This window comes from Cryptomeria japonica, chromosome 8 (assembly GCF_030272615.1).
Source record: "Cryptomeria japonica chromosome 8, Sugi_1.0, whole genome shotgun sequence".
Taxonomy (NCBI): domain Eukaryota; kingdom Viridiplantae; phylum Streptophyta; class Pinopsida; order Cupressales; family Cupressaceae; genus Cryptomeria; species Cryptomeria japonica.
The window spans coordinates 402,881,094-403,371,093 of record NC_081412.1 but is presented as its reverse complement, the minus strand read 5'-3'; the positions used below and the strand labels follow the sequence as shown (position 1 = coordinate 403,371,093).

The window sequence follows — 490,000 nt, the reverse complement described above, 5'->3', positions numbered from 1 at the left end:
AACTTAGGCATTTAATAATATTGTAGGCATTTAATAATTATTAAATACACATTATCCCTTTAAGGTTTCTTTAGGGTTGCACAATCTCCTTTTATAAGGATTGTATTGTACTTTTTATTTAAATTCCCTCTCTGAATGATAATCCTCTTCTTCAGAGCCATTATTGCTTTTTGCCTCCATTCTTCTCCCATGACAGGCATTTTGCTTGCAGGTGTTCTTGGGTTCTCTGAAGTTGTATTTTATCAACTTTTTCATGGCATCAGAGCCTACATCTGCTCCTACTTGTTCTTGAATTTTTCAAAAGATTTTTGGAGGTTAGGGTTTCAGTTTTTTCAAAGCTTTTTTATTGGATCCGGGGTAGCTATTTTGTTTCTGATCATTTTGGGCTCAAATTAACCTCACTGTTGAGCTCAGAACACCCAAAAACCCCCCATTTCCATATAAAATTTGTCAAATTTTGACAAATTTGGGTTCTGGACAATTTAGGGCAGTTTGGGTGAACAAAGACCTCACCGTTGGCTTCTGAAGGGCGTTTCCAGTCATTTTGATATAAATTCAACCTATTTCAGTGACTAGGGCATCTGGGCCATGATTTTTTTATTGGCACACTTCACAAGGCACAAAAACCCATACGACTGTACTTGCAAATGCGTCAGAAAATTTTCGTGAAAAAAAAAAGTTAATATTTTTTTTTAACCTGCTTTATGTCCTGAAAGAGGGTGTTTTTTTTTTTTTTTTCTTTTGGTCGTAACTTGATCATACAAAGGCGCTTTTTTAAAAACTTTATATCGTCGAAAAGCTCTTTTCGAGCTCTATTTAGATCTGAAGGTTTGATCTTTTGATTTTTATTTTTTGATGGTGTTTTTTTTGTTTTCAAAGCCAAAAGTTCCTTTTTGCACTTCGAAGACATAACTTGAGCATCCAAACTCCGTTTTTTGAAAATCTTATATCGTTGGAAAGCTTGTTCTGTAAACTTTCTAGTCATAAGAGTTTTCTTTCTAGATTCTTCTCCAGGTACATTTTATTCAATTTTTTGCTTTTCAACACTCTAGTGAATATCTTAGATGTTTCACATCCTGGGATCTCTTTCTTTGAGTAGGATGTCTCATCTTTGGATGTTCTTTCTGTATTTCCAGCTTTATGTCTCTTCTGATCATTGTAGAGATTTTTTTGTAAGCATTTTCTTTATGCAAACACACTGAGATAAAGTGCCACTATGCATTGTATACTTGAGATCTTGCACATTTTGTGCCTTATTGTTCATGCACTACAACATAAAGTGCCATGGGTGGGTTGATGTTTCCTTTGTTTTCCATCTACCTTTGTCATGTGAGTGTTCCTTCCACGACATTAGCCCCATGATGTGTGTTAAGTGAGTGTTCCTTCCACGACACTATGTACTTTCTCTGCACTTTCGATGTTCCTGGTTGTTCGTCATGCAGTTCTTGTTGGCTGTCTTTTTTAGTGAACTTGTCCCTCACCCTTGTCTGCATTATGGGGGGTTTCTCCTATTGTTCTAATGCTTCCTTGGTTCGTTGGATCAACTCTTCAGGCTTTGGTGTTTTATGCCATCTGTATCTTCGATTTCAATTGTTTGCCTTTGTTTGCCATCTGATTCAAGTAGTGTTATTTGAGGGCACTCATGCAGATTACAGTCTTCTCTACCGGATCATCTTCTCTTTTAGTGGAGGTTCTTCAGATTGACAGTTATTCTTCAACAGTGTTTGTAGGTTCTTCATGCTTCAGTGATTCTTCTGCTCTTCTTTTGTTCCTATCTTTTGGAACATTCTTTTTTGGAGGCTTCTTCAATCCTTCCCTTCCTATTTCATCTCTTTTTGGAGTAGAGTTTTTTTCCCATGAGGTTTTCTCTATTTCTCCGCTTTACAAAGATCTTTTGTACTTGGGTACCTAATCAAGCCTAGTTGTCGGGACCCATTGTTACTTTCATGCATTTTGTTTACATGCATTTTTAGTCCTTAGTTGTTTTTAGCTACTCCCTAAGTTCATCTTAAGGGGGGGTGTTAGAGTTATCATGTTGTCACTAATAATTATTTATTTAATTATTAGTCTATTATACTCTACGCATAAGCTAAACTTAGGAATTTAATAATATTATAGGTATTTAATAATTATTCTAATTATTAAATACACATTATCTCTTTAGGGTTGCACAATCTCCTTTTATAAGGATTGTATTGAAATTTTTATTTAAATTCCCTCTTTGAATGATAATCTCATTATTCAGAGCCATTGTTGCTTTTTGCCTCCATTCTTCTCTTGTGACAGGTATTTTGCTTGTAAGTGTTCTTGGGATCTCTGAAGTTGTATTTTCTCAACTTCTTCTTCTTATATGTGTGTGTGTGTGTGTGTGTGGCATTTTAGAGGATAATAAACTTGATAAAGTTGAATTAACCTTGCAAAATGATAAGACAATAGGTGGCACCTCCCTTACTCATCACTTTGATTTGCTTTAAAACTACCATGACAAGCATGAAATTGTACTATTCCAGCCTAGGCATGACAAATGTAGTAGAATCAAATTAATTTTAATACTCCAAAATCTACAATTTCTCCATTGCATGGAAGATAAAGGAGACCAAAAATAGTAGAATGAAAAAGTTTTAAAATAAACAAATTCAATCCTCTCACAAGTTGCCCATATAAATCAATGAATTAGCCTTAATTCAAATGTTTTGAAATCATATTTGTATGCAACAATAATGACATTTTGGAAAAGAAGAAATCAATAAATAAGAACTCTGTTTTCGGTGTTACAGTAAGGAAATACTTTGCGATTAATTTTTACAACATAAAGTTGATTTCCAGTCTATTAGTAGCCATAAAAGTGGTCGATTGTAGTAAGGGTACAAGATTTATCATAATCGAGGTATCTTTATTGTTTCATTTTTTTATAATGATAGATATTTTTATTGTAACTGTAAAAAATCGGTATTCTGCAATCTTCATTATTGTTGTTCTAAAATTGGATCATATATGAGATCATCACTTACATGATTGCATGCAGATGATAGAAGCATCTACATACAACCGTCCATGTTATGTATTTGAATGAATAGAAGTGAATCTATCATGCATATATTTAAATATTCAATTGAGAATAGATAACAATAACTGCAACTCATGATATTGAATTTGATAACCTATTTGATAAGTTGCTTTTTTATACGTATATAAGCATATGTATTTAACTATACTCATAAACTATGTCTGGATGTATAAAAATATACACACTCATATCGTATGAATATATGCCTTGCACGTTAAGTTACCATATATAAGAAATATAATTTTTTTATGTTTTCATTCTGCAAAATGAAGCATATGAAATGAAGTTAGATTAAGAAAATGAATGAAATGCTTGAAAATTCATGCATGATATAAATTATTTTATTCATTGCAAATGTTTAAGGAGATTGTTTTTTATAAATTTGTATGATTCATGATAAAGCCTAATCGGTGAACATTCACATAGTAAAATATTTTACATGTGATAAAATATATGATTTTTACATCATTAACATGCATTATTCAACCATTATTACATTCAAGGAAATTAAGTTCCTGACGTGTTTACTATGTGCATGTTGAATTGCGTTTCTATGCATGCTTGTGTCTAGGAAAGCTTATCTTCTAGGATAGGGTGTTGAATGTGCAGTCACAAAGAATGTGAATCTCTTTTTGGATTCATGTTTTTATTTGCAATACATTGAAAAAGATGAACATTGCCTAGAAAATCTATTATTTTATCATTCTCTACCACATCCTAATTAGAAAAACACATTTGAGATTAGGAATATGCATGTAGTCAAGCTTGTTGGATTCCCTCTTTCCACTTGTCTCCAGGTTGCCAGGCACTTCAAGCAGGGTTGGTGGTTCTTCATGTTAAGAAGAACTCTGGAGAAGCTAAGGCTTCATGGTTGGGCATAAAAGTGCCTCTACTATGACCTTGTTCCTTGATCCAAAAAAGACGAAGAGGTTATGGTGATTAGAGGACTTAAGTTATCATAACTAATCTTCATGTATTAATTTATCAACTATTTGTTTTTTGGAGATGTACTTAATTCATGTATGTATTTGATTACAAGGAGAATTTTAATTAAATCTATTTTGTAAATTGTTCATTTTTATTAATAATGCAACTATGAGTAATTAATTGTGGGAGAAATAATCAAGGCTAGGTGAGTACTTACATTGGGGTATTAGAGCTAGAGGTTCAATACTTGTACCTATGAGCTTGCCATTGGAAAAGAATTATTGAAACATGAAACTAGACAACATTAGTAGAAATGTTCTTGTTTTGGTATGACAAGATGATCTACTTAAACAAGCTAGATGAAAATCCATTCACATGCCTTTACCCAAGATACGAGAAAATGAGAAACCTCCTACCAAGTATGATTACTCAAGGTGTGCTCTCTTAGCTGATAATTCAAGACTCTTTCCTTGATTATTAAGCATCTCTGATGTGGCTGAACAAAATGGCCTACAAATATTAATAAAATAGTATGTTTTGTTCCTTCTACCCAATCAATTGTTCATGGACATGCTAGTTACATGACAATGAAACCACTTCTAAAGGAAAATAAGTGAAGGAAGATGATGGAATTGTATGAACGCCCCACTTCCTATTTTATTCTATTCGACTTTGAAGGGCAAGAAATGCCCATAAAAGTGCTACTCTCTAGTGGTGATAGTGATATATAAACCTTTTTATTGTGATAACTATGTACAAAACTATATTGTAAATATACAAATAACTAAATTAAGATATTCTCTTTTTGTGGAAATATATGTGTTTATCTTGTTGCATTTTAGACTACATTGGGAATGCAATCTACTTTTTGAACTTAGTGAATAATAACACTAGAGTCTTGTCCACTGAGCTAAACAAGTAAATCTTAGTGTAGGAAAATTTAGGTTACTGCAATTGATGCTAGGCATACAAACTCTAGTGGTCTTAGTAATGGTCCAAACAAGAGATTGGATCAACTTATTGATCTTTTGAATCAACAGAGTGCATGAATAAAAAATGGAGTAAGATATTTGGGGAATTCGAGAAGGACAACATCAAAATGGAAACCCTAGAGATGAGGGACATGATTAGAGAGTTGAAAACCAAGGGGAGGTTAACCGAGGTAGAATTGCTCATGAGCTGGGTAGAGATCTCATAAAATTTACCCCACCCAAGTTTGATGGAAAGAGCCTGGATGACAGAGCGAAATAATGGATTATAGAGATGGAAAATATTTTCCTCTATAACCTTTCTAATTAGATGAAGTCAATGTGGCTGGCTTATCAGCTTATAAGTGAAGCTACCACCTAGTGGTATAGCAAGAAGGATGAAAACAAGTTATCACCTAGGGAGGTTAAATGGGAGAAATCTCTCTAACTTTGTAGGAAGAGGTCATCGCTTCAGTTATTTTTTGATAAGAAAATAACTGAATTCTAGAATTTAACTTAAGGAGGAATGGTAGTTACATAATATTGGGAAGAATTTTCTCATCTTCTTAAATATGTGCCCTAATACATACATATGAGAATTTTCAGATTAGGGAATTTACCTTGGGTTCACTACCTCAAATTGGAACAATGGTTGATATCCTTAGTCTAATGACCATGGATGATGATTTTGAAAAAGACATTAAATAGGAACAAAGGTTACAAAATAATACCACTTATCGGAAGCAACAAGATAATAAATTTAGGAAAAATAAGTCACAAAACCTAAAACAACAAGGAAATAATAATTGGTAGATCAGAAATCTGAAATGGGGGAATGATTCTTAGGATAGAAGTGAAGGTGAAAATGGTGGAAATAAAAAAAGAGCAAACAACTGTTGGAAATATGGATGAATTGATTGTGTTGCATTGATGTTTTGTCATTGATGTCAACACTATCTGTTATGGTTGGTTACCGACAGATAGGTTTTGGTTACCGATAGAAGATCTTGTGTTACTGGTAAGGGTTTAAGGTTTAACCGGCATAGCTTTCACTCAGAAACCTTGACGGGATGCTAAGTGGTGCTGGTGCAACTTCTATATGGAATCCAGGATGTAGAAGGTGATCCTTGATCATGCTTCAATTGATTGGAGACATCGCTTTGGCATGGTGGACCCAGATTAGGTCTGGTACCTATCTAGGTTATGGACTGGTATCATGTTAACGTGTTCTCTACATGTTATGAGGATGTTTTATGGATTGGTTATTGTTGTTTTGGTCTAAAGCTGACATGGCATATCATTGTAATATGAATGTATGTAATGATCTTATTGTAATATATTTTAGGTGGCCGACCTGATTGGTTTAGGCCTTAGGGTTTGTATAAATTGATGTAAGATCTCATTGTAGATCATGAAATGGAATGGGAATCAAATAAATGTGTCATGGTCGTGGAATGTAATATCATATATGAAGGAGATTTGGTCGATCATAGGTGATCAAATTGGGTTTAAGTAAGAGGTTAAAGACCTCTGGTATTGAGTTTAACCGAGACTGTAATCAAGCATGGTTGATGCTATCTCTGGCAGTTCATTCTTCTGGATTGTTGTCCAATTATCTTGAGGTGGTTATAACCTCTTTGTAGTTAGCGAGACTCTTTTGTAATGAGCAGTATGCTCTAGGCAGTGTGCCTTCCTGCAAGTGCAGGCTCCTCATTGCATGAATTATCATCTGACTGTGGGTAGGCTTCCCACTGTGGCTTTTCCCTTTATCAGGTTTTCCATGTACAAATCATGGTGTTATGAGGTATGGTTGCATTGTGTTAATTCTCTATTTTATTCTTAAGTTTTATTGCTTATTGGTATCTGTTTCTTCTATTCCAGTATTCAATGTTTATGTGCTCCGGTTAAAGGTTATAGTGGTTTGATTAATATAATCTGTTAACAAAAGATTCACCCCCCCCTCCCCCTCTCAGTTGTTCACCAGTTATCCTAAAAATTGGTATCAGAGCTTTGGTCCTCTTTTGCAGAAGCTTAACTGCTTGAGGTAGATCCTATGACAACTAATACTGCAAATCCACCAACAACTATTTTCAGAAGAGAAATCCTTAAGCTTGATGGAACAAATTATGGGATATGGAAAATCCAAACGAAGACTCATCTTAGATGTCTTGGCAATGATATTCGAGAGATCACTGAGAAAGGATATACACCTTATGATTCGACATCTGGCAATCCTGCTCCTACAAACCTGGACAAGAATATTGAAAATGATTGCAGAGCTAGAGAAGCCCTCTTGTGTGCACTTACTGATCAACAAATCATGGGACTGACTGATAAATCACCGACAAAGGTTATGTGGGATAAATTGTAAACTCTGAATGAAGGTGATCCTACTGTCAAAATTTCTAAACTTGATGGTTACTGGGTGAGATATGAGAACTTGAAGAGAGAAGATAATGAAACAATTGCTACATTTATGGAAAAAGTAAATAAGATTGTCATGAGAATTCAATGTTGTCGATGATCTTTGAGTGAAGATGAAACAGTTTCCAAAGTCTTGAGAGCTCTTCCATCGGCTTACAAGATGAAAGAAATTGCAATTAATGAACTGAGAACAATGGCAAACACTTCAGTTAACAGAGACATTCTAATTGGGAAATTATCTTCTTTTGAGCTTGAAGAATTTGGACCTTCTGGAGTTGCAAAGTCTGAACCTGCTTTTCATGCATCATCATCTACCGGTAAAAGTGATTGGAAAGCCTTATATGCAAAAGAATTGGAAGACATGAGGAAAGAGGATGAAGAATTTGAACAACTTGAAGCCTTATTTGCTAGAAGAGTACCTAAAGGACCGACAGGAAGTAAGTATGAAGGAAAAGTACCTTTAAAATGTTTCGCATGTAATAAGATTGGTCATTTTACATCTAGGTGTCCTGAAAGGAACGCAAGATTTGAAGAAAGAGTTAAGAAATCATTTAAGCCCAATCAAAACAAATATAGATTCAAGAAAAGTAAACAATGCTACATAGCGGATGAGGAAGGAGTAAGTGATGACTCTAAGGATGAACTGGTAGTAGACTCTGCTAGTGGATTTGACAATGGGAAGGAATGGGTGTTCTATGCGTTAAAGGAAGATGAACCGGAACCGTCTATCATGACTGAAGAAAAGGCCCTGGCAGAAAAAGTTGAAGACACAGATGAATGGGTAATCGATAGTGGATGCTCACATCATATGACTAGAGATAAAATAAAATTTCTGTCCCTGCAAGAATACAATGGCGATCAAGTCAGATTTGGAGATGACAAAGCATGTACGATCAAAGGGAGAGGTATTATTTCTCTGGATGACAAACATAATACTGATAATGTTTATTATGTAGAAGGTTTAAAGAATAATATTTTAAGTGTTGGTTAATTGGTGGACAAAGGTTTCCAACTTCAGTTTAAAGATAGAAAATGCAAAATCATTATCAAAATTGGCTTGGAGATTGCTATCGGTACTCAGACTGGAGGTAATATCTTTCACTTGAACACTGGTAATAAGACATGTTTGATTGCTCATATTAATGAGAGTTGGTTATGGCATAAGAGGTTGTGTCATGTTAATTTTGATTGTATTGTTAAGATTAGTTCAACAAAGGCAATTAGAGATATACCTAAGATTATAAAGCTTCATAATCCGATATGTAAGGAATGTCAATTGGGAAAGCAAGTTAGAACTTATTTTAAGAGAATACATGATAAATCTATTGATGTACTTGATTTGATTCACACTGACTTATATGGTCCAACAAAGACTAGAATCTTTTAAGGTGATAGGTATTTCATGCTGGTAATTGATGACTATTCTAGATTGATGTGGGTGACTTTTCTTAGGGAGAAGTCTGAAGCCTTTGAGAAATTCAAGATCTTTAAAGTAAAGGTAGGAACAAAAACTGGTTTGAAAATCAAATGTCTAAGATCAGATCAAGGTGGTGAGTTCACCTCTCATGAATTTAACAGTTATTGTGAGACAAATGGAATTAGGAGACAACTATCTGTACCTCAGACTCCTCAACAGAATGGAGTAGTGGAAGGAAAGAATAGAACAATTTTGGATGCAACAAGAACTATGATGATGGAAGCCAAATTGCCTCACATTTACTGGAGAGAAGAAGTGAGTACAATAGTCTACACATTCAACAAAAGATTGCAAAAAATTGTGGAAAACACAAATGTGAAAGTGGATGAACAATACAAAAATCAATCTATATCATATGATAGGGAACTGGTAGTGGAAATAATCATAACTAAACTAACAATGCCTCAACCGGTACAAGACACTGAGATAGTTACACTGACACAATTAGAAAATTAAACTGTGACTGATGATCAGTTCAGTGAACCTGAAGTTCAGAAGACAACAAGGTATGTAAGGTTAAATCATTCTGAAGATTAAATAATTAGAGATAGGAACAAGGGAGTTATGACAAGAAGAAGACTGACAAATGAAGAGGTATGTCTTATTTCTCAAATTGAACCGACATTTGTTATTGAAGCTTGTAAAGATAAACATTGGTTAAAGGCTATGAAAGATGAATTAGATCAGATAGAGAAGAATGAGGCTTGGACTTTAGTTCCCCGACCTAAAAATAAGAATGTTATTGGAACTAAATGGGTTTTTAGGAATAAACTAAATGAGGATGGTCAAGTTGTAAGAAACAAGGCTAGATTGGTTTGTAAAGGATATTCTCAAATGGAAGGAATTGATTATGGTGAGACATTTGCACCTGTAGCTAGAATTGAAGTTGTTAGACTATTTCTTGTCTATACAGCTTATAAGAACTATAAGGTCTATCAAATGGATGTTAAATGTGCATTCTTAAATGGTGAACTTGAGGAAGAGGCATACATTGAGCAGCTTGATTTATTTTCACTGATAGATGATAAAGATATGGTTTGCAGGTTGAAGAAAGCTTTATATGGATTGAAACAAGCTCCTAGAGCTTGGTATGCAAGGTTGGATAAATATCTTTTGAAGCTTAGTTTTACTAAATGCAGTGCTGACAGTAATTTATATTATAAGATCACTGATGATGATATTCTGATTATTGAAGTATTTGTTGATGATATCATTTTTGGAGGTGAAGATAAATTGTGCATGAAATTCTCTAATAATATGAAGAATGAATTTGAAATGTCCATGATTGGTGAGATGAGATTTTTCTTAGGTTTGCAGATTACTCAAACTGACAAAGGCATCTTTATCTATCAAACTAAGTATCTAAGGGAATTGTTGAATAAGTTTGGTATGGATAATTCCAAACTGGTAAGTACTCCTATGGTGACAAGTGAGAAATTATCTATCAAAGATACATCTGCATCGGTAAATCTGACAAGGTATAAGTCTATGATTGGTGGTTTGTTATATCTAACTCAGACTAGACTGGATATTATGAATGCAGTATGTATTATTTCAAGATATCAAAGTAATCCTAAAGAAAATCATGAATGTGCAGTAAAGAGGATATTCCGATATTTGCAAGGAACGACAGAATATGGCTTATGGTATTCTATAAATGATGACTTCACTTTATGTGCATATACAGATTCAGATTGGGCAGGAGATATTGATGACAGGAAGAGCACTTCTGGTGGAGCTTTCTATCTTGGAAAGAAATTGGTTTCATGGATTAGCAAAAAATAGTCATGCATTTCTTTATCTACTGTAGAAGCTGAATATATTGCAGTAGCAACTAATTGCACTCAAGTCTTGTGGATGAAGCAAATGTTGAAGGATATCAAGGTAAAATGTAGCGAATTGGTAGTTATCTACTGTGATAACTCTGTAGCTATTCACATGTCTAAAAATTTGGTATTTTACTCTAAGACTAAACACATATCAATAAAATATAACTTTCTGAAGGACAAGGTGGAAGAAAAGGAATCCAAATTGGTTTATGTGAACACTAAAGAGCAGATTGCAGATATATTCACTAAACTGTTGTCTAAGGAATCATTTGAGTACCCGAGAGATAGGTTGGGGGTTTCTGCTCCTCCGACAGAGACTTGATTGATGGAGTAGACCAGCAGTGTGGTATGCATCATCAACTTTATCCTTTGCTCCGGGTTGATGTAGGGATGCTACTGCTCAGGGGGAGTAGTCAGCTTTGAGATTCAGAGGCTTATATTCTTACTTTGATATTATTGTCAGATTTCTGGCATTGATGTCAAAGGGGGAGAGATAGTGATGTGAAAAGTAAATTCAAAACTTTACAGAGATATTATTCATAGGGGGAGAGTTATTTATATTTAGGAGATTGTTGGTTGTCTTCCATAGGGGGAGACTTGTTTGGCATTTCTTAGTACTTAGGTGTTTTTCACATCTAGTGTTGCCATCAATGTTAAAGGGCGAGATTGTTGGCAATATCGATGAATTGATTATGTGTTGCATTGATATTTTGTCATTGATGTCAACACTATCTGTTATGGTTGGTTACCGGTAGAAGATCTTGTGTTACCGGTAAGGGTTTAAGGTTTAACTGGCATAGCTTTCACTGAGAAACCTTGACAGGATGCTAAGTGGTGTTGTTGAAACTTCTATATGGAATCTAGGATGTAGAAGGCAATCCTTGATCGTGCTTGAATTGATTGTAGACATCACTTTGGCGTGGTGGACCCAGATTAGGTCCAGTACCTATCTAGGTTATGGACCAGTATCATGTTAATGTGTTCTCTACACGTTACATGGATGTTTTATGGATTGGTTATTGTTGTTTTGGTCTAAAGCCGACATGGTATACCATTGTAATATGAATGTATGTAATGATCTTATTGTAATATCTTTTAGGTGGCTGACCTGATTGGTTTAGGCCTTAGGGTTTGTATAAATTGATGTAAGATCTCATTGTAGATCATGAAATGGAATGAGAATGAAATAAATGTGTCATGGTCATGGAATGTAATATCATATGCCTTCCCAACAGGGCTGGACAATTGGTTTTTGCAATGGCCTAAACTAGTAGGAAAGGCATTTTTTGCTGATCTTCTCTTCATACTCCCATCACTTCTGATTTGGGAAATTTGGAAAGAGGGGAACCGCAAAATCTTCTAGGGTAAAGATATGGGCCCTCAGTCTCTTTGTGCGAAAAATTGAGAACCACCTGACTGAGCTCCTGAATGTGGCAGCCCAATCCAAAACACTTAAGCAAAATTTGTTCACGGATTGGGATTGTAAGATTAAGATGGCTCTACCAAACCTACTCATCCCTCCGATTTTTGGTCTGGGCTCTCTGGTGGATCAGACCAATCCAAGAGCAGGGGTGATTTGGGATGCACTCGCGATTGGGTGGAGCAAGGTAAACTTTGATGGTGCTTCTATAGGCAATCCGGGCCAAAGTGGTATTGATTGCATTATGAGGGACTTTGATGGTATCTGTATAAAACAAATCTTGAAAAGATTGGAGTGGCTACCAATAATGAAGCGGAATTCAGCGCAGCATTTAGAGGTCTTCAGCTAGGGAAGGAGCTTGGGGTGCAGCAAATTCATTTGGAGGGTGACTCATTAAATGTCATTAACATGATCCGCTACAATAACACCCCTTGTTGGTGCCTTAACCAGTGGCTTCAATTGACCCTGGTGCTACTAGCTTCCCTTGATGAATTCCAGGTGTTGTTCTCAAATTCTGATTCCCCCTAAAATCCCTTATAATAAAATAATAAACTCTGTCTGCAAAAGAGAAATCAAGGAGAAGGAAACTTCAGAGCAACATATGACAAGGTTTGATGAAACTTGTACACTTCAAACTCATCCAAAGTTCAAGCGGGTATACCTTATGTGAATTGACTTCACACTTTTAAAAGAGAGATCCACAGTAAACCAATCCGAAAACCAATGAATCTTATCACCTCAAAACTAACTGAAACAAAGAAAGAAAGCTTATGCTCTTGTTCAGTATTGACCTACAAGATATGTAAAAGATAACCACAATAGATACCAATACCTTATCCAGGCCACACAGTCATCTAAGTTTAAACAATAATCTTACAATTAACCATCTCCATACATCCCATCACCTCGACTTTTATAAACCCCACATATGCCTGACATACATAAGAATTTACCCTCATCAAACTAGATAGCATTCATCAAATTCAAAGTCTCCCACAAGGAATTTACTAATAGAAATGATTCCTGCATATTTAATTTCCCTCCCGAAGAGAAAAGCTAAGAAACACATCTATTTAAGATTGCCTTACAACCCATACTCAAATGAATAACCCTAGATTACTCAAATTGAAAATAGTAAATATTTGCAAGCACAATTGAAGCCAACACATATTCTAGGCTCAAAGTTGATGGTCTGTGTATTGATATTAATTCAGAAAATATTACAAAAACACTTGATAACCACAATAGATACCAATGCCTTATCTAGGCCACACAGTCATCTAAGTTTAAACAACAATCTTACAATTAACCATCTCCATACATCCCATCACCTCGGCTTTTATAAACCCCACATATGCCTGACATACATAAGAATTTACCCTCATCAAACTAGATAGCATTCATCAAATTCAAAGTCTCCCACAAGGAATTTACTGATAGAAATGATTCCTGCATATTTAATTTCCCTCCCGAAGAGAAAAGCTAAGAAACACATCTATTTAAGATTGCCTTACAGCCCATACTCAAATGAATAACCCTAGATTACTCAAATTGAAAATAGTAAATATTTGCAAGCACAATTGAAGCCAACACAGATTCTAGGCTCAAAGTTGATGGTCTGTGTATTGATATTAATTCAGAAAATATTACAAAAACACTTGAATGTTCTCCATAAGACTTAGAAAAAGCTCAGATAAATTTCTGTAGCATTTCCCTACAATTTCTTGCGATCCCCTTTTTCTACAGTCTCGGCATCCATTTATAATAATATGGATGCATACAAAGCTTCAGACTTTCCTAGGAGAATTTGTTACAACTATACTTTGTTCAAAAAACAGTTACAAGTCTATTTCTGACTCAGTGGCCTTTTCAGTTGGTAACTCTTCTGCAATAACCTCTAACTGTCCTGGAGCATCTTCCAACTGATCTGGAGCATCTTCCTCTTGCACCGCATATTTCTTGGACCATTCTTGGAAAAGATCGTCAATAGGACATGAGTGACCAATAAGCCTTTTATTCAACTTTAATAACTTCTTCCAAGCGTTCCTTACTTTCCTTACCTCTGACTCCAAAAACCCATAATGATTTGATCTTCTCTATTTCCTCAATTATTTTAACAAACAGTGAGGTGTCATCTTTATTAATTATTTCATTTACCCATAAGGATAAATTAGCCCCTAACTCATCCAGCCATACTTGTTTATCTTTCAACTGATTTTGATTAACAAAACCTCCAGGAAATAATGCAATCCACTTCTCCTTCCTTAGCTCCTGCTCATCTAGAGTGAATTCATTCCTGATCAAATCTTCAGGAAACTGAAATTGACGAGGCCTGATCTTACATACTACCCTCTTTCTGAACATGCCATTGAAGAAATCTTCAGGATCGACATAACTTGATACTGTAGTTGATAACATGTACAGTGTAAAGAATTCTTCAAAGTACTTCCATCCACCTTTGGTTATTACAAAATGATGAGCCATTGTGATGGTTGGGAAAATTGTCCCTTTACCCTTGTTGGTCAACTCGGCTTCCTGCACTCCACCAATTTGTCTCAACACCTCTGCAATCCCTATCTTCAATGGAACTTGATAAAGCATTAAGTAGGGGGTTCCTTTGAAACCATATACTCTCAAAATAGTAGAGACTGGATACAAATACATATCTCCCCAGTTACGAACAATCTTGATGTCCTCTGCAAACTCTTTGAGCCTAAGGAATTCCAAGAGAGCCTTGGGAATCCTAGGGTTTTTTGCACATAACAACACTCTAATCTTAGATGCAAAGCATCTATCAAACTTCAGATGACTCACATCCTTTCTATCCCAAGATAGAACAGTACTCCACAATTGCACTGGCATCTCCTCTTTATCCATGACCTTAACCAGGTCCATCTCTTTTGCAAAATAATCCGCCCCTTTGAAAAGAAACATATGCATCAACAAGGAATACCATCCAAATGGCTTGTCTACCTTACCATTTTTAATTCCTACTAGGCCTGCATGGATAGCATCAGTGAGGAAAGGAGCAAAGTCAAATGTTATGGCTAGGGAAGGGTTCAAAATTTGGGCAATCATTAACATATAATGGACTGGCATGTTTTTCGCGGCATCTTCCCCAAAAATTTGACACAGTGTCCAGTACATACCCTTATCTCTCAAGGTAAACATATTCAAGTTAAATGGCTTCATTATGCAAGGGCCTACAACTGTTAACCCCCCTATTTTGACAAAGAATTCTCTCAATGGGCCACTCCTAAGATGATCTCTTTGGGCATTGTAAACTTGGGTTAATGCCTCAAAATCAATAGGCTCAAGATTGATCGAAGCTTCACTAAGCTTGAAAACATTTCTAAATTCTTCATCCTTGATTTCAACAAGGGCTGATCCCTTTATGTTTCTGATGTATCTGGCAACAGGGTCATAACTTTGTGCTATTAAGGTCAACAAATCAACGTCCATGAACACACTAGGGACCACAAGTTTCCCACATCTAAATCCCATATACTATTCATAGGGGAAGAGGCATGTCTCTGACCAAAACCCACTTTAAACAAACTGAGACTGGATATCCCTATTTCAGGGCCCCTCAACCAATTTCCTTTATCATATAAACCATCCCCAATATTCAGACGAGGATTCTTTGGTACGAATTCCTTAGCTCTAGCCCCGACATTTGTCGACATGGTTAACTGCTCAAGAAAATCATCACAAATAATTTCGGTCCTTGTAATTTACCTTCCTTGTTAATGCTCTTCTGGGTCCCATTTTAAAAGTATACGGCCCACCAAAACCTTTCGCTACTTTGCGATAGGTAATCTTCGATCATCTTTATCTCATGAAATAATGCGGGCGGTTAGATCTCAGGGACTCGCACCGCTGTTACTCTTTCTACGAACCACTTCACCCGGGCCCACCATCTTTTCGCCATTTCACAACTTGTAAACCTCGGGCACCTCTCGGCTGCGAATCAACGTGGGCCGTTGATCTCTTTGCAAACTGATCGCCCTTTAGCCAAGGGAGAAGTCCTCATTGCTGGGTCCCGCCAAACCTTTTTGCTATTTCGCAATAGGTAACTTTCGGGCATGTTGAGTTTGCGAATCCACGTGGGCCATTAGATTAATTGAGAGTTGATCAAATTTTATAAGGCCTGACGAACATTAGAAAAGACAGATTTAAAGGCGAATAAAAATTAAAACATTTAAAGGGACCACCTAGGTAAATAGCAACGGGGGGAACACTTTGCATGACAAAAGGACCCATCACTTAAGTGAATAAAGTAATGCAAGATTAGAAACCAAAGGTTTTTTCTCAAAAATTGAAGCGACTTAAAACCTAAAACCCTGAACTCCTTAGAACTTAAAACAATTTTGAAGCAACTAGGGCATACCAGACTCAAAATTTTCAAAAACCTAGCCAATTATGGACTGAGGACATCCATTTTTAAAACAGTGATAAGAGCGACTCTGACTAGGGATGGTTGATCGCAAGATCAACACAAGAAACTCAGAAACTCTGGAGAAATAGACCAAAAACAAGCCGATCAGAAAACAACCAAAACAAACCCAAATATATACAAACAGAGGACCTATTGTGTATGGACATCAAGAAAAGTAATGCTTCAGGAATTGTCCATGCATTGGAAATTCATGTACTTCATCATTCATATTCTTTAGAAAGTATGAGTTTTTTCATTCACATCACAGACCACAGAAGGGCCAATCCATAATGACTCAAACTTCTTATGCTTTCCCTTGTCCTATCCTTTTGCATTCCACTAAAGAACAACAACACTGATTTGAAACTTTCTCAATGATGTCCTTTTGTCAAACAGATACTTAGACTGTAATTGGATCTTCAAATTTCTCTTATGTGCTAAAGTTCTGATTTCTTCCACTTCCACCATTTAAATCATTCGGTCCTCCATAGAAGAGAGTTTTTTAGTGGCAAATCTTCGGCAATTGGCGAATTTCGCGCGAATAGTCAAGGGAAAAATCGTGGTCAAATCGCCCGAAATTTTGGGGTTAACGGTGCACTGTAGAATCTGGCTTCGCCATTGACCACACACCGTTGACGTGCATGCCCGTAATATTCACCTGGAATCACTCGGATGTGGGTATTAGATCACCTTTGTTATTCGCCAGCAATAGTAAAATGACCACGTACCCAGGACCTAATTTGCCAATGGTAAATTACATGTTCATTGCATGCGTCGGCCAAATTCGCCAATATCAAATAAAACATTATAAGCATTCGAGGACCCATTTCGCCCCGCTTAAATTAAATGTTCATTGCACGCCCACGCAATTCCCAAAAATGCACTTAAATTAAATGTTTATTGGCAATTGCGACGCCCAGGCCCCGCACAATTTGCCAAAAATGCAATCATGGATTGCTATAAATACACTATTTCTTACACTCTTTCTTACAATTTGTTCGTGTCTGATTAGTAAATTAGGAGCTCTCGGAGTCTTGAGTCTCGATTCGCATTCCACAAATTGAGTTGGAAAGTCAAAGTTCATTGTAGGGCGAGGGCCAGAGTTACAATCCTGCAACATAGGCCCAGACATTCATTCCTGATTCGTGATTCAGAGAATTGAGAAGGCATAAAGGTGAGTAATCATTTCTTAATACTTGATAGTATTAGTTTTAACTTTTGATTCGTAGTGAGAGGTCAAGACTCAAGATGTCACAGTCAGACATGGGTGAGACTCCTCAGGGTGGTGAAGGGATTGAGATGTTAGACAAGGGTAAGACTCCTCAGGGCAGTGAAACTGAAGGGATTGAAAGGCCATCAAAATGCCCAAAACTTAAACTTAAAGATAGTACCATAAAGTCTTTTTTTGGAATTGGCAAAGTTTCTGGTTCATCAACCTCTGCAGTTGCAGAACCCATTCACAGTAGCTCACCACCACCAGTACCACAAGGTGGGATTGTCATTGAGTTAAATGCATCAAATGAGGATGAAAATACCAACATGACAGAAGATGTTCTAAGGGATACACACAATGAGATACCATTGGTGAATGCAAATGCTAGTACTGAAGATGATGTTGGTAGGAAGAAAAGAAAAAGGAAAGTAAAACTGGGGCGAGAGTGGGAGATGACAAGGATTTTTAAGATTGATTGGGTAGAAAAGTACCCATTCATTGAACTAGTCCCAAACAATGATGAACAACCAACATAATGCATGTGTAAGATTTGTAGCTGGAAAACAAAAAGAGAGAAGAAGATGCAGCTAAATCTTGACACCATAGAAAAGCATATTGGTAAGGTTTATGAAAAATAGATCATAGGCAGAAAGGAAACATGAGTAGTAAGATGGAAATCAAAGGAAGAATGTCTTCATGTTAAGTATGCGGCAGAATATGAAGAGCATAACCACAAAATGACACTGATTCATAATAGTGGATTTGGAAATACAATCAAGGCTGGGCTTGAACATGCAGCGAAAGATGCAAACCTAGCAAAGACTATTCAGATGAGTGTTGTTTTTCATATTATGTCGAGAGGGCGTCCTATGAAAGATTTCCCAGAATTTAGTAATTTATTATCTTTTTTGAATGTTCCTCACTATCCTATGTCACATTGGTCAATAAATGCTGGATGGGAAATGGCAAATTGTCTCGCTGAGGTGGAAAAGGAAAATTTACAAGAGTGTAAAAGAGTCAAATTTCATTTCATTATCCATAGATGAAGTTACTATGGTAGATAACACTGCTTGGGTTTGTATGCATGTGTATACCATAAAAGAACACGTCCGCCAAGCTCATCTACTCTATGTTCGTAAAATGAGGGGCAATTCAACAACAAAAAATTTATATTTGGAAGTTAAGAAAGCTTTGAATGAAATTGCTGGTATGGATGACTTGACTATTGCCAAGAAGTTGGTGTGTGTTGGAGCTGATGGAGCTGCAGTAATGCAAGGTCAAAGGACCAACCTTTGTGCAAGATTACAAACTAGTATTGCACCATACATAGTTGGAATTCACTGCATGGCCCATCAAATGAATTTAGCATATAGAATTGTAAGCAATTTCCCTACAGTGTCAAAAGTTGAAGATCTGGTCCACGAGCTCCACTCATACTTTTGCCAAAGTCCTAAACGTTTTGCAGAATTTTAGATTTTTACTGAGGGAGTAATAGGAGGAAACAAGCTTATCAGGGATGTTGAGACCAGATGGATCTCCTTGAATAGACCAGCAGAACGAGTTCTAACAGAATATCAATCCTTGATCGAACTAATGTATGAGCAACGCCTCACAGTAGACAAAGCTCCTGATCTCTTACATAAGTTAAGTGATATAGAGACTGTTAACTTTAGCTAGTCTTCTCCCCATGCTGGATTCAATGAACAAACTTGTTAAGAAAGCCCAAGACAGAACTATGTATATCAATGAGTATAGCACTCTACGTAAAATGACATGCTTGAGCCTGGATGGTCTATATTAAGATCTAACAAGGCGAAGCCCAAATTTTTTTAGTTGGCAGATAATTACAGATTTGAATCATGCTGAAATTTTTTTACATTTCAATACAAAAAATGAGTTATGTGTCTTTGTAAAAGGATTTTAAATACCAATGCACCAATCTAAGATGGGAAAGCGAGGCAGAGCACTACCAGTTAAAAAGGAAGATTTTGACAGGATTGTTAAATCTGTTAGTGATAATTTGAAGTCTATTGCATATGAACTTTCAACTGAGATTTGAGAAAGATTCCCTCGAGAAGAAATAATTGAAGCCATGGGTTGTGTGTATCCTCAATTTTGGCATTCAATTGGAGATAATCCAAATGACGCAAAGATGTATCATAAAAAACTAGAGGAATTGATATTGACATTTTCAAAAGATGCATATTGCAATGGATAGCCAATAGAAGGAATTTTAAATTCAGATCATCTTAGAAAACAATGTAAACAGTTTGCATTGGTTATGAAACAATAGTGTAAAGCGGAAAAATCGAACCCTAGTCGTCCTCCCCTCCCCAACTCCGAGGAGAGAGAAGGGAGAGTCACTAGGGTTGATGGTTTTCACTTAGGAGGGACTTTACATTCAAAAGAGGGGTTGAAACCCGCAAGATCCAATCCCACGCAATGCAAGATTGGATTCTATATGAGTTTCAAGGGTTGTGATAGCAAGGATACCCTCTTTTGTAAAGAATGTAGATAGAAAGATTGAACTAGGAATGCATGCAAAGTAGGAAAGATTCACTTATAAACAGAGATAGGAATATGATATGAAGCTGCGGACCTGGAATTAGCAGTAAAATGTCGAGACGGCGCTGTCCTGCAAATTTGAGCAAAAGTTGACGGGACGATGGCGCCTGGCGTGCACACGGTCCTCCGAAAAATCCGCGAAACGAAGGGGGATCTGTTCGTCTCTGCACAAGGATTCCAGATCTTCAATTTTAGCCGTGTACCTGCAACCTACACACAGAAAAGCGAAGACGATTGGGGGGTTAGGGATTAGGGGTTTGACCTAGGGATTAGGGGTTTGCCCTTAGGTCAAACCCCGGTTTTGGAATTAACCAAGAAATGATAAATGCTTGTAAATGTAATGTAAAACAAGTACTAATACCTTGTTGTAAGGATGTTTGTATCCTTATATGCGAAGGTATAGATGTTGTTGTATGTTGTATGTTGTATGTTGTATGTTGTATGTTGTAATATGTGATCTCCTCTTCAATGGTTGAATCCTTGTCTTGAATGCAACACTTAGCCTTGAATGGAGACTTAGAATGATCAATTGCTTGAAGGAATGCTTGAATGTTTGAATGCTTGAATATTGTTTCCACGTCTTGTACACATATGTTCTTCCTCCCCCAAATGGGAGAGGAAATGTAGTTTATATACTTGCCAATTAGGGTTGAAAGACTGATTTTCCCGACCTTAGGCCGACCAGGAAATGTTATTTTCCAAATTGCAAACAAAAAGACCCGAAGTCCCATAGGAGACCGGGCCCAAAATAGGGCCAGGGACCAGGGCGCTGGGCGCTCTGGTCCCACCTCCCGGGACAATAGGGTGCAAGGAGGATCAGGCCAGGGTGCTGAGAAATGCAGTTTTTTGATGTCATGAGCAAGTTTCGGGGTCTCCATTCAGGTTTAGTGTTGCGTCGCCATCGTGAAGACCCAAATGCGGTCGAAATTGCAAGTGTCGCAATTTTAGGACGCTACAAATAGTTGGTTAACTTGGAGAATCCATTTGAACCTGGATCAATCACAAGGCTTTGGAAAAGGATAGATCAAAGTGAAGCATTGCGTATTGTAATACCAGAATATTTGAAACTTGCTGATTTATGTCAAACAATGATATTGGGGTCGGTGGAAGATGAGAGAGTTTTCAGTGTATTAGGGCTTTTGAAATCAAAGATCAGAAACAAATTAGACAAGAATTTGGAAACTTGCTTGAGGTTGTTTGTAACCCAGTATAATGTTAGAGATTTTCCATATGATAGGGCACTAGCAATCTGGAATTCCATGAGTGATAGACGAGGGGTGTGCAACACTTTAAAAGCTAGTGGTGCTAGTGCTAGTGCTAGTGTTGAGGCAAATGAATATGATGGATCGCAGACTCAGAGTCAACATGAAGATGAAGACATTTTTGAATACTCGACTCAAAATGAAGATGAACCTGTTAGTACTAGTTAGTTTCCGGATCTTGAGTCCATTTGGGATATAGAAGCCTCAGACAGTCGGATTGAATCACTAAAGTGAATTAGCAGTCAGTTTATAGATATTTATAATTATACTACAATTCTTGAGTCATATTACAATTTCAATTTACAAAATTGCAATACTATAGTTGTCATTGATGATTTTTGATATTGTATTCCTTGAATTTGTCAATCAGAAGTAGAACGGATACTTATTTCATATTTTTTATTGTGAATTTGAATTATTACTAAACAATTGAATTATTAGTAAATTGGTATTTGGTTCCACATTATGTAACATGTTGAAAATGAAATGCAACAAATTTGTGTCACAAGATCCATAAAATTATTCATATTGCATAACTATTACTGCTAGAACCTTTGTTACCTTTCTACTGTTCTACATTAAATGCTTAAAATGATGTCCATGGCGATTATGGTTTTGTGTTTGTTTTTTTGTCTTAGTTGGCTAGTAAACCGAAGTTGTCGTGCGTTGAAAATATAAGTTGTCCTCTATTTATTTGTCCATGTCAATGTCAAGTGTGGTCAAACGGTTGGTCAGACATGTTTAATGGTTATCACTAGCTCGCAGGTCCTTTATCATCAACTCAGTTTAAGTCGCGAGCTTGCGACTACTGGGAGATTTTAGTTGTCGCTAGCTCACAAGATGTTTTGCACTTGACCATTTTAAGTTGCAAGGTTGCGAATGGGTGTGATTTTATGTTGTCACACGGTCACGAGGTGTTTGTGGTTAAGTCATTTTAATTTGTGATCATGCGATGTAGTTGGTATTGCAGCTTAGTTGGTTTCGCCGCTTGCTCGCAGGTTTTGAAGTTGTTTAGCATTTTAAGTTGCAATTTGGCGACAGGTAAGTTTTGGTCTAATTTTGTGGTCATTGCATGCTCGCAGGTTTGTAAGTCTTAAGTCAAAAAGTGTTGCGAGCATGCGATGGCGGTTAAGTGCCTTGTTATCGTAGGATCGCAAGGGTTTAAGTCAAGTTAAGTTTCGAGTTGCGAGCTTGCAATGAAATAAGTTATTTTGTTAGATCAACAACTGTCGCTCACTCACGAGATTCTATGAGGATTTGTAAAAGGAGTTGCGAGCTTGTGATTAAGCAGATTTGGTAGCATTGTCACTAACTCGCCGATTCCTTTCTTGATTGTTATAACCGGTTGAGAGTGTGCAATTAAAGATGGGGATTGACACATGGACTTGTTTGTTGGGTTCTGTAAAAGTTTTGACACGATCAAGCCAAGATTTTGACATTTGTACAATTGCATTAATGCATTCTATCAGTTTAATTGAATTAATGCCACACTAGCTAGTTCATGCAAGTGTGGCAGTTAATGAGACTTGGTCACTTGAGAGAAGTGACGGCACCCAAATACCATTTTATGTTGTGAGGTTGCGACTGGGTGTGATTTTATGTTATCGCAATGTCGCGAGGTGTTCGCGGTTAAATCATTTTAATTTGCGATCATGTGATGACGTTAAGTTGCTTGCTCGTAGGTTTTGAAATTGTTTAGCATTTTAAGTTGCAATCTGGCGATAGGTAAGTTTTGGTCTGATTTTGTGGTCATCGCATGCTCGCGGGTTTGTAAGTCTTAAGTCAAAAAGTGTTGCGAGCATGCGAAGGCGGTTAAGTGTCTTGTTGTCATGGGATCGCAAGGGTTTAAGTCAAGTTAAGTTTCTAGTTGCGAGCTTGCGATGAAATAAGTTGTTTTGTTAGATCAACGGCTGTTGCTCACTCGCGAGATTATTTGAGGATTCGTAAAAGGGGTTGCGAGCTTGCGATTAAGAGGATTTGGTAGCATTGTCACTAACTCGCTAACACGTGGACTTGTTTGCCGGGTTCTGTAAAAGTTTTGAATTCCAATCGCCAATCAAATAGAAGGGCATGAATTCAAATTTCGCTCGAGTACTTCAGTTCAAAGTTTGAATTAATGTCATTATGCCACAGTAGCTACTAGCTAGTTCATGCAAGTGTCGCAATTAATGAGACTTGAGACTTGAGAGAAGTGACGACGCCCAAAATTCAAATCATAAATACCATAAATTGCATGATTGAGTCGAGGTTTTGTATAATTGCATTAAAGCATTCTATCTTTGAGGTAATCCAGTGAATTGAGCTCTGCAACAACGTTGGAGAATTCAGAGTGTTGGGTGTGAGAAAATTTCAGAAAATTGGTTAAGTTTTTCTCTTGTAGCTAAAATGAGCCAGACGATGAGTGGTGCTGGAGGTTCCAAGCCCAAGCCCAAGCCCAAGCCCAAGGCCACAACAAGTGGAGCAGGTGGACTTGGAGGTTCCAAGGCCAGTGCCAGTGCCACTGAGGAAACGATGGTTAATAAATACAAAGATGAATTTGTAGATTTGATGCCAGGGACTTCTGTTGCTTTGAATACAAATCATTTGGCATGGAGAGATTTATGGAGCCAATGTAGAAACCCTACCACGCTTAATATGACTGGTTCTGCTCTGTTTCATTATTTCTGGAAAAATAGGGTTAAGGGTGTCCCGATGTCAAACCCTTGGGATTTAAATATGGCAAAGTTAATTGTGCCAGATGTGTATGTTGATGTGGATTTGATCAAAGAGTTGGGAAAACGCTATTGCCTAGTATCTAGGGTAATCAGAAGAAAGAACCAGTCTGCCCTAGTTTCAATTAATAGAGCTAGCTTTGTTGAAGCTTTCCAGATTACTGGTGCTGCATGTACAGATATAGGTTTGGAGCGGATTGCAAAGGATTATGACAAATACAAAGGTGCTATCAAGAAGCATGCAATGCCCAGATACATGCCTAGGGTGAATAAGAAGCTGGTTATAATTCCAGAGAGTATCGAACTACCATTTGACATCACACCTTTCCACCATTATATGCAATGTACAATCTATGGATTATGCAGAGTGTTGGGTTTTGATGGAGATTCAACAGTGTCAGCTGAATTACTGATGATGGCTATGGACATTCAACACCCAAATGTTAACAAAGATTATGATTATGTGGGCTATGTGGTTGAACACATTCATAATGCTCTAGTTGAAATTCAGAGTGGTGCACCCAACCCTACATTCAAGCATTATTCATTGCTGATGCATTTAATCTTGTTCTATAATGTTGAGTTTGTGGATAAAGAATTGGAGCTTTTCAAAGAAGAATTCAGTGTCTTAGTGCCAATACAAAGATGGACCTAGGTTTGGGACAGTATTTCTCCCCATTTTTCTTTCCTTTTCTTTGAAAATTGGATTGTTTCGCCAATTATGGAAATGCTAGGAATAAATAGGGAACGATTGTCAATTAATGTTAGGAGAGTTTTGAGACCTTACCAGTATGTTCCAAACTGGCCTATTTCACATAACTGGGGGGACTTTTATTTTTTTGATAACTTTACTGTTATGAGAGTCTATGGGTGTCCTCAGCCTCCCCATATTTTACCAAAATTTGTTCCAATTAGGATTGCTTTTATGGAGTTTATCTGGCAATTGACCCTAGTTGAAAAAGAATACCTTGATAAACACAGGAAGGGTACTTTTCTTCCTACGCTTTGGGCTGCGTCTGATTTTACCATTGGTAGGAGTTCCTTTGATGAAGTAAACAATTTCCTTAAACATTATAGGTTGGTTAATGTTGTGTCTAGACTCTGTGATCCGGAACAATTTATTAAAGTTGCAATGCCAAAAATGACACCTTGGGCAACAATAAAGGACCATGAACCATTGGATGATGAAGACGTGGTTAGAAATTTTCCGAGAAAAGATGAAGTACAAGAAAGGAGAAGAAAATGGAAAAATTTGATGAAAGTTGAAGTAGAATTGTTGGCTGCTAACCCTAGTTTCTCAGGTTTTTGACCTGATAGCCCGTACCTAGAGAGGATTAACAAAATGCTGAGTTTATATGAAACTCCGATGGAACAAATGCCTCAAATTCCAAAAGTGACTGCTCAGCAGCAAGACCCCCAAGATGGACATTCTTCACATAACAAGAGGCCACTTAGTGTGTTTGCTGATGATGTAGAGAGTGGGGATGAAGTTCAATCTACCCCAGTGCCAGCTGCAAAGAAATAAAAAACCACTGAGGTCAATACAATTGTGAGGAGAGACCCTGCGAGAGCAATTGTTACAGAACAAGGACACTACTTTCATCAAATAAGGACACATCTTAGAGAAGTAGGGCATAATGAAGAACATGGAGAAACAAACGAAGCCCTTGCTCAAGGCTTTGATGAGCGTGTGATGTTGTCAAATGAGTTCATGAAAGATGATGACTTTATTAATTCAAATGAATTTAAATTTTTTTTGACAAGGTTGAAACAAAATCAATTAAAACAAAATCTGATCATAGAGGAAGCAAATGAAGAAAAGAAAGAGGAGATCATCAAGGCACTGCAAAAATATGATCCTGACAGGGAGGAAATATCTGTGAAACAGGCAAGACAATTGATAAAGAGTACTGGTATGATTATGATGCCTGACTGGGATATCCAGTCTATTTTTATTATTGATCAGATTAGGAAGCAAGAGGACCCAATGTTTAGAACTGAATTTGAAATTGGAGATGTAATAAGAGGATCAAGATTTAATCCTAAGTCAAAGACACTTGCTGCTTGGTCTTTGGCCCCTTCCACTCAAAAGCCCCACCTTCTAAATATCCAAGTAGAAAAGAAAGCTGATAGAATGATTTGGAACTTGCAGAACACAACTGACACAAAGATTGCATCATTTTTGACTCAAGTTTCTTTCATGAATTTATCAAAAACAAAGGATTTGTCAAGAAGATACACAGAAACATATACCCAATTGATTGCATTGTCTAAAAAATATGAAGAGACAGTGATGAAGAAGGGCGCTCTGGAGGAAGAGTTAGTGGAGTTGAAAGAAAAAATTACAAATGAGCCCCCTCCAATACAGATTATAGAACAAGTACAAGAAATACCAGCTAATGTGACAGCAAAAATGGAGGAATACGCAGGGAAAATTGAAAAGCTTGAAAAGGAACAAAATGTCAAGGCTATCTCTATTGTGTTAGGAATTATGAAACATAGGATTAGTGTATTGAAAGAAAAATTAATGGTTGTGCATGATATGCACATTTCTTTGAAAGAGGCAAGCAAAACATCCTTTGAGGCTGTCGCTTTTCTTGGACCTTTGTTCAATGTTTGGTCAGGAAGAAGCAGATTAGTGGATAATCTAGATACTGCAATGATGTATAGTGATAAGTTCCCTCCCAAGATCAGTGACACTAAAGACATGGTGGAGGTAATGAATGCAGCTTATGCATTTTTCACAGGGAAGGATGTGCTTATAAATAAAAAATTGCAGACATTTGGGGAAGGTTATAATAAATTGGTGCCTTCAGTTTATGGTAGTAATGGAGGTTTGAAATCAGTTTTTGATTGGACTAGTGAATTTGATTTGATTCTGGAGCAAGAAGAAATAATCAAGCATGTAAATGAACAGGTTGATGCTGATTTCCTTAACGGTCTGCTTGATTCACTATTCAAGGTTGAGGTTGACCATGCAAAGTTTATTGTTGAGTCCAGGGCAGTTACAAATGCCAGATGGGCAGATTTAGATGCAAAGTTGGAAGAGGTAAAGGCATTCAGTTGGCCAACAGACAAAGAGGTGGACAGGTGGCAAGCCATTCTAAAGCCAAAGAAGAAATCTCAGGTTGAGGTTGCTACCCAAGATTCCTCACAGTAATCCTAAGCTTGTTGAATCCTTAGGTTGAGGTTGCCACTTTTATTGATCAATGATGTTGAACTTGAAAACTCTTATATTAACATAGTTATAATAGCTCAATTGTTCAAGAATTTGATAAGTGCATAGTTGAATCGCATTGTGAATTTACTTTCTGATATCATTATGAATATAATATCAATAGCATTTGCAATTTGAGCAATGCGATCTTCACATAATTGTCTTTGTGTTGAATTTATGTTTTCACTGTGAATTGAATGGTCAAGGGTTTTTCAGTTTACATATGAATCTAGGTTGTGTAACTGCATGTAATGACATTATTCATAATTTCATTCCTATTTATCTGCAAATGAATCTTATTGAAGTTTATTATCAGGTTGTCTTGAATTGTAAGTGACTCTATGCCCTAGGATAAGGCACTAGTTTGTTGTCTTGATGTTTTACTAATTATGTTTTATAATTGTAATCCTATCTAATAATCTATTGTGGTGTTTAATACTTTCATTCTTAATACTCTTATGATTTTATATGCTATTGATGTTTATGTAATATATATGGAGGTGTTCTATGGCTGTCTATGACTCTATAATCCGCCCACCAATTACAATGAGGTGAATCCTTAATTATTTAATATGATTCCAGACTAACAAAATTTTTTCATTCCTGGGCATAATAGGATTAGGAAGCATTAAATGAAAAATTACATACACCATAACAATGCAACAAATGAAAAAAATTAAATCTCATGATTTTGATAATTTGAAAGAGATAGAATTATACACAAAATAAATTTGTATATAGACAAAGCTTGACACTAAATGCTTTTCATTTGCTCTGTAAATGACTATATAGTATACAACTTGCTCCCTTCACCTAGAGTCTAGAATCACTACTGGAACCAGAAAAGAAACCCCAATGTCTATACAACTTGCAAAACTGCTTGAGCCATGCCATTATCACCCTAATGCCTTCATTTCAGATGGAATGTGAGATGTTATGTTCTGTCCAAGTCCAACAGATCATTTCCAAATTGAGGAGGAAGCCTTCATGCCTAGGAACGGAGAAAATGGAAAGAGGAACTTGAGCCTTCATGCCCACGATCAGGGAAAGTGGAAACAGGAGGTTTAGGGTAAATGTAATCTGTTGGGGAGGGGTCATAGCTTCCATGTCGTCACAAAGACGACTGGCTGCCACTCCCCTCCCAAACAAATCCTTCTTTCATTCCTCTGCGGGCTCCTTCTTCAAACCCCTTGCCATCCTATGGCAGAGTAAAAGTAGAGGATGTGCCATGCTTGGCCCTTCTTGACAAGAAAAGGCTTTCACACCCCCTATGGAAATCCTTCTCACTTTCACAACCCCTCTGACAATAAACAAACTCACACAGAAGAAAACAAAAAAACACCCATCCGGTATCACAGAGCAAACAACAACTCCATGCACGATCTTGCTCAAACATCATCTTCTTTTCTGAGGAAAAAACCACTCTCAGAAAATGAAAAAGGTTTCTTTTCTGAGTTTCTCTTCTACCAATTAAGTCACCACTCTATTGTATTTATAATATTTTCACATTTCATTTGGTGATGCTCATTCACGTGAAAAATCATCATTTTGGTGTTTTTCAACATGACTGTAGACTCTAGAAGTCATGCCTATCAAATCAACTGCATCCTGCTAAGGCTCATCTATTGTGAACGATTTTGTTCTGATTTTATTCCTCCTTGATTGGACAAATTCTGCTTCAGAATCCATGACAACAAGCAACCCGAGCTCTTATTTCTCAGAGAAATCCGTGATCTCCCATCTCTAACTCAGAAGCTATCAAATCCTTTTATGCCTTTGAAACCGTCATCCTCGCTTGTCTAATCAACCTCAACTCAAGAGAAACCTTCAAACTAGTCCCTCAGGAATGAGTCAGCATCCAAGCCTTAAAAATTTTAGGTTGCGAGCTAGCGACCAGATAGTTTGTGGTTAAGTTTTATGGTTATCGCCAGCTTGTGAGGTAAAATGTCTGAAGACGTGATCAAGTTGCGAGCTGACGACAAGTTGGTTTGGGTTTACATCGTGAGGTCTCTAGCTTTTTGGGTGTTAGTGTTTTATGTTACCGAGCTAAAGATTGTTAGTGAAATTGCTTTGGTCGCGAGGTCTCGAGTTGGTCTAATGTCATACATTATAGCTGCGAGAGTTAGCGAGTAACTCATTTCATACAATTGTCGCTAGCTCTCATGTTTGTTTAATGTTAGCATTTTTAGGCCACGAGCTAGTGACTAGATAGTTTGTGGTTAGGTTTAATGGTTATTGCTAGCTCGCGAAGTTAAATGTCTGAAGACCTGATCAAGCCGCAAACTTGCGAGTGAAGTGCTAGCGGTTAAGAGATAAACAATTTTATGTTGGCGAGTACACGACAAGGGTTAAAGTTACCACTATCTCCAAGTCGCTGTGGTGACGAGGACTTAACATTTGTGGTCGAGAATTGGCGAGTGCCAGTTCAGTTTCCCTCAGTCACTAGATCTCGAGGTTATGAAGGCTTACCATTTTCAGCTTGTGAGTTGGAGATAGAGAGAGTCGTAAGGGCTTTTCGCTAGGCCGTGAGATTTTCTAATGGGCAGTCTTCTAGGCAGAGAGTTGACGACTGTGTGCCACGTGTTTTAATTACTTAAAGTTAATATCTTGAAATCGCCAATATTTTTTTTTATGGTTTGAAAATAGCTTGAAATCGCCAATATTTTATTTTTATGGTTTGAAAATAGCTTGAAATCGCCAATATTTTTTTTTAATGGTTTGAAAATAGCTTGAAATCGCCAATATTTTATTTTTATGGTTTGAAGATAGCTTGAAATTGCCAATGCAAATATTTTTCTGGTTTTAAAAACATTACAATTCGCCCATGCAATTATTTTTTGGGTTTTAAAAACAGTACAATTCGCCAGGATTTTTCACAAACTTTGAGCGATCACGACTAATTTGCCAATGGAGATTATTATTTTTCTCTGTAGGCTGCAAAAAATCACCAATAAAATTAAAATTTTCTTTAGAATTATACAACTTTTGCTAGGTTTTTACACCTTGTCTAAGGGAGGGTTTTCTTAAAGTTTTCCCTGCTCCATAGGCTCAGACAACTCCATGTCTCTAGCTTGCAGGAATTTATATACTGGAAGAAGATTGTTTACTGGCACTCTAGCTTGTGTACCATAAACCAGTTCAAAAGGTGACATTCCAATGGCCCTCTTGACAGTAATTCTGCCAACCCACAAAGCTAATTTCAACTTTTGATCCCATGACCTCTTGTTCTCTTCTAAGATTTTCTTAATAATGTTCAAGAGGCTTTTATTACTGGATTCAACTTGTCCATTCCCTTGAGGATGATAGGGTGAAGAGTAGGACATAATTATCCCATGACTAGTGCAAAATGTAGCAAACTCTTCAGACCTAAAACTCATAGCATTATCCATTACTAATTTTGCAGGGACTCCGAATCTAGTTATAACATTATCTATCAGGAAATCGATGACAAATTTACTTGTAGCTCTCCTGGTGGGTATGGCTTCGATCCATTTAGTAAAATAGTCAGTTGCTACTATAATCCACCTGTGGCCTCTTCCTGATCTTTCAACAATTTCTTCAATAAAATCAATGCCCCACTAGACAAAAGGGGCTTCCACTGTGACCGGATTTAAAGGTAAAGCTCCTTCATATTTTAGCTTGGATGAAAACCTTTAACATGGGTAACATTTCCTAACATGTTCATGAGCATCTTTAAATAAGGTAGGCCAATAATACCCAGCCCAGACTATCTTTCCAGCAGTTGTCTTAGCAGAGTAATGACCTCCGCATACTCCATCATGCATTTGAATCAACACTTTCTTGGACTGGAATTCATCCAAACACATTAGTAATGCCCCATCTCTATTTCTCCAAAAAAGGTCACCCTGAATGAGAACATATTTTTGAGACTTAAGTTTTAGTGTCCTTTTCTGATTTTGGGTCATCCCTTCTGAAAATGTAGCATCTCTCAAGAAATGTACTACTTCTGAATACCAGGGTTGCTTTTCAATGCTGGTGACTACAATGTTTTCAACTTCAACATTGTTTAATTCAACATCAAGAAGATTGGATTCAACCATAAGCTTGGCCAGGCCTAAGCCTCTCACCAATTTGGTGATCTTTATTTCCAAATCAAATTCTTGGATTCTATTAATCCATCTGCACCTTTTGCCTGTGACCTCAGATTGGGATAAAATATCCTTGACTGCAGCATGTGGAACATAAGCAACTACTTGTGCATTTACAAGATATGGCCTAAAAGCCTTAACAAATTTAACCAAAGCATATGCATGTTTTTCCATGATCTCATACCTTAATTCTGCTGCTTGTAAAGACTTGCTATAGAAAGCTATGGGATGTTCAAATCCCTCATTATCCTTTTGCAACAACACTGTGACTACTGTATGATATGAAGCAAAAGAGAACAAAGAAAAGGGCTTACTATAATCTGGGGATTTCAACACAGGTGCTTCCTGAATAACTCTTTTAATCTCAACAAAAGCCTTTGAAGCTTCTTGATCCCAACAAAATTGTGTATCCTTCTTGAGTAGAGTAACAATGGGCTTTACCACCTCTGCATAGTTTGCAATGAATCTTCTAACAAAATTAACTTTGCCTAAAAAAGACTGAATACCTTTAACACTCTTTGGTTCAGGCACATTGTTTATTGCTTCAATTCTTTCAGGGTCTATCTTTACCCCTTCCTTGGAGACAATATGCCCCAACAACTTCCCTTCAGTAACAACAAAGTGACACTTCTTGGGGTTTAATGACACACCAAATTCCAAAGCCTTACTGAACACTTGTTCCAAATGTCCACAGTGGTCATCAACCTTTTTGGAGAAACATGTTAAATCATCTTGGTACACAACCATGATGATGTTGATGAATTCTTTGAAGGCTACATCCATTTCTCTTTGAAATGTATCTCCATCATTTTTTAATCCAAATGGCATTCTTACATAAACATATGTTCCCGAAGGGGTGGTGAAAGCGGTTTTGAATTGCTCAGATTCCTTCACTAGCACCTAATTATACCCTGGGAAACTGTCCATCATTGAAAAAACATCATAGCCAGTTACTCTCTGCAGCATGGCTTCCATATTGGGAGAAGAATAATTATCCTTCAGGGAAGCAACATTTAAATTTCTAAAATCAACACACAATCTTATGTCCCCATTTTTTCTTTCTAACTGGGACCAAATTGGAGACCCATGAAGAATGTCTTATAGGTTTAATAATCCCCCTTTCTCTTAGCTTAGTCAATTCTTGCTGCATCTTGGTTTCTAGCAGGGGATTAATAGGTCTCTGCTTTTGTCTAAAAGGCTTAGCATCTAGAAGTAAAGGAACTTCATGCTGAAACAGGTCTTGTCTATACACCTTTAGGTTTTCATAGGACCAAGCAAACACATGCTTATATCTTTTCAATAAATTAATAAGATTAGTTTTGACATGAGGAGGCAATTTTTTTCCAATGTATACCAACTTAGGGGATAATTCTGTCCCCAAGTTTACTTTCTCCAAATCTTCTAACTTGGTAGTAGATTGCTGGTGCAGGTGATTGTCATTATAGTTGAACATGCCCTCAAGCTATACCAACCCTTTCGGTATCTCATTTGTTCCAACTGAACCAAGTCATTGCCGAATACTATCTCTCTGTTGTCAATCACCTCTACTAATGCATTGCAGTCAATTTTCTATCCATCATAATCATCAATGCATTGTATGAACCTAATAATATCTTCATCATCGGCAAAAACTTGCCAATAAAACACATTATCAAGGATGGCAGGCCTAGATTTTATTTCCACAGTGGATATGCCGGTTAGTGTTGCATCCTCATTTTTTAATGCAACATAAGCTAAAAAGTCTGCCATGATATTCTTTGATCTCTCTATCCAATTAATAGAAAACGCACTAAAATGCTCAATGACATCCCAAACTGCATGCTTATATCTTTTCAATCTATCATTTTTTGATGCATATTTGGATCTTACTTGAGAGACAACCAATTTTGAATCTCCTAAAACTTTCAACAGTTGTATCCCATGCCTCTTTGCAACTTCAACTCCCAATAATAGAGCTTCATATTCTGCAGTGTTGTTTGTGCACTGAAAGGCTAATAAAAAAGAATATTTAAAAGTTATACCTGATGGGGATACAAAAAGAACTCCTGCTCTAGACCCTTCTTTGGAGCAAGCTCCATCGAAATACATTTGCCATAGACCATGCTGTTGTGATTCTAATTCAATCACAATGGAGTTAGTATTCTTTAACTGAGGTAAAATTGGTTGTACTCTAAAGTTGTCAAGATCCACATCAATCATACAATTGAGCATGCTAGGATCTACATTTTCAATTACTCTAGGAGCACGTGGTTCTCAGTATAACTTGACTTGATTCCCATTGATTGGGATGGTAGCATAAGATAAATCCAATTGGACATTTCCACCTACTGCTGCTGTCCACTGCCTGGATAATAACATGCCATAATGAGGCTTAGTGTCAGTGACAATAACATCCATCTTATAGGTCGCTTTAGGGATTGCTGCTATCTTCGCTTCAACATCTCTCATTGTACCTATCACAGGCACTTCTCTGTTATCCATAGCATAACATTTCCCATATACTGTAGTCATTGATAATCCTAATTCTTTCATAACACTATAAGGCATTACATTAGTAGCCGCACCTGAATCTATCATACAATTTTTTATCAACCAGTTATTCACTAACAAAGTGACATAAAAAGGATCTACATATGAAGGCTCTTGAGTAATAGTTGTTCCAACATAAACCTTTGGGGTTTGGAACTCCTGATCCTTTCCATTTTTAACAAAACCGGTGGGTAGGACTGTGTTATTGTCAGATATATTAGAAAACAAAGACAAGACAACTTCTCTATGTTCTTTTATTTTCAGTAACTCTATTAATGGGACAATAACTTTCATTTGTGTAAGAGCCTGAGCCATGTCAAATGTGGAATTGTTTCTCAACTGAACATTAGCTTTAACTCTTTCTGTCTTAGGTTGACTCACCTTATTTGTTGTGGTAGCTCCTTGTGTATTATTTGTATTTTTATCATCTGTACTCTTGGGTACATCTTTAATTTGATCTTTCTTTTCTTGACCCATTTGAGGGGTAGTAGCACTACTTGTTGCCTTTTTCTGAAAAACCTCTTTTATAAACATAGAACCAGGTTCACCTTGATCACTATCCTTTTTGGTGCTCCTTAGGTTATAATTGTGCTTTGCCTTAGCTATAGCAGCCTTGGTGAGATTTTTCACTTCTTCCTCACTAGGCCTTCTAAGATGAACTTCTTCATCTTCAATGGTTACCACATTTAGAGTAGGATGCCAATCAAGTGTTAGTTGCCCTTGAAAGGACCTTTTACTGTCCAACACATCACTAAATTCACTTTGTACAGATTCCTCATCACTTTCTACAATGGTTTCAAACATATTAATATCAGGCTCGACCTCTTGTCTCATGGACTCTTCTAGGGCTTGAGCAATTGCACACTGATGAGGAGAATGTGGCCCGTCACAAGCAATACACCAAGGAGTTTTCTCTATGTTGTGAACGTTTTTTCCTTTTAAGTGATCAGGGGTGTCTTGGCTCTGAACATTTTTAGGCTTCTCATTCTAAGGTTTACCATAATTCCAGTTGGTATTATAAGGCATATCATGCAATCTAGGAGGTCTATCTTGCCAATTATAGTGAGGCTTATCATTTTTATTTACCTTAGCAATTAGATCCTTCATAGCAGTGACTAACTTTTCTATCTTATCTTCCTCCTTAGCAACTTTATTTGGTTGTTGTTTTGTTTCCTGCCATAGCCTACCATAAGTTCTTCTTCCTAATTTTCTGGATGCTTTCCTATTGCTCTCCACATTGATAGCAATTCTGAAAGCATCTCTCAGGCTATGTGGATTCTTATCCCTTAAAATATAAGCCATTTTGGAATCAAATGCATTGTAATAAGTGTTTAGGCACATGTTATCATCCAATCTCATCACCTGATATAACCTATGCATGGCTTTCTGAAATCTAGCATTTAAATCCGTGAACATTTCATTATCAGATTTTCTAATATTATTGAATTCATTTAACATCAAACTCACATTTGTTTTGTCACCATATTGTTCTTGAAAGCAATTCTTGAAATCCTCCCAAGACCCAATGCTATTAATAGGGAGACCCCTATACCAATCTCTTGCATCATCTATTAGGGACTGGACAAATAATTTCATTATGACATCCTCATCTACTATCTCATAATCATTTATCAAATCACCATAAGATTTTAAATGCTCCTCTGCACTAATTGCATTATTTCCAGCAAATTTATGGAGTCTATCTCTTAACTCAGTAGGAACATGGTGGGGATATCCTGGGATTCCATCAAAAAATAACTGTCTATACTGTTCTAAGTTGATAGGTCTCCTTTGGAAAGGGTTAACAACATTGTTATTACCCATGTTCATTCTCACAGTAGGGATTTGAGTCTGAGAGATTTGATTATTCTAGTTGATTACAGGGGCTTGACTAGCTATTGCTATATTGACAGGCAAAGTGGGATGAATTTTAACAGGGGGGAGGGAAACTTACTGAGGAACAGGCTTATTGAGATCTTCTAATGGGATGATGATAGGGGGAGCTTTTAGATAACCAATTTTTCTTTTAACTTCTTGGTTAGCTGCCTCTAACTCAGCTTTCTCTAACTCCATTTGTAGATCTTCTTTCTCTTTCCTTATTCTTTCCATCTCCCTCTCATGTGTTGATAATCTATGGGAGATCTCCACCGTAGTCTTTGATCCTGATCCACCTTCCATGCATTTTTGCTTCCCTTTATCAACCTCATTTCTAACAGGTTGTGGGTTACTAAAAACCTCCTTATTTGGTTGGATTACTGACTTATATGATGGTTTGGCTTTGGGAACTAGAATCTCCTTGATCACGGGACCTTCATCATCACTCTTTTCCTTTTCTTGGGCCAATAATTCAAGATCAACAATCTGCCTAAGAAGCCTATCTCTTTCCATCAATTTTGCTTTGACTTCCTTCTCCCTATTTGCTTCCTTTTGGGCTCTTAAAGAGATTAAGTGATGAACCTTTCTATTTAGGTCCTCTATTTCTTGGGACACTTTATCTTCATCAGGGAAGATTTCCTCAGAGTTAGATAGGTTAACTTGGTCTATATCAATCAAGCTAATGTTTCCATCAACTGTTCTAGGCATAGAATTTCTGACTACATTAGAACTACTTCTGTCTCTCTCGGAAAAACTAGCATGAGATATATCTCGATTTAAAACATGAACATCATCTATATTTCCAAATAATCCAGAATGGAAACCTAAAACATCATGTTCAGATTCTTGGGAAGAAGAATTAGACTTTGCATAAACAGGTCTATCAGATACCTTACCAGTATTGTTACTTTTCTACACCCATGCAACATTTGATGACTCATGTAATACTGATCTCTTCTGACCTCTTCGTGATTGTTCAGGTAATCCCTCCTCCAGTGTCTCACGAGGATGCTTTTTCATGAAGGATCTAGTATTCTTTCCTCCTTGCATTGAGCTTGTTTCCTTTTTTGAATTTTTCTTATTTTAAAAGGACTAGTTAATACTAACAGATTCGCCACCCACAAAACTATGGGAAATATGAAAACAAGCTTGAACAAAATATTGTAAATCTTCAGACCAAAATCACATATCAAATATCGTGAAAATTTCTAAATAAAGATATCCAGACAACACTGATATTTCATTGAAGCACCGATCTGTACGATAGACACACCATGATCATTCCGAACTAATCCAAGTACCAATCTACACCTGGGTTCACACAATGACTTTGCCCAGCAGAGTCGCCACTTTTGTTGTTCTCAAATTCTGATTCCCCCTAAAATCCGTTATAATAAAATAATAAACTCTGTCTACAAAAGAGAAATCAAGGAGAAGGAAACTTCAGAGCAACATATGACAAGGTTTGATGAAACTTCTACACTTCAAACTTATCCAAAGTTCAGGCAGATATACCTTATGTGAATTGAATTCACACTTTTAAAAGATAGATCCACAGTAAACCAGTCCGAAAATCAATGAAAATTATTGCCTCAAAACTAACTGAAACAAAGAAAGAAAGCTTATGCTCCTGTTCAGTATCGACCTACAAGATATGTAAAAGATAACCACAATAGATACCAGTGCCTTATCCAGGCCACATAGTCATCTAAGTTTAAACAATAATCTCACAATTAAACATCTCCATACATCCCATCACCTTGACTTTTATAAACCCCACATATGCTTGACATACATAAGAATTTACCCTCATCAAACTAGATAGCACTCATCAAATTCAAAGTCTCCCACAAGGAATTTACTGATAGAAATGATCCCTACATATTTAATTTCCCTCCCGAAGATAAAATCTAAGAAACACATCTATTTAAGATTGCCTTACAACCCATACTCAAATGAATAACCCTAGATTACTCAAATTGAAAACACTAAATATTTGCAAGCACACTTGAAGACATCATAGATTCTAGGCTCAAAGTTGATGGTCTGTGTATTGATATTAATTCAGAAAATATTACAAAAACACTTGAATGTTCTCCATAAGACTTAGAAAAAGCTCAGATAAATTTCTGCAGCGTTTCCCTACAATTTCTTGCGATCCCCTTTTTCTACAGTCCTGGTATCCATTTATAATAATATGGATGCATACAAAGCTTCAGACTTTCCTAGGAGAATTTGTTACAACTATACTTTGTTCAAAAAATAGTTACAAGTCTCTTTCTGACTTATCGACCTTTTCAGTTGGTAACTCTTCTGCAATACCCTCTAACTGTCCTAGAGCATCTTCCAACTGATCTGGAGCATCTTCCTCTTGCATCGCATATTTCATGGACCATTCTTGGAAAAGATCATCAATAGGCCATGAGTGACCAATAAGCCTTTTATTCAACTTTAATAACTTTTTCCAAGCATTCCTTACTTTCCTTACCTCTGACTCCAAAAACCCATAATGTGATTTGATCTTCTCCGTTTCCTCAATTGTTTTGAAAAATAGTGATGTGTCATCTTTATTAATTATTTCATTTACCCTTAAGGATAAATAAGCCCCTAACTCATCCAGCCATACCTGTTTATCTTTCAACTGATTTTGATTAACAAAACCTCCAGGAAACAATGCAAATTTATGCTCAGTATACTCTTTCCTATACAAGTTGGCCTTCCTCTGCACATTAGCTCTTCCTTCTACCACCTTTGTCAAATGCTTGGTCAACTCACATGTGGACTTAATAAAAGCATCAGACCCAGCTTCATCATATGATGCACACATCAGTTCTAAGTCCACTTCTATGGGCAACCATTTATTCAGAATGGGCTCTAAAATAGCCTTGTCCTCATTTAACTCACTAAGAGTGTCCAAGATCCTCTTCATATTTATGTGTACTATGGGAGCATCAATTTTATTAGCAAAACTCAAAATTGTAGCCTTTATCTTCTCCTCATATTTGCTTGCAAATAAGGCCTGAGCTTGTTTCATCTTCTCCAATTCATGTTGATAGGTCTCAGCTGGATGAAAACCAGAAAGCATAGGAGAAGGAGGGAATTATATGATGGGACTAGTAGGAGGAGGTCTTGCTGGAGATGAAGAGATTGCCAAGGTAGAGGACTCACCTCCTTGGTATTGTCCCATCAGCTGACTTTGAAGCTTGGCAATGGTACTGTCCTTGTTGGCTACCTCTTTCTTTGCTTCATTATAAGCCTTTAGAACTGTCTCCAATTTGTTTTGAAGATCAACACTTTCTTTTGCTTCCTTCTCTGCTACAGCTACACTGAACTTAGCAGTCTCCAAAATAGTACTAGCTGCTTCCACCACCCCTGTGTCCTGGACTCTCCTAACTATCATTCCTCTGAAGAGATTAGACTCTGAGGTGTCCTTCCTTCTTCTACCCTCATCTCTTTTAAGGGACCACATTACCAGAGAGGCATCATCTTTGCTAAATACCACTCCTTTCATTGGCTTGGTTTCCTTTCTGACCACTTCCAGGACCAATGCATCATCTATATCCCATTCAGGGAGAATTAACACACCAGCTTTTGAAACCATTTCCCTTCCAGCCTCAGGAGTGATGGCTTTGAATTCAGCCATCATTTCTTATTTGACCTCTTCTTCTATTGAAGTTGTATCTTTATGAGGCTGTTCACTTATTCTTTTTGCACATCTAATCTTGAACTGATCAATATTCTGTTTCCATAGAAACTGTATGAAAGCAACTGATGCAACAAAATTGATGTTAGCTAGGAATTCTTCACTAGCTTGCTTGACAGTGATGTCCAACTCTTTTCCTTGTAGCTCACCATCAGTTATGTCCATTTCAACATTGGGTGGCTCCTTTGACATTCCTTCTTGAGTCTCATTGTAGGTGTATGCAATTTCACCTAGACTCCCTAATTGTAATAATTGCTCCGCCATAGCTTGCTCATCTCCTATATGAATTGGGGACAGAGGTAGAGTACTGAGGGTCGTCGGTTTCAATTTCTTTTCCTACCCTCTGCCTTTTTGGTGAATCCTGAATCTCTATAATATCTTCAATGGCCCTCTTCCCTTTGGAAGTGACACTGGCATCATCACAGTGTATTTAGATTTTTTCTGCATTATATAGTTACTTGGTGGAACAACCTTGGCAAAGCCAGGCTTGGATAGGACCAATTTATCCCTATCAGGATCATTCTGCATTATGGCCTCTCTCTTCTCCTTCAGGGTTTGCATTAAATCCTCAGGATAAAGAATCAAGAATTTAATCTTTTCCTCAAATGGGGTAAAACTGGAAAGAGGATCATAGCTAGAATCAAATTGGTGGATGAAGTCAAGGTCTCTCTTGTAGGCAATCCACTTCTCCTTCCTTAGCTCCTGCTCATCTAGACTGAATTCATTCCTGATCAAATCTTCAGGAAACTGAAATTGATGAGGCCTGATCTTACATACTGCCCTCTTTCTAAACATGCCGTTGAAGAAATCTTCAAGGTCGACACACCTTGATACTGCAGTTGATAACATGTACAGTGTAAAGAATTCTTCAAAGTACTTCCATCCACCTTTGGTTATTACAAAATAATGAGCCATTGTGATGGTTGGGAAAATTGTCCCTTTACCCCTGTTGGTCAACTCGGCTTCCTGCACTCCACCAATTTGTCTCAACACCTCTGCAATCCCTATCTTCAATGGAATTTGATAAGGCAGTAAGTAGGGGGGTCCTCTGAAACCATATATTCTCAAAACAGTAGAGATTGGATACAAATACATATCTCCCCAGTTATGAACAATCTTGATGTCCCCTGAAAACTCTTTGTTCCTAAGGAATTCCAAGAGAGCCTTGGGAATCCTAGGGTTTTCTGCACATAACAACACTCTAATCTTAGATGCAAAGCATCTATCAAACTTCAGATTAGTCTCATCCTTTCTATCCCAAGATAGAACAGTACTCCACAATTGCACTGACATCTCCTCTTTATCCATGACCTTAACCAGGTCCATCTCTTTTGCAAAATAATCCACCCCTTTGATAAGAAACATATGCATCAACAAGGAATACCATCCAAATGGCTTGTCTACCTTACCATTTTTAATTCCTACTAGGCCTGCATGGATAGCATCAGTGAGGAAAGGAGCAAAGTCAAATGTTATGGCTAGGGAAGCGTTCAAAATTTGGGCGATCATTAACATATAATGGATTGGCATGTTTTTCTCGGCATCTTCCCCAAAAATTTGACACAGTGTCCAGTACATACCCTTATCTCTCAAGGTAAACAGATTCAAGGAAAATGGCTCCATTGTGCTAGGGCCTACAACTGTTAACCCCCCTATTTTGACAAAGAATTCTCTCAATGGGCCACTCCTAAGATGATCTCTTTGGGCATTGTAAACTTGGGTTAATGCCTCAAAATCAATAGGCTCAAGATCGATCGAAGCTTCACTAAGCTTGAAAACATTTCTAAATTCTTCATCCTTGATTTCAACTAGGGCTGATCCCTTTATGTTTCTGATGCATCTTGCAGCAGGGTCATAACTTTGTGCTATTAAGGTCAACAAATCAACGTCCATGAACACACCGGGGACCACAAGTTTTCCCACATCTAAATCCTAGATACTATTCATAGGGGAAGAGGCATGTCTTTTACCAAAACCCACTTTAAACAAACTGAGACCGGATATCCCTATTTCAGGGTCCCTCAACCAATTTCCTTTATCATATAAACCATCTCCAATTTTCAGACAGGGATTCTTTGGTACTAATTCCTTATCTCTAGCCCCAACATTGGTCGACATGGTTAACTGCTCAAGAAAATCATCACAAATATTTCGGTCCTGGTAATTTACCTTCTCTGTTAATTCTCTTTTGGGTCCCATTTTAAAAGTATGCGACTGAGCCAATTATCAATCAAAACAATGTTCTAACAGCACAAGACTACAATTCAACAATCTTTAAGCAAAGGGTAAACAAAGAACAAGGGAACCTGATTTTAGCTCGAAGCAACTCTGCTCTGCACCAGTGCTCTCTGCAACTACTTCTATGGAATGATACCCTCATTCAATTGATGCGGGAACATATATGGCAATTTGGCTCCTTAACTACAACATTAACACTGCATGCTTCGGTCGTCCCTTCATAATTTAATTCATGCAAGAATTCAAAAATTTGGCTCCAATAGGTCAGAACAGCTCCGAGTATTTTTTCCTTTTCTGATTTTGCTGTTTCGTAGAGCGTAAAACGCTTGCAGGTTCATCTAACGAAATGACGCCGACCGTCTGATCAACTGAAACTTGATCGACTTTTAGCTTTTGACTTTTCCTCATTTGGCAATGGACTGAAAAACCTTTTCGCTATTTCGCAATAGGTAACCATCTTGCATCTTGTCCTCGCAAAACTGCGCTAGCCATCTGATCAATTGAAACTTGATCAGTCTTTACTCCGTCTTAACCTAGTGGTTTATATTACTAACTGTGCTCAAATCGGTTACCGCTAACCATTTTTGCCATTTCGCAAATGGTAACAAGCTCACATCTTTGGGTTGCGAAATAACGCCCGCCGTCAGATCTTTCTTGAGATGCTCGTCCCTTATCAAACTGTTAGAACCTGCAGACTTGGGCCCTCTGAATCACACTTTCCACTTTGGCATTCGATCCCTTTGGACTGACGTGATCTGGAAGTCACATGTAACTTTATGATTATGGACTGTTCATTGGAATGCCATGTCATTTTGCCATTTCGTGAAAGCTAACTTTCGAGCACCTTTGGGGCGCGAATCAATGCAGGTCGTTGATTATTCTTAGAATTTCTCACTCTTTACTTGTTAAAACATGTGCACTTTGATCTCATGAAATAACGAGGGCCATCCGATCAGATAGAACATGATCGATCTTTAATCTTCAGTCGAAGCTTGGACATCGGGCCCACCAAAACCTTTCGCTACTTTGCGATAGGTAATCTTCGATCATCTTTATCTCATGAAATAATGCGGGCCGTTAGATCTTAGGGACTCGCACCACTGTTACTCTTTATATGAACCACTTCACCTTGGCCCACCATATTTTTGCCATTTCGCAAGTTGTAAACCGCGGGCACCTCCCGGCTGCGAATCAACGCGGGCTGTTGATCTCTTTGCAAACTAATCGCCCTTTAGCCAAGGGAGAAGTCCTTATTGCTGGGTTCTGCCAAACCTTTTTGCTATTTTGCGATAGGTAACTTTCAGGCATGTTGAGTTCGCGAATCCACGTGGGCCATTAGATTAACTGAGAGTTGATCGAATTTTACAAGGCCCGACGAACATTAGAAAAGGCAGATTTAAAGGAGAATAAAAATTAAAACATTTAAAGGGACCGCCTAGGTAAATAGCAACGGGTGGAAACACTTTGCATGACAAAAGGACCCATCACTTAAGTGAATAAAGTAACGCAGGATTAGAAACCAAAGGTTTTTTCTCAAAAATTGAAGCGACTTAAAACCTAAAACCCTGAACTCCTTAGGACTTAAAACAATTTTGAAGCATCCAGGGCATACCGGACTCAAAATTTTCAAAAACCTAGCCAATTATGGACTGAGAACATCTATTTTTAAAACAGTGATAACACCGGGTTAGCCATATCTATAGAGAAGGTAATGGTGATGCCGATAGACTTTCTAAATTGGGTATAACCGTCAGTGACCCCCCCGAAGATCCACCGATGTTGTTTTCTGTTGGGCCGATTGACATGCTCTTCTCACTCAGGTTGGGTCCTTTGAAATATGACACTTACCGGTGGGTCTCCTGATAGGTGCACACTCTCTGTTTCTATCTGCCCCCTTCGGTTGTGGAGAAAACTGGTGCTCTATTCCCCGGTAGCCGTGACTCCCACTCTCCACCCTTTGGTCTTGGTTTCGGTGGAAAGATCGACCGACTGCTTTGTTAACTGGTTAAGGTCTTCTCTTATCATTGTGATGTGACACATTGCCGACACTATTGATTAGTGCCAGCTTTTGGCTCATGGCCATTTAATACAAGTGTACTTGAGTATCCAGTTATGACTGTATCCTTCAAGATTTGTTTATGATCACTTGATGCTTAAAGTTGGTCGGCATCAAGTCGACATCAAGTTGAGGAGGTTTGGAATAGATGGTTAGTTGGATACCGTCTACTCACGTGTGTGGGCATTTATTGGAGATGTAGGTGCAGGATGTCGTATTCTCTGGTTCAAATCCTTTCTATTTAATAAAGGAATACCCCTTCTTTCCACCATATTTTTATTTCCTCTTGGAAAATCGGTATGGAGATCCCAATCCTCCTCGAAGTTACTTGACGACAGATGGCTTTCCTGGATGAAATCACGGACATGCATCTACAAGAGGTCCCTTTCTCTCGACATCCCCTCATTCTCCACAACTTAAACAGGATCCTGGGAAAGGAATTTCTTATGGCTTACCACAGGTACAAAGCCAATGCTAATATTCCAACCTTTTTTCTTGCAATTTTAATCTACATGGGGACTAGTAAGCAGCAAGCAAAACTACTAACCCAGATGATGTTCAAGCACCACTTGTTGGGAGAAATAGATGCTATATTGGACAATATTGATGCTAATCTCAAAATTCCGCTTCCCCAAAACTACTATATGTCACTTAGCAATGAAGCAAAGGTGAAGAAGCTCGTGACTGTTAATTCTCTGGATTTTGTATCCTTCCAAGCAACTTGGCCCGTCATCTCAAGGAACATTAAGTTCCTTTTGAAAGCGGTTGGTATACAAAGTGGTTTCATGTCGAATTGGAGGGAAATTTTTATCTGTGGTGAAGATTTAGCGATGACTGATGACCTCAGGATCCTTGAGAATGGTGATCTGGTGGATGGAAACAACTGGGGCTTTGGGCTGGGTGAAGAATGGCATCCAAATGACTACCGACTCCCTAAGGAGAAGGTAGAATCGATAGCTCATTTGAATTGTGGCCCTGAATGTCCCATTGTCTTAGATGCGGCCAATGCACTTGTGGAAGATGCTTCTGATGACTCTTTGTGACTCCGGTTGACTGTAAGCCCTCCGGTCTCTCTGCCTTTTGAGATTGTTTATTTTTGTCTTATGACCTTTGCGTCTTTAAGAGGTCTTTAGGATGTCGGTATATTGTTGCTCTCATCGAGTCCTGTGTTGATTTCTCTTTTCCATGGGTTAGAGCTATGGTAGGAGGTTTTCTTCTTGATTCTTTCCCCCTACCGCTCTTATTGAATCAAGCCTTGTATTCTCCTTCTTTTTTAATACAAGGGTACTGCCCCTCTGCAACTATTTACTTATTAAAAAAAAAAACCATATGCGAAGGAGATTTGGTCGATCATAGGTGATCGAATTGGGTAAGTAAGAGGTCAAAGGCCTCTGGTATTGAGCTTAACTGGGACTGTAATTAGGCATGGTTGATGCTATCTCTGGCAGTTTATTCTTCTAGATTGTTGTCCAATTATCTTGAGGTTGTTATAACCTCTCTGTAGTCAGTGAGACTCTTTTGTAATGAGCAGTACGCTCTAAGCAATGTGCCTTCTTGCAAGTGCATGCCCCTCATTGTATCACATACTTTCTACAAAAGTATCATCTGACTATGGGTAGGCTTCCCACCGTGGTTTTTCCCTTTACCGGGTTTTCCATGCACAAATCATGATGTTATGTGGTATGGTTGCATTGTGTTAATTCTTTGTTTCATTCTTAAGTTTTATTGCTTACCAGTATCTGTTTCTGCTATTCCGGTATTCAATGTTTATGTGCTCCAGTTAAAGGTTATAAAGTGGTTTGATTAATATAATATGTTAACAATTGATTCACCTCCCCCCACCTCTCAATTGTTCACTAGTTATCCTAACAACAAAAGTAGAAACAAATTCAATAAGTACAAGTTTGATGAACAAAGAGAATGATAGGGTGGATGTTATGTGTGTGGTGACAAACAATAAACCAATAATCTTCCTTAGTGAGTGGGAGACAAAGAGGAATAAATGAACAAGATCCACTCTAGCACTAGGTTCATGTTGTCATGGATAGCCAACAAGCTGAATTTCAGGCTTCACTTATCCATTTTTTAGGCAAGCTTTATGGTCATTTTGTTTCTATATCAATAGATACTAGAGCTATAGAGTATTTCATAGACCCTAAGTATCTAAACTACTAGTTAGACTAGCACATGCAAAATTCTTGGTCAGCCCAATATGGAAATCAAGTAGAGAAAATAATGGATTCATGTCCATTTTGCAATGAGTTAGAACTTCCAAGTTTTCAAACCCAAGTAAATCTCTTTATTTCTCCTCTAGGTTCTTATGACATAATTCTAGGAATTAATTGGTTGGCCAAACATAAATCAATAGTCAACTATGAAGATAAGGTGGTTAATTATCTTGATGATTATGGAAATCCCATTAAGATTTGTGGAATTCAAAGACCACTTGAGCTTTATCATATCTTAGCCATGCAGCTTAAGGAAGCTCTTAAGAAGAGTTGATCTATTTTTGTGGTGCAAGCTAATGATGTTAATATTTCAAAATCTATGCTAGATGATTATCCGATTCTTGGGGAATTTCAAGATGTATTCCTAGAAGATCTTATTGAGTTACCTCCAAAGCAAGAATTTGATTTCTCTATTGATCTTCTACCCGAAACAAAACCACAATCTAAAGCTCCTTATCATATTACAAAAATTTATGAGCTAAAGGTGCAACTACAAGAACATTTGAACACGGGTTTTATTAGGCCAAGTGTATCACCATGGGGTGCTCTTGTTATTTTTGTAAAAAAAAAATGATGGTAATATGCATCTTTATATTGATTATCACCATAAAAAATAAATATGCTACCAAGGATTGACAATTTTTTTAACCAAATGAAGGGAGCCACTATATTTTCCAAAATATATCTTTGATTGGGATATCATTAGTTGTGAATCAAGGAGGATATTCTAAAAATAAATTTAAAATGTGATATGTTCACTATGAGTTCATAGTGTTTCCATTTGGTTTAACTAATGCACCAACAACATTCATGAACCTCATGAACAATGTTTTCTAGGATTGTTTAGATGATTTTATATTAATATTCCTAGATGATATGTTGATCTATACTAAAGAAAGGAAGATCATGAAAAACATCTTAGGGTAGTGTTGCTATATTTGTGAGAACATAAATTATTTGGCAAATTATCCAAATGTACCTTTTATCAGGATAAGGTACAATATTTGGGTCATATTATTTCAACGGATGAAACTGTGGTTGACCCTGAGAAATTCAAGGCGATTCTAGAATAGCCTATGCCACAAAATGTGTCAGAGATTAGAAGTTTTATGGGTCTTGTTGTATATTATCACAAGTTTGTAGAGGGATCAAAATTGCAACACCTTCTACTTCACTTGAAAAAAAGGGTAAAAATTGTGAATGGGCAAAAAGGTATGAGAAAGCTTTCCAAGAATTGAAAGAAAAGCTCACTACCACACCCATCTTGGTTATACTGAATTTGAATGGTTGGTTAACCATTATTACCGATGCCTCAGGAGATGGAGTAGGTGATGCATTGATGCAAAATGGACTGGTTGTGACTTACGAATCTAGAAAAACAAAACTATATGAAATCAACTATGCTCCTCATGGCTTGGAATTAGTGACCATTGTTCATGCTTTACAAATGTGGAGGCATTATTCATTGGGTAAGCCTTTTGAGTTGAAAATGATCATTTGGGGATTAACTACATTTTCACTCTACCCAATCTTAATGTGAGATAGAGGAGATGGTTATAATTCATTAGTGAGTATGAATTTAGAATTGAATATATAAAAAGAAAAGAAAATTGAGTAGCTAACACCCTTAATAGGAAAAAAGAATTTTGTAGTCATAGCCACCACCAAGACTAATTTAAGACAACAAGTTGTGCATAAACTATCAGCAAATGAGCACTACAATAGAGTTAAGCAGCCATTAACAAAATATCTTTCATATCCTCGATTTGATGGATATATGTGTGAATCTAATGGATTAATGCAGTATCAAGGGATAATGTATATTCTAGATTCTAGAGATTTAAGTAAGTTTATCCTCGAATAAGTCCATAATACACCTTACTCGGGTTACCCTGGAGTGATCAAAATGGTTGCAGAATTGAAGTCCTTATATTTTTCGCTAAAGCTTAGGAAATATATGGTAACATTTGTGCTCGATGTCTAGGGTGCCAACAAGTTAAGGCTGAGAATATGCATCCAATTGGAATTTATTTCCCCACAATATACTAGAATACGAATGACAAGCAATTAGTACGGATTTTGTTTAGGGACTATCATTGTGAAAGAATCAACATGATTGCATTCTAGTAGAAGTGGATAAGTTGACAAAGGCAACACATTTTATCCTTGGAAATCTCAAACATGGATCATGAGTATTAGCTAAGAAGTTTGTTTAGGAAATATTTTTTCTTCACGGAGTTCCTGAAATCATCATTTTGGATAGGGACACATGATTCACTTCTAGATTTTGGACAATGTTGAATGCAACATTGGAAACCAAATTGAACTTCAGTTCAACATATCATCCTTAAACAAATGCGCAAACGGTGAAAGGTGAAACCAAGTGGTTGAGTATCTCCTTCATATGCACTGCATAGATCAATAATATATATGGGAAGACAATCAGCCATTGGTAGAATTCATGCACAATAATTCATACCATGCATCCTTAGGAATGTCACCATTTGAATATCTATATGGGCGAAAGTGCCGCATACCCATTAGTTGGGACATGATAGAAGATAGAATTGTGATTGGGCCATACATGCTCAAAGAAATGAAAGATCAAATTATCAAGGAAAGACTAAAAGAGAGAGTGGATACGAAAAAGAGTAATGTGGATAAGCATAATCTCTTCGATAGTTTGCAATGGTGGAGAGTGTCTTTTTGAGAGACATGCCCCATAAGAGATATTTATTTTGGGAAATCTTCCAAGTTCGCATCGAGATCTTTGGGTCCATAAGGACATATTAGAAGTAATTAAACCTGTTGCGTACAAGCTTTCTCTGCCATATGCTCTGGGTCGACTTCATGATGTTTTTCCATGTGTCTTTACTTAAACCTTATCATCCAAATGTAGCTCATGTTTTTCATTGGAATACTTTGCAGGTGTAGGATCTAGGCGTGGTGCTAGTGGAGCCCATCCACATCCTTGATAGACACAACATTAAGTTGAACAGTAGAGAGATTACTTAGTACAATCTCTAATGGGACTAGTATTGTGTGGATATTGCCACATGGAAGGATGCTTATGAGATAGATTTCTCTTTTCCTCATTTGTCAATCAATCAAGTACTTTCTTGATAGTTGTCTTATGTTGCATACTAAGACATTATGTTTATGCACTATGATACTATGATGTTTGGTTGATATACTTATGTGTGATGCTTTGGTTGCATCAATATGATACTTTTATGTTTGATATTTTATTTAATAAGATATCAAGATGATGTCTCTTTCAAGTGGGGAAGGAGGTCATATCCCAATTCGGCATACTTTGATTAATGATGTCTTTAAATTAATTATTAGTTAATCATGCATTCTATGATGATGTAATGAGGTAGTTAGCTTCTTGGTTGTAAGTTGTATGAGGGGATCCTATGCACACACCATGTAGCTCATTAGTTGCATTATAGTCTAATTGATAACTGTTTTTGAATGTGGATGTTGTATTTAAAAGTGTATTCTATGTTGTATGAGAATTTATTTGAGATGCACAATGTATTGATTGTTTGATTAATATCCTTGTCAATTCTAACTCGATGTGATAAGTATATAATGCTACAAGAATGATCTATCTAATATGCATAGGTGTACAATTAGATACACATGTGCATACTAGGAACATTGTATGTACAAATGCATAGATATTTATTACATCAAGTTCGTATATATATATACATCAATGAAGGTACAAAAGAAAGCATAAACAAGGAAAACAATGAAAGCAAACACAAACCATCCTTCATATGCTCGAAATGATCCCCTCCATTGCCCTTCTTGCTTCACTAATCAAGTAGAAATGTGTCTCTCAATGCTATTTGCAAGTGTGTTGAAAGCAAGACAAGCAGATTCAAAGTTTTGAAGATAAATTAGCACCATATATTTACTCAAATTCAAGATCCATACATTGAAAAATGAGCTCCATTTATAGATTAATTCTTCATCAAAATGATATGACAAAATCAAGGAATGTGACAAAGGCATGATTGATTCGAAAACAGAAAATCAATATGACAATTGAATAGAAATTTTAGCTTCATAATTATGACAAATTGGGAGCAATTATAGCTTGTTGATTTGAGGAATTAGGGGAGGAAAGTTAGTGGAGAAATGGGGGGAGAAATTATAGGAAATGGGAAGCACAAAATTAGGGAGAAAAAATTAGGAGAAAACTTAGGGAGAGAAATGTGGGAATAATTAATAACTTTTCATTTATTAATTATCCCACAAAAGGGATATTAGCCAATTAAATACAAGATTTAATTGTGACACAAGACCTAAGATAAATGAAATGAATTCATTTAACCTAAAGAGAGATGTTAGTAAGGGATTAATAATTAAAGAATTATTTAACCCTAAGAGAGAGACACAAGTCAAGATGGTGTCATGAAACAATTAACATGATTAGGATAAGGATTTAATGATTGAATTGATTGATTAATATGATGATTGACAAATTAACTCAAATTGATTGAAATCAATTGAGGTTGATGCTAATTGACATTGATTAGGATTAAACCGATGATTAAATGATATTGATAGCTAATCATGATCATGAAATGACAATTGAGATTGACATCGATAAGATCCAAATTGAAATGACTAAATAGGATCGAATATGAAGAGAAAGCAGAAGAATGACACAATGTTAACAAATGATAAAGATCTAATGTGCAACATAGAAAAAGTGTTAGTAAGCGCTAAAACCTAAAAAAACTAACACAAACATATTAAAATGAAATGACGTAGGCATTGACCATTTTTAGTGTATATATATATATATATATAATCATATCATTTTGATTATTGTTTATCTATAAGTTAAATTAACCTTGCAAAATGATAAGATAAGAGGTGCCGCCTCCCTTACTCATCACTTTGATTTGCTTTAGAACTGCAATGACAAGTATGAAATTGCACTATTCCAGCCTAGGCGTGGCAAATGAAGTGGAAACAAGTTAGTTTTAGAACTCCAAAATCTATAATTTCTCCGTTGCATGGAAGATAAAAGGAGATAAAAAATGAAATGAAAAACAATTTAAAACAAACAAGTTCAATTCTCTCCCAAGTCCCCCATATAAATCAATTAATTAGCCTTCATTCGAATGTTATGAAATCATGTTAGTGTGTAGCAGTAAAGACATTTTGGAAAAGAAGAAATCGGTTAATAAGAGCTCTGTTTTTGGCACCATAGTAAGGATATACTTTGTGATTAATTTCTGCAATATAAAAGTGAATTTCTGGTCTATTAGCAGCCATAAAAGAGGTCGACTGCAGTAAGGGTGCAATATTTCTCATAATCGAGGTATCTTGATTGTTTCATTTTGCTTATAATAACATATATCTTCATTGTAATTGTCAAAAATCAATATTTTTCATTTTTCATTACTGTTCTAAAATTGAATGTAGATATGGGATCATCACATACATGGATGTATGAAGATGATGGAATCATCTACATATAATTATGCATGCTATTCATTTGAATGAATATAAGTGAATCTATCATGCATATATTTCCTTATTCAATTGAGAATGCAACCCATAATATTAAATTCAATAATAGTTTGATAATTTGATTTTCCACACTTATATAAGCATATGTATTTAGATGTACCCACGAACTATGTGTGGATGTATAAAAATATACATACTCATAATGCATGAATATATACGCCTTGCATTTTATGTTACCATATAAAATAAAGATCATTCTCTCCTATTGCTATCTTACAAAATGAAGCATATGAAACAAAATTAGATTAGGATAGAAAATTGAATGAAGCTCCCGCTCAACTGTGCTTTCCAACGACTCTTATAAAAATGAGTGTGCCTTCCAATGGCCCTCTTGATCAACAAGATCTAGACAGGGTTGTTTTTGCTTCGTTGGTGGATGTTGTGTGCTTTTTGGCCCCTTCCTATCCACGACCCGTTGTTGTCACCTTCGTTGCCGGCCCTAGGTTGGGTTTGGTTGGTTCGATTGCTGGTGGTAGGGCTTCCTCTGATGTTGGGGTCCCCCCTCCTCGACCCTTTATTTATATTGGTGGGCGGAGCTTTGCTTGTGTGGCCAGATCTAGTGCTGTTGCTCTTCCTTCCAAGGGGAAACCTCACCCCCTTCTTGTGCTAAGACTTCCCTTGTGATGGTTCCTGGCCAAGATGTGGTTGATAACATTGGCTTCTACCAATGTTGTGGGTTGGTGTGCAGATTTATTGGGTTATGGCCTTCTCTCCCTGACCTCCATCTTTGGGAGAGTGATTCTTGGAAGCCTTTGGTTGCTGACAACATTGAGCTTTACCCATGTGCTAGGGGTTTTTTCATTGCTTCCTTTGCTTCTCCCAAAGATCACAACTTGGTGTTGGGTAAGTTGTGGGCTTGGGGAGTCTACTCTCTCTCTCTTTCTCTCTCTCAAGCCATGTACACCTTCTTTTAACCTCTCACCAGACCATTCAATGTGTGTTCAATTTGGGTGCGTCTTCCCAACCTTCCCCTTCATTTCTGGGAGCATTCTTGTTATGAGGCTATTGGTAACACTATTGGCCAATTCTTGAAGGTTGATGATGCCACGTCTTCCATGGGTCATTCAACCTTTGCTCGAATTCTAATAGACATTGGCATCTCTATGCCACTCCTAGGGGATGTGGTTCTCATGGTTGGGGATATGCCATGAACTCAATCTTTAGATTATGAGGGCCTTCCCTTTTGTTGTCAAAGATGCTTCTCAATTGGTCATTTAGCTTCAGATTGTCCCTCTCTCATTGTAAAGGTGCTACTACTTGATGGAAAGACACTACTGTTGATCACTTGACTATCATGGCTTTTGATTTTGATGACGATGTCTCCTCACATGCAGAGGAGGACGCCTCTCAAGTTGAGGTTGTGTCTCTAACTACCGAAGTGGCCTCTACTGGCCCCTTGGTTGCTTTAGATGGGCCCCCTTCTTGCCTTGAGGCTTCGTCTCTTGTTGCTCCTATTCTACAACAATGGTTTTCTCTTGGTGAGTCTACTCCAAATGTTGTTTTCTAGCAACAGTCTACTCCTACTATGGATGGATTTGATGTGGGGATCTCCCAATTCGATCCTTCTTTTGATGTTCCAAATGAAAGTATTGTCTGGATTGTTGTTTGTTGTAGGTGGAAAGGGAAGTCTTCCCTTCCCCCCACCCCCAAACTCCTTTGAATCAAGTTTTGGGTTGAGTCCTTTTGGGCAATTACTGGTCTAGTTTTCCTTTAACAATGGTTCTATCTTGCTGTTAAAGGCTTGTCTGACCTAAGTTTGTTTCTTTGCCAGCATATGGGTTGTTTGTAAGTAGGGCCAACACCCTTGTTTTTTGCTGATTTTTTAATAAAATACAAAATTAGTTTAAGGTAATGAATGAGATACTTGGAAATTCATGTGATATAGATTGCTTTATTCATTATAAATGTTTAAGAACATCCATGTTATAAATTTGCATGATTCATAATAAATCCTAATAGATGAACATTCATATATAGTAAAGGTAATTGCATATGGTAAAATACATCATTATGATTTTTACATCATTAACATGGATTATTTAACCATTGCAATGTGCATGATCTATTTCCTGTGTGCATGTTGAGTGCTTTTCTATGCATGCTTGTGTTTGGGAAATATTATCTGCTAGTAGAGGGTGTTGAATGTTGAGTCACAAAAAAATGTGAATCTTTTTTCGGATTCACATTTTATTTGCAAAAGTACTTTGGCCAAAGTCAAGGGTTCATTGAAAAAGATGAACGTTGCCTAGAAAGTCTATTATTTTATCATTCTTTGTCGCATCTAGATTAACATAGCACATTCAAGATTAGGCATATGCATGTAGTCAGGCTTGCACCAAGATTCCCTTTTGCTACTTTTCTCCAGGTTGCTAGGTGCTTCGAGCAAATCAATAGTTCTTCATGTTAGGAAGAACTTCGAGGAAGCTAAGACTTCATGGTTAGATGGAAAAGTGCCTCAACTATGATCTCGTCCTAGACCAAGAGGTTAAAGCAATTAGAGGACTTGTGTTATCATTAATAATCTTCACGTATTGATTCATCAATAATTTGTTTTGTATTGGAATAGTTGATTCCATGTTGCAAATGTACTCTTGAAGGTACTTAATTTATGTATTTATTTGATAGAGTTGTAATTAAATCTATTTTGTAAATTGTTCATTTTTATTAATGATACAATTATGAGAAATTAATTATGATGAAAATTAGTGAGGCTAGGGGAGTCCTTAAACTATAGGCCAACATCAATTCTTGAACTCCAAGAGAGTAGAAGTAGAAGAATCTACCTTGACCATGCCTACCATCTCTTCTCTTTGCTTCTTTCTAATGTCATTTGGGTGCAGGAGCACCTAGAAGACTCATGAAGACCCACTATCTTTTTCTTTTGTGTTTTTCATGTTTCTATAATGTAATAAGGTCATGTGGACCATTTCATAATGTTTTGATCATGATGTAAGGCTTTGATACCATTTTGTGCATTGTAACCTATCAGGACCTAGTTGGTCAACTATGGTCAAAAGTCATCCAAATGTGGAAATTGAGTGACACCATTGGAAACCATGTCTTCGAGGCATATGTGGCCTATATGTAATGATTGTAAGGTGTTTTGAAGGTTTTTGTGTACACATGTCAAAGTTGTAAAAGTTGCATGAGCAACTTCGCAACTTTTGTTGTCAAGTTGACAACATTTTGTTAAAGGTTTTTTCCAACGACCAGCCAATTCAAAAATTGGTTGGGCTAGTTGGAGGAAGGTGTCAAAATTCCTATAAGACCCTTGGGGTCGAGTTTGTAATGTTGGTTGTTGAAGACAATAATAATATCTCTGAAATTCCTATGTTTTTTTCCTGCAAAACGTGTAACAATCGGTTGGCGTTCACTTGTACGGACTAGTGCAGACAAGAGATATATTTGGCATATTAGAGCAGTGAGATAGCTTCCCTCTCAAAGTGATTTGAAGTGATTTGGTGTAGCCTGGAGAGAGATCCAATCAATTCTTTCTTATCAGGTCTGCGAACCCTCTTAACATAGGGCTTTGGACAAATGTGGTTATAACTTGAGAGTCCCTGATCAAAAAAATCAAATCTCTTAGAGCACTGTCAAGTTTAACAATTTATTATAGGATTTTTTGGGTTTCAGAGATGACCATGAAGAATGGAGGAAGAATCAAGCATTTTTAACCTGGCATCCTCATGTGACAGGTTGTGTAATTGACTGAGTTTTGTGGACTAGGTAGAATTGGAAGTGTTTGGACCCCAAATGTTGGTGTATTTGGTGGTTTGGAGGTTGTTAGAAGGTGTTCCAAATGGTAGTGTGTGTTAAGGTATAGCCCTCGTGAATCTAACTGATGGTAAATTGGTTATTTTATATATATCATGCCCATGTGATTCTCGATCGCATTATATTAACGGAGCATGCAGTTCGGAAATTAAACATAAACAAACTAATTGTTATGAATAGTTGCCTCCGTAGGGGCATGTCCATACATGGCAACTGCCACATATGGACATGTCCCTACATAGGCAACCTTTCCTCTTGTATTTAAAAACTGGATTCAATGATGGAGACGATCAATAACTTACGACAATCGGTCTTCCAGAATTGTTGTCATTATTCTTCGATCCATATTTCACAACATGGTATCAGAGCCAACATATTAAGAGAATAAATTAGACAACCATATTACTAATAAGCATTTATCAGAAGTAAATAACAAATCGACGCAGAGGCTATATATGTAGAGGATATATCGGACTAAGAAAATATTCAAAATGTCAAGTAATATGAGAGTGGAAGATAGACTCGAAGGAACCTCCAACTTCATTTCCTGGAAGATACGAATCATTGCCATTCTTAAAGAACTAGAATTAGAGTCTTACATAAAAGAAAATCTAGACATGCCAAATGATGAACCAGAGAAATCTACTTGGAAAAGGCGTAATAATAAAGAAAAGAAAATAATTATTGACTCGGTCAAAGATCATATTCTTCCATCTATAGCCAGACTGCCTAAAGCATATGAAGTATTTAAAACCATTAAAAATACATATGAAGTTAACAATGTGAGCAAAATGTTAACCTTGAAACAACAACTTTTAAACATAAAGATGAATAAAGATGATACAATATCTACATACTTTTCAAGGATATTTGAAGTAAAAGACCAATTACAAACTATTGGAAATGAGGTAGATGATCAAGAAATCTCTCTCATAGCCCTAAGAGGATTACCAATTTCATGGGAATCCTGCATTCAATGTATTAGCAGAACACCCCCCTTACCCAAATTTGAACAACTTAAGAATGAGTGCATTCAAGAGGAATCTCGACTAATCTCAAGAGGATTAGGGCCAAATAAAGAAGGAGAAATCCAAGCACTTAATACAAATACCTTCAACAAAAAGAAAAAGTTCTCCAAATGGAAGAGAGGAAATAAAAACCATCAGAAAAGAGATATGTCTAAAATTCAGTGTTACAAATGCGACAAATATGGGCACACTCACAGGAATTGTCCAGAAAGGAAGAAAACACAAGCTACTCTAGCCGAAGTCAAAGGAGAAAACTCACTTTTCTTCTTAGCCCTATCAAGCGAAATAAATACAAATAAAAACACTTGGATCGTAGACAGTGGAGCATCAAGGCATATAACTGGATTCAGAAATCAGTTTGAAACACTTGATGGGCACTCAAGTGAAGAGTTTACTATTGGAGATAACTCCACATATCCTGTGAAAGGAATTGGGACCTGTACTATCAAACTAAGAAATGGAGTATCTCTGCAATTAAAGGATGTTATGTTTGTACCTGGAATAAAAAGAAATCTAGTCTCAATCTCAGGCCTAGTTGATCAAGGATATCGGGTTACCTTCAATGAAGATAAAGTTCTACTCTGGCCTAAAAATACAAATATAAAAAATGCCATAACAGTAGGTTCAAGAGATGGTAGCCTATACAAACTATGCAGTGATCAAAAGGAAGCACTAAATCTTGAAGTTTCAAATAATAATAAATTATGGCACAAAAGTTTAGGACACCTAAGATATAGTGCTCTATCCAACATAAAGAAGATTACTTCAGGACTGCCCCAACTAAAATCTGAACACACAGGCATTTGCAAAGGATGTGCCTTGGGAAAGAATGTGAAAGTTCCTTATCCCTCAAGCGAGCACAAATCAAAAGTTATTTTAGAACTAATTCACTCGGACCTATGCGGTCCCATGTCAACATCATCACTAACTAGATCCTTATACTACATAATCTTTGCTAACGACTACTCTCGAAAAACATGGATATTTTTCTAAAGTGCAAAGACTCAAATGAAGTACTATCTAAGTTCAAAGAATTCAAGGCACTAGTAGAAAACCAGTCAGGGAAGAAAATTAAGGTGTTAAGATCCGACAATGGGGGAGAATATACATCTGACAACTTCAAAGACTTTTGTAATTCTGTTGGGATTAAGAGGGGGTATACTGTACCATATAATCCACAATAGAATGGAGTAGCAGAAAGAAAGAACAAAACCATTATTGAAGCAGCAAAAGCCATGATGCATGACCAAAACTTACACACTTCATTCTGGGCAGAAGCTTCAAATACAACAGTCTACATTCAAAACAGATGTCCGCACTTAGTTCTAGAAAACATAACTCCTAAAGAAGCTTTTACAGGGAATAAAGAAGCTTTTACAGGGAACAAACCAGACTTAATTCATTTAAGGATATTTGGATGTCTTGTATATATACATGTTCCTAAAGAAAAGAGGACAAAACTAGAACCATCCGGAAAAAGAGGTATCTTCATTGGCTATAGTGAAAATACTAAAGGATATCGCATTTACATTCCAGGGAAAAAGTCTGTTGAGATAAGTAGAGATATAAAGTTTCAAGAAAACACTACACTCAAAGAACCTGAGGATGATAACATTACTAAAGAAGAAGAAGATCACATAACTGAGATTGAGAGGGAGAATATCATAGAAAATTCCAAACCTTCAGACATTGAGAGGGAGGACATCATAAGAGCTTCTGAACCTCTTGTTGATGGAAATATTGAAACACTCAATAACAAGAAAAGACCTCTATGGGCAAGGAAAATGATTGAAGAGAATAATGTAGAACCAAATGAAATTTCCAAAGAAAATAAGAGAACAAGAACTCTAAAATGTTATGCTGCACTTCTAACCGAATTCACAAATTCTGAACCAACAAATGTCAGAGAAGCTTTATCAAAACATGCTTGGAAAGATGCTATGGTTGAAGAATATCAATCTATACTAAAGAATGATGTTTGGGATATAGTGCCTAGACCAAAAGACAAATCTGTTGTCTCATCCAAGTGGTTATTCAAGATCAAATATGCATCTGATGGTAGCATTGAAAAACATAAAGCTCGCTTTGTGGCCAGGGGATTCTCTCATAAAGCAGGAATTGATTATGAAGAGACATTTGCCCCAGTTGCCCGGTATACGTCAGTAAGAACAATCATTGCAATTGCAACATCCAAAGGATGGAAAATTCACCAAATGGACGTAAAGACTACATTCCTAAATGGTTCAATTGAAGAAGAAGTATATATAGAACAACCAGAAGGATTCACCATACGTGATAAAAATTGCTATGTTTGTAAACTAAAGAAAACTCTCTATGGGCTAAAACAAGCACCTAGGGCCTAGTATGCAAGGATAGACAACTATCTCTCCAAACTAGGGTACTCCAAGAACCTAGTAGATCCCAACATCTACTTCAAGGCTTCAAATGGCAATATGATTATATTGGTCCTTTATGTTGATGATCTTTTGATAACAGGAGAGGATAATCTCATTGTGAAATGTAAGCAAGATTTGACAACAGAATTCGATATGAAGGATCTAGGGCTTCTACATTATTTTCTGGGATTAGAAGTATGGCAGAAGAAAAACTATATCTTCCTAAATCAAGGAAAGTACACCACAGATATTCTAACTAGATTTGGGATGATGGAGTGTAAGCCATTAGCTACACCAATGGAAACTAATTTACACAAGCTAAAAATTGAGGCAGAAGATTCAAAACCTACAGATCCCACACTCTACAGACAAATCGTCGGTTCACTCATCTATTTGGTAAATACCTGTCCTGATATCTGCTATGCTACAAATGTATTAAGTCACTTCATGTGTGAACCTAAGAAGATACATCTAATGGCTGCTAAACACATTCTAAGATATTTACGAGGCACAATCGAACTTGGCTTAAAGTATGAAAATGTTGAGATTCAACTTGAAGGATATTCTGATTCTGATTGGGCCGGAAGTACCACTGATCGTAAAAGTACTACAGGGTGTTGCTTCAGTCTTGGTTCTGCTATGATATCTTGGTTCAGTAGAAAACAGTCAGCAGTTGCACAAAGCTCCACCGAAGCAGAATATATGGCAGCCTCCATGGGAGCTCGTGAAGCGGTATGGCTAAGAAAGTTATTATTTGGATTATTTGGAAAAACTCTGAATTCAACCATAATTCACTGTGATAATTAGAGCTGTATCAAGCTCTTAGTAAATCTAGTTTTTCACAATCGATCCAAACATATTGAGATCCCTTATCACTACATAAGAGATATGGTAGATCAAAACGTCATAAAACTAGTGTATATCAGTACTGAAGAACAAAATGTTGATATCTTCACCAAGCCACTTGCAAGATTGAAGATAGAATACTTCAGAAGTAAACTTGGTATGACTAGATTATAATTGAGATTATTAGGATGAAATTCCTACCATGTGTAATTTGTTCATGAATAAATAAACAAAATGTATATTGCAATATTCTAACTGTGTTCAAGAAGATGATGATCTTCTTATGTTTAAGGTTACTATTTCAAGGTGACGATCTTGACAATAGTTGACCAAGTGTCAAGATTGACTACATTAAGTTGTTGTCCCGGATTGTGCCGGATATCTTGATCCTAAAGTATGTGATCATCTCATGATTGACTTCTTAAGTGATTGTCCCGGACCAAGCCGGATATCATGATATTGAGTTTATGACAAGACTATATTAAATGCTGTCCCGAATTGTGTTGGAAGTCATGACAGAATATGCTCCTAAGAAAATTACTTAGATCCACTCCTGCTAAGAGGGAGTGTTAAGATATAGCCCTCGTGAATCTAACTGCTGGTAAATCGGTTATTTTATATATATCATGCCCATGTGATTCTCGATCACACTATATTAACGGATCATGCAGTTCGGAAATTAAACATAAACAAACTAATTGTTATGAACGATTGCCTCCGTAGGGGCATGTCCATATGTGGCAACTGCCATGTATGGACATGTCCCTACGTAGGCAACCTTTCCTCTTGTATTTAAAAACCGGATTCAATGATGGAGACGATCAATAACTTACGGCAATCAGTCTTCCAGAATCGCTGTCATTATTCTTCGATCCATATTTCACAACAATGTGTTTGTTTAATCAATCTAAAGGGTAGCTACCTTGCAAAAGTGGCCTAATTGGGGCTTTAGGGCTAGTAGTGCAACATTAGTCCTCATAGGAAGTCCAAAACATCAAGGGTTGAATTTGTGATATGTTTTTAGCCTTGTTGAATGGTGCCATTTCATGTAGACAAGTTGTGTCTATTCCTCTTGTGATTGGGTGCATTGGGACTGTCCACCGTGGAAGGGCTACTAGGCCTAAGTGGTGTCTATGTTGCGATAAACCTTAGAAAGAAGGTTGTGTTCAGTCAAGTCTCATTTGGGGGTTTGTGAGATTGTTCTAAACATGTTCCAAGGTTTTCAAACCACTGCCTATTGTGCCTCACACCATGTTCAAGCATGTCTAGTGAATGTGTGTTAAAGCCTTGAGGGCTAAGGATTAACATTGTGTCATGAGTTGTTCACCATATATTGAATGTTTCCATTTATGTTTAGAGTCTTGTGAGGGGTCTGAGACTGTTGTAAATTTGATCTCAAGAAGGACCTTTCAGCTTTGGAGTTGTGACCAGGAAGTTGGCTTGTCAAACCCGATCCTCCACAAGGCTCTGCATCACATTTTTCAATGGACATTACCTGAGTTTAGACCTCTCACACAATTTCAAGTGAGACTTGTGTGCATAAAGAATCGTCTTTGCCAACTACACATGGTAGAATTTCAAGCAATTAACGTCTCTCTCATCAATCTTGGTTTTGCAATAATTACAAACCAATTCACACTTGAGGAGGCATGTTTCCAACAAGTTCCTATCTTATTAGCATTGACATTATGGCTAAATTGCAAGTAGATTACAAAAAAAGGGGCAAAATTTTTAATATTTGTACTTTGGAAGGATGTAGGGAGAGAGGGGTGAGGGGACTTGGGACATGAGAGAAAATGAAGAGAACAAATTCTCTTCATTTTTTTCTTATTGTTTCTTATAATAAATGAAAGATGGAATGCTAATGTTAATTTTTTTTTAAAAGACATGCCTCTTACTTTTTTGTTGGTTTCAAATGTATAATGGGCTACTCTGAATGAACCATAGGATGCTCAACATCTACAAATGCACCCTTTGTCCACTATTTTTTGTTGCTTTCTATTGGTTGTGTTTTGCTCAAACCTCTTCTTGAATTCTATGATCTTTCTTTTTGTTTTTGCTTGTAAGTGACGTCTTTTTTTTTATATTGATATTTTAGGGTTTATAACATGAGCTTTTTTTTTTTTTCAAGGTTTTGTAGTGTTGAGTCCATCTATTGGAAACTAGCAAGTTTAGTATACTCGACGAGTCTCTCATAAAATTACTATCTTTAAAACAAGTTTGTAGACCTCATTTTGACATTGCTAAGCTTAAAACTCACTAAGTTTGAGAGATAACTAACAGATATTGGTTCTGATTTCGAATCCAAGAGTTTTAGTTACTAACAATTCCTAGGCTCCTCTCCAATGTTTTGTGTACCTCATATTTTTAAATACCTCCAAAGTATGACATTTTAGTAAGTTCAACTTAATGTCTTATTAGTAACGAGTTTATCTTGCCTCAGCCTATGTATCTTAGAGAGGTTGTATCATGATAAAAGAAAATGAGCAGGTAGTAGACGGGATTGTCTGGTGTCTAGACAGTACTATGCAAGAGAAGTCCATGAAGACCTCTAGAAGGTAGAAAATCATTGTAAGAGCTCATGAGATTAATTGGTGTTTACTTCATTTATATATATATTCTATACTCTCAATATTTGTACACGTTAGCTTTCATGTTACTTGCACTTAGCAACATCAAATTTAGAATATAAGGACTGCTTTCCTATATTTTACCCATAGAACAACTTAATCAATCAATGCACGTTAAAATTGTATAAGATTTGTTTTGATGAGTTGAATTACAGATTAATTCGATCCATCATAAAGAAATCTCTGCGTGACTTACAAAAATTCAGTTGACATCTTTGAATTGGATGCACATGATACAATCTTTCAACGTTGCAACATTTAGACAACAAGATTTCTTCTATCGGGCATTATAATTTGCTTCAAAACAAACATTTTACACAGTAGATCACAAACTACAACGCTTGTAGGCTGTAACAATCCTTAAGAAACTGAAGATTCTTTGGGATTAAGACAAATGCCAGCTAATCATTTGTCTGTATCATAATGAGAAGAATGAAAATAATTTCCAAAAAGTATTTTAAATCGGATCTTTTTCAGTAACAATGGTACTTTTTGTATAGCAAAGCACTTATCGATTCATACACCCCTGCCTTCTTGACCAAACTTTATTTCTCAATTTGGCTCCATACTAAAAGTCTCTTAAATGCCTGTATAGGAATTACTTAACACCTATCTTTCCTCAGAGAAGTTTCTCAGCTCTAAAGACTACGTTTATGCATCGCAATTAAAGAGCGGTGTCCCGGGTAAGTCAGAACCAAATGACTGTTAGCATATCTTCAACTGAAGTGGAGTACAAGAAGGCGTATGCGAAGCAATTTGGCTTCAAAAAATCCAACTGATGTGGGTATATCCTCCAAGAAACCAACAATATATAGCGTTAATCAAAGTTTATTAAAGATGGTGAAACATCATTTTGTGCATGAGTTATCCAAATTTATAGAGGTTCATTGCCACTTCAACAGAGACATGGTGTAGAGATAAGAAACACATGTAGTTCGCCTCCACTTAGAATCAACTTGGGGATGGCTTTTCAAAGTCATTGTCTCCTAACAACATTGGATAGTTACAGACTAGACCCTTCATAGCAGACAATGTACAGAAATTACAAATTCGGTGGGGGTGTTGGAATAATCAGAATATTTGATTAGTTTATTAAGGGAATCGATGGTTGTTTTAATCTCTCGAAGGTATTTTCATTGTTAAAAACATATCCATTTCAGGATCTCTATATTTTTTATTGTATAAGCAGGGAAGGGCCCTGATCTTATTTCAGTATCTCTATGTTATGCAATGCAATGTAATAATAGATTTCTTCATCTATGTGTTTATCTCCATCATAAGTATCTATTGGCGTGTTGGCGAGCTTCTCTTTAGTCTATTTCACCAAAACAATTTGCCTGCAGGTGGTACTTCTAGCCACTTCCAGCTCACTCCACTACCCACAAGTAGAAACTGTTCTCTTTTCTTTCTTCTGCTTTAGTTGCATCTAAGCAACTTCTTTCCCATCAATGCTGCCTCCTCCATCTTTCCAATATGGCGTCATTTTTCCCTTCATATTTCAACGTGTAAGGCTGGCTTTCCAATTCCACACAACGATGATCTGCAGAGATAAGTGTACGAATTTACAGAAGATTCCTCAAACTTGGGACACAAACTGGAGCTCCATTCTCGGGCATGTGCTATTACATACAGTTGCTTTTTGGGCCGCTTTAACGTGGCCACATGATGAAGGGAGCAAGTCCAGCAGTTCCCCACGTCAGATTCGCATCCTGTTCATCATCTGCAAAAAAAATATGTAAGATCGTATTAGAGTTAAGATAACATTCAATCCAAACATTTACAACAAAAATCCTGAATTATTTCTCCTACCTAGTAAATTTTTGTCAAGTCAAACTTCCCCAATAGTCATAATGTCCAAAAGTGGAACACTGGATGCACTGCATGAGAAGCATTTTCTAAACACACAGATTTTTGCAACTTCTAACCACTGTTTGCTTTCACGACTTTTGCAAAAATAGACATAAAGTTGGCGTAACATAAGGAAGTTTGGGAAACCATGTTGAGCCCAAGGATCAAAACTAAATAAGGGTTTTAGGAATCCAATCTAGAAGGAGGAAAAGGCTTTAGGGAAATTGTGTGACAGATAATACTATACTTGGGTTCAATGAATCTTGAAGAAAGAACAAAACGAAGCGGGAAGAACAACTATTTAAAACGGGTTTAAAGAGAGATTATACACTTTTGGTGATCTAATTGTCCATGAAGCTAGAATGAGTTCTAAGTTGAAATGCAGATACATTTCTGCATTGTATTGTGCTTATTCTATAATATGATGCAATTCAGGCAATGAGCTGTTTGCAATTATTAGTGCTCGTTTTCAAATTTCAGATAGAATATCGACTCTGTGCCAACTGCCAAGCGATATCCCATGTAAATAATATAACAGAACCAACCTTATTAGTTCTCGCAGTTGAAAAGTAGATGTATAAATAAAATGGTTAGCAGTAAGCAATTGGCCAGAAACTCAGACAAAAAGTGAAAACTGTCTCCGGTATATACAATATAGGGCAAAGAATGAAAGCAATTAGCAAGCACAATTCATTAGCAATCACTTCTCATTTGTCCCCTATCAAATATATATTACCTTGGAGATCCTCATATTACAGTGTGCCAGAATGAACTGATATTCACCCGATCCCATTAGGCTGCATGGTATCCCTCATTTTAGTATCACCAATAATCACCACACGAACAGAGTCCATTGTTAAAATTATGGAATCGATTAGTGTCCCTCACTACAATTTCTCTTTCTACAATCTTGGAAATGAGCTTGATGCTAGTGTGGCAGTCATCACAAACACGGAGGTTCTTTTTTATTCGAATAGTTGCTCCAGTAGGTGTACTAATAAGCCCAAAAGCAAGTGCCAGCTTTTCGCTGTGGTAACGAAGAACATCTTCCTTCTGCTCCTCCTCAACATCCCGCAGAACACAGCTAGTGTTAGGAGCATATCCCGCATCTTTCATTTTCTGTGTTAGTGCTTCTAACATTGCATATATCCTCTCAGATTCTGGATGCAATCTGTCGCCAACAGCAAAAGTGTGGACTGTACTCCTTACCTCAACCCAACTGAGTCCAGTCTCCTTTTTCACTCCCCTATCTTTCATCAATTTCCTTACTTTTGCTGCATCATCCCATTTACCAGCTGCAGCATAAATGTTTGAGAGCAGCACATGAGTGCCTGAACATTGTGGCTCTAGTTCAAGAAGATTTTCAGCTGCACGTCTCCCTATTTCTGTGTTGCCATGAACCCTGCATGCACCAAGTAATGCTCCCCAGACAGAAGCACAAGGCTTAAATGGCATTGTGTTAACTATTTTATCAGCCTCCTCAATGTGCCCAGAACGACCAAGAAGGTCTACAATGCAAGCATAGTGCTCTGATGTTGGAATTATGTCATAATCTTGTTGCATAGCATCAAAGTAATAGCGACCCTCGTCCACTAGCCCAGCATGACTGCAGGCAGAAAGTACACAAACAAAGGTGATATTGTTTGGTTTTGTCCCTGCCTGTTGCATTTCTTTGAAAAGTTGGAGGGCCTCAATGCCATACCCATGGTGAGCATAACCTGCAATCATAGCTGTCCATGAGATTACATCTCTGGTAAGCATCGATTCATGTACTCGTCGGGCATCCTTTATGCACCCACTTTTTGAATACATTTCAATAAGAGAATTCCCTGCACATTTTTGGGATTCATATCCTGTTTTAATGACGTGACCGTGGATTTGCGTACCCTGTTCAAAAGCAGATAATCTTGCACATGCACTGAGAACGCTGGAAAATATAAATTCGTCAGGCTTAATATCCCGATGAGGAAGCTGGCAAAACAACTTTAGGGCTTCCTCAACGAGCTCACTCTGAACATACCCTGCAATCATTGTTGTCCATGTGACAACATTAGAGGTAGACATTTTGTCAAACACATGGCGGGCATCTTCTATCCGTGCACATTTTGTATACATATCAACAAGCGAACTTCCCACATACACATCAGAACCAGACTTGGTTTTAATTACGTGAGCATGAACTTGCTTACCCGGTTGCAATTCTGCCATGGCAGCACAAGCCTTCAGAACGCTGGAGTATGCAAACTGATTTAATTCAATTCTTGCTCTCCGTATCTGCCTAAAGAATTCAAGGGCTACTTCCGGATTTCCGTTCTGTGAATAGCCTGCAAGCATAGCATTCCAAGAGATACTGTCTCGTCGTGGCATTTTGTCAAATAGTTTGCGTGCATCATCTATGCAGCGACATTTAGAATACATATCAATAAGAATGTTGTTTGGAACAATATCTATAAGGTTTCCAGTCATAATGATTTGTGAATGAACCTGTCTCCCTTGTTTCAGAGCTGCTAAGCTGGCACAGGCTTGAAGAATCGCAGCAAACGTGAATCGGTTTGGTTTGACGTCCGCCTGTTGCATTTGGCAAAATAGTTCTAATGCATTTTTACTTCGTCTATTCTGTGTATACCCCGTAATCATGGACATCCAAATCCCGGCATCTCGGTCAGGCATTTTGTCAAACACTTGGCGAGAGTCTTCCAACCTCCTACATTTGACATACAATTTAAGAAGCAAATTGCCAAGAAAGATATGTCCAGTAAATCCAGTCTTGATAATATGGGTATGAAGCTGCTTTCCCTGTTGAAGAGCTCTTGTTTTAATACATTCGTGTAAGAGGTGGGTATACAGATTCATGTCTTGCTCCATTGTATCTAATGTACAGTGTCTCTTGCCATCGCTATTTTATAGCAAAATTTTCTTGAGCGATTGAAGCGGTGTGCATGTTATAAGGAAATGCAAAATACATCATTGTCATACCCAAATTTTGAAATGTGAAGTTGATCGCATATTTACTCATTCTGCTCTCTGCTGTCTATGTTGATCAAACATTCCCTGATGAGCAAGTTGGAAAAAGTCTGACTTGAATGCGAAATCAACGCATTTATCGAATAATACGAAACAACAACAATTTCCGTTAATGTATATGTTTTGTGGATAACAGAACTTGTTAGAAAAAGTATCATAACACTCACTCTTTGTTTTTATTGGGAACACTTGTAATATATCGTATTCTCTAGTGCAATGTATATGTGGAAGGCGAAACAATATATATTTTTTTCATATACATAAAATTAATTGAAAGATCATTAAATAAATGGTGTTATGTGCACAACCAAAGTTTAAATGAAAAGTGATAGCTTCAAATTGAGTGAGGATCTTAGTATAATATCTTTATATATTATTAAACATTGAAAATTTAGTATCATAATTATGACTTCTTTGAAATGTAAAAAAATCAAACAAACAATTATTATATAAAAATACTTCCTCTTTGTATATCTCTCACTACTTGCTTTTGCCTCTTTCTCTTTCCCTCTCTCCCTCCCTCCACCCTCCTAATATATTTTCACTTCTCTTTCTTATATATAAAAGTGATTGAGTTTTTGCACCATGTGTCATCAATGGTCTTGCATATACACAATGTGTAGACATATTGATTGCACTTTAAGTAGTGCACACTTATGTTTAGTGTCTTCTTAACTAAAATTGATGTAGGAGCATCTAGGGGTGTATGATGATCTTACATTGCCCACAAATATTTTTCTAATGTTTATGTTTGTTTTATTTTAATAAGTTGCTTTGCAAGTCTAGTTAATATGTTTTACTTTTGGTAATTAGTTAAATTATTACCGTTAGTAACCAGGAACTCCATTACAATTATCACATGGAAAATATCTCTCTTTAAAATTTAATATTTAATGTCCAAAAATATACCATGGGACAATGGAAATGGTGGTTTGTAAGTTTTGAGTTTGAAAAACATTTATGGCTATGTTAGTGGGAGTTATGGAAGAACACTTAATGAAGACGCTTTGCATGCTATCTTTTCTTGCATCGATAGCTAAAGCTAAAGATTCCACTCAGGAATGCATGAATGTAGATGGGTGCAGAAATATTTTAAATATATTTTGACCATTTTGAATGTTGAAAATAATGGATCATTTGAAAATTAAATGGAGAATATTCCGGGTTCACCTAGGCACCAAGCATGAGTTATGGTTGTATATGCAAATTAATATTTTATTTAAATTTCAAATTCTAGTATGATATTTTTGTAGAATAATATAGAGGCACAAATTCCCATGTCCAAGATGGATTTGCATCAATTTTGAATTGTTGGAATCATTTTTGAGGTGAAAACTCATGAAAAATAGCTCATTCAAGGACTTTGTAAGATAAGGAAGATAAAGAAGAGCATAAAATCGAAGCATGCATCTATAGAGGTATCTTGAACAAAATTATATAACACATTTGAAGTGTGTTTTCAAGTGTGGGAAGGTTGAGAGTTGAATAAAATTATGTTTTACATCAAGTTTTTAGTGGGTTTGGAGTTTCATTGCTATGGGTAGTAGTTGAGTTGCATTGTTTTGCCATGTAGTCCAAATCCAAACATGCATGTATGTGTATCTAGTGTAAAATATCCCTTGGTATTATAGATGAGATCTTGAGATCCTTGTTGGTCTATAATTTCAGATTTTAGAAAAGTTCATTTAATGAATATGAAATTGCATTATTTTATTTCTTCTTGTGTAGCAGCAAAGAGTGTAGATTGTATGAGATTTATTGCAATGAAGTTGGATGTTATTGTTTGTTGAACTAAATGGTGTTTTGTAGCTCATGTTGTTGTAGAATAATTTGTTATTAGATTTTAAAAATTTAGTTGGAGAAAATATCTTTCATGGAAGTTCTATTGTTGTTTTGTATGGATTTTTTTGCTTGGATGGGTTGTTTGAAAAGACTCCCCATCCTTGATCTACATAAAAAACTTTATGAGAAAAGTCTTTAGTGCATGACATTCACAACTAGGAAGCATATGTTTATATACAAGTATGCATGGACCAATTAGTATTTGGCATGTCAATGAGGATGTTGACATAGGTTGACACCTAGTATGGTGGTTATAACCTTGATAAATCTTGGGCCATTGGTATAATCTTTATGGAATATTAAATTATTTGTAATCGAGATGTATGTCTTCATCTTGATTTCTCAAAGTCATGTATGGACTATCATTTAGTGCCTTCATTATCTTACTCTTATCAAGATAAAAGGCATTTGAGGAATCAAAACACAAAACAAAGGGATAATGAATGTGTATTTCGCATTTGTCAAAGAAAAGCTTGCATAACCACTTGGCAAGTTGAGGTCGAGAAAGAGATTTTCTCTAATAGTCTCACTTTTTCTCTTGATAGGCTTAAGTGAGAGCTACTTTTAAAGGGTTTTCACTATCTATATAAATTATTAGTATTAATTACAACACCAACAAACCAAAGTCAAGCACAATTGTTGGTTTATTATTATGGATTCTTTGTAATTGTGTGTTTCTTCTATTCAATTTTTTGTTACTATTATTCTTTTGTGCATAGCCTTGTGTTTACTGTTGATCAGTAAAATTGCTTTTAGGAACACAACCTTATGGAAAACTCAGTAATGGGGGACATCTGTGTTTTCATTGAGTGACCTCTGGGATTTTACAAGCCGACTCTTCATTTGTTGGGGGGACAAAAAGGGAAAGGAAGAAACATAAAGTAAAACCTATTCTAAAGCAATGCGCTAAATCAATTTTATTACACCAAGGAGCACATAGAAATTCACATACATGTTATTTTGAGGTCCATTCAATAATCTACATGCCCAGAACAATAATCAAGGTATAACCAAATTCCTTTTAACATAAAGTAATACACACCACACATCCAGTAGATAACAAGTGCAAAAACATAGTTTAATCGATAGAGTATTAGGCATATATTTCTAAAGTTATATCAAAATTTCACAGATGCACAAAAAAATATCAAATGCACATTGAATACTAGCAATCATAAAGGCCACGGGCACAGTCTGATTATCTTGTCTCCAGAAATACAAAACAACATATTAAAGGCTAAATTCCTATAGAATATTAGTTTATCTTTGTAAAATAAGTTCTGAACCCTTTGCCAGGATGGAATCACTACTCTTATAGACCAGAATTCAACGACCCGCGAGCTGGGAAAACAAATAACACTGCTGGCAGCTCCTCTGCATCCGACGACATGCAAATACCTGCAAACGAAAACCATCCTTGGCTTCTAGCGAAACCACATTTTGTTATGTTATTTGGATGAAAAGATCCTCCGACGGTTTGTCTGCAACGAAAACGTGAATTTTTTTGGTCTTCCACCATGGGAGACACGTGATAGTAGGAGGGAGAGAGGCTTGGGCCCTACGAACTACTAACCTAGGACCTCCCAGGGAGCTGCCATGTAACATGATATACTCCCCTACAAACTGCGGGTCCCATTCACTCGGGGCAAAAACAAGCGCCACAAATGAAATGCCACATGTCAAGAGTGTGCAACTTAACTAACACGACAAAGAAAAGGGTGCTAAGAATGAGCGTCATGCCAACATGTGGCGGGTACAGGCCAACCTCTTCAAAAAAGAGCACGTACAAAATAAAATACATAGATTTTTGGCGACTTCTTGGGAAATCCTGCCTGTAGGGTGCCGATACCCAAAATTTCTGGTTACAAATAGATTCAAGCATAAGTAGGGAAAAGATGGTCAAGGACCTACTGCAAAGGGACCCAATCATTCTTTGAGAGATGCTTCTGGGATTCAAGGATTTGATAATTTTGATCAAGGCCAACAATCTCACAGAAAGGGAAATCACCCAGCTCATTGTTAACTAACTCGAGCAAAGTACGAAGTCAAGCCAAAGGATGCAACAATTATTCGACCTCTTCGGCAATAGGGATAACACTTAGTTTTTGGAGAAAAGTCTTCTCTTGCTGCCATCACTCAATTAGACTCACGATCTACTCAATCTTCAAAATTGAACCATCAGAAGGAAAAGGGTAGGGTAAGCCGAGACTTACAAAATGTTCAAAACGCTCCTTGAAATCTAACACTGAGGAGTTGAGCGATCTTAAGGCAGACTTGGCCTAAGCTGCTATTTGGTGGCGACTGATGAAACTGTTAGCCTTTCTAAGCAATTGCTTATGATCATTTACCCCCTTGGCCGTCAATTCTTCCTCGGAAGTGGTTTACAACTAGTTGACCAGTTTTTGAGCATCAGGGACCTTGGGTGTGGTAGACTACATGGCCTCATAGATGACAATGCTCGCCTCAACACATAAAGATAGCACGTTAGCTAGGAATTTTAGGGCTGACTGCAAGACGGAGGAATTGTTTAGCCTTTTCCCAATACGAGACATATAACTCCTAGATGAACAGGACAAAATCTGTTGGAGTAGTAGGCAAAACTTCGACGAGTCTTGATAAGAGATCAATTTCCTCCTCTTTTTCTTAGATTTCTACATACAATTCTCTCACCTTTTCCCCTGCAACAGATGCTTCATGATCTAACACTATGACCCTGGTGCCTTTGTCTCACAACTTTTCTTATGTCCAGGCCAATTCAGTGTGTTCTTTTTCTAGAATCTACTTCAAATCTCCCAGCTCATCATCTAATTGGGCCTGCCTTGTTTGCCATTTTTGCGTTGTCCATTCCTTTTCCTCTTTCTCCTCAAAGAGGAGTGCCTGCATTTGAGTCAAATCCTTGAAGAGTCTATTTTTATCCCGGATTACGTCTTGCAACTGGATCTGGATCTGAGCTATATCTGGAGAGTCCGCTTGGAGTTGTAGGAACTCCCATTCTTTATCATAAAACCTTATGCTCAATTCACTGTTTTCTACTTGCTCGACCTGCAACTGATCTATCACCACATTCAAAGCACTTTGGAGCCTTTCCCTTTTGACCCTCTCCTTCTAAAAATCAACTTGAAGGGGAGATATCTCAACATTCTTATCCTTCTCTTGTACTTTGTAATGGCTTAGCATGGTTTTAGCATGATTCATTTCTGCTATGAGCTTTTCTATGCGCCTGCTCCCTTTAAGGAAACTGAAAGACACATCCTTCTGAATCTCCTCCATCATCTTGACTTTATCCTATGCGTGAGCCTGCTTCAAATGTATACCGATGGCATGCAATGAATAGTTCGCAGGTTGCATTTCCCCTTGTGGCTTGATGACATTAGGAAACATAGCCACAAACATTATGTTCTGGGTCTCTTCGTTGAAGTGCGTCTGAATACGAAGCTGCAAGGGCTTTCAAAAATATTTCTCTTTCCACTTTGCAACCCTCTGGACTCGAGCCAATTTAGAGGATTTCATTTGCTGTATAAAATCTGAGGGAGAGGGAATCAACTACCCTGCAAAGGGAACTCCAAGAGGAAGAGCGAAAGGTACTGAGATGATAGGATCTCTTAGTTGCATTTGTATGGGCTGGGGAAGAGTAGTAGGAGAGAAAGGAGGGATACTAGATATAACACCAACATGAGGGGATGAGAAAAGACCAAAATTTGAAGACACGGGAGGCAGGGGAGTTGTATATCCTAACATCCATGCGATAGAAAAGATGAAAGCAGACTGAAAAGGGATCTCCATAGACTAGGAAACATCCTGAACATTACTCAAGGTCGAGGAATTATGCATGGACATTGTGGGAAAGCTAGCAGCTATAGGGGACGGCAAGGGTTGAGGCGCTACTATAGAAATTGCAACTCGGGTACGGGAAAAGATCACGATGGCTGAGACTGCAGAAACAGTAATAGTGAGAGCGACTAGAGATTGAGAAGAAAGAAAAGGGGGAGCAAAGCGTACCTAAGTCGACAATGTTGTTGCTAATAATGAAACTTGAGTTGCAATGGGTAATTGGGCCTGGGCTCCCTCTGAAGCTTCCGCTAACATTTGATTTTTTCTTGGAGGAGAGGAGCTCGATTGTGTCTCACTAGTCCTTTTGATTGACAACTAGGAACGAGGCCTTCTAGCGATCTCGGTGGAGGCGAATGATATGATTGCTTGGCTTGCTGAGCCTAACTCAATCTCCTTCCCTTTTCCAGGTTAATGTTGAGTATCTTGTGATGAGGTTGATTCCTAAGGGTTGGAGTCATTTGAAGGAGAGTCCTCGATAAAATCTACATCTACATTGTGTTTATCCCACTCCTCAAAATTTTCATCCAAAGGGTAGTTTCCTATAAAAACTTGGGTCTACTGAACCTCTTGCCAGTACATCCAAAAAGCTAACTTCTTTCTTTGTGGCCATTTATCATCATCCATCCTCATGAGAAAAGTGGCAAGAATTAGTTTAGCCAGATTTTCTCTTGCAGTTGGGTCGTAAAACTGTAACCATGGTGGTCATTCTTTGATGGGAATAGCATCTAGGTCCATATACAATCGAGAATCATCTCTTGGAGGGTTAATCCAGGCTTGCCAGGATTCACACGACTCATGCGCTACATGATTATTTCTTGTTGCTAAACAACCATTCAGATCATAACTCCATGGGCCATCAATAACCATGAGACCCAATTGTACTAATTTTGAAGTGAGAAATCCCTTTGCGGGGAGTCTTTTTATCAGAATAATAGGACCTATCATTTTACGGTCCTGGGTGATAGTAATGGTGTACTTGCCTGTGCCTATAGCATTTTCAATCATAACTAATTGCCTAAAAATCTCTAAGGCCACTGTGCAATCAGTTACATAAGTGGGGAGGCGAAAAGGCTCATCTATAAAACCATGTACTCTGACAAAAAAAAATCCTTGCCTAGAAACCAATCACAACGAGTGCTACATGTACACATCCAACCAATTTGCTGCGGCGTGAAGTGGGAAATAGAACCCGAGACTTCCTTCGCCAAATATTGCATGGCGGGGGTTAGGAAATAGTCGGTAAAATAATATGCATGACATGTGGACGATAGTATGGGGGTCCATGTAGTCACAAGCTTCCACCTATTGTACTCATAAAAAATGATAACTCCATCTATTGACTGAAAACTCCCTATTCTGATGCAAGAACATGTGAACCGAAAATGAAGTGTACCAAAATCTGTAATGTGTTTTGAAATCTGTTAAATTCTTTACCATTCCTCGAGCAATTTCTTTGGCGAAGTCATACAGGAAAGCTTCCTTTTTCTTTTGGAGTTTGAACAACACACCCATCTAGAAAGTATGAACATGTAGATCACTATCAAGGCCACAAATGTAGGCCAACATTAAGGCGACCTCCTTCAGGTCATCTTGCTTCAAATTACTAAATGCCAATAGGAACTTTGGAAGTTGAGCAAGACTCATATCCATTACAGTTCCGCAATAACTTAAAGCATCCTTCCTTTTAGGCCAGTAATTTTCTAACACATCCCTACTAAAAATCTTTGTTGTATTAGAAAGAAAAGGGATGCACAACATGTCCCAGATGACATCTACACTTATATTAATTCTCAACGAAGTGCCTTGAATAGTAGGGGGTTCGACACTAAAACATCGTGAGCATGCCTCAATGAATTCAGGACAATGAGGGACCATTGGGACGACATATTGTGGAAGACCACAATTCCAAAGCTTGATCGTTGTGTGTCTCAATTCTCCTTTGTGAATAAGCATCCTAGCCTAGGCAGCCTCTCGAAGACCCTTGGGCTGCTTATATATTTCAGGATCAAGAACCTCTTCATATTTGTCTGAAACTAGAGCGATATTCCTTGTCATGTCTTTTGTCTTTAGAAAAGTTCTTGGATAAGCAGGTTTTAGAGGCATGAGGTGAGAAGCGTATGAGATATCCCCAAACACATCAACCCAAGTATCAAGCTGTGAGGAACCCGACGTCTCATCTGGAACATCCATCTCTGCAAGCTAAAATTGTTCTATCTTCTTCTTTTCTCAGAAATTCTTTGATGTTGGAAAATAACTTTTTGAAGAACAAAATGTTGCATGTTATCTTTAAAATCTTTTCTTCTCTAACAAGCTTCATACCTCGATTTTTGCACTGAACAACATGTTAATAATGGGATTTGCCTCGTACATGCGCCACCTGTGCCTTTCGTGCAAATTTAATTCTACAAGACACTATATTAACTGCCACCTTGAGTGTACTGAAAAGCCACTCTCCAACTTATGCTGCCATTTTTTCTATTTGGACAATTATCTCAGAACATGTGCCCCTTTCTTTATTGCAGTTAAAACGATGAGTGATGTGGATGCAAGCCAAAAGCTAGCGATGATCTACCTTGATCTTGAAAAGTATATACGACGGGACGCGTGGCGCATTCTCGCGCCTTGAACACTCCTAAAAATTGCATAACTCAATTATGATCTATCTTCCTAATTTTCACTAGCTATGAAATGATCCATACAAGATCCCAACCTATGCTCATTACTTCAACCTTGGCTTTTCTCTTTTGGCCTGAAGTCTCATCATGTCTATAAATATGACCATGACGCATAGTCATTGTTATCTTAGCATTTGGCTTAGTTTGTTGCATATTAGGAGCATGGATACTCCTGTGTCAACTTGAATTTCATCATCAAAATACTACCTGCAACATATTAGTTTCACAAAATACAAAGGAAATGCTACAAGAAATCCAAACTCAACCAATGAAAGTACATGAAATTGATATGTAAAAATAGTGTTACCTTCATGATTTAAGTCTCATTGTGCCCTAACTCCACTGTTCTTGGTTGCAATGGTGTGCTCTCAGACAAGCACTAATAGCTTCCAAGATGGCATATGAAGAATGGACTGATAACTGGTAGTTAACTGATGCTATGATATGCACTACTAAATGATTATGCTAAATGATAAATACTAAATGATTATGCTAATTTGCTTCAAGATTAAAACTCACGGATGCATAAGTTTTCACAAATGATTAACTTGAAAACTCACTTGAAGACTAACTCTTTCTCAACTCAAACTTCTGATTTTATAGACTTTGAGAGGATAAGATGATGTGTCCTAGATCAACGGTCATGATCAGATCTGCAGATTTGGATGGTTGTGAGCAAAGGTGAAGGTTGAGAGAAAGGGGGAAGGAGAAGACAAGTGTCACTCATCTCACCTTGACTAAGTTGCTGACTGAGGGAACCTAGGGATGGTTGGAGAAGATTTAGGCATGAGAGGATAAGTGGACTGAAGTCCTTCCTAAGATATAGGGATGTTGGAGAGAATATAGAAGAAGTTTAAGAAATATGTGTACGTACACAATATTTCATTAAATTTAGAAGTTGGAGATAAATGATGAATTAATATTTAAGAAATATTAATATCTTTAGCCACATGATTTGATGAGTTGGCAAAGGGAAGATGAAGTGGAGATGGAATAATGAGTTGGAAACGAGATTAAATAACTAAGAATTATTTAATACTTGAGACTATAGGATAGAGGAATAACCCTTAAATATTAGATATTTAATTGATTGAAGGAATAATTAAATAATAGATATTTAATTAACTGATTAGAAGAATAATTAAATATTTCGATATTTAATTAATTAGAGGAATAGGATAGATGAATTAATTAATAAGATATTTCAATTAAATTAATTAATTGAAAGACACGAAATGAATTAAATAAATTAATCTTTTCAAATTAACTATTTAATAGAAGAATAAACATTAAATAAATATAAAATATTTATTTAATTGCTCATAGCCATTTTTATGTGTATGCATTTTGCCCCTCTTTGAAATGATGTCGAGACAACATTGTTTTAAAGATTAAATCAAGTCTTGATAGTGTGCCTGCTGGAGATAAAATTCCTGATTGTGTGCCCCCTCGGGAAATTGATCGTGAAATTGTTTAAAAATTTGGATAAGCGACTGATCTAACGATAATTGAAAAGGTCCTTCAATTAAATTTATTTGTGAAAAATAAATAAAATTGCCCCATTTTAATAGCATTTATTACCCTTCCAAATGGTAAATATAAAATTAACCAAAGGTAATGTTAATTTCATTTTCATCCTTGTCAACATGTGAAGAGATTATCTTGGTGAGGTGGCAAAATGGTGATCCCATTGGAGAACCATCGATTTGAGCGCGTTCGACGATATCAACGATTTCCTGAGTATGGGTAGCCAGTATGTACCTTATCCCGTGCCTTTTTGCAACTTGTCGTACAATTTTCCATGTTTTGTTTGGCGCGTGTTTGACTATTTTGAATTTTTTTGGCATCGTTGTTTAGCGCTTTTGTTTCTTTTGTTAGCGCTCCTGTATTCAATGTTAGCGCTTTTGATTTTGTTAGCGCATATGTTCGTTTTGCTAGCGCCTTTGCAATGTATGTTGGCGCACTATTTTGTTAGCGCTTATGCTTTGAATGTTTGCGCATATGCTGAATAGGGTAGCGCTTATGCTTTATTTCATGCATTTGTTGCAAGGTTTAGTGCGTTTGTTAAAAAGGTTCGCGCATATGTTTAATTTAGCGCCCGTGTTCAATAAAATAGCGCTTCTATGAAAAAGATTAGCACGTGCGCTTCAAATGATATTTTGTGATGTTGCTCATGTTAAAATTCACTTGGATGATTAAATTTTGGCATTGTGATTTGATAATGTTGATTGATAGGAACTTGATTGATTGATTGATAGGATAAATGATTTATTGATTGATGGATTTGATTGGATAGATTGATAGATTAGCTCTAAGAAACTGACATAGTTTCTCATGAAGAGCATAACAAAGTTTGATTGAACTCTTTGATTGATAAACAAACCATGGTTTTTAGGTTTAGATTGATTTGATAGCCTGATTTGCTTCATTTGAAAAGATTTATCAATTGTTGATGTGATAGATTAGCGATCTCTGTGAGAGATAGATAGATAATTGATAATTGATAAAATTCTCTTGGTAAACAAGAGAAACTTGATGTTCTCTAGTGTTGGGAGAAATTCCCGGCTATGTGCCACTTAGTTCTAAAGCTTACACAGGCTGAGGTGAGACATATAGATGCATGCAGATTACGCCACTTATTATACATGCCTGATATTACCCATAATAGGAGATTGTTGACAAATTTAGTACAGAGATGGCATAGCGAGCATAACACTTTCCACCTGCCCATGGGTGAGATTCGTGTGACGCTTGAGGATGTCTATAGGATTCTCCACATCCTAGTGACCGGTGGGTTAGTATAGTATGATTTTTCAAGATCATGAAGGGACAGAGGCTTGCAGAGCTGTATTTGGTAATGAGAGCATTTCAAGAGGAGAGATCCGATGGGAGGATATGATTATGTATTATGAGACTCTCCATGTGATTCTTGTAGGTTTGATTGGGGGATTCATCTGTCCAGACAAGAGATCTCAAGGTTTTGCTATTGGTTGGAGTGAGATTCTTCAGAGCATGGTGCAGCATCGAAATCGATATGCGTGGGATGTTTGTATGCTCACTCATTTGTATCATGATCTTCATCAGGTTGTTTTCAATGAGAGTGTTAGTCTGTCGACAAGATGCACACTTTTGTAGATCTGGTGTTGGGAGAACATTGCTATTACGCGGCCTATTCATCATAGAGTTCGTGGTGAGAGGCAACCACATGTTTATCTGTATGCAAGTATCTTTACTCAACATAAGCTGGGTAAGATGGAGTATTGGCGTTGGGTTCTTGATTCATAAGATAGTGTTATTTGGAGACCTTATATCGATTGTGAGCCATGGATGGATGATGCACATACATTACCATTTATTATGCAGAGTAGATATCTCATTGGTCAGACTCCATACATTGTTGAGCGACAGTTGATTAGTCGCATTCTGAGACAGTTTGGTATCAGTCAACCCATACCTACTGGTGTCACGATATATGCACGATGGTACAGGGATAAGCAAGATTGGGGACCTTCTTTGTCGTTTGAGATAGCATGCACAAAGTTTCTGGCTTCTCCTAGGGTGGCTTATGATTTGAGATTGCACATTCTAGATCTTGGGGTTACTGTAGATTATGCTTAGTACATACTTGCACACCAGTTTCCTCGTATTACTGATCCAACAGACCCTCTTCCTAGCTCAGGAGATGAGGATGACGATTCAGATGATCCCATTATCAAGAGACGGAGACAGAGACGAGAGCTTAGAGTTGCTTAGGTGTCTGAAGGTGATGGAGATGAGAGAGGAGATGGAGGTGGAGGCAGTAGGAGACCCAGACAGAGAGGAGGTTGATTGAGAGTCCGTGGAGGACCGTTTGGACCGGTTGGCAGGATTGGGAGACCACTTTCTATGGGTGGGAGAGAGGTAGGACAAATTGGGAGGGATACTGGCAGGGCAAGGATGAGATCATTGATAGGGTTACCCTGTATAGGAGGAGGCAGGATGACTGGACTGGATGGGGGTTGCGGGAGAGGCATTGATTTTGGTCAGATTCAGCTAGACCCTAGGGTTATTACAGCTCATGGTGGAGAGGATGAGGATCCAGAGGATGATGTTCCACTTATTAGATGATGGGTTCTGAGAGCTACTCAGACAAAGGTTCCAACAGGTGGACAGGGAGGTGGAGATGATGAGATTGGGGGTCATGTCCCTCAGTAGGATGTGCCAGAGTAGGAGATCATGGATAGTCTCAGAGCACAGATAGATCAGCTTAGAGTACAGGTACAAACACTCATGACAGATAGAGATAGGGCAGTTAGGAGACAATGGGATACTCAGGGTCTCCTTGATCACATTCAGTAGGTTAGATCGGGCACTCTCTTAGCTGATATCGTTAGAGCACTATTTCGGGCTGGGAAGGAGACATCACACTGACGACGATTATATGAGGATTTAGTCACAGAGAGTTAGAGAGCAGGTAGCTATCATACCACCGTAAGAATGGATACTAGCAGCGGTGGATTCATGGGACCTCCTCAGAGGAGTGGTGATCGTGTGAGACAGGCATATGGAGGATCTTCTCACCCACAACCACAAAGATGAACAAAGTCAGGTGGTAGTGTTATAAGACAACCTTGATCTGATTTATATTGATGAGGCACTTGCATTTTTGATCGGATATCATTGTATACTTGGACTTTTTATTGATTTATGATGATCTATATGCAGACATGGACTCTATATGATGATCGTTTATTATGCATGTTACTCTATATTATGATGATCTATATATGATGCAATGATGATGGAAATAACATGATTTTGATTTTGAAAATGCAAATGCAAATGATTATTAACTTAAATGATGTGAATGAAATGATCTATATGCAAATGAATGATTATGAAATATGTTATTCAAATGTTTTTGACGTTTTATATGTAATATTTATGAATCTAAGTGCAAATATGCAACTAAATGATCTTAATGAACTTCAATGATCATAACGCAAATTATTTTTGTTCGTCCAAGTATACTCAATCTTTATTTGTGACCGTTGATTTATGAATGAAATGAAATGCTTATAATGCAACTGACAATGAATGCTTATAATGCAGATGAATAATGAGCTAATCTAAAAAATGATCTAACTAAAAGTGATACTACCATTCTCCATATACTTGTCTTGTAACAGTGCTTGATTTCATCATTGAGCTTTAAAATGTTGTAAGAGAATACAAGCAACTTGACATAAAGATTCAAGCTGACCTGAGTATTTCTTACATGGATTTTGATATAGCAAGTTAATAAAAGCAACTTGATATAATGAATCAAGTTGACTTGAGTATTTCTTGTTGAACAAACAAGGATTATCTCCTTTCATGCATGACTCAGAACGTCCTCTTTGATCTTTTGCCGATCATATCCTTAGACAAGTACATACCTTAATAAGAGATAAACCACAGACAACAATTAAAGAAAACAATCATGCCCCATCATAGCTTCTCTAGTCATGGACATCCTTGAGTCGCATAGAGTACATGATTAGCAAATAAAATCAAGATATAAACAATGAATTTTTTATGTCATTCACATGTTCTCATGGTCATTAACTGATATAATCATCTTGATGAATGATCATTGATAATCTTTTGTTACTTGCTGGTTGATTCTTCATTTTTTGAGTTTCACAATTCTATTGTCATGAAATTCCTTGACCTTCGTTTGTTGCCTTGTTATCTATTTCTAAATCCTGGGTGTTTTTGGTTTTTCTAAGTTTTTTGAATGTTTTGGATTTTTCAAAGATTCAAAAGATCACCTTTGCAAAAGGAATTATGATTTTGCCCCCAGCAGAAACAAAACTTTATTATGGATGTATGAATTGATCAAGATCCAAACCATGACGAGATATGAATGCAAATTGATTGATTCTAATAAAATCTAAGACAATGACTACGACAAGTATGTCAAAGATTGATAATTGTTGGTAAGTTGCATATTTTCTGCTAATGGTTCAGAGCAATGGATGCGAAAGATGAAATGGATGAGCTAAGATAGATGAGATAGGATGGAGTGAATAGGTGTGCAAAGCGATCTCATAGATGGAAGAACTTATGTTTTTAGATAGCGCTTGTTTACCAGGTTTTCACTATCTAAATTTATTGCATTTTTTTTCCATTATTTTTAAATTTTTTTTTTTCTGTTTTCGTTGTTTTATGCTTTTTAGGGATTTTCTGCTTTTCTGATTTTTTACTGATTTCTTTAGGACTTTATATGCTTTTTATTGATTTTTTTCAGGACTTTATATCTCAAGCATATAATTTCTTGAGATGGATATAATTGATAGGTTCATCAAACCAATCACCTTCAGGGGTAGATAACTTGTATGCTCTTGAGCCATATGCTGCTACTATGACAAAAGGACCTAACCAATTTGGTTCAAATTTACCCTTCTTTTCTCGGTCTTGCTGATTTCTTAGATTCTCCCTTAGAACTATATCTCCAATTTGAAAAATGCATGGCTTGACTTTGTGATTATAACGTCTTGCCATTCTCTGTTGATACACCTTCAAATGATCTGTTGCATTTTGGCGACGTTCTTGGATCAACTCAAGTTCTTGCAGTCTAGAGACTCGTTGTTCTTCTTCTGGTATAAGACCTTTCAAGGAAACTCGTAGAGAAGGTATCTCTACTTCTATTGGTAATATGGCTTGTGATCCATAGACTAAGAAATATGGAGTTTCCCTCATTGGTGTGCGGATGCTGGTTCGGTATGCCCAAAGAGCAGGATTTAGCTGAATATGCCAATCTTTTCAAGATTCACTGACTGTTTTCTTCATAATTTTAAAGATAGTCTTGTTTGATGCCTCATCTTGATCATTTCCTTATTGATAATATGGAGTAGAAAACCTATGTTGGATATGGAATTGCTCACATAGTTCCTTCACATCTTGATTCTTAAATGGTCTTCCATTATCAATGATAATGGTCATAGGAACTCCATAATGACAAATTATATAATTCAAGATGAATGATGATATTTGTTTTCCTGTTACTTTTGTCAAAGGTACCACTTGAATCCATTTAGTGAAATATTCAGTAGCAGTCAAAATTAACTTATGTCCATTAGAGGATGAAGGATTTATCTTACCTACCAAATCAAGGCCCCATTGAGAAAATGGCCATGATCCTGCCATAGGATACAATTCTTGTGTTGGTGCATGGATGAGATTCCCATGGATCTGGCATTGTTTGCATTTCTTGGCATATGTGAATGAATCTCTCTCCATAGTAGGTCAATAGTAACCCATACGAAGAATTTTCTTAGCCAGTGTTAATCCACTTGAGTGTGTGCCACAAATACCTAAGTGAACTTCATTAAGAACTTTCTCAGATTCTTCTTGTTCGAGACATCTCAATAAAGTGCTATCTAGACCTCGCCTATATAAGGTATCAACAATAATAGTATACCGGGATGACTGACGGATAAAATTTCTTCTTTGATTGTAGGATAGGTCAGGAGGAAGGATATTCTCTTTTAAGTACTGATCAGTTTGGCCGTATAAGGATTGACTAGTTCCCGATATATGACAAATCATGTAGGTATGCTGGGATTGAATGGTAGGGGTTAATATATCTTCCACCAAGAATTCGTCATGTTGCTGATTTTCTTGATTCTGCAAGAGAGATGCTATTGTAGCCATTGCATCTGCTGCTTTATTCTCATTTCTTAGGATTTGAGTGAATGATACTTCTTCAAAGTGTTCTTTAAACTCTTCTACTAGCTATTTGTAGGGCATGAGATTTCCATCCTTAGTTTGATAATCATCATTTATTTGGTTGATGATAAGCTATGAATCACCATAGACATGTAATTCCTTGATATTTCATTCAATAGCCATTTTGAGCCCAATAGTCAATGCTTCATATTCACAGTATTGTTTGTGCATGGAAACCATAGTCTGTATGCTTTTGGAATTGTGTGTCCCTAAGGTGTGATGAACAAAATTCCTACACCTGATCCATATTGTGTATAAGAACCATCAAAGTACAATTCCCAAAATTTTGTACTTATTGCTAGAATGTTTGCATCAGGAAATTCAATGTGCAATGGTATGTCATCTTGTAAGGGTGCTTCAGCTAATTGATTAGCAATGACCTGTCCTTTGATAGCTTTTCGATCAACATACTCTATATCAAATTCACCTAGTATCATAACCCATCTGGCTAGTCTGCTTGTCAAAGTTGACTTGTATAACAAATACTTTAGTGGATCTATCTTTGCTATTAGTTTCACAGAATGAGTTAACATATAATGTCACAGCTTCTGAGTTGCAAATACAACTACTAGACATGTCTTCTCTATTGATGTATAATTAAATTCATAGCCGACAAGTGTTCTATTGATGTAATACACCGCTCTTTCTTTTCCTTCTTCATCATGTTGTGCTAGGAGAGCGCCTAATGATACATTTGTCGCCAAGATATAGAGTAATAATGGTTTCCCTTTGATTGGTGATACAAGTACTGGAGGATTCATGAGATATTCTTTGATTTGTAAAAAAACCTCTTCACATTTTTGATCCTATTTGAATGGAATGTTCTTATGTAAAAGATGAGTGAATGGATGACATCTATCTGCTAATTGAGAGACAAATCTTCTGATTGATTGCAATCTTCCTTGTAAAGATCGCAATTGACTTATTTTCCTAGGTGACTCCATTTCCATGATGGCTTTGACCTTTTCAGGATCTACTTCAATTCCACGAGCTGATATAATGTACCCAAGAAGTTTTCCAGAGGTTACTCCAAATGCACATTTCTTTGGGTTTAATCTTAACTTGTATCTTTCAAGCCTATCAAAGATCTTTCCCAAGATGTTCAAATGTTCTTGTCTTGTATGAGATTTTGCAAGTATATCATCTACATAATCTTCCATAAATGTATGCATCATATTATATAAAATTATTGTCATAGCTCTTTGATAAGTTGCTCTTGCATTCTTATGCCCAAATGGCATAACATTCTAGTAACAAGTACCCCATGCATAGGTGAATGTTGTCTTTTCTTGATCTTCAAGTGCGATTCTTATTTGATTGTATCTTGAGAATCCATCCATTAATGAAAAAATCTCATGCCCTGCTGATAAGTCCACAATTATATCAATGTTGGGTAGTGGGAAATCATCTTTGGGACATGCCTTGTTCAAATCTCTGAAATCGGTGCAAAATCTTATGCTTTTATCTGGCTTTGACACTGGCACAATTCTTGAAACCCATTTTGGATAGGTAACAGGTCTTATGAAACCCACATCTAGTAGTTTCTTTAGCTCGGCTTTACAAGAAGCACAATGTCTGGATGCATCTTCATTAGCTTTTGTTTAACTAGTTTTTCTTTTAAATCCACATTGAGATGATGCATTATAAGATCTGGATTAAGTCTTGGCATGTCTGCATAGTGTTTCTCCTCACAATTGGAATGGTAACTAGGTAATAAAACACAATTTAGAGATTGAATATCCTTAAATACCTAACTTTTCCTGTGGAAAAGGCTTATTTAGTTATCAACCAGGGACGTAAACTTGAAATGGGTCAGCATTGTATGTGCACCAAGTTCATATTGCAACCATTCTATATTACTACAGGAAAGGAAATTCTTCTTAAAGTAAACACACGAAATCTCAAATGAACTAATACTTTAATCTTACAATTGGAAATTACTTTAAACAACTACTGGTAAATGATAAAGTTCTGGCGGGCAGCAGGAACTACTCTGCTGTTGTGGCTGCAGGAACAGGCATAGGAACTATTTCCTATGGCTATAGGAATAGACAACTGCAGAAACAACTGCTACAGGAGTATAAAACTAACCAGGACATACAAAGGATTACTCACCAAGTGGGACCCCTTGAGTGAGTATCTTCAGAACTTCAAATTACAACTATCTAATCATTCAGAATCACATTGATCTCTTTATTTCATCTTTACTGGAAAATACATAAACAATACCAGAAGACTATGTATTACAAATTACTATGGTCATTCTCCGCTATCCCCGAGAGGAGAGAGATCCCTTTATTTATAGGAAAAATTATAACAAACTTCTAACTGATCGACCACATTCCTACGAAATAGGCGAACATGATTTATTAACAAGAGAAGAAGTCAGTGTGTACAACAAAACAACATCTGTCCTGCAGCTGAGAAAATATAGCATGACTAGCCTTCTAGATCTAAGCTCCACTAAGAACAATTATAAATGTTTCATAAATCAATTTGCTGAAGAACCGGTTAAGTCTTTTCAATCATTACTGCATTTCTCTGACTGGGTCTGCATTGTGGTTATATACTTGATGATCTTTTGAACCACCATTTGTCTTTACTTCACCTTTGCTGACCCTGCGTCATGATATTAATGTGCACAAAAAACATGTGTATATACTAATGCTAACATGATATAATGCAAACCATATTTATAATTGTTTTAAGATATTTGCATAGATAGATCATTTAAAATCATTATATGACATCCTTAGGTATAAGTTAAACCAGTTTTAGAAACACTTAAAAGGTATCAACTTAGGAGAATATTATAATCCAAATGTCATTTAATAATAAGGCCTAGGCAGGAGTATTATATCAAAAATCTATCAAAATAGAGCCATTATTTAGGCTCATCACATAGAACCAAGCAAAACTTATTTGTCTTCGTCTGAAGAATTATATGTATTCTTTCCTCTCTTTATGATATTGAGGCAGTAGAATGAAGTATCTTGGGGTCCTTTGATGTGCCAATGTTTATTGCTTCTGTTGGCTCTATTAGAATAGCAGATCTTTCTTGAAAAATATGCAGGGAGGATGTCAAAATTTCCCTCTTCTGGTGCCTCAAAGAGGTTTTCATTGTCAGATATGTCCTTTATTTTTCCTCTTGATTGATCTAGTGTTGCCATGAAATAGTTTTCAGCACTAGGTCTCTTTCCTTGTTTTATTTCAATTTTGTGACTGGAAGGTTTGGCATTCTCCCGACTGCAAGAAACGTTACTTGATTCTGCAATGGAAGATATCTTAGGTGTTATGGGTTCAACAACATTAAGATACACAACTAAGTCATAGTCATTGGAAAAGACATCCAATTCAGGGTTTTCTAGGTTATCCCAATCAATTAGTTTTGGATGAAGAAGGGGTAAGTCATAGTCATCGTGATTGTTAGGTGCTTCAAGGTTCATGACATAATAGTCATAATTTGGCATAGAGTAGGTAATGTCATAGATAGAATGATCTTGAGGATAGTCTCTCCCAAGTGTTCTCCAATTAGTCCTAACAAAATCAGTATTGGTATTTTGTAGTTCACACTAAAGTGTCTCTTCATCTGATGTTTGTCCCTTAAACGAATGGATTATATCAACATACACATCTTTAGTACTGCAAGTTCCTTCTTGATTATTTTCAATAGATTCATTTGTATTTTGAAGTTGACATACTTTTGTACATGATATAGAGGATCATTTTGCTAGCTTTTGTCTTCTTTCAAACTCAACTTCTTATGGAGTAATAGTAAATCCTACTTGACTATCTCTTAGTTCTTCTATGGTTTTGCCATACCTTGGTACATCTCGCTCCTCATTTGATAGAAATCTAATATTTCCTGATGCTTGATCCATATCTGTTTGTGCTTCTTGTGGCATTACTTATTGGTCTTTTTCATCCCCTTTCTTTTGTTGTCTTGTATATGCCTCCTTTCTCTAGATTCTGAGTTTTTCTTTTCTTCTTTCTAACTCTATCTTTTGTTTTGTACAAGACAAGTCTTCATTTGTTATAGCTGCTTGTTCTTCATTTTTTTCTTCACTTGATATACTAGACGATACATCTGAACCCCATTCATATTCATTTGAATCCGTCTTTGAACCATTGTCTAGGATTACACCACTATACCACACATGAATGTTGTATGGTACAAAAAGTTCCCTGATTTCTGCCATCTCTTCTTTTACCGCTTCTGGAATATTTTGTTTAGATTTTGCATTTGCTCGTATTCCTTGAACTTGTTTACAAGATTCTTCTTCTCTTTTGATTGCAATCTCTTCTTCTTGTTTCTTCTTATTGGCTACTATTTCTGCTGCTTGATGTAGCTTTTCTTGCCATTGTTCTTCTTTAGAGACTGATTTCTTTCTCCACTTTGGTTGTTGATAGTTATGGTGCTTTTGATTTGGTTTTGAGTATATAAGTCCCAATTTATCTTCTTTATATTGCGAGTGAGGACAAATAGGTTATGAAATACCTTGGTCTCGCTTATTAATTGGTCATTTTCCTTCATATCCCATATTTTGGATGATCTTATAACCATTTCCATATTGTTCTATAGGAATATTGACTTCTGTAGCTGTTGCCATAGTTTCATTTTCATCTTTGTACAACCAACCAAGAATGTCCTTGTCTTCAAATTATTCTGCAAGTGTTCCAGCTCTAACAAATGCTCCATTAAACATGTCTTTTAATTTTTTCGAGGTGCGTGATTGGATATTTGTAGGCTTTCCATATGATTTAGGTGAAAGTGGAAAATTATGCAAAGAATATTTTCCCATTCCTTCATCATTTAATTTGAGCTTTTTCTCGAAGGTTTCCCATAACTTTTCTTGAATTTCTTTGGTAGGATATACCGATTCTCTGTTATGTGGAACTCTTGTATCTTGTGTTGGCTTCAGATTATTGCAATATTGGCTAGAGTATGCAATTATAGTGATCTCTTGTCCTTCATGAGGAAACTTTACACATTGATGATATGTAGAAGGAACTTCTTGCATGTTGTGAATCCATGGCCTTCCCAGAAGATTTTTATAAGAGAGGTTCAAATCTAAAACCTGACACAATGTTTTCCTCTCCACAGGTCCTATTTGGATTGGTAATACCACAGTTCCTTTAGAAGAACAATCCTCTTCATCATAAGCCTTAATGGTTATTTTCTTCTTTGGATCTACTGCATTTTTTGAATATCCCAAAGCCTTTATTAAACTTAATGCACAAATGTCTAAGCCTGCTCCACCATCTATGAGTATGCGTTTGACATGAGTTTTATTAATGTTGACTTCAACATGTAAGGGAGCGTTGTGAGGATTGTTGCAAGGACGTGTCATCATTTTCAGAAAATGATAAGCAATGAGGGGCTATAAGGTGTCCCGCCATGTTTTGGAACTGATCCACATCCAAGTCTTTTGAAACCGTTGTTTCTACTAAAGCTTTTTCCAAAATTTCCTTATGCATAGGTGAAACTTTGAGAAGTTCCTAAATTGATATTTGAGCGGGTGTTCTTTATAATTGCTCTACTAAATTGTATTGTTATGAAGTGCATGTTGATTCTTTTGTTATACCCAAAAAGGTGACCTTCGCTTTGCTTCTTGTAATGACATTGATTGGTTCTGAAGATGTATTATCTTTAATAATGATGACATTTACCACATCATCATATTTATAAGTGTAGTTCACTTTGGCTTTTCCTTTGTCATATTTTAATTGGGATTGTTCACCTTTTTCATAATTCAAAAGTGTAGTTTTGAAGGCTAGGTGTGATTCGTTTGTCTTATGGCTATCCATTGTGATAGTTCCATTATCGATTAAATCTTGGATAAGGTGTTTCAATCTCTAACAATCATTAGTTTGGTGTCCTTTATTCTAATGGTAATTCCAAAAATGATTGTCATTCCACCAATTAGGCTTGACTTGTGGTTCATCACTTCTTGCTTCTGGTAAAATAATCAGTTTGTTCGCAAGAAGAGTTTTTAAAGCTGATTCCAAGGGTTCTCCAATGTTTGTGAATTTCCTACGAGGATTGGAGAAGAAAGACTTGGATTTATTTCTTTCTTGATTGTTATTGTTTGGGATCTGACTTGATAGATTAAAGATTGGTTGCTGTTTCGTAGCATTATTGTCGTCATTTCCTCTATTAATGACATTCCTATTCTTTGACCAGAACTTGGGCTTGTCATTGTTGCTATTTTTGTTGTGATTGTTGTTGTTGTAAGAATTATTGTAAAGTTTTAGTTCTCCTTTCTTTACCATCGCGTCTTCTATTTTCAGGCCGTTCTCAATCATCTTGGTGAAAGAGGGAGGATATTGCATTTTTAGTCGATAACTCATTTCACTGATAAGATTATCAATGAATATGTCCATCTTTTCTTGACCAGGTACATCTCTTGGATACATCGCTGCAAGAAGATCATAGAAGATTCACCATTCTTTTGTTTAACATTGCATAAATCCAACATTGTTATCTCATTCCTTACATTGTAGGAGTATTGTGAAATAAATCTATTCATGAGTTCTTCAAAAGATTTGATTCCAGATGGTAATCTTGAAAACCATTCCATTGATTGTTCATTTAAACTTCTAGGGAAAAGACACATCAGGTAAGTCTCATCGTGCACAAATTCCATGCTCATAGTACAAAACTCCCTAATGTATTCCTGTAGATTAGATTTTACATCGTATTTGTCATATTTAGGGATCTCGCAATGCTATGGAAATGGTATCATATTCATACTTTTATCAAAAGGATACAGACATATATCTTCCAATGAATACTTCTTAGAGCTTGTTCCATTCTACATATCTTGTATATGTTGTTGTAGAGTTTGCATTTGTTGAGTGAGATTTAACAACGAATAATCCATACGGTTTCTCCTTGTCTCTTCGTAAATTCTTCTATCACTATGCCCTCTTCTTGTGTCATCACGTTCTTTTCTTGTCTCTTCATGACTTTCTTTGTTTACATCTTTTTTATTTGGATCATCTGTGTTTTGGATGTTACTTGCCTCCACATCTTGTTTCAAGCTTTCTATGTTAAAGTCTTGTGGTAATTTAGCTCCTGATTTTGCCATCATCAAAAGATATTTCTCTTTTTGCTTTGCCAATAATTTTTCCATTAGTCTATCAAATTTGAAATCTTGCTCAAGGTCTCTAATGGTGTTATTGACCGCTTCTTCATCAACATCCGTATACCCAAAAGTTTGGAGCATCGGATTATCTTCTTCCTCCATTTGTTTTTGTTGTTTTCTGAGTTGTTCGTATAGATCTCTAGTCCAAACTGGCATGTAATTGTTTCAATTTTTTTTAAGTTTTCTAAAGACAACTCAATAGGTGATTGTTGGTTTAGGAAGATATGCTTTGTTGATTTTACCACTATTGTTTGTTCATTGTGATAAAGAGTCTCTTTGTTGAAAAGCACGTCCTTGCAAAATTTCTCCATCAAATTATGTCCCACAACCACATAAATAGTGACGAAAATGGTGTAGGAATGTCTTATGTTTTAATAAGATCTTGCGATTGATATACAAGAATCTTATTCTTTTCTAAGTAGCTTTATAATTGGGTTTTCTTTTCTTAAGGCGATACTTAAAATTCATATAAGCATATGATAGTTTACAAGTTTGCTTGATTCCAATGTTGGTGCAATTTTGATTTTGATATAACCTAGGTTCAAAATAGGAAAGATATATCCAAGATAATGAACACAAGATGGATTGATCAAGCTTCGTGATACAAGATTTGATATATCCTGATGAGAAACTTGACAATGATGTTGATTTTTGCACTTAAGATGTTTGAATCAATAGCTTGTTGAATGTTTTATGCTTATGGAAAACTTTTGGAAATATCCTGTTGGATTGGTGACCCAGTTATTGAACTAGTTTGAAAATGTGTGATAGTTTAAAGACAAACCTACTCAAGAAGTGTTTTGATACTGATTCTGAAATTTTGGTTTGATATGCTTTGTTTTAGATGTGAAAAAGCCTTTGTGCTAACTCTTGTGGTAAAGAGTATTAACTTATGGGATAAAAGCACTACTTTGTTGCTTGAAAGCTCTATTCTGACTATGTTTCAAGGATTTCTTTTCAAATCCTTCAACAAGTTGTTGGATTTTTGCTCATTTTTAGATGATGATTTTTTTCAATTTTTGACCATTTTGAACACGTCATAGACATAGAAGACATAATGTTTGAAAAACAAAATGCATAAGCAAGTGCAAATCCTATGGCAGGCTGAGACAATAATTTTTGAATCTCACATGGGGTTTCCCCTGAGGCTACACTATTCAAAGCAGATATTTAGATGCTTGACCCCACTAGCTCCACCCTCAACACTCACTTCTCCAGGGCAGTCAAGCACTAGTTTCCATGAAAACTCCCGATGGAAAACTTTATATCTCTACTAAGAACTGTATGTGTGTGAGCCGCTTCAGAGGTCTAACCTCCTGCGCCAACAATTAGAAGGATTTTGGCAACTAGTACAAGTTGTTTTTTAGTAAAGGCTTCCGGTCATGTGGCCATACATGCGACACTTTCAACTCTATAAATACAGAAGGTGGGGTTTATGGGGAAACATAGTGTTGGTATGAACTTATCAACGCATGTTTCTTATGACTTTCGTCACAAACATGATTTATTTAAAGTGGATTGGGAGGACTCGGCATTAGCCCGTTTCCACTTTAGGTCATTCCCCTCTTACTGGCCCCCTCAAGGCAGCTCGAGAAGGCACACCCTCTAAAGGTTACACATAAAAGAAAGTAGGTTTGATTTTCTGATCACCGTATGAGGGTGAGAGCATACTTACCTACTACTTCATCAAGCACGGAAAACACAAGTTTATTTTAGCCTTCTAAAATCTATGTGCAACTACTTTAAAAAAGTCACTCAAAATGCAATCTGCATGCTGTCAATTTATCCCCTTAGTTAAGCTAAATGAGCAAGATATGATGTGTTACTTTCCAAAATAGAGCTCTTAATTAACTAGGTGAGGAAATGCATGAAATTTTCTTAAAAAGCATCCTGGACATAGACATGTCAGTAGTTTGAAAATTTTAGTTCTTGGACATTCGGACCTGCAAGAAAATTTTGTCAGTTACAAATAAAAGCGCTATCCTAACAAATGCACTGTCTTTCACCTCAAAAGTGCTAACCTAAAGGACAAAAGCACTAACCTACAATACAAAAGCGCTACTCTGTAGACTAAGAAGCAAGAAATCACTGACAAAAGCGCTAAACAAAATGACAACATGCGTTAACTTGCAGGACAAAAGCGTTGTTCTGAAGATTAAATGCGTTGATTTACAGACAAAAGCGCTAACCTAAATGACAAATGCGCTAACCTGCAGGACAAAAGCGCTAACTTATCAAATAAAAGAGTTGTCACAATTGACATAGGCGTGAATTTGGATTACAAATGCGTTAAATTTCTTTTTGCAAGAACTAGACATGATATTAGAAAGATATATGCGAGGCTCTAGCCCCACGGTGGGCGCCAAAATGCGTCAACTTGAATTTCATCATCAGAATACTACTTGCAACATATTAGTTTCACAAAATACAAAGGAAATGCTACAGGAAATCCAAACTCAATCAATGAAACTACATGAAATTGATATTAAAATAAAAACACTATTTTTACCTTCATGATTTAAGTTTCATTGTATCCTAACTCCATTGTTCCTGGTTGCAGATGGTGTGCTCTCAGACAAGCACTGATAGCTTCCAAGATGACATATGAATAATGGACTGATAACTGGTAGTTAATTGATACTATGATATGCACTACTAAATGAGAAATGCTAAATGATTATGCTGATTTGCTTCAAGATTAAAACTCACGAATGCATAAGTTTTCACAAATGATTAACTTGAAAACTCACTTGAAGACTAACTCTTTCTCAACTCAAACTTCTGATTTTATAGACTTTGAGAGGATAAGATGATGTGGCCTAGATCAAAGGTCATGATTAGATCTGCAGATTTGGATGGCTGTGAGCAAAGGTGAAGGTTGAGAGAAAGGGGGAAGGAGAAGACAAGTGTCACTCATCTCACCTTGACTAGGTTGCTGACTGAGGGAATCTAGGGATGGTTGGAGAAGATTTAGGCATGAGAGGACAAGTGGACTCAAGTCCTTCCTAAGATATAGGGATGCTGGAGAGAATATAGAAGAAGGTTAAGAAATATGTGTTCGTACACAATATTTCATTAAATTTGGAAGCTGAAGATAGATGATGAATTAACATTTAAAAAATATTAATATCTTTAGCCACATGATTGGATGAGTTGGCAAATAGAAGATAAAGTGGAGATGGAAGAATGAGTTGGAAAAGAGATTAAATAATTAAGAATTATTTAATATTTGAGACTATAGGATAAATGAATAACCATTAAATATTAGATATTTAATTGATTGAAGGAATAATTTCATATTAGATATTTAATTAACTGATTAGAAGAATAATTAAATATCTAGATATTTAATTAATTAGAGGAATAGGATAGATGCATTAATAAATAAAATATTTCAATTAAATTAATTAATAGAAAGACATGAAATGAATTAAATAAATTAATCTTTTCAAATTAACTATTTAATAGAAGAATAAACATTAAATAAATATAAAATATTTATTTAATTGCTCATAGCCATTTTTATGTGTATACAACTCCCATTAGGCTAGTCTGTGTCAGGACTTAGGTGGCATTCTTAGGGAACATTTCTGATGGTCGCTTGGAAAGTTTGACTAGCCATAAAAACGTGATAGTCATTGCAACCATGAAATGGGTATTGGGAGAGGACTTCATAGGCTCTATAGATAGGTATAGGGTGAATACAAACATCACCTCCTGCTTCATTGCTTATCTAATAGACATTGCATTGCCCAAATGCCTTATTACCCTCCTTACTAAAGTATTTTTCCCTGGGAAGTACTTGAGCGGGTTGGAAGAAGTAGTTGGGTATGCAGAGCTTTATGTGGGCATCCCATCAATGTCGGACTTGCAACATTTTATCGACCACAGAGAGGTGGTCTCATGGCTCCCATTTGTTTCCGGCTTTAAGACCATGACCTTGATGCTACACTACAACCGGGTGTGGCAAGCTACTGATTTCTTGCCATGACTGCATCTCCTGGTCAACTCAAATGGGGTCACTTGGTACTCTGAATTCCATGACTACATCTTCCTGAGGATCTTGACTCTGGAGAATCCTCCCATTCTTCAGGTAATCATGCATTTCTCAGATTCAGACTCAGAGTTATTAGGGGGAACAGATGATGATAAGGAAGATGATGATGAAGAAGAATTGTAGGCTTCTCCACTGCAACATTTGCTTCTTACTACTTTCTTTTCTCCTCTGCAACAATGCCTAAGAGCCTATTTTGCCATGTAACTATGTAAAAACATAATACATAATATATGATATTTGCTTTTGTATCTTTATGGTTTTTTTCTTTTCAACAATGCTTTCTATTTATGCTTACTATTCTTGGCTGGTTACTTCACTTAAAACTAAGGGCTCAACAAAGTCTAGACCTAGGACAAAAGGCCTCCGATGAAAAAAAGAACACTATTATACAATATTTATAATATTTACACATAACTAAGCAATTAAGGCTTAATTGAATTCCTTAAGATGGATCCCATTAACTAGGATCTCTAATAGTTCACCTTGCATGTTTTCCAGGGTGAAAGCATTAAATTCTTTGCACTTGAAAATGCAGAATGGACCTTCCCAAAGGCTATCAAAATTTGCATGTTGTCATGGATTAGCACCACATTGATTATATTTCAGGTAAAGATCTTTGCGCCGAAAACCAGGGTCAAAACTCTTCTTGTCAAACCACTTTTTGAAAGTTTTTTGTCGATCTTGGAGAGAATCGAAAGATTTTTCTCTTTTTTCTTGCAATTGTAAGAGTTCTGCCAACCTTACCTCCATGGGTTCATTCTCCTCTAGCTCTAGAGATTTAAGAAGTTGCAAATCTCATATCTCTAGTGAGACTCAGAATTGTGCTTCTTTTCCATATACAAGCTCGTATGGAGAACTTTTAAGCACCTGCTTGGGGGTCACTCGATCTGCCCATAGTGCATTCTTCAAGTGATGATGTCGTTCTCTCTTATATTCGGCTTCGATCCTTTTAATGAGTTGAATTAAGTTTTTGTTAGTTGATTCGGCTAAACCATTCCCTTGCAAGTAATAGTTTGAAGAGGTTTTTAGGTAAATACCATGGCTGAGAGAAAACTGGGTGACCTTGGAACTTATGAATGCTCTGGCATTATTTGATATTTTTGTCTTTGGCAGGCCAAATCTCGTAACTATCCCCTCTAGGAAATCCAATATCTCAGCTTTTGTTGCATTCTTCAGCAGAATTGCCTCTGTCCAGCGGGTGAAATAATCTATGGCAGTAAGAATCCATTTGTGGCCGACAAAAGATGACTGTTTGATCAATCCTATGAAATCCAACCCCCATTGAGCAAAAGGCTCATCTACTACAATAGGATGAAGTGAGTTGTATTTATACGTTTCCCAACGTAGAACTAACACTCCTTGCATTTCCGGACAAGAGCGTGCACATCCTTGAATAGTGAAGGCCAATAGTAACCTGCACGGGTGATCTTAATTATAGTTGTATGGGCTAAGAAGTCACCTCCCACGAGGCAGTTATGGAAATCATGCAGAATCCCCTTGAACTACTACTTGTCTACACAGCATAGTAAAAATCTGTTGAAGTTCCTCTTGAATAAGGCTCCTTCTAGCAATCGGTAACCGCTGTTTTGTAGCCTATAAAATCTTCTCTTTTCATGAGGGAGATCTGTTGGGAATCTTCCGGTTTGGATAAAATCCTTCCTGTCAATGATCCAAGTCCTTTCCTCTGATTCTGTATGCATCCACATGGTCTCATCTTGAGCTTCTCTTGGAACCTTAGGTTCCTGAGCCATGCATTCATAGAGGCCCTTCCCTCAGATTACCTTGGTGGGTCTGATGTCATCGTCATACTCAAGAATCTTGGTAATCCAATTGGCTCTCTTCTCCATGATTTCTCCTTCCATTATGTATTCATGGACCGTGGGGTGAGCCACGTAGACAGTTATCTTATTACAGTCAATGAAATGCCTAAATTTCTTTAAGCCTTTTACTATGGTGAATGCTTGTTTTTCAACAAAGTTGTAATTGACCTCGTATGCTTTTAGCGTTTTTAAATGAAATGAAATTGGATGCTCTCATGTACCTTCTACATCCTTCTGCGTTAGTATAATAACAATACTAAAGTTATTGACATACATGTACATTAGGAAATCTTTGGACATATCCAGGTTAGCCAAGATAGGGGTAGATGAGATGGCTTCTTTAATCTTTTCGAAAGATTCTTTACCTTTCGCAGTCCATTTTAAATGAAGATCCTTTTTTCAGCATAAAAGTGATCGCTCTTACCATTCCAACAAAATCTAAAATGAGTCAGTTGACAAAATTAATCTTCCCCAAAAAGGATTGGACACCCTTCTTGTTCACCGGAAAAGGAAGCTCTTCGATGGGTTTCAAACAGTCCGGGTCGATGGACACTCCTTCTTTAGACACCACATGTCCTAGCAATTTTCCTTGAGGCACTCCAAAGATACATTTCTTCGAGTTCAATGAGATACCAAACTCCAGGCATTTATGGGAAACTAGCTCTAGATGATCAAAATGATCTTCTTTATGTTTCGAAAACACTGTGAAGTCATCCAAGTAAATAAGAATAATCTTGTTAATCAACTCTCAAAAATCTATATCCATAGCTCTTTGGAAAGTAGCACCAACATTAGACCACCCGAATGACATTTTTTGATAGGGAAACGTTCCCCATTTGGTGGTGAACGTGGTTTTATGTTGATCTTCCAGTTTGATAAGGACTTGATTATAGCCAAAAAAACCGTCAAGCATAGAAAACATCTCAGACCCGACTACTATATGTAGGATATGTTCCATTGGAGGAAGGGTGTAATGATCCTTTAGGGATGCTCTATTTAGATCTGGGAAATCCACACAGAGATGAATGTCTCCATTCTTTTTTTGAACCAACACCAGGTTAGAAACCCAAGTACTATGCTTGATCAGATAAATGATCTAGAATTCAATGAGTTTCTGTAACTCCCGTGACATCAGGGACTTGATCTTGGGGTTCATTGGATGTTTCTTCTGCCGAATAGGATTTGCCCCTTCGGTTAGATCAATGGTGTTTTGTATTACCTCTAGATTGTATCCTTTGAGGTCTTCGTACAACCATGCAATCACTCCTATGTATTCATCTTAGAAATGGATAAGTATGTCCTTATCATGTTGAGGGACATTTTTTCCCACCTTGAGCTTCCACCCATCTCCAACTTGAAGCTTGGTATAATATCCCTTATCTGTGATGAATTTCTTTTTGTCATTTTTTGCATCCTCACAATAAAAAAAGTATTCCAAAGTGATCAGACCCTGTAGGAGTTTATGTGATCTTAGTTGGATAACTTGGTCGTCATATGCCTTAGTGACCTTGGGCTGTAGTTGGTCCACAAATTCCCTAGATTTTTGTATGAACATGGCCACATGTTCATCATTTTAAAAGACTTGCCAGTGTACATCACTATCTATGATAGCTGGTTTGATGATCACTCGAACTGATTGTTTATTTTCTAGCAAATCAAAGGCTGGGTCAAATTGCAATCCTATTGAGGTCATACGATCAACAACATCATTCTTCTTTGGGGAATCCTCTGAATATTGAAAGCGTCAAATCTTTTGATTAGATCCCAAACCCAATGGCGATATGAATGCATGTAGACATGCTTTGTAACTGATATCCCCCAGACTTGTTGAACCACTAGCTCAGAATCTCCCAAGACTCTTAACTGCTTGATTGTGAGGCGTTTTGCAAGGCTCAAGCCGTGTACCAATCCCTTGTACTCCACTTCATTATTAGAACAGGTAAATTGGAGGCAAAAATACCTCAAGGTCTGCTCTCCGGAAGGAGATATTAGGCAAATGCTTGCTCCAGATCCGGTTTTGCTTCTTGCACCATCAAAATGTAGGGTCCAAAGCTTAGAAGTCAGTTCTTCCTTTAGCTTTTCTGTATCTTGTGGGTCTTTCAACAATCTAGGAATTATCAGGTCCTCATCAAAAATTACATACATCCCAATTTCGGTGGCATGATAATTCCCATACAGGTCAACATTTATGAATTCATTAAGGAAAACTTCTTGCTCTGGGGATCTATCTCTAGCTATCTCTTCATCTTCTAACAGCTCTACACACTTCATTTCGCCTCCCAAAATGGATGTGTGGGTAACTTCAAAATTGATCATGGCGTCATCAACTACATGTTCGACATGCAAAGGCTTGGACAATATTTTCAACTTGGCCCCCTGTTTGGTTCTAATGATAAGGTGAGAACAATTTAAAGAGAGATATCCCCCCACTTTTGTAGTAAAGTCTTTGGACAAAGGCTGAAAACGAGAGGGATATCAATGAATGCTACTTCTTGGGTTACAGTGATAGTAGGGAAAGTGAATAAGGTTAGCGAGAGGCTTTTTATTACACCCACGGTCTAGAATTTATTACCATATAACTACACGACTCCTCTATTCACAAGTTCATATTCTAACTTCAAAACTTCCGCTATTTGCTTGGGCATCACAGTGGTGGTAGCACCAGAATCAATCATAGAATTATGGAGTAACTTATCCCCAACAATAAGAGTTCATTAGAAAGGATTGGGTTCCAGATTACTTGCCTTTAAGCTAGCATGGGACTAGGGGCTTTCATTAGTACGCACTGCGGATGCTCGCAAATGGCCTCCCAACTCAGGACCTTTATCTTTTGTGCGTTTGAAGCTGGCTGAAAGTTTTTTTTTGCTTCACCAAGCACTTCCCGTAGGCAATTTTTTTGTTTTGGGATAGCGAGAATATCCCATAGAGACATGTTTGCGGGGGGTCTCTTCAGTTGTTCTACTACATCGAGCATCGTAGGTACAAGAGATTTTGTTTCTTTAGTCTTGTACGGTATGAAATCTTTGGGTTGCCAGAACTCAGGGACCACCATAGGTTTTTCTTCAGATTTCCCCACACTTGCTTTTGGATGTTGCATCACAAGCTTTCTCGTGAACCGATGCTTTGAGCAGAGGTTATAATCAGACTGTACTTGGGGCATTTTTGAAGATGACATAGCAACATCATTCGCGAGCATTGTCTCTTCGTCTTCCATCTAGGAAAAGAGAGCGTGATTTGGACCGATTTCATCTTCTTGCTCCATCGACATGCCCTGCATTTGGGCTATAAGTGCAACATTATCCATCCTTGAAGAAGTATATACGCCAACATTAGAGCTCACTCCTTGAATCCTCTGATCAACAACCTCTTGTTGCAAGTTTCCCCTTGGACAATTTTGTGACGTGTGGGCGACATTGCATGGAAAACACCAAGAATTGGTATTGTCCGCTATATTATTCTGGCCAGCAACCAACTCGTTGTTATTGGGAGGAATATTTTGCAAAAGGGTAGGTATAGGTACAAGCTGATTGTTTGACTGACCTTGGCTAACTTTTGGGCCACTTTGGTACTAATTTTGCTGATAAGGGGGTTTCCCTCCTTGATAGTTTTGAAAAGGAGGTTTGGTGGGTGAAGCTTGTTGCCTCTTAAGGTTGATAATCTCATTCAAAAAGGTTTTGAGCAAATTTTTCATATCATTCACTTTTGCAACTAGAGAAGAAGGGATGACAATGCTTTCTTGCTTAGCATTTGGGTAGACGTATATAGATTATGGGACGAATGTGCTTGGAGATGATGGCTCAAGCATTTGGGCTGTCAATTTGAGAAATACTGGCAAAGGTGGCCTTGGAGGAAACTTTCCTACATCGATCAAATTGTTCTCCGCTAGGACCATTAGGTCATAAGCATTCAGGAGAGTGTTACCTCCCAAAGAATAGATCATAACAGATATGTTGGAGAGCCTTCAGGTATAATACGAAAGCCGTATCTGCGAGAGTTTGAGAAGATATGGGTATTCTTTGCTAGGTCTTCCAGAATATGGAATTGAAGTCCCTCACGACCTCTTGGGGAGCCCTTTTTATTGCTATCAATTGCTACAACAAAGAATATCTATCCCCCTTTTTGGTGAAGCGTTCAAAGAAACTGTTTCCCAACTGGTCCCAATCTCTTATTGAATTTGGTAGGAGAGATCTATACCAATCTTGGGCATTTCCTTTAAAAGAAGCTGCGAGCGATCTCAATGCTACGTTCTGGTGTGTGACATTATGTATGGTGCATACATCGACCACATCCTGCAAATGTTCCCCTGGAGTTTTAGAGTCCTCTCCAATGAACTTTGGCAATGCTTTTAATGTGGAGGTAGGGATAACATCCTATTGAGTGGGAGGAACAGGTATAATAAGGGGACTACCACTACTTCAAGTGACAAAATTCCTTTGAGGCTATGCTACCATCGGTATGGGGACTATTGGGACTAGGTTTTGAGTCCCTCCTTGTACTGCTGCTTGGACCACTACTAGGGGTGGTAGTAATAAGCTTGGGTTTAATGCAGTTTGAATCCTAGTAATAGGTCTATGGCTCATACACCCACTCTTAAAATAAGCAAATAAAGTTCCATCGGGCGTGCCAAAAAAAGAAACTGTTGATCACTAAAATTGCTCTTAGGAACATAGCCTTATGGGAAACTCAGTGATGGGGAACCTATGCGTTTTCATTGAGTGATCTCCGGGATTTTAGAAGTCGACTCTTCATTCATTGGGGGGAGAAAAGAGAAAGGAAGAAACATAAACTAAAACCTATTCTAAAGTGATGCGATGAATCAATTTAATTACACTAAGGAGCATACAAAAATTCACATACATGTTATTCTAAGGCCCATTCAATAATATACATGCCCATAACAATAATCAAGATATAACCAAAATTCCTTTTAACATAAAGTAATACACACCACGCATTCACCATATAACAAGTGCAAAAACATAGTTTAATCGATAGAGTATTAGGCATATATTTCTAAAGTTATATCAGAATTTCACAGACGCACATAAAAATATCAAATGCACACTGAATAACAACAATCATAAAGGCTGCAGGCACAGTCTAATTATCTTGTCTCAAAAAGTACAAAACAACATATTAAAGACTAAATTCCTATAGAATATCAATCTATCTTTTTAAAATAAGTTTTGAACCCTTTGCCAGGCTGAAATCACTACTATTATAGACCGAAATTCAACAACCCGCGAGTTGGGAAAACAAAAAAACACTACTGGCATCTCCTTCGCATTTGATGACATGCAAAAATCTGCAAACAAAAACCATCCTTGGCTTCTAGCGAAACCGCATTTTGTTGTTCTGTTATTCAGATTCAAAAGATCTTCTAGCGGTTCATCTGCAACTAAAACATGAAAATTTTTGGTCCACCACCATGGGAGACACATGACAGTAGGAGGGAGAGCGGCTTGGGCCTTGCCAACTGCTAACCTAGGACCTCCCGTGGAGCTACCATGTAACACGCCATACTCCCCTAGAAGCTACGGGTCCCATTCACTTGGGGAAAAAAAAAGTGCAACAAATAAAATGCCACGCGTCAAGAGAACGTGACTTAACTAACATGACAAAGAAAAGGGTGCTAAGAATGAGTGTTGTGCCAACAAGTGGTGGGCACGAGCTAGCCTCTTCAAAACATAGTGTGTACAAAATAAAATACACATTTACCTATAGAAATTTTGAATTCTCATTGAGCTTATAAGTTTAAGGAGAAGTAATTTGTGTCTGAATATAAACTCTTTACTCAATTAAATTCTAACACATTAAATAATTTACAAACAATAAAATTTAGATAGAGTAAGACATAGAGAGATGAAGAAAGAGAGGGGAGAGAGAAAGAAAGATAATGAGAATATAAAATTTGTGTGGGAGATATATATTGAGTGATAGAGGATGAGTGAATAATACTAAAAAGAGATTGAGAGAGGGGAAGGAAGATAGAGAGATAGAAGAGAGAGAGAGAGAGAGAGAGAGAGAGAGAGAGAGAGAGAGAGAGAGAGAGAGAGAGAGAGAGAGAGAGAGAGAGAGAGAGAGAGAGAGAGTAGTGCCCCTCCTCGATTCAACTTGTCTTTTGCATATCAAAGGATTGTATTGATCAAGCCTAGTATGATTTATGATGATTTGACGATGTCGTGTCGTGTTTAATTTTTATTTATTTGCATTCTGCAAATGTTGTGGGGTTAATCATCCGACAGATTCTATAAATTTGTTTTCGAATTGGATTTGGATTGAATATTGGATTGAAGGTTTGGATTGCTTGAGGATTTCTCTTCTTCAGATTTCATTTTGGATTGCATTTGCAGGTTGGTTTTATTTCTCTCTCGAAATTTTGATTTTCAAAAAAGCTTGTCTTCTCTGTGACTGTGCAATTGCTTGCTGAGTATTGTTGATTGCTTGGAGAAATTTGGATTTGATACTTGAAGAATTTAATTCTGAATTGGAAAATAAAATTGGGAAAGGGGGAATGTAATTGATTATTTTCAATTTCTAGAAAATGTTGTTGGAAAAATCTTGTTGTCATCTTTGAGATTGTATAGGTTTTCATTTCCTTGTGTTTTGGAAAGGATATTGATTTGATTTTTTAGAGTTTATCATCCCTATAGGTGTTAAGGAATCTGGACTAGAGATAGAGAAGATAACAGTCTGATAATATTTAGGAAGGATGGACTTTAATGAGATCACCGTAATGAATATGTTTTCCTCCATTACGTATCTATATAACTTTGTTATATTAATCTTGTACGATAATGTCAACAACTTGCTGGGTCATGAGATTGCTACAATTATTGATTTCAATAACCAACAAGTTGTCGACGCCTTTGCATATATAAGGATGGAGAGTCATGTCCACGTAGGGGCATGACTTCTACGTGGCTTATGTCACGTAGAGTCATGACCCTACGGGGACATGACCCTCTGTCCCTTGTTCACCGCTGATGTTCATTAGTTAACAATGATGGTGCTCAGGCTCACTAACTAATTCAACCCCGATAGTTATTAGGATTATTCTGAACCATATCGATTATTATATAAAGTAATAATTATGTATAGATATAGATTGCTTCAATCCGAATGAAGCTATATCCTTAACACTCCCTCTTAGCAAAAGAGGATTGAATTTCATAATTGAGTTTTAAGGAACAACCTTCTAGATATACATATTCATTTGACATGATCATTCACTCAGTAACACTTACTAGTGAAATACTTTATATCTCAGGAGATATGGATTATCTGATATCCAACACTCTGGGACAACAACTACTTGAAGTCTTATTAGATTACAACCTTGATTCTAGTGACAATTGTAACATTGTCATTATAATAGGTAAAATAATTTTAGTATCATGATATCTGGCACATTCCGGTACAACAAATTAATGTAGTCAATCATGATATGATTGTTATCATAATTTCCAACATATTTCAGAACAACCATTTAATGATAACAATTCAATAACTCATCATAGAAAAAAATAGTATCAAGATTTCTGACACATTTTGGGACAGGAACTTAATGTAGTCAATCTTGACAATAGATTAGGCTATTGTGAAAGTCATCACCTTACAATAGCGATCTTACACTTACATCACATGAAAGATCGTCACCTTTCATGACATAGCACATACATGCAATATTGCATCCAAGATATTCATGAATATATCAAATTACATATGAATCATATTAATATCAAAAATTTCCGTTATAATTTAGTCATACCAAGTTTACCTATAAAGTATTCCACTTTCAATTTTGTAAGAGGTTTGGTGAATATATCGACGCTGTTCTCTTCAGTGCTGATGTAGGTTAATTTGATAACATCTCTGTCTACCATCTCTCTTATGTAATGGTATGTGATTTCTATATGCTTGGATCAATTATGAAAGACTGGATTTATAGAAAGTTTGATGCAACTTTGATTATCACAGTGAATCACAATGGGGTCTAGGGGTTTCCCAAATAGTCCAACTAGAAATTTCCTTAACCATACTGCCTCACTTGCTCCCATGGAGGCAACCATATATTCGGCTTCAGTGGAACTCTAAACAACTGCTAACCATTTTCTGCTAAACCAGGATATCATAGCTGATCCAAGACTAAAACAACACCCCGTTGTACTTTTACGATCAATGGAATTGCCTGCCCAGTCAGAATCAGAATACCCTTGGAGTTGTATCTCAACTTTTTTTATATTTTAGGCCAAGTCCAATAGTGCCACACAAGTATCTCAGAATATGCTTAGCTGCCATTAGGTGAATCTTCTTAGGTTCACACATGAAGTGACTTAACACATTGGTAGCATAACAAAGATCAAGGTGAGTGTTTACCAGGTACATGAGAGATCCAATAATTTGTCTATAGTATGTAGGATCTGTAGGTTTTGAACCTACTGCTTCACTTTTGAGCTTATGCAGATTTGTTTCCATTGGAATGGAGAGAGGTTTACAATCCATCATACCAAATCTGGTCAGAATATTAGTGGTGTATTTTCCTTGATTTAGGAAAATATAATTCTCCTTTTTCCATACTTCTAGGCCCAAAAAATATTGCAGTAGACCTAGATCTTTCATATCAAATTCAGCCACAAGATCTTGTTTGGATTTTGCAATGAGGTGATCTTCTCCTGTTATCAACAAGTCATCAACATAGAGAACAAGTATTAGCATGTCACCATCCGATATTTTGAAGTATATGTTAGAATCTGCTTCATTTTTGGAATATCCTAGTTTGGAGAGATAGATATCTATCCTTTTGTAACATGCCATGGGAGCTTTCTTAAGGCCATATAGAGCTTTTTTTAGTCTTCACACATAGAGGTTTCTATGATGTGTAGCAAAGCCTTCAGGTTGTTCTATATATACTTCTTCTCTAATAATACCATTCAAAAATGTGCTCTTTACGTCCATTTGGTGTATCTTCCACCCTTTGGAAGCTGAAATGGCAATGATGGTTCTCACATAAGTATATCGGGCAACTGGAGTAAATGTCTCTTCGTAATCAATGCCAACCTTTTGAGAGAACCCCCTAGCAATGAATCTGGCTTTGTGTTTTTTAGTACTACCATCTGGTGCACATTGGATTTTGAATAACCACTTTGATGAGATAACTGATTTGTCTTTTGGTCTAGGTACAATGTCCCAGACATCATTCTTTAAGATAGATTGGTATTCCTCAATCATTGCATCTTTCCAAGCTTGACATGTTAAGGCTTCTTGAACATTTGATGGTTCAGATTTTGTAAGTTTGGTCATGAGTGCAACATAACATGATTGACTTCTTGTTTTCTTATTCTCTTTGAAGATTTCATTAGGTTCCACATTATTTTCTTCAATCATCTTTCTTTCCCATAGTGGTCTTTTCTTTTTGTTAGGATTTTCAGCATTCTCAAAATTAGGTGATTAAAGTTCATGACTTTCTATGCTATTCTCCCTCTGAGTCTCAATTGTAAGATTTTCATCTGATTCTATGGTTAGATCATCTTCTGCACTTAGAGAGAGTTTATAAGTAGCATCTTCTTCAAATTTGACATCTCTACTAATTTCAATAGATCTTCATCCTGAAATATAGACTCTATATCCTTTAGTGGTTTCACTGTAGCCAACAAATATACCTTTCTTCCTGGAGGGTTCTAATTTGGTTCTCTTTTTTTTTTGGAACGTGAATATACACGTGGCAACCAAAGATTCTTAGATGACTTAAATCTAGTTTATTTCCTGTAAAGGCTTCTTCAGGTGTTATATTTTCTAGGATTGAATGAGAGTATATGTTTTGAATATACACAGCTGTATTTGAGGCTTCAACCCAAAATGAGATATGTAAATTTTGATCATGCATCATGGCTTTGGCGGCTTCGATGATGGTTTTGTTTTTTCTTTTTGCGACTCCATTCTGTTGAGGATTATAAGGTACAGCACACTCCCTCTTAATCCCAACAAAAATGCAGAATTCTTTAAAAATTTTAGAGATGTATTCACCCCCATTATCTGATCTTAGAGTCTTTATTTTCTTCCCAGTTTGGTTTTCCACTAAGACTTTAAATTATTTGAATTTTAATAACACTTCATTTGATTCCTTGATTTTTATGAAATAGATCCATGTTTTCCTAGAGTAGCCATCAACAAATATCATGTAATACAAGAATCCCCCTAGTGATGGTAATGACATTGGACCACATAAATCAATGTGGACAAGTTCTAGTACAACTTTTGATTTGTGTTCATTTGAGGGAAATGACCCTTTTGAGTTTTTCCCTAGAGAACATCCTTTACAAGTTCCAACATGATCAGATTTTAGATTGGGTAATCCTGTGGTAATCTTTCCTATAGAAGGTAGGGAAGTAAATCGAAGATGTCCTAATCTTCTATGCCAAATTTCATTAGAGTTTGATACTTCATGATTTAGTGCTTTTTTTGAATATTACATAATTTGTATAAACTACCATCTCTAGATCCTATAGAAATAGCATTATTTAAGTTAGAATTTTTATGCCAGAGTAGAAATTTATCTTCATGGAAGGTGACACGATATCCTTGATCAGCTAGTCCTAAAATAGAGATCAAATTCCTTTTGATACCAGGTACAAAAAGAACATCTTTCAATTGTAATGTAACTCCTGTTCTTAATTGAATTGAGCAGGTCCCAGTTCCTTTCATTGGATAGGTAGAATTGTCTCCTATTGTAACTTCTTCAGTTGAGTGGCCTTCAAAGGTTTCAAATTGATCTCTAAATCTGGTTATGTGTCATGATGCTCCAATGTCGATTATCCACATATGTTTGTTTGAGTTTAGTTCACTTGATAAGGCTAAGAAAAGTAGAAGATTCTCTACTTCCTTGACTTCAACTATGGTAGCTTGAGCTTTCTTTCTTTTTGGACAGAATCTGTGAGTATGTCCAAATTTATCACACTTGTAGCATTGGATCTTGGAGAAGTCTCTGCTTTTGTGTTTATTTCCTCTCTTCCGTTTGAACTTCCTTTTCTTCCCTTTGTTGCTTGTGTTAGCATGTAGTGCTTGAATTTCTCCCTCTTTGTTTGGACCCAATCCTCTTGTGATTAGTCGAGATTCTTCTTGAGTGTAATCATTCTTGAGTTGATCGAATTTTGGTAGTGTCGGACGAGCACTAATGCCTTGAATAAAGGATTCCCAACTAGATGTTAATCCCTTAAGTGCTATTAGAGATAGCTCCATATCATCTACATTATTTTCAATAGTTGATAATTGGTCTTTCAACTCTGAAATCCTCATGAAATAGGATGTAATTGTTTCTCCTTTGTTCATGTAGATATGCATTAATTGCTGCTTTAAAGTGAGCAATCTACTTGCATTATTTATTTCATATGAGTTTTGAATGGTCTTGAACATATCATAAGCTGTAGTTAGTTTTGAGATGGTTGGAAGAATGTGATCTTTAACAACATCAATTATGATTTTCTTAGCCTTGTTGTTGTGTCTTTTCCAGGTTGTTTTCTCTGGCTCGTCTTTGGGCATCTTAGTGTCTTCTTCTATGTATGCATCTAGTTCGAGTTCTTGAAGAATTCCTGTTATTTGAATTCTCCATGAGAAAAAGTTTGATGTGCCTTCAAGTCTATCCTCCACTCTAACACTATTCACCATAATTGTTCTGAATGCAAGTCTAAATTGTTTAGAAAAGAGGTGTTTCTATTTTTATTATTTCTCTACCAACTTGGCTCTGATACCATGTTAAGGAATCTGGCCCAGAGATAGAGAAGATAACAGTCTGATAATATTTAGGAAGGATGGACTTTAATGAGATCACTTCAATGAATATGTTTTCCTCCACTACGTATCTATATAACTTTGTTATATTAATCTTCTACGATAATGTTGACAACTTGCTTGGTAATGAGATTGCCACAGTTATTGATTTCAATTACCAGCAAGTTGTTGATACCTTTGCATATATAAGGATGGAGAGTCATGTCCACGTAGGGGCATGAATTCTACATGGCTTATGTCACGTAGAGTCATGACCCTACGGAGACATGACCCTCCATCCCTTGTTCACCGTTGATGTTCATTAGTTAACAATGATGGTGCTCCGGCTCACTAACTAATTCAACCCTGATAGTTATCGAGATTATTCTGAACCATATCAATTATTATATAAAGTAATAAATATGTATATATATATGTATATATATATATATATGTAAGTATATACAGATTGCTTCAATCCGAATGAAGCTATATCCTTAACAATAGGCTGTATTCCTTGTATCTCCTTTGTTGCAGAGTCTATTTTTGAGATCTTTGTCTCCCTATTGATTGTCGGGAGTTCTTACAACTCTATGGGACTACATATTTTGGTGTATAGACCTTTCTAAGAGAGTGTAGAGGTTGCAATTTAATCTTGTGCACCTTGCAATGGTGTCTTTATGTTGATTGCAGTGATATCCTATCTCTCCCTTGATGTTATGCCTTCTAGGTGTCAGTTTAGGTACTGTGGGAGAAATATCTTCTATGATATTTTATGTCAGTGAGTCTATTACTTATTTTTTTGAATTTCCTCTTCAAAATTTTAGTCTTCCACTCCATTTGTGTCAAGTTTGTGAGCTGGATTTGACCCCTGTGCAAACCTGAGTAAGTACCTATGCTTTTTGTGCCAATTTTGCTTGTTTGTTTTGCATATTTAACTATAATTCTACAAGAACACCTAGGAGTGTTGGGGAATGGACCAGGGATGCTGGGTTATACTCTAGGGGCATTAGGGAATGTACCTAGGGCGCTGGGAAATGCACCAAGAAAGCTAAAGTCCTAAAACTTAGAATAAAGGACATTACCCAAAATAGTGACAAATGCACCCAGAACGCTATAGAATGGTCCAAAAATGCTATGGTACATACCAAAAATGCTACCATACGTACCAGAGGTGCTACTTTGCAAACCAGAAGTGCTGGATTGTTTCGAAGGTCCTAAAAAGTCAGTTTTGAGCCCAATTTGGTGTCTTTTGGGGTTTTATGATTTCTCTCGAGGCATGCACAAATTGTGATGACATTCTAAGAGTTATCTTTGATGTATTTTGATCACTCATTATGTTTCTTGAGCTCCGGTAAGAGGAATCATGCCTTACTGTTGAGGTGTTTCATATGGAATGCATTGCTCCGGTGAGAGGGAGAATTCATCACTGTTGAGGTTTGATAATGTGGCTCCAATGGGATGTGTTTTGCCTCACTATAGAGGATTTGATATGGATTTGGTTTCATCCTTGGATTGTATTCATGATTGGTTCTTTCCTTGTATTGATTTAGTGAAGGTTCCTAACATATGGATGACTTTATTTACTCTTTGTGATCATTTTGTTCTCAGTATGTTATGTCTATTTTTGTATCATTGTTAAGCCTTCATGATGTTGTATTATGTTCCTTGGATGATTGTTTTACCCTATGACTATGGTCCATGGTTGGGAGAGTGGGCTCTTGCATGTGTGGACCGGGGTCTTCAACATTAGGCCTCTAGGAGGCGGTCAAGACTTGTTGGAACCACACGAAGAGTTTTCTTGTAATTGCAAGTGATAATCTTAATAATTAATTAGTGGGTTTGGGTATCTAGCAATTTACTAAATAAGATAATAATTTATTTTGGTGACCCACCTCATTGCCGTTGAGCGTTGCTGGGGATGAGCTTGGGAAGACTGTTGGAGCGGTAAACCTATCTCCCTTCAATTGCTCCAAGATTGAGAAGGTTCCACATGTCTATCAGGGTGAGGCTTGGCTCCTTCTTTTGTGAGGATATCATGTGATGACACTCTTCCCTACATGTGTCCATTATCCATATGCCTTCATTTTTGTTATCTATGCCTTTGAGAGTTTATTGTTTTATGTTTCAGTCATGTGATGTGATTGAGCTTTGATTCTTGATGTTGTCATCTGGTTACCATGTTGATTCCCTTGGTGATTGAGCTTTGATTCTTGAAGGAAATTATGTAATTTTTAAATGTTGTAGGGTTTTAGTACCATTACTTGATTGGACTTAATGTCCCGAGTGAGGCCGAAGGTTTTCTCTTCTCCGCTCTTTCCTACCGGCACCCACACTGAGCGGAGAATGTAATTTTATTTATTATTTAATAAAATTCTAGCTTCGGCCTTTTACTGAGCAAAAAATAAATAAAATCCCTCAATTGATCCAAAACAAAGATTCCATTGCTCTCCTTCATTATTGTGTTGTGTGGCTCTCATATATTGCGTTGGAAATCCTGCATAAAGATGACACAATAATTTCAAAGATAGTGGTTGTTCAAAATGGAGAATTGATGCTGAATTTATAGATTTTCGAGGAAGATCGATTGAGAGGTGGAGCTCAAGTGAGCTCACATGTTGATTGATAGTTGAATTGTTGATTTGGAGGTGAAACAGATGATTGTGAGGTGGAACTCAATTGATTGAATAGATAAATGAGTTATCTGATTGAGAAAAAAGTTGATTGAAAGATAGAAAAAGAATGATTGGAGAATAATTGAGAAAATAATTTAATTAATCAATTAATTGAATTGATCAATTAAATAGATTGAATTGTTAGCTAGAGATGACTGATTGAAATCTTTTTAGAAAAAAGAAAATTGGAAGATAGAAATAAATGATTGGAGAGAATTGAAAAAATTGTTTAATTAATCAATTAATTGAATTGATCAATTAATTATTAATTTAGCATGTGATGTAGGATATTTTATTGAAATTCAATTCCATTTGCATGCAATTTGAACATGATTGAGATTTTCAATTTTGATTTTTGCATGATATTGAAGTAATTATTTTAAATTCAATTTGATCTTTGAATTCATGCAAACTTGATTTGGATATTCAATTTGATTTTTGCATGTCTTTGAATTTGATTTTTGAAATCATGAAATTGAAATGCACATGTATTTGAAATTAGATGAAATTGGTTGAAATTGAAATTTGGGGAAATTCAATTTGAATTAGAAGAATATTGAAATTAGACAAAATTAGAATTTGGGGATTTAGAATTAGAATTTGAATTTAGAGGAATCAATTAGTTAATTAAATAATTTAAAGAAACTATTTAATTATTAGAAATTGATTTTAATTAAATAATTAAGATTATTCAATTAAAGGAATTAAATCATAATTAATTAAATAATTAAGAATTAACTAATATTAGAAAAGGGTTAAATGATTAAATGATGAAGATAGAAATCAGAATGATGAAGAAATAATGAACTTGGAAGAATAAGATTAATTAAATTAATTAAATAATTAAATAATTATTTAATTGATTAGATGAATAATTAGTACAAGATTAATGAGACATTTTTAGGTGTCTATTCTTAGGATTGGTGGATTTAAAGGCTCTAAAAAGAATTACAATTGTCAATTATCTTCAATCTTCTGCAATTCAACAATTTGTGGATGATACAATTCTCTTTGAAAAATCTTCTATTGTGGAAGCTAGGAAATGTAAAACCTACATACACAATTGTGTTGATGCCTATGGCCAATACATCAATTATAAAAAAATAATATTTACTTCTTCAATACCAACTTAAAAGTGCAAAGGAAAATCTCGACCATTCTTGGCTACCAGTATATTGACCTTCCTAGTATCTACGTGGGGCTTCCACTAATTGTTAAAGAAGTCACCCCCAGTTTTTGAAGCTTAGTCCTTGAAAGACTCTAGAAAAAACTCGACAGTTGAAAATGAGAGCTTCATATCCATACGGGTAAACTACAACTCCTTGTTCTCTCCCTACAAGGCATTGTGTGAGATTTTGCCAAGATCAAGGGCACAATGAAAAGTATTAAAATAGAGACAAAAGAATGACAAGAACAAACTATATTCTCATCAATATGAAAATGATCAACTGGATTCACCAATACAATGAATATAGGCCTTCTTATATAGGCAAGGCCATATGGATGTACGAGAACACAATCATGACATGTGGCTCAATGAGAAACACAGGTAGGTAAGAAATACTAGGGGTAGGTAGGAGAAATAATATAATATTCCACAAGAGGTGGATGACCCACCGAATGTGGAGTGTAACAACAAAACAAGACCACAAAAGGTGGAATTTCTCCTACAAGCTCTATCCCTATGTGCACACTTCCCTAAGTGTCTCAAATCCAAACTACGAAGAAATGCATTATCCTGAGTTAAGTAAAGTGTAATAATATCCATAATGAATATTTATTTACACCAACACCCCCCCTTAAGTGCAACTTAGGGGAATGAAGACTCAAGTCAACAATGCAAGATGGGTCCCGGCTACTAGGCCATGATAGGTACCCATGTACAATATGCAAATGCAAGCAAAACCATGCAATGCAATCTCTCACAAACGGAGAAAAGGAGAAAACCCAGTGGGAAAAAACTCCCCCCAAAAGAGAGATGAAAGTACAAAAGACTCTCAAAGAAGAAGGACAAAACCTCAAAGAGGAAAAAGTCCCCTCCATAAGAGAGGAAGGAGAAGTCAGCTGACCCCCCCTAATGACACATCCCGCACCCCCATGAGAGCTCGCAACTACTGGAACTTACTCTCGGTGAAAGGTTTGGTGAATATGTCTGCAACCTGCTCCATTGTAGGACAATATTGCAAATCAATGACCTGCTCCTGAATCAACTCTCGGATATAGTGCATATGGATCTTGATGTGTTTGGTTCGCTGATGCTGGATCGGGTTCTTCGAGATAGCAATAGCACTTTGATTGTCGCAATGTAGAACTGTCGGTCGTGGAGTGGTGAACCCAAACTCTGTGAGAATCTGCTGAAGCCAAATGGTCTCAGTCACTGCATTAATAGTGCCTCGATACTCAGCCTCAGTCGAAGAAAGAGCAATAGCATGCTGCTTCTTGCTCTGCCAACAAATGGGGCCCGAACCAAGGTGAAAATTGTAACCAGAAGTAGACTTACGATCATCAAGATCGCCAGCCCAATCAGAGTCTGTGTAACCAACCAAGCGAAGTCCTGTTCCTGCTGCATAGTGAATCCCATAGTGATGTGTACCCTGGATGTAATGAAGGATGCGTTTGGCGGCTTTCCAATGAAGCTCATGTGGTTCCTGCATGAAGTAGGAAACCATGCCAACTACAAATGAAATATCAGGGCGTGTATGGGTCAAGTAGATGAGACTATCGATAAGATGATGATACAAAGTGGCATCAACTGGTGGAGAAGAACACTGAGCCTCAAGCTTGAATCCTGAAAGAAAGGGAGTCAGTGCAGGCTTACAATCAACCATATGAAAGTGTGCAAGTAGATCAAGAGCATACTTGGGCTGCGATAGTGTAATCCCGAAAGGTGACTGTGAAATCTCTATCCCGAGAAAGTAGTGCAAAAGACCCAAGTCAGTCATAGCAAATCTGTCATGCAAAGCATATTTGACCCTGCTAATGATGGATGCGGTACTCCCTGTAATGATCAAATCATCAACATAGAGCACAAGTATCAAGTGAGAGTCATCCTGTCGCAAAATGTAGACATTCGGATCAGAATGAAACCTGGCGAACCCTACGGAGAGAAGAAAGGAATGCATCTTGGCATACCAAGCCTTGGGGGCCTTCTTAAGGCCATAGAGAGATTTCCTTAGTCTACAAACCAAAGAAGTATCCTGGATGAAACCCTGTGGCTGCTCCATATAAATCTCCTCATCAAGATCACCATGAACAAAATCACTCTTCACATCCATCTGATGTACAACCCAACCATGAGCTGCAACAATAACAAGTGTCAGGTGAATGGAGTTCATCTTGGCTACGGGTGCAAAGGTCTCAGTATAGTCAACACCTGCTACCTAGGAGAAACCTTTCGCAACAAGCCGAGCCTTGTACTTATCCACACTACCATCCACTGCATACTTGGTCTGATAGATCCACTTACATCGAACCATCTTTCTCCCCTTAGGGAGATGGACTAAATCCCATGTGTTGTTCCTCATCAAGGAACTATACTCTTCCTCCATAGCTTGGTCCCACTCAGGAACCCCTGATGCTTCTCAAAATGTATGTGGATCGGAAGTGGTAGCAATGAATGCATGTGGAAGATCCTGATGCTGTGATTGAGTTCTACATGTATCTGAAGGATCCCCAACAAGAGAACCCGCGGACTCAAGTGTCTGTCAAGCCCAACGAGGTTTAGGTGGAGGTGGAGAACAAGGCTCCTCAACTGCAAGTGGACCTTGCGGAGGTGTAACCCTGCGAGTCAGAGTTGAAGGAGTCTCATCATCTAAATCACTAACATCACTATCCACAATGGAGTAAGGTGGAGGAGGTAGAGAGGCTAAGCTAGGAGAGCTTTCCTCAAAGTGAACACTCCTCTCAATGAACACCTCATGTGTCTCAAGATCCGTCAATCTATATGCCTTAACACCCTCAGGATATCCAACAAATATGCAAGGTCGACTCTGTGGTTCCAATGCCTTGCATTTCTGCGGAGGTATGCGAGCTCATGCTGGACACCCAAAGACTCTGAAATGTCTCACAATCGGTTTCCTACCAACCCAAGCCTCAAAAGGAGTAATACCTTGCAAAGATTTGTGAGGAACCTGATTCTGGATGTGTGTGGCACAACTGATAGCCTTGGCCCAAAAGGCGGGATCAAGAGAACGTGTATGAATCATACAGCTAGCCATTTCTTTGAGAGTTCTATTCTTGCGTTCTGCAACTCCATTCTGCTATGGAGTGTATGTGGCAGAATGCTGAAGATCAATCCTCTTAGATGTACAAATATCCTCAAGTCTTTTGTTCACATATTCCCTTCCATTATCTGTGCAAAGAATCTTCACCACTTTCCCGGATTGCTTCTCCACGCGAGTCTTGAAGTCCTGAAATCTGTCAAATACTTCACTCTTATGAATAAGAAAGTAGACCCAAGTGAAGCAGGAGTAGTCATCAATGAAGGTGAGCACATAGTGGGCCTTACTAAATGAAGGTGCTGGAAATGGACCTGCTACATCGCTGTGAACAAGTTGAAGAACTTCCAAAGCTCTCCAAGCTTTCCCTTTATCAAACTTTTCCTCAGGATGCTTGCCCATGGAACAACCTGAACATACACCCTCTGAAAAACTGATTCGAGGTAGACCTGTGACCATGTCTTTAGTGCTGAGCTGCTGAAGATAGCGGTAGTTGAGGTGACCAAACCGCCCATGCCATAGCTTACTTTCTGAATTTGAATGAGTAAGCAAGGCCCTAGAAGGTGAACTTGGCACAAAGTGGGAGAATGAATAAAGCCTTGAGTTGTCATTGACTTGTCCCACTGCTACCAAGGCATCATCATCAAGTTCCTTTACCACAACTGAATCTGGTGTAAACTCAACCTTTTTCCCATTCCCATAGTGAGTGATTTGGTAGATAGAGAGAAGGTTGGTAGACAAGTTAGGAACATAGAGAACATTCTCAAATGTTCCATCATCCATGTCAACTGAACCTTTCCCTTCAACCTCTACTTGTGTATCATCACCTATGTAAATGTGAGGTACCTTAGATGGCTCCAATGAAGAAAACTGCTCCTTTGTAGAACCCATGTGATATGAGGCACCTGAGTCAAGTATCCACTGCTGTGAAGAACTTGTTGTAGCCACAAATGCTTGCCCTTTTCCCTTAGACTATGAGGAAGAGGAAGGAGATGAATCCTTCTCTGTGTAGGTGGATGGCAAGTTGATGTTGTTTTTCTTAAGAAGATTAGTTAACTCATCAACTTGCTTTGTGTGGCATCGATGCTCATCATGACCATACTTCTTGCAATATGCACAAGTTGTCTTATCCTTCTTAGGTGGTGTCCCCTTCTTGGAAGAGGATGAAAAATCGCCTTGTGATGGAGAGGATGATTGTCCTTTTTCCTGTTGTGGCTTAGACTTGGAGTGCTTCTTCTTCTTGTTAAAATCTTTGCCTTGACTTCCTTGATTCCCTTGATTAGCCACCAAAGCTTGGGAGTTTGAAGACTTGAGAAGCCCCATGTTCAACAACTTAGATTGTTCCAATATCAACATTTCTGTGAAAGCATCAAATGAAGGCATAACATAGGAACTCCCCACTGTCAAACGATGAGTTTGGAAGCTAGACACAAATGCTGCATATTCTGGTGCAAGCTTGTCCAACAAGTTGAATATCAACTGAGCATCCTTTTTGTCAATTCCACAATCCTTAAGCTTTGCTCTTAGCTCATTTGCTTTGGTGACATAATCTTGGATTGTATCAAAACTCTTGGGATCCAAGTTGGTGAGCTCATTGTCAATCTTATAACCTCTGATTTCATCAACTTGACCATACAATTTCTGAAACATATCCCAAGCATCTTTGATTGTAGTACACTTTTCAATATGAAAGATGAGGTCATCTGATACATACTTGCGCAAAGTTCTAAGAGCCATGCAATTCTTAGTGAGCCATTCTAACTAAGCATTAGGATCAGCCTTAGGATTAGGTGGTGCTGCTATTGTTCCATCTATGTAATGCGTGAGACCTTTTTCCATTAATTTGCTCCATACTTTAATTTTCCATGATGCATAATTATGTGGAGTTAAAGGTGGAAATTTATGAGGACTCATTGCAAAAAAAATGAAAGAGCACAAGGAAAGAGATGCAAAATCACACAAGACACCCCCCCAAATTCACTCAATCAAAGAACACCCCCCCCACCCCCCACAAAAGTGATGATTTGACACTTTATACTTAGTGCATGTACAATGGGCCACTTGCAAAAAATGGCAAAGTGGAATTCTGATTTTAATTTTACAACTGCCTCAATAAGGCCAAAAGAGAATCAAACTAATAATGCAAGAGATCTAAACTAAGATCCAAGCAATTTACAAGTACCAAATAGGTCAAAAAAGACCAATATATGAAAGTACAATTTCTACTTAAAATCTCTAAAATCTGATCATATATTATGAAATTAGATGAAAAAACATGCACTTTCAAAAAAAATGGTACCTGAAAAGGAGGTCGTATGAGCTCAAACGAGGCCTTTGAAGTTGCAGAATTGAGGATTGGATAGTTACAACTAAGAGAATCAGAAAATTCCAAAAACCCTATGCACCAAAACTAGAAAATAACCACACCACTGCGAAGAGCACGAAAAATTAGCCCAAATAAAAAAAAATTGCACCCAAAAAGGAGCAAAATTGAGCAAGTTATGGGCCTCCAAAGTTGACCCAAAAATCCAAACTGCTCAACGGAGAGGGGTCTAAAAATTTCCAAAGAAAATGCTAACTGGGCGCTGACTGTGCATTGCTGACTGGGTGCTAATTGTGCGTTGCTGACTGGGCAAAAGGTACGGATCCCAAAAATAATTTTCAAATTAAAAAATTTTCAAACTGGAAAATAATTTTCAGAAAAAAAATAATTTTTTTTTTGAAAAAAATCTGAAAATTCTGTACCATACCGCCCGAATTGGGTAGAAAATTTCCTCCACACCCAAAAATCGATTTTCGCCAAATAGGTCGAATTTATACTCGATTTTTATGGAAACAGCCTCCCGGATGCAATGGTGAGGTTGAAAACGCTCCAAGATGCTCCAAAAAGCACAGTTCCTCAGATCCGAAAATAGAAGTCTTCCATGATGTCTACAAAAACCAATCAATGAAACCCCAATGGCTCTGATACCATGTGAGATTTTGTCAAGATCAAGGGCACAATGAAAAGTATTAAAATAGAGACAAAAGAATGACAAGAACAAATTGTATTCTCATCAATATGAAAATGATCAATTGGATTCACCAATACAATGAATATAGGCCTTCTTATATAGGCAAGGCCATATGGATGCACGAGCACACAATCATGACATGTGGCTCAATGAGAAACAAGGGTAGGTAAGAAATACTAGGGGTAGGTAGGAGAAATAATATAATATTCCACAAGAGGTGGATGACCCACCGAATGGGGAGTGTAACAACAAAACAAGACCACAAAAGGTGGAATTTCTCCTACAAGCTCTATCCCTATGTGCACACTTTCCTAAGTGTCTCAAATCCAAACTACGAAGAAATGCATTATCCTAAGTTAACTTAAGTAAAGTGTAATAATATCCATAATGAATATTTATTTACACCAACACATTGTTGTTTATTTTCTATCACTCTTCAAAATTCCTAAATATATAGCTCACAAATTTGAAAAAAACTTGCAATTATTTTTTCATAGTCTAATACCAAGGAAAGGAAAATAATGGCTTTGGTAATTAGGAGAAATTTTGTCTTCCTCATGGCCATCAGGGTCTTGACATTAAAAAAATCCACCTCTTAAAAAGGGTTCTCTTGTCAAAGATTGATTGGGAGCTCACTATGAACACACAAGATTAGTGTACCAATCTGAATGCTAAAAACCTCAATAACTCTTGGTTCTACAATGTTCTCATTGAACTTAATATCCCTAGAGGATATCATATATGGAACAATATCCTCAAAAGTCATAGTTTGCTTCTCTTGGGTCTCAAATAGAAATGATATTAATTTTTGGTAAGACACCTGACTATCTAATCAACCCCTTAATTCCATCCTACTTTTAGGGATCTATATGGTCCACTACAAGATTTCTTTGGCTGCTTAGTCTCTAATTATATGATGAATGATAAAAATGGAAAAACCTTGTGCTTTATTTCCATAATCAAGATCACCTTATATAGAAGGCTTTAAATATCCAACATGAACTCTAAATGATCTATTTCTGCCTATTTCTCATCGAGGACTTCTTCTTTTGGGCAAAAAATATCAAAGAGAAATTTTGTCAAATTTGCCTATTATTTGTTATTAGACGACACTAACTACAATGAACTCTAGAAAAGAATCCCGATAGACCATCTCATCCCTAAAATCATTTTCTCTAGAGGACAACATCTTATAAGAGAATAATCTTTCAGGATAATCTAATAAAGAGGAAATTTCAGATACTGAATAGGTGTGTTCTTTTTAGTAACAACGATGAAACTATTTCCCACCTTATTATGCATTGTCCTTTTTCTAGAGTGATCTAGGATCTCACCTTTTAGAAGCTAGGGATCAACTAGTCTATGAATGCTAACTTGACTACTTTCATCAAGAATCAGACCTTCCCTCTCCCATACCCTATATCATATAATTATTGTACTAGGTGAAAAATTAGGGTTCAGGTTAAATTAAGATAATAAAACTACTGACCTAATTAACCATTACATTAGGGAGGAGAGGAATCTAATAGATCTATCCATGATAGATCTAGATTCTAATAAGATTCCAGGCCTCCTAGATGGGGCTCTATCCTCCATTAATTGAATTGAATTGAATTTAATTGTTGAAGATTAGGGAAAGGTAGTGAATTATTGAAGCAATATGATAGAAACAATGAGCTACAAATGTCATACAGAGCTACCAACCTGTATTTGAGAAAAATAAGATGTTTCAGATATGTTCCCAAAAGTTTGACCTGATTTTTTGGGACCAGGTAGTATCAATTCGCCATGGTCCTCCAAATTTCTCATGGTTGAAAGTTGAACCTCTTCGTCTTTATGAATCTTGTCAATCCTCCCAAACACAACTATGTACTTGTTCTTGCATACAATGAGAAGAGGGAAATTTTTAGGAATAGGGGTTTGCCTTAGGTTGACCATGAAATTGAATTGAAAATGTAAATGAAGTACTGCAATAAAATACTTTTCTTTTGAGGGAAAGGCTAAAAATGAATGAAAACCTAATGATATACCTTTATTGAAGTTTTATTTTTCTTCACAAGGAATTAAGGTTTTATGTAGATAGTCTTCATACAACATAGAACATGAATGTCATCTCCAATGCTTGAATCTTGACTTCACTTCTACTCCAATGTTCGATAGAAGACAATTGCTTGCTCACTTCAATGGAGGATCTCAATTTTTCTCTCGAGTTGATTATGCATTCAAATTAGGTTAGAAATGAGAGAGGTAGACCTCCTTTTATACTTGCTTGTCAAAAATCTAATTAAATTTCTGACCTAAGCTGACATGAGATCTAATTTCTTTCTCTTTGAATGTGACCATTAAGAGAGGCCATTTTGGGGCCCTTTTGAGGATCCCAAGGTGTATACGCCTTGGTCTTGAGAGGCCCAATGGTCCTATGCCCTGGTCATGTGTCGTGGTCTTGCAAGCCACTATCCTAGACAAAAGCATCAAATTGGTGAAATTGTGAAGAGGTGACATGGATAAAGGGTGTGAGAAAAATTATTTTTTCAATTAGGCCTTAGACGACACAATGCTAAAGTGACGCCTAAGTGAGGAAAAAATTGTAAGACAATTTTCTCCCCACCCCTGTTGGAACCTATGGAAGAAAATAAAATATCATATCTTCAAAAACATTGAAGGAAGCCTAGGGGAAGTGTTATTTACTTTCTCTAAATGGCTAATTGAAAATATCATTGTCAGCTCTTCGACAACTCTTGACACCCCCACTCACTATATGGAGATCAACATTGTTTCCTTAAAATAGAAAATTGCTCTCCTGAGAACTAAATGAATGCCCCCTTGTTGGGTGGTTAAAACTCAACTATGATAGTGTGACCAATGGTAACTTGATCTTTGCTAATGGGGGTGGTATTATAAGATCTTTTGGTACCATTTTTGCTAGTTATGTTGATATCCTGGGAGTGAATAAAAACAATGTGGCAAAAGGCATGGCCTTGCTCTAGGGGACTAAATTTGCCCTATCTATTGGGGTCAAGAACCTCCTTATTGAAGGAGACTTAAACTTATCCTTAACTTTGTGAGGGGTAAAGAAAATCTGAGATGGGCTATTGGGGATATAATTAATGATATCCAAAAACTCCTTTTGGGGCTTGATAGGTGAAAGGAAAGCATAGTGTGGAAAAAACTTTCCTAATGCAAAATCTTACAAGAGAGTGAATGAAATAAAACTCTTATAAACCAATAAATAGTTACAAATTTAGATTCTCAAAGGCAAAGATGTTGCAAAATTCATAAAAGCATAAAAACACATATTTAGGTGTTAAAACCCTTTCGTGAAAAAACCCACACACAAAAGCATGGATTAATAGTATTATCATTAATAGCATTAGAATACAGTGTTAAGATTCTATGCTCTTTCAAGTGTAGTTACTACAACAGATATTCCTAGAGTGATTTTGATAGCATAATGACATCTCAAAAATAATCAACCTATCTCATACAAAAAAACTAAGACACCAATATATTTAGAAATCCCAATACATGAAAGGTAGGAACACATGGTTTCCAAAACCATCTCACAGAACTAGTAGACAAGTGATGTCCAAACCATGACACGTTGAAAATAGAACTTTCTCAACCACTAACACCTTAACTTCCAAAATGGTAACTTAATTTATAAAACAACACCCAAATCATAGAAACATGCCAAATCCATACTTGGGAATCCAAAATGTATAAAGCTCCCTACTAAAACGAACTCATCATAAATATAAAATGCCACACTTTAACTTCTCTTTATGTACAAGTCTTGACTCAACAACTTCCATATCCCACCAAGAGTTAACTCCAAACTAACATGCCACGTGACATCCAAGGACTTCTCTCAAGGATTTTAGAATTCCTTTTACTTATAATGAGTGCCCACATGACAAGTGGCTCAATTTTGTGGTCTCCACTTTACATGTGAGGAAGGCATCTTTCAATTGGGTTCCATAAATTGATACACAATAGTAGAAAGTTAAATCTTAGGATATATTTAAAAACATATGCAACATGAGATTAAATTAAATCAATTAAATAAATTATAGGAGCCTTAAAAGTTGAAATACCTCAAACCCAACATTCTCCCACTTGTCGAAGACCTATAAGAGTAAAAAAATTGTCATCTGCTTAAGGCCCCAAGGCCCATAGAATCAATACACTATCTAAACTTCTCAGTGCATTTGCAACATTCACCAAAGTGACAACCTTATCCATCTTCACCTTTTCATATTTCATCATATAAAAAACAAAATGAAATTGAACATTAATGTGCTTTGTCCTGGCATGGAAAGAAAATGACACCTTGACTATCACAATAGATAGCAATTTGCCTTTGCATGAAAACCAATATTCAAGCATAATCTATTAAAACAAATATCTCTTTTGCAAACATGAGTAGCTACCATGTGTTTTTCTTCTATAGTGGACAAAGTAGCTACAACTTGTCACTTATCCAACTTATAGCATCACCAAACATTGTGAACACATATCTAGTAGTGGATATTCTGTTGTCAATGTCACCTACCCAATTCAAATCCTATTAATGCTCATAGAATGTTGAGGTCTAGTAGGATTATCATGTAAACATAGGGAATACTCATAAGTACCCCAAAAATACTTGAATACTCACTTAACCACATCCTAATGCACCCATCTAGGACTAGCCATAAACATACTAAGGACTCCCACTACTTGGGCAATGTTTGGCCTCATACATACCATAACATACATCAATCTACCAACATCTCACATAAGGAACTCTAGTCATGTAATCCATCTCAGTACGACATTATGGACAACCCTTCACATAAATTTTCTTCCCTCGTAACATAGGAACAAACAACTGCTTGCAAGATGTCATGGTGAATCTCTCCAACACAAAGTTAACATACTTACCTTTGTTCATTGAAATATTTTTGCTAGCCCTATCTCTAATGTATCAACCCCAAGAATATATCCTGTTGAGCCTAGATCTTTCATCTAAAATTATGTTGACATCTAAGACTTAAATATATGAAATCATTTTTTTACAATTCCCAATGAACAACATATCATCCAAATACAAGACTATGATGAGATTGTGACCATTTTTAGACTTGTAAGAAACATAATGGTTAGATTTAGATCCTAGAAATCCAAAGGACAACATGTAGGTGTCAAATTTTGGTGCCACAATCTAGGAGATTACTTCAAACCATACAGAGATTTCCTAAATTTACAAATGAGGTTTTCCTTACCTTTTTCAACAAAATTATCTAACTGTGACATATAGATTTCTTCCTCCAAATCACCATGAAGGAATGTTGTCTTCTCATCCATTTTATCGACTTCCAAGTCATAAGCTATTGCAAGTGATAATATGAATTGAATGGATGTTAGCTTCACAATAAGAGAAAATATCTCCCCATGATCACTTCCCTCAACCTGGGAATACCCCTTAACAATAAACCATGCCTTTTTCTTCTCAACATTGCCATTTGGACCTAGTTTCTTCTTGAACATCCATTTACAACCAATAGGTTTTTGTGCTTCAAGAAAAGGTACTAGATCCCATGCAGAATTCACCTTCAATGTAGCCATATCTTCATTCATGGCTTCTATTTAGGAATTTACATCTAGAATACCCATAGCCTCTATAACTATCCTAGGCTAATCAATGTTATCAATCAAAGCAAATATTCATCTACAATCCAATAAGGACTAACCAAACCTTTCCTGTTGTCACACAACATGCATAGACCTCCTCAAAGATTGAGGTTGAGGATCTTGTTCCTTTTCATAACTCTCAAAGTTGCTAGAGCTCTCCTCATCATCGGGTCTTATAGGAGTATCTAGTTCATCTTTCTCTAGAGCAGGTGGAATTTGAACTAGCTCCTTCTTCTATTTCTCTTCCTTCTCTGGCTGCAAACCAATAGTGGAAGGTTTCAAATCTCAAAAGATCATACTTTTACTATACATCTTCTTTGCAATTAGATCCCAAAGCTTGTAACCCTTCACACCAACACAATAGCTGATTAAGATACATTTAACTACCTCATTCTCCAATTTTGATCTTTTCTCACTAGGCACATGAGCATGTGCCTCATAGTCAAAAACTTTGAGATGGATCATTGAGGACTTCTTACAAGATCATGCTTCAATAGGTGTATTTTCAAAAGGCATCCAAGTAGGATATTTTCAATCAAATAAAATGCAATGACTACTACTTCAGCCCAAAAGTTCTATTCAAGGCCAACACCACTCATCATACTCCTAACCATCTCCATCAACATTTTGTTCGTCCTCTTTGCAAATCCATTCTATTGTGGGGTGTATGGAGTTGTCTTGGGTCTCTCAATCCCATGGTCCTTATAGAACTTGTTGAATTTTGCAAAAGAAAAATCACCACCATTATCTGTTCTCAAACACTTAATTTTTCTATTTGTCTAGTTTTCAACTAGAGATTCGAATTCCTTAAATTGACTAAAAAGTTCAAAATTACTTATGAGGAAATACACAAATTTACTTCTACTATAATCATCTATGAAAGAGAAAAATAACATAGATCTAGATAACAAAGGAACATTAATAGGACCAAACAAATCAAAATGAATATAGTCCAAAATCCCAAAAGACATATGAGAACTAGAATAAAAAGAAACAGTGTTGTTTTTCATATATACAACGTTGGCCAAAATTGAACTCGAGAGTACAATAATCAAGACCTTCAATAGGGTTGTTATTTTTTAGGGCTCTAAGACCCTTTTCACCAATGTGGCCTAGTATTTGGTGCCACAACATTTTTTTTCTCTACTAGGAGCTTCACCTCCAATGCATTGACACCCTTAGGTGCCCAAAAAGCATGACCATCAGATGTAGATACTACAATCTTCTTTTTTGCATGATTTTATAGTGAGGATGAAAAACACAAAGCCCTTTTCTTGGACTTCATGGAAGTACTATTACAATGAACTCTACATGCATCCATCTTATAGAAAATGCAAATCTAGACACCCTTAGAAAGCACGATAAACAATTTTCAAGTGAGAATATCACCTGGATATACACCTTCCCACTATAATACTCTTCATACTTCGAGAACCAACCTTTGTGAGAGGTCAGGTGGAAAGAGGCACTCGAGTCAATCAACCACACATATTTTTGATGCATGCGTTGCCAATGCTATGATAAAAACATCACAATCATCTTGAGAAGATTTGTTAGAATTGTAATCAAAGGCTTTCTTATTTTTCTTTTTCTTATCCTCCTTCCATTATCTCTAGAAATGATTGAATTTGATGCGGGTTCAACATTTTTCCTTGGACTTTTTACTAGGAGACTTAGATCTACCCAATGACTTGTATTTACCTTTCTTGTCCTTCTTTCTTTTCTCCATCATTCTACCACAAGAAACTAGGGACTCCTTACCAATCTTAGAAGATTTCCTCCACATCTCTTTAGGTAAGAGTAAAAGAACCAGATCCTCCATCTTGAAAGTGGTTGTTGTGCTTCTAGTGACCATCACAAAATGATCCCACAAGTCCAAAAAAGAACATAACAGAAGCTACATGGACCTTTCTTTCTCATCAATATTTGTACCAACATAACTCAATTGAGCAACCAAAATATTGAATGCATTCATGTGATTTGGAATGGATCCTCCTTCCCGCATCCTTAGAGAATACTTCTTTCTCAAGAAAATATTATTTACCAAGGATTTCCCCTAATAAATATCACCAAACTTCTTCCAAACATTAGTTAAAGTCTTCTCTTCATGGACATTCAAAGCATAGAGTCAACCAAATAGGGTCTTATCAGACCCTTGGCTTTCCAATCCGTTGTATCCAAACATCCCATGTTGTTGTTTGAGGTTTAGTTCTAGATATTACAACACATAAATCTTTATCTACGAAGCATATCCTCCATTTTGAGTTTTCACAACTCAAAAATTCTGCCATTAAACTTATCCATTTCTATTCTACAAGATGTCCTTGCCATCTCAAAGATGCAACAAGGTTATGAAACTTTTCTCTACAAAACTCCCACTGTAACAAGATCTACACAAAAAACCTTACAACCCAACAAGGATAACAAAGCTCGACATACTTTGATATCAATTGAAAGGAAAGCAGAGTGTGGAAACAATCTTCCTAATGTAAAATCTTGGAAGAGAGAGAATTCAAAAAAAATCTTACAAATCAATAAACAATTAAAAGTTTAGATGCTCAAAAGAAATAGTAGTCTCAAAATTTATATAAGCATAAACACACAAATTTACATGGGAAAACCATTTCAAGAAAACAATCCACACACCAAAAGCATAGATCAATTGTAATATCAGTAATAGGGATTACAACACAATGTTTAGAGTCTACACTCTTTCAAATGTAGTTACAATAATAAAGATTCATATGGTGATTCTAATAGCATAACTATGTCTTAGAAATAATCAATCTTTCTCATACAAAACAACTAAGGCACCAACATATTTATAGATCCCAATACATGAAAGGTGGGCAATCATGGTTTCCAAAACCATCTCATATGACTAGGTAGACAAGTGGTGTCCAAAAAACAACAACTTTCCATGTTCATGACAAGTTACAAATTGAACTTTCTCAACCACTAACACCTATCCCTCACAAATGGTAACTTTTCTTATGCAACACCCACATCATAGAAACATGCCAAATCCATGCGCATCCAAAATTCATAAAGCTATTTGCTAAAATGAACTCATCACAAATAAAGAATGTTGCACACTAACTCCTCTTTACTTGCAAGTTCTGAATTAGTAGTATCCATATCCCACCAAGAGTTAACTTCACACTAACATGTTGCATGGAATCTAGGCACTTCTCCCAAGAATTTTACAATTCTTTTTTTTTTTTCTAAAATGAGTGCCCACGTAACAAGTGACTCAATTTTGTGCTCTCCACTTTATGTGTGAGAAGGCACCTTTACACTTGGTCCCACAAAGTGATATGCAACAATAGAAATTGAACTCTTGGGATATATTAAATAAAAGATGCAACATGGGATTAAATTAAATCAATTAAATAAATGCTAGAACTCTCAAAGGTTGAGACACCTTAATCCCAACGATACGTATGAAACAACCCATATTTATAGAGAAAGAAACAAGGTAGAAGATTCCATGACCAATTCAAGGGCTAGATGCTAGTCTTTAAGATGATGGAGGAAATACCAATGCCTTTTGTAGAATGTAGAAAAATGATTTCTAAGCAGTCGCAAAGCACCTTGCTTTAATGATGAAAGTTGTTAATTATTTTATTAGGTGGATTTATATGGTCCTTAATATCTTTATGCCCCTTCTCCTATTTTTGACCCTAGTCATATGTGGCCAAATGTGAAGATAATGTTGGATTTGCAAGGTGTCAAAGTGGTAGTGACTTGGGTTTGAAATGCTAAGCCAATACGAAGATTACTTTTGACGTGTAACTTGAATTTTCAAGGTTTCAATGTGGAAGAGACCTACATTTGGCACACTAATCCCATGTGGAGATTAATTTTGATGTGGATGTTAAATTTGCAACATGTCCATGTGGAAATGACCTAGAATTAGCTTTACAAGTTTGCATGTCTAACATGGACTTTGTCTATAGGACATCAATATTGTTGTGATTTGGATTTGTCTTGTTAAGCTCATAAGGGGTTTAACTCGCAATGATGAAGATAATGCTTGGTAAATCCTAATGGGGGTACCCCCTACTAATGAAAACCCCCATATTAATGCTCAATTTTTAAATGAAGAACTTTTGATCGTGACTAATGGTGCAAGGATCTCTAAATTTTTGTGCATGTAAAGGACTCTTTGCATATGAAACAAATGTTTGCTATTAAATTTGATGGTATTAGGTAATAATCTTATTACCTTGGAACACATCTTAATTTAACCAAAATATTTTCAACAATGTGTCTGATGATATTTCCATTGAGCAATCTTCTAGTAATTTTCTATGGTTTCATTTGAGGCTTCCTTTATTGGGTCAAGGTCTAGTAAAAAGTGCACAACCATTTTTCTATGTTTTGATTTGTGTCTAGTTACATCGGGGGAAATAGAGTGTAGACCAAGCCAGGGTCATGCAAGAAATCCCACATCAATTAAACCATTTAGCACATTTGGAGTGATGGAGGGGTCTCCATGTTCTTGGAATGCCTCAATGTACATGATGAGAATCTTTGAACTCAATGTTCAAGTGCCTAGAATAATTGCAAGGTGCACATGGGTGAGATTTCTTTTGGGGTTGATGAAGAATTGATTGCTCAATCTATTGGAATGCTCTCTGAATAACACACTAGAGTCCCAGATAATAAGGATCTCACTCTATTATTCAAATATGGAGAAATACCAATGAAGCTTCATGGTGGTTTTGACAAGAAGGAGCTCCCAAAGCCATGAGATAAGGTATGTATGGTGTTAATGAAATATTTTACTTTAGAGGGAAGGTTCAAATATTACCATTTTAACCACTTTCCCTTGCTTAACCATTTTTGCCACAATGCCATCATTAGCTTACCCTTTTCCTACTTTCTTCTTTGGAACATTTTGTCAAAGAAGCCCTAGATTTTTCATCCAAAGCCCCTAAAGAACCCCTAATCCCTCTTCACCAAGGGTTTATCCTCAATTTGTATCACTTTCACTTGGCTCTTTGCTCCTCAAAATCCATTAAGGAACACTTGTTGAGAACACCCCATAGGCCAAATCTTCTCCCCTTGCTCCTCCCATGGGGAATTTTGGTGACAAAAATAAAAGTTTGTCTGCTAAGGTAAAAATAAGCTTACTCCACCTTAGGTCACTCCCCAATTGACCCCTTTGTTCACCAAAGGTAAGCTCAAAATCACCACCCAACAAACCATCCCTAATCCTTCCCTTGGTTCCTTTTGTAACCCTAGTCCCCATGGCACCATGCTATCCAATACCCCTAAAACTCCCCACTCCTTTCAAAAACGACACTTTAGAGTATTTGCGACCTCAAGAATACCCCTTTTACTTTGGCCTTAGTAAAAGGGGCTACATTGGAAAGTACAAAAATCCTGAAACAAAAAAAATGCCTCAGTTCAATTCTATGTGGAGGAAGTCCATTATGAGGATTAAATAGTTTCAATTAAAGCTCTGGAGGATAGGGAGGACAATGCTATAAAAGTGGGGAGTGTATGTTTGAGGAGATCCAATAGACTATTTGGTCTTCCCAAAACTAAAACCAATGAAGAGGAATTAAAGGATGTGGTGGAGGCCGAGAAGGATATTGAAAATGACAAAGAGCTAAAGGACATTAAAGAAACTGAGGACATAAAAAATGTGGGTGCTAGCCTATTCCTAAAGATGAATAAGATGGACTTTGAAAGCATGGACACTATCCCTATTGGGCAATCTACTCAACTTATGCATCACGACTGCTCAAAATGCAACAAGGCAATGAAGGATCTCACCAACCTCAAAGCCAAAGTTATTGAATTGGAAGAAAAGATGGTCACTCACTTCAAGTTTAGCTATAAGATCATGCACAATTCTATGACCATCCTTTTTTTGTTGCTGGAGAAAGAATTCAAAAACATGAAGATGACAAAGGTGCAAGTTCAAGAAACCACAAGGAGTTTTTCAAATTACTCATAGAAGATTAGGGCCACTTATTTGGATGGTTTACTTCTTTTCTTTTTAGCTACTATTTTTTATAGTATTTATGTTATGAAATAATACTTTGTACTGTTAAAGTGCTATTAGTGACATGTTGGCTGTTTTGTCAGACCCCCAAACTTTTTGTTTGAAGGACCAACACCCTAGTTTTATTACTTAATATTATAAAAAACATTAGCTTCTATTTTGAATTGTCTAGTTTGTACTTGATTAATCCTTATATTTACCATTTTGTGACAATGAGTTATGTTTACAACTTTTGAATATATTTTAAGGTTTACATTCCCAACAATAGTGACCTTATGTATCTCATAACCAACTAAAAAACCATTTGATGCATCAAGAACAATATCATCTATGTTTTCTTGAGTTGATGTATGCCATTAGGCTAAGTAGTTGCATTTGACTTATGAATTATTTTGTTGTTTGCCTAGTTTGGTATGTAGTCTTGGCTCATACCTTCCCCACAATTTAGAATCCTAGCTTAAGACTATAAATAATCTAGGTATAAGCTACCTACTAGGTTCATAACTTACCAATTATTTATTTTTACCCTTCCATTATAAATAAAAAATTGTCTTCTTTTTGGTATTTCTTGTAGGAAGTTATTCTTTAATCATCACAAATATTTTTGGCAATTTTCTTATCTTGATTTTGTTTTCTTTCACTTCCTTCCTAGGAGTTAATTCTTGTTTTAGATCAACTTGTCTGGCTAGCATATCTACGAACTAAGAATTATTAGTTAGGTCTAAGATAATTTTCATTGAAGCTTTGGATGGATAATTATTTCAGACTCTTGTCTCTTAACTATATTCATAGGAACAACACTTGAACTTGATAAATCATCGAGGAAATAACCAGCATAAGACTTATTGTTAGTGTCGGATTTTTGAATTGATTTGTCTAGTCTAAACATGGAGTAAGATCATGCTAGCAAGCTCTCCTTGTTTGTTCTTCCTTTGGGACTAGAACAACTAGAGTTTGGCTTGGATTAGTGTGCAAATTTATCATTGATACCCTTCTCTATAGATGCCCTGAATTTGAAAGAAGGTGCCTATGAGGTACTTCTAATTCTATATACCTTGGTGTTTCCCAATGGAACAATTGTTCAATAATGAGGAAACCAATGCCAAAATTTGTATGTTCAATATGATGACCATAGTCTATCAAAGACAAATTTCCTTAAGGGTATGAAACTCCTATAGGAAAGTTTGTAGGAGAAAAAGTAGTATTGAGAAGGTACCAAATGCATCTACCTCTAATTGTGACATATACAAATCCAAGTTATAGATCAAATCCTTGTATTTGTAATAAGAGACAAATTTCTAAGCCAATAGTTTCATATTCCAACGATATAGTGAAATTTGGGTGGACTTTATAGATTCAATTTTTGGCAAGTTTTCCTCTAAATTGGAAAACTACAAATTTCTCTTAAACTTCAGATTTGGTGTCTATAAATATAGCAAATTATTTAGCTCCAATTTCATAGTTAAACTATGGATGAACTATAATATTTGAATAATATAAATGCACATGGAAGAAAATCTTTTCCTTCCATTTTAAAAAATTCTTAGGCATAGTAAAAGGTAAGCAAACATGTTGGGTTGTTATTCCTTTGACTTGTAAATTTAGTTTAGTTTAGCTAATTTTTTCACTAGGAAGTCCCTTAATAGTGTTTATTGAGTGGGAACATATAATTAGTAACATGAATCATCATCTAATCTACTTTTACTCATAACAAGCCAAAAAATATGAACACCTTATTTGATAGGATCATTCAAAAAGTTTGCATTCCAAAGTGATAGAAAATTAGGAGGGATAGGTTTTTTTGCAAACTAGGGATGCACTCACTTTAACATATCTTGTAGAGTTTTTGTTATGAAGTCCCTTACAAGATGTGTTTATTAAGTGGGCATATCTAATCAGTAATGTGCATCATCCCATCTACTTGTACTACTCGTAGTGAGCCAAAGAAAATGTGAACTCCTTATTTAATTATGTTCTTTATGCACTCCCTTATTAATAGGAGTTGGAGTAGTAGGGTAGAATCACATTTATGTTATATAAGTATGTTTTTACGTGCACACATACCCATCTCTAAGCAATGATTAAACAATTATGCTCATTTTCAATGTATAGGCACTGATTGACATATGATCAAAGGGTGCATAAATAGGAACCATACACTTTATTGTGGTGTAGTCAAGGTAGGGAGATCCAATGAAGAACATCCCCACCTTGCAGTTCATAACACAAATCACCAAACAAGATACCGACATAACACAAAACACTATGCAAGATACTGACAACCAGTAATAGAACACACGGTTTAATTGGTAGAAGCAACACACAATATAACCAGTAATAAATAAATCCATCATTACAATCATGTACAAAATTACATAAGCCTTTAGCGGCTACACATGCTGGACCACAGCCCAGGATTACAAAACAATCCATGCAACACAAATCTAAGATCCGCAGATCTTCTGCTCGACAAATACGTCTCTGGTAATAGTCTGCACTGTTCTGCACTGATCTAGACTTCAGTCCTTCCGGACTACAATCCCCCTGGACCAGAATCTCTCCGGAAATTACATCTTCGCTCGATCTCTACTTTCTTCGACCTCTGTCCTCTATCCTACAAAATGAATCTCTAAACTTTCCGTTTATACCATCCGCAAACAATAACAACTCGATCAAGTCTGTCAAAGACCAACCGGTTCATGATGAACCATGCAAACGATAACATGTCGGCCCAAATCACAAAGAACATCTTCAAGTGCATAAAACTTCACGCGGTCCTCTGGGAACATCGAACAAGGCCCAAAACAACATCGTTCAACGATCCGCAAGTTACGGAAATCGCTCGCAACTTGATTCCATACACTACAAAACCAACCGGTAAGAGCACATCCATACTGGGCCAATACCGGGATCGATGTCTCACTGAGATCAAAATCAAGGTGCCGGTTTGAACTACTCCGGTTCTCCTGCATCATATTGTCATCTTACATCACATAAATATTTGAAGTAATGTCTTTCGAGACACCATAAAAGCATTAATCAACTATCATATTTTTTTCTTTTCTCTATGTTGCATTTACATGATATAATTAATTATGCATGATCGATAATGTAGTATAATAATTATTATATGAATGTTCCATTGATGTTTCTTAAGCGACATTTAATTCTAGATATTTTATCTAACTTCTTCATTAGCAACCTTTATTATACCTTTTGGACCATTCAAAATTGAAGTGATCTAGAAAGAAAATAAGAAAATAATAAATAAATTAATAAAATTTAATAAATATACTAAAAACCTAAACAAAAAAAAACTATATTAATGACTTTTAACACTATGTTATTCCAAATTAAATCCATTAAAGTTACATATTTGCTTTCTTAGAATGTTGTTTCAGTAGATTTTAGATTTAGAACAAACCTTCATTCTATATTTAGGAATTCATATAGTAGGTTATCATTGGATATATCTATTTTAATCAATCCTAATATCATTACATAATTGACATCTTATAACAAAATTTGCTGATTTCATTTAGGTAGCTTACAATTTTTTCTTTCCCAAGGCGTTTTCAAGAGATTCCATTTACTAGTTCCATTACCAACCTAATCTTTGTTACTATTGTTTTCTTATCATTAACTTTCTAAATGTTTACAACTTTATATAGAGGATAAAAATTCAAGTTTATAATTAATGATATTTTTATGATAATATAATTTTATTTTAGCTTTGATTTTCATTTTTAAGAGCTTATAGATATTTCATTTTAAAAATTTATATATTTATAATTTAGATATTATATAATCACAATTAGCCCTCAAAAATCATTTACTTGTCCTTCTAAAAATTCTTTCCAATGTAGATGAGTTTGGTGTACTGGAAATGATGAGAAGTTGATCTTGCTCTAATTGTGCAAGCTTTTATTTGCAAACATATACCATTATAAGGATTCATTTTTAATGGGAAACATATAATCCACTAGAGGATAGGGTAAGGTCTATTGCTTTAAATTTTGAAGTTGTAAACTTTCACCCTAAATCTCTAAACCATAGAGAAACAACTACACTTTATGAAGGATTTTTTATTTATTTATAATCTCAATTTCAAATTTTAATATTTTACCATAGAGAAACAACTACACTTTATGAAGGATTTTTTATTTATTTATAATCTCAATTTCAAATTTTAATATTTTTATAATAGCTTTCTAAACCATGGTAGACTTACTAAAGTCATTTTGAATACTAATGTTCCAGTTTATCATGTATTTAAGATAGATCCATAATCAAAATGAACCATTCTAACATGTTGGCTATTGAAGAAAAATATATATTTGGATTTTGATGATCAGAATTTTAGATAACATAAAATTAAATATATTAAATGTTTATATGGCCAAGTATCATATTAAAGAAAAGTGATTTTACATTTTTCTCTCTATGGCCCTTTCAAATTAGTTTGTCATCACAATTTCATGGAAGGGGGTGCTATTCATAGAAGCATCACTCAACCAATATATAAGATGGGGGAACTTACTATCTATAGGGACCAACAAGACGCTATTTAACCCTATGCCCTTACAACTTGAGTAATTAGTAGGGAATTGAATTTGACACAAATATCTTTCTTTGTGTTAGGCCTAGAGGATAATACCAACAATATATGGTGGAAGTATAATGATGTAATTGCAAAGGTCGAGAGCCACGCATTCAATCTCTTATGTTTGGATGTGATATCCATGAATTGGTATGTTGGATCATCCATATTTTAATTTTATTCTTTTTGGCACATGATGGAAAGAGACACATTAAAGGTTTTCGAGACTACCCATGCAACAATTATTTAAGACATTTTTATAGAGATTTGTGCCTTGTGGAGTTTGAGCTATGACATTTTCTTGTTATTAATTGCATAAAAGACAATATCAATCAACTTATCATTAAAGGTGAGCTTAAAACAAAGATTAGTTAAAATATTAGGCCTTGATGTTCTAGTATCGAACTACAAACTTACCACTTTGGTAATTATTTTGAGACTCAATTTTCTAAAGTTCTAAACTATAAACTAACCACTAATTAATTGTTTATTATGAGTGAATGTTTTGGGTTATTCCCAAATGGTTATGAGAGTTACATTTATGATTAAGTCCATGTTGTAACAAGAACTAAATAGTTGATAAGAACTCTCCTTGTTAAGTAATGAAATTCTTATAATTTTAGATTAATTAAAGTTGAAATACTTGGGAATTTTTATTTATTCATTAAAATTGGTAATAGCTTTATGGTTTGGTTCTACTGTATATTATACAACTTTTGTTAAGGGAATTTATGATAGTGTACTACAATAATATGTTGAATTAGTCACAAGTGAATGGGACTACAAAGGGATTTTACAAGATTAGACTAAAAATTATGAAAATATTCACTCATGTTTTAATAAGAAAAAACTTCAAAAAGAATAAATTAGGTGAAGCATACAAAAATGAACAAGATATAGAGTTAAAAATTCTCTTTGTGTACCATGACTTTGCCCCTTCTTTTTGATTGGATCAATAATGACTCCTCTATGAAGTTGAATGAACTTCTAAGTTGTTTACATTTAGTTCACATAAATGTTGGAGTATTTGAAAAATAATGAATCTTCCAAAGAAAATGACGAGCAATATGGAGATTATTTTGTTTATATGGGTTGGTTTGGTCTGTTGCTTTTTCCTTGTGCTTATTTTGTGCTAGGTAGATGGTTCATAGGTACAACTTTTGACTTCATGGTATATTTGAGCATGCATTCACTATCTCATAAACTGGAATGGTATAGCTAAGAGGAAATCCAATCCTTGTAGATGACTAATTTTCAAGGTTCATCCTAAGAGATTGGATCCTAAGTATGGGAACATGTGATTAAAAAAATTCTCATTTTCATGGTTACTTGCAATACTTGGGCACACAAGGTGTAGAGAAACTAGTTGCAACAATAGTATGAAAATGTATTTTTTCAACTTTCTACAAAGATTACAAAGGTACAGTCCATAGATTATCAACACCAAGGGAAGCTCAATGTCACCCCAATTATGTGGTGAATTTTTTTTCATGTTTTTGATTAAGAAAGCAACACAACAAGGGTGTTGATCCATTATACAACAACCCATAGGCAATAGAAGAGAGAAAACAAAACAAGGATGCAAACCTAAAACAAAACAAGGTCGGATAGGCCTTTGGCAACAAGGTATAAGACCACTGTAAAAAACCTGTCAAACTTGTAACAACCCAAAACCCAACTCAAGAATGGGGAGAAACACCGAAAACATGACAATGAGAGGTTTGGGAGAAGGGGAACATTTCCCCTTCCGCCTGCTACAAACAATAGTCCAGACGATACTATCATTAGGACCATCAAGAGAAGAATCCAACGGAGAGGACCTCGTAGAGTTTCTGTCAATAACAACAGTAGGGTGCTTTTGCAGAACAACATCAGGATCAGATACACCAAAAGTATATCGAACCTGCAGAGCAGTAGCAACAGGTGTGGGAGACTCAATGACAGAGGAGGCCACAACAGTAGTAACACGAGGGTCAACATAGGCATCAACAGTAGTAAGAGACATAACCTCATCCCAGGAGGAGATATTGTCCTCCTAAGAGGAGTCAATAGAATTAGAATAAAAAACATTGACTATCAAGTGATCAGTAGTAGCATCCTTCCACCAAGTAGCAACACCTCTGTGACATGAGAGAGAACAATCCAAAGCTAAGTGACCTGTTGAGAAGCATATCGACAGTGAAAGGAGAGGCCCTCATAATCTAACGATTGAGTCCATGGCCTATCCCCAACCATAAGAACCACACCCCCCCAGAGAGACGAAGAAATGTCAATATCAATTAAAAGGCAAGCAAAGATAGAATGACCCATGGAAGACATGGCATCATCAAACTTCAAGAATCGGCCTATAGAGTTACCAATGGCCTTGTAGCAAGAATGCTCCCAGAAATGAAGAGGGAGTTTAGGAAGCTGAACTCATACCGGACACACATTAAGTGGTTCAGTAAGAGGGTTAACATAGGTTGTCTAGGGCTTGACAAAGAGAGTGAACTCCCCAAGTCCACAACATGCCCAACACCAAGTCACGATCATAAGAGGAAGCAAAAGAAGCAATGAAAAAGCCTTTCGCACAAGGAAAAAGCTCAATGTTGTAAGCAACCAAAGGCTTCCAGGAATCACTCACCAACGATGTAGGTCCGAGAGAGAAGGCCAAAACCCAACAAATATGCACACTAATGCACAACGTTGGTAGAAATCAACATTGTCCACAACATCCTGGCCACAAACCACCATAGGGGAGGTCTTGGCACAAGGAAGAGGACGAATCCCCTTGGGGGGATGAGTAGCAAATCTAGCCACGTGAGCGAAGCTATGCCTACCAACAAAAGAAGGTTTGGGAGGGACCTTAGCACCCACAAGAGGGTCACCATCAATAATGGAGGCAAGAACAACATCACCAGCATGGGCATCCACAACACCAATAGGTAGGGCACCCACAAGGGGAACCAACCCATCCATAACAACAGTAGCAATGTTGACACCACCTACAACGACAACCGCAGGAGGGAGAGATGGATCAGAACCACTTCGCATAGAAGCAAAGACACCAATAGACCCGACGACAACCTTGTATGAAGCGTCATTCAAATGCAAATGGGCGAGAGAGCCGCTCTTGGATGGAGCCATCAAGAGAATTTTTTATTTTATTTTTTTCATGTTGGTAATTCTTGGTGATGTGAACTATTTCCATAGGACTTTCTCTTAATACCAACTAGCCAACTTGGGCCTTTTGGATCACATTATATTTTCGATATGATGAGGATTTTTTTAGTTGTAGAAGCAATTTCAAGATACATAACTTTTTAAGCATATGTGATGTGAGGGGTAAGACATTTTTTCAATAACAAGAGCAATTCCAAGGTGCACAATTATAGACTTGTGATCCTTAATCCAATTATAAAGTTTATGATCAAAAGGTATAAAAGTTACCATGCATGAGCAATACTTATTTTCTTTATGATGAAAAACAATTACAGAATCTTGCGCCTCTTCCAAGAAAAAGGAAATTGGTTCAACACAAATCGATATGTAAAACTCTATGTTTAGTTGGTGTACATGTGGAGAATTGTAAGCAAACAATCTTGGCCTAAATAATTCTTCAAAGTTGAGGATATATTTATTTATTCTAAAATACTTTTGTTTGGAAGGTAAACAAAATGTAAACAATGTCTTCTTACATGGTAATTTATCAGGCTACTTACAACAACCTCTTTATCCCTTCTTTATCATCTTTAGAAATCCTTATATGGTCTCCAGTTCCCATTAGGAATAACAATACTAATGAATTTAACTTTTTGTTGAGAAAATTTATAAACTATATCTATGATGGATCTAAAAAATAGTTACAAAGAAGGTTGCATTAAATGAGGATATTCACATCTATGGTTCATAATAGAATCTATGGTTTTGATTTTATGTATTTTTTAACTATTGCCTCATTATCATTGTGTGATCTAAAAGGGTTTAAAATTTTGAACCACATGCAACCCACTAATATCATATATGTTTTGCGCATTCGTAGTTTAAGATTCATAATTTTTGAATCCGTATAAATAATCACAACTATGTAGTTGTTTAGGTTAGCTTCCATCTATCAAGCTCCAATTGCCACTTGTTAGAAAATCCTAGACTCCATGCCATCATTTGACATGCTAGGGGCAATATCATCATACTTATATAACATTTTGGATAAGCTTCATTATGTCAATTTATTGTTGCCACTAGCAACAAAGCCTTGACTATGTGTTATCATTTGATATGGTATGGTACAAGTAATGTTATCATATGGCTATAGCTATTTGGATTAGCTTCAACATTCAATCTACCATTGGTACTTGTTATATACCTAGGGATATGATATATTAATATCTTTAAGTGGATGGAGATGCCAATATGTGGCAAGCATCCCTTAAGTTAGTTATATTGGGTCATGTGGACAACTAGTGTATTTAAATATATCAAGAGATGAGTAGGCCTTCTTTAGGATTACCCCTCCAATGTATTATTAGGAGGAGGTCTATCTAAAGTACATGATTATCATTGTAAGAATATGTGTGAAGTGTGATATTGCATTTGAGATCTCCTCGAGATGTAGCGTGGAATAGCTTCTTCTATAAGAAGTATTCAATGGTGTTACCCTACCTCAAGGGTTTACTCTATTCCTGCATATATTGGATATTAGGGCATGTTGGCCCACACATAGCTCATGTTGTGCGAGATATATTTTTTGCATTATATTATTTCTTGCTCTAATACCACTTGATAAGATCTACACATAATTATTGAAATAATATGATGCAGAAGATAGATCGCACACAACACAAGGGATGTGTGTGGGCCAAGATGCCCTAACATCCAATATATACACATATAGTAACAATACACAATACTCCTTATGGAAGAAGTCACTCCATGCTTAATCTCCGAGAGATCCTAAATATAACATCTTGCTTCACACATATCCATATAATGATAATCAACTCCTTTATATAGACTGCCTACTAATATAATAGAGAGACAATCCTAATGAAGGCCCACTTTTCTCTTGATATAATTAAATACATGTCCACATGACCCGATACAACCAACTTAAGAGACGTGTGCCATATGTCAACATCTCCATCCACATAAATGCATTCTAATATCATGATATCCTTAAGTACATAACAATATTTGCTATAAAATATTTTACTATATTCCACATGCTACAGTTAGACATAGATTTTACCGTAACCAAGCATTTCCTAGCCATGTTCCCTTGGTGTTGGCACAAATAACATTGAATGACAAACATTTAAGAAGCAAAGTTTGGTGAGGGGAGAACAATTTTCAATCTTTGTCATAAAATTCTACCGATTCCATATAGCATATTGGGTTACCTTCAATTTTGTCAATTTTCTATATAAGTAAAATTAAATAATAAATCGCATTCTATTAATTGTTTTTTAAATAAAATAATTTGTCTGTAACTAGTAGTTCTAGATATTTTATGAAGATTTTGGGTGGATATTTAGCTCCCTTAATGAAAAGTATTCCTCTTCATTTCGATCTTTCAACTTTAGCTTTAGATATGGTTGATAGTCATATAGTACCTCGGAGAGTCATCGAGAAAGAACGCTAGGATGCTGATTAAGAGAGAACAATGAGGTAACAATAAAGAGGCTACAACTCACTGGATTAACACGTCACAAGAGAGAACATAGCTCAAGATACACCAATGTTCTTTTACATATCAAGTGGTGAAGACATTGATAATTGGATCCCCACGAAAAGTACTCATTAAGAATTTTGTTGTCTATGTGGTCTTATGGTTAGTTATCTTTGGTCAAATGTGAGAGAATTTACAGTTTATTCTTTTTTAAGATTTTTTAGGCATGGTTGGTTCTTTATGAGAGGATGCTGAGTACTCACTAAGAATTTTGTTGTCTATGTGGTCTTATGGTTAGTTATCTTTGGTCAAATGTGAGAGAATTTACAGTTTATTCTTTTTTAAGATTTTTTAGGCATGGTTGGTTCTTTATGAGAGGATGCTGATCTACTTCTCATCATGCCTGTGCCATCTTCATGTCCCTCTATCCTAAGGAAGATTCTTATTGTTGAAAAGTTTATATATATAGGAGGACATCATTGGAAAAAATGGCGTGGAGACCACATGCAGAACAAACTGCTGAAAAGTGATTAGATTGAATTCTGCTGCTTAAAATACAACAATGGAGAAAACCTCCAATGTATTTCCCACGTTGAATAACTTTGATTGTTAAAACTTAACATCCTTCGATTCCATATGCCAGGGGAAGCCTTACTGAGTCATGACTGTTTCCATATTCAAAATCCTTTTGAATGTGTTACTGAACAGCGAATACTGAAGTTATTTCTTGGCACCTCACGATACCCGCAGCTCCTCCGTAGCACAGCCATCTCTCACTACCTGGGTTAGAATTCCATCTGACTTTATGTATCGAAACTTGTTTTGACGGGTATTTTTCAATCCTACTGCAACCAATCCCTTCAACACCTGAACTATGACATTGACCTGCACCTGCAGGAACCAAGGAAAGATCACCCATGCTCTCTTTCATATGCTTTGTAGTATGCTTTCCACTGGTGACCTTTTTTGATTTCTTTGCAATTCGGTTCTTGGAGGGTGTCACATTATATTCATCTGATACTGCTACTAATTCAGATGAGCCAGACTGTATATACTTGTTCTCTACATCCACAAGTGTCACCATTATCACCATTATCACCATGTCTCCACTGCGCTACATTATAAATTAAAAAACACCTTTGAAAGGAAAGGGACTACTCACCGGTTGTAGCACGTATATTAGTTCTTAAAACCTGATTTGACTCGGAAAGAAAACCACGTATGGATCTTGGAGTATCACTCCATTCATTAAGAGATTTCTTCATTGGAACAGGAGTAAGAGTTGATGGGGAAACTATCTTGAATCTTCTAGTTCCCTCTTCAATGAGTGATCCACAAGTATAATGGGGGCTACGGTGTCGCATTTTATCTTTCTCCACGGCTTTCTTAGTAAGCTTTCAAATCAAATCCAGTAATGCACAGACAACAAATATGAGTCATGTCTCATTAGAATATAGATATCTGACATAAAAGAAGCTCAAATGAACAAGGAAGAAATTTGTAATGTTGTCATGAGATGTCTTTGGTGCAGGAAATTTGTCTTTCAACTAAGCACCATGGTTTAATGCTAGCACTGTAATTATTGGCCTGAGAAAAATGGGGAAGCAAAAACAATGCAAATGGAAAAGATTCTATACCTGAAAATGAAGAGCAGAACCATCCACACTGCAATATGCAACCAAACCTGTCGAAAAAGATACTTAGCCTCCTGCAACCTTAATAAATAAAGCAATTAAATATTTATGAAACATTTTGAAAACACATAAAGGAAATCTTCACTCTCCTTAAAGCCAACATACTGGATACAAGTACTTTTGCCTAGTGTGTTATTTAGATAAAGATTTGCTTTTGTCCGGCAATTAATCCACCTTAATTGATCTGCATCATGAATGTTCATCGGGGAAATCAGGATTTTAGGCATCCCTAAAATTTACTCACAATATTTATAAAATGTTTGCAACTGAGATTGTAGCCTGGAAGGGTGAGAGAGAACAAGTTTGCTTCATGTGTAACTCTTTTATGTTAGCTACGTAGGAAAACACTTTTTCCAGGTGCGTAGAGGTGACACTATTGGGTCATTAATGTTTGTAGGCCTGGGATTATTCCTCCTATGATGTGGAGTGCTCCTCTGGACATCATAATTGCTTGTGAGCGATCAGTGTGCATTCACCTGCATGAGATTATGCACTGGGGAGACAGCTCAGGGAGTGTCTGTAGTGATCAGAGTGAGTGCTGTGGATAAGTGCAAGTAACATATTGCATGTTTTTGAGTGCTGAACCTCACCAGATCAAAATTAAAAATCAATAAGCTATACTTGTTAATATCACCACTTCCCTCTAATTAACCAGATGCAAAGGTAGTCAAATCAATCCTTTCCACCTGCCAATTGGTGAAGAGTTGTTTGAATGCCTAATAGTTTAGCATTTTCATCATACTGGAAATATTTGAACAGCTGAAAAGGAAAGCTTTATAGTTTATTGAATAATAAACAAAGAGCAAAGAAAAGATGTTTTCAAGTCAGCAATGTTTAGTTTCTCCAGTTATGTCCACGCCATATTAGGAAGCCTTGATATAAGCAAATACAGCATTTTTTCCCAGAAATTTGTCTTCTCTATGCCCAATGCCATTATTGGAGGACCAAATGCAATAGAAATAAAGGAGACAAAAAAGTGCGTGCTTTTTTACTTACAACTAGGAATCTCAGGAATGAGAGGGAAGCTGGAAGATGCTAAATGGCACCACAAAAAAAAAAGAGCTCAGCAGTGAGTAGAAAGGAAAGCGAAAAGAAAGGGCTAAAGAGTAAATTCAAAGTATCATTAAAATGAAGATTTTCAATAAAGTAACTGTGCACGGATTACAGCGTAAATATACTTCCAACCCGTCAGCAAAATTGGATGTAGGGAGGAGGACGAAAAATATTTTGAAAAGCAAGAAACAATTCATCATCATTTAAATATCGTAACACTTTCTAGTTTGAGGTCAGAAAAATTGAGTTACATTAGTAGAGGAAAAAGAAAGATGTAAATTGTATTTGGTTATTTTTTTCATTTTGACGTATCATTATATGTAAACATTTATAAACTTACGATGTTGTTATACATTTGAATTTGAAATTGTGTATGAAATTATGAAATTTAAATGAGGAACTTTCAAATATTGAGTGTATGAAGATCATATAGCATGTGTAATGTTTGAATTATGACAGATCGATAATCAAATTAGGCTCCTATGTTCTCTAAATCATTTAATTTCTTTTTTTCTTTTGTAATAACCAAGTTTTTTTGCTGAGTCCCAAGTCTGAGTCCTATTTTGAGCTGCTGAGTCCGAGTCCTCAAACTATGATTTTGATGATAGATAACTTACATGTGATCCAAAATACTGATACCAAATATTTATATAATTCATTTTAAAAACTCGTTAATAAAATAAAATAATAATTAAAAATTATAATAAATTTGAAATTAAAACAATATTTAAAATCAGACACTGACTTCTTCTAAAACCCAACATTGAACATGGATAATATTTATTTATTACATGATAAAAGATGGTTATTACAGTGACGTTTCCATGTAATTGAATAGAATCCCGGGTGAGACACATATTTGTTGCTACTTCTGCTCCACTCATCTATTATTATTAATGTATCATTAGTCTGGCAAACTGCAAATCATTTTTTCTTGTAATGCTTTAGTCTTAAGGCATGATTGCAGAAGATGCTTCGTACTATCGTTAACGTAACGCTTTTATATTTGGGTGCAATTAAGCGTTCATTTTTGTGAGTTTACTTGTCTTATTGTGGAGCGTTCTACAGTTCAACTCATATAAGATTTTGCTAAGTTCAAGGGCATTTTGGATATAATAGCTCCTCGTTGTTGCTTTGGTTATTGAGGAAACGTGAGGATTGACTGCATTGAGTCTACAACATTATTAGAGTGCAAAGCTTGTTTATTTAAATTTTAATAGGAATAAGGGTGATATAAAATAAAAATATAATAACAATAATATAGTCATAATAGATTTTTTTTGTTTTGGTTAAGATTCAAGAGTTCTATAAAAATATAATAATAAGAGTATATTAAAACATAATAATATAATCATATTTTAATAATAACTTAATATTAATTACAATATCATAATATAATAATGATTTATTATTAATTATAATATAATATAATAAATTTTTAAATGAAATAATGAACAAATATGATATGTTAATTATTAAATTATTGATAACATATATAAATCTAATTATTAGATACAATATGTTGAATAAATATTTAAATGTATTTTAGAAACATCAATAAAAAACATTAAAAATATATATTTATTTACAATCTTAAAATTAATATATAAACTTAAAGTTATATTATTATTAATTTATTTTTTAACATATTGAATATAAAAGGAGAACTGCAGAGCGTGAAGTGGCTGTCAAATATCGACAGTTGCAATGGCTGAGTTTTAAACTTAGTGGATGCGCGCGACGGACAGAAATATCAATGAAATATGAAAAATTGAGATTAGAGGAAGTGGCAGAAAGGCTGGAAACCAGGCGGAAGTAGCAAACAGGGAACCCTAGATCCGATTCATTGCCCTGTTCAAACCCTTGGGGTAACAAATTCAACTCTAATCTCAGGCGGCAGGCAGGTACAGCAAAGCAAAGGCGAGGATGTCAGCGCAGCAAAGGCAAGGCTGTCAGCGTCTGTAGCAGCACACGCAGACTTCAATTCCGATCACAAAGAAAGCGTGCAGCGACAAATTTGGTTTGATATACAACTGCGATGATGTAAAATGCTCTGCGTGAAGGGCAAAAGTGCGAACTGGACGAAAAGGCTCTGCGAGGAGATTAAGAGAACTTGGCGATTGCGAATCTGACATCTGCGAACCTCTGGGCCTGCGAGCAATAAGTTTGGTTGTCTGTGAATTGTTCGAGGCAACTGTGGTGACGTGGACACCTCAGCATCTTTGTGGAGGGGTTAATTCTCCTCCACCCGGTTTGAAACTCCTCTCCACTGCTATTTTTTTTTCCGTTCTTTTCTTTCCTTCTGTTTGCAAATTTAATACTGCACTTCATTTAATTTGCAACTCCCCCCACCTACTTGGTCGCTTGTGCGGCTTAACCTTTGGCTTCCTATGGAGTCAGAATCGGATGGCGATGCCATTAACGGCCCTAAATCCACAGATCAATCTAAATCTCCGCCAAAGAAATCTTTCGCCGAAACCGTCTCCCCGCCTGCAAATGGAGTCAACCCTAACGCGCGATTTTCTAAGGCTCCTGTTAAAGAAAGATCCAATGAGGAAGGTAAGTGCCCTAGCACTATCTCGGGTTCCTTCTGCATTTCGCCCAATCTGGAAATGTTGAATGAAATTGCCTCGGAAAAGACTAGGTTAAGTAATACGGCCATTTTCTTTGCATGTGTTGATGTCAAGAAATGCCCACCTAGGAAATTTTTAGACGACTGGTTTCTTAACCTCTGGAATTTAAAATTAGGGCTTAAAATATCATTTTGCAGACAAATTCAAAAGGGTCTCTACCTTATTTTCTTTAATTCTCACTAGGCTCAAAGGGAGGCAATAAAGCGTCAACACTGGACAGTTGGAAATACTTCCTTCCGTGCCCTAGCTTGGTCTCCAGAGGTGGTCTGTGATGAGGTTCTCACACTATCCTCCCCTAGGTGGGTCATCCTCAAGGATGTCCCCCCCTTCCTTTGGCGTTTTCTTCCACAGTTAATGGAACCTTTTGGAAAAACGATCCGTATTGATATTAGGGGATAAAGGGATCTCCCCTTGCAATAGAGCAGCCTGGGCTACCCTAGATATTAGGGGCTCCAGCTTTGGCGTTTGCTCTATCTATGCACCTAATGACTACAAGGAAAGAGTGTCCCTTTGGATCTAGTTGACTTCCCTCCCAAGTATCCCTTGGATAGTGGCTGGTGACTTCAATATGACTGAGCATCAAGATGACAACGCTGGGGGACTTCCTTTTGAATGGAAAAAAGCAGAAAAACCTCACTAAGACAAACTTAAACAAAAACTCCAGTTATTTGACCCCCTCGAGGGCACTAAAACTGCTGCTTCTAACCTATGGTACACTTGGTGCAACTTTCAACAAGGCTCCAATTGTATTTACTCCAGACTCGACAGATTTTATGTTAACAACGACTTCTTCTCCTTCTCCCCTAACCACTTGGGGAGTGCAGTTGCTGTCCTGCCAGTTACCCTTTCTGACCATTTCCCTATCCTTGTGGTCATTAACACTAGAAACGCTATCCCCATCAGTAGCCCCTGTAGCAAGAAATTTATTCTCAACACCTCCCTCCTCAAAGACCAAGATGTTCTAGGTGCCCTTAAGGTGGTCAGGCTCTTCAACCTTCAGCCTCAGCCCCCCCAATCTTGCACTCTCAGGTGGACAAGGAATGTCTCCTCCTGGCAGAAAGTACTCCAAACCATTGGCCAAAAGAGAGCCAAGGACTCTAGAGCCATAGAAAAAACTCTCACCCATTGCCTCCATTCCCTAGAGTAGGATATTCAAACTAACCCCTCCTCCCCCACCCTGGCCAAGCATGTCTCTAAAGCCAGAGACATCCTAAGAAAGCACTAGCAGGTCAAAATCGGGGGAGCCTTCATTAGAGCTTGCAACCACTGGCTCCAATTTGGAGATAAAGGCTCCAAAATCTTCTTTAACCTCCTTAAGCAGAAACAAAACAGAGAAAAAATTGATAGAATAACTGTAGACAACAAGGAACTCCTGGATCTCAATGATATCAAAGAGGCTTTCGAAATGTTCTATAGAACTCTCTTTACCTCAGAAGATAATGTGGCCTCGAAAGAGGCTCGACACAAATGTAGTACCATCATCCCTAAAAGGATCTCTGAAGATGATACTCTCCTCCTTAAAGCCAGGATCTCTATACAAGAAATTGCCGATGCCATTAAAGCCCTCAAGGATAATAAGGCCCCAGGCCCCGATGGTCTCCCGGCGGAGTTCTACAAAGCCAATCTTGAATGGGTCACGCATGACCTCTATGACATATAAAATGAAGCTCTTGACAATGGCACTTTGGGGGAATTCATAAATAAAGGTATTGTTAAACTCATCCCTAAAGAAGGAGACAAAGCGCTCATTAAGAATTGGAGGCCAATCAACCTCCTCAATGTCTCCTATAAAATCCTTGCCAAAGCCTTAGCTACCTGCCTTGAAAAGATTCTTCCAAAATTCATTTGCTCTACCCAAATTGGATTCATTAAAGGCAGGTACATATTGGAAAACCTTGTCACTAGCTGGGAATCCATGGAATGGGCCAGAACCTCTAACCAGGATGCTGCCATGTTCCTTGTGGACTTTGAAAAAGCCTATGACAGAGTCGAGTGGGATTTCATCCTCATGACGCTCCGAGCTTTTGGCTTCCCTAACGAGTTCTGTGACTATGTCTGAATTCTCCTCAAAGATGCTTCCGCCATGATTGAAGTTAATGGAACCCTATCCTAGCCTATTCCTCTCTCTAGATCCATAAGGCAGGGCTGCCCTCTTGCCTCTGCTCTGCTTGTTATTGCCTCAGATGCCCTCTTTTATCTCCTTAAAGATGATACTCTATCTCCTAGAGTCCATGGCATTGTGCTGCCGGATGACTCTGAATTGCTGAATATCCAATTTGCTGATGATACCTCTCTTTTCCTGGAGCTCTCTAGGCAAAACATCGATTCCCTCAACCTAAAAATTGACACCTTTAGTAAAGCCTCTAGAGCCAGGATCTCCAGCTCCAAATCTATTTTACTTGGCTGGAAGGATAAACCTCCAGACTGGCTACAGCAAGACGGGTACTCATGGGGAGGACCCAACATGATTGTCAAGTATCTCGGTATCCCCTTCTCTATTTCCCCCTCTCTTTGGGACATGTGGATCCGGGTTAAGGGGGAAATTGATAAGAAGCTCAACAAGTGGGATAATTGGATCCTCTCCCTAGCAGGTAAGGTTCAAGTATGTCAAAAAATCCTCTCCTCATACAGTATCTACTACTCTTCGGTTTGGATGTTCAACAATTATCAAATTTATGAAATTCAAAAGGCTATCAGACGCTTTCTCTGGTCTGATGGTAAGGGCAAAAGAAAGGCCCATGCGGTAAAATGGGCCTGGTGCCACTTAGACAAAAAACATGGAGGTTTGGGCCTTAAGGATCTTAAGCTGCAAGGAATCTCCCTTGTTGCCAAATGGATATTTCATGCACTAGATGGGCAAGACCCTTGGAAGATTCTTATCAGAAACAACATTCAAAATGGACTCCCCAAGGTTGCCAAATCATGGAAACTCCTCCCACTCAATGATCTACTTGCTGGAAGTTTCTCGGTGTCTGTCCAAGGCACCTGGGTCTTTAAGTCCATTTGGAAAGCCTGGGAGCATGTGCGTAGACTTATCTGCAACTCTAGCATTGACTGTGACAACACTATACATGGTGAAAGGTCGATATGGTGGAACCTCCACCACAACTCTTAGCCACTGGCCTTAACCCAAGGCTGTTCTGCTAGATTTTGGCATAACAAGGGGATCAAGTATCTTATGGATATCCTAGAAAATGACAACCTCATCACCTGGGAGGAACTTAGTAGTAAATTTAATCTCCCTGCTTCGCATATGCGGACCCACAATATGATTAGGAATGCCTGTAACACCCTCAATCTCCCTAAGAACACTCATGTTGACACCCACAGGTACCTCTCATTCCTTTGGAAGGATGGCTCCCCCCTCCCAAAAATTAAATCCAAAGTTATCTACAACCTGCTTAACCAGGACACCTCTGTGATCGACCATGTCAACACCCTATGGAATGTCCACCACAACCCTACCGCTTGGTATAAAACCTTTGAGAACCTTTGGAAATCTCCCATCCCCCCTAAGATCAAGTGTTTCAGATGGCAACTCTTACTGGATAGATTGCCTATTAGGAATAATCTAGCTGCATATGATCTTTGTTCTATTTGCAATAAACCTGAGTCCACTCGGCACATCTTCCTTGACTGCCTTTTTGCTAGGGAAATATGGTTAATGTTTGAAATATCCATTACTGAGCATGTCTTCACGTATGATATAGTTACTGGTTTCGTCCATAATCTTAAAAAGATTGCTAACTTAATTTGGCAAATTTTGTCTTCTTTTATCCTTTGGTTTATTTGGAAACTCAGAAATGAGGAGAAGTTCCAAGGTAATGCTAGGGAACTTACTGGTTTTTTAAAAAACTCACACATTATAAAATTGCTGTACAGGTTTGCTTCCTGATGAATGTTGAACGAAACAAACTCCTACGGTTCCTCAAAGAAGGCCGAGCCGCCATGTTTATATACGAGATGCAAGATGGTTATGAATGGGCAAGGATCACAGAAAGTCAAACTACCTTCGAGAGTGCAGTTAAGAAACTGATTAAAGAACTCCAAGATACCAGAGCCCCCCCCTTCAATAGGGTTGACATGTGCATACAAATCATGGAAAGGAAGAAGGTGGTCTGGATGGAAGGACCACCGGGGTGGACCACATGGCTAGAAGACTAGGATGAAATCCTCCTCTAGTTCCTTATGGCAACAAGCACAACTTTATTTTGGAGCTTTCTTTTAGTGCATTGTATGTGACACTCGTCTAGTTCTTTTTGGTTTCACTGTTGAGGCCCTGCCTCCCCTGAACTCATTTGTATAAACATCTTTTTTGGTCTCTCGATTTATAATATAAAAAAACATATTGAATATTAAAATAGAGTTATGTAGACATGCATAAGAATACCAAGATATTATTTTCAAACCTTCTAATATAGATACCATTCCATATCACATTTATAAAAGAACATACATAACAACTGAATAATAAATATTAAAAGATATTAAGTTTAAAAATAATCAGTTTAAAACTAATTAATATAAATAATATTTATATAAACTAATGTAAAACAAGCCAAGAGATCTCATTACAAAGGTAGATATTTTTATTTATTTACATTGTTTTTTAATTGTATATTTTATTTTGATTGAAAATGTTATTATTACTATTATATGAAAAAATACTTATTATATCATTTGATAAATAAAGTAGTAGATATTTATATATGTAAATAAATAAAAATAAAAATTAATAAGTAATATTTTAATTGAAAGTATTATTTTTACTATTATAATAAAAAATACTTACAATAATTTGATAACGAAAATAGTAAATATTTACATAAAGAAATAATAAAAATATAAATTACTAAGTAATATTTTAAAATATTATCATTTTAAATTCTAAATAAAGTTTTAATCACATCATGTAAGAGTTATATTAGTTTTCAATAATAATAAAAATTCTAAAATACCATTTAAAAAATAAAAATTAATGTAAAATTTTACTTCATGTTACTCAGTTTAAATTTTTATTATCAAGCATTGAAATGATATGTATATTCATATTTTACTATTATGAGATGATTAAATTAAAAGAACTATTTTATAGTTATTATATAACTTAAATGTTGTTTTATTTAGCTTAATTATTATTTTATGATTTTAATTTTAATAATGATATTTATATTTATATTTTACTGAGATGCTTATGTTAAAAAAAGAGTTATTTTATTTATGAATTATTTTATAATTAGATTGTTTACTAAATGTTTTATTTATCTTAAAAACTATTTTATGATTTTAAATTTTTATTATTTTTATTAATAGACTCACATTTCAATAAATTAAATATAATAAACAAATTTTTTTTATTTAAAATAATTATAAATAATAAATATTAAATTTAATAAAATTCTAATAAATAAGAAACTTAAAACCAAAGTTAAAGTTAAATAATACTACAGCACAAGTTAAGTTTTGGAAGGATTCTAGAACCAGGAACAAAAGAACAAAAGAGGAAAAAAGTTTAGGAAGTACTCAGATAGCTTGCATGAGAAAATGGATCACTACTCCCATGGCGAGAAAGGGCACTACCACTTGGCCCCTCTACAAACAGTTAAAAAAAAAGATAAATTTCACAGTGATAAAATTCATTCTGACAACTTGTTTATTTAGTTTAGAATCATCGTTGGAGTCTAACGAATTCAATAGGCAAAAGTCCAAAAATTGATTTGGGCGGGAGATATGCATATCCAAAAAAAAATCATACAAACCAAGATCTGATTTGGGAACATTACGCATAAAGAATTGGTCCATAAACCCAACAATACGTAACATAGTCAATAATTTTTGTGAATAAATTACATTTAAGAAATGCAATCAGGTAGACTTGCAAATAGATATATTTTATGGAATTTTTTATTTTTTTTTGTCAATGGGCCCTTCTTCTATCAGTGAAGTTGAACGGTTTCAAATGAGGCCATCAGAGATCAAGTCTTGCTAAGTGCAAAGGCTCCAACATCATAAGAGATGAGGGCCGGGATCTTGCCCCGAGCGAATTTGGCGGAATAGATACCCCTCAGTCCTTGGCTCATAGCTGAAGAGGTTTCAGCGTATAGTATTAGGTGGTAAAAACAACTCCGTGAAAGGACCTCCATCAACCCTAAAACTGAAATATCTTAAGTGAGCTTGAATGAGTTAAAGATGAGGATATTTATTCTGTTAAAATTATTTGAATATGATTCTGACCTCATCTTTTATGATAATGAAATTTTATACTTAAAAAACTTATTCAGAATCATTCAACTTCAATGAAAATTTTTTGAATGAAAAATAATTACCTATTCTTTGTATAACCTTAAATTGTAGGCAATTCAAATTTGGTAAGCTCCAGAAAGATTAAATTGCCATTTATTAGTTGCTGACTATAGTGATCAGCATAGACTGTTTTTAGCACGGGAATCGTGCGAAGGGAAAAAATTAAAGAGCTACATTATCAAATATAATGATTTTCTGATTTTTCCATTGGTGAACAACAATCACCTAGGTGAAATACTTAATATTTTCATTCCTAAAATTGAACGAAAATAGTGGTAACCTTTTTAACCAGTGGAAAAATAACCGCGACACGTTTCAAACATGCATTATTCATGGCTACCAATACCTGTCTTCTACTGTGCATTGTACATTTTCCTCTTTTTCACAAAAAGGGAAGGTGCCCCTGCACATTGTATTTTCAGGAGTTCTAGAACCCCTCTATGCGGTGGCAAGGTGAGCAATTTGATTTTTCTCAACTACTTTAGAAAACCCATTGGAGTTCGATTTGATTTCTCCGTGGGCTACATATTACATTTGGGCAAGGAAATTGCATTGGCAAGAGACAACCACAGCCACAGAACACATTCTGCTTCTATTGCTATGGGATCTATGTGTAAGGGTAGTGAGCTTCAATGTCTTGGGAAATGAAATGGCTGTGACTGTGAGCATGGCCTATGTGGCTAGACTAGCTGTTTATAAGGTCTGTTGAGGACTGGATCCCAACTGTGAGTCGCTGGCAGCTGCCATGGAAAAGGCCATCCAAGACTGTGCAGTGTGCACATTATTTGTTTGTCGATTGGCCCAAGTAAGGATTATCCGTTCTTCATGGATTACAAAGTTCTTGCAGCATTTGGGACAATAGATAGAGGTGTATTTGTTTCAGCCTCTGGTCATAATGAAGGGCATTTCTCAACATCTACTACAAACATGGTGCCATGGATAACCACTGTGGGCATCAGCAGTTCGGAAAAAAAATTTCTCTCCTGTACAACCAATGAATAATGTATGATAATGTTGCATTAAATGGAATTTTCTCATTCTCAAACATATAAATTTTAATTCTCTCATTGAGATAACATACCAACCTGACTTAAAACAACCAACCCATTTATTCCCTTGAACCAATTACCTTGTGTTTTGCTTAGGTTGCACATGCTTCAAGTATCTGATATTATTATTTTGTATTTTTCTTAGCCCACATATAATTTGTCTGCCTTTCAGTATTTTCTTTATTAGTCCCTCACCATAGAGATCAATATGGACTATTATTTTTTTAGCACAAGGGGGTAGAAGAGTGAATAGGAATTTCGATAGCAGCATCCCTGGAAATGAATAGCTGTTCTCTTTTATGGAAAGCATTTGGTTGTTATCAGAGGCAGGGGGTTGACCTGACTTTGCCAAACCTCCGAATGAAACGAGATGAGACGAGATGAGAGATGAGAGGGACCAAACCAGGGTTTATCAACTTCCAAATGAAATGAGATGGAACTTTGGAAATGAATTGCTTTATGGTTTTAGTCTTGGGCTAGGGCTTGGTCGGCATAATAAGTAGTGCATGGGGGCTTGGCAACCCATCCTGACAGCACATGTATCTTTTAAATCTGTAAGTGATTTTTAAGCCTCTATTAAATTTGTTATGAATCCAGGGTTCCAAGTCATCCTCAAAAAGGAACCACCACGCTGACACCACTCCACTCTGATCATGATCATAAACTTATCATGCCCAACTTGCTCATGTCCATACGGAGCACCATAGTCCAGCTGAAGCATTAGTATTTGCAATTCAAAGCCAGGTATCACAGCAATATCCTCATGCTTGAGATCATTGATCAGCTGAAACTTCTTATGCCAAAGTCCATGCCAATCAAAAACAAATGCCTCCATGACATGTGCTGTAAATTCTGAAAGTAGGGCATCCCCATACTTTATCAAAGGGTCATCAACATAAATGGATTGTATCATAACACGAATCAATTCCTCAAGCTTCCCGCGAATGCTCAAAGGCCCAACCAAATCTGAATCATAAAGGTCTCCTTTGTGTGTAGGTATGACACTGGTGGCTGATTCCCCAAGTGTAAGCTCAACAGCCCAAACTTTATGTATGTTTTGAGCCTTCAATAAGCTCTCCAGAAGAAGAAACTTGCTAACTTCATGATGCAAACTAGAATTTACTGATACCTCTTTCCTTGTTTACACACCTCTGCAAGTTCTTCTTGTTTCCACATCTCAAGAGGCTCATCCCTTGTCTTCTCCATCGCTGTGTCTTCTTCCCATGGAAGAAATAATGATTGAAGATAGGCTTCTCTTCGTTGTCTAGTTTGATCTATATGATTGCAATGTTCCTTGATCCCTTGGAAGTGTTGTTTTGCTTGGGAAGCTAGCAACTTTGCCTTCCAAGCTCTCTGCATCCATCCATCACACATATCTTGTGTCATCTTAACACCTTCCATAGTGTGATGTACAAAATCAGACCTGTTGTGGAGTAGATCTATATTAAAAGCATCATGTATAACTTTTGAACCTTGAGAGTCATCTTTAGGAGACTCGATATCACTTACATATTCTGGTTTTAGGACTGGTATCTCATGATTGCAAGAAGATAAGTAACTGCTGTTTTAACTCAGAAAATTAGAAGTTGTTTTATTCCTTAGTGCAGAGTCATCCATACCCTTAATATTTTCTGTTATGTCCTCTACCTCAAGGTTGCAAACTATATTGTCATGAGAAAGCTGATCAACAAAATTTATGAGTTCAACTTCTTGTTGTTTTTGCATAGTTGTCATGGGCAGAACCCTTTGTTTTGCTGTCCATTCTTCTTGGTCATGCCAATGGAGATGCTCCATCTCTCTGAATGAGGGCATACACAATCCTCCATCTAACATCCCTCTAAGCACAATTTCCTCCTGTGTAACTCAAACTTCATCTCCATGGTTTGTAGGTTGAGGTAAAACTCACCAATAGCACGAAGCCATTTCATACCCAAAACTACATCCATCTCTCCAAGACTAACCACATAATAATCTGCCTGAAATTCATAATCACTTAGCTGAATGGTTAGGTTGGGAAACCTTTTTATGCAATTGAGAACAAAACCATCTGCAACTCTCACTTTGAGTCGGCCATCAAACTCCTCTGTTTTGAGTCCCCTCTTGGCAACAAGTCCTTCATCGATGAAATTATGAGTAGCACCTATAACCAACAATGTGATCACCTGCTGTCCACCTAGGACTCTACGAATCCTAAACACATCCTCTTTCTGGATACTAGAGAGTTGTGCCATGGGTCTATTATCTTCTTGTTCTTTCTCGGACTCTTCTGAGGTACTTCCTATTTCATTTTCTTCAGAATCAGATTGCTAGCCTGATTTTTCTGATCCTGATTTTTCAGCAGTGAGATACTTCATTTAGTTTGCTTTCCCTTTCATAGGGCATTTGTGATTTGGGTTCCCACGAGCCCTTGCATTTGAAGCATAATTTCTTCTTCTTTAGGTCATTAAGAATCTCATCATCCAGTTTTGTATTGTTTTTCCTTGGCTGTTCCTTTTCCCTATGGTCGTATTTCCTATCCTTGTGAGAGAGAGACTTAGATGGTGACTTACTCCTAGGGGCAACAAGTTCCATACTTTTGGCTTTCCTCATAGCCTCTTGTAAGGTGGGAGGATCAAATGCCTTGAGCCATCCTTGTAAGGGCTCCATGAGTCCTTTACTAAATAACACCACTAGAAGTCTCTTTGTGATGCTAGGAACCATCACTGACAATCTCTAAAGCTCTGATATGTAAGCATCCAATGTGCCATCTTGTCTCAACTGATATGATCAAATTGTGTCAAAGTGTGACCAAACCATGGTAGCACCACTTGTGTGCTAATCTATCTAGGTTTAAAGTGGCAAATTTAATCGCCTCCTCCTCAGGCATAAGTCTCAAGGATAGGTGTCAAGCTTTTGCACCCAAGCTCATGCAGTGTACTTGTCACTACCATCAAAGTGTACCAAGGTGACCTTTCCTACAACCTATTGCAAATACCTTTGCACATATGGTGCCCTGTACTCTGTTCTTCCAACTCCACTGGATCTCTTCCTTTCTTGGTTCAAAAACTGTTCCAAAGTCTACATCTCTCCAATGTTAGGAGGAAGAGTCATATATTTTGTATGGTGTAACCTGATCTCCTCAACCAAGGACATTTGTGCCTTTGGTGCAGGTGGAGGTGTAGTGACTTCCCTTCTTGTGAAGGTAAGTTAAAGGGGTTTAAGAACTAATCCTGATGATTTCCTTGTGCTATGCCCATTGTCTTGACCAACAATCCTATCATTACTAACAGTAGCCCACTTGTCTCACCCTGAGTAACTGGTTGTTCCCATGGTTGTGTTAATGTTATAGCTATGGTCGGATTCCGTCAAGCCGACATAGAAAATGTAAATGTGTGAATGGCCTATTGGCCTTACACATTTAATAAGTTCAATTTCTATATATTGCCGACTTTGTATTTGTAAATAAAACATGTTTTTAAATATAAACCCGCCACCCTTGGTTAACAAGACGTGTTGATTATAATGTAACCAATCTCTAATGAAGAGACATGTTGGTTAATATCATGGAAGACTCTTGGAGAAGTCGTTTTGGTTTTTCATATAAGGCAGATTAAATTTGTATTCCATTCTTTGGGAGTTAGGACTGCATTCACTGAGATCTACGGTGAATCTATTAGTCATATAAGCTTCAAAGTGTGAAGCATTTGTAAAGACATCTTGCTAATATATTTCAAGACATTTGTTGCTGGGTTTTCCACCTTCAAGAGGAAGGTTTTCCCAAGGTATATACTGTGCAATTGTGTTTGAATTACTGTCTATCTAATCTAATCATTAAAAACTTAACATGGTATCAGAGCCACGATGAAGTAGATCGTGATCAGATTTCCCTAGAACAGTGAAGCTCTCTTTCATCTCTCAACTTAAAGAATTGGTTGAAAATTTTGTACACCTGGGGGATGTGAAAAATTGTGGTTTCAGCCATAGTGTGAGTATGCTACTCTCCTAATTTAGGGAAGGCTCCCCCTATCTACAAACTAAACTAATCTAATATGGGTGAGACAACAGTCTTTCTTCTTTCAAGAAAAACTATACTCTTTTCTCTTCAAAGAAAAGTAGTAGCAATTGGAAATAAATAACAGCAAATATAGAAATGAGACTTTTTTGTAGGATTTGGAACATAAACGGAAGTAAAGTTTCCATGAAAGCACAAAGACCTCCGTCACTTCCCTGGGACGGGAAAACAAAAAGAAAGCTCAAAGTCTTCAACTATCTATTCTCCTATCAACCTTTTTTAGATGATTTTCTGGTAACCAAGTACAGTATGCAGCAACTCAAAGTCCACCTACATGATGCACCTCTTATACACAAACATAGAAAATAAAAGTAGCACAAAGTCTGCAAGTTACCCCCTTTGCCTGAGCTTTCTACACTAGTTTCAAACGTGATAAACAACTCAAAGTCTGCAAGATTGAATTTAAATCCCTCTTGAACAATAAAAGCAAACTCACAATCAACACCAAAAAATTTCGTCACATAACAACTTGAATTGGCACAAAGTCTCAACACAACGTGCCTTTTTTATTGAAAGCAATTTGATTTACATCTAAGCTCAAAGACTTAGAGTGCACATACAAACTGGCAGAATTTGTTGCATTCCCAAAAGATCCAAAATTACAATAGACCCTTCAAGTATTTATAGGAGAGGAACCTTGAGAAAAAAGTGGGAGGATCCTAACTAACTTGATAAATTCTCTCAACCACCATGACTTATTCCAACTATAGTCCTAAGACTTATTCAAAATTACAAGTCCTATTCTAAATTGATTTGTAATCAGCTTACTTGTAATTACAAAAGTGCAAGTGATGTTTACAAAATTATTTTTTTACAAGTAAACTTGTCAAAACAAAATTACAAATGCATAATTAATTTAAGTGTCCAAAGACATGACTCCAACTGCATCATCCTTTCTCTGTGATAATCTTCATCCTGCTTCAGGATACTAGAACTTGAAGCATTCAAGATTGGTGAAGACATCTCGAATTGGAACGGGAATTTGCATCTTCAATCTTATCTTCTTGCTTGGGGTAGTACTGGCTTTTCAGGAGGGAAGTTCTTTGCAAGGCTGAAGTAAGAAGCCTATCTCTGTCTTCAAAGAATTCTATGCTCTCAACCATTCATATCATTTATCCATCTCCTTGTGTGGCTCCGTCATGTTGTTCTTTCTTTGAATCATCCTCCAATCTTGGAATCTGCTTGCAAAATAAGGCCCATGCCTTAATCCATTGATTTGGTAGGTCGTGGGTGCAAACAAGACTGACAAGGGAAGGGATAAATTGATGCAAAAATGGGCTCACAAGTTAATTTCGGGTTCTGGAAATTGCATTACATATGTGGAAAAACAAGAGCATTAACTTGCACTTGTGGAAAACAAACATGTAACTTCATATGTGTAATGGGTAACTACAAGTTTGCACTAGTAATTGGACCTTTAAGACTCATTTTCAAGTGTTTTTGAGTGCATTTTGAACCAATTTCGGGTTCTGGAAGGCTGACTGCAAGTGAAGACACAACTGCAATCGGGTTTTAAAATTCCAACTGCAAGTAGACTGGAAATAGGAAAAAATGAATGAAAGTGAAATGAATGGATGAAATGGTGTTTTGACATGAGGGGAAATTGGAAAGAATAATTTTGACGGGTAATGGCAAACTTTATGTGACAAGGAAAGACACATTTTCAACTTGACAACTTTGGAAGAGGGAAAAAACATCAATTTGTAATCAGATTTATAAAACCCGAAATCTTGCTTGGTCAAAACAAATGAGCTTGGGAGAAACCGTAATGCTCTTATAAATAGGTGAAGAAGCCAACATGTTGGTATCCCATGTAGCAAACAAATCGGTTTTGCATTTAACCCATTCCACAAAAGACGGCTTGGAAGGAGAGTTACATTTGGTGCAAAACACTCTTCAATGAATGAAAGATGCAAAATGTGTTGCAAAAGTGGCAACAATGGCGGAATATAGGCACCCAAAACGTGGAGCTTACACAGCAAAAAAACGGAACCAAAAATCCCCACATTTATGCACGTGTTTGCCAAAACCGTTGAATCCCCAAAACGTGGCACCAACCATCGATCTCTAGCAGCATAGCAAGAATGTGGGATGGATTCAAGGGAATAATGCCACAAAAATCAAATTTGTGAGAGCAAGAATGCAGATCGGGTTTTTCCTCTCCAACTACAAGCAAATGTACCCTCCAAAGATGCAATCAGGTTTTTAAAACCCCTTTACAAGTTTTAAATTGCATTACTTTTCCTTCACTTGAGCAATTTCGGGTTTGAAAGGAAGAAGAGCAAAAAGAAATAACAAAACAGCTTGTAATAGGGAAATAAAATCCCCATTACAAGTTTTAAAAACATAAATGTAATAGGGAAATAAAATTCCCATTACAACTAAAAGGAATAAAAACATAAAAAACTTGTAATAGGGAAATAAAATTCCCACTACAAGTAAGACACAAGACATAAAAAGACTTTTAAAAACTTTTAAAAACTTCATAAAACCCCTATTACAACTTAAAAGAAGAAAGTAGGAACTTTTATGAGAAGTTACAATTTCTCATTAAACTTATAATTTCAAATTCAATTGTAATTTGTCCAAAAAGTTCCTACAAACTACTTAAAAGACAAAAAGGGAAAAGGGAAAATAAAAAGCAAGTTACAAGTTACAAATTTTAAATGAAGTGCACTTGTAATTGCTTGAAAAAACCCCTACAACACAAGAACATAAAGCAGAACTCTTAACTTGCAAAAGAAGAAAAATTTCTCGCTCCCAGTCAAGAGGAAAAAACCTAAATTTGAAGGAAAGACATAGCAAATGAATTCAGAACGCGATGAAATTTGAAACATGGATCAAGGATGAACCAAAGATCTGTCCAGTTCAAATAAAAGAATTTTTTTTGACTCGGGAAGCATGCCTTAAGAGCAAAATCTTCAACTTGCAATGACTGCTCTGAAACCCGAAATTGCACAAAAAGCTAGGGAAAAGAAGACCAAAACTCACCAAAACTTGGAGAACAATGGTAAAGACACCCCCAAATGATTTGACACTAACAAATGTGAGTTTTGTACCTCATAAATGTTAAAGGTTGTAACTTCAGTAGATATCATTCCTGTCGTGATTATGGATTTCTCCTTGTGATTGTATTCTTCACCGTGTCACATATCTTCTCTCTTCTCTATCTCGAGCTCTATATTTGCTTTTGGTTTTCTTTACCGATTGTTGGAAGCTGGAAAGTGTTTCAGTTTCGTTCTACATCTGTCCCTGCTTATATTCATGTATCGGATTCTTTGTATGTTGTCACCAACCTTGTATTAGCTGGAAATGTGTTTCTTTTCTTCCGCTGAAGTTCATTGACTTGTGGTGTATGTCGGTTGTGTAACTGACACCTTCTTTAGTGTTTGGCCTTCCGCCTTCTTCTTCATGAGCTATATCGGGTCATGTCTTGTGCTATTTATTTCATATGCCAAGGGACGTAAAGAAGGTGATCGATATTCTGATTTTGATGATTATTGATGAAAAGCTCAGGTCTTTGCTGCTGTGACCTTGCATCATCTTTAGTTTTCTGATATAATTATTTACGTTCAGCTATGTTCATCAGTGTATGAAGATTTGATCTCTTATCATCTTCTTCAACCTTATTTGTAAGCAGTATTCTGATAGTCTTCTTCTATTTTAAGAATTATCAATCATTGTTAGATGATTGTCTACGAAGTGTGAGAGCTCTGTACTCCTTTTGAGCATTCAATAAAATCTATTTTTGGTGTGGCTGGGTTTGTCACCCTCAAGTGGAGGGTTTTCCTAGGATACATTGTTGTGTATCTTGTTCTCTTAAGTTTTCTTAGTTCTTTTATCTGAGTTTGTAGTTTTTTGGTTCTATTTTTAACAATAAAATGTGCCTTCGAGACAAAAACAACACATTTAAAGAAAAATTTTGTAAGGGTTGTCACATTTTTGAAAATTCAAAAATGAGAACAACAGTTGGCTCTGACTGGGGAACTTCTTTTAATTGTTGGAATGATTGAAGGGAGTAGAATCCAGAACTCTAAGTGCCTTAGTATCCATTGGGTTACAGAGTCAAGCAGTAAAGACAGACGACAAGAAGGATGATATAAATGACACAAAAAAACTACTTAAAACAAGACGCTAACTTGTGCAACTGCACTTATTGAAAATGGAAACCTACCTATCATAAACTAGCCACAATGAAAATCTTTCAAATGAAACTATTCACTGGCTCAGCAAAATAGTTGCCTCTTTTTAACAACTTGGAGTACCTTGCATGATCAAGAGCAACCACAACCAATAGAAGCATGGACAAGTGTACCAGAACTTGATGCAACACTTCTTGGAAAAGTTGAACAAATTCACCTTCCTCTTGAAATGAATCATATGTACTGCTGCTCCAAAGTAGATTTTTGAAACCAGGCTGCTCTTGCTTAGCTGAAAACGTATGTTTGGCCTCTTTCTCAAGTGTATCTACAGGCTCCGGAACAAGTGGAACCTTTGGCTTTCCATTAGCCTCCAACCAAGCAAGATGTTTGATTGGACATCCTCTTGATGGGACAAAAACATAATTCTTCTTGCTAATTACACCTTTATCAGATGTTTCTTCAATTACAACCTCATGCTGAACGGAAAGATTTTCATGTGATTCAAATGAAAACATGACTGCATTGCATTCCTCAGTATGTTGTTCACAAACTTCTGATTGGAGAGAATCGTCAACAAGACTTGAACAAAACTCTTCTATAGTACTCATGAAATGATCTTCATCAAGTTTTGGGGTAGATCTCTTAACATATTCTATTTCAACCCTAGAAGAAATTTATTGAGAGCCTGAACAAATATTAAAACCTCCACCTTGGAAAATAGACTCTTGATTTTCATCTTTCTCAACAAAAGAGGGCAATTCATCAAACCAAACTACAGAAACCTCACTTTTATCTTCATAAACCATCTTTTCACATCCCATGACGTGATTGTCCTCCTTCATCAACACCTTGCAAAGGTGGCCTCCAACCTCTTGTTGTGTATTCCTCATGGTATCCGATATGGTCTTTTTTTTGTTCATCAGCTTTCTGGAACTGCATAAACTAGATTTGAGAGTCGCCAGCTATGTATGCTTCCTCCTCTTCTCGGAAGAGACCAACAAGATCACTTTGTTTAGATTCAAAATCCTCCACTGCTACAATCGTTGGTGGTGCCTCAAGAGAAAGCCCTTCTAGTGATAAAGGAAGCTTGTCTTGATTTTCAGCTACATAACGAGGGGCATTAATTGGATACAAACTCCTTGGAATGTCTTAATCATAAGGGGAAGAGAATACACCTTGAGCTATTTGCCTTTTGAGGGTAATCAACTCATTAGCCAACCTCTGCACCATGGCATTTTTTCTCTGCGTAGCCCATGATCCCAATGAAGAGACTTCTTTGGACCCATTTGGCTCTATCTTTATCTTACCCACAAGGATAAGATCATCTTCAATATCAACTGCTAAGGTTTGCGCTGCTGCAACGTCTCTTGGAACAACTCTTCTCAATAAGAAACTCACCTCAGGCACTTGAGCATTGATGAAGAAGCACTTCAAATTTGCAGCGGTAGGCTGAGCAACAACTGGAATTTTGTTACACAACTTATTGAATTTGGCCACAAAATCCCGCATGGGTTTATGTGACTTCTTTGTCATTTGAGTCAACTGAGCTAACAATGCATGCACGTCTTCTACAAACTTGAACCTCTCTTCAAACTTTGTTATGAGTGTAGCCCAATTTGTAATGGTTTGTGGTACGAGGTGGTAGAACCAATTTGCAGCAACACCTTGAAGTGTCTCAATGAAAAGTCTCACTAAAACATCTTCATGTTCTACTCCAAGAACACCACAAGCCATGCAAAAAGACTTGATATGTTCATCGGATTGCTGCTTGCCATCAACATAAAACTTGGGAATATTTTCGCGAGAACCTTGCGGTAGAGGATGGAGTGGTGGTGTTAAAGCCAATGCACCGAAGGCTGCCCCCCAAGGACCAGTAGCAGGAGGAGGAACATTACCAGCCATACTAGAAGTGAGGATATCAGTGGTTTGAAAAAGAAAGGAGAATTTTCACTTGGGACAGACTTTAATCTTTTGGATGGCGGATAACTTGTAGTTCGCGAAAGGGAGGACGTACTGGTGAGCAAATGAAGCCTAGCTCGTTCACCAGGAGATTTTTCTTGAGAACTTTCACCCTTCTGACGACGAATGTAGAAACGAATTCCTTCTAGCTTAGATAAATAAGAAAAACCCAAGCAAATTTAAAACAGCAAGACACTAGACTTCAAACAAAAGCGTGAAGCTATCGAATGCGTTTGTGTCCCCAGCAGAGTCGCTAAAAACTATTGGTTGAAAATTTTGTACACCTAGGGGATGTGCAAAATTTTGGTTTCAGCCACAGTATGTGAGTATGACACTCTCCTAATTTAGGGAAGGCTACCCCTATCTACAAACTAAACTAATCTAATATGGGCAAAACAACAGTCTTTCTTCTTCTTTCAAGAAAAACTATACTCTTTTCTCTTCAAAGAAAAGTAATAACAATTGGAAATAAATAACAACAAATATAGAAATGAGACTTTTTTGTAGGATTTGGAACATACACGGAAGCAAAGTTTCTATGAAAGCACAAAGACCTCTGTCACTTCTCCGGGACGGGAAAACAGAAAGAAAGCTCAAAGTCTTCAACTATGTATTCTCTTATCAAACTTTTTTAGATGATTTTCTGGTAAACAAGCACAATATGTAGCAGCTCAAAGTCTAACTACATGATACACCTCTTATGCACAAACTTAGAAAATAAAAGCAACACAAAGTGTACAAGTTACCCCCTTTGCTTGAGCTTTCTACACTAGTTCCAAACAAGATAAACAGCTCAAAGTCTGCAAGCCCAAATCTGAAAAACCAAACATATAACTCTAAATACAAGTAGCAAGTGAAAGTCTGCAACATTGAATTTAAATCCCTCTTGAACAATAAAACCAAATTCACAATCAACTCCAGAAAATGTCGTCACATAACAACTTGAATTGGCACAAAGTCTCAACACAACTTGCCTCTTTTATTGAAAGCAATTTGATTTAAATCTAAACTCAAAGAGTTGGAGCGCGCATACAAATTGGCAAAATTTTGTTGCATTCCCAAAAGATCCAAATTTACAATCGACCCCTCAAGTATTTATAGGAGAGGAACCTTGAGAAAAAGGTGGGAGGATCCCAACTAAATTGAGAAATTCTCTCAAACACCATGACTTATTCCAACTACAGTCCTAAGACTTATTCAAAATTACAAGTCCTATTCTAAATTGACTTGTAATCAGCTTACTTGTAATAATAAAACTGCAAGTGATAAACTTGCAATTACAAAATTGTTTTTTACAAGTAAACTTGTCAAAACAAAATTACAAATGCATAATTAATCTATGTCCAAAGACACGACTCCAACTGCATCATCCTTTGTTTGTGATGATCTTCATGCTGTTTCAGGATACTAGAACTTGAGGTATTCATGATTGGTGAAGACATCTCGAACTGGAACGGGAATTTGCATCTTCAATCTTATCTTCTTGCTTGGGGTAGTACTGGCTTTTCAGGAAGGAAGTTCCTTGCAAGGCTGAAGTAAGAAGCCTATCTCTGTCTTGAAAGAATTCTATGCTCTCAACCATTCATATCATTTATCCATCTCCTTGTGTGGCTTCGTCGTGTTGTTCTTTCTTTGTATCATCCTCCAATCTTGGAATCTGCTTGCTAAATAAGGCCCATGCCTTAATCCATTGATTTGGTAGGTCGTGTGTGCAAACAAAACTGACAAGGGAAGGGATAAATTGATGCAAAAATGGGCTCACAAGTGAATTTCGGGTTTTGGAAACTACATTACATATGTGGAAAGAAAAGAGCATTAACATGCAATTGTGGAGAACAAACATGCAACTTCATATGTGTAATGGGTAACTACAAGTTTGCACTTGTAATTGGACCTTTAAGACTCATTTTCAAGTGTTTTTGAGTGCATTTTGGACCAATTTCGGGTTCTGGAAGGTTGATTGCAAGTGAAGACACAACTGCAATCAAGTTTTAAAATTTTGACTGCAAGTAGACTTTAAATAGGAAAAAATGAATGAAAGTGAAATGAATGGATGAAATGGTGTTTTGACATGAGGGGAAAATGGAAAGAATAATTTTGACCGGTAATGGCAAACTTTATGCGACAAGGAAAGACACATTTTCAACTTGACAACTTTGAAAGAGGGAAAAAACTTCAATTTGCAATCAGATTTATAAAACCTGAAATCTTGCTTGGTCAAGACAAATGAGCTTGGGAGAAACCATAATGCTCTTATAAATAGGTGAAAAAGCCAACACGTTGGTATCCCATCCAACAAATAAATCGGTTTTGCATTTAACACATTCCACAAAAAACAGCTTGGAAGGAGAGTTACATTTGGTGCCAAACACTCTTCAATGAATGAAAGATGCAAAACTTGTTGCAAAAGTGGCGGAATATAGGCACCCAAAACGTGGAGCTTACACAACAAAAAATGGAGCCAAAAATCCCCATATTTAAGCAAAACGTGTTTGCCGAAACCGTTGAATCCCAAAAACGTGGCACCAACCATCGATCTCCAGCAACATAGCAAGAATGTGGGATGGATTCAAGGGAATAATGCCACAAAAATCAGATTTGTGAGAGCAAGAATGCAGATCGGGTTTGTCCTCTCCAACTACAGGCAAATGTGCCCTCCAAAGATGCAATCAGGTTTTTAAAACCCCTTTACAAGTTTTAAATTGCATTACTTTCATTACTTTTCCTTCACTTGAGCAATTTTGGTGTTTGAAAGGAAGAAGAGCAAAAAGAAAAAAGAAAACGACTTGTAATAGGGAAATAAAATCCCCATTACAAGTTTTAAAAACATAAAGGAACATAAAAACTTGTAATAGGTAAATAAAATCCCCAATACAACTAAAAGGAATAAAAACATAAAAACTTGTAACAGGGAAATAAAATTCCCATTACAAGTAAAACACAAGACATAAAAAGACTTTAAAAACTTTAAAAGACTTGTAATAGGGAAATAAAACCCCTATTACAATTTAAAGGCACAAAGTAGTAACTTTTATGAGAAGTTACAAGTTCTCATTAAACATATAATTTTAAATTCACTTGTAATTTGTTCAAAAAGTTCCTACAAACAACTTAAAAGACAAAAAAGGAAAAAGGAAAATAAAAAGCAAATTAGAAGTTACAAGTTTTAAGTAAAGTGCACTTGTAATTGCTTGAAAACACCCCGACAACACAAAAACGTAAAAGAAAACTCTGAACTTGCAAAAGAAGAAAAATTTCCCACTTGCAGTCAAGAGTAAAAAACCCAAATTTGAAGGAAAGACATAGCAAACGAACTCAGATCGCGATGAAATTTGAAACATGGATCAAGGATGAACCGAAGATCAGTCCAGTGTAACAAAAAGCAAAAATTTTGCCTTGAGAAGCATGCCTTGAGAGCAAAATCTGCACCCTGCAGTGACTGCTCTGAAACCCGAAATTGCACAAAAAGCTAGGAAAAGAAGACCAAAACTTGGACAATGATGGCAAAGACACCCCAAAATGATTTGACACTAACAGATGTCAGTTTTGTACCTCGTAAAACATGCCTTGGAGACAAAAACAACACATTTAAACCAAAATTTCCTAAGGGTTGTCACATTTTTGAAAATTAAAAAATGAGGACAACACATCAAAGCCTCAAAATGGTGAATGGTCTTAAAGTCAAGGATAGGCTTGAAGGCGCATCAAACTTCACTTCGTGGAAGTTTAGAGTGCTTATTGCACTTGAAGAAAATGATCTTCAGTTTGTGGAGGAAAAGGACTTAATTGAGCCAGAAGATCAAGAAGAAAAAACTTTAATTCAAGAAGAATGTCGTAAAAGCGAAAAAGATATTGATTGACTCCGTGAGAGATCATTTAGTACCTCTCATTTTCAAGATGACAACAGTGTAAGCACCATGCTGGTTCTAACTCCCCTGTAATACTATTGCTGTTGTGTTTTTTGATTTTCAAGGCTTTTGAACAATTTTAAAGCATAAAATAACACATGCCAGGTAAGAATTGCACATAAAACCAAATAGAAATAGAATTGAGAGCAACTGCAACTTTATTATGAATAAGATACCTGCTACAATAAATCCTATTGCTAATTGCATACTCGTGGGTCCTTAGCTTATTTTAAATGAAGAAATTTAGTGTTTGCCAGCCAAAACTGGGAAACTAACCAAAATGGCCGTACAATTCCAGAAAGTGGTTTCTCTGAGCCAAAAAGTGGATGGAAAAGCTTGAAAGGACTAGGCGTTGGAAAATGTGCATTCAAAATGCACTTTGGGTAGGCATTCTTGTCTCCTAGACAAAACGCCCCTTCTCTGGAGCCCACATGCCAAGCTGATTGGTACGACTAGCTAGAAATACAGGTACGGTTGTTTATTGAATTGATTTAGTGTTGCTAATGAGGTGTCTAACCTATATTGCCTCCTTCCTTATTCAAAATCTGCAAATAACTAACACAAATAACCTTTGATGAAGCACATGAAAACTTTTGTGTGAAGCCCTCTCAGTTTGCAATAATTCAGCTGATCTTTCACAGCCTTAGAATCACAGATCTATGAAGAATTAACATTCTTCAATAGAAAACCCTCTGAAACCCTTGTCTCAAACAATCCACAGAGAAAATATCAAGCAATGTCAAATAATCGATAATGAGTTTGAATAAATTCCCTTAAAACCCCCAAATGGCACGATTTTCCACAAGTACACCTAAATGCATTTAAATACATTTAAAATGTATTTAATTACTTTTGCATAGTTTCAATAGTCACTTGGGCACCATATTTAACTTACGTAATTTAATTAAAATCACTTTATAATATTAAGTGGCCTTTTAATATAATAAAGTCACTTTATGACTTTATAATAATCATGTAAGTTAATTAAATAACTCAACCATTAGAATATTCATATCTTCTTCATTATTCAATCTTTTGACATGTCGTCAGAAGCTGGAGCCAACGCTGAATAACCCCCATGCGTCCAGTGCCCTGACTAAACATAGCACAACTGCCAGATTAACTTACTAAAAATAGTAAGTCCCGCAACTAAGCCCACACACCAACTGCTAAGGCCCTGGAACCAAACCCAAGATTGAACTGAAGAAGTGGAACTACCACTGAGACTCTCTATCTAGAATGTTAGCCTACGAGAGTCCAAAAATAATAGGCTAACCCATCAGCCACAGAGACTGACTATGGTGGTGACATCACAGTTCGCCCTCCTTGAATTTGCTTGTCCTCAAGAAAACTCAATGCTGGATGCTGTAAAATACTCTCACTTTCCCCAAGTAGCATCCTCTATCGGTAGATCTCTCCACTTGACCAAAATTTCCTTGATGAACCGCCTCCGAAGGTGACGCTCTCTAGTCTCTATGACGGCCTCAGGTACTAAAATCAACTTCCCCTCATCATCCAAAGGTGGTAAGTCTGAAGAAGGAGCTATATGTTGTCCCAATGCCTTCTTGAGACGTGAAACATGGAACACATTATGGACCTTACTATCTGTCGGTAAATCCAACTCATAAGCCACATCGCCAACTCGCCTGATAATCCTGAATGGCCCTTAATAACATGGCTTGAGTTTCTCAGAGCCCTTCTTCCTAAGAGAGGACTGTCTATAGGGTTGAAGCATCGGATACACCATGTCCCCGATCTCAAAAGATCTCTCAACCCTCCTTTGATCAGCATATTGCTTCTGCTGATGTTGAGCCTTTTGAATGTTCTCACGAAGGGCTCTCATGATATCTTGGTTCTCCTACAATAGGTCCCCAGCACTCGGTACTTTGAAATCGCTCAAAAATAAATCCAGAAAACTAGGAGCATCATAGCCATACAAAGCTCTGAATGGTGTCATCTGGATAGTCATGTGGTGAGTGGAATTATAACAATACTCACAAAGGTGCAACCACTTCACCCAAGCCTTCTGCTGCCCAGAAATTTAGTTCCGTAGGTATCCCTCCACCCATTTGTTGACAATCTCTGTCTGCCTGTCAGTCTGGGGGTGGTAGCTAGTATTCGGAGAGAGCTTTGTTCCGCATAGTTTGAATAACTATTGCCAAAAGTTACCCATGAACCTATTGTCTCTATCACTGACAATACTCCGAGGTAACCCATACAATTTGAATACCTCACGAAAGAAAAGATTGGCCACCTATGCAGCTGAATAAGTAGTCGTGATCAGAAAGAAATGTGCATACTTAGTCAACCAATCAACTACCACATAAATGTTGTCTCTCCCTTGAGCTTTCGGCAAGCCCGTAATAAAGTCCATAGACACGCATTCCCACGTCCTCTTAGGAATAGGAAGTGGCTGAAGTAACCTAGCAAGGAAAGTATGCTAGGTTGACCAATGGAACAAACTGTGAGATTCTCCCTCCAAGATCTTCTCCTGCGCTAAAATCTTCCTTGATGTGTGTCTAATAACTTTCAAGACAGGAATGATAACATCCTTGGTATGGACGAATGCAGCTACTGTTATCATCAAATTGTGGATCATCTCAAGAACCTGGATAGCTTGATGAATAATCTTCATCATCCTTGTTACAAACTCTATAGCCACTGTATGAGATCTATCCATCCAATTACTTGTACGTTGGACCATGTTCCTGAATCTTTCTGCTTCATTGATTGATTGAAGTGGAAGTGCTTGCACTGGTGATCTAGCTGGATCCTGACGTCCCAAAGGTTCATTGATGTGACTAAAATATGTCCTCCATGCACCTCTCTCTCTCTCAAGCTTTCTATTCTTCTCCATTTCTTCTCTAAGCTTGTCCTTCAATGCCTCAAATGAGTCGGTAGCATCATCTAAAGTCTACTCTGCTGTGGATGGTCCTAACTCAAAAGTCTGTATATCATATTCTTCGGCTAGGATCTCACCTTCATATTTGTCTGCTGCCGGTGTAGCTATCTGTAATTTCCTGGATCCAGTCTCATCTCGAATCATCTTGGACATCTTGGTAGCCTTTCTCTTCTCTGTTACTTCGTGTGAACGTCCAACAAGACTCTCTAAATCAATTGCATTATCCTCGTCCTCTACTACGATCACCCTGGTTAATCTTTCCTTCAACCAATCTGGGATAATCGATCTTGTTTCTTGAACTTGAATTTCCTTATGCACTATTTCTTCTTGTCTGGGAGGAGATGTCATTTCATTGTCTTCTTTATCTTCATCTAAATCATAATCTTGGAGAGATCCATCTGGTGACCCATGCTGTGCCTGTCCTTCCTCCTGCCTGTCGTTCTGTACCATAGACTCCATGGATTCTTCTATTTGAACTGTTCTCTTCTCAGCTCTAGAAGAAGTACCGGATGATCGATCTCTGTTAGCCTCTTGTTTCTTCTTGGAAGATTCTCTCTTTCCAGGTCTCTCTTTCCTCTTCGAACCTCTTGAATGGAGATTGCCCTCACTGGCACATCGAAGGTTACCTTCTCCTGAATTTCTAGGATTGGGATTGCCTTCACTCACACTAGCTCCACCTTCGGCAGGTTTCTCTTCCAAAGTGAAAGTCATGGCTATGCCTTGTTCTCTCAATTTCTGATGTTGAATGTCAACCCATCTGCGAGTACAAGACAAGACCGGTGCCATCAAAGTATCTAAATCCACGACCTCGGGCTCATTCCAATCTAACCTTATTGTTTTGCTTTCTCGATCATAGGAAGACTGGATATGTCTGCCACTGTCCTGAGCTTGGTCGGCCACTCTGTATATCCTGCATTTCCTGATGAAATCCAAAGGCAATCTAGAGTGCATTTTTCGTTTCACTTCAAGATCATCTAAGAGATTCATCATAAAATCTTCAACCTGATACTCATGTCTAAACTTCCTGCCGACTGTCTCCTCTAAATGTCCATGTGGATCAAAGCTTTCTCTCAAAGCAAAAGATGAAAAAGAATACAAGGCTAACTCCTTCTCTGCGTCATCCATGGCTAAAGCATTAGGACATACCTCAACTGAATTACCCAAAATGATAGGTACTGGAACTCCATTCTGATGTCTGTGTCTGAATGCCTTCACATATGCTGCCAACTGTCTTGTTACTTCAAGTAACACAATTCTGTCTGTCGGATATCTCGGCAACATGTATGGTGGTAAAGGACATCCATGCACTCTAATATAAGTGAACTTGGGAAACTGAATGAACCAAGCACCGTACCTCTTTATGAATTCCTGGGCATCCTGAGATAACCTGTTGTGAATTCCACCTTGCAACGTCCTTGTGATGTTCATCGTGAAAGTATCATTAACTAACTTATAGTTACTCCCTGGCGGATGATGCAAGTAGGCATAGGAATCACAAGCTCTGACCTCGCCGGGTCCTCTTCCAATCACTCCTCTGTGAGGTAGTCCTGCGTATTCAACACTCCTGATCAAGGCATAGATGACATATGAACTCATGTGGAAGGACTTAGTAGCCTTGAGTCTCCTCAACTGTACGTCCAAGCAATGGCTAATCATCCTAGCCCAATGTATCATACCTTTCCCTTGAACAATCACCTGGATGAAGTAAAACATCCACTTCTCAAAATAGAAGGCATGAGGGGCTCCTGTAACTCGGTTGAGCATGGTAATTAAATCTCTGTACTCCTCCTGGAAATCAATCCTGTGCGGTGTGTTCGGGACCTTGCTCAGACGGGGACGGCTTTTGAGTAGCCAGTTCTTGTTGATAATGCTTAAACAAGCATCTGGATCATCTTCGTACATTGATCTGGCTCCTTCTATGCTCTTGTATATCATGTCCCTGTGCTTTGGAAGATGGAAAGCTTCACTTATAGCTTCCTCTGAAAGGTACGCCAAAGTGTTTCCCTCTTTGGACACGATCGTTCTGGACTGTGGATCATAGTGACGAGCACACTCGATCATCAACTCATGGCACTGAACAGTTGGAGGAAAGCCGGCCGCCTTAATGATGCCACTCTCGATTATTCTCCGGGCGACAGGTGATGGCTTGCCAATGTAAGGGACCTCTCGAAACTTCTTCGTGCTAAAGTTACCCAAGTTTGTATCTCCAATGTTGCTCCACTTTGACACGATCTTGGTCTCCACTTCTTCGGTCTTCTGATCTTCTTTCATGAGAGCTGAGCGACTGGTGGATGCTCCCGCCTTCGGGGTCGCCATACCTACACAACATTTCGTTATTAGTAATATGATTTAGCAATACATAACATAGATTAGAGAGATAAATTTTAAGAAACGTCATGATAAGTCTTTAGAGTTATCATTTCCTAAAAAATAACGATTGAGCTAGGAATTCAAAATTCAAAATTCAAAATTCAAAATATGACGATGAATAAATAAAACAATAAAATTGAATCGCCATACCTCAAGAGAGAGCTAACTCTAGAATGCAAAAAGGACAAAATCGCCTAGGCAAAAAGATCGAAAATAGCCTTCAATGTAATCGCCTTAGCAAAATAGCAATTCGCCACCTTTTGAGTTGCCTTTGACGTGATCTTCAAATTCCCCTTTAACGTGATCTTCAAGCCTTGGCAAATCCGCTCAATATAGATTCGCACCACCTTGGAAGTTACTAGCGCCACCTTGGATTGATAGTTCGCACCACCTTTGATTAATAAACTCCAAATCGCACTTTCAAACACAATTTCGCACCTTCTTCCTCAAAATCGCATGTAAGATAGGTAAAATGATGATATGAAAATGAAGATTTCACCTCTCCCTTTATAGCGCTCACCTCACCATTCACCCCCAAGGCCGACTTGGTAAAAAAAAGGCAATTTTAAACGATTTTTTAATAAAATAACAAGGCCGACCTTTAAAATACCAAGCGCTCCAATCGATTTTTTTATTAATTAATTAATTATTAAATGCCTTTTATTTTAATTAATAAATTTCGATTTTTTAACAAGGCAAAATAATTAATAAATGCCAAACGCAATATTTAAATGCTAATTAATTGAGTTTTTAACTTTATCGAACTTTAGCATTTAAAATGAATTCAAAGATGTTTATTTAGCGCCAAAAATTTTGAAAATGGTAGATACGTACCTCATCGCCCTGGTCCCTTGGAGAGGGACAGGAGCGATCCACTCTTTTGGTTATGATTCTTGCAATTTTTACATTCAACTTCTTCATTTCCACGTTCAAATCAACCATTTTCACTAGGTTCTTCAAACTAGATCGACTTGCTTGGGTAAACAAATACCTTTATATCCATTATCGCCCTGGTCCCTTGGAGAGGGACAGGAGCGATCTTCATGTTTTCACGTTGATCTTGCATCTTCGAACTCCAATTTTCATCATAAGGCAAATAATAACATCGCTTGTTCATTCCATGCTCGTCCCACTTGCTTTTCACAAGACATTTTGATGTTTAAAGGATCATCGCCCTTGTCCCTTGGAGAGGGACAGGAGCGATCCTTGTTTTTTCTCCATTTTAAGCTCAAATTGGTAATACTTAACGTCCATTTCCCTTTGCATCGCCTTCCAAATGATGTCTAAAACCATGTGCGACTTTATCTTAACGTGATCTTCAAAGGATATCATGTGTTTTGGCAAATATCGCCCTGGTCCCTTGGAGAGGGACAGGAGAGATCTCCATGTCCTGGCTCAAATTTGTAAACATTTGATCTTCGTTCTTCGTTCATTGTCTTCCAAAGGACGTCCTTAACTTCACCAATCCTTGCATTGTCTTGATTTTGAAGGAGCATGAGTGTTTTTAATGAAATCGCTTTGGTCCTTGTCCAAAGGACAGGAGCGATATAGGCTCTTTAGCTTGATTGATAACATTTGGACGTTCCAAACTTTGATATATCACTTTCAAAAGACGCCTTGAACCTTGTATGACCTTGTGAAGCCTTGTCTTAACGTGATTTTTGCATGAATCGGTCAATACCTTCAACATCGCTCTGGTCCCTTCCTGAGGGACAGGAGCGAAGTTCAACATTTTGAGCTTGTCTTTACCTTGTTCAACTTGCAATTGTCTTCATCGTGTAGAATGAAGTCTTTTCGATTCACTTGGATACTTGGGACGTGATCAACATTCAAATTTCATGCCCTTATACAAATTTCGCTCTGGTCCCTTCCTGAGGGACAGGAGCGAACTTGAGATTTGAGTGCAAATTCCTTCAACGTGACGACCTTTGTAACTTCGTGCTTGATTGAAATGCCTTGAAACACCCTTGCCACCTTGTTCCTCGTCTTGGAATGTCTTGAACTTGAATAAGAAGCAATATAACCATCATATCGCCCTGGTTCCTTGGAGAGGGACAGGAGCGATTCTAGCTCTGTAGGCCTTATTTCACTTCGTCATCTTCAAAATTTATATTCAATGGATTCGTCATGTTCCATTCCATTCATCTATGCCTTGAGGCCGGTTGCAATTTAGCAAGAAAATCATCTATAACAAAAATCACTCTGGTCCCTTCCTGAGGGACAGGAGCGAACTTAAGCATTTAGGGTCCTTGCTGACGTTTCAAAATCTTCAATTTGTCTTCAATAGTTTCATTTCACCTCCTTCCTTGCCATCAAACATAAACCTGACTTGATCTTTGTCTGAATTTTGCCCTATGAAAAATATCGCTCTGGTCCCTTGGAGAGGGACAGGAGCTACAATGTACTTCGCCCTGGTCCTTGACTGAGGGACAGGAGCGATTTTGGCATTCTGGGTCATTCTCCTTCATGTTTGCACTTCAAGTTATATTCATTTGATAAAACATATCTCCTTGGACCTCTTCAAATTGTCAAGTTGTTGGAAATCCTGCAAGGACAAAGCAAAATTTGATTTGTAGCTCCGGTCATTCACTGAGGGACAGGAGCGAACTTGACCCCTGGAGGCATTTCCGTGTTCATGAAAATCTTCAATTTATATTCAATGGAAAGATCTCGCCTTTCTTCATCAATTCCAACTCAAAATTCATCTTGACCCTACAGGAACAGTAAGATATTTGAAAACGAGCTCCGGTCCTTCACTGAGGGACAGGAGCGATTTTGCTCCTACAGGCCAAAATATCATGATTTTGCACATTTAATCAATTCACAAGACGAAAACAAATCGTTTCCAATGCCCAAGGTCAAAAATCAAAAAAGTCAAAATTTGGTCAAAATTGCTCAATTGGACAAAAATTCACATTTCATCTCCAACACTTAGACAAATTTAAGCTCTGCTTTCAACATTCAATTGAAAATTAGACCATTCTGGCGAATTTATTGCATTCAAAATTTGCATTCTTACAAAAGAAGCTCAAAAGCTCTCAAAACTGACTGGATTCTGGCTTGAAAAGACGTTAATTAAAACCCTAAGGCTTGACCCTAAATCCAGACAACTGACTGACTAACAAAATCCTAAAAGCGAAACGAAAAGCGAGCGAAAAACGAGCGAAAAGAGGGGGTCCCCATTTGCATGGGGCGATGTGTGAAATGGTCACAACAGACCCCTAAGCTTCCTACTCTTGAAAGCTATAGGATGACGATCCTACATAATCATAGCACCAATACCCTCTCCACATGCATCACAATGAAGCTCAAAAGGTTTGGTGAAATCTGGTAAAGCTAGAATTAGACATGTAGTCATCAAGTGCTTAAACTTCTCAAAACACCCTTGTGCTAGAGGTGTCCAAATAAATCCACCCTTCTTTGTCAAATCAGTAAGTGGTGCGGCATGCCATGAGAAACCACTAACAAACCGACGGTAGAAGGCACATAAACCAACAAATCCCCTAAGCTGAGTCAAGGTCTCAGGCGTAGGCCAATCAATAATGGCACAAACCTTATCAGGATCAATGCGAACTCCCTCTCTATGGATCTCCCTCTCTGCGGATTATGGGACCCAAATATAAAAGTTTTGCCATGCCCAATGCACACTTGGACTCCTTGGCATAAAAAGACTCCCTGTCAAGTATGCCCAAAATAGTATCCAAGTGAACTAGGTGCTCCTCCCAAGTTCTACTGTAGACCAAAATGTCGTCAAAGAATACCAGAACAAATCTCCTCAACTGAGACTGGAAGACCTTGTTCATAGTGGACTGGAAAGTGGTTGGTGTGTTGGTTAAACCAAAAGGCATAACCAAAAACTCAGAGTCCACAATGACATCTGAAAGCAATCTTCTCAATATCCTGCTCTCTTACACTGGTCTGATGATAACCTGTCCTCAAGTCAATCTTAGAGAAATAACAAGCTCCATGAAGCTCATCAATCAACTCATCGATGCGAGGGATGGGATACCTATTCTTTATCGTCCTTTTATTCAGCACCCGATAATCAATGCACATTCTAAGTGTGCCATCTTTATTCTTCACCAAAACTACTGATGAAGCAAAAGGAGACTTACTCGGCCTTATGTGTCCCATAGCTAGAAGTTCTTTGATAGTTTTCTCAATTTCATCTTTCAACCACTTGGGGTGTCGGTAAGGTGTAATCATGATGAGCTTGGTGCCCTCTTCAAGCTCAATGATGTGCTCTATGCCTCTATTAGGAGGTCTACCATGTGGTATGTCACTGAACACCTTAGCATGCTTAACTCTAAGCTCTTGAACATTTGAATGATAGGGTGTTTTATGCTGCTCCTCATAAGTAGGCATTAACTTACACTCTGCAGCCCACTCCACCATGTCATGTCTGATAAGTCTCTCCATTCTTTTGAGAGTGATTAATTTCAAGTTGTTGGCCTTGATAGCTTTAAGAACATGATTAGTCCCATCAACCTTGAATTTCATCTCCATATCTCTAAGGTTGAGTGTAAATTCACCTAGTGCATGAAGCCATGTCATGCAATAGTTAACCATGTTAACCACATAAAAATCAGCTTTGAATTCATAGTTATTGAGTTTCATGGGTAAGTCTGAAATCATTCTATCACAAGTCAGAACGTTACCATCAGCAACTTTCACCCTTATGCCTTCGAACTCTTGATTTTGAATCCCACGCTTCTCCACCTACCATGCATCTAGGAAATTATGAGTTGCACCTGTATCAAGTAGAGAAATGACTCTTTGACCAGCCAAGAGTCCACACAACCTAGAATAACCTTCTCCCTGCATGCTAGACATATGAGCTTCCTGTAGATCAAATTCCCCTTCATTTTCAACTCCTTTCTCTGAATTTTCAGTCTTAGAATCATCTTGATCAGCTTGCTGATCTGTGTTATCAGTCATGTTTTCTCCCTCATAAAACCACTCCATATGCCTATTTTGACCCTTAGGCTTGAGGGGACAATCATGGTTTTGATCATAAGGGCCCTTGCAATAAAAATAGAGTTTCCTTCTATGCAAGTCATTAAGTGTTTCCCTATCCAAAGGTGCTGCAAACTTCTTATTTTGGTCCACATTTTCTGATTTCTTTGGATCAGATTTGTTGTCATTAAATGATGAGGACGGTTTCGATTTGTTTGGAGTGAACATACTCAAGGAGTGGTAAATTCCATGTTATGTGCCTTCCTCATGGCTTCTTGCAAGGTAGGGGGATCAAAAGCCTTAATCCAACCCTTCATAGGCTCATAAAGACCTTCAACAAAAAGAATGACCAACGTTCTATCTGAGATATTAGTTACCATGACCGAAAGCTTCTGAAATTCACTTATATAAGATTCCAACCTGCCCATTTGTTTCAGCTGTGCTAAATCCCTGAAATACAACTCTGGATCTCTTTTATCAAAACGCTCAACCAATCTATCAGTGAATTCTTGGTATGTAGTAATAAGGTCGTGATGCAAGGTAACCATCCCATGGTGCCACCAATCATGGGCTACCCCATCCAAATGCAAAGCTGCAAACTTAATAGCATCTTCTTCTGACATAGGACGTAGGGTCAAGAAGGTATCCAACTTGCTAATCCAAGCTCTTGTTGTGACTCTACCACTGCCTTCAAAAGTAGAAAGTGTGAGCGTGTTGATTACATATTTGAGATCATTAGTTTTATTCCAAGGTTTCCTGTCATTCCAATTCCACTTCTTGTTGTGTTCCCTCTTTAGACTCATAAACCTGTCAAAGTTAAGATGTTCCTTAACTCTTGGTGGTAATGCATCCCATTCATCATGAAGTGTTGTCACATTAACTATAAAAGCCACTTCATCTTCCTCCTCAGCCACGTCCTCTTCTTCAAGTTCATTTCTTACAAAGGTTGGGCCTGTAGGCCTATCATAGGTGTGTGTGGGCGTCACTCTTGCCCTTAGGCGACCAACAACACTTCCATTTTCTTCGTGGTTATGCTTATACCCCCTTGGCACAGTGATCTGTTGTATGGTTGTAGTCAACTGTTGCAACACATTTGTCACCTGTCGCTGCCCTGTTACTAGACCCCTCATAATAATTTCAGCTTCTTGGTCCTCATTGTTAACAACCTCTCTGTGTGGCTCATCATCATTCGTGTGCCCCATAATTTCCAATTATATCTCTTCAATTTGATTCGGATCACCCTGTAAACCAGGTCTCCTGCATGTATAGTACCTGTGAGGCCTAGACTATTGTTGATGCATAAGAACTTCTAACCCTCCAAGAAGGCAGGATCAGAGCTCTGATACCACTGTAAGAACCTTGCTGGTTCTAACTCCCCTGTAATACTATTGCTGTTCTGTTTTTGGATTTTCAAGGTTTTTGAACAATTTTAAAGTATAAAATAACACGTGCCAGGCAAGAATTGCACATAAAACCAAATAGAAATAGAATTGAGAGCAACTACAACTATATTGTGAATAAGATACCTGCTACAACAAATCCTATTGCTAATTGCATACCCGTGGGTCCCTAGCTTATTTTAAATGAATAAATTTGGTGTTTGCCAGCCCAAACTGGGAAACTAACCAAAATGGCTGTACAATTCCAAAAAGTGGTTTCTTTGAGCCAGAAAGTGGATGGAAAAGCTTGAAAGGACTAGGCGTTGGGAAATGTGCATTCAAAATGCACTTTGGGTAGGCGTTCCAACCTCCCAAGCAAAATACCCCTTCTCTGGAACCCACGTGCCAAGCTAATTGGTACGGCTAGCTAGAAATACTGGTATGGCTGCTTATTGAAATGATTTAATGCTGCTAATGAGGCGTCTAACCTATATTGCCTCCTTCCTTATTAAAAATCTGCAAATAACTAACACAAATAACCTCTGATGAAGCACATGAAAACTTTTGTGTGAAGCCCTCTCAGTTTGCAATAATTCAGCTGATCTTTCACAGCCTCAGAATCACAGATCCATGAAGAATGAACATTCTTCAATAGCAAACCCTCTGAAACCCTTGTCTCAGACAATCCATAGAGGAAATATCAAGCAATGTCAAATAATCAATAATGAGTTTGAATTGCCTTCAATTCCCTCATAACCCCCAAATGGCACGATTTTCCACAAGTACGCCTAAATGCATTTAAATACATTTAAAATGTATTTAATTACTTTTGCATAGTTTCAATAGTCACTTGGGCGCTATATTTCACTTAAGTGATTTAATTAAAATCACTTTTTAATATTAAGTGACCTTTTAATATAATAAAGACACTTTATGACTTTATAATAATCATGTAAGTTAATTAAATAACTCAATCACTAGAATATTCATATCTTCTTCATTATGCAGTCTTTTGACGTGTCGTCAGAAGCTAAAATCAACGCTGAATAACCCCCATGTGTCCAAGTGCCCTGACTAAACATAGCACAATTGCTAGATTGACTTACTAAAAATACTAAGTCTCGCAACTAAGCCCACACACCAACTGCTAAGGCCCTGGAATTGAACCCAAGACTGAATTGAAGAAGTGGAATTGCCACTACGACTCTCTATCTAGAATGTTAGCCTACAAGAGTCCAAAAATAATAGGCTAACCCATCAGTCACAGAGACTGACTAGGGTGGGGACATCACAAACTGCGAGAGACATGTTCCAGACCTTGGAAGGACTATATGAGATTAACAACACAGTTAGGGCTCTTGCATTGAGGCAACAACTTCATCAAGTCAAGATGGCGAAAGGAGAACTTGTCATGTCATTCTTCATGAAGCTGTCAGAACTGAGGATCAACTAAGCACTATTGGAGATCTAGTGGTTGATAAAGACCTTGTCATGCTGGCATTGAATGGCCTTCTTCATTCTTGGGAGCCATTTATTCAAAGTATAAGTGGGAGATCCAAATTGCCTAAGTTTGATCATCTTCGTGTGGATTGTATCCAAGAAGAATCTAGATTGGCTGCCAGGGGAATTGTCAAAGGTTGTCAAAATGAAGAAACTCATGTTCTTGCCACCCAATCTACAAAGAAAGGAAGAAATTGGAAGAAGGGCAATTTCAAGAGGAATAGAGATCAAAGATCAAATTTTGAACCTGATTCAAAGAAGAAGAAAGATCTCTCTCACATTCAGTGCTTTAGATGTGACAAGTTTGGTCACTCTGCAAGAGATTGTTTGACAAGGCCTAAGCAACAAATGGCGAACATTAATGAAGTCTCAACTCAAAAGGAAGCAGAAGACAACTCTAATGGATTCCTCTTCATATTTGCCCTTTCAAGTAATGTTCCCACAGATAGTGACACTTGGCTAATCGACAGTGGAGCTTCTCGACACAACACGGCTATCAAGATCATCTTTCAGACTTGGTGGAAAGGGAGTCTAATCTCCAAGTAATCATTGGAGATGATGCATGCAATTCAGTAAAAGGATTTGGTGCTACATCACTCAACCTAGAATCTGTAATCTCTCTTCATCTAAGTGATGTTTTATTCGTGTCGGGAATCAAGAGAGATCTTGTGTCTATTTCAGCCTTGGAGGATAAGGGTTATCAAATAGCATTTTCAGAAGGTAGAGTTTTTGCATGGCCAAATAACTCCAGTATCAAGACTGCTCGTGTGATCGGGAATTGACATGAGAGTTTGTATAAGCTCTCCACTCATCCAGTTCAAGCTTTTATACATGATTCTTCCAATTCAAGTGAAATATGGCATAGAAGACTTGGGCATCTACATTTCAGGGCTCTTCCATCATTGGAGAAGATGGTTAAAGGTATTCCTAAACATGGTCATGTACATGATGGTACTTGTAAAGGTTGTGCTATGGGCAAAAATATTAAGAGTCCATTTCATAGTAGTGAAAGTAGGTCAAAAGAAATCTTATATCTTGTACATTCTGATTTATGTGGTCCAATGTCAATTGCATCCTTAAGTGGATTTTTGTATTATGTAGCTTTCATAGATGACTACTCTAGGAAGACTTGGATTTATTTCTTAAGGTCTAAAGAGTCTGATGAAGTCCCAGGTAGATTTAAAGAGTTTAAGGCTCAAGTAGAAAATTTATCTGGAAAGACAATTAAAGTTTTGAGGTCTGATAATGAAGGTGAGTACACCTCTGGTAGCTTTCGTGATTTCTATATTGAGGCAGAGATCAAGAGAGAGTTTTGTGTCCCTTACAACCCACAACAAAATGGGGTTGCGGAAAGAAAGAACAAATCCATTGTTGAAGCTGCAAAAGCCATGATCCATGATCAAGACCTTCAAACCTTTCTTTGGGCAAAAGCTTCTAGAACAACATTGTATGTTCAGAACAAATGTCCTCACCGGATATTGCAAAATATGACTCTAGAAGAAGCCTTTTCAAGGATTAAGCCTGATGTCAGTCACTTGAGGATCTTTGGTTGTCTAGTGTATGTTCATATACCCAAAGACAAAAGAACCAAGTTGGAACCTTCTGGCAAGAGAGGAACATTTGTGGGCTACAGTGAAACCTCTAAAGCCTATCATATTTACATTCCCGGTCAGAAGCAAATAGAGGTGAGAAGAGATGTTACATTTGAAGAAGATGTTGCATTCAAAAAATCTAAAGGTTCATGCATGGAGATAGTTGATGAAGATCATGAGACTCCTCAAGACATGGACCTTGATCATACTTCTGAGATTCAGAGGGAGTCCATTGAACCAGTAGCAGACGATGATCCAATTGAACAGTTAGATCCTACTAATGGGCCAAGAGATATTGTTGTGAATCAAAAAAGACCTCTTTGGGAAAGCAACACTATGCAGAAGGCAGAAAAGTTCGCGGCTCCTAGAGACACATTCAGAGAAAGTAAAAGACCACAGAGATTCTCTAGCTATGTTGCATTGATGTGTAATCTTATTGAGACTGAACCTTCCAGTGTTGAGGAAGCATCAAAACAACAAGTATGGAAAGATGCTATGGATGAAGAGTATCAATCCATAATTAATAATGACATTTGGGATATTGTTCCTAGACCTAAGGGGAAGTCAGTTGTATCTTCCAAGTGGCTGTACAAGATTAAGTATGCAACTGATGGAAGCGTTGAGAAATATAAGGCTAGATTTGTGACTCGTGGTTTCTCTCAGAAAGAAGAAATAGACTATGAAGAAACATTTGCTCTTGTTGCTTGGTATATTTCCATCAGGACCATCATTGCCGTTGCAGCAGCTAAAGGATGGAAGCTACATTAGATGGATGTGAAGACAACTTTTCTCAATGGTGTGATTGAGGAAGAGGTCTACATTGAGCAACCTGAGGGTTTCGTGATTCATGGAAAAGAGTCTCATGTATGGAAATTGAAGAAAGCATTATATGGTCTTAAGCAGGCTCCTCGTGCATGGAATGAAAGAATTGACAAATACTTGGTGAGCTTGGGTTTCTGCAAAATGATGCTAATCCGAATCTTTACTTCAAGGTATTCAATGGTGAAATGTTAATCTTGGTACTATATGTTGATGACCTATTTGTTATTGGGGAAGATCGTCTCATCCTTAGATACAAGAAGGAGTTGACTTCATAATTTGAGATGAAGGACCTAGGACTCATGCATTTCTTTCTAGGTTTGGAAGTATGGCAGAGGCCTAATGAGATTATCCTAAGTCAAGGAAAATACACCATTGACATCTTGAAGAGATTTGATATGTTAAAATGCAAGTCTATGTCCACACCAATGGAAACTAACTTGAAGAAATTGAGGGAATCTGCAGCTAGTTCAGATCTTGTGGATCCTTCTATGTATAGGCAGTTGATTGGATCCTTGATGTATCTAGTTAACACTAGACCGGATATTTGCTATGCAGTGAGTGCACTTAGTCAATTCATGTGTGAACCAAGGCAAATAGATCTAGTTGTAGCCAAGCATATCTTGAGATACTTGTGTGGCATAGTTGGATATGGCTTGAAATACTCTTCCAATGTGGACTTAAATCTGCATGGCTATTCTGATTCTGATTGGGCAAGGAGTGTTACTGATCGGAAGAGCACCTTTGGTTGTTTCGATTTGGGATCTGCTATGATCTTCTGATGTAGCAGGAAACAGTCTTCAGTGGCATTGAGCACTGCAAAGGCAGAATACATTGCAACATGTGTGGCAACTCGCGAAGTAGTGTGGCTTCGGAAGCTCCTTGCAGGATTGTTTGGACAATCATTGGAGCCTACAATTATTCATTGTGATAACCAAAGCTGTGTGAAGCTATCTGTCAATCCAGTATTTCATGACAGAACAAAACATGTTGAGATCCAGTACCACTACATCAGAGATATGGTACAGAGGAATGTTGTTCAGTTGAGATTCATTTTGTTGGTTGAAAATTTTGTACACTTGGGGAAATATACAAAATTGTGGTTTCAACCATAGCGTGTGAATAAAACTCTCCTAATTAAGGGAAGGCTCCCCCTATCTAACTACAACTTTGAAAATAAAATAGGACGGGACAACAATCTTTCTTCTTCTTTCAAGAAAGACAATATCCTTTTCTCTTCACAGAAAAGTGATAGCGATTTGATATAAAACAACAGTAACAACTTTCAAAATGAAATGAGAGAAAGTAAATGAAGTTTTTTGAAAGCTCAAAGACTTCCGTCACTTCCTTCGGGACAGGATAGCAATATCAAGCTCAAAGACTTGATTATATGAAGTCCTATCTACCCTTTTCTATACTAATTCTATCAAGAACAAATTATAACAACTCAAAGACTAGAATATCTTATTCTTTTCTACTTAAAACAATGGGAAGTAGTATAAGCTCAAAGACTTAGCTATTTCTCACAAAATTTGCTCCTAATTCTCTTAAGAACATGTGAAAGCACAAAGACTTACAACTTTTCTCAACAGAATATTTATTTTAATCTATATTAACCTCAAATACTTGCAGCACAAAGACTGCAAATCAAATGTGATTAAGCTCTTTAAAAAACATTTGCAAGAAAGATAATATAGAACACAAACTCAAGTATGTAGCACAAAGACTCAAAGCTTGAGCAATTTCCTTCTATTCCTTTCAATTCTTGAATTACACATGAAAGCTCAAAGACTTCTTTGCTGTAAATTTGGCAGAGTTTTTGCTTGCTTTCCAAAAGATAAAAATTACAATAGACCCCTCAAGTATTTATAGAAGAGGAGCCTTGAGAAAAAGGTGGGAGGATCTTAACTAACTTGAGAGATTCTCTCAACCACCAAGACTTATTCAATAACTAACTAAGACTTATTCCAACTACAGTCCTAATTGAACACAACTTGTAGTTGCCTGACATGTAATTACAAAAGTGCAAGTAATGAGTTAACTTGCATTTTACAAAAATACTTTTACATGTAACTTGTCGAAAGGAAAACTACAACTAAAGATTACAAAAGAGGGAAAATACAACTAGTGTTGAAAAACACTTAAGTTGTAGCACGTGAAGACACAAATCCTTTAATCTTCTAGATGATCATTTGTAGTTCCTCAAGGTCCGGTTCATGGGTGTTCTTGGCAACAGCCATGGTCTTCATGATAGTATCATGACACCGAAGGAGCGCATAGCTGTTTTTATCCAGGATGGACTGGATTTCATGCAAAAAGACTTGGTGTTTCATCAACATTTGAATTGAAGCGACCAAGAATTGTTCACTCCTCCATTCATTATGAATCCTCATCTGTAAATCAGCAAGAACTTCTTCTAGAATCAACTCTCCATCCTAACTTAATATGTTGGAATAGGCCCTTTCACAATTGGAGACAATATCTCGGAAAACTTCACCCCGAAATCTCTTTGCATCACCGATCTCCTCAATGAGGGATTTAAGAACAAGGGCCTTGTTTTCCAGAAGCTCTTCAAATTCCAAGTACATGACCCTGGAAGAGATGATAGCACGCTCCTGTAAAACACTCAACTGTTGTTGGGGCATGGTACACCAGATTGTCAAACTTTCTTCAACACATTCCAGATTCTTTTTGAAAGTATTAGAAGTCTGATCCAGTTTCTCCTCAATGGTTTCTAACTTAGACATCATATGAAAAAATATCTTTCATTACCTGTGCACATAGATCATGAAGCTGATCAACCCAGGAATCCAGTGCTTGTACCTTCTGAGCAGCCCTTTCCACTCCACGAATTGATTCTTGGGAACTAGAAGAGCCTAAGGAGTTACTCCCTTCAGCAGGAGGTTTTGTGATTTTATGAACGGCTGCCATAAGTTGTCGGTTTTTCTCTTCTAGCTTGTCTTTCTTTGCTAGAAGTTCATCACACCTTTGTACCAGCGAAGCTACAAAAAACTGAGCATCATGTTTAATGACCTCATGTGTTTGTTTGCCCAATTCTATCCTTGTAACCTTATAATCAACAACTGACATTTCTTCAAGTGGCTTATCTGCAATGGGTTCTACAATTTCAGCTACCTTCATCTTGTTGTCAACGGTTACTCTGGAGATAGTCTTGGCCTTCTTAGCAACCTTGGATTTGGACTGTTTTAGTTGCTGATAATCAAAGGCATCAGGTGAGATTTCTTGCTTCTTCCTTTTTAGAGTAAAAGAGCTAAGTCATGGGGGTAAAGTCATCAACTCCCCTTCAGTAGCAGCTGTAGGCAAAGGAGAAGCAGTTTCTGTTTGAATCACCGTGGTCATCCTAGGAGGAATATTTGTTCGGACAGAGACCACAGTTTGCTCAGTTACCAATGGGCATGTAGATTGCCTCATAAATTCTTCGAAATTAGAAATGGAAGTATCAATTTCTGACAATTGGATGCAAGTAGGAATATCCTCAAGAACTTCCAACACACTCTTTTGTTGATGATTAGGAGGTGGCTAGTATGCTGAAATGGGAATAGCATTCTGAGGAGATTCATCCACAAGCAAATCATTAGGAGAAAGAGGCGTCTCAATGGAAATTGGGGAATGATCTCATGAGGCGAGTCTGAAACTAGGGACTTAGGAGCATCATCAGATTGCTGCCCTTCTTCTGGATTATCTAGATCAACCACCTGAACATGAAATCGTGATTTTTCTTTCCCACGAACTGTCGTCTCCTCAGGAGGAAGCACTACAGCCCTACTAACTCGCAACTTGATCCTTGTGCCCGAAGATGATGCACCTTCCTTGTTGTCAACCTGAATCTCAGACTTATGTCCAAGAGGCCCTGTAGAATCATCTTCTTTTCCAACCTTGATTTTTATGAGTCTAACAGCATTACTTTTCAGCCATGTGTTGGTGTTAGTCAAGATAGGCTGAAATCTCTCAAGGATGGATACACACTCTTTGTATGACCATTGGATCAAAGGAAGTGGAGCTTCTTCAACCCTTCGTGAAATATATTCGGATCAAGTACGTGCCCATCATCAATCATTCCTTGTGGGATATCCACCAAGTTCAAATCAACAATTTGCTCAACAGTGAGCCTGCAGTAATCCATCTTTAGAACCTCGACCTTCGTGCGGAGATCTATCTAGATATCCTCAATGCGATGCACGTGTACAAAGGATTTTTTGATCTTCTCCTTCATACCCCTGTAATCAAAATCAACTCTAGGTTTAAACCTTTTGAGTTTAATTTCCTGCATTTCAGTCTCCATGGCCTTAGTTTTTACGAATGTGACAAGAGAATACAGGCCAAGTTTTAATGGGTTTGTTGTAGGGATCCCCATTCCAACCTTGTGTTTAGTAGACTAAAAAGTGTGGACAGCCATGATCTGTCTTCCCAACTCCATAAGAATGATCCTATCAGTTGGGTATCTAGGAAGCATATATGGTTGATCACTATAGCATCCAATTTTCATATAGGTAAAGGTGGTGAACTGTAGAAACAAGCATCCATACTCGCTCACCCTTTCCCATGCCTCATCTGATACCCTTTTGTTCCTCAGAGTTCTGTCAAACTGACACATGAAGTAACCGAAGACTGCATCTTGGACTCTTCTGAAATGCAATCTGCTAGGTCTCAAAGGCAACTGATCATAATATTCCCAAACTGGTATAAGTGAGCGATCACCCTTGGTAGAAAGACCTGGAAAGTGTCTAAGTGATGCTGCCAAGTATACCAAATATGAGTTCATGTAAAAAGTCATGGTGGAAGGGACTGCTGCAAGTTGTTCGGACAAGGCATCGTTGATGACTTCTCCCCATGATATATGATGTGATTGCCTTATGAACATGATGAACTGGTACATCCAGGGCTCAAAAACATTAGAATGTTCAAGGCCCATCATCCTGCTGAGAAGGGTTATGGTGTCCCCTATCTCCCATTTGAAATCACAGGGGTACAACTTAGCCCACCTTGAGAAGGAGGCTCATGGCTCTTGGATCCACCTATTGATATGCCGCTTACAATCTTTTTCTCTTTTCACGTAATACTCAGCTGCACTTTCTTTGGAGATTTCCATGTAAACAGGTGCAAGAGGTATTCTGAAGACCTTCTCGATTGTATCTACATCAAGACGAATTATTGCTTCACCATCATCATTTTTTATGACTCTTGTCTCTTTGTCAAAATGATGGGCGTAGGCGAGAACAAATTCAGGTTCTAGGGCAGCCACCGGGAAGGAAGATGCATGATGGATATGGTTGTCCAACAGCCGCTACATATTGTTATCTTGTGGATCTTCCACCCTCTTGACAAACTCTGACATATCCACGTGCCCTATTTTTGTGTCTCTGATACGATCCAAAGGGGAAGAAACTTGGGAAGGGTCAACCTCGTTCTGATACTTGTCATATTTGTATTTCATCTTTTTTGGAACTGGAAATGACGGCAAATCTAACATTGATTGGAAACCTAGAATACTGTGATGAAGACTTAAAAGTGTTAAGGCAACATCATAGTCAGCTGCAAATAACATTCTTCCTTCTTCAAATGGAAAAACTTCGATTCTTGAACCTCACGATTTTATGAGAGAAAGAGGGGAAATATATGGAAATGGGAAAATCTTGACTTTGACCAATTTCGGATCTTGGGGAAATTTTTGCAAGTATACAAGTTGGAAAGAACATACATGCAATCGGATTTTTAAAACCCGAATGCAAGTACACTTGTAAATTTGCAAATGGAGAAATGGATGGAAAATGAGAATTTGACTTGCGAAAAATGATGAAAATGGGAAGTACGGATATGGGAAACATGAATGAATAAAAAGGGGAAAATCCAGGAATGTCATTTTCATGAAAATGGGAAGAACTTTTCAACATGTAATCCGGTTTTTAAAACCCGAATTTGAAAGGGGGGGTATCTCCAATCTTTTCAACTTGGAATTTTAACAAAAAATGGTTAAATTCTTTAACCGTAAGGGAAGAAAAAAAATTTACAGCCAACTTGTAATCGGGATTTAAAATCCCGAATACAAGTGAAGAGGAAAAATGGGGAAGAACAATGCAATTCAAAAATTGCATATCAAGGGGAAAATCTCTCACAAAAACCGATTTTTTGGGGAAGAACAACATATTTACAAAATTACAACTAGAAAGGAAAACTAAGAAAACAAGAAAATAAGAAAAAGAAAGAAGGAAAGAAAAGAAAACATACCTTGAATAAAACTGAAAATGCTTCTCAAAAAATGCAATCAATCTTGGAATGAAGAAGAATAGCTCTTAAGTAAACACAAACCGCAATACCAAACCCTAGCCACGTTTTTGAAAAACGTCAAAAACTGAAAAACGTGGCAGCAAAGGCAAATAAAATGGCCCAAAGAAGGGTCGAATCTTCATCCACCTTCAACGCCTATGCAAGAGAGGCAAAAATGCCTTAGGAGTTTTCTGCTTTATGAAGAAAAAATCGCCTAAAACATGGATCCAAGGAACCACGTGTTTGCTGATTTAGACCAAAAAACAGTAAATGCAAACCCCAAATGGCGTGAAAAGTGTTTACAAATGCATGAGAATAGGATGAAATCCCAAATGCCTCTCCTTCCTAGAAAATCTCCACAAAATTTGCTTTGAAATGTTCAACAAAAATGTTTTTCTTGCAAATCGGGTTTTTTGGAACAAATAGCAAGTTCGAATTTGCATGAACTTGTGAAAATCGAGTTTTTGGAGACAAAAACAGGTTTAAAATTTTGCTTTTTCAACATGTTAGGCAAAATTGGGATTTTTTGACCAAATAGCAAGTTTAAAATGTCAAAAATGCACTTTATAAGCAAAATCGGGTTTTTGGAGACAAAATGCAAGTTTAAAATTGTCACTTTTTCATTTTGAAGGCAAAATCGGGATTTTTTGAGAGAGATGCAAGTTTAAAATCACTTGTAAAGGGGAAATAAAACCCCTACAACAAGTTATAATTTACTTGCACACATGTAATAACCATTAAAGTAGGGGTTTTTGGAAAGGATTACAAGTTTACTTGTAACTTAACCAAAAAATCCCTATTTTAACTTAAAAAAGCCAAACAACAACAAAACAATAAAGGGGAAATTTAAAACAAATTACAAGTTTTCATTTTGTAATAAAGTGCACATGTAATAAGCTAAAAATTTCCCTACAAAGACCAAAACAATGGAAATCATTAAAACTTGCAGTTCAAGGAAAATTCTCCACCTACAGTCAGGGATAAAAAACCCGAAATTGAAGGAAAGACATAGCAAACGAATCCAAAATACGACGAAATTCGAAACGTAGTTCGAGGATGGACTGAGGGTTAAGCCAATCCAAGGATTAGTCAAAATTCTGCCTCGGGAAGCGTGCCACAGTGTAATTTTTTCATTTTTTCTCAAAAGTTTTATGTAATGGTCCTTCATTTTTGGAAACAAAAATGAGGACAACACATTTGTACTGAAGAACAGACTGCTGACATTCTCACTATTTTCGAGACAAGCTTGGAGTTGTAGAGTATGTAGCACTTGCTAAGAGGGAGTCTCAGCATTGGTGATTTCTTGAGATGTACTATATTGCATTCTTCTCTGTGAGAGAAGTTTGAGGTGAAAGCCCTTGTTCCACCCTCTAAGAGTAGCCATGGTGGATCCACCCTCTGTGAGTAGCCATGGTGGATGTCATGTGAGAGACTCCATGACTTAGCACTTGTGTTTATTCACCCTCTGGGGTTAGCCATGGTGAACGTCATGATGAGATGACATCACGTTGAGTGATTCCGTGATGAGCACTTATGTTCACTTGCATTTGCATTCATGGGAGTAGCTATGATGGACCCACCCTCTGGAAGTAGCCATGGTGGATGTCACTATGTGACTCAAAGATCGAGAAGGATTCCTCCCTAGCTAAGAGGAGTGTTAATAATATGGTAGCTATGGTCAGACTCCTTCAACGCCAACATAGATAACTTAATTGTCTAATTGGCCTATCGGCCTTAGACAATTACATATAGCGATTTAATAGAGACAATTAAAATGACAAATGAGCAAATACGATTTGCGTATATTAATAATATAATTACTACATAATGTGCCGACTTTGTATTAACCCGCCAACCTCAAGACGTGTTGATTCAATGTAAATTATCTAATGAAGAGACGTGATTTTTAATATGATGGCCGACTCTTGTAGAAGTCGTGCTGGTTGAAGGATCATATGATCGGGTATATATATGGTTTGTCTCTCTCCCTCAAGGCATCGATTTATTCATAGAACAAGCAGATCAAATATACATTATCCTACAGCAGTTCAATAATCAACAGTTCGTATTCTTCTCCAACAGATCGATTTTATTCCTTAGTTGTGTGCTCTCATCTACAAGGTGAATATTTCATATAGAAGTCAAATCGAACAAGGATAGAATACATCTAGTTGCAGCCAAGCATATCTTGAGATACTTGTGCGGCATAGTTGGATATGACTTGAAATATTCTTCCGGTGTGGACCTAAATCTGCAAGCCTATTTTGATTCTGATTGGGCAGGGAGTGTTACTGATTGGAAGAGCACCTCTGGTTGTTGTTTTAGTTTGGGATCTGCTATGATCTCCTGGTGTAGCAGGAAGCAATCTTTAGTGGCATTGAGCACCGCAGAGGTAGAATACATTGCAGCATGTGTAGCAACTCGTTAAGCAGTGTGGCTTCAGAAACTTCTTGCAGGATTTTTTGGACAATCCTTGGAGCCTACAGTTATTCATTGTGATAACCAAAGCTAGGTGAAACTATCTGTCAATCCAGTGTTTCATGACAGAACAAAACATGTTGAGATCCAATACCACTACGTCAGAGATATGGTATAGAGGAATGTTGTCTAGTTGAGATACATTTGTACTGAGTAACAGAAGGCTGACATTCTCACCAAGCCTCTTGCCAAAGTGAAGTTTGTGCATTTTCAAGACATGGTTGGAGTTGTGGAGAATGAAGCATTTGCGGAGAGGGAGTCTCAACATCAGTGATTTCTTGGGATGTACTATAATGCATTCTTCTTTGTGAGAGAAGTTTGAGGTGCAAGCCCTTGTTAATGCATTCTTCTCTGTGAAAGAAGTTTGAGGTGCAAGCCCTTGTTAATGCATTCTTCTCTGCGAGAGAAAAGTTTGAGGTGAAAGCCCTTGTTCCATCCTCTGGGAGTAGCCATGGTGGATCCACCCTCTAGGAGTAGCCATGGTGATGTCATGTGAGAGACTCCATGACTTAGCACTCGTGTTTATTCACCCTTTGGAAGTAGCCATGGTGAACGTCATGATGAGATGACGACATCACGTGAGTGATTCCATGATGAGCACTTGTGTTCATTTGAATTTCCATTCATGGGAGTAGCCATGATGGACCCACCCTCTAGGAGTAGCCATGGTGGATGTCACTATGTGACTCAGATATCGAGAAGGATTCCTCCCTAGCTAAGAGAGAGCGTTAATGTTATAGCTATGGTTGGATTCCTTCAGGCCGACATAGCAAATGTAAATGTGTGAATGGCCTATCGGCCTTGCACATTTAATAAGTTCGATTTCTATAGATTTCTGACTTTGTATTTGTAAATAAAACAACATGTTTTAAAATATAAACCTGCCACCCTTGGTTAACAAGACGTGTTGATTATAATGTAACCAATCTCTAATGAAGAGACGTGTTGGTTAATATCATAGCCGACTCTTGGAGAAGTCGTGTTGGTTGGAAGCACTCATGATCGGGTATATATCTAGTTTGTCTCCCTCTCTCATGACCATGAGGCATCAAATAAGTTCATTACAAGCAGATCGATTCCTTCACAGCAGTCCATGTTCTATCTTCAGCAGGTTGATAATCATCTACAGCAGATCATCGATCATCAATATCCTTTAGCAGTTTGATATCATCTTCAGCAGATTGATTCCTCCTTCAGAAGTCGTGTTTCTCATATAAGGCAAATTGAATTTGGATTCCATTCTTTGGAAGTTAGGACTGCATTCACTCAGATCTAGGGTGAATCTCTTAGTCATATAAGCTTTAAAGTGTGAAGCATTTGTAAAGACATCTTGCTAATATATTTCAAGACATTTGTTGCTAGGTTTTTCACTTTCAAGAGGAAGGTTTTCCTAGGGTATATACTGTGCAATTGTGTTTGAATTACTGTCTATCTAATCTGATCATTAAAAACTTAACAAGTTGTGTTGTATTCTGGTCCATTTTTGCTAGCAACCATGACATCATATCCATCATCTAAGTCACCGCGTTCGAGTTTGAATTCGCCAACAATAAAATTTGGATAAAATTCGGCAAGAGGAAAAAATTCGCCATTAAATTCGCTTTATATAAATTTTATTTTTTAGAAAATATAAATAATATATCTAAAAAATGTTAGAACAAACAAATTTTTTTTTGTTTAATTTAAATTATATATTTTAATTTAAATTTATCAAATTTTAAATATAAATAATTAAAAATATTTATTTTTTAATATATTAATGTTAAATCTGACAACTTTTATAATAAATGTTAATATATTAGTTAACATTATTATTATTATTAATTGATAATGTTTATTAGACAACTAATATTAATTAATAATGCATATTAGATGTTTAATATTGGTTAAAATTATATCGGGCAACAATATTATACTAAAATGCTTTCATTATAGGAGGTCAATCAAATCGGACATTTTAGTTAGCATTATATCGTGCATTTTAGTTAACATTATATTGGACAACAACATTATATCGGGCAAGATTTTAAGTTTATATCCTTTGTCTCCGACGTGGCTTCAAACCCTACCGGCGACCAGGCACTCCGTCGACCTGTAGCTCTTCCACGACCCCCATACCTCTCAACGGCAACAAAGAACTAGTCATCTGCTGACGGCCAAAACCTCTACCTGTTATCCAGCGAATTTTAAACGAATTTCTGCGAATTTCATACATTTTTTAGAAGTTCGCCGAATTTCGAACCTGAAGCCGAAAATTCGGTGAACGCGGTGACTTAGGTTGGAATTATTTTGTATCTTGTTCAGCATCCAAACTCACTATAGTAGTAGAAGTTGGCCCTAAAGGTAGTGAAAAATTCAAATCCTCTTTTCTTCTGAATACTGCTCTATCAAAAGCTAGTCTTAGACTTCACTATCCTTGATGGTTTGTGTTCATAATGGATTCACTACATTTTCAAAGAAATGTGGTCAAAGGGAAACGAATGCAAGGCTCCTGGAAGGTTTCGTAAGATTCGTATTGTAGAGGAAGAATGTAAAATGATAGATAGCTATTAGAAGGAAGCAACATCTGTGGAGGGAGCACATCGTATATCAAAAGGTAACAAGAGCAACTAGAAATACCCTAAGTCACCACGTTCGAGTTCGAGTTTGAATTCGCCAACAATAAAATTCAGATGAAATTCGGCAAAAGGAAACAATTCGAAAAAAAATTCGCCATTAAATTCGCTTTATATAAATTTTATTTTTTAGAAAATATAAATAATATATCTAAAAAATGTCAAAACAAACAATATCAAATTTGTTTAATTTAATTTATATATTTTAATTTAAATTTATCAAATTTTAAATATAAATAATTAAAAATATTTATTTTTTAATATATTAATGTTAAATCTGACAACTTTTATAATAAATGTTAATATATTAGTTAACATTATTATTATTATTATTATTAATTGATAATGTATATTAGACAACTAATATTAATTAATAATGTATATTAGACGTTTAATATTGGTTAAAATTATATCAGGCAACAATATTATACTGAAATGCTTTCATTATAGGAGGTCAATCAAATCGGACATTTTAGTTAGCATTATATCGTGCATTTTAGTTAACATTATATTGGACAACAACATTATATCGGGCAAGATTTTAAGTTTATATCCTTTGTCTCTGATGCGGCTTCAAACCCTACTGATGACTAGGCACACCGTCGACCTGTAGCTCTTTCGCGGCCCCCATACCTCTCAACGGCAACAGAGAACTAGTCATTTGCCGACGGCCAAAATCTCTACCTGTTATCCAGCGAATTTCTAACGAATTTCTGCGAATTTCATACATTTTTTAAAAGTTCGCTCCTTGTCCTTTTTTGCCATAACTTCTAGTGGGTCAGTGTTGTCACTTGGAGAACTGGGGAGGATTCCAAGAATACCTAATGTAGTCTCCCCTTCCGGGACCTGTGGGTGTTGCCAATACTTCCTAGATTCCCTAGTGAAGTATCTTCATTCTCTTTCACTCATAAGCAAGATCCCCACTCAAATTTGAATTAATTAGACACAGGCTAGCAGGAAAATGCTATGATACCATGGCAATGTCCCACCCTAGGGGGAACACTGAAACTACAACCTGCTTGTTAATTTTAGATTAATATTATTATAATACTATATTTCTTTTTGGAAATGGTCTTTTAGAACTAGACGGAGAGTGTAGAAGGTTTGTTTGTTTGGTGTTTAGCAAGGTTTGATGCAACCAACAAATCCTTACAACCAAGATTGATAACAGACAACAATTTTGGAAGTTAAAATATTATTCAGATTTGCTACGAGCATGTAATTGACAAATTCCCTTGAAGGAATTACAAAAGTATACCCAAAATATCTTAGCAAATCACAGTGAGCATACCCAATAGGCTTGTTCTTCATAAGAATGAAGTGAGGAAGAACTGAATGATATTTGCAAGTCTGATCTCTGGTAAGCAGCCAAGCATGTCACTCAGAAAATTGATTCTTTGTTGTTGTTTGCTCTTTCAAAATCACAGTGAGTTGGTAATGAAGACTTGATTCTGATTTTCTGGTTTTGTTGAAACTGAAACCCACTTTGTCAGCTCTCCAATGAGTTACTTCCACTTCTGAACAACCACCAAAATGGCGCCGCCTATCAAGCTAGCAACTCCCTTCAATAAATACTTCAAAACTCTTCCACCTCTTCTTAAAACTTGTTGCAACCTGTCCTAGATTGAACAAGGAGTCTTCAACTTGCACAGACCACTTGTAAAGTGAAATAAACACAGACTTTGGCATTTCCAAACAATTCCCCAAAGGGGTCAGCTTAGCAAGCAAGCAGGTCACTAACAAAATTTATCAAACAAGCTCCAACCCTTCCAGATCCCCAAACAGCTTGGAAATTACAGTAATATACTGATATCAACTAATTGTTGCAGTTCCAATTCATAAGATGTGGATTCATTAGTTTCCTTGGCCCCAAACAACTCAATAAGGGATCGGCCTAGCAAGCAAGGAGCTGACTCAGAAAACTTAATAAATATATTCTAACTCCCTTAAATCTGCTGCAAACTTAAACTATATTGCTGCTGTAGACAAGTCTTGATGTCTTCAAGATGGAGATGCATAAGAAACCCTCTTCTTAGCTACCAATGAGCCAAAATAGGGGGTGGCTTGGCACACAAACATCTCACTTCAGATTTCAACCAGCAACTCTTCAAAACTGAAATTCTTTGAAGCTCCAATGAAACCCCTACTATGAGATTTCATCTCCCACAACTGCTAGTGTGTTTGCTAAAGGAGGTTTTCATCCCCACAAGCAGCTCAAACCCTAAACCAACAAGCTCCCAAAGGAGGCAAGAGTGAAAATAACAAACATACCATCACCCTACCAATGGTTCAAGTTGTCTTAATAGCCTCTTCTTTCTTACACCCTAATTAGGGTTCTCTTTCAATTGCTCACTTTATGATTTTAAATTGAGTTTTATTTAATCTTTTAACTCCCACTAAGATCTTCTCTTTCTCTCTCCTAGAAAGTGCCCAACTCCTTTTCTCACTAAACTCATATTAAAGTGCACTTTTTGGAGAGTTTATATTAGGCTAAAATAATGCTTTAGCTTGGTAACTTGAAATATTATAAATAATAATTGTTACTTCCCTTTCTTGAACCATTTGTAACAAGAGAAAACCATTCAGCATGGATCCTCTATACATCTCGTTAGTCCACGAGGACCTGATGATAGACTAACCCTTAATTTGAAGCTGGCTAGGAAGGGGACATTATACTTTTAAGTGGTGGGGCCATTTTTTGGTGCCCACGAGGTCGGGTATGCTCGAGTTTGACCTGGATTCATCTCGAATACGTCCTTGATGCTTGAGTTCACTATGGATATGGCTAAGCTAGACCTATAGAGAGCCCGAGCACCAAGGACACATCCAAGAGGAACTAGGTGTAAACTTGGACCACACCCAAGCCCGATTTCGGGTGTGCAGAGCCAAACTCAGTAACGTAGATTGTCTTCAATTGAAGAAATTGCAATATTGCTTGAACAAGACTAACAATGAAAATAACGCAAGTGCAACAAATACTTGATTATTTTGCTCAAAATAATACTAAATAATACTTGATTATTTTGCTCAAAGAATACTAAATCACACATTGAGAGCATGTATTCATATATGCTCATATTAGAGTATCAATAGTTATTACAAAAAATTGCACTCTGTACCCAAAATAATAAAACATAGAAAAAATCAAGTTACTTCCCAAAGTCTTCTTAGATCCCTAATAATTTTTTCCAAAACCCTCAAAAATGGTGTTGAATCCCTTTTTAAAGACAAGAGAATCCAAATTCAAGCCGTCATGAGAAGTTGTCTTCAGATTGAACAAATAGCACTAGGTACGCAAGCTCATCATTCTCTATCAATACAGCATGTCAAATTTGTAGTGAAACTAGGTGATTTTGCTATTAATCTACTCATGTAGGCACTAATTCCAAGATGACATGAAATCATGCATTGCATGTCTCAAAATACAATTTTGGAACATTTTCAGCACTTATTGGCACCAAAAAATGCATCCTTGAAGAAATTGTGGAAATCCATGCCCTTCTGCACAATTGCAAAACTTTACAAGGTATTTTCCATTGTGGAAATGTAGGGGTCATTTTCCATTACAGAAATTTGGGGTCATTTTCCACTGCAGAACTTTAGAGAGTACTTGCCATTGTAGAAATTTAGGGGTAATGTGGATTTATCCTTATCGAGGTCAAGATTCTACAATGGAGGAATTGGGTGAAAACTACCGAAATTTAGGACACTTCTTCAATTTTGCCTAGGTTTTCCTCAAATTTGAAAAATGCCATCCCTAACACTAGGAAAATCCCACAATTGCATAACTTCTACAATTTTGATCAAAGTTTCCTCAAATTTGAAACATAGATACCCAATTGGATGTTTTAAAAGATCTAACCTACCTATGGTGACCCTCACACTTAGATTTTTGGCTTTTAGGTTTGGGTACCTAGGCCGAAAAGAGGGGATGAATACAATGACTTAAACATCATCTAACATCACAAAACCATGAAAAAATTCTCAGATTCATTATACATGATGGGAAATTGAATGAGGGTATGAAAACCTAGAAGACCTAACACAACCAATCATGAAATATAAGACATAAATTTACTACCTAATATAACATCCATATTAAAACACGAATCCATATAAAATTGCTCAAACATGTATAATTTTCATCTCCATCCATTGCTTCTCAAACATGTATGAATGAAGTTTGAAGGGTAGTGATTTATTTCGTGTTGGGACTAATGTTTAAAGGGAAAAAATTAAAAGTCTCCTTTCTTTTTGGAGACATGAGGGATATTAATATTTTATTACAACTTTCATTATCCCAAATTCACGATGCATTGGTAATTGTGCCCAAATGGAGTTATAAATAAGAGCACTTAATGCAGATGGAGGTATCTTGGAAATTGTGTTTTCTTGGAACTTGTGTTTCGGGATCAAAGAAATGGGACTCGGACTCGGCAAGGCCGAATCGGACTCGGACTCGGGACTCAGAGTCAGACTCGGCTGGACTCGGGAAAGTGAAAAACTCAAGAAATTTAGAGATTTTTAAAGATTTAAAACTTGTTTCAGGCACCCTTTATTGAATACACCTTAAAGACACAATAACATCATCAAACCTGGCTCATTTGTTTACATACACAAGTATACATCAATCACATAAGCATACACGCAAATTGTAGCTGAAGGAAATAACAAACATAAATATATAAATATAGTCAAATGTATACAATATTACAAAACTCATGGAATAAAAAATCCATGTCATCATATGATCATCATCAAATGTTTCATACAAATACCAAAGGTAAATACAACTACAAGCCTATGGCTTAGAGGAGCCTGCACCCTCCGGCCCCGGCCCCTTGGGAAGGTGTCTAAGGTAGGTCCTGGATGATTCGACAACCATAGCCGCTCCCCGTGACACCATGCCATGCTCACCAACATCAGGAACATCCATGTCACTATTTGCCTCTGAATCTCTTGTCTGTGCTCGTGCTCTTCGCTCCTCCTCTGCCATGGCCACAGTCTCAGCCTCTATATCTACCTGGTCGATCCAATCAGTGTCAGACTCGGAGGTTAAATTTTCCCTACTTCTATCGACGCAGTTTCCCCCCATATTTTTCGACGGGGGTTTGGGGGCAGCGAGTGAACAAAGACGATACCATTCATTTTAAAAAAACTTTTTAAAATGTTTTTTTTTGTCATTCTATTAACCCAGCCAGTAGCCAAGTTTGGGGCTCAGGACTCGCCGAGTTTGGCGAGTTTGAGCCAAACTCGCCAACTCGGTGAGTCTGGCGATTTTGCTCGCCAGACTCGGACGAGTTCGAGTCCGAGTCCCAGAGACTTGGCGAGCATGACTCGGACTCTGACTCACCGAGTTTAGGTGATTCATGGCGATTTTCGTTTCTTTGTTCTGAATTCAGTTCTGGAAATACTTGGGCATTTTGGGACGAAATCCCTCAAGTGGAACATTTCCTATGCCTGTGAAAGACTAGGTCTGGGAAGTTTTTAAGAACAAATGGGCATTGAATGTGAAACTAGTAAAGTTACCCTAGATTGTTGGTGAAGTTCAGCTAGGCAAGAAATCGCAGTGTTCAGGTATTCATTTAGTTCCAGTTGTTGAGTTTGAAGGTGTAGTTCGACTAGTGGTTTTGAAGGGTAGTTCGATTTAATCAAAGCATGGCATAGCAAAAATCAACAGCCTGAGCTAGATGCAGGAACTGAGTTTGTGTTGAGTTGCCATTAATCTCCACATAGGAAATCTGAGTGTGTGTAGCGTGCGGCTAGTGTATGGAAATCTCTGTGAGGACGTGGCTAATAACAATGAGACGACTAGCACTCACAGCACAGATTTGGCAAGAGTGAAGTCAACGCCTTCCACTACAAAGTCGTGTCTTATTGAGTTTGCCGCCTTTCTTGTGCAAGTGGTGTGTTGACAACAGCTGGAAGTGGTGAAAGGAGTCCCAGGCGTGGTGTTTAGTTGGCTGCTTGTGTGCAGAAGGGTCGTGTTGGATGAGGGGAGTCGTGGACCTATGATTTTGGCAAATGTGCAAGTGCAATATTACTCAGAACTCAGTCTTTTACAACAGCAAATAACTGATTTGTGAATTTGGTTCGATTAAGAGACTATTGCAGAGTTGTATGATAATGAACTTACTGAATAAGCATAGCACAAGGTTTTTTATTGTAAATATGTTATTCACTATGTTTAATATTCGGTAAGTTAGATCTGCTAAGTTGGTGTGCAAGTGTTTGTGAAAATGAATGAAGTTTGCAAGGCCATAATAAACTTAAAAAACGCACCAGGTATCAATAAAACTCAGATACACTCAAGAGAGTGAAATCAGACCTTTAATGATAGTTTGCCAACCGTTTGACAAAATACCAACAACAAGTCTGATAAGGGAATTATAGAAAACAAGGCAGTCTATTACAGTGGTATCAGAGCTTTAAGACTGTTGTGACGTATTCACACATCGCCCCATTGCAAATGGGGACCCCTGCTTTTTGCTTTCTAGGGTTTGTTTTCTAGGTCTTTTAGGGTTTTGTCTGTTAGCCTTTGCAGGATGAGTGCTGTCGAGGGGATCGTTGGATTATAGGCTTTGCTTGAGCCAGGGTGAGTCCACAGGGCCCCAGAATTAGGGTTTCTTTGAGAGTCTTCCTTAGGGCCTGGTTTTGCTCTCGTTGCTAATTGTGTCTTGCTTTGTGAGTGGATATCATTCTTGAAGGTCTGAGCTAGGTCGATTTGGTGAGTGATGAAGTCTGAAATGTCATCTTGATCTTCAAATGCCCTGAAATTTGGCTAAGTCTGGAATGTCTTGATCCTGAAATTTGGCTAAGTCTGGAATGTCCTGATCCTGAAATTTGACTAAGTCTGGAAAACTGAAGAATCCTCCAAAAACTAGATTTTGCAATATAACTCCTGGAGGTCCGAAACCACTCTCAAACATCCTGAAAGTATATATGGAATATAACTTAAAGTATAAGTGTTCTTATACTTAAATGTTATATTCCATAAAATGATCCTGACGGAGAGTTCAAAATGTCAAAATCTCCATAAGACATTCTACTTTGACCAAAAGCTAGAACTAAAGCATTCCCAAGCTTGAATGAAGGCAAAAGCACTTGTTTGAATGAAGAAATGCGAAAAAATGAAGTCAGGATCATGGCCTAAGGTGATTTTCGCTCCTGACCCTTCCAAAGGGTCCAGAGCGAAATTCATATTTCCTCTATTTTTCTCCTTAGCTTGACCAAGTTTGTAGACTTTTGAGGCATAATTGAGAAGGTTTGATGCAGCTTTGCCTTGGAGAAGAGATTTTAGACCTTGGGATGATGGATTCTAGCCTGGGAGAGGAATTTCGCTCCTGACCCTTCCAAAGGGTCCAGAGCGAAAATCCTTATAACCCTCATTTTCCTTCCTTGTTTTGAATGGGCGTTGGTTTATTAGGCATTGTGTGTGAGTCTTGATGTGTTCTTGCCTTGAGAAGTGTTTTGAAAAGTGAGGATCTTGTCCAAAAATAGGAATTTCGCTCCTGACCCTTCCAAAGGGTCCAGAGCGAAATTCTTCATAAGCCTCATTTGCTCCCTTGTTTTGGATACCAACCTTGTTCCATGGGCGAATTTGGAAAGGAAATAACATGTCTCTGCCTTTTGAGGTGATAGAACGTAGAAATGTGAAGGATTTTGGCCAAGATTAGGAATTTCGCTCCTGACCCTTCCAAAGGGTCTAGAGCAAAATTCATCATAAACTTCATTTGCTACCTTGTTTGACCTTGAAACCTTCTTCCTCAGGTGGAAAATGATCTAAGTTTGCTTCTTGAAGTGGTTTGAAGTTTGAAAAATGAGTAATTAAAGCCTAAATCAAGATTTTCGCTCCTGACCCTTCCAAAGGGTCCAGAGCGAAAATCAACCTAAGACTCATTTCTAGCCTTATTTGACCAAATTTTGATTTGCAAGGCATTTTGAAGGGAAGAGTAGACATGTTTGGACGTTGGAAATGTTTGGAAGCTTTGAAAAAATGAAGAATTCTAGCCAAGAAGGTGAATTTTGCTCCTGACCCTTCCAAAGGCTCCAGAGCGAAATTCCTTGCAAGCCTAATCTTTTGACCTTGTTTTGGCTTAAGACCTTATCCCTTGGGTGAAGAATGATGTCTAGTTGTCTTCTAGAGTGGATTGGAGTTGAAAAGATGAAGGATCAAGTCAAGAATGAGATTTTCGCTCCTGACCCTTCCAAAGGGTCCAGAGCGAAAATCCTCCTAGACCTCATTTCTTTCCTTATTTGGCCAAGTTTTGATGTCTAAGGCATGTTGAAAGAGAGAATGGGCATATTGAAACCCTTAAGGACGTTTGAAGGAGTTAAGGAATGAGTGTTTTGGCCAAGGAAGGAAATTTCGCTCCAGACCCTTCCAAAGGGTCCAGAGCGAAATTCCTTACAAGCATATATTTTTAACCTTGCTTGAGCTCAAAACGTTGTTCCTAAGGCGAAAAGAGATGAAATTTCACTTTGCAAAGAAGATTGGGATTGAAAGAATGATGATTTTGGACTAGAAAAGGAAAATCGCTCCTGACCCTTCTAAAGGGTCCAGAGCGAAATTGTGCAAAACCTATCTTTTCCCTCAAATTTATGCCAAGTCTAGTGTGGGTCAAGATTAGAGGTGTCTTTAGGCATGTCCTTGAATGGTCAATAATTATCAAGTTTGAAGGAATTGAGCCAAATGATGAAAATCGCTCCTGACCCTTCCAAAGGGTCCAGGGCGAAAATTCTTCAACCAGCTATTTCCCCTTGCAAAATCAAGTCAAACTTGGGTTGGACATGAGAGGAGAAGTGTTTTCTAGCCTTTTGAGGTGAATGCAACTTGAAATGATGGAGGAATAAGCCTAAATTAAGAAATTTGCTCCTGACCCTTCCAAAGGGTCCAAAGCGAATTTTCTCTAAATCACCTTTTTTCCCAATTTTGTGCCAAGCCAAGTGCTGACTAGGGCGAGTTTTGATGGGAGAGGTCCTCAGGAATGACTTTGACTTAGCAATGATTATCAAACTTGAAGGAATTGAGCCAAAAAGTGATTTTCACTCCTGACCCTTCCAAAGGGTCCAGAGCGAAAATCTTAAAACCACCTATTTTCCTTGCAAGTCTAGTCAAACGTTAGGTTTTCATGGCTTGGATGGGTGCGAGGAGACATGTTCTTGCCTTTTGAAGTTAATTGGTGTTGAAAAATGATGGAAATTAGCCCAAACCAAGGATTTCGCTCCTCACCCTTCCAAAGGGTCCAGAGCGAAAATCTTAGGATCACCTACTTTCTTTGCAAGACAAGTCAAAATTTTGATTTTTATGGCCTAGTTAGGTGTGAGGCAATGTGTCCTTAGTCTTGGAGGTGAATTCAAGTTGAAATGATGGAGGAATGAGCCTAAAACAAGATTTTCGCTCCTGACCCTTCCAAAGGGTCCAGAGCGAAAATCCTAAAACCCATCATTTTCTCTAAAATTTGTGCAAGGCCAAGCTTAGACCTAGGTAAGATAAGCCCTTAAGATTGCCTTTGAATGGATTTTGGCCACCAAAAATGTAGATTTTGAGCGAAATCCTAGATAGGTCCTATTCCTGGCTAAGTTTTTGAGTGAATTCTCCTTTTTGGGCCTTGTGAAGATCAAACCAATGTTGCCAAGTTGGGAAGTGGATTTAATGTGGGGGAATCCAGATGAATTGAAGTGAAGTGAAGGAATTGTAAAATGAAGCCTAAAGAAGGAATTTCACCCCTGACCCTTCCAGAGGGTCCAGAGCGAAATTTCCAAAATCACCTAGTTTGCCCATGAGGAAGGTCAGGTTGTAGATTCCTAGCCTTTGGTGAGGAGAAGGATACCGTATGCTTGCCTTGGAAGACATTTTGGAGTAGAGGCATGATGGAATTTGTCCAAAAATGCAAAATTCACTCCTGACCCTTCCAGAGAGTCCAGGGCGAAATCTTTTGAAACTACTATTTTTCACCTTGTTTGGGCCAGGCGAGGAGCTGGTTGTGAGGTTACGTTGAAAAGAGGTCCAAGTTGGCCAGGAATGCTAATTTCGCTCCTGACCCTTCTAGAGGGTCCAGGGCAAAATTCTTATAGGGCCTGTCCCTGGAGAGAGTCTTGAACTAACTTCATTTTAATATCTTTTGTTGATGATTTAAGGTGTGAAATACTATGTTGAAATGAATTTATTATGTCCTTAATCATCTTTTGATTTGTTTTTGCAGATGAAAGAAGATCAGGCCAAGACAAGGACGACCTTCTCCAATCCAGCATCAACAAGGACGACCTTCTTTAGTCTAGCATCATCAGGGACGACATCCTCCAGTCCAGCATTCCAAGGAAAAGTACACTATCCATCCTACACATCAAAGACAAAGGAGGTCAGAGCAAAGGTCCGTTGGAGAAGCAGACAGTTTCAGAAGAGTTAACTAAAGTTAGCTTCTCAGCATCATCAAATTGAATATCTACCAAGTTGCAAGTGTCAGACAAGGTGGCATCCCAGTCATCACTCCTCCAATCGGATTGGTCCACCTCAGCGTGTCCAAATTCAATGTACTTGACTCCTCAAAAATGGCACAAACTTCGATGTACCTACCCCGGTTCTCCATTGGTCGAATATTCCAGAGAAGACATGTGTCCAAATAATGCAATTATTTCATTGGCCAGAATTGAATTTGTTGTAACAAACCCTAATTAGGGTTTTCATTGTAAAATCTTAGCCATTGATCTCAAATTGATCTAAGCCATTGAATTGTATTATGGGCACTATATAAGCCCTGGCTCCTCATTTGTAAAGGCTGATAGTGAGTCAATAATAGCTAATAGTTAATAGTTAGTAATAGAGGCCAGAATAGTAGAATAGCAATTAGAGTAGATTAAGAAGAGAAGGCAAGACATTGTTGCTTTAATTGTAAAGACTTCTTTTCATTGAAGTTATGGTGGAATATGTTGTTTCTTTGCAATGTGCATGGTCTCTTGTTGAATCTTCATTTTTGATGATAGATGATTAAATTGAGTGAAGAAAATTGTTGAATGCACCTGTGTGGAATCTGTCTAGTCCATACCACTAGCCTCTTACTGATGGTAAGTGCGCCCTGTGTGGTCAACTGGCATAAAATGAGCTTAATCTTAAGTCGTTACACATCTATTGTTCATGCATTATCTTGAATGGTGATCATTGTCAGATGGTGTACGATTTGAACATATTGGAAGCATCCCTTAGAAGATCGCACTGAGTTGGAGTTGAATTGTTCAACCTGATGGTGAGACCCAGCCCAGTAGGACTCCACCTAGTCATTCATTCATTTTCTCGCATTCTAGGTAGTAGAGTAGACGTCCTGAACCCTGCATCTTTTGTCATTAGTTTGTCTTCCAGTTAGTTAATAGGACTTGTGATTCCAGCAAATCAGACGTTTAGGTCATTCAGTGTAAGTCCCCTTGTGATTCCAGCAAAATCACATCATACCGCGAAGAGCTTATCCACGAGTAGAGATCCTACAAAGCAGAACCTTGGAGTTGCCTCGACTGATCCTTCGGCGAGATCTTCAGCAGTCGGGAACTTTGTTCAAGGGAGGATAAGGTACCTTTTAGGTATTTTATTCTGTGTTTGGTCGTGTACAAAATACACATCAACAAAGACCTGCTAACCTTTGAGGGTTAATGAGTGATAGAGAGAGAAGATATTATCAGCATGAACTAAGGAAGGAGTGGCAACCACCATTAATTCCGGAAGGACAAATTGTGTTAGGTATTTTGGGTATCAACTGAGGTTCATCTTCACAAGAGGGTGGTCCAATTCCCACTATCATTTACCCCAATGATTTACCTGAAGTTGAACACACTGGTGATCCACTTATAGCTGGAAATATGGGGGATGAGAGAGCAAAACCAAGTACCTGAGATATGCTTAACAATTTGGCTAGAGGACAATGAGAATTACAAATGTCACTACAGCTGATGGCAGCCCTTATGAATCAGCACTTAACATTTATGAACACTGGGAACAACCAGAATCAAGGTAATATTAATCTGGGTGGGCAAGGAAATAATGGGAGCAATGGCAATGATAGAAACAATGGAAATGATCATGACTCGGTAAATAATGCAGGTGCAAGGCAGCAGGATAGAGCAGGATCAGCATGCACTAGACCCCTTATGCCTCAGTTTCCACCGAGACAGAATGATCAAATCAATGACCCCACCCAACAAGAGGTACAGGATCAAATCTTGAATGATTGGAGGAACTCTGGGTTGGATTTTCAAGCTGAAATGTCATTTAGAGATTACATGGATGTTAGAATGAGACACTTACCATTCAGGGGGAACAGGCAGCAGCATTATGATCTCAAGAAGAAAATAGGACAGCTCTCAATACCATTCTTTGATGGTACAGGGAAGACTACAGCTAGGGCTTGGGTTCAAAAACTTGATACATATTTTAATCTTAACCCAATGTTAGAAGATGATGCCATTAAATTTGCAGCTTTACATTTGGATGGTAGTGAACAAGAGTGGTGGCACCACGGGATGGTGACCTTGGGACATGCTCAGATCAATACCTATGCAGAGTTCACTGAGAAACTTATTGAGAGATTTGATACCAAAGACCTTGAATTGCATTTTAAGGAGTTGCCTCAGCTTAGAGAGTGGTGATTAGTAGATACATGTGTCGCTGAATTTCAGAGGCTAGCGGTATTGGTGACTGACGTTTCAGAGAGGAGGTTGGTTGTTTTGTTTGTGGATGGCCTTTCAGATCCATCGGGTGGTTGGGTAAAGGGACATGATCCTTTGACATTGCACGAGGCCATTAAGAAGGCTAGAGATTTGGCACCATCATCCTTTAAGAGTAAATTTCAGTCTAAGGACTCTCATTTCAAGAAAGACAAGGATAAGAAACCAATTCAAAAAGACTATTTCAAACTTTAGGACTATTTTTAGGTTTTCCATTTAGTTTTTTATATTTAATAAAATTTCAAACAATGATTTAATATTTTATTATTTTATTTATATAAACATGTTTTTTAAGTATAATAAAATTTTGTTTTATAGTTTCTTTTTTTAGAATTAAAAAAATAAAACAATTATATTTTTCTATTAATGTTTTTAAAAATAAAATTTAGTAATTGTTTTATTTATTTTTTTGGTAATAAAATTTTTTATTTTTGAAATAAAATTTGAGTATTTTTTATTTAGTCATGTTAAACTATTTTGTTATTTTTGTGGATATATAATTATATTACTTGTATTTTTAAAAAACAAATTTATGTAAGGCAAATTTAATGTTGAATTTTTTATCCTCATCGAGCTTCATCCGAATTTTATCGTTGCCGAACTCGAACTCGAATTCAAACCTTGTGACTTAACGTGCGCACACACACACATCCCTAAATGCCTATCTATAGAAGGTGACTTTTATTGCGGATGTAAAATTGTATCAATTTTTCTCCCATAATGGTTTAAACTTCTTTCACTCAGAATTCAACCATTAAATTACATCATGAAGTTGTTTCTCCAATTGATAGTACCTCTCCCAAATTCGGAAGTGCTTCAACCATACCAAAAATTGATGTAAATAGTTTCTTTGTCAAACAATAGCTCACTCCAACAATTTAAGCTTTGTCTTTCCTCCATCCAACCCATTACAAAGCAGGGTGGTCAAGCACAACCAACCACCAACAATTCAAAATAGGAAGGACATCTTAGTGGTTCAAGAGACGAGTGGGAAGTGGTTCAAGAGAAGAGTGGGAAAGGGGTGAGGAAGAAGGGCTCAACTCAACATCCTAACCAGCCAATAATAGTTTTGAGAGGTTTCACACTTAGTACTTATGTTGGAATCAACTTGTCCTTTCCTATTCTCTCAAGTGACTCAATGATCAACAACTCCGCCTTTCACATTTCTCTTCATCCATTTATATTAATGATAATTCCATGATCATTTGCAATAGGAAATTAATCCAAAGTTCAAACAATCTCTTTTTAATAGTTATTTTTTACCCATACTTATTTGTAAAATTGGCTTCAATATGAAAAATGTGTTCTATGCACTTCAATAACTTTGAACTACCTCTTAATTTTCTTTTATTAAGCTGTTTTCTTGGTACCATGTATCATTTGTCATACAAGAAAGTAATAAAATGTACAGAATAATAAGGTTTATTTGAAGCTGTGTTCCCCTTATATGTGCCTATTCATCAATAATTGAAGAGATCTATTTATTAGATTTATTATCTCTCAGTTGATTCCATTACACTATTCGAGTAGCATATTTTGAGCAGATGCAGAGTTGCACCTGAAAACATCTTAGTATTTCTCTTTTCTTTTTACTACCAACACAAGAAAAGAGAAATACAAAGAGATATATATATACAGGGAAACTTTACATGGCAGGTCATTTTTATTGCCTTCATTGTAAATAGCTACCGATTTGTATCCTGCTACTATAGTTGCTATACTTTATCATTTGTGTTCAGAAAGTAGGATATGATATATCAATCTTTAGTGTAGCACAGATTATGACGCTCCAAATTGCAAATGGCAAGCAAAAATGAAAGTTACCTGTCCGTCTAGAAGCTTGGACACTCCAAATTGTAAATGATGAGCAATAATAACTTTGTAATCCTTGAAATTGAGTTCCACAAAATGGTCTTCCTGTCACTGGCGTATCTAGTGCAGCTTTACATAAACTGAGAATGCGTAGTGTGCCATCATCCATTGACAAAATAATACATCTATATGCCACAATTAACACTGACTTAAGACAAATTTCAGTAGAATCATAACCATACATAGTAAGAAAAATACTCATATATGATTTCCAAAATCAACCACTGCCACAAAATTTCCATAGCCACTAAAGATAGTTCAGTTAACATATTTGGTGTGCAATTTATTTCAAAAAAGCAACATTGGCATCTTGTTTAATAACTGAAAAGAATGCATAAGTGTAAAAAAAATTCAAACCATAAAATAAGAAACTACCTTGGCTCATGCAACCAATCAAGACTTGTGATGATTCCTCTTGACAAATGAAGATCCCATAAAGGCCGGAAGGGATCACTACAAAAAGAACATGAAATTCCACCTCTGTTATTTATGAAACTTTCTATAATATTGACAAAACAGATAAATGCATATCTATGACACAATATCAAGCTGCAATCCATAACTGAGTTTCAAAGAAAGAAAAATTTCTATCCAATTCACATAAATTATGCATCTAGCAAAAATGAAAGGTTCCCAGAACACTAAACAGATTATGGAATATGAAGAATAACTATTCAATTGCCAGCTAGAATATGGAAGATGATTTCTTTTTCAATTTAATTTCTGAAAGTTACTTTTGATTCATATACTTAACATGCATGGCGACCAAGTAAATATTCCACGTATTAAAATTACTGATTTTATGTTTAACCAAAAGACAGTGATGATATTCTATTATCAAACCTCAAAATGTTAGCAATACAATGCATCAAATCATTGAACTCAGAAATTTTCTCAGGGACCTCCTTCTGAGTCTTCACGAAATATCTGATATTGTTCTTGGTATAAACTACTGACACTTTACTAGCTGTTTCCTTGAAAGTTCTCTGCATTGGCATTTACATGTAAACTAGTGATGTCAATGAGAAAACAGAAAAACATTGATATTCAACTTACTGATCTGCCTTAAAATATATTTGTATTACTCCTTTAACAATCTATCCCGGTTTCTATATATTTACATTTGTAATTTAATGTTTACCAAAGAAGCTAATGATATTTAATTAATAAACTTACGTGTGTTAGATATGTGATCAGGAGCATCCTTCAACAAAGCCAGTGATCCTATGCTTTGGGAGTCACAATTCAGCAAGTTGTTCGGCACTTTTTCTTTATGTTTGTTAATTTCCCAGTTGTTCTGAAGTTTCCATGCACAATGATCATGCAGACTAATTGCCTTGATCATGGAGTGATTAACGCACCAACAATTTGCAGGCGACGCAGTCTTATATGGGGAATCAAACCTAGCTGAAGCAGAAAAAATAAACCAATAATGCAACATCTCGGATCCGCTCATCAATATGGAGAAATCAACAATCTTTTTCTTACATGCAAAGAAGGATTGCAAGGATGTTGGGATTCAACATCAGAGAGCTGCCAAACAAGTATTTGGCCATTCTTGTATTCAAAGGAGCAATGAGAACAAATCTACAGAAGAATACAGTTGTAATATCTGTTAAATTTTATTACAATACTAGGATCACAAGAAGATGACCATGCACAGTGATCATAGGGTGTGCTCGATTAACCACGGGCAATGATTCTCATCATTGTTGCTCTCCCAACCATAAACGATATACTGTTATCGTCTCCCCCAAGCACGGAACTTATATCTCTGATATATATATATCAAATCTGGATATGACTTTATAGTATTGCTTCACTTCTTGAAGCTATATGAACAAGTTAATTTGCCATACAAAGAATACGATCTGTACGTAATAAGTTTGCTCTTCTAATGAATTCACTGTGGCTGAAGAATGAAGTCAATCTGCTATGTAAGACGATCAGCAGTAGACCAAACACAAACTGTAGATGATAATGTACAGGCTGAAGGTGAAGGCAGATCTGCTTGCTCTTCTCATCGATCTGCTTGTATGTCTTGTATAATTCAAACTGCCTTCAGTATGTTCAATCTGCTATACACAGCGATCTGCCTTTATAATTATTATCAAGTCGATCTGATCTTATAATATCAATCTGCCTTTCTTATTTGATAATCATCCTCCTCAATAAGATTGTTCCTATCAAATATATATATGCTTGGCACCCTTTCACCAAGAGTCGGCCCTTAAACATTATGTCTCTTCATAAGTCAGCCCTTTCAAAACTTAACAAATATTTAATCAAGGCCCAATCGGTTATACACATACTGATTTAAATAATATTAGTTTGTTTATTAATCATGCATATAAGAATTAAACGAATAGTGTATAAAGCATGGTGACAGTAAATAATCGGTTTACAAAATATGTAAGGCTGATAGGCCATTCACATATTTGGTCTGAGTTAGTCGGCCCGTAGGATTACTACCGACGCTATATATATTATCAACAATATCACACCCCTGTTTTGAAACAATTTTTTTTTGTGTTTTCCAATACTCACAAGCTCTTGGGTCTTTACCATGCTATCATTTTGTCAAACAGTATGCGTGCAAGACAATACTTGATTTATACTTTAAAGGATCTCTTCCCAGCTATGCATTAAAGGATTGAGCAATAAATAACACTAGCGAGCACTTAAAGGACAAAGTTTCATTAATGTTCCTAGTAACAAACACTGATAAATAAGAATCAGAAATCCAGGATTAATCTGATTTGCATCTACTTGGTTCAAACATGACCTGTTGATTTTCCCAGGTTTTATTGGATGTATTTTAATGTATATATCTGATTCAATCTGATACTTGCATTCTTGGAATTCTATGTGTTCTCAAATTGAATAACATTATACTATATATATTCCTTTGGAGAGGCATGTCCTTGAACGGACATGTCTCTCCTTTAATTATAATAATTTAATCAATATTATAATGTTTCATCAATCAATTATTAATTTAGAATAATATAATAGATTAATATTGAATATTAAATTTTATATGATTAATAATAATATAATAATATAACATAATAATATATTATTATTAGTCAACATATATTATATGTATTCTAAATGATCATTCGACTAAAGCTACAAACATTAACACTCCCTCTTAGCTAGGGAGGATGATCAGACAGATGTGTAGTGATCTCCCATGTCAACACTTATGGCCCTCACCATAGCTACACAAAACATAATTAACACTCCCTCTTAGCTAGGGAAGATAAAATCAATGCAAATGCATTAAGTCTAGATTAATTATGGAATAGAGAAAATATTATCTCACTATGATATTAGGAAGTATGGTATAAACAAGAATATCAAGGCACATGATATTCACCATAACTCAAAAATATCATCTCATGATATTGGGCGTATTTGCATCAACCATATGATGCTCATCACAAGGGACCATATTCTTAAGGTGTGAATTTGCCTCCGTCGGTGATTCTATTCACAAGCTCTTGCATGGATTGCCTCTGTCGGCGATTCTATCCATAAGTTCTTGTGTGGATTGCCTCAATCGGCGATTCTATCCATCAGCTCTCACGTGGATTGCCTCAATCAACGATTCTATTCACAAGATCTTACGTGGATTGCCTCAGTCGACGATTCTATCCATGAGCTCTCACGTGGATTGCCTTAGTCGGCGATTCTATCCACACGCTCTTATGTGGATTGCCTCAGTCGGCGATTCTATCCATGAGCTCTCACGTGGATTGCCTCAGTCGGCGATTCTATCCACAAGCTCTTATGGGGATTGCCTCAGTCGGCGATTCTATCCATGAGCTCTCACTTGGATTGCCTCAGTTAGCGATTCTATCCACAAGCTCTTATGTGGATTGCCTCAGTCGGCGATTCTATCCATGAGCTCTCACGTGGATTGCCTCAATCGGCGATTCTATCCACAAGCTCTTATGTGGATTGCCTCAGTCGGCGATTCTATCCACAAGCTCTTACGTGGATTGCCTCAGTCGGTGATTCTATCCACGAGCTCTCATGTGGATTGCCTCTGTCGGTGATTCTATCCACAAGCTCAAGTTATTGTAAGATCGTCACCTTCCAATAACCTCAAAAATACAAGTGAAAATCATTTGGAAGTCTTCACTTCCTTATGATTTACACAGGGCCCATAAGGCATTAAATGATTTCATTAGTATAATAATAAATTGAATCAAGTTTTACCTCATAAGTTTTTCACCTTTAATAGTGAAAATCCCTCTCAATAACTATGATCGAAATTGTCACAAGTTGACTGAACCATCTGCTCCCTCTGAAGCTCAAGTTCTTGTATCAACCTCTTGTCCTCTTTCGAAATGTCAGACTCCCTCTGCATCTGGTCTCAATCATCAATTCGTTTATAAGCATCAATTTATTTCTCCCTTTAATTCAATTTTATTGTGCTTTCGTCCTGAAGGTATGTCAGAGAGAGATTACAAATTGCTCATAAACTAAATTATCTCGAACAGAAATACCAATGATAGAAGCATACAAGATTTTACTAGCCAATATTATAGCATAAATTACAAACTCAATAATTCATGTGCCTTAATAAAACATGGAATACTTATCTTAAGTTTAAAGCATTTCCTTTCATAAGGTGAGCCCATATAAGAAATATCATGCATGAATCATCTCTCATCATAATTCCCTTTGAATGATGTAGAACATTTTCATAATTTTGATCAACACTTTCATTATGATCTACCACACACAATCGTTAATAACTTTTGCAATTTACCAAATTTATCCAATCTCTTCGGTGAGATGTTAGAAAATCTAATTATAAACATTTCCTCCAAGTTATAGCCAGAACCAACGGTTAAAACAAAAGTTATGACATTTTTCCCAAAACTGCTAACCCTAGGTAGGGTTTCAAGTGACCTGCATCAAAGTCGTCATATCTTGCACAAAACTGAATCAAATTTGATGAGATAAACATATTTGAAAACTAGAAACACAAATCTTTCCATCCATATATTATAGTCCTCATTTTGAGGCCAACCAAGGGCCGTACAATGGCATATTTCAGACTGAAAATTATAAAAAAAAAAGAATTCTCCAACCCTCTCCAACCTCCAAATTAAACTTCATAGGCCTGAGCTCTGATACCATGTTGATTTTCCCAGGTTTTATTGGATGTATTTTAATGTATATATCTGATTCAATCTGATACTTGCATTCCTGGAATTCTATGTGTTCTCAAATTGAATAACATTATACTATATATATTCCTTTGGAGAGGCATGTCCTTGAACGGACATGTCTCTCCTTTAATTATAATAATTTAATCAATATTATAATGTTTCATCAATCAATTATTAATTTAGAATAATATAATAGATTAATATTGAATATTAAATTTTATATGATTAATAATAATATAATAATATAACATAATAATATATTATTATTAGTCAACATATATTATATGTATTCTAAATGATCATTCAACTGAAGCTACAAACATTAACATGACCCGATACTTATGAAGGAAAAAAGTGCTGCAAAGAGAAATAAGTCTCAGTCCTGACCTTCTCTTTGCAAAGACTTGGCTGTAGAATAACATGCAGCACTCAAAATCACAAATCAGCCGATAAACTTAATAAATATAAGTCTGAAAATATCTTTATTGCACTTAGAAATGCAGGTCGGCAGCTGCAATCACCATGATAATGCTCAATCTTCATTGCTTGGATCCTCATGAGCTGTCCTTAAAAGGAAAGAGTCTCGAGCATGTTATTTAATCATAAACAGGTCTGCAAATTCTACTTGTTTGATCTCCTACAATCTGATACAGTTTGCAAACAGCCTTGTAAGGCTCCTTCCTCAAGACTTCACCTTACTCCCCTTTTAAGAATAAGAACTACATACAAAATGGAAACTCCAGATGATAAACAACTACAGAAAATGAAGGGAAAAGACCTCTAAGAAGAGTTCCATTGACAGTGAGAAACTTCACCCAATTGGTGATACACCACTATCATAGAGGACCACGTACATAAGAAACTCTGTCCTTTTCTGTATTTTGTCTTTTTCTGAATATATGTCTTATCTGATTCTTTGTCTACATACGCACTTAATAATCATCATCAGTGCCCAGCATGTACTCTAAAAACATCCAATTCCATTAAGATAGATCATTTTGTCTTCTAGCTAATCTACATTAGATTTGTCTTTATTCTGCAATTTTGTCATTTAGCAGCTCTGTCTTCTTTTTGTCTTTTTCGATTTGAAACCTATTTTTTTTTTTTTTATGTTTGTCTTTATCTAAGTGGTTAAGCTGCAAATGGGACAAATCTCTTAAGAATATAATGAATGAATGCTTTTAATGACGTCCACGAGGCCAAACAGCCTATGGGACCCATGGATAACCAGCAAATCGGATAAGCACAAACGGACCACGAAGAAAAGAACAGCAATCCCTGTCTACCTAATTTCTTTTTCTTTCTGAATCTTGGATCTTCTACTATGTATCTTGATCAAGAAGTCAGCAACTTTTGTCATCCTTTCTTCCTCAAACAAGTTAGCCAAGGTGTTCACATTAGTTTCTCAATGTAATTGCTCTGAATATCCCTGTAAGCTGAGCACTCTATAATGTAACTCGCCCAAAAAGAAAGAACTCGGACGCGATTTCTTTGAAGTAATATTTTGATTTTTGTGCTGTGTCTTCTAGCACTGAGTGAAAAGAGATAGTAGCAATCAAAATGAGACACCAAGCAATGACTGCAGACAAATTAATGAGCTGTCTATTGAAAAGGAGTTTGTCTTAATATTTAAATCTTCTTAAAGTCCATGGCTATCTAAACACAAATATGGGTAATTTGCCTAGCAAACATTTAAATTTCACGCCCTTTTCTTTTATGCCAATGGCAATAGATTTCATGCTACTCATTAATTTAACCTATGATTTCCTTTATCGCTAGTATTAAAATCGAGAAATCCAAGACCCTTTACATTTTTTAAATTTTTTGACAAATAGGGTACGACTTGGAAATTTAACTTCAACAACAATTAAAAGAAATATTTAAGTCCTCCTTATAGCAAACGAGCACAAAGCATTAAAACTTTATAAATCTAAAACTAGCAAACTTGAAATCTCAAATACACCAAAACGAGGGTTTCCATCCCCACCTCAACTTTAAATGTCTTGTTGATCCCTGTGTGGAACCGCTCCAATGAAGCTAACTGGTACTCCATAATAGCTACCCTTCTTCAGTAAGGTAAAATGTGTTACATGATCATATGCAGCCACATAAAGATGAAGCACAAGCAGTTGTACCATAAGTTGATGAACCACTCCTTGAAAGAGATGAACTAATTCATCTACCTTCGCAAATTGATCACACATACTGCTGTTCAAGAGTGGATCAATGAATCCAAATTGATCCTGCTCAGCTATAAATGCATCTTTGGCTCCATTCTCAATTGTATCTTCATGCTTGGGTGCAAGCATGATCTTTGATGACTTCTAGCTTCCAACCAAGCTGGATGTCTTATTGGACATCCTTTTAAAAGAACAAAATCAGAACTTTTCTTGTTGATTCCACTTTTATTGATTACTTCTTCAACCACAACCTCATGCAGATTGGAATGAGTTGCCGCAAAGGGTTCAAATGAAAACATGGCTGCATTGCTTACTTCATTATGCTGTTAACAAACTTCAGATTTGGGAGATACTGAATTGTCATCAAGACTTGAACAAAACTCCTCTATTATGTTTGTGAAAAAATCTTCATCAAGTTCCTTGTTAGCTTCCTCATGCATAATATGTTCAAGTTAATGACCTTGAAATATAGATGCATTCTTTTCATCTTGTTCAACTTGACTAGTACCCTCATACATATCCATCTTTTCACATCTCATGATATGATAGTCCTCATTTACTAGCATCTTGGAAAAGTGGCCTTCAACCTCTTGTTGTTTATTCCCCATGGTATCTTGCATAATCTCTTCTTCTTGTTAAACGACTTCTTCATAATGCACTGACCAAATATGAGAGTCGCCAACTATGTCCGCTTCCTTCTCTTGGAAGAGATTAGCAAAATCACTTTGTTCAGATTCAAAGTTCCCCACTACTGCATTTGTTGATGGTGCCTCAAGTGCAAGCCTTTCTGGTGGTGAAGGAACCTTGTTCAAATTCCTTGTAGAATAATTAAAAGCATTGTTTGGATAGGTCCTTCTCGAGATATCCTTGTAAGAAGTAAAATAAGAACCTTGTGATAACTACTTCTTAAGGGCTAACACTTCATTAACTGACCTCTGCACAATAGGATCAATTGTGTTTGACAAAGAGGATTCCACAGATGTACTCACCCTAGACTTATTAGGTTGCTTTCTTATCTTTCCAGCAAGGATCAGGTCATCCTCGACCTCAACTGCTAGAGTTTATGCAGCCAAAGGTCTCTCGAAACTGCCCTTCTCAACAAGAAACTTACATCAAGCAATTGAGTGTTGATGAAGACGCACTTCAATTTTTTAGCAGTGGGTTGAGCCACAGTTGATATTCAATTAGACAACTTGTTGAATTTAGCCACAAACTCCCGCATGGGTTCCTGTGGCTCTTTTTTCATTTGAGTAAGTTGCACTAGGAATGCATGAGCATCTTCAACGGGCTTGAATCTCGCTTCAAACTGCATTCTAAGAGTATGCCAATCAGTAATAGTCTAAGGTGCTAGCTAGTAGAACCAATTTGCAGCAACACCTTGGAGCATTTCAATAAATAGTCTTACTGGAACATCTTCATGTTCTACATCGAGAACACCATAGGCAATGTAAAAAGCAACTATATGTTCATTCAGATGTTGCTTGTCGTCTCCATAAAACTTCGGAATATTCTTCTGCGAACCTTGTGGTAGCGGATGAAGAGATGGAGTCAAATTAAGAGGGCCAAAATTTTGTCCCCAAGGCCCTTGAGTGGCCATTCTTAGTGGATGAAATGGTGGAATCACAAACCTTTGTACATGTGGTATAACGAAAGGCCTGATAAGCCAAGAAGCTTCACTAGGTATAGGAGATCTTGGATTTGTAGGTGAAAAATTCCATGTGCGTTCAAGTGGAGATCGTGTCCTAGTAGGAAGAAAATCAAAGTTGTGTTCTTGCAAGATCTCAAAAGTAGGATCAATAATATCTTGATTCCTTCTTCCACGTGTGTAGTTTGGTTCCACCAAAGTAGAATCTTCAAACAAGAATAAAAATCAACAATAAAGAACCAATGGTTAGGAACTAAGTATACCTCAACCAAAGCATGAAGCACTTGGTTTCATGCTCGTGTCCCCAACAGAGTCGCCAAAAACTATTGGTTGAAAATTTTGTAATCAAAGGATGATTACAAAATGTGCCTTTCAGCCATAGTGTGATGAGACTAAATCTTTCCTCGCAAAGGGGAGGCTGCCTTCTTATTGCAGTTTAACAAATAGCATCTACCCAATTTCTATATTCTAAACTATTTTTCAAGTGTTACAATCACTGTATTATCTTTTTTGAGAACCAATGTTTATCCAATTCTCTTACTTCAAAATGGATTTTCTCCTTTACAACAAGTCACAAATTACAAAATACTAATTCTAGCAATAATAACCTATATAAATTTCAGCCAAACAAAAGAATGACTCAAAAATGTACCAACAAATCTACAATAATTAAGAAACCTTTGTAAGCCCAAAGTCTTGCACGGCTCCTCCAACTGATTTTTGAAACTAAACTGTGATATATATATATAGCTCAAAGTCCCTTTGTATATATCACAACTTTTACTACTCTAAACAATAACCAGATGTAGCACAAAGTCTCCACCGTGTTATCAATCACAAATAAATAACTCCCAATAGAATACTATAGCTCAAAGTCTACAATATTATATCTTTATACCCCTTGGTCTAACAACCTCTTACGCTGCACAACTCAATCTTTAAAGATAATAAGACAAGAATGACATAAGAACAATCTCACCATAAAATAAAGTGAATCCAAGACAAAGACTGGCAAACAACTCTATTTCTTTTTGATTAAATTTTTAGATTTCACTTGAAACCACAAAATCTTTAAAAGCTTTACAATCCAACAAAGTTTTGATACATTAGCCAAAGATGGTATTTACAAAGAAGCCCCTCATATTTATAGAGGGGAGCCTATGAGCAAAAAGAGGGAAAGTTGCAGGTAACTTTGACTTATTCAACAACAGAGTCCTATTTGACTTTAGACTTGTGTTGTTCTTACATGTAAATTTATATGTACAAAAAGACAGGTAAAATGTCGATAACAAACTACATAACTTGAAAGCATGAAAAATGGCTAAGTGACTGGAGCCACGTCTTCATCATCAGCAGCATCCTTCTTGAGAAAATCTTCATATCAGTGCAATAAGAAGGCAACCTCCCCTTTGGAAGGAGAGATTTAATCTCATCACACTATGGCTGAAGACACATTTTGTAATCATCATTCGATTACAAAATGAAAATTTTCAACCAACACTCTCAATCTTCTTTAGAAAGCCATCATCTTTAGAATTTTCATGTTGTGTTTCCCCATTTCTTCTTGGTAACCATGTAGCACACTTGGAAACTATATCTTGAAGTCTTCAAATCATTAGCTTCTCTGGATGATCCCTCTTCTTAAAACTCTTCTGCAAACTACTCTTCACTTTCATCATATCTTCAAGCTCTAATTTGGATCCTTCATCTTTTGGCTTTTTTCTGGTGACATTAATCTACAAGGACAAGTAGCTCTTATCACCATTAAGTACCTTAAGGGTTTCTAGGGATAGCATTTGTCATTAACACCTTATGACAACTTTCACCTGATTAGCAATCAAATTCATTTCATGTTTTCCACTTGAGCACATTTCATGAGATTTTACCACTCAGTCTTCATACTCATTGAAGGTGTCTTCTCATATAGCTTGCTATCCTGTCTCACCTTGATGGACCTAGAATTTGAATAGTTATTATGTCAAAACTCAGTCTACTTAGCATAATCAGGAGACTTGATCCATGAGCACCCTCTTGGATTCTTACTTTTGAAACTTCGGATTTGGAAGGCTATTTAAAAACTTCAAGCTCTTGGAAACTCATTAGGAGATTTAATTCAGAGAAGAATGCCTTTGAAAGTCACAAAGAAACTTCGGTCTAAGTAGAGTTTTTGGAAATTCATCTTTGGAAAGCTGCCATGAAACTTGTACCTTGAGCGCATTTTGGAATACCTAGGAACTTAGCCATTGGAATGATGCTTGAAAAACTTCGCTGAAGGATCATGTCCTTGGGAAAATCAGCCAAAGGACAGTGTTTTGGATTTTGGCACTTGGTATTATGTCTTTTGGAAGCTCAATAGGAAACTTGGGTATAGGAATGAAGTTTGGACAGCATGCTGAAACTTCCTATTGGAATTTCACTTTGTGGTTGCTAAGAATGCAAAATGAAACTCCCCTTAAACTCGGTGCTTGAAAGCTACAATGGAGTTTCTGATTTTAAACTCGGGTCTAGGAAGGCAATTGAGATTTTCATTTTTTGGAATTCAGAATTTAGGATCAGATTGGAAACTTTACTGTCAAGCCCAAACTATGGAAGAAGATTGGGAGTTCTATTTAAACTTGGACCTAGGAGAACCATGAGGAAACTCAGATCAAGGAGGGCAATTCGGAAGTTTGCGGCTTGGCACTTGTCATTGGGAACCTTTACAAGCTCGGACCAAGGAACATGAAGTGGAATGTCTGCTTAACCTCAGACCATGGAATGCATCTAGGAAGTTTTGCCTTGGCACTCAGTTCTTGGAACATGATGGGGAATTTCTTCCCAAGCTCGAGTTTAGGAAACTGATTTGGATTTTCCTAAAAACCTTCCCACTGCCCAGTTTGTATCTGTCTCAATCCTTTTGCATTATGAAATTCAGTTTTAGGAAGGTGATTAGGATTTTGGTTCTAGGAAGGCTTTTGGGATAAAATCTGAGTTGCTTTCCTATATCTGAGTTAGGTGATTTTGCAAGTTGTTTTCCTTTATTCCAAGACTTCGTTGAGCAGAATTTGAACCTTTTGCCTTCCGTTCTTTGCATGATGAAGTTCAGGTGTAGGAATGATGTTTGGATATAATCCTGATACCCTTCCTTGAACCGAGTTTAAGGTCTGATTTGGCATTGTTTCTTTGTTCCAAGGCTATCTTCTTGAGCTGAATTTGGTCTTGTTTTGAGCTTTCTGACTTAAGTTGTGAACTCTTTACTTATACTCCTTCAAGTCCTCCTTGAGCCAAGTCTGGCTATGCCTTGAATTCTTTGACTCGCACCTTTAACTTCTTTATCTAAGCTCTTTTATTCCTAAATCTTCACTTAAGTGATGTTTGGGCCTGAGTTATCATTATCTTCCTTGTACTTTGCTTTCAAGTTTCCTTACTTGTTTCTAATGTCATGCTCAAGAGATCCTTTGCTGACTTTGCTCAATTGAGCCTTTTCAAGACAAATATTCCTTAAGGGGGAGTTTCACCTTATCTATCCTAGGTATACTATTAGTGGCATATGAATCTATTTGTCTAGATCTGAAACGACCTATTCATCGCCTCAAATTGACACTTGCTCTTGATGATGAACTTTTGCATCTACCTAATTCATCTTGGTCCAGTTTAGTCTCTCTATATCAATCCCTACAAGACTAGACCTACTGCAAGATACTAGCACATTTATAATTGTGTATGTATTCTTTTATCTATGATGTGAAACACCCTTGGGTAGTACTAGTTGCACATTTGGGGTTAAGATGTATTGATTTGTTAAGCTAACTTTACACTATCCTCGGGATGTTACAAAGTTATGGAATGATGATGAGAGTGCTTAGTGGCAAGTGAATGCCACCCACACTCAAGTTTGTATGGTATTTCCAACTAGTGTAGGATTGTTTGTAATTTGGATTGTGATAATTAGTTATGAACATTAGAGTTGGTCAGATTTATTCAATTGCATGTCAACACGGTAATCTTAAATATAGTAATGCTTCTTAGTCACTTGCCTTGAGTAGGAGCTCGGGGGTACGGTCACTACGGTTCATTGGTTTGGTTTCATTTGCCTATTAGCACCTTTGAATTCAACTCAGTTACTACTTTGCCCCTAGAGTTTTTAGTACTTAGTCATGCGTAAAGATATTGTTACCTGAGAAGGATTTGAACATTGACAAATTGTAGTTTCAAATTGGATAACTTCTTCAAATATAAACTATGTAAATTGAATAAGAACATTGTAAGAGATTGAATTTCAAAACCTGGTGCTTTTATGAATATATGCATTGATGTAGAAGAATATATATATATATATATATATATATATATATAAAATTGATCATGTTATTTTGTTCAATCATATAATGGGAAGGAAAACAATCGTTATTTGGAAGTTAAATAATACAATAGTTGCATTGCTATATGTACTTTTTATGCATTGAGTTCCTCGAAACTGAATAAAACATGGACTTAGAAACCGGCAATGGGTTATAGAAGTTAAGCGATATCACTATGTGATAGTTCAATCGAAGGTTCTTGATAAACAACTTTGTGTCAAGATCAAAGATAAGAAATTATATAATAACTTAGTAAGAATGGATAATAACATTGGATCAAATCAAGATAAACCAAACCATTTCTTTGTGACAAACAAGTGCATTATGATAAAGTTAAACTGTGTAGAATACAAGCCCTATTACTATGATCATATGCTGATGTTGAGTACTAAACTCCTCTCATGTCTTGAAATGATAAGACGTTGGGAGGCGTAACTAATATTAACCTGAGACCTAACCAATTATTAATACCAAAGAAACAATTTTAGTCACTATTTTATATAAACTTTGCAACTAATTGAGCAACTAAATTAGGAATTAAGTTTAAAACTTTAGACAAAAGAGTCTTTCTAAGGCTAATATATCATAAGGAATGTTTGATTGACATATTTTCAAAACTTAGTAATATCTAAGATCTGCTCATTTGCATTCATATTTTTTGGCTTTCTAAAATGTGTGAAGGCACACATGTCTGCGTTGGCAAAGAGGTGAATACAAGATGCATTCGAATAGGAGTTAGAGAGCATGTAAAGGAGGGTGCACAAGTATGCACAGCAACGGCTGGTGCCAAAGGTGTTTAGAAGTGGAAATCGTGGTCTGTGGCCAAGAAGGGCTCTATGCCACATTCGAAAAAACCTCAGAAGCATAATCTGGGTTTCAACCCTCTTACGGTTCTTGCAGAGGGAAATCTTTCGGCCCTTTCTCTTGATGTTCTTTAGGTTGTCAATACTCAAACAACGACTCCCTTTTTCATTGAAGGTTGCAGGAATAAGGGAAATCTATACCATGATTGCAAAGATTTTTGCAAATTGCAAGTTGTCTTGAAAAGCTCTATGTTAGAGTATTCGGGTATTTACTTGATTAATTAAATAATATTTATTTAATTATTTAAGTTCCCTTTATCTCTTTTACACTTAAGCTAACTTTAGGTGCATAATAATTAATTCTTTTATTAATTATCATGTGCAAACCTAAGTTTTCCTTTTTAAGGTTTCTTGACCTATTAAAGGTTGAGTTCTTTCTTTTCATTGTAAGAAGGATTATTACATTACACTTTTGGTGAATATTGAGCTCTCTCTTTTTGAGCATATTTTCTATGTATTTGTTTCTTCTGTCATTTGCTTCCTTGCTTCTCCTTGTAACAGGTTTTTCAGCTTGCAAAGATCATTTGGGCTCCTATGGTGTTGTATTTTCTCAACTCCAATATGGTATCAAAGCTTCAGATCTGTAGCTATCTGTTCTTGTTTTGAGAATTTTCGCATTGGAAGCAGATCTAGGGTTTCAGGAAGTTTTTCAATGTACTTAGGGATAGGTCTTTTTTTCTGAGCACTTTGGGCCTAAACAAACCTCACCATCGTGCTCAGAAGGCCCAAAAACCCCTATAGTCATACAAAACTTGACCATTTTTTGCTCCTGAGCCTCTGGGAGTATTTTTCTCCAGTACCAGGTCGTATGGCCCTGACACATAGTTCGAGAAAAAATAATTTTTTGCCTTTTGACGGCATGCAGGCCGAATTTTTGATTTTGTAAAAAAAAATATTGCAAAAAAAACAAAAAATAAAAAATATTAGGGCAAAAGAAAAAGTTTTTTTAAAAAAGGTTTTTTGGGGGTTCCCCACGGTACGCAGGGTACCGTGGGGCCCCCTGTCATGCTGCAGGCCCCGCTATTGCTGTCAAGGCAGGCTTCGCTAGCTATCAGCCGTCGGCGACCTTCGGCCCCCAGCGGCCCACCTTCCCGACCCCCATCACCATTCGCAGCGCTAGCTCCCCACCGGCCCCTCGACCCTGCCGCCCTAGCTCCGCTTGCCGGAAACTGCAACCCCCGCCGAAAACAGCCGCCCAGCCACTGCTGCACCACCCGGCCGCCACAACTACACCGCCCATGGGCCACCTCTGCCCGCTCCAGCCACCAGACTACCCCTTCCTCTTGTTTTGAAGGGGGTTTGGGTTTTTTGGCCATATCTTGGGCATACGGAGTCGTTTTTTCGAAAACGAATAGGCATCGGAAAGCTGGTTCCAAGCTGGACCTCGTGATGTTGGAATTTTTTTCCAATTTTTCTGTTTGACTGTGTTTTTTTCCAGTGAAAGTGGGGTCTCTTTTTTGCACTCCGAGAGTCGTAGAATGAGCATCCGAACTCCGTTTTTCGAAAAATTTATATTTTTGGAAAGCGTGTGTTGTGTACTTTCCAGCCATATGAGTTTTATTTCCAGATTCTGCTTCATGCATATTTTATTCAGTTTTTTGCTTTTCAGCACTCTGGTGGATATCTTGGTTGTTTCAGGTCCTAGGATCTCTTCTCTAAGTATGATGTCTCTATTTTAGTTCTCCTTTCTATTTCCAGTCTTCTTATCATTGTAGCATTGTATTTATGCAAACGCACTGAGATAAAGTGCCATCATGCATTGTTTACTTGGGATCTAACATATCTTGTGCCTTATTGTACATGCGCTACTTATAAAGTGCCATGAGGGGGTTGATGTTTGCCTTGTTTGCCATCCATCTTTGTCAAGTGACTGTTCCTTCCACAACATTCGCTTCATGCTGTGTGTCAAGTGAGTGTTCCTTCCACGACACCATGTACTTTTCTCAACACCTTTGATGTTCCTGGTTCTTCGTCATGCAGTTCTTCTTGGCCGTTCTTTCCAATGTTCCTGTCCCTCACCTTTTTCAGCATTATCGGGAGGTTTGTCCTGTTGGTTCTAATGCTTCCGTGGTTTGATTGATCAGCTCTTCAGGCTTTGGTGTTTTCATGCCATCTGTATCTTCGATTTCAGTTGTTTGCCTTGTTTGCCTTCTGATTCGAGTAGTGTCATTTGAGGGCACTCATATAGATTACAGTCTTCTCTACCTGGTCATGTTCTATTTCAGTGGAGGTTCTTCACATCAGCAGTTATTCTTCGACAGTGTTTGCAGGTTCTTCATGCTTCAGTGGTGTTCTTTTCCATCTCTTTTTGGAGTAGAGTTTTTTCCCACATGGTTTTCTCTATTTCTCCAGTTCATAGAGATTTCATTGTATTTGGGTACCTGATCAAGCCTTGTTGCTGGGACCCATCCTTCCTGCTTTCAGTAGTTGTTCTAGGTTTTAGCTTCTCCCTAAGTCTAGCTTAAGGGGGGGTGTTAGAGTATTCGGGTATTTACTTGATTAATTAAACAGTATTTGTTTAATTATTTAAGTTCCCTTTATCTCTTTTACACTTAAGCTAACTTTAGGTGCATAATAATTAATTCTTTTATTAATTATTATGTGCAAACCTAGGTTTTCCTTTTTAGGGTTTCTTGACCTATTAAAGGTTGAGTTCTTTCTTTTCATTGTAAGAAGAAGGATTATTACATTACACTTTTGGTGAATATTGAGCTCTCTTTTTGAGCATATTTTCTGTGTATTTGTTTCTTCTGTGATTTGCTTCCTTGCTTCTCCTTGTAACAGGTTTTTCAGCTTGCAGAGATCATTTGGGCTCCTGTGGTGTTGTATTTTCTCAACTCCAATACTCTAAGCCACCGCCCAATCCGCCTTTGTCAGGCTTGATTAATCGAGTTGCTGCTCCGACCCTAGACAACATGCAAGTCTACAAGATGGATGATTCAAAGGTTTGGTTTGTTGATGACCTTGTTGATTTTCATACTACTAGATTCAAGAATTGATGAAGTTTTTGTTGAGATTGGATGCCACTCCTTCCTTATTTAATGCATGAGTAAGAAGCCTCCAATTGATTAGTTTGTCGACTAGATGAAGGTTAGATGGAGCAACTTGCCCACACTTGACATAAACATTCTTGACTTCAACTTGTTTATACTTTGTTTTGCTTCTATGAAGGATTGCAATTATGTGAAGCAAAATGGCCCCCCGGTTCTATGATCAGTCGACTTTTTTCATTTCCTCCTAGTCTCCCTTCTTTGCTCCTACAGCTACTAAGATCACTTTTGTTCCGTCTAGATCAAATTGTATGATCTCCCTTTGATCATGCATGATCTGGAGCTCACTAAGAATGTGATCAAACAAATCGATTACTTTGTGAAGTTGGTAAATGTTTCAATGGATCTCCACTGCAAATACACTAGGGTTTGTGACATCATTGACATTTCTAAGTTGGTGTACCATTCAGTTTTGATCCATTCTTCTCACGAAACTTGGACCCAATACATGAATTATGAAGGCCTTCCTTTCAGATGCTTTTGTTGCAACAAGATTGGTCACAAGGTTGTAGGGTTCTCTTCTAGGTCAATTGCTTCAAGGAAATTTAGCCTCAAAAAATGGGTCATAAAACTTGGCATTCCAAATGCTAATTTTATCTAGGGATTAGGGGAAATTTTTTACGTAAGAGGAACCCGATCTTGTTCCTCAAACTCATATTGTTGCTTCCACTCCTTTGGAGCCACCCTCCTCTTAGCCCATTTGTGCTCCAAGTGAGCCACCCCCCTCCCAACACATAGAAGATCCTCCTGCCCTTATTTAGCTTAATGAGGTGGCTGGAAATGGGTTTGACTCTGAGGGCTCTTCAAAGGTTTGGTTGGCTGATGACCTTGTTGATTTTCATATTTCTATTGAGATTAGATGTCATTCCCTCCTTATTTGATGCATGAGTAAGCAGCCTCAAATTGATTAGTTTGTCGACTAGAAGAAGGTTAGATAGAGCAACTTGGCCACACATAGACATTCTTGACTTCAACTCTTTTCTGTTTTGTGTTGCTTATGTGGAGGATTGCAAATATGTGAAGCAAAGTCGCCCCCGGTTCTATGGCCAATCGGCTCTTTTCATTTCCTCCTAGTCTCCCTTCTTTGATCCTACAACTACTAAGATCACTTTCGTTTCATCTAAGATCAAATTATATAATCTCCCTTTGATCATGCATGATCCAAGGCTCACTAAGAATATGATCGAGCAAATTGGTTACTTTGTGGAGTTGAATTTTGTTTTAATGGCTCTCCACTGCAAATACACTAGGGTTCGTGCAATCATCAACATTTCTAAGTCAGTGTACCATTCAGTTTTGATCCATTCTTCTCACAACACTTGGACCTGTTGATGTGTTTTTTATGCACATGCGAACACAGAATAAAATACCAAGGTATCTTATCCTCTCTTGAACAAAGTCTCTCATATGCTATGCTTCCCGATCAAATGAGACAACTCCAAGGTTACGAAATGTCAGGTCTTGACGTGTGGATAAGTTTAGTTGTTTGATGTGATAATGCTGGAATCACAAGGGGACTTACGTTGTACATGAATGTTCAATCTTATCATGGATTAGGATAGGTATGCCGATAACTTAGGATTTGGCAATGAAGCTTCAGACTTAATTCTTACTAAAAAATGGGCAAAAGGAATAGGGTTCAGGAAATCTATTCTAAGCCTAGGAATATAGGAAATGATGAACAGATCTAGTGGAATCGAACTAGGCAAGGTCTCAAAAACAGGTATTGACACAAGCTTAGTGCAATCGTCTAAGGTATACTTAAAGATTTTCAGGCTATCACCATCAAACGTTGACACCATCCAAGTTGATGCTTGTCAAGGGATGCGTAATAGTTGAAGTTAAGCTTACTCAAATTTCCAGTTGACCACACAAGGCGCACTTACCAACGACAAGGAGCTAGTGGTATGGATTAAGGATTCCACACAAATAAATTCAACAAATCTTTCACTCAATCTAACATACATGAAAATAAATTCTAAACTAAAATTCTAATCTAACTTGGAGGAATTGAGAACCATGAATGCAAATACAACACTTGAAGAGCAAAATCACCAACAATTGAACAATGATTATGATTCAAATAGATGCAGCATATACCAACAATTCTACAAAAACTCTCTTACAAATGAGAGACAATGAGGTTTATATAGAGCCTCAAAAGAAATGAATGGCTCAGATTGATTCAAGATCAACAACCACGATTACAAGATAAAACCCTAATTAGGGTTTGTACAACCACCATTACATTCGCCAATAAGAAACGAGGGTAGGTAAGATAAATACTATTTGATGTAGCGCCATGTGTCACCTATTCCCTCCTTGAATGAATGTTGACTTGGTACTCTTTGATTGAAGGAATGGTGACTAGGATGCCACCTCAGCTTGCCTTGCACACTTAGTCAATTTGCCTTGTACATTCTTCATCTTCACAATGTTTGGAATCCCTTATGATACTTTGCATTCCATCCTTATGTTATGGAATTTCATGAATTGTTCCCTCCTTATGTTTGGAAAATTTCCCAATCTTGGAATCCTGAAATATTTCCTTGACGCACTTTGATATTGGAATTCCTTGATGTAGTTTTGGATTTCTTGATGTAAAATCCTTTGTTTTCATTTCTTGAACTTGCTTTCCTTCATTTGTTCACCATCAAAGTGAATTCTTCTTCATGATTGATCTAGTCCTCATCTTCACCTTCTGGAATCTCTATCCGGAAATCCCCATCCAATCTTTGAAGTATTGATCTTCCTTATCCGCATTGCGTGCATCCTCCTTCACCTCAAGCCTTGATCATCGTGCTTCCTATCCTCGTAACAGTCCTGCAAAACAAATAAGCATTGAATCAAAGACTAGCATGATAAACTTAACTTCAACCTTGCTGGGAAATTCATCCACATATGGACTGATCATTCCTCAAAACCATCCGCAATATCCTTGTCCATTCTTCACTTGGTGGAAATTTGATGCCTATCTGGACAACTTCCTTCCTTTCTAATTTCGCCCTGCAGTGGAAATCCGACCCTCATCCAGACTCACTATCCTTGAAAATCTTGTGTTGACTGGATCACCATTCCATGGAGTGGAAATCCAGACACCATCAGAACTTTGTTCCTGACATTTGTCCCAACATGTGATAGGTAGTCTTAGAAAATTGTAACGCCAACTTTGGAAAATATGAAGGTTCGGATTGAAATCTAGAAAATTCTTCTCAAGAAAACCTGATTTTTAGACTTGGGATAAGTTTGATCACAATTGCTAAGTCTGAAGACAACTTGGTATACTCAGAAAAATATCAAAATTAGTGCCAATAAGTATACCACAATTCTGAAAATACTTTTTAAGGGTGCGGAAAAGTCTGATTTTTAGTTCTTAAAGTTTGAAGACACCCTTCTAAGGTCCAACAATGGCTGCCCAATGTCTGAAATCATAAATTAGTCATTTAAACTTGTCGCTGTCATAGGAAACCCCTGTATTTGATGAATTTCACCTTCTGAAAGTGAAGTTTGACAAATTTGGGCACAAACAAAGGGCTGATAAAAAATATCTAAGTCTGAAGACAAATGTGAAAATGGAGTTTCAGACTTAGATCAGCAATGGAAGCTCCACCAAATGCCCAAAAAATTCATAAGAAATGACGCCCAAGTAAAATTTTCCAAGTTGGCAAGTGGCTGGAAATGAAAATCAGTCTGAAGACAACCTGCAACTATGGAGTTTCAGACTGTAACAACAATGGCAGCCCTTGAAAATGCACTGAAAAATCCTCCAAACAGCCCTTAACCAAAATCGCCTTAGTGTGGATGAGCTGGGCAATGAAGAATAATTCTGAAAATGTGTTCCCGTCCAACAATGGAGGTCAAATCACTCCCAGCAAGGTCTGAAAATAAGGGCAGCCCCTTAACACTAAAAAAAATATCACCAAAATTCATCAAGATATGGAGAAATCAGCCTCCCAAATAAAATCGCCCAACTTCAGCCATGGCACCACCTCCCAAATATGAAAATTACTCTCAAAAACTTGCTCCAATGGCTGCCAAGAAATATCGCCCAGCTAGGAATAGGCAGAAAATGAACAACAAAACTAACTTTCAGCTCCAAATGTGTCAGCCCAGCTAGAGAAAATCACCCAAATCAGCAACTTAGCAATCACACTCAGCAAATATAATGATATTTTAATGCTGGTCACCTCTCTTTAAACATGTTTTCACCTTGAGTTTTCATCACACAAGCAATGTGGGATAAAACATTTGCACTTTTACACTTGTTGTGGGAAAATCAACTTGCCTAGGAAATAATATTTTATTTTTTAAAACATTGCAAGTCATTAAATAATTGTTTTTAATTTTTAAATAATTGTCAACACTTGTACAAACAATTAAATTTGGGGTCAATTTATTTAAAATATTCCAAAATTTAGATCAAAATTAACCCTTGAGGGAAAATCGCCCCATGTTGGGATAAAAATCCCAATAAAAACTCATTAAAAATCATTAAAATGCTCTTGGAGGAAATTCGCCCCATGTTGGGATAAAAATCCCGACAAAATTTCGTCAAACTTGCACATAAAATAGGCCAGGGGAAAACCGACTTGGGCATGGATAAAGAATCCACACAAAAATTCACTTCATTTGCAAAAAATACTCCCTAGTGGAATTTTGACCTCAGTCTGGATGAAATCCGGACTCAAAATTCATCATATTGCTCTCAGTGGAAAATCGACTTGGGTATGGATTGAGAGTCTGCACAAAAATACGCATTAACTTGTCACAAAACAGCATGGTGGAAAATCGATCTAGGCATGGAATCATCCTCAATGTTGTCCGCACTATAGTTTGCACTCCAGTCTGCACTCCTGGTGGAAAATCGATGGCAATCTGGAAAAATCCTGACACTTAGCCATATTTTAGCATTTCCAAGGGAAAATTGACCCAGGTATGGATAAACAATTGTGGAAAATCATAGCCAGTATGGATTTCAGAGAAAACCCATGTGTAGTGTGGATTTTGAGTGGGGGAAAAGGGTGGGTAGTCTGGAATATGAGGGGAAAAGTACCTCTAGCATGGATTTTGACCTTCTAACCCTTGGAATATGGATTTCCCTTAGGGATTTGACATTTTAACCACTCAAAATCGCCAGAAACTTCAAAATTAGACTGGACTTAGGCAAATTTTCCAAAAAATTGAGCAAAACACTAGGAAATTTGTTAGGATAAAGTGCGAAATCAACTTAAATAATACCTAGGAGCGAGAAAACAACTCCAAAAAGGTATGGGAATACCTTGGCACTTTAAAATCACCGACGCATGTGTTAAAAAACACGTTAACGCTCAAGAAGGTAAACACTTAGCAAGAATAAATCAAAACCCTAAGGCAACCCCTAGACTTAGGCAAAACTCAGGATCACTCTAACATTTTGACATTTTAAACACATGATCCTATTCAAAATTCAAAAAACCCTCTCATCGGCAAAGGCAAACACTAGGAAACTAGGCAAAACTTCTACTCTAAAAAGTGAAAAGTGGGGGTCCCCATTTGCAATGGGGCGATGTGTGAAGACATCACAACAAGACCCAATACTTAAATTACAAAGGCCTTCCCATAAGATGCTTCCATTGCAGCAAGATTGGTCACAAGGTTGCTTCAAGGAAATTCAGCCTTGAAAGATGGGTCAAGAAACTTGGCATTCCAGATGTTGATTTTATCTAGCATAATTTGGCTGCTCATGATGAACCCAATCCTACTCCTCAGACTCCTACTGTTGGTTTCACTCCTTTGGAGCCGCCCTCCTCTCAGCTTATTTGTGCTCCCAGTGAGCCACCCCCCTCCTAACACATAGAAGATCCTCTTAGTCTTATTTAGCTTGATGAGGTGGCTGGAAATGGGTTTGACTCTAACGACTCTTACCCCTTTATGGAAGATTTGGATGATGATTTTACATACTTCTTGGATATAGACAGTGTGGTTGTTCTAGTTAGAAAATGCACCATTTCACAAACTGCCAGTGCCCTCTTAGAACCAAACTTCCCAATCAAAAGGAACAAAAGGATGCAAATCAAAAGCAGAGAAGATCCATATCAAAGTTCAAGATGTGTTGATAAAGAAACTCAGTAGACAATGGATTCCCTCCTCACTAGGAGTATGAGGAAGGGGGATAACCTCGGTGGTTGGTTTTCTAGTTTCTATGTTTACAGCAGCATTTTTTCTCTATTGTCTTCTTTGCTTTGAGCTCTCTTTAGGATTCTTTAGTTAGTTCATTAATCTTTGTGCTCCCCATTCATGGGTTTGAAGAAGTCTTTATTCTTTTATTTGTTCATATATTGGGAGTTGGCCTGTTGTGACATTTTCACACATCGCCCCATTGCAAATGGGGACCCCCTTGTTTTTGCTTTTTAGGGTAGTGTTTTGGCATCTTGGGTTTTGTCGCCGATCTCTCACCTTTACAAATGAATCAATTTTTTATCAAAATTTGGAGAGGTCATCAAATCAATAAGGGGAGAGTATGGTCAAAAGAGCATTCTGATGCTATGGATGTGCTCAAATAGGTCAAAGGAGTAAAAACGTCATTTTCCGTGATCAATTTTGACAACTTCCTATTTTGTAACAAAGTTGTTTTTTTTTTGCTTTTAGTTTTTCAAAAAGTTTCATTTTTGGCATTTTGGGGCCAATCCGAGAACCTTCTTTTTTGTTCTACTTTATTTCTAAAAATAGAAATTTGCTTTTTTTCTTTTCCCGAGATCATAGGTAGTTACTGAGTCAAAAGAAGTGTAAGGCCATGAGAGTTCATTGTCAAGAATTTTAACAAAAAATCACAAGAAAAATGGCTAAGTATGGAGTTTCGACCAAGAATCCTCAGTTCCATGGAAAAATTCCTATTTCCAAGCAAAATCCGCTTCAACCATGGAAAAATTCCTTGGAAAATTCCTGTTTCCAAGCAAAGTCTGCTCCAACCATGAAAAAAGTCCCTGGAAATTCCTATTTCCAAGCAAAAGTCCGCTCCAAGCATGGAAAAATTCCTTGGAAATTCCTATTTCTAAGCAAAGTCCACTCCATCCATGGAAAAATTCCTTGTAAAATTCTTGTTTCCAAGCAAAGTCCGCCCTCCTAGAATAGAAAATTCCTTGTTTCCAAGCAAAGTCCGCCCTCCTAGCATAGAAAATTCCTTGTTTCCAAGTGAAGTCCACCCTCCTAGCATGGAAAATTCCTTGTTTCCAAGCAAAGTCCACCCTCCTAGCATGGAATATTCCTTGTTTCCAAATGAAGTCCGCCCTCCTAGCATGGAAAATTCCTTGTTTCCAAGTAGATTCCGCCCTCCTAGCATGGAAAATCCCGACTTAGTATGAAGTCCGCCCTAGCATTCAAGGAAATTCCTTAACCAAGCATGAAGTTCACCCTAGTGAGGATAAAATTTGGCTATGTTGATGAATGTAAAAATTCAAATCAAGACATGAAGTTTACAAGCAAGAGAACGTTTGACTTGGTGTTCAAAACAAGACTAGATTCATTTCCAAAAACACAAAAAAGTTAAACTAAGTAAGAGTTCGCTTTCTTTATTAGCATGAGCATTGGCATTTCATTTTCTCACAAATCGCTTCTCAACACTAAAAGTTGAAGCTTAGGAAACAATTTTTTTTTAAATTCAAAGCAAATTTCAAAGTAAAGGACAACTTCTAAGAGAACTCCAGGCCAATTTCTAGACTTGTAGACAAAGTTGAAAGCGATTCCTTAAAGCAATATAAGAAATTTTATCAAAATTCTCAAGTTTCCTAAGGATTGAAGGCAGATTTTTTTCAGAATTCCAATTTCTTTCAGACTTCAAGGCAACTTCCAGTCAGAATTTCTAATTTTCCAGACTTGCAAGAGAATTTTCATTTCAGATTCTTCAAATTTTACTCAAGACCATCTTGCGTTTTGTGCTTTTATGCAGATTCGAAGAAAAACTTTTCACAATCAGACTTAATTTCAATTTCCAAGATTTCATTAAGTCTGATTTTTAGTTACAATTACAATTTCTAGAATTTTATAAGTTAAATCAAAATTATCCTTTGAAATTCCATCAAACTTTGCACTCCAGGTTGGAAACAAACATCAAACGCCCTATTTTTTTTAACTTAGAAATTTTCATGTTTTTCAGGTGGTAGATGTTGACTCAAGAAGGGATTTCCAAAGAGGTGTTGATGAAGTTCAATAGCAAACAACCGCAACTAGAGTCCAAGATTGTGACAAAATGGAAGAAGGTTGAGGATACCAATCTTAGCCACGTGGACCTTGAAGACTTCAAGAAAAGAAGGCAAAGAAATATTTCTTAATCCATAAAGATGGCACAGGATCTCGTTTAGTACAGGTGGCCATTTCAAAAGTTGACAAAACAAAAGAGGACATCACTCATGAACATTACGAGTTAATGACCGTGGAGTTAGATCCTCCTACAAAGGAGCAAGAAGTCGGGGAGTTATATGATTTCAGCACATGGTATCACGCCTTGGTGGCTAGAGGAGAAGTCTTGGAAAAGATGAAGATTGATGGTGCCAGAATAGAAGAAACAACCAAAGTAGTCCAAGACAAGGTCTTTGTCACAGTCTCCAATGTGCTTGAGCAAGAAATTGTTTGAGACAACGATGTGAATGTAGAGAACCAGAAAGACAAAGTTCAAAACAGCTTCTTCACTTCTACAAATCCAATCCAGAAGTAACATTTTAGCAAGGCATCCTCATTTATGTCCTTTGAGGATGGTTTTCAAAAGCTAGAAATAGATTGGACAGCCACTTTTGCCACGTGAAGATAAGATGGACTTGATGGAATACAAGATCGACATTATGCCAAGTGTCCCAATGGAAGAAATAGATCCCATAGTGACCAGGTTCATTGAATTTGCTGCCAAAGAAAAGGATAAAGGACGCCCAATTCTAGAAGAAAGTTGGATTTAATAGTTGTTTATTTCTCATTGGTCCATTTTGGATAATTGTTGTAGCTTGCCCTAATAAGGGTTTAATGTTTTAATCTTGGCTGTTGAGCTTGGACCAATCTGGGCCATTGCTTTGTAATGGGGTGTCTATATAAACCCTCCTCTTTTCATGTGTAAAGAGAGAGATTTCGGAGAAATTATTGTAGTGATACTTCTTAAGTAATAGACATAATTCATTGTTCAAAATGTTGGTGAATCTTTGTCTACTTTTGCAAGTTAGCATGGTTTCTCGGCTCTGATTAGAATAGATTTAATTTCCAAATTGATAGATTGAATGAAGGATTTGATAAAATTGCTTAATGTGGATTGTTGTGTTCATACTTTTTATAATTGGATGATTTTCAATTATTTTGCATAGTTACCTTGAACCAATAAATGAAAATTTAACTTCTATTGCTATATTCATTGTTCAATATGTTGGTGAATATGAGTAATATGAAAATCTTTCGAATTCCTTAGAAGATAGCACCGTTCTTGTGTAGTTGTTAAATTTGGCGAAAAAAGGATTGGTTTAAATTCCACTTTTGCAATATCTGTCTCCAGAGTTCATAGGATTAGATTAGGATTAGAATTATCTTCCCAAACCCTCACCCTTTTGCCCTTTTTCCAAGTCTTGGTAAAAGTAGGATCAAAAGAAGTTATTGCAAAATTATTTCAAAAAAAAAGAAAGTCAGGAATCAGCAAAATCCTTAGATTGATTAGTTCCTCGAACAATTATGTAAGTCCCCCTTGAGATTACCAGCAAATCACAATGAACCAACTGAGCCTATCCATACGAATTTGGGAACCTTGGAGTCATCTTTGTGATAACACAGTTCAGCACATAGAAGATTTTGATCAAGAGAGAATAGGATATCTTTGGGTACTTTATTCTGAGCTGAGTGTGCATAAAATCACACAAGCTTAAACATAATTTATGTTCAAAAAAAAAATCTGCTCAAACATAATTCTCAACATTTGAACCTACTCTTTAGAGGAGTCAATGTCAATGAATCAGATTTATGAGTTCCACTTGAAACATTGTCTGTATATGAGTTATTATCACGGGAACTTGACTAAACTAAAAATGGCAGACCTGAATTCCTATTACAGTATGTCTTAAAAAATGAGTTCAAATAAGCACTATATTAAAATCTAACCTACTATTTGGTAATCTAGCAAAACTTTAAAACAAGACAAGTGGTTAATGAAGCAAACAACAGTAGTTTAGATGAGGATAGATGTATACTCTCCTGGATCACAAATGTTCCACTGCCAAAAACAAATGGCCTGTTTTTACACACTTTTTAAGGTTTTTGAAGTTCATGCCATCTGGGGTGTCTTTTAAAGCATTGGGGTGTACCTGTTTTGTCCCTCAACAAAGCATAGGTAAAAAACAGTCCAATTTCAGTTGAACACTGCATTTATGCCCCTAACACATTAACACGGTCAAGATTATCATTTATATCATTTAGCAACCCAACTCCTCATATTAGTTCCTCCTGTTACCTTTTAGTCTTAACATCAGTAAAATATTAAATGCCTGCCATTAAACATCAATATATGTCTTGGTGCATGGCTTAGCATATTTAGTGACATCATACAATGCACAGCATATTATCTATATCAAATTTAAGAGGATACAACAGGGAAAAGTAAGATAAAGAAAAAGGCCAAGATGCTAAATAAACACAGTAAGTGCTCAACTATTTTATTCTCATTCTATATGCATAAATAGCAAAGGTTGAGGGGCCAAACCGCAAGTCCCAAAATCGAAGACTGCCACCATGGCCACCCGTAACAATTATATTTGTGCTTTCAGTATCACTGCAGTGCAAGAAAATAAAGCACCAACTGAATCATTTATAACACACTACCATTTTCTAAAAAGAAATTCCATCTTAATTTCACAATAAAACTTTGCAATCAAGATGTGCGAGCTGGATTTTTACATCATCCCTATAACATGTCAATTTCTAAGATTTGGGATGCTTGAATCCATTATGTAACAAAATGCAAAGTAGATCTCCCATTCATAAAATAGCCACAATATACATACCACCACCAAGCATAATTACAATTTTCAAATGGAAATATAACCATCCAAATAAAACATCAGTCAAGTAAGATAAGACCATAATAATATTATAAGAAAATGCAACCAACGTCTTGGTAAATATTGGAGTTCTATTGAACAAAGTAGGTATATAAAATTGAAATGTACACTAGGATCATCATATGCATACAAAGATAGCATAGCTTCCTAGTAAGGAATTATGTCCTTCAGTTCTGTAATTCAAGCACTGGGCCACACTTACCATATAAAAATGCCAAAGTTAATAGTGAAATCAAGCTTAGAATGACTTTCATCTTTTTAACCACGTGCACAGATTTTTGTTCTAGGGAAATAAGACTAGGCAGCCAACAAATATTTACCCAAAAAGTAGCCATTGGAGATGCGATATCCAAGTTTTATGTAGAACTGTCATATTTCTAAGTTCTAGAAGAGGGAGAAATTATTGGTATGCCTTCCATACCGCCTCTACCTTCAACTCCCAATTAACTTAACAGAAGTAACGGTAATTTACATGGGGCCTCTAATGCAGGAGGATCCTAAAGGTCAAGCAATCTCACATCCCCCAAAAATATTTCTTTATTTGTTTTCTATTTTTAGTTTTCCATACACGAGAATAGCTTGCGGGGCTTTTGTGTTTTCATATTAATTTTCCATGCACGAGATTAGCTTGTGTGGCTTGTATGTTTTGATGTCGTTTTGTTGTTGTGATTGTTAGGGACAGTTTTGTTGTGAGTGGACCCACACAACTCTTGAACTTTTCACAAATTACTCTTTTGCACAAACCCAACTAAACTGCATTGTTCCAGCACCTTGTGCAGGGTTTGTGAGTGCAAATTTAGGCCACGCATCTTGCAAGCTACCACCCAAGATTCTACACAACCTCTGCAGTTTATAGCATTAATGTGCAAGTTGGCAGATTGTCCTTGATCATTGTGCGAGTCTGTGCATAGACTTTTATTTGTTGCTTACCACTTTACACCATTCTTCTTCCATGTAAGCCTTGTGAAAATTTCTCAAGTGTTAGGCAAACATGACTATGAATTCTAAAGGCACTATCTGGTGATTATATCTACACATAATATTTTCTTGTCACTATATGTTTCCATGCAGTTTTGCTAAGATCTCAGTTGTATGCAAGCCTGACAAGCAGATTTATCTGTCATATCTGCAAGAAAGTATTTCTTAAAAAACCACCAATTGTCGATTTCTGTCATCAAACAGCAATAAATTGATCAAAATCTCACTTTTGACAACAGATCTGTTGGCCTTTTGATATAAAAATCATCATGATCTAAACATTCTTTTGAGAAAGTTACACTCACTTCTTCATATGGCAATCATGCTAGATCAACAACAATAGGCATAACCGTTCTAATTTTTTAATCGGTTAATGAAGGTCGAGTGTCAAATGTTATCTATTATATAACCATGTGTTTTCAAGAAGAATAGGCTCAAATTTTGGAGTTCAAGTTGTAGAATCTCCAAGTCTTTTATAAGAGTTACAAGATTTCGACTCAGCTTGGACTTCTCAAGCTGATTTTTGTACATGGACTCCACTTAGACTTGGCAAAGACTCAAATTGAAAAACTATGAAATATAGAGATTTTTTATGGATTTAAAGCTTAGTCACAAGAATCAACCTCTAAGAAAACTCAGCAAGCTGATTTCTACAATGGGCTTGGACTTAGCAATCAGACATGGCCAAGACTCAGCAAATTGAAAACATGATGAAATATGAAGACTTCTAAAGAATTAAGCTTTAATCATCCACCCTTCAATAAATATCTTTTAAAGGCAAAAATAATCAGAAAAAAGCTACTTTGATCACATACACAATATACATCAATTACATGACTACAAAAGTGGATTCCGAATCTTTAGCTAAAGGAAACAACACGTGTATGTGTGCATGCATGTGTGTGTGTGTGTAGTCAAATGTATACAAAACTCATGGATTATAGAAGCCATGGCACCAAAACAAATGTCAAAACTAAAGTTATAACTATGGCTTAGTGGAGAAGCATCATTTGATCCATAGTTGTATAGCAAGTCCTATGTGTGCATCTCAAATAAGATAAAAAAGGAACTCAATCTTATTGTTCAAATCCAAGGTTCAACATTAACATAAAAGAAGGAAAAGTTATAATTTTTAAACTTCAGTTATATCCTCAACAGACTTTTATATTGTTGAAATCTCATCCAAGTTGCCTTGCATATATATTCTGCAAAAATGTCCCCTTGCACAAGTCTATAGATTCAATCTCAAAGATTATCTTCGCTCTAAATTGAGGATCAGATACCATTTGCTCTATGAATGAGTAAAGTCCTCTCAATCCCTCCTTGTCCAACTTGAAATTCAGGCAAAATTGGAATGTTGGACTCAAGAAATAGGCAATTACAAGTAAGGGTTTGTGAATCTAATGGTGCCATCATCAATCAATGATGTCCTATATACAAGAATATTTATCTTCAACCACACTATAAATGGATCTACTGGCCTCCTTCTCTCTCTTCATGGTGTCATATATTTAGCCCATTGAGCTTCGCCACATCAACAACTAAAAGCTCTATGAACTGTGATTCTTATTAGACATTAACATAAATAAGTATGAATGAAAATAAACATATATAACAGAAATATGAATTTGCATCAATAATCTCCTTCATAGAAACCCTAAAGTTGTACTTACTGAAAATCTAGTCAACCATGTCAGCCCTTGCATTGGTCATAACATATGCAGATGCAAACCACTCCTCATTTAAACATGTGCCCCAAGGTAGCCTTTGACTGAAGCAAAAATTGTAATGTACTAAAATTCATTGCAAAATAGGTCATTACAAGATGCGCCAACTCTTTCTTGTTCGTGTACTTCCTCATTAAGTTGAGGACCCAAAGATAGTTGGGTATGTACTTGAAAATGATTTTACCATACTTGGGTTTGTTCATAAATATATCAAAATAGCTAGGGTTTGTTCTATAAATCTAAAATGAAAAAAATATACAAATGTAGAAAACAAATGAAACTAAAAAAAAACAACAAAAAAAAGCATTCAAAACATGAAAGCACCTCTTCATATTTGCTTCAACTTGACAATGGGCTGCTCCAACTAAATGATGGCTCTTCCAATGCATTGTAGGCTTCTTTAGGTGCACCAAGGGTTGCTGTAAACCTACCCAAAAGGTATTCAATTAATGTTTTCTGTTTAAGTTGTCTGTTGATTTTTTTATGGCAAGTAATTTTAGCTCCAATACTCTTTTTTTCACTTCCTTGCTTGAAATTAGAATGAGTATGGTTTTAGAGCCTTAAAGGTCATGTTTAAGTATTAGGTTTTATCTTTTTGTCTTTCTTTCCTTATTTTTCTATTTTTACATTGCAACTAGGTGGCCAAGACTTGTCAAACAGACTTGTTGGGCCTCGATTTGCCCTTCTTGCCTCAAGATTCACCAAATTTCTATGAGTCTTGTATCTACGCTTTCACTATGCATAAGTCACCTTTAAAGAAATGATATATTTATCAAATAGAAGCTACTTCACAAGCATAGTTTGATCAAAGTATTTTTCTGTGTGTTGGTGCTCAAAGTTTTAGGCTCCCAAATCACTAAAGGCATGCCTTGTCTTGAGTGCTTGGGGTGTCAAACTCAAGGCAAAGACTTCAAACTTATGGCCAAGCAAGGCAGCTTGGACCAGCTTACTAAGGTGGGTAAGTCCTTCAACTTTAGACTTTGCTAGGCCAAGGGTGGTTTCCCTAAGATGTGTTAAATACAATTGAGAAATGGACATAAGTCTTGATACAAACCATACCCAACACATAGCATACCCCAATTCGTCTATCATTAACTACCTGTATGCTAATTTTCCAATGCAAGAATCTGCACCTTCACAAAGCAAATGGACTATCATACAAAGTGTCTAAGGATGTGGTTGTGATAACCCCTCAAACTTGCAGAAATCTAGATGTAATGTCTTTGTCATTTACACTTGTTTTGTTGGAAAGTTGTTGTCATTGATGTCAAAAGAGATTTAATATCAAGACGAAAAGAAGGATCAATATTGAGTCTCAAAGGTGAAAATGATTTAATATTGAGTTTCAAAGGTGAAATGATTTTGTTTGGGGGCTGTTTGTTTTATGTATTTTGGCACCTTGTTTTGAAGCATAAAAATCAAATTAATTTCATAATGGGCCAACCCATGTCTAGTGCCCCCCCTTTGCAAAAATAAATAAATTAAAGTCTTTTTAGAGGCCTTCTTGCATAGGCTGACCCCCTTTGGTTAGGCGCCCCTCTCTGCCAATTAAAAGCAATAAATTAAAATTGTTTTGGACTGGGCCGACCCTTCTTGGAGGGTCGCCCACTTTGAGTAAAGTGACATATTGTGGGGTATAACACAAGGGAAGAGGGAGATGTAATGAGCAAGAAATAATTGAATATCTTTCTATATTACAGCAGATCTAAAGGAATAAAATCAAAACTTTTGGAGCAGATTTAAATCAAGTTTATAGCAGATCAAAAAGCAAGATCATGGCAGATTTATGAGCAGAAGTTGTTAGAGATTATAAGTAGATTTATAAAAGAATTTAAGAGCAGATTTATAAAGGTTATTGGAGTAAGTTTGGACCAAATATATGAAATTTATTGAGGTAGATCTAAGAGACATATTGAACAGATATTGAGGCAGATTTTGATGTAGTCATGAGCAGATTCGTGAAGGAGAATTAAAGCTGATCCAAGTAGAAGATTAAAATAATTATCATATTATTCATATGGAGGTTGGTGCCTCCTAATTGAGGAGATTGGCAGGTTGGTGCCTATCATTAAAAGAGGTTGGTGTCTCTTGTTAGGTTGGTGCTCAGTTGTGGGGATTGGTGTCTTCAGTGGGTTGGTGCCTATCAATCATCAAGAGGGGATTGGTGTGTCCTATGGGTTGCGTTGTGACGTTATCACACATCACCCCATTCCAAATGGGGACCCCCTAGTTATTAGGCCCTCTTGGTCTTTTGGCCTTTGTTTGTTGGGTCTTTTCGCGGCAGTCTCATCAATCTCGTCGTTTTGCAAGTGTTTGGGGGTCAGTTTGATCAAGTCTGCAAGTCCTTTGAGTGAATTTGGCCAAGTCTGGACACTATTTTGTCCATTTTACGGTTTTGCCCTTCATACTTGGATTTGAGGCCTTTACTTTAGGGTTTTTGAAAACTGAACATTGCATTAGAACCAGGACCCTTTAAGGAACCTACACATGAAATTTGAGCAAATTTTGAGCAACTCTCTCTTTTTATAAAGTTCCTATTTTTTAGGGATTTCACTGCCTCTCGGATTGGTCTAATTTTGCCAAAAATCAAGCTTACTATTTTTAACAGTTTCTATTTTTAGTAAGTTCTATTTTTAGTGTCTTTGTGTCTTGTTTCGCCCTGGTCCTAACATTTTGAAACACTTACTATTTTGGGAAAGTCTATTTTTGGCAAGTCCTTCACAAGTAGACATTGCCGACTGAACAATCTCGAAGAATTGTCTAAATCCAAAAAGTTTGAAAAGGCAGGCCACTAATCAAAAAATGGCTAAGTATGGAACTCCCATTCAGAAGTGGAAAGCATGGAAAAGCCTCTAAGTCCTGTGGAAAATTTCTTCAATTCCAAAATGGCATCCTGATATGGAAACGATTGAAAAATGACTAAGTTTGGATGGAAAACCAAGCAAGAATTCCTCAAGCAATGAAATCATGCCAAAACTAGGTGAGCTCTAAAATGAGGCCATGGAGGAATTTTCGTCCATGGCAATTTTTCCATGACCTAGTGGTTTTGACGCTCTAACATGAAGTTGCGCTCTGAAATGGGGTGGTGGAGGATTTTTCCTCCACCCCTCAAAATTCCTTCACCCTAGTGATTTGGTGCCTAAATGAAAAGGGGAGCACTAGAAAGGGTGTGTGGAGGAATTTCCCTCCATACACGAAATTCCTCCTCCATGCCTAATTTCCGCCCAATCCAAGAGTTGGGCGCCAAATGGAAGGTGTCAAGGAAAGTTATCGAGGGGTCGAATTCCTCCAGGATGCAAAGTTCACACCCAGGACAAGGAAAGAAGATTGAATCCTAAGGCATCAAGGAAATGCATTCAAATTGAAATTCCTCCGTGAAGTGGAAATAGCGCCCAAGGCCAGTTGAGGGCACCAAATGGGGGGTGCCATGAAAAAGTCAAGCCAAGTAAAATTACTCCATGCCAAGCATCCAGCGCCCAAGATCAAGAAGGGGCGCCAATTCTAGGGTGTCAAGGAAAGACAACACAAAGGAAGAATTCCTCCATGATGGTGTTTTAGTGCCCAAGCATAGTTGAGAGCACTGGAGGGGGGGGTGTCAAGGAAAAAACAAGAAAGTTGAAAATTCCTCCTCAAGGTGAATTCCACACCCAAGTTAGAAGATCAAATTCCATGGCATGGAAAATTGGAGTCAAGGAAGAATTGAAAAGAAAATTCCCCCCCAGGATAAATTTTGAAAAATCAATTTTCGAGCATCAAAATTCATCCAAATTTCAAAAAAAAAAAAAGTTTAGCTAAGTGAGAATTTTCCCTCTCCTAGACCCTCGAACCCTAATTTAAAAAAAAATTCCTAAAAAACAAGAGATGTTGAAAATCAATGAAAATTCTTCTCCAAGACAAGGAAAGTTCAAAACTTCAAAAAGATTCTTCCTAGATGAAAGATTCTCTCTCCAAGTATTTTTCGCCAAGTGGCAGTCGGGTCAACGCATGTTGAATCAATGGAGCATCTTTTTGCATTCAGTCGTCACATTTAAGGCATTATGGCAGATTCTTTTTGCATGCAGCCGTCGCATATGGAAATGATGTTGCATTTATGACATAATGGGGTGATTTTTGCATGGAGGAATATTCAGTGCATGTTGGGTGAACTTTGTTTGCCCTCTCGGGTGAATAACTTAAGACATAAAGAACATAACGCAGACTAATGCCGTAAGTATCAGACAAAGTATATTAGATGTTCTCTTCATAATAAGTGTATGTTACAAGTTACATTCCGAAGTATAAAAGGGTACCGAGGGGGTGCGAGCGCCAACCGTCGCACCGCAACTTCCACCCCTCGGTTGCCAACTAACCAAAACAATTACACATAATTAACTAATGTTATTCTTGTGTACAATAATGCCGCCAACATCATCCCCCCAAAAAAGAAAAGTCGTCTCCAGGCGACTTACAAAAATGGAGATAATCCAACCTATACAATATATCTGAAAGACTAGGGAGGGGGCTGAGAAAGCGTCCCTGAAGTAGAAGTGTGAGAAGTCGGTGTCTCGGTCGCCAAGCGGGCACGGAGCTCATACACCTACTGAGTACGTGCAGCCACATCCCGTTCCGCCACCAGTACCTTCCCTAAAGCTGTCTTCACCATGTGTGCGGCTTCCAGCAACTCCTTCTCTTTTGTATCCACTGCCTCCGTCACGCAGACCAACCGTGTCTGCTCGGCTGCCAGGCGAGTCTCTACCTCGGCCTTCGCTGTCCGGGTCTCAGCCGTCTCTGTGCGGGCCATCTCTAGCTGTGCCAACAACTGCGCCCTCTCAGCTGCCCATGAGGCCTACTGACTGGCCACCTCTCTCTCCAACCCTACTCGGGCAGCCTCCCTGACTGAAGACTCATGCTGTGTACGCCTCAATGTATAATAGGCATCCCGGTAGACCTGCTCGATCTCGCGGACCACTGCCGTCACCCGACTCTCCACAACAGGGTGACGCAGCCTCCAAGCCTGGAGCATCTCCTCTGTCTCCGCAGTCAGCCACCCCTGAGACTCAAAACAGGTAGCAAAGGTTGTCGAGCAGCCCACCCGCATAAACTGTAGGACTTGCTCTAGCTCCACCACCACCTGCTGCAATGCTTGCATCTGGGCGGCGGCCACCACCCGCCTGCCCCTCGTTACCATATCAGCCATGTCAGCGAGATAGGTCTCAACATCCTCCCCCGTCTGTGCCAAAGACTGGGAAATCCCTGGTGGAACGGTCACTGCTGTATCCTGCTGTGAAGGTACCACCTCCGCCACCGAAGGTGCACCATCTCCTAGTGCCTGCCCAGTAGAGGCAACCTCCCCTGCCTCGTTCCCAACTGTGAGTCCATGTGCCTCCCCTGACGAGTCATCCAAGTCGACTACCTCCGCTCTAGTCTCTCGACACGGCGAGAATACAACAGCTCCCTCTGGCTGTGCCAGTGTCATCTGAAACCGCTGTGTGAGCCAGCTCTGCATAGCCTCGAGGTCAGCCCACATCTCCGTGACCGGGGGATGGTTCGCTGTCGTCGGCTCCTCCAATAACGAAGCAGAAACAGTCACCACAGCGTCACTACCCACGACGTCCAACCGCACGTGAGGCTCAGTATCCTCCACCTCCGTCGGCCCCTGCTCCTCAATGCCCACTACCCGATGCGGTGACTCCTCCGTCCCTGACTCTGCCATGTCCTCAGTAAGTGCCGCTGTGGTTGGGCCTGACGGTGCTCCCTGGTGCTCGTGCTGGAGGGGACCAAGTGTAACAGGCGTATGGCTCTGCCCGAAGGCCGGAATACAGGTGCCGCCTACTCCAGATGCTGGCACAGTCGTGCCCATCAGTAACAGAGGTGGGGCAAACCGGACTCGTACAGGCTCCTCCGTTGCCTGACTGCTATCGTCCTCCGAATCCTCCGTGCTGCTGGACTCCCTCCCGCTGTCAGGCTCCCCTGAGGCCGAGGCCCTATCCACCGCCCGTTTCCGCTTCGCGGAAGAGTGTCCAATGTCCAAGTGCCTCCAATACATTATTGGAGGCTCTCCCGCTGTCAACGGTCCCTGTGGCCGTACCTCCAACTCGTCCTCCGGCACTACTTCCCGCGTGGCCTCCAGGAATAACCCTATAGCTTAATGAGGCATATAGAATGTGCGATGCTGGAGCGTCAAAAACTCATACATACGCTCTGCTAGTAACGCTGCCCAGTCATATACGATGCCATTCATCAGTCCATTTATCAACATAATCTGAGGAAGGGCAATGTCCGACGCCCTACCCGACCCTGTCAATCTGCTCTTGATGACATCCATAATGCATCTCCAGTGGCCCTCCGCAACAAAAGTCTTACGGATTCCGCGACTCTTCGTGGCTCTAGCCACGCTGTCCAACTCCACTGTGGTCAAATTCCGGGAGACTAATTTAATCCACCGCTCCTTCTCCTCCTGTGTCATCTTCTTAGCCTTCAAGTCTATTTTCTTGCCCTGGCTGCCCGGAATTCCGAATACCCTCATGAAATCCCTTGCTTTGAAGGATATGGTGACATCCCTCCGGAGGTATTCAAACGTGCTGGTGCATGTATGCCTGTCGAAGGTGTACAACATGAAGCGTAGGGTACCCTCGTACTCCTGGATAGGGAACAAGGGCATCCGAATAGCCCACTCTACTTGTGCCTTCCGGAGGTTTTGCTTTACTAGGTCATTATCGGGGGTGTCCTGCCACCATTTTCGGCATTCTAATCCATTCAAGCCCTCGAAAGTAACATTCTGTGGCCTCACTATGTTTTTCGCATTTGCCGCAGCCTGTGGTGCTTTCTGTTTTTGTTTTTGCCGGGCGCTGGCATCCATGGTGCCGCCTGCAACACGTACTCCTGAAGCTAAGATCTTGATATTGCTACCTCTATCCTTCTGGCTGCTACTAGAAGAAGCGTGCAGTTGTTTCTTCCAACTCCTCTTCCCTGCTGAATCCATCGATCTCCCTGTAACTGATTTGTTTAGAAAAAATCTACCCTTCGTAATGGCCCTCTTTTTTGGCTGCCGCCGGGCGGCTGCTTGGTCTACCTGTGGCTCTATTCCTCCCTTTGCGGCTGCTGCGCGTAACCCTTGCTGTTTGGTCTACCTGTGGTGTGGCTGCGTGGGATTGTGCGAACTTGGTCTGGTCGTGCGGTGCGTCCCTTTCCCTGGCTGCGCGGTGATCTGCCTTCGACGGTGTGCGGGGTCTTTTCCTTTACCCTTCGCGCCTCGCGATGTTCGGTGTCTTTTCCTCCGCGGGGGTTTTATTGCCAAAGTCGGGCTGTGCGGTGTGCGGCATGGTGGCTTCTTCCTTTCCTCGGCGGTGTGCGGCGTGGTGGCTTCTTCCTTTCCTCGGTGTGCGGCGTGGTGTCTTCGTGCGGTGTTTTATATCCTTACGCGGCCTTCGGTGGCTCCCACCGCACAGTGTGACCACCGCACGATGGTGTCACCGTCGGTGATTCCACTGCACGGTGGTGCCACCGTCGGTGGTTCCACCGCACGATGGTTCCAGCGTTGGTGGTTCCATCGTACGGTGATGCCACCTTCGGTGGTCCCACCATACGGTGGCCACTTTTTTTTTTCTTTTTTTTTATATATATATATTTTTTTCAAATTTTCTTTTATATATATATATATTTTTTTTTTTTTTTTCAAATTCCCTTTTATATTTTTGTTTTCAAGTTTTTCAATTTTTTAGCCGGCTGGCTGACTGGGGGGTCCCGGTTCCCTCCGTTCGTGATAGATTTTTAATTTCGACCCATTGACTGCGTCTGTTATCTCCTTCCCGTCCAGCGTCCACAACTTTATCGCCCCGTTCGTATTGACCTCACGTATTCGGAAGGGCCCTAACCATCGGACTTTGAATTTCCCCGGTTTAATTTCGTTCCTCCTGTTGAATTTTAACACCAGCTGTCCGGGAGTAAAATTCATTCGCCGGAGATGCTTGTCGTGCCACACCTTCCGTCTTTGCTGGGTTGTTTCTGTCGCCCACTGAGCCATCATCCTTCGTTCGTCCAATTTGTTCAACACGTATAGCCTCTCCCTCAGGCTTTCCATGTCGCCAAGGCGATTATCGATGGCAATCCGTAGACTCAGTACCATGAATTCAACTGGCACCACGGCTTCTTGTCCATACATTAGCTGGAAGGGAGTCTGTCCAGTAGTTACTTTGTAAGTCGTTCGGTATGCCCAAAGTACTGACGGTAGGCGCCCCTCCCAGTCATCCCTCTCCACTCCGCAAGACTTATATATCATCGACATTATTATTTTATTTGTGGCCTCCACCTGGCCATTGGCACGTGGGTAGTACGGACTTGAGAATGAGTGAAAAATCTTGAAGTTTGATGTCAACCGGCGTATGACATGGTTCACGAAGTGGCCTCCTCGGTCACTGGTCAACTGAATAGGTATACCATATCGCGTAATGATTTGTTCATAAATAAATTTTGCTGTGCTTACTGCCGAATTATCATGGAGAGCCTTAAGAGGACCCACAAAGTCGAGTCCCCATCGCTCAAAGAGTTCTTGTGCATGCGACGGGTTGAGGGGCATGAAGTCCCGCTTCAGAGGTTTGCCCGCCCATTAGCAAGTGTCGCACCTCACGACCCACTCCCTGGCGTCGTGATATACCGTTGGCCACCATAGTCCTGCGAGAAGCACCTTTCGGGCTGTGGTGTCTGGACCCATATGTCCACCTGCGGGCCCTTCGTGTGCCTCCCTTAGTACACTCGAGACTTCTTCCTCCATGACACAACGCCTTAATATCTGGTCCGGCCGCATTTTGTAGAGTTACCCGTTAATGAGCGAAAAAGTCCTGCTCCTTAATGCGAGCTTTCTTCGTTCCCCTGGAGGCATACCCTCCGGAAATCGGGACGTCGATAGGTACTCACCAATCTTTCTGTACCATGACGGGAGTACGGCTATTTGGAACAAGTGTGCATCCGGAAAATCATCATTTACTCCCTCTGGAGGTTCCCCCGACTTAATCCGCGACAGCTGGTCGGCGATGACATGGCTTCGCCCAGGTCTTACCACAATTAAAAATGTGAACTCCTGTAGTAGCAATAGCCAACGACTTATCCTCCCCTGGATAATGGGCTTGTTTACTAAATACATGAGTGCCTGGTGGTCTACGTAAAATGTGAATGGTGTGGCTAGGAGATAATGACGGAATTTCTGTACGGCATAGACCATACCAAGTGCTTCACGTTCTGTGGTACTGTAGTTCTTTTCCGCCTTCGAGAGCAACCTGCTGGCAAAATAAATGGGGTGGTCCAGCCCGTGTCCTCCTACTTGGGCTAATGTAGCCCCGATGGCATAGTTTGAGGCATCCACGTGAACGTGGAATTCCTTATCCCAGTTCGGGTATGCCAGTATGGGCGCTCCCATCAACCTTGTCTTCAGCTCTTCGAAGGCCTTGCTCTATGGCTCCCCCCCAAATGTATGGTTCCCTTTCCTTGTCAATTGATCCAACGGGTGGGACACCTCCGCGAAGTTCTTGATAAACCTCCTGTAGTACCCCACATGACCAAGGAAGGACTTTACCCCCGTGATGTCCGTAGGAGGTTCCATTTCTACTATTACTCGAATCTTGTCCGGGTCCATTTTCAATTCTTCTTTACACACAATGTGTCCCAGCAATCTTCCCTGTGGTACCATGAATCTACATTTCTTCGGGTTGAGGGCCAATCGTGCCCTCCGACACCTCTCTAGGCACTCTCTGAGAGTTTTTAAGTGGATGTCCTGTTCGCTGTAAATCGACCAATCATCCAAGAATGCTTTGAAGTTCTCCACCGACATCTTGTCGAAGATGTGCAAGATGATGCGCTGAAAGGTGGCAGGCGCATTGCATAGACCGAAGGGCATTCGGTTGTATGCGTACACACCGTCCCCCACCACGAAGGTTGTTTTCAGCTTATCTTCCTCCGCGATGGATATCTGGTTGTAACCAGAGAACCCATCCATGAAGGAATAGATTTCATGTCCAGCTACTTCCTCCAAGATGCTGTCTGTGAAGGGTATGGGAAACGGGTCTTTCACAGTGACAGCGTTTAGGCACCGGAAGTCTACACAGATCCGGATCTGATTGGCCTCTTTCTTGAGGGAAATCACAATGGGGGACACCCATTTGCTTGTCTGCACTCTGAAGATTATGCCCGCTTCCAACATTCGCTCAATTCCGTCGTTCACTCGTACAGCATAATTTTTGTTCATTCGGTACGGCCGCTTCCTCACTGGCTGGGCTCCCGCTACCAATGTTATTCGGTGCACACATAGCTCTGGGGGCACGCCCTTTAAGTCCTTGTATGTCCATGCAAAGACATCCTTGTATTCAACGAAAATTTTGAAGGCTGCGGCCTTCAACACTGGATTCCAGTCATCTCCGACAAGGATGATCTTGGGGTCACTTGTCTCCCCGAGATTCATTTCCTTTAACTTGGCTTCCTGATACTTAATAGGCTCCCCCTTCAGGAATTGGTGTGCCGGTGTCTCATTCACTGCTGCCTCCCCTTCCTTATACTCGCCATATTCTGGGGGAAATATATCTGGTTCTTCTTCGATGCTCAATACGTTGCACGAGGGTGTAAATAGTTCATAATCTCCCATTTGCCAATGGAAGAGGCCATTCAAGGAGTCCCCATCGTCCCCTGAGCATGCTTCCAGTTCTAACACCCCTTCATCACTGGGCTCCATGCGGCATCTATTTCCACCCTCCGCTAACTGGTGTCCCTCAGATTCTGAGTCGGAGGAAGAGGCTAACTCCTCGCTCACCATCTGCATACGGAGATCGATTACATACTTCCTCCCGACGTTTTCCAAAGAAAGGGTATTCCGCTTCCAGTTACGGTTCGCTTTTGCTGCAATGAGCCACCCCCGCCCCAGGATGGCGTCATATCCTTTCTGCTTTAAGGGGATTACCACAAAATCCAGCACAAATGGCTGCATGCCGACCATCACTTGCTGGCCCATGAGGGTACCTGTTGAACACTATATTTGAAAAAAAAAATCTTCCCAAAGGCGTGAAAACTAAAAGAAATCGGCCAAAATATCATATCGAGCATCTCAAAAGGAGTTTCACCGAAAGAATACTTTCATCGAAATAAAGCATGACGTGTAAAACACTATGTAAAGATGTCTTCGGCGGAATATCACTTTCGATAAATGAAGGAGGCCGCTCATCGATACTCTAGTTTCATCGAAAAGTGAAAAGCAAAAAGCGATTTCGAGGAGATACAACTGCCGAAGAAATTCGAAAAGCATTCATCGAAATGCAAACTTCATCGATAATATTCTATCGAACAGAAACAGAGGGGTTTTATCGATAAAGGGGATATCGAAGAAAAAAGACTTTCGAAGAGCTTGCATGAACTTTCACCGAAGAACAGAACTCATCAAAATATGATTTCGATGAAACTTGCGAATGACTTATCGAAAGAAAGTTCATCGAGGAAAAGATGATTTTGATGAGACTTGAAAATAGTTTTCCGACATGGGCTATTCGCCGATGAAGTGATATCGAGAAAAGTGAGCTTTCGATGAAAGATCAAAGTATTCGGCCGAAGACAAGGGTTTCATCGAAAACTCGATTTACGATCATTTCAGTTGAATAGTACTTCCCGCAAAAGAGTTAAAAGCCCAAGTGAGGAATGTCACATCTGCAATTAAGTTTAAACATTTCAATAGCCGTTATAGACGCAGAGACATTAACTGTGCACAAGTTGCCCATGCAATTACAGCTGAGCTGATCGAATCTTCATAAAAACCAGATTGATGCTAAGAGATTGAAAATTGCAAGGGATTTGCTGAAGTTCGTGAACGACAATCAGAAGAGTTAGACAATTCTCCAAGTGTGATTTCTTGTATTTACTGAAATTATGGAACCTTCTTCTTCTTTTAAAAAGAGTAGAAAAGGGAAAGAATTAAACCCTGAAGAGAAGCCCAAAAGACAGAAAAAGGAAGGTAGAGCTTTGACTCAGGATTTACTAGACCAGTGCCCGACATCCAGTGTGAGGTCAAAAAAGATCAAGAGTGAAGAAGAAGGATTGGAAGATAGATTTGAACATCTGGGAGACATATGGACTGAAATCAGAGGACATGAGTTGTTCCTGTTTAGTTACAAGAGAAGGGATGCTCCTGAACCCATAAGTAACCTATGGAAGAAAAACTTAGGGAAATTGGTAGTCCCAAATGTATTTGTGGATGTTGAATTAATGAAAGCTCTGGTGGATTGCTATGATCCGAGAACCAAAACCATATGCGACTACCAAGGGAATCCCTTGGTGGTGATTAACAAGCAGACTATTGATATGGTATTTGATCTAGACTGGGAAGTAGAAGAGAAAATTGATATGCAGAAACTGTCGCGAGAATTCTTTAGCTTGGAAAATATCTACAGGACATGGAGATTACCCATTCACCGGCCGAAAGTGGGCGGGTCCTTTGTTCCATTCAGCAAAAATGACAAGGTGCCATTTGATGTCAACCAATTCCATCCGTATTTTAAGTATACATATTATGCTGCAGCCCAAGTATTAGGCTTAGAGGCTCATCCTCTCATGGATATTGGGGTTATGGTTCTGTGTGCTGATTTACAATCGAAAGACCCTAGGTCGTTTGATTATGCCACTTATGTTGCAGATGCCCTAAATCATGGGCTGGAAAAGTTGAAAGGAGACCTTGTGAATATCCATTTCTCATTATACTCTTTATTGATGCACACTATTCTTTATTGTGGACAAGAAATCAATTTCTGGTCAGATGATTTCTGCATCAGAGCTTATGATAAGAATGTTTTGAAGAAACCAGTTCAGTTATGGGTTTCTGCATGGGATCAAAGATTCATGAATAACCAATACTGGCACTTTCAGGAATATTTTGTGAAACCCCTTAGTGTGGCCTTTGGACAGCATAGAGATTATACTTTGTCCCCTGAAATTAAGAGATTCCTCAGGCCAAAAGATTTCTCTCCAGAGTCCCAGATTGATCACAACTGGGGTGACTGGTATTGCCACAATAATCATACAGAAATCAGGGTATTTGGGTATGAAGGAAAGCCATACATGCTTCCAATTACAGTACCAAACAGGGTGGCTAGCCTGGAGATTGTGAGACAATTATCTACTGTCAGTGCCAAGCATCTTACGGATTTTGGTAAACAATCCATTGTTCCAGGGTTGTTGGTTTTTTCTGATTTTATTGTTAAAAGTTCAAAAAGCTATCATTTACTTCAAAATAAATTGGATTATTATGGCATGACTCTGGGTGATCCTAGAGAGAACTTTGATCCTGAGGGATATATAAGAGCTGCCAGGGCGTCACAAAAACTAAAAGCCGGAATACATGTGGCTAAAATGCCAGATGACTTAATCAAGAACCTTGAGAGGGAAGAGGCCAGGGTTTTGAGAGAAAGAAGCGAAATGACTTGGGAAGCCTTCAAATGGAAAAGAGCAAGGGGGATGGTGGATGGAGACTTGCTTGGAAACCTCCAAGACCCTTTGGAGATAGCTAAAAGGCTACTTCAACATGAAGTAGAGATTATGCATAGAGTGCCCCCCCAATTCCTTCATTTTATCAATACTGAAAAGGATAGTCAACCACTGGCTCACATGTCACCGAAATCAGCTGCTAGTAGCATCCCTGCTGACTCTCCTAGAGAAGATTATCCCCCCGGTTTTGAAGCAAAGGTGGATGTGGACACTGGTGAATTCAACATTAAAGATGTAGTTGACATAAGGATGACAGAGCATGAGGACTTTGTTGCTGATGACGGATTCGCCTCTTCGAAGGAATTCCTTTCATTCTTGTACCAATATAAAGGGGCCCATGTGAAACGAAGCATGGCTGGAAGACCAGAAGAAGAACAGATGAAGAGACTACAGGATGAAATCGATACCCTCATGAAAGATATGACCCCTGAGAAAGGGAGGAAAATATTAAAAGAGGCTGGTGTTATCATCTTTTCTGGTTGGGACATAGATTCAGCACTTCTGTTTGACGGATTCTTGAAGAAACAGGACTTGAATCAACAAGTATTGCCTCAAGAGGTAGATAAATTGTTCCTAGGCTCCGAGTATGATCCTGATCAAAAGGCTCTCCTACAATGGGCATTATATCCGAAGGGAAAAAGGCCAATTATTGTGGATATCGAAGAAACCTTTGGACACCTCATGATTCATCAGGTTGGAAAGACTGACCCTAGGGTCACTGCAAAGTTGAACCTAGATGTAGCCAAATTAAATATGGATCAGACAGAGTTTTTGGTCAGGGAAAATATTACCTATAAGGGCTTGTATGAAAAGTCTAAAGAGGAGAACCAAAAGTTACAAACGAAAATATTACAACTTGAGACAGGGACTCCCTTGAATGACTATGCCTCATATCCCACAAGACAGAGCTTGGATGATGTTTCTGATGCTCTATATTGGAAGTATCAAGCAGATAAGGCTACCAAACAGGTAAATAATATCCAGCAAAAGATGAATAAACTAGTTAACGACATCATTGAACACCGATTCAACACCATGCTTATACATGTCGAACATTACTGGAGGGTGTACACTGGAACCATAAAAGCATTAAGAGAGCATGAAAGGTTAAAAGCACGATTGCATGAGGTAATAAACAGTGTTGATGTAATGATGCCAGAGGAGAAGGTTGAAGGGACTTCATATATAGAAGATCATGTTAAATTCGAAGATATGCTAAAGCGAGATCTTAAAGAATTGGATGATGGGAGCCCTATTGGAATGCCCTCGTTCTATAAAGAAGGAGGAGTAATGTCTATCGAAGATTTGCGGGATGAGCTTGTAAACATCAAGGATTGGGCTCTGTCAAGATTGGACCGAAGCAAGGACATGGCCCCTACCGTCAATCAAATGATCTTCGAATACCTTTCACAAGGAGAAGAATTGAAGAAACAGAGTGCTAAGATCAAGATTTTCAAAGAAGATGATTATATTCATCATTTAGGAATTCTAAATCTCTTTTTACTTAAGTTTGTTAGGAATATTCAAATTAACAATTAATATTTTGAAAAGACACGTCTTTTCATAAATAACTTTTGCTCTCATATATATGTGAGAGAGGTTTTTGTAATATGGTAACAAATAGACACATAGGAAAAAGATAGCAATGTATGCCAACCTGTAAGTTTTCTGTTCAAATTTTGATGGAATACATGCTATGATCAGTTGTTTTTCTTTGCGTATGTGTTGTGGATTATTTCATTTTGTTTTGGCAATCGCTTGTGATATTATCCAAAGAGATAAGGTTATTCATATTCTTGGAATTAAATTTATGTTGTATGTTGTAAGCTTGAAATAAAAGTTCTGCTTGCGAATTATAATTGTTCTTCGCAGTACTTACTTGAATGGTCCCTTAAAGGTAGGGTTAAATTCATTCAAGCAACTTATGATATAAGCATTCAATTGATCTCAAAAGAAATAATAACCGACAGGTCCATAAAGGGGTGGGTTAAAAAACTGTCTCACAGGTCCGCACAGTAAGTCCTAAAGAAAATATAATGACTCTGTAGCCCAAACAGCGAAGAAGGCACTGGTTATTTACAGATTACACTTATCATCATATTCATCGTATGTCACTTTAAAGCAACAGGAGTAATTAAGTAGGAAACATAGATCGAATAGCTTCTACAACAACAATCTTGAACTCATCTGCTATGTCTCCATCCTAGGAATTTATGCCATCCTGAGATAGGAGGAAACCAGATCAGGACACTTAATCTGCTATAAAAAGCACCGGTCATTAAAGATAACTGGCGAATAGGTATACCCGCCTAGGTCCTACAGAGCCTGAAGTGAGAGAGTTAACAACTAAACAGGTTCACTCTATAAGTTGGCCAAGTCAATTGGAAGGTTTGACCATAGGAGTTGGCATTTCCTTAGAACCTATCCAATCTGTTGATTTGAGACCCAACAGATTGGCGACTCTGCTGGGGAAGAATTATTAAGACTCTGTTGTGGGAGAGAACTCAAAAGAAAGAAAAAACTTTCCTCTTAGGAAAAGAGGTGGCGACTCAAAGATAAAGGGGAGGAATATCTATGCACGGAACAAGGTCAGTAACAAAAGGACAATCTTTATCCCAGTTAGATTTCTCTCAACGAAAGAACAAAAACAAAGAACCCATGAATGAATTCATGAGAGAAAGATACAATCAGTATAAACATGAAAGCAACCAACATTCACCTTCAAGAGAGCAGGATAAAGCAACTACTTCAAGCCCAGTAAATGAGGATTTGGTTGCAGCATATAAAGCCCAAAAGGAGCGGTATCAAATTCCCCCTGGTTTCGAAAATCACGAAGCACGATCCAGACAAAACACACCGCTTTCATCGGGATCAGGTATGACAGATCCTGCAGATAGATTCACAGATTTAACTAGACAAATGATGGAGGCAGCTGCTGAAATGAGAGATTCGGGAAGGACTCAGGAATGTTTGGAGCTGTGTGCTAAATTAGGCATAAATGTTGGTGAGGATGACTTTAATAAAGATGTGAACAACTACAAGAAAAAATGTGCTCAGCGAGTGGGTAAAGCAAAGAGTAATAATTTTAAGGCTTATGAGAACCCCTTGTTTGGTAACAAAAGGGATGATCATGTGCAATCAAGTGCACCACCAGTCCAGCCAAATTTACATAGAAACTTTGCTGCTCACAACCAATTTCCGCCTCCAAGTCAATTTTATAACCAACATCCACCCCCTGATCAATTTCAATATCAATACCAGAATCAATACCCTTCTCCCTATCAAAATCAAATGCCCTCATATGGTAATATGAACCAAAACATTGGGAATCCTCATGGGGGACATGGATTAATGAATATGGAACAAATGAGGCAGTTTGATTTTTCAGGAATGATGGTATACCCATATCCTATCCCAAATGAAATCAGGACTGCAATACCAAGATTCACGGGAAGTAATGCAACTTCAGGAGAAGCTCATTGTAAAGCCTTTGATGCAGTAATTGAGGATTTTGGTTTACCACATGAAGATGTTAAGATCAGGTTATTTATGCAATCGTTAACAGAAGATGCAAGAGATTGGTTTAGGGCGTTGCCCGATGCATCTATTAGAAATCTTGCAGAGTTCAAAAACTTATTCCTTGAGCAGTATGGAGACCATAACAGCCCTGAATTTGCTTTGCATGAGATCATTAGCATAAAAAAGGAGCAAAATGAATCAGTGGTAGATTTCAATAAAAGATTTAACAGGGTTCTGAACAAAATCTCCAATAGGATGAAACCAGTACCTGAGGTAAGCATTCTATATTACATCAATGCTTATGATAGTAAAACGAACTATGAGCTGAGAAACAGAAATCCTAGAGACCTCCGGGATGTTATGAAAAATGCCATTGTTATAGAAAATAACAGGAAGGCTGCTGGTAAAGTGGGGAAAAGAGAAGATGTCAGGTTATACAATCCTAAAGCACCCAAGGCTAATAAAGATGAGGATAAGCTTGACAAGGTTTTGAATGCCCTGAAAGATTTATCTGTAAGGGTAAACAAAATAGAGAAGCAGCAATATTATCGTCCTGAGAGGCCCAGACTGCATGACATGCCCTATAATACTACCTGGAAAGATGGAAAACCAGTAGACAGGAATCACAGAGACAACCAGCAAATTCCAGATCCCTTGAAAAGAACAGTAAACTATACTCAAGATGATGACATGTGGTGTTATACTTGCAATATGCCACATGCTCCCTCTTTGTGCGCTGTAGCAAAAGGATTGCAGGAGGAAGAGAATGGTTATGAAGAACATATGGATGACCCAACTGTTAACAGAATATCCTTTACAGGAGGAGGAGGATCACATTCCATGAACATTGATCAATGCTCTATGTTACCCGTAACCACCAATATAAATGAAAGTGTTAAACTCAGAATCCCCACTGAAGAAGAAAAGAGAAGAATTACGGCTCATGCCGTTGCACAAGCAAAAAGAACTTATGATTTGAGGAATAGGGTGGTGAATCCAAAGCAAAGCAAACTCACTAGTCTTTCTATAAAAGAAAATGATGAAACACCCAAGCAAACAAATAAAGCAGCTAAGGAAGATGTACCAAAGAATAATACAAGGGGTCCTGATGTCCAAAAGGAAGATATAACAAAATTTCCTTTGGCACAACATTCCACTTCATTTGATATTTCGAATGCATTAACGCAATTAAAAGTTTACGTTCCCCTAATGGAAATAATGAAGTTCCTTGAATACAGAGAAAAGACTCTTGAGATAATTTCAGGTGTCCAGAAGGAAAAAGTGAACGAACAGAAACAAGAGGTTCCAAAAGGTAATAATAGTGAACAAATGGCCCCAGTTATATATCTAGGGTCTACCATAACCAAAAACCCAACACAAGTAGACCCATTTTATCTCACCTTGGTGGTGAACAATAAAAAAGTAAAGAATTGTATGATTGACTCAGGAGCAGCCATAAATGTTATGCCTGTTGGAGTGATGAAAGAGCTTGGATTGGAAGTTGATACTACCTTTGGGAAATGTTATGCCATGGACAACAGGTCGGTCCCGGTGTTTGGCATCATGAAGGATGTAGAATTCAAATTGGCACCCTGTCCCGAAGCATCGTACAAGACAGATATTACAGTGGTGGATGTCCCTCCAAACTATGGGATGTTGCTATCTAGGCAATGGTCAAACATGATTGGAGGGTATGTGCAGTTAGATTTATCATATGCTACGATTCCAATAAATGGGCAGGAGGTAAAAATTGATAGGGAACCCCGGTCCACATATATCATAGAAGACATGGAAGAGTCAGCAAATCAAATATGTTTCTTGCAAATTGATATGGATAATTTCCAAGTACAGTTGATGAAGCCTAAGGTTGATGAATGGATCCCCATTGAATCAGGTCCAGTTGGGAAGAATGATCAAGTATGGAAAATGTTCTTTGATGGGTCTTGTAGCAAGGGAGTGGGGCTGGAATCCTATTTATCTCACCCACAGGGGAAACTTACAAATATTCTTTCAAATTGCTATTTGAATGCACAAATAACATTGCGGAATATGAAGCCTTACTCACTGGTCTTAATATAGCAATTAAACATGGAATTAAATTACTCAGTGTGTTTGGTGACTCAGAGTTAATAGTCTCACAAGTAAAGCAGAAGTATTCTTCAAAGCACTTAAGACTGAAACAGTATAGAAATGCTGTTTGGGATACTATAGAACTTTTTGATGCTTTTCAAATAAACTGGATCGACAGGTCAAAGAACATCATGGCAGACTTTTTAGCCAGTATTGCATTGAAGGATAATGACATAACATTAACTGGGATATCTGAAGTGGAGATGAAAGTAAGACCATCAGTTCCTGACAACCTATATAATTGGCAAGTGTTTCATGATGATACGGACCTACTAAAATTCTTACAGTGTGTTGATCACTATCAGACTCAGGCAATAAATTTCAGTGACTTTGTGGAAAAGACTGAAGGTAAGGAAACTTTATTTGGACATGAAATCATACAATTGAAGTCAAATAAATTACCAAGAGGCTTAGTAGCATTGGAAAGGACTTTCAATACTCAGGATGTAATTGAGACTAAAGGATCAGCTGTTAAAGAAAGTGATGTGGAACAAGTCAATTTAAGAAGTAAAGAAACTCCTAGAAATGTTTTCATTGGGAGAAGGCTAACTCCTGCCATGAGGCAACAACTGATGACATTACTAAGAAGATATAAACATGTGTTTGCATGGTCTTATGAAGATCTCAAAGCCTATAGAGAAGATCTTTTTCAGCATGAGATACCGCTTAAGCCAGAAGCTAAACCATTCAGACAAAAGCAGAGACCTATTAATCCAACATTGTTACCAAAAATGAGGGAAGAGATCATAAAAATGAAAGATGCAGGAATTATTGAACCCTGCAGATATTCCACATGGGCCTCTAACTTAGTACCGGTCAGAAAGAAGAATGGGGATATTAGATTGTGTGTGGACTTTAGAAACTTAAACATATCATCTCTAAAGGACAATTACCCATTGCCAAATATGGACAACATGCTGCAGAAAGTGACAGGGTGTGAGTTGTTATCTATGATGGATGGGTTTTCGGGTTACAATCAGATGAAAGTTAAAGAAACTGAAAAGTATAAAACAGCCTTTACAACTCCATGGGGCACTTATGTATATGCACGAATGCCATTTGGATTGACTAATGCTGGTGCCACATTTCAGAGAGCAATGGATGTGGCTTTTGCAGAGCTGATTGATGTAATCATGGTAGGATACCAAGATGATTTAACTGCATACTCAAAAAGGGCTGATGATCATTGTGAGCACCTTGAGAAGATATTCAAGAAAGCCTTAGAGTATGGGATTTCCTTGAATCCTAAAAAATGCCATTTTGGTGTCGAAGAAGGAAAGTTACTTGGACACATAGTATCCAAGGAGGGGGTAAGAATTGACCCTGAAAGGGTGGCAGCTATCAATGAGGTTTCCATTCCTCGAACTATCAAGGCCATTCAATCATTCTTGGGACAAATAAATTTTGTAAGAAGGTTTATTCTAAATTTTGCAGACATAATAAAACCTATAGTAAAGATGTTAAAAAAGGGAGTCCAAATTGATTGGACTGAGGAAGCAGTTGATTCCTTTGTAGCGATCAAAAGAGCAATTTCTGAAGCACCAGTACTAATCTCTCCAGATTTTAGCAAGCCTTTTATAATATTCTCATTCGCTTCTTGTCATACAATAGCAGCAGTATTGTTGCAGAAGAATCCAGAAGGGTATGAGCAGCCCATTGCATATTTTAGCAAGTCTTTGAGCCCTTCGGAAATAAAATATGAGTTGAATGAAAAGCAAGCTTATGCCTTGGTCAGATCAGTAAAACAGTTTCGACCATACTTGGTGGGGGCTGAAGTTATAGCATATGTTCCTAATGCAGCAGTGAAAGATATCTTCAGACAAACTGAGGTCACAGGCAAAAGATGTAAATGGATCAACCAAATACAAGAGTTCAGCGTTGAACTCAAAATTTCACAAGTTATCAAGGGACAAGGGTTGGCCAAACTCATGACAGGGACTGAAATTGAGGAGTCTTGTGTAAACCAAGTGGGATTAGAAGAAGCCAACTTCAGCATTGAGAATACAGCATGGTACACTGACATCATATACTACCTTAAGCACTTGAAATGCCCGGATGGTATGACTGATAATCAGAGAAGAACTTTAAAGTTGAAATCTGCGAAATATGTGATTGTCAATGGGGACTTGTATTGGAAAAACAGAGATGGGATATTATTATTGTGCCTAGATAACTGCCAAGCAGAGAAGGTACTCCAAGAGATGCATGATGGGGTTTGTGGTGGTCATTTTTCGGCTAAGACTACTGCACATAAGATATTGAGAGCTGGATACTTTTGGCCATGCGTTTTCAATGACTCTTATAGATATGTTAGAAAGTGTGAGGCTTGTCAGAAATTTTCAGGCAAAATGAAATATCAAGGGTCACTTCCATTAAGACCAATGCTAGCTGAGGAACCATTTTAACAATGGGGAATAGATTTCATAGGAGAAATATCTGAAAGATCCAGCGGAGGACACAGATGGATATTGGTTGCTACAGACTATTTTACCAAGTGGGTAGAGGCAATACCCACTAGACAAGCTACTAGTAAAGTAGTAATAAAATTCATAATGGAGAACATTATAAACAGATTCGGTGTTCCTGCAAAGATCATCTCAGACAATGGCATGTCCTTTAGGTCTAAGGAATTCAACACTTTTTGTGAAGAGTATGGCATTCAAATATCTCATTCTTCTCCTTACCACCCTCAAGGAAATGGGCAAGCTGAATCAAGCAACAAAATTATCCTAAAGATCATTAAAAGGATGTTAGGACACAACAAGAAGGCATGGGATTCAAAGTTGAGTCTTGCATTATGGGCAGATAGAATAACAATGAAGAAATCTACGGGAAAGTCTCCATTTGAGTTGGTTTATGGCAAAAGAGCCAGATTGCCTTTGGACAATCTCCTGCCTGTACATAGGTTCGTGACTCAAGAGGGGATAGATGTTGAAGACCCCTCACAAGAGAGGATGATGCAGTTAGCAGAGCTTGATGAAGTCAGAACAGAGGCTCAGAAACAGAATATAAAGATTCAAAATCAGATGAAGAAATTGTATGACAGGAGGACAACGGATAGAAAATTTTGTGTGGGTGATTGCGTCTTAATGTGGAATGCCAGGAGTCAAACATGGCAAATTTGAGGCTTTATGGATCGGACCATATGTGATTATGGATAAAAAACGAGAAGACTCCTACTTGCTCCAAAATACAACAGGGGAAGTCCAAGAATTGCCAGTACATGGACAGTTCTTGAAGAATTTCTTTTCTTGATGTATTCTGTTACATGTACAGTAGATTAGGATCCACTTCCATTGTAAATACCATGACTTGTCAAAATGTATCCTCAGTAACTAGAGGTTCTGAATTCTTGAAGACATACATAGTATGCCTCCATCCTCAGTCAGAGCCGCTGTTGAACACTATATTTGAAAAAAAAAATCTTCCCAAAGGCGTGAAAACTAAAAGATATCGGCCAAAATATCATATCGAGCATCTCAAAAGGAGTTTCACCGAAAGAATACTTTCATCGAAAGAAAGCATGACGTGTAAAACACTATGTAAAGATGTCTTCGGCGGAATATCACTTTCGATAAATGAAGGAGGCCGCTCATCGATACTCCACTTTCATCGAAAAGTGAAAAGCAAAAAGCGATTTCGAGGAGATACAACTGCCGAAGAAATTCGAAAAGCATTCATTGAAATGCAAATCTCATCGATAATATTCTATCGAACAGAAACAGAGGGGTTTTATCGATAAAGGGGATATCGAAGAAAAAAGACTTTCGAAGAGCTTGCATGAACTTTCACCGAAGAACAGAACTCATCGAAATATGATTTCGATGAAACTTGCGAATGACTTATCGAAAGAAAGTTCATCGAGGAAAAGATGATTTCGATGAGACTTGAAAATAGTTTTCCGACATGGGCTATTCGCCGATGAAGTGATATCGAGGAAAGTGAGCTTTCGATGAAAGATCAAAGTATTCGGCCGAAGACAAGGGTTTCATCGAAAACTCGATTTACGATCATTTCAGTTGAATAATACTTCCCACGAAAGAGTTAAAAGCCCAAGTGAGGAATGTCACATCTGCAATTAAGTTTAAACATTTCAATAGCCGTTATAGACACAGAGACATTAACTATGCACAAGTTGCCCATGCAATTACAGCTGAGCTGATCGAATCTTCATAAAAACCAGATTGATGCTAAGAGATTGAAAATTGCAAGGGATTTGCTGAAGTTCGTGAACGACAATCAGAAGAGTTAGACAATTCTCCAAGTAAGTGTGATTTCTCGTATTTACTGAAATTATGGAACCTTCTTCTTCTTTTAAAAAGAGTAGAAAAGGGAAAGAATTAAACCCTGAAGAGAAGCCCAAAAGACAGAAAAAGGAAGGTAGAGCTTTGACTCAGGATTTACTAGACCAGTGCCCGACATCCAGTGTGAGGTCAAAAAAGATCAAGAGTGAAGAAGAAGGATTGGAAGATAGATTTGAACATCTGGGAGACATATGGACTGAAATCAGAGGACATGAGTTGTTCCTGTTTAGTTACAAGAGAAGGGATGCTCCTGAACCCATAAGTAACCTATGGAAGAAAAACTTAGGGAAATTGGTAGTCCCAAATGTATTTGTGGATGTTGAATTAATGAAAGCTCTGGTGGATTGCTATGATCCGAGAACCAAAACCATATGCGACTACCAAGGGAATCCCTTGGTGGTGATTAACAAGCAGACTATTGATATGGTATTTGATCTAGACTGGGAAGTAGAAGAGAAAATTGATATGCAGAAACTGTCGCGAGAATTCTTTAGCTTGGAAAATATCTACAGGACATGGAGATTACCCATTCACCGGCCGAAAGTGGGCGGGTCCTTTGTTCCATTCAGCAAAAATGACAAGGTGCCATTTGATGTCAACCAATTCCATCCGTATTTTAAGTATACATATTATGCTGCAGCCCAAGTATTAGGCTTAGAGGCTCATCCTCTCATGGATATTGGGGTTATGGTTCTGTGTGCTGATTTACAATCGAAAGACCCTAGGTCGTTTGATTATGCCACTTATGTTGCAGATGCCCTAAATCATGGGCTGGAAAAGTTGAAAGGAGACCTTGTGAATATCCATTTCTCATTATACTCTTTATTGATGCACACTATTCTTTATTGTGGACAAGAAATCAATTTCTGGTCAGATGATTTCTGCATCAGAGCTTATGATAAGAATGTTTTGAAGAAACCAGTTCAGTTATGGGTTTCTGCATGGGATCAAAGATTCATGAATAACCAATACTGGCACTTTCAGGAATATTTTGTGAAACCCCTTAGTGTGGCCTTTGGACAGCATAGAGATTATACTTTGTCCCCTGAAATTAAGAGATTCCTCAGGCCAAAAGATTTCTCTCCAGAGTCCCAGATTGATCACAACTGGGGTGACTGGTATTGCCACAATAATCATACAGAAATCAGGGTATTTGGGTATGAAGGAAAGCCATACATGCTTCCAATTACAGTACCAAACAGGGTGGCTAGCCTGGAGATTGTGAGACAATTATCTACTGTCAGTGCCAAGCATCTTACGGATTTTGGTAAACAATCCATTGTTCCAGGGTTGTTGGTTTTTTCTGATTTTATTGTTAAAAGTTCAAAAAGCTATCATTTACTTCAAAATAAATTGGATTATTATGGCATGACTCTGGGTGATCCTAGAGAGAACTTTGATCCTGAGGGATATATAAGAGCTGCCAAGGCGTCACAAAAACTAAAAGCCGGAATACCCACTAGACAAGCTACTAGTAAAGTAGTAATAAAATTCATAATGGAGAACATTATAACCAGATTCGGTGTTCCTGCAAAGATCATCTCAGACAATGGCATGTCCTTTAGGTCTGAGGAATTCAACACTTTTTGTGAAGAGTATGGCATTCAAATATCTCATTCTTCTCCTTACCACCCTCAAGGAAATGGGCAAGCTGAATCAAGCAACAAAAATAGCCTCCCTGAACATGGGGTTGGTTGTGGGGCTCACGACCTCCTTCGTTTTTACTTGTGGGAGTACAGAGTTTAAAATAGTCGTTTTTAGCTGCGGCATAGTCTCCAGGAGGTCTTGAATTCTCACGGGTACCTCTACCTGCAATATTTGCCGTAAGATTTCCTCTTCTCCCTTCGTCCGTGGTGGACTTGCTGTCTGGTGACTGTTCTGTCCTTGTGGGCCATTTCCCTTGTGATCTCGTCTTTGGCCTCCCGCACTCTCTCGGTCTGCGTGTGGGGATTTGGGTAGGCAATCTTTTTAGCCTGTGCCCTTGTGATTGCCAATACTTCTGCCTTCGTAGGTTCTATGTTTAGAAGGTGTACACCAAGCTTCGGGCAATTTGCGTCCTCATGGTCGCCTGGCCGCCACCATCGGCAGAGGTGCTGAGGGTTGGCTTCCTTCGTGCAATCGCGGGCGAAGTGTCCCCACTGATTGCAGGCCCTACATTGAATCATCGACTGGCCCTTGGCATCGTACTGGATCCGGTTTTTGTTGTTGTTATTGTTATTATTTCTACCGCCGCCGCGTCTATTATCCCGGTATCCTCCAGATGATGCCGTTGTGTTAGTCTGCTAGCCCGTACCCGCTGGTGCGGATGTTGTGGCCTGCTCCGTGAACAACACCTGGTTCGTGCTTCGGGTTTTCATATTGTATGGGCACTCCTTGGTGGCGTGTCCCATCATTTGGCAAATCTCACAGAATGCCTTCCTCGAGCAAGTACCCTTTGTGTGTCCGTTACTCCTGCAGTCTGTACACCACACTTCAGTTTCTTCCGTCTTACTTGTACTCCCTTTCATGGCCTTGAATTCTCTCAGCATTCGTTCCATGTCCTTCTGGAGCGCGTGTACCTTTTTACCCGATTCGCTACTGCTACTGCTCTCTCCGTCAGAATCTTCATCATCGTTAGATGAATATCTATTACTTTTCTTTTTCCTTGATGTTTTGTATTCGCTTTCTAGATCCATCGCCTTGTTATAGGCGTCGTCATATGACGTCGGGGGTACAATCTTCATTTTTTTCCGTAGGGAGGATTTCAATCCTTCCACAAACCATTGTTTTTTTAAGCCCTCAACCGGCTGACTCTCCATTTTACCCAAGAGTTCTTTCAGTCTCCGACTGTATGCCCGTACTGTCTCCTTAGTACCTTGCTTGGTACTGTATATCTCTGTGACAATTTCGTTGTCATCACGAAGCAACCGAAACTCCTCCGTGAATTCCTTCTGTAGGGTAGCCCATGTGGCCACTTTTTGCTTATCTACATCGGAGTACCAATCTATGGCGACTCCACGTAACGTGGCTGGAAACTGCTGTACCCAGTCATCCTGGTCTGTTACTCCGTTGGCAGACCAAATGGTTTCACATGTACGGCAGTGCCGTAAGGGGTCTTCCTTGCCGTCCCCTGTGAACTTTGGTAATTTTTGTTTGCTCGCCATCCCTGGTCGTCTTCCTAGAGGCGGTTGTGTCTGTGTCTGCGGCCCTGCGCCGCTACCTCCGGTAGTGTTGGTGGTGTGTCCTGGAGGTACGGTGTTTTGCCTGTCGCGTGTGGCACCTACACCCGTACTGTTGCCCTCCCCTTCGTTCTGACACGCTCCTACTCCTGCTTCCCGTTGGTGATCTTCTCTCCATGGCGTAAGGGATAAGTTCCTAAACTGATCCCGAGTCTCCTCGACTAGATTTCGCCGTGAACTTGTTTCTTCTAGAAATTCTTCGTGGCTCTGCGTCCTACGATGATCTGGCGACGCGTAGAAATTTCCGTCGGCCTCTGCACCTTCCGTGACACCTCCTTGGTTCCCCTCAAGCCCCCCTTCGGCAGGTCGTCCTTCGGCAAGTTGCCTCAGCCTCCATCTACGTTCTACTTGCTGCTCCAGAATCAAAGCCCTCTGCGCGGCCTCCCACTCGTTCGTTTCCGGTTTTCTATTCCTATCTTTATTCAATAGGTTTGGCATTAATTGTCACACATCTCCATAACTTTCAATTCTTAAATCAAAACATGTCTTTATTAATTCATCTGCTCAAGTACAACTCGTGTCAATAACACTTTTATTTGAAAATAAAAAGTTCACGGTTTAATTCCCTCCTGGCCTGGCGCCATTTCTTTCCGTTTCCCGTCCGTTGTTCTCTACGTAGCGTTGCAGGATTTGTTGTCGTCGCTCCTCTTGGGCAATCTCCTCCAGGTGGGCCTGCTGTGCCAGCGATGCCTGTGCAAGCAGCTGGGGGAGGTGGTTCATTAACCGGTTTACTGTCGGGCTAACCTCCAGCGCTGTCCACACAGCACTTGGTGGGATTTTTGCCTCCGCCGCTTCTCGTCGAACGTATGTCTGAATGGCTACCTGGAGCAAAATTGAAAATTCTCGCGTTGCCGTGTCTTCTCCTGTGCAAAGTTTGGTCTGCGCGTCGTCGGCCTCCGGGTTTACTTCACCAACGGGTAGGCCCATTGTGTCTGTGCGCCATCTGTGTCTTCCATTCTCGAGTTCGTCTAGGCAGCGGCGCCAAATGTTTGCCCTCTCGGGTGAATAACTTAAGACATAAAGAACATAACGCAGACTAATGCCGTAAGTATCAGACAAAGTATATTAGATGTTCTCTTCATAATAAGTGTATGTTACAAGTTACATTCCGAAGTATAAAAGGGTACCGAGGGGGTGCGAGCGCCAACCGTCGCACCGCAACTTCCACCCCTCGGTTGCCAACTAACCAAAACAATTACACATAATTAACTAATGTTATTCCCGTGTACAATAATTACGCATGTTGAATCAATGGAGCATCTTTTTGCATTCAGTCGTCACATTTAAGGCATTATGGCAGATTCTTTTTGCATGCAGCTGTTGCATATGGAGATGATGTTGCATTTATGACATAATGGGGTGATTTTTGCATGGAGGAATATTCAGTGCATGTTGGGTGAACTTAGTAAAGAGTGGTGCATTTAATGCATTTTGGATACCAATTGTAATGGGATGGAATTAATTGTATATGGGCATAATGGGCATTTATTGTTGATTCGCACTTTGTTACATCATGTGTGGGGAATCTTTTAGGGAGAAACCTTAATTAGGCTTTTGCATGTAGCCAAGGCTTGAGGCCTATATAAAGGGGTGACCCCCCTCATTTTTAAGGGAGGGAGATTTGTATGAAATTGTTGCGATATGTTTTGAGATAATAACAGTGAAACATTGTTCTCTGATGGTGTCCACTTAAGTTATTTTTCAAAACTTGCATGGTTTCACCTTCCTCACTTATAGTAGAAGTAGAGTAGTGCTCTGCTTTCAATGGAGAATGTAACGGTGTTTGATGAATTTCCGTGGTTCATACTTTTTGCATCTTGTTGATTATAAGTTGCAAAGTAACGTTAGCCCAAGCCACTAAATTTGTGCTAAGTTCGATTGTGAATAGTCATTTGGATTGTGTCGTGTTGGGTATTCAAATGCACTTTTCTCAATGTGAAAATCCTTCAACATCCTCAGAAAATTGCACCGGTTCTTGCGGAATTGTAGTTAATCTTGGCAAAGCAGAATTTGGTTTATTTGGAATTCGTCCACTAGAGCACTATCTATTGATATCACTGCCCATAGGAGTAGATTTAGATCCTTCTAAACCCTTTCTCCCTTAAATTCAGTCCATTCCAGTTCAAATCATTTGATGCGCATCGCAGAATTGCCATATCCGATGATGAAATTCCAGCCATAGCAAATAAGTGAAAGAATGATTCAAACGTAAGTCCCCTTGGATTACCAACATATCACATCAAGCCAACTGAGTCACGTCCATTGCATAACTGGAAACCTGGAGTCAATCGTTTGAACCTATTGCAATCTTACCATACGATTGAACTTTGATCAACAGAGAGTAAAGTGACCGTTCGGCAACTTTATTCTATGTTAGTGAAAGATCCCCGATGGATCCCCTTGCTGATCTGCTGTAATTTTTAAAATAATAAACTATATTTTCTTGTGATTTTGCTGATGGTCTTATAGAATAGAGAGAAGTTGCAGAATGTTTGGTTTCTTTTTGTATTTTTTTGAATATATAGGCAAGTAATGAATAAAGAACAGCAAAAAAGGAAGGAAGCTAAAACAAGTAAGAACATTCAATTAAATCAAAATTGATACAAATCGTACCAGGCAGATTTCTGATTTATAATATCCAGATTATTCCCTACGCACTGGGGATGTGCTTACATCCAATAATGGCGCCAACTGAAGGGTAGATGATGAACACAAACCAATAACACCAGCTATGGCTGAATGAAAGTCTTCACCACTTCCAGCGTAAAGTGTACCAGCTGTAATGGTGGCATCAAGCTGAAACAATCACGCCCCAGCTGGGAAATTCAACCACCCTGCTGAAACCCTCACCAAGCAATCTGAATCTCCACAAGGAATAGCACATACACTCTGACCAATAATGCCACTGCCAAAAGAATCCACTGCCAATCAATAGCTGAGGGCTACGTCCCAGCCAGTACCAATCATGGGGTTTGCGTCCCAGATTGAAGAATTGCTCTACCAGAGCAATATCGCACCAAACAAGTTTTCAATATGTAAAAGATAATGAGAAATTAGGTTTCCTTCTCCTTATATCTCTTTCCTTCCAAATTGAACCCTAAAGATATATGAAAAGTGCGCTTTAATATAAAGTCATATTTCCCAATACTGGGCGCCCAAGTATAGAGAAAACACCACTTTTTCAATATAAAATAACGCCAAGCACCAAAAGGAACCTGGCAAGTGAAAATCATTTAGAAAAGTTCAAGACCTTTCCAACGAGCTATAACACATGGGCATACGAATCCAGATGAAGCCAAAAACCCCTTATTACTCTAAAATGGCTATAGACATAGCCTTATTTAAAATATTAAAACGCTAACTTAGGAAATATTTAAATATATTAAAAATATAACCTAAATAGCTACAAAAAGCTCGAAACACACCAAAAGCCTGAAACTGAACCTGTCACCTGTCTGTGACTGATGTTGGAAATCATGGATCAACTGGCAGTCTCATCCCTAAAATCTAGGGATGCTCCTAGAAACTAGGAAACACACCCAAATCTCCTAAAACTGAAACCATCTGAAAGGTCATGAATAACCTCACGACTGGCAATTGTCACGACCTCCTAAAATTTAGGGATATCCCCTAAAATCTAGGAACTGCTCCAAACTGGCTCCAAACTGCCTGTAAAGCCAAAATCCAGTCACTACATGCACTGAATGAGTCCCAATCAACCTCTGCTAGCCTACGAGACTCCAATGATAGGCCAACTCCTCCGTCTCTGATGTCCACTCTAGAAAGGGGACATGACAGTTAGACGCTATCATAAAAACATGTCAATAGGTTGATGTGTACAAAATTTGTAAGAAGGTTTCATACAAGCAATATTTTGTCATGGTTTTTGTTGGAGTAATTAGTGATTTATCCTATTTTATTCATGCTTAAGTTTACTTAGGCATTAAACATTTAGTTGTTAGGAAAACATTATTTAATATTTCGTAAGTGCATTGATATTTGTAGTTGTGTACTTGAATATTACCTACTCTCTACCTACCCTCACATCTTGTTGAGGCACGCATCACTATCTTGTGCTCTCACCTCTCTCACCTTTTACTTTATAAGAAAGCTCATTGTACATTGTTCATCATCTCAATATCATTCATCTTTTTGGTGAAATACTTTTCTCTCTATTGTGAAGGTTATATTATTGTTTGTGGTCCTGGCAGTGGAGTTTTTTCTACAACATGGTATGAAAGCGTGCCTCCAACATCTCCTTTAGTATCTGAGAGTTTTCATCAAAAGTTTTGAGATCTTGTTGTTTTGCCTGCAAATTGATATTCAATTTGTTTGCTTTGTGAGTGCCATTTTATTGGCATGCAAAGCATTGAGGATATCTCTGCGATTTGGTGAAATAATTTTATCATTTAGCCTCTAAGTTAAATTTGGCCCTCCAATGAGGGACGTATAATGTTTTCTTACTCAGACAAATATATTGGTAGTTTATTGCCACTAAAGGCTTTATCTTTCCTAATCAAGGATTTCTTCCTATACATTACTTCAGTGCTTTCACCTATTGCATTGGCTGATTTCTATTTTGATTTGGACCATATCGTAGGCGCATTCAACATTTTGCACAGGTGACTCAGATCTGGGGATTTCATTCATTTTCCATCAACAAATGGCTTTATTGGCTAGATCGTGTTCTCCCTATCTGCATGGAGGAAATATTTATTTGAGCCAACGAGTTGTTTAATTCTATCAGTGCTCACACATTTTTGATAGATCCAATTTGTCACCCAACAGCTTTATTGTGAGATCTATTGCATTCTCAAATCTAGCATACCAATATTCCACTAGTGCAAGGTTTCATTCATTATTAGTGGGGGCTTTGTTTGCCAACATTTTAATTGCAAAGGATCCTCATATGATTGGGCGATTTGCAGATTGTTGATTCATTATGTTTGGCTCTAAGAGCACCTTATCTCAACATACTCGAGTCCCCTCATAATTAGGTGATTTGTGATCGACTTTTTCCTATACCCTGGCAAAGGGTTCATTTTGTTCGAGAGCACATTGTAGTGGCTTCATTGTTGGTGTCTCAGTCGGAGGAGTCTACGGTCTTTCACCTGCAATTTTCTATTTGATCAGTTCTAGTGTGGAGTGATTCTCATTACAAGCATGTTTCATCCCGAGCAGGCAGATTATATATTGTTTGCCTAAACTTCTTCACTTCACAGACTCTTTGCAAGCTTATATTTGCTGCCATTGGTCAAATTCTATTAATCATAAAATGAACTTTATAATATTATAAAGTTGCTACGAATAATATTTGTAATCTGTAGCTTAGGGTTTGTGCGGCTTGAAAAGAGTGGGCTTGCTCGTGCAAGGGAAGTGTGGTTTCACAAGACTTTTTTGTCCCATATTTGCTATGTGGTGGGAATTTTTGCTACTAATATAGCTCGTTTCACTCCATGTTTATCATGAGCACGCACTGTGGCTCTCTCCTTCACACGGGTTGTGGTCCTGTTGTGACGTTTTCACACATTGCCCCATTGCAAATTGGGACCCCTGCTTTTTTTTGCTTTTTAGGGTTTGTTTTCTAGGTTTTTTTTGTCAGTTAGCCTTTGCATTTTGAGTGGCGCCAAGGGGATCACATGGATAGCAAGTCCGGCTTAAGTGATGTCCTGATCTTGAAATTTGGCTAAGTCTGGAATGTCCTAATCCTGAAATTTGACTAAGTCTGGAAACTGAAAAACCTCCAAAAATTAGATTTTGCAATACAACTCCTGGAGGTCTGAAACCACTCTCAAACATCCTGAAAGTATATATGGAATATAACTTAAAGTATAAGTGACATTTCCTTCTTATACTTAAATGTTATATTCCAAAAAAATTATCCTGATAGAGAGTTCAAAAAGTCAAATTTCGCTCCTGTCCTTCACTGAGAATCCAGAGCGCATAGCGCTCCTGTCCCTCTCAAGAGGACCAAGGCAAAAGCGCTCCTGTCCCTCTCCAAGGGACCAGGGCGAAAAGACTTATTTGAACCATTCCTGGCCTTGTTTGGTCAAATTGAAACATCAAAGGCATAGTGAAGGACGAAATGAACATGATAGAACATCCAGACTTGATCAAAGACAATGAAATGATGGAGTTTTTGCCTAGAAGGTCAAAAGTGCTCCTATCCCTCACTGAAGGACCAGAGCGCTTTTTTTTATATGCAGAATTTTAGACCTTTTTTGGGCATTAACTCTTATTCGTAGCGTGAAGTAAGATGAAATCTTCCCTAGCAAAGGAATTTCGGGGTGAAAAGTGAGACAATTTGGCTTAGAAGGCAAAAAGTGCTCCTGTCCCTCACTGAAGGACCGTAGCTTGAATTTCAAATTTGCACCATTTTTGCAAGATTAAAGTGATTTTACGATTTGAAGAGGTCAAGGGAAGCATGTTTTGTCCATTGAATATAATTTAAGTGGTCTACAAAGGAGTAAATCAACCCAAGTGACAAAAAGTGCTCCTGTCCTTCACTGAAGGACCATGGCACTTTTTCAAGTTTCTCTTCTTTGTTTGAGATTTTATGGCAAAACTTGACTTGGATGGGAAGGACGAATGATGTTTTATGCCTTAGATGCGATTGAAGGTTTAAAAGACAAGGAAATATACCATGAAGGCAAAAAGTGCTCCTGTCCCTCTCCAAGGGACCAGAGCAATTTTCCAAAAAGTGCTCCCATCCCTCTCCAAGGGACCAGAGCGATTTTCCAAGAAAGTGTAAATTTCTTGCAAAGACAAGGCAAGTTTGTGATTGAAATGAATGGAAGAGGACATGATTAGCCCATTGAAGATAATTTGGGAAGCTAGCAAAGGATGGATAAGCTTGAAGTTGAAAAAGTGCTCCTGTCCCTCACTGAAGGACCAGAGTGCTTAACATGTTATCTAGCCTTTCTCACCAATTTTGGACAAATTGAGGCCAAGGAGCAAGTTTGAAAAAGTGTTTAAAATGCCTTGAAGTGGAATTGAGATGCAAGAGTTGCAAATTTTGACGACAACTGGCAAAAGTGCTCCTGTCCCTCTCCAAGGGACCAGGGCGCAATTTCCAAATATGACCATTTACCTTGCATTTTGAAATGATATTTTTATTACCAAGGCTCAAGATGGAGTGAAATGTGATATTCTACGCCTTGAGGGTAATTTGAAGATTAATGTGATCAAGAATTTGCACAAGGACTCAAAAGTGCTCCTATCCCTCACTGAAGGACCAGGGTGATTTTTATGAAATCAACAATTTCCCTCCGAAATTATGCTAAGGCAAGGTTGTGCGAGATAGGAAGGATCTTCTAAAGCATGATGAAAAAAGACTTGACTTCAAAATTTGAGAATCCTAGCCTAAAATACTAAAAGTGCTCCTGTCCCTCTCCAAGGGACCAGGGCGAAAATCTTTGAAAATCAATTTTGCCTTGCAAAAAGGCAAAATGAGCATGCATAGAATGGACGAAGGGGATCATTGCTTGCCCCACAACGAGAATTGGCAATTAAAAGATGAAGGATTGAGGACAAAAGTGAAAAAGTGCTCCTGTCCCTCACTGAGGGACCAGGGCGAAAATGTCCTAAGGCACGTTCCTTCTAAAGATCAAGTGAATTAAACTCAAGACTCCAATCAAAAACGCTATTTTAAAATGCCTAGATGAAGTTTTGAACGTAAAAATGAGGAATGCAAGGCCTAGATTGAGAAAAGTGCTCCTATCCCTCTCCAAGGGACCAGAGCGAAGTTAATGGCATTCATTATTTTTTACCATATTTGGGCGTTAATATCCTCCAAATTGCATTAGATGCCAAATTGCTAACTTTGCAATATTTGAAAAAATTAATTAAATTGGCATTTAATAAATTAATTTTGGGCCTCAAAAAAAAAAAAACGAATTTCTATTATAAAGGCATTTAAAATTAATTTTTGTGAAATTAAAAATTAAAAGTTGAGCGCACAAGGCATTATTTTGCCTTTATCTGACAAGTCGGCCTTCTTCTTGATGTTTTTTTTTAATTTTATTTTAAGGCTTAATTGCTAGGTCGGCCTCATGGGTAAATGGAAGGTCAGCGCTCTATATATTGAGGAGTGTTGCTTCACATCTCAAATCATTCAATCATCCTTTCAAGTGCGAAATTGGAGAGCAATTTGAGGAGCGAAATCCAGAGGAGTGGAGCGAATTTCTACTAAGTGTGGAGAAGCTAGTGGAGGGCGAAATTCATCTTGAAGGCTATTGGAGAGGCGTATTTCTTGCTAGTTTGGAGGATAATTTCCAGATTTTTTGAAGACATTTGAAGGCGAATTTCCAGATCTTGAAGAAGCTAGTGGAAGGTGGAGTTCTTTTCCAAGCTAAAGGAGGTGCATTTTATCCAAGGGAGGCTATGATCTACACTTTGCCTAGCGAAATTCATCTATTTTTGCATCATTTCTTAGAGTTTAATACTTAAGGGAAGGTATGAAGAATTACTTTTTGAAGATCTCATTCAAGACTTATTGTGATCCCATTGCAATTTTGTAAAATCTAAGTCTTGAAAACCCAATTTCCATTCATTATTAATTTGAAAATGTGTAATTCTTGATTTATCATGACCTTTTTTCAAATTAATATCTTAAGTTTTACCTTTGAAAGGTCTTAAATTTCATGCTTTAAGGTTTGATGCTCAAAAGACTAACTTTAATATTTTGTGTAGGCATCAAATGGAGATCCCGGAGTTGGAAAATCAAGCCATATCAAGGATGGTCTCCTCCAAGGACGATCAAGCAAGGACAAGGGCGACCTCCTCCAGCCAAGCATCAACAAGGATGGCCTTCCTTGGACTAACGTCATCAAGGGCGACCCCTTCCAATCCAGCATTCCAAGGCGAAGTACATCAATCATCCTGCACATCAAAGACAAAAGAAGTCAGAGCAAAGGGTTCGTTGAAGAAGCAGATAGTTCCAAATGAATTAATTAAAGCTAGCTTCTCAACAACATCAAATTGAATATCTACCAAGCTACAAGTGTCAGACGAGGTGGCATCCTAATCATCACTTCTCCAGTCAATGTGGTCCACCTCAGCATGTCCAAATTCAATGTACCTAACTCATGGAAGATGGCACGGCACAAACTCCGATGTACCTACCCCGGCTATCCATTGGTCGATTTTTCTAGAGAGGACATGTGTCCAAGCAATACAATTATTTCATTGGTCGAGCATTAAATGTTATGTAATGGTTGTAACAAACCCTAATTAGGGTTTTCATTGTTGAATCTTGGCCATTCATCTCAAATTGATCTTAGCCATCGAATTGTATTGTGGGCACTATATAAGCCCCAGCTCTTCATTTTGTAAGGGGAATAATTGAAAGCAATAGATAGAAAGCAATAGAATAGAGTTAGTGAATAGAGAGTAGTTAGAAGGTGATTAGCAGTTGATAGAATAGCAATTAGAGTAGAGTAGAGAGAGAAGGCAAAGATTGTTGCCAAGAGGTTGTTGTAAAAGACTTGTAACTTCATTAAAGAAATGGTGAAATTTATGGTTCGATTCGACAATTTGCATGGTCTCTATACTTCTCATATTTGATTTCATGTTATTAGATGAGTGGAAGAAATGTGCTTGATTGATGGTGGAATTCATATATCCATACTACTAGCAGTTTGTTGATTGCAGACTTGCCTTGTGTAGTCAACTGGAATCATTCAGCTTAAGCTTAACTTCAATTGTCACTTCTTCATTGATATGCATCAACCTGATGGTGTCTATGCCTGCAGTGATGATTTGAACATCATAAAGCTTTCCTTCGAAGATCGCACTAACCTTGTGGAGATGGTCCTGGGATGTCAAAACAAGACTTAGTTAGAATTCCATCAAAGATCATTCATTGCTCTTACATTCTTAGTGTTAGGATTAGATCTTTTCCTCGCCCTCATCTTTTTTCCTTTTTTCAAATCTAAGCTAGTAGAATCCTATGTTCCAACAATATTTAAAGCAAATCAAAAGTTCAGTCATCAAGTGTAAGTCCCCTTGTGATTCCAGCAATCACATCATACCACAAAGAGCTTATCCACACGTAGAGACCCTACATCGAAGAACCTTGGAGTCATCCTGATTGATCCTTTTTCGCGACATCTTCAGCAATCAGAGGCTTTATTCAAGAGAGGATAAGGTACCCTTGGGTATTTTATTCTGTGTTTGATAGTGTACAAAATATACGTCAACAAGTCCCCACTTCATGTGCTCGATAGTTGGTGACGCAGTTGTGCATTTGACCTACACACGTAGCTTGTGGACTCGTTGACCGGTAGTTGACTTGGTGCGGCTTGCCCGCCAATTCATCAAATATTACCCTAAGGGGCCCCATTTTTTTTGTACTGCAATTTGCTCCATGTGATTGTGTGGTGGAACCTAGGGCTAATTTTTGCCTCAAAGTACCTTTTATAGGCCTTTTTGTCAAACTTGTACAACTTTTGCATCTAGAGTCCGTTCTCGGCAAACGATATCCTTGGAAAGCTCTTTTTGCCAACTTCGTCGTGGTTAAGGTATTTTTTCAATATTTTGCAATTTGCTACTCCATTTACTCCATTGAAGTTGCATATTGGTTTTGTTCTATTTCTTGTGAACAAAGGAGTTATTTGTTGGTATTGTGAGGAAAATTTGTTGCATTCTCTTGTTTGCTCATAGATTTTACTAAAATGGAACTTCTCACGCCATACAATTATCACAAGTGGAAAGAAGATATGGCAATTTTGCTGTTGAAGTTGCAATTGCAGTGTATCGCATATGGCCAAGATCTTGAACCCATGGGTGTTGTAGATAAGACAAAATGATTTGATAGACATGATGAAGCTCTCGGTACTCTTCTTTTGTCCATTTCTCTTGATCTTTGATATCATGTTGCATCTTGTAAACATCCCAATGAGATTTGGACTAACCCAGAAAATCTCATTGGTAGGCAAGTTAAGATGAGTAAATTTCATTTGGAGAATGAACTAATGAGCCTTGATCTTAGACATTTTGATGGCATTCAGGACTACTTCACCAAACTCAATCGTCTTTGAAAGCAATTGTTTGAATGTGAGGTTACAAAAGATGATGAACAATTGGTACTTTCTATTCTCTCTAAGCTAGGGTCTGATTATTCTATATTTGTTTATGCATTTTATGCATTTTATGCTACTATGGATGCCTTCTCTCAATAGTTTTGCAACATGGCTCACAAGGGAACAAGCAAAGTTGGCACATATGGGGACATTGACGTCACCGCAGTCTCAAGCGCTTCTTGCAAAGGACCCAAATCCAAAGGCTTCAAATGGCAAGGGCAAGAAACAAGAAAAGGCTAAGTCTAATGAGAGAGCTAAGAATCATTTGTCTGTGGAGTGTAGGATCTACCAATGGGGAATCTGTTATTGCCTCCTTCAGTTTGTGAAGATTAGTTTCCAGGGGAGAAGTCATTGGTCTACAGTTCATCATGCCAAATCTCTTCAATATGTCTAAGGTGCACTTCCCTTGATTAAGCACAATGTTGTCAGAGTTTTGCCAAACTTCCAACCCAAGGAAGTAATGTAGAAGGCCTAAATCCTTCATATCAAACTCCTTCTCAAGGTCTTTCTTACATTGATCAATAAGATGACCTCCTGTAATTAAAAGATCGTCAACATACAAGATCAATATCAACATATCACCTTTGATTCGTTTGAAGTATAGATTTGGATCTGCGTCATTCTTTGAGAATCCCAATCCCATGAGGTAGCTGTCAATTCTTTCATACCAGGCCCGGGGGGCTTGTTTCAGTCCATATAGGACTATCTTTAATCTGCACATGTGATTCTGCATTGTGAATCTCAAAACCTTCTGGCTGCTCTAAGTAGACTTCCTCCTCAATTTTCCCATTCAGGAAAGCAGTCTTTACATCCATCTAATGGACTTTCCATCCTTTGGCTGCTGCAATAGCTAGTACTGCTCTGATTGAGGTGTATCTAGCAATTGGAGCGAAAGTTTCATCATAGTCTATTCCCTCCTTTTGTGAGAACCCTCTGGCAACAAATCTGGCTTTATGTTTCTCTATGCTACCATCTGCAGCATGTTTGATTTTGAATAGCCACTTGGATGAAACAACAAATTTTCATTTTGGTCTAGGAACAATTTCCCAAACATCATTGTTTAAGATGGATTGATATTCCTCTGACATGGCATCTTTCCATACTTGGTGTTTAAGTGCTTCTGATACATTAGAAGGTTCTGTTTTGGAGAGATCATTCATTAAGGCCACATAGCTAGTGAATCTTTGGGGCCTCTTACTTTCTCTAAAGGTCCCTGAAGGAGCTACAAAATTCCTTGCATCTTCCATTGTTTTGTGCATAGTTGAAAAACTCGGACTCGCCACGGACTCGGCAAACCAAAAATTTGGACTCGGACTCGGACTCGTGAAGGACTCGTGAAAGACTCGGCAAGGACTCGGCAAAAAAAAAACCGTAGTTTTACAAAAAAACATAAAGAAATTAATGCATTTAGAGAACATAAGAGCCATAATTGAAACATTACACATGTCACATACTCATAGTTTCAAACTTTCAACTCTAAAATGTATAATACCAAGATTTCTTCAATGCTAATTATGCTTTTATATGGAGCCTAATCAGACTCGGAGGTTAAATTTTCCCTACTTCCATCGGCGCAATTTCCCCCTATATTTTTCGACGGGGGTTTGGGGGCAACGCCCCCAAGTTGGGGTCAAGGGGCATCATCAAAGGATCCTGAAATTTGACTAAGTCTGGAAAATTGAAGAATCCTCCAAAAACTAGATTTTGCATTATAACTCCTGGAGGTCCGAAACCACTCTCAAACATCCTGACAGTATATATGGAATATAACTTAAAGTCTGGAATGTCATCCTGATCTTCAAATGCCCTGAAATTTGGCTAAGTCTGGAATGTCTTCTTGATCCTGAAATCTGACTAAGTCTGGAAAATTGAAGAATCTTCCAAAAACTAGATTTTGCATTATAACTCCTGGAGGTCCGAAACCACTCTCAAACATCCTGACAGTATATATATGGAATATAACTTAAAGTTTACTTATACTTAAATGTTAAATTCCATATATGAATCCTGACGGAGAGACCAAATTTTTTCACATGTTAAACTCAATTTTAAAGCTTGCATGACATTTTTTCTCGGTCGCGCGAGTCCATCTAAAAGACTCGCGAGTCGTTTGCAAGGATGTTAAACTCAATTTTAAAGCTTGAATGACATTTTTTCTCAGTCGCGCGAGTCCATCTGAAAGACTCGCGAGTCCTTGCAAAAGACTCGCGCGAGTCCTTGCAAACGACTCGCGAGTCTTTTAGATGGACTCGCCTCGCGAGTCCTTGGCGAGTCGACTCGTGGCTCCCATGGACTCGCGAGTCCGTGGCGAGTCCACGAGTTTTAAAACTATGGTTTTGTGAACCCATAGTGGTCTTTTCTTAGGGTTTTCCTGGTGTGGAATCTGAACTTCATTCTCATTCTCTTTTGAATACTCCCTCTGAACCTCAGGAACATGATCCTTTTCTAGGTTTGAAGGTGGAACATAAGTCTCTGACTGAATAGAGTATCTAGCCCTTTTGAAGGATGTCTTCTTCAAATATTACATCTCTACTGAGTTCAATATTATTATGTCCAGTTACAAATATCCTATAGGCTTTAGAAGTTTCACTATACCCAACAAAGATTCCTTTTCTTCCAGAAGGTTCTAGTTTTGTTCTTTTCTCTTTAAGTATATGAATATAAACAGGGCACCCAAATATCCTAAAGTGAGTGATGTCAGGTTTTATACCTGTGAAAACTTCTTCAGGGGTTTTATCTTCAATGTGGGAGTGAGGGCATCTATTTTGTATATATACAGCAGTGTTGGAGGCTTCCGCCCAAAGATGTGTTTCTAAGTTTTGGTCAAGAAGCATGGCTTTGGCTGCCTCTACAATGGTTCTATTCTTTCTCTCAGCAACACCATTTTGTTGAGGGTTGTAGGGGACAGTGAACTCCCTCTTAATCCCAGCAGCTTTACAAAATTCTCTAAAGATGTCTGAAGTGTATTCCCCCCATTATCAGTCCTTAAGGTTTTTATTTTCCTTTCGGAAGAGTTTTCAGAGAGGGATTTGAATTCCTTAAATCTCTTGAGAATCTCTTCCGATTCCTTACGTTTAAGAAAATAGATCCAGGTCTTCCTGGAGAAGTCATCAATGAATATTACATAGTAAAGGAACCCCCCTAATGATGGTACAGACATTGGCCCACATAGGTCAGAGTGAACTAGCTCTAAAACATTGCTTGTTCTCCTAGAACTGTTCTGAAAGGAACTCTTAGGATTTTTGCCTAGGGCACACCCCTTACATGTACTAGAATGGTATTGTTTTAACTAAGGCAAACCAATTACTAATTTTGTCCATTGAACATAAAGCACGAAAGTTTAAATGACTTAATCTTCTATGCCAAATTTCATTTGAATATGTAATCTCATGAAGTAGGGCTAGGTTAGATTCAGTACATACCTCGTATAAATAGCCTTTTCTATGTCCTAGGGTTGTAGCCTTCTTGATGGAAGATTTTTGTGGCCATACTAGAACTTTACCATTCATGAACGTTATTTTGTACCCATCATCTTCAAGTGCGGATATGGAGATTAAGTTCCTCTTGATGCCAAGAACGTATAGGACTCCAGTGAGTTGAAGAGACATGCTTGTATTCAGCTTAATGCTACAGGTACCGACGCCTTTCACTGGATGTGCAGAGTCATCACCAATGGTTACTTCCTCATCAGTTTCTTCTACAATGGAATCCAATAATTCTCTATACCCAATGATGTGTCTTGAAGACCCACTGTCAATGATCTAGGTGTTAGATTTATTGGACACTTGATTGGAGAGAACAGAGTAGAATACATGCTTCTCAGAGTCATATTCTTCCCCTTTAACTTTTGCAAATGTAGCTTGTTGTCTGATTCTATCTAGACATATTGCTGCATAGTGTCCATATTGATCACACATAAAGCATTGAATGTGAGAGTTGTCTCTTTTAGATGATCTTTTGTCATGTCGGTTCTTTCTCTTCTTGAAGTGTTTCTTCTTGTTTTTCTTGTTGGAGTTGGTATTTAAAACATGGAGATCTTCATCTATATTCTTTTGTTTGATCCCCTTCTTATTTAGCCTTGACACTTCTTGAAGACAATCTGCTCTTAGCCTATCAAATTTTGGATATTTATCTCTTGCACTAATGCCTTGGATGAATGTCTCCCATGTACTAGGCAACACATCTAGAGCAATGAGTGTTAGCTCTTTGCTCTGGATCTCATATCCAAGCGTTGCCAATTCATCCCTAGGGCTGATATCCACATAAAGTATGCATTGATTGACTCCCCTTTGTTCATACTTATATGGTTTATTTCTCTTTTTAGAGCCAGGGTTCTACTTGCATTATTTATTTCAAATGCACTTTCGAGTGATTTGAACATCTGATAGGTGGTTTCATGTTTTGTTATTATTGGCATGATGTGATTTCTTACTCCATCGACTATGATCATCATAGCTTTTTCATTTCCCTCGACCCATGTTGATTTGTCAGGTTCATCCTCTGGTTCTTCAGATTCAACTTTAATAAATGATTCAACCTTGTTTTCTTTTAGAATCATTTTAATTCTGAACTTCCATGATGAGAAATTGTCGCCTCCTTCAAGTCTGTCCTCAAGTCTGATAACGTAAGCCATGGGAAATATGATGTTTATATCTTCGGTTTGAACTTCTCAAATTTGAATGCCTCGGGTTCAATCAGCGTGGCTCTGGTACCATGTAAATGATATTCAAATTTATGTTCAAGTCTGAAGTTATGTATATTATTATTCTCCTTACTGATATTTTCTTTGTCTTATGTCACAGGTTGCTGAAGATAACATTAATAATTTCAATGTTTCTCCAGCACTTCATTTGCACGTACTTATAGCATGCCTTGCCTTGATCGGTCATGTCTTTTGATCAGTCATGTCTTTTAGACATGTCTTGATCGGTGCTTAGACACCCCTTCGGTTAGTATAAACACATTACTTCTGTGTTGTGCTGTTAATCATTGGTCACGTCTTTCCTCTTTAACGTGTGTTATACCGATCACTATCAGTCACGCTATTTAACATATGCCGATAGTTATTAATAATCGGGGCAATGTATAGTTACCCGATAAGTGATTGGGATAAGTTAAACATAATCAACGATTAAATGATTTGATATTAATATGTGTTTTAGAATGATAACTATTATAGTTATCATATGATAGCATTTAATCAATGCTATCATATGATAGCTATGGTAGTTATAATCCCGGTCTGATCACAACATGATTAATATTATCGATTATGCATATGAGATGGTTATAACATGTTCATTTATTTAATCATGAGGCCTATACTTAAATTGGAGTTATATCGATAAGGCAGATGATTGAATGAGAGATAAATGAAGTCTCTCATTCAATCATTTATCTTACCGAAGCTACTAAGTTTCAACAATTACATTATTTAAAATTTCCTAAGTGAATTGATATTTGTCGTGGGGTAGTTGGATATTACCTACTCTCTACCTACCCTCGCATCTTGTTGAGACACATATCACTATCTTGTGCTCTCACCTCTCTAGCCTATTGCTTTATAAGCAGGCTCATTGTACATTGTTAATCATCTCAATATCATTCATCTTTCTAGTGAAATAATTTTCTCTCTATTGTGAAGGTTATATTGTTGTTTTTAGTCCTGGAAGAGGAGTCTTTTCTCCAACAGTTTTCTCCTGTAAGAGTTTCCACGTAAATCTGTGTTCCTCTTGGTGTTGCATATTTGTTTTATCTTGCATGATTGATATTTCTAGGATACTTGACTTCTGAAAAAGTAAAATATTGTTTTATACTGATTCACCCCCCACTGTCAGTATAAGCCTATACTCTTCATGTTTCTTGTGTCTATAGATTTATCCTTGGTATTGATTATCATTTATACCTTATTGTTTATGTTGCCGAGGTGTTCTTGATGTGATTTTGTATTGGAATCTAGATTATAATTATATATTGTGTGATGCATGTGACCCTCTCACGTCTAGATCTGATAGTGTATATATATATATATATACCTTATTGTTTATGTTGTCGAGGTGTTCTTGATGTGATTTGTATTGGAATCTAGATTATAATTATATATTGTGTGATGCATGTGACCCTCTCACGTCTAGATCTGATAGTGTTTATATATATATATGATAAATGATTGATATTTCTAGGATACTTAACTTCTGAAGAAGTAAAATATTGTCTTATACTGATTCACCCCCCACCCCCCACTCTCAGTATAAGCCTATGCTCTTCATGTTTCTTGTGTCTATAGATTTATCCTTGGTATTGATTATCATTTATACCTTATTGTTTATGTTGTCGAGGTGTTCTTGATGTGATTTTGTATTGGAATCTAGATTATAATTATATATTGTGTGATGCAGGTGACCCTCTCACGTCTAGATCTGATAGTGTTTATATATATATATACCTTATTGTTTATGTTGTCGAGGTGTTCTTGATGTGATTTTGTATTGGAATCTAGATTATAATTATATATTGTGTGATGCATGTGACCCTCTCGCGTCTAGATCTGATAGTGTTTATATATATATATATAAAAACACTATATATATATATATATATATATATATATATATATATATATATATATATATATATGTACATATACATATATGTATATAATGCACACATATTAATAGATGGGTGCTATTATTATTATGATAGCATTCTAGATAATTGTCGATTATCACATTTCCATATTTGGATGATATGCATTGATATTGAGATATTTTGGATGTGATGCTTATATGATTTATCTGGCACTGTACCCTATTGAATGATTGTGCATTGCTTCGACTATTATGTATGGTGTAGGTACAACTGATGTGTGACTTGATTGTGCACACTATGTAGGTACAAGGTTGTTTCCCCACCTAAATATGCAAGTCTAGGACATTTCTCCAACATTGGTAACATCAAAGATGTCACATTCAGCCTGATGTGTTTTAAAATCCCTTTTGTATTCAAATTAAGCAAATGAGTCTTGTGATATCCTATGTGAATCTACATCCGAAGCGATGACAATTATGGAGTTCACTTGTGTTGTGTGTTAAACCATAATTGTTTGATTTCAATTGTGATTGATTATTCCCTCATTGAATTTGATCATATTTTGATAGAAGAACCATTCAATGTTAATGATATTTGATGCATTGAGAAGAGGAAGTTGGAGAAGAAAAGAAAAATTGCTAATTATATTAAAGTATTTAGAAGTTTAATTTAATCATTCAGCATTCCTATAAATGAGGAAATGATTCAAGCAAAATAGAAAACAAAAAATTAGGAAAATAGAAATAAAATGAAAAAGAAAATAGAAAACAAAAAATGAGATAAAGAGAAAGAGGGCTTGCATAATTATTCCTTGTTTGTGGAAAATGGATTGAATTAGCTTGTTGGAGCGATTGCTTTGATTTGGATTAGAAAGGAAAGCATTGTTGGTGTGACTGGATTGTATGAGGATTGTTTCTCCAATTCTGAGTTAACTGCATGAAATTAACATTTTGTGGGCTCCAAGATTAAGGCATTTTACTTCATTTTCTTAGTTTTTGTATCTCCCAATTATGCTTTGTCATGCCCACTCTGGTGGCTGCATATGGCTCTAATTTTAGATTGCATCCATAGTATATTTATCATGTTAGTTGCTGTTTGTAATGCCTCTCTAGGCCGGCTACAAATAAGGAGGTATTGTGATATTATACCTTAGCTATAAGATATCAATGGATATATATATTCGATATTAAATGCTAATCAATATAGTTAGGAATATGGATAATTGAGGATGTGTGGTTGGCTTAGGACTTGATGCTTAAAATGAATATGTTTCGGTAATGTTTTCATAGGATGAAGAATGACTATTTTTATAAGGGATTTTGACGTACTAACCTATGTTGCAGCAGCTGAAGTTATACTATTTACTTGAGAATTTCATATTATTGGCTTTCTATGGTAACGTCAGGTTTATGCTGGCAATCCATTGTTTTTATGTGATGTTAGAATTAATAATTTTTTATTATTAAGTGTTGATTATAAGTGAGTTTAGTTTATTTCATTATTACTTTGGAGCAATTAATAATTGATGCATATGTTGGAATGTATCAATTTATTTAAGGAATAAAATAATACTTTATCTTTTGATTAATAAATTAGTATTATAGTTGTAAATAAATTAATTAATAAAAATGCTTCGTTTAATAAAGTTAATAAAAAGCTTTATTTATTGTTTTATTGAGTCATATTTTAATGTTTGATAAATTGAATGTTTTTAATTTCTTGGGTATTTGTAATTAAATATTTAAATTAACTTTTTTTAAAAGGGGTTGCTTTTTGGATCTTTTGTGCATGCGTTTTTAATGAAAACCCTTTTATATTCTGGAAAATGGCCAAAATAGGGGGTGGTTGTTTTCATTTCGGGGTTTCTTTGGGAGAAATCTTTGGACCAAGAAATTTTGTAATGTGACCGTGCTCATCCTTGGATTTTGCGAACAAAGTTCTCGGCAAAGAAATTGGGCAAAGGTTTTGGGATGAAGTTTTGAAGGTTGGATCTTGCCTTTTTGGTTAATGGAGTGTTGTCGGGTGTTGGAACTCAAGGCTTCACCTACAAGTATCATTTCCAGGAATGCGTTCCCAGGTAGGATTTAAATGCCTTATAGCTGTGTTTTTTTCTTTATTTAATTTGTAAGGAAAATCAATTAGTTGTATATGAAAGATTGTTTGAAACTTAGTTATTACTCCTGGGGATTTTGAGTTTAAATTTTGTTTCTATGTCGAGGTTTTCAATTTGGTAAATTTTGGTGTTGCCCAGGTGTTTTTTGGGGTTTTTGGTGTTCCAGATTTTTAGTCCTTCTAGGTTATAAAAATCATTAGTTATATTTTAATTGGAAGTTTTGCTTGTCTTTGGTTATTGCAATTCTTGATTTTCAATCAAGAAATTTCATATGATTTATCAAATTCTTAAAAGATATCTCTTCTTTTTTTTGATGTAGAATTCAATTCAGAAAATTGTTAATTTTTATGTATTAAAATTTATTGATTTCAAAAAAAAAAGTAATAAAATTATCTTTTTTGTTTTGTTGTGGGAGTCCACCCACAGCCGTGGGCGGCTCAATCCACACAGTGGGGAGCCGTACCCACATTGTGGGGGGAATGCTCCTCCCACAGCTATGGGGAGGGAAGCCTCCTCCATCGTGTGGGGAGGGAGTACCTCCCACAGCTGTGAGGGGGGGGGGGCGCTCAACCCAACCCCCGCGGTCTGTGCATACAGCAGGCCAAAATTTATTTTTTTATTATTTTTTTGTTTTTTTTGTTTAATATATATATATATATATATATATATTTGTGTGTGTCTGTTATATTAAATTATTTTGTTTTAAGGGATTTGGATTTATGAAATTTGGTTTGTGAAATTAAATTACTTTGTATATAAATTAGTTTCAATGAGACTTTTCATATATGTTTAATTTGGTGTTAATAAAATGAAATTATATTATATTTGTTTTGCAATAATGAAATTACATTATTTCATTTTTGTTTTAAAATTAAATTAAATTATTGGTAATTCTATGAATCTTTCTTGTATCGAAAATAATACTAACAGAGTAATTTATTTTTTATTCTATTAACTGGAAGATTACATTTTTCACTATATTATTATTTTCGTTCATGATCGAATACCTATAAATACTTTTATATATGTCTAATTGGATATACTTTACTATTATTCTTTTGTAATCAATATATTCACATGTTTGATGGCAAGGATTAATTATTCTAATCCGTAGATAATCTTTTGTATATCTTTGTTTATATTGTGTTAATTTAATCAAAATTGGTTGTCTTTGGTTAGATTGGGATAATGAACTTAAATGGGAATGCGCGAGTTTATGTGTTCCAAATGTTTTAATTGAATAATGTGTGTAGTATTATTGACATTAATGTATCATTATTTTGTGGAGATACTTTAGTTAGTGATACTTGATTATATGTCAATGCTAGTCATTTCTCCATCGTTGGTTCTGCAAACGTGTGTTGTTTTGTATTGGTGAAGTTAATGGGCCAAACCTACTTTATGCCTTGATGTTAATACTTGACTTGGGTATTGTTTTGATATTTAATTAAACCCAACCTGTGATCTTTAATGCTCTAGTAGTCTAAGCCATCAGGTGTAATCAGATTTGTCTGTATGTTAGAGGCTATCCTTTAAAAGCAATAGTAATCCCAAGTATCTTCTTGTATGAAGATAATATATGGAAATTAAGATTCATTACGATGAATTAGGTATACATTTCCTTGGTATTAATCTATATCCTATTAATTTTATGATCAGATTAGATAGACAGTAAATCGAACACAATTGCACAGAGTGTACCTTGGGAAAACCTTCCTCTTGAAGGTGAAAAACCCAGCAATGAAGTATATCTTTATTATTTCAAATATGACAAGTAACTTTACAGAGAATTACTTCACACTCTGAAGCAATAGATTCACCCTGGACTGTTGTATGCAATCCGAATTGCTGTAGGAATGTGGACTGCTTAATCATGATCTATTCTTGTTCGATCTGACTTCTATATGAAAGATTCGCCTTGTAGATGAGAGCACACAACTAAGGAATAAAATCGATCTGTTGGAGAAGAACATGAACTGCTAATTATTGAACTGTTGTAGGATAATGTATATTTGATCTGCTTGTTGTATGAATAAATCGATGCCTTGAGGGAGCGAGACAAACCATATATATACCTGATCATATGATCCTTCAACCAGCACGACTTCTCCAAGAGTCAACCATCATATTAAACAACACGTCTCTTCATTAGATAATTTACATTGAATCAACACGTCTTAAGGTTGGCGGATTAATACAAAATCGGCACATTATGTAATAATTATATTATTAATATACGCAAATCATATTTGCTCATTTGTCATTTTAATTGTTTTTATTAAATCAGTATATGTAATTGTCTAAGGCCAATAGGCCAATTAGACAATTAAGTTATCTATGTTGGCCCTGAAGGAGTCCGACCATAACTACCATATTATCAACACTCTCTCTTAGCTAGGGAGGAATCCTTCTCGATCTCTGAGTCACATAGTGACATCCACCATGGCTACTCCCAGAGGTTGGGTCCATCATGGCTACTCCCATGAATGCAAATGCAACTGAACATAAGTGCTCATCACAAAATCACTCAATGTCCTAGAGGATGAACAAACACAAGTGCTAAGTCATGGAGTCTCTCACATGACATCCACCATGGCTACTCACAGAGGGTGGATCCACCATGGCTACTCCCAGAGGGTGGAACAAGGGCTTTCACCTCAAACTTCTCTCACAGAGAAGAATGCATTAACAAGGGCTTGTACCTCAAACTTCTCTCACGGAGAAGAATGCATTATAGTACATCTCAAGAAATCATTGATGGTGAGACTCTGTAACATACATCAAATACTCAAGCATATAACGGCTAGTTTATGAACGCTAAAAAAAAACAAGAAAGCAAGTAACGGCTAGTTTAATCCTTTTTTATTAGAGAAAATAATGAACATGAAAAGTTGATGCCATTATCATATGCATTTTTTTATAATAAAAAAATAATTACAGTGCAGGAAGAAAAATATTCTTCATTGAACAAAATAAACATTAGTTCTTTGGAAACATGAACAGAAAATACGTTTGCAACTAATTTCTATAAAAAGGAAAAGATGAAGGGTTTAGAATGTACTTTTCATTTATTATCTGGCAAACTTGCTCATCTTTAAGTTTTCTCTAAATGATGGAGGGGAAAAAGATATCACCAAGGTGTTTATCCACCCATCCTTAGATCGTTTTTTATCCCCCTTTCTCACTTCTAACTGAAGAGGCCCGACCCTCCGCAAGGGTAAAGGAAATGGTTACGTCAAGTCATGCTGGAACTGGTGTAAGATCCTACAGCCGTAATCAAATTACACCCTATAGCTACCTGCTAACTAGTATGATTTCCTGACTATGACCGTATCCGGAATCTCAGAACTGACAAGCACTACGTGTAGCTAGTGCACCATGGCCAAGGATTTTTCTACAAGATTACATATGGGCCAGTTCCACCCTATCCGACTTGCACTCTTAGATTTATTAACAAAAAAATAGAACCAGTAACTCATAAGGATTCTTCCTAATTTACTGGTGAGGTTGACACTCTTTCCTGAATTAATTATATTCTCATTTTTATGAAATGCTGGGAACCGAAGTCCCTACCGTACAATAAATAAACAATAAAAACACCAGCAGTAGTTTTCACCAAATGACTCTTTCAAAACAATTACGCAGAAGAAGAAAGAAAGGAAGAAAGAGCTTTTGTTGAGCTGCTTAGAAAAATTTTTCTATCAAGTTTCCAGGAGAACACAACACTAAACTGAAGAGCTCTTCATAGTCATAATCTAATGTTTCATTGCAGCAAGTATATATGCTTCTTTACTGAAACAAAAAATTAACAAAGAGTCCACATGCCTGGAAATTGAGATGAAGTAGTATCAGTTCAACCCACTGTGAAAGACCTAGCTGCTACGATGGACTGTTCTGGCTTCCTTCCAGTAGCTGTTGTTCATTCTCCAACCTCTATCTTTTCCAGAAACCCCTCCTGGTTCTTTTCCCAGAGCCAAAAAAGTAAACAAAAAGCAAACACCAAAAAAAGACAATGAGGATTCATCCTTCCACTCCCTATAATGCTCCGCCACCCTAATGTTTTACGGAGTTGCACCAAATTTCCGCCATCTCCTGTCATGGTTCTAGAAAGCAATATCCACGTCTGAGGAAGAAAGAAGAAAAGAAAATCACGAACCCTTCCGCATACCCCAAAAATCAATATAATATGTCCTTAGAAAAGAATGAATGATTCCCCGATAAAGAGTATGGAATAACTTGATAATAAAACATTATAACGCCATTCGAACTTATATTATATAGAATTAGATTTTATGAGAAGCGTAAATAAGTTAAAGAGAAATTAAAATAACTAAGTCATTATTTTTTTAATAATAACATTAAATTAATAATAAGGTAAATAAATATTCCTTTACACAATCAATTCAAATTTAATTAATTAAATACCTTTCTTAGAATCATTTTACAATTGATCAAAATATATATTTTAAACGTAAAAATATACAGAGTCTACTTTCTCAAGTTGAAAACATGTCAAATAAAGGTATTAATTAAGACAATATTAGAAGGTACATTTAAAGATAATGCAATGCCAGTACCAAGGTTAGACAAATGAGCATGGAGCAACTCGGAGACACTAACGGACATATTTCCCATGGTCCTAGTAGGGAAACCTAGGTTGACAAGGTCACACTAACTGACATCAGGTAGTACATAGCAGTCTTTGTATACCATACAATCATTGACTCTAACCATCTCTCTTCCCTCTTTCCCAGTGATATCTTTTTCCCCTTCTTCTTGGAGGCCAAGTCATTCTTGCATCCACTTGTCCAAACTAGAGTAGTTAGTCTGACATCTCGACATTTCAACCTTAATGTTTATATTCGTTAAATCAGAAGATGAGTTCAAACATTACTTTATGAAAATGAAACAACACAACATTTCATATATTTTATAATATTCAAAAATAAGAAATAAAGCAATTTCTAACTAGGGCACCATTTAGGCTAAACCATTGTTTCTAGCATTCAATACCATTTAGGGCATCATTGTTTAACCGAATAGCATTGTTAGCAAAACCAAAATCTTGTACGGCATCAAAATCATTGTTTCAGAAACCAGTATCCATCTAAGCCATCAACACAACTAAGTATCAAAATAAGAGTATATAGGATGGGATGTGACAGAGTCCCTCTTAGCAAGTGCTACATTCTCTACAACTCCAAGCTTGTCTCGAAAATGCACAAACTTCACTTTGGCAAGTCAGCAATCTGTTCCTTAGTACAAATGTATCTCAACTGAACAACATTCCTTTGTACCATATCTTTGATGTAGTGGTACTGGATCTCAATACGTTTTGTCCTGTCATGAAATACTGGATTGACAAATAGCTTCACAAAGCTTTCGTTATCACAATGAATAACTCTAGGCTCCAATGATTGTCCAGACTCCAAACAATCCTGCAACGACCTTCCGAAGCCACACTACTTTGCGAATTGCCACACATGCTGCAATGTATTCTGCCTCTGCGGTGCTCAGTGCCACTGAAGACTGTTTCCTGCTACACCAGGAGATCATAGCAGATCCCAAACTGAAACAACCAGAGGTGCTCTTCCGATCAGTAACACAAGTATCTCAAGATATTCTTAGTTGCAACTAGATGTATCTGCCTTGGTTCACACATGAATTGACTAAGTGCACTCACTGCATAGCAAATATCCGGTCTAGTGTTAACTAGATACATCAAGGATCCAATCAACTGTCTATACATAGAAGGATCCACAAGATCTGAACTAGCTGCACATTCCCTCAATTTCTTCAAGTTAGTTTCCATTGGTGTGGACATAGACTTGCAATCTAACATTCCAAATCTCTTCAAGATGTCAATGGTGTATTTTCCTTGACTCAAGATAATCTCATTAGGCCTCTGCTATACTTCCAAACCTAGAAAGAAATGTATGAGTCCTAGGTCCTTCATTTCAAATTCTAAAGTCAACTCCTCCTTGCATCTAAGGATGAGATGATCTTCCCCGATAACAAATAGGTCATCAACATATAGTACCAAGATTAACATTTCACCATTGAATACCTTGAATTAAAGATTCGGATCAGCATCATTTTGCAGAAACCCAATCTCACCAAGTATTTGTCAATTCTTTCATACCATATAATGCTTTCTTCAATTTCCATACATGAGACTCTTTTCCATGAATCACGAAACCCTCAGGTTGCTCAATGTAGACCTCTTCCTCAATCACACCATTGAGAAAAGTTGTCTTCACATCCATCTAATGTAGCTTCCATCCTTTAGCTGTTGCAATGGCAATGATGGTCCCGATGGAAGTATACCGAGCAACAGGAGCAAATGTTTCTTCATAGTCTATTTCTTCTTTTTGAGAGAAACCACGAGCCACAAATCTAGCCTTGTATTTCTTAACGCTTCCATCAGTTGCATGCTTAATCTTGTACAACCACTTGGAAGATACAACTGACTTCCCCTTAGGTCTAGGAACAATATCTCAAACGTCATTCTTAATTATGGAATGATACTTGAGCCTTAAACTCTTTAAATCTACCTAGGACTTCATCAAACTCATTAGACCTTAAGAAGTAAATCCAAGTCTTCCTAGAGTAGTCATCTATGAAAGTTACATAATACAAAAATCCACTTGGGGATGCCATTGACATTGGCCCACATAAATCAGAATGTACAAGATCTAGAATTTCTTTAGACCTACTTTCACTGCTATGAAATGGACTCTTAGTGTTTTTACCCAGAGCACAACCTTTACATGTATCATCATGAACATGACTAAGTTTAGGAATACCTTTCACCATCTTCTCCACTAATGGAAAAGCCTTGAAATGTAGATGTCCAAGTCTTCTATGCCATAGTTCGCTGGAATTGGAAGAGTCATGTAGAAGAGCTTGAACTGAACAAGTGGAAAGCTTGTAAAAAATCTCATATCAATTACCAATCACACGAGTAGTCTTGATGTTGGAGTTCCTTGGCCAAGCAAGAACTCTCCAATCTGAAAATGCTACTTGATAACCTTTATCCTCCAAGGCTGAAATAGATATTAGATTCCTCATGATTCCTAGTACGAATAGAACATCACTTAGATGAAGAGAAATTCCATAATCTAGATTGAGTGATGTAGCACCAAATCCTTTCACCGAATAGCGTGCATCATCTCCAATGATTACTAGAAGGTGAGACTCCCTTTCCACTAAATCGGAAAGATGATCTCGATAGCCTGTGATGTGTCAAGAGGCCTCACTATCAATTAGCCAGGTGTCACTATCCGTGGGAACATTACTTGATAAGGCAAATATGAAGAATCCATTAGAGTTGTCTTCAGCTTCCTTTTGAGTAGAGACTTCATTAATGTTTGCCTCTTGTTGCTTAGGCCTCGTCAAACAATCTCTTGTGAAGTGACCAAACTTGTCACATCTAAAGCATTGGATGTGGGAGAGATCTTTCTTCTTCTTCTTTGAATCAGATGCAAAGTCTAACTTTTGATCTCTATTCCTCTTGAAGTTGCCTTTCTTCCAATTTCTTACTTTCTTCTCAGTAGATTGGGTGGCAAGAACATGAGTGTCTTCATTTTGAGAATTTTTAACAATTCCCCAAGCAGCCAACCTTGATTCTTCTTGGGTGCAGTCAACACGAAGACGATCAAACTTAGGGAATTTGGATCTCCCACTTATACCTTGAATAAATGCCTCCCAAGAATGAGGAAGGCCATTCAATGCTAGAATGGCAAGATCCTTGTCCACAACATCATCTCCAATGGCACTTAGCTGATCTCTCAATTCTGAAATCTTCATGAAGAAGGATATGACTGATTCTCCCTTCACCATCTTGACTTGGTGATGTTGTTGCCTCAATGCAAATGCCCTGCTTGTGTTGTTGGTCCCATACATCCTTTCCAAGGTTCTAAACATGTCTCTTGCATTTGACATCTTGGAAATGATGGGCACTAGGTGATCCTTCATGGACTCAATCAGGATCTTCTTAGCTTAGACAGATTCTTCTTGAACTGAAGTTTCTCTTCTTGATCTTCAAGCTCTCGTTGATCTTTTCCTTCCACGAACTGAAGATCATCATTTTCCTCAAGAGTAACAAGAATTCTGAACTTCCATGAAGTGAAATTTGAAGCACCTTCGAGTCTATCTTCAACCTTCAACCCATACATCATTTTGATGTTGGAAATTGATTCTTGAATGTGAAGGAGGGAGAGCTTCACTGCTAACAGACAATCTGATCACAATCGATTCAAACCCGCTCTGATACCATGTTAATTTTATGATCAGATTAGATAGACAGTAAATCAAACACAATTGTACAGAGTGTACCCTAGGAAAACCTTCCTCTTGAAGGTGAAAAACCCAGCAATGAAGTATATCTTTATTATTTCAAATATGACAAGTAACTTTACAGAGAATTACTTCACACTTTGAAGCAATAGATTCACCCTAGACTGTTGTATGCAATCCGAACTACTGTAGGAATGTGGACTGATTAATGATGATCTATTCTTGTTCGATCTGACTTTTGTATGAAAGATTCACCTTGTAGATGAGAGCACACAACTAAGGAATGAAATTGATCTGCTAGAGAAGAACACGAACTGCTGATTATTGAACTGTTGTAGGATAATGTATATTTGATCTGCTTGTTGTATGAATAAATCGATGCCTTGAGGGAGAGAGACAAACCATATATATACCTGATCATATGACCCTTCAACCAGCACGACTTCTCCAAGAGTCGGTCATCATATTAAACATCACGTCTCTTCATTAGATAATTTGCATTGAATCAACACGTCTTAAGGTTGGCGGGTTAATACAAAGTCGACACATTATGTAGTAATTATATTATTAATATATGAAAATCGTATTTGCTCATTTGTCATTTTAATTGTCTCTATTAAATCAATATATGTAATTGTCTAAGGCCGATAGGCCAATTAGACAATTAAGTTATCTATGTCGGCCTTGAAGGAGTCCGACCATAGCTACCATATTATCAACAGATCCAATGTAAGATGTAAGTTATACCTAGCTCTTTATATTTTCTTAATGCTCCAAGGTACAATATTGGTTTATATTAGTGTTGGAGTTGGTGTTTTGGGACCTTGGTGTACTTTTGTACAGAAACTGTTATACAATAACCTTTATATCAGGTTATCTAGGACTTTGTCTTTGTTTCACCTAAGTGGGTGGCAGCCGACGAGAGAACTGTCTGGGGTAGGAGACCCTAGAAAGGGTTGTGTACCCGCTTTTGTTATGTCTTTTTAAGTCGAACTATGAAGTCTCTGCGCATTCACATAGGCAAGGTCATCTGCAATGAGCCCCCGAGATTGAAGGTCTAGCCCTTAGGTCTGGCTCTTCTAAGTTGTCTGGTCTTGTCAATCTTCCTAGGTTATATGGTTACCCTGTGTGATCTATGGTAGATGCTTAATCGAGTTAAAGTTATTGTTTGATTTAGCCCGTTGAACATATATCTAACATTTGATGAATCTAATGTGTGCATCTAGTGGTGTAGGTTTGTATGCAGGAACGTGTGGCAGGTTTATTAGTTGTGTATGAGGTATGAGGTGGCAGGTTTATTAGTTGTGTGCTGTGTGTGTATGATCATATTCATTTTTAGTAATGTTGTAATATGTTGTTGTCTAAAAAAAAATTTGTTGCTACTTTTTAGTGGTGTTCACTTGGGTAAGAATTGGGCATTACAATGTTTATAAAATTTTAACATACATTTTTGAGCCATGACGATTGCATAATTTTTTATGAAATTAGGATATCTGTAATGTCCCCTTCTCCACAGTGATTAGTTCAGTGGTCCATTGGCCTATTTCGGAGACCCGTAGGCTATTCTGAAATGAGAATTGGGGTTTCCAACTTTTGTAGAGTTCTTCTCGAGCTTTTTAGGGTTTACCAGGAGGAAATTCTTCAGTTCTGTCTATGGTTTCCTTCTGGGTTTTTCATGAGCTCTAGGGTGGCATAACATGCATTTGATTCTTTGGTGAAGTGAGAACTTACTATTTTTAGTAAGTTAGGGTTTGGCTGTTTGGATGAGGCTGTCAAACTGAACTTTCCAAGCTCTTTCTCTGAGTGCGAAGATCATGTTTTTCAAAGGGGTATTTCATGACTTACTATTTTTAGTAAGTGGCTGTATTGAGCAATTCTATTTTTAGTAGTTTGGACAGTGTCCTGATCCTGTAGCAGTTCAGTTGTCTTCATTGCTCAGCTTCATCCTGGATTTTGTTGATAATCAGTACTGGAGTCATAAGTGATTTAATTATATATTATTTCCTTATCCTAAGGTTTAATATTTAAATATTTTATTACTGATTAATGATATATTGGGCGACTTAGGAAAAGACATATTTGTATCTAATATCAATGTTATATTTTCCTAAGTTAAGCGTTGAAATTTGAAGAATGCATTGTTATTATTGAAGTCTTAGGCAAGTTCGAACTTGTTTAATTATTGGTTAAAATGCAACTTGGGCGCCCACCTTGGGAAATGAAATGAAATGCCAATTGGAGAGGTGAATTTGGGAGCATTTACATTTGAATTTCAGAGGAAACAACCATAAATACAGGTGCTTGGCCTCCCATTTGGATATCTTATGAAATTGCATTGTTATGTTATATTAGTCATTTACATTTTATTTGGTGTGATTCCGGTTAGTTTTGAGAAAGTTATGAGTGTTTTGGTGTTTCCGGTAGTGGCTAGATAGTGTGTTTTCTAGCTTGCAGAATTAGAACAGCAGTAGTGTTCAAGTGTGGTGTGATTTTGATAGTGGATTGTTTGAGATCAGCATTAAGCTTCTTATCTTATCTCATATCTCTATTTTGTAAGATTGTTTCAATAGTACTGATCAATCATTCTTGTTGTTCTTATTTGTAATTCCCACTACATAAGTGGAAGAGGCTGGCTTAGCCGCCTTCTTGCTTTGTAATTCAGTTTATGTACTCAGTCCTCCCACTGAATAAGCGGTCGAGTGATAAGTTTTATGCAATTGTCCTCCCACTGAAATATGCGGTAGAGTGATAGCTTAATGTAATCTCCTCCCACTAAAATACGCAGTAGAGTGATTGAGTTTCAGTTTCTTGTTATTTTGTTTGGCTGGTTTACGGCCAAGAGTTCAGTTTCTATCTTGTTGGATAAGCAAAAGGGGCTAGCTTGCCGCCCGTGCATTGTAATTTCAGTTTGATTTATGGTGCTAATGATCCCCGGAACACCGTATGCTCTCACCCTCCCAGATTGGGCTCTCAGTGAACAAAAGGTGGAAGGGTTCCCTTTCAGCAGTTTGGATTATTTTTCTAACCTTAACGGGTTATGGTGTTTTCTTGTTACTCTTATTGCTAAAAGCAAAAAAAAATTAAGGGGAATATTACAATATCTAGATTTTAATTTAAAAGAATGTCCATGTTCATATTGGTATCAAAATGGTATTCTTTGAATTTGAAAATTTTTCCTAATTTAAAAGTTAGAAATTGAGGTTCATCAATGGTGGAATTGGGAGTTTTCTGGTTTAGCATTGAAAAAAATATTTAGAAAATTTCAAATTGAGAATGGGAGAAAATATGACTTGTTATTTTTTTGTTTCAAATCTTTTGAGATTGTCCAAATTGTAATCCCACTTTTGTTGCATTAATTTTTGTGCAGCATTCAAATAGTGATTTGGCATGATGAACCTAGGATTTGACGGATAGGATGTAGAAAAGGAGGGGCTTTCAACCTTTCCCAAGTTCCAAAGTGATCCATGGGTACAAAACAAGTAGAGAGACTAATTAAGCAATAACTAAGTTTCATTGGATAAATCATAAATAAAATAAAACAAAATGTTATTTCCACGACATACATGAAGTGTTATAAAAGCTCAATGTGAGCACAAAATGACATGTTGCAATCTAAGAGTTTTTAAATAACATGTCAATTGGGTACCCCTACCTTGGGAATGGGAATGCACACTCAATCTCCACTTAGCCATTAGTTTAAGCTACTAAAATGACATGTGTCTTACTTCGAGAACTCTCATCCTTCTTGTGGGTTTTCTATCCAACATGAGACATGTCTCTAGCCATGTATTGTGACTGGTTGAGATCATGATTGTATGTGTTCATACTTGAGTTGCATGCAAAGTGTTTGGCATGTGTGTAGACCATACTCCCTTGTTTTGTTTGAATGTAATTGGTGTTCTCATGCAGCTATCTTCTAGCACAATGAAGTGGAGCTATGGGTACCACATGATCGGGTTGCTTTCAACCATTGTTGGGGACTAGCAAATCCATTGGAGTGGCACAAGATCGTGTGCAAGATGGGAAAGGCTTCATATCCTCATTCAATATTTAATTTGTAATAATGTTGTAAAATGTATAATTTGAGATGTTGGAGTCCTCATATGTAATTGTACCATTAAATTGGAACCACTTATTTCAATGGAATGTAAACTACCCACAGAAGTGGTGACAAAGTTATTATTTGCTTTATCTTGCATCAACAATGGTGTTGAACATGCATGCTATTTCATATGCTTTCCATCATTATTGATATGTTGGTAAAATAAACTTAGAGCATCTTTGATTTGGGCTTAAAATGAATGGAATGTATTAGCAAACATTCAATTATCATATTCTTGGAATGTTAGTTAGATTTGTATTCCTAGTCTTGGGTTTTGAGTGTGAGGACCCACCATGCGGTGGTGTTGTGTTGTTTTGTCGCTTCCTGTTAAGGCAAAGTGAATGCAATGTGTTAGGAACATTCTACATTATCCCTTGTGTCCTTGGACTCTTTTTGGTGTCCTTTGTTGATATCCTACACCTTGGGAAGCATGCCTTCCATTTGCCTGCATTTTGATGATTGATGTGATTGTCCACATTGGTATACCAATAATTTGTTGTGGAGTATGTTATAAGCCGAATTTCATTTTGTGAGTCCAAGGCATTGTCCTTGAGTATAACACCTGGAAATGATCATATATTTAGTGTATGATTAGGATTGCAATATGAGAAATTATCACTTCACTGGGTTTGTCGAGCATAATCTCCAAATTACCCACAAAGAGACTCGTGCAACCTTTACCTGAAGCAACAATTTATTCATTTTGCTGGGACCAATCTTCTTCATTGCTGGTCAATACTTCCTTGGCTGACTTAACTTCAGATTGAACATTAACGTACTTATCTTCATTGGTAGATGCATGTGAAGAATCAACTTCTTCCTTAAGATCAGCTTCCTTGTTCAAATGTATCATTCTGAAGAAAACTTGTATTGGAATCATGTATTTCCTCCTGGACCTCTTGAAATGATGGCAAGAGGATTCTGGAAGTAGAAGGAAAATTTTCCATTAGCTCCTTCACTTTTTCAGCTATGCATTGGTGATTAGGCCCCCAATCCTTTTTGCAAGAGAAGCACAAAATTTGTTTCCTCAATTCATTCTTGCTGATTTTCTGAACACTTTCATTGGAAGATTCAACTTCACTAACTTCAGCTTTCTTTTTAAAAAAGAAAGCACTTCACTTCTCAAGATGCTCACTCATTTTTGCTAATATCTCATCTCTTCTTTGAATACTTTGTTTCAATTTTGATATGCATTCTAACAAACAGTCATCAAATGTTGTCATCCATTTCACTGCGAATGTGAACACTCACTGCAAAAAGTGATTTTCCAATGCTGACCCTTCAGGTTGGCAAGATGTACAACTCTGATACCACTATAATATCTTTAATGATATTCGCCCAAATTTTTCCAACCTCTTTTCCCCTTGGTAGCAATTGGGGAACTTCTAACATTAAAAGGATATCTTGTATAAATTTGATGCTCAGGTTTGTCCCAAAATTATATGTGTTGCAGCCAAAAAAAATCTCAATTGGTTCTAGAAGACAATCAATCTTGGTCAAAACTCTCAAACCCATAGCAAATGAGGGGCATCCGATTCTCTAGGAAAGCTGAACCCAAACAAAATAATTCCTTCAAATCTATCTCCCAAACAATTCCAGCACTTAACCTTTGATATACTTGAATATTTCTCAAGCTTCAATAAATTCAAAATAAAACCTTACGCCAAATGTAGTCTCCGACAAAGTTATATTTTTTTAAGTAAGATACCGCTCAAGATGAATACAGTATTAAATCGCCACCCATGGGAAATGTGATGATTGAGCATTAGCTTAGGCCAAACTGAATAGCTGAAATGTTCTTTTATTTTTAACGCTCTTTCCAAAAGTCACATGCCAAGGGAAGTCCACAAAATCTGATTATTATAATCCCAGTATAGTACCCACCCAATCTAATGAAGCATCAAAGTATCAAATAAACTTCAAGCTAAACAAATATGACCCGAGCAATAAACTAATGCCCAGCTTTGAATTAAAATATAAGTACAAATCTCTTCATAAAAGTTATGCCCAAGATGCTTTAGTGATACCTTATTCCAATAAAACCTTCAAACCAAACCAGGCGTCCACGTTATGAATAAAGCAATAAATCTCAACAACAAAAAATTTGTCTCAAAATGAGACTTCAAAAATTTCAATTACTTTGCAAGCACAATGTGAAATACCTGAAATTATATTTCCGACAAGCTGACTAGGGTAGCTTCACATACTACTGAAACAGCTAGACTTAGGGGTTTTGTCCTAGGCTTAAGCTTTGAAAACCTCTTTAGAATTAGAAAAGAGAAATCAACCGAGCATTCCAGAATGATCCTCAAACTCCTTCATAAATAGGCCTTAGGTTTGACCAATCCTTTCAAATTTAAGACTGCGAGAGTTTCCCTTCCTTTATTTGAATAATTGCAATTGATAAAAGAGACTTTCATTTTATAATTATTTGTTGACTCAAGGAGTCACTTTAATTGCCTTATTAAATAGTTAAACTAAGTTGTCATTAAATTTATTATTTTTTGACAACTTAAAGTTTATTTATTTAATTAATGTCTAAAGTCCAAATAAAGGGGATATTACAATACAACTTGGTTGTTAACACTTTGATGACAATAGATGGCCATAAACGTTTTCGTCATAAATACTACAATTGAGATACCAAAACCTAGGTTACTTCCTTCTTGCTTGGGGAGTGAATTCTTGTAGAAAGAAAGCATTTCTATATTGCAATTCACAAGACCACATTGTATCAACAAACCCATTGAAGTTGGAGCAAGCCTCTCAAACAATAAAGATTCAAAATATCTAAGTTACTAGTTCGAGTATAGGTACCAAAACCTAGTACGACCGTATGACAATTTATTTCCCTATGTATATACATACATATGTATATATAACATATACATATATGTATGTATATATATATACATATGGTCATATATATGTGTACATATGTATATATATATATATATATATATATATATATATATACATATATGCATATATATATACATATATACTTATGTATATATATATATACATACATATATACATATATAAATATATAGATATACATATACATATATGTAGATATGTATGTATATATGTATATATATATATGTATGTATATGTATGTAATAAATATAAAATAGAGATCTAGATCTATTTTTAGAGAGAGAGGTCTAGTATCTATTTGAATAGAAATAGGTATACAAATTCCTCATATGGAAGGAGATCTCTATTACCATTTTGACAAATTAAATTGATCGATACGAGTTGATTTTCTGTTACGATATATTGCTAGAACAATAGCTAATCCAATAGCTGCTTCAGCAGCAGCAATAGCTATAACAAAGATCGAGAAGATATCCCCCTTTACTTGCCTACTATCAAAAAAATCTGAGAATGTTACTAGGTTTAAATTAACCGCATTGAGTATTAACTCAAGACACATAAGTGCTTTAACCATGTTTCGACTTGTTACTAGTCCATAAATACCAATAGAGAATAAATAAGCACATGTTCGAGCATAATAAAGAAACTCCTCATACCTTAACCTCTTCAAATACAAACAAAAGTTATAATAAGTTTCTAATTTTCCATTATCGAAAGAAGAAAATGATTCTTTCACGATCTATGAAGATAAAACAGCATATTTTTGCACTGGTTCAGGTTAACTTTGCACAATAACTAAAAATTATCCAATTATCAAAAGTCTGAACACATCAATTCCACATTACACAATTCTATCAAATCCTTCATTCAATCTATCAACTTGAAAATGAAATCCATTCTATTGAGAGCCAAGAAACCATGCTAACTTGCAAAAGTAGACAAAAATTCACCAACAATTGAACAATGAATTATGTCTTAGAACTTAAGAAGTATTATTACAACGATTTGTCAAAAATCTCTGCTTTGCAAATGAGAGGAGGGGGGTTTATATAGACACCCCATTACAAAACAACGACCCAGATGGATATGTTATATATACATATGCATGTATATATGTATATATAACATATACATATATGTATGTATGTATATATATACATATGTACTTATATAATATGCACATATATATACATTCATATACATATGTACATCTCTCTATATATATACATATGTATCTATATATATACATATATATGAATATATGTTATATACAAATACACTATGACATAGGGTTCGCCGAACTTCATGGTTGAAGTTTGGAATTTGGCGAACATTTAAAAAACATATAAAATTAATTGAAATTCGCAAAAACATCGTATGGAAATAACATTAGTTTTTATTAGGGTTTTTTTAGAACAAAATTTCTCAAGCTCACGGATAGGGCACAGCACATTGTCCACGCACGACAGCAAGAAAAACGGTGGCGATAGGAGTTGCTTTGAATTCAGCCTGGTGTCAAATGGAAACCCATGGATTTGAGGAAATCCATGAGGTTTGCATCCTTCGCGATGACTATCCCATCGACCATCACAACCATGAACCCTACACCTTTCTCCATACATCACTTAGCTTCCATTGCGCTCTTTCTCTTTGTGCAGTTTGCTCGTAGTCACAACCGCCCTCCACAAGTAGGCCATTGTGATTTCATTGGATTTTTTTTATATAGTTTAAAAATTCTTAAAACATATATTTTATATTTTAATAATTAATGTCCATTAAAAATTTAATAGTATTTTATTTATATTAAATTTTAATTAAAAAATTAACATTTAATATATTTAAATTAAATTTTTAAACTTATCAACTTAATGTATATGACTTAAAATTTTAAAAATTTCAATTTATACAAGGCAATTTAATCACAAATTTATTTTCGATTTTTTCCTCCTCATTGAACTTTATCCAAATTTTATTGTTGTCAAACACGAACTCAAATTCGAACCGTGACTTACCATATACATATATATGTATGTATACATGTATTATATATATATACATGTGTGTGTGTGTGTGTTTTAATGCATATATAAATGTTCAAAATTCAAAATTATAAATTAATAAGAACAGTGATACTCATAATTGCCGATAATAGGATATTTAAATACCTCACATTCATAATTTGCAAAAATGAAAATGCTCAAGTCTCAAAAATGTCATTGCATAGCAACAAAATCTAATTGCCTATTCTTATTACGATGTTCATCTTCCAAATCTGAATTAATGTTGTAGGTGATGTATGCATGATATTACTAGCAATACATTTTTTCTTTTTTTCATTGATAAATTACCCATTTTAGCCATAGGGGAGACAACTTTAGCTTACATACCACAACCGAAAAGTATCTATTTCATCGATTTCCCAAGCCTTATGCCTGACCTCATACATTGATGTATGAGGTACTCTGCATTGTTGATTGCATGCCATATGTTGTTCAATATTAAATATTATCATGACTTTCAGGGGTTCAAACCTAGTTAATGAAAACACTTTGATTTACTATCTAACATTGGAACAAGGTTTGACTGGTACTTAGAAAATTTTGCCAAACTTCAAATTTTATAAGAGGGATGAATTAATTGAATCGAATCTACAACTATTAAGTCAACACTGGACTATGAAATCAACCCTCATTTTCCTCAAGTTTGTTTTGTTTTCTAGACTACATGCTTTGGACACCATTATGGATTTAGTGGATATTTAAGTGGCAGTGCAATAGCAATGGCCTAGGTTTGCCCCAAATACACCCAAGGTACCGCCTAGGTTCTTGGCTTTCTTGTGGGTCCTCCTGTGAAGGACACATGGCAAATTGAAGCACCCAAGCAATACCAAAGGCATACCCAGGGTCATACTCAAATTGTAACCAAACCAAAACCGTGCTGCTAGGCGAGCCCAAGCTTTACCAACAGTTTCCCATAACATAGTAAAATATTTATAATTTAATATATGACTTCGTTTATAAAATCAATCAGAAGCCCGATTTATCTCAAAACCTAAGTATCTATTATAATGTTGGCACACTCTTGATTCAAGGTATCATCGAAAGTCTAAAACAGTCTCTTTGAAGAGAGGCTAAAAGAATATAGAAATATTGAAAGGGAACCATATATTATGATTTGTAATTCCCATGAGATTAAGAAAAAACTCAAAACTAATGATTACTTTAATCCATATTGGGCTAGATCCATAGATGATAAGAAATAGTCCACAAAGTTTTCCTAATCTATCTCAAAACCTAAACATGGGTTATAGAGTTGGCATAATATCTAGATTCAAAACATGAGCATCACTTATGCAGTTGATACACTCTAAATTCAAAGTATTATTGAAAGTCTGAAATCCTCTCTTTGAAGACAAGCTAAAATAATTTAAAGATATTGAAAAGGAACCATCTAGTGTAATTTGGATTTCACTTGGATTAAGAAAAAAATTGATGATTACTTTAATCCATACTGGACTAGACCCAAAGATGATGGCAATTGTCCAATGAGCTTGCCTAATATAGCTAAAAAACCAACATGAGTTATGTTATTGGTATGATCTCTAGATTCTTGTATCACTGAAGCCATCTCATTTTTTGGAAACTAAAGAATTTGGAGGAATATAGATAAAACCATGTGATATGACATCAAATTCACTAAAAGTTAAATTTTAAATTGATCAGTTACTCTGATGTAGATTGGACTAGATGCATAGATGAAAGAAAATCAACTGCTAGTCCTACTTACTCTTGCATCAATAGCTACATTACTAATTTGGGTACGGGTATGGGTCCTACTTATTCTTGGATCAATAACTACATTACTAATCCAGGTATGGGTATGGGAACGAGTTCATGGGTATGGCAAGAAAAAAAATCCTTGGGCATGGGTACAAGTACGTACGTATATGTATATGTATATGTATATGTATATGTATATGTATATGTATATGTATGTGTATGTATATGTATGTATACGTGTATGTATGCATATGTATGTATGTATATATGTGTGTATATGTATGTGTGTATGTATATGTGTGTATATGTATGTAAATATGTGAGTATGTATATATGTATGTATGTATATGTGTGTGTATGTACATATGTATGTATATGTGTGTGTATGTATAAATGTATGTATGTATGTGTATATATGTATATATGTATCTATACCTACATACATACATACATACATACATACATACATATATATATATATATATATATCTAGCCAAAAAATAGAATATTTAGGGGACAATCCCACAACGCAGCGGTTAGTTGTGAGCCTCCTACATGGGAGGTCTTGGGTTCGAGTCTACTCGACTGGTTCTTAGCTCCAGGGAAAGCTAAAAATTACCACTTTGGCTGTGAATTATCAAAAAGAAAAATACAATATTTAGATACCTCATATTCATAGTTTGCAAAAATGAAAATACTCAAGTCTCTAAATATCATTACACAATGAAAATTCAAATTGCAAATGATATTTAATATTCATGTTCTTCTTCATCAGAAGCATCAAGGTCAATATCAACATATGGTTCAATTTCATTGAACCACAATCAATTGGATTGCCACTACAACTAGCTGTGTCAAGTACAAAAGCTGGTTCAATTCCCTTTTTTAAACATTTGACAAAATGTCAAACCATTAAGAACACAAGGAAAGTGATTTCACAAAACATAACCAAACAGCTGCTCCATATGCATAATGTAAATCAACTGAAATCAATCTCATTAATGCTGATACAAAGTTTACTAACCCTGTGTTCATAGGCATAGCTCACAAATGCAACTGCAATGAAGTTTAATTGCTTGCTTGCTGGCATATTCTAATTAAAAATGCTGTCACAAAGTTATGAAGAGTGAAACTGAGGTTTTAATGTATGAAACTATGCTTGGATACGATTTGAGTTCTTCCTAGGTGCCTGGGTTCTCTATGGATCCTTCACAAAAGGACCCACAAAGAGCCCAGGCACCCACGAAGAACCCAAACCATACCCAAGGTTGTACCCGAACCATACCCGAAACGTACCCATACCAGGACCCAGCCTTTACTAGCAGTACCCGGTAACTTAGATCAATAGCAATTTTACATCAGGAAAAAGCAAGCCATGCTTTCAGTTTCTTCCAAAGAAGACAGATACAGTGAAAGGTTTAAGTAGGTTTCAAGCCTATTTAGTTGAGGATAATATTGCATATTTGCAACACATCAAATTCAAAGTAAGACCATTGCTTTGAGATAATATATTGCAATTTCGAAAGTATCACTTTGTGATATCATTCAAAGACAAAATATGTTGAAGTTCATTGCCACTTCACCAAAGAACTTGTTCAGATAAGAGCTGGAATTAAATTGTTGCAGAACTAAGAATAACAAGCAGTCATTTTCAGCTCAGTGCTAATGAAAGAAAAAAAATTCACATATAAGTTGCATATCAAAGAGAAGAAAATGATAATGAAAGGAAAGTATCAGGAATAATGATAATTTAGTATTTGTGAGAATAATCACCAAACATAATGACAAAGTGCAATGTGTTACATAGCATAATTCATGAGATAAATGTATTGTGTAGTGAAGATCTTAAATTGCATGCATTCTCATGAATGACAAAGTATAGCATCCAAGGGTTGTATCCGTCTATACTCATGTATAAGAGTTAATGAAAGATGTAATATTTCATGCAAGACTTTAGCTGCCCTTCATCTACTGCTTTTAAGTAATTTTACAGCTCATTACATAAATACAAATATAACGATGTGATTAAATGTGTCTTAACATTCGCAGAATGATCTGCTAACATATTTTTCAAACTATCTTCACAAAAAGTCAAATATTCTCATGTTGCAAAAGAAAAGAAACACTTCCTTACCCCTCATTAGGAGCCCATCCTAATGTCCTAATAGGAACTGCATCCGCCGTGAAGCAAATTAGAGGCCTTACATCTGCAACCACATAATATCAAAACAAAAATCTTCTCCAATCATACCTAACCATGATTACAATGTGAAGACACTAAAGTTAGCAAATGTTCATTTTTATCCAATAAGGAGTTACTGCAGAAAGAAACAACAAATAACAGCTAATTGATATCATGCTACCATCTACATCAATGGAGAGGAATCACCAACTTGCATAATCCGGCAGATGTGCATTATCATTTAAATCATGATTCAAATCCAGAGTGAGTACCATTGAAATCAAAACTGCATATACTTTCATATATGATGTAGAGAGTGAAATAAAGGATACATAGATGAATCTATAGTTCTTTCAATTTGGCTAAATCACTTATAGTTTCCATTTTATGTTCATTTGAAGTTATCTTTAAAAAAACTTGTGTTATGTTAACACAGCAATGTTAATGATGTCAAAATAGGTACCACATCTCTCATTTTGGTGGTATGTAGATCACGCTATTAATCCTATACATTTTTCGGCGTAGTTTACATACTTGCCAAGTACTCACAGACTCAGTGAGTACTCTCAGCCCACAGGTTTTTATTAAAATGAGTTACTCAAAGTTCTAACTCATCACTCGCTGATCCCAAGTCCAACTGAGTATGCATGTCAAACTCACTGCGAGTACTCAGCAATTCAAAAAAACACAAAAACATTGTTTTAAGCCTACACACCCATAGCATTTCATCCCACAACAGTTGGAGCTTTGCTTGAGTGAAATTGAACAAGTTTAGAGCAGATTGGAGAAGCAAACTTCTGCAATTTTGATTTTCCAGATCAGAATATTTTTCATTTTCTCCAAATATTGTAAACATATAACTCCTTTCCAAAATGTTAAAATTTAATTTTTAACCATGGTTTGAATGCATTGAATTCAATTTGTCTATTTTTTAATGTTTATTTAAGCTACTTTTAATGGACAAAATTGTTTTTCTTTCTCTACGTAGGGTTTCGGGATTAAAAACTATTACTTTTCTTAAATTATTTAATGCTATTGTAGTATTACAGATCAAAAGAAATCAAAGAGGGTGGAAATGTTTGATGTCTTAAGCTGAAGTTTTTCTAAATCTTGCAATTTCATAGTGAACAAGCATGCAACCTTAACACATTTTGATTACGAAGATCCTAATGTGGGAAGGTAAGAACATATGGTGAAAAGGGTTAGAATAATATTATGATAAAATGCTTGTTGAGACAAGCCACACAACTCAACATTGCTTTCTTTTACAAAACTAGAAGTAATGAAATACTTATTCTAACAGCAACAGTAAGCCTTCCAAATTACAGACTCATAATTGAAAATAATTGAAACTAGTTCTAGCACAAGCCTTTCAAAAGAAATTGTAAATACTGAATCTGGCAGAAAATTGCACAGATTAATATAACCCCTTAGTACACCATATGGACATCATATGGTCCTGAGGGGTCATATGGTGTCCTAAGGGGCCATATGATGTCCTAAGGGTTCATATGCTGTCGAATAAGTTAATAACAATGCTCAAAAGGAAAATGATTTTAATGCCCTAGCAGCATAGCCATCTAGACTTTCAATTCTACATTTGCATGCAATTCTTATATTCTTTCTGGCGATGATTTGCAAAAAAAAAATGAAAAAGAAATTAATTGCAATCTAATTTTAATATTGCTGATAAGAATATGCAATATTAGAGATAATCCTAAAATAATGAAGTACTCCAACTACTACAGAGTATCAGATTCCTTGTGACAAATAATAATTAGAATGATTTCAAAGACCGCAAAGGTCCCTCTTACCAGAAATATTTTCCCCAAAAGAGCAATAGCTAAGTGAACGGGGTACAACAACTGCACTTAACAAACAACATCTTTTATTGTGAACAACGCTTCTAAATAATGGCTCACAGCCTTTTACCAAAGTATTGCGACCTCCCTAATGTTCTATGACAAGCTCAAAGGGAGATTCTATCATGGGAAAGGCTCACACCTCCTTTTTGATAGTATGGAAATCCCTATACTTTCAATATCAAGCCTCTCATTATAATATTCATAACTTATGTGCTAATTAACAGCAATGAGAGTTACGGCCACCCAAGAAAATGGGCCCGATTAAAATCAAAGATTAATCATTTGAATCTCAATAAATAAATACTTGAAATCTTCTCAAAACACCACACACATAAATTCTGAAAAATCACACCAAATTGAAGTATAAATTGAAAATCCCAAACTAGACCTCTGCATCTACTCAAAATAGTGATAATTCTTGAATGAAATTATTCGAAATAATTGAAGTTTTTTGTCCTTGGGAAGAAGAGATGAACAATGTTCAATTTCAAGAGAAATGAATTTTGAAATATAAATTTGGTAACCCTCTCCATTCCTCAACTGCTCCTTATATAGGGTTTTGAAGGAAAATTTAATATTTTATTTTTTTCTTGCTTTTCCTTGCAAACTTGATTTTTGAAAAGTGACTAGAAGAACCTTTATAAAATACATTACTCTTTGGATCCATTCTAAGTTTCACTTTTGGTCCATCTTTTAAACCAACCTTTTTAATAATAAAACATAAGGTGTTTTTTATATCAATATAATTTAATCTTACTTTTTGGACAACTTAAGTTAAATTATTAAATTATTTCCTTGGCCCAAAAGGGGGAAATGATAGTCTTCCCTTCCCGAAATTGCTTGTTTTCAAGCAATATTGATTCAACTTTTTAACTCCTTCAAACTAAACCTTCCTACAAATACTAGGACCCCAAACCAATCTTGGGAATTTGCAGTTCCTAGTTCTCAATCCTCCATGCGATGCAATTGGCTTATGTTTCACCACTCTAGTATCTATATAATTAAGAGTTGGAAGCCGTACACCAAGTGATGTTTCTCCAACTATCTCAATGAGTGAATCATCTAAGTTTTCCTTAATGATAGTTAAATCGTGAACCAACTGAGATCTAGAGAAATAATGGAAATCATCCCAATCTTTGGCTTGGAAAATAGTTTTCTTTCTAGACCATTCTTCATGCTGGCCTAATTCTATGCAACTGCCCTCCGAATCCATTATTTATTATTCCCATCTAGTTGTGACATCCTCAAGTTGCTTTACTTGTTGATCAACAATTCCTTGCCAAGCTTTCTCAATAGTCCAACTTTGTACTTGCAACTTCTAACTTCCCCTGAAGTTGTTCTTCATAAAGAACAATCTCGCCATTCAGTATCCATTACAACACTCTGATAGACCAAAATCTCCAAATAAGCATCATAATATTATTCTCGAATAGTCCTCGAAGCAATTATTTGAGTCATATTATTTACCACTCCTTTCCTTAATGCATAAGACTCCTCTAATGAGAAATTCACCCCTTTTGAGTTATTTGTCTTTGCAGATCCTCCTACAAAATCACTTTTACTTTTAGCTTTAATTGCCTTAAAAACTATTGCTTTTAAACCCTTGATTGTTTCCAATCCAAAAGTAGTTAACTGTAAAACCATAGAAAAAAAATTTGGATTCCTTGGCTTACCTTTTTCCTATTGAGCTAATAGAAGTCCTTTTGTAAGCTTTTCTATTTCTTACATTTGTCTCATTACTTTCCTTAACCCTTTCTTCAACCTCTTACACCCTAAAAATTGCAGACAATCAATTTAATACAGCAGATGCATCAGTTGGTCCTACACCTTCACATGATGGAAATAGATCTACAATCAAAACTTCTCTTAAGACTTCATCAAGATTTGTTGAAAAGAACCATCCCATCAATCAAATCTTGCAAGAGGACAGACCTAGAGCAACAAGGAGAAAAGTAAACTATTATAAAGATGATGATATTTCTTTGTTGTGCATGATTGAGCCTAAAACTTTTGAAGACGCAGCAAAAGACAAATCTTGGGTAGCAACTATGAAAGAAGAGTTAGATCAGATTCAAAAGAGTGAAACTTGGGAACTTGTCCCAAGGCCTAAGAACAAGAATGTGATGAATCCTCAGATGTTAATCAAACTCTTTACAGGTCTATGATAGGAAGTTTGTTGTATGCTACAACCACCAGACCTAATATAATGCAGGTTGTAGGATATGTTGCTAGAATCTAGGCTGCTCCTAAGGAAACACATGTTCATGCAGTTAAAAGAATTTTTAAATTCCTCAAGGTACTATGGAGCATGGGCACTGGTATCCTAGTGGAAAAGATTTCTCACTTACAGCCTATACAGATGCAGATTGGGGTGGCTCAGTTGATGATAGGAAGAGCACAAATGGAGGTGCTTTCTCCCTTGGGAGTTGTTTACAATCATGGCATAGTAAAAAGAAACCATATGTTTCTCTCTCAACGGCTGAAGCAGAATACATTGAAGCAGTGTCCTACTGCACACGGGTTCTTTGGATGAAGCAGAAAATGAAAGACATTAAGGTAGATTTCAGTCATCCTATTCTATCTTCTGTGATAATACAAGTGCCATTAACATATCTTAAAATCTGGTTTTGCACTCTAGGACCAAGCATATTCCTATCAAGTATCACTTCTTGCGTGAACAAGTTAGTAATCAACAAGTTAAACTTGAATATGTTTCTACTAAAGATTAGATTGCAGATGTGATTTACTAAGCCCTTGGCAAGAGATGCATTTGAAAAGTTGAGACAGAAGTTAGGTGTGATTTCACTCCATTGTTGAAGAGTTGTATTGCTCAAGGAGAATATTTATTGCATTACTTTATGCCCCTTTTTCAGTATTTGCAGGTTTAATTGTAGCTTTATATCAGTCATTGATGTTAAAGGGGGAGCAGGATTTCAGGGGGAGAAGTTTTGTTTTCTTGGTTTCAGAAGATTGCAATTGGACATGGTGTTGCCATCAATGACAAAGGGGGAGTTTGTTGGAATATTTGTCATTAATGTCAAAAGTTGAATTGAGTTTGTTTATGAATGTTGGTTGAGTTGTTTTCCTGTCTATCTGGTTGAGCAGCTTGAGCTGCTTGCTTGCCTTCTTGAGGTGCTTGTAGGCCTACTAGAGTTGCTTAGTTGCTTGGTTGAGCAGCGCGTGTGCCTATTTCAGCTGTTTGTGTGCCTGCTTATCTAACTCAACTTCTTACTTGTCTTCTTCTTGTGCCATATCAAACTTTATGCCAAGTCATCGGTTGAATATTCGTTACGGCCCATTTTATGTTTTGATTTGACCACGTATTTAAGTTTTGGGTCAAAGGAGTCGTATTTGAACACAAAGAAAGGATTGTCTAATAAAATATTGCTTTTCTCCTTCTCCGTCAGATTATGGAATACATAGAGCATCTTTATTGACACATTTGGAAGAAAATATGCCTTGGAGTAGTAGTTTGAATTTTTTTGTGGAGCTTTTAAAAATCAGTAGGCATGCAAGTCATAGGTGGAGCTAAAGCCTTAATTTTTCTTGAAACGTTTTTTTTGGGTTTGCGTTCATATTGAAGTTGGGCGTTATTTTCCTTTGGCTGCTAAAATGACTCAAATTATTTTTCGGGTTCTTTGACCACTTCTGAAGATGTCTTTATTATCCATTTTTTTAAATGTTGTATCGTGGACAATGATTTGTGTTGAGCTCATGTTTTGCAGAGGAATCAAAAGAAAAGGCATCACTTTTTAGTAATTGAAAATATGGAGCTGCTCGATATGATGTGAATTTGAAAATTTGTGTGGTGTGCACTTTTGGTGTGGCAAGCTGCACTGAACTTTCGGGTATATTTTTTTTAATGTGTCGATTTCTTTTTGGTGTTGTTTGTTTTTCGCAGCTTCACTGAAGATATCTTTGTGGGCAGATAATATTTTGTGTGTAAGGCTCCTATAAAGTGTATCGAAAGTTCTTTTTGTGAGTAGGGTGGCAGCTGGAAGTTATAATTTTAATAGAGCGGTGAACGGGCATGATGGGAGTGATGAGTTTTGATTATTAAAGTAGTGCATCTTGGCGCTGTTTTTGATATTTTTTGTTTCCACTTGGTGTTTAGCTAATATTCTTTGTACATGGATCGTATTCCTGAAGTATGGATGCTTCCGTTTCAAGAGGGAAGTGATTCATCTCGTTAAATTGGACATTAAGTCAAGCTGGACGGTGTAGAAATATATAATGCAAATGGATAGAACATTTGATCTATGTGACCCTTTGTGAAGTTGATTTCCAGTAATCTCTGTCATTGTTTACAAGCAAATAAAGGTTGAATATCATATCCTTGAGGTAGTGTGGGCAGTTTTTGTGAAGATTGATAAGTACTTATACATTTCAGAGTTGGTGTGATTTATTTTTTAGTGTTCTGTTCGAAATTTTCAGGGGAATTACAAATATTTTAGTGATTTCAAAGTTGTTGTTTTGAAGGGAGTTGGAACCCTCTTTTGTTTTGGAGTAGGTGCCTTCGTTGTTCTCAGTTGGTGTTGAGAGGAGAGTAGGAGCTGTCTTTTATAGTTGTTTACTCTGTAATCTGGGTTGCTGCCTGTTTTAAGATAATGGAAGTCTTTTGATGTCGTGGTTTTTTACCCAAAAAGGTTTTCCATGACAAATACTTGTGTTTAAGTTTTGGTGATTGCTTACTTTATATTTTATATGGTTTCATGTTTTTTAGAATTTAAATTTCTGCAATACCGATTCACCCCCCCCACCCTCCCCCTCTCAATATTGCCTGCGTGCTTCTCATCATATGGGTCTGATATGCAGTCTCTCTATTCTGAATGCCTTGCTTGTAATTATCTCTATATATTTCAGGCTTCGACCTTTTATCAAAAAAAAATTAAAAAAATCATGCTCTAAGTTATAAACACAAAAATAGTTAAAGTGCTTACCATTACTTGCTATTTTGAAAACATTTGCAACCTCAACACCAGTAGACTTCTCAAGAGTTTTCCTCACCTAACAATGGAGTCTTTCTAAAAACTAACAACATATGTTTCTTGATCCAAAACATTATTTTCATATTATAATGTGAAATCACAGAATTGGTCAAAGTGCTTATCTTCCTCTACTGATACTTGTGTACGATTTCCCACCACTCTAGGCAATCAAGATTTTGAAGATTGATGGATGCTTCTTGAAAAGAAACATCTTTTTCAACTGTGCATTCAACAAGCGAATTTGTTCATCCTTGATTCATCAACATAAATCTTTTACTGACATTGAATTTCGAAGTCTATAAGATATCACTTTCTAAATAAAGATCCATAACTTCCACCTACATGGTGGATTCTTCCATTATCTACTTCCTCACTTTCTTGAAGCTTTGATCAATCTTCTTTCTTTGGATCATGCTCTACTATCACAATTTCTAATTCCACTATTATTTGACTTATTTGATTGTTCATCTAATCTCACTCTTTCTTTGCTCCAACATCTATGATTTAGCTCATAGAGTTCTTTGCATGAGAAACAAATTTTCTTTCTTCAAAGCTCATTATTTGTACCATCCTCCTTTGTGGCAAGGGATTTTTTTTCCTTCAAGAAAGTTTTCTTCATCTCAAACGCCTTTGTAACTTCTAACACCTCTTTCTATCTTGAGCTCTTGTGCAGTTATATAGGCTTCTTTTTATCACGATTTCCCACTTCAAGTATCTTTAAGTAACACCAAATAGCCATCAAAGGAAACTTGCTCTTTGAATTCACCAACAAATTCTTGATACCAAGCAAAAGATTCGGTGGCCTTTTGAACATTCTTTATCCTCTTCTTTTTGTAACGACCTCAACTAAGAAAGATTGGGAATGGGACCAATCAAAGATCAATTATTTGCTAACAATCTTTCTTTTCTTTTGAACAACTTGTAAATAAGGGATCACAGCCTTTTACTAGAGTACTGCACCCTCTATAATGTGCTATTGTGGGCTCCAAGGGCTTACGCTTCTCTTATGATAAATATGGTTCAAATGTCTCCATCTTTTGTTTCTCTTGCATTGTTGTTGGCATTGACCTCCTGGGTGTGTGTCAACCTTATCAAAGGGGTTACTTGATGTTACCAATGAGCTCAATTGGTCTAGAGGACTCTAATGATGCTCTCCAATGTTATTTTTGACTACTAGTGTGTTCCCCAAGAATATTAAAGAGTGTCTATTTCTAGTAAGTCACCTAGTAGGTTCATTTCTCATTATTCTTCATCAGGATCACTCTAGTGTAGTTAGATTTTGATTTTGATGCTTTCCGAAAATTTCGGCAAAATGGGTGCATTAATGGCTTTATTTTAATTATTTTTCTATGGTTGCTTAAATTTTATTAAAATAGTCTAAAAGCACCTTGGTGTTATAGCTTGTTGGAACAAAGATGAAAAATTTTAAATCATGGATGCACAAAACAGGGACCTTACACATCAAAATTATCATTATTTTAATAAAAGTCGTTTCAGAGCTAAAATGGAGTTTTAATTATAAAAGGTGAATTTTAAATTGTGCTTTCCAAAAAGTTGGTGAGAAAGTATAAAAGGCATTAGGTGCTCATTTGGTATTATACATATAATTGAGTTCTCTCATGTGAAACCCTTGAGGTTTTGGGATTGATCTTTGCTCATCTCAACAATCTAGAGGATGAAAACCCTCTCAAAGAAGATTGGCTATGGTGGTGAGAGATCGTCCCTGGTCAATGCAGTGAGATTCATTTGGAATCTTAGCTTGAGCGTCAAGATTGTAGGTTCAGTTTAAGATTGCAGGTAAATGATTTGTGTAGAAGTTATTTTGTGAAGTTTTCAGGAGACCTAGGAATGCCATATTTAAGATTACAGAGCTTGGAGCTAGGTGAACTAGTCATTATGGACTTATATCATACTAGACAACATATGTGTATTGTTTAGGCATGGGCTTGTTCGTTTTGGTTGGGTTCTTTGGATTGGTGTGAGGACAAAGTTTAAAGAAACAAATCATTGGTCAAAGATTGATTGCTCGGAGTTGGCAAGGTGTCAATGCTAATAAGACAAAAAAATAAAGGGAATTGCTGAGTTAGCAAGAAATGGTACTTACATCAAATTCTAACATTGGAAAAGAGACAAAAAGGGCCATCTTGGAAGTTACTCTTTTGTTAAAACATAACTCTTGCAACTTAAGTTGGGCGATTAAATGAGTATTAGGCCACCCATGGTTCTATTAGCTTCATCATGGGATTGAGGGTTCTTGGCATGAGATAAAGTGGAAGCTTGGAGACATTCACCAAAGTATTAGAGTCATGGTTTGCTTGGGGACATACTTCAAAAGGAGTCAACTAGTTGAAGGTTTGAATTTCTTCTTCAAAGAAATTAAAGGCAATTAGAGTGTGGCATATTAGAACTTTTTAGATGTGCAGGGTAAGGAACATTGTGAAGGGAAGGTCCATTTAGAAAGCGTTTTATGGGCATACTTGCTAGACATGAGTATTGTCCAACTGTGTGATTGAAGATGGTATATTTTCCTATACATTATGTTGATTGTGGGAGTTGGAGTGGAGGATTGGCTTAAATATAGGAAGACTTCATTCATTTGGCATCTTTCCTTCTCTTGGAGAGAATTCACTTGTTGATCGTTGTGCATAATCACCTCTATTTGGTGAAAATACCTCTGCTAGTTGTGTCCCAAGGATGGTACCATTCGAGCATGTACAAGAGATGCAAACAAACATGAATAATGGTCACCAAGAAGTAGGAAATAGGGAGATGGTGTGAGATCATTGTTTCTTTAGTTGACTAGCAATTGATCTTTCACAAAAGTTGTTGATTATCTATCAGCCTATAAGGTCAACATTTAATTTTTTGTAACTGTCTTATAGATAAACATGTTTCTGTTGTAGTTGATTGAAAAAATGTGATCATTACTATTGTTGCATCTATTTATTGCTTAATGCATTGGCTCCTAGCATAATGATGAATATTTTATGAGATACTCAACATTAGATAAACACACACATCAAAAAACTATTCAATACTACATGCAAGCAGACTGTATGACAAAATGCCTAATCAGTAAAATGGATTAAAAGAAGTAAAAAAATTTGGGGTGGATACCAATCAAAAGATTTGGTGGCTCTTTGAACAATCTTTATCCTCTTCTTTTTGTAAGGACGTCAACTAAAAAAGTTTGGGAGTGGGACCAATCAAAGATCATTATTTGCTAACAATCTTTCTTTTCTTGTGAACAACGAAAATAATGATCACAACCTTTTACCATAGTACTGAGCCCTCCATCATGAACGATGGTGGGCTCAAAGGGAGATTATATCATGGGAAAGGCTCACACTTTTCTTATGATGCATACAGTAGTCCCTTTTCCTTCAATAACAAGCCTCTCATAATAATATTCAAAAAGAGCAGAAAGTTGAAGTAAATAAGGCTCGTACAAATTTATACTATTAAACAATCTTCCCTTCAACATGGCAAAGAGCCCATACTAGAATAATTTGGTCATGACATTGGCAATTGCATAAAAAGGATACACGACGTTGTGCAATGATGTGGTGACAAATTTCAAAATCAATTTTAGAAAAACAGAAGAAGCAATGATAAAGGCGAATTCGCCATACTTTTAGATGGGTGGACGTATGAAAAGAATTGCACCTTTATCAACTTTTCAGAGCTTCAAATAATGAGATGATTTTCTTAAATTCAGTTGATGCCTCTAACAAAGTAAAAAATACAAATCTTTGAGCTTGGTGCTGAAGGAGGTTGTTTTAGAGGTGGTTATTGAAAATGTGATGCAAGTTGTGATTCACAAAGAGACTTCTTTAAAAGACTCTGCCATTACTCTTTTAGACCCCTTGCACTATCCATCACCTTGACCTTTGTTTGAAGGATATGGGTAGGCCAAGAACATTACAAAATGCATTTGTAATCACCCCTGGGTTCTTAGTTTGATGAAAGACCACGCCAAGGGGAAAAAGCATCTGCAAATGGGTGTCACAATATATGCAACTAACTTCTTCAAATTACAAAGCATTTGTAATTTTTTGACACTTATGAAACCAAGGATGAAAAAATCGTGTAAATTGTGATTTTTCCCAGTTCAAAACTGCAAAAATTTAATCACCAGAAAAAATAGCAGAAGATTTTATGAAAAAAATCGACACGAGTTAGACTTAAAAAATTGTTGAAAATCGCAATTTAAACAGCATAAAATCGGCGGAAAAAAAATACGCAAATGTTTTAAAAAGTGTGAAAAAAAACCCTACCTTCTATATATACTTTCGACCCGCGTAAATGACGTGGATATTTTTACGCGTGATATAGATGGCGACAGCGTGCATTTCTCGTGTTTTTCAAGTTCTTTTAGTGGACAATGTGTTTTTGCATCCATATCTTGAAGTTTGTAGTGTTTTCCCTTCCATTGATGAGTAGCATCCAATTAGTCCTACAAGAGGAGTTGGTGGAGTGATATCCCTAAAGGAGCTAGAGATAGAGGAATTGGAGGTTAGCAATTAACCATTAATTTATAATGGCAAATATAGGTGTTTCAGCTTCAGCTTCAGGTATAACTGGCCACTAGAACCATGCCCACTCGAATATGTAGGCACCCGTCCTTAAGGTGCTACAGATAGAGGACTTGGAGGTATGCCTATGAAGGACCAAAACCTGTGTCGATGATATGCATTAAATGTGAAATAATATTTCACAAAGGCATAAACCGCCTCAAATACCACCTTGCAAGCATCGTGAAGCATGATGCTAGGGTATGTCCTAGGGCCACAGAAGAAATAAAAAGAGACGTTAATGCCATACTTGCAGTTGAGGAAGAGAAAAAGTTGCAAAGGGAAAGGGTAAAAGTAGCCATGAGAGCGGCCATAGTTGAATCTCAAGGTGCTTCAATTGATCTTGAAGAAGAAGAAGCACTACAGGGCATAGTGGGCTCTTGTCGTGGCCCACATATCCGCAAACCCAGCACCAGCTCAGCCACCACTTCTACTTCTTCTAGTAGAGCACCTTGTTCATAACCATCAGTGACAATCTATAGCTAATTATTTTGTTTCCAAGAACACACCTAGACCACAACCATCATTAGAGGCAACTGGATGGAATAGGGAGGTGCATGAAAAAACAAACATTTCATGTGTCGATTTTTGGTACTTCAACAACATCCCATTCAATGTGGCAGACAATCCTTATTGGCTTAATTTGGTAACCGCATTAAAAGTTTCAAGAAAAGGATATAAGGCCCCTTCTTATAGGGACTTGGGTGAGAGGTTAGTAAATAGTCCACTTGATTTCATTTTTAAATGTTTTTTCTTGTTTATTAAATCAAAATTGTGTACTAAGACCTAATTTCACTTTGTTCTTGTAGTTTGCTCACAAATGTGGTTGATAGGGCAAAAGAAGTGGTGGAGGACCAAAGAAAAGAATGGAGAAAATATGGCTGCACTATTCTTTCCGATGGGTGGACAAATGGCAAAAAACGCACCATAATTAATTTTTTGGTTGCTTGCAAGAACAATGTGGTGTTCTTGAAAATGGTGGATGCCTCCAACAAGGTGAAAAATGATGAAATTTTGGCTCTAATGTTGGAGCAAATTGGCATGGAGGTGGGAGTTGAAAATGTGGTGCAAATAATCACGGATAATGCGACAGCATATGTGGCAGCAGGTAAAATCCTCCAAGAGAGGCACCCCACTCTTTTTTGGACACCTTGTGCAACACGTCCTTGACCTTCTTTTGTAGGACATATGAAAACTTGATTGGGTGAGTCCAGTTGTGAAAGATGCAAGGAGGATCACAAAATATATTTACAATCACCCTTGGGTTCTTCACTTGATGAGAGAGCACACCCAAGGGAGAGATTTGGTAAGAGCGGGTGTCACAAAGTTTGCAACGATTTTCTTGACGTTGCAAAGCATTCTTGGTGCATTGACTTCTTTAAAACAAATGTTTGTGAGTCAAGCATGGCTAGACTCACCTTATTCAAAGAAGCCTAAAGGAGAGGGTGTTGAATGCATAGTCTGCACAATTTGAATATTTAAAATTTTAATTATTCTTGATTCAAGTCTCTCATTAATTTGTAACTTCAATAATTAGTCTTTTTGTAATTTGTAGTTTCAATTGTAGGTGTTGGAGCCCTTGGTTAGAGTTCCTTGCTTGGTAGATGGGGATCAAACCCCAATGGGGTATGTTTATGAGACCATGGATAGGGCCAAGGAGACTATCAAAAATTACTACAAAGGAGATAGACTCAAATTTGATCCCATCTGGGAAATTATTGATAAGAGGTGGAACAATCAGCTCCACCAACCCATTCATGCAGCAGGGTAATACCTCAACCCTCGTTTTAAGATCGAGGATTCTTACTTAGATCCTAATGGAGAAGTCATGGAGGGCCTCACTACATGCATTCAAAGGATGATACCTATGGTTGAGATGAGAGACCTCATTGTGGCTGAACTCCAAAATTATGAGGAAGCAAGGGGTAAGCTATTCTCTTCAGAGCTAGCCAAGAGAGGAAGAACCACTCAAACCCCAAGTATATTATTTGCAATTTGGATTTTGGGGTCTAAAGTAATTGATAAATTGATAAAATATGTTTTCACTTTTCAATATTATATTTTGCAGATGCTTGGTGGCAAAGTTGGGATGGAAATACCCCAAATCTCAAAAAATTTGCCCTCAAAATCTTATATCAGCCTTGTAGTTCATCCAATTGTGAGTGCAATTGGAGCTTGTTTGAGGCCCTCCACACGAAGAAGAGAGCAATTTAGCTTAAAAACGCCTCAATGACCTTGTCTTTGTGCAATATAATCTTCGATTGCACATAAGGAAAGTAGAGGAAGCACCAGCTGGTCCAATTGATTTGGATGATATAGATCCTTACAGTGATTGGACATCGCAGGAGCAGCCTCCATTATTTACAGAGGATGACATCAATGATTTGGAGAGGCAAGCCATGGAGGGGAGTGGATTTGGTTTCACATTGGATGTCATTGAGGAGGATGAGGAGTCATTGCCAATGGTAGGAGCAGCTAAAGGCAGAGCTATATCTAGGATAGAGGACAAGCCACATCTTGAGCCACTCATACCAAGCGAGGAGGCACAGTCACGCCCACAATAGACTTCTAGGACTAGACCCTCTAGTTCTACCTCTCCCCTAGTTTTTACTAGAGCTAGGAAGAGAAAGATGTAATTGTATTGATGTATTTACATTTAGTTTCATAAACTATTTACTATTTTACTTCCAGCCATCAGCATTCCTCACGAGGATGCAATTTTGTACCCACTTTGCATTTAAACCAATTAAATATATCTAGACTCAGCTTGTTTCTTTTGTGTTCTCATTTATTGACCCATTGGATGCATCTTCTCATTAAAATTTGCAAAAAAGAATGCATTTCTAATTAAATTTAAGCAATTTTTCAAGTTCCCGAGTTTTTTGTTGAGGTTTTGCCGAGTTTTCGTCGAGTTTTCCCTAAGTATTGTTTTATGAGTCTTGGCGAGTTTTTGGTTTTGGCGAGTAGTTCAACTATGGTTGGAACAATATCCTCATATGTTGATATGCAAGCACAACAATATCCCCATAGGGTGAGTGTTCAAAAGGTCAGCACCCTAGTACCTGCCCTCACTAGATAATCTAAAAAATTAATTATTTTGTAGGTGTAAGAGCCTTTGGTGAAGGTTTTGCGCTTGGTAGATGGGGAGCAAAACCCAATGGGATACATATATGAGGCCATGGATAGGGCCAAAGAGGCTGTCCAAAACTACAACAAGGGACCATTAAAAAATTTGATGTCATTTGGGAGAACATGATCAAAGATTGAACAATCAGCTCCACCAACTCATTGATGCAACAAGATACTAGCTCAATGTAATTATTTTCTCCAACAACTTCAATGATAATAATGGGGAGATTATTGAAGGATTCTCAAATGCATTAAAAAAATGACAATTTAATTTGAGGTGAGAGATCACATTATTTTAGAGTTGCAAAAATTACAAATAGGCTAGGAGAAATCTCTTTCTTCACCACTAGCTAATACAAAGGAGATCCACCCAATCACAAGGAAACGAAAATTGAATTTTTTACTTATATCTTACAATTATTGCATACTTATAGAATTTTAAACATCTTATTTGCAAGTTCTAGTTAGAAAGGTTGGAGGGGTAGAAATACACAAAATCTTCAAAAGGTAGCCCTTCTTAATAAATATAATATACTATAATTACAAGTTAATTAAGTTTAATGAAAAGTCAAGAGGCATGCTATGAAGAGTTGCGACTCCCTCAAACATGAACTATAAAAGGGAGAAAAGTTCATTTTAAAGGACAAGGAGAAAGGGAAAAAAAAGAATGGACCATAGGAATTAAGGCAAGATAAATGGAAGAAGGAATGGGAAGAAATAAAGAAATGATTCTCTCAAAAGGGCAGAAATAATTAAAGGTTGTGACTCTTTCAAAAGCTGATAATTATGAAGGTTGTGACCATTGCAAAGGGTGGACATGATGAAGAGGTGACTCCTCCTCACTTGAAGATATAAGAGGGAGGGCAAATTCAATTAGAGAGGGGGAGAATAAGAGGAAGCAGCATTTAATCTATAATCAGAAGTGCAGATCTGATTTGAAATATAAGGCAAGCAATGAGGAGATATCACCCTTAAAATGTGTCTCTTTTCAAAGGGATGTGTCTCCCCAAGTGTAAAAGGAATTAGGTAATCAAAGAAGAGCAAAAGTACTCATACATCAAACACAATCAAGGAAGACACAATTAGTTTGAGAATTAATAAGAATAGTCAGCAGGCTTATATATTTTCAAGTGTTGGAATCTAAATCAAGATTTAAAGATTAGCAATTTGCATTTCCTAAATATACTTCATAACTCTTTGGGAATTCTAGGGAAAAATATAGAAAACCCCAAAAGAGGAAATTACGTGTAACTTGTATGGATATGCAATTTAAGACTATGATTTTCAATGACAATCATCATAAATTCATAATTGTTATCAGTCATCATTGTATTCACATGATGATGCAATACTGTACTCTTTTTTAGCCCAAATCTAATATTAAACACTTCTCCAATGTTTAAAAAACTTGTGGTACATTTTCTAACTATATTTTGCATTGATATATATATATATATAAGATGCTGAGTTTTTTCTGAGTCAAAAACTTGGCAGTCTGCTAAGTCTGTGTTGAATCTGGGCATGTGAACTATGGTTTTTGGTATCGTTGACATAGTGGATAGGTTATATTTAAAACGTGTTGTGCTAGATCCAAAGATATTCAATTCAGCTTCCAAACCTGATATAATTTCTTATCAATGTTGCTTCAAGCTAGACCACAACTGGAGTAATTGAGAAATTGACATCTTTATAGTTTTACTTAACATTCTTTTATCTTTTACATAACTGACTATTATTGAAAGCAAATTTGTCTCTTCTTTCTTACACTCAATATTCTTCATTTACGTTAACTATTAGACAGATCAAGAAAAGCAGGGAAAACTCAAATATCAGAAAGAAAATAATAAATCGGCACCTTGTGAAGAAAAAGCTTTTGGGTTGAATTTCCATACAGCAACCTGTAATAAACAAGAAGGCACCATGTATCAGAGCATTCTCTAGACATGCAATTTAGATTAAGCCACAATGCATGCAAGTAAAACTCCAAACAGCTTTCACAGGATAGAGCTATTCTTATGCTTTAAAAAAACAGAATATTAAGCCTGACTGTTCCATTTAAGCAATGGGAATCATACGAAAAATAAAATTGGCATATAAACATGCAAGAAGTAACCTTGAAAAATACAATTTCAACATAGACTTCCACAGACACACATAAATGTGCTACACATCATCACACTTAACTTTGTTTTCACAGCATTCAGAATCATATCCTCAATAATACAAAAATGCACAATCACTACCCTCTAAATTTTTATATGTCCTACGAAATTCATTTAATAGATTAAGTTCTTCACAAACAATGACAACTAAAAAATACATGTAAACTCATGAATGAAATCCAAGTACTCATATATATGTCCATTCTAAACAAATGACAAGGCAATTCAAATTATAAAAAGTGCAACAGAAATTTATGCAAGTGTACAAATATCAGTGAATAGTAAATAAGATATAATACAGATCTAGAAATAGAATAAATAGCAATCTTACAGTTCCGTCATGACAGCCAGCTAACAGAAGGTCATGTTGTGTTGAAGTTGACCACTCCAAAGTAAGAGGAATGCTGTTCAATAATGTACTCAGTTAGCAGCAAATACCTATAAAACTTGAGTTCCTTTAAATAAGAAATTTAAATTCTCAACAATTATGTGGATCACAACATTGACAACAAAGATTTGTAAGCCATTTATTTTCCATTACCGTCTTGCATGATCAAAACTGAAACATAGATGTGAACGGAATGAAATGTATAGATTAAAACAAAGAAACGGGACTCGGACTCGGCTCGGACTCGGCAAGGCCGACCCGGACTTGGACTCGAGACTCGGAGTCAGACTCGGCTTCAGACTCGGCTAGACTCGGGAAAGTGAAAAACTCAAGAAATTTAGAGATTTTTAAAGATTTAAAACTTGTTTCATGCACCCTTTATTGAATAGACCTTAAAGACACAATAACATCATCAAACTTGGCTCATTTAATTACATACACAAGTATACATCAATCACATAAGCATTAACACAAATTGTAGCTAGAGGAAATAACAAACATAGATATATAAATATCGTCAAATATATACAATATTACAAAACTCATCGAATAAAAAATCCATGTCATCGTATGATCATCATCAAATGTTCCATACAAATACCAAAGGTAAATACAACTACAAGCCTATGGCTCAAAGGAGCCTGCACCCTCTGGCCCCGGCCCCCTGCGAAGGCGTCTAAGGTAGGTCCTGGATGATTCGACAACCATAGCTGCTCCCCGTGACACCATGACATGCTCACCAACATCAAGAACATCTGTGTCACTATCTGCCTCTGAATCTCCTGTCTCTGCTCATGCTCTCCACTCCTCCTCTGCCATGGCTACAATCTCAGCCTCTATATCTACCTAGTATATCCAATCAATGTCAGACTCGGAGGTTAAATTTTCCCTACTTCTATCGACGCAATTTCCCCCCATATTTTTTGACGGGGGTTTGGGGGCAGCGCCCCCAAGGTGGGGTCAAGGGGCATCGCCCCTTGTGGGTGTTATTTTTCTATTGGCTAACATGTTTTACCCCTAATTTTTCTCATTCTCAGGCGGAGGTTCTAGTGAACAAAGACAAGATCATTCATTTTAAAACAACTTTTTAAAATGTTTTTTTTTTGTCATTTTATTTAACCCAGCCGACGGCCGAGTTTCAAGCACTAGACTCGCCAAGTTTGGCGATTTTAGGCCAAACTCGCCAACTCGGCCGAATCTGAGTCTGAGCTCTACAGACTCGGAGGCATGACTCTGACCCGGACTCGTCGAGTTTGGGCGAGTTCGGGCGATTCTCATTTCTAAAGAAACTAATAAATATCCTGCTAACAGTTTAGTTAAAAGAGTCAAGCCTAGACAACCTAGAAAAATTCATGTACAATTTTTTCTCAAACCATCCTATAGTTGTACTATCAAAAAAAGGAATGTGTCAATTGTAACATCTACTCTACCAAACAACAAGATGTAGTATAGAAGAATGATTGGAATCACAAACTATACCAAGGAACAAACACATGGAAAATATAGAGAACAAAGCTTTTATTCATAGGTAGTGATTGTTAGTTAATGTAAAGAAATGAGATAAGAGAAATTTGTTACAAATGGCTTGAAAGGCTTACTCCACAAAGAGGAGGAGCAATACATAGATTTGGAAAAGTACTATTACATTTACAATAATAAATGGTACAACAACCATATTAAAAGATAGTACAAAAGGCTCATAATGAGCTGCAACAACTACAACTACTTCAACAGTCTTATTTAATGACTTGCATCTAACTACCCAAATGCATAAAAGTATGAATACACTTATTACATCATTATTATATTCTAATAGCCCCCTTTGTGACTAAACTAAAATAATCTACAGGTTTAGAAATTTAACTACAATATGCTCCTTGAGATGTACAGAAATGGGAAGTAATTTGCATGAGCAACTTTCATGGATGTGTTGTGACCTTTTCACACATCACCCCATTGCTAATGGGGACCCCCTCTTTGCCGGTTTTTTGCGTTGTTGGGTTAGGGTTTTGGCTGCTTAGTGGGCAATTTTGCATTTCCCGTGCCCGAGTCTCGGAGTTTTGATCATGCCTAGTGTCGTCTAGGGTTTTTGAAGTTATAGGATCAAGTTGCAAAAGTTGATATTTTAATGATCCTAAGTTTTGTCTAAGTGTAGACCTATTGAGCGTTAACGTGTTTTCAAACACGCGCATCAGTGATTTTAAAAGTGCCAAGATATTCACAGACCTTTTGGAGTTGTTTTCTCGCTCCTAAAGTATTAATTAAGTTGGTTTCGCACTTTATTCCAATATTTTCCTAGCGTTTCGCTCATATTTTTGGAAAATTTGCCCAAGTCCAGTCTAAATTTGAAGTTTCTAAGTGATTTTGAGTGGTTAAAATGATAAAATCCTAAGGGAAATCCTTATTCCAAGGGTTAAAGGGTCAAAATACATGCTAGAGGTGCTTTTCCCCTCACATTCCAGACTACCCAACCCATTCCCCCACTCAAAATCCACAATACACATGGGTTTCCCCTGAAATCCATACTGGCTGCTATTTTCCCCCACTGTTTATCCATATCCAAATCGAATTTCCCTTGGAAGTGCTAAAATTTGGCTAAGTGTCAGGATTTATCCAGACTACCATCGATTTTCCACCAAGAGTGCGGACTGGAGTGCGGACAACGTGTCAGGATTTATCCAGACTGCCATCGATTTTCCACCAGGATTTTTGTGACAACTAAGTGAGGATTCTTGTCCGGATTTCCATCCAAACAGAGGTCAGTTTTCCCTTGAGAGCATTTGTAAGGATTTTTGTCCGGATTTTCATCCAGACAGGGATCGATTTTCCATTGGGAATATTTTTGAAGAGTTTTGAGTCCGGATTTCCATCCAGACTGAGGTCGAAATTCCACCAGGGAGATTTTTTCCAAGTCAAGTAAGTTTGGAGTGTTGATTTTTCAATCCAGACTACCATCGAATTTCCCCTGGGGGTGATTTTTTGCGAGTAGAGTGGATTTTTGCCTAGATTTTTGTCCAAGCTCATATCGATTTTCCCCTGGGAGGTTTTTGTGTGCAATTTTGATGAAGTTATGCATGGATTTTTGTCCAAGCATGGGTAGAATTTCCCTTATGGGGTAAATTTTGGCATTTTAATGATTTTTGAAGAGATTTTTCAATCCCAACCCAAATCGATTTTCCCCTGGAGGCTTATTTGGATTTAATTTGCAATATTTTAATAAGTAAGCCCCATTTTTAATTGCTTTTAAATAATTATTAATGATTATTTAAAATTTAAAAGCAAAATTTAATAACTTGCAATAATCATTTAATATTTGAACCTTCTAGAAGCAAGTTAGGTTTTCACCAAGCAAGTATTTATACAAGTGTTTTATCCCACATTGCTTGTGTGGTAAAAGTGAGAGGTGAAAGCAAGTATATGAGAGGAGACTTAGCATTATTTTATTATTATTTCTGTCAGGTGTCTCCATAAAAGCGATTTTTCTCCAAGTTGGGCGAATTTTTTAGCAAGGAGTTTTTGTGAAGTGTGGGATTGAGGATTTATTTTCCTCCATTTTTTCCAACTTGCTGATCTATTCCTCTTGGCTGCCATTAAAGACCAGTTTCAGAATATTGATTTTGCTAAGTTTGGCGATTTTTTCAAACTTTAGCATTTTTTGGTGAAAATTGGCAATTTCATGTTTGGAGACTTAGGCGATTTTTCCTCCACCATTTTGCTTGCTGTTCAGACCTTCATTACTGCAGATCAAGGCTGCCATTAACAACAATTTTCAGATTTTAGTATGGCGCCATAGTTGGAAAAATTCAATTTTGCTTGGGAGGTGATTTGGTGCCACATTTTGATGATTTTCGTGCATTCTTGATGGCTGCCATCATTTCCAGCCTGCTGATTCGCTTCAGATCTGAGGTTTGCTTCAGATTTTGACCTCCATTAATGGCTGCCATTAATTTTCAGACTTAGGTTTTTATTGCCCAACCAATTCCAACTTAGGCATTTTGCATTTGGAGGTGTTTTATGGAATTTTCTGTGCATTTTTTAGACCATTTGATCGTTGTTGCAAGTCTGAAACTTCATTGTTAGGCAGTTGTCCTCAGAAATTTTCATTTCCTGCCACCTAACCATTTTTGGCGATTTTGCTTGGGGTTGTTTCCTTGGCCATTTTTCATCATTTTCAGGGATTTAAACCACTTTGCAAGGTGCTGGTAAGTTTGAAGTATTCAGTTTTTCAGACTTGTCCTCATAAATAAGTTTTTTACCAGCCATACTTACATTCCTGAATATGATTGTTTTGATCATCATAACTGATTTTTATCAAGATTATGCACATTTTGAAGATTACATGTTTTAAAAGTCTGATTTTCAGGTTGTCTTCAGAATTGTTGACCTCCATTGTTGACTGCGGAAGGTGTCTTTCGACATTCATTGTGTGAAAACACAAACCTTTCACACCTTTCCTTAGTCATCATTTATCCGGTATACTCCTTTGCATTTTCGCTTGCATATTTTCTAAGCATAAGGAGGTATTCAATGAATTTTATGGAAGGCTTCCATGCCTTAATGTTGTCACACTTTGAACTTAATTGCTAAAATTTACCAAGTGTATGGATTATTTTCCTGACTCCATGCTCTGAACTAGCTAAATATTTAGAAAGTCATGAATTTTATTAAGAACATTATTTATTTTCCTAAGTCTAACTTCGAGCTTCGTACAAGTGCGATGTCAAAATCGGAATATAAGGAAAGTAAAGAACTATTGAAGATGTTGGAGATTGGATTTTATCCAGAGCTTAAGATTTCATCCAAATGGAAGGAGATCGCTGATACAAACATGCATTTCCTAGACTTCGACCAGATGTAGCGTCGGATGTTCGGAGTCAGAGATCAAGTTCCTTCCCCAGCCTGTGCGAACATTATGAAGAGTGGCATTTTCCATGCCGATGGATTTCCACAGTCCATACAGTGCAGTGAGCTTATCCTAGAGTGTGCACGATGTTACGATCCGCTCACAAGAATGATTAAGACTCCTAAGGGGCGTTGTTATCGCCTACCTTGCTGAGGATGCTATTGCAGAGGTGTTCGGAATTCCACGCGGAACAGCCATGAAGGATGTGACCAAGGAGGATTATGCAGAAAGATACACGAAGAAGATGTGTGTATTAACAAAGAGTGGATGATTGAGCCTAGGTCGCATCATTCCAAGGCTCCCAAGACACTCATGTGCATAGAATTTAAGGAGGAATATAGTGAATTGATATTCCTACTCAACAGAGTGATGGGGATGCCGCAGGGAGCAATATTTGATGGATGGATGTTCTACTTCATCTAGGATTGTCTTAAAGGAACACTAGTGAATTGGTCAAAGATTATAAGTGACAACCTGGATTTTCAGCGGAGGAATGTAGAGCGGTCCAAGTCATTCACAATGACTTCCTACCTGGTGTACCTACTTGCACGGTTTTTTTCATACAGAGGATTAATATGCAAAGGTGAACTCAGGAATGGGCAAGGACAATTCAAAAGTTATGAATGCTACCCCCAGCTAAGCATGCATAGAATTGAAGACTATAAGAGAGTGAATGATCCATTCACTATGTACATCAAACGGATGCTGCAAGGCAGAATCCACAGAAGATTGTCCAAGGAGGCAACAGAGTTAATAGAAAACTATGGATCATGGTATATACAGTTTCCCACTTTCACATACCTCAGGATTCATGGGTTTCAATCTGAACCCTACAGACTTCCTAGGTATCCAACCGACAGAATGATATTGTTGGAAGTGGTGAGACAGCTTCTAGAGTTCGATGTTATCCAGAGAGAGAAGCACAGGACAGGAATGACATTCCCTATTTCGGTTGGAAAGACGTCAGAGGTTTGCCAATCCACCATAGCCACTAGCACTACGAGTGAGGAGCTTGCATTCTATCGATTTGCTACATATAAGAAGAGAGAAAGATTCGACCCAGACAAGAAGGTCGGAAGGATCAGAGGAGAGAGAGAGATGCAGGGAGGAATCTTCTAGAAGATTCCCTATTTGATGACTAGGTATCTTTTCATTGGGCCATATGTTGGTGGTGCCATTTTTAATGTAACCCTAATTAGGGCAATTCTAGGGTTTTTTTGGCATGATCTCGGCCGTTGATCTTAGATCAATTTGAGCCATCCATTTTGTAAGAGACTCTATATATGCCTCCTTGTCTCTCATTTGTAAGAAAGAGTTTTTGTAGAATTTTTGGTATATGCTACAGCTATTTGAATCCTAATCATTGTTCAATTGTTCTATTTGCATTCATGGTTCTCAATTCCTCCAAGTTAGATTAGAATTTAGATTAGAATTTATTTTCATGTATGTTAGATTGAGTGGAAGATTTGTTGAATTTATTTGTGTGGAATCCTTAATCCATACCACTAGCCTCTTGCCACTGGTAAGTGTGCCTTGTGTGGTCAATTGGAATTTAAGTAAGCATAACTTCAACTATTACGCGTCCGTTGACAAGTATCAACTTGGATGGTGTCTACGTTTGATGGTGATAGCCTAAAAATCTTTAAGTATACCTTAGACGATTGCACTAAGCTTGTGTCAAGACCTGATTGTGAGACCTTGCCTGGTTTGATTCCACTAAATCCATTCATCATTGCCTACATTCCTAGGCTTAGAATAGATTTTCTGAACCCTATTCTTTTTCCCCCTTTTTTAGTAAGAAGTAAATCCAAAGCCATATTGATAAATCTTAAGTTGTCAACACACCTATTCTGCATCATTCATGATAATCCAAAACATTTGCGTAAGCCCCCAAGTGAAACACAGCAATTCACATCAACCACTGAACTTACCCACTAGTCAAGACCTGACATGTAGAAACCTTGGAATCATTTTAGTTGATCTCATTCTGAGCATCTAAGGTGATTTTGTTCAAGAGAGGGTAAATTATCTTGGTAATTTATTCTGTATGGTTATGTGCATAAAAATACATCAACAGGATGCAAGCACATGAGTCACATGTGAGGAGAAAACATTATAAACATACCCTGTTGTAGAGTTATCGATTTGTTTGCTATCTTCCAAGGTGATACATTTGTTTTTAATGAAGTCATCAACAATCTCACCTTCAAAGTAACCTTGAGGCCTGTTGTGACGTTTTCACACATCGCCCCATTGCAAATGGGGACCCATGTTTTTTTTGCTCGTTTTGTTCGTTTTCGCTTTGCTTTTTTAGGGTTTTGTTAGTTTGTTAGTTGTCTGGATTTAGGGTCAAGCCTTAGGGTTTTAATTACCGTCTTTTCGGACCAAAATCCAGTCAGTTTTGGGAGCTTTTTGAATTTCCTTTTCTAGAATGCAAATTTTGAATGAAATGAATTCGCCAGAATGGTCTATTTTCAATTGGAATTTTGAATGCAGAGCTTAAATTTGTCTAAGTGTTGAAGATGAAATGTGATTTTTTGTCCAATTGAATATTTTTGACCAAATTTTGACTTTTTTGAATTTTGATCCTAGGCATTTCAAATGATTTGTTTTCGCCTTGTGAAGTGATAAAATGTGTAAAATCATGATATTTTGGCCTGTAGGAGCAAAATCGCTCCTGTCCCTCAGTGAAGGACGGGAGCTCGTTTTCAAATATCTTACTATTCCTGCAGGGTCAAGATGAATTACGAATTGGAAGTGATGGAGAAAGGCGAGATCTTTCCATTGAATATAAATTGAAGATTTTCATGAGCACAGAAATGCCTCTAGGAGCAAAATCGCTCCTGTCCCTCAGTGAAGGACCGGAGCTTAAAATCAAATATTGCTTTGTCCTTGCAGGATTTTAACGTCTTGACGATGTGAAAAGGTCCAAAGAGGTACATTTTATCAAATGAATATAACTTGAAGTGCTATCGGGGAGATCACATGGATAACCAAGTCCGGCTTGAGTGAGGTCTTGATCCTGAAATTTGGCTAAGTCTGGAATGTCCTGACCCTGAAATTTGACTAAGTCTGGAAACTGAAAAAACCTCCAAAAACTAGATTTTGGAATATAACTCTTGGAGGTCTGAAACCACTCTCAAACATCCTGAAAGTATATATGGAATATAACTTAAAGTATAAGAAAGAAGAAACATAGAAGGAAATGTCACTTAAATGTTATATTCCATTAAAATTGTCCTGATCGAGAGTGCGAAAAGTCAAATTTCGCTCGTGTCCTTCTCCAAGGGTCCAGAGCGAAATGCGCTCCTGTCCCTCTCCAAGGGACCAAGGCGAATCGCTCGTGTCCCTCACCGAAGGACCAGAGCGATATCTACAGAATGGCATAAATTTCAAAGGACAAACAAGTTTCGAGCAACCAAGAGGGTCGAAAGGACATCATTTCACGTAATGAAGATGATTGCAAGTTGGTAAAAGCAAGAACAAGCACATAATGATGAACTTCGCTCCTGTCCCTCAGGAAGGGACCAGAGCGATATTAGGTATATTGATCAACTCATGCAAGAATCACGTAAGGTCAAGATTTTGCAAGGTCTTAGAGGGTCCATGGAGTCTTTTGAAGGTGATACACGAAGATTTCAAACGTAAAATGATCATCAAGTTGAACATAGAGACCATATCGCTCCTGTCCCTCTCCAAGGGACAAGGGCGATGATCCCTTTAAACGTCCAAACACCTCATGCAAACAAATGGAACAAGCGCAAAAGGAACGAACAAGGATGTTACTCACTTTACAATGAAAGAATGAGGTCGAAGATGCATAGTGAACGTGAAAATATGAAGATCGCTCCTGTCCTTTGGACAAGGACCAGGGCGATGAACACTCAAAGGCACTTAAGCACACATGCAAAGCAATCAAATTCGAAGAGCCTAACAAAATGATCAATTTTTGAACGTGGAGATGAAGGAGTTGAACGTTGAAGTTGCAAGAATTATGACAAAATCATGGATCGCTCCTGTCCCTCTCCAAGGGACCAGGGCGATGAGGTACGTCCACTTCATTTTCATATTTTTGGTGCCAAATAAACATTTCAAATTTTCCTTAAATGCCAAAATCGATAAATTTTGAAAATCCTATTAAATTAGCATTTAATATAGCATTGATCATTTATTAATTATTTTGCCTTTATTAAAAATCGAAATTTTACAAATTAAAAAACGTTGGCAAATAATTAATTAAGTTTTTTAATAAAAATTGAGTGGAGCGCTTGATATTTATTTGTTTATTTTACCAAAAGTCGGCCTTTTACTTTATTTTAAATTCGCTTTTAATTACAAAGTCGGCCTAGTAGTAATTAAGGTGTGAGCGCTATAAAGGGAGGGTGAAAGATTTCATTTTTACATCACCTTTTTATCATTCAAATGCGATCAAAGGGAGAAGTGCGAAGTTGTATTCAAAGGGGCGAATTTTATTTCAAAGCAAGGTGGTGCGAACTTGAAGTTTCCATTTGAGCGAAGTTGCCTAGGACGTCAAAGACATATCAAAGATGGCGAAATTGCTAACTTGAAGAGGAGATCACGTCCAAGACTTGAAGGGTGGCGAAGTTGATAAGAGGAACGTTCTTTTGAAGATCACATCAAGACCATCTTATTTCAAATTTTGCCTAGGCAATTTTATTTATTTTGCATTTTAGAGTTAAGCTCTCAAAGAGGTATGGTGATATGGATTTATTGTTTTGATTTTGAACGTTGATCGTCATTGCCTTAATTTTGAAATTTTGTTTTTCCTTAGCTCAATCGTTTTTTTTAGGAAATGATTAATAAAGGACTTATCATTAAGTTTCCTAAAAAAATTGCTCTCTAATTTATGTTATGTATTGCAAAATCATGGTACTAATTTTGAAATGTTGTGTAGGCATCAAATGGAGGTCTCATCAAGGAAAATCAAGCCGGATCCAGGACGGTCTTCGCCAGGACGGTCTTCGCCGGGACGGTCTTAGCCAGGACATGGGCGACCTCTTTCAATCCAGCGTTCCAAGGCGAGGTACATCATCTTCCTGCACATCAAGGACGCAAGGAGTTAGAACAAGGGCTCGTTGAAGAAGCAAAATAGATCCAGATGAATTAATTAAAGCAAGTTTCTCAACAACATCAAGATGAATATCTACCAAGTTACAATTGTCAGATGGGGTGGCGTCCTAGTCATCACGTCTCCAATCAGTGAGGTCCATCTCAGCATGTCCAGATTCAATGTACTTAACTCATGGAAGGTGGCACAAACTCCGATGTACCTACCCCGGCTATCCATTGGTCGATTTTTCTAGAAGAGACATGTGTCCAAGCAATACAATTATTTCATTGGTCAAGCATTAAATGTTATGTAATGGTTGTAACAAACCCTGATTAGGGTTTTCATTGTAAAATCTTGGCCATTGATCTTGAATTGATCTAAGCCATCAAATTGTATTGTGGGCACTATATAAGCCCAGGCATTTCATTTGTAAAGGCTAATTAGCAATAAATTAGCAATTGTTAGAGACAGTTTGTAAATAGTTAGAATAGTTAGAGAATAGTTCGAAGCAATTAGAGTAGAATAGGAGGACAAGGCAAGAAATTGTTGCCATTGATTGTAAACAAACTCCATTTTCATTGAAGTAATGGTGAAATATGTCGTTTTCTTGCAATTTGCATGGTTTCTTGTTGAGTCTTCAATCTTAGATGGTAGATAATTAGATGAATGGAGGAAATGTGCTTGATTGATGGTGAAATTCGTATATCCATACTACTAGCAGTTTGTTGATTGCAGACTTGCCTTGCGTAGTCAACTGGAATCGTTCAGCCTAAGCTCAATTTCGATTTGTCGCCTCTTCATTGATATGCATCAACTTGGATGGTATCTATGCCTGCGGTGATGATTTGAACATCATAAAGCTTCCCATAGAAGATCGCACTAGTCTTGTGTAGATGTTCCATTGATGTCAAAACAAGACCTAGTTAGAGTTTCATCAAAAATCAAGTCATTGCTCCTACATTCTTAGTATTAGGATTAGATCCTCTCTTCGCCCTTATCCTTTTTTCATTTCTTTTCAAATCTAAGTTAGTCAGAGCCTGTGTTCCAGCAAAGCAGATCGGAAATTCAATCACCAAATGTAAGTCCCCTTGTGATTCCAGCAAATCACATCATACCACGAAGAGCTTATCCACATGTAGAGACCCTACCAAAAGGAACCTTGGAGTCATCCTAACTGATCCTTCATGCGAATCTTCAGCAGTTAGAGGCTTTATTCAAGAGAGGATAAGATACCCTTAGGTATTTTATTCTGTGTATGATGGTGTACAAAATACACGTCAACAAGGCCTCCAAGGCATACCAAGCATATGCTGTGAAGACATCTGAACTAGAGATGAACTTTGTAAGGGTTGAACCTCAATAGGAATGGAACACCTTTAATTCTGCATTGCTGATACACAGGTGGAGAAGAACCACCCAAAGGCTAATGCATTAAACCACCACATGAAGTAGAAGGTAAATCTGCCAATGGTGTCGATACCATGGTACTCACTTTTATCTTTATCTCTGTAATGTCCCCATTTTGCGAGCATCAGAGTTTGTAAGAATTAGCCTATCATTTGACCCTCGTAGGCTAATAATTATTGATAGAGGGCCTCATGTGGTAGTTACTTGGTGATTAGAGACATTACTCTTCAGCTGGATTCAGGTTTTGGCCTTTGCATAGGTTTTTTGACTCAGATTGGCACACTTACTATTTATAGTAAGTTACTATTTTGGGAGAGTCAGGGTTCCTATTAATAGAAAGACACCTGAGCAGAGCTTATTGGCAGTGTCGACCTTGATTGGGCCTTTGCAGCTATTTCTAGACTCAGTTCCACATACTTACTATTTATAGTAAGTCACTATTCAAGGTTTCTATTTTTAGACAGGCATCCAATCACATGGAGAACAGGGAGAGTCGACTCCTGGCTCAGTCGGTTTAGCAATCAGACAAGTACATCAAGAGATATTAAAGTTTAAGTGACTTAAGTGATTTATTTAATATTTTAATATTATTATAAAGTTCTAAAGTAACTTTATAATAATAAAGTCACTTTAATATAATAAAGTGCGTTAAGTGAATAATCTAATGTGGGAATAAATCTTTTATCCCACATTGGCCAGGAAGGTGTTTGAGCTCTCTTAAGGAAAGAATAAAAGGAAAGGCAAGAGTTCAATCTCGGCATCCAGTTGATGAATAGTATTTTGATTGATTTTTATTGTGGAGCCTAGGGCTTTCGCAATTTTCTTTTTTGATCATAGGAAACGAAAACTTCCAATTGGTAGCAATTTTGAAGGTGTGAAATAACATCTGAATTATTGCAGTTGTGGGAAAGAATGCTTCAGTTCTTTCATTTGTGCAAATTGGTGAAGTTTTCTACAAGGGTTTGAAGTTTATTGTTGAAGAACATTTATAGTTGGTTGTGAATCATCCTTCTTTGGCACATGGAGTTATATCATTCTTGTTGGGAGAGATTATCAACAAGTTATTCAAGGTTTCAAGAGCAGATTGCAAGTTATTTCATCCACTGCTACAGTGTCGTGAACAGTGCGCTACAGTGCCGTGAACAGTGCGCATGAACAGTAACTCGTGAATAGTGAAATGCTACAGTGATACGTGAATAGTAAAATCGCTACAGTATATTGCATCTTAGTTGAGTCTACTCAAGGGTTCTTCAAGGGTTTTAATTGCTGCTCATTTCCAAATTAGTTGCTACTGTCATGACATTGGAATTTGGGCAGAATTTATAATTATTGGAGGCCGTACTATAGCAGCAGCAGCCACACATGTTGCTTCACAATTTACATGGTATTTGAGTTGCTACATTACCCACAACGTAGGCGCTTCATTGGATCAGGTTCTCTTGCATTTAATTTCAGTATTTAATAGACATTCGAAGTTGGTTGTATGTTGCCATTGTACTCAGACCTGGGTATTTTGTTTCATATCATATTCAGCTGTCAGCCAAGAGTCTTGGCCCTTTCATATCTGTGGTAATTGGGACATCAATAAAAAGGAGTTGCATATGATATATTTGTAGTATTTATTTCAGTATGCAAGATAACTGTTTGTCTTAATGTCCCTAGCTGAAAGTCAACATTTCATAATAGGAATTGCATGGCAAATGTTCGATAAAATGCTTATGGCTGTAGCTCTCATTTCCATACTCTAGTTTGCAGCATATGTTATTTGCACTTTCTTTATTCCTTGGTGAAACATCATTGAAAACTCAAGCAAAACCCAAACACTGAAAACATTGAAAAATCAAACAAAGGCAGAAAATTGTCGTTGGTTAGAGTCCACCAGGTGTGGGTTCTTACAGTGGTATCAGAGCGGTTTCCTGCCAACCTGTTGGGTGATGGTTGCATTCAATTGGTGGGAAAATCATCCGTGTACAAATCAGTTTTGATTTGATTTTCAGTTGGGTAGTGAAAATGGGCTACATGACAACATTGTTCAGCGATAAACAGGCACTGAAAGAACTTGAACAATCACAATACAAGCTCAGCCGAGAGTTGTTGCGTTTAGAGCAAACGCTTTCAAAGTTTGGGTTGCCTAAAAGATTCAATTCACTTCCTACCAGCAAAGGTCGAACACCACAAAACAAAGAAGAAGAAGTGATTAGCATGTTTAAGGAGTATAGCACTCTTCCTCAAAAAAATAAGAAGGAACTTCCTTTCATGAGTTACATGGATTTGCACCCGAGTCTTTGCCATAAGACAGAGTTTGCAAGGAAGAAATATCACACTATAGCTCATGAATTGTTTACACATGAAATGGATAGAGAATCTACACATAAGGATGATACAACTCTTCGTCAAAATGATTTGGTATCTTCAAATTCCTATGAAGTATGCAGAAATTTATATGATGAATTTGATAGACATGCTGATTTGATTCAAGAAGACACTAGCACAACTTTGGGTAATGATTTATCTACATCATCCTTGCAAGAGGTGACTCAAGAAGTTTCTAATATAGAGGCTACTTCTGATTTTCATGACAGCGATGATGAAACTTTGCATGAGCATGAGACAGCAGTGTTTTCACATGTGCAAAATGATCCTATTGAATTGTCACATGAAAGTACTCAGAAATTGGGTACTAATGATGCATTGTATGTGGAGAATTCATGTCGTGGTGAGTCTGATTTTCCAAATCAGACCTTTGAAAACAAGCTAGAAGATTCATATGTTGATACGGGATCCCAAGATCGTGCTTTGGATGGGCATGCAGTTACTTTGAGAGTGGAGGTGTGTGAAGATACTGTCATACCAGCAACTTCTACCTTATCAGTTGAGCCATCCTTTGAGGTACAAAGCAGCAGTACCTTAGATGTTGAGGTGTGCATGGATGAAAGCACACATGATGCTGCTTATCATGTAGTGAGTGATGACGAATCAGCCTCATATCATAGTGCATATTGTGAACCGGAAAACTTGTATGGGGGTCATAAGCTACAGAATCCTCATCATTTGGTTGGGCAACTAAAAGTGAATGACAATATGATTGCCACAACCATTGAGCATTTTAATGTTGCTCGTCAGATGTTGGCTACCTATGGTTGGAGTACTCCTTTGACAAATGAGCATGGTGATAGTGGTTTTTCCCTTGCAGAGATACATGCACTTCGAGAAGCAATTGGAATGATGAAACAAAATTACCTAAAACTACTTGCGGATAGGGATTTTCTTCTCGAGTGGGATTGCATTTGTTATGATGCATTGAAGGGAAAGGAGGAGCAGGTCGATGAGCTCACTCATGAGCTTGAGGTGACTATGGACTCATGGCAGAGTGCCGAGTTGGATCTTCAAGAGTCACAGTTACAGATTGAGAAGCTTACCGAGGAGTTGAGTTTGGCACAGTCTCCACCAACTGCAGATATAGTACAGTTATATACAGAGGCAGTTAATGAGGATTTTATATCCACTGGTTGTAGTGAAGATGTGGTTACATCTATCACAGATATAGGTACGAAAGTTTCAGCTGGGATGAGTACCTTGGTTGAGAGTAGTAGAGAACCACTAGTTGCATCAAGTTCTCCTGAGGTCAGTACAGTGACAGTTGATGCAGGACAGTTTACTGGTAGCTCTTGTGTCACAATGGTGGATTCTCTTGAGAGTTGTGTGGTAGTACACGACGCTACTCCATCCTCACAGGGCATTTGCAGAGTGTCATCTAGTTGGGAGTATGGCTCCCATGTTGATTTGTTTCCATCTCCTGGAAGCAAATCTGTCACTTCATCCCATGCAGCTGATTTTGGATGTCAGCTTGTTGTTTTTCAGAATCAAAGGGATCAGCTGCTCGATTCAAGTGTTGTTAGTGACAAGCCATTGACAGAGGTTGGAGCATTTTACCGCGACTACACAGTGAGGAGTGCTCATCATTTTTCTTTTGATCCACACACAGAGGACTTGATGATGCATCCGTGTGGATTGGCTCCGAGATGCCATCCTTTGTGGGATGGGTATTCATCATCTTCAGAAGATGGGATTAGCAGTTGCAAGCGCCCGACTCAGCAGTTTATGGGGGATTACTTGCAGGGACAGCTGTCAGTTATACATCATGCTGATATGTATCCAACAGGGTTTGCTACTTCTATGTCACAAAGTTTTCTTATGGGTACATGGTTACAGGATGACTATGGTGTCAGTGGGCATGATGGTTTGGTTAGTTATCACATCCATGGGAGTTTACCGAGAGCTGTAGAGAGATATTGTGTTATAGACGCTTCCAGATATTTTTATCTCTATATGGCGAATGGATGTGGGGTTCAATTGTTTTGGGATCCAGGAGGCGACAGGTTTGGCACAGTGTATTGGATGGGTCCCATTGGTTTGCTTCACCACTTCTGGCATGGTGAAGTTGAGATCAGAGTAGCGCAAAGGAAGTCAGAGGGTATTAGGCTTGGCAGACTTCCATTCCGGGTTTGGGATCCAGGGATATTGTGCGCAACTATGTTTATGTTGGTGCTACAGGAGTCGGTTAAGGATGTGTGGGACATTTCACATTTCTTCTTTTGGGCCTCCCGAGGATTGGAGTTTCTTTGCAGTGGAGATTGCTTGGGGACAAGCAATTTCAGGGAGGGCGGACTGTAATGTCCCCATTTTGCGAGCATCAAAGTTTGTAAGAATTAGCCTATCATTTGACCCTCGTAGGCTAATAATTATTGATAGAGGGCCTCGTGTGGCAGTTACTTGGTGATTAGAGACATTACTCTTCAGCTGGATTCAGGTTTTGGCCTTTGCACAGGTTTTTTCACTCAGATTGGCACACTTACTATTTATAGTAAGTTACTATTTTGGGAGAGTCAGGGTTCCTATTAATAGAAAGACACCTGAGCAGAGCTTATTGGCAGTGTCGACCTTGATTGGGCCTTTGCAGCTATTTCTAGACTCAGTTCCACATACTTACTATTTATAGTAAGTCACTATTCAAGGTTTCTATTTTTAGACAGGCATCCAATCACATGGAGAACAGGGAGAGTCGACTCCTGGCTCAGTCGGTTTAGCAATCAGACAAGTACATCAAGAGATATTAAAGTTTAAGTGACTTAAGTGATTTATTTAATATTTTAATATTATTATAAAGTTCTAAAGTAACTTTATAATAATAAAGTCACTTTAATATAATAAAGTGCGTTAAGTGAATAATTTAATGTGGGAATAAATCTTTTATCCCATATTGGCCAGGAAGGTGTTTGAGCTCTCTTAAGGAAAGAATAAAAAGAAAGGCAAGAGTTCATTCTCGGCATCCAGTTGATGAATAGTATTTTGATTGATTTTTATTGTGGAGCCTAGGGCTTTCGCAATTTTCTTCTTTGATCATAGGAAACGAAAACTTCCAATTGGTAGCAATTTTGAAGGTGTGAAATAACATCTGAATTATTGCAGTTGTGGGAAAGAATACTTCAGTTCTTTCATTTGTGCAAATTGGTGAAGTTTTCTACAAGGGTTTGAAGTTTATTGTTGAAGAACATTTATAGTTGGTTGTGAATCATCCTTCTTTGGCACATGGAGTTATATCATTCTTGTTGGGAGAGATTATCAACAAGTTATTCAAGGTTTTAAGAGCAAATTGCAAGTTATTTCATCCACTGCTACAGTGCCGTGAACAGTGCGCTACAGTGCCGTGAACAGTGCGCATGAACAGTAACTCGTGAATAGTGAAATGCTACAGTGATACGTGAATAGTAAAATCGCTACAGTATATTGCATCTTAGTTGAGTCTACTCAAGGGTTCTTCAAGGGTTTTAATTGCTGCTCATTTCCAGATTAGTTGCTGCTGTCATGACATTGGAATTTGGGCAGAATTTATAATTGTTGGAGGCCGTACTATAGCAGCAGCAGCCACACATGTTGCTTCACAATTTACATGGTATTTGAGTTGCTACATTACCCACAACGTAGGCGCTTCATTGGATCAGGTTCTATTGCATTTAATTTCAATATTTAATAGACATTCGAAGTTGGTTGTATGCTGCCATTGTACTCAGACCTGGGTATTTTGTTTCATATCATATTCAGCTGTCAACCAAGAGTCTTGGCCCTTTCATATCTGTGGTAATTGGGACATCAATAAAAAGGAGTTGCATATGATATATTTGTAGTATTTATTTCAGTTTGCAAGATAACTGTTTGTCTTAATGTCCCTAGCTGAAAGTCAACATTTCATAATAGGAATTGCATGGCAAATGTTCGATAAAATGCTTATGGCTGTAGCTCTCATTTCCATACTCTAGTTTGCAGCATATGTTATTTGCACTTTCTTTATTCCTTGGTGAAACATCATTGAAAACTCAAGCAAAACCCAAACACTAAAAACATTGAAAAATCAAACAAAGGCAGAAAATTGTCGTTGGTTAGAGTCCACCAGGTGTGGGTTCTTACAATCTCATTAGATTTTTTACTTGACCATGATTCCTCAAGTGTAGGATGCAAAAAAGGATCAATAATTTTGAAAAACCCTTTGTACATACCACCTGGCCTAATGCCTCAAGCAATAACTTGACCCTAGCTTACACACAAACCGTCCTAAACAGTCCTAATTTATTTTTGAATTTTTCTAACTCAAAATAAGATTCTATGCAATGTCATTATTTCTAATCACTGAATTCCCAAAACGGGCACGGCGAGAGCATACAATGTATAGGGCCACACCAACTGAATGAAATGCAACAACTTAGAATGAATCACACTAGGCAGCAAACCAGCCAATCTCACTTCTTCAATGGAGTATGTTATACAAGAACTGAAAAGAAAACACACTTCTTCCCTAATTCCATTGAGTGTGCAGTTACAATAAGCACAAGCACTTCCGCTTATTCAGTGGGGTGAGCAATCATATTGAAGAGGAATGACACAGTCCACTAGCAGTACTACCATCCAAGGTATTACAAAGATATACTAAATGCAATACAACTCACATAACTGTTGTAAGAATCCATAATTAGATGAATATTCACAGATAACCAGTATATATAAAATGCCCAACAAGAAGTATACCTATAAGAGATACTAGTAAAAGCTGAAGCAGGGCTGTTGACAAACTCAGTCTGATCAGGTCTGCTACATCTGGTAATTCTCAGTTTGCACACCCCAAATGCTGATGCAACAATCTTAGACTAAACAACCACAGAAAGACACCCCGACCTGCTGTTAAAAACCATTCAAACCCCTCAAAATCCTTTCATATCTGTCTGATAAGTGTTGGTTGAAAATTTTGTATACTTGGGGAAATATACAAAATTGTGGTTTCAACCACAGCACACGAGTAAAAACTCTCCTAATTAAGGGAAGGCTCCCCCTATCTAGCTACAACTTTGGAAATAAAATAGGATGGGACAGCAATCTTTCTTCTTTTTTCAAGAAAGACAATATCCTTTTCTCTTCACAGAAAAGAATAGCGATTGAATATGAACAACACTAACCACTTTCAACTGAAATGAGAGAAAGGAAATGAAGTTTCCTGAAAGCGCAAAGACTTCTGTCACTTCCTTCGGGACGGGACAGCAATATCAAGCTCAAAGACTTGATTATGTGAAGTCCTATCTACCCTTTGCTATACTAAATTTTACAACGAATAAAAGATAACAGCTCAAAGACTGGAATAATCTATTCTTTCAACACAAAGACAAGAACTAATGCAAGCTCAAAGACTTGCTGCTATTTCTTATCAAACAATAATTTTTCCTCAAGAATAGACGCAAGCTCAAAGACTTGCTGCTCCTTCTAGAGATTTTCCTATTTTAATTAATCTTCTCTACTTGCAGCTCAAAGACTTCAAATCAGATTAGACTAAGCTCCTTTAGACACTTTGCATGGAAGAAATAAAAAGATTCAAACTCAAACATGTAGCTCAAAGACTCAAAACTTGAGTAATCCTTCTTTATTATTCTTCAAAACTTTCAATTCACATACATAAGCTCAAAGACTTCTTGTTGTAAATTTGGCACAGTTTTTGTTTGCTTTCCAAAAAGATCAATATTTCAATAAACCCCTCAAGTATTTATAGAAGAGGAGCCTTGAGAAAAAGGTCGGAGGATCTTAACTAACTTGAGAGATTCTCTCAACCACCAAGACTTATTCAATAACTAACTAAGACTTCGATAACTAACTAAGACTTATTCCAACTACAGTCCTAATCGGACACAACTTGTAGTCGCCTTACATGTAATTACAAAAGTGCAAGTAATGAGTAACTTGCATTTTACAAAAAATACTTTTACATGTAACTTGTCAAAACAAAATTACAAATGCATAACTAAAACTATTCCATGTGTCTAAAGACACGACTCTAACTGCATCATCCTTTGTCTGTGATGATCTTCATGTCGCTTCAGGATGCTAGAACTTGAAGTATTCTGGATTGGTATAGACATCTTGAACCGGAATGGGAACTTGCATCCTTGTCTTCTTGCTTGGGGTAGTACTATCTTTTCAGGAGGGAAATGGTTGCCTTCCTCTTTTCATGTCATGACCATCTTTGTCTTGAAAGCATTCTATGCTCGCAACCATGAATTGTTGTTGTATCTCTTTTTTGTATCGTCCTCCATTTCTTGAAATTTGTTGCAAAATAAGGCCCATGCCTTAATTCATTGATTTGGTAGGTCATGTGTGCAAACTGGACTGACAAGGGAAGGGATAAATTGATGCAAAAATGGGCTCACAAGTGAATTTCAGATTTTGGAAGCTGCATTACATGTGTGGGAAAAACAAGAGCATTAACTTGCAATTGTGGAGAACAAACATGCAACTTCATATGTGTAATGGGTAAACACAAGTTTGCACTTGTAATTGGACCTTTAGAGCTCATTTTCAAGTGTTTTATGAGTGCATTTTAGACCAATTTCGGGTTCTGGAGTGTTGACCGCAGGTAGACTTTAAATGGGGAAAATGAATGAAGGTGTGAAATGAGTGGATGAAATGGTATGTACGGATGATGGAAATGAATATGAAAAGATTTTGGGAAGATCATCTTCAAGAAAATGGGAAGAACTTTCAACATGCAATCCGGTTCCAAAAACCCAATTTTGAAAGGATGGGTATTTCTCATCCTTGCAACTTGGAATTTCAACAAAAGATGGTTAAATCTTTTATCCGTAAGGGAAGAACAATGATTTTCATCCAACTTGTAATCGGGATTTAAAATCCCGAATACAAGTAAAGAGGGAAAATGGGGAAGAACAATGCAATTCTAAAATTGCTTTACAAAGGGGAAAATCTCTCTCACAAAATCTGATTTTTGGGGAAGAACCAACATATTTGAAAACAAGAAAAATGAAACAAGAAGAAAATAAGAAAACAAAAAAAACAAGAAGAAAAGAAATCTTACCTTGCTCCAAACTGAAAATGCCTTCTTCAAAAAGATGATCAATCTTTGAAAGAAGGAAGGAGAACTCTTAAAAAGAAATTAACCGCATTCCAAAACCCTAGCCACGTTTTTTTTAAAAATGCCCAAAACTGAAAAATGTGGCAGCAAATGCATGAGAAATGGCATGGAAAATGGCCAAGACTCTTTCTAACCTCAACGCCTTAGCATACCAAGCCAAAACGATTCATAATATTGCTGATTCGTGGCATTCCAAATGGCAAAAAAAAGTGGTTTTTTGAAAAAGCGTGGCTCCTGTTATAAAGTTAAAAACTAGCAATCTTAACCTCCATGTGGCGTGAAAGGTGTTTGAAAATGCATAAAAATAGGGAGGAATCCAAAACGCCTTCTATCTCCCAAAAAATCTCCACAAAAATTTGCCTAAAATCCTCAAAAAAAATGTTTTTCCTTGCAATTCGGGTTTTTTGGAACCAATAACAAGTTCAAAATGCATTGAAACAATGAAAATCGGGTTTTTTAGAAGATATAACAAGTTTAAAATTTCACTTTTTCAACATGTTGGGCAAAATCGGGATTTTTTGGCTAAATAGCAAGTTTAAAATGTCAAAAATGCACTTTATAAGCAAAATCGGGTTTTTTGGACCAAATAGCAAGTTTAAAATTGTCACTTTATTTCATTTCTAGGCAAAATCGGGTTTTGGAGAGAGATGTGCAAGTTTTAATTACTTGTAAAGGGAAAATAAAATCCCTACAACAAGTTATACTTGCTTGCACATATGTAATGGGCATTTAAAATCCCTATTACATGTAAAAACCATTAAAGTAGGGGTTTTTGGACCAAACTGCAAGTTTAATTGTAATTTAGCCAAAAAATCCCTATTTTAACTAAACAAGACCAAAAACATTAAAAATAATAAAAACAATAAAAGGGAAATTTAAAACAAATTACAAGTATTCATCCTTGAATAAAAGTGCACATGTAATAAGCCAAAAATTCCCCTACAAAGACCAAAACAATGAATATCATTAAAACTTGCAGTTTGAAGAAAATTCTCCACCTGCAGTTGGGATTTTAAAACCCGATTGAAAGAAAGACATAGCAAACGAACCCGGAATTCGACGAAATTCGAAACATAGTTCAAGGATGGACTGAGGATTAAGCCAATCCAAGGATTAGTCAAAATTCTGCCTCGGGAAGCATGTCATAGAGTAATTTTTTTCATTTTTTCACAAAAATTTCATTAAATGGTCCTTCATTTTTGAAAACAAAAATGAGGACAACAATAAGAACCTTCAGTCATTGTGCACATCTACAGTTAAGTCTCATGCTTCTGGTTCACAGGTACAACTTTGTACTCAATAGCAAAGTAAGCTGCACTTCGAGTGTCTAGGCACCCTGAAAAAAGGCAAGTTAGGCCTTCAAATAGAAGCACCACTTCCTAAAACCCACATGCCACCCCTCTCACTGATATGACCTACCTGGAAATTGGTACCGTTCATTTAGTGAGTTCAAATCTGCTCTAATAAATTGTACAACATGCAAATAGTAACCTTCAATCTCACTGCATTAAGAAAGCAATGTATAACTTAGAATTAGCACACCCAAAAAGGAAAAGCAAAAAACAAGCATGTGTAATGTCCCCATTTTATGCAATACTGTATTGTGAGCTTTTGGCCAGTTTCCAAGTTTTCCCATAAGCTCTTGGGTGTTGCTGGGGAGAACTCCAAACTTCTTGGAAGACCCAAGTTTAGTTTTAATGGCATCTGAATATGGCATTGATCTCGGTTTTTGTTTTGAATCATAGGGAAACCTTCAAAACAATTTTTGGCCGCTTGGTGTGTTCTCCAAGCTTCTTGAAGAACATGTCTATTTTTACTAAGTCACCTGGTTGCCTCCAATCATCATCCTACATCTTCAATATCATCCCAATGTGATTAAAGTTTGATTTTGATTAAATTTCAGTGCTTTCCACAACTTGGGTGTGTTACTGAATAATTAATTAATATTTCACTAATGTTGTCTAATGTTGCAAACTAATAAGAGGACAACTTAGTGTAATAGCTCCTTGGAAAGGTAATAAAGTGTTCTAAAAGTTGGACGCCTAGTGGGGGGGCCTTTACATGTGAAATGTTATTAGTATTTCAAAAAGGTAATTTTTGAGGGAAAAGGAGTTATTATAATTTTAAATTACAAATTCCCTTCAAAAATCTATAAAAGGAGGTTTGAGCTCTCATTTTAGATATGCTGAAGATATCTCTTACTGAAATGCTGCAAGATTGAACCTACAAGTTCTTCAAAAAACTCATTTGATGACAAAAACCTAGGTTACCGGATTCGCCTCTGGGCCCCCCTAGTACGGGTCCTGGTTCGACCGGGTCCGTGTTACGGGTACGGTTCGAACTGGGTTCGACCAGGGTTCAAAAAACCCAGAGGTGGTTCGACCCTGGTCGAACCCAATCGAACCCGGGGTCGAACCCGGGCGGACCCAGGTCGAACCCAGCAGTGTTTATCTTGACAGCTATATGTGTGTGGTCTAGAGCAGTCGATTCCTTGTGTTTATTCTTGAGCTTCGTTTCTTTTTGGCAGCGGTTGTATTTGGCACATATTAAATGGCACATATTCCAAGTAATATGTGTTATCCTTTTGTGGCTATGAGTTTGTTCGATGATTTTTTTTGTCAGAAATGTTCTTTCCAACGCCAATTTCTGCTTTATGCGTTTCTTTCTGAAACAATTTTGGGCTGCAGTTTCTTTTGTCTGTCAGAGCTAATGCGTCATTTGTTGGAAAATGATTTCTCTTTTCTACAGAAAAACCTGTATATGCCAAGGTAGGGGTGTCGTGTTGCTTTTGGAAAAGAAAGTCACTTTTGGATGATCCATTTGATGATTAAACTTTAAGTTTATATTGTTGAAAGTTGAAACAATGATACTTGAATATTTTGTCATTTTGATATTAAACTTGATGTATATGATGCTATTATGGTATGATCATGATGCTATGATTACAAGTTTATGTTTGTTTTGTTGTTTATATGATGCTATGTGACATGCAAATTTTAATTCATGCTTATAGGCTTCACAAATATCAATATATATATATAAAAAAAAAAAATTTACATGTTTTTGTACTAACGAACCCAAATGAACCTAAACCCCTTTTCAAAATTTTGCCGTACCGGCATACCGGGTTCTTCGAACCCGAACCGGTAACTTAGACAAAAACCATCATTTGATTGCTAGTTTCAGATTCGAAAGACAGTCCCTAGCTAGGTTTGAGTGTTTCCACTTGGCAATCAACATTCTGCATATTGGTTTCATTTATTGGGAGTTTTGAAATTATAATTTTTGAAGTATTTTGACATTGCAAATATACCAGGTTTAGTAAAGGTATTGTTGAGGTTTTTGCACAGATTGAAGTGACTTTTGAAGGAAACTTGAAGAGAGACACTATTGGCCAGTACCCTTATTTCATGAGCAGACCACACCTATTCAACCCCTTGATGCTTGTACACCTTGGTAAATGATAGTGGTGCATTGGGAATGGCCATATATCGTATTTGAAGCCTTTAAAGTGTGATTTTCTACTGGCCGTATAGATATTGGGGGTTCCATTTGAAAGGTTGTACTTGTTCCAAGTCGTACCAGCAACACGTAGTTGTGGCATGTGAGCCAGAAGCTCCTATGCCTATCTTTGAGGCACATTACTCCCTGCATAGTGGCAGCATGATCTTGTAATGATTTTTCATGGGATATGGCATTGATTTTTGATGTTATTGCATGGATTTGGACTATCATACAATCTATGTTTCAAGTGTTGGGACTATTGTTTACTACTTTTCTAGAACTGCAAGTGTATATTCATGTTGTTGGGTGTGTTTTAAGTGATGCTTTGTGTTTTGGGAGCTATTGATGATAGTCCCTATACATTGTTAGTAGGTTGGGCTCACTTGATTGTGAATCAACTTGCTGTCCAGGCTATAACAGCACTGCATTTGGGCATTTTCAGACCTATTCCAGAGTTTCCCTTCATCATGGCAACGATTTGGGCTTTTTCTAGAGGTGTTGGGTGGTGCATGTCATTGCTTGCCAATGTGGGTGGTGTTCTTGCTGGTTTGGAAAGGGTATTTGATTATTTGGGTGGCTGTTCTAACCTATAGCAACAACATTAGTTCTTACGTTCAAACGTAAAACTCATTTTGAAAAGGTTAGGATGCTTTGGGAGTGAATGAGGCGGTGACAACAGACATATATCTGCTCACAACTTGACTAGGTCTGTTGGCTATGACGTGGGTGAGCTAGTTGGGCATTATTTCCAAGCTTATCTGTTCATTGAGATATGTCCACGGTCTTCTACAGACTTACAAGCCCTCATTTGGACCATCTGTACAAGGTAAATCATCACCACTCTTGTTGGGAGTTGGATTTTGTATGTAGACAGTTATGAGAAGTGCATTTGATTCAATGTCATTGTATCAGCAGTGATATCAACATGAGCTTGACTTCGTGTTGAGTTTAATGCAGTCAAAAAAATATAAATTAAATTCTAGTGTGGATATTACAGCATGGCCTGCAGGCAAGATGTACAGTGTACAACAAACCTCCAAAATCGCCCAGCAACACTTCAAGACATAGACAATATCAGCAATCCCAAAATATGAAATCAAAATACATCGATAGTATCCATTTTGCGCCACAACTAAAACAACTTCACTTTGCAGGTCACTAGTGATTTGTGAAGACCCCAAGTCCTCAACTGAAGTTTTGTTTAGTTTTTTTCTGAATTTTGTTCTTTTTTTTGTGTTTTTTGTTATAAAAAGCAATGCCAATGAAAGATAGAAATACTTAAATCTGAAACTAAATAGATACAGCAGGTAACAATTGCAGAAACCATATATTTTCTTTATTTAATTATATCCAGAATCTTTATACACATTTGCATACCCGATAAAGGCTGAACATATCAATTTCTGGACTTCTGCTGGTAAAAAGCAGCCTCAAGATGAATCGGTTCTTCCAAAATCAGCAGTGCAAGTCTCCGAAATTGATGCCAATGTGTTCTCCAAGGCCTAGTACCTCCTCACTAATTTTCTTGCAAATTTTCATGCCCTCAAACAATGGTGCCTCCCTTGCTGCAAATTATGGCTGCAAAAAGCAGGCCGTACAGCCTTAGAAAATGTGCCAATAATTACCAATTCACAGCCTTATGATTCTTCTTCTGCCCGGCTCGTGAATCTGATTGAAAATTCTGAAATTTATTCCTCCGATATGCACAAATTTGACTCCTGAATGAAGCCAACTGATTAGCAATCTTCAGATGATATTTCACAACCTCAGAAAGCTGCTACACCAAAGATGCTACGCTCTCCAATGTTGAAAAAGCTCTGGATTTGCAGAACTCATTCCTTTGGCATTTGACAAACATATTCATGAAATAAGTTTCTAAAATGCCAAAAGAATGAGTTCGATTTCTCCTTGGCAAACTTTATATCTCTTCATGAAATCGAACTTCTCCAAAAAAGCATTTAATTGGCATTTAATATACATAAACTTGCACATTAATATTTTTATATTAATCCCCTTGGCTTAGGCGTCCAAACAAATAATATTATGGCCCCCTTTTAATGATGACTTGACCCTCAAATTATAACATTAAGTTATAACTTATTAATATCTCCTTTTAATAATTAAATAACATTTAGGCCATTTAAACATTAATAACTCATTTAATATTCATTATTTCTCATTCCTGTCTGAACTAGGGGGTCAATCATTGTATCCACTGCACACCTAACTGCCTTACTAAAAATAGTAAGGGTCCCTCTCAATCGTCCCCTGACTTACTATAAATAGTAAGTATGAGAAACTAAGCCCTGAAATCCATACAAATGCCAAGTATTGCTTGAATTTGGTCAACGCATGCATAATGGCCAACATCTCCTTGTCATAGATATTGAAGCTCCTCTCAGGTCCTCTAAACTTCCTGCTTTCAAACGCAATAGGGTGCTTATCCTACATAAGCACTGCACCAATGCCCTCGCCCGAAGCATCACACTGTAGCTCAAAGGGCTTAGTGAAATCAGGTAATGCGAGGAGTGGACAAGTAGTCATCAAGCGTTTGAATTTCTCAAAACCCTCAAGTGCTTCAGGAGTCCAAACAAATGCCCCTTTCTTCATTAGTTCCATAAGTGGTGCTGCATGCCATGAATACCCACTGACAAACCTGCGATAGAAGCCACACAATCCCAAAAATTTGCATTCTTCATTAGTTCCATAAGTGGTGCTGCATGCCATGAATACCCACTGACAAACCTGCGATAGAAGCCACACAATCCCAAAAATTTGCAAAGTTGAGTGAGGTTCTCTGGAGTAGGCCACTCAATAATAGCTTGGATCTTATCAGGATCCATCTGCACATCCTTTGCATTGATAATGTGGCCGAAATACAAAAAACTCCACCATACCCAAATCACATTTGGATTCTTTTGCATGCAAAGATTCCCTGTCAAGGATTCCTAACACCATGTCCAAATGGTCAAGGTGCTCCTCCCACATTTTACTGTACACCAAGATGTCATCAAAGAAGACAAGTACAAATTTCCTCAACTGAGGTTGAAAGACCCTGTTCATTGTAGCCTGAAATATAGTAGGAGCATTGGTTAGCCCAAATGGCATAACCACAAACTCAAAATGGCCACAATGGCACCCGAATGTTGTCTTCCCAATGTCTTGCTCTCTGACTCTAATCTAATGATACTTCAATCTCAAGTCTATCTTCCAAAAGTAACAAGCACCATGAAGCTCATCAATCAACTCGTCAATCTGAGGGATGGGGTACCAGTTTTTAATTGTCTTATTATTTAGGACACTGTATTCAATGCACATCCGAAGGGTGCCATCTTTTTTCCGAACTAAAACTACTGATGAGGCAAAGGGAGATTTGCTAGGTCTAATGTGCCCCATAGCAAGCAGCTCGTTAATTGTCTTTTCAATTTCATCTTTCAACCGCTTTGGATGCCGATAAGGAGTAATCATCACAGTTTTTGCACCCTCCTCCAATTCAATCATGTGCTCAATCCCTCTATCTAGAGGTCTACCTAGTGGAATGTCACTGAACAACTTAGCGTGCTTAATTCTCAACTCTAGTATATCTGGATGGTAAACTGGTTTTTGTTGTCCCTCATGTGATGGCATCAACATACACTCTGCTGCCCACTCAACCATGTCGTGGCACATAAGTCTCTCCATCCTCCTAAATGATATCATCCTGAAACTGCTTTCTCTGATGGCCTTCAACACATGAGTCTTCCCATCTACCTTGAATCTCATCTCCATCTCTTGAAGGCTAAGAGTAAACTTTCCTATGTCATGAAGCCATCTCATCTCCAAAACCACATTAGTGTCTCCGATAGTCACAACATAAAAATATGCCTTAAACTCATAATTATTCACACACAAAGGTAGTCCTGAAATCATCATGTCACACTTAAGAGTGTAACCATCTGCAACTCTTACCCTTATACCTTCAAATTCCTCAGTTTGAATCCCACGCCTCTCAACCAATCTAGTATCAATAAAATTATGAGTGGCACCTATATCTAGAAAGGTGATAACCTTTTGGCCAACTAACACTCCATGCATCCTGAATGAGCCCTCCTACTAAACACTAGTGAGACATGCCTCCTGTAATTTTACTTCCTCTTCATGCACACCCATTTTTTCCAATTTTTCAGGCTCATCTTCAAACTTTTTGGGCTTAGATTCCTCATGATCAGTTTGCTGGTCTGAATTTTCAGATTCGGAATCCTCATAAAAAACCCAAATAGCTCGGTTAGCCTTGCCCTTAGGCCTCAAGGGACAGTCATGGTTTACATCATAGGGGCCCTTGCAGTAGAAACACAACTTTTTCTTACGCAAATCATTGAGTGTTTCCCGATCAAATGGTGCTGCTGATTTTCCTTTTTGATCTCCCTTAAAATCTGGTTTTCCTTAATTCTTAGGAAAGAACTTGCTGTCCCTAGATGAAGAGGATCCCTTAAACGAGATCATGCTTTGTGGGGCTGCAAGTTCCATGCTTCTAGCCTTCTTCATCACTTCCTACAATGATGATGGATCAAAAGCCTTTACCCATCCTCTCAAGGGTTCCAATAGGCCCTCAATGAACAGCACAACTAATCTCTGCTCAGAAATATTGGAAACCATAACTGATAGCCTCTGAAAATCTCCAATGTAACTCTCCAAACTTCCAACCTACTTAAGCTGAGCTAGATCTCTAAAATAAGACTCTGGATCCTTCTTATCAAAGCGATCAACCAACTGATCAGAAAACTCCTGATATGAAGTGATGAGGTTATTCTACAATGTAACCATTCCGTTGTGCCACTAATCATGAGCCACTCCATCTAAATGCAATGTAGCAAATTTAATTGCATCTCCCTCTGTCATAGGCTGTAAGTTGAAGTAAGTGTCCAACTTATGTATCCATGAACATGTTGTGACCTTCCCGCTTCCATCAAACAGTGGTAGGGTAAGATTACTGGTAGCATATTCCAAATCCTTGTTCTGATTCCTTGGTCTTCTATCTTGTCTAGCTCTAGCGTGCTCCCTCCTTTGACTCATGTAGTGGTCGAAGTTTAAATGTTCCCTTACATCAAGGGGTAGTAAACTCCACTCATCATGCACCGTCATGACATTATCAGCATATATAGCATCATCATCTTCCCCAACACCTCCTTCTAGTTCATTCCTCAAGAAAGTGGACCGGGTAGGCTGATCAATGGTGTGTGTAGGTGTCCTACAAGACCTGGCAGTCCCAACCACACTCCTATTATCCTCCTACTCATGATTTTGTCCTCTCGGATTAGCCAATTGTTGTATGGATGCGGTGAGCAACTGCAATGTGTCTGCTAAACGCTGCTATCCATCCTATAACCTTCTCAAGGTTTCCCTTACTTCTCTAGCTTCATCTCATGATTGACTATTCTCTCTTCTATCACCCATACCTGCAACCTGTTCAAAATTCCCCGAAGACGACTCTTGATGGGTATCAATTAATCCTGACACTATTTTCCCTTCAGGTACCTGCAGTGGATGCCAAGTTTTTCTGAATTCTCTTTGATAATACCTTCTTTCCCTATCACTTGGTTGCATTAACAATCTGATTTAAACCCAAATGATCACAGGAAATCACTTCGATACCACTGTGAAGACCCCAAGTCCTCTACTGAAGTTTTGTTTGGTTTTTTTCTGAATTTTGTTCTTTTTTGTGATTTTTGAAATAAAAAGAAATGCCAATGAAAGATAGAAATACTTAAATCTGAAACTAAATAGATACAGCAGATAATAATTGCAGAAACCATATATTTTCTTTACTTAATTATATCTAGAATCTTTATACACATTTGCATACCTGATAAAGTTTGAACATATCAATTTCTAGACTTCTGCTAGTAAAAAGCAGCCTCAAGATGAATCGGTTCTTCCAAAATCTGCAGTGCAAGCCTCCGAAATTGATGCCAATGTGTTCTCCAATGCCTAGCACCTCACTAATTTTCTTGTAAATTTTGATACCCTCCTCAAACAAAATCGCCCTCCAGACAATGGCACCTCCCTTGCTGCAAATTATGGCTGCGAAAAGCAGGCCATACAGCCTTAGAAAATGTGCCAATAATTACCGATTCGCAGGCTTATCATTCGAATTCTGCTCAGCTCCCAATTGAAATTCTGAAATTTGTTCCTCCAATATGCACAAATTTGACTCCTGAATGAAGCCAATTGATTATCAAACTTCAGATGATATGTCACAACCTCGGAAAGCTGCTACACTGAAGAAGCTACACTCTCCAGTGTCCAAAAAGCACTGGATTTGCAGAAACCCTCGTCCTTGTTCTCCAATGCTCAGCAAATTCATGAAATAAGTTTGTCAAATGCCAAAAGAATGAGTTCAATTTCTCCTTGGCAAACTTTATATCTCTTCATGAAATTGAACTTCTCCAAAAAAGCATTTCATTGGCATTTAATATTCATAAGCTTGCACATTAATATATTTATATTAATCCCCTTGGCTTAGGCGTCCAAACAAATAATATTATGGCCCCCTTTTAATTACTTGACCCTCAAATTCTAACATTAAGTTATAACTTATTAATATCTCCTTTTAATAATTAAATAACATTTAGGCCATTTAATATTCATTATTTCTCAATCCCGTCTAAACTAGGAGACAATCACTGTATCCGTGCGAACTAGACTTCCTTATTAAAAATAGTAAGGGTTCCTCTCAGTCGTCCCCTGACTTACTATAAATAGTAAGTATGAGAAACTCAGCCTTGAAATCCATACAAATGCCAAGTCTGAAACTTCTGAACTCTGGAGAAGAAGAATAGCCCATTTACTGACTAGGTCTCTGCCTCAAAAGATCATCTATCCAACCTCATTAGCCATCGAGGGTCAACTGATAGGCTAATCCTGTTGAATATCTGATGTCTAACTAGAAGGGGACATCACATGATTCCTGGATGAAATCATCCAAACCAATTAGGGGAGTTCTTGTCCTTGAAACCAATATTTTTGAGAGAGTTTTCACCCTCAAGACAATGGGAGAGCACAGGTTCTCTCTAGAGTTAAATCAAATTTCATAACATGGCCAACCTCCCAAATGAGCTCTCAATCCCAATTTATAAAATTCTAGATGGAAAAATAATAATTCACTTTTTCCTCCACAAACCCTTTTTTAAAATAAATAATAATCCGTCATGTGCAAAAAGACCCCTTTGTGCCTGGGTGTCCACTTTGAGGCACAACTTAAAACACATTTTTAATGAATAAATAGTACTACACTTAGTTGCCTTTTAATATTTTCCCCTTTAGATAAATTAAGTAATAATTATTTTATAATTCAACAAAATACCCAAGTTGTGGAAAGTATCCTAATGACAGAAATGTGAAATTTTGATCATACCAATATGTCACTGAGGACTTAGGATGATGAACTGAAGCAACTTAGTGACTATCTAAAAATAAAAAGCTTCTCCAAGAAGTTTGGAGAGCACCCAAAAGGCCAAAATTTGCATTTGGAAAGCATAATGAGGCTCAACAAGATCACCTAAACCATAGATCGCATACTCAGACTTAGAGAGTACTCAACAAGCCCAAATTTTTTTGACAATGCAATAACTCGGCAGCTTAAAATGCACTAAAATTTCTTATAAAAAAACCTTTTCTTCGCAAAATTCAATTATAAAATGTATCAAATGAGTCTAAAAACCATGAGGAAGTGTTTTCTATTAAATTTGATTGTTCAATACATATGGATTACAAAATGGCATCATCATATGAAGCCGGATAGTGGAAATGGATACAATAGCAAGCTATTAATTAATAGCTATTATGAATTTATGATGATTGCTTTTGAAAATCCTCATCATAAATTTCATAGCTAGGCATCTTAGACATTACAAGTTTTTACATCTTACTCTTCTCTGCCCTAGAGAAATAATGGGAGGTAGAGGGTATGGTCCTCACTCTCGAATCTGGCACCCTACTTGGTGTAGAAGAATGTCGTTGTGGCTCAACCACGCTAGTAGGTGGCAATGACGACTCCACCATATCAATGTCATCCAATCGAATCCCCCTTGCTTCTACTGCAGCCAAATCCTCCAAGGCTTGCCTCTAAAAATCACCAATCTCATCTTCTATAAATAAGGAGGCCTCATGATCATCATTCGACACAATCCAATCAATGTAGGGATCAATGTCATCCAAATCAATGAGTTCATCTAGCTGGTCTTGCACCTTTCTTATGTGAAGCCAAAGGTTATATTGCACAAAAACAAGATCATTGAGGCATTTTTGTGTCAACTTATTATGCTTCTTTGTGTAAATGGCATCAAACAAACTCCAATTGCACTCACAGCCAAAAGCACTACAGGGTTGAGACAAAATTCGAAGGGCTAGCCTTTGCAAATTTGGAGTATTTCCACTAAAATCTTCCCATCAAGAACCTACAAATTAGATATTCATTTTAATTTTTTAGTAAATAAACAATATTCTATTAATATTTGTAATTCATAACTTGCAAAATATAAGGCTTCACTGTAAGAACCTTGCTGGTTCTAACTCTCTTGAAAATACTATTGCTGTTGTGTTTTTTGGATTTTCAAGGTTTATGAACAAATTTAAACCATAAAATATCACATCTGCCAGGCAAGAATTGCACATAAAACCAAATAGAAATAAAATTGAGAGAAACTGCAACTATATTATGAATAAGATACCTGCTACAATAAATCCTACTACTAATTGCATACCCGTGGGTCTTTAGCTTATTTTAAATGCAAAAATTTGATGTTTCCCAGCCAAAACTGGGAAATTGACCAAAATGGCCGTACAAGTCCAAGAAATGATTTCTCTGAGCCAGAAAGTAGATAGAATAGCTTGAAAGGACTAGGCGTTGGGAATTGTGCATTCCAGAATGCACTTTGGGTAGGCGTTCCAGCCTCCTAGGCAAAACGCCCTTCTCTGGAGCCCCACATGCCAAGCTGATTGGTACAGCTAGCTACAAATACTGGTACGACTGCTTATTGAATTGATTGAATGCTGCTAATGAGGCATCTAACGTGTATTGCCTCCTTATTTAAAATCTGCAAATAACTAACACAAATAACCTCTGATGAAGCACATGAAAACTTCTATGTGAAGCCCTCTCAGCTTGCAATAATTCAGCTGATCTTTCACAACCTCAGAATCACAGATCCATGAAGAATGATCGTTCTTCAATAGCAAACCCTCTGAACCCCTTGTCTCAGACAATCCACAGAGAAAATATCAAGCAATGTTAAATAATCAATAATGGAGTTTGAATTGCTTCCAATTTCTTTATAACCCCCAAATGGCACGATTTTCAATAAGTACGCCCAAATGCATTTTAAATAGAATAAAATGTATTTAATTAACTTTGCATAGTTTATATTCAACTTGGGAGCCCAAATCATTAGAAATCACTTTATAATATTTAAGTGGCCTTTTAAATTAATAAAGTCACTTTATGACTATATAATATAAGCACATAAGTTAAATAAATAACTTAACCACTAAAATATTAATATCTCCTTCAATATTTAGTCTTTTGACGAATCGTCAGAAGCAAGGGTCAACACTAAATAACCCCCATGTGCCCAGGCGCCCTGACTAAACATGGCACAACTGCCAGATTGACTTACTAAAAATAGTAAGTCCCACGACTAAGCCCACACACCAACTGCTAAGGCCCTGGAACTCAACCCAAGACTAAACTAAAGAAGTGGAACTGCCACTGAGACTCTCTATCCAAAATGTTAGCCTACAAGAGTCCAAAAATGATAGGCTAACCCATCAATCACAGAGACTAACTAGGGTGGGGACATCACATTCACTTTTTCTTACTTGGTGTTTGGATCTCTCTTCCTCATATGCATGATTTGGAGGAAAACAATTGCCCCCTAGCTGCCTTATAATTTTGCAACTCTAAAAGGCTGAGGTCTCTTGTTGCGCTTATAGGTGTCATCCTCTCAATACATGTGAATAGGCCCTCCATAACCTCCCCATTAGAATCCATGAAGCTACTAGAGAAGTAGAACTCGGGGTTGAGAAAATACCCTGTTGCATGGATGGGATGGTGGAGTTGATTGTTCCACCTTCAATCAATGATGTCCCAAATAGGGGTAAATCTATTTGCATTCCGCCTATAATAGTGTTGCATGGCCTCTTTGGCCCTATCCATTGCCTCATAAATATATCCCATCACATTTTTCTCGCCATCCACCAAGTGCAAGACCCTCACCAAAGGCTCAATCACCTACAAAGTACAAAGTAGAAACAAATTTAAATTACAACTTACAATGAAACAAAACACTTCTAAAGTTTAAAATTAAAAATAAAGGATTCAATTTGAAAATTAATTTAAGTTGAAGTTACCTTGACAATATCTAATGCTCTCATTGCAAATTCACCATCAAAAATCGTTTTTTCAATCATTTCTCCATCAGCCTTCTCTGAGTAAGTTGAATCTAACCATGGTTGACTCACAAACCTCTACTTCAAGGGAGTCAATAAACTAGCAATGCTTTACAATGTTTAGAAAATTTGTTGCAAATCTAGTAGCTCCTGATCGCACAAGTTCTTTGCCCTTGGTGTGCTCTCTCATCAATTGAAGAACCCATGGGTGATTGTATATATATTTTGTTATATCTCTTGCTTCTTTAACAATTCGTTCCACCCAATCAATTTTACTTATGTTCTCCAAAAGAAGATCAAGGCAATGAGCAGCACAAGGGGTCCAAAAAAATGTTGGATGCCTATCTCGAAGCAATCTACCAACTGCCACATATGTTGTTGCATTTTTATTAACAACTTGGACAACATTTTCTATGCCCACCTCTAAAACAACCTCCTCCAACATCAAGCTCAAATTTTCTGCAATCTTTATTATGTTGGAAGCATCAATTGACTTTAGAAAAACCATCACACCATTTGAAACCACTATAAAATTTATAAGAGTGCAGTTTCTTCTATCTGTCCAGCTATCTGAAAGAATTGGCCATCCATATTTTTCCCATTGCTTCTTTTCAGCTTCCACAATTTCTTTTGCATCTACAATAGCATCTAGAGCAACTTGCCACTTAAATCTCTTGGACTAGGGGCCTTGAACCCTTTCCCTACAACTGTCAATGTTGTTACTAAACTCTCCCAATATGGACTCCTTTCCACATTGAAGGGAATGTTATTATAATACCAAAATTTTGCACAAGCCTTCTATGCTTCCTTGTGCACCTCCCTATCCCACCTAGTAGCTTCCAATGAAGGTTGTCATCCTGGTTCATTTCTAGGCCCAAAAAGTTTGGATTTGATTGAAGTGGAGGAGCAAGATGAGCCACGTACACATGGACCGCAACTAGAGCCAACAATGTATAGCACATCCACTTCAGCTCGAGTGTGAGACATCACTCCTAGCTGTGATTGGATCTTCTGAATGTGTGGTTCGATTTCAGTGTGCATTTTCAGATTTCCAGTGGTGTGGTTTTCAGTGTGGTGAAGATTTGTGTGGTTTCAGAGTGTTCTTGTTGCTGGTTGCAGAGTGTGCTGAAGTGGATTTTTGGTCGCAGGTCTCAGTGTGTCATTCTCCTCATTCTGGGTGGATATTACATTCTATGGCTACGATTGGAAGGTTAATTCTGTTGATTTTTGTTGAGGTTGTAATGATTTATCTATTCTTTATTCATATATAATTCCAGATTGCTATTCTAGCTTGTTATTATATGATTTATAGTATAATCTGTGTGCAAGGATATTGGATGAATAGAAATCAGTTCTTCATGCAAACTGTTTGTTAAAATTTGGTAAAATCTAGAGCAAATATCCATACGAGATATTACATTTTCCAGCAGCTTCGCTTACTCACAGGCATGTCTTAAACCATATTATAGATATAAAGAATGATCAAGGATAATGATTTATTTCTAAGCATGTAAAGAACTATCTTTTTGCTTGGCATCGCATCATTGGAAAGTCTGAGATTTTCTGATCTTTACAGAGAACCTGAAAGATATTTCTCTGTATACCAAATCATGGTATCATAGAAAAATGTCTTAGAAGTTCTTCATGGTGGTATGAAATTGATCCGATTAAAGAATATCTAATTGTTTAGCTTATTTTTAATAGTAGTTATAATTAATCAAGAATGGATGTTATAATCCGATAGAATCTTTTGTAAGCTCTGTCTAGAAATGGTTATTATCCGTTAAGTCCTTTTATTCAATCAGGGCTGATAGTATTAAGGTTAACTGTCTTAGTTCGAAATGTGAAGTCTCTGTTATTAATAGAAGGTGATCAGAAATCTCCTTTTCAAAGCCCTATAAGACAAATTCTCAAAAGGTTTAAATACCAATAACAAAAGAAACAAGCTATCTTCACAAGAACAAGCCAAAATAAGATCCACTTAATGTAAAAAGAAAGTGTGAAAATCTTAAGGCATAAATAAGAACAGGAGTGAAGGACATATAAATCATATGGCAAAGATGCAAAGACATGTTTAAGCTACCATTGGTTTGAGTCATGATTTCAGCATTGAAATTGGGAGAGGAGTATGCCAAGAATGCTGATTGAAGAGTTTCACGAATTGCAAGGGATACAAGATGCTGATATTGAAAGCAATGACAACTTCCACATCAAGGATTGGCTGCTTCGAAAATTGGGAAAGTTATTAGTACTTAGAGAAGCACATACTTTCAAAGTACAAGCACTTTGGAACAGCCATGAGAGTGGCAAATTTACAAATGTATATCTTCCAACTATGGAAAAAGATGTTTCTAAATTCATTAGAGGATGTGTGTTTACTACTAGCAAACCAAGTACTAGAAATATGCATTTGTATATGCCACTATTGATTCTAATAGGGTGTGAAGCTTATTGGACAAATTTTGGACAACAATGTAAAGCCAAAGTAGTCATAATCATTGTTACATCTCTTAAAGGGATAGAATAGGATACTAATTGGAAGAGGTTTATTGTTTTAGATCCACAAATGAATTGTAAAGAGAAAGTAGTCATAATCATTGTTACATCTCTTAAAGGGATAGAATAGGGAGATTCCCAAAACATGGAATGAAAGCTTGGTATGTATACAACATTCATAAAATAGTGCTGTGTAATTATCCAGAAAGATTCTTTACTTAAAGTTTCTTCTAGTTATTTGTCTCCTAATTATATTGATGTTGCAATTGTACAACACAATGAAAGTGATAAAGAGATAACTTCAAAACTAGCAAAGTGCTAAAAATTTTACTAAAATAATGAAGAAAATGCATTTCCAAGTACAAGATAAACTCAACGAATCTTAGGCCAAGTACTAGATAAACTCAACGGATCTTAGGCCAAGTACTAGATAAACTCAAGGAGTCTTGGGCCAAGTACAAAGCATGCCATAACCCACGTAGAAGGGAGCATCGTCTCTCTTGGTGTAAATCGAGTATATTCCCTAATTGGTTTTCCTCTTGGGTCCTTTACACACCTAGTTATTTAAGTTTAGTGAGGGCATTTACTTTCTGTCTCAAATTATAAGTATGTCTCACCCTTGCCTAGATAGACAATGGTTTCTCAATGTAATTTGAATCATAGTATACTTGCATAATTTGATATAAAAGAATTATTCTCTCATTTTAAGTCTCTTGTGCTTTCATTTTAGCATCTTGATCTTGGGTGGCTATCTCTATAACCAAATCTTACATGATATCAAAGCTTGTAGGATTGCTTTGTGTTACTCTTTTGAGAGATTTAAGTTGTAAATTATGTATCTTAAAGTTGAGTATAATCTTCTCTTGTATCATTGTTTTGCAAGTTGCTTCAAGTGATTCTTGAAGCAAACTTGAACTCACCATTGAGTTTAAAAAGTTTTGGTTTTTGTTGCATTCTAATCAAACATTGGAGGCCGAATCTATGAGGGTTTGAAGTTGGGAGATGCATGCCAAATCCAACAAGTGCTTGATCCTTTGAGGCATTTTGAATCAAACCAACATTGTCATCACATCCAAAAAGCCCAAAAATTAGTAGATTGATTGGCAAACCATCAAAATTAGATGACATGAAGCCCTAATAATTCCACGTCATAAGCAACTATTCCTACCATATATGACACATGAATCCTTGTAGAAATTAGTACGGCTAGGTTGTAGTCAATCTTAATAATAAATATTACTTTTAAATCCTTCTTTCACAGCACACACAACACATAATTTCCTATGTTACCCCGAGTTTCCAGGATGTGAATGACAAGGGACGAGGATACACGTTTCTGGGACAGTGACTTTTTTTGCCAATTTTGGGGATGGCTAGGGGACGGCAAAGGGGACGACTATATAAAAATAGGGAAAATTAAAATATATAGAGAAATTTAAAATCTTCATATGAAAACATGGATAAAGCATGCACATACACATTATAGAACCTTAACATAAAAGAATTAGAAGAGTTCTTATGCCAAATTTGTGTTAAATTGAGAGTCAAAGCCAAATTGCTTATGAAATTCATTGTCAAAATTCACTATCAATGTGCAGAATTTATGGAGATCCCCTAAAAGTCCCTTATCCCCGAGACGGAGACACCTGAAAAGAAAACCGGGGATGCATCCCTAGGTAACGTAGATAATTTCCGTTTCCTCATCGCTCGCACCCAATGATCACGTAAATTTATTATTTGCCTACAAATCTCAATAAATTTGTGCCTTGGAATCCGAAGCCAGCAATTTTAAACAAATTTTTGTTCCTCTATTTAAGCACAACTATAAATCTTGAGTGAAGCCACCATAGATGACTAGGCACAAATCTTTCATTCTTGAAGCCAAATACCACTAGGGTATTTGTTCTAGGATTTGTAGTACTTGTAGTCCAAATTTGAAGTGAGGAATAAAAATGTCTAAGATATAAATGAGCTCTTTCATTTCTCTTTTATAACTTCCTCAGTACTTTTGAGAAGTTACAATTTGAAATTAACTTTTATAAAAATAATCACCTTTTAGTCCCATAAAGTGACTTCATTTTATTTCTGCTTTTTTACTTAGTCATTTCATAAAAAATAATCAAATAAAGTCATCTGCAACAACTTAAGGGAACTTAATTTAATTAATTAAGATATCCACTTTTTAATTCTCCAAAGTAGCCTACCGGAATAAAATAGGCTAATGAAATGCTCCAAACACCTAAGATGAGGAAGGGGACATTACAAAATCACAAAGAATATTCTCTACATAGGCAAAATATTTCCCATAATTTTTGGCATGACATCAGCAACCTTTTCTCCCCCAACCTACCCTCTTTATGGTTGCCAATTTGATTTTGACACCTAAACTTCAAAGGTTGCATTCTAGGTCATATTGGCTCATTTTTCAAGCAATATTTCTTTATCTAGGCTATTTTACCAAGAGTTTGGCAATAGTGCAAATAGTTTTTTATCCTAGTGTTTGGATTTTGTACAAATTACAAATTGTCACAACTGATTCTAAATAAAAGTAAGAACACCAAGCTCACCATGCAACTTCAAACTCCATCCAACAACTCAATGACAATAATGACACAAAAGCTGATATACTAAAGGAATTGAATTAAGGTTTAAGGTTTTATTCTAAAATTCCATAACTTGCTTTCGATAATATTAGGCTGATCATCTGCTTCTATGGAATCCACCTACATTGTGAAAATCTAAATATACTGTACAAAGAAATAACTTTGCATTTGAAATATTTATTTGCTTTTCATGGAAAATAAATACCATGCAGGTAACGGCTTCAAAAACCATCCAACAGCATGCAATAACATTCCATTTTCTTTCAATATCTGTCACAACCTGTTTTATATGGTATTTGCAATTTTACAGAAAAATATAAAAGGATATTTTAAGAAGCTCAACTACACAAAGTCACAAGCGAAGGCATATCTCTAGCAATTTCTCACTCAATGTTATTTTCACATTCGTAAATGATGCAGAGCCCACATTGTTCATATCAAGCATTTCTGCAGAAAAGAATAGCAACATGTCTATAACAGAAGGATTACGGACTTTGTAACTTAAATAGATCTGCATTCCAAATTTTAGATTGACCTTTTTAAGATAGGATATAACTTGAATAGATCTGCATTCAAGATTTTACATTGACCTTTTTAAAATAGGAAAGCACATTGTCTAATTGAAGGTGCTCGACTATTGAAGTATGAAGCAAAGGCATATTCGATACAATTCCTCATTAAAATATTTCATCCATGTTTCTCAAATGAAATTGAGCCCACATGGATCATATCAAGCAATTCTGCAGAAAAGAACAGCAAAATCATATCATGCATGCCTCATGGCCTTGGGAACTTAAAATAATTTGTGTTTCAGCTATTAGATTGATTTCTTACAGAACAGAAAGCAGATTGTCTGGAAGACAATCTATACAAAACTTGAAATGAATTGTAAGTTGGTCAAAAAAGAAACAAATGAGAAAAATGAGGGTAAGATACTGTGTGAGAAAATCAGGATTAGATACATTACAATTTCCACATCTAGATATTAATCAGTTATTACATGTATTAACTATTAACTAATATCCAAGGCAAAAACCTTTCAGATATTATCATTCCTATATGGATCTGCTTCATATTGACCTCAAAGGGCACTTTGTCACTGCCAAAAGCACTTACTAAATACAGCAATTCAAATATCCATCCCTCCTTCAATGTAATCCTGACTAATTTTTATTTTTAACAACGTGCTTAAAAGTTTGAAGACTATACATTCAATGCAACAAGATTTGTGTAGGGAAACTTTTGATAGAATCTCTTACGACCTAAATTATTCATTAAATACTGCCTGCAGTTCTCTATGTCATACCATGTATATGACTCACCTGCTTGTAGTACTTTGAAGAGAACTAAAAGGGAGGTATAGATATTATCGAAATTTGAGTTCATTTGTTAAATGATCTAATCTGTCATATCGCAATTAATTATTACCAAAAAATAGTATGCATTCTGAACTAAGATTTTCATATCTATGACTATTAATCTGCAAAGAGTTTTAAAGGAACTATTTTTTATTCTATAACATTTATGTAAATTCGGTTGCAGATTCTTTTAATCACAAAGACAGTTCTGCGGAAGTATAACATGACACCAAAATCATTAACATAGATCACATACCTCTGCCGACCATCACTTTGAAGCTTGGAGCATTTAAAGACAGGGTCCAGTTTTATAAATCGAGGATCCAAGCCACCTCTAGCATTATTTGAAGTGAATGACATATTCACTGCACTTGGAACAGGAACCTCCCATCTGAAACACAACAGTAAGGAAAGAGGAGTTAGGTAATATATGAATACAAAAAAGTAGCAATATATAAATTCAAGATTCAAATAATTTATCTTTAGTTCATTTTAAAATCAGATAGTTGAATGCAAGCCAGCCACCAGGAAAGATTGAGAAATTTTGAAAACTCGCAAACTAAACATCCTTGCCATTTTTTTCCTGAAAAACTTCCACTTTTACACTCACCGTTGGACATATGTTATCTTAGGAATTTGCCCCATACTAAAAGCATAAGATACATCCAGGACACCATAGGCAACTAATACCTGAGTTACAATTTGCAAAATAGCAAACAATAACCAGTACAATCCTTACAACCAAAAGCTTGCAAGAGGCTACAACTAAAAGCAACAACTCGTATAATGGAACAAAGAAATAAACCTTAAGTAATGTCATTATTTTAAAAATTGACCATCACAATCACATTAAGCTTTTCTTGTGTTTGTTTATAAATGTGACCAAATAATGCAGCACATAATTACAGTGACTGCTTAGGGCATCTTAAACAAACACAGATGACAGACTAATTTTTAAACTGTAAACTCTGGAATACCAATAGAAATAAGCTTAGAAAGAGCCGCACTATTGCAGTAAGAGAAACCAACAGATTTGTTTGTGTAATGTCGAGAATGATAAAGACCCTAGCTGGCACGAAAAAAAGATAAAAAGGTTTCTTTAGTAATTATATGAATATCTGGTATCAGCTGCTTTTTATCATATATCTTCTTTTCTTTGACACATTTGAACCTAACAGTTTGTATTCTCTTACTGCATGCCCATAAACTGACTCCAGATTGGAGCCCCAAATCTCTGAGCCATTACAATTCTTTTGATGAAGAAACTATACCCAGCTTTGAACTAACCCATAAGAAGTATAATAAATATTGAAGACTAAATTCAAAGCCTTGGCCAGGTTATGCCACTACCTAAACAAAAACTACTTCTACATCTCTTTACATTACATGATACCAAGTCATTATTCCCATTTACAAAATGTTATAAGCTCACCTAAATATGTATAAGTAAAAGGAAAATACTGCATCATACTAATGGATAACCTAGAGAACTATAAAATGGTATCCGCACAAGTAGAAATTAATACCATTCTCTTTTGTATGCAGTAAAAATCGTTTTAGGGGAATATTACAGAAGGAACTATCATTTCCTGACAGAACATAACAGAATTTCCAGAAGCCCCTAAAAGAAGTTGATACTGATTCCCCAAGGTGAGATATTTATGCATCATATTAAGACACATTGATAATTGAAAGAATATTAATGATTTGTAGAGCAACATCCTGATCATGAGAAGCCCAGTGAGTTTCCATGCTGTTAGAGATATTGTGATCTTCTAATTCACCAAGGTGGTCTCCATGTTCATCATACTAGAAAAAGCTCTAGAGGCAGTAACAAGCAACTTCAGCATCTAAAAGGGAAAGGAAAACACCATCAATTTAGCTTCCACCTGAATGGATGGGAGATTTATCTTCAATTGGGATTTAATGTATTTCAATAAGATATTGTTTTTCATTGGAAGGTCTCTTGGACATTCAGATAATATTTGATCAAGCTTATCACAAGTCAACTTAAAACAACATTAATTTTCATCTCACCAAGAATTGTCATGTATTTTTTTTCAGTGATTGTGTTGGGTTGTTTTGATGTTAGATGTTTTCAATGGTTGAAACTGATTTCTCTGTCCATCAGATTGAGTGCATGGAACATAAATAAAACAAAAGTGAGACTTTGCTATAAAATACTACCAGGAAATTGGTTATATGGTAACAAGCTGAGATTCGATTGGGTCAAATTTGTAAGAGTATAATCCCAAGCCTGGTTGACGGATTGTTCCAACTTGATTCTACATGAGAAAAGCTTATTTTGGGATGGGTTGAGGAGCTGAGTGAATAGAATGTTGGAGAAGGATGAAGAAGAAATGAGTTGTTTAGGTGCCCAAGCTTTTGCTTTAATAGAAGAAAATTTGTAAGATTTAAGAGCAGGGTAGCAAAGACACTCTAAGAGTTTTTCAACAAAGTTGCATGGATAACATAACAGTTTCTGATATGGATATGGTATCAAGTGCAACAAATTTTCAAGATGACAAATATAGGATCCCCCGATATAGCATTTAAAGAGCACATAAATTTTATGCATTATAAAAACAAATTTGTTATACTAAATTTTTTAGTGTCATGTACATATATTTATTTATTTATATTTATATATTCATTTAGAACAAAAAAACAAATGTTTCATTCTATTTTACATTTTTTGAATGTTGTTTAAATAATCCTAAACCAGCTGGACTCCAGATGACACGGATTATCCAAAGTTATCAGATCCAACCCAAATATTGGCCCATATTTGGATATGTCCAGATGCAGCATCCAATCCCAATTTAGCTGTATCACACCTGTATCTGTGTCTGATACACTGATATGTGCACCATGCTCTCATTCAAACTCATGATCATCACTTCCATTCTACATCAATGTAGATGATCAAACTATGAAACCATCTGCTAGAAGATAAATGCCAGATTTAAAAGCTAGCCAGAATCAAGTAGAGTACCCATCCCAGAGATTGATAAGTAAATGCACAGCCAGAAGATTAAAAGCTGGCCTTTGAAAAACTCTTATGTTCTTGCTTGCAATCCATTCAGACAAAGATTTTTTCACATCTGCTAGGCTGGCTTCGGTGTTCACTAACCTATAGAAAACTCCAGAGGCATGGTGTCTATGCCTTTATCAGAAACCAAAGACAAAAATCAGCATGTAAAAGCTCATTACTTGCTGCTTCTATTTTATTGTTATTTTCAGATGAAATTTCGAAGTTCCACATACACTCCTCTTGGACAGGTTGATCTGATCCATCATAGATAATAAATAATAATAAATCTATTGTTTTTAGTCAATTTCAGGCTTTGAATTTCAGATAATTTTATAGAACTGCTGCCATTATTATTCAATATTATTTTATTTGCTGACTGGACTAATCACTAGCCAGATTATTTCTTACCTCAATAAAATATCCATTTTTTTATAATTTCCGTCAATTCCATTGAAAAAAATAATATATTTTTTTCCCACAAATCTGGTACTTGTGTTTTCCAGTGGCAATATTTAAATAAATCAGACAACTTCAGTTTATGTTTTTCAAGTTCATATTTTCGATTTTTAAAAAATTGGGTGCATCTAACCATCCCAAATGTCCCTAGAACACCAAGCCCCAAGGGTTGGGATTTTATGGGATAAATCTCCAGATTTCTATGGATAGGGGGCAACCAGAGGATGCCACATGCCATCTCTCTTTCCCAAAGACATTTATTATTGCTTTAATTCACAACTTTCAATATGACATAAAATGGAACAGTTTTGTATGGTAAACTGTTCTTCAAATTATAAGAGAAGCTCCCTTTTTTACTTAGAACCTAAGGATTCTGAGTATACAATAAAATTTGATTAAAATAAGAATCTGTCTTTTTGTTTCCCATGTTAGGGCATCAAGCGATTCAACACTTCTACACCATACATGGGCTTTCTTACCTTTAAAACTGTCTATTGAACAAAAGGATTTAACATGACAAAGGGGTGCTTGCAACTTTCAATTAAATAAAAAAATTGAAAATTACATGTTGAACATAAACATAAACATCACATAACATAACAAATATGAAGTGTGAAGAATTCTGTACAAAGCCACAATGCCTCCTACAATAACATCCACTATACAAAGCTTGTTTAATTCTTAAAATTCACTTAATTCATAAAACAATTAACTTCAAAGCCAATGACTTAGTGAACAACAATTTTCGCAAGATAAATGCTTGAAAATCACCATTAAGAAATCTAAGTGCAACTGGCACTTATTTCTAAGGTTTACAAAGCATTGTATGAAAATAAACCAAAAAAACTAACTACACTTCAACTCTATCTGTTAACTACTTGCATGACATGCAAACTATATTACAAAACCCTGACCACTAAAACTAATTACAGACTCTAGCAATCTTCAAATACATTGTCAATTGAAAGTTTCAAAAACTATTACTTAAACCTAATATCTCTCACATGACATTAGATCCAAAGATAAATAATCTAACAATAGCTGACACCTCAAAATTCTTATCATTCTAGAATTAGAAACCTACCAAAAATATCACAGGCTATAAATATCTCTAGCTAAAGGATAGTGTTGTGCATTTTGCACAGACATCCTTGTCATGGACAAGGAACCCCCCATGTTTGAGTATGATTTGGCCGATAGAGTTAGGGGGCCAAGATAGAGGTTGCGTCTGCATTCACCATTCAGTATCCCAACTCTACAAATGGCCTCCACGCGCCAAAGAAAGTGCGATGTGAAGCCAAAATCAACAAAGCCTTGAATTTAACCATGACATTGATCAGCACAGGGGGTTTAACATTTGATACCACTTCTATGAACATACTGAGAAAATCCCGAAAGGAGCATGACGTGATTGCTCCCAAACGCCTTCAAATCGCTAAGCAAAAACCCTGATAAGAGCAAGCAAGGAATCACATATTTTCTCCTAAATGCCTGAGTCTCCCGAGCCATCTCCAGTGCTGATGTGATCCCGAAGTATAAGTCACGAAATCCTCTCATTTGCCCAAAAAATCACAAAAAATGAGAATTGCGCATATAGGCTTCATGAGCCGAGAAATCAAAGACGTCAAAGTTCTCAAAATTGGCTTATAGCCCGAAAAGGAGAAAGGGGGCTAAGTTCACAAAATACCCTTATAGGCCGAAAAGAGAAAAGAGTTCAATAGCTTGCAAAATCGGTTTTTAAGTCGAAAATCTTCATAAGACCGAAAACCAAAACAAGAGGCAAGTTCAATAAACCGGCCCATAAGCTGAGAAGGAAGAGAGAAAGACTAAAGTTGCGTAATATCGGCTTATAGGATGAAAATGAAATCAGAATCCAAAGCGCACAATATCATCCAAAGAACAAATAGGTAAATTCGCGCAAAAAGAGCTTTTGAGCCGAAAAGGCATAACACTCAAAGCTTGCAATATCGGCTCATTTAGCCGAAAAAGAATAGATAGGTAAATTCGCGCAAAAGCCACCTATTACGCCAAAATAGCTAAAACTTCAAAAGTTCTCAAAATTGGCTTATAAGCCAAAAATAGCTAATAAGTTCAAATCATGCCATCAAGCCAATTGGGCCGAAAATGATAAAAAGGAAACACTTTAACTTAAAGCAAAGCCTCTCAAAATTGCCAAAAGGCCCGAATTTGCAAGGCTTAAGAATCAAAAATCTCACATTTTTAATCATTTCACCCGATTTTCATCAAAGGCGATATAGCTTAAGTGAGGGGAGAAGTCATTTCAAAATCGCACAATCACCCTCCATTGCCTAAATTTCTTGCAAAGGGTGGTTTTGGCGAAAATCTCTCAAAATGTAGTGGGCCAAAAGGGAGAAAATCGCACATTCTGGCCATTTAGGCCGAAAAACCACTTAAAACTCTCAAATCGGCCTCTAGGGCCAAAAAAAACAAAGACCTCCAAAATCGCACAAAATCATCAGTTAGCCCGAAATTGCCATGAAAGGGCATTTGAGCGAAAAATGAAAATAGCGCAAAAACCCATAATGGCCCAAAAATCTCATTTAAGCTTCTAAAATGCCGAAGAAGGGTTAAGTTCACAAATTCGTGCAAAATCTCCAAGAAGCTCTTAAATCGGCTTAATAGGCCGAAATTCACAGGGGGTGCTTTAAATTTAAATCTCTCAAAACATCAAAAGAACCCGAATTTCTAAGCGATTCAATGTTCAACCTAAAATCGCTCAGACGCTTTTGATCAAATGAAAATCGCATCCTGCCTGAGGAAAACTAAAATCGCCATTCAAAGCTTAAAAACCCAATTTCAACAAAGCCCGACATTGCCCTAAAATTTAAATATTTTTGTTAAATTAATTTTATTTTTTTAAAATGTTTAATTCAAAGTGAAATTGATTGTTTGCAGTACGACATCGGGAAGAACCAGGAGAAAGCCTGAAGCATAAATTAGAGATGCGACCAACACCTTGAAGCGAAAATGGAGGAGTGCAGGATCAAAGCGACAGCCCCAAGCGCTGCTAATGAAGAACGCACCTCAGAAGGATAAAGACGAAGCACGGAGAAGCGCGCCACCACCTGAACCACAGAGTTGAAGTCCATCAGCGAGATTGAAGACAAAGAACACACATAATGCTCAAAATATGCATTCTCAAAAGGATACACTGCTGGATTTAATTCCAAAAGTTCAGTTTCTAGAAACTGAAATTGTTTATTGTAAAAAGAGAGCTGCCTGTGGGCCCCGTCTAATGGATTCAAAGTGAGGGGACACAAGGTAGTTATCTCCAACTGCCAAATTGACTAAATTGAAGCCAAACAATTGTAGGTAGTTGAGATAGTGGTTGGGTGGATAATTGAGAATTGAGTTGGCATGGGTTAAAGCTGCCAGCTTCTAGAAGGCAAACCAGGGCCCTTGGATGCAGTCAATCCTAGCCACCAATTCAAATTGTAAAATCTATAAAAGGCAGAGGCCTTTCTTTTGTAAAGGATTAGATTTTTAGAGTTAGATTATTGTTAGATTTTTAGAGTTGGACAGTTAGATTGTTAAATTCTAGTTGAGTTTTTGTAGAAGGTTAGATTTTAGTAGTTAGATTATTAGGAGTAGAGTAGAACTGCTGCAGAAATTGTTGTAATGGAAGTCGAAGCAAATATATGAGCATTGAATCATGGTGTTTGTTGTCTTTGTTTTCTTCTGTTTGCATGGTTTCCCTTCAGTTGGTTAATTAGAGTGCAAGGATTTTAATGGTGAAGTGTGGAGGGGTATTTGATGCATTTCAAGTTCATACCATTGGGGGCTTGCTGATTGTAGGTCACCGTGCATGGTTAGTCTAAACCCAAATTGTGCTTAGTTCAACTGCAGGTGTTCGTCTTAGGCTGCGCCAGAATTGGGTGCCTATATGAGTGTCTCCAGTCTGAAAATCCTTCATCCTTCGAAGCTTGCACCATTCTTGTCGAGTTGTGAGGGTGTCTTTGGCGAAACAAGAATTGGTTTATCGAAATCTGTCTACCTGTTGCATCAACTGTTATCATCACTGTCCTTAGGTATCCTGAACCCTTCTCTTTTTCTTTTATTTCCCAATTCGAGAATCCCAGCAGACCAGCTTGTTGCAAAACGTAAGGCCCCTTGTGTTTCCAGCAGAACACATCAAACCGTTGAGCTATCCTGCAGTCATAACCTAACAGTTGAAACCTTGAGGTCATCCCCATTGATCAATTAAAAATAGCATTAGGGCTTCCTAATACAAGTGAGGATAGGATACTCATCGAGAACATTCTATTCTGCGTTGGCCGAATAGAGTCGTAGCAATGCGATTTTAGACACGTCAACAAATAGCAAATCTTAGAATATGTTCTTCCCTAATAAAACGTGATGGCTAAAAAGATATTTATAGTGCATGTTAAAATAGACTTTTGGATAAGCAGCTCTGAATAATTCTAATGATACTGAGGCTTTTTCCTATCCTACTTATGGTGGATCTTCTAAAGATGTTTCAATCCCTAAACAATGTAAACTTACTTTGTTCAATTTGTTTATCTCTCTGCATGAAACCTTTTGCATTACTCTGAAAACCATGAATAGTCTAAAAACATGCTCTCCAAACAAACCATTCTAATGACACTGTGTATGTTTATTTCTACCTTTTCGTTAATGAACACCCTGAAGATATAGTTACTGAGACTGAAAACTTTCCCCAATGATGAACACAGATGTGCTATGGAAAAATCTGATATCATATGCCTTGATTGAAAGAACAATTTTCTGCTTATTGATAGATATCCTGCCAATGATCAATGGAAAATTATTGAATTTCTAATGCAAACAACTTCTGTTACTAAGAGTCTTTGACAGATTTTAGAGGAGAAGTTCACTCGACCTAACTAAAATGATGACGATCTTGATCTCCTCCTAAAGACTGAAAGAAATTCACTGCTTCTGGACTGCAGTAGCATTCTGCTGATATCCAAAACTCTGATTTTGGCATTCTTGAAAGATGCCAAGTACTGATTGAAGCAATCTGATTTAATTTTCTGATTTTGATTTCTTTGGCCACCAGTAGGAGAATTTGGTTTTATATGTTTGTTTTTGTGGTTTAATGCTTTTTTTTGTGTTTTTACAATACATACACCTTGGAAACTTGACAATGAAATTGAATAACAATGATAAAACATAAACTAATGACTGGAAATAAATTTCAGATTGACTGATTTTTGTAACAGCAATTATCAAAAGCCAATAAACAATGGAATTCACTAAAGATATGCCAAAATTAGCCTACCAGAGGTCCAATGCCTTGCCTGGAGGGCTAGTTTATTAGCATAAATGAGTCCAGGCGCTGCTACAGGAGCTACCAATGAGTCCTAACTGCTCCAATGAGTTTATTTCCTCTAGAAAATAATTACCAAAAACAAACCTAACATAAATAGACCAAATTGTTGTTGTTTCCTTCAAACCCCCAGGAGACTTCATTGAAAATGAACAATTTTCCACACTGATTTGCTCCTGTCTCTCTCCCGTGACTTCATAAGCCTGAAAGAATGATTCCAATCTTTAGTCCTACTGCTGAAAATGAGATTTGTACAGAAAATTCCAAGTAAAACCCTTCAATTTATTTTTTATGAATTCCCAGGCAAGCTACGGGTGTACGGCTAGGCTAGGAGAGGTATGGCTGGCCACAAACTGCAATAATTAACCAAAATTTGCCATCTAACTGCTCAGATCTGATTCTCATGATTAGTTGCTGCTGTACGTGTCAAAATTCCTCTCAATAATACCCTTGTTGGTCAGATATAAGCATTCCCAGCACTCCAAATTGACAAAATATGAAAGGGTTTTCGTCCTTTCTCTCAGAAATGGAGGTCTATGACCCCAATTCCAATCCAGACACCTGCAAAATAGTTTTCTTCTCAAAAATCTTCAATCACATAATGCAAAAATGAGCTCCCAAATGCTCTTTTAGCATTCCTCAAACCCTAATTCGAATTTGGGGTTAGGGTTGGACTTTTGACATTATTAAACATGTTAAAATGTTTATTTTTATTAAAAAAATACATCCCCTAAGTGGTAACTTCTAGGAAAATGTGCCAAGGGGCCACTTAATTAATATAAAGTGATTGTATTATTTCACTTTATTATTATTTATTTAATCCAACTTAGGAAAAATATTTCCTAATTTATTCATAAAATGAAATCCGTGACTCATATTTGAATTCCATCTGAAGCACTGTGATCACTGATGTTGTCTGAGTCCTGCAAGCCAACTGACAGTTCCTCCTAAAAAGTAGGGTCTCGCCCTAAAAAATAGGAACCTCTTTCCAAACACCTATAACTACTCAAAAGGATCCTGCTCTGCTCCATGTTCCCACGAGTGGTCATCCAATCAACTGCCAGTTCTCCCTAAAAAATAGGAGACCTCCCTAAAAAGTAGGAACTGTCGTCTGAATGTCCAAAACGGTTCACATAGCCCCTACAAAGCTCCATGACCCTCAGAATGAATCCCCTAACCATATCGTTGACCTACGGGAACTCGAATGGTAGGTCAACCCCTGCTCATCTCATGTCGCCTAGAAAAGGAGACATTACAATTCTGTTGTAGCATCAATAATCCTTTCAATATAAAAGACTATTTTTATTTGAAGTGATGATGTAAGAAGATTTTGTTTCAGACTGTAAAGTCCCAGTTGCTTGAATAGGCACCAATCTTTCTATTAATAGATTCTTTGAATTTGGAAAGTCGTGGATTACTTGAATAGGTGTCCCATTGCATTCACAACTCAATGAGAATCCTTTCATAAGCTGGTCAGCATTGAATAAATGCACATATGAATACAGTTTATCCTTATTTTAATAGAGTCGGTTGTTTTTGATTGGGTGAGTCCTTGTCTATATAAACAGCATAAGTTTAATTACCAAGCAAATATGCTTATATACTGCTTCCTACATCCCACAACATAGCGCCCTGCACATTCTACAAGTGAAACCCTGTGCATCCCACATGTGCCTATCTGTAGGCCCTCAAATATTATATTTTAAACTTAAGCTTCTCCCTTATGAGGTGTACACCTTTGCACACCAAGCATGCCTCCCTATGGGATTTTCAAACTTCAATTTCAACTTAAAATTTCGCATGTCAACTGACTAGGTGCACACCTATGGACATGATTCATTAACTTTGCTTCAAAAGCATTTCAAAACTTCTTTCTTAAGCACACACCTTAGAACCAAAATGTGCACTTGTATATAGTCGTTTACTTGCATTTGAAACTGAATTTTGTCTTTGATGACCAGGCATGTCTCTATCCCTTCCATGTGCACCTATATGGAGGTTTTCCATCTTCTAAATTTCAAATCAAATATCTTTGAATATAATATGTGCCAATACTTTAGCATGCAACTATTCATTGGCTTTCCTTTGAAACATGCAATTAATTATATCTGCATGCACCTTTCAACGGGCCTTATGAATTTTGAAATCTATGTGGAGTGTATCCCTCAATCTCACATGCCCACATCAAAACATGTAATATCCCTATTATTTTTTTTTTGTTTTTAGGCCAATAACAATCATCCACAACAAATAACCCATTAAGGTTAGAAAGCATAAACTGAAAACTTGCTGAAGATTGCAACCTTTCCACTTTCTGATCACCAAGTGCCCAATGTGGGAAGGTGAGAGCATACGGTGAATAGGGGATCGTTAGATCTCAAACTGCTGAAAGATGAAATGAAATACAATACTGGGCGGCAAGCCAGCCCCTTCCACTTATCCAGCGGGAATGCAAGAAACTTAGCGGTGAACCAGCACACACAAGGCAAAAATCATTCGACCGCAATATTTCAGCAGGAGGACTGAAATTAAAAAACAAACTCAACTCAACCGCAATATTCCAGCAGGAGGACTGAAATTACAAAACAAACTCAACTCAACCGCTTACGCAACGGGAGGACCATTACAACCAGACATCACTCGACCACTTATGCAGTGGGAGGACTGAATTACAATTTACTTGAAAATAGGCGGCAAGCCAGCCTCTTCCACTTTTCAGCGAGGTGAGATTTACAAGGCAGAATTGGTTAGTAGTACTACTACTTAACCTTACAATAATCAAGATAATGTGAGAAGAGAGTAATGCTGAACATCCAATTAAGAACATGAAATTTCTGCTAACATCAAAAATCTGCAGGCTGGAATTGCAAAACCAGCAGCCTGTGCATTCACTAAAACGCTCATAACTCTCTCATTACTCACCCAATTCACCCAAAATCTATTCTAAACAATTGCTATACCCGCCAAAATGAGAACAAACCCAAGGAAAGCCATCGAAACACCCATATTTATTTTGCACGCTTCCCAATGCATTAACTAAACCCCACGCCTAACCTGGGAAGTTCAATTTCCAATATAAAAATCCACACTCAAAATAAGATGCTAAAAACTTACAATATGCATTGCCAGTGGTAGGAAGGAAGGATGAGCCGGTACCCAAAATGATGGAATCACCTGGCCAAGAGGTGCGAGCAAAATACACTTTCAACAGTCCCGCGACCAGCAACCAGAAAACACTCCAATCTCAATCAAAACACTCCACAATCTGCAACTCACTCACCAACAGCACTGGGAATACATGAACACAGCTAGGTACTATCTTGCAAGTACGAAACTGAGACTTAGCTAGGAAGCCACACTTCGAAGCTCAGATTTTTCAATAGCCAATTCAACAGCATAACGATGCAAATTCATTTGATATCCAAATGGGAGGCCAAGCACCTGTATTTATAGTTTTTTTTCCTCTGAAATTGAAATGTAAATGCTCCCAAATTCACCTCACCAATTTGCATTTCATTTCACTCTCACATGGCATCCAAATGACATTTCATTTCATTTCCCAAGGTGGGCACCCAAGTTGCATTTTAACCAATAATTCAACAAGTTCGAACTTGCCTAAGTCTTCAATAATAATGTAATGCATTCTTTAAATTTCAACGCCTAACTTAGGAAAATATAACATTTATATTAGATAAATATGTCTTTTCCTAAGTCGCCCAATATATCATTAACCAGTAATAAAATAAATAAATATTAAACCTTAGGATAAGGAAATAATATTTAATTAAATTACTTACGACTCCAATACTGATTATCAACAAAATCCAAGATAAAGCTGAGCAATGAAGACCACTGAACTGCTACAGGATCGAGACCCTGTCCAAACTACTAAAATAGAATTGCTCAATACTGACACTTACTAAAAATTGAAAGTCATGAAACACTCCTTCGAAAAACATGATCTTCGCACCTAGAGAAAGAGCTTGGAAAGCTCAGTAAGACAACATCATCCAAATAGCCAAACCCTAACTTACTAAAAATAGTAAGTTCTCACTTCACCAAAGAATCAAATGTATGTTATACCACCCTGGAGCTCATGAAAAACCCAGAAGGAAACCATAGACAGAACTGAAGAATTCCCTCTTGGTAAACCCTAAAAAGCTCGTGCAGAACTCCACAAAAGTTGGAAACCCTAATTCTCCTTTCCAAATAGCCTAGGGGTCTCTGGAATAGGCCAATGGACCACTGAATTAATCACTGCGGAGAAGGGGACATTACAATCCGCCCTTCCCAAAATTGCTTTTCCTCAAGCAATGCCATCACAACTCCCAAATTTTTTAAACTGATCCGCACCAAAGCAAGTACGATCCCAGGGTCCCATGCCCGTCTCAAGAAGAACCCACCATGCCAATACTGCGTCACTATGATCACATCAATGAAAGCATCACGCCCAAACTGCACTAACCTCCCTTGTAACTCCAAAATGTTACCATGCATGATACTCAAACTGAAAAACATTGAAGGACTGAAATCAATATCATGCAGCATCTCATGCCCATAAAGCTCTGAGTAATCAATATCACTAATGCCACTGTCTATCACAAGCCTGGGCAATAGGAAACAAAGTCTACACGACTCACAATCAAACTCCACAACATATCTCCCCAAGGTGTCAAGCGGAGCCATGACTGTAAATGTGGCTTCTCCAAATCTCCCTGCAAAGATGAAAACAATCCTTTGCAAGAGCTCAACAACCTCATCCCCATAGCTCCACATGAATCTACTAGGCCTCAATTGAATTATTCTGATACAACCATGGAGACTTCTGAAATCTCTTATAGTTCCTACTTCAAACACCTCAGAATGAGGAACCATAGAGAGCAAAAGTTCGCTGTCCCAATCATAAGTAGAAGAGAGGGCATAAGAAGAACCACTAGTTAGAGCTTGAACACTTCCCATATACAGATACAAATAGCCACAATTCGCCATACCTCTCATCTGAGACCATAAACCCATTTTGCCAAGAGACTCTTAAGTCTGAAAAAGAGTACACCAACAACCCCCCAAGTCTGAAACGAATGACTTGAGATCTGATTTTAAGGAAATCAGCATCCAAGAAGATGAACAATTGCTGCAACATAGGAAATCGTCATCCAAAACAACACATCTACTCACGTCCAAGGCTGGAAATATCTTCTCTAGTGTGTCCAACTCCGCATGGAACCATCCTTTGCTCAGAATATCTTCCCAATCCGCTAGTTGATGAGCAAAAGAAACCATCAAATGGCTGGTAAAGAAGGGAACAACACCATCAAGTCAGAAAATTTGTTCCTTATCCCTCCATCAAGTCTGAAAATTTGTTCCTTATCCCTCCAAAAATCCTTCTTTCCACATGTAATAAGCTCCATCAGACCATGTTGATAATCTCGAGCTTGGACACCCAACCGACAGTGATCTTCAACATACTTAAAAGAAAACTCCAAACATCCCCAAGTGCTAGTAAGAACCAAGAGCATACTTAAGAAATTGATGTCTCCTCTAGCAACCCCTTGAAGCCTAACCAAGAAAGCTTCAACAACATTGGAGTATGTAACAAGTGTTGCCCTCAAATCCAACTCCCAAAATGGACTAGTATGAGCCTTATTATTATTCAACCCAAGAAATGGGTTATTAAGCATGCAATCACCATGTTCCGGTTCTTTCTCCACTACTTTGTGAGTAACAAATCTGAAATCTTCACTCCTTGCTGCTGCAATGAAACCTTGGACGACTACTAAACTGTGTTTAGACAACATCTTGATGCCAAAGATGTTCAAATCATCCAACACAGAGAGGGTTTTCAAGAACTTGGAAGCCATCCCTTTCTTCTTGCTCACTTCCATCTTGCTGATCCAAATCTGCACATGCAACCTTTGTTTTTCATGTGAAGTTCTCAAGATCAAACTCTTCTTGAAGACTATCAAGCTCACCAATAACTTGCTTGATTTCTTCAGATCTTTGTGCATTCTCTTGCTCCCTGAAAAGTTTGAAATCAGCAAACTGGTCTTCTAACTCCATTAGAGCCAATTGAGTATTTCCTAGCATGTCCTTTGTTGACTCAAGCTCAAGAGTAAGCTCTTCAACTTTCCTCTCTTCCCCTTGGAATGCACTAGTGGTCTTCCTTGCAAGTTCAAAAGCATATCTCGATCTTTACTCAAGTGTATGTAATCTTATTTCAATATTTCCAAAGAGTCTTTGATAAGTTGCAGATTAGGGAGAGTAACTTCATCCTTAACCCCTTTCTGTCTCTCATCCATTTGAGCCTTCCAATAGAGTTCTTCAATCAAACTATGTGTGATCAAATTGGGATAGAGCTTGCATTTCTTTTTCAACAAACAACTTGAATTGACCATCCCACTCATAAGAATGTAGAGATGGTGTACTGCTGATAGGCAACAAGAAAAAATCAGAACTTTGTTTCTTGCAATCACTGCCCCCATAGCTGCTCCAAGATTCTCGTCTAACTCCACCAACTAGCTGCAATTGCTCAATATCATGAAGAGGATCGGATTTTACTAAATCTTCAACTTTTTGCTTACTACCAACTTCATGAATAGGTGAATCAGATTTGCATTTTAGAACCTCTTTAAACTTTCCATCATCAAAAACCATATGGTCCTCTAACTCTACAACACAATCTACTTTTTCCCCATATGGTCCTCCCATTTCCCCTTGCGAGGTAGGGGCTTCATCAATATTGAGTCTAGTAAGTTCCTTACATGCGGGTAATTCAGGGTCCTGGACCGAGGCCCTGCTAATGGTATCTGCTATAATTGGAACACTCCTATCCATGTCCTCAAGGTTAGGTAACTGCCACCTAGAGGCTTCAATTTCCAATTTCTGATTAATAAGGTTTTGCTCAAGAATTTTTCTAGCTTCAGCTGCTTTTCTCAGTTTTTCCATCACTAACTATTGGGCATTCAAGGTTCTCGGGATTGAGAGAAGAGCAGGGGTATCAACAGATTCAGAGGAATTAAAGGGAGGAGGATGGGCAGCGGAGAGGGCCTCCTTGATAGCATTGTTGTAGTCTAGGATAGACTTAGCCATCAAGGGGGCCGAGGAGGATGGGGGAAGGTCGTGGGGGAGCGGAGAGGGGGAAGGGGAAAAGGCAGTGGGGGTGGGGCGAGGAAGGGACATGTGGGAGGGCAGACGGGGTAGGTTCAGAGGGCGAGGACCTAGTTACAAGGGGGGGGGACCAGACGAATGAGTACACCATACCTGGTTTCAGGGCAATGAGAAGTCTAGCATCAAGATGAGGGAGCACCGAGGGGGAAGAGTCAATTTTTACAATTTTCTGCAAAGGTTCCGCAATTTTGTCAATACAGGACCAGAGGAAGGGCAGGACATTCTTAATGGTTATCCATTTCGGGCAGGATAGGGCGAGAATTTCATCATTACAAGCCTCGAGGTCCCAACGAATAGCCCTAAAAGACGAATTCCCTACCGACCAGAACTGCTTATTTACAATTTTGCTTTGACTTTTGTCAAAAAAGATTAAAAACAAACCCTTTTGAATCATTCTACAAAACGAAAAGTGAAACCCTAGTTTATTGACCCACACATCTTGCAGCCATTTGTTCATGTATTGACGAGATGGTAAATTATTTACATCAAAGGCAGCAAAAAAAATAGTTGAATCCCTAAGTCTAGAAATCTCAGAAGAAATGGCAGAAAGCATTGAATCATTAGGTTTAATGGTGATGCATTTGGAGGGGGAGACCTCACCTTGTGCTCCCGCGAGATTGGCTTCATCTTCATGGTGGAGAGCGGCTTCGAACTTTGCATCTTCGGGGAATGAGAACCGCTTGCCCTCCACCGCCTGGCTGAAGGTTTTCCGTCGCTCTCGTCCATTCGTAGAGGAAGGAATGGGCGGTTTTAGGTTATTAGGTTCACCTTTATTCGGCTCCATTTAATGAAGGGCACGTAATAAATGCTTCGAGGGCTGCCCAGCTAAGCCAGGGAGCCCTCGCATGCGGTGGCGTCCTGCAACCAGCGGCACCTCTGAGGTTCGTGCCCTAGTTGCAAAGCGCCCCTTACCTCTCTCCTTCTCAAAATTCTTGATCCAATTATTATTATTATGTATATTGGTATACATATATATAACAAAATCATAAATCATTCTAATGATGCAATTATCATCCATGATTATATTTATCTGACCCAAGCTATCATCATTAACATGAATACTCTGACTTGTTTTGCTAACAAGTCATACACTCACAAACATGCGGCAAGACGTCATCTTTGAGAGCTTTCCGAGAGAATCTCTCTCTAACCTACTTGTACATTTTGAAGTATCCTGGATGTCCTGCATGTGGAGTATCATGATGGCTCTCACATTATTCTCCTTCAATTTTGACTCAAGCACCAAGTAAATCTTGTGCTTGTAGTAGATGACATCACCTACAACCGTGAACCTATCACCCTAAATCTTCCCATCCATAATCTCGCATTAAAAAGTATTTTTGGAATACTCACCTAAAAGATGAGCCTTCCAATCTGCTAATATCTTTGCCAAGGAGCAAATAGTGGGTTTCCTAGAAAGAGCATCCGCAAGAATATTCTTCTTCCCCTTCACATACTCTGTCAAAATTGTATGCCTAGATTTTACTAATGCATTTTTGTTCTCTCATTCAAATCTTTCTGCTCCAAGAAATATTTCAGACTGTTGTGGCCTGTTCTGAAAATAATTTTTCCACCTACTAAGTATTGCCTAAACTTTGCCAACACATGCATAATGGCAAGCAACTCCTTATTGTAGATAGAATAGAATCTCTCTACATCTTGGAGCTTTTGGATATCATAGACAATGGAATGCCTATTTTGCATCAATATTTACTCTAATTCCCTCACCTAAAGCATCACACTCAAAAACAAAAAGTTGAGAGAAATTGAGTAAAGTCAAATTAGGACAAGTACTCATTAACTCATTGAGTTTATCAAATGTGCACTAAGTGTCCTCAGTCCATTTCAAAGCTCATTTCTTAGTGAGATGTGTAAGAGGTGCACCAAGCTAAGAAATCCCCTTAACAAGCCTTCTATACTAATCGCATAAACCAAAGAATCCTCTCAGTCCTGTCTATGTCTTCGATGGTGGCCAATCCAGCATAGCCTATATCTTCTCTTGATGAACCTTGACACCATTTGCACTAATCACATGCCCTAAGTATCTCAATCATCACAAACTCACACTTGGAAGCCTTAGCAAACAAGGACTATGCCTCCATGATGCCCAACACCTCATCAAGATGTCTAAGGCAATCCTCCCAAGTCATGTTGTGTATAAGAATATCATCAAAGAATACAAGAAGAAACTTTTGCAACTATTTATTGAAAATATTGTTCATGCAACATTGGAAGGTGGTCAGAGAATTGGTCAAGCCAAAGGGAATGACCAGAAACTCATAGTGCCCATAATGGACCCTAAATGTTGTGTGTATGTCCTACTCCCTAACTCTAATCTGTTGGTACTCTAAATGAAGATCAATCTTCGAAAAACATACTAAACCTGAAGCTCATCTAGAAGCTCATCTAGAAGCTCATCAATCTTGGGAATAGGATACCTGTTTTTGATAGTTTTCTTGTTAAGTTCAAGGTAATCAATGCACATCTACAGAGTCCTATCCTTCTTCACTAGAACAACTAAAGAAGCAAAGGGACTCGAACTAGGCCAAAGTGTCCCATGTCAGATATTTCTCTATCTCCACTTTGAATCTTTTTGGATATCGATAAGAAGTGGTAGTAATAAAATTAGAGCCCTCCTCTAGCTCGACCACATGCTCAAAACCTCTATTAGGAGGTCTCTCAAAAGGAATCACACTGAAAACCACATTGTGATTATTTAGCACATATTCAATAGCCACATAATACTATCCACCACTATCAATGAGTTTTGGAAGAAATCAAACACTAGGCTGCCCACTCAACACCTTTATGTCTAAATATGCTCTCCATCCTCTTTGTTGTCAAATTTTGGGTGCACGATTGGACATACCTCTTAAAACTACCTTCTTACTACCACTCTAAACTTCAACCCCACGGTTTGAAAATTTTGTGAGTACTTTCCCAATGGGTGAAGCCATTGAATCCCCTAGATTGCATTTGTATCACCAATGTCTACCACATAGAAATCATCCATAATTGTATGGTTCCCTAAGGCAATACTCAACTAAGACACTTGTTTGGAACAATTCATGTTGAAACCATCCGCTACTACATTGAAGCCCTCAAAGTCCTTTGTCTATTGACCGTCTTAGCCACGAAGTCTGAATTAATAAAATAGTAAGTTGCTCCACTATCAATAAGAATTGTAATTCGTTGCCCTTATAAAACTCACCTTACCCTAAAAAAATTATATCTAGGAGTACCAAAAAGGATACCAATGGTTCCTCCCTTCATTTTCTCTAATGTATACTCCTCCATATTTGCAAATTGCCCATCTAAATCATCCTACACATAGCCAACAACTCCTACCTTCTCCTCCTCATCATTTGAAGCCACCTCAATGTAATGAACCTTCTCTTTACCCAAATACCTATGGCCTTGCTCCCAAGGTTCTCTGCAACTAAGGCATAGCGTTTTCCTGTGTAGTCCATTTTGATCTTTTCAGGCCACTCCTTTTGGAAAGTTTATTTTTATCTTTCTTAGGCTGAAAACGGTTTAGGCCAAAAATTGTTTTTAGGAGTTGAACTCTCCATGTTGCTAACCCTCTTGATGGCATCTAGTAAGGAATTAGGATCAAATGATTTTACTCAACCACGAAGTCGTTTGACAACCCCTCAATTAATAGAACAATCAATCTATGCTCTAAAACCTCTATGACCATAACTCAGAATTTTTGGAACTCTGATATATAGGAGACAATTGTCCCCAACTATCTCAACTGCACCAGCTCCCTGAAATGTAGCTCAAGATCCTTCCTATCAAACCTATCAATCAACCTCTAAGTGGAATCAACATAGGAAGTAAGAAAATCATGCCCCAAGGACACTACCCATGGTACCACCACTCTTGAGCTTTTCCATCTAAATGAAATGTCGTGTACTTGATTGATTCCAACTTTATAATAGGGTTAAGCTGAAAATAGGCATCTAAGTTTTGCACCCATGAATGTGCAAAACACTTGTTTGAAATATTGTAGCTAGGAATGGCTACGTTACCTACCTTATGCTACAAATATTTATTGTGCCCTTGACCTCTTTCTCCTCTAGGTCTATTTCTGTATTTTATTTGACAAAAAAACTGCCAAGGGCCTAGTTGCATGGAATTTTTCACCTATTATCCCTCAAATAATCTATAAAAGCTTCGCCACCTTCCTGGTATCCTGTTGGTCCCCTTGGTAGTGCCTCCAGGTTTTCAAGCAATAGAGGTCTAGGAGTGGTTCTACTAGCTGTCATAGAATTGTTTATCAAACAATTAGTATTGCTTCCTTCTCCATGATTGCAATTGTTTCCATTGCTACCATTATTACCATTGTTGTTATTGTTTCTTTGATCAGCCAGATTTTCGTTATTTGTATTCATGGTTTCCATCATCCAGGTTATTGCTTGAACCAACAGTTGTTGTCCCCTAGCTAGATCATTTAATAATGCCATGCTACTGGGATCTTGTTCATGTCTATCACCCATACTTTCTTCTTCTTTTCAATCAAAACTAAGAACACCTCTTCTCCTATAAGTGATAAACTCTATATCCTTTGGATTCATCGATTGTTTTCAATCATCAAACTTCACAAATAACCCTTTAGGCTAGTAGAATCACTGCTCCGATACCACTATAAAGTCCCCTATCCAATTTTTCATTGAAATTTCACTCCTACTTTCACAAATCAAGTATTTTGTCAAATATTTTGCATACATGTGGAAATAATGTGCTCTTTTTTTGCTTGAGTCTGATTTAACTACATTCGAAAGAGATGTAATGCAACGCATAACATTTATTCATTTACCATACATTAATACATTAAAACCATTCAATATGCACAGCTAAACAATAATGAATTTCCTTAATCAATTTTGTGTTGCCAAATACAAATATAATAAACAATTTTCTAGCCTTATATAGAGATTACATAGCATGAGGATGCACCAACATAAGCGCCTCACATTCGATGACAAAATCATTGTTTTAACTTCCACATTAGGATGCAGTAAGTCACCCAGCATTGACAATTGAAATCACCTAGCAATATTAATTGACATATCAGCCTAGACTGTGAAAGATAGCCACCCAGCCAAGTTGTTATATTCTCATGCCAGCAATGATGCTCCATTTTACCGAGCAACAATGGAAATCTCTTTTTCAAAGCCCGTGTCTGAATGCAACTTGATAAATCGACCAAAGAGACTGATTTTGGTGCCTAAAGACCTGCAACCAAGTATTTCTACCCACGTCTAGACTTCAGATGTAGTCTACTAGCAAGAATAAATGTTTGATGCCTTCAATGCCCTCATAAAGACACCTCCACTATAGTGTATTCTCATGCCTATCCAGGAAAGCTATGGGGGCCAAGAAAGTCTAATGAATCACCACCAATGAAGCTAGAAATGCACCCCTTGCCAATGTTATCATCCAACAACACACAAAAATAAGGCAGCTAAATAATGCTTGCAACACTCCATTTCTAGCCAAAATCCTTAACTTGTCTTGCTGGCAAGGCTTCACAATTTGTAATCCAACAATCATTCTACCCATGTGCAAAACCTGAATAGTTCCACCTACAACCAGCTAGGGTAGATCTTCCTCCACCAAAACTGATTTCACTTAGGATTTCGCTCCATAAAAAGCTCCAAATCCACAATAGATGAAAATTAAACCAAGCATATGCAAATGAGCTTCCAAATCTACTTTATATTTCCCTTAGAACATTCCCGAAGGTCTTTTCAGACTCCTGCTTAAAATATTTCATTGAAGCTCAATAATTGACCTTATTAATATTTCTTTAAATTTTCACTTAAGTTACTTTATTAAATTAACTAAAATAAAGTTATTATTACTTTATTGGACAACTTTACATTATTTATTTAATTTATCACTTATATTCTAACATTAGCCTATAGGAATAAAATAAGCTAAATGGGTGCTACTCCTCAAAAGGGGACATTACAACAGGACACCGCCCATCAACCCTGCTGGGGGCATTACCCTTAGACTCCCACCAAACTTATTTGATTTGCCAAGTACTCTCCAAGTTTGAGTTTGTGAACTATGCTTCCAAATTTTCCTATTGGTCTTCATCTACAATATCTTCATCAAATTGAACACTCTTCACTAATGTTACTTGATGCTTACTTGTTTTCCTTGTTGTCTGGAAGATGACTTTTTTATTTGGAGGGGATGATGTAGTTAGTATAAAATGCCTATTATTATATTTGTATAAAAAGCCTATTATTATATTTGTATAAAATGCCTATTATTATATTTGTATAAAATGGTTTATCCGACTATGTATTTGCTAGTGCTAGTGCCAATTGCGCTATGCGCTATGGTTCTTCTATTTTACCAGTACTTACATCATTAAATATGAATGGTGATGATATTTTTGAAGACCCATATGATGTTGGTTGATCAATGATGGCTGAATGTTAATAATTGACATTGTTATCTCTATAATTATAATATATATAAATATATCATGACATTCAAGTTTGACTAATTGAAATTGTAATATTTTTTACTTTTATAGTGGTTTGTTTATTATACAATACATGATGCTATGTGTGGTATTTTGAACTTAATTAGCGCAGCAAATATGTATAGATTTCTGATTTTTAAATATTTTTGTATGGACAAACCCAACCCCAGAACTTTTTTTGGCTGAACCTGCAAACCGAACGCTCAAATCCAAACCCGAACCAGTATCAAGACCGATAACTTAGTCTGGTGTTAATAATTTGTTGATTGAGGGCTGATTTGTTGAAGAACGATGCGTTTGAATTCCCCTTTAGGACCCACTATAATTTCACTATCTTCAGAATTGTTAGAACTTAGGAGAGAATGAAATTAGAAATATTTTCTTGTTCTTCTTGGCCAAGCTAGTGCTGAGTCCTCTATGGATTTATTTTTTCTGAATGTTTGCAAGCTAATCATGATATTTTTTTCTTTGCTTGGAAATAATCGAAAATCTAATTTTTTATTCAATTCCAAGATTTTGTATTAAAAAAGTCTTTTGTATTTTAAAAAGTGCTGAAGTCCACCATTTCCCTACATAAACAGGGAAGGACTGATTTGTGGCTGACATTTTTTCATACCTGAACCAGTATATGAATGTTTGCTGTTTTGTTTTCATTTCTGGGTAAATAGGCCAGAGCCAGAGAATAGCAGGAAAAACTCGATCTTATAATTCAAAACTTGTTGAATACAAACTTGATTTAGTTCTCTATAACCTAGTTCCAATGTCTTATATCCAAAAGTGCAAGAGAATTACTATTCAATCATGGATGACATATCTAAGAAAATATTAGATAAATCAGATGGTATTACAGTATTACTATTCACTGATCTTCCAAATTATCATTGAACTCAAATTTATTATAATTCCACAACAAATATTCTCATGTCAATTTCAAGCCCAAAAATGTGGCACTGAAGACAACAGGCTGCAGAAATAAGTTACATGTCAATATAAAGAAAACTGAAATTAGCAATTGCTTATGTCATATAGTCAGGCAAAAAGATGTTCTTGAATTAAATCAATGAAACAAATTTCACAATTGTCAAAAGCCCAAGTAAAAAATTCTTACACTTCGATTGACCCATCTCCCAATAGTACAGCTAGAAATCCAAGACGATGTTGGTTATGTAGGTCCTTCTCAGTTGATGGTTGCCATTTCACATCCCATGCAACTTCTCCTTCATGTGCCAAACACAAGACCATTCTAGGCAGGTTGCTTTCCTCAAGTGGAAAAGAACCTGTATCATCAACAGATGGTGTTGCTGTATAAGACTTCACTTTTCTATCTGTTGATCTGATGTATTTCCTAGTGTTGTCATTTAATCCAACAATACCCATACAAGATACAGAATTCCTGCCCATATTTTCCAACAAAACTTCAGCATTATCATCATCAACCTTGGACTGAACTTTATCTTTCATTCTGTTCCTACCATCTTGAGAAGTCAATTTGGAATCACTGCAAGCTGTCTCTTGATAACGGCAATCAATAGGGATCCCAATAGGTATACCATCTTCTTCATTCCCATGCTTTCCTATCATTTGGTCAAACAAATCTACCTCGTGGGTTCTTTCATCAACATTTTTATCTGGCACTTTGTCCAGTTCTAAAACAGAGTATTGCCCAACTACAGGTTCTTTAAACAGTCCAGAAGCAATACTATTTGAGTCTCCATTTTCTTGACGAACAGGTCCATTTTTATCCGATTGTCTCTTCCCTTTCACTTTCTGCCGCTTGGAAGGCGAAGCTTTTTCATTCAAGTTAGCATTGAAAATGGACCAAATTTGGACAACACCCTTCCCAGTTATGGGTACACCAAGTGTATGTAACAAACAGTTAGGTGGATGAGCTCCAACTGCAAGGTACTTGAGCATCCAAAGTCAAACGTTTGTCAGATTTGCTAAATGTAAGAAAAAAGCATATAATCTAAAGCAAATTTCCTTCTATTTTGCAGTTTTAAACCTACCAGAAAGGATTAGTGGTGTCTTGTGCACGATGTAAAACTACAATATGCCTCACAAATAATACAGATGAATGATACAAATACAGAAATGCAGGATATACTAGGACATTGACATACTTACATAGCACATTTTGAGAAAAAAAGGTTCTCATCTTATCATGAAATTCATGAGTTCTATGGAATATAAGAGTACATAACAATTTTTTCAGCAACAAACAATCTTGACTATAAGATACTAATATTTAGAGTCAATATAATGAGTCCTACATACAGTCAATAAAACTGCATACGCAAAAGAGAATTTATTTTACCATGTCTATGACTAGATAAGAATGAGTTAATTTGATTTAATTTTAGTTTGATTTCAATATGTGCTGTTGGCCAAAGATGGCTAATGCTTTTGCACAAATGAATAGAGGCACAATAGTGCGCAATATAGTTCCTGGTACATTTATGAGGAAAAGTAATGGAAAATTATATGTAAGATATACTGAAGAAAGTTTAATAATGAATACAATGAGTCAAAGTAAACCCCAAAACTTTAATAATAGTCCCAAATAAAAAAGTGGACATCCAGAAAGAAGATTTAAAACAATAACATCCTAGACAGATTTACCATGGATGATTCAACCAGCAACTCTCCTAATGTTCAAGGCTATGAAAAATTTGATAATGTGACTTATGCTAAGAGCTCGACGAGACCTTTAAAATTTATGCTTCCTAATCAATCTCAAAGAGTAACATAGAAGGTCTGCTCAAGTATGAACTACCAACATTCTTTAACTAGGAGGTGCTTCGGTTAAAGCTGGCAATGGGGGAAGGTCCTATGCTAAGAGTTTGAGCTGGAGATTTAGTATCTCTCAACTCGGAGTAAAGTAAAAGGTCTTTGGTCCCCATATTATGAAGTAAAGAAAAATTCTCAAGGAGCCCACAAATCTCTAAAGTTCTAAACAAACAATAATACAAATTGTTGATCTTGCATAAAGAGTGTAACTGGAAATAAAATGCTCCTCAAGCTCAGGCTACCAGCTATTAAGTCTGCAAAAGCATTTCTCTCTCAAAAGTTGATGATCCAAGAACACACTGGGATTAGAGAAACTGTAGCGACATTGAAGCTGCATCTTGTCATATGCTAGGGTGTGGATGAAGCAACTCTAAGAATGTAGATAGAAATAGAAGCCACATGCATATTCTATTGTTAGGGGCTCCTTAAGCTCCATATGTGTCAACACAATGTAAGCTTCATAGATATTCTTACTAATACCTTTATTAATGTCCCTCCTAGTGAGATTAAGAACACTAGTAGGTTACTAAATCTAGCTTTGTGTCCCTATCCATTTTGCTTTTACTCAACCACTCCATCATTGTAGTCCATCTCATTTTTATTGGTTTTCGTTTCAAAAGCTCAAAATTTGAAATTGGATTTCCTTTTTCATATCATAATCTTCTTATCCACTTACAATTCTCTTTTCTTCAATCCCCATCCTTGCAGATCACCTTGTACCCATTTCTTGTACCTCCATTTTTCCTTAGGCAAGTGTCCATGCAAGCTTACCATTGACCCATAGCCATGTGAAACCATATGGTTAGCTCAGCTGTGTCCATGCAAGTTTACCATTGGCTTGTCGTTTCAAAATCTCAACATTTGAAATTGGCTTTCTTTTTTCGCATTATAATCTTCTTATCCACTTACAATTCTCTTTTCTTCAATCCCCATCCTCGTAGATCACCTTGTACGTACTTCTTGTACCTCCATTTTTCCTCCATTTTTCCTTAGCCAAGTGTCCATGCGAACTTACCATTGACCCATAGCCATGTGAAACCATATGGTTAGCTCGGTTGTAGCTATGCTTGAAAGCTTGCAAAGAAATACATTTATTTTCTTCTGAACTAACTATAATGCCCCCTTCTTTGACTTACACGCTTGATAGAATTTCATTGGCCTATTTTATTCCTGTAGGCTGAATTCGGAGAATTAAAAAAGGAAATAATTTAATTAATTAAATTAAGTTGCCTTAAGGTTGTGGAAAACTTGTATTAATTAATTTTTATAAAGTGACTCAAGTCAAAAAGCAAAAATAATATGAAATCCCTTTATGTGGGCCAAAAAAAATATTATTTTGATAAAGGTGAATTTAAAATATAACTTCTCGAAAGCTATTATAGATCAATGAAGGAGCTCATTTCCATAGCTTGGACATTTTATTTCTCTCACTTGCAAAAATCGGACTGCAAATTCAACTCTTAAACCCTAGGATGAAAACCTTATAGGTATATGGCTTCGGAGATGAAAGATTTCTCCCTAATCAAATGTATGGTGGATTCACACAAGATTCAAGTTGTGCTTAATTAGAGAAACAAGGATTTATTTACAATTGTCCTTAATCAAAGAAACAAGGATTTATTTACGGTTGTCAGCTTTGAAATCCCATGTACAAATTTATTGAGATTTTCCAATGAATATTTATACTGGAGAATGGAGATTACAGTGTGGGGTGTGTTGTGGAAATACCTACGTAACCCGGGGACGCGTCCCTGGGTTAAAATCCCCCGTCCCCGTACCGGGGACATTTCGGGGACTTGGGGACGGCTAGGGGACGTCCCCCCGCCGTCCCCAAAATTGCAAAATTTGTGGGAAACGTCCTAGAAACTTGGGGACGGCAGTGACTCTCAAAGGGGACGTCCCCCCGTCCCCAATATGGTTTGGGGACGTCCCCCCGTCCCCTAACCGTCCCGGGGACGGCCAGCCATCCCCCTTTTCCCAGCACATTTAAAAAACAAAAAAAGACTCAATGCTCAAAAAAACGATTTTTTATTTTATTATAGGTCTATAAAATTGGATTTTAATTAATATGATGGGTAAACATGTTTGAATCACTTCCAAAAGCACTTAGAAATAATGAGCAGCAGCCTGGTGATAAATTTCACAAACACTTAGAAAGTGGTAGTGCATAAAAAAGTGGTTGTAGGTCTGCAATATTGGACTTTTCACAATTATGAAAGGTAAATAGGTCTGAATCATAGCCAAAAGCACTCAGAAATATGAATAGCAGCTTGGTATAGAATTTCACAAACATCCAAAACTTTGTAGTGCATAAAGAAGTGGTTGTAGGTCATAATAGAAATGGAAGACTATCAAAATATCCTTCAACCAGAAATAAACAATGAACTACATGCAAACAAGTGTTGGCATATTGACAATGTATTTTCAATTATGAATGCATATTGAGTATTGACAATGAATTCTGAACATAAATGTGGTACGTTAAGGTTCTATAATGTACATATACTTGCTTTATCCATGTTTTCATATGAATATAATGTATATGTACATGCTTTATCTATTTTTCATATGAACATTTAAAATTTCACTATATATTTTAAATTTTCCCTATATTTTATATAGCCGTCCCCTTTGCCGTCCCCCCGCCGTCCCCAAAATTGGCAAAAAAATTTGCTGTCCCGGAAACTCGTCCCGCCGTTCCCTGTCGTCCCCGTCCCGGAAACTCAGGGTAACATAGGGAAATACAAATTAAAAAAATCAAATTTTGTGAGAGAGTGAATAATTATCTAGTCATACCATTTTATGGTACCAAGGAGTGGTCGTACCATCTTCTAAGTTTCCAAGAGCAGGTCAAAGCTTTTGTGAAGGCTTAAAAACCTTTGAGAATACAATGCAACCCTTTTGTGAGGACTTTAAAGCCAGCTCAACAATCAAAAAGGGAGCTGTCAACTTCTATCCAGCTATTGTACAAGTGTGGGAAGAGCCATAACACTTCAAGGACTACTGTACCAAAGATGAAAAACTCTTAACAACTCTTTTGGCCCAAAAATTTTGAAAACTCAAGACTCGGGAAAAAATTGGCAAAAACTTGGCGAATCTATTGAACATTTGAAAACATATAATTCTTAAAATATTCTTGAAAAACACACATATACACTGAATTTGTAGAGCATATTACTGATTTCCATCATATATAAATCAAAGTTGGAATTAAATACATATCATATACCCAAAAATAAGTGCAACCTCTAAATGAATTTGAGTTCAATACATATAATAGAGGATTTGCATTCCTTGAATCTCCTTTCTATAGATTTAATGTTCTCCTCTACTTCACATCTTCCATAAAATAAATACTTTGTTTAATAGCTAGCATTGGCATGTGCACACAAAGCCTTTCAAATTTTCATCTCACCTCATACAGATTGATGAACTTTATCGGCCTTCACACCATACCTTCAAGAACATGGTTCAATAAGCATGAGACTTCCACATGAAACTACTATATCATGCAAAAACACCATACTGAAGTCTTCCTCACACATGCACCCAAAGGATTCGCATTCTTCCCACAAGGATGCCACATCCCTTGATGTTGTGGATAGGTACACGGTTACACTAATTGATTCACAAATGGCGAGGTGCAAGGTTATGTAATCAATTGCATGATAGTATTTAGTAAAAGAATACCTGACAAATCATTACAATGGAGTTATTTGAGTGTTTCTCCCAATTTTTTGCGGTTTTTTCAAAAAAATCGCTCAAGAGTTTTTCGCAACTTAAATCTTGGCCATAAATGACTCGCAAAAAATCAGGAGTTGAACAATTTTTTGCAGATTTTTTTATCTATGTACTGTACTATTCCTGAGGAGTCTTGGGAACCCTTTTGGGTGTTGTTTGGACTGTCAGGAGCTTCAAAAGAGGTCAGGAAATAAATTTATTCTAATTTTTTGGGATGTCAAAGTAATGTGTAATATTTCTATACTCACCAGTTCATTATAGCAGCTCATATATTTGTCAATCAATATTCAATGAACACAATTTCTAGTATTTTTGTGCAGAAAAGAAATATAATCAGCATTTGCACATGAGAAATCAGTCCTATGATGATTGTTTATGAAATTATGTTAAAAACACATTGAATGCTAACTGTCTTACAAAACATTCATTAGAAGTTCTATGACAATGCTACGATGTTACAATGGATTTACAATATAATGTTTAGCACTCAAAATACTTCATATCCGATTACCTGAAAAATGTATGACAAAATGCTAGAGCACCAAAATTGGTGAAAATCGCAATGTTTTGGTATAAAAAAAATTGGACAGTATATTACATTAATAACTTCACAAATTTTGAATAATAAACATCTATAAGCACCAAGAGGTCCCTAATAACATGAGATGCAAGAGAAATGAAAGAAAAACATTAAGTGCAAAGGGAAAATATGAGGGCATGAAAAAGGTAAAAATAGAAGCCAAGAAGACTTTGGGAGCAGCAGTGCATAGTAAATCAGCACTACGTGGTGTTGGTGTACGCTTTATCATTCATCGAACGTTAGAATAAAATGTCAAGGATACTACCCTCTCTTGATCAAAATCACTATGTATGCCAAGATTGCACAAGAAAGACCACACGACGACTCCAAGGTTTATATATGCGAACAAGCGACTTTGTGTTGGGTAGCGACCTTAGTTATGTATTGCTGAAATACAAGGGGGACTTGAGTAGAATGGTTCACAAGTTTAGGACCTAGCCAAATTTAACAATAAATGCTCTTTTCTTCTCTTTTTTGGACTTTCAGATTTAGACTTTCAAAAAAAGGATAAAAGGGATAAGGGTTTAGAGATTCTACTCTACTCCTAGGAAATTTGAGAGACGGTGTTGACTAAGGCAAAGGAAACCTTACTTTGGTTCGCCAAATCAGCTAGACAAAGCAGGGTTCAATCTTCAAAGGGGATGTGTTTGTAGTTTTCACGCCTCAAGTAAATACCATCAATTCGAACAATATAGACTTAGACAGAAGTTAAGCATCCATATAAAATAGCTCAAGCTAACTTTGCACGATGAATGAAAATCGTCCACTCATCAAAAGTATGAACAAATAGCTTCACCTTGAATCAACACTTATCATATCTTGCATTCCATTTAACAACTTAAAAGCAAATTCTAATCTATTGTGATTAAGAAATTGTAAACCATACCAATCATTCAAATAAAAGAGATTACAAGGCCTAGAAGCACACAAGCAATGTATCATCCAAAATGACCTCTTGCAACAATTTATCAAAAACCTCACAGTCTCCAAATGAGAGGAGGAAACCTTATATAGGCACCAAAAAGTTTTGAACGGCCGCGATCAAACAATGAACAAGGGCCCAGATTGAAAGATCAAAACCCTAGCTAGGGTGTGTTACAACTAACTACCCCTCGACCAATGAGAAAATTGCATTTGAGGACACTTGTCCTTCTTGCTAAATATAAACCAATAATAAAAATAGAAGGTTGTTGCATTGTGAAGTGTGCCTTCTAGAAGCTTCTATGGATAAATCAGGTTCATTGAACCTGGACATGCTGACTTGGAACAATCTGATTGGATGGAAGATGACGAGGTGCCACTCAACATGTTGGATGTCCTCCCTGAATTCTCCTATCTGTTTGGAATACTCTTCTTGTCACCATCTGATTCTGATTGGGAGCTTGTGGACCTGTCTTCAATTCTGAATTTGGCTTGAAACTCCATTTGTGTTTTCTGCGATGATCTCGCCTTTAGCTGCCATTTATGATCTGCAAAACCAAAAGAAAATTAAGTTAAGATTCTTACTTTGAGTGCTAATTTTGAAGGTTTGATGGCATAATGAGTTCTGATTTTGGTCCTTTAACTCCAATTCCTCAACATTTAAGTTTCAACAGGTTGAAGCACTTAGAAATTTATTAAAGCTTTAGGAAAGCTTGAAAAGCTCAATCTGATTTGAGAATTTGAGACTGAAATTTGTCTTTGATTAATAACTTAGTCCCAAAATCTGTGAAATAAATGAAAAATGATGAGAAAAATTGACCAAGTCGTGAAAATCAGACTCATTTTCCTTGAAAAATCCATCCAAAATTTGAAAACCAGATTGAAAACTCAATAAATCTGCCTTGAATAACCCTGTCACCTTCAGAATTTAGGCAAGAAATGAGTAGAAAGAATGCTTTGTGTGAAAATCTTCACTTCTCCTTCTTGTAAATGCCTTAGAAAAATCCCTGATCTGTTCTTGAAGCTCTGAAGATGCCTTAGAAAACCTGAAATAATGTTTTCTTCAAGAGTCTTGCTCTCCAAACTCGAACTGTTGAAATGAATAAATGACTCATAAAGAGTACAATTTCTGCATTTAGAAACACGATTCATCTTTCCCAAATCAAACTTATCATGTTTCTATTTTCATCCCATACATCGAACTTAGACATTCAATAAATGATCTTGTTTCCTTGTCAATTTCAGTTCATTGAGAAAGTTTCTATTTTTTATTTTCAGTTGAGTTTAGCCTTTAGGAAAGTTCTGATCTCGTTTTGAGTTTAATTTCAGTCCTTGGAGAAAGTTTCCATTTTGACCTTGAGTTCATGAATCGAACTCATCTCTTCCTTCTCTTCCAACTTTTGAAAATTTCTAAAATGAATTCTTTTGTCTTTCCAAATCTCAAAACTTTCTAAAAATGAATTCTTTGTTCGAACTTCAATGCTTTCTATCCTTGATAGCTGGGTGGACTTTAGGAGATTCTTTCCTTATTGCTGGCAGAATTCAACAAGTCTTTTCCACAGCATGTGTAGGACTTTGGAAATTCTTTTCCTTACTCAAAATCTTTTCCAAGTGATGGCAGACTTGAGTATTTTCTTTCTTAGTTGGGGCGAACTTCCTCAAAATGTTTCCTCCTTTTAATCGGACTTCATAACTTTATTTCCTTGTTGATGACTTAGCCTCTTCAAGGCTGGGCGGACTTGGTAGTTTCCTTTCCTAAAACATTCTATCTTTGCTAAGCGGACTTCATAATGAGGGCAGACTTGGCAAAAGTTGTTCACCTCTTACTTGTTATCTCCTTAACCTCTAGGCAGACTTCATGCATATCATTCCCTTAGCAAAGTTGATGAAGTGTTATTGGGCGGACTTTATGGAATCCATTCCATATGTGGGCGGACTTTGTAGCTTGCACTCCACACAAGGGCGGACTGATCAAACCTTTGCACCATGTCAAGTGGACTTCACGAAATGTATTCCATCTTATCCAAGCAATGAGGGCGGACTTCACCAAATCTTCTCCAAGGCGGACTTGAACAACTTTATTCCCCTAGCTCATGCATCCCTAGGCGGACTTTGTGAAACCCTTTCTCCATTAAAACAAAAGATGAAATCTTTCATACTTTATCCAATTTTGCTCCAATGACCTTGAAATTTTGAAATCACCCATCATTATGCCCTTGAATCTTTTGGAACTCCACAAATTTAGGAACTTGGCTTTTTGGACAAATTTTGAATTTTGGACGAAATTCTTGATCATTTTCGTCATAACACTGAGTCAAAAGTGCAAAACCCTAGATCAAATAGAAAAAGCAATAATCCCTAAAAAATAGGAAAACTTTCTAAAAATAGCCACTCCGTGGATCATGCTTAAAGTGCCAAAAACAAAACTTCCTAAAAAATAGGAAAAACCAAAAAAACAAAACTTTCCAAAAATAGAAAATTGTCCAAATTGACCCAAATCAATTACAATCTTCGTCCTTTGGACTTTCTAGGCACACTGACGGTGTCAAGAAACTATTCTGACCATGGTTTGCACAAACTAATTTATGACTCTTGAAACTCGGACCTTTCAAAACTGACAAAATTGGTGCTGGGAAGGTTACGAGGCTCTAACAAAAACCCTAAAAAGCAAAAGCAAGGAGGTTCCCCATTTGCAATGGGGAGATGTGTGAAAAGATCACAACACGTGGGTTTTCTCATGCCCATTGCTCAAGCTCCCAAGACAAATATAGGACTTTGTGAAGACAACAACAAGCATTACCTAAATAAAGGTGCCTCTAATCTTGATGTCATGAAGGTAGACAGGCTTGAGTGTTGGGAAATTTATCAAAGATGCAAGAACATTGGCAATCCATTTCACATTTGCAAGGCTTTTTGTAAATCCACTTTGTTACAACGGGATAACTCATGTTTACAAAGGATCACATTTTTGTGAACAATCGGCAAGATTTGGAAGTACTCAAGAAGCCCATGGATACTACCCTCCTGAGGAAATTCTAGTTTTGTTTTCCCCTCCTCTAAAGAACTCTTCCATTTAGAAAGCCAAATAAACCTTATTGTTGAAGTTTCATAAAGCTCCTCAATCATTTGCAAAGTTATGGGCAAGAGGCTTTCCTTTGGAATTTTATGAATGGACTAAGGAACCTTGGCTTTCACTCTTTGACCCTTCAATGTCTATCCTCACCGAGGGTTTTTTGCAATCAAATTTCAGTCTTAGGCAAAATATGATTTTTTTGAGGGCAATGGTCCATAGTTCTTTGGGAAGTGTGGGATCTTTTTATGTCTGGGATCTTTTTATGTCTATTGCATCCCTTTTTAAATCTACAGAGGTGGATTTTTCTCAATTCCCCATTTGGATCATATTATAGAATCTTCCCCTAGTCATGTAAAATTTGAGCTTTTTTGAAACTTTGTGGAGCAAGAAAGGGTTTTCACAAAGTCAATATTTCAGAGCATTAGAATAATATTGTTTATTATTATTTAATAGTCATCTATGTATAAAATGTAAATTATGTGCATAAGATCGTTTCTTCTATCTTCTTCAGTTTCTTCTTAGAAACTTGATATTTTTGTATTCTTGTAAATTCTTTATATTGAAGCGTTTTGCTTCTTATTAATACAATCAAGTTTTTTACCAATTACTAAGTGTAATATGGTATCAGAGCAGGAAAGAGGTTAAAATTCATTTTTTCAAATTTCGACAATCTGAAAAGCGAAATTCTTTGGGCAAAATTTTTTCTCCATCTTTGGACCTTCTCGGCATGCCATGACCTGCTTTTCAAACCCTTGTCGCAACCATCATTTTGCTTGTGTAACGATCTGATCAAGGGTTTTCAGCGATTTTCTTTTGTTTTGGGCTACAAATTTTTTTCCGATCCGCATTTTTTTCTTGTTCAACGGATTTCGCACTCTCTTTTTGCCCTCGATCCGTGTTTTTTTCTTTTCAGATCGACGCGGTTTCTTCTTTGTTGCTAGCGGCCCGTGATCCTTCTTTCGACGCGACGCGATCTTCTCCTCTCTACACAACCCGCCTTCCTCTCAGACACGTGTTTTTTGCCGGGCAATGCGCCGCGATTTCGCGTTTTTCTGTTCTACAGCCCATCATTTTTCGCATCCTGTTCTTTTTTCCGCGATTTTTTGGCAAGAATTTTTCTTTAGTTTGCATCCGCGATTTTTTGAATCCGTGGCACGCAATTTTCTCCTCTGCAACAAACAAAAATCATGCGATCTCCTACCTTCATCGCAGCGGCTCTATATTTTTGGTGGCTAAGGTTCAGCCGACTAGGGTTTTATCAAAACCCTCAGATTTTTTGGTCGGAATAAAGTTTAAACGACAGATTCTTTGTGGGTTTTTTGCGTAGTTTTCTGGGTCTTCATCAATTTTTGGGGGGTCAATCGGAATTTTTTCTCGAAATTTGTGTCAGTTGTACTTCATCTATTTTTCTATGTTACCCCGAGTTTCCGAGACGGGGGGATAAGGAAACGAGTTTCCGAGACAAATTTGTTTTCCCAAAGTAGGGGACGGTAGTGAGGACAGCTATATAAAAAATAGATAAAATTTTAAATATATAGGAAATTTTAAATATTCGTATAAAAACATGGATAAAGCTTGCTTATATGCATTATAAAACCTTAACATATAACGTTTGTGTTAAATAATTTAAATTGAGAGCTTGCATGAGAGTGGAAGTCAAACAAATAATCAAAATTCAATCATTAATTTTATGGGACTGCCAGAGCATGGGTTTCTGAAAGTTTCCGAGTTTCCAAGACGTCCCCGTTTCCAGAACAGGTCAAATTATGCCGGAAACGCATCCCCGAGTAACACTGCTATTTTTTGAAGTCTATACCTGCATTTGCCTTTGTTTTCTGCATTGGGATTTGTGCCTCGTATTTCATGCTATCGCCTCTTCTTTGATTTTTGTTTTATGTCCATTGGAAAGCATGCAAGATGGCATCATTGACCACCTTAATGTTGGAAGGCAGTCAAAGATTCAACGACAAGAATTATAACACCTGGAAGCAACACATGCTGACAATCTTCGAATATCGTTGCCTTGATGATCTTGTTTTAGGGAAAGACGAAAGAGTCTCGTCCTACCACAGCCGGATCAGATCAGGACAAATTTGATGACCGAAATCAAGAAGTCGTCATGCTTCTCAAGTTTTCTGTCACAGATGACCAATTACCTCAAATTCCTTCTGGCAAGTCAGCATCAGAAATCTGGAAGCATGTGAAAGAATTTCATGAGACGTCCGACAAAAGCCAAGCGTTCTTCCTAAAGAACCAGTTGTTCTCCATCATGATGGATGAACGTATGTCCTTACAAGAGCATCTCACAAAGATTAAGGACATTCGAGATCAGCTCAAAGCTATTGGTTGGAAAATAGAGGAAGAGGATATGGTAGTCATCACCATGAAAAGCCTACCTAAATCCTATGAGCACTTTATAGAAACTCTCAACATTACTTCAATGAATGTTGATCTGAAGTTTCCGGAGTTGTGCACCAAACTTCTACAGCAGGACCGATGGAAACAACAGTTTGGTAGCGGTGCCACTTCGTCCTTCTCAAAACAAGCTTTGCAGCCAAAACCTTTCACAAGGAGAAAGGCAAATCTCAATCATCTCAGCAAAAGGGCTCCAGCCAGTCTCGGGATGGTTGGAAGAAGGATCAGTGCAACTACTGTCATAATTATGGTCATATGATCAAGGATTGTCGCAGTCGAATAGCTTATGAACAACGGAAGCAGGGAGGGTCTCAGCCTAAAGCCAATGTCACTGAGCACACAAAGCAGAAAGAGTCTGCCTTTTACGCCTTCATGGCTAAAAGACTTGCAAACCATGTGAAATCTTCTACCTGGTATATAGATTTTGGTGCTTCTCGACATTTCACTCACAGGCATGATTGGTTTACAAAATTCTCTCCCTATACCGATTCAGTCATATTTAGTGGTGAAGAGTATACCATTGTCGGCAAGGGCAACGTTCAGATACAGTCTGGAGGGAGGAATCTCATATGCCTCAATGTATACTACATTCCTAGCATGGAACTAAACCTACTCTCAGTGAGTCAGTTTATGTGGCATTCTCCTCAGCTTGATGTGATCTTCAATCCCCACAAGTGTTCGATTGTTGATCGTGCATCTCGCACTACTATAGCTGTTGGCATCGAGGATCATGGTCTTTACAAACTTGTGGATACGGGTGATTCTCTTGAGCATGCTTTTGCAGCTAAATCCTCCTCTATCAACAGTCTCTGGCATCAGCGATATGGTCACTTGAACATTCACTACCTTGCTCAGCTTGTTCGGGAAGATTTAGTACATGGCCTACCTGAAATTCAAACTCAGAATCAGCAAGTTTGTGAAGCTTGTCAGGCTAGGAAGCAGCACAGGACACCGTTCAAGGATGGTGACTCATGGCGAGCCTCTAAGGTACTACAATTGGTCCACGTTGATGTATGTGGTCCAATGAATACACCTTCGATTACTGGGTGCAGGTATTTCTTTCTTTTTGTTGATGATTTCAATCGTAAAATGTGGGCGTACTTACTTAGACAGAAATCAAATGTGTTTCTTGTATTTTAGAAATTTGAGGCCTTAGTAGAAAAAGAGTCTGGTTGTTCTATTATTACTCTTAGGTCTGATAATGGGGGGAGTTTTGTTCTACTGCTTTCTCCACTTTATGTGATACACATGGCATAAAACGTCAATAAACCACACCATACACTCCTCAACAGAACAGTGTTGTAGAACGTCGCAACTGCACCATTACAGAAATGGCTAGGTCTATGTTAGAACACAAAAATGTTCCTAAGCAGTATTGAGCAGAAGCAGTAAGTCTATCTCCTTAATAGGTCTCCCACTAATATTGTTAAGGGGAAGACTCCTGAGGAAGCCTAGACTGGTCACAAACCCAAGATCAGTCATCTAAAAGTTTTTGGATATCTAGCATATGTTTGGATTCCAGATGCCAAGCGCTCCAAGTTGGATTCCAAGAGTCAAAAACTTATGTTTACAGGGTACGATGACAATCACAAGGCTTACCGGCTGATTGATGTAGACATTGATCGTCTTATCTTCAATTGTGATGTTGTCTTTGATGAAGAACGAGGACCTTTTCAACTTTCCTCGTTTGAGCAGCATTCTGAGGATCAGCCTTTGAAGGCTTCCGATTTGGGTGTCTATCTTCCATTTGGTTCACCTGATGGGAGGGATGATGCACTACCTGAATTTCCTCCAGATGATGCTAATCTTCCTCCTGTTCCACCTCCAGTTCTAGTTATTGCTCCTGCATCTGATGTTGGTTCTTCTACTCTCTGGCCTAAATGGTGGGCTAAGACCATCAGTGATCTTCGTCCTGATGAGCTCATTGAGGGTAGATCTTCCAGAAACAAGAGCAAACAGCAGTCTACAGTCAATTTTGCTCTCATGACCAACATTCATAGTATTTATGAGCCTCAGACATATGCAAAGGCAAAAGGGATTCTAGAGTGGGAACAAGCAATGGACGCAGAATACCCAAAGCCTTTTGAAGAACGACACCTGGGTTCTCTCCGATCTTCCTCTAGGGAGGGAAGAAGCCCATTAGCTGCAAATGGGTGTATAAGGTCAAGTATCATGCAAATGGTACCTTGGATAAATACAAGGCCAAATTGCTTGCTCGAGGATTCACACAGCGGGAGGGCGTTGATTATGAGGAGACTTTTGCTCCTACTGCCAAGATGAGTACAATTCGTCTTCTTCTCACTATTGCAGCTCAATTTGGATGGAAAGTCCATCAGATGGATGTTAAGAGTGCCTTCCCCAATGGCGAGTTGCAGGAAGAAGTCTACATGACACAACCTCCTGGTTTCAAGGTTGCCAGCAAAGAACATCAAGTATGTAGACTAATGAAAGCACTCTATAGATTTAAACAGGCTCCTCGAGCATGGTACGTCAAGATTGATCAGTACTTGGTTGCTCATGGTTTCCAGCATTGTCCTTCTAACAGTAATCTGTATATCAAACACTCTGGTGATGATGTTCTCTTTCTTGTTGTCTATGTGGATGACTTGATCATTACTGGCAATTCCGCACATTTGATTGCAGAAATCAAACAAGACCTGTGCAAGGCTTTTGATATGACAGATTTGGGGCTTCTCCATTATTGTTTAGGTGTTGAGGTTTGGCAAACCAATGGTAGCATTTTTATTTCTCAGTCTAAGTATGCCAGGAACTTGCTTGATAGGTTTTGAATGCAGGCCTGCTTCCACGCCTACCTGTAGATGAAACAACATTCAAGCAACTAGTGGGCAGTCTTATCTATCTCACTACCACTAGACCTGATCTCAGTTTTGCAGTGAGCTACATTTCACACTACATGACGGCCCCCAAGGCTGATCATTGGGTAGCAACGAAGCGTGTGTTGCATTATGTGAAGGGCACTTCTGATTATGGACTTCTTTACACAAGGAGTCATGATCCTAGACTCAGTGGTTTCACAAATTCAGATTGGGCAGGTTCAATTGATGACAATAAATCAACATTTGGGTATGTGATCAGTTTGGGATTTGGTGCAGTCACATGGATTTGTAAAAAGCAGCAGGCAGTGGCTCTCTCCTCAACAAAAGCAGAGTATCGAGGAGCAGTTAAGGCAGCTTGTAAGACAGTTTGGCTTCGCCGAATGCTTGCGGATATGAAAATATCTCAAGCAAGTCCAACTCCCTTGTTCTGTGATAATCAGGGAGTTCTCAAAGTTGCCAAGAATCCCCTCTTCCATGAAAGAACCAAGCAAGACTCCTGGATGCCAAATCAATGCACAAAGGTAGCCAACCCTGTTTCAGACCTGAAGCTTTATACAATGAATTATTTGCAGCCTTTATGCCGTCTATTGTGCATTAAACATGATCGCCTAAACCTTAGGAAGGCAGCGCCCAAGGTAGCAAGAGTAATCGCTGAATATTATACTCACAATCTGCAAATAGATGAAGTCTGATATAAGAATCGATGGCTGTCAGTGTGTTTCTCAAACCCATGATTTTCCCCCGAGTGAATATGAATATTTGCACCACCAATGCCTCCAATTATCTGCTTGTTCGATTCCAAAATTCCACTATTAATCCAGATGTGAACTCCGTTTGAATTCACCAATCTTGAAGGAATGGGTTTCCGTCCAGCCTTCACTAATTCCAAGGGTTTTCGTCCTTAGAAAATCCAGTCACTGATTTCCAGCAACAATGGAGAAAAAATCTCAATATCCAATTCTCATAACATGCCTCAAATGAAGGGATAGCCTTGCTTATATAGCTTCTCAAGTCGGTGAATGCTTGTACTTTTAGCAATGTGGGATGAAACATTCTTTACTTTTTATTCCTCCTTATGAAGTAGCTTCTCGAACAAACTGGAGAGCTTTATTAATTAAAATGAGTATATATTGTTATTTTATAAAGTCACTTTATGAAAACAATTTAAACACTTTTTAACCCCCCCTTTTAGTCATCATATCATAAAGTCATTTAATGCTATAATGGCCCCGGTCTTAATGATATTTTATAAAGTTAAATAATAGCTTTATAATATAATCATTAACAAATAATATCATTAAATGCCATTATAATTTTAATATCTCATTGATTACTCATTATCTCTTTGTCCCATCTGAACCTGGAGGTCAACCATTGTTCCATCCAACTGCCTTACTAAAAATAGTAAGGGTTCCTCTAGATCAAATACTAACTTACTATAAATAGTAAGTGTGTGAAACAAGGTCAAACAAAGGCCAAACTGAACCAAACGAAGAGCAATCTTGAACACCCTTGACCTCCGAAATGGGAATAAGCCTCCTGCACTGCCAATTGGGACCCTCTAACCATCAGTCTTAGCCTACGAGAGCCGATAATAGGCTAATCCAATCATAAACCATATCATCTCAAAAAGGGGTCATTACAGATAGCTAACCTTTAAAGAATTATAGTACTAGCACACCGAAGTCTTCAAAGTGTAGCTCTCTATTAGAACTTCAAAGGCTAGATAAGATAGGTTCCAATTGCTGCCCCATTAAAGTTCATTTTCCATTTGATCTATGCATATTTTTACTTTTTCTCTAATAACTCTTATGGTTAAAAGTTAACATTCTAGCTCTGTACATTATCCCAGTAACCTTTAGCCCTAGTTTTCCAATCTAGGATTGTGATGCCCTTAATAGTACATCCTAATAAACATGCTAGCCCTTCTAAAAGAATATGATTTCACACATCAGTTCATGCATTTCTATCATTTATTCATGGATGGGACCAAGACAAATATTCAGATATCAGGACACCAATGGATAACTTCAACATTTAAAGTTCACTAACGTCTTTTATAGTTTCTTGTGAGTTCCCATTTCACATTTTAGTTGTGATGTAAGATAATAAGAAAAAGTTAGTATTTTCCTTTTTCTCTATAAATAATTTAAAGGGCTAGCATGTGTGAAAATAAACAAAATACTAACAATATCCACACGGGAAATGCAGTTGATCTAAATAATCTCAATTCATCAACACTAGGCTGCTACAGAATAACAGAAAGTAAAATTTCAGGGGTGCATTATACCTCAATATTAATTTGGCTTGAAGCTCCTTGATGTCCTTTAGGACACCAGTCCAATGCCCAAACAGATCCACCAACATTTAGTACAAAATCATTGCTAAACACAAAAAGACTTTAGTTAGTAGCAGCACAAAATATAGATGGAAGCTAGAACACTGACTGGAATAATTGATATTTACAGAAGGTGGATAACACGTCATATGCATTATACGGATACCAATTAAATATGTCAATAGAACTTAATGTATTGAGTATAGCATTTCACTAGATATATTTATAATCAGGGTTAATGTTACTGCCTCAATCCTAAAAGTAGCCTTATTATAAATATAAATATGTCAGAAAGATTAAAATTAAGTATCAGTTGACCAGCATGCATTCACAAGATATCTTCTTTGTGTTTAAAAGGAAAAGCATATCTGATGGACCAGTTGTAACCCCTCATCCTTTTGGTTAGTTTCATCCTTTTTAGAACTGTAAACATGGTGAAAAAATCAATAACTCTCTTGGAGTGTTTCGTCCTGATTTTCAGTAGTTTCCAGAACATGTTAGTTTATATAATGTCCTCTAGTATGAGTCAATATGTGTAAATGAATTATTCCTATAGACTAGGTTACTAAGGTCTGCCAATTTCTTTTGTGACACTAATTTTATTGCAACTTTTAAATTAAAATAGTATAGACAAAATTAACAATAGTACGCATATAATAAACAGAAACTGCTCATCATTGACATTTCAATGCCAAAAGTTGCTATTTATCTATTTAAACTTTAAAAATATGAAGATCAAAAATCATCAAGGAAAACACTAATAGTCATCTGTCATATTCTATGTTGCAACAATCATACTATAAGTTGCCTTGGTTAATATTTGTGTTTGAATTCAGCTAAGGTGAAATATCCCTTATAATCTTTATTAAGTTGGATGTAAAAATGGCAAGTTGTAGTAAATTGTTATTTATAGCTCCTTAAACAAAGGTACCTACAGCTCTAGTCAAAATTGTGTTTCAACAACATTCCAAGCCAATTGAAAAATTGTCCTAGTAACTCCACCCAATGTTCTTTCATAGAGAAAATTAAATAGCTCTTGTTCTCACCATTGTCTGATCCTTTAGCCTATGGAATTTCCTCTGTGTAAACTCATTCACCTTTCATGTCCACCAGTGATTGATTTCTAGGAGTATGATCTCCTGATCCGTGCTTACAAAGCACTGCACAAAGTCCTAGGTCCCAACAATGAAACCAAAATATTAGCCATACTAGTTTCATGCCAAAAACCAATGACTAAGTACTTAGACTATTAACCCACTAGCATATTCCTATGTCTCACCTAAAGCGCGTTTAGTCTTGTATCCCCTATTGCTTTATGAGCTACTTATAGTTATTATAGCTCCTATTCATGGATACTATAGAATCATACACATTCACATAGATATTACTAAAAGCATGTTTTCAAATTTAAAAATGAAGAATTCCTTCATAAGGTGACTGTGTTTTTAGGTGATTCTTTTCTGAATGCAGTGTATAGATACACGACAAACACAAGCATAGCCTCTCTGTTCTTGGCCTAGTGTCTAGAATTGTGTACTAAGGAAGAGAACTATTGGATTGTTTCCCAATGTGTTCAGGAGGAGTGGTGTTGGGGATTGGCATCATTAATGGTGATGGCTAGACCAGGTGAAGGCGTTGTAGCATCGGGAGGAGACTGGTTGCATATTGGTGAAATCATTCCCCCTCTGAGACCATTCTTCATTTGGGGTGCTGATCAAGACAAGGAGATTTGTTGTGCAGCAGCCCAAATTGGGCTAAGTGAGATTAAGAACTATTTGCACACTTTAGAAGCACAAGCTCGATGTGAGTAATTGGAGGCAAAGAAGCAAAGCAGGATCAAGATGAAGGAAGAGCCGAAGAGGAAGAGAGGGCGTCCAGTGGAGTCAAAGAATGCCAAGAAGTTTAAGAGTGCAGTGGAGATGGGCACGTCTTCCAGCCATGGGAAGAGGAAGGTGACAGAGGCATTCCCAGAGAGCTCCAATTAGAACTTTTAAATGGTTAATTTTTTGTCTACATAGTAGGCTAGGAGTGTAGTTGCAGAACCAAAAGATAGATGGGTACCTCTTTAGTTTTTTTGTAATGGTTATGTGGATAGTTGTTTGTTCTTGGGTTGGCAGTTACTAGTCTGTATTCAATGTAATTTTGTATGTATATTGGGGTTTCAGGGATGATGTAGTAAGTTGCATACTATTTCCCCTTCTAGTTAGAGAGGGAATTTGGGTAGTGATGTTTTTGCTTTTCGAAGTATTTTTATTGCAATTTTTGCTACTATTAGTAATAATAACAACAATTTTACCAATCCAAAAAAAAAGTTTGTATGTTGATTGTGATCTGAGAATATGATAAAATCTGTTTTGCAATCTGAGGATAGTTTATAATAAAATCTGTATTTGTGATCCGATAAAAATTTATGATTTGAGCATAGTTACGAGTAAATCTACATTTGTGAAGTAATCATGTTCTAAAAGATTGTATGAACTGAGTAAGATTACATCTTTGGTTATAAAATGATTTAGTTCTGGAAATGTCTTGTAAGCAATTTAATGTCTATATCTACAGATTTCTGTACTGGTATATTTCAAATTTGGTCTTTTGTTTTGGAGTTGGCCAACAAGTGGGATATTTCATACAGTACTGAATTGATGTGTAGTAATGTGTGCCTTTCATATGCAGTTGGAGATGCAATTGCTTCATGGAATGTATTGATTCTTGGAGACTTTAACATTTCAGATTTTGAAAAGTTTCCAATCAATGTTTTAAAGCTTGCTGGAATTTTTAGAACAGCAGCAAGGAAAGGTGGTCACAAGCTTGATATTTATGTGGCCTGGGAGAAAGGACCTAAACATGATATCAACATGTTTGACAATTCATCCCTTGGATTGAGTGATGTTATAACATATATTAATCATTCTTTGGGGTTTGTTTTTAAGTCAACAATTGCTCCTTGCACCTTAGTTATTGATGCTTTCATGGATAGCTTACATGAGATTACCAAAAAAGCCACAAACTTCCATGTAGAGTGTGACGTTTTTGTTTCGATGGCACTTGGAGTTATGATGTGTACCTTTCTAGATATGTTAGAAATCATTCCTGGTTGGCTATTCATGCTTGGGATCTTCAACAAAAATTGATGGAGTTTATGGGGGATGCCAGGATGTAATGTCCCCAAATTTTTGTCAGGTGACTTAATTAGATGAATTGATTAAAATATCCAAATATTGATGTTATTTCTAAAAGGATGACTTTAATTAATTAATTTAATTATAAAATGAAGTGAAAATAATAAAGTAAGTCACTTTATTGAAGAAAACAAATATTTAAGTCAGCCTAGTCTTCTAGAAAGTACCTGGAGGTCTTTATAAGGAGGTTCTTGGGGTTGTGGCAAATATGCTTACGGATTTGATAAGCGGTTAATGATTTTGAAAACCTTCAAGGGTTGACAAAAGGGTTGGACAAACACCTAACTCTTCCTAGGTGTGGATTCACGACGGAGTTCATAGTTGAGCCAAATTTGTGAAGTCTCCATTGGAGACACATTTGCAGAGAATTAGAAAAATAAAAAAAGGTAGATGCTTTGTCAAGGGAGATTATTATGAGATGACTTGATTTCTGAAGAATGGTATTGATGATGAGTCCTTATATTTACAGCTCTTTCGATATTGATGATTAATATTATATAGCTATGGTTTTCATTAATATTGGGGATCTATGGTATAAATAAAGGAAGCTTGATAATCTTTCATTATGTTACGTCATGGACTTAAATATTTTGGCCACGGCTAATATAAGAAGATCAGTGCTCATATTAAAGGCTGAATCTTATTTGTAAACCGGACTATAGTGATGTGACTATTTTATTCAAGACATCTGTCAATTGTGGAAAAAAAGCTATAAGCGACGGAAGTATTAAGTTTGATTTTTTGGGTGGAATATATTTTGAGTTTGATTGATACTTTGGCTTCCTAAAGATCTCTGTATAAATAATCATCCGTGAAAAAAGAAATATTTTGGGAATTAATATTGCAAGCTATGTCTTATTGCTAAGCAAAATTTTGGAGCCATACTGTTGTGAGGTATTCACACATCGCCCCATCGCAAATGGGGACCCCCACTTTTTTCTTGCTTCCTAGGTTGTGTTTGTGTCCTTAGCTATTAGCCTTTGCATTTGAAGGGGGAAATAAGGTCAGGCGGCCAGGAGTCAAGTGAATAGCCTTGTGCGAAATGTGAAGTAAGTGAGTAAGTTTGTAGGGTTTGCATGTCATGTCGGTTAATCAGGAGTCTAGCCAAAGAGTTGAATAAAATTGCTAGTAGTGTCAATCCAAGAGTTCAAGGTTGTAGGTAAGCTCCTTTTGTCTTAGTTTTCTGTGGTCGAGGTTGTTTCCAAGAGTTTTCATCTCACAAGACTGAAGCGAAATGCATAAGAGCAATTTTAAGATGACAAAACACCTTAGTCTCCAGGCCTCAAAACCAGGCTTCATGTTGAGTGATAGATGAGTGAATTTTCCCTTGAGTCTTTTGCTCGAGAATTGGTGATATGGAGCGAACTTCATGTTTGAAAGACATGGAGCAAACTTCATGAATGGATTGGAGCGAATTTCACTTTCAAGCTTTCATAAACGAGGTTGGCAATAAAGGAATGAAGTGAAGGATTTGAGAACATTTTCTTCATGAGTTCACCTTTTGGAGTGAAATTCCAACTTCATGAGTTCACCTTTTGGAGCGAATTTCTAACTTCATGAGTTGGGGTATTGGAGCAAATTTCACCTTCAAGGCTTCATGAGCGAAATGGAAAGATAAAGAGATGAAGGAACCATTTACTTCATGTTTAAGCATTCACAAGTGAACTTCATGACTTGCCGTCTTGGAGCAAACTTCAGGACTTGCTGCCTTGGAGCGAACTTCAGGACTTGCTGCCTTGGAGCGAAATTCATGACTTCACCTCTTGGAGCAAACTTCATGAGTTGCCACTTTGGAGCGAACTTCATGAGTTGGGTTTTTGGAGAGAATTTCTTGATGTTGAAAGTGGAAAAATAAGGGAAAGTCAAAAGGCGCCTACTCCATGATCAAACAGCCAAGCGAACTTCATGACTTGCCTACTTGGAGTGAAATTCCTACTTCGTGAGTTGAGCAAGTGGAGCGAAATTCCTACTTCATGACTTGAGCAAGTGGAGTGAAATTCCTACTTCATGACTTGAGCTTTTGGAGCGAAATTTCTTACTTCATGACTTGAACTTTTGGAGCAAAATTTCTTACTTCATGACTTGAGCTTTTGGAGCGAAATTTATACTTCATGAGTTCACAACTTGGAGCAAAATCTATACTTCATGAGTTCACATCTTGGAGCGAATTTTATACTTCATGAGTTCACATTTTGGAGCGAACTTGAACTTCATGAGTTGGACTATTGGAGCGAAATTCATGAATAAGGAGATTGGAGCGAATTACATTTTCAAGCCTTCATAAGCGAAGTTGGGAATAAAAAGAATAAAGCAAATTTAAGAACATGAACTTCATGAGTTGAGCAAGTGGAGCGAAATTTACTACTTCATGAGTTGCCATCTTGGAGCGAAATTTACTACTTCATGAGTTGCCCTCTTGGAGCGAATTTTCCAACTTCATGAGTTGACAAAGTGGAGCAAATTTCATGTTTGGGACATTTGGAACGAAGTTCATACAAGTTTACTTCATGAGTTGATGATTAGGAGCAAATTCCATTCAAATGCACTTCATGAGTTAGGGAAATGCAGCGAAATTCATGATCAAAGGTAAAAGACCGAATTCAAGTATATTGAGAAGCATGAGTGCACTTCATGAGTTGCACTTTTAGAGCGAACTTCATGTTTGGAAGAGATAAGCAAGCTTAGCAAGCAAGGTGATTGAAATAAGACTTCATGTGCACACCGATTAGAGCGAATTTCAAATGCACTTCATGAGTTCAAGGTTTGGAGCAAACTTCAAGAGTTGAGGATTTGGAGCGAATTTTTACAAAGGTGAACTTCATGACTTAGAAGATTGGAGCGAATTTCATGAGTTGAGAAAGACAAGAGAACTTAATAAGCAAGGTGATTGAAACAAGCTTCACGTGCACACCATCTAGAGCAATCTTCATCTTCAAACATACATGAGTGAATATCAACTTCATGTTTGAACCTACATGAGCAAATATCAACTTCAGCAATTAGCATGCATGAGCAAATTTCATATTGAACTTCACAAACTCAACATGCAAGAGTGAACTTCATGAATGGACAGAGGGGAGCGAACTTCACGTTCTGAGCTGCAAAAGTGAATTTCAAGAATGAAAGTAAATTCAAAGGCAAGACAAGGACAACTTAATGAACATCAAGGGTGGAATAAACTTCAAGAGCTCCTCTCTAAGAGCGAAAAGCAACTTCAAGTGTCCCTCCATGAAGGCGAATTCTCTTTATATGCTCTTATTAGACCTATATATCAAATGTATTTGATACTTGCTTGTTTGTTTTGCAGGAGATGAAGCAAGATACCAGGAGAACCTCTTCAAGAAGCTTCATCAGCAAACACAAGAACATCAAGGAGGAGAAGATCTCAAAGTGTTTAAAGCCTCTCACCACCTCAATTGCATGAAGAAGACTCCAAATGCTACTAGGTTGAAAGACTTCAAATGTTCAATAGTTGTAGGCAATAGAGCGAGATATCTTCAAGGTTCTCATTTTATCACATTGACATGGAATGATCGTAGGAGTGCAAAGGAGAAATCATCCAACTACCTCAAGGATGGAACATAAAGGAAGGGTAACCTACGTGATGGAAGGATGTTTTGCAATCTTGAATTCCCTTCAGGAATCCAAGAATTGAAGTCAGTACGATGAAGAGCTACATTCAACCAATTGCATCATTCATCAAGTATGTCGAAAATGAAGGAAGATCAACCAAAGTCATCGCAAGACCTACATTGAGCATGATTGAAGAAGCAAATAGTTTCAGAAGAGTTAATCAAAGTTTGCTTCTCATCATCATCATCACATTGAGCAACTAAATAATGTTGGGTATCAAGAGATATCTCTCAACATCCCTTCATGATGATGAATCAAATCAAGTTTACAAGAGCAAGATTGAAGTGGCAGCCCAATCATCCCTTCCACCAATCCGAGGGGTCCACATCCAAGTTCAATGAATCAAGCTCATATATGAAGGCACAAACTCCAATGTAACTACCCTCAATATTTATTGGTCCACACTCTCTGAATGTAATTCTCTCATTGGCTAAGAAGAGCTTGTTGTAACAAACCCTAATTAGGGTTTCATTGTAAAATCTTGGCCATTGATGGAGATTCAATCTTGGCCATTCATTGTAAATGAGCTCTCTATAAAAGCTCAGACTCTTCATTTGTAAAGGTTAATAGTTGGTTAATAGTTCATAATGAGGAGAATAGTTAATAGTGGTAGAATAGAGAATAGAATAGAATAATAGATAGCTTAGAAGAATAGCCAAATTAGAATATAAGTTAGAGTAGGAGAAGGCAAAGATTGTTGCCAAACTTTGTTGTAAAGAACAATTGATTTCATTGAAGTTATGGTGAATTTGATTTGTTATTTCAACAACTCACATCGTCTTTGCTTCTCAATTTGCTTTCATGTTTATTAGATTGAGTGGAAGAATTTGTTGAATGTATTTGTGTGAAATCCGTTTAGTCCATACCACTAGCCTCTTGCTGCTTGTAAGTGCGCCTTGTGTGATCAACTTGAATGATATGAGCTTAACTTCGAAACATTCTACACTCATTGCTTATGCATTAACTTGAATGGTGATCAATGTTTGATGGTATTGATTCGAAAATCTTTGAAACGTCCTTAGAAGATTGCATTGAGCTTGTGTCAAATTGTTCAGTTTGATGATGAGACCTCGCTCAGTAGGATTCCATCTAATCATTCACTCATCTTCCTACATTCTTAGGATTAGAATAGACTCTCTCAACCCCTTATGTTTTACCATTTTTTCAAATCAAGTTAGTTTAGGATCAAAAAGAGCATCACAAAATCGCAACATCAGATGATCCAAGTTCCAGCAAATCAAGCATTCAAGCATTCAAACGTAAGTCCTCTTGTGATTCCAACATAATCACATCAACCAACAGAGCTTATCCACACATAGTGACCCTACATTCATGAAACTTGGAATCTTCTCAAGTGATTTTTAAGCTAATCTTCAGCATTTGAGAGATTTTGTTCAAGAGAGGATAAGATACTTTTGGGTATTTTATTTTGTGTTCGCATGTGCGTAAAAAACACATCAACATGTCCCTGGTCTGAAGTTTATTCCTACGACTGTGAACATTGTATCTATTGCTTATCGTGTGAGTTTTCCTGAAGCCCTAGTTCAATAAATATTGCAATTTAATTTGCAAAGGATCATATAAACCACTTGGGTTGTCACTCTTAATGTTTGGCGTCTAATGATTGAAGCTCTTTTGTTGGCCGTGAATATCTCATGTTGAGTCCGACTCCATTGCCTTTGTCAAGCGTAGGGAAAGTTTTGTCTAAAGACAATTATTTCACTACATAGTTTGGAGCATAAGATAGCTAGGGCCGATTCCAAAGGAAAGGATTAGAGCATTAGCACTAAGGAGGAATTGGTCAAAAGATCTGCTATCATTGTAAAGTTTACTGCTGCACCAGAATAAGGAATTGACTGAGGTCCAAAGATTCAACTGAAGGAGAATTGTTGAGAGCTTTCCTATTTAGGGATATTTCAATGGATCAGAGCCACTTTCCTACAAGCTTGTGAGAAGTTTACAGCTTCACGAAGGACTAAGCTATGGGTCCAATGTCGATAAAAGGACAACTAGAAGAACTTGCCAAGTGGCTGAATATTATGCTAAATATATAAAATTAAAGCCAGCCATACATCAAGAGCTCTCCTTTGTTGACTACTTTGAGCTGCAAAATAATGTGTGAAGGAGAAGTAGAAGCAAGGAACAACCCTACAAGGAGAATTTGGATTGGAACGATGGTATCAAAAAAGGTACACATTTGAAGCCATCAAAATCTGTGAAGAGTAAATAGGGCTGTCTTAACAAATTAAATCTGTATTTGCTTTTGATGATTATTTGAGATATCTAGATTGGGTAAATCCAAGGTAAAGGGGAATTTCATGATGACATAAGACAAATAAGAAAAGAAGAATATTCAATAGCAGCAAAAGTGGAACCTAAAATGGAAAAGAATGCAGAAGCACAAGAGGAGGTCAAGGAAGATGTGATGATAGAGGAATCAGAATTTCAAGATGTTAAACAAGAAGACTCTCCAAAAACAAAAGATGGGGATGTCCAAGACACATCAACCCAATTTTTAGATCCAAGCTACATACCAGGTGTGATATACCATGATGGCCTCATTATTCCTTACATAATGCAAATACAACCACCTGATATCTCATCAAAAGGACACAAGGATGAAGGTGTTTGGGATACCTCATCAATTTTTAATCCAGCAAACGAAGGTAAGCATTTTGATTACAGCTTGTGGTATGGTAGTATTGTAGTGATGCAAACTCTTGGTTATGTTGAAAGGTTAAGGATACAACTTACAATAAAGGGGATAGAGATCCTTTTGCCCAAGTTCAGGTTTGTTTATACAAATTGGTATGGGACCCAGGGGGCATTCTAAGGCACAAGGTGGAACATAAGGAACATGTTGTGGTCACTAACAAATTCAGGAAATTTCAATGGTTGCAACTCAAAGCGTGCCATCTCCAATCTGCCCTTACCCTCAAGACAATTGTCAATAAAGCAGCTCAAAGACAAAGTTTTATGAATGCAGATCGCCCAAGAAATGTTCAAGCATGCACACATTTCAATGACCCATTACAGAAGTGTCCTACAAATGTTGGTAGTACATTACTTGTTTGGATTGGTAAGCTTGATGCACAGATCAATAAGGACATGCATATATTTGGATCAATAAGTGTTGCTACAGGGATGGTTGTCTCATCTTCTAATGTAGCCGCAACTATTGCTGCTGCTCGTGGATTAGATATTTGAATTTCTCCATGGGAATTGGTTCTGCTTTCACAAAAAATAGAAAACCATGATAACGGAACTTTCTGTGGAGTAATGAGGTGTAATTTGAAGAATCAATCTAACTTTGAGGCATGTGAATTACATTGGGAGACACATATTGGATCAGCATTTGATGGAGAACATCCATCAAGGAAGGAAGAGGAGCTTGAGGATATTGTGTGCATTACACAAAAGTACGAGACAATTCTTGATTTTCTGATTTGGAACAGCAGTCTCTTATCTTTGCAGAATCATGAGTTAGCAACTCTCACACATGAAGATGATAATGTTATGGAGTCTTCCAATGTTGGAACTCAAGTTTTCTGTGTTAAACATGAGGAATGTGTTGTGAATTCAAGCATAACATATAAGAATACCATTCATTAGAGTCTAAAGCATAACAACAAGCTACCCCAGTAAGATCGTCAGTAATAGCAAGTGAGTTGAGATTATGAATGATGAATTTATAATCCACAGAAGTATCATCAAGGGATATAAGGGAGGTTGCACTCGCCATAGCATCCGCATGTCAATTGTCTTTCCTAGGAATAGGATCTATGGTGTAGAAAGCAAACTTCTCTAACAGTGATAAGGCCAAGTTACGATATTGTGATAGTTTGTCTTGATTAGCCTAATAGATTCCCGTAACTTGTCTTACAATCAATTGTGAATCACCATAGATACGCAAACGTTGGACATTAAAGGATAAAGCCATTTTAAACCAGCAATAAGGACTTCATATTCAGCGATATTGTTAGTACATAGGAAATTAGACAATAGGATAAAGGGATAGGTTTTCTAGAAGGCGATGTCAAGATAACACCAACACTTGAACCAGTTCAACACTTAGATACGTCAAAATACAATTCCCAAGTGCTATCAACATCCAACGGAAGAACAAAATCATCAAGAAATGAATCCTGACTGTTGATTGTAATTAGGGATGGCGGATTCCAATTGCCTTGGGCAACATTGGAATCCGCCTAAGGGGCCAGCCCCTTCTCCAACATATAGGGCTGGGCCCTATACCTCACGGCACATCATAAAAACCCCAAGCTACTCCACACCACATAAAAGTTAGCGTGCCAAACAAAATAGGGCCAACCCTATATAGAATGCATTTCGGATTAAAGGAAAATGAATATAAATTAAAATAGGGCCAACCCTATATATAGAATGCATTTCGGATTAAAGGGAAAAGAATATAAATTAAAAGGATAAGCCGACATGAACACAAGCCGACATACAAGGTCAATGCATCATATAAATAAAGACACTTCTCACCTCAATAATACATATTCATCTTTCATTTCATCCTATGCAAAATATATGGTTCTACTAAATGCGAGTTAAAGAAGGAATGTTATATCTGCCATTACAGCGAAATACTTTTGTTACATCAGCAAACTACATCTGCTAGTGAAAGTATGAAATTCATTCATGTGAAAAGCGAATTGAGGTTGGAGGAGAGCAAACTGAAGTTGCAGTCCATCAAAGAGCAGACTTCACATATTACAGTCCTAGGGTTTGAACCTGATTGCTGTTGGAAGGGTTAAAGGTGCAGATGTGACTACTTGATGCTTGTGAAAGTGCAGTCTTGTGGAAGACATTATCAGTCCTAAATGCAGTCACCTTCAAGTACATGAGATAAGTGTTGTAACCTTCATATGAATATAATTCATAATCAGATCTGAGGATCTTTTCAAGCTGGGTTTTTCCTCCTAGGAGGTTTTCCCAGGGTAACCGTGTCTTGTTCTTATTTTGTTCCCTTCCTTGTTCTTATTTTGTTCACATATTAATTTAGTTAATAATTAAAGTCTGATTTTCTGAGTTTAGATTAATCTGAAAGTGTTAAAATTCAACATGGTATCAGAGCCAAGTTGTAATCAGATCTAGCATCCTGTAGCCTAGATCTTGCACCTTCTTGTTGTCGTATAATTGATGACAGGGTCCAGGATTGAGGAAAGATTGAAAAGGTTTTGTGATCAAAGGTTTAGCATGGTCACATCTTGGTCCAGCATGCTTGAAGATCTGACTCTTCAGCGTCATTCAAGCTAAGTATTTTTGAGTCATTGCATTCTTGATTGCAAGATATATTATACTTAGCTTATCCAAATGATTGAAGTATTATTGTGTGGCTGACCTAGTTCTAGGTCGTATTGATTTTATGATTCTAATTGCCTTAGTTGGTAGACTTATCTAATATAGAACATTATTTAGATATCGTCATGATTTGCATACTTATTTTTTAGAACTTAGAAGGTATTCTAAATTTCTGTTTGAGTATTGCAAGGTATTATAGATCGATTCTTCATTAATACTTTGATTGGAATCAGGAATGTCTTCGACTCATCATCCACAGTTGTCATCTATATAACTATGATCTAAATACTTGTTATGTTCTCTGCATATGTAATTTAGATATTGTTATTATGTTAAATAACATGGACTGGTTTTATTATTAACTTTTGATCTAAAAGTTTCTAAGTATTCTTGTGATGAATACATATTTGCATTCTAAGTGAGTAGCTATGCTTGGTTGAGTCATGATCTTCATTCATAACATTTTTATTGACTTGAATTCTACTTGACATGAACAACTTATGGAGATGTGTACAGTCATGAGGAGCTAATAATTGTTTGCCTTGACATCTTTGATATAAGTATACCGACTGAGTTGTAGGAATTTGATGTCCTATTAATTATGGAGATGAACTCTTAATGAACAGATCGAGATCACTTTGACTTTATATTTTGACCTATATGTAATTTTACTAATAGGTGTTCCTGATAGAAAAGTTTAGTTGAAAGATGATCTGCAATCATGTTCATAGTATGCAAGGGTTAATACTAGACGAAGAAACTTATTTCTCCTGCCTATAACACAACCTTATAGTTAGTATAATATAGATCTTCTTCATGTGCTTTTTGACGTATGGGATTCTTCTACTATCATAAACTACCTTGAGATCTGTTTAGTTTTTATCAAGCATAAAATTGTGCTTGGTGGTTAACAAAGAGTATAACTAATGAGTATTTTATTAATATCTTTTTGCATAATGATGTTGTTAGATCAATCTTATCAATACTCACTCGTTTTGATTTACTTTTGATTACATCCTCTGGACTGAACTGCAAATAGATGAACTAATGGATGTTATGGCTGCATTCAATCTTTGGTCTTTCTATGTTCTTTCTTCTGATTTGAGTGAACTATTACTTTCGTTTATTGTTACACCAACAAGTTGTTCTAGTATTCTTTGAGATGTTCTCAACCTTCAAATCTGACCATTGAAGAATGAGATCTACTATAAATGTTTTATGAAGAAGTTATGTTTTAGGGCAAATCTTTCTTGTTTGGTTTTGTAATACCAAAGATAATGATCAACTATGGACCTTAATGGAATCTTGACTTCTGATTCATCACTTCTCCTATAAGAGGTTGATGGGGCACAGTTGGATGATTTGTGAGGTTTTCTTTATTGTTCTTAGTCCGTCGTCTGTTCCAAGAGATTGAATTTATATCTTGTCTTACTAATGTTGCATAATGTTTCTATTCATTGGCTGAAACTATTTTCTACAAATCTCTAATTCTATTTGTGATTCTTCCTGAAAGACTTCGCAATTGATCTCTTAGGATTTCCGTTTATGACATTTGATTGGCAATCTTGTTGTGTAATCTCTTGATGGAATTTATCCTCATCTTATCTCAACAATTGTGCTATGGGTCCACCTTATTGAAAGATAGATGGACAGGATCCTTGAGATTAACATAAAAGATTGATTGTGCAGAAGTTAAGGGGGAATGCCTCCGTCTGAGTTTAATATACTCTAACTTATGTTGGTTGATTACTTTTTATTATGAGTATTAGCATATAATTCTTTTTTTGGGTCAAGCATTTTTAATTTCATTATAGTTGAACTAACTTGATGCTTAAGTGTATGTTCTCCTATCCTGAAGTACAGGAAATTGATTGGATCTTTCAATGGCTTGGAATGCTTTTGAAACAAGGCATACTAATTCTTCAAGGGAAATTATTGGGATGGGCATACACTCGAAGGAAGTTCAAGTGCTTTGGAAGCTGTGATTGGACACAGCTGCTACTGAGAGGGAGTTCCAGCTATTTTGGTATATCTTAAAGGATTATGAGATTTAGGTGTGCAAATTGAAGAAAGCCATGTATGGCCTCAAACAGGCCTCTCGTGCTTGGTATGAAAGAATTGATAAATACTCGTTAAGTTTAGGATATTGTAAAATGATGCTGACTCTAACATCTACTTTAAGTCATCCAATGATGAAATGCTAATTATAGTCCAATATGTGAATGATCTATTTCTTACTGGTAAAGATGAACTTATCATTAGATGTAAGAAAGAACTAGCTTCAAAATTTGAAATGAAGGCCTTAGGTTTAATACATTATTTCCTAGGTCTAGAAGTATGACAAAGGTCTAACGAAATTTTTCTAAGTCAAGGAAAGTATACTATTGATATTTTGAAAAGATTTAGAATGATGGTTTATGTCTACTCCTATGGAATCTAACTTAAAGAAGTTAAGTGTTTTTGCAGCTAATTCTGATTTTGCAGATCTATCAAAGTACAGGCAGTTGATTGGATCACTGATGTATCTGGTTAACTCTAGACCAAACATATGCTTTGCAGTGAATGCTCTCAGCCAGTTCATGAGCTTGCCCAAATATGTTCATCATGTTATAGCCAAGCACATCCTAAGATACTTGCGAGGCACAATTGATTATGGGCTAAAGCTGCTTAGGTTCAGATTGGTCAAGAAGTATTACGGACAAGGAAAACACTTCAAGCATTCACCCGCTGCGATCTCTTGGACCTACAGGGGCAGTCCTCAATTGCATTAAGTATTACTGTAGCTAAATACATTGTTGCATCAAGAGAAGCAATGTGGTTTCTCAAAATTCTTGTTATGCTATTTTGATTTATTATCAGGGTTGTATAGTGATACCTGACAATTCAGTGTTTTATGGCAGGACAATCCTATGTTGCAGATGTTCTCACCAAGTCTCTTGAAGCTTGAGATAGACTTGGAGCTGTGGAGAACACTACCTTGGTTGAGAGGGAGTCTCAACCTCTGTGATACATTGTGTTGTATCAACCACCCTCTGCGGGCAATGTAAGGTGGTAGAGTAATCTTCTCAGGGAGAAGTGTAATTGTTAACCATCCTCTGCGGGCAATGTAAGATGGTATTGTAATCTCCTCAAGGAGAAGTATAATTGTTAACCATCCTCTGCGGGCAATTTAAGATGGTATTGTAATCTTCTCAGGGAGAAGTGTAATTGTTAACCATCCTCTGCGGGCAATGTAAGATGGTAGAAAAGATCCTCTCCACCCTCTGCGGGCAATGTAAGGTGGATCCAGTCTATGCTTGTGTGCAAGCTGGAAGACTATGTTATGTAGTTCCATTCTATGCTTGTGTGCAAGATGGAAGACTACAATTCTAATTATGTCTATTCCATTTCTTGCTTGTGTGCAAGATGGAGGATTATGTTTATTAGATTCCATTCTATGCTTGTGTGCAAGATGGAGGACTATGTTTTCATTTTATGCTTATGGAGAGCAATGATTTTGTATCTCCACTCTATGATTGGGTGCAAGATGGAAGATTATGATGTTACATTCTTCTTTGGGAGAAGACTGAGGTAAAGACAATGAATGATGGATATGCGTGATCGATGGCATGGAAAGACTCCATGATGTGCATGAATGTATTCATGACTTGCAAGTGTGCATGTTAGAGTTTGAAGTCATCCTCCACAGGCAGTACAAGATGGATACTATGGGATACTTGTTGTGATACTCTCTCGGGAGTATTTGAAGTTGTCAGCTAAGTTTAAACATTGTATGTATTACTTAGGGTTGGGCCCTAATCTTGTAACCCGGTTGTAAGATTATCCTTCTCCCTAATTAAGAGGGAGTGTTGATTGTAATTAGGGATGGCGGATTCCAATTGCCTTGGGCAACATTGGAATCCGCCTAAGGGGCCAGCCCCTTCTCCAACATATAGGGCTGGGCCCTATACCTCACGACACATCATAAAAACCCCACGCTACTCCACACCACATAAAAGTTAGCGTGCCAAACAAAATAGGGCCAACCCTATATAGAATGCATTTCGGATTAAAGGAAAAAGAATATAAATTAAAATAGGGCCAACCCTATATATAGAATGCATTTCGGATTAAAGGGAAAAGAATATAAATTAAAAGGATAAGCCGACATGAACACAAACCGACATACAAGGTCAATGCATCATATAAATAAAGACACTTCTCACCTCAATAATACATATTCATCTTTCATTTCATCCTATGCGAAATATATGGTTCTGCTAAATGCGAGTTAAAGAAGGAATGTTATATCTGCCATTACAGCGAAATACTTCTGTTACATCAGCGAACTACATCTGCTAGTGAAAGTATGAAATTCATTCATGTGAAAAGCGAATTGAGGTTGGAGGAGAGCAAACTGAAGTTGCAGTCCATCAAAGAGCAGACTTCACATATTACAGTCCTAGGGTTTGAACCTAATTGTTGTTGGAAGGGTTAAAGGTGCAGATGTGACTACTTGATGCTTGTGAAAGTGCAGTCTTGTGGAAGACATTATCAGTCCTAAATGCAATCACCTTCAAGTACATGAGATAAGTGTTGTAACCTTCATATGAATATAATTCATAATCAGATCTGAGGATCTTTTCAGGCTGGGTTTTTCCTCCTAGGAGGTTTTCCCAGGGTAACCGTATCTTGTTCTTATTTTGTTCCCTTCCTTGTTCTTATTTTGTTCACATATTAATTTAGTTAATAATTAAAGTCTGATTTTCTGAGTTTAGATTAATCTGAAAGTGTTAAAATTCAACACTGACTAGGTAAAGTGAGAGGTGAAGGAGTATCAGCCAAATGGTAGATTAAAGATTGCCCTTTAATTGCTTTTTGGAAAACAAATTTCAGGTCAAATCCAGTTAACAACATAACCCATTTTGCCAAGCGTCCTAAAAGGCCAGTTTTAGAAAAGAGATGTTTTAAAGGATCGAATTTGATGATAACATGTATCTCAACGTTCAAAAGGTAATGTCTTAACTTCTAAGTTGCGAAAACAAGAACAAGACATTGCCTTTCTATCGCAGTATGTCATACCTCATAATCAAGTAAAGTACGGCTTATGTAATAAACCGGACATTCTTAACCATCACTATTATGTTGTGCCAATAAAGCTGCGAGAGCATGAGAAGAAGCAGCAATATAAAGAAGGAAAGGTTGACTAGGAATAGCAGGTTGTAAAATTGGAAGATTAGCCAAAAAAGTTTCAAATCTTCAAAAAAAAATTGACAATCCATATTACATCGAAAAGTAGTATCTTTTTTAAGCAATTGAGTAAACGGGAAAGTCCCATCCATAAGTTGTGAGACAAACCTACGAATAGCTTTAATTTTTCCTTGTAAACTCTGCAATTGAAAGATATTTTGAGGAGGTGGCATGCTCACAATGGCATCTATTTTCTTCATATCCATCTCAATACCACGATACGACACTATAAATCCTAATAACTTCCCACTGTCTAGACAAAAACACATTTTTTGGGATTGAAACACATGTTGTGTTTGCAGATTCTTCAGATTTGGCGAAGGATCCTAACATGGTCTTGACAAGAGATAGACTTAGCTAGGATATCATCAACATAATCTTCCAAGATTTTATTCATGAAATCATGAATGATAAGGGTCATAGCACGTTGATAGGTGGTGCCAACATTTTTCAACCCGAAAGGCATCACAACCCAACAAAACGTACCCCAAGGAGTGGTCAAAGCAGTTTTAAATTGATCTTGAGGATTAATAAAGATTTGTATCCAGAGAAACCATCCAAAAAGGATAACAAAGCATGACCAGCAGTAGAATCTACTATCATATCAATGTACGGAAGCGGAAAATCATCCTTCAAAGAAACCTTATTGAGATCTCGAAAATCAATGCACATTCGGATTTCATTATCAAGTTTAGCAACATCGACGATATTCAAAATCCAAGGAGAGTAATCAATAGAGAGAATAAAGCCAACTTCTAGAAGTTTTTCTATTTCAGCCTTAACAAGCAAGGCTATTTTGGGATTCATTTTCCTAATCTCTTGCTTCATGGGTTTAGCATCGGGAATCAATACAATGTTATGAGTGACAATCTTAGGATCAATGCCAAGCATACATGAATAAATCCAAGCAAAAATCTCAAGGAATTCACGTAATAGAGAAGAATATTCATTTTTTTCATCATCACTTAGACAATTCCCAATTTTTATGATTATTTCTTCATTGTAAGGATCCATTTTAACATTAATGGTATCACTCACAAGAAGGTTACTTTGTTGGGGAAAATCCATTGGTTGAGGAAATTCATGAATCATCTCTTCATTATCATTGCCTAATTCAGTGTCTTTCCCAAAGTATGCCTCAGCATTTAAACAATAAGAAAACCCACAATTATGGTGATAGCAAGGAAAATTGTCATAAACTCCTAAACACTCCACCAAGGAATTGTTAGTAGAAAAGATATCAAGGGAAGGTGGATAAGAGTCAAAATCAATTAATTTAGGATGTATTAAAGAAAGCGAATTAGAAGAGAAAATGACATTGAAATTAAGGGATGGTTGCTTAAATGTTTTGGTGGGCTTAAAGGGATTATATCCAAGTCCAAAAGATGTTTCACGAATGTGATTCTCTAAAGGAACTTTTATCCCTTGTTCATGTGCACCACAACCATTGCCATTATATCCACTCTTAGCTAAGATGTGAAAACTAGGACCATAAAGAGCAACCATTTCCGTGAGGGTTGGCGGGGCCTCATATGTCTCAATATCATAATAAGTTGAAGTAGAAGAAGTTTTTTATTTTGAAGCAGATACAAAGTTGTTACTAAGTTGTTTAGACAAAGTGGGTTGCTTTTTAGATTCAACCATATCATCCTCCTTTTAGGTCTCAAGTTCTATTGGGGGGATTTTACATTCTCCTATAAAAGGTGTAAAATCTAAGGACCCCCAATCATCACCTAAGAGTACCTCCTCAGATGAAGAAGTATCTCCAGAAGAAGATGGTGATTCGGTTTGAACAGACAAAGAAGTGGGTGTACTTGGAGAAGTAGGAGTACTTGGAGAAGATTTGGAAGATGAGGTTAGCAAACAAGCTTGTAAATTGGTATTAGCGTACAAAGTATACATCTTGTTGTTATAAATGAATTTAATTTGACGATGAAGTGTTTAAGGCACAGCTTGCATACTATGAATCCAAGGTCATCCTAACAAAATATTGTAAGTAAGACTATTGGGCATTACTTGAATAGGTGTAGGTAGAATAACAGGTCCTACCTTAATAGGCAAGGTTATTGTTGACCCTTTTGTGTCAACCCTCCCCTGAAGATAACCGATCTGAGTTTTGCATAACCTGCGTGTTATGCACACTATGTTGGCAGCAAGCAATTGGGGTCTTTTCATCTATTCGGGCTCCAAGTTCTAATTTTAAGTTGACCAGTCGCAACGGTCAAATCACTTAAACTACACCGATTGGAGGGTCCCTTCTTCATGGCGGGACCGGGCCCCTTTCACCCACTACCGGCTGGTGGATTTCCTTGTTATCGCTTTGTCGCATCGAACAGGAACACTTCCACTTCTTCCATTTTCGCGCGGCAACACGATAGGCGATGGTGAGAGGGGATGAGGTTGTTGGCGAGGATTTCCTTTTGCTATATCACGTGGTCAAGAGTTTTCGGTGTTTGTTCCTTTTTGACAGTTGTTCTATTTTCACCTGATGTCGTGATGGGCGGTAAGCAATGCGATCGGGAGGAAGAGAGTGTTATCGTCGTTTCGCAACAAGTAGGAACTGGGTCCCACCCTTGGCTGCGATGTTGCGGGATAAGAAAATGACAACGCCAAGGGTTGCCCTCCCCCTTATCCCGCAAGGCAAATAGAGGTAGTTGGATGGCCGTGTGGGGTAAGAATGGAACAGCGATATATGAGTGAGCCCGACCAACCACGTGGCATGCGTGCGGCCGTGGATTTTCACTTAAGAGGCTAATCCGATGGCCATGTTTTAATCTTGCATTGGTCCTAAAGGACGCTTACATGGAGAGATCTCCCGCGTCCATCTTCGCACAAATAATCTCAGATCGACGGTCAGCGTTCAATCTTCTCTGAGTCGTTGGCATTTAACCTCTGTGCAGGGTGGTTGCCAACCCGATGGTCGAGGCCACCTTTTCAATCCAGTCAGCACCCGATTTTGAATCAAATTTCGTCCAACCACCGGATTTCTTCACCATTACTCCAGACATGACTTCTCCAGGCCGTTTTAGACGCTATCCATGCCTATTCAATGCAAAGTGAGGACTTTTGTGCCCTTCAGGTGCATCTACGCATGCGCAACGATTTTGTTTCTTCCCAAATGGGGAAGATATTTTCAAAGTTGTCCTTGCACGCAATCAAATCAGCTTGTTGATCTGATATTCCTTCCCTCTGATATTTTGTAACCTAACCCTAGGTGGGTTAGGATTTCTTAACTGTACTCATTTGAGTTATGCCTGAGCTTTAAAGGCAATTTTGTAACCCTGTTACATAGATCTTCTTTCTTTTCTTCTGCAGAAAACTTATGTTTCTCTGCACTTGTAAAAATCTGCCTTGCCCTTGCATGAATAGAATTTGCTTGTTTTGCCTTCATTCAATTCTTTCAACTTGTATAATGTTTTTACCTTTTTGTTTGAATGTTTTTTAATTTGTTTCCTCAATATAGTTGAGTGTGTTGATCCCTTGTGGATATCATCTATGAACTGGATCAGTTCCTCTTGCTATCTTGCAAATTCCAACCTTCACTCTACATTTTGGAAGCTAATTAGGATAGAATCTTGTGCATATCTTGGGTGGTCTTATTTGTGTTTTGTGCAGTCATAGGCAGGGAAGATCATCATTGCAATCTAGGTGCAAACCTTTTCCCCCCTTTCAAGCATCCCTTCTTTCTCCCTTTTCCTTGTCAAAATCATAGATTAGTTTTACCAGTGTTGGGTTGGTCCAACACACTGCATTTGGATTGGAAAGGAAGTCGACCTTCTCCGGAGACTCAACCTCACATGCGCAAGGTCCCACACTTGGAGGTTGTTTCCATGTTTCACAAGGTTGTTGAGCACGAGTGTTCAACAAGGGTGCAAACTTTTGTGACAACGGTTATAGTACCTAAAGAAGTTCTAGAGACATTGTCAAAGCCACGAATAGAAAGAGATTCAAGTGTAATGAGAGACATTCACATTTATTTTATGCAATAAATCAATAAAACAAACATTAAGGCTAGATCCATTGTCCACAAGGGTTCATCTTATAGCATTACCATTAATAAGAACAACAATCATAAGAGGATCATATTGATTTTGAATCTCTTGAGAGGGTAACTCATCTTGTGTGTACACAATTTGAGCTTTAGATGATTTCATAGAATCAATCAAAGAAGCCACGTTATTAGATGTCAATGCGGGTGGGACATCTAATTTCTTTAAAGCGTCTTGTAGCATTCCATGATGTGTGGAAGAAGTTTGAATCAAATCCCAAAAGGATATCTTAGCAGGAGTAGCTTTAAGTTGTTCAATAAGATCATACTCTTTACCAAGATGTTGTGATATACGAGGTGCTAGTAAAAGAATAGGTTGAGAAGAAGGAATCAACGGAGGAGGGTTAGGTTGCCTATTGTTCCTTGTATTATAAGCATGGGCAACTAAATTATAACTCTCTTTGGTAATTTGTTTAGCATACTCATAAGGACTCTTGGTGGGATAACCTCCTTGCACAATAATAACTAGTTTGTTAGAAGTGCAAAAGGCATCATTAGCATAACCACCTTGAACTACAAAGAGAGGCTTGTTAAGAGGTTGAGCAATTCGAGGAGAACGGGCACCTTGTGTTGATCTTTTAATCGCTGGTATTCTCCAATTCATTCGATCTGAGTATTTAGGTTTGCAGGTTGAATATGTGCAGCATTTAATCCACGAAGATTACCAGGTTGTGTGCTTAGCGTATCTATCACCTACTACCCACTCACTACCAATACCTTCGGTCATAAACACTCAACAATAGCAATTGAATGGACATGACTCTAGAAGGGAGGATACACGTCTAAAGCAAGGGTTGCAATTAGAGCTAAAAACCCGATAGTTAGACTAACTTAATCATATGTTGGAAATAGAAGAATACTAACAACGGATTACTAAATGAAGAAAACGTATTAAGTAAAACACCGATTAGGAGAAAGATATCTCTTGTTGCTACAACATCAGCACCTTGAACCACAAAAAGAGGTTTATTCAATGTTTAAAGATTATTGTCAAGACGAATCACATTTATCATGTTAATAAATCTCTTGGATGTTTTAAGATTGCTTGAAGATGGTTTAGTAGAAATGAAATCATCAAAAGCATCATCTAGCATAGCATAGTCATGACAGCTAAATGGTTGATTATGGGATTGAATGGGAGGTAGTCATCATAAAGAGGATTGTCGTACAACACCATGTTACTAGATTTGGAGGATGATTTGATAGGGATGACTTCATGAGAAGAGTCATCCAACTTATATTTATGGTCACTACGAAATGGCATAGTAACTATGTTGATGAGTTTTTGGCAAAATGTTTGTTTAGAAGGCTTAGGCTACAGAAACTCATCAAGAGCTTCATCAAGTTCTTCCTTACTAAAAGCGTAATCATCATAAGCAAATGCATTATCATATGAATGAAAATCTTGCGAATAAAGATCTGAGATGATTGAAACACTACCTTTGAAAATGAAAAGTGCCCATAAAACTTAAAGACACAATGCATATAACAATATTTCTGAGATTTTTATGTTTTTCATATAAAAGAAACATACAATAACAAGATCTAATCAAAAAATGCAACATAAGAAGGTCAGGTTCACCAAAATGTTTAGGGTGAAAATGGAATTAGGTAGTTTTAAGACCTAACCCCACTTTCATCAAACATTGGAATACGAAAGCACCTAAAGGAGTGATCCTCTTTGATTAACTCTTGTGAAAGAGAGTCAAAGGACACTTTTAGGGTTTCTATTCCTTCGTTGCTATGAAAGGGAATGTGTGAAATGTGGGAGAACACAAGGCTATACTAATAGGATGAATGAAAGTAACTAGAACAGTAGTAATAACAGACTAATAAAGTAACAGAACTGAAATAGCAAGTACAAATCTGAGAATAAGGATTTGATGTGAACCTCTAATTAAAAATTGGGCTTGATTTGGCATGACCAAGGTGTTGTACGCCATGATCTGAGAAACTGGGATGAGCTACAAACTGGAGGACCAGTTTCTGAGACTATCTGAGAAATTCTTGTGAAATCTGGAACCAATTGAGGGGGACCAGAGCGTGGGGTGCCTTGGTCCCTGAAATCCAGGTCCAATGTCTGGTAATGGGTCTGTGCCTATTTGTTGAGATCTCTCGGAAATCATCTGCCACAACAAAAACTTGTAATTGTACCTACAAGCTGAAAATGGTGTGTTTGTGGCTATATAGGGTGTTGCCTTAGTCAAACCCCTTGTTTTGGTGATTTCCACCTCCACAAATAGCCAATGTTGTAATTGGAAATGTGTGTGCTCTAGAATCTCATGTGTCTGTAAGATTGCTATGAGCTAAATGCAAAGTAGAGTTCTACCCTATGTTTTGCGCAAAACCCTAAAATGAGTGTAATGAGAATGCTTTAAATCACAAATGCAATGCAAATCTAAAGCAATAGTGCAAATCTAAAAATCAATATTATGTAGATCTGAAGCTCAATATAGAGACATGAAATCATACCAAATCCTAACGAAGAGGTACAAGCCAATCAACAGTCGATGATTTCCTTATCATTCATTAATATCTCCTAAAGCTTCCATAATTGATGAAAATGTTGATGAAGACTTGATTGATTGATGAATTCTAGATCTGAGACATCACAAAATAATAGCACTTTCACTTCACAAGGATCTTTTAAATTGCTAGATTGGAATCCTCAAATGAGGGAAAGAAACGCCATATATATGAAACCCTAATTTTAAATTTGATAAAAGGCCGACTTAGAATTAATGAAATTTGACACCAAACAAGATTTGAATATGATAAGACCACCCAATTAAACTCTCACATTTTGGGGAAAAAAGTATGGGACTACGTCCAGCCAATTTTTTTCAATTTTCTAGGGATGCGAGCTATCATGATTCTAATGCTAAATCCAGCACGGTGGCACAAATTAAGATGTGTAGATGTGCAAAATATATCTTAAAGATTGAAATTAGGGTAAGATTAGGATTAAATTACGATTAAATAAAAAGGGGCGTACCTAGGGTCAAGGGCCCAATTCTATGATATATAAATTGATGAGAGAGGACTTGGGTTTAATTAAATTAATGATTAAATGCCTAAATAGATCCTATAATGCAAAATGCAAAGAGACACACTAAGGCGGGTGCTAACCTAAGCATGGAATTGGACAACCTAATTAAGGGTGTACAATTTACAACGCTACAATTTCATGCACCCTTTATTAAATAAACCTTAAAGACAATAAAATTATCAAATAGAAGCTAATTTGATCACATACACAAGTATACATCAATCACATAAGTATAAACACAAATTGCAACTGAAAGAAAATAGCACGCTTATAGATATAAATGTTGTCAAATGTATACAAAACTCATGGAATATAAAATCCATGACATCAAATGTTCCAAACAACTATCAAAATAATAGCTAGAAGTCAATGGCTCAAAGGAGCCTGCATCCTTCCTATGAAGGCATTTAAGGTAGATCCTAGATGATGCAGCTGCCATAATATAGTTTAAACAATGAATATGCAGAGATTTGCAACAAGGGATATGTATTATGTAGATTTTTATGATCATGATTCATCATTGGCCTATTACTTGCTTAGACTTGCAGTTTGATGAGGGTTTGGAGGCATCACCAAAATGAGGTTGAGAGTGGCACTGCTTGCGAGGGTCTGAGAGTGTGCGTGAGAGAGAGAGAGAGATAGGTCTAGATCTTGGGGGAGTCTAATGCCCCGTCTAAGATTGGGATCTTATAAATACATAAAAAGCACTAAACCTAGGGCCAACCTAGATTAATCTCTTAAGAAGCTGACCTAGGGTTTTGATAAGACAATTGAAACAAAATAGAAGTTTAAAGAAGGGCTTTCAGGCCAACCTAGGTAAGGAGAACAACAATTAGATAAACAAAATTACTATGAAATATTACCCTGGCCAACTTCCCTCTTAATAAAGTGATCTGTATATATAAATAAAGGCAGCGATCATTGATTCTGAACAGCAAGGATTAGCACATAAGTTATAAGTAGCAGTTAATAAATATTCAAGATCCCTTAAGGAAGAGATTACATTGTCTACAGAAACAGCTAACCCATTAATTATAAAACAGCAATCCATAACAGAGAGAAATTGTTAACAGCAACAAACATTATTTAATATACCATGTTTAATCAAATTGATGGGCAAGAATGGATTGTGTTAGCAGAAGACCACTGATTATAATGAAGAAGCATGAATTAATCAAAGTCGTTTGTGCTTATTAAGAAGGGGTGTAACTCTTAATAAGAGTATGTGTGACTCTCAATAAAGGTATCCCTCTTAAAGGGACGTACCCCTTCAAGGAGAGGAGGATATAAATTTAATAGGAGAAAAGAAGATACATACAGGGAGAACCATCGAAGGAACAGAATACTGATTTACTAGCAGATCATCTAGATTATTGCAATCGTTATTGTGACAGAAGATTGGTATGCTATATCCCTTCCATAAACTTAATGTTAATTACAGAATATTATATTTGAAATCTATTGGTAATTAGGGACCCATTTATGGCCTCTAATATAGACTGGTTCATTAATTCTTATATATACGTATAACAGTGAAAATGCCAATAAGATTTATATTAGTTAACAATAGGAAAATCAGATTTATTTGACAATTATATTTAATTTAATTAATTTACTTAAATAATCATAATTCCAGAGAGATTAACATATTAATGACCTAATCCTTAGTCATTCTATATTGCCCCTCATGAGGATGGGTTGGTTTTGTTAGGGAAAGACGGAAGTAATACCATCCCAAAAAAGCTGAGCCCCAAGAGGTGGTATGGACAGGTGTTCCTGAAACCCTTAGGGATTCCAAGAGGTGGTATGGACAGGTGTTTCTGAAACCATTGAACCTATTTGTGGAGATGGTTTCCTAGCGCCCTAACAAGTTTTCCCCATCCTCTATTAAGGATGATAATTAGGAAAGGAGAAATGATTGGGAGCTTAAATATGGTAATTATCGCTTGTATTATGAATACTAATTGTTCCCTAGTTTTAATGATCTGTTTTAAGACATAATAATGTATGATTAATTATTGGGAAATAGGTAGACCCTAACAGGGGCCATTATAGGGAGAGAGGAGAGAGTGACATAGAGAGAGTGAGAGAATGTTGATAGGAGCTTGCTGATTACTGAAATTTATAAGATCTTCTCAAGCCTAGAATTTGCATTGTAACTCCTAGAAATCTGAGACCGCTTTCAAACATCCTGCCAATATATACATGAAATATAACTTGAAATATAAGAAAGGAAAAACACATATTGAAATGTGACATACTTTGAAGAGAATGAGATTGACTTGAAGACAAAGATTGGGAGTTAAATGTTATATTTCTTGTATATTCTGGAGGCATGTCATAAACCAAAAAAGCATTCAAATATTGCGAGTTAAAAGAAAGGCCGAGTTTTAAAACACTTGGTTGACACTGACGGAGTCTAGGTGACAGGACTCTCCTAGACTTGGGAACTTTAACGAGTCTATCCTAGACTCAACTGAGCCCGAGTCCAAGCCCCTGGGGCTCGCCAAGCTTGCCTCAGCTCGAGACTCACCGAGTCTAGGTGAGTCTCGTATCACTAATTTTAATATCTTTAAAAATGGATACCAAAAGGAAACATCAAGCATGACAGAGAATTAAGTTAAAAAATAAAAGATTTAAATGCTATTTCAGTTGCAAAAGAGCGACATCAAGCTTGAGGAGGAAAAATGAAATATTAAAAAAGGCTAAAGTTTATTATTTTATGATTTGAGTTGCCCTACTCTGGTATTGCCCTAACTCTTCATTTAAACTCTATAAAATAGAGTTTTGGCTCTAATTCTTTGATGATGAATGTGAAGATACAAAAATGTTGCGAACTTGGAGTTCTTTTGAATATTGTTGAGGACAAAATCCCTCATCAGTTAGCCTCATTTCAGTGGTGAAAGATCCACCCTAGCTGATTGTGTTCTACAATTCGAGTTTTCGGTGATTTTGGATTGCAATCGGTGAATTTGGTTTGATGATCATAAAGGTTTATTTTGATGTGGGCTACCTTGTTCCCTTTTCAAAGTGTTGTTTGAGTTTGGGGGTTTTTGGAAGCTTTTTAAGAGTGCTGATCTTATTTTCAAAGAATCAAAAGTTCAGGAAAACTATATTTTGCTCATATTTCTTGGAGGAAGGCATATTAGCTTCTGGGTATTGTTTCATTCTTCAATGCTGGCCTGAGCAGCTCATATTGATATGTTGTTTGCACCTTTTGCTTAAGTTCTGATTTTATAGAGCAAAATCACTCTTCCTAGAGGGTTGTACATTTCCCTTTGGCACGTGGGTTTTGCTGGAGTTTCCAATCTGCACTTTGTGAGCACTTCCTAAGGATTTAAATCTGCATTGGGTATTCTTATTGTTCAAGGAATTTATGTTTTGGTTGTAGTTGAACAAGACATGTTGAATGATGTAAGTTCTTTAGAGACTATGCTAGATTTCAATGAAGTCTGATTTGAAGAAAGCTGATAAAAATTTCCAGAAATTCTATTTTCAGGTCTGCACTTATATTTCATATCATTTTTAAATTTAATGCATGAACTTTGTGAAGTTTTGATAGTGAACTTGAATATATGCTTCTAGTTCTATTTTTCTTTCAGTACATTGCCTTCTATGTTTAATCTTATTGTAAAGTGAAACTGAAACAAGAATCAGCAAACAGTAAACATTGGGTTCCCAAACATTAGCAAAACATTTCAAAAAAATCAGGGGTGAACATTACAAAGAGTCGAGCACTTGTGATCTAAGGACGAAAACCAATACGTTCTAAAGATAAGTGAACAAAACCCCATTGGTTTCCTAGAGTTTGAAGAACAAAACCCCTTTGGAGTCCTAAGGGCAACTTCACAAAGAGGTTGTATCTACACTTTGAATTTAGTGGATTTCGACATTAGGGCATTTTGAATATTTTTCTAGATATATTTGTGATCACTGTGATCTTTTTTATCAGCAAACAATTGAAGCAATAAATCTTGTAATAATTGAATGAAATATTTGAATGTAATACTCCGTTCCACCCAATTTATATGTACAAGTCTTTTTATTTTATGTGGGCATTTTTAGATCTAAATATTTTGTATGAATGCTTTGGTTGATTTTCATTGCATTCTTCCAAATTTAAGCAGATTATATGAATATTATGGGGATGGTTAAGAAACCCAGTTCTCCTTGGAGTAAGAAATGGGGGCCCATTTGTATTCCTTCTTTCACTATTGCGAGAGATGGGTATCATGGTCTAGTACCCAATCACCATGGCCAGAGGCACCTCTATCATCTGATATGATCATCGCATGACACTATGTAAGCCTTCTACATGTGCAGTCATGCTTTCTAGTTTCTGCATCAACATTGCACTCCATAAGCATTGTTTTGTATTGCGACATCTTGTTGTGACGTTTTCACACATCGCCCCATTGCAAATGGGGACCCATGTTTTTTTTGCTCGTTTTGCTCGTTTTCGCTTTGCTTTTTCTAGGGTTTTGTTAGTTTGTTAGTTGTCTGGATTTAGGGTCAAGCCTTAGGGTTTTAATTACCGTCTTTTCGGACCAGAATCCAGTCGGTTTTGGGAGCTTTTTGATTTTCCTTTTCTAGAATGCAAATTTTGAATGAAATGAATTCGCCAGAATGGTCTAATTTTCAATTGGAATGTTGATGCAGAGCTTAAATTTGTCTAAGTGTTGAAGATGAAATGTGAATTTTTGTCCAATTGAATATTTTTGACCAAATTTTGACTTTTTTGATTTTTGATCCTGGGCATTGGAATTGATTTGTTTTCGCCTTGTGAAGTGTTAAAATGTGAAAAATCGTGTTATTTTGGCCTGTAGGAGCAAAATCGCTCCTGTCCCTCAGTGAAGGACGGGAGCTCGTTTTCAAATATTTTACTATTCCTGCAGGGTCAAGATGAATTACGGATTGGAAGTGATGGAGAAAGGCGAGATCTTTCCATTGAATATAAATTGAAGATTTTCATGAGCACAGAAATGCCTCCAGGGGAAAGATCGCTCCTGTCCCTCAGTGAAGGACCGGAGCTACAAATTCAATTTCGCCTTGTCCTTGCAAGATTTTGATGACTTAATGATTTGAGGACGTCCAAAGGAAGATGCTTTGCCAAATGAATATAATTTGAGATGCAAAAACGAAGGAGAATGACCTATATTGACCAAATCGCTCCTGTCCCTCTCCAAGGGACCAGGGCGAGGTACCTTGTAGCTCTCGTCCCTCTCCCAGGGACCAGAGCGATTTCCTTCATTATGCAAAATCCAGACAAAGGTCAAGGCAAGTTTACGTTCAAAAACAAGGAAAAACATGAGATAAATGCGTTGAATATAAATTGAAGATTTTTGGGACGTCCATAACAGTGCTAAATGCCTAAATCGCTCCTGTCCCTCAGTGAAGGACCGGAGCTACAAATCCAATTTTGCTTTGTCCTTGCAAGATTTTAACGTCTTGACGATGTGAGAAGGTCCAAAGAGGTACATTTTATCAAATGAATATAACTTGAAGCGTCGCCCAGGGGATCACATAGGATAGCAAGTCCGGCCTGAGTGAGGTCCTGATCCTGAAATTTGGCTAAGTCTGGAATGCCCTGATCCTGAATTTGACTAAGTCTGGAAACTGAAAAAACCTCCAAAAACTAGATTTTGCAATATAACTCCTGGAGGTCTGAAACCACTCTCAAACATCCTGAAAGTATATATGGAATATAACTTAAAGTAATGTTATATTCCATTAAAATTGTCCTGATTGAGAGTGCGAAAAGTCAAATTTCGCTCGTGTCCTTCTCCAAGGATCCAGAGCGAAATGCGTTCCTGTCCCTCTCCAAGGGACCAAGGCGAATCGCTCGTGTCCCTCACCGAAGGACCAGAGCGATATCTACAGAATGGCACAAATTTCAAAGGACAAACAAGTTTCGAGCAACCAAGAGGGTCGAAAGGACATCATTTCACGTAATGAAGATAATTCTAAGTTGAAATAAACAAGAACAAGCTCACAATGATGAATTTCGCTCCTGTCCCTCAGGAAGGGACCAGAGCGATATTAGGTATATTGATCAACTCATGCAAGAATCACGTAAGGTCAAGATTTTGCAAGGTCTTAGAGGGTCCATGGAGTCTTTTGAAGGTGATACACGAAGATTTCAAACGTAAAATGATCATCAAGTTGAACATAGAGACCATATCGCTCCTGTCCCTCTCCAAGGGACAAGGGCGATGATCCCTTTAAACGTCCAAACACCTCATGCAAACAAATGGAACAAGCGCAAAAGGAACGAACAAGGGTGTTACTCACTTTACAATGAAAGATCGAAGTTAAAAGATGCAAGATGGACGTGGAAACAAGAAGATCGCTCCTGTCCTTTGGACAAGGACCAGGGCGATATCACCACAAAAGGACATTCAATCGCAAGGATAAGTCAATCAAGTTCGAAGATCCCAAGGAAAATGGCAAATTCAACGTAGAAATGAAGACCTTGGACGTAAAATATGCAAGAATCATGACCAAATTGATGGATCGCTCCTGTCCCTCAGTCAGGGACCAGGGCGATGAGGTACGTATCTTCTCACTTTTTCATTTTGGCGCTTAAAACACATTTTTTAAATTTATTTAAATGCTAGGAAAAAATCGATATTTAATTAAAAGCATTTAAATAGCGCATGGTATGTATTTATTAATTATTTTTTGCCTTTGTAAAAAATCGAAATTTATTAATTAAAAATAAAGGCATTTAATAATTAATTATTAATTTAATAAAAATCAAAAGGGAGCGCTTGGTATTTTAGAGGTCGGCCTTTGTTATTTGTTTTAAAAATCATTTAAATTGCCTTATTTTTTTACCAAAGTCGGCCTAAGCAAATTGGTGGTAAGCGCTTATAAAAGAGGGTGGTGAAGATCATTATTTTCACATTGTCATTTTATCATCTCAAGTGCGATTTAAGGAAGACAAAGGGAATAGTGCGAATTGTGTTTGAGAGGTGCGAACTTTCATTTCAAAGCAAGGTGGCGTGAAGTACTATCCAAGGAGGTGTGAACATTTGAGCGAATTTGCCAAGGCATTAGAGATCACGTCCAAGACTTGAAGGGTGGCGAAGTTGATAAGAGGAACGTTCTTTTGAAGATCACATCAAGACTATCGAATTTCAAATTTTGCCTGGGCGAATTCCTTTATTTTGCATTTTAGAGTTAAGCTCTCAAAGAGGCATCAAATGGAGGTCTCTTCAAGGAAGATCAAGCCGGATCAAGGACGGTCTTCGCCAGGACGGTCTTCGCCAGGACGATCAAGCCAAGACAAGGGCGACCTCTTCCAATCCAGCGTTCCAAGGCGAGGTACATCATCCTGCACATCAAGGACAAAAGGAGTTAGAACAAGAGTTAATTAAAGATAGCCTCTCAACGACATCAAATTGAATATCTAGCAAGCTTCAAGTGTCAGATGAGGTGGCATCCCAGTCATCACTCCTCCAGTCAGTGAAGTCCACCTCAGCATGTCCAGATTCAATGTACTTAACTCATGGAAGGTGGCACAAACTTCGATGTACCTACCCCGGCTATCCATTGGTCGATTTTTCTAGAAGGGACATGTGTCCAAGCAATACAATTTTATCATTGGTCAAGCATTAAATGTTATGTAATGGTTGTAACAAACCCTAATTAGGGTTTTCATTGTAAAATCTTGGCCATTGATCTTGAATTGATCTAAGCCATCAAATTGTATTGTGGGCACTATATAAGCCCAGGCATTTCATTTGTAAAGGCTAATAATAATTTTAGAGAATTAGAGAGAGATAGTATAGAAATAGTTGAAAGTAGTTAGAGAGTAGAATAGGAGGACAAGGCAAGAAATTGTTGCCATTGATTGTAAACAAACTCCATTTTCATTGAAGTAATGGTGAAATATGTCGTTTTCTTGCAATTTGCATGGTTTCTTGTTGAAGTCTTCAATCTTAGATGGTAGATAATTAGATGAATGGAGGAAATGTGCTTGATTGATGGTGAAATTCGTATATCCATACTACTAGCAGTTTGTTGATTGCAGACTTGCCTTGCGTAGTCAACTGGAATCGTTCAGCCTAAGCCCAATTTCAATTTGTCGTCTCTTCATTGATATGCATCAACTTGGATGGTATCTATGCCTGCGGTGATGATTTGAACATCATAAAGCTTCCCATAGAAGATCGCACTAGTCTTGTGTAGATGTTCCATTGATGTCAAAACAAGACCTAGTTAGAGTTTCATCAAAAATCAATCATTGCTCCTACATTCTTAGTATTAGGATTAGATCCTCTCTTCGCCCTTATCCTTTTTCCATTTTTTTAATCTAAGTTAGTAAGAGCCTGTGTCCAGCAAAGCAGATCGGAAGTTCAATGTAAGTCCCCTTGTGATTCCAGCAAATCACATCATACCACTGGAGCTTGTCCACACGTAGAGACCCTACATCAAAGAACCTTGGAGTCTACCTAACTGATCCTTTACGCGAATCTTCAGCAGTTAGAGACTATTTTCTCAAGAGAGGATAAGATGCCTATTGGTATTTTATTCTGTGTATGATTGTGTACAAAATACACGTCAACACATCTCCAGTGCGTAGGTGTGCACTGTGTCACATTTGTATAGTGAAAAATTCGTTCATCTAATGTCTTGGGCAAAACTTTAGAGTATTACAGACAAAGTAGGAGTAGCAAAAGTTAGGAAATAGTGCTTCATATCTTTTAGTTCCAACAAGGCAGCTGTGGCTGTCATGAGAATAAGTGACTGAGACGTTTAGGGCATTACAGACAAAGTAGGAGGAGCAATAGTTGGAGCTGTAGTACTTTATGTCTTTTAGTTCCAACAAGGCAGCTCAGGCTATCATGAGAATAACTGGCTTGAGTCTTCAGTTAGAAAGGGTCACTCCTCCAGTTCTAGCTAGTTAACCAATCACCTTCAATTGACGGGTGCTCGTACCAGTTAGCTGCCACTATTTAAGGGATGAATTGCCTATGATTGTGGATCGCAGGATTGAAGGAGTATAGGAAGTACTGGAAGGAGAAAAGAGAACACTTCTGAACTTTAAAACATTCAACTTTTATTTCCAAGAAAGTAAAATTGCTACAGGAGCTGAGCACTTGGAAACAAAACCCTACAGGCATGAATCTGATCATCTTGGGGATGGAAACCCTCAGGAGTAATATATGGTACAGAGTGGCAGCAGATTCATACAGACGGCTGTCAGGATTGTCAACAAATTCAGACTCGCAGACTGCAGAGTGCTCAGGATTATTAAAGGTGGTCAGTACTGTGTGCCCGGTAAATCTATTAGATTAGTAAATTAACTTTGGTTGCATATATATGACTGGAAAAAGAACAAAAAAATAGATATAAACAAATAGTTGTTAATTAGAATAGTTCTGTATCTGTTATTCCGTACATCTTTAGTTAAGGCTCATTTCAATTGCATTGGGATATTGTTGTGGAATTGCTATCCAAAGTATAGACTAACGTGGATGTGAATAAATATCATTGCATGATAAATAAATATCTTGAGTTGCTCCAAAGTCCAAATGACACCCTTCACTCAAAATTAAAAAATATACAGCATAAAATCTGATTAACACTCCAACAGGATACTGATTGAACAGAAGTCCATCTCAAAGGAAAGCTCAAGGTGCCACGTCAAAATAATAATAATTTATTTTGAACGGATGTTGAAATGGTTACTGAATATTGGACAGAATTGTAATTTTTAATTTATTTTTGTTGATTAAGTTAGTAATTAATCAAAAGTTTGAAAACGCCTAAGAGATACTGATTTGAGAATATAATGACATCTGGTTGGTTTGTTTCTGGTAACATACATGTCAATCAACGATTCAAATGATGTGAATATTGCATACCCACCCAACCCTGACCTCGGCCCCTCTGTAAATGAAAAAAAAAATGTTTCACCATATGAAAACACTTAGCATCGTATGCCCATCAATATGATTATCCCGTGAGTTACAACTACTAGGTTCATAAGTAGTTCATTAAATTGTATATTATATTACTTTATGATACAAACCAAAAGGATGTTTTAGAAAGAACCAATGAAGCACTATTGAAGAGAAGATTGAAGTACACAGAAGAATTTGACAATGTTTACAGTAGACATAAATGGCTTACCAGGAGCTTGGGGAAGTGAGATTGTTAGAAGACATTTCGTCCCACTGCAACAGTAACAATAAGACTTATGAAAAAGGTCAGAGAAAATTTCTGAATGGACAAAATTAAGCTACCTAGCAACCTCCTCTTGTCTTGACTTGTGAATGCTTCTCAAAGAATACACGTTAAGTACGTACGAAAAATCCATTAAATTTGTAATCAAGGATGAACCACCTTGGGAACAGCAACAGCAGAAAACTGTGGCAGATCTACTTTCAATCCGCTATCCTCCTCCATTTGAGAATTTGTGTTCTCATAAGCGAATTTCACTGCTTTTGAATCAGCGCCGTAATGGCAGTAAGCCTGCCAGTCCCTGGGGATTTCAAACACAAAAATAAAGAGATATTTGAAGGTAAGTCATTAGTAAGCATAGTTAAATAATGACATCATACAATAGGAACAAAGTATTTTTCACGAGAAACAAAGGATTCAAGATATGATTGAGTGTCTTAATACTCATGTGCTTCAACATGGTATGGTGCCACAAGTTTTTGATGAATTGAAGTCACTAAAATTACAACTTGAGGAGGTGTTAGCTAGAAAGAAAATCTATTGGAGACAAAAATCTAGAAAGTTATGGCTTTCAGATGGTGACAGGAACACAAAATTTTTTCATTCTTCAACTAAGATTAAAAGATGTAAGAATAGGATATCTTGTATTCAGTGTCAGAATGGGAATTTATTGACAGAGCCAGAGTACATTGCTTCAAAGGGAGTTAGGTTTTTTAAGTCATTATTATCTTCGGAAAATGGAAATCTCAGCAATGATATTATATCTAATATTCCTCCTTTGTATCTTTGGAAGACAATAAGATGTTGATGTCTCCCTTTTCCTTAGAAGAAGTTAAGAGTGTTGTCTTTGCCATGAATCCGGATAAAGCTCCGGGACTAAATTGTTTTACTCCTTTATTTTTTCAGAAATGTTGGGATTTTGTGGGAAATGATGTTTTATTGGCTCTCGAGGAAGCTAGGAGAAATAGGTCTATTTTAAAAGAACTTAATACTACAATGATTGCAATTATTACTAAAAAAGAGGATACTAAGACTTTTGCTGACTTCCGCCCCATTGCTTTATGTAACACTTTGTATAAGATATTTACGAAGGCAATTTCCCTTAGGATGGCAAAAATTCTACCTAGGATCATTTCATTGGAGCAAGGTGGTTTTGTTCCTGGAAGGGAGACGACAGAGGGTGCAATTGTAGCACATGAGGTGCTGCATTCTATTTCCACCCAAAGAACCCCAGCCATGATACTTAAACTAAACATGATGAAGGCTTATGATAGAGTAGAGTGGGGGACTTTATGTGTTGTTCTTGAGAAGTTAGGTTTTTCCAAGGCCTGGGTCAAATGGATTCGTGCATGTATTTCTTCTACAAGATTCTCGGTTTTAATTAATGGTTCTCCTTGTGGTTTTTTCACTTCCTCTAGGGGTTTGAGACAGGGAGATCGCCTTTCTCCCTTTTTGTTTATTCTCCTAGCTGAAACCTTTAGTTGGGCTATTAGGGCTGCTAAAGTGGGGGGGCTTTGGAAAGGTATAAGGATTCAGAATATTCCCCAAAGTATTTCTCATTGTCTCTTTGCAGATGATACTCTGTTATTTGGACATGCTTCGTTAGTTGAGGCAAAAGTGATTAAAGGAATGATACAAAATTATGCATCGTTTTCTGGTCAGAAAGTGAATGGTGATAAATCAAAGATTTTTTTCCTTAATACATCACAACTGGTTCAGCATAGGTTGCAATCCTTTTGGGGATTTGAGACTGGAAATCTTCCATGTACTTACCTTGAGATTCCTTTCTTTGTTAAACAGGATAAGATTGGTTTATGGGATGATATTATTTCGGTCATTTCTAAAAGAATTCTCTCATGGAATCATAGATGGTTAACTTTGGCGGGTAAAATTGTTCTCATCAAGTCTGTTTTGAATGTTGTTCCCATATATCTCATGTCTGTTTTGAAGTCTCCAAAAGCAACTATTGTTAGTTTACAGGATACTCTTAGAGATTTTCTTTGGAACAATAATAAAGATGGTAAGAAGAAACTCCCTTTAGTTGCATGGGATAAGGTATGTTTGCCTAAGGAACTTGGGGGAACAGGAATTCGGAGTCTGGAGAATCAAAATTTAGCCTTAGGTGCTAAGTTGGTTTGGAAATTATATGACAAGCCTAGCTCCTTATGGGCACAGATTATGTTTGCCAAATATTTAAATAATGGACCGAGAGAGTACATTTTTAAAGTCTCAAATTTGCCTTCGGGTTCTGCTATTTGGAATTTCCTTTGTAAATGTAGATCAGTTATTTTGCCTCATCTCTCATGGATTGTTCATAATGGTAGAAAGGTCAGATTCTGGGATGAAGTATGGAATGGACACACACCTTTGGTGAATATTAGGGATTGGTCTCCTCTGATCACTGTTCTTTCCTCCCTTTGGGGCATTTTTGTAGCAGATTATTTTGAAATTATGACTAGTGGTCCCCTTAAGCTAGCTAGATGGAAGTCGATTGATTTCTTAGATGTTGATCAAAGCATGAAATTAGATTTTGAGAAGATTTTGGGGGATAGAATTGTATTTCTTTCTGATTCTGAGGATGAACTTATTTGGACAAAGAATATTTCTGGTAAGTATACTGTTAAAGATGGTTACAACTCTCTTATGGTTGCTAAAGATTTATCATCTTGGCCTTATAAGTTGTTTTGGCATTCGGCTTGTCTTCCTAAAGCTGGAGCCTTTGCTTGGTTGGCAGTTCAGGACAGAGTCCTTACAGGTATGAGACTAGACAGGCTTGGTATTACTGTTGTTTTCCCTTGTGTCCTTTGTAACAAAAATTTGGAATCTTCTGCACACATGTTCCTACATTGTGATTATGCTTATGAATGTTGGCAATGGTTGTTTGAGAAGTTAAATATATCCTTTGTTATTGGTAAGGATCTCATTTCCCATTTTAGATCTTGGCCCTTTATGTTTGCCTCATCTTTTTATGCATGCCTTTGGATCATATCTCCATCTATTGTGATTTGGAATGTTTGGCTGGAGAGAAACAACAGGATATTTAAAAAAACATCTCTTGTGTCTGAGGTTCTATTAAAAATTGAGTCTTCAATCTCTAAGGTTGCTTTGTCATTTATTTATAAGAATTTGAAAAATCTTACTTCTTTCTCGCACTGGGATAGTAGAGTTACTAGAGTTTGGAAGATGCTATCAGTTTTACCCTCTCATGGTTCAATTTTAAAAAAGAATGATGCAATAGGTAGGAGATGCTTTGCTAGATGGAAACCTCCTCCGCAGGGGCACTTTAAACTGAATTTTGATGGGGCCTCTCGTGGTAACCCTGGGCCGGCTGGGGTAGGCATGGCAATTTATGATCACAATGCAAATTTTATTCGAGCTAAGTGTCATGCTATTGGTATTAAAACTAACAATTATGCAGAATTTCATGCTTTGTCTTTTGGATTGGATATGGCAATCTCTTTGGGAATTAAGGACTTAATAATTGAAGGTGATTCTATGGTGATTATTCAATGTGTTATGAAAAAAAAATGGAATTGTTGGAATTTGCAGTATATACTTGATCCCATTTTATAAAAATTAGAATTGTTTGAATCTTTCTTGGTATCCCATTGTTACAGAGAAGTTAATAAGATTGCGGATTATTTGGCAAATTTAGCCATTGATAGCAATGTTAATCAGCGAGAGGTGGGTTTTGAGGAAATTCCTTCTAGAGTATGGGAAGGTTTGCAGCAATAGTTATATGATTTCTTGAGTAATGTTGATGTAAAATTTTATGATGATATTTATTCCCGCTTTCCCCTTTCATTTCAAGTATTCATGTTCGTTGTCTGGAGGAGAGTTCGAGCTCATGGTATTTAATACAATAGTGTTTTTCCAAAGGTTTTTTTGATACTTTCTTTTTTGGCAGGAAGGTTTTTGGCTCATGGGATTTGGCACAGGGCTTTGGAAAATTTTGTCTTCTTCCATTGATAGCAGCTGTAAAGTCTACATTTGAAAATTATCCGATGGGTTTTTTTGGCAAATTGTCATATGGGCTCTATGCAAAACTGATATTATGTGTTGTGACCGCATTTTGTATGTGGTTTTGGGCGGGGTGTATAAACTGATCCGTTAGATACTATAGGTTTAATTTATGAGCTGTGACCGGAGGTTTTCTTCCCAGGGTTCTTTCCTCCGGAATAATCTTTGAATCCTGTGTAAAAAATAAAAAATATTAATAAAAAAGTTTAGTAGAATAATCCACTTTTATTGAAAGATATATATATATATATATTTTTCATGGTCTACTTTTTGCTGAGTTATTATTGTTTGACAAAATTACTAAAAACGAGAATCTAGATTTATATGTTTGTCAAATTTTATATGCACTAGTTTTGAATGAGATGAGTTCAAGTGATCAAAGTAGCAGAGCTTTTATAACAGAAGCCCGAGTTCAAATCCCAAGAGCTATGACTAAGTGTTGAGACTGGGCAAAATATCACATCAAACTGTTACTGCAGCATACCCGACGAACATCACAGGAGAGATAATCCTCAGTGGTAGCAACTAAGCCGAAGGTTCTTCTTAAAGGGAGAATTCACCAAATCAAAAAAAAGGTTTATTAATGTTAAAAGTTGAACTGGGATGAGGTAAAGTGGTAAAGTATAGGAGCTTGATTGAAACCTTGAGACAGCTTTAACTGCTGAAATTAGATAAAATACCACATGCAAATATCTAAAATTCATAAGCAGAAGGTTAAGGAGTGAATGCGAATTATGTATTTTAGAAAAATAGATGTATTAATATTAGTGGTATTTATATGTATATCGAAGTCATCTCGACCAATTTCCACGAGTAGCTACTAATTTCATGGCATTTCACTATTACAAGGTAAAAGAGCCACAAAGCACACAAGCGCATGTAAGATTAAAATTTCGCTATGTCATCTTACAAAACAAAATCTCCATTGTTTTTAACTCAGTTACTCATACTCCATACATTTCCTAAATTTTGAACTGAAAAAACAATTCCCAATCGTCTTTTAATTCTGAAAAACAAATGTAGCCATTAAATGTTCTGTTGAAAGTACTCGTTTACCTTACGAATGTGATTCTGGAGAGAATTTGGTCCAGTGACTTAAATTTGGTGGCTGAGGCTGCCTCCTCCGCACCTAAATGATCGGCATTGTACAATCTCAAGTGATTATCGACGTAGGGATCGAACAGCGCAACTGGCACGTTAGGTGAATTTTGTTTGTTGTTAGACTTCCTTTTTCGGTCCTCCTTATTTCTCTTGTCGGACGAAGGCAGTTTCCTCTTGCCCATGCCCTTCGTGCTCTGCATGCTGCCCTGCCTTCCTTTTTAGGAAGATCAGCTCTTTCTCCTTTTCAAGCACTTGCAATTACAAATGAAATGAAATTAAAAGACTTTTAATAACGTCCACTATGGGATTCAAGAGTAGAGCACACCAACCCCTCAAATTAGGGGTACTAAAAAAATTCATAAATTTATTTTCCACAAATTAGGGGTACTAAAATCAGCTCTTCCTCCTTTTCAAGCTCTTGCAATTACAAATGAAATGAAATTAAAAGACTTTTAATAACGTCCACTATGGGATTCAAGAGTAGAGCACACAAACCCCTCAAATTAGGGGTACTAAAAAATTTCATAAATTTATTTTCCATGAATTTTGATGAAGAAATTTGCAGTTTTATCTATTTTTTTCCTCCACAAAACAAGAGACCATATTTAAGAGGCTACCTAAAAGATTTCAACACATGTATATTAAAGACATTTTATAGATTTTAAAATAGAAGTTAATGTTAAAAAAATTTATGGAAGTGTTAATTTAATGAAATTTATAACATCATTTAATATTAAAATTTAATTGAAAATGTAAAAAAAATTGTATATCTTATGATTGTAGAACATCAAAATTTTAAGTTCATGAGAAAGAATTCTAGCCTTGTTTTACACATAGTTTTTGAATTTTTGAGAGCTAAAAAGTAGGGGTTTCTATTTTCTAAGAATAGGTTATGAAAATCTCATCTACATCTTTAAATGAGGAATAATGTGATAGGTTTTATCCTTCAAATCAATGTTCTTCTTAGGGTTGTGGTCTTTAATTATTTTTATTTATTAGAGTATGGTACCGAGTCATCATATGAGACAACTTTGCACCTCTCAAGCTTTAAACAAGTTAAGTTTGCATATAAGCTTCCCTAGAGCTCCTCATTTGTGGGGTAATTGGTCTAGAAGTTGATAGAGCTAAAATGGACTAAAAAGCCCCTTTTTCTACTTCTACTCATCACCGCCACCCCCAAAAGTAGGCTTTTCAAGCTAAATTTTGGTGAGGTTGGTGTGGTGTTGCAAGATGATAGCGCAAACTTTGTGAAGGGAGATTCCTTCTTCCTAAACTCTAAGAGCAACAATGAAGTTAAATTGGATGTTATGATTTCTAGAATTTTGTTGTCAAATTAATAGATTATATGAATTTAATAATTGAAGGGAACTTTGCTAGTGTTATTTACGATTTAAGAAAAATGTTTTACCTAGACTAGAAGCTTATAGGTTTGTTGGAGGAAGTGACGCTTTGTACACGAGTTAGCATTAGGTTTTATGCACTTTGTAAATCCAAATGACATTATATTTATTTAATATTTAAAGTGTATTGTAATAGTTGGGTTCCAATACAAAAGGGTGTCACACTTGGGAGTAATCTTGAGATTCCTAACATGGCACGCCATGTCATTTGGCATTTGTGTTATGACATATGTAAGAATTGTAAAAGAATCTATATTATTATAAAATGTGTAAGAAAATATATCACATGTAAGAACATGTAAGAGTGGGATCACATTTTGGGCTAAGTGGGGCATCTTTGACCAAGGATAACACGTTTAAGAGTATCATATAAGAGGTTTGAATGGACAAATTGGAGGGACCAAGTTTAGTGAGTGGAATAGTTCACCTTTAGAGTTACATCTTATTCCTACTAGGTAGACTAATCATGAGAGTGTTGTTGGAATTGAGAAGACTAATTTAGGCACACAAGTTCAATCCATTAATTTGGCCCATGGTATTGGAAACTATTAATAGTTTTGTTGGCAAAAAAATGGTATATAGACATCGGTCCAGAAATATGCTATTGTAAACCAAAAATAAGGTTTTGGAATATGTACCTTAGAGGATATGACATAATATAGGGATACTATATAAGGGCTATATCCCCTTTAGGAGATATATGTAGAGAAGATAGATCTATTCACTAGAATAGATGATAGATAGAAGATATAGAGATATTATATCTAGCCAAGATATATAAAGGAGACATAAGCAATGTAATGATGATGTATTGATATATAAATACAAATACTTCTATTTTTGGGTTTATTGTGTTTTTGTAGTATTTTATTTTAATTTACAAGTTAGTTAGGATTTAGGATGGCTTCCTTGTTGCCTCAATAGGATTGAGTCTGGAGTAGAAAGACTACAATTGCATATATCCTTTGAGAACAAAACTCTAGTTTGTATCCTTCAAATTTCTTGCTAACATTGATCATGTTGTCAAGATCCTGGTTAGGTTTTGTTGAGGTTTTATCGAGAGAAATTTCAAGTTATAAATTATTATTGGATCAAAAAGATAATCACCGACTCTCCTGCATCTATTGGCCTCTGATATCAGTGAACGCGATCAAATCTGTGAACCAATGCCATCATTGCTGACTACTCTTTGCACTCTGACCTCTTAGGTGTGTGGATGACAATGAAGATCCAGAGAGACCTATGAAAAGATGTGACTATTAGCATAACTAATTGGATAACCGCCATGGGACACAATATAGGAGTAATGCAATCCTAAATCTTATCCAACTTAATTAGCCCCCTCACTTCATCATTCAATTTGTCCCCTTTTTGCCAAATTACCTTTTCGTGGGCTTTCACTCCTAGGTTGGCAAAATAGTCTGCCACCTTATTATTTTCTCTATAAGTATGAGAAATTTGACATTCTTCAAAAGAATTGATAATTGGATGAGATAAATTTATCCAATTAGCAATATTCCAAGAGGGATTTTGTTCTTCTTTAAGACATTCGATAATATTTTTAGAGTCCATCCATACCTTAGTACAATTCATTTGTTTGGCAGTTAAGAGGGCCTGATAGGCTCATATGGCTTCGACAATGTGGTTAGTCTGCATACCCAAGGGGAGTGCCATAGCCAAGATACAAATGCCATTACTATCCCTAATCACTCCCCCACACCCAGCTGGACCCAGATTACCCTTTGTTTCCCCATCAAAATTAATTTTGAACCATCCCAAAGGAGGAACAAGCCAATAAGTCCCATCATGGGATTTTCTTATCAACTTAAAGACTCTGGAGATATCCACTTGAATTTTCCAAGCATTTGCAACCTTGTAATCATAGTCAAAACAACTTTGAGTCTCTTTGCTTAAATGGGCACCATTAAGGCATTTAAAGTTTGCCTTTACAGCCCTCTGAATTTTTTGAAAGACAATCTCAATTGATAAGGCAGAGTCTCTGAATATCCTATTATTCCTCTCTTCCCATATACCCCAAACAAGGTGTGGAAGAGAATAGGACCAAAGTCTTTTGATAACTTGATTGTTCCTAGGAGCTCTCCATTGACTGAACAAATCTGACATAGTAGAAGGAAAGACCCTGCAAAGATCCCAAAGTTGAAGCATTCTCCCCCAAATTTCTTGAGCAAAGGGGCATTTTATGAAGAGATGGGGGAGAGATTCAACATCAACCATGTAGAGGATGCAAATATTGGGAAGTTGAAATCCCCTCTTACATAAGTTGTCAGTGGTCAGTGTTAGGGTTTCAAGCAGATCCGAAGCAAATATGAACTAACAATTATATGCAGATTTAAATACAAAAGATAAAGAAAAAACATAAGACACAGATAACACAGAGATTTAACGTGGTTCACCCAGAATGGGTTACGTCCACCATACACAGCCGCCCAATCTTTCTTATTATCCAGCAAAAATAGTACATCAACCTCACAATGCCTTAAGCATCTCAGCCGCTTATAACATGTGTTTTTAGGGCAAAAACAAAGTCGGCCTTTTTAGGGTTTTATTACAATGTCGGTTTTCATCAAAAAAATGGAAAAAAAAAATTTCTTGATACTTTGTTGATCAGTCGCCACATTTCAACAATCTCTCACTTGGAGACTGATCAGGCTCCACACCGAACAATCTCCCACTTGGAGACTGATACTACACGACACCATTGTACATGCAACATCCGCTGGATAAAACACTAGGACTCGACTGGTATAAATTCCACAATTATCAATCAAGAAGACCAACAGAAACTGATGAAGAAATTAGCTTCTCCTATGGAACTGCCTTCGTGAACATATCGGCAGGATTCTCACTTGTGTGAATCTTCTCAAGCCGTAACTGACCCTCCTCCAAAACAGTACGGAGAAAGTGGTACCTGAGCTGAATGTGTTTTGTCCTTGAATGAAAAGCAGAGTTCTTCGCAAGATGAATGACACTCTGGCTATCAGTATACAATGGGCGATCCTCCTATGTGTGACCCAATTCCTCCAGAAAACATTGTAACCAAATCATCTTCTTGTTGGCTTCTGTAGCAGCAACATACTTAGCTTCAGTGGTTGAAAGTGCAACAACCTTTTGCAGCCTAAAAATCCAACTAACTGCAATTCCCCCTGTAGTAAAAACATACCCTGTAGTACTCCTCTGTGAATCAATATCACCTACCAGATCAGAGTCAACAAATCCACTCAGAGCAGCATTAGATCCTTTGAAACATAATGCCTTTGTAGTAGTTCCTTTCAAATACCAAAGAATCCATTTCACAACATTCCAATGTTCCATACCCGGATTACTCATAAACCTGCTCACAACTCCCACTGCATGTGCAATATGTGGCCTTGTGCATACCATTGCATACATCAGACTGCCAACAGCTGATGAATACATGATGTTAGACATTTTATTTACCTCTTCCTGTGCCTTTGGGCACATCTCCTTAGTCAATTTGAAATGACTAGCCAAAGTTGTACTAACTGCTTTTGCATCCTGCATGTTAAATCTTTTCAACACCTTCTTTATATATTCGCTTTGGGACAAATTCAAGGTTCTATTTTTCCTGTCCCGTGTAATCCTCATACCGAGAATTTTCTTAGCTACACCCAAATCCTTCATAGCAAATGAACTGGCTAATTTCTGTTTAAGATCATTTATATGTTGCATGTTTGACCTAGCAACAAGCATGTCATCAACATAAAGCAACAGGATGATATAACTGCCATTATCCAATCTCTTAAAATATACACAATGATCAGAATGACATCTATGATAACCGTGTTCAGCCATGAAACTATCAAATTTTAAATACCATTATCGGGGTGCTTGCTTTAGGCCATACAAACTTTTCTTCAACCTGCACACCAAGTTCTCCTTACCTTTGACCTCATATCCCTGTGGTTGCAACATGTAAATTTCCTCCTCCAAATCTCCAAGGAGAAAAGGTGTTTTGACATCTAATTGTTCAAGATGTAAATCATCTAAAGCCACAAGACTAAGTACAGTTCTAATTGAAGTCATTTTTACAACTGGAGAAAATATTTCATCATAATCTATACCCTTTTTCTATGCAAAACCTTTTACCACAAGTCTGGCCTATATCTTTTCTGACCTCCTTCCTCCTCCTTCAGCCTATAAACCCATTTGTTAGGCAAAGCTCTTTTTTCTGCAGGTAAAGGGACTAAGTCCCAAGTCTTATTTTTCATCAAGGAGTCCATCTCCTCTTTCATGCCTAGCTCCCATTGTTGTTTGGCATCCACCTGCATTGCTTCTTCATATTCTTCGGGTTCACTAGAATCAGTTAATAAAATAGAATACAAAGAAGGAGAATATCTTTCAGAGGGTCTACTTGACCTTGTAGAACGTCTAACACTTGTAGGAGTTTTTGGGACAATCTGTTGTTGCTGAGCATCGGGTACCTGTGGCATTTCATTTTCAGGAATCTCATCCAACACCACATATTCTCATTTGTCATGTTCATGCTTCTTTTCCTGCATCTGTTCTTTATACATAACCTTCTCATTGAATATATCATCTCTACTTCTAATTATTTTCTTATTTTCAAAATCCCATAACCAATAGCCATATTCATCTATCCCATATCCAATGAAGGTACATTTCTGAGATTTAGCATCAAGCTTGGTTCTGTTTTCTTTATCCACATGGACAAAGGCTTCACAACCAAAGGTTTTCAGAAAAGAATAATTTACCTTTTTACCAGTCCATGCCTCCTCTGGAATACCACCATCCAAAGGGGTTGAAGGTCCTCTATTTATCAAATAGACAACAGTATGTACAACATTTGCCCAAAAATGTAAAGGCAATCCAACATGCAATCTCATGCTCCTCGCGTGTTCCATGATAGTCCTATTCATTCTCTCTAACACACCATTTTCCTGTGGAGATCTTGGAACTGTCTTCTGCTTTTGAATCCCATTTAAGGAGCAATAATCTTCAAATGCTTTGCTACAATACTCACCTCCATTATCCGATCTGAGACACTTCAACTTTTTTCCTAGCTCATTCTCAACCAAATCTTTTCATTTCTTAAAAGTTTCAAAAACATCTGATTTTTGTTTTAGGAAATATACCCATGTTTTTCTGGTTGAGTCATCAATAAAAATAACATAATAACAAGAGCCACCAAGAGATGATACCTGAGCTGGTCCCCATACATCGGAATGCACAAGCTCTAACTTCTCACTCTTCTTCTCTTTCCCAACCTTGAGAAATCTGACTCTTTTCTATTTACCATAAACACAGTTTTCATAGAACTCTGAATCAATCTTATTTAGTCCTGGCAATAGATTTTTGGAGTGAAGGATTTTCATCCCTTTCTCACTCATGTCCCCAAGCCTATGGTGCCATATTATCGAATTTGTTCTTGCAACATCTATTGTTGTTGTCCCTACAGTAACTTTATCTGTAGCAGCTAAGGTAGAGTAAGTGTTACCAGTATACAAATATAATGTGCCTACCTTCGCACCTTTAGCTACTACTAATGATCCTTTAGTGACCTTCCAGATATTTTCTAAGAAGGTAACTATGCAACCTTCACTACCTAGTTGCCCTGCAAAAATTAAATTTCTTCTTAAGTTAGGAACATGTCTTACCTCATGCAGAAACCAGTCATTTCCATTCTGCAACTTGATCTTTATCTTTCTTTTTCCAACAATTTGACAGGGCTCATCATCACCCGAATATACCTATCTGAAATCACCTTGAACATAATCTAGAAAATATTTTCTATGGGGTGTAGCATGAAATGAAGCCCCAAAATCTATTGCCTAGGAATCATTAACGTTATCCAAATATAAGATTAAAGCATCTTGTAAAGTATTACTTGCAATATTAGCTTCCTTACTGTCATTTTCATTTTTGTCTCCTTCTTTGTTTTTCCGAGACCAACAGTCTTTCTTTAGATGACCAGGCTTTCCGTAGTACCAACAATCTTTCTTTCCTCTAGATTGAGAGCGTCTTTTCTTTGACTTCCCTCGTGACTTCTCATTCCAAGGGCCTTTTCCTCTTTCCTTTGATCTTCCTCTGTTCTCCACATTCAAAACAGTACTTGATGATGTTGAAGTCTCACCTGTGTTTTTCCTTGGCATTTCCTCACTTAGGATAACACCAACAATATCATCAAATACCAAAGTATTTTTACCAGAGACAAGGTTACTTACAGCCATAACCAAGCTATTCCAGCTTTCTGGCAAAGAACATAAAATCAAGAGAGCCCTAACCTCTTCTGCAAAGGTAATTTTTACCGAAAACAATTGACTGGTAATTGTATTAAAATCATTTAAGTGCTCCGCTACAGATCCTCCCTCACTCATTTTCAAATTAAACAAATGCTTCATAAGAAATACCTTATTCGAAGCCGAGGGTTTCTCATACAACTTAGCCAATGTCGCCATCAAATCTATAGTCGTTTTTGCTTCTGTAATATTGAATGCTACAGACGGTGCGAGGCACAATCGAATGGATCCCAGTGCCTTTCTATCTAAAATGTCCCACTCTTCATCTGACATTATGGTCACTTTCTTTGCCTTTCCTTCCAACGGCCACCACAAATCCTTTTAATACAGGTAATCCTCCATCTACATTTTCCATAACTGATAATTCTGGCCGTTAAACTTTTCGACCTTGAATTTGGAATCCTCCATTGCTCCCACTCAAATTTGAAAGTCCTGCCAATTTACAGAAAAACCTCGCTCTGATACCAATTGTTAGGGTTTCAAGCATATCCAAAGCAAATATGAACTAACAATTATATGCAGATTTAAATACAAAAGATAAAGAAAAAACAAAGGACACAGATAACACAGAGATTTAACGTGGTTCACCCAGAATGGGTTACGTCCACCATACACAACCGAAATCCCCTCTTACATAAGTTGTCAGTGGTCAGAAATTTGTTTTGGAGGAGAATCCAGGAAAAAATATTGACCTTAGGGTTAAGGTTTTTTTATCCAAGCCTTATCCCAAACAGGGCTAGAAGAGCTCTGATTCAGAAACATCACAGAAAAAGCTAAGGAAACCAAAAAAATTTCTAGAAGTATCAACTTTCCACACCATCAAATCATTTGATTGAACCACAGAGGTCGAGTTCAGGAGAATTTGCAAGGGAGTAGCTCCGAACTAATCTGCACCAAATTGACCCAGCAACCATTCCTCCAATAATATTCAACCAACTGACCAAATCTTCTAATGCATTCTTCCCTAAAGGGACTGAATGAAGAATTAAGGACAAGAGGCTCATTACCAATCCAAATATCCTCCCAAAATAGGATGCTCGATCCATTACCCAATTTCCAACTAGCACCTTTAGCAACAAAGCTTCTAACCTTAATAATGTTGTTCCAAAGATAGGATCCACGAGGTAAACAATCAAAAGTGATAAATTATTTGAACGAGGTAACTTGACTAAAGTATTTACTATGTGTTGGTTAACAGATTTGTCTTCTTTAAAATCTCTATTCTTTACTTAACCTTTGTTACCCTTAAAGACAAATTTGCAACCGCACAGTTGGATAAACGAAACTAATTCATTCTCCTCTAAATTAAGGTCAACTCCCTTGAAAGATATTCAATGAATTAACTTGATTTATGAGTTTATGTAAACTTTTAACCCGAAAGAATTAAAGGCATTCATCTCGATACATCAACATGTTATGAAGATGCAAAATACTCATATATCAATTTAAGAAAATAGCTCATTGACTATCTTAACTGATCCAACTTAATACACAAAAATGAGAGAAGAATTTTCAACTCTTAACTTAATAAATATTTTCAATGTGAGGAATGAGATCAATTTGAACAAGAATGCATTCACACATAAATAAATTCCTCAGATTTAAACACACAGATTCAAATTGTCAAAATCGATTTCATATATTCAATCACAAATGAATCACTTTCCTCATATCTTCAAAAATAGATAAACCATCTAGAGTTTACTTCAGCACACTAACAAAATTTCTCAGACCCTTCCAGAGTATTAGAAAATAGTTTTTATAGCCACAACCTAGCTAACGGTTTAAAGAGGGAAACACGAAAAATTCAAGATTTCCGCCTCGAAGTTTAAGAGAAGTTTACTTAAAACTTAAAACCTAAATCTGTCAAAACCAATGATAATGTACTAATAAGGGACCTTAACAAGACACATGATAAGAAAATAATTATGGATCATTTCGATTTGGCTCCGCAGTTTTGATAGTTGTTGCATTCCTCCATCCAACGTAAGCAACAGAGATTAAAGCACCATGAGGGAGTCCCACGTGTATCATCCTCTGCTTCCAGAGCTCTTTTTCCCTACGAACCTGTGCACCTTTATCAGAATGATTGTCCAAGTGTCCAATGCATAAAAACAAAAGAGATTCAAACTTTGCAATGGTGGACAGATCATCTGGAACTAGGTCCTTAGCCTCTTTGACATAATTATTTTTGCCTTCAAATAATTTTGTTATAACCTTTGCAACTTCAAGGGTCTTCCCGTCATCTTTTAGACACTTGATTATGATGCACACAAGTTCATTTTGCATGGATGCAACTAATTTTGCGAGCTAGTCCACTAGTTTTGCAGATTCTTCATAAGCTTCCTTTATTAAGGAATTCCTCCATTCAATATTTCTCTAGAAAACATGCAGAACACTGTCATCTATTCCAGCTACAAGTTTCTCATAGAGAAACTTCACTACCCCATATATTTGCACTTCTTGTATCTACCCTGCTTTCACTGCCCATTTAGCTTCTTCATTTTTCCAATTCATGATTTATGCTTCCAACTCCTTCATCACCTTTATCGCCCCATCATAAACTCTACTCAAATTAATAAAATACTTTGCACGTGATTTCTGAATTCCTTCTACCCACTCCATCACAGTTTCTGTAACTAGCCTGCATTTTTGTATTTGCTCCAAGGTCTTTTGATTGGCAGGAGATTTAGGGTCAAAGGACGTTGGAATCTGTGACAGAGGTTGAGGGTTTGGATTATTGATTGCTTCAATATACTCTGCCATCCTCCTTAGAACTACCTTCCATGTTCTATTTAGTATTTTCTTGGTCAATGTTTCAATATGGAAAATATTAGCTGCTCGAGTTCTAACACCAAGATTTAGTTTTACAACTGTAAAATCCTTTGCAGTAGGGCTGGCTATGACTTCATCCGTATTTGGGTGAGCAATTTTTGTTGTCCAATTACCTGTGTTGTCATCAAAATCAATTTTGGAGACTGTCTTTAGTTTCTTTGTCTTGGGAGTCTTTTCCAGGCATTTACTTACCATATCTTCCAATGGAACTGAAATAGGGATTGCGTTCCTTTTCTTACTACTCGGAGTGTTCTCTAACCATAGGGGTCCAGTGTGCATAGGAGTTTTATCAAGGCAAGATTTCACTTCTTTTTCCTTCCTTACCACCAATGTGGTAGCAGTATTTGTCACATCACCCACCTACTAATTATCACTTGCTTTATCAATGTTATGCACCTCTGAGTTCTGATGGGTTGAAGTGTGGTCCATGTCAGGAGGAGCGTCCAAATCAACTACCATTATATTCATAGAAGTTTGTTTTACCTTGTTTCTTGTTTTAGACTGAGTGATCCTGGCAGGAGCTGATTCCTTTTTTACTCTCACTGGCCTTGCTGCCTGTTCAGTCTTAACTTGTGTTTTGGAGGAACCTGCAACACAAGGTGTGACAAGAGAGTTAACTACTAAGAATTTAGTGGATGAAGTTGAGATTTTTCTTTAAATTCTTCCTATTCTCCGTTCTCTTAACCATTTCTCGGTCTTTCTAATAACAAGAAATGTTCTTGTTTGAATCTAATACTCCTCATCTTTATCCCAGTCCACTTCTAGAATTACTCGTTTCTGTCTACTATCCACAAACTGGGGATCAATTAATTCATTATCACCATCTTCAACATTAGCAACATTCATTTTCAGATCATAAGCCTTGACCTGCAGTAAGGTGAACCTTTGATGTGCCCTCATCCTAACTTCAAATTCATCACAACAGTCAATCGAAAAGTCCTCCATATTTGGCACATGAGTGAAAATCCTTTCTCAATGTTAGATGGGCAGCAACAAATCCCTTTGCATCAAAATTAGCTTGAGGTCCATACAATTGGAGATTCAATTTCTTAAACTCTAATTCCAAGTTTAGAGCATTCGAGATACTATTACAAATGAAATATGTCAATTTAATAGGGAATGAGACACCTGGCCGATGTTTGGCTATGCACATTATATCAATGTAGGCTAGTTGCTTGCATATCTCTATCAGAATTTGCCTGCTGAATGCATACCTAGGCAGCTTATAGGGTTCTCCTTCAAAACCTCCTACCCTTAGGTAAGTGATTATGGGAAATTGTATGAAGAAGCTGCCATAAGTACTTATCAACTACATAGCTTCATTTGACAACCTTTTATGAATATTTCCCCTTAGTTTATACACCATTCTTCCTAGAAACATATCATGCAACTTGCGATAGTTTTCACAATACCTGTGTTGTTGTAGATGTGGGTGATATTCATATATTTTCATACCATCAATCCACGCTTCATGATATAAACTAGACTAGGGCCCAACACATGCCAAGCAATATAGGAGATATGAAGACATATAGAAAGTATTATTACCGAAGCAACTCAAACCCTCATGTAGCTTGTCTGTGATCAATTATGTCCAATCAATGTATCTTTTATCGCCAAGGATTACCTAAATGAAAAAGTACATCCAATCCTCCCAATAGAAGGCAATTTGGTTTCCCCTTACTCTGTGTAACATGATGACTATACCCTTTACTTCTCTGATTAAGTGTTCCTGGGTTAATGGACTTGGTATTCAAGAACCTCCCCTTTGAAATTTTAACAACCAGTTTCTAGAAATGACACTTCTATAGAATGATTTCTTCTCAGAGAAGAGCCCCTGAGACTTACACACTGTCCAATCCTCATAGTGCTCTTTCTCAAGAATTTTCATTACAACAACAATGACCTCCTGACTAATTCTAAGTAGAACCTAACCATCCACACCTTTTATACATCTTTGAGTAGGGTCATATCTATTCATGCACTCCAAAACCAGCTCAGGACATGACACTGCTGGAGGGAAAGTCACCGCTTCTACTAAACCACTATCTATAATTTTTTGCATTAAGGGAGAACTAGTAGAATTTTGTGCTCTTTGATGATATTCATTGAAATCTACTAACTGTGACTTTAGGTCTGTCTTAGGTAATGTGGGTCTCATTTTGGATTTAAAAATAGAAAAAGCACAATAGGGGAAACAGACTGAACCAATTGAACTACCAAATAAAGCTTCCAATTTATGAAACCACAGGAGTGAGAGGAAAATTTTTAACTCACATTTCATGCAGAGCTCTAGATCTAAAGGGTCGAGAACAGAAAATATCGTCAACACAAATCCTCTACTTACCAAATTGTGCAAATGAAGAAGGCAAAGTAATTATTTTAAAAAATAAATCTTGAGGGTAGACTTAAAAATTAGTCACACTATTTGCTATGATTTGTAGCCACATACTTATCCATGCCAAATTACTCCGAAAACACTTAATTTTGACAATTCATTAATTACAAGTCTTTTCCCTTCGTATCTTTCCTTTAAATGATTATTATCAAGTACGGTCTTTCATCGTAACGCATTCCCTCAAGGTTCACCTTTTAAATCTGGAATATTCCTTATATGATTGTTGCTGATGCGAAACTTCTTTATCTCCAAAGCCATCGATCCTTGAACCTTGAACTTTGAACTTTGAACCCTTCGAGAAGTGGTTCAAAATTCCAAGTTCAAAAGAACAAAAAAGCACAAACCAAGGCAAAGATACCAAAAGGCCACGGTTCACATGTTACAAGAACAAGACTCAGACAAGACTCGACTTTCGAAACTTTGAACCTTGAACCTTGAATTTTTTGAAAAGGTTCAATAGTTAAAGTTAAAAAACAATTGTTACAAAGACCTTTAACTCTTTAAAAACCAAGCCTCGATACAACATACTCCGATTGAACTTGAACCTTGAACTTAGAAGAGGTTCAATCGACAGGTTCCAGTTCAAGAAAAACTTCAACAAGACAAAAACTAAGACTTACACAAGCCCAGACTAAATGAACACTCCTTATTTTGATGATGTGAGAACAAAATACCCACAAAAAATGGGGAGGGTAACATCGGCTCTGACTGGGGACCAGGACTGTAAAGGACTAGGGAGGAATTCAGAATCTTTGGTTTCGCACAAAAGACTGAAAATAAGGACCGAGACCAACAAATCTAACACACCAAAACTGAAACAACCGAGAAGAACAAAACTAACCTACAAAAGACGCAGGGGACTCTCGCTTTACAACTTATAGAGCTTAAGATCTTGTCCATTATAAGATAGGGTAAGAACAGTACCATCAACATAGGCAAGCTTGAAATAATTAGGCCCCTTGACTTCATGAATAAAAAACAGACCTTTCCACAACGATTCAAATTTACCATGTGCTCCTTTAGATTCCCTTCTTTTGTCCCAGAGTAAGGCATGATCTCCCTGCATAAATTTTCTGGGTCTGGCTCTTTTGTCAAAAAATTTCTTGACATGCAGTCGATTTTCTTTGATTCGATCAACAAGTAAATCCTTTTCTTCTTCTATTTTCGTCAAATACATTATTATTTTCTCTAAGGAATCCTGAAAATATGCATCCTCAACAATTGTCTGTAATTTTGAGGCTGCTAGTTCCAGAGGAAGAGATAGTTGTATTCCCACGCCATACACTAATTCAAAAGGAGACATCCCTATTTCCCTTTTAGGAGACGTCCTATCCATCCAGTGAGCCTCATACAATTTCTTGTGCCAGTCTTTCGAATTCTCACTCACCATCTTTTTCATAATGTTTATCAAGTTCTTATTGCTGGATTTCACCCGACCATTCCCTTGTGGATAGTAATCTGAAGAGTGAGCAAGAGAAATTCCATGATCATAACAAAACATAGAGATTTTTGTGGAGGAAAAATTTATAGCATTATCAGTCACTTTCTTCTGAGGAACTCCAAAGCGAACCAGAATGTTTTCTTTCAGGAAATCGCAAACCACTTCATATGTAGTCTTTCGTACATGAACAACTTCCACCCATTTGGTAAAATAATCTATTGCAGTAAGTATATGTGTGTGTCCAACACTTGAGGCAAGCGATAATAAACCTATGAAATCTAGCCCCCACTGCTTGAATGGTTCATCAATAACAATAGGTCTAAGGGGTAATGTTGCAAGCTATGGCTTTCTTGTGAACATCTTACATTTTTCACAATTTGCTACCTAGGTGTAAGCATCTTTGAACATGCATGGCCAATAGTAACAGTTTCTCAAGATTTTATAAGCAGTTACCGTTGAAGAAAAATGTTTGCCGCAAGCTTCATTATGAAATGTTTTCAGAAGAGCTTCTTGATGTTCCTTGTCCACACAACGTAAGAAAGTGTTGTCTAATCCCTTCTTGTACAAAACATCCCCAAAGATGACATACTTAACAACTTTCAATCTCAATTTTTTTTTCTCCTTAGGTGAAAAATGTTCAAGACATTCTCCATAGGTTAGATAAAATGCCACATCTAGAAACTAGGAATCTTGTAGACCCACAAACAGGACCAGGGGTATCTCCTCATGCACTTCATTCTTACTTTCTACAATCAATTTACATAAGCCTTGTCCCCTCACCAATTTAGTTGGTTTAATATCTAGATTGAACTCCTATATTTTTGAGACCCATGCGGCTTTGCTATTCATTCCTATATCCTATTCTGTCAAAATACTTTTAACAGCCGAATGTGGCACATACACTATTGCATGAGAATGAAGAATGTAATACCTGAAATGTTTAACAACTTTTACAACCGCAAATGCTTGCTTCTCCATCAATGAATATTTCAGTTCATGCTTCTTGAGCGGTACACTCATGAAGGCAATTGGAACTTCCTCATTTTCTTCATTTTTTTGCAATAAAATTCCTGACATGTTATGCTCAAAGGCATAGCAGTAGATGATAAAATCCTTCTAAAAATCTGGATTAATGAGTGCGGGAGCCTGTGCTATGGCTTCTTTTACTGCCTCAAATGATTTCTTCCCCTCGTCACTCCATCTGAACACTTGTTTTTCACTCATCAAGTCCACTATGTATCGGGTAATTTCTGCAAAATCAGGGACAAACCTTCTCAAAAAATTCACTTGATCAAAGAAGGATCTAACTCCATTTCTATTAGATGCTAAACTTAATTGCTAGATTTTCTTCACCCTATGCGGATATAACTTGATTCCTTCTTTGGAAACGATGTGACCAAGCAGTTTACCTTCAATAACATCGAACACTGACTTCTTTGGATTCAAAGACACTCCATGCTCCCTACACCTTTGCAAAACTTTCCTTAAGTCTCTCAAGTGACGCTTTCTCCTTTTCAAGAAGACAGTTAAATCATCAAGGTATACAACAATTATTTTATCTTTCAGGTGACCAAAAGACAAGTCCATGGCCCTCTGGAAGGTTTCTCCAGCATTTATCAGACCAAACAACATCCTGTTGTATGCAAAGGTACCCCAGGGAGTGATGAAAATTGTTTTGTGCTAATCCTTTTTTGAGACACTAATCTGGTTGTAGCCTGAAAACCCATCTAACATTGACATTATTTCAGAACCCGAGCTTGTTTGCAAGATATGATCCATATCAGGTAGTGGGTAATTATCCTTCAAACTAGCTTGATTCAGATTTCTAAAGTCCACACAAATCCTTATCTCTCCATTCTTCTTATGAACTGGAACTATATTAGCTATCTAGGTGGAATGATGAATAGGGTGTATAATTTTTGCCTTCAACATTTTATCCACCTCCTTGAAGATGGCTTCTGCAACCTTGGGATTAAAATTTCTCAATTTCTGCCTGAACAAACTTGTTTCTGGTTTCATAGGAATATGGTGCTGAAATTGCCCTTCTCTAAAGTTTTTTAAATCATTGTAGCACCAGGAAAACACTTCTCTATATTCCATTAACAAACTAACAAATCTTCTTTTTTCTTGGGGGGTACAACACTTTCCCAAATTGATGAACTTAGGATTCTCTTCATCCCCAATATTAATCCTCTCATAATCATTGAAATAGTGAGTTGCTGGTAACTATTCATCCTTCCTCTTAATGAAAGCATTTTGACGATCAAAGAGGTGCTCTAAAGACACTAACCCTTTAGGAATTTTAATTCCTTTCAACTGGATAATTTCATCTCGTGGTTCCTCTCTTGGATCTAGGGAGAATTCTTTACATTCAGTTTCAGATCCCTCAAAGAATGTAGTCATGAACATTTCAGCACAATGTAAAAAAAAAATATTTGCTTATCATTTTCAAAGACTTTCCAAAATTCTAAGTTATCAGGAACACTTGGCCTATATATTAACTCCACCTGGTAGGTATCCCCTGCGAACTCAGGATGAGAAATTAAGAGGGAAACCAACATTGCCAAAGAATCAACTTTAGAACTCAATTCTCGTGGGATGGCTTCAATAGAAAAAGCATCAAAGCTTTCAATTTCATCTCATACCTTGTTCCAGTAGTGCTTTAATCTTTCATTCCTTACAGTGAATAGCTTTGTTACTTGTTTTACAATCAACTCTGCATCTCCTTTTACTCGTAACAGCTTCACCCCCAATTTCTTTGCTTCAACTATTCCCAACAACAGGGCTTCATATTCAACAATATTATTTGTGTTTTTAAACTCCAACTTGAAAGAGAAAATAATATGTTTGCCAGAGGGAGGAATAAGAACTACCCCAGCTCTAGAGCCAGATGTTGATCAACTTCCATCAAACTCCATCATCCATAGCTCCTCAAGTGCCTTAGGTTGAGACAAATTTCCTGCAACTTCATTATCAAATAAGATCATATGATTCCCAAATTCACATTCACGGTACAATAAGATCATATGATTCCCAAATTCACATTCACGGTTGAGACAAATTTCCTGCAACTTCATTATCAAATAAGATCATATGATTCCCAAATTCACATTCACGGTACAATATTTGTGCCTTCGGATCATTGAAAGGAAAAACGGTGAACTTGGACTTAGCTTCTAGTTGTAATATGACATGTTGTTTCCCTATGGGGATAGTAGCCTAAGACCAGTCCATTTTAATTTCTCCTCCTAGGTCTCTACAAAATGTACAGCTAAGCAACATGCCATAACTTGCAGGAATGTCAGCTACTAGAATAGTCAACCTAACTCTTTTACCAGGATGAGCGGCAAGGGCTACTTGGGCATCTTTAATCTATCCTAACAAGGGTATTTGTTTGGAGTCCATGGAGTAACATCTACCAAAGGTTTTAGTCAAGGATAATCCCAGAGCCTTGGCTACAACAGATGGCATGATGTTGTATGAGGCACCAGAGTCTATAATGCAATTATTCAGTTTATGTCTATTTATGAAAATGGATATATAAAAAGGCTCAGGTTCTGATTCAAGGACAGACAACGTGCCATCAACTTGATGATCAACCATTTCAGGAGAAGCTTCATGGGTAGCAAGACAGGTTGAAACATCTTCTTTGGAGGACAAAGTAGCATTTGTCGATGGTTGTATCATATCAGCTTGTACATATGCATTATTTCCTTTCACAAACTTAACCAATCTATCAAGTTCCTTAGGGTTTAATTTTAGATATTTGGCTGATGTAATTTGAATCCGAGAGGATTTACAAAATTCAACAAATATCAAATGAACTCTCAGTATCTACAGACTTCAACAGTTGAGGTTCTTGAGCTCTCAAATCATTATTATGAAATTGAGAAATGATTTCCTTAACTTTGGGGTTCACAATAGAGGATGGAGAAGCACTTTGAGGTTTAACATTATGTTGGTTTCTAGTCATCACAACACAGGAAGGATCCTCCAAGGCAACCAAAATATAACCTCCTCTTTTAGAATCATACTCGTACTCCACGAAGTGGATTCCAGAGTCGCCAGGCTGCCTAGGGGATTCTTCTTCACTTGATTCCAATAGCACCTCCTTTGAACCTACCATTTGAGCATAATGTACCATCTTTAGGCAAGAATTTCCATCATGGTCATCAGTAAGATGAAAGATACACATGTTGGCCTTAGGTGGGCGTGCCTCATTTGCTAGCCTTTTTTGTGTGGGAGGCAATTGTAAAGTTCTACTTCTGGCTCCTGTTGACTGATTAGGGACTTTCCTTGGGATATCTTGGTAAGTCTACGGATAAGAAGTGTTCATTGTGGGTAATTGCCTCTTCAAAGCTATCATATCATTCATTAGTCTCTGAATCACATGAGCAGATGAGGTTGATGCTTGTGTCATGGAATTTTGAGCTTCTCTCTTCCACTTTCCTGCAGTGATTAAATCTTCTAATTCTACGGCCAATGTTTTCACATCAGCTAGGGTTGCTACTCTTTGCCTACGGATCAGGAAACCAATCTTAGAGAGCAAAAAATTAATGAAAAATCATTTCAAATTATCATCAGAAGGCTTTTGCTTCACAAGAATCTTATGGACAATTTTGTCAAACTTAGCCACAAAATCTCTCATGGATTCAGGGGTTTCTTTCTTTAACTGGGATAATCGGGCTAGAAGAGAATGTTCTTCTTCGGCTAATTTGAACCTAGCCTCGAACCTAGTTTTAAGATCTTGCCAATCAGTAATTGCACCATTTGGTAGATGATAAAACCAATCTGTTGCTACCTCGATCAACATTTGTACAAACAATCTCCCAGCCACATCTTCATGTTGAACAACCAAAACACCACAAGCGACATTAATGCATTCAAATGCTCGTATGTTGAGACTTTTCCATCACCACTAAATTTAGGCAAATGATCACTTGCTCGTTTGGGTAAAGGGTTAAGATTTGCACCAAGAGCGAGTGGTCTTACGATAGGGCCCCAGGGATTGTTAACAACCATGGGCAAAATGATATTTAAAGGTGTAGGGTTGATTATAGTAGCGAAAGCAACACCATGTAATGTTAGGGCTTGACATATAGGAGATACAGGGGACACATGGGATACAAAAGAGGTAGTAGGATGTCTACTCTTGGCCCTTCTTCTAGGTGTAAAGTAACTTGAAAAGTTTAAGTCTTGGAGTTCCTGAAAAATAGAATCAACCACCCCCTCACGTCCTTAGGACCTTGTATATCTTCTTGACTCCAGCCTGTTTATGATGCATTACTCATTTCAAACAGAAAGGAAAGTAAGCCATTCATAAGATAACCCTATTTATCTTATGATTACACATCCAGTCTTATTATTCGACTCCCCAGCAAAGTCGCCGAAAATCTATTGGTTAACAGATTGGTCTTTTTTAAAATCTCTATTCTTTACTTAACCTCTGTTACCCTTTAAAGACAAATTTGCAACAACACAGTTGGATAAACAAAACTAATTCATTCTCCTCTGAATTAGGGTACATCACCCTTCAAAGATCTTCAATGAATTAACTTAATTTATGAGTTTATGTACACTTTTAACCCGAAAGCATTAAAGGCATTCATCTCCATACATCAACATCTTATGAAGATGAAAAATACTCATATATCAATTTAAGAAAATAGCTCACTAACTATCTTAACTGTTCCAACTTAATGCAAAGAAATGAAAGAAGAATTTTCAACTCTTAACTTTATAAATATTTTCAATATGAGGAATAAAATTGATTTCATATATTCAATCATTGATGAATAACTTTCCTCGTATCTTCAAAAACAAATAAAGCATCTAGAGTTTACTTCAGCACACTAACAAAATTTCTCGGACCCTTCCAGAGTATTAGAAAAGAGTTTTTGAAGCCACAACCTAGCTAATGGTTTAAAGAAGGAAACACAAAAATTCAAGATTTCCGCCCTGAAGTTTAAGAGAAATTTACTTAAAACTTAAAAAATAAATCTGCCAAAACCAATGATAAGGTACTAACAGGGGACATTAACGTGACACATGATAAGAAAATAGTTATGGATTATTCTAATTGGGCTCCATAGTTTTGAAAGTTGTTGCATTCCTCCATCCAGAGTAAGCAACAGAGAAGACTTGAATTAAAGCACCATGAGGGAGTCCCACATGTATCATCCTCTGCTTCTAGACCTCTTTTTCCCTATGAACATGTACAACTTTATCAGAATGATTGTCTAGATGTCCAATGCATAAAAACAAAAGAGATTCAATCTTTGCAATGGTGGACAAATCATTCGGAACTAGGTCCTTAGCCTCTTTGACATAATTATTTTTTCCTTCAAATGATTCTTTTATAACCTCCATAACTTCAAGGGTCTTCCCTTCATCTTTTAGACACTTGATTTCAATGCACACAAGTTCATTTCACATGGATGCAACTAATTCTGCGAGCTAGTCCACTAGTTTTGCAGATTCTTCATAAGCTTGCTTTATTAACGAATTCCTCCATTCAATATTTCTCTGGAAAACATACAGAACACTATCATCTAAGCTAGCTACAGGTTTCTCAGAGAGAAACTTCACTACCCCATAGATTTGCACTTCTCGTATCTGCACTGCTTTCACTGCCCATTTAGCTTCTTCATTTTTCCAATTCATGATTTCCGCTTCCAACTCCTTCATCACCATTATCGCCCCATCGTAAAATCTGCTCAAATTAATAAAATACTCTGCACATGATTTATGAATTCCTTCTACCCATTCCATCACAGTTTCTGTAACCAGCCTGCATTTTTGTATTTGTTCCAAGGTCTTTTGATTAGCAAGAGATTTAGGGTCAAAGGACGTGGAATCTGCGACAGAGGTTGAGGGTTTGGATTATTAATTGCTTCAATATACTCTGCCATCCTCCTTAGAATTTCCTTCATCTCATGCTTATCTCTCTCATCCTTCCATGTTCTATTGAATATTTTCTTCGTTGATGTTTCAATATGGAAAACATCAGTTGCTCGGGTTTTGATGCCAAGATTTAGTTTTACAACTGTAAAATCCTTTCCAGTAGGGCTGGTTACGACTTCATCTGTATTTGGGCGAGCAATTTCTATTGTCCAATTACCTGTGTTGTCATAAAAATCAATTTTGGAGATTGTCTTGGGAGTCTTTCCCAGGCATTTACTTACCATAACTTCCAACGGAACTGAAATAGGGACTGCATTCCTTTTCTTACTACTCAAAGTGTTCTCTAAGCACAGGGGTCTAGTGTGCACAAGATTTTTATCAAGGCCAGATTTGACTTCTTTTTCCTTCCTTACCACCAATGTGGTAGCAGTATTTGTCACATCACCCACATGTTGATTATCGCTTGATTTATCAACATTATGCACCTCTGAGTCCGGATGGGTTGAAGTGTGGTCCATGTCAGGAGGAGCGTCCAAATCAACTACCACTCTATTCACAGATGTTTTCTTTACCTTGTTTCTTGTTTTAGACCGACTGATCCTGGTAGGAGTTGATTCCTTTTTTACTCTCACTGGCCTTGCTTCTTGTTCAGTCTTAACCTGTGTTTTGGAGGAACCTGCAACACAAGGTGTGACAAGAGAGTTAGCTACTAAGACTTTAGTGGATGACGTTGAGATTTTCTTTAAATTCTTCCCATTCTCCATTCTCTTAACCATTTCTCAGTCCTTCTGATAATTAGAAATGTTCTTGTTTGAATCTGATCCTCCTCATCTTTATCCCAGTCCACTTCTGGAATTACTCCTTTTTGTCTACTCCACAAACTGAGGATCAATCAATTCACTATCACCATCTTCGACATTAGCAACATTCATTTTCAGATCATAAGCCTTAACTTTCTATAAGGTGAACCTTTGATGTGCCCTCTTCCTGACTTCAAATTCATCACAACAGTCAGCCCAAAAGTCCTCCATATTTGGCAAATGAGTGAAATCCTTTCTCAATGTTAGATGGGCGGCAACAAATCCTTTGGCATCAAAATTAGCTCGAGGTCCATACAATTGGAGATTCAATTTCTTAAACTCTAATTCCAAGTTTAGAGCATCAGAGACACTATTACAAATGAAATATGTCAATTTAATAGGAAATGAGACACCTAACCGATATTTGGCTCTGTACTTCATATCAATGTAGGCTAGCTGCCTGCATATCTCTATCAGAATCTACCTGTCGAATGCATACCTAGGTAGCTTATAAGGTTCTCCTTCAAAACCTCCTACCCTTAGGTGAGTGAATCTGGGAAGTTGTATGAATAAGCTGCCATAAGTACTTATCCACTGCATAGCTTCATACGATAACCTTTTATGAATATTTCCCCTTAGTTCATACACCATTCTGCCTAGAAACATATCATGCACCTTGTGATAGTTTTCACAAGACCTGTATTGTTGTATATGTGGGTGATATTCATATATTTTCATACCATAAATCCACGCTTCATGATATAAACCATACCACGACCTAACACATGCCAAGCAATATAGTAGATATGAAGACATATAGAAATTCTTATTACCGAAGCAACTCAAACCCTCATGTAGCTTGTCTACGATCAATTATGCCCAATCAATGTATCTTTTATCACCAAGGATTGCCTAAATGAAAAAGTACATTGAATCCTCCCAATAGAAGGCAATTTTGTTTCCCCTTACTCTGTGTAACATGATGACTATATCCTTTACTTCTCTGATTAAATGTTCCTAGGTTATGGACTTGGTAGTTGAGAACCTCCCCTTTGAAATTTTAACAACCAGTTTCTAGCAATGACACTTCTATAGAATGATTTCTTCTCAGAGAAGAGCCCCTGAGACTTACACACTGTCCAATCCTCATAGTGCTCTTTCTCAGGAATTTTCATTACAACAGTAATGATCTCCCGACTAATTCTGAGTAGAACCTAACCATCTGCACCTTTTATACATCTTTGAGTAGGGTCATATCTATTCATGCACTCCAGAACCAGCTCAGGACATGACACCGCTGGAGGAAAATTCGTCGCTTCTAACCCACTATCTAGAATTTTCTGCATTAAGGGAGAACTAGTAGGATTTTGTGCTCTGTGATGAAATTAATCCAAATCTACTGATGACAGAAAAGTATCCCCTAATTATGGCAGGGAACAAACTAACCATGACTTTAGGTCTGTTTTAGGTAATGTGCATCTCATTTTGGATATACAAATAGAAAAATCAGAGCAGGGGAAATAGACTGAACCAATTGAACTACCAAACAAAGCTTCCAATTTATGAAATTACAAGAGTGAGAGAATTTTTTTTAACTCACCTTTCATGCAGAGCTCTAGATTCAAAGGGTCGAGAACAGAAAATATCGTCAACACAAATCCTCTACTTACCAAATTGGGCAAATGAAGAAGGAAAAGTAATTATTTTTAAAAACAAATCTTGAGGGCAGACTTAAAAATTAGTCACACTATTTGCTATGATTTGTAGCTGCATACTTATCTATGCCAAATTACTCCGAAAACACTTAATTCTGACAATTCATTAATTACAAGTCTTGTCCCTTCGTATCTTTCCTTTAAATGATTGTTATCAAGTACGGTCTTTCATCGCAACGCATTCCCTCGAGGTTCACCTTTTAAATCTGGAATATTCCTTATATGATTGTTGCTGATGTGACACTTCTTTTATCTCTAAAGCCATCGATCCTTCAACCTTGAACTTTGAACTTTGAACCCTTCGAGAAGTGGTTCAAAATTCCAAGTTCAAAAGAACAAAAAAGTACAAACCAAGGAAAAGACACCAAAATGCCACGGCTCACATGTTACAAGAATAAGACTCAGACAGGACTCGACTTTCCAAAACTTTGAACTGTGAACCTTGAACTTTTTGAAAAGGTTCAATAGTTCAAGTTCAAAAACAATTGTTACAAAGACCTTTAACTCTTTAAAAACCAAGCCTCGATACAACATACTTCGATTGAACTTGAACCTTGAACTTAGAAGAGGTTCAATCGACAGGTTCCAGTTCAAGAAAAACTTCAACAAGACAAAAACTAAGACTTACACAAGCCCAGACTAAATGAACACTCCTTATTTTGATGATGTGAGAATAAAATGCCCATGAAAATGGGGAGGGTAACACTATTTAATATAGAATTCCATTCCATTCTCTTTGAATAAATCCTCCGCACCTACTTTGCCAATAGCACCTCATTAAAAAATCTGATATCCCGCAATCCAGGCCCTCCTAATTTCTTAGGCTTACACACCTCATTCCAAGCAATCACTGAAATCTTCTTTTTATCATGCACTCCTGACCATAGGAACCTCTTTTGGATACTATTAATGATTTCTGCAAATTTAGTAGGTATTTTGAAAAGACTTCGGGCATAAATAGGAAGGTTTTGCAAAGTTGCCTTCAACAATTGAATTTTTCCATCCTGACTAAAGATAGCACCTTTCCAACTAGCAAGCTTCTTGTTGAATCTCTCCACCAGAGAAGCCCAAAAATAATATGGCAATGAGGATCCTAAAGGAAGCCCAAAATAAATAGAAGGGAAAACTCCAATAGAACACCCTAATAAATTTGTGATTTTCAGCTGTCTTTCAACATGATTATTGAGAAAGAAGATAGAACATTTACCTTTATTTATGATCTGTCATGAGGCTTCTTCATAAGTAACAAAGACTTTTTTTGAAAGTTCTAGCCTCTCCAATAGCAAAAGTTCCCATCAAAATGGTGTCATCAACAAACTTTTGATGTGAGAAGATAGTAGAATCAGAAGAAGGGCAGAGACCCTTTAAGATTCCATCTCTAACCATCTTTTGTAAATACCTTCCAAGGCTTTCTGCCATGATTGTGAATAGAACAGGAGATATGGGGTCCCCCCGTCTTATGCCCCTAGAAGACTAGAAGAAATGAGAAGGCGATCCATTAACCAAAATCAAGGTGTTGGTTGTAGATATAAGCTGACAAATAAGTTATGAAACCTTCTTACCAAAACCAAAAGCCTCCAAAACCTTGAGATGAAAATCCCCGGTCGTCCTATCATAAGCTTTAGACAAATCCAACTTTAGAAGGAATCCCTGTCTCTTATACTCAACCAAAGAATGAATATTTTCATGCTCTATAACTAGCAAATCAAGGATTTGTCTACCCGGGACAAATCCATACTGCTAAGAAGAGATGATAAGAGGAAGCACATTCAACAATCTAGAGGTGAGCACTTTTGGTATGATCTTGTAAAAGGAGTTACAAAGACTAGTGGGATAGAAAGCATAAAAAGATTCAACTCCAAGAACTATAGGAATAAGAACAATGAAATTTGAATTAATCTCTTTAAGGATCCTTCTAGATCCAAACAACTCCTTCACAACATTACATGTATCTTCAGAAACAATATCCCAAAATGTGTGAAAGAAAAACATTAGGAAATCCTCAGGCCTAGGAGCCTTATTGCCTTCAAACGAAAAAACAACTTTTTTTATCTCTTGGCTAGAAGGGATAGCCGATAGCATTTTGTTATGCTCTGCATTGATAATATTCAGAATAGCATCAATAAGACATTGTTGAACCTCCGGCCTAAGTCTAGTATCAGTAGATAAAAGTCCACTAAAATTTTGTATCGCCTCACAATTGATATCTACCTTAGATTTGATCTTATTGTCATCCCTAAAAATGTAGTTGACTCTATTAGAAGCCCTATGTTTCATGGTAGAGAGGTGGAAGAATTTGGTGTTCCTATCACCAGTAGCAAGCCCGGTTACTCTCAATCTATGCTTCCAAAATTCTTCCTCCTTTGATATAATATCATGTAATTTTAATATAATATCATTTTCTCTAGCTAAGTAGCCATCCTTATAGCTTTCCACTTGAACTTTGTCTTGAATTTCTTTCAATTCCAACTGGATGGTAGTCTTGTTAACAAAAATATGCCCAAAGGACTCCTTGTTCCATTTTCTAATATTCTTCTTAACCTCCCCAAGTTTCTTCGCAACTATAAACATGACAAATCCATTAATACTGATGGTCCACCACCGTTTGATATTTTCATGAAGAGAAGGATGAGACAACCATATTTTCTCAAATCTAAAAGGGAAGTTCCTTTTTCAAGTTAAATAATCAGCAACAAAACTGATAGGATAGTGATCAAAGCCAATTCTTGAGAGAGCAGACAAAGAACAAAAATAATTACATACCCAATCATTAGAAACTAGAGCATGATCAAGTCTAACCTAAGTAAGGTCATTACCAACTCTTCGGTTTGTCTAGGTTAAGGAGGCAACTTTGAGATCCATATCAATCGGACCATGATTATTTATAAATTCCATAAGATCCAATTTATTATTGATCTGCACTTGGTATCCACCAAATTTATTAGAATAATTGATTGAGGTATTCATATCACCTATAACTATCCATGCATCGTTCAGAAATTTGGCTTTGAAATCCACTAGGGACTTCCAAAATCTTCATCTAGCACACTTACTATTTAGGGCGTAGATATTTGAAAGGATCCAACTGAAATTATATCTAACATGATGAAATTTAGTAGCAACATGATTAGAATCTTCCCAAACCAATGCACCACTAATAAAATTAAGACTCCAGAATGAGACAGTTCCTCTAGAAGTGCCTTCAGAACTATTACCATTAACCCCACAAGAGGTGAAGAACTTTGATTTTTCAACTCTATCTTTAGGCATTTTAGATTCTTGGACTAAGACTATATATGGTTTGTGATCTCTAACAAGGTTACATAAAATCTCTTGTTTATGAGATCTATTTAGCCCCGCATATTCCATGACATTGTCTTCATTACTTTGAAGGGGTTATATTCTTACGAATCTCAGGGATAGTGCGTTGTAACCCATCTGCAATATCTTGGCTGCTATCCTTCTCTCTGTGCTATCTTGAGGATTTTCTTCCAACACTCCCTCTCATCCCCACATCAGCTCTAACCCTGTTTCTAGTAGACATCCCAGGAACTGTATTTTTCTTAGCACTCTTCTTCTTCCTGGTGACTGTAGTGTACCCATTATCTTATTTAAGATATGTATCTTCTACACTCAAGGTCTCCTTTCCTGAATCATAGTTTCTCTCTATTTTCTTACCATTTGTACCCTTTTCCAAAATTAATCTCTAGCATTTCTTTTCTAGTGTGGGTAGGGATCCATTTCCCAAGCACTCCAGACCAACATCAGGGAATGTAGACTTCACACAACTAGCAGATTCATATGAGTGAGACATATTCTCTGTCTAAGTGTTCATAGCTTTCTCCAAAGACAGAAGAGGGAATTCAAATATTTCTTCTTTCTCCAAAGATGAAATGGGGGATTCAAAGATTTCCTCAATAGGATTCTCTTCAATATTATCCTTTTTACCAACAACACAAGGGCTTTTCTCTTCGTGATGCACTGGCACTCTAGCATTATCTTCACCTTTTTCATTCACCTTCTCTTCTGATTCTTTTTCTTCCTGCTCAACTTCTCTCTTTGGCTTCTTTGGGAAAACTTCACCCTCGAGGGTTGAGAGGTGGCCTTCCTTCAGACCCTTTTTGGCATGATTTTCATTAGGATTATTTCCTTTTGGAAAATCCTTTTAGCCTTCCAGACTTTCTTTGTAGTACCATTAGATTTATCAGCATTAAGCAGATAATTTTTTGCCCAATGGCCCGATGTTTTACAGTTAAAACAAACAAAAGGAAGAGTTTAAAACTCAACCCGTTGAACCCATTTCCCTAACTTAGAAAGAATATCAATCGAAGAAGAGAGATCAGTATATTGAACAACACTTATATAGATCCTAGCAAAGACCAACCTCTTCCTAACAGTAGTCATTTGGTCTATTGATAATAACTCCCCAAAAGAGCTTGTGATTCCTCTGAACACATCCTCATTCCAGAATTCCATAGGGAACCTCGGAAGCTTGACCCAGACAATAATGGCCTCAAATAAACTTCCAGAATCTATTCCATTTGGAGTCCATTTCTTCAAAGCCAACGATGACTTGCCAATAACCCAAGGCCCTCCATAGCGAACTACAACAATATCCTCTTCACATGAAAAAGAAAATGAGAAGAAACCCTTAGGTAGGGCAATAACCTCCACTTGCCATTTCAAGCACCATTTCTTCTTCACAAACTTTCTGACAGTTTCAATATTAGGCCTTGGACCCATAAATTCCCTACCAGAGACAAAGCCATCAAAGAAATATTATGATCGACAATCGAATTGGGTATTGTAATAGATACACTACCCCTGCTAATATCTAAGAAAACCAAAACAGGGGGAAAAGAGGATTTTCCATTTGGTTTAACTCCAAAGAGGGAAACCCAAGGTAGATTACCCCCCACATTTTTCCTGCCCATTCTGAATTTTGAATTTTTAAAATGCTTTCCTAAGCCAGGTTCACCGCCACTGGGCCCCAAAGAAGGTTCATCTTTGTTGCCAGAACCCCTAATGACACACGAATCCCCCTAGAGTGGGGGGGATTCCTTTGTCAAAATTCAACTCCTTGGCAAGGTCCACCTGAAGGTCACAAGACCTCATAGAGGGGTACTTTGATCTAGCACCCGTGATAGATCCAACAAGGGGTGAACAACCAGTAATCTGTCCTGGATCATTCCTACCATCTTCGTCGCCTTATGCCCCTCCTTCCTTCTGCAAATAGCTACCATCTTCACTACAATGAAGAAGAAGAAGAAACTCATAGTAAAAAATCAATAAACAAACCAATTGGAGCCAATTGGTGGTTTGGAGTTGTCAAATGCTGTTGGATCTACCCCTGTTGTTGGTTTTGATAGGTCTGAGGGTGTTGTGTCTAGGGAGGTTGCTAAAGCAGTCCTTGTTCCTGTTGTTGTTTCCAGGGGTGTTTCTGACCCAAGTCCTGCTATGCCTGTTGGAGCTTCGTTGCTTGTTGGCTATCCCTCAGTCGACAGTTCAGAGGTGTCAAATATTGTTGGATCTGCCCCTGTTGTTGGTTTTGACAGGTATAAGGGTGTTGTTCATGTGTCTAGGGAGGTTGCTAGAGTGGTCCCTGTGCCTGCTGTTGTTTCCAAGGGTGTTTCTGACCCAAGTCCTGCTATGCCTGTTGGAGCTTCGTTGCTTGTTGGCTATCCCTTATTCGATAGTTTGGAGGTGTCAAATGCTGTTGGATCTGCCTCTGTTGTTGGTTTTGACAGGTCTAATGGTGTTGTTCATGTGTCTAGGGAGGTTTTTAGAGTGGTCCCTGTGCCTGCTGTTGTTTCCAGGGGCGTTTCTAGCCCAAGTCCTGCTATGCCTATTGGAGCTTCGTTGCTTGTTGGCAATCCCTTAGTTGTTGATTTTCCTGTGTTAAATTCGTTGGAGTGGCAAGATGAGGCTGCTAAAGTTGAAGATGGATGGATAACGGTTAAAGGTAAATGATCTAAGAGGTCCTCGCCTTCTTTTGACATGACCCTTCGATCCCACATGAAGGGTCCCAAAGGGAAATCCTAAGTGAAGGGGTTGTCTTAACCATTGTGGGTAGTTATGCTCTGTTTGTTTTGGGTTGCCTGTAGTACCTCAGGAAGCTTGTCTCTTTGGGGTTTCTACCCTTTCTTTATCTGGTAGGCATGTTGGTTTTTTATGTCTATTCTTTTTCACAGCTTTTGTTGGAAGCGGTAGAGTCAGTTATGCTAGTTTTTGGCTGTGGTTTTCATTGTTATTATCTTTGCACAACTTTCTTTGTTGGGTTCTAGATCATGGTAAAATCTTTTGGGTTTTGGGTCCCTTCAAAACCTGTTGTATGGGGTTTCTGGTCCCCTTTAAACCTGTTTTCCCTTATTCAAAAACATTCAATCCTAGACCAAGCTCACAAGCAATGAATACGGTTGTTAAGATCTTGATATCCAACACAGACACCACTGGAGTCATGAAACACTACTTTCTATTGAAATCAATTTAGGAGAAACTAGGCAAGTTTGTTGACAAGGATAGACTACTAGACTTTTTAGAGTCCTTAAGAAAAGACATATTAGAATGGTACATAAAGCATTTTCCTACCATGCAACTACATGGGATATGGTGAAAGGAGAGTTCTTAACAAATTTTCACCAACGGTTCTCACAAAAAGTGTAACAAAGATAATAAATTCGATGCAAGGAGATAGTGAATCTATAAAGAGGTATTACAAAAAAAAATTAAAGAAGTGTGTAGGAAATTGGAGGATTCATTAACAAAAAATAGAAGATTAAATAGTTTATTTTTGGGTTGAATAAAGACATTGGGGTCAAATTAGATGAAAGAGAGTTTGAGAAATATGCAACCCTAATCGCTATGGCCTACTAGATAGAGGCTCGACCATGAAGAAGATCAAAATGCAAATATTGGAAGATATATAGGTAAGGTACATAGGCTAGTGATTCGATAGGATATTAGGTCTACTAAGCCTAGAAAACTAGAGAGAATATGGTGTACGTATTTCTATTAGGAAGGGCACATCTATAATGAATGCCCAAAAGATAAAGAAAAAAAACCGTGGCAGCAATATTAAAAAAAAATAAAGACAAACTCAATGTATTGCACTATCTGTCAAGAAAGGGACTTGCATTTGATAGAAGATTTTCCTAAAAACAAACCTCCAGTCTGGAATGGAAGCAACAAGTATTGTTCAGACCATAATTTCAACACTGAGGAGAGAAAAGAGGTAGGCTACGAGATCCCAACTTGGCAGGACAATCGAAATGATTGTGCAATGCAGAACAATCAAATTTTATTAGGATTATAACCAACAACCCAACAATAGAGAAGGTAGAGGAAGAGGTCAAGGTAACAGAAGGATAAATGTTGCCACCTATTTTAATTGTGGAAAAATCATGCATTATACATCTAAAATGTTGGGTTGAAAAGAAGCAAAAATGCACATTTTGTGACCAAGATAATCATACAATCATCATATTTGAGATGGCCAAAAATTTCTATCACAATCAAGGTAACAATTAGCCATCCCAAAGTTATGAACAATAAAGAGGATCATGTGTGATCTAGAAAATGCTACAACAAGGAGTAAGGGGATGCCACAAAATGGATGTATGGACCTCATATACATCGTAAGAAGATGACTTAAAAGAAGAATTAATTATAGAAAAGGAGAAGAAGAAAACTATAAACAAGAAGAGAGCAATTGTCCTGACCAAAAAAATAATAGATACATTGAGAAATAAGAAAAAAACATCAATAGAAGAATGATTTGAAGAATTTGGTAGTCAAGTGGATGAAGAAGAAGAACCAACACAATTCCAGCCAAATAAAAGAAAACATGAGAAGATGGTAGAGAAGGTGAAAAAAACAATAATGTAGCAGATGTAAGAAGAACTAGATTGATTTACAAAGAACAAAGTGAAAACAATAAATATTTACCTACTACGGCCAAACAAAAATATATAGTGGTAAAATTGAAGTAGTGGGTAGAATATTGGAATAAGAAAAATTAGGTCAATTAGATGTCAAAGGGGCAAAACTGAAAGAACGAACCCTTCTTGATAAATGTGCAATTAAATGATCACAAGGTAAAATATGTTTTGGTAGAGTTAGGAGCAAACCCAAAAATCATTCCATCTACCAGATGGGAGAAGCTAGGGTGGCCAAAACTTGTGAAAACAATCATGAACATAAGCTTGGCTAATGGTTCTAAAATGGAGACCCTAGGTGCCTAGAAGAATGTGGAGGTAAATATAAAAGGAATCATACAATATGTATATTTTGAATTAGTAGAGATGAAAGAACCGTTTAACATATTTTGGGATCTACTAGGACTCAAATTGTTTGTAAACTCTAATGGCATTATAGACTACAGGGCTGAGGAAATATCCTTTGTAGACAATGAACAAAGTGTGCACATCCTCTTAATCATTAAAGATAGATCATATGTGGATGCGCTACAAACTAGCACTACTCAACCCCTATGTAAGATATCTCAAACATCCACACCAAATAACACACTCTTTGGATTCTATTGGCTATGCATGATCAAAAGCCATATGCCTACCACTTCAAAAAATAAAAAACCGGTACTAGAAAAAAAATCTTAAACAAGGAATCTCCCATATTAAATTGCCAAGGTTTTTCAAAGTAGGAGATGTTGAATACATTTTAGAAATGGAAAACACATTTATATTAGAAAAGGTAAAGATGATAGAATTACAAGATGCATTGGTCTGCAATGCTACATGTTTATAGAATACACACAAGAACACTATTACAAGTTGGTCTGCATTCAAAATTCTCATTAAAGCTTGGTATTTACAAGAGGACAAAGAATATCCTACCATTCTCAAGTACCAAATCACTATCACCCCAAAGGATCACCTCTACACTTGTGTTACTACATGGACCAAGGATAAAGAGTATGATCACATCCTCTATATACAAGTATTCTATAGGAATTTAACACTGGTAGTCCAAACCTAATATATCAATTGAGAAAGAAGAGCAAAAACTAGGAAATGGGACGATGTCTACAAATATATTTTTTCAAAAATTCTCATTCCAAGATGAAAATGAAAAAATACATAAGGCACTAAGAAAAAGCAAGGAATTATATTTAAACTGCTATTGGGGAATACATCCCTAGAAGAAAATCCACCACCCCATAGTCAAGGAGTATGGAATTTAGTGGAGTGATTGAATGAATAGATACAACTAGTGCAAAATGGATGTTATAAAATTCATAAAGATGAAGAGGAAGTAGACCCTAAAATTGATATTTAGGTAGAAGAGGGAAAATGAGAACTAGAACTTCAAAAATAATCTAGTAGACATTACAATAACCAACCACTAAATCTCCAAGAAGAAAATATAGCTACATTAAATAGCCCAAAGATGGTGAAAATTGGAGACTACTGAGATGAATAAATTGGAATAATAATAGAGCTACTAACAGAATATGTGGAACTCTTTCCTTGGACATTCACTAAAAATAAGGGCATTAAAGAAGAAGTGGAGACCATGAAAATCTAGCTAAAGGAGGGTTCTAAACCACATCGAAAGAGACCATACAATCTAAATCCAAATATGAAGAAAATGGTAAAGACAAAATTGGATAGAATGTTGGTGGCCAAAATAATAAAACTAGTTGAAGATTCAGAGTGGATATTTCCAACACGGTGATATAAAATGAAACGATAGGAGAAATATGGGTATGCATCGACTTTGGGAACTAAATAAAGCATGTATACATGACCCATTCCATACATAGTTGACAAAATAAATCTTAGAATCTATTACAAGAAGATAAATCTATCCATTCACTGATGGCTTCTTCGAATACCATCAGGTCTAGATTAGAGACGATGATTAGCCTAAAACAACTTTTTCCATTAAATAGAGATTGTTTATGTACATAGTAATTCCATTTGGGCTTAAAAATGCCCCTATTATCTTTAACCTGATAATGTTTAATACTTTCAAAGACTTTATTCATGATTTTCTAGAGGTATATTTAGATGACTCAACGATCTATGAATTGGTGAAAGATCATATTTAGGCACTTTAGACAATGCTGAAGAAATGTAGGAGCATACATATATCTTCAAATCTAAATAAATGCATATTTTCAATCCCCTTCAATACTTGTAGCATCATAAATTGTACTCCTTTAATTATGGAGTCCAACTTCACACTCCTAGCACTCATTTTAGTATTTCCCATTCCTCTATGCATTATAGAACCTTTATTGGCTTAAATTAATATTTAATTCAATTTTATGAGTCCTATTTCATTTTAATATATCAACACTCTATTATTTGGGCCCTTATTTTAAGTGTTCCCTTTATTTCATTTCATTTCATTCTTATATGGGTCCCATGTCATTTCAAAGTTCAATGCATATTTTCCCGCACTTAAACATTATAACTTTTCATATAAATTATATTTCTAGTATCACGACCACATTATTTCACAATCCTAAAAATCCGGTTCTATTTTGTCAGGACAATAGAGCCTAAGCACCATTCTTCATCACTTTTTGGCTAAATTTTTTGGAGGATAACATGTTGGTCCTAACATTTTGAAAACTATCTCCAATGCAAAAATATGATAATTCTAAGTTGGCCAAAAGGTGATTTTACTATAAAATCCTTATTAAAGGCATCACTTCTAATTCATTTCATCATATCTCATCTCTCATTATCATCTCATTATTATATTATAATTACAATTCTAAGAGCAACTATGATTCAGGGAGTAACAAGCTACATCAAGGCATCTTAAATTATGTTTCAATTATGATTTCATGATGGATTTTATGATAATTTATCATGTTATTGCATCAACACATGGAGGACTTATCCTAAGAACATTGCATCATCACTTGAGGGTATAATCATTTCAATTAAGTATTTCCATTCTAGTATTTCAATTTTCATTCCTACTTCCAATTCATCATCGTTGTAGGGTTGAGTCCCAACCTAAGGTTTGACTAAGGAAAAACCCTATACAGCCCCAAACATCATTTTTATCCTTTTCTATGCATATTGAGGTTCAATTACAAGCTTTAGATAAAGATCAAAACTAGAAAAGTGCTTAGGTCCCAAATATAGAGGACCCCCTAAAGCTCATTAAAAGTCATCTACACAAGGGTGTTTTTTGGACAAGGGCACCCAAACACCCTTATCCCTCCAATTTTGGCTGAAATTTGGCAGGAAGCAAGCACATGGTCTTAGTGTTTCATATCCAATTCAATGCTAAAAAATTCTCCAATTGGACAATGGTTCTTAACCACCATTGTCTCGCATTTTTTAGTCCAAATTTCAGACATGGGGTCCTCTCTATATCCCTTTATAGATATAGGTTGGTTTTTTTATTATCAATTATATATTTACTTGTTTACGTTATCCATTGTCAATTTTGCACCTTCTAGCCCTAGTTCTCACATTCAATTCATATCCTTTCAATTACTCAATTTCAACTCAATAAATGAATATTTAATTCACCTTGTGCTCAGCCCTTTCCTAATAAGTTTGATGTTGAGACTATTGAGTTCATTCTCCTTCTAAGTGTGATTGTTGTGAAATAGGTTTAATTCCTAGTTTGTATGTAAAAACTAGTGAATCCTATTTTCCATACATTACATTTTAGTTAGCCCAACTCTTCTTACATTTGCATAGCTTCTAATTTTTTAGTTCTAGATCTATTTGTTCTATGTAATTCTCAAATTTAGATGAATTTGTCCATTGTTTATGTACTTACATTAGTAACATAATCATAAAAATTGCACATGTTTATCTCTTTTACAATACATTTTGTGTGTGTTATCATTTGAAAAAGTAAATGGTTTTCATTGTGTTTCAACTTAGTTTCACGATGAATGTATTCCATATATGTGATAGTGGCTTAGCCTCCCTTTTGTATCTCTATCCCTCTCTTAAGGATCCTCTTATCCATGAGGAAACTTTGGTGAAAGAATAGATTATCAACACTTCTTTTAAAACTCTCCCTCCTAAAGATGAAGTGTTAAAGGATGATGTTGATCTTTCTCCTAAAATGTTCCTCTTTTTTGAGAATATCTTAGAGCCATAGGATGATATCATAAACACCTTCGTTAATGTCACTTTTCCTTTCATGCATTGTATGTCTCCTAGAGATGAAGTATTTATGGAAATTTCCAATCCTTCTCCTAAAGGTTGTCCTACCCATACAGATACCTCAGAGCATGAGGATGAAATCATTAGCACTTTCCTTGATGCTCTCCCTTCTCAAGATGAATCCTTGGAAAACAAAGAGCCTAATTCACCTCATGTTAATACAATCCATGTTCCAAATCATAAAAATAAATATGAGAAGCCTAAGCCAAAGATACCTCTTGACTATTTATTAAGAGTTGAAAAATACATATGTGAAACAAGTGATATGGAAAAGTAACTGGCACAAAAATATGATATTAACATAGCTCACATATATAACTCTCAAATGAACAAGCAAGATTCAATCTTCTTCTCACTTCCCTCCCCCCATTTTAAGCAGCATGTTGCAAGGTAGTTCCTAATCTTTTCAAACAACTTCATGCTACGTTAGCTAAGATCTCCCTTTGGGACTTCTTTCAACCTTCACCTCCATACCATTGGTTGATCCGAGAAGCCTTACAAGAGGTAGTTTCTCCTCTTTTACTAAACCATTGGATATTATGCTTTTGCCTTCTTTAGAGGTTAAAAGGATATATAATTCCTTCATTATCACACCTTTAATTTATGAACATAATATAAGACTTACCTTAATTGACAATGGGTAAGGCCTCAACATTCATTGTGTTGACTTATTAGATAAGATAAATTGAAATTATTCTCATATTCAACCTATTTCTCTACGTGTTTGTGGATTTGATAATGTTGCTAGAGAGTCACTTGATATAGTAATATTACCTATCAAAGTAGGACCCTTGACTTACCCACTTCTATCCATGTTATGGTCAATGATCTCAAATATAACCTTTTTTGGGTCCACTCTACTCTTGACCACACAATCAAATTCATATATAATAATAAACTCCACATAATCAATGTTGATCCTCCTACTTATGATATTATTTAAGATAAAGTAGGATGCATATCTCCCTTTCACATTATGACTCCTTCAACAACAGAGTCTCATATTAATAATTCTTTGTTAGAAAATAATTGGGGTCCATTAGAATTTACACCGTCCTCTAATGGATATAAGGCCCCTCAATCCAAGTATGAAGCCTTGAAGGAGCCTTTTGTGTCACTTTTTTGAGCTTCCTCTAAGTCTATTCCAACCTCTTATTCCAAAACATGTATTGATGGTGATTGAGAATATTTAAACTTTAAATATAAGAATGAACCTTCTCCTATAGACATTTCAACACCCACACTTGATTCTAAACATGGATGAAATAGACATGATTCAGGATGTGTGCAACAAAAATTTGAGGCTCATGAGAAATCTACATTGCACTTTTCCAAAAAGGATTTAGGTTTACAACTTCCCCCTTTTTCAACATCCCCTCCCCCCTTCTCTAGTGTATCTATGTCTTCTTCTTACAACTTTTCATCACAACAAGAGAGTATTTTGTATGAACTTCTTAAATCCAACTTGATTACTCTCCCTTTGAAAAAACAAATAAAGAATCATAAACAAAATCAACACAATCCTTCTTTTTGCAAGTATCATCAAATCCTAGCCATTCCACCAATGAATGCCATGAATTGGAGAATAAAATTCAATAACTTATTCTAACTAATATAATTAAAATAGTAGAAAATGAGTTGTTCTATCGTATTATTCCTTCTACATAACATTTAAGTTCCTATTATGTTGCTCCTTGCTATGTGACATTGCTAGCTTACCCATTGAGGGATGATTAGCATTCATGGTGGTACAATTTAAAGTGGAATCATACCTGGGAAAGAATATAATAGCTTAATTATTCATGTGTCCATGCTTGGGGAGAAAGAATAGTTATCAATATTTTCTCATTCCTAAGGATCCACTTTTCCTTTGTTGAGTTACATCTTTCATAACTTGGTGTTCTTTCTTTCATAGAATTGTTTTTCTATCATGCAACTACTCTCTTTACTTGGATGTGTGTTCCTTAGTTAGGACCTATTTCTTGCTTGAAATGGTATCTATTTTATGAATACTCTCTCCTTAGTCATAGAAAGTGTACAATATTATACTAAGAATCCATTTTTCCTAGCAATAGGGAAGGTGTACATTATTGGTCTCCTTACCTCTTAACTATCTTACCTTTGTTAAAGGTCTCCTCTTGGAGATAGATATCTTTATACAAATATATCTTCCTCCGTTATCAATCACTCATCCCTCAAAAGGATCCCTTTACACTTGTTGCTAGATATCTTCTTTTACAATTATCTCTTCCTTGCTTAAAGAAATGAAGCCTATACAAGGATTTTTCTTCCTATCTTGGAATGAATGCATGTCCAAGAGAAACAAGAATCTTATTACAACCTACAATGAAATGATGGTTTATATGCAATGCTATATTAATCTTCATTGTTGACCATCCTTGACTCTTCACTATCCTTGTGACCTGCCATCATTAACCACCCTCACATGAACCACATATTTTTTGTCACCATCCTCTTCACATTCAACAAACCATAGAGGAATATCACTTGCAACATGGTTTTTATGTTCTTGATTAAGGGAAAATAGGTTTTGATGGGTCCCTGAAACCCAATACATTAGGAAGATCAAAAGATAAGCATTAACGCACAACTAAGAAAAAGACAACATCAAAAGAAAAGACTGTTGGTGTACAAAATGCCAGCAAGAAAAAGATCAGAACAGACTAAAAACCAAAAAAGATAGACAGAGGCTCGGACTTAGGCAAAATTTTGAAGCATCTCCATGACTTCCAACTCCAACTGATCCAGCAACCTGCTTGATGTCCTATATTTCTTTGCTATGGTTCTGCATCCTTTTAGTACTGGCTCTAGTTCTTCTTTCAAGTCACATTTCCTTCCCCTCGAGGGTGTCATCTTTAACCTCGATAATACCCTCCACTGCTTTATCCCCTTGGGAGTTTTCCAGTTTGTAGATGAGGGTTTTCATGCTCGTCGAGGTAGCCTTCAGGATCCTGTGGCTCTGCTCCCCAATTTTTTTAAATGTGTTTTCAATACCATCCAGTTTGTGATCAGTAGCATCTGCTCTATTTTCCAGGTGAGTAAAACTATTACGGTTGGCATTTATAATCTCCTTCACATTTCCAATTGCCTTGGTTAACTCACTTAGACAATCTGGGAGGGAGTTGAATTTTCCGGAACCTAGGGCATGTAAGGTTTCAATTTTCCCATCTTCATCGGCTTGCTTGACTTTTATGCCCTCGATTTCCTTTTGAATCCAATTGAGCGCTTGTTTGAAGTTATCCACCCCATTATTTATACAAAGGCATATGTCCACTTGGTGCTCTCCTTGGTTCTTGACATCCCTGGTATCAAGATTGACCTCTAGACTAACCTCTTTTTTCTCAGTGTTTTGATCTTCTTTCATTGTCGTGTCCTCCTCCATGACGCTCTTCTGCTTCAAATCAGACCTGAGAGGCAACCTTTCTTCCACCTCCCTGCCTTTTGACTTCTTCTTTTTCTATTTCAGGCTCACCTAGGTTTGAGCCTCCTCACTTCTAGTGTCTATGTCATTGTCACTCCCTTCCTCCTCCTCATTCCAACCGTCATCCTCCTCTCTTTGTTTATTTTTAGAAAACTCTGATTTGCCTCTCTTGTTCTGATTTTTTCTTTCGTCTGCTTGTTCCAACCATTTGGGGGTCATCTTTAAACTCTGCTTCAGTGTCATAGTCATCTCCTTCTTCCTCTTCCGACTCGTCAAAATCTTCATCCGAGTCAGAAATCTCTGCAATATTCCTCTGGACAGTCATGTTCTTGATGTGATTATACGGACTCACCATCAAGCCTTCATGCATTGTAGGGTTAATGTGGGGATTTGAAATGGCATCCTTAATCCCCGCATTAAGGGAGAAGAAAATATAGTAGGGAAGAGAAATCTCATCCTTGTGCCTAAAATGATTTAACATAACAAAGTGGTAGCTATAGACCCTAGTATATCTACCATCAAGCATGATAAACTCCATAATTGCAAGTAAAACCTTTCGCCATATTAATTTGATTACCTTAGGAAAAAAATAGGTGTGACTATCCTTCACCAACTTATCCCTTTCCTCCTCAGTCTTCGATAACTTCTTCATAGTAGCATCAAAGATTTTTCTATCCCTGTAAAACTTGATGCCCTCCATTGGAATGCCAGTGACCTTCGTCCGCTATCATTGTCTCGGTCACTTTAATCTTCCTGTTTCTGATGGTGAGAGTCCCTTCGTTCCAGCCCTTCTTGAAAATCTTGGTGATTTCAAGTCGTTTCTCCTGCATTTTTTTCATAAATTCCGTCATCTTGGCAGCATGGAGGATGCTCCAGACCTGCAGATGACTCTTCCATTTCTCAATGGTTGTCGCCTCCGTTCTCTTCCTTTTACCTCCCATGGTTCTGTTAATTACAGTCTGAAGCTTCAAACTGATAACTTTCTTCTTGCCAGAGTCTCTGTGAAAGCCACTTCGATTACTACATAACTTTCTAGTGTAGTTGTTGGGGAGGGTTAAGATTGCCCATAAAGCATGCAATAAATTGCCCATAAAGATTGTCCCTTAAATAGACTATTCTTGCAATAAATATAACATGTTGTTTCCATATCATTGTGATTTATTTTCTCATGATTGTCCTCTTTCAACTCCATTCTTTGTTTCCAAGACTATGACTATCACATTGAAGCTTGTGATCTTTGCTTGAAAACCCTTTTTTCTTTGTTATGAAATCCTTAAACTGAACTATTATCCTCTTAATCTCTATGCATTGTCATCTTCATTGAATATTATTTCTTTCTTCTTGTTTTTTGGCTCTTTTGACCTTGCTCACTGCTATACATACCCTTGTGATCTCCTCAATGGTATTGTTCACTATCATTATCTTTCTTGATTTTGAGACTATCATGTGACCTCATGAATTATTGTCCAGTCTTCCATGCCACCACAAATATCTTACAAGGTTTATTCTCTTATGACTATCCTCTTGACTGTCATTCTTACTAGTGTATTACATGAAAAATTGTCTCTGTCATTTTGTATTGACTATCCATGACTCATGGTCTTCTCCCTTCATCATTCACTACATGCCATTGAAAATCTAGTAGTCCTCTCAAGCTCTCTAGTTTTGTCTCAACAAGTATTGTCTTCATTTGGTTCTAGGTTATCTTTATCTAGGATATCTTTTATTTTGTTCTATGAAAGTTCATATCCCATTGGTGAACTTTCATTGTCTTTGTATGGGGATTGTCCCTTCTTGTTTTGCGTTTGTACTTTTTGACATGTGTTCTTGTCTTGCATAGGTGCATTCCATCCATTGATTTTTATGCCAAGACAACCTTTTAAACTGCACTGCTCGATTTGTCACCTGTTGTTATAGTGTATAAAAGGAAAAGCTTATTTCCATCTAAATAAAATCTTCAAAATTCAATGCTATCACCTTAATCACATGCTAAAGTAGTTGATGGAAAAACATTTGTGGTATCCTTAACTCTTGTAGGGGCCATCATTGGACTTTGAAACCACAAAAAACAAAGTCCAAGCTGAAATCTAAGTCTTTCACTAGCACTTGTTAGGATTTCAGAATAGTTTAACAATACTTAAGTGTTTTCAATCTCCTAAGAAGTATTTTAATGTAACATGCTAACTAGTTAATAAGAAAAACAAAAGGAAAATATTTTTCATTTTCATAAAAGAAATTACCATCATTTAAATAAATCCAAAAAATTTAAAACTTTTTAAAATTAGTCTGAATAAGAATTGAAATGCAATCATACATTCATATAATGATTTACATTAACAAATAGTATTTGAACTTTCCTCCAAGCATAAATTAAAATGCTAAAAATAAAGGAGAAGGTTAGAGTATACTGATGCCTTTGCTTTCCAATCTAGAATCTCATACAAGTCTTGACTTACTTTGTAGGATGGAGAACATAATCAGGGTGATTTACCTCCAACCATAGACCTAGCGGTCCCATGTACACCTTCCTTGTGAAAGTGGCTCTAGCCTTCATGAGGGTGCAGACACAGGACTAGGTCACATTACCATCTGATCTTGGTGTTTAGAACCTATGCAATTATAGTCCATCACACACTATAGGTACCACCTAAGTAGTATGACATTCTAATCAGGAAGTGTAAATAATTCATGTGAACTAACAGACACATGCATAGCATTGCGCCACCTTGGCCAAAAAAAATTATAAGTTGCAAGCATGTTTAATGTGTTGTTAGTGTTCACCACACTAATTGACTTGTTCTTATTTACTTAAGTTCAAGTTGACTTTACTAGGTGACTAACCACCTTGACATTCTAACTAAATTTTGTTCACTATTCAGTGCAAGCTACTATAGACTCATGTGGTTGTATTTAAGTCAACTTTATTCAATTAGTATATTTCCATAATACATGCAATGACTTCTTGAGAGTTACTACCCTTATCATAATTCATATTATTCTTTCACATTAATAGCTATGTATACAAATGTTACTTCTTGGCTCATAGCATGTGTAGATGTATGTGCATCCATGCGCATACATGCATACATGCATACATGCATGTGTCGATCCACTTTAATGGCACATCACATATGTGCATGTATGTGCATCCATGCACATACATGCATATATGCATGAGTCCCTCTTTACACGTTCATTAAATCACCATGCTTCCTTGATGTATTGTAATTGGTTGTTCATTACTTAATATGACAGACATTCAAGCCTTATCAACCATCTCCAATTCATAAATACATATGACCATGGTCTATCAACATCTTTATTTAATCATTGCAAATAACTTATACAAAACAAAATTTATCTTATTATCTCATTTCACAGATCAACCCATGTGGTTTTTGTTTCAGTTTGATAGACATCATAAATGTTGTTTGGGTTATAGGCAACTTAAGAAAAAAACAAAATTTAAATGCAAGTTCAATATTTGTATCAACTTCATGATAGGGTGCGATGGCATATGTTGCCTCTCAGGTAAAAGAATCAAGCAACATGTAATATGCTCTAATAATTTAGAGACTACGTCTCATTATCACTCCTAATCAAAATAATGAAATGATTCCTTTACTTCCTCTAATGAAAATGCAACTCTTCTAGAAAGTTGTTTGTTCATGATTCAAAGTTAAATCAAAACAAATAACTATACTGTTATAGTTTTGATGCAAGACTATAGATTAATTACATATAAGACTTGATAGAGAGTAGATAAGTTAACAATATAAACATGCCTATATGATAGCCTGATAGAGATCAAAGGAAATGATGTCTCTTCACAACTGAGGATACAATCCTCCAAGAATGAGCTCCCAATATAATTCCCTTATGATTGATTGATCATCGTTCCTTCTTACCAGTAATTGTCTTTATGACATAATGATGGTAGTGGTGATGAGAATTGTGAAAAGAATCATAATGTTCTACCACAACCTCGAGTACCTCTAAAGACCATATTCTAAATATATTCGTTCGATTGCCTAAACACACACACACACACACACACACACACACACACACACACATGTATATATATGTACATAGATATGTATATACATGTATATATAGATATAGATATATGTATATACATATATATACATGTATATATATATATATCTGTGTGTGTGTATGTGTGTATATACACACACACACATATATATACATATA

The 490,000-nt window shown here is 37.1% G+C and overlaps 2 protein-coding genes across 5 annotated transcripts; both read right to left on the bottom strand.

The window, feature by feature from the left end:
• Positions 1-62,699: 62,699 nt before the first annotated feature.
• LOC131079460 (putative pentatricopeptide repeat-containing protein At5g52630) lies at positions 62,700-67,528 on the bottom strand. Its single transcript, XM_058017423.1, has 2 exons — positions 65,074-67,528; positions 62,700-64,209 (listed from the first exon to the last, which is right to left on the bottom strand). Exon 1 carries the CDS (start codon positions 67,200-67,202, stop codon positions 65,160-65,162), a length of 2,043 nt encoding a protein of 680 aa, XP_057873406.1. The 5' UTR covers positions 67,203-67,528; the 3' UTR covers positions 62,700-64,209; positions 65,074-65,159.
• Positions 67,529-132,165: 64,637 nt separating this feature from the next.
• Positions 132,166-446,679, bottom strand: LOC131079459 (uncharacterized). 4 transcript variants are annotated; one of them, XM_058017421.2, is made up of 16 exons: positions 446,338-446,659; positions 441,424-441,562; positions 441,211-441,254; positions 406,557-406,650; positions 389,385-389,817; positions 389,021-389,189; positions 365,675-365,809; positions 324,129-324,201; positions 323,491-323,533; positions 307,032-307,104; positions 236,335-236,403; positions 208,744-208,821; positions 208,321-208,493; positions 141,735-141,781; positions 141,260-141,491; positions 140,615-141,159 (listed from the first exon to the last, which is right to left on the bottom strand). In XM_058017421.2, exons 1-16 carry the CDS (start codon positions 446,580-446,582, stop codon positions 140,795-140,797), a joined length of 2,412 nt encoding a protein of 803 aa, XP_057873404.1. In that variant the 5' UTR covers positions 446,583-446,659; the 3' UTR covers positions 140,615-140,794. The 4 variants fall into 4 exon arrangements, with proteins under 4 accessions (XP_057873405.1, XP_057873404.1, XP_057873402.1 ...); XM_058017419.2 differs by having other exon boundaries at positions 389,021-389,817; positions 446,338-446,660; XM_058017422.2 differs by lacking the exons at positions 140,615-141,159; positions 141,260-141,491 and adding an exon at positions 132,166-132,816 and having other exon boundaries at positions 389,021-389,817; positions 446,338-446,679.
• Positions 446,680-490,000: the final 43,321 nt, after the last annotated feature.

Coding starts and splice junctions, on each gene's coding strand:
- LOC131079459 (XM_058017419.2), bottom strand. CDS start 446,582: ATGCAGAGCACGAAGGGCATGGGCAAGAGGAAACTGCCTTCGTCCGAC. Junction 406,651..441,210: donor CTCACTTCCCCAAGCTCCTG/GTAAGCCATTTA, acceptor TTTTGTGTTTAG/CAATGATTTTGTACTAAATG. Junction 208,822..236,334: donor CTTCGATTTTGGGACTTGCG/GTTTGGCCCCTC, acceptor TTCTTTTTGTAG/TGATCCCTTCCGGCCTTTAT.
- LOC131079460 (XM_058017423.1), bottom strand. CDS start 67,202: ATGGAGCAAGACATGAATCTGTATACCCACCTCTTACACGAATGTATT.